The sequence below is a fragment of the Pararge aegeria genome, chromosome 4 (assembly GCF_905163445.1).
Source record: "Pararge aegeria chromosome 4, ilParAegt1.1, whole genome shotgun sequence".
Classification (NCBI taxonomy): domain Eukaryota; kingdom Metazoa; phylum Arthropoda; class Insecta; order Lepidoptera; family Nymphalidae; genus Pararge; species Pararge aegeria.
In genome coordinates, this window is record NC_053183.1 from 14831902 (window position 1) to 15390775 (window position 558874).

Genomic DNA, 558874 nt, shown 5'->3' on the forward strand with positions numbered 1-558874 from the left:
ACTTATCCTGTCTGCGGGGAGAATCACGCAAGAATTCATAGAATAATAAATAAGTACCTATTACTTAGTACGTAATATTATAACCCTGTTAAATTATTACTTGCTTTTAACGGTAAACGAAAACATAGTGACGAAACCTGCGTGCCTGACAGTTCTCCATAATGTTCTCAGGGGCGTATGAAGTCCAGCAATGTCTCCTATCGTTCTGAGCGGTGACACTGTACCGGCACAATTATATGTAAAACACAATTGCAATTCGATTGTGGTATACGATTGGTAAGCAATTTATGTTCGTCACAATAAAGGAGCTCATGCTAAAGTGCAATGCCGGGAGAACTCCTCAATAATCTAGTTCCGGCCTCGGTAAAAGCAATATTTCGTAAAAAAGTTATTTAGCAGTTGATATTTGGCATTATTATTATCAAAAAAATACACAAAACACTGACGTTTTGTCGCTTAAAAGTTCATGCAAAATACAAATCTGTATTGAAATTAGTACCTATAATTCTTCTGTGTTATAGACTGTTTAATTTCATAGTCTCGGTACACGGATCTAACGTAATTACGTTCTGAATCCATAATAAAATATCAATACCTATCATAACATCTGTTCCAAGTAGGTACTAAATCAGGTACGAAAAAACATTTTCTGCCCAAATCAACAGCCATAACCTTTCACTACGTCCTGGCATACTTAGATATAAAAAAAATCAAATTCTCCTGCGGATGTGCGCCGCACGAGGCGTCCTTTAGTATCGCAGCAGCGCATTAGTCAAAATACGGCACAGGCCAAGACGGCACGGCACAAAGGCGGCCGTAACTAAGCTAATTGCCTTACTGTTAATTATGTAGATATGTCACTAAATTATTCCTAAGATACACATATATTGAAGAAATTTTGTTACATTTGAGTGGGTCCCTGCATTGTTTCCTAAGATTCAGAATTAGAACTGGTAGGTCGTTCAGTGGGACTGCAGGCTGGAAATAGGTACAAATTTTTTTTATCTTTATAAATTATATAAAAAGTTATCCCTTTTTTTTCATCCAAATTGTTGCCCCAACCCTGTTCGAGATAAATATTTATCAACTTGTCAGTCTAATTATACGTAATATACTTTATAATTTTTTCCTTTGTTTAATAGATAAGTACCGTCAACGTTTCTATTAAGTTATATATCCTATTAAATTAAATCGCTTTGGTAATAAACCAACCAAACACACAGCTTCGCTTGTTTCGTAAAATCGAGTTTTTTAGGAGAAGATACTTATAAAAAAAATGGTTGATAAGTAAAGAGTAAAAACCATCTCAACTGTTAGAGCCGTTTTAAGCTCAACATATTCGTATTTGGGTGTTAGAACGCCATCTTACCAATTTTTGGTGAATTATATCCAATAGCAACAATGCAAATAGGACGATTGAGATGGCGTTAGATAACATGAATTTTATTAACGTGAAAACTTTCTATTTGTCGATATAAAAAATCCTATTTTACTATTAATAAACTTAAGTAGCTATTAGCTCAGATAATAGTAGAATAGATGCCTCGTTGGTCTACGGATCATGAGGTCCTGGGTTAATTTCCCGGGTCAGGACAAAAATTGTTAGTCATTGTGTTATTTCTGTTAAAGATTTTTTTTTTACCTCCCCTGTTTCGAGAACCTGTCGGTCCCGCTTATTTTCACAAACTTGTGATAATAGTCGTTAAAGGTCACCAACCCGCAATAGAGCAGCGTGGTTAGTCTATGCTCTAAAACCGTCTCTTCTATGAGAAAGTGGGTCTGTGCCCAGCAGTTAATAGGTTGCAGACGATGATAGAAGGATAGTCGATATAGGTTAATTTCTTAACCCTCGTTCACAGGCAATATGGAGTTTTTAGTGGGTGTAAGTCCTACATATCCCTCCATTTCTCCCAACAACTGTACGCGTCAGACATTATCTGGAGTTGTTAAAAACAACAGCCTAAGGACGAAAGCGCATGCTTATTCACTCATAATTTGATAGGAGACGGTACAAGAAAGCTAGAAAAGGTATTCCTCATTATTAAAGTGCGTACTACGTATAAGAAACGAGGACACAATATATTTTTGTAGTATTAATACCGAGCACTTAACCGTTTTCAGAACGGATAGTGTGAAAACGCTCTTACATGCTCTCACTACTTATTTATATTTTGAGAACTCACTTCCACGCTCATAAATGAATATTCATTATTCTGAGTATCTTGTCGAATCATTGGCAAAAAACTTATGTTTTAAATAGTCCCGCCCTTTGTTACAAAAAAAAACAATGGCATCCGCATCTGAGACCACCACAGATTACAAATCGCCAGCTCTGCCATAGACAAGTTATTAAAATATAGAAGCTTTGACGAGGAGAATATAAACACTACGAAATGGATTATAATCTTAATAACAATGGGCACTATGACAGCAAGAAACATTCGCTAAAATATTGTATTTATCTAATAATATATGATTCATTTACTATAAAAAAAGTAATTTAATTTATGTTATATTTTTTAATAAATAATACTATAAAGTATAACGATCCGCCATGACAGACGAAACGCCGAATGACTTCACGACTATATTTTAACATAATTTTGTACCGCTTGAACTTCTAAAATCTTTGCACTAGTTATTTGTGTATATCAAGCATTTAGTAATTTAAAACTATCTATATAACTTTAGCTAAGGATCGAGGACTACTAAGTCAGATTTCATCATCATCATCATAATAACCTATTACCGGCACACTTGACCTTTATTATTTGTAAATCGATAGGGGACACCATTATCACAAAGGCCTTTTGCGTTTATGATCCAAAAAAAAAGGTTTCATCATAATCACTTCATCATTTCTTGATGTAGCCTTGATAGATAGTAGTATTTTTTCTGTCAAAATTCCATTTTAATTGATATTGCCCATCAAGATTGACGACTCTTTAGTCTGGAATAATAAACAGGCAAAAAAATAAAGTATTTGAGTGTACAATAAGTGTAAATTGTAACTTAAAAAAGAGTGGTGTTATTGAAATGATTGATTTGTGTTCAAAGATTTTGTCATACGGATTAAAAACGCATTACATTTTTTGCCGTAACAATATAGATTGATAGGTATTACGAACGCTAGCTTTTTGGTCGATAAACAAAATTTTATTCGCTTTAATTCTTTTTTAATGATTAATATACTCATCAGCGCCCATGCAAATGTTTGTGCCCTCTTAGTGCGTGACAATACCATAAATATTATTTTAGATATTTGCTATAATCTATAGTCTGCTACAATTGGTCAATTTACTAACGTTCAAAAATTCATTGAGCAACTGCCATTTTGCTGCCGTTCATATTCAAACGACTTTACCGTTTGATGTTTGAAATCTTCTTTGTGAATTTGTTAGAACTTATCAATACATTTGTCCTTAACTATTAACATTTTATTTCATTTTAATTTATATTTTAAGTTTATTTATAATGACGTCAATCAAAGAAGATGAAAAGAAAGAAATTCCTGAAATTATCCACGATCCCCAAACACATTGCAGTTATCAAAGGTTGAGATTCTTTGGAAAGGTGAGTTTTTAATATAGTTATCGTTATTTATCTTAATACTAGAACTACTGTTTGTAAAAAGTTTATTTATTTATTATTTATCAAAAATTAAACTTTAAAGTAGGCATAGCAGTAAGAATCCGTTGATACAACCGTCAACACTTCTAAGTTTTAATTAAAATTGAAACAGCATTCTGTCAGTAAAATATGACCAATAAACGAAAGATTTTAAAGTATGTGTTATCTTGTATAGTTCCCATAAAATAATCATATATAAAAATGAAATATTAAAGTTCGACCAACAACAACACTATTCTAGGTAAAAATAGTGCTTAGTACATTATTTTAATAAAACTCTTAACTCATTTATTTAAGGGTGGCTTTGCAAAATGCTACGAAATACAGGACATAGCCACAAACCAGGTGTATGCTGGCAAAATAGTATCAAAGAAGCTGATGGTAAAATCAAGCCAAAGAGACAAAATGTCCCAGGAGATTGATATTCATCGGTCGTTAAAACATAAGCATGTTGTCGGATTCCATAACTTTTTTGAAGACTCACTCAACATTTATATTGTACTGGAGCTCTGCAAAAGAAGAGTAAGTAGTATACTCATATAAGCATAAATATCTTTTTTTTCCATATGTAAAGTATGGGGTGAAGGTTTCTTTATCACAAAGCTATCCTAGGTGCAGAAATTGTAGCAGGACAATCTATATGCCTTTACATCTCCTTCAAGGTTATGCTTCAATGCCCTATTTGTGTCTTTGATGCATGAACCTTCTGAGTCGTGAGATATTCAGTGTAAAGCATGGTGTCCCATTCCATTTTCTGTGCTGTGTTATATTATTAACTTCCAAGTATGATTGTGAGTATATTGTTTGTTTTTGTTGATATTATGTTAAAAAATTCAATGTTGACGATGACTTAAGTCAACTGTAGCTGAAAATGTCAAGATGAACCAGCCGTTGTGGCATGCGGGAAAGATAGGAGTTGAAATATCATTTGTTTTGCAATTTCATGATTTTTGTTTGTTTGGCTTTGATCATTAAATATGATCTCACCCATAGCTTCCTTGTATAAGTTCCTAGATTAGTTACCAGCAAAGAATATTGCCCAGCTATTTAGCAGCTTTACATATCTTGGAGAACCAATGGATGTTAGGGTTCCATGGAGCTGGAGTAGCATACCCACACTGGAAAGCATTGTGTTTTAGATCCCCATGAGTTAGACAGACAACATAAAACCAGTTGCAGGAAGTTGCTGAATACAAACTGTTGCAAATAGAAATTCCTACAAAAGACGCATGACCTGTGATTGAGATGACGATAATAATGATGGTAAAGCAGTGTATAGCAACTAATTGGTGGTATAGGTTCAATAAATTGCGATAGATCATCCAAGTAGGCTTGCTTCCATCTTAGACTTCTCTTTCTGTCATATGAATATTCAATCGGTGTAATAACATGAATGTATGAATGAATACACTTTTATTGTACACCACAGAGAAAATTTACAGAGATACAAATACAACAGCACAAACATGTTGATGAAATGTTTTTTTGTTAAAGCCTCTACTGCGGAACTTCAAAAAAACCCATCTGCATAGAAGCTTTGTTCTGAAATAGGACAGGTGCCACTTGTAAGGTGTATGCACCTGCCACAGAATGGTCCTCAATTCATGTTATTTTCCCCTGATAAGGAAAAACTATATTTCTGTCCTAAGCTCCTAAAAAATGCTCCAATAATTTTTGATTATTATTTTAAATTTAAACCATAAATTTTAAAGGTTTTATATTGTTTAAGGTAACTAAATAAGTGACAAATAGAATTTTGTATTTCATAGAATTTCTGTTTAATGTTCATAGTTCATACTTCTCCATAGCATGGTATTATTATAAATGCTGAAGTTTTTTCTTTGTTATGTACACTCACCTCAATCACTCCACCATATTTGATGAAATTAGTCTCATTATAAAAGGAAACAAGGCTTTTTATTGTGTATTTTTTCTACAGTCTATGATGGAGTTGCACAAACGTAGAAAAGCTATTACGGAGCCAGAGACCAGGTTCTACATGCATCAGATACTATTAGGTGTGCAGTATTTGCACAGCCAGAGGATCATACACAGGGATCTCAAACTCGGAAATCTATTCCTGGATGATGATCTACATGTTAAGATTGGGGATTTTGGCCTTGCGGCAAAAATTGAGTATGAAGGTATAGTAAAACTTTGCTCAACCACTTCTTATCAAGGACAGGTTACCTGTAGTTACTTAAAGCTGCAAAGTAGATGAAAAAGTAGTTCTGAGATATTCTCAATTGACCTTTCTCCTCTATAAATCAACAACCTCACTGTTGAGTTTTCAGCCTTGCCATGGAATATCCAATCTCTGAAGATGCCTGGTGGAAATTTTTAATTGCTTTCCAATGGACGCATTGGATCTAAAATCTATACGAGGTATTCTAAGCATTTTCCACCTGCACCACATCTCATTGACATCTCTATTGCATTTTAATGGGATACTAATAAACAAATGCTAATTAATTGGAGTAGAAGCCTTTCTCTTATGGCAAACAAAGCCTGTACCTTACATAATAAGATAAATCATGCTCGGTACGATTTATCAAAATTTCAACATTTGCAACACATTGTTAAATTATATAATTCCCCAACGAATGGACATTTTAAAGAGTTTTCCGGTAAAAATGGCGATTCCTCACCAGCTTCCACTGTCCATTAATACCCTAAATTGTTCAGTACAATGTCAGGATTATTATGCTTTAGGATCTGCATATAACGCACAATACTAATAATTTATTTCAGGAGAGAGAAAGAGGACTTTATGCGGTACACCAAATTATATCGCACCTGAAATATTGACAAAGACTGGGCATTCCTTTGAAGTTGACATCTGGAGTTTGGGATGCATCATGTACACATTGCTGGTTGGAAAGCCACCATTCGAAACCTCCACACTTCGGGACACTTATAAGAGGATCAAACTATGTGAATATAGGTATGATGATTTAAGAGTTTAAGGGGCATTTTATATACTAAACCTGTGTATTCTGCAACTTCATTGCAACTACAAACATAATTTTCATATGTATAATTTGAGCAGAGCAGCAGCTCCCACTCCGTGGCTAGAAGCTTAGACTAGAAATAAATAAGTGAATAGTAATTAAATAAATGTAAACCACATCCTCACAATAGACTCAACCTTCCACACATATGTAGGTACATAAATTCTTCCTACATACATAAAACCTCATTCAGGAATGTCTGCCCTTTAAATCTGACAAGGATTGAATGAAGATCTTTGGGAGATCTGCTACTGGCTACTGAACTCTTACACAAACAACAACAAATAACTGTATACTTTAAACATAATTTATGGGTAATTTTAATTTTTATATTAGTAACATACTACATGTAATATGTATGATTTTATTTTATACCGGGTATTTTAATATTGTAATGTGAACTATGTATCAATTATATGAAATTATAATTGATACATAATTCGCTATGGTAGTTTGCTATGAAATTCAAATAGTTTCTTGAAAAGGGTGCACATAGTTTCGATATAAACTCCTAACCAGTAGAATTGTGGATGCCAGGAGACACGTCATACTATTATCTATTTTCTGCATATTGACAATAATATTGCCTGTGTACGGGGCGAATCGAAGTATTGGTGAAAAATATTGTCAATTGACTGGTGGGCAGCTTATTAACTAGATTTTAATGAAACTTCTGGCGAATGACGTAACAGAGGTGGCGATCTTAGTTGGTCGAATTAAAATAAGCTTAAACATCTCTGAGATTCAACTTCAGGCCAGCAAAGTAAAATCGTGAAATCTGTAAAATTATAAGGCCTTTATTTTACTACTAGTATGTCGTCGTACGCGTTTATTACAGTTTTTTTAGATTCATGTAAATAAAAAGTTGCCTTTGTTACTCTCTTCCTTTCAACTAAATGTATGGAATAAATAAATTCAATGGGTTGCATAGTTAAGGCGTTAATTAAATTAATGACCCTTTCGCATATATACTGAGTTATTGTAGAATGTAGTGAATATTCTTTTGTAGTGATGGGGTAAAGCTTGCCCTGCACGCATGTTTCGCTGGACCGTGGAACGCGATCGGCACTCGATACGCGCAGGCGGTTATACACGATAACACACTCAAACAACGCTACAGGTTCAAATTTAACGATACGGGTGATGGAACGCAAACTGTGATGTTAGCTAGCCATTGAATAGTGTGATAGTATCTGTTGGTCGCTTTTGGGTGCATAATGCCGGATACACATTTGTAACTCCATGCGCTTGTCGAGTTTCATGGTCATAGAAATACTTCCCAGAGTTAGCGGCTTGGCTCCATCTAATCTGGGCGATATAGCATTAGGAAAACAATAATCTGTATATTATAATACATACGTCCGACATCTGTATATTGGCACGCATCGAGTATTGTGTACATTGAACACCTGCTGAGGCCGTACTAACTAACCGGAATATGTGAATTGGCCCGCGTGGCGATGGCCAGGGTGTTGTGGCGACAGTCGGACAGCTGACGATAGGTTTTAATAAGAAATATACTAATCTAAACACAGAAACATGTGTCGGCGATCTGGATGATTAATGGCGGCGTCTATGTTTCTGGACCAAAGATGTCATGATTTGATATGACGTAAACGCTCGGTATCGCGTGGAGTGTTTCCAATGTGTATCTCCCATAATTTGCCAGATTTACTTAATATACGAGCTGTACAGCTAAGGGTTCCTTTACAATATTAAATTTTAGTTTATAACACGCAATAAGTACAAAAACCTGTTAGGATTCTAAATTTCCGGAAATTAATCGTACGTACTTTTAATATTTCATACGATTTCAATTGCGAAATTTTATCTTCAATTGCGTGCTGCGTGTACTAACAGTCAAATTACTTCGAATGTTTGCGTAAGTTAGGTCTGTGCGTGCTTGCTGCTAGCTTAAGTATAAATAGAGCTAAGAGTTTTTAACGCACTGAAACTACTAGGTGGATTTGATTTGTTTGAACATGATTATATTACGCATAGGAGACAACAGCGGCGTGCAACGCAATAGGATAGGTATATTTTGTGAAATAGTGGATGAAACTTTGTACGGCGATGTCGTTGTTCTCTTCCTCAAACCTTATCTTCTCATAAGGTTTGACCTTTAGCTGACAGTGTACGAAATCCTGAACAACACCAAGTTGGTTCTCGTAAAACTCAAATCGGTCCCCGCCACTTCTTCCTTGTACTATTATTTTCATACCATACAAAATCTATCAACCGCTATTCTACAATTCTACCGACCGCGTGCGTGTTTTTTCGTAGCTGTAGTAGCTTTTAGGTTTAGTAAACTATACTAACCACGTATTTACAAGACCTTCCTTTTGAGACGTAGTCAGTGCTATGTAAAGGAACCCTAAGGTAGGTAAGTCATCAGTACATCTCTGTGCGCCAAATAACCCAAAATTAGGTCGTTACCACAATCGTCATTAACATTTATATTAGATAAAGAGAAATAAAACAAGTTGGTGACCAATTTTACTCATATTTAACGCTCAGAAGCCGAATAATAAGCCACTAACTGTGTGTATATATGTTTACATGAATAATTAAGTTCATATCATTAAGTGTTAATCATAAAATGTACAGTAAGTGTCAAATGTTCAAGTGAATTGTGAAATTATCATTGTCTCAAACTGGGGTATGTAATTGTGTATCACCGTCATCAACTCAACTTATGAACATTCATTGTGTCTAAACACATATATGTTAAGAGATTTCTATACTTCTGCGTCGCGCACTGCAATGTTATCATCGTCTTAAGTTGCGTCAACATGAACACAAATCTGCAAAGGTCCGTTTGACTGACGGGAACGTAAGGCCGCATCTAGTTACAACCATACGGACTAAGAAGAAATGCCAAGCTTTAAAAAGATAAACATTATCAAACCATAAGCCACTCTCAGAATGAAAAGGGCTCAGGTCGTAGTCACCACGCTGGCTAAAAGTGGATTGGTAGAATCTACAAATCTTAAGAACATTTTAGAGAACTCTCAGGCATGCGGGTTTCTTCACGATGTTTGCCTGTTTGTTTGTTTCCTTCACCTTCATAAAAGTGCTTTCATCATAGATTATGAAGTCACTACGCATTTTTCTATAATCTAATAATTTAGAAAAAAGATGTTGTTTTCTCAGTTGGATACTGGAGCAAACTGAAAATCAGCGATGAGCATAGTTACCAAAGTCTTATTTAGTCTTTCGCTCCGAGTTCAATTAAAGCATTCTTAACTTCTTAGGATACCATCGTCTCTCCGAAAGCCGGCGGCATCTATGATAGTTCTACAGCTACAGTCTGTCCCAGCGAAGCGGCCTCCTGTCGACAAACTGCTCCAACACGAGTTCTTCACATCAGGCATCATGCCTGCTGCGCTGCCACTGTCTTGCCTCACGACCGCGCCCAGAACCGATCAACTCGAGGGACTCGCGCTACTCAGACGACCGCTTAATGAAGTTAAGAACAACGGTATGTTTCTTGCGTTAAATAAATTTATATTTAAAGATGTGAAGATAATGACAGTTTTTAGCCAATACATATTTGAAAATTTTATGTATGTTCACAAAAATATATCTTAAATTTAAGACAAAATTTGACTGCAATAATTAGAACATTAGAAGCAAAATTAAACTTGCAGTGCAATATACTAGATTACATAAAATAAGTAATTCATTTAAAGGAAGTTGTATACAATTTTACAATAAATTACCAGTTGATATATTGGAGATGTCTCAATTTCAAAATTTGTATTAAATGTAAGCTTATAGAAAAGTCCTATTATAGTCAGACTACGTCAACGATAAAAATGCTTGGGTGTAAATTATTTCTCTAACCAGGTTGCTTCTTTAATTAGTTTTTAAAGGACAATGTGAGATGGTGATAACAACCGGCTAAGTTTGTTGTGGGCTTCTTCTTAGACCAGGGCGCGTTTGGAACCCTCATAGCTTTTAGTTTTAAGTTGACGAATTTATTTATCGCCATCAATTCACTCCTATGTCATATATTACATGTAATTTACGCATCTAAAGTGCCATCTATGTGCCTATTTGAATAAAGAAATATTTGACTGACATTATTTTTAGCAGTGTCTATATGATTAGGCATAATGACTGTTGCGATGCCCCTGTCTTGCCTGAGCACCGTACCCAGGACCGACCAACTTTAGGCATTCGCTACACATAAGGCTACTCAATGATCAGTTCAGCATCTATATGATCAGTTTTACTCACCACCGACTGAAATAATGCCGTATTATCGGCAGCGTCTTATGTTGTCTGATATAAGGCTTATCACACACCACCTTATCATCGCGCGCAGAACCGTCAAATTATAGGTTTAGTGTAACTCAAATAACCATTTAACGAAACAGTATGTTTTATGACTTACCCTGGAACAAATACTGTCTACGCAATCTAAATGATCAATGCTACTATCTTAGCTCACTACTGGATTGAAGTTCGACCAAATTAAGCATTTATACTTGCTCAATGCCCAGTTGGCTGCAATCAAGAACAAGATTATATGCTGTTACCTATTAGCGCCATCTAGGACATCAGATATATGACTGCCACGATGCCACTGTCTTGCTTCACCTGTACTATTTCAACAGGTTTGCCCTACTATACGTGAGAGCAGCTCCATTGCCTAAGAGATCAAGAGTTAAAAGTAACCTTAAACCGTTTGCATTACAAATTGCAACCGTTTACATATTAAACATGATATAGACTGATAAAGAATCCCCATAAACATAAATAAATAAAAGTACTACGACAATATACACATCGCCATCTAGTTCCAAAGTAAGCACAGCTTGTGTTATGGATACTAAGATAACAGATGAATATTTTTTTTTATGAATCATATACATAAATACTTGTAATATATAGACATAATATATAAACACCCAGACACTGAAAACATGTATGTTCATCACACTAACATTTTCCAGTTGTGGGAATCGAACCCACGGGCTTGGACTCAGAAAGCAGAGTCGCTGCCTACTGCGCCAATCGGCCGCAAAAGATACATACATATAATATTCTTTACGTGGAGATTATGTAAAACCTAAGCACCTAAGTACCTAAGTAAAATTTACATAAGGACAATTGGCCTTTTTTCAAACTTATAGCTTATTGCATTAACGCAATGCTCCCTTACAGAGAACATCATGGCCGTGGACTCGCCGATGAAGCGTGGTCCAGGGATGCCACTGGAACACCACGCCGTGGAGCCGCTGTCACACAAGCAAAATCTGGTGGCGCTGCGAGACCAGCTGGCCGCTCTACTCAATGCGAAGGTAACTATGGGTTCCCTAAAACAGTTTTTTTTTATTCTCTAAGAAGCAAGGGCTAATCTTCAGAAGAACCTTTTCATATAGAACCTTCATGTGTCGGTTTAGGATTCTACAGAAGTGCACCTGCACTTATAGTCTGCATTTCGGTAAAATATCTCAGTAAGGCGCTTTTCAGAAAAGAAACCTGGAGAGCGAGGATAGTTTTGTATATTTAACTAATTAGAAGTGGTACGCAGACGGAATAGTGGCGGATCAATATAACTTTTTAGTTTATTTTCTGGCGACTGAATATTGACTAACGTTACGTTAGATATTTGAAAGTAAGCGTACCTTAGTGCCCCTATTTATTAACTCACACATAAGAGGAGGATGTTTAGGGAAAATCGTATTCCTGAATCCTTTATCTGTGATAAACTAACTAAACCTGGCTGCCTCAGTCTTCATTGAAGTTGTTAAGAATAACAGCTAACAACCAGTTCAGATAAAAACAATTAAAAAAAACAGAAGTTTTTTTATTAACAAACTTACCATAACGTCGAAATAGCTATGTAAATGCTTTGCTTAACTTCAACAGATAGCGCTTTTAAAAAAACGCTGTTTTACTATTCCGACTTTATGCCACGATATATTCCGATGGACGAGATTTTCATTTAAAAACCTCGCATCTTCAATTTAGAGGCGTCTAGAAGCGCATGCATGCATGCATCTGTAACGCTAAAGTAATGTTTGGTGAAGTCGCATGACTCAACTTTTATCAATATTTTTCAGACTGTGGGGCAGTTGAAATGCCGCCGCGAATGCCTTACCGACGATATGAGCGACCCTGTGGCCCAACCTCTGGTTTGGGTTGGCAAGTGGGTCGACTACAGCGACAAATACGGCTTCGGATATCAGCTGTGCGACGAGAGTGTCGGTGTTATGTTCAACGACACTACCAAACTCATCATGTTGGCTAACGGAGTGTGAGTATACTTCTAAAGAGAATATTATAGGCTCCTTTTAAAGAAGCCTTCATTTTCAGTAATATTTCAGGCAGTGGTACATATGTAGACCTAACATTTGCAGCAAGTATACTTAATATTGTAATGAATATTTAAACTAAGAATATAGTAGCTGTCAAATAATTTAAAAACTATAGTCATCTCACCTTGACAAGTCCCAGTAATAAGCAAAAAAGCAAAAAGCAAAAAATATAAATTGCATTAGTAATTTACTTGAAATAAAAGCTGAGCTAAAGTGAATGTTCATTGGAATATGCCAACTAGTATTAATTACTTTATTAGGCTAAAAATAGTGCCTGCCCTATTAACAATATTTTTTGTGAAAAAGTATTTGCACTATTATTAGACCTGTCAATTTAGTGATTTATATTCAACAGAGTTGGCACTAATAAATATCACATTTAAATAACAAAAAACCTAATTTAAAGTTTTTACGAGGTTATAAATATAGTCACTAAGAGTAAAACATTTAAAAAGTTATTTATCATTCTAGGAATGTTCACTATATTAATCGACAAGGCCAGGAGCAGTATTTGACTATGCAGGAATACCCTCACGACCTCGACAAGAAGATGAAACTGCTTACTTACTTTAGACGATATATGACTGAGCATCTTATGAAAGCTGGTAAGCATAGCTATTATTATTTAACTCTTAATTTGTATTTCAAATCATTAACATAAACAAAAATAAAATAAAACCAGAAACATGAAGAAAGAAGTAGAATACAGTACCAGTTGCAGTCTATCCAAAATAATCCCAACGGATCAACCCTTTACTAATTTATAAGGCTGATGTTGAAGCACCTCTTATTATATAAATCCTGTAAGTTACAATTTTTAACTTTTTCAGGTGCATCAGTGCCAGTGCGAGAGACTGACGGGTTGTCAAGATTGCCACACTTGCACCAGTGGTTTAGGACCACACTTGCAGTTATCATGTACCTAACCAATGGAACTTTACAGGTAATTTTAACCACAATTCATTCACTTTAAATCTTTGTTACCCAGGTCCGAGACTTTTTTATTCCTAATATCTAGTTTTCTTTTTTCTTCACTCTTTTTTATTTAAAAGGTATGTTATGTCATGTTTTACTCAATATATAGAAAGAAAAGCATAACCCATGCTCTCTGCTTACAGTAATGCTTCTGTATGTCTGTCTGTATACTGCATTGCTTAGGTAGGTATAGGGTTAGAATCTAGATATTATCGTTAACTATGAGTGGTTCCAGCAAGGTGCACATAGAGGTTTAGTCCTAAATGAGCATCAGGGATATTTAACGGATTACAAGTTAATAGATTACATAAAAAATTATAACAAGATTGACCTGCAGCTGATAAAAACCTGTATGTCCAACTACAGCAAGATATATAGGCAATAGTAAAGCAGAGAATCAAGCCTCTATACTAATATATATAAACCCCTTTAGATAATAATTATTATATTTAATACAACAATAAATGATATTGATTGTGGAGGATTACCTTGACTTCTACACAATCATGAGAAAAAGATCTCCATCAAGGATGAGCAGAATGCGCGGAAGCTCCAACAATATTTCGAAAATATTAACCAATAAATTGAAAAATCTCTTTATGGAGCACTGTGTTGGTACACACTCACACACCAAGTGCTTAAGAGGGTACTTACCTTAAGAGATTCCTAATTATTTATTATTAATAGGTTTGGCCAATATTAGTTTATAATGATATATAAGATAATTGTTATTGTAGCTATGGATTTTTATCTGAATTAAACGTTTTTATTATTATTATTAAATAATTAACCTTCAAAAATTCTGAATTATTTGGTAAACTCTATATATACATTTATTTCCAGATAAACTACCAAGATCACACGAAAATCATCCTATGTCCGCTTATGCAAGCAGTGACATATATCGACATCGATAAGAACTTCAGGACATTCCGGTTCAGTACACTCGAGGAACACGGTTGCGACAAAAAACTATACGCAAACCTAACGTACGCATTAGAAAAACTAAACAGTATATTAGAAAATAAACTTAATGTGTAGTACTGCAGCAGAGTACAGTATTTGACCTATGATTGAATGCATGAATGTGGAATGTGAATTAAATGAATTGATTTAGAATAAAGGGCAATAAGGGCAGAAGAATACTTTTTGGGTGGCGACTTGCTATTTGTGCTTTTGTTTATTACAACGGCCGGGACGTTATTTTAAAAACGGGTCCTCGCGATTTAGTCCGTGTGTAACTTTCGATAAGTTCTCAACATAAACTCTCATCCACACATTATACTCCGACCTACGGCATTTCGTCGCCCGCCCATACTATTGTGTCGTTTGCCTGGGTGTTAAAGATGTACATCAAATCTAACTGGTAGTTCTAGAGATGAGCGCGTTCAAACACACAAAAGCTCGATTATTAGTTACTAGATTTAGTAAACATATTTATAAAAAAATAGTCCTGAATACGGTTTTGGATATGAAATTCAATAATAAACAAAATCATACTACAATATTCTAAATAGTGTAATAAATTGTTTATTTGATAACCTTTTTTTTTTTATTCACTAACTCGCATTCGCAAACTTCACTCTGAGCTTAGTTATTTTACAATAAAATTAATCTCGAAAAGATGTAATAAATATATATTTCAGTGGCTATTTCAGTCTCTCACCGAAATATTTATTATATTGTGCCCATAAATGTTCCTACATTTTTTGGTCTGCTTGGATGTTAGTTACCACCCAGACAGTCCCACCAAGCGTTGCGAGATTTTTCGATTGAAACCGATCGGTGGATACTGGTTAAATATAACTTAACGTAATTTTTTTTTTATTTTTCAAAACAACAGAAAAATACACTACACCAAAGAGATTACTCTTTATTATATTATAAATAAAGTTTGTTACATAATAAGAAAATTGGACGAGACCACGCTCAGAATTAGGACCGACCCATTGGGCTAGAGGTTAAAATTTGCTAAAAAAACAAGTTAAATAAAACGACGAGTTCTTTTGTGTTTCTTCTCTTAAATACATGCTCATTGCTCAAGCGAGAGTCATTGAAGAATATTTCTTCAAATATGCAACTCGTGAAGCAGATTACGTACGATTAATGTTGCTTGACAAAAATGAAACGACAATGTATCTTTGTGAGATATTAGTAAGGATTAACTAGAGCAGAAGTGTCATCATCCAATTATTGTGATAAATAATTAAAGAGTGGCACAAACTTTTTCTATATTTTCTCTTACAAGCTACAGTTGCTTAATACTCCATCATGCTATTCGTGATAGTTCTTCCCTTCTTCCTCCCGCCCTCTTTTTGACTGGTAATGGAAGACAATATGTAAACACCCAATAATATCGGGTCACTTATTTATGTCCATATGTTGTTTTTTTTTTTTTTTAATTTTTCGTTGATATCATTATTTATATTCATTTAAGACCTGTGCGTAGTTTTTAAATATCTTCAATTTTATTACAAAACTGCCCATACAGGACTAACGTAACGTAACTAACTAATGCCTTACATCATCCCAAATGACACGGCAAAGTTTCTTTTAACTCGTTAAGTGGCATGCTCTATTTTCAAATATGAAATTTGGTGGAGTGTCAGTTAGGTAGATTATTTTTCAAATTATGTACTTTACTGAACTATTGATTACACTGATTGCGAATAATTTTCGTTTTTCCGTTAAAGATTTGCGTTAATCTCCAACGAGTATCTAATATTCCAAAAATTACGTGGAATGAACTTCATAATTACAATCGATAATAGTAGAAGACTGTAACTTGAAGCAGTGATTTTGTATTTGATATAAATGAAATTAAAATTATATTGAATTTATTTATCCAAAAAGTATTTGCTCCTCGCCCGCCCACCTTACCCAAATTATATTAGCGATTTACTTTAAAGACTGTTGTAATTTGAAAATGGAATGTCTCAATCATTAGAGACGTAAACTTTGTGCCTTTAGATATTAGTTACATTTAGTTTTCAAAAATATTGTTAACAACACTACTTTTACCCTTTTTTTAAACAGATTATGTGCCTTATGACAGTGATATGTTATTACCCATGGAGGTGTAGACACCTTATAGCAGGCAAAAAAAATGTTTTGTATTTTTATGAGTATTTAGACGTAATTTAGAACTTATTTATTTTTCTATCTTGCCTTCATGCTACGCAAGTTTCAGATTTTCCCATACGGAAAAATAATCGAAGTGTCAAGTGTTTGGGTGTACTTGGAGAATCTCCAGTACATAAGCACGGTCGTAACTGCAAGGAAATACTTGTTTCTGCGTCGGATTTTTTACTTTAAAGACAATATTAATGCAATGATTTATTCAGTGATATAAAAAGGCTGCGAATATTTTTCCGTAGCCGTAACTAAGTAGTAATGAATGTAACAAATTTATTATCCCTTAACATCATTAAGGCCTGAAAATTCAGTCCCGCATCATTCAAACTGGTAATAACATATCACTGCCTTATTTGTTTTGGAATAAGATAAAATTTTAGTTTTAATTTTTTGTTAGTTTGACCATTTGTAGGGATATTTGCACCGTGACTTAAACGGCTGGGGTGCCAGTTAAATAATAATTTGGATTGATTTATTTAGTTTTAGAGTTATTTATAACAATTATTTTCGTGCTTCACTAGCATCATACAATTTCTCAGAGATTAGGGCGAATGATCACTAACATCGCCTTACCGGTTGTGATGCAGTGCACTCATATTTCATGTGGAGATTAGTGTTGCTCAGTTTCATACTATACCTCCATGCATTACATTAACACACAATGCGTTCACATACTATCTCATAACCGTTGTACTATTTCATGTTTTATGTATATATATTTATCTCTTGATCCAATTTCCGGAGGACTCACCCAGACAGGAATGCCAAGGAAGCGCTGAAGGCCTGTTACTCTACACACTTTAGGCATGTGTGTACGGCACATGTGAATCCAGGGCCAAATAAAACATGGTTTTTTTTTAAATATAAAATAATTATATGTTTTAATATTGATTATGTAACATGCTTTACTAACAATATAATTTTGAAAAACGGTATTTACTTTATCTTCAAACCCATTATATTCCATGGAAATAAGTTGTCAGTATTATATTATTGAACATTGATGCTTTTGAAGCACTGTTAATTTGTTAATAGAACATTTCTCAACGATGTGTTAAGATTGTATAACATATCATTTGACAATAAAGTTTAGCAAAATAAAAAACTGGTTTTCATTGACACAGTATAATACAATATTAATCATCTTTTGTTTGCATAAAGCTATAAATAAAAAACAATATGGGTAATTACTGATAAGGATAACCGTCAATGCAACAAAGGTAACATTTAAAAATAAACACATATACTGGTTAACCTGAAAATTATTATATTAAAATTATATTACAGGCATGTCTGGCAGCTTCATATCGTATTTTATTCTGGAGATGTTTCAGGGGTAGTTGTGGTACTTGCTACAAACAGACAGACTCAAAAGTTAAGATTAAGTCTTAAGTCTACTTTTCGAAAAATGTTCTTTTTTATTTAGTGCCACACCAAAATTCAATGCTTTGTGGTAAATAAAGTAGTTCCAAAGAGAATTAGTAATTTGTAACATTTACCCTAGTCTAACAAAATTGGGGTGACTAAAATATCTAAAGTTCTTTGATATTGCTCAACATATTCAATACCTATTCAATTTAATAACTGGAACTAGCAGTAAAACTAATGTCATGGACTAAATCCATGAGCAATGGGTAGGTACTTAAATTATAGGAAATCACAATTTATACAAAACACCTAACAATTATATTAATTAATTAAAATTATAGCTCTGTGTGTGAAATTTTTGCTTGTTGGTGTGGTAACAAGTCACTTGGGTGGACAAATAAACCTTCTTGGGGTTGCCAGTCTGTGTACGCTTCATACTGTGATGATACTCCTACAATTTCTCCTTGACCGCTGATGGGCCTGCCAAAGGTTCTGCCAGAACCTGCCAGATACCTGAAAGCAGATCACATATAAGTAATTTGCCTTAAATTGATGTTGGGTGATAGAAATTGCAGCAAGAACATATTATTATAAAATCTAAATTTAGAAATAAAATACTTTCAGCTTGATAATTTTGTAGGCCAAATAACATTATCAACATTTAACTTCATTGCATTGTGTTTAGTATTTAGCATAAGATATGTGTCTACAGTATAAGCTTTATCTATTTTCATTGACTGCAGACATTTTCCATTCAGTAACTCAACCCTGTACTGTGACCTGAGTTGTCATATTATGAACTCTGCTGCATCAAATGACCACAATTTGGGTAAAAGAAATAATTATATCTGTTTCTTTATTTATAAAATAAAATCAATTCAGTCAATCAAACAGGATAGTCATAATGGACAAAATTATCCACAATAACAACAAAAAATTATAAAATAATAGAAAAAGCTTCTTACGATATAGTATCAATATGTCTTAATTTCACTGGGGTATCTCTTCTCCAATAATCATTATTGCAGACAACAGTCCAGTTGTCACCACTATCACCCTCTCCATTCTCATCTCCATAGCATGAGACTTCCTGGTTGCCCGAAAGAGGGGAGGAGAAATAATGTGAATGCAAGTTCTTCTTGGTAGATACATGCTGCAATCTTATGTTTGAATTACATTTTATTGGAGCCCTGAAATAGGACATTTTTAAGATTGAGTATTCATATTTATGAAGCATTACATGTTAAATGACTACCACCTGGTTGGTTGGTAGGTTACACCCACCAGATATTGAAGATGAGGTGATCATCATCTTTCATTGTCATCTACAGGGGATATCATATACCAATAACACTTGCCTTGTTGACCTGCGGCTACCATGTTGACATATGGACCACAAGTTAAGTAGAGTTTTCATTACCAGCCTTGTTAGGTAATTAGGCTTTAGGCTTCGTCCACACTGTCCACGAAGAGCTCTCATTATAATAGCTGTTAAATCCTGCAAAACCCCTAGTTTGTGCAGTGGATTTGGTCTTCGTCTACTACTTAGACATTACTAAATACCATGTTTGTGGCCTATACTAGTATAAATAAGAATGTGTGTTTTTGGTTTGCTCTTTTTTCATGATCAATGAAATATTCTACAAGAAAACAGTTGGTTTGGCAAAACATATACACCTTTTATATTATAAAGAAGTAGGGATGATGCTTACTTTTTTTGCATGATATCTTAGTATTATGCAGAACAATAGCACTCTTTCATTAAGCTTGCAGGATTCCATGACCTACGGCATCCCTCTCATTTATAATATGCACAATATATATACAAAGAAAAATTTGGAGATTTCAGCAGTAAGCTCACTCGAGCTTACTGCTAAAATCACCAATTTTTTTAAGTATTATGCTTACCCCCTTTTACATGTTTCGTCCTTTGCAGCCCTTACAAGCCAATGGCTATTATGGTCGTCAGTCACGTCAACAGCTGTCACAGATTGCTGTCCCGAGCCTGATCCATACTTCACATCATGAGAATGGAGTCTCAAGTTCAAATCTTTATTTAATAACTTCAAAATTGAGCCGCACGTCACGTATTCTGCCCTCGACCCTATAAATATAACAGAAATAAGTTTCCATTCAGGAAAAATCGTTAATCCATTTAAAATTCCTGATCCTCCCCTAAGATAGGGCCACGTAATTGTTAAGCATGCACAGCGAGAGATAAACAAATGCTTTAATGAAAAATTACTGTGAGTACAATTTAATCAGACATACCTTCAGTCACCTGAACAACCCATAAGGAAACAAGCACCAATATCTTGATTAAATAAAAATAGTTATTACAAAACTTCCCAAAAACCATTTTTCTAGTTTCCAACAATGAACTACACACAAATGAAATTTCTGAATTACGATTGGAAAGACAATTGACACTTGACAAATGACAAGTCTCAATTTTTTTTCCTTAAATTTTCGTGTAGCTAAAAGGCAAAGGTATATATCACCGTATAGTATTATTTTCAGTGTTTATATAGACAGTTCCAAATAAAATGACGTAGCGTAGTTATCCGGAGGTATCGCCTTTTTTCCTTTTTTCATCATCAGGGGTGTACATGGATTAGCCAGAACAGGTGTTTCTAAATTTTGAAATACCTTTTATGTCTTCATTTTATACTGCCAAAACCGCCAATACCATATGTAATAGGACCACAAACTCAATATATTAAGGAAAATCACGGCCTTTTTGAAGTGAAACTTCTTTATCAGGGTTGGAAAAAAATTTAGTGTAACATTTTTTCGTTACGCGTCACATTTTTTCGTTACACGCCGTCTTTTTCTTGTCTCAACCACGGTTGATTCGAGTTTATTCGAACTTCAAATGCATTGCAAAATTTAATCGGCTGAAGACGTAAGCATATATCATAATACTTATGATGTTGTTAACATTGTAACTTCATCGATAGATTTTTCTGTTCTTTCTCCTGACTTATGTATGCCAAATGGAAAATAGGATGAATATTTTGATTGTTGCACTTTATATATCTCCAAATCAGAAGTTGGACGATATTATTAATTTTTTTCTTCCTCCTCCCTCTTCGTGCCTCTTTACTCGGTTGCAATAATGATAAAAAACCGATCTGCATCAGAAAAATCTTTGAAGCTAGTTGAATTTTTGAAAGATTATTTGAATTTTATATATTATTATTAAAAAGTCCTCAAACATTAACAACAAGATCCGGCACTAAAATTGCTGGAGTTTTTATGGAATGTAAACAATATTTGACGGCCGACTGGCGCAGTGGGCAGCGACCCTGCTTTCTGAGTCCAAGGCCGTGGGTTCGATTCCCACAACGGGAAAATGTTTGTGTGATAAACATAAGTGTTTTTCAGTGTCTGGGTGTTTATATGTATATTATAAGTATTTTATTTATATTACCTATTCATAAAAATATTCTTCAGTCATCTCAGTACGCATAACACCAGCTTATTTTAGGGCTAGATGGCGATGTGTGTATTGTCATAGTATATTTATTTATTTATATTTATATTTCATATTTCAGTTACCATAAGCCATAATAATAACATTACAATTAAATTAAAGCTGTAATAATCTTAGTAGTAATAAAGTAAAATGACATAATTGTATTATTTGTATTCATGTCCATGATAATAAAAGCCTTTTGTTAAACTTTATTATAACTTTATCTAATTTAACTTTATTTAACCAGTTTCTGTAAAGTTGCAGTAGATCATTTTTCGAAAAATAAGGTCTTTAAGAAGTTTCACTTTTAACGTGTGTACACTAGTACACGCACATATTTTTTTTTTTACTAAACTTCTTACAACGACTTGTCGATCATAGTTGACGAGAATCAAGGCTTAATAAGTAGACCGTAGGACTAGTCATAAAATTACCTATAACGTAAATTATAGAGAAGCTATTAAAACACAAAATAATCATCTGTATGCATGTAATATTGAAGATATGAAATAATACATTGATTTAATATGTTACTATGAAAAATATATATTCTTTGGTGCTGTGAGATTTTTATGAGTTACCACTTGTCACATTTTGATTACTTATTTTGTTTGTCAATACGTTTGTCGATGACAACTGTGAAGTGGAGTGTGAACATGGAGTGAACTGCAAGTTGCAACTGACAGTTGTCACAAATACACACGATAAACCTCAGTGATAAACACTGCCTGGCCAAAAACTTAAGCCAACTTTTTAAACTACTCCAAAATGGGCCCAATAACCCTGCTACAGTGGAACTGTAAAAGTTTACGTCCCAAGAAACATGAGTTAATCTCTCTGATTAACCTTCATAATCCCACCATTCTTGCCATCTCGGAGACATGGTTGAGGCCTGGTTCACGATTACGGGTGCCGGGCTTCTCTTGTTTGAGGGATGACAGGAGTGATGGGTATGCAGGCAGTGCTGTATTTCTACGGCACTCCCTCCCCTACACCCAAATCGCTCTTCCTTCCCACAGTCAACATATCAATGCTGTTGCTGTCCGTACCCTAGACATATCTTTTGTATCTCTGTATATTCCTCATCCCTCATCTTCTATTATTCCCGAATTACAAGCAATCTTGTCGTCCCTTCCCAGCCCTATCATAACCATGGGTGATTTTAACACTCACCACACGATGTGGGGGTGCCATGCTAGTGACGGGTTTTCTCCATTGCTGATTGATTTACTTGATGATATCAGTCTTTGCATCCTCAATGACGGTTCTCCTACTCGAAGGGTATACCCCAATCAGAACCCTAAATCAGCGGTTGATCTCACCCTATGTTCGGCTAACCTAGCATCGCGCCTGACTTGGAACGTGCTACAGTCAACCTGTGGCAGTGATCATTTTCCTATAATTGTTACATTAAATAATAAATCCTTACCTACCCCTAACTATGATCCCCTTTTAAAGTATAAACTTAAAAAAGCAAATTGGGAAGATTATGCCCTATCCGTTGATTGCATTGTAGACACTCTGCCCGATTTGGAAAGTGATGGAAACATTCTGGTATGCTATGATCTCTTTTTAAAATCTCTTATATCTTCGGCCGATTCCCATATTCCAAAAAAACACCCTGTGAAAAATCCGCTGCTTTCCTCTCCTTGGTGGGATGATGAATGCAGCGATTTATTTGGTAAAAGATCTGCTGCAGAAGAATTATACTCAGCCTGCATGACTCAGGATAACTTTAATAGTTACCAAAAACTAGATGCTAAAATTAAAAGATTAGTCTTCAAAAAGAAAAGAGCAAGTTGGACGCAGTTCTGTGAATCGCTTAGCCCTCGTTCACCCTCCACCATTGTGTGGGAAAATATGAGGAGATTCCGTCGCTCCCTGAGCCACGTTGATCCTTCCTCTAATAATCCTTCTGACTGGCTTAACAACTTTGCAGACAAATTAGCTCCACCTTATGTTCCCTATGTGGACTCATTTCTAACTACTACGCCAGCTCCAGCTACGGATGAAATGGATGCCCCCTTTTCCTTTTCTGAGCTTCAAATTGCTCTCAATGGTCTAAAAGATACAGCTCCAGGGGAAGATGGCGTTCCATATTCTTTCCTGGCTAACTTAAATGACAAAGCTAAAATTTATTACCTTAAAATAATCAATAAATGTTTGGAAACTGGTTCTATCCCAAACTCCTGGAAATCTCAAATTGTTATTCCTATCCTTAAACCTTATAAAAATCCCCTTAATTCAAATTCATATAGACCCATAGCTTTGTCATCTACTTTAGCTAAAGTTACAGAACATCTCCTTAAAAACCGACTGGAATGGTTAATGGAAAGTAGAAATATTCTCCCCTCCTCCCAATTTGGGTTTCGGAAGGGTATGAGTACAACAGACAGTCTCAGTGTATTAACAACAGATATTAGATTAGCCTTTACAAAAGGAGAGTACCTTGTGGGTGCTTTTCTTGATATTGCTTCTGCATATGATAATGTCCTACTTCCGGTGCTCAGGCAGAAACTACTTAAGCTGAGTGTTCCCTCGAGGATGGTTCATTTCATATGTAATCTGCTGTTTTGCAGATATGTTCTGGTAAAGCATCAGAATAATTCTCTTCCCCCCAGATTAATCTGGAAAGGCCTCCCTCAAGGCTCTGTTCTCAGTCCTCTGCTCTATAGCATATATACCCACGACCTCGAATTGTCTGTTTCTAGTTTTTGTACCATTTTACAATATGCTGATGATATTGTCCTCTATCACAGCTCAGGCAGTATAGAGGAAGTATCCTGTCGTATCAATTCTGCTTTGTATTATCTAGGCCAGTGGCTGTCTGACCATGGCTTGTCCCTATCAGTGGGCAAATGTCAGGCAGTGGTATTTACAAGGAAGAGATACCTCCCGAACCTCAACATCTCATTTGAAGGTCAAGCAATCAACCTTGCAGTTAAAGCTAAATTTTTAGGTGTTTATTTAGACACACGACTGAATGGAATTGCTCATTCTGAACACATTATCAAAAAATGTGAAAAAGGCATCAATGTACTACGAGCAATAGCGGGAGTTTGGTGGGGTGCTCACCCCTATACTTTAAAATTATTATATAATGCCTTAGTACGTAGCCACATGGATTACTGTATGTTTGTTTTAGAGCCTTTTAATAAATCAGCTGCTGAAAAGTTAAATAAAATTCAGTATAGATGCCTTAGAATTATTCTAGGTGCAATGAAATCCTCCCCCACTAATGCTTTGCAGGTAGAATGCGTTGACCCTCCTCTATCCATCCGTCGACAATATCTATGTGACCGCTTTATCAGCAAGATGTTACAGCTGTCATCCCATCCTCTTTGGCACCGACTAAGCCAACTATCACACGCACCTTGCTCCCGTAACTCGTCTTCCTACTTGCTAGATAGTTTCCTAAAGTATACCAGCCTTCCTAATCCCCTGACATCTTTCACAATCAACCCACTATATTCAACCCCATTTAAAGCATTAATATACAACCCTTCCATCATCACAGATCTAGGTCTGAGTAAAGGATCCCCAGATACCAATATCAAACTACAAAAGCATATTAGTCAAAATTGGTCAAATCATCTTATTTTATATACTGATGCTTCAAAGCTGTCTCCAGAAGGTTGTGTTGGTGCTGCATGTTGGGTTCCTGTTTACAGAATTGTTTTAAAATTTAAATGCCCTCCCGAGTCTTCTGTGTTTACCGGAGAGGCCATTGCTCTTTTGGAAGCAATCCTGTTTGCACTGTCCCATAACGTACAACAGACGGTTATTCTGACTGACTCTTTAAGCTGTTTAATGTCTATTAAAGAAAACCCCTTTCGCAGCAAATCACGATTTCCCATTATCTTAAAAATCCGGAAGGCTCTGCTCTCTTGCAATCAAAAAGGACTATTCATCTTACTGGTTTGGATTCCAAGCCACTCAGGTATTCCAGGAAACGAGACTGCTGACTCATGTGCCAAAACAGCTGTTGAGTCAGGTTCTCTAGAACATTTTAAAAATTCATCGCAGGACCTATGTACTCTTGCCAAAACATATATGGAAACAGCCTGGAAAATTTTTTGGAATGATTCCAAATTGGTTAAGGGTAAGTTTTACGCTACCATCCAACAAAACATACCAAGACAACCCTGGTTTTGTCACTCTCGGAGTACAAATCGCTGGACTTCATCCACAATTTCCCGATTGCGTCTTGGTCATGCTAGCACACCTGTACATCTGGCCAAACTCCGGATAAGGGACAACTCCATCTGTGAGTGTGGCTTGGATGAGGGCACTATAACTCATATTATTTTTAACTGTCCCAAACTTACCTATCCCCTCTATGACGTTCTTCCTCCCAAAGTCCCCCGTCCTTTGAGTGTTAAATGTTTTTTAATGTTTGTTTTCAGTCCTTATTGTAGATTTTTATGTAAATATATAGTAAGTAATAAAATTAAAGTATAATGTACAAAAAATATCCGTGTTAGATATATATGCATGTGTTGTCTGTGCTGCCTTAGGTTAAAGAGCTAACTAGCTAATAACAACTATTTCTTGGTACAAATTCAAAATTAACTTTTCATTAGTTTCACCGATCAATCTCCTTCGTGCCTTCTTCATCTACAAGACACTGGCGAAGTACCTTGTGCCCAGTTGGCACAGACAAAAGCCATAAACAAGAATTGAATTGAATTGAAACACTGCCTGAAATAATAAAAATCCTGTTGCCATTTACAATTATTAGAAAAAACACTTTAGTTTAATAAAGACTTATTATTATAGTTTTATAAATAGTGATCATGGAAAATTGTGAAAACTCTTCGGACATGAAAGGTAAGTTCAGGTTGTAACTTAATACTTTTCATGCACATATGCTTGCCTCAACATATCTTAAAGTAACTTAATATGTTTTCCAGTAACATATGACCCTGGTTGGAACGACCCGCCGAGTTTTGCCTACAACTCAAGTCAGCAAACGACGCCCAATCGACCTAGGAATTTCCTAAATAAAAGAGTGGCTTTCCCTTTATCTGGTAACAGTACCACTGCAATAACTGCTCCTTCGTTTAATTTACCCCCGATGCCCACAACTTTGCTACCTCCTATGCAGAATATTTCTTTAGAAGCAAAATCTCAAGAAGATATTGAAATAGATAGTGCAAGTCTACTGAAAGAAGTCAACAATATTTTAGTTGGTCTACTTGAGTCCAGCCACGAATTGGGAGCAAAAGCGGAGAGCATTAAGAAGAAAATAGGAATAATGGAAGAAATGTGGTCAAGTGGGAAATTAAATAAACAAATACAAATCCAGATGAAAGACCTAGCATGTGGTAAGTTTTGGAATATATAAGTAATCTAGTAGGTGAAACTGAGTTGGTGCAACATAAAAACAATAAAAAACCTAGGGCAGTTTTGTAGTCTTTGAAGAGGGCAATATATTCAGAATCAGGTTTCCAAATCATTTATTTAACTACTTAAATGAAGAAATATTTTAGTTTGTATATTTTAGGCCAGTTTAAATCGCCATATATGTAGATTTATGGGTGTTTAGCACCCAGATTTGGGTCACATGACCTGGTAACATTCCTTTATAAATATTTAAAAATGTTTAAAAAAATAAATAAATCTATGTTTGACTCAGAGGCTATGCATGTTAAGGTTATAAATGTCTCACTATAGGTCTGGCATGGCTTACAATGTTACCCAGGTTTTTAACATTTGCAATATATATAGTATTAAGTTTAAGCTCTGTACAAACTCATGCAAATCATGCTTAGGACTTAAATTAGGGTGATTCGCTCACTTGCTTAGCCACCTTAACTGATGCTTCTCACCTTTTGTTATTATTTGTTCTTCACTGGAGATAAATGATTTGATTACTGAATAATTAATAAGGTTACTGTTGTTAGCAATAGAAGAATCACAAGAAGGGAAATAGTATTTTGTAGTATTGGTTTAACACAAAGGTGTAAAAATTGCACTAATTAACTGACTATTTGCACTGTTAGTTTGAATTTCCTATGAGTTTGCTAACACAATCAACCTACCCCAGTTTTAACTAAATTCACTTAGTATATTATTTGTATATCACACACATTATTTGTATGTCACACACATTGCTTTCTAATATCAAAGCATTAAACTTCCATAGCAAGACTGGCCTAATGCAGTGTAGTTAAAAAAGTGTGGACAAATTTGAGGCCATTTTACTCTAAAATTCCAGTGTTACTACAAATACTCAAATAAAACTGAACAATTACTAACATACTCATCTTGTACAGAGCTCCTGCACTAAAATATATATTCCTTCCAGCTCTTCTCAGCCATTTCCCCTTGAAAAATATATTGTCTTATATCATTTCAGCTTTAAGAGATCACAATCCTGGTAAAGCAGATGACATTCACAAAGCTCTTATGGTGGATCATGTAAGCTGCATTTCCACCTGGATGCCAGGAGTCAAGCAACTCATCTACCACTGTATTGCACGAAGTGAACTATTAGCAATAGATAAAGAGTAATTATATTTACAAAAATATTCTGGCCCCATTGAAACTATGCTTTTTGGGCATGAACTATGAAGTTGTCATGTTTATGATTTCTTGTTTACATTACTTATTTCAACTTGCACACATATACTGACACTGAGTATATAATTTACAGACAATAATATACTCAAAACGTCAGAAAATAATTTTTCTATTTTTAACCATTACAAGTTAGCTCTTGGCTGCAATGTAACCTGGTTTTAAGTATTGATGCAATCTTAGATGGTAGCCAGCTAAACTGTTAGAATTATAGCAGATTTATCAAACCCTAGTAGTTTTCTATGAGAAATTGTACCAAAACAGTAAATTGCTTGCCAACTGTCTTCGTGGTAACTAGACCTTTGGCGTACCACCAGTTTTTTTTTAAAAGTTTTATAACAGTTTCATTGTTTGATAAAACCATACCTTAACCATACCATATATGGAGTATGGTCCATCCCTTTAAAACCATTGTTAGAAATTGCCTGCCATAAGTTTACATATAATCTAGCTAGTGAAACATAGAGAAACCGTGTTGTTTGTAACCGCAAGTATTAATATAGGTGCTAGATACATGAAGCCTTGAAAAGTGGAAGTGTTATTTTTGGATTTATCAAGCCTAGTCACAAAGGTGATTTAGTGTTAAGTTAAAAGAGTGTTATATAAAAGTATAATTAAATGTAATATGTAGAATTTTATTTTAAGTTGATCACTATCAGGATATTGGCTGGTCCATTACTGGTTATCATCATTAATGTATGAAATATGATGAATAAAAACCATTGAGCTTTTATGTATTACAAACTAGAGCAGTTATGTCAAACAAGAACTATGGATATGGTAATGGTCACATGGGACACAATAATAAAAATAGGCCTTGTAACTTAATGTAATGATTCAATGTACAACAATTCTTGACACATGAAGTATCAGAGACTCTTTGACATACTTCTTGTCAGTTTTAAAAGTTTAGAATGCTGTCTCCAGTATGTAATACATTCTTACTCAAACTAAATAAAAAAAACCATTTATGTATTGTTTTTTTTTATTATTTGTAAAAATAATACAAGATGAAATACATTTTAAGTTTCTAACCTAATTCTTTTATTTAAACTACATTCCTACCATTGCAAAATATTTTCTATTTACAAAAGATTCCACACTTAAGTTTTTATAATATTACAGCAACTAACCCTTAATCTATCTGATTTTCAGAAGATTTCAGAAGATTAGTAAATTGCTTGCAGCTGTTTTATAAGTAAAATAAAATTCAATATTCAATTGAAACATATAATTTACTTATAAAACAGCTGATATAATTAAGTACCAATTCAAATTTTTTATACCAACAAGTATACAGTTTCCAAGACCGATTTCACGTCAATCTCCAGAGAATTTCATACTACGCGGGAAATATTACAGTGCACAAGTGTGCGCGCAAACACCGATAAACTCTCATAGTCCCATGCCACGACCGGAGATACGGCACGGGGCTGAAAAACAGCCAATTTTTAAACTCCTGGATTGATCAGTACCCGGGAATCGAACCCAGTACTTTGCGATCTCCAGTGGAACGTCCCAACAACTAGACCAACGAGGATATATATATATATATATAAGGGTAAGGAGAGAGCTTACACACGTAACGTATGTTTTTAGAGTACTGAGGGGACAAATATGTAATGCTAATGTGTTACGCCTGGTAAGCCTGCGTGCGCTGGACCGGTAGGTTTGGCGGAGGCGCCGGCCATCGCTGCTGGCGGTGCCGAACGGGCGCACCAAGCTACTGAAGGAGGCGCCACTGACGCGCGCACTCCGTACCCTCAATGTGATAGCCGAGAAGACGGATTTATTTTGTTGCACTCTGAGTGAACTCACAAATATAGCGATTTGGATTTTATCATATACACTATAGTTATATATTTTATTAAAATTTACATAACATGCTGCATTGTCGTATTAGGATAACTTTTTCCTGTAATGACAAAAATGTAAGATGGGAATAAATAAATAAATAAATATATATACCGCCGACGCACCACGTCACTCGCACTTTTTGTAGGTTGCTTCCTATGTAAAATAATGTAAAATTTTAACAATATCATTAGACACTTAGCTGGTTTACCTTTGTTAGATAATGAATAAGTTAACATGTACATCTCAAAATAATAACTATTTATGTTATTTGAGAGATTTGAAAAGACAATTTAGTTTAGATTTACGTACAACAAAGTTTGCACCATCGTCATCATTAATATATACCGAATATTTAAACCACGATTAGTCCGTTACAGATCTCTGCATTTTTTTTGTAATGTAGTTTAAGAGTAGTAACTAAATACCCCGTTTGATAGGTTTAGGGGCTACGGTGACGCGTACAGGCCGGCACAGTTCCACTAACGGCGCCGCGTCCCGACTGCTACCTTCTTCTACCGCGAGGCATACGGATATGTCCACTCCGCAAGGTTCCGTCCATACGCCATGCGATATCAGCACTTTAGTTAGTAGACGCACGTTTTGTGTTCCATCATCATCTGGAAAATGAGAAAGTTACTATAGTGAATAATTTTCAGTGTTATGAGTGTTTTTCAGTGTCTGGGTGTTTATCTGTATATTATAAGTATTTATGTGTATTATATTCATAAAAATATTCAACAGCTATGTTAGCACCCATAACACAAGCTACGCTTTGGGGCTAGATGGCGACGTGTGTACTGTCGTAGTATATTTATTTTTATTAGTATTTTGCCGTGTGATTACAGGAGATTATAATACGGTTGTACTCTTCCCGCGGGTGTCGTACGAGGCGACTTATTGAATATAACGGAGAAAGGCAGCGTCTGTACTCCTACCACCTTCTACTGCGATCATTAACCCGTCTGCCCAGCGTGGCAAGTATGGGCAACGTTTATTACTACATTATTAAGTTCAAACGGGGAGAAAATTACAACAGTCATCTGTATGAGGACAGACAGACTACCTAATTGGTATAAGAATCCCAAAATTAAATCTCTGCCTGGAATCAAATGGTACAACTCAAATAAAAAAGAAGATTTAACAGCTATTAAACAAGTTAAGGAATATCTCGCAGACCATATAGACAATTCTGAAACTTTCTTTACACACGCTATAAGCGATATCTAAAAAATATAACGTATAACTTAAGGCAGCAAACTAAATACCGGCAGAGATGCAAGTTGGTGATCTAGCGATGTTAAAGGCAGTCTCATCCAAAAGAAAACCAGTTTTAAGAAATAGCAAAATACAAAATCGGTACTCGATACAACCGAGTAGATGATTGCATATAATGCGTAGAGACAACAGCCACATGACACAGCGAGTGATGGCTATAGATGAAGGCAAAAGAGTCAGAGGACGCCAACTTTCTTTTAAATCTCTGGGCCTAGCGCCAGAAATGACAAAAGACCGTATTAATTGGCGGACAAGTATCAGGAGGGCCGACCCCAAATATGGAAAGCGCCAGGAGATGATTTGTATGAGGACAGACAGTTCAGTTCATATGTGGTCAGTAAACTTACTAGTGTTAGTGTGGTCCAGTGGACGCAAGTGGTCCCGCGGTGGTACCAGTGCGTGCACACGCGTGTCCGGGTACGCCACCCGGACGCGCAGTGCGGACGGGTCTTTCACCCGGACCACCTCCGCCTCGAGCGCAACGCCGGTGATGAGCCCCGCGCAGAACCGCAGAACTGTGTCGTTGTCTGTGGCCGGTTCTATTATGCTCGCTGAACACATTCTTATCTGTAATTCATGTGAAGTTGTCAACGTCAAACTTTTTAATAATCTGTAATTCATTCAAGTGACATAAAAAAACAATGGTTTAATTCAAATTAACCGTAAAAATTTTCATGGTCAGAGTTATCCTTTATGTTATATTTATATAAGCAGACTTAAACTGCATTTACACTGACGTAAGGTCTATTTTAAAGTCTTTAGTTGCAATTGGCTTCGTTGCTTAAGGTTCTAGGCATTTTAATTGGTAGAGCAACAAGCAAAAATTGCTTGCTTTTATTCATTTACAAGAGTAAATTAATAGTGTAATTCTAAAGTGGAGTGGTTTTTAATGCTTCATTTGTGTACACGGTTTCTGTATGTTCTTAATTCTGTGGTAATAAGTTCCCATAGCGGAATGACTTGCTTTTAGATTTGGTTTCGGTATGACGGGCAGCGGGGCAGAAAGCAGTAGCGGTTGCACCGCGCGCGCCAACGCCGACGGCTTGTGCTCTCCGCTCTGCGACAGTTGCTGGAACACCGCTATTGTGAACGGATCTGGTTCCACTCCTGGAGACAAAGTAAATTTTCTTCATCATCATCATACCAACCTATCACCAGCCCACTACAGGGCACGGGTCTCCTCCCACAATGAGAAGGGGATAAGGCCGTAGTCCACCATTCTGGCCCAGTGCGGATTGGTAGACACACACACTTTTGAGAAAATTATGGAGAACTCTCAGGTATGCAGGTTTCCTCACGATGTTTTCTTTTATTGTAAATCGCTTAAATTGAAAACGTACGTAACTCCGAAAAGTCAGTGGTGCGTGTCGGGGATCGAATACGGTCTCGACGGAGTTACGTACGTTTTCAATTTAAGCGATTTACAGTGAAGGAAAACGTGAGGAAACCTGCATACCTGAGTGTTCTTCATAATGTTCTCAAAGGTGTGTGAAATCCACCAATCCGCACTGGGCCAGAATGGTGGACTACAGCCTTAACCCCTACTCATTGTAGGAAGAGACCCGGGCCCTGTAGTGGGCCGGTAATGGGTCATGATGATTACCTGCAGAGGCCAGTATTCGGTCCAACAGTTCAGCGTGGTGGGTCAAGGCTGTGGCTGCGGATAAGGCCACAATTCCACTTGCAGTGTTTCCAGTGTTACCAGTTCCGGTGTTAGCTACTGTAGCATTCTGTACGGCAGCAAGAAGTCTCGCCGCGCACACCCTTAGAGCAAGTTGCCATACACAAGCGTTCTCTTGTTCCGATACACCACTGAACTGGTATTGCAGCCTGAAATGGTGTAACATTTATCTCTTTGAAATCTATATATATATATAGCATGCGCCATTAAAGAATAGATTTATAAAAACCTGCTTTCACACAATATACCTAAGGGCGTACGACTCTTATTATGTAAACAACCTTTTTATTATGTGTAAAGTTTATTTACGAATTGTTCAGAAAATCAAAAAAACACACATACTGGAAGGAAATCCCATTTTATTGTTTTTTTTTTATTTATTTTACCGCACAAAAACAAAATGTGCCAATATAGCGCATATTGTATATTATATCTCTAACTAAAAGTCTGATGTGAAGAATATTTATTTCCCTTCGAGCAAGCTTCATAACTTTTAAAACTCTCACCCCAAAAAGAAAGTTTAATATGGGATGAAAGTTTGTATGACAGGTTATCGTGCTTAAAGTTATATCCATGGAAATTGGTATTTAGGTTCAAAGTAATGGTAAAATACAGGTTGCAGGAATTTTAATAATTCCAAGAAATTTTTCTGTGAAATTAAATAAGGAATGAAAGTAAATTTTTTAGATAGCTCTAAACACATGAAATAAAGACCGTTATAAAAACACAGCGCTACGATCTTTAGGAGCCGACCAATCGAAGTAATAGAGCGAGACACAGTTCAACAGAATGGCCATTTAAAGAGATGGCCATTCTTTTGTGCGAATGTTTCTTGTTTGCGTGAATTTTTTTATATAGTAATAATTGACCAAGCAGATGGTCCACCTGATGGTGAGTGGAAAACCATCGCCTATAAACAGAGCACCAACTCTCAGGGCATACAAGGAATACTTTTTAAAAATTCAAAATTCCTTTATTTCAAGTAGGCCTAATATAAGCACTTTTGAAACGTCAAGTCTGTCTGTGTGTAGTGACTCTACCACCGGTTCGGAAGGCAGATTCTACCGAAAAGAAGCCGGCAAGAAACTCAGCAGTTGCTCTTTTCCAACATCAACAATTTACATTCAACATTCATTTTTCTATCTTGTGAGAGACGAAAGCGGAGCCGGATGAGAAAGTTGAGATGAGAAATTCATTAAGAAATTCATCAATTTTATAGTAACCTCGCTGTAATAAATGTGTTTTAACATATTTTTTAAACTTATGCATTGGTAGGTCCAAAATCACCTTAGGAATCATATTATAAAAGCGTATACTCAAACCCACAAATACGTCCTACAGAGTGCCGCTTTGTGTCCATAAACCTAAAGCGTAGATGTTTAGCTTCATGTGCCTGTTATTACACCAGCAACCACGCCCTTCAGACCGGATCTCAGCATTGCAATGCTTAATGGAAGAAATAAGCAAGATGGTAGTACTATCCGGACGAGCTCTGTCACATAAACCTGTACTACTACCATTGTCGATCGACACGTTGGGCGAAAAGTTTCTTAGCCAAAGCGAGGAGCCGGGCTTATGGAGCGCTACGTAAGTCACAACAGGGCTTCATCTAGAACAGTCAAAAAGTTACCTGAGGCAGTCCGTTGTCAGTTGTTGCAAAGCGTGAGTGGGGGGCCCGTTGGTGGCGTTCAAGGCCGTGTGCAAGGATAGAACGCAGCGGGCGAACAGTGCCGTGAAGTTAGCTGCGCCTGATACCATAGGCTCCATTTCTGATAATCTGAAGAAAAAAAAATGGGACTTTGACGACGAGTGTATAGACAACCCCAACAAATGACGGAGTAATGGTTGTAATTATCTTTTATGGGTATATTAGGTTGGGGAAAAATTTTCTTCGCATTTTTTAAGCAAATTCAAAACATTTTGTTCGATAACTATTTGACATCTTGTAGGTAGGGACATAATCCCATTGCTATAGAAATTTTGGGGCTTCTGATCAAAAAACCGCGACAAGTAGTTTTGGCAGTCCTCTCGTGATGTTAACCTGACACTGCCTAAAGAATTCTGAAGAGACCAAAACAGGTGGAAATCTGAAGGTGCAAGGTCAGGACTACGGCGGATGCATTAACACCTCCCAGCCAAACTCTCATAATTTTAGCTGAGTGGCTAAAGAAGTGTGAGGTCTAGCGTTACCATGATGAAAACCACACCCCTTCTGTTGATTAATTCCGGCCGCTTTCTCTCAACTTCTTGCTTTAATCTCATAAGTTGTTCGCAGTAGAGTTCAGAATCGATGGCCCTGCCTGGTGGCTCAGAATCAGAATGAATAATGCCCTTCCAATCCTACCACACACACAGCATCACCTTGTTGCGAGTCCCCCCGGGTTTCTCTTTTACGGGATCCATGAAAACCCGTAGTCCAGAGATAAATGCGTTTAATGTTCGCACAGTTCAAATTCAAAATTCATTTATTTCAAGTAGGCCTAATATAAGCACTTTTGAAACGTCAAGTCTGTCTGTTTGTAGTGATTCTACCACCGGTTCGGAAGGCAGATTCTACCGAGAAGAAACCGGCAAGAAACTCAGCAGTTGCTCTTTTCCAACATCAACAATTTACATTTTGCATTTTAACATTCATTTTTCTATCTTGTGAGAGCTGAAAGCGGAGCCGGATGCTTCCAAGCAACCTTCTCATAAAAAAATTCATCAATTGTATAGTAACCTCGCTGTAATAAATGTGTTTTAACAAATTCTTTAAACTTGTGCATTGGCAGGTCCAAAATCACCTTAGGAATCATATTATAAAAGCGTATACTCAATCCCACAAATGATCCCTGTACCTTACGCAGACGATATGCAGATGACACTAATTTATGGCCATTTCTTGTAAGTCGACTGTTTATGTCCACTTTTTGTTTATAAAGACTAATATGTTGTCTTACAAATACTATATTGTTATAAATATATTGTCAAGCTACAGTAAGTATGCCTATTTCTTTAAACTTCTCACGGAGGGATTCGCGTGATTTAAGTTTATATATTGACCGTACAGCTCTTTTCTGCAATATAAATATAGTTTCGATATCAGCTGCTTTACCCCATAACAAGATTCCATAGGACATAACACTATGAAAGTACGCAAAATAAACTAGCCTAGCTATTTCAACGTCAGTAATCTGTCTAATTTTTCTGACTGCGTAGGCAGCCGAGCTTAGTTTACCCGCTTCTGAATCTATATGGGCACCCCACTGTAGCTTATTATCCAAGGTCACGCCCAGAAAAACTGTGGAGTCTCTATTTTTAGTGATTCACCATTTATCATTATATTTTTATCAATTTTCTTTACATTTGGTAAGATAAATTCGACACACTTTGTTTATTTTGCATTTAAAAGTAAGTTGTTAACTGTAAACCAGTGCGACACATGCGACATAACAAGGTTTACTTCGTCAGTAATAAATATACAGAAGTTAGAAATCGGTAGAAGCAGATAACAAACCATAGTACATAAGCTGAAGAAGTACAGAGTGACACAAGCAAAGATTAGCGTTGATAGACAAGCGCATGGCAGAGCGATAACGACCAAAGGCAAGCAACACGGTGTTGCGTGAAGTATCGAGATCATACTCAAGTTTCACAGAGCCGACTCGCGCGCCCGGCCGCTAGCCGTAGCTTGCGTGTGTGCGTGGGTGAAACGAGTTTATAGAAGTAGTCGCGCGTGTTATCATTGCACGATTTTATATGAAATATGGATACTGTTATGAAGGATGTGATTGTCGTGTCTATTAGGTCTTATGATAATTTGTTTAATATTATGTATGTATAAAATAGTGTTTAATATATTGTGTAAATAAATAATAATATTGTAATTTAAATGATATATAAGTGATGTGTGTAAGTTTTAGTGTGACGAAGTAGTTATGCCAGAACATACATTAAAAAAAAACGAATTGATGATCGCCTCCTTTTTGAAGGACAGGGCATCACTGTCCCTGTACACTAAACCCAGTAATTCAGGTGATTTCTAGAGTAAATAACGTTTTTAGAACTTATGTGATGTCTAACGACGTTAGGCGCCGTTTAAGTTACGATACCGATTTGGCGGATCGTAAAGTTTAGGGGGGAGGCGCGAACCATAGACAAGTTAAGTTGTTGGTGAAAAGTAAATGTATGACTAGGAATCTTCTTTGATTTGGCATTTCTTACTTAAGCATTGCCTTGGCCGTCTTTAGTGAAACGGACAATAACCGAACTGAACGGGCCCCGCTTGTGTCCAACGGCTCCTAGCGACTCGTTTGATGCAGTCAATCCACCTTCGTATGGATGGAGACATGGATCATGGATGTCACGGGCAGAATCTGACTACCCGCTCTCGTGTTCTTTTTGTCGGTATTTCACGAACTGTTCGACACACTACACTGGCAACGTCACTTTTAAATTGAGAAGCCGTAAGATGCTTTCTTCGGGTAAACCATTGAAGCGAAATGGAAATAGCAAATGAAAGTCGATTTATTATTTTTTGGTATCCCATTGTGCTATTATAGAATTTTGACGTGTGAAATAGCTTACTTGTTGAGCTGTTCTTCTGCCGACTGCAGCATTTTGAGTCTGACCATAGTCGACAGGGTGACATTGTCTATGTGCTGCAACACTGTGTCGAAGAAGCGTATCACGGCGCTATCATCTATTGCCGCTTCACTCTTCTCGCTTCGGGACTGTTTTGTGTCGCCTGGAAAGTCAAAGTCAAAGTCAAATATTTCTTTATTCAAACGGGCACATAGATGGCACTTTTGACGCGTAACATATGACATAGAAGTGAGTTGATGGCGATAAATAAATTCGTCGACTAAAAGCTAAAGCTACGAGGGCTCCAAACGCGCATTGGTCTAAGAAGAAGCCCACAACAAACTTAGCCGAGATTTTTTTTTGTTATCACCATCTCACGTTGTCATTTAAAACTATTAAAGAAGCAACTTGGTTAGAGCAATAATTTACACCCAAGAATTTTTATCGTTGACGTAGTCCTTAATACTATAATAGGACTTTTCTATAAGCTTACGTTTAATACAAACTTTGAACATTTTAAGAGACATCTCAAAGATATCAACTGGTAATTTATTGTAAAATTGTATACAATTTCAATTATATTTCTTGTGTACAAGTTAAATATATTGCACTGAAGTTTATTTTTGCTTCTAATGTTCAAATTATTGCAGTCACATTTTGATATATCTTTATGAACATACATTAAATTTTCAAATACGTATTGATGAAGTATTTGATTATTGTACCGAAGTTGCCACCCAAGTCATTTATTAACACGCTTAGCGCAAGTGGCTCTAAGGCAAAAGACAAAAAAAAATCACTTAGCCATTGGTTTATTTACATGCTAATCCTAAAACGTACTGCTAAGCGTTTTGGCGTTATGGTACGATTCCGCGTAGAAACCGATTCCCCTAATTGGTTACTGCACACTACCATTTTATGCTGTGTTATACTATTTACATTGCCGAAGATCTGTTTGGTGTGGAGTATAAGGATTGAAGAAATTATAAATTACACCATACAGATTCGCGGAGTATAGCACATTGAGTTTAATTTTCATAATATGTGAAAATGGACTGGAATGGAATCCCGTAACGCATGCTTCTATCCAACATTTTAGGCTGTCAAAATAGATAAATAAAAACATCTGTCTTAACATGTAAATTATTATTAGAGATTACTCAGAAATAGTAGAGCTGTTTGTAGCAGAGCTCGTCCGGGGAAGCTACCTTGTGCTTATTACTAAGAGCGCCGTTGTCAGTACAATTATAGGCATGATGACAGTAACAAAGGATCGCTAAAATATTGCCACATGCCACACAATAATATATAATTCATGTATCATGAAATAACGTATCTTTATTTGTATTGGAAGAGAGATTTGTTTTAATTTTAATGTATAATACTGCAAAATCAAGCGATCCGCAATGGCAGGTAAAATCGCCGAATTCAGAATGATGACGTCACGTCTATATAAACATCATTTTGTACCGCTTGAACTACGAAAATATCTGCGTTATTTTGTGATTTCTAACTGTCAGTTGCTGAGTTTTTTATTATTATTATTTACTTAATGAAAAATATACATTTTTGTGTTAACATAATAATATCTGTTACGGCGTAACAAAAACCCGATATGCGTACACCGGTATTCATCGTTCAGCGCTCGGAATTATAAGTATTTTAATGCTACAACAATATTAATGCTACAACAATATATGACGGGTAGTTTTAAAAAAAATGAAATAAATAATGATCGCGTCTTAACCTGTTCCACATATCGCACTTTATCGTTTGAGTAAACTTTACACAGGATGTTCCAGCTCTTTATTATTACATTTATTAGTTTGAAAGAAAAATGTCTTAAGTTTCTCCTTTATGTTTTTAGCGTTTATATCCTGCTTTAGTTACTATCAATATCAAAATTAAATAATCTCTAGCTATGGAACAAGGACTCACTAAAGCTCCGATATGCCTATGATGTCATCCGGCGAGCGTTTCCGCGGGAAATATTATTTTAAAATTAAATTTGCCATTTTTATCAACGAAACCTTTTATTTGCTTTGTTTATAGGCGCTGTTTTTCCAATTACCATCAGCTGGGTAAATTACTTAATCTGTCAACGTACCTATTGGCAGGTGTGGTACCAAATGCGGCATAGTATCGCGTAGATAGGTATAATGCTTGACAGTATGTTCCTCGAACAGCGGTAACATAGTAGTGCAGTGCTGCGCGGCGTTCAGTACCAAAATCAATACGCACATATCTTTATTATCTGTGTTAAGGAATCACTTTAACTACTCGCCTTACTTAAGCTTTATATTTCTACTTTGAAAAAAAAAATTACAAATATGGGTTAACTATAAATGTGTTTATTTCAAACTCTTAGTTCAAAGTTTCTTAGTAACCCCCCAATCAGAACGGGGGTTAATATGAAACTTATATTAGTCGTGTCTGAATGTTTGGGTAGTGTGAGTGTGTGTGTGCGTGTAGGTTAGTTTGTGTTTGTGGTGCTGGTTTAATTACAGGCACATTACAGGTGTGATGGACACAATACGGCGCTTAGTAGTACTTTGCAAGGCATGCAAGGAACACGTCCATGCATGCCTTGCGAATATAACTTTAATAATAAATCAAAAAAGCATATTTATTTTCCATACAAACTAATTCGAAATATTTTAAGTGTTTACTTATGACAACCCTATTGAAGATAAAAGACCGACACGCTTAGCACCCATAAAAATAGATTGAATAAGTGACAATAAGTGAATAAAAATCACATTCTAAATTCAAATCAAGTGACCCCACTTGATTTTAATTTAGAATGTGATTTTTTTCAGTAATAGTTATGGCAGTGTTTTACTCAAAAACTATTCGCGTTTTGGATTTACAGATAAGTCTCAGAGACTGTAAATATGTGCCTCCGAAGCCTATAAAACAATATTTCGGTTTTCATTTACACTTATACAGGTTTCTTTAAAGGATACAAGATGGATCTTCAACGTCCGGTTCGGGCATGTCAAAGAAAGGATGTACGGCGAGCAGACGTGTTGTCAACGGCAACACTAAGGTCGCGTGTTTACTGCCTATTTGTTGTACGCAACGGAACGTCGACCTTTTGTCCTGCAAAAGAATTACATGTCAGCGTCAATCGCAAGGTTATTTTGGAACGACCAATTGCACACGTTTTAAAAATTGACAAAATACATTTATTACAGGTTAGGTTACAGGAGGTTACTATGCAAATTCTGAATTACGTAATGAAAAGGTCGCTTGAGAGATCACTACTCGGCTTTCATCGCTCGCAAGACATAATAATTGTATATAATGAGTTAAAATAATACGTTTATAATAATATTAGACGAAGAACATATGAAAACAGATAACAGTAATAAACGAAACTAAACAAATATATCAAATAATTAAATTAAACAAATTTCAAATTTCAGATGTCAAGTACGTACACACGCACGCACGCACGCATGATCACACACACAACCAAACACGTCAAACTTATAACACCATGTTGTTTTGCGTCGGGTTTAAAATGAGCAACTGCAAGTTTCTTGTCGGCTTCTTTTCTATAGAATCTGCATTCCGAACGGGTGGTTAAGTCATTGCAAACAGACAAACTTGACGTTTCAAAAGAGCTCATATTCAGGCCATTCCAAGTAGGAATGAATCACCGCTTACGACAATGACATAGTTTAAGTTATTTGCCTGTGATTATACCTGTGGGTATCGCTTGAGGTTCTCGAGTATTTTGTCGATGCACATTTCGAGGCAAGTTTTGGAAGCAACTGTACAAGAGCCAAGCATTCTGTGTAGCCCTTCCCTGACGTCCATTGAATAGTCCTGTAAAGAATAACAAGATTCTAAAAAAACCTTTAATCAATACGATATGCTGTATAAATATACCCGCGCCATTAAAAAATACATTCATATTGCACGCCCGTATAGTGTGCGAAAGAGATAGCACGACATTGGCCACCTTTTACATTTATATTCTTTAATGGTGCTGGTTTTATAATATTGTACTCCAAGCTAATTACTTAGGCGCGGAAAGACAAGAAAGAGATAGACGTGATCGGAATAGCTGTCGTAATAAATTCAACTCATAGAGCACCCAAAATGATTTCCACCTGATCCTCTTTAGGCGCGAAGTGGTGTGATATGCAATTGTATAATGCCCAAGACGGATAAAGCCCAAACTTCATCGCAGTTTATGTTCGCATCATTGAACATTTGTAAAGAAATGACCAACAAGGAAGCTGAGTGTTGTTGGAACTTGGATAGCTAAAGTTAAGAACTCAACGAGTGATTGTTGGGTAAACAACAATCGAAGTTCTAACGTGCAGAAAAAGACTCAGAGAACAAGATATCTGACTGGAACAGCTCATAAAATGATTTCCAAGCGGTCTTTTAAAAGCACGAATATCCGAGTATAGCTGTCTATAGCTTGCAGGCGTACGTCCTACATTATGTTAGATTATAGAGATATATTACAATATCTCTATAATCTATATAATCTTTGAACATGTTTAACAGGAAGCCAAATAATATGGTGGCGCGCCGGCTTGGATAGTTGGAATCGCGAGCTCAATTCATTTGTGCTTGATCTAGTTGAGCATGCTATAGGCGAAGTACTTACGTGCGGAAAGAGTCCCAGAAAGTAAGGTGTGTGTAATTAATTTAACTCACTTCTAGCGCTCCTAAAATGATTTCCAACTGGTCTTCTCTCAGCACGATGTGGTGAGATATGCGTGTAAGGCTATCAATAGCGCGTAGACGTACATCCTCTATCTCGTCATTGAACATGTCCACCAGGAAGTCTAGTGATGTAATGGCGAATACTTGGTTTTCCATTGACAGCTGGCATACTGCCTCTACAGCTGCCGTTCGCACTTCTAAAAATATGAACAAAGCCTGATAAAAACAATAACGAACCATACGTGTAATGATTAAAGAGAGTCAATTACTTTGTATACTCATTGGAAGTACCGGTACGCAAGCAGAACCGGAGAGTAGCGGGCAGATAGTAGTGCTTACGAAACCCAAAACCGAGAGCATGGATAAAGACCACGCTCGATTTACGGCATCGGAGGCGTACGTCATAATCTCAGTCAAGCAAAAATCCCATTGTTCTTAACGTCAATGGTCCGAGTCTCACAATTTAGATTTAAATTCCCTCCCGATTTTTTCAAACTTTACGGTTCAACTCAAATCCGGATATCTTCATAGATATATGTATATTCAAAAATAATCAGTCGGGATGTGCTCCTCACCCATAAACTCGTCCTCTAAGCCGTGCACGAATGCGCCCGCCGCGCCACCTGGCAGTAATTGCACGGCGGCCTGCTCTATTAACTGGCCGGGCGCGTCGTCCGCCCAGCGCCGCCCGCTCGCCCACGCACCTGACCGCACGAGTTCAGCACCGCGCTCGTGAGCCGTGCGCTTTTTCTACATTTAGAAAGAAAGCTTAAGTTTTCTATGGCAGTTCAAAGCCAAAATTTTCCGCTTCCATAATTTTCGCTAAGCAACCTTTTTATTTCAGTTCAGGTGTGCTGTTTGGTGACGGCAGATCAGTATACGGTTGTCACCACCTTTTGCTCTTCCCATGGGTGACATACGAGGCGATTAAGGGAATATAACGGAAAACGATAATCTAACATATATTCAAATTCAAATTTTCTTTATTCATATAGGCCTATCACAGGCACTTATTAAGCGTTCATACATATATGTTTACATAATTGTAAGCGGATGGTGATAACTTTTCGCGTACTTAAACCCAAAGCTTCCAAACGCGCCCTGGTCTAAGAAGAGCCCACAACGAACTTAGCCGGGTTAGTATTTTTTTTGTTATCATCATCTCACAGTAAATTAATATTAAGCTATGAAGTTTTAACAGCAGCGTCCTCTGTGATACTACTATCATACACTGCGATAACCAACCCGTCCGTCCAGCGTGGTAATTATAACCCTCCCTTTGGGAGAGACCTTTTGTCCAACAGCGGACTGTTATGGGCTATGATGACCTTAATATTTCGTTGACCAAGGACAAATAATCTAAAAAAACGTGAGTTTATCTGAGAGAGATCGGGTAACTTGGGAGTAACACCTCGGTAGCCACCCTCAGCTCGGCTAGCATAGGTAGGAGACAATAATTGTATACCCCAAATACATCCAAAAAGGCTAAAATTTACCTGTCAGCCTGTCGAAGCATGGCAAAATGGGAAAAAGAGAAGTTTACCCCCCTTTAATAATTAGATACTAAAGATAGAGGAAGCTAAGCAATTAGACATCAGTGGCCAGTAAAGTATCCTTTCTTGTTTGCTACATCTTACAACATCTAGCAGAGAGCCATTTACCTTCATATTGCTCATAAGCTGTTTATCCAATGTTTGCAACAAGAACCGATCAGACACAGCCCGCGTAGTCCCGAGCAAAGAGCACGAAAGTGCCCGCACTTGCATGCACAAGTCGTTAACGGCTGAGCAGATGCGAATAAACGCGTCGTCTACTAGTCTCATTGTTGTTTCTCCATCTTGTAATGTCACTGTACTGTGGATTTAAAGGTTTACTTGAGTATCCGGCTCGAAGGACCAAAAATATATGCTACATCTTACAAGGCACAGCATTCATTAATAGTAAACGCCTTCAGTCTTTTCGTTTAAATTTCACTTTAAGTTAGCACTTAACTCTGCTGGTAAGTGCGAATTCAGCCTACAGTGGTAACAGGCTAATTTAGGTAAGGCAGTAATATTAAACCCATACACCTAATCTGTTTCTACACAACATCAGGGCCATCTACAGTCCAGAGGCCCCTGATAATTTTCCCGTTTTTCCACGCTATTGTTACGCCACTGAATGTCTTAACATGGTAGGCTCATACCTTCTCCCTTAAGAGAGTAGACCTGTTACCAGTGTAGACTTAATTAGGCGGAAGCTGTGGTACTGGTACTTTGGTACTGTAATTATGTTGATGACAAATTTTGCCTAGTAAAACAATGCATTTGTTTGCTTACTTTTCGGGATACTTGCTGCCCATCAACCACACAAGTTTGAGAGCTACTTCCCTCACAATTTCATAGTCATCCGAGAGTGCTGCACACACTTGATCATACAAGTCAAAGCTAATTGTCAACCCACGCTCATGTAATGTCAGTAGTGACTGGAAGGCTTCACAACGCACCCTTGCATCCTGCAAAATTTTACAAAAATTATAACATTAAGAGATCCTTCTTGTGCCCAGAGTGTCATTAATTATCATCAAATCAAAAGTAAATTATCTTCAAATTAATCTTAAAGTAATCATTCAACTATAAAATTTCTAGAGAGCATTTTAACGATATTTCATGTACAGAATAGGCTTTATTATATTGTATACAAAAAAAAGTTATTGTTGGTTTGCTTTTAGTCTTTTCCCTTTTTATCCTGTAAATGTAGAAATAATAAATAGAAATACCCAGTTTTTATAATTATCTTAAATAATTATTCTCAATTTTTTTCTAAAACTCTTCTCTAGTGCTTAAATTTGTTTAAAGAACATTAACTGGATTGGCAATAACAAAATATCATCAAATCTTATACAGAACAGAATAGTTATAAACTATAAGAAAGTTTTTTGAAATCTATAACTATTTAACTTACTAATTCACTATAAATAAAAATCAAAATGGATGTCCCTACAAAAACTCTTCAAATCCTGATAAACTTTCAATTACATTCTGACAAATTATTATAATTTATTTACCTCTGCGTTGCTGTAGTCTCCAAGCAATTTAACCATAGCATCTGACTCTACTGTCATTTCTAAAGTTCTATCAGTCTCAGGGCATATTGGGTACAATTCACTCATTAACTGCAAACACCTACACTTGACCTGGTGACTTGTGTCTTTCAAATTATCTCTTGCCACATTCACTAGCCGTGCCATGAGGATTTTGTCCTCACTTAGTTTGTTGCCTAGTTTTACTAATGTTGCAATACCTTGAGCTATTACCTAAAAAAAGAATTATTTTTATAAATATTTATGAATATTGAAAAAACTTTTTGCTAATAGGCAACAATTAGACTAAGAAGCTAGAGAGAGAGCTAAGAACAAAAGCACACGAAATTATATAAGAACTAATTAACCTTATGCGATGTTTCATTTTTAATCAAATGTATTGTTTCATCAATTAAATTGTTCAGGTTTGCTCCGGGGCACTCCAGCCCAATATCACTGAATAACCACAGTATCTTAACCCTTACAACCGACTCTTCTTCTGATTGGAAGTGTTCTGAAAGCTTCTTTATTGCCTCCTCAACATCTGATTCTTGAAACTGAAGGCAATCTGATATACGGAGTAGTAACTGTAGGGCCTCATCACTTGATTTGCACTTTTCAAGTAAGCCAACAAACGCAGCTGCTGAGCTTCCTATGAGTGGCTTTTTGACAAGGTGGAGTTTCTTTGAAGCTGGACCATCCTGGTAAATATTGTTCACATGTAAGTACAACGCAGAGCAGACTGGAGAATTCTAGAGAAGGCCTATGTCCAAGGACAAACTGACTAAGCGCGCTGGTGTTAAAAATCAAATTTTTTTTAGGAATTAATATAACATAATTTAATAATAAATATATTTAATAACTAGTAGTGTATAAGCAAAAATTTATTTAGTCAGAGAATAAAGGCTATTTTTGTTTTATTCTATTTTTAATTTTTTAAGTACAACACTACATTAATCCAATAAATTTGGGACAGAACTATTCATCAAATAAAATATTCACGATCTTTAACTAACACTGAACCAGATTGAAAGTTTGAGGTTGGTTAAAAACCTCCTACACTATCTCCCTCATATTCTTTCTTTGAACAAATGATTTTTTTCTACTTTCAATCTCAATGATTTGAGCTAGTACGTAAGGGGGTAGTAACCCCCCTAACATACCCCCTCTCTATCAAATCTTTTACATGAAGTTTCTAAGAATTGTCAATATCCCTCTCTTAGGATTAGGACCTTAAAAAATTTTTGTTATTATAATCTTCAGCCTAGTTGATGATCCACTGTTGGCCATAGGGCTCCTTTACATTATGCCCAACAGTGGGCCATCTGTTAGACTGAAGAAGATAAACACAATAATTTTGCACTATGCCCAACAGTGGATCATCAATAAGGCTGAATATGATAAGAACAAAAGGAGACCAAAACGTTAATAATTTATAATTTTAAACCCTAATTATGATTGTATTATGAACCGGTCAAATGTATTGGAACGCTTTGGCACGATTTTGATAGAAACACATTCATCAATACCTGGAATGATTTATTGTATTCAGCCAAGGCTCGTTTTTTTAGAACTGCCGCCATTGCATTAACAATTATATCTCAAATTAAGCCAAGGTCACACTGAGTTTTAATTGATAATAGTTTTAATTCACAAATAATTTCGTGCACTTTTGTGTACATACAACACGAGTTGGCTTGAGAATCAATTCAATTCAATTCAATTCTTGTTTATGGCTTTTGTCTGTGCCAACTGGGCACAAGGTACTTCGCCAATGTCTTGTAGATGAAGAAGGCACGAAGGAGATTGATCGGTGAAACTAATGAAAAGTTAATTTTGAATTTGTACCAAGAAATAGTTGTTATTAGCTAGTTAGCTCTTTAACCTAAGGCAGCACAGACAACACATGCATATATATCTAACACAACACATGCATATATATCTAACACGGATATTTTTTGTACATTATACTTTAATTTTATTACTTACTATATATTTACACAAAAATCTACAATAAGGACTGAAAACAAACATTAAAAAACATTTAACACTCAAAGGACGGGGGACTTTGGGAGGAAGAACGTCATAGAGGGGATAGGTAAGTTTGGGACAGTTAAAAATAATATGAGTTATAGTGCCCTCATCCAAGCCACACTCACAGATGGAGTTGTCCCTTATCCGGAGTTTGGCCAGATGTACAGGTGTGCTAGCATGACCAAGACGCAATCGGGAAATTGTGGATGAAGTCCAGCGATTTGTACTCCGAGAGTGACAAAACCAGGGTTGTCTTGGTATGTTTTGTTGGATGGTAGCGTAAAACTTACCCTTAACCAATTTGGAATCATTCCAAAAAATTTTCCAGGCTGTTTCCATATATGTTTTGGCAAGAGTACATAGGTCCTGCGATGAATTTTTAAAATGATCTAGAGAACCTGACTCAACAGCTGTTTTGGCACATGAGTCAGCAGTCTCGTTTCCTGGAATACCTGAGTGGCTTGGAATCCAAACCAGTAAGATGAATAGTCCTTTTTGATTGCAAGAGAGCAGAGCCTTCCGGATTTTTAAGATAATGGGAAATCGTGATTTGCTGCGAAAGGGGTTTTCTTTAATAGACATTAAACAGCTTAAAGAGTCAGTCAGAATAACCGTCTGTTGTACGTTATGGGACAGTGCAAACAGGATTGCTTCCAAAAGAGCAATGGCCTCTCCGGTAAACACAGAAGACTCGGGAGGGCATTTAAATTTTAAAACAATTCTGTAAACAGGAACCCAACATGCAGCACCAACACAACCTTCTGGAGACAGCTTTGAAGCATCAGTATATATAATAAGATGTTTTGACCAATTTTGACTAATATGCTTTTGTAGTTTGATATTGGTATCTGGGGATCCTTTACTCAGACCTAGATCTGTGATGATGGAAGGGTTGTATATTAATGCTTTAAATGGGGTTGAATATAGTGGGTTGATTGTGAAAGATGTCAGGGGATTAGGAAGGCTGGTATACTTTAGGAAACTATCTAGCAAGTAGGAAGACGAGTTACGGGAGCAAGGTGCGTGTGATAGTTGGCTTAGTCGGTGCCAAAGAGGATGGGATGACAGCTGTAACATCTTGCTGATAAAGCGGTCACATAGATATTGTCGACGGATGGATAGAGGAGGGTCAACGCATTCTACCTGCAAAGCATTAGTGGGGGAGGATTTCATTGCACCTAGAATAATTCTAAGGCATCTATACTGAATTTTGTTTAACTTTTCAGCAGCTGATTTATTAAAAGGCTCTAAAACAAACATACAGTAATCCATGTGGCTACGTACTAAGGCATTATATAATAATTTTAAAGTATAGGGGTGAGCACCCCACCAAACTCCCGCTATTGCTCGTAGTACATTGATGCCTTTTTCACATTTTTTGATAATGTGTTCAGAATGAGCAATTCCATTCAGTCGTGTGTCTAAATAAACACCTAAAAATTTAGCTTTAACTGCAAGGTTGATTGCTTGACCTTCAAATGAGATGTTGAGGTTCGGGAGGTATCTCTTCCTTGTAAATACCACTGCCTGACATTTTCTCACTGATAGGGACAAGCCATGGTCAGACAGCCACTGGCCTAGATAATACAAAGCAGAATTGATACGACAGGATACTTCCTCTATACTGCCTGAGCTGTGATAGAGGACAATATCATCAGCATATTGTAAAATGGTACAAAAACTAGAAACAGACAATTCGAGGTCGTGGGTATATATGCTATAGAGCAGAGGACTGAGAACAGAGCCTTGAGGGAGGCCTTTCCAGATCAATCTGGGGGGAAGAGAATTATTCTGATGCTTTACCAGAACATATCTGCAAAACAGCAGATTACATATGAAATGAACCATCCTCGAGGGAACACTCAGCTTAAGTAGTTTCTGCCTGAGCACCGGAAGTAGGACATTATCATATGCAGAAGCAATATCAAGAAAAGCACCCACAAGGTACTCTCCTTTTGTAAAGGCTAATCTAATATCTGTTGTTAATACACTGAGACTGTCTGTTGTACTCATACCCTTCCGAAACCCAAATTGGGAGGAGGGGAGAATATTTCTACTTTCCATTAACCATTCCAGTCGGTTTTTAAGGAGATGTTCTGTAACTTTAGCTAAAGTAGATGACAAAGCTATGGGTCTATATGAATTTGAATTAAGGGGATTTTTATAAGGTTTAAGGATAGGAATAACAATTTGAGATTTCCAGGAGTTTGGGATAGAACCAGTTTCCAAACATTTATTGATTATTTTAAGGTAATAAATTTTAGCTTTGTCATTTAAGTTAGCCAGGAAAGAATATGGAACGCCATCTTCCCCTGGAGCTGTATCTTTTAGACCATTGAGAGCAATTTGAAGCTCAGAAAAGGAAAAGGGGGCATCCATTTCATCCGTACCTGGAGCTGGCGTAGTAGTTAGAAATGAGTCCACATAGGCAACATAAGGTGGAGCTAATTTGTCTGCAAAGTTGTTAAGCCAGTCAGAAGGATTATTTGAGGAAGGATCAACGTGGCTCAGGGAGCGACGGAATCTCCTCATATTTTCCCACACAATGGTGGAGGGTGAACGAGGGCTAAGCGATTCACAGAACTGCGTCCAACTTGCTCTTTTCTTTTTGAAGACTAATCTTTTAATTTTAGCATCTAGTTTTTGGTAACTATTAAAGTTATCCTGAGTCATGCAGGCTGAGTATAATTCTTCTGCAGCAGATCTTTTACCAAATAAATCGCTGCATTCATCATCCCACCAAGGAGAGGAAAGCAGCGGATTTTTCACAGGGTGTTTTTTTGGAATATGGGAATCGGCCGAAGATATAAGAGATTTTAAAAAGAGATCATAGCATACCAGAATGTTTCCATCACTTTCCAAATCGGGCAGAGTGTCTACAATGCAATCAACGGATAGGGCATAATCTTCCCAATTTGCTTTTTTAAGTTTATACTTTAAAAGGGGATCATAGTTAGGGGTAGGTAAGGATTTATTATTTAATGTAACAATTATAGGAAAATGATCACTGCCACAGGTTGACTGTAGCACGTTCCAAGTCAGGCGCGATGCTAGGTTAGCCGAACATAGGGTGAGATCAACCGCTGATTTAGGGTTCTGATTGGGGTATACCCTTCGAGTAGGAGAACCGTCATTGAGGATGCAAAGACTGACATCATCAAGTAAATCAATCAGCAATGGAGAAAACCCGTCACTAGCATGGCACCCCCACATCGTGTGGTGGGTGTTAAAATCACCCATGGCTATGATAGGGCTGGGAAGGGACGACAAGATTGCTTGTAATTCGGGAATAATAGAAGATGAGGGATGAGGAATATACAGAGATACAAAAGATATGTCTAGGGTACGGACAGCAACAGCATTGATCTGTTGACTGTGGGAAGGAAGAGCGATTTGGGTGTAGGGGAGGGAGTGCCGTAGAAATACAGCACTGCCTGCATACCCATCACTCCTGTCATCCCTCAAACAGGAGAAGCCCGGCACCCGTAATCGCGAACCAGGCCTCAACCATGTCTCCGAGATGGCAAGAATGGTGGGATTATGAAGGTTAATCAGAGAGATTAACTCATGTTTCTTGGGACGTAAACTTTTACAGTTCCACTGTAGCAGGGTTATTGGGCCCATTTTGGAGTAGTTTAAAAAGTTGGCTTAAGTTTTTGGCAACGTTGGGCGGTAAGGGAATTTCACTACATGGAGCGACAATACTAAGTAGAAATTCGGAGATAAACTCAAGCATTTTACCTTGGGAGGGAGGGTTCTCAACATTGTTGTTGAGAGCGCATCCATTAGGAAGGGATGAGGAGTAATCACCGACAATAGTCTGAACAGCTTTTTTGTCGTAGCCCTTTGCTAGAGGAGCTCGGGGACGAGGAGAGCGGAAAACTGTTTGCCGGTAGGAGGTTTTGGTGGAAGTTACATTAGTAGGAGTAAACATTTCTTTTGTTATCTCAGCATAGGACCTGCGGACAGGAGGAAACTGAGATGATGCTTCAATGTAAGATTTATTATTCTGAGACATGACCATTTTAATAGATTGCTGCCTGGAGAATTCTGGGCAGTCTTTATCAGTAGCAAAATGACTACCAGAGCAGTGTAAACATGTAGATAATTCCTTGATGACCAAACATGAGTCACCTGTATGGGGCTGAGCACATCTGTAGCATCTGGGCTTAGATCTGCAGATTGTTTTAATGTGGCCAAAACGGCAGCAGTTCTGGCACTGTATTGTTGGAAGTTTATATGTTTCAACTGGCAGTGAGGTGTGGTATGAATATACCTTAGCAGGAAGCATTTGCCCCCTGAAGGTTAGGACAACAGATTGGGTAGGCACCCAAGTGATGACACCCTCTGTGACAGATTTTCTGTTCAGTCGCCTTGATTTCAGAACCTCACCACAGCCAGGCGGGAGCTCTAGCGAATCAACAAGCTCGTCCATCGACCAGTCCACGGGAACTCCTTTCACCAGCCCCATTCTGGTTATGTTGTATGTGGGAATTATAGCTCTATATTTGCATAACTTTAAAACTGGACTAACCAGAAAGTTGTTGGCAGCTTGGGCAGAAGTAAACTCTACAGTAATTTTGTTGCGGCCTATATTTTTGACGCCGTCGTGGATAATTGAACCAATTTTGTGTTTGTGCAAGAATTGACCGAAATTTATAGCCCGTAATGACGCTCCAGAGGAAGGGTCCTCCACTTCCCGTGAGACTTGGACGATAAAAGGCCCATTATCATCGTCAGAGTATGACTTGGCGCCTTCGGTGAAGGAAGGATGTATGTAAAGGCTTTGAACGGATGGGTTTACCTGAGTAGGATCAGTTATAGTTTTTTTGGCCGCATATACGTTGGTATCCTCTCCTTGTCGTTTGCGAGACGAGGCTGATGCCCCCGGGTCGGGCGGCTCAGGAGGTGTATCTAGATCCATTTTACTGGAAACACTATAACTACAGACACATAATAAATATTTAACCAACACCAAATACGGTTAGATTTATACGAATATCACCAATGACAACTATTTCTGCTGCTGTGTAAATTCACATAAAACACCGAAATTACACCGGAATCTCACTAACACGTGTGCACAAATTGACAGGCCAAGTTACAGTTCAATATAAACAACACCAAATCCTTTTCAAGACGAGTTTACAATAAAATCAAAGAAAAATTTGAAAAAACCGCGTCCGCCATGTACGAAGTTTCCCGCCGAACCTCCTTGAGAATCAAAAACAGCGTGAACAAGTGTCAACACTCAACTGTCATGTTGACAGACTTCCACAGCTATTTAAAAAGTGTCATTGCCAAAAACACCGCCTTATGTCATTCTAAGATCATTTTCATAATTCAATATATTGTTCGCTTTAAATAAGTGACAGCGGTCGTCGAGCGACTTGTGGCCAAATTTTGTTATTGTTATTAAGATTAGACAAAAATGATTTATTGTTAAATATTTGCTTCTGGCATTAATTATTAACTTTGAAGATTAATGAACGATTATATACGTTGAAGACAAGCTATTTCTAAAGGTTTTTTCTTATGTCAAACATTGTGTACCTATTGCGACTGTCAGCTGTACGTCAATATGACATTTTATTCTCGCTCAAGGGAGTTCTTGAAAAGTTAATTTCATTAAACTTAACCAAAGTCTAATAACTGAAAAAATTATATTTCTTGTCTTTGCAAATGATGTAATAAACAATTTTCTATAAACTTTGAACCTGTGTGTATTGATATAGCCATGAAAATGGCTTTGGCAGAGGTTTAAAAATTCCATGCTACACGTAACACTATCACTAATTAGGAAAGGTAACAAACATTTATCACGTATTCCTAGAATCTTAATACGATTGAAGTTATCGGCAGAAAGTATTCGATTTAAGTGTTTTTGTTTTGGTCAGTTAAAATTAGGTTATATTATTGGTTAGGGTTTCTCAGAAAATAATTAAGCATTAAATGGCCTTGTAATACTATTGAAGTATTAATGATCCCTTGCGCCTACTCTTGCAAAGGTTGTTCTTTTGTTTAAAATAACTAACTTATCTGAAAGCTAGTGTTGTTTGTGTACTACAAAACAAAAGATCCACCATTAAAAGTTTATTTCGGCTTAGTATAACCAAATTGGCATCTCATTATTTACTCTTTTAAATTTTTCCATATTTCAGATGGTGGGTTGGATAAATTATGCCATGTGATGGGCAGAGGATGTCAGAGCGTCAGCTATTAGACAGGAGTTGCCTGAATGAAGGCAGCATGGCTGTGCCAGTCAGTGTCAACAGTTTACCACAGCATTGGAGGGAGTTTGCATGCGGAGGTGGTGCAGCTTTCTGCAATATTCTCATCAGCTACCCTTTGAACAAACTTATATTTAGACAGGTTAAACATTTTGCTTTTTACCTTATCCTTTACAAGTGTTATACCCGTGCGTGCTACTGGATTTCAAAATACTAAAAAGAAAATTCAAAACATCTTTTTGTTCAAAAATTCTTCATTAGTTAACTGAAACCTAAGCCTAGCAGGGTTCCTTGGTCTAAGAAGAGCCAACCACAAAAGTTTGTGGTAAGTTTGTGACAAAGTAGTCAGGTTTTTTTTATTATGACCATCATACACTCTCACTTAATTTGTCTGGTAGAAGGGTTTGGCTATTACTTGTTACCACCCTGCCAACAAAGATTTTCAGCTACAGGATTTAGTGTTCCAGTACAATGTCGTGTAGAAACTGTTTAGGGGTATAGGTTTAATATAACTGCCATGGACCTAACAGGTTAGCTTAGACTACATAATCACACCATCATGAGATTGCAGTCAAAGGCTAACTTGTAGTGAAATAAAATAAAATAGCTATAAAGTTAGATACCACTATAACACCAATTACTGCTGGTGTGGTATTCCAGTTTTACAGTTGAACTCAATAATATTCCTGGAAGAAATAGCTTTGTATGCTTAAAATAGCCTATATGCAAGCCAGTATTTATTCCAATCTGTTCAGTTGTCAATGTGTGATTGAGTTTCACATTATGATGTTGGCATCATCTCAACCATTGGACTTCCACTGCTGGACATAGGACTGTTGTAGGGATTTTATTCACTGCTGTTTTGTGCGTCTTATATTGTGACTTCCTGCAACTTGTTTTATGTCACCTGTCCACTTTATGAGCAGTCTCTCCAGCACCTTGGGACCACAATAACCATTGGTTCTTAAAGTTATGTGGCTCACCCTATGCCACTTTAGCTATTCTAAATTTACGAAATCAAATTCATATTACTATGATGTTATTTTTTATATTTAATTTCAGATGATGCATGGAGTCGAAGCGACATTTGCATTGCACCAACTACAGAAAGAAGGTATGGGATACCTGTACCGTGGTATGCTTCCACCTTTACTACAGAGATCAATGTCAATGTCGCTCATGTTTGGAGTCTATGATGAATGCCTTCAGCCCCTCCTAGAGTACAAAATTAATCCCTATGCTGCCAAAACTATAGCAGGAGTAGTTGCTGGTTGCTTTGAAGCAACCCTAATGCCATTTGAAAGACTGCAAACTTTGCTGATACATCCCAAATATCATAATCAGTTCAAAAACACAGCCCACGCGTCAAGTCACATTGCTAAATACTATGGAATAAAAGAGTTTTATAGAGGACTTGTGCCTATCCTATTGAGAAATGGACCATCAAATGCCATGTTCTTCATTATTAGAGATGAAGTACGCATACGTTTACCTAATCAAGAAAACATGCTTTATGAAAGCATACAAAATTTTATTGCTGGTGCATCTATTGGAGCTTTTCTTAGCACATTATTTTACCCCTTGAATGTCATAAAGATAGCTATGCAGTGTGAACTCGGAGGACCTCATCGAACACTTATTTATGAATTCAACTACATTCTTAGAAAGAGAGGATCCAAGTTTGCGAATTTCTATCATGGGGCATTACTTAATATATCCCGAGCATTTTTAAGTTGGGGTATAATTAATGCTTCATATGAAATTTTTAGGAAATTTTTATATCCCTAGTCACCATTTCTGTTATACCTGATTATTTTTTGTTGTTTGTTTTTTAATTTACTGTTGAGATGCAGTTTGTATATATATGTATATGGATTTTGAAGTATTATGAAAGTGTAACTTAGGTAGAAGCTTTACTATAAAATGCAGCATTTAATTAAGTGTTGTTACAATCTTGTATTTCATACTCAATCGAATTGTGGTCAAATATTTGATGCTTGTATAATAATATGCATGTGATGAGATTTTAAGGAATATTTTTTCCGATTACTTTTCAAAGCTCTATCACATTTATATCATTTAGTAACACTGTAATCATAATAAATCGAATTCTGCAATAGTCATGCAAAATATCTGTTTAAATTAAAATGTATATAGAAACGATCTTTTATTATATACCAGAGTTTATTTACGACATAGGTATATTGAGTAGGTTTTAAACGGAAATAAAATTTCTCGGAAATTAATTAGCGTGTTTCATATTTCTGCGTCACAAAGTCCGTAAAATTTTCCGGTGTTTGCAATTATTTCTTTCTGTGTTGATAAAATCGTCAAGTTTGTTTGAGATATTGGTTGTGTGCATACGAAAACATGTGAACAGCAATGACTGATAATGCAAAAGGATTTGTATATAGAACTTCGTATATGTGTTATTTCATTGCTAATCGCATTTATAGGTGAGTGATATCGTCATGATGAAGCGGCTATAGCCTAGTGGTCGGGACTACGGTTTCACTTTCGAGGTGCCGAGTTCGAACCCCGGCACGGACCTCCTAAGTTTTCTAAGTCATGCGCGTTTTAAGATTTAAAATAACAGTTGCTTTAAAATAACGGTCAAGGAAAACATTGTGAGGAAACCTTCATACCTGAGATTTCTCCATAATGGTCTTGAAAGCGTGTGAAGTCTGGTGGACTTCATATCGCATATTCGCACTTATATGGTTGACTACTGCCTAAACCAGCCTCGTTCTGAGAGGAGACCTGGAGACCCTGTAGTGGGCCGGTTCCCATTACCGGCCCACTACAGGGTCTCCAGGATGAATCGTCGGATGATGTATCGTCATTGGTAAGCTTCCCATAAATGAATATTGTTGAGGCTGCTTTTTCATCGGCTAAGTTTGTTGTGGGCTTCTTAGACCAGGGCGCGTTTGGAACCCTCGTAGCTTTAGTTTTAAATTGACGAATTTAGTTATCGCCATCAACTCACTGCTATATCATATTTTATATGTAATGATTCGTATAAAGAAATATTTGACTTTGACTTTGACCATCAGACATGAGCCTTTGTCGGAGAAATGTGTTTTTAAGTATAAAATATTAATCCTTACAAAAAAGAGTCAATTTCTATCAACTTATGAAGATAACCAGAAGTATGTACCTTGCCTTTCACAGGATGCCATTTGGTCGCATAGTTTAAGAGATATATCTCTGGATATATGGGAGAGATCTATGAGTAAGGTATAACAGGAAGTCATGACCATTATAACATTATGCACCGACCTTTAGTTCACGTGGGTGAAACCGAGGAGAATGTTATGGGACAGTTACATAGTTTTTGAGCTTTGACTTCGCTCCCTTCGACTTCGATACCGCATCAATACGTTATTTTACCAAGGGATCTGATATATTTTTTTTACCTTACAATTATTTTATCCTATAATAATATAATAATTTTACGCTAATAGGTTCCATACGTAAGTATTGCTTCACATGGTAGTCATCGAATATTAGGTCAACAATGTTTATAGTTCTTGGAAAAATCTTAAGAATTTTCGTATACCTAAATTCTAATTAGATACGATACTTAACTTTTATGGGCAGTAGTCATTCAGTACCTACCCTAAGTTAAATGTTTGTAGGCTCCTAATCGAAAGTTCGATTCGAATATCTATATATTATAACGTCAGAGCAAAATGGAAACTTGTTTTACAGCTCAAGATTCATTCTAACTTCTACAGGTAGCGTATGTGGCAAATTAATAAAACAAATACATTAAGTACATTTTGCTTTGAAGTTACAGTGTTCGAAAACGACCTCGTTTGCGAGCGTACAGCACTCAGCACACAGGTATCTAAATGCTAAACGTAATGGTAACAGAGTCAAAACGTCCGGAGTTTCGCGACGACTATCGCTATGAGAAGGCTTTCGGCGCGTTCTACAAACTGCATCCTGAAGCGGTAAACTGGTACCAATCCCGCATACGCTGTGAGGCGGAGGGTACTGAATTATTCGTCCCAGCTAACCTGGACGAGGCTGACAGTATCCCGCTGCTCATCGCTCCGATATTGACGAAATATGAAGGAGTTTACGTCGGCATACACGATTTGTACTCTGAAAGAACATTTATAACAATCAAAGGTAAGGCGCCTTATGAGAAACTAATACTCGTACGATGCACATAGTTATTAGATTTTTTTTGGAATAGATATTTAATATTTTTTGAATTTTTTTTGACGGCCGACTGTTTGGCCGTCCAAGGCCGTGGGTTCGATTCCAATTTCGATTACAACTGGAAAAATGTTTGTGTGATGAACATAAATGTTTTTCAGTGTCTGGGTGTTTATCTTTATATTAGAAGTATTTGGGTAGATATATTATTCATACAAAATATTCATCAGTCATCTTAGTACCTAACTTAACACAAGCTACGCTAATTTTTGGGCTAGATGGCGATGTGTTTATTGTCGTAATATATTTTGTTTATAATAGATATTAGTAAGTATTTCAAAATAACTAAATCATGCCGTGCCTAGTATTATGTTTCCAGTTCTTTATTATAAGTATTCTATGCTATTTATCACTACCGGTTGGTAACGGTTTTACTAAAAATACTAGTCAGCAATAGCCTATAAAATCTGCTGCTAGTTTTTTCTTTATAGTTCATATATTTATAGATATATATAGATAGATAAATTCTTTATTGCACACAATTAAGGGATAAAGACAATAAATATAAAATATAAATAAATTTACATATAATATATCCATCAAATTATTGATGGACCAATCAGATATCTATCATAAGACGTATGTGTATTTATTTATCATTTCCTTTTAATTGACTTTTTCCCCTTTTCAGCTTGTTTTTAAAGTCAGTTTTTTCTGGCTTCTTTATGACATACAAGTATATATTATTTTATTTATTATTATTTATCAATTTTTGTAATATATGTTTATTATTTAAGTATTAATTTGTGTACCTACACCCTAACCCTTCTTCTTAACTTCATTATACATTTTCTTTCTTTCTTTCATTTTTTCAGTTTTTTTTTTTTATATCTTTGTCTTTGGTGTACCTACAATAAAATGTATTTGATTTGATTTGATATCCATCATTGCAGCAATGGTGCTTAACGGAGGTGCTCTGTCACAAAAGGCTACTACTGAAGTAAGCTACTATATAAAAGGCCTCTCACAACAAGATATTTTGCCCGTTGTCACCACACCTACTAGACCGACAGGTTAGGACCACTGGATGCCAGTAGCACAGAGGACGCTACCCGTTCTCCGTTATATTCATTTGGTTGCCTCGTAGGTACGACTGCCGCGGAAAGAGGGGTGGTGAGGGTGACAACTGTATTCTGATCTGCCGTCTCCGCACGTCGTTAAAATACTATGTACATATTGAATAAGAAAGAAACCCGCCTACGCAGGCTTGCTTACCTCATAATAACTTTAAGGCTTTAAATAGAATACCTAATGACGTTACACAGTGGCGAATTTAAAGATTCACCGCCCTAGGCCATCGAGACAGGCCGCCCCTTTTAATGAAATAAAAGAATAATATCCAAAAGTTTGTTGATTTGAATCATGATAATGAATGATGAAAATAAACAGGCAAACAGGCTATAAAGAAAGAAACTGAAACATTTATTCAATACTTAATAAATAAATATACTACTACAATACACACATTGCCATCTAGCTCCAAAGTAAGCTTAGCTTGTGTTATGGGTACTAAGATGACTGATGAATATTTTTTTTGTATAATATACATAAATACTTATAATATACATATAAACACCCAGACACTGAAAAACATTCATGCTCATCACCGAACATTTTCCAGTAGTGGGAATCGAACCCACGGCCTTGGATTCAGAAAGCAGGGTCGCTGCCCGCTGCGCCAATCGGCCGTCAAATCGGTCGGTTGCTTCTGCCCTCGACTTCATTTGCTTGGATTTCAGAATTCGGTCTAACGCTTCGCTCATTAACAATTCTCTATTATTCATTGAACTCCTTCTTAAGGAATCGGGATTAAAGGTAGCCCATGTTCTTTTCCATGACAAAGACTACATGCATGCCAAATTTCATCTAAATCCGTTGTGCCGTTTTGACGTGATTGAGCCACAAACATCCATACAGAAGTGCAGATGGCTTCGTCCGCTGAACTATTCGCAGTTAGTTTTAACTTATTGAATCCCTATTTCCCCATTAATAACAAATAACAAGACGATATAACAGAATCACGCTTTAGCTCTTTCCCAGAACTGTGCCTTTTCCGGGATGATGTGATAGACCGTAACAAATACGTAGCGTTAGATCATATGTAGAATAGAAACCGATTAGGGGTATGGGTCATACTCCCTAACCGGTTAGCCCGTTACCATCTTTGACTGCATAACTTACCGCCCAGTGAATTTGCAGTCAAGGGATCAATAAAAGTATTATTCCTCATGATTCGTAGTTCAATATGCTAACCACTAGACTAACGAGATAGATAAGTTCATTAACATCCAGTTTCCATTATATATTATCGATTAGCGGTGTTGATCGAAGGACAGGCACTTCTTCACTTATTTGTATGTATAGATGGTAGTTGGCAGTAATCTGAAATGCAATCAATTCCTTTGAACTTCTTAGCGTAATTTATTCTGTGCGTCAGCGTTCAAGAGCACAATAAACCCATAACCCACATGTCACTCGCGACACACGAGATCGCTTGTTAGCAATAAGGCCGCCACAACTTATTTCCAATGCGTTGTGTTATTTCGTTGATGTATGTTTCTTGATGTATACTTCCTTCTTTGGATACTATGCAGCAATGTCTTCTTGATATCTGATTGTATGGTACCAAGTTTAGGTAACTGACGTAATTACTCGTAATTGTCCTTTTGGATCTAAAGAAGGAAAACCCCGTTAAAAGTGTGACGCGAGGACAAAAAAATTTAAATAGTGATATATACAACGTGAAAGTTAAAACCGAAGTAATATTTCGTAGTGTTTAGAGGAGGTTTTTGTACCTTTAAAGCCTATAATAACTGTGAAACCGAGAACCTAATAGTTTTTGAGTAAAACACTGCCATAGGTACTATTTACTGAAAGAAATCAGACAGCCTTAACATCACATGCAAAAGTAAAATCATGTGACTCCTGTCACTTTATTAAGTACGCGTCGGTACTATGTGCGTGTCGGTCTTTTATCTTCAATAGGATTGTCATAAGTAAACACATATAATGTTTTGTATTCGTTTGTATGGAAAAATAAATATATTTCTTTTGATTTAATATTTTTACAGAGTAATTTCTTATGAAATATACTTATGCATCCTTCAATATTACTTATTTCGTAATTCTGTTACACGTTGTATATATAAATTATGAAATCGCATCACTAAACTTACATACCTACAGTCAGCAAACACTGGCAAATAGTTGTATTATTAAGAGTAAACAAATTACTTTTGTATAAAATATTAACCTCTAAACTAACTTACCTCTTGGCTGTTCAATACAACTCAGCTCAGTTTAAGCTGTTGAAGAGTTTTAACTCTAATGAAATAACACGCAACGCCTGGAGTTATTAGTAGCTAATCACGCAATCAGATTAAGTTTAGTATGATCTAGTGATTAAGTATATTTAGGTACCTACAGGGAAAAACAGGAAAAGGAAGTCCAATGTGCCATCTGAAGATTTTGGGTTCGTTTTTAAACATAATATAATGATTACAGGGAACAGTTTGCAGGATACGATCCTAGAATTGCTATGGGAACTAAAACAGCCGCTGCACAGTGGAGGTCGATGTGTAGCGATGCGCCGCAATGGAAAGCTTTTTGTACATCCGTGCTCAAACACTCTACCATTTGCCTGCAAAATAAAGGCTTCCAATGTTGTTTACTACCCTGATTGCGATACCTTCGATTCTCGTAAGTACTTCATTATATGATAACAAAGTAAGTAAGTACTTCATTTTTGATTTTTGATGTTGGAAAAGAGCAACTGCTGAGTTTCTTGCCGGCTTCTTCTCGGTAGAATCTGCCTTCCGAATCGGGGGTAGAGTCACTACACACGGACAGACTTGACGTTTCAAAAGTGCTTGTATTAGGCCTACTTGAAATAAATGAATTTTGAATTTTGAAAAATCCGCCAAGTTCGAGTCGAACTCGCGAACGTAGGTTTCTGTGCAATTATCTATAAAAAAATCAAGTTAGTTTTATGGATTAAACTTATTTCAATGTAATTATGTCTTAAAATTAATATTTAACTAAATATTCTGTGAATGTTGCAAGCGTCTACCTACCGTCTAGGTAGACGCAATCGGTATCTAGCAAAATCAAGCCATAAAATCTTATATGATAGTATAGGAGCCTTAAATATTTTTTGTATTCGGTTTTTAAGTATTTGTTGTTATAGCGGCAACAGAAATACTCTATGTAAATTTCAACTGTCCAACAATCACGGTTCAAGAAATACAGACGGACACAGACAGACAGACGTACGTAATTACCAAAAGAGCGAACATTTTGAGAAGGTAAACCTTTTATATCAAGTCAAAGTTATAAAAATAAACTGCTTTACAATCTTTTTAGGATGGAAGCTAGGCCCTAACAGCACATGCTACCAAGCACACATAGAACCACAGAAATGGCACGTGGCACATTCAACTTGTTACTTAGCGGGCGGACACCTTGCGATCTTGGATACGAAGGAGGAAGCGGAGTATATTCGCGAGGTGTTCAAACAGGTCGACCAGCATAAGACGCCTGGTGACTTCGCCTTCCTCGGATTTAGTGATTTGTTCCAACGATATCACTATCGGACACTTTTTGGTAAGTGTTATTTGTCTGGTGATACGCTCCACCGTAAAAACAGGAAGTTCAGGGACAGAGGTCCCTGAGCACGATATATATATATAGGCATTCTTCGTGAACACTTCGCTAGCGCTATGCAGGATTTTTGTGGCGCCACCTAGTTATGTAATGTGGAGACCGCTACATGTCGATACCTTCCAACACGGCTAGCATTGAATCATTTTTCTCCTCGGGGAAAGCATAAAATTGTATCTTCTCCCACAGCTTTATAAACACTCCGAGCTGAGAAATAATATCCAAATAATAAACGGGGATACACTTTACTTATTCGCTGTTTCCGTGTTTTGGTAGGTGGACACATTAATTTAATTTATATATTTTTTTACATTCCACTAGTTAGGGAGTTTGGTAGTTTACCCCTAATCGGTTTCTACGCGATATTGCATTGGAACTAAATCGCTTAACGGCACGTCTTTATCGGTAGTGTGGTAACTACCCACGGCCAAAGCCTCAAACCAGACAAAAACTTGACGTTATGATCATGATCATTTGCACAATTCTAATGACCACAACAACGCAATATGCATTGTAATTTTTAGAATTTATCTCTCTTCTCGTTATAATTGTTTGTGTTGCTGCAATAGTTGTTATGGTCATAAAGCCAATTATAAAAATTTAATTAATTCAAGAGTCGTACTCTGTGTCTCCTATTCTTGTTGTTCATTCTACTCTCATCATATTCTTCCTTTTCAACTGGTAAAGGATATAAATGTCCCTAGTTTTCCATTACATATATAATAAGTTAGACTGTTCTAAACATTTTCATTTTAAGAAGGTGCCTGGAATTTACATTTCGATCTTTGAAAAAAAAATGTGATAAATCTAATGGAAAACTAGGGACAGTTTTCCATTACAGATATAAGTAACTTTTCTGTCACTTTCATTGTAAGTAGGTGCCCGGAATTTACATTTCGAACATTGAAAAAATGTTGATTCGCAGGAGAAAGATTACCACAAATGGAAATAAACTGGGACTTCAAATGTCCGGGTAACTTCACGAAGTTGGAAGATCGTTGCGGCGGTATACGTAGGAGCGGTTTGCTCGCTACCGAGAATTGTGGGATACCGTCTATGTTCTTCTGCGAGAAACCGTCCACGGGGGCGTTCAAGCACAAAAAAGCTTTACGACACGATCCCAATGGATATCGTACTAAACATTTAAATACTATTGTGAAACTGAAAGGGACAATGTTAGAAGAATATACGTGATATTCATTAAAAAAGTTTTGTTTTTCATATCTGCAAAATGTCATGGTGAATTATTATTTTAACCCTTGAAAATTTATGACAACATGCGTACATATAAAAAAAGGAAATCTGTTCTGGAGCGATGGACCGCTAAAAGTTGTGCACAATCGATCGCCGCCGAGAATGGGTGTTTTATTAATAAATGGCGGGGTGAGCTTCTCCCATTCCCTGATGCCGTTCTTATGGGGCAGGTGGACACATAAATTGTATCCCATGTCAGTGCGTACAATCTTCAAATCCATTTATCTTCTGCCCAAGCTAGCTGTGCTTAAATATGTCCTGTTAATAACAGAGCTAGTGGGATACTGAGTAAAGATGAACAATTATATTTTATTACAATACCACTCTATGAACAACAAAAACAACAAAAATAAAAATCCAAAGCGTTTTGAGCTTTGTTTGGAATTTGCGATCGCAGACGGAGATGAGAGATGGATTCTTTGGTTTTGACCTTAGCAATAAACTAAGACGAGTAACAATAATATTATACCCAATCACTTGACCTACTAGCCGACCGACCTACGAGATAGGTATTAAAAGAAAACCAGTATCCAAGATGCCGTATTAAAGTCAATCCAACAGGTATTTAGAACATAAATGAAAATACATATATTACCTAAATTAACATATATTTTATTATATTTTAAAATAACATTTACATAATGTGCATCATTTGGCCGCGAACGGATCTTGCATGTCTAGTTTCTCAAGAGTCAAGTCCCAAAGTCTCAGAGCAGATACGTCACTTCTGCATTGCCAGTATTTTCGGGAAACACCACAGTTGCTGAAATGAAAAATAACGTGGGGTTTAACATAATTATTTTAATCATTAACATTATATACAATATTAACATAAACAAATCATAGAGAAACTGTAGATATCTCCTCAACAGTTTCTCTATGATTTGTTACTATGTTACGTCGAAACAAACATTTAATGTTACAAATTAAAGCTTTTATTTTCAGATAGCGAAAAATTATTCCTATGATATTATTGATATTTAATTACTTAAAACGCACATAACTTAGAAAAGTTAGAGGTGCATGCTGGGATTCGAACTCGGCCCCCCGTAAGGTAAGTTGAGCTCCTACCGACTGGGCTATCACCACAATATACGCTTAATGAACATGAAATACCCAACAACTTTTTGCTCTACTCAGGAATTGGTTGGTGGACTCGTTGGTGTGTAACGTTTGTTGAAAAAAAAACGCGTAAGATAAATAAATACCTCATAAAAGCTAGGTATTTGTTGATATTCTGCTTCTTTACTACTATACGAGGAATACAGAAAAAACCTTGTTTAAATTTTGTATTCAAATCTTGAACGCAAAAAGTTTTTTGATACTTTGGCAGATGATTAAATCTTAATTACATTACCCATACATTTGCTTCATTTAAAAAGTAAGTATTATGCCTTAAAACGTTATTAACTATTGTTTGACTAGAATAAGTATCATCATAAGTATCACCCATAAATGGCCCACTACGGGTCATGGGTCGCCTTCCCATAATTTTTTATTGTTCTCCTTTTATACCTAATCTTATCCACTATTTTCACAGTTGTTCTACGGGGATGGAAGAGCACTCGCTATTTAACAAATGAGCTATTCCATCCCCATGCTTACAAAAATACGCTGGCCTAATACTCGTACCTACCGATTGGTGGACTCCACACGCCTTTGGAAACATTATGGGGAAATCTCAAGCATGCCGGTTTCCTCACGACGTTTTCCTTCACCGTTGAAGCAAGTGTTATTTCAATTCCTTAAAGCGCACATAACTTTGTAAAGTTAGAGATGCGTGCTGGGATTAGAACTCGGCGGATGCGTGCTGTGCCACGGAATAAACGTTATTATTTTTTTTTTTTTTAATCCCGGTGATAGCTTTTATCCTTTGTCTCTCTCCACGATGCAAGTTATATGCGTGCCAAATTTCATCAAGATCAGTTCAACGTTTGAACCGAAGATATTTAACTAAGAAACAGACACTTTTTCATATTTATTACATTAGTACGTATGGATTATATTCACATTCGAACTCAGCCCCCCGGAAGGTAAAGCCGAAGTCCTAACTACTAGGCTATCACCGCTGATGGATTAGATAAGGCAAACAAAAAAATATAATTTACTTAATCTTTCCTTGTATGTAACCTTTAGCATGATGCAAGACTTTTTACAACAACTTGATAACCTGTTGGTTACCTACAGAATGCGTTATTTGTCATAAGCAGTAATTGTATACCCACTCATCGCCAATTTTGTAAGTAGATTTCCACCGTTTAGCCAATGCCAGAGATATTACTTAATAACAGAGCTGACGTTGGACTACACAACTGCGTGCAGCAGTTGCCAAAAAGTAAGTAATATGTAAAAACGCAACCGTGCTAAGACGCATAAAGAACAAACCAGAAGTTGTAGATTTCTGTAAGACAGAACCTATATTTAGTAAAGAAAAGAAAGCTTGAATATCTCTTCCACATAATGAATAATCGATAATACGACCTACTACAATTCATCATACATCATACAGGGCAAGATCCAAGAAAAACGAAGCGTGAGGCGACTGGCGAGAGAACATCTTAGCTGAAAAACCATGGAAATACAAAGAGAGAACATCTTGGCAATGCATTGGAAACAGCACTTGTTCTTTATTCGAAGCCGCGGCATCAAAGATACAAGTAACCTAAATGATCGCCGACTTTCGAAAGAAGATGGCTCTTTAGGAAGAAGAAAGTATTGCCAGAAAAGTTACTGAATAGGGGAGCTGACATTTAACCTACTTACCAAAAATGCGTGCGACAAAGTTCACTTTAAACCTAAAGTAGCGGCAGTATATGACGGTTGCACTCTTAGTGCGAGGTTATAGGACGGACGGGTAGGGTGTTAGCAGATTTACTTTGTACGTCTTCGAACGTCTCGGGGAGCCAACGTCCAGTGAAGGCAAATAGTTACCCGGTTCAGAAACATTTCCAACAAGTTGCGTTTCGTTGCGTTCCAGCAACTTTTCATCTTCATACAAAATGTATAATGTGGCAACCACAGTGTGTTAACTCCTCGCAACTTTTGTATGGCGATGACACTATGGAAGATAACATAATAGGGCGACAGACATTTGCCTTTCGAGCACTAATAAAACCAGCATGAGCAAAATTTGGTCTTTACATTTGCCCCATCCATTTCAACGTATTCAATAGCCTTATTTTATTGTGGATGCCTATCTTATTATCATATTGTGGTCGCGTATCAAATTTTCCAGTAAACGAGGTATATATTTTGTCAGTCTACTTTGATGATCGGATTTTGTTTATTTATGCATATAAATATAACTTGGTTTTACGGTGAAGATAATCTGCACGCCTGACAGCGTTCCCCATAATTTTCTCAAAGATTACCGCATTGGGGTAGCTTGGTGGACTACGGCCTAAACCCTTCACATTCTGATAATAGACCCGTGTCCTCTAGTTGGGCAGTAATTGGTTGATAAAGATGATAATGATCGGAATAAAACCGCTCGACCCGGGCCGAATAGTGTATCAAATCAGAACGGCGCGGCGCGGCGTACAGGAACCGCTTACCATAAAATTTACCACCAGTCCCTATATATTTCTTTAATTTATTTATTATTAATAAACTAGAATTTAAGCCCAATTACACTAATTAAAATAATATAATACAACACAATATAAAATGAAATAAAAAGGAATAATTTATTAATTAAATTAATTGATTACAACGTTAAAAAGCTTACAATAACTTGGTTAAATTACGTTAAGGATAACTAAAAAAAGCGATGATGATACGCGTCAGCCATATCCAGTGAATGTACATTGACAGGATCAGCATTCATATCGGAAATCGGATTTTGGTGAGAACTGGGCCATAGCATGCTATTGCAATTGTGTCTCAGTCAATAATTGAGTCATTTTCTTATTAATATTTTTTTTATTAGCTCTCCTCGGCTCCTAGTTGTTAGACTGCAGATTACGAGTTCCTGGGTTCGATATCCGCGTCGGCCAATTAATAGTATTGGGTTTTGTATTGATTTTGTCATTGATGGACCACGGACATACAATTGTTATAGCTGACTTGGGGTTCCGTACATGATAAGTATTTATAATGAATCTTACTCGTAGTAAAGTCCACTTTCGTTGGCACAAGCTTCGTCAACAGCACAGTAGATGGTCGTTTGGGCACCGCTGCGTGGTGATCGTATGACCCACTTGATGACGTTATAGACGAGCCATGTCGTCCCATAAAACACAGTTTTGTCTAAATCCCTACCCAGTTCGGTTGCCACTACTCCAGGGTGTAAACTGTACGTGTTAACATTTTGTATGTTATGCTCCTGAATAAGAAATAAATAAAAATTAAATTGCATTATATTTCCAATAGCATAGTCGAGTATGTATGTAACGATATTATTTGCAAAAAGTACGAAAACTGACGTGTCAGACGCGAGGCTGACACGTCAGTTTTCGTACTGACGTGTGATTTTTTGACGTGACAACGCCTTATAATTCGATGGAGCCGGCTGCACGCACGAAAAAACATGACGTATGCGGCGTTACCTCGCTCTGAGGCGTTCCATTCTAGGCTTGAAGTGCAAGCGAGAGCGCGGAACGAGCGACAAAGAGGCACAGTCGGCCTCCGCGTTCGACAACTGTCTCTCTCCTACTTGAGTGAGCGATGCGTCCGCGTGGACAGCTTCTATACAATAATACATTTACATGTTTTCTGCAAGGATGAAGTGCAGTGAAAAGTTAATGTGGTGTCAATTGTTTATAGCAACGATAATATCTATCAAACAAATAAAATTAAAATTTTCTTTTGAAAAATGCAACCATTCCATCAGTATTTTCTTACGACGTTGTTACGTTCAACTATCGTCAGTGAGCCGACTTTACAGACAACAATTTTTTTTTGTTCAAAGTAGGGCAAGTTGACTGCAATCTCGGTACGACGACGGTAACTAGCCACGGCCAAAGCCTCCCATCAGAGAAAATTGATTCGTATTCATTTGTGTTATTCATTACAAAGGTAGTACTTACTCTTAGTTTTAAATGTATAGCTCTAGAGAACATTATGTTTGCAGCTTTACTTCTGCTGTACGCTTTCACCGGCAGATAAAACGTTTTTTCAATATTCACATCATCAAAATCAAAATTGGAGACTGGAAAAAAAAGATCAAATTATGCATTCATTTAGGTACTCCGAAAAATTATAGCATGAAAGGTTTTAGTGTGTCTTAGTTAAATTACGATACGAGTAGGACTTATGCTACACAAAACTTAAAACTATCCATATTTAAGACTTGTATAAACTAATTGTTTTACACAGCGAAGGAAATCGTTATTAGTAAACATGCATGAAACTCGTGCCTTGTAGTGGTTCGCTAATGGTTTGTAAATGATGATGATGAGGGATATTCAGTAACTTTTATTGCAGTTGGTAACCGGTGTCGTCCTGTCGTCAATATTTGGGAAGAATACAGAACTGTCCCTGTCAAATCATGCGTTTTTTGAATGCAGCAGATTTTCGATAGCAATTTTCCAATGAATAAATTAATAATATAATAATTTCGCTAAGAGTTATAAATTAACCATACCATGTATAACGGTAAAGGTAAAGGTAACCAAAGTAACTAATGAATTATAGGAAAGTCACAGAGCAACCTTGATATAACAAAACGGAAGGGAACAAATATTTATCATAAGTTTTGTGTATATCAAAGTTTGTTATAAATACTATATAGAGGTAAAGATGGTCTAAAATTTGATATAAAGATATAAAAAATAGTTTTATTCACCTCAACATTGTTTTTGATAGTTGACAAGGTTTTTAGTTGACAAAATTCGTTAATTAGAGGTATTGACACTTTTTTTTTATCGTTGAAAATTCGTTATAATGTGGTTGCTCGCAAAAAATGGTCGCAATGTAAATATGTACGAGTATATTTTAAATTGACACTTATGATCAGTTCAATGGTATTACAAAGATTTCCCTAAATCAAGGAAGTAGTAGTTATTATTGAGGTAGGTACGTAATATAAGGTCTCACTGTAAAGACAACACTTTCTTACCTGCCTCAAGTAAAGCCTAAACAACCTTTTTGTTGCTCTTTAGTATGAAATTTATTTTCAAATTGTTAAAAAACCATTTAAAACACACTTACATAACGAAAACGTAGACTGGTTTTGTTCTTTTTTATTTATTTTATCCCACATGTTTTATTTTATTTTTAAACAGATCGACAATACACTTAAACGTAATGAAAAGCGGTTTACATTATAACAGAAGCCTACCAATGTATAAGCTTAAAGAATATGTTAAAATTTATAAAAGCGAGGTTACTATACAATTAATGAATTTCTTAATAACAGCTTGCTTAGAAGCATCCGGCTCCGCTTTCATCTGTCTCAAGATAGAAAAATGAATGTTAAAATGCAAAAAAGGAAAATTGTTGATGTTGGGAAAGAGTAGCTGCTGAGTTTCTTGCCGGCTTCTTCTCAGCAGAATCTGCCTGCCGAACCGGTGGCAGAGTCATTACCAACAGACAGACTTGAAGTTTCAAAAGTGCTCATACTAGGCCATCTTGAAAAAAATGAATTTCGAACTTTGAAGTTAGAAAAAAATTGAGTTTGTATAGTTATCTTGGACGATACTTACGTATGTGCGCCAGAGATGCCACAGTTACAATTCTTGCCGGAATTTGCGTTGCGCTCTCTAATATTCGTGGTAATAACAACAATGTGAACAGAGCATGCCCAAAGTGATTGGTACCAATGTGTATCTCGAAACCATCCTCCGTCGTGGCCTTTGGAGTCATCATTATACCCGCGTTGTTTATAAGAATGTTGATTTTAGACTCGCTGGCCAATATGCGAGAAGCGCATTCACGAACTGACTGTAAACTGCTCAGATCAAGCTTTTCTATAGCTAATGACCCTTTATGTTCATCATTGGTTTGCTTTAGAATATCCTCTCTCGCCTTTTCGGTCTTGGCTAAATTGCGGCACGCTAAAATAACACGGGCACCTGGGAAAAAACAAAGTAGTTACATCCATTGATACTTTATTAATTAATAATAACATTACATTACATTAAGTTATATGCAAACTTCTGTACTAATCATAGTAGTATCAAATATACAAGTGCCGAAATCTAGATTGGTCATAACTCATAACTCATGACCCAATCGGATCTGAACGTTTACTGTTTCTTTCAAATTCATTTAAAAAGATACAAAAGTTGTTGATCTTAAATATATATATATATACCGATACCTATAATAAATCCACAACTTTTCTATCTATTAAAATGAATATGAAAGTATAAGTTCAGATACGATTGGGTTCATGTGTTATGACCAATCTAGATTACGGCACTTGTATATTAGGTGCATTTTTAAATGATTAGCCAGCCCAGCGTTTCACTTGTCATGGGTGTTTAGTATTCTACACGCGTATCCCGTAATCCCTTACCCGTATAATTAAAACTAAATCCGTGTAAAAAAAACTGCATTAGATCCGTAAACATAAAATTACAGGCACATGAGATTAACAACTTTAACCTCAGGTTGAAGGACACAAGGCGGCACTTTTTGTGACGCATTAAAAAAACCATTATAATCTGTTTGGTCTACCAATTTGACAGCCGAGTGGCGCAGTGGGCAGTGACCCTGCTTTCCGCGTCCAAGGCCGTGGGTTCGATTCCCACAACTGGAAAAATGTTGGTGCGATGAACATGAATGTTTTTCAGTGTCTGGGTGTTTATATGTATATTATAAGTATTTATGTGTATTATATTCATAAAAATATTCATCAGCTATCTTAGTACCCATAACAAAAGCTACGCTTACTTTGGGGCTAGATAGCGAAATGTGTCTTGTAGTATATTTATTTATTTATTTAAAAAAAAAAAAATATATATATATTTAACCAGAGCCATACAAGAAACAATGTGCCACCCTTAATCCGAGGCGTAGGTGTTAAACCTCATATGCCTGTAATTACACCGACTTACAGACCCCTCAGATAGGATCACATCATTGCAACAATGCTGCTTTGCGGCAGAATGCGCCTTTGTGCTTTGTGGCTTGTTTGGGAAGAAGTATAGTAGTAGTAGTGCGCCCGCAGCTCTGTCCCAAAAATACATAAGAGTTGTAGATATTTTTGGGACAGAGCTCGTGATGCAAATGTTAGTAGCTACGACCTACACGGCAGGCAAAAACAGGAAAGTCGTATATAAAAACCTCTTTTAAACAAATCGAGAGCGGTTTCTTTGCCTATGCCAGCATTTCCTCCAGTTATGACTGCAGTGTATCCCTCTAAAGTCCTTGTACTCTTACACCAACTACTTAAATAATCCATAGTTTAATCTGAAATAACAGGAAGTTTTGTAATTAAGATACATTAGGTAAGTAGATAATTAAATTATGATGATCGAACATAGACATCCTTGAAACATATTATTTGATTAATATTTAAATAACAAAAAATTTCGAATGTACTTATACCTACCTATTTTTATAAATCCGTCAACGTATAGATATACCAAACTCTAAACTGCGTTATCAGATGTGATATGGCTTAAATCTCCAGAAAATTATTCGAAAACAAGCCCAGTTAACACTGCACACTGGCATCTAGCTCAGGTTCTTTTCAAATAATAAAGGAGTTTATTTCCAAGTTCTATTACACCGTGGACATACAAAAAAAATATGAAAAACGATTGAGCCTTTGTCTATCTTGGTGTGTATACCGTGTTTAAGTGGTGTGCGCACTTCGCACACCACTGTGTGTTTGTATGCGTGTGTGTGTGTTTTTATGTGTGAGTGCATGTGATTGAGTGTGTATAGCTATATACCCATTATAATTATTAAAATTGAAGAAGTGCCATTTTTTTCTCATATTAGTGTCTTCACCCAGGCTGTCAAAGTTTTCTTACATTCAGAATACGTTTAATTTATAGTGTTATAAAAAAAATTGCTACAGGTATTTAGTTGTTTGAGAGCTAATGAATTAACGCATGAGTTACACAACCAAAGACAAATAAGATAGAATTAAAAATAGGAATCCAATATATCAGAAGATTATAAGTGTTAATTCCAAATATATTTTTGATCCAAAAGTGAAAGTGCAAGCAAAAAAGTGTGCTGTATTTTGTTAAAAAAGTCCTCATAAACATTTTTATTTGGACACCGAAGTAGGACTATTAATCTTGCTTTCATTTGAGTTGTACAATATTATTTTTTTCTACCAAATGAAATGTTCTAACGAAATATAGAAAAAAAAATTACCGGCACTTTCAGATTTGGACCAAAATCGATTGAGATATCCTTTATTAGGACACACTTAGTCTACTTAATAATATTAGGTATTTATATTTCGATTAAACAACAGTTATATGTATACTGTATTCTGTATACCTAACAATGAATACATAAATAAATAAGCAATAATTTTGGCTTTACGATAAATTTAGGTAGGTACTGACTGACTCAGACAAACCGAAAAATTATTAGGTTTAATTTTAAATCTATGACCAGTATTATTAAATAAGAAGGATAAGTGTAAAAGTAAAAAATCATTTATGTAAAGTTATTGTAATTATTACTAAGAAGTAGGTACTTACCTTTTATGTAAGTAACTAGCGAGATAAAACCATTTACACAATAATTGTTATTAATATGAATAGTAAAGCACTTGTTAAGGCACGTACAAATGAGAATTTTTGATCCAACACACAATGCGGCGTACAGCGCTTTAACAAAGTACGTACAATAATTATCACAGGTTAAGATTTAAAGGCCATGAAGCTTTATTAATTAAAGAGTCAACCGCACTATATCGAGACTGTATGGAAAATGCTTGCCACAAGCCACAGCGCGTCCTACTGCTAATATCTTGGATCCAGTATACCTAATGAGCTTACCCAGACCAGGCTAGCAGATGCCGGCGACTTCGTCTGCGCAGAATTTTCATACCTAAAAAAATTGGCTCAAAAATTTTGGTAATGTTGAAAAAATAGGTCACTGACCTTTACTTATTGCTGCTGCCCCTAAACAAATGACAGCTGAAATCTTGTCTACATATTTTGAAGGGTCTCCGTTACGGTGTATTTAGTTCATGTTTTTAGAAATTAAAATTAAAATTAGTACCTTGGTCGCTCGTGTTTCACAACGTAAATGGTGCCAATAAATTTGAGACATAAACAAAGTGACAGCAGCTTATTCAGTGATAATCAGTAGGGGTCAGTGAACTAGGTTCACCATTGAAATAGTTTCGATCGATACCTACCGCCTACGCATAAAATAAACATTTGTGACCATTTGACCAATGGGTAGGGTATTTGACGACCTCCCAGGCGCAGCGCAGTGGGTTTAAGTTGGAGGTCCCGAGTTCGATACCTGGCAGGGCTAATTTGGGAATTTATAATGTCTGCTTCGGCCGTGGGTAGTTATTATTTTACGTACCGACCAAGAAGTGCCTATGACAGAAAACATTAAACGAGTTGCAGAGGGCCGCTGGACTAGACCTAAGCGGCGCAAGACCATGGAGTTTAGAAATCCCTACAAAAGACCTACGTTCAATAGTGGACGTCCATTGATGTGATGATGTTTACATTTGAGATAGATACTTAATGGCTGCCGCAGATTGGTGTGAAGGCGTTCCCGCGGCCAAGCCACCAGGTTGGAACACCGTGGGTATATCTTCGGCAGGGGTCCGCCCTAACCACCGTCCTCCCAGTGGCGAGGTTCCGTGAAGATTATTGAATCAATTAGGTAGTCATTCTGTAGCTTATAACAGTCTCCCGTCGGGAGGGTTTGCCCATAATGATCGCGCTTGGAATACGGATTGGTGACCGCAATAGATGGTAGTACTAGCAGAGTTGTATTCCCTTAGCCGCCTCGTACGAAATCCGCAGAAGAGAAGGGGTGGTGACAACTCTATACTGATCTGCCGTCACTACACTGCATCACTTAGTTTTTTATAGAGATATATCAACTGTCCATTTTAGTACCAGCTTGGAGTTTGGAAATTGGGTGATTCCCCATCGTGCCTCGAAGAGCACGTTACGCTGTGTTACTGCACCTGATCATCGAACTATGAGAGTGAGAGAACAGAGTCCATCTGTGTTTGCGCACACACTTGTGCACTGTAATATCTTCCTCGTAGATGTAAAATACAGTACAGAACCCTCATTCAACCATTATTGTACTGTTATCGGACACAATGCAATTAAATAAGTGCATTGTGTCCAAAAACAGTGAAAATGCCCCGTGCACGTCTGACTTCTGTGCTTGGTGTGATAAATTAAAAACGCATTTAAAGTTTAGCCACTTTTTGTCCTCACAAGTGTGATGAAAAATATCGTATAAGAAATAAAGATATAAAAATTGATAATATTATCTTTGGAGGCACATTTTTAAAAATTCATCGACATCTTAAAGAATTTGGCCTTCTTATTTATTAGTCTGAGACAAAGAGTAAAGTACTTTTTGATGGAACGGAAACATTAGGACATCTCCTATATGTTATTTGGTCTATGACGGAAAACTTGTTTTCGAATTTCAAACAACTCAAGTTCAACACGTCGGCGCGTGGTTATAGTGTAAATTTACTTTTGAACTTGTATAAAGGTTTAAAGTGTTATTCACGGTTAATTAATTTTTTGCATTATACATCACTTTAAGTATAGTTTTAATCATGCCTCTATTTAGTGGACGTTGCTACAGTAATATAAAATTGATAGGAAAAACTGCGATCGTAACAGGATGCAATACAGGGATTGGAAAAGAAACGGTACTCGATTTTTATAAAAGAGGTAAGTAAATGGTTTTCCTGAAAAAACTGTTTAAAATAACAAAAAAAGATAACCAAATTTTGATATCGGTACCAATTATTGTAAAAATAAAGTAGGTATAACGATGCTGTCAAAATAAATGTTTACTAATAAATCAATCATGTTAGAAATTTCTAATGATAATACATACCTATGTTAAAAGCTTTCCAAACCAGTGATGGGTTTGTAACTTAATGTAGTTCAAAAATGACTGTTAAAGTTCTTAGTGTATAAAGAATGGCAGATAATGGCCTTTATCAGTGTTTTTTTTTTTAAATGAAATCTTATTTGGTCACTTGTCAGCTGCATATCAAAATTCCTAATCCAAGATTACCTATGTGTAGATTTCTCTAGTATTTTCTTATTAGGCTTTATTTTAAGGTCTGCAAATCTATGAATAAAACCTCCTTGGATGCATAATATCTCTAAAACCAATGTTTCCTCATCGTTTTCATTTCATTAATAGACATAGATTCTTGTTCATGTTGTGTTAAAATGTTATTTTCTCTATTTAGCAGCACATATTCAAAACCACAAGCCATTGGTCAGCTTGGTAGACTACTAAATATAAAAATATGGCCCACTTCAAGGCCCTTCTCATTGAGATGAGAACCTTTCCTTGTAGTGGGCCAATAAGGGGTTGGTGATGATGATGATGATGATTAGTATTATTGTGTTGCTGTGCTGATTTTCACAAAGGCTACCCGCACACATTAAAATTTAATTGACAATATTCTACATATTGCCTGTGTGAGCAGCCTACAATTATCAGTATAATTTCAGGTGCAAAAGTAATAATGGCCTGCAGAAACATCGATAAAGCAGAGGCAGCAAAAACTGATATAGAAAATACCTGCAAGGATTTACCAGAAAAGGGTAAACTTGTTGTAGAAAAGTGCGACTTGTCCTCAATGAGTTCTGTTAGAGAATTTACGAAGAAAATTTTAAAATCAGAACCTCATATAAATATACTTGTAAATAATGCTGGTGTTATGATGTGCCCTAAGGGAGTAACAGAGGATGGGTTTGAGATTCAGCTGGGTACAAACCACTTGGCTCATTTTCTCCTAACAATGCTACTACTGCCTTGTATAAGGAACAGTACGCCGGCAAGGATTGTTACTGTGTCATCTAGAGCTCATACAAGTATGTATTGTTATATAATAGATTTTAGTTAACAAGTTTATCATATTATTAGAGTTCTACCGGTTCTATAGTTCTTCACAAATGCACTTCTCTAGTTGTGTCTTTATTTTATTATTTTTTATTTCATTACAAGTTAGCCCTTTACTGCATCTAACCTGATGGTAAGTAATTATGCGGTCTGGTAACGGGCCAGCACATGTTAGGTGTATGTGCACATATACATATATACCCTAATTCATTTCTATGCACCATTGTACCAGAACGCTTAATTGCTTAGACACACGCCTTTATCGGTAGGGTGGTAACTAGCCACGAACAAAGCCCACCCGACCAGACCAGAGAAAATTTTGAAATTATAAATCCCCATATTGCCCCTGCCAGAGAGTGAAGAAGGGCCTTTACAATAAAACTACAGCGCTCACTGCTGCGCCAGAGCGGTTGTTGTTTATGTTGAAATTCCTTTTTGTTTCTTGCTACTAGTCATCCAAGATTGTTGAAGAAGCCCAGGCATGCTGCTCAGGTTGCTAAGGATTTAGGGCAATGTGGTTGGGGATCCTTAAAAGATTGGATGATGGTTTGATATGCCTGTGCACTGCAGTATTACTTGTGTTTCTTTGCCTCCATGCATGCTCAGCATAAAGTCTGCGAGTGACACCTATATGGGCAAGATGTCGGTTTTATGAACTTTCTCCAGTCCCGCCACTTTCCTGAGGTTACCTCTGTTTAGTAAGCAAGTAATTTATGAATTATCATGATTAGATAATTTTGAAATGCTACTTTACTTTGTCTGCAGTCAATTGTATTTGTCAGCCTTGTTTTTATAACTAAACTACAGGTTTTCATAATTTTTAACATCTACACAGGGTTAATATGAGGCAATATCTTGGAAACTGGGAATATGGAATCGGAATCAATGGCCAGAATATCTCGAAAGTTGTTTGTATGTCTTGAAATGTAAACTGTCAAGAAAAATATTTATTGTACAGTGGTTGTAAAAAAGTGGATTTGACCTCCAGTAGTTCTTCTTCTTCCGGGACTTATAGAACTGTAATTTTAGTCTCATATGGGATTTGTGCAGGTACCATTATATCTCAAAACATTAGGTTCATTTTCTAGTTGAATATAATTAAGTTAGTGCCTATTACTCTAGTAGTGGTGCCAATGTAACCTGAATAAATATTTATTTCAGGGTATGACATAAACTTTGATGATTTGAACTACGAGACAAGACGTTATAACTCAGCAGAAGCATATTCACAGAGTAAACTTGCAAATGTGTTATTTTCAAGAGAACTAGCAGCTAAGCTTAAGGTAATACTTAAAATTATGTTTATTTCTTTAGGCTGATGTGAACATATTATATAATGTGCTTTTGATTTGATTTTTAAATAATCTATTACTTGACTAAGAACTCTTTCGAATCAGTTCACGTTTTGTCTATTGATTTCAAAGGTATGGTATAGATGCTTCAGGCCAGTCAGGTGAATAATATATTGAAATACGCACCAACATCATTTTAGTCTTTCCAGAGTGCAATTAAAACCTTCATGTAAAGTAAGAACAATTTTTTTATCTCATATGTTGTCAGGCATCGTTAGACACGTGTTTCAAAAGTATTGCGTGTAACGAAACGCTGCATGCTCGTTGCCTGTCACGCATTTGGCCATTTTGTAGCAATGGTGCGAATTCACGTACCTAGTGACATTATGGAGGGTAGAGGTAAGGAGAGTCATCTTATATGGGGAAAAGTTGAAAAAGTGTCCAGTGTATGCGCTAAATAACAGTTCAAAAATCCTCCACAATGGCGCTGGTGGATGCACAGGGTATGGTATGAATGTAGCAATCGTAGATGAATTGAAGTATGCCGAGTTAAAAAATTTAATGTCATTATCGACTAAAGTAGTTCATTATTGAGAATTTCAACAACTTACGTTGTACAAAATATTGTGGTAAATATAACCTTACTTCCTTGTATCTCCATACTTCCTTGTTTATTTTTCAAGCCTACTCTAACAATATTTATATTTGGCGCTTCTTTTAAAAGTTACCCTGATGCAAATGTGGCGCCATCCTAATTTAATACATTTTGACGACACTTTTTCATATACACAGATGACTCTCCTTACCTCTACCCTCCATAGGTGACATATTAAAGGGTGCCTAGTGTGAGATTTTCTAAGTTTACTTATTTGATCGCGTAAAAGTTAACTACGATTTATCTAGTTAAATTAAACAAATTAACAGTTCAGAAAAACTAAAAAAAACGCTTGGTATAAAAAAACCAAAGTTATTTCTACCTTTTAGTTTAGTTTATTTATGAAAGCGTGCTTTTTAGTTTTTCTTAAACTATTATTATTCTTAAACTATTCTTTTTATTGGAGCAAAAATTACTCGGCTACCCACTCGCCATCAAATTAGTTATTATTAAATCAGCTAAAGATAGTGTTTGGAAATTAAAACTAACATCATTCATGCCTTATGGACTACAGATGAAAAGTATATAACTTAGCAAGAATCTTTTTATACAAATTGAAAAATTGAATTATTTTACCAAATTAGTTTATTGTCATCGGTCCCCGGTATATTTACAAAGTTTGAACGAAATCAGACAGTTTGAAGAAGTTCAAAATCTTAATGTTAAATCCAAAAAAGTCTGTTACAAACATACAAAAAACATACAGATGAAGCTAATATAAAGCGTGTACAAAAAGAGAGGGAAACCTAGATTAAACCCTTCTCAATTTTTTTTTGCCAGATTTAATTGAATCGGCTCTGTTTTCGATGAGAAAACGGGAATCGTAACGTCAATCTCGTCAAATTTTGTAAGTAAAATCGGTCTGATCTACATCTGTCCCTATCTACAGGGAAAGAGAGGCTCAGGGCGACGGCAATCGTTTTTAATACCTATTCATCAAATTTGTCCTAACTACACCATCGTCTTTCTTAACATTCACGTGATAAGTAAACGTAGTTAGCAAAACCCATACTGGAATCTAAATAAATATTACTTTACTTTACTTAATATTTATATGTCATCCACGGCTACGCACTTCGACTGTATAAGCAGCTTGTTTTTCATACAACAATCAATCCTAATTAGTATGCTGAATAAGAAGTTGCGTACCTACCTAGTGGAGATACTTCTATTTCATATCTAGTTAATTGCTTTAATTAGAAAATGGTAAACATACAAGGGCGTATTTAATTTAATAGCCACTACAGCATCAATGCGAATGAAACCAATGTATATTGTGCATGCAATGGCTTACAGTCTGGTATGGAAAACGATTAGTACTGGCTACCGGGTAGATTCATTCACTATACAAAGTGTAAATAAATACCGAAATAATCCTTCACATGCTTGAGAGAAAAATTATGAGACTTATCTGTGAAACCAAAAGCCGAATAGCTTACCACTGCCATGGTTTTTACTGAAAGCAATAAGTTACAACCCTAAACGTCTAAAATTCAAATCATGTGACTCCTGTCACTATATTAGGTACGCGTCGCATAGCGTTGTTACTATGCGCGTGTCGATCTTTTATCTTCGATAGGGTTGTCACACACTGTGAATTAGTTTGCATGGAAAAATAATATTTATTTTTGTTTCTCTAGATTTGATCTTCTTTTGCTTTAATATTTTTACAGGGTGGGTGAGGAATTACGAAATATAGTTGAAGGATGCATAAGTATATTTCTTAAGGAATCATCGTGGTTTTTCAGAGTACTGATTTCGGTATAACAGAGTTTTATTAAAGTAAGAGATAAGCATTATGTACGGCCGACTGGCGCAGTGGGTAGCGACCCTGATTTCTGAGTCCAAGGCCGTGGATTCGATTCCCACAACTGGAAAATGTTTGTGTGATGACATTGAATGTCTGGGTGTTTATATTATAAGTATTTGTGTATATCTATATTAATACAAGAAAGTTGTGTTAGTTACACCATTTATAACTCAAGAACGGCTGGACCAATTTGCATGATATTTGATTTTTTGGATTCCTCTTAGACCGGAATAGGATAATAAGTATTAAAATATAACATTCATAAAAAAATGATCCGCGGTACGAAGTTCGCCGGGACAGCTAGTTATTCTAGAAATATTCATCAGTCATCTTAGTTCCCATAACACAAGATACGCTTACTTTGGGGCTAGATTGCGATGTATGTATTTTCGTAGTATATTTATTTATTATTTTCCATATACGTAGACAACTGTTATTTTTTTTAGGCCCACAATATAGAGGGTGTAAACACATACAGCCTTCATCCCGGTGTTATACGAACTGAATTGGGAAGGCACATGGATGAGGTTCTGTTCAAAGGAGCCAGAAGAATTATCGGTGTGCTATTCTATCCGTTCTTCAAAACACCGGTACTTGGCGCTCAAACGACCATATACTGCGCCGTGGATGAAAAATGCGCGAACGAAACTGGATTATACTACAGGTACCGCGTAAAATCCCTACTTCTATTATGTTTATACCGAAAATGTTTGTTTGTTTGTTTGTCCTTCATTCACGCCCCAACCAATCAGCTTTATTTTTGGCATAGTATTAGTTGAAAAGACGGAGAGTAACATAGGCTACTTTATAATCCAGAAAAACAAACGGTTCCAATGCGATTTTAAAATACCTTAATAAATGCGGACAAAGAAGGTGGGCTGATAAGTAAAATTTTCCCATACGAACTCTCATCCCTCATACACATTATTCGTAATTTGAGATTTTCTACCTATGTCAAGCATTTCTGTCTTTGTTTACTTGTTCGATAGCGCGTAGAAAGTTAACTACGATTAGTATGGAATCGAAAGAACGCCATAAAGTGACGTTTATTTTTCCTAGTACTGTAACTGGACTTCTCGCTCATGGATTCCATAGAAATCTTAGTTAACTTTCACGCTATCGAATAAGTAAACAAAGACAGAAATGCTCACACTAGGCAGCCATGATAGTTGTGCAGTGTTTTGTTACACTTCAACTGACGTGTGATAAAAACCCGCGTAGCTATTTTAACGTTTCGTGACCGTAATATTTAAATTATTTATCTTTATTACAGCGACTGCGTGGTAACAACTCCGGACAGAAAAGCGCTTAATGATGAATACGCGAAGAAATTGTGGGAAAAGTCAGTGGAACTTGTGAGATTAGGAGATTTTGATCCATTTACTGCAGTTCATTCTGGTGCTGCCAGTAAATAAATTAAATCTTTATTTTCTGACAATAAAATATTATGACATCAGTGTAACTTGTAGAGACTTAACATAAACCTGTGATCATTCTTTGATTTATTAATTTTTTGTGTAATGTTAAGTGTTGTAACATTGTTATAAGACATCTAAGTATTATATTTTTAGAAATGTCAATATACTCAAGTAATTATTTTGCACATACTGATAATGTTTTTTACACGATTTTTACAAATAAAATATGTTCATAATATAGAGAAGGTATAGTTTTTTGCAATTCCCTATGTTTCCCCAAAAATCCTATTCCGTTCAATGAATCTTAATTCCATAGATTTTGCTAATTTATGGCTACATCACGTACAGTACCGTAAAAATTAAGAATAATCTGTAGAACTCGGCTTTCCAAATTTTCAATTTTTTCTTTTTAAAAATTAATAGTATTGAGTTTAATTCACTACCCTCTATGGTATAAAAGAGGTCAGTAGTTAAAACAGTCAAAAAATGTATATATAAACTTTAAAAGAATGACACAAGTTTGTAAATAGAATTTCGTCAAAAGAGAAATCTAACAGTCAGTTTTGATATAACTTTTATTTAATAATTACAATAATATGGTTTAATGTTTTAAAAACCTTTATTAAAAAATTTCCGTGTGATATATACCCACATTTTTATATAAGTATAAGGTAAGGTCAGCCGTTTATTTCAATATTCTCTATCCTATGGCAAAATCGTAAACCTTAAATCAAAGTTTCAAACAGCTAACCTATTTTGATAAGTATAATTATTGACCGACCGAAAAGTGGAAAACAATTGCATACAAACAGAGCATCATTTCTGAGGACACGCAAAGAAAACATCCTATAAGGTGCCGCCCCGTGTCTTATCAACCTGAGGAGTAGATGAGCCTAAAGTAACGCCTTAGACCACGTCCTTCAGACCGAAACACAGCAGTACTGCTTGGAAGTAGTATTTCCCAGGCGAGCACTGTCACAATAACCTCTTCTACTATCGACTAAAAATTTTGCACCAAGGGTTTTCATAATACTCTCACTTGGTCCGTATTGGAATCAAACATTTTAACACAGTATAAAAAGAGATGACGGCAGATCAGAATACAGTTGTCAGCACCTCTTCCAACGGGTGTTGTACGAGGCGACTTAAGGGAATATATTCAAAATTCTAAATTTCTTTATTCATGTAGGCCTATCACAGGCACTTACGAAGCGTTCTTACATATATGTTTACACAATTGTAAGGGGATAGTGATAGTTTAGTTCGCCATCTTAAACCTAAAGTTAACCTCGAGGTTTCCAAAGTCTAAGAAGAGGCCAAAACAAACTTATCTCATAGTAAATTTATATTAAGCTATGAAGTTAGAGGAATTCACGAAGTTAATCCTTAACAGTATAATAGGATTTTTCTGTAAGCTTACGTTTTTATATAAACTTTGAAGTTATTGAGAGACATCTCAAAGATTTTATTCGGTATTTGTTATAAAATAATATAAAATTGCTCATGAATGAATTAGCAATTTTATGTAGCCTAGCCCTTTGAAGTTTAGAAATATAACAGAAAACGTACAGCAGCGTCCTTTGTGGCCTGTGCTACAACTACCATCTAGTACGATCGCCAACCCTTGTGTCCAGCGTGTTGTTTACGGGCAATACCCTTGGGAGACTCTTCTTTGATGTGAAAGGAGATACAGTTGTTAGAAACTTCTAATCTCGACTCTCGTCGTAAATGAAAAGTATAAAGAGGCTACATATGTCCCTTACCTACTCGCCTCAAGCATAGATAATACGAAGCTAGGTTAATGTTGGTCGCGTATAAACAGTTTTTTAAGCTCAGCCAGAGCTGGCGGCAATAAAGCGCCCACATTTTTCAAGATATTTGACCTCCGCCCGTGTGCCCGACCTGACATATATAACTGGCCTTTACAAACAAGGTAAAGGCCTAAACTTGCGCCAGCCCACTGGCTTCGTATAAAACCATGCTTCAGAAGAAAACTAGGGTCTGATGTTTAAATTCAAATTCAAACATTCTTCATTCATGTAGGCACTTATGTAGCGTTTATAACATATGTGTAGGTCTCCATTATTGCAAGGTTACCACTTATGACGATAACCGCGTTCGTTAACTTCAAGCTAAAGCTGTAGGGTTCCAAATGACAGCTCTTCCAAGAAGAGCCCTCAACAAACCTAGCCGGGTAATTTAGTGTTATCACCATCTCACAGTCAATTAATTGATTAGCTATGAAGTTTGAATAATTCATATCCAAGCATTTTTATTGTTTTTTTACTATTATATTTAAGAACAGTTTCTTCGGACACTTTATAGCTAATTATTCTTACACTATGATTTTACATGCCAAGTATTTATTTCAGGCCAAATTATGGCAAGGTGTCAGCGAAAGCGCAAGTAAGTTTTTAAAATTTAGCGGAAAATTTACATTGAGAAAAGACTATAAGTAGGACCTAATAGTAGCACCAGCCAACAACAGTTACAATATATTTTGCCATTTTTATTATAACACTCATCATAATGATGTTCACACAGCTCAAACAGGTATATAGAGCTTGGTCCAGTGACTAGACAAACCCTGCTCCTTCAATAGAATTTCCAACCATACTGAAAGCTATTTGATCCTTACTCTTCTGTTTTATCCTCTGGAGTAGAATTTCTAAGCAATTTGTTGTTTGGTTATAAACCTAAGTAAAGCTTGTCTTCAAAATCTTCTCTTAACTAGTTATCCTACCTTACTATCTCAATGTAAATAAACCATAACATTATAAACCAAAAAAATAGTATTAATAAAACAATTATTGTTAATTATATTTCAGAATGCGCAAAACGTAAGTTGACTTCATTATGAACACAATGAAATACGATGGAAGTTTAAAGCTTAAAAGCCAAGATAAAGCTTTCCATACTTATCCGGCTGAGAAGGGCATGAACCCCAGAGTCGTAAAGCGTATCATTTTTAAAGAAGCGTGGTATCGGCGTAATAGGTTGATGGGAAGTGGCTAGATGAGAAAGGCTGACAATTTATAGACAACTTACCGTCCTGGTGCAGCAGTGTAGCTATTAAGTTGAAGCCCCGCAATTTCCATCTTGCATAATATTATAAATGCGAAAGTTTGATTGTTGTTCCTTCACGCCCTAACTAAACAATCAATCAACATGATTTCTGGCATAGTATTAGTTGAAAGAGCGGAGAGTAACATAGGCTTCCTTCTATCCCAGGAAAACAAACGAATCCCATGGAATTTAATTAATTTCTTAATTGTTTCAACTGTCCGATTCACTATATTTTCCATCAAGTTGTCAACGTTCCTTTTTAAAAATTAATGATAGTTGTATGATAATCAATAATTACTTCAAATTTTGTATGGCGATGAAAAGTTGTGCACAGGAGCGCAAGTCTAGTCTGGCATTTGGATGCGGCTCGTTACCTAATACGTATTTTTTGTTTCCTTTTTTTTATTCCACTTGGCCATTGATAGCAAACTGACTTCTCACAAGTGAGTATGCAATCCAAGAGGAAAACTTGTAAGGGATATGGCAGTTCCATTAAACCCATACCACTTGTCAATTACTCAGGATGTAGCTAACAGCTCATTGTAAAACGTGTGCGTATTTCTGCAGTTGAAAATCATGGTTTTTTTTTTTCAAAACAACAGCTTCTGATTGTGGCACTGAAAGGAGTATTCTGTGCAAAGATGGATAGTAGACCTGTGAGTGAAAGGAACACTTCATTGAATTTCATACTTGTAGGTACTTTACGTGTTTGGGCTGGCTGGCAGTAGGTAGAAGTCAATGTACTCGTATAATAGCTTTATAGGTATCTAGCCACTTATTTTTTTGTTGCTCGTAATTACAGTAAAAGAAGCTGAGATAGGTGTCTTTGGCGACGGGTTTGGGTCCCAAATGAGCAGTAGTAGCCTTTAAGCTATTTAATAAAATTTGTGTCTAGCCGGTGTCGCTCCAAATCGGGGAAATTTAAAAGATGTACTCGGGGTGATCGACGTTACCGAGTCAGACTGGCGGCCTTTAAGCTATTTAATAAAATTTGTGTCTAGCCGGTGTCGCTCCAAATCGGGGAGATTTAAAAGATGTACTCGGGGTGATCGGCGTTACCGAGTCAGACTGGCGTCCTGTCGTCGTCGAGCCCGCAGTCGATGCCGCCGTCGCCGTCGCCCACGGTACTTTAGTGGCCTAGCATAACCTTTTTTTTTGTCCTCATACATACGACAACGCCACGGCACAGTAAATACGTATCTACTTAAGCTTATATATTTACTGTGGCCACGGGGAGGCACATGGAAAATTTGTCTGTTATGAAAATGAATAATTTTTAGTATTTACCTGTATTTTATAAGTATTTATGTTTATTATTCATAAATATTGATAAAGTATTTAATACCCATAAAGGTCAAAGTCAAATATTTCTTTATTCAAATAGGCACATAGATAGCACTTTTGATGCGTTGATTATATATACAAACTGTGAACATAGCAGTAAGTACCTAGTGATGGCGTTAACTACATTCGTTAACTTAAAACTAAAGCTACGAGAGTTTCAAGCGCGCCTTGGTCTAAGAAGAAGCCCCTAACAAACTTTATAGCTACGCTTACTTTGGGGCTTGATGGCGATGTTTGTAGGTACTGCTGTAATATATTTATTTATCATGATTAGCCTGTAACCGGTGACTGCTAGACTAGTTCATCTCCCAACTACCATAATAACGACGGTGGGTGGGCGGGTTTGTGATCGAGATGGCAGTAGTGGCACAGAGGACGCTGCTGCTGCCCGTTCACCGTAAAACAAATGAAAACTGAAATCATATTTCACAGGCTTATCTCTGATAAGTAAACCACTGCCATAGTTTTTACTGAAAGAAATCAGATAAAGCCCTGACATCACATGATCAAAATTAAAATCATGTGACTCCTGTCACTTTATTAGTTACGCGTCGCGGAACTTACGTACTATGCGCGTGTCGGCCTTTATCTTCAAAATGGTTGTCATAAGTAAACACTCAAAATGTTTTGAGTTCGTTGGTATGGAAAAATAAATATGCTCCTTTTGATTTAATATTTTCGGAGGGCAATTCCTTATGTAATATACTTATGCAACCTTCAGTATTATTTCGTAATTCTGTTACACGTTGAATATTTTCTTTTTAACTCGTACCAAACCCGCCGGAAGACTATTATGTCCTGAGACACGGCAAATATTTATTTATAATTATTATAATCTCACAGTTTCAACCCGTAAGATTTTTCGCACGCAACCCAGCGAGTATCTTATATCACCTAACTAACCTAGTAGTAGAGCTCATCCGGGCAAGTACTATCGCCAAGTAACCATGTATTTACATTATAATTTTGCAGTTACAACTGGCGTTGTCGCTCGCGAACTGGCTCCTTCAAAAGATGCAGATATTGTGACAGGCGGTACAAGATACGACGCCGATCCTTATCTTAAGCTACTATTGCGGCATAGCGGCAACTTTCGTAAAAAGGTTACGAGTATTTTTGTTAAAAATCTCAACTAATATTTATAAAAACAACTATATTTTTTAAAATATTAGCCGTACTTCGGGCTTTTAACCGCGCGTCAACAAATGCTAAATGATGATGATGCTCAACAATCGGGTTTATTTTGAAACGCAAAGATATATATTTTATAGGACTTTCGTTAGTGCCTTCTAACTTACATACTTTACTTACAAGCGACTTTAACTTTTATTAATTAGTTAAAGAGTAGTTTGCAAAAAAAAAACGGTCACCTAGTCATAACGTCATGTTACAAATGAGACCAGTATAATAGATGATACAAACCTACAGGTATGTAGCCTGCATAAAAAAGTGCTTAGCCTTTTTGAATAATAATTAGTGTGAACCGTGTTAATTTGGAAGTTTAATAGAGTCCCATCTTTGTTTTGGATTTGACCTCCACCAAAATATACTTACTTCTAGAAATAACTATTTTATTCTTTTCAGGTCAGTTCGGCGTTTAACATTAAAATGTGATCGAAATTGTTTGTGCGACAGTGTTATCTGATTTGTTTAAATAAATACATTCCTAAATAATATATATGTTCTTTAATGATTCCCTTACAGTAGGTACAGCTAGCATAGACAGGAGACAAAAATTATATCCCCCGATGATATCCTCTGAAAAGGGATAAAACTAACGTGTCCACCGGCCAAAGCACGGCAACAGAGACAAGGAGACGTCTTTCCCCCGTTTATTATATTAAACCTAGTAGGGTATTAATTATTCCCACTTGTGCGTCAATGCTCAATGAGTAGATAAAGCTGTGGGAGATAAAGCTGTGGTTAAAATAGAAGATTGATGCACCAAGCCCGACCCACAGCCGAAATAAACATGGTAGTACTTCCCAGGACGAGTTCCGTAACAAAATGCTCTACTAAAATACACACATTATATATATATATATATATCTCTATATATATATATATATATATATATATAGAGATATATATATATATATATATATATATATATATATATAGATCAAGATGTGATCATAAACTCCTGCTTGAAAAATTTGCCTTCAACGGTATACGTGGTAATCTATGGAGATGGTTCAAATCGTACATAACAAACCGCTCTCAAAAAGTAGTTATTAATGGTCATGCCTCTAATGTGGTTATGTTAACACCTTGTGTTCCACAAGGATCAATCCTGGGGCCACTTTTATTTATTTTATTTGTTAATGATATTCATGAGTGCTTTATGAATAGTAATTTTCTTCTTTATGCGTCTGCATAAAGAAGAAAATTACTCTAATACTCATAAGATCGTCTGATCTTAAAATTTATAAAAATATTGAAACACCGGATGATCATGCCCAACTTCAAGAAGATTTAAATCGATTCACTGAATACTGTACGAAAAATAAGCTTAACTTAGATAAATACAAATATATAGTACATTCTAAGAAAAATATCATAAGCATTTTCACGAACTCCCTTTGTGGTGTTAGTCTTATGAGAGTTTACAACATTAGAGACCTTGGAGTAACATTGGATGATAAACTACATTTAGACATTCATTGTAAAAAATATAATAGATATAGCATTTAGAATGTATGGTTTTGTAATGAGAGCAATGAATGATTATAAGAGAGCTTCCACATATATTCATTTATATAAGTCAGTAGTGCGGTCGCAACTTGAATATGCTGCTTGTATATGGGATCCTTAGTATGATAAATATGTGAGAAGTCTCCAAGTTGTTCAAAAAAAGTTTCTATGCAGTATGCATTACAGATGTACAAATAGTCGCCTGCCTTATGACCAACTTCTTGGAAAATACGAACTACTTGATTTAAAGTCGAGGCGTAAACAACTAGAAGCCACGTTCTTGTATGATCTGTGTCACAACAAATATGACTGCATCGCTTTGGCTCGTAAACTCTGCTACCGTGTGCCTTTTAGAACTTCTATACGTAGTTGCAGAACATATCAGATTTTTGCTACCACAAAATGCCGCACTAATGCAGGTAAACGCTCACCAATTATGGAGGGTAGAGGTAAGGAGAGTCATCTTATATGGGAGAAAAGTTGAAAAAGTGTCCAGTTGTATGCGCTAAATAACAGTTCAAAAATCCTCCACAATGGCGCTGGTGGATGCACAGGGTATGGTATGAATGTAGCAATCGTAGATGAATTGAAGTATGCCGAGTAAAAAAATTTAATGTCATTATCGACTAAAGTAGTTAATTATTGAGAATTTCAACAACTTACGTTGTACAAAATATTGTGGTAAATATAACCTTAGTTCCTTGTTTATTTTCCAAGCCTACTCTAACATTATTTATATTTGGCGCTTCTTTTAAGAGTTACCTTGATGCAAATGTGGCGCCATTCTTATTTAATACATTTTGACGACACTTTTTCATATACACAGATGATCCTCCTTACCTCTACCCTCCATATCACCAATGTTTAGAATGACACAGATGTATAACGAACACTTTGGCGACGTTGACGTTAATGCAACTAGTGTAAATAATTTCAAGAAGTTGGTAGTAAGCAATCTGAAATATAAAAAAAAAAATAATAAGTAGTTAGTTAGTTTGCATTATAAGTAATGAATTATTTATTATTTTTGTAATAACTTAAATCTCTTAAAATTTTTATGTAGCCCTATTTTTTTTAATATAAGTTTAGTAATCATGGACAATGCTGTGGTCTTGTGCTAATGCTATTTTATTTTTGGATGTATTTTTTGTTAGTTTTGTGCATGACTGTCTGTTGCCCCTAATAAATAAATAAATAAAGATATAAAATTATAAATGTTAAAACACTGAATAACCTAGATTAGGCCCGCGATCTCAAAATTGAAGCAACGTAGCAAGGCATTGCGCTGCTGTAGTTTGATATAAATGGGAGGTCCAAGTTTCGATGTGAATTTTTAGCAGAAATTAATATTTTTTATATTAATTTCCTCTGGTGGCTAGTAATCACCCTACTGACCAAGTCACCCGCTGCTCACAGGAGCAGTATTCTTCGACGTAGCCAAAGCTTTCGACAAGGTTTGGCATGCGGGCTTAATATATAAGCTTCACGACCAGGGCATCCCAGACAGAATCTTGCAACTGCTAAGAGACTACCTGAGCGATCGCACCTTCCGTTACCGGATAGATGGCACTCTGTCATCTACCAGACCCATACGAGCCGGAGTCCCTCAGGGCTCTGTTCTATCACCCCTCCTATACGCGCTTTACACTAGCGACATACAAAGAGCCCCTACGTAGAGCTAGCCCAATTTGCGGATGACACCGCCCTCTATACAACATACCGAACCATACCTCGCATCATATCCCGCCTCCAAAAGGCCATCGAGCGCTTAGGCGCTTGGTTTCGCCAATGGAGGATAGAGGTGAATCCGGATAAAAGCACAGCAGTGCTTTTCACTGGACGAGCCCGCCCTGACCTCAGGGACAAAAGGGACCTTAACTTATTCAACCGTCCTATACCGTGGCAAAAGACAGCCAAGTACTTGGGTGTAACTTTTGACAGTCGGTTTAACTTCGCAGATCACATTAGCGCAGCCCGTAACAAGGCTGCCTTCGTTCTCGGTAGACTCTACCCCATGTTAAACAGACGTAGCAAGTTGTCACTTCGTCATAAAGTGACACTCTATAAAACCTGTGTCCGCCCCATCATGTCATATGCGAGCGTCGCCTTCGCGTTTCGCCCTCCCTCCGCATATAAGAGATTCCAGACTCTCCAAAACCGCTTCATGCGCAACGCTACTGGGTGCCCCTGGTTCGTACGCAACGTCGATCTCCATAGAGATCTCAAACTCCCCACTATTGTTCAATACTTTAAAAAACTCTCGAAAATCTACTTTGAGAAGTCTATCCGACATCCCAACCCTCTCATAGTTGCGGCTTCTTTTTACTCACCCAACCTTAGCGCCACTCTCAACAAGAGGAGGCCTAAACATATCCTTCACGACCCTGACGATCAGATTACTACTGACAATGCTCCCTATCAGAACACACAATCAACCTATGCACAGCGTCTTCGCCGGCGAAGACGAGGTCCCCGACTTCTAACGTCAACCGGACGTGGGCTCGCACCACGTTCTCGGAAGCGTGCGGATTAATCACCGTCCGTAACCCTTTCACTCCAATCGTCGCCTGAGCCGAGGTTCGGCCTCACATGAGGCGCCCTCAGGCCGACGATCCCTTCGCTTCTTCGAGCCCTAGGGTTCAAACTCTTCCTGGCAGAGCCCCATTCCGAGGCTCGCCAACAAGCCCGCGTTACGCTGTTAAAATCATTAGGGTTAATCAGCTACACACAATCCGAAAAAAAAAAAAAAAAAAAAAAAAAAAAAAACTGACCAATTCGTGCTGCCATGCGATTTAGTGTTCATAACAAATGTCTGGTACGATTCCGCGTAGAAACTGATTTGGGGGCTCATAAGTGCCAACCAAAAATCACACAAGACACCAGTGAATGCTACGCACTTTATCAGAACAGCAAGAAGGAGCTACTATACTATGGACTAAAGCACCTTAGACTGATTATACAAGCATTGTGGTAACGCTGGTACTAATATACAGTTGGTATCCTCATTGGACGGTAGTTATAAAAAACTAGTAACATTCTAGTAAACAGAAAGCAAAAAGATAACAAACGTCAAAATAGAGACAAAATTTATTGTAACTTGCATCTTAATATCTATTATCTTCTAAAGATTTTGTTGCTGTAAAATATTATCGGAGTGTTTGGAGTTTTTCTTAATAGTAATCGACGTGGCACACTAGTCACATTAATTTATTATGTATAGAGGCGTAGTTAGTCCTGAGTGTTACGAAATAAAATAACCACAGCTGGTTACAAACCATGACAATGGAATACGAAAATGACGATACCTGGCGAAGGTAGGTGGAATTAATTGCTCACCTCCACAACGGATGTGCCCTGCACTTCTTTCTTATCACTATGAGCTAAATATTCCCATACCAGTCCCATTTAAATTTGTCGCGGGCTCTTAGGCATGTAATACACAACGCAGCGATACAATCTCATAGTATCGGCTCAGTATCCAGAGGTGGCCAACCCCTACAAACAAACTCAATTCAACCTGGGAATTCTTATACACCTTACAAACTTTAGATGAACATGCTAACTATTAGGCCAACTTTGTTTTTTAATAGAAACTTATCATTGTGAATAATAAATTATATGCTTTTGAAGGTCCAGCTCACCCAAGACGGAAATAAGGTGTCACAAAATTCCCAAGATGTCTACAACTACAGCTGTTATAGTGCTGGGGCTGGCAGTACTCAGTTGCTTGCTAGGGTATTGTGTACTGAGCGAAACACTTCCTTATGAGTCGAAAACATTACGGCTTGTTATAATCGTAAGTACATAAAGAAATTAATTTATCAGAATTTGTTTTTTCCACATATAGGTACTGTATTTACATATTCAAAACTTTTTTTTCGTTTAACAGCTACAGATATATTTTCATACAATTATTTGTGTTGTTTTGAAGAATACTCATATTTTAACGGGTTTTAATTGAGAACCCGTAATAACCTGGGTGAACTATTTAACATATTCACAACTTTAGTTTTTTTTTATTTGGTATTTTTAACATAACATGCCAGCCTGTATCTTAATAGCACAGTGTTTTATGACATAGACCAGTATATTCCCACACGTAATCACTTACATAATTGTAACTATTTTAGAACAAATGTTCATGTTACAGTTCTTCCGCCATGGTGCGAGAACTCCAGTAATCAGTTACAAAAGTGATCCTTTTAAGAACTACCAATGGCCTGATGGACTTGGAAGCCTTACGAATGTATGTATATCAATAATTTACCACACAACACAAGTTAGCGGTTTCCCAAAATGTTTTAACCAGTTTTTCTTTTATTATTATTAATTTTAGTTTCATTCCCATTCGGCACTCTGGTGTTAAAGTCTGAAGTTGGTTGAATAAAGTTTTTAGTAATAAATTCTAAAATTACTCGACATTAGTTAGTTATTGTACACAGGTTTAACCTACTAAAATTGTTATTTTGTTGCCACAGACAGGAAAACTGCAAATGTACGAATTGGGCAAGAAATATCGCAGCTACTATGCCAATTTTATACCCGAAGAATATTTTGACAAGGATGTGTACATTCGCAGTAGCGATGCGTCCCGATGTATGATGAGTGCATACACATTCCTTGCGGGGCTTTATCCACCCTCGGAGAGGCAGATGTGGCACCCAGAGATTCCTTGGCAGCCCATACCAGTGCATTCATTGCCCAAGCATTTAGACAATGTAAGAATGCCTTATTAGATAGCCTAGTATGTTAAAGTAAAGTATGTCAGTACATTCTAAAGGGCTAGCATGGGCAGGAGACAAAAATGATGTCCCTTGATTATATAATCTGACAAGGGATATAATTAACGTGTCCACCTGCTAAAGCACCGAAACATGGATTACGAGCAGATTTTTTTTTTTTTGTTTCGCACTCAGTTATCCTCTGACATGGTGTCAGAGACCTTCTTTATGCGACTTTTGCTCTGAATAAGTGCCAGCTCACGATTGTCGTGATATGGTTACGCTACATTGCTTTTTTTTTTTTTTACTCCCTTTTAACTTTCCTTCTACTTTCTACTTATGCGTGAGTGGCGCTGTCTTCAGTAGCCCCGAGTGCTTTGTCAAATGTTATTCTTATATGTTTATAAAGTAAAATGATTAATTAAATTCAAATAAGTATCAATTATAAATTAACAAAAAATAAAATAACTACATTTCATTATAATAATTGGTTAATAATTGTTTTTATTTTTTATATTAAATAGAATAGGAGCAGTTTACACCCGTTACTTATTGCGCATATATTATTTGGATATTATTTCCACTTGTGAGCTCTAAGAGTTGATAAAGCTGTGGGAGAAGATACATTTTTATCCTTTCCCCAGAGATATAATTGTCTCCTGCCTATGCTAGTCGTGCAGGGTACATATTAAAGTGAATAAGGAAAATTGCGCATAGTGGTGTGCACAGGGTTTTTGACCTGGGTATGCATAAAGAAGGAAAATGGCATGAAATCCTGCCCCTTTATGATTTATACAAAAATTTTGAGAATGCACTGCTTTTGTGCATGTATGAAGTGCACGCCACTGTATGTAGGTACAGGTACAAGGCCAGTTGTGACAAACCATACCAAGGTTGGAGTTTGCTGTGTGGCAGTCCATTAGGTTTGTCAAATAACATTCAAAAACCCTAGATAAATTTTGCCGGTTTTAATCTGTGATTAATTTCGGAACATCGAAACCGAATCTAAACGACATTGAATAATACAAGTATTATTCATTGTTAAGTCAACATCTCCTGAGGATACTCCGGTTTCGGAGCGAAAAGTGCGTAGAGGGTGTATTGCCGAGGATCTGTTTGGTGTGGAGTATACGGATTGAAGTAATTATAAATTACATCATACAGATTCTCCTGCTGTTCGCGGAGTATAGGAATTTAAGCTTAATTTTCATAATAACAAAAGTTAAATAATGTAGTGATGCTTTAATTGCAAAGTTCATCAATTAACTAAAGAAAAATAGCTCAATAGCGAGTTTGTGTAATAATTTTTATAATTTTAGTTGGTTGCTGCAACAAAAACATGCAATTTGCACAAGGCAATGTACAATGAACTGTTAGCGGAGGCTAACGCTGATCCCAAATACGCGGAGCTCTTTGACTATTTAAGTAAACACACAAATCAAAGTATGCGCAGTGTATTGGAAGTGGATTTTCTGTACAGTACATTAGCTTCGCAACAGGAGGCCCGCTTGAAGCTGCCGGAGTGGACGAAAAATGTATTCCCTCATAAAATGCGAGATCCATTCATGTTGAGTCTAGCCCTTTTGTCTTATAATGAGACAATACAGAAGTTTCATACTGGTAAGTTGCTTTTTGGTACAACACTCAAAAAACCTGCACTCTGTTCACCTGTTTTTGTCCTAATTCCTAGATTGCCTGGCAGAAATCGTTAGTTTAGCTTAAGAAATAAGGCCGCCTTTTGTATTCTACTACGTTACTATGTGGAATTGATTTATCTTAGAATATCTAAGATAAATTATCTTAGAATATCAAAGATAAATTATGAATATATTAATATGATGAAGCGGTGATAGCCCAGTGGGTAGGACTTCGACTTCACTTTTGGGGGGGCGAGTTCGAATCCCAGCTAGCACCTCTAACTTTTCTAAGTTATGTGCATTTCAAGCAACTAGAATATCACTTGCTTCAACAGTGAAGGAAAACATCGTGAGAAAACCTGCATACCTGAGAGTTCTCCATAATGTTCTCAAAGGTGTGTGTGTGTGAAGTCCACTAATCCGCACTGGGCCGGTGTGGTGGACTACGGCCTTGACCCCTTCGCATTGTGGGAGTAGACCCCTGTAGTGGGCCGGTAATGGGTTGATGAAGATGATTATGAAAATTAAGCTCAATTTGCTGTAGGTACTCCTCGAAAAGCAGGAGAATCTGTATGGTTTAATTTATAACTTTTCAATCTTCTTCTCTCTCTACGCACGTTTCGCTCCAACACCGGAGTATCCTTAGGTGATGTCAACTATACAATAAATAATGTATCCTACACGTGTACGTGGCAATTTGTAGCATGTGGTCGTTGCATGCCTTGCGAAGTGTTGCTACGCTATTAGCGATGCTTTTCCACTTGCTATCAAATTTAAAAATGTTTTACTAATGTAAACCTTATCACATGCACTTATGAATCCCTCCGTGATAGTAAAATGAATTTTGAAATGTAAAATGTAAATTGTTAATGTTGGATAAGAGCAACTGCTAAGTTTCTTGCCGGCTTCTTCTCGGTAGAATCTGCCTTCCGAACCGGTGGTAGAGTCACTACACACAGACAGACTTGACGTTTCAAAAGTGCTTATATTAAGCTTACTTGAAATAAATGAATTTTGAAGCGTTCGTATATTTAACATGTTAACACTAATGTTAGTGATGGTGATAACTGTAAGGCTAGTAGGTTCCCAAACGCGCCCTGGTTTAATAAGCGCCAACAACAAACTTAGCCGGGTTTTTTTTCAATCACCATCTCACAGTTAAGTTAATGTTTAGCTATGAAGTTAGAGCAATTCATAACCAAGCTTTATTGTCATACATGTGATCCTTATTTTATACTTTTCCTTTTTAGTTGTTTTGTTGTACTTTTCTTTTTGTTCTATGTACTTTTTGTGATGTGCAATAAAAGTATATTCATTCATTCATTCATCCTTAATATTATAATAGGATTATAATATTATATCAAGTGGGATGTCTGTTATATTATTGCTATAAAAAATAATAATATTCAGGTCCAATCCTCGGCGAAATAAAGCAGCAGCTATTGGAAAATGTGAACAATACCAACGTCGATCGTTCTCTATACATCTATTCCGGCCACGACGTCAACGTTGTGTCTCTGTGGCGGGCGCTGGGCTTCCATGAACTATTGGAGCCGGAGTACGGATCCAGTATTGTCATCGAGCTGCATCAGGAGGTTGAGCAGGAAAACTTCTTTATTAGAGTAAGTTACAGGAGGTATCTATACTACGTAACCCATTTTCTTGTAGTGGTAGACGGCGGATTGGCGCAGTTTGCAGCGACCATACTTTCTGAGTCCAAGGCCATGGGTCCGATTCCCACTACTCGAAAATGTTTGTGTGATGATCATGAATGTTTTTCAGTGTCTGGGTGTTTATATGTATATTGCTATTTATTTGTGTATATTATTCATAAAAATATTCATCAGTCATCTTAGTACCCATAACACAAGCTACGCTTACTTTGGGGCTAGATTTATTTATTATTTTTCTAGTTTTTACTTAGTAACTGTAAAGGAAAAACATCTTGAGGAAACCTGCATGCCTGAGAGTTCTCTGTTACGTTCTCAAAGGCGTGTAAAGTCTACAGATGGTGTACTACAGCCTAAACCATTCACAGGGGAAAACTTGCAATGCAGCGCGCCGATGTCAACAATAGCTTATAACAGTCTGGGCACGCTGGGTCGGGCTGGCTCAACGGTGAGCGCTGTGAATTTTAAGTAGGAGGTCCCGGGTCCGATTCCCGGCATATACAATTTGGGAATTTATTATTTCTGAATTTTCTCTGGTCTGATCTGGTGGGAGGCTTTGGCCATGGTTTTTGGCCCTACCGACAAAGACGTGCCACTAAGCGATTTATTTATTTATTTATACACTTTATTTGTACACCACAAATAGGAAAAAAAAAAACAATGATTTAGTGTTCCGGTGCGATATCGTGTAGAAACCGAGGAGGGGGTGTGACCACTGGAGATTTCCTTCATTTTCATACCCTGTGCATACCCTCTATGGACGCCACTGGGTGTGACTATCATACTCCGTAACAGGTTAGCCCGTTACCATCTTAGACTGCATCATCACTTACCACCAGGTGAGAACAGTCAAGGGCTAGCATGTAGTGGAATAAAAAAAAACGGGTTTGTGACTCGATTTTCGGCCCTTGCCGCTAACCACCTGACGGGTTGCTACGGCGTCACCGGGGGAGTGGGGCGAGCGCGAAAGCTCGCCATGAGAAGAGCCCCAGGGCTCGACGACATCGGGGGACGGAGTACACAGTTGCCCGTTCTCCTTTATATTCCCCGAGTCACCCGCGGGAAGAGGAGTGAGGGAGGGGCGGTATACCTACGGGTTATTCAAAAAAAATAATTCAAGTAAATTTTCCTTGTTACAGTTGTTTTATAGGAACAATACTAAAGTGGAAGTCCCCATAGAATTGAAGCTGCCCTACTGCGACGATCCCTGTACTTACAACAGATTTGTGCAGCATCTTGATACTCTTATACCACAGGATTGGGAAGCTGAATGCCAAAATACGAGTCACTGAATTCTTTGAGGTGGGTCGTCTAATTTCTAAAAGACTAGCGTTTTTGTTTAAACGATAACTTTGTGTGTTCTATTCGAATTTTATTTTCATTGGTTTACAAAGTAAACTATTCGAAACTTTTGCCGATGTAATTTAGTTTTGATTTATTATTTGACGGCCGATCTGCGCAGTGGGCAGCGACCCTGCTTTCAGAGTCCAAGGCCGTGGGTTCGATTACCACAACTGGAAAATGTTTGTGTGATGAACATGAATGTTTTTCAGTGTCTGGGTGTTTATATGTATATTATAAGTATTTTATGTATATTACCTATTCATAAACATATTCAACTGCTACCGTAGTATCCATAACACAAGTTACGCTTACTTTGGGGCTAGATGGCGATGTGTGTATTGTCGTAGTATATTTATTTATTTATTATTTAATATCTTGTGAATTCCGCGCTAAGCAACTTTATTAGAATAAGTGTGAATAACGTCTAAAACACGACGTTTGCGACTCGTTCAGTTTCATTACAATTTCCTTTGTATAACATTGGGTTGTAGACTGTAGTTATTATTTATGAAAGAATTGGTTTATGATAGTCAGTGGAAAAGTTTTTAGCTGCCAATCGATATTGAAATTTAAAATTAAAACAGTAGAGTTGACTTTTCTTTGTGCTAGTGTTTTCAATGCTGTTTTGACTGGGATATGAAAACGATTCTATAGTCGCAGCTGCTGTTAAGAAGTGTTATGCTATGCTCTTTACTAATCGCTTTTAATTCAAATAAGGTGGGAATTGTTATTGAATATAATCATATAAGTGTCAAATTTAAACTTAAAGTGAAAATGTCGAGTACTTAATACTATAGTAGTATTAAGTATTTCATTTTATTATTATATTATTTATAGCTTTTTGTCCAATATTTTTCGGTTCTTGGAAAATCCCAGGCGAACCGTTTATTTTCCTCGGCTAAAATGTACCAACCCGTGCTAAATATTGTCAAGATATTACAGTAACTAAGTTAATTTGTATGAAATTCCGCGAATCCGGAACCTGTGTATTTATTCGGGATATATACATATATATATACATATGCTATAGGCATCCAGAATCTTTATGCTAAGTTTCATTCGGAACAGTGCAGTGGTCGAACCGAAAATAGGTAACAAACAAACAGACTTTCAAATTAATTGTAATGCTAGTAATAATTGTATATTTTGCTAATTTAATTGCACATATAATTTCTTTGTAAAATTAATTAACATTTCATTATATTTATTTGTAAATCTTTATGAGATAATTATATATATTTTTTATTGTACAATAGACTTATACAAGTCTTTACCAAGTGATTTGATTACAGAGTGATTACGCGTATAATAGACCGAAGCCGGGGTGTTGTAAATCATTTTCGGGACTTAGCTGTGACAATCAAATTGTAACATGCATAGTTCTGTGACATACATTGGTGAATCTTTCGCTTATATTTAGTACCCGTATATTTAGTATATATAGGCGTCATATTTTCTCTATTTAGTCTATGGTATACAATAAGGTATTTAGGTAATTACAATTTCGTTCCCCATCCCTGCGCCTGAGTGTTGTGTTCTTAAAAAGTTTTGAGAGTTACCTGTTATCAGCTTTAAATGCGATATTTTGTTGTAAATACTATTATAGAAAACCAAATATTTCCTTATTCACATAAAAGTGTATAATCTATGTGCCATGTTATATAAGTGCAGTAAATAGTCAATAGAGTATAATACTGTACAAAATATTTAAAGTGATATATTATTTAATCGTATCTCGAATAGAAACATTTAAAATTAATTAAAATTGTCTAAATAATTGCACTGTACTAGGTGAATTAACAAAAACCGCTATTTCTTTTAAACTAGGATTGTAATTCGAGGTGAGGTAAGTGCTATAGAAGCAAACTTACTTCTTTTCAGACAGTAGAAGGTATAAGATGAGTGGACCACGCGTTGATCACTCATTGGGCACGCGTCGTAAACTACAAACAACAATCTATGTCACATAATTTAAAGCTCACATTTCAGTGATTATAATTTGAGTTGAGTTGGTGTTTAATCGTTATGGTGTACAAAGGCCATTAACCATTGTTTACTATAAACCAGTTGGCAAACCAATGGCGTGCACTTATCATAAATACAAAAGCACTGCATACCCAAATTATTTTATATAACTAGTATTGGAGGAATTTCTCCTTTTTTTGTCAACTACCTGCTCCATCTACTACTATACCCTCAGGGTGAATTTAAAGCATTTGTCTTAATAAAGTGAGTTGAGGTATATTTTCATAAATACTAAAACAAAGAGTTACCTTCTTATTTATATTAATTTTATGTTCTATTATATTAAATTTTATATTTATATGAAATAACTTTTATTTGTTATATATTACAATGGAATTGTATGGATATATAGTTTTTGACATCCTTGTTTAGAGTAACATTTTTGATAACGTATTTTCCGTATTCTTTTTAATGTTTTTATATCTTTACTGAGTAAATGTAGAACATTTAAACACTCGTATATATTCATGCATATAAATGTATTTTTTATGATCTATTTAAAATATAATAAACTGTTTAAACTATCATATTTACCGTTGTTAATTGTATATCTATCAATTAATTAAACATATAACTATACTATATGAGATATGTTATAAGATAACTCTTATAGTTTTAGACTGATTTTATGTAATAAAACTTATATTAATAATGAATTATTACATAATTAATGATATTATTGTTAATTGAAACGTTGTGAGAAAGCATTTTTATTGTTTTAAATTACTTAACTTGTTGTATATTTTGTTTTATTTTTTAAATTTATTAATTATCAAAAAAGTCATTTAACAAACACAATTATCTTCAATACATAATGAATGTAAGTAATAATGGTCGTTGTTTCTTATCTTTAACAAGTGCAGCAGGCCAGAAATGTTGTATTTAATCAATTAAAAAAAGGCATAATCATCCGTATTTTGTTGTTAGTTCTAAAGTTAAAATTATACGTAAAATGTGTCCATGTAAGTCTTAACTAGATTTCCTTCAATAATAATTAGTCTTCGCTACACTTCAACTATGGTATATAGTAAGCTAGCTTTACCATAGAATCTCTAAATTATGCGGCAACTTTGAAATCTATGACGTAGACTGAGATCTATAGTATAAAGCGTTTTTAGCTATATCTCAGACTTAAAAAAAAGTTAAAAAGATACACAAATATGTGTTCGACATAATTCTATCTCGCTTTAACACTAACTTTTGCTGAACAAAATAACAAAGACTTGAAAGAGCTATAGCTAGTTGCATAGTTACGCAATGTTTTGTCTTCTTCTTTCGAATGTTAAAATACGAATGACGATGAAAAGATTAATTTATTTTTTTAACAGACTTCAAAAAAGGAGGTTCACAATTGGATTTTCTTTTTGTTTGTCATCTCATAACTCCGTTATTTAAAAACCGAATCAGAAAAGTATTTTTTTAATTCGAAAGGATAACTTCCAGCCTGATTCCATTAAACTTTTTATCAGTTAAATATGCAGCAGTATGGTTGTTAAATCAAAATAACTAGAAAATACCCGTGTCTCACAAGTAAACAAAGTTGCTTATTTGTTTGTGCTTAGGACGCGGTATCTCGTAGAAGCTTACCGAAGACTAAGCAATAATCTAAGTGGATTTTATTAAATGTAGTTCTTTATTCTTACATGTTGTACCTTAAGGTCACAATGGCCGTACTTTACTCAGAACAGGCCTGGTATAAAACAAAGCCTGAGTAGATATAAATGTGTCAATGTTTTGTATTGTGGTTATATGAAATAAAATGTTTTATGTGGTTCATATATATTTTATTTTCCTATCCTAATACAGAAAACGAGGAGTTGCTCCTACCGTTTACGGTTGTTATTTGTAGAATTTTTGTAGAAGAACCAGAGTTATCGATATAGCTCAGAGTCGCGAAAATAAAGTGGCAATGGGCAAGCTCGGAGAACCGACGGACGTTGGGGTCTCAATGTGCTGGAAAAGCGACCTCGCACCGCTAAACGCAGCGTTGGTAGACCCTCGACGAGGTGGCGGCTAGCCGCGGGGCCAAAGAGGCACAAGGCCGTGGTATTTGGAACTCCCTACAAAAGACCTATATCCAGCCGTGAACGTCCATTGATATGATGATGATGTATATAAAAGTTTATCAGTCCAAAGGCTCCAAAGCATGACCGCTCATTAGAAACGCGTTTCTATCGTGATCTCAAAGGACTTTACGGAGAAGCCAACTGAACTTTAGAAGTCTGGTGTTGGATTCTTGAAAATTATATACTTATAAAATTTATAAATACTGAACTTTCTGTTCTAGTCTGGAAGGAGGATTCAACTCTACCTACAAACTATTTGGCGAAGCGGTGTGAAGCCCGCGTTGTGTTTAGATTTCCACTACAATTTAGCCCGTGACTGCAATCTCGTCTGGTGGTCAAATTTTATGGCGCTAATACTGCCCGCCACGGCTAGCATTAGCCGTGCTGGAAGTAAGAAGCTTTAAAAGTTGAAGACAGTTGGGTTAAAAATAACAGACTAAAAGACAATTAATAAAATGTATCCTTTATTAAGTCATACTTCAATTATAGATAAATAAAAATGCAAGAATTTATTAAACTTAATAATATTATCTATGGACGGCACAATTACATTGATTCACTAGGTATAATAAAAATTTTAGAATAACTTATGTGTAAAAAACATTAGTATTAAAAATAGTTTCAATAAATAAATATGTCCTCCTAAAAACTAGGAATGTATAGAGTAGAGTACAGTAGATACATATAAATAACTGTTTTATTTTTTATTTTTAAAAGTGTATAAGGCATTTATTAGTATAACAGACGGCATAGTTATGAAGTCTTTAATGTGTAATTTAATTGTACATTTTTTACACAATACGATATAAAATTACGTTATAAAACACCCATGAAAATATTCATGTACTATTTCTAAAAAATTACGTTATAAAATACTAATTTAATTACTTATGTACTTTTACTTATTCAGCTGTCATCATTTGTGTAGTCGATCACTTAATAAACCTGCCTACCATGCAAGTATTAGTCAAGCCATTTCAGTACTTTTTTTTCAGTGGTTAAGTAGTTTGACTTCTAACAATAAAAAAAAAAACATTTAATACATTATTTTTGAAACACTTACATTATGGATATTGTTTCAGATGACTTTCGTATCAACATGTCCAAGTTAAAATGCAGACCTATTTCAGTGCTCCGAATTAAAATATTCCCCACCCTTAATACTTCATGCGGAGACAATTTGCTACTCCAATCATACTCTTGTACAGTAAATGTCTTTAAAACCCTAAGAAATAAGATATAGCATAGTTGAACATACTCGTAGTTCTTAATCTTAAGAGGTACTTAAAAACACCTTAAACTACTCGTTGTAATTAAACATTAATATAGATATCTAAAACCTATAAACTCCTAAATAAAATGCGAAATTGTGTTTGTTTCTTTGTCCTTCCTTTAAAACTAACCATCCAGTCAACTTTATTTTTGGCATAGTTAGGTGAAAGGACGGATAGTAACATTTTATCCCTGGAAATCAAACTGTAATAAACGCGTAGAACCCGGGGAAAAGCTAGTATTTTTATAAAAAGTATTCTAAAAATATAATTAATAAAGTAACTGTATACCTATATAATGCATTGGTGGGATATATTCAGGCGTACTTTTTTCTCTTCGAAACTTAAAAACATGGAAAATTACGAAAAGCATGCTCAAATTAACTAAGCATCACATTAAGCTTAAAATTATCTGCAGTTATATGCGTATTGATTTCTGGACTAAAGGAACGAAACGAGATAGTGCCTTAAATATAAGAAAAAAATTGTTGTCTGGAAAATTGGTTTACATATTTTACATGATAACCTCATTAACGCTTAGACCCGTCTATGCCTCTCTCTCGCTTGCACGCTCGGCTCAGGCGGAACGTGACAATGACTCATGCTTTTTCATGCGCGCTGCCGGCGATTAAAACTTCTTTACTTCTTTGAACAATTGATTCGGTTTAAACACGCCTGTCGGAGCAAACATGTGAACCATGCTTTCTCAAAATTATAATAGGTATATATGTTTATAAATTGAATTTTGTTCCTATTAATAATTAATAGGTGTAAATACTTCGTATTATATCTATGAACTGACATTAGTGGCAAGTCTGTTGTACACAAAGCTCTAAAGTAAAATAAATTGACGGGTCTAAAAGAAAAGCGATTTCCATTTGATACGTTCTCATCGTCATCATCGAATCATGAGGCTGTAGTGTACTGTAGTTCATCAAGCTGGCTAAGTGCGGAGTGGTAGACATCACACGCCCTTGAAACGTTATGGGAAACTCTCAGGCATGCAGGTTCCCTCACGATGTTTCCCTTCACAACAAATGATAATATTATATACCAGTACAAGTTGGCCCTTGACCGCAATCTCAACTGGTGGTAAGTTATGCATCATAACTTACCACCGTCTAAGATGCTACAGCGTGTTGCATAGTCCACAGTCTAAGCGGGTAGCGGGCTAACTTGTTAGGGATCCCGTAATCGGTTTCTACGCGACGTCGTACCGGAAGGGCCGATATTTAATACTTCTAGTACACATTACATATCAATTCTGTTTAGTTCAGAGATTTATGTAGAGCAGAATAGGCACCAATGTGCAATTATTTACCGCAACATGTCAGAACATCTCTCTCTTTGTACGCCCTCAGTGCTGTATGCGCGGCAACTACTATCCACAGAAAAAATGCAAACCAAGTTGTTATCAGTGCAATTTGAAGTGCAATACCAGTGTTGATGTAGGTACCCCTGCGGCTGTTAGGTGCGTCCTTCTGGATGTAGTCCATAAAGTCAAAAATCGATTGACAAGACAAACGGAAGTGTATTGTGGTTGCATGGTCTCCCGTGGCGTGAAGTTGCTGCAATTTTTAAATTGTAATTAAATATTTTTAACTAGCGGTCCCTCGCGATATCGTCTGCGTATAAGTCAACCTTAAAAGAAAGACATATGCTGTAACCAACCTTTTTTTTTGAACTTTTAAAGCGGACACATTTGTCATACATGATTTTATCGAAACTTTAAACGTTTACACAGAGCACGCAGAGGAAGCTCAAGAAAGGAAAAAAAACCCCGATTTTGTGTTTCTTCTTTGGTGCTAATAAATAAATGAGCATACCCAGGAGGGAGGGTAAGATAAATTTATGAACTCTGTTAAAGGGAATTTATGAACTCTGTTAAAGGGAATTTATGAACTCTGTTAAAGGGCATTTATGAACTCTGCTAAAAAATGTATGGCGGCCAAGATACAGACAGACAGACAAAAAAAAATACAGTTTTGGCTTCAGTATCGATTATATCTGCCCCCGTAGAAAGCATTATGTAGAGCTTTAATAACAAGTGCCCAACATTCCCATCTAACAGGTTGCTGTAGCACTCAGGTTTACTCAATTAACTTACTTGGTATAGACATTTAATCAAATTTTACTTACCCTGACTAAGTTTCCTCTGTATTGCTGACATGTTTTGAAGAACCCATCGGTCATGATTGCAGCATGCACAAGGTTGTACACTGCAAACACTGCTGCTAAACAGGCGTTTGGTATCCAACAGAATATAACTGCATCACTCTGCGCTGAAACTCGTGCCCGTGATGTGACTATTATTGATTCTCCTTCACTAAAAGAAAAACACAATAACTTAACTATACTGAATTACAAAATAACATTTTTTAACTTAAAACAGTGACTTGAAATTAAAAGAGATCACTTTTTTGCAGAAAAAGGCAGCAGGCTACAATAGTAGTATGCGTTTTTTTGTTTAAAATAAAGTTTACTTTGACATTAGAACCTACAATAATATAACAATTGTTATTTGTGTAAAATCAACCTACATTAACGGCCTGACATGTTGTTATGCAAAGCAAAGAGGCAATGGAAATACCAGCTGTACTCTATTTTTATTACATGTCTTACTTTTTAGTGTTTTCTTTGTATGTTTTAAAACAATTAAAAAAGATTTATGTAAATGTATATATATTTAAATTCGGTGGGTGTGGCACACCCACCACTCAGTGGTTTTGACATGATATGTGCACTACTACACAAAAAATAAAAAAAAAACAGTATCTCAAGACAAACAATGTTACTCATATGATAGAGGTTTTAAAAGCATGCTCCGATATGGATTGCTAGGCTTTGACATTTATTATCATGTAATAATAATTGTTAAAATACTGTAGTCCAGCAATCCACACTGGGCCAGCTTGGCGGACTGTGTCCTTAAACCCTTCTCATTGTTGAAGGAGAGCTGTGCCCTGCAGTGGGCTGGTACATCAATACAAGGGGGTGTACTCCAAATGTGCATTTTTAAATGTCTTTAAAGTTGTATGGAAACGACGCCCACTGACAGAGCACACACATACTGTAATTAACCCAAAATAAACCATATATGAGTAATAAGGAATGTGTTAAATATATAACAATGAAATTACACTTACATTTCTTCAACAGTAGTAGACTTTTCGCTTTCATATTTGCCTATGTTATTAATGCAAACTCTGTACATATGAAACACTGCCATAACTAGGGCATATACCAATATTGGAAGAGGGGCAAAGATGGTATACAAGCAATATGAATCCCGTCCACCATTAAAATACTGGAATGTGCTAACACCATACAATATACAGCCACAGTTGGTGTTCTCTAGCCAGTTGCCTGGACAGACATCCAAGGTTACCCTCCAATGGTTATATGGTATGGCTACACATATTATGGATACTCCAAGTAAAACTGCTAATAAACTGTAGGCCCAGCAAAGACGTTTCTCCGTCTCGTATTGGTTCATTTTATAATTTTGGCTTTAACTCATTGCTGTTTATCTTTCCTGAAAAAATGTATGTAGTTTAGAAATAATAAGAGTCCGTCTCCTGTAAAAATTGATAACTATTGGCGATATAAAGTTCGAGTTACTCATAATTCTGCTGATAAAAAAATGTAGATACAATATAAAAGTAATGGTTAATAATGTTAGGATAGTAATTGATAAATAAATAGGTAGATACCTAACATTCCTGAATCCTGACAAGTGCTTGACAATTTGAGTTGACAAAAGTTAAATTGAAAGAATAAAACCACTGGCCGATGGGTATAAGAATTAGGAAGAGTATATTAATATAGGTAGGTACATGTCACAAACCTTCCCATGACACAGATTTGAAACAGACTTTGACAATGACATTTGGAAGCATATTGGTATTAGTCTTTGGATAAATTTTACGTCTTATCGTGGTCTAACGTCTTTGTCATGCGTTCATATTATTGTCTATTTTCAAATTTCAATAAAATTGCATGCGCTCAAATTCAAAGTTCAAATCACAAAATTGGATATATGGAATCACAAATAGGGATTATTAATAATGAGGATTAATAGTAATACGCTAATAAATGGACTAAACGTTGTTTTAGTTCCTTACAGAGATTATCATGTGCCCAAGTAAGTCGGGAAAGGTAGAACTATTTGGTATACCCCTGTCCTAGGTCTTACCTGTTACAACTTATATTTACAAAACAATAAAATTGTATACGTTACAATGAAGTTATAAAATATTAGAAAACCATTAGTAAAGGCCTGGTTGGTTTATTGGTTACAATGTTAACTGTGGATCAACAGGCCAGGTTTCATTCCTGGGTTTGGCTTAATCCATTGAATTAAGAACGGACTGTATGGTGTTAATTGTGTCCAAAAACAGTGAAAACGTCCACGCATGTCTTACTTTACACCCGCAGAATGTTACTAGTTCACTACCTTATGCCCATTTTCCCATTTTATGGTACACATTTAGAACATAAGTGGTAAAATAATTACTGTCTACTGCTGCTTCATACCATATGAAGTGACTAACAGTTTATTTTTGAGAAACACTTCTGAAGTGTGTGGTTTTCGATGCTTCAATATTAGTCATGTACACAGTTTCTGTACGTTCTTTAATTCTGTAGCTACAACTTAACACTAAATACCAACCCATGAAGAGAAACAATTGCTGCCCAACTAGTTTTTTAGTCAAGTGGTTAACATATTTGATTGATCACAAAATAACAATTAGGAAATGTGCTAACTGGATTCAATTCAGAGAATTTGCAAAAATATATACCTCCCTGCTTGTACTAGTCTGAAGTTAAATTCGTTGAAGTCTGAATTAGTGCTTGCCACACTGACCACCCATGCCTTGGAGAGATTGTTAAAGATATTTAAAGAAGTCTGTCAACCCTCATCTAAGCAGTGTTCTAGGGTTGTGCTCTAAAACCTTCCAAGAGAGTCTTTGACCAGCAGTGGTAACAGCTGAAAATGATCCAATAAAATGCAATATTTTAGTAACGCAAATATAATAAAAATCTGCTTAACAGATACCACGAATGGATGAAGTCTGAAGAGCTTCAAAAGTTAACTGCATCAGAACCTCTGACTTTAGATGAAGAATATAAAATGCAGAAATCTTGGAGAGATGATGAAGATAGTAAGATTACAATTATAACCAGCATTTTATTTGAGTTTAAAGTAACCAAAATTAACAAATTTCCTTTTTCTTGTCTTTCCAGAATGTACTTTTATTATTTTAGACAAAAAAGTTTATAATGAAAAGAATAACGAAATTGGTATGTACATACTGATATTATTTGCAAATAATTATTTTCTATTAAAAGTAGCTTCATGTTGAAAAACAAGAAAAATTTTCTACCATTATACAAAATATAACAGAATTATGAAATACTGTTTTCCATACAAACTAATTCAAAACTTTCTAATGTCTGTTTACTTATGACAACCCTTTGAAGTTAAAAGACCAACATGTGAATACTGCATAATACCTACACTATGCAACACATCCTTATTAAAGTGAATTGATTTCACTTTTGCATGTGATGTTTGGGCTTTCTTTGAGTATAAACTATGGCATGGTCTACTCAAAAACTATTAGTGATTAGGTTTCACAGATAAGTCTGTAAATAATGTACCTCTAAAGCCTCTGAAGTAAAATAAATAATAAATTTACACAGTGTATATTATATTGATTATATTATTTATTCTAGTATGTAGGTATGGATTTACTTAAACAATAACTTCTCTTGTTGTCTGATATGAAAAGTCCAGGCACATGAGACAACCTAGGTAAACCTTTTTTTTAGTCAAAGCTATATGTTTTATAAATTAAAGCTATATATTATTGGCAAGATAAATTGCATTCTGTGCGCAACACGGTAAATTAGCAAAATTCTCTGGTAATTTATTGATACTTTTCAGAATCAATGATTGGAGATACCAATATATTTATAATTAACAAAGATACTGCAACTGCAGAAATAGAGATAATGATAGCAGAGGAGTCAGCCAGAGGTAAAAAATTAGGTTCAGAGGCAGTGATTGCGATGATGTTTTATGGTATAAAATATATTGGTGTAAGAATATATCAAGCAAAAATATCTTTTGTTAATGAAGTTAGTATAAATATGTTTAAGAAACTGGGTTTTTTGGAACAGTCTAGAAGTGAGGTGTTCCAAGAGATAACATTAGAAAAAAGTGTATCTGCAGATTGGACTGAATCGTTGAATAGACAGTTTAATTTTGAAATACAAAATTATTAACACATACCTACGTTTTTTAATTATTTTCATTTTAATTTTTGGAAGGTTGTCACAACTGGGCAATGAGTTGTGAGTACTGTCGTCTATTATGTCGCTGGACTGTAATAGTAATACTAATAAACACATTATTGAAATTTTATAAATTTAAAATGTCATCTAGTAGTTGCAGTTTCGATCTACTTTTTCAAAGCTCCATATTACAATGAGACATTTTTTGTTTTTATAATTTTTATTAGTGTTTTTACCTACACTTGGAGGAATTATCAATTTTATAAATTTAAAATGCATATAAAAATTTTCGGAACCCACAGGATTTGAACCTACGACTCTCGGGCAATCGCGGCAAATTTCTTCTAGAAAGTTGTCTATTTCAGGGAAGTTTGGGACGTCGCGTCACGTTGAGGTCTGAGTGGGCTTTTCAAAAGTAGAATTCTGAGTAAAAGTTATGCAAATTACAATATTGTTGATGTGGACTTGTGGACGATAATTACGACACCACGCTGGGAATGTTAGTCGCCCGCCCGGTACTAGAACAAGTCGCCGGATTCCAGGATCATCGAGTCCTCCTCGTCAGACCTAACACAATCCTATAATATCCCTGCGCAACTTGCTCACTTCCTCCTTTTCGATACACCGATCAGCAAAAGATAGCGATAAGTGTATTATAAAAATTATTTATTTACTGGTCTGTGATAAATGGCCCACAAGCCTGAATTAAAACTGTTATGAAAGTTTTATTTAGTTGTTATGGTAGGTAACAACTAAATAAAACTTTCATAACAGTTTTAATTCAGGCTTATGGGCCATTTAGTTTTAAATGAAGTGCACACTTCATGTAGGTCATCAACAGTGCGAAGATTTTTAGCCTACGCCGAGAAAAATAATCAGTATAAAGCCTGAATCCATGACCGTACAATAAATTTAAAAAAATATATCAATGTAATTCATGTGTCATTATTATCTATGTGGTAACTACTGAACTTGTGGCTGAACTGAGTTGAGAATAATTGCACCAAATCATTTAATTTGACAAGGCAGCATACTGAGACCTTTATAATATGTACAAGATATAAATAAGTTATAAGGTGCCCATTCATATGCGTGTTTAGACAGCGTCCACTCCAAGCTTGAGACAAATCAATGTGCTTAGTGAACGCCCGGCTCAAGCTACGTTTGCGGTTATTGAATTAAAAGCTTAATTACTGTTAAAGCTATCATGTTTTTGTGTAAAATAGCTTTATTATTTGTTTGTGCTACTTGCATTGTTTGCAGTCGCAATGAGGAGGTGAAAAGCGAAGAAGACGTAGGTGTTAAATACGCGAATCGTTGTGAAGTGTGTAAAGTTCTGGCCACGGAGTTGCAAAGCCGACTCGAAGAGACTGGTAAAGTTCATGACGTTATTGAAATAGGATATTCTCTTGACGACGTTCAGCCACGAAAGAAGACTAAATATCAGAGATCCGAGCTGAGATTGATTGAATCCTTAGATGGTGTTTGTGAAAAGATTCTAGAGTACAATATTCATAAAGAACGTCAGGACAGTACTCGGTTCGCAAAGGGCATGAGTCAAACATTCAAAACTCTGCATGGGCTTGTCGCAAAAGGTGTCAAAGTTGATTTAGGGCTCCCTTATGAGTTATGGGACAAGCCATCTGCTGAAATAACACAAATGAAAACACAGTGTGAAAGTCTCCTAGAGGATTATGAAGATATTATAGAAGATTGGTACTGGGACCTACAGGGTAAAAAGGACTTGAAGATTCACTTGTGTAGTGATCATGCATTAAGAAATTCTGATAAGTCTTGCTTGTTTGATGAACTGGTGTTGAATAGTGAGCAAGTGCCTAAAGAATCAGATAAAATCCTAACGATAAAATCAAAAGACGCAGATAAAACGGGGAATCTAAATGAAAATGATGATGTTGATACTGAAGAACAGCAAAAGCGTAAAATCGAGGCTGTTGATTCAGTAGAAAAGTTGAGGATAAAGAACAAACATATCAAGGAAGGTCTTTCAGACAAACCCAATGTAAGGAAACCAGAAAACAAAAATAGCAGACCTAGAGGTGACCGAGGTGATGGATACTGGACTGAAGCTGTAGAAAATGACAAAAAACAGCTGGACCAGGAGGAAATGCTCAACAATGAACCTGAAATGTCCAATGAAAAAGTATGGATTCCGGAAGAGCTTTTGTCAGAGAGAGAGGAACTATAAATATAATTCTCATCTTAAAATAAATACTGTGACTTTTCTGTGATTTAATTTAATTAAAGACGATTAAGAACTTTATCTTAATCTATTTTATTATTGATAGATAAAGAAGTGCTTCTGGAAAATAAAGTGAATCATTTAATAGAACTGGGGACTGTATAAAATGTGAAATCTTTAGTGATTTGTTATCTTTAGAAATTTTATCTATTATGAAAGTTACCCTTAATTTGCTATCCTCTGCAAAAAGCAGGAGAATCTGAATGGTGTAATTTATAATTGCTCCAATCTTTATACTCCACACCAAACAAATCTTCGGCAATGTACCGTCTACGCACATTTCAATCCATCATTGGAGCATCCTCATGAGATGTTGACTTTACAGTGAATAATTGTTAAGAAAAACACTATTCATCTTTTTATAAAAAGATTTGTGATCCTTTTCTGACCTCAATACAGATCCTGTAGGGGCTTTTGCCATGCATGTGGGCTTATGAAAAAGTCCTTAAAGCCTTAAGAATTGCTTGCTCTCAATAAAGGAGTCATTTTTGAGTATGTACATACTTGAATGTTGGAGCAAAAAGAAATCTATTTTGTGTTATTTTTTAGGCTTGAACTTGCCTACAATGGCCTTTGCCAGAATGTTTGTAAAACCAAAATTAGAAATACAGGATTTGTATAGAGTTTGAGATGTGAAAATGAAACCCTACTTGCGCAAGCAAGCAAATCTTGTACTAAGGTTACTGAATGTTACATTTCAATCAAAACATTATGCCTTTCTTCCTGTTCATGTTCCACAAATATTTGGAACAGGAAGATTTTAGCTAAAATCAGTATGTTTAGCTAGGATAGGATAATATTAATTCCAAAAGTAATCATTAAATATTTAACAAGCAAAAGATATTTGAAAGAAGACTATAATCTTACTATTCTTCCAATTTAGCCAGTTCTGGTAAAGATAATGTATTATTTACACCTACTTAACAGATGGTTGAAGTGTCATTAATTTAAACACCACAACTGTTTTACGATGTTGTTTGACAAGGGAGACAGGGTCAGTTAATCCCTTTCTACTCAAAGCATTTGTCCCCCATTTCACAGACCTCTAGAATTAGTGGTCACCTAAAATATATCTGTGTAGCATATATGTCTGAGCAGCATTGAAGAACATATAGAATGTTTTCTTTGTACATGTTATATGGAACATGTGAACTCTACTAAAAAGGCACACCCTAACTTACAAGTCTAATTGAATTATAGGAATAATAGGCTTGATTGGTGTGGCAGGTCCTATTTACTTTTTATAAAATACAAATTAATATGTCTTTAGGTTTTATTTTTCTATTATGATAACTGGATGATCGTTAATCAATTTAAATCTTATGCAATTGGTCATAATAATGTCCAGGTTTTTAAACCATAATATTAACATTGCATGAAAAACTACTAATGTTTTAAAACTATAGGCTCTTTACAATATGAAAACAATAGAATAGAGTTAATAGAATTTTGGGTAACTTTATATTGACTTTATTTTACAAATTAAATAAAACTATTTTAATGGCAGCCTATTAACACAGTGGGCAGTGACCCTGCTTTCTGAGTCCACAAACATTTTCCAGTTGCAGGAATCGAACCAACAGGGTACGATTCCTGCAACTGGAAAATGTTTGTGTGATGAACATTAATGTTTTTCATTGTCTGTATATTACAAGTACATATTTATGCCTATTATATTAATTAAAAAATATTCTTCAGTCATCCTAGGATGCATCTTATCATCCATAACACAAACTATGCTTACTTTGAGGCTAGATGACAATGTGTGTATTGTTGTAGTATATTTATTTTTTTGTTAGTTTTACACATTATTTTAAACCACCGTCAATTGTTCAATTGGTCTAAGATTGAAACACTCTCGTAATTTAGCTGTTTCTCGTCCATCCATAATAAAAATTGTAAATCAAAATAAAAAGTCATTTGAATACCTACATTATTAGTATTTGAGCACTTGTTGCTAATATTATATATATCCTTTTAATCATGTTGTTATTATTACTACTAGCTAGCCTACCATCAGAAGATAAGCGGTTGGTTCCGGTTGATATTACTAAAATGTGATAAAGGCCACAAACAGCATTGTGTCCAGTAGCATGGTGGTAGGTATTAACATGAAAATAGACTATAATGTAAATTCTATTAAAAAAAAATGTTTTGCAAAAAAATACAAGCTTCTCATATTCGACAATTGACTAATCATACAATAACCAGTAGCCTAAGATAAAATTGAGACAAATCAATATGTTAATGATTATGGCAAAATAGTGATTACTTTTTCACAGGTAAAGCAAACTTTGCAGATCGTACCTAGATCATTGTTGTTTAAGTTTAATTTATTGTTTTAGTATTCTGCATTTAAAATAGTTCATAAGAATAATTATATTCGTAGTTGATGGGTTGGAAGGAGTTCGATATTATAATAATCCTAATGAGATTGTAAACTGTGTCAATAAAATGCTTCCAAAAAGCGATTGTATTCTTTTTGGCAAATGACTTGTAATTTTTTATCTTTAAAAGGCTTTCGTGACAGACAAACCAAGTACACAATCTTTAAAATTTGGAATTTTTTAAGTATCTATATTAAAAATGTATCTTGTAACCAGTTGCGTGCACTGAGTTTCTTACTAGGGTATGCATAAGGCAGGAAAATTGCATAAAATGGCAAAAAATCCTCCTTTTCACGTGTCATATATCAATTTTAAAGTAAGCAGTGCTTTTAAGCATGTATGAAGTGAACGCCACTGCTTGTAACTTGCGGTGAGGCCAGTAGGCCTCACCTTCTTTTCCGCTAGCCATAAAACAAAATTATTTTTTACTGCCCAAGTTCAGGAGATCACAAACACATTGATGGGTTGTATCCCATTTTCGGAATTTTATGGCTATTCTAAGTGACTAGCACCCTGTTTGAGAAACACTACTAAAGTGGAGTGGTTTTTGATGCTTCAATATACTTGTGTACATAGCTTTAGTATTATCTTAATTTTGAGGTAAAAAACTCTCAGGAAATGTATGAACTCTCCTAAATAATGCACGGCGGCCAAGATACAGACAGACAGACAAAAATTAAAAATAAAATTAACTTAACTGTACCGGACGATCTGACCAACCCAAAAAGGCGTGGGAAATATACCAACTCCCACTTTGCCATTGTAGTGGACTATGGGCTGAAGCCTTCTCATTCTGAGTAAACCCCTGTAGTAGGCCGCTAATGGGTTCATTGATAATATGAAGAAAAAGGATTTAAAGAAACAAGATAACTTTAAGCACCTCTTTAATCAACTGTCAAAAAGTAATATACAAATAATATCTGCAATACTTTCTGCACCTAGTATTTACGGTGCTAATAAAACTGCAGGCTCCCTGCATATAATTTTTAAATGAGAAAAAAATTTACAATAAACAAACGAATATAAATAATATGTATTAAAACTAATAGGATTAAATACATTCACTCATGTAAACAAACAGCAGGCATACTTCAGCAACGGCAAACTCGTACTTAATAATTTAATACATCAACAGCAGGGCGGGTCTATGCACACCAGCTCAATTTAAATCAAATCTTTGAAATGTGAGCTTTACCTATAACACGTGTTTTAAAAGTTATTTTAAGAGTATGACGAGTTAAACTCATTTACTACTAGCATATGTGTAATGAATATATATATGTAGTAACACGATTTCTAACTACGTAACTCGTTGAGAGAAACGGTGTGCAACCAAGGATGAGCCGGCCTATTGTTGCCGTCAGGGACGGTATAGAGGGCGGCTGAGTTGACTATAATATATATATTTACGCTGTGTAATACACATATTATGCTCCTGGAACAAACATTTTGAAAAGTTTACCTTGTGTCACAAAAAATAAAGCTCATTTTCCAAAGTTTTAAATGTGTGAGTAGTGTGCGTAAATCCTAAGACTAGTTTTATTGTCATTTGCTAATTTGACAGCAAATTTGACAGTTGCTGTTAACTGAGAAAAGTCAGTCATACCCTGCCTAACTCACGAAATGCTCGTCGGAGAATGCGTCGCAAACTTCGATGTGGTATGGACGTTGTACATCGTATAAAAATACTATGATACATTTCCATACAGTGGCGTAACTATATACCCGATACCCTATTAACCATTAATGTTTTAGTTTTCAAGTAAATTAAACGTGACACAAGCGGATATCTATCATTTTGTATTTTTGACCGAAAATTACTGTTCATAAAAATTTGACAAATTAACACACAACTGTCACGTCGGTAAACTCTAAAACTTATACAAAGGGCTCTCATTTGAAGGGCCTCATTACAAAAACTACCGTTTTATTGTACTCGAAGGCGAAGTCTATGCTTTTATTAAACCTTTTTGATGAAACAAAAGGGCAACCATTTTTCCTTTTTGATTTGTTTCCGTTTCATGTTTATCAAAGATACAATACATACATCTAAAAAATCACAAAACAAAAACATTAAAAGTGACCCATTATACAGAAAAAAAAATGATTTAAATAATCTGTTGCTCCTTTGTTCTATCACACATATCTGTGATTAAAATAAATCTTTTCGCCCCAATAGTCATAAAGTTTTACCTCAGTCAGGTTTCACCTGTCTACGGTAATTTAAAGTTAGACAATAAATAATTTTGAATAAAAGATTGCGATATCAGATAAGGGGCCATTTATGAGGAGTGAGTTAAAGACCCAATTAAATCCATGAACCAATGAAACTTCTTCATTAGACCTTTTTTGGACGATTTCATACCATCTATACAGTGAGCCATTGCTTTTAATTTATGACCCCGGTACACTTAATCCACGCCAAGCACGGCGTGTTAGGTCAAATCAAATTATCATATGAATGTAATGCCACAACTGCGATTCTAAGTCGCGTCGCGTGGTTCTTCACAGTAAATTGATTTGACTCAAAACGCGACGTGTCACGTGTAAGGTTACAGCCTTATTCAGCCTCTCCATACCCTTCTAAGGCCCTATCCACACGATATGGTTACGCCATTGCTTCCAATATAGTTAATATCAACTATAGCTAATTACAAGATTTTCTAAAGGTACGGGCTGGTGTCCTGGTACTCTTCGTCGCTTTCGTCGGACCCGTCGTCTGTGAGCTGGCGCTGTACGGCCTCTTCCGACTCCCCAATGCACTCAGAGCTCGATGCATCTGCCAACAAATCATCACCATCATCATCATCATTATCATCATCATCAAATTCAATTTCGTTATTTGGGAAAAAATATGGTAGGTAAACACTTATATATAGTTGTTATCATTTTGTCGTAGTCTAGCACGCTGGTCGAGTGCGGATTGGTAGAATTCAAACAACAAGTATGTTTGTTTATAATCTATATTTTATATAAAAGAGAAAGTGTGTGTGAGTGAGTGTGTTCCGTATAGGCTCCGAAGCGGCTGGACTGATTTCAATGAAACTTTCAGCGAATCTCCGGATTGACCTGGCGAGTAATCCTGTAAAGTTTGACGACGATCGGAGCACTCCTATTTTTGAACTGTCAAACTGTCAAATACAGCTTTTATTTACTATGATGAAATTCTATTGTTGGGTGTACATGGGTGTAGATAATGATCTCCACCCGCTCGAGAAGTGAATAGAAGGACTGAATACGGAGAGAAATAAATGATTTAATATATTATGAGACTTAACTTAAAAATTTAATGATGTAAGTTTATTGTTTAAATAAAATAAAGCAAAATCTAGCCCGGCGAAGAGGGCTGGGTGCGCTAGTAATTTATATAAATAAAAGAAAGTTTTGTTAGTTACACCATTTTTAACTCAAGAACAGCTGGACAAATTTTTATGATGTTTGATTTTTTGGATTCCTCTTAGACCGGAATAGGATAATGAGTATTAAAATATAACATTCATAAAAAAATAAATATCCGCGGAACTAAGTTCGCCGAAACAACTAGTTTTTATTTATACATTTCTTGTGTGCGCGTGTATTTCACTGAACTCATCCTAGACGGCTGGACCGATTTGAATGAATTTTTCGGTATGCGTTTGGGTGGCACCCTGGATGGTTTAGATTCACAAATCAGCTCGACAGATGGCGCTGGGGTCAGCTAGTAATAATATATTAATTCCTTATTTGGTAACTATGACCCATCTACACTATTATATTACAGGATAATTAAAAACAGTAATAATCAAAGACTAAATAAAAAAACTTACATGAGATATAAATATGTATACAAAATAATTACAAATTAGAATTTCTGCCTCCAGGCAGCCCTGCATGAGTTAAATACTTTAATATATAGCTTGTAAATTGGAGTGGCATTGTCATGGCCAATATTTGGTATAATTTTCAAATATTTTTATAGGCAAAAATTTGTTAGTTTGGGTTACATTATCGCAATTTTGTTAAGGATCTTTATAGTATATGAAACTTCCTGATAATTTAGGTTCCTATTAGTAAAAAAGGGTTAAAATCGGTCCTGTAGTTTCTGAGCCTATTAGATAAACACAAAAAAAACACATTCCTTTTTAAAATATAAGTAGACTTAAAATGGGTGTCATGTAATGACCATCTTAATACTCTAAAGCCATCTCACGTATGAGAGAAGGCATTTGGCATCAATATTTTAAATTGCGAAAGTGTGTTTGTTAGTTACTTTGTCCTCCTTTCACGCAGCAACAACTTGATGTGTTCTTGTAAAGTTTTCTTACTTCCAAAAAACCTTTCGGTGTTTAAATAATATTGTTGTTTATTAATAACGTTAGTAAGTTTACTGACGTCATAAATGCGAACGTAAGTTAGTTGTTGAAAGTGAGTCTTTCACGCAGCAACTTTCGCATTAATAACATAAGTGGGGAAGCAGGGTTACAAACGCGATAGACGCGGGCAGTGCATACACTGAATACATGTGTAACAACTACGGTGCAATAAACTAAATAATTAAGCGTAGCGTGTCTACTGCTGCCCGATTCACTAACTCTTACAACAAGTTGCCAACTAGCCGTCTTCATCCAGAACTATAAAATTAAAAAAGCTCATTACATTACAATTTTGTATTCTAATAGTCAGTATGATACTTATATTGGCAGTGCCGTGAAAAATATGTGATCAACACACACACACAGACACATACAAGCATACACACACACACACACATACATACATACATACAGACACGTCAAACTCATAACACCCCATAATTTTTGCTTCGGGGGTTAAAAACGCATCAATTGATAGCGACAATTGTCAACTCATCGCATTTTTGTACGCAGATAACAGGTGGTAAGTCCACCGGTTAGCAACTGATGGAAAAGTTAGTGAATCGGGCAATCGGTGAGTGGTGCTTAGGTGTTATATGAAGAGCTAAGGAAGCGAGCAATAATTACCCAGTTACCTGCTTGTTGATCCCATAACAATTCGCAACGACGCCGCGACTTTGGTGGTGGTGGGGACGCTGAACCTCTGTAACAAATAAGGAATCGGTAAAATATTTTTCACACCACTCGCTCGACAGACACCGTCGAGGTTTTACAAGACCTGTGGGTACCATGATTACACGATTTGCTCGCTCGCAATATCGACGAGTATTGACATTTTTGAACATCCGAATAAATTGGAGGGCTTTTAGAATTTAAAAAAATAAAAATCAGAAGTACAGAATTTGCGACTCTAATGCCCGTTTTCACTAACGACGGACAAGGCAATGCCTAAGTTAGTAACGCCCAATAAAAGCTGATTGATTTCAATAGCGTGCATAGAGGGTATGCAGATTATAAGAAGAAATGTCCGGCACAAGTTATAAAAACTTAAGGGTAGGTGTTTATAACTCTTACAATGCCTATCCTTAAGTTATTTATAGCTCGTGCTTGAGATTTATTTATTCTTTTATCATCTGCGTGAGTGATTTATTACCTATTACCAATCGTTTTTCACTAGACAACTCATATAATCTAACTTGTCTATGGTTCTTGCCATAAGGTGTGGTATTTTGTGTTAGTATTATCATATTTTTCATTTTGCAATTGGATTTTCTTATATCTCTTTTAGTATTTTTGGACACAATGCACTGATATTGCTGATATCGCATGGATATTGGCTGAATGAGGGTTATATATATTTTTTTATTATATGTCGTAGCTTTAGACTTTTGAAAACTTTTTTTTTTCATTCAGAAATCACTCAGATCACTGGGCATCTGATTAAAACGATTCCTAGGTTTGGTGAAAACGGGCATAAAAAGGGTAAAATGAGGTACATTTTACGCAAACTAAAAATAGTATATGTAGTTTGATATGCGAAATCGGCTCCTCGGGCCAGAAAATCTTGTACTAACGGTACTGTTATCTAAAGGTAAAGTAAGTAAAGGTATGTCATTATGTGCAGCAATATTTTTGCGCCTTTAAGGTCATTCTTTTGTTTGCTTTAACCGTAGTCATGTTGCTCACCACTAGACACACAAGGCATTAGATAGAATTAGACAAAGAAAAACAATAAAAAAAATATTGTTCCATAAAACTAACAACATTTTAAGTACATTTAAACACTAGTATATTAATACTAGTGTTTAAATGTATACGCGTATTACAGTCCTCAATGTTCTGCTCTTCACATAGGATAACAGAACATAAAATAACTAATTTAAATTTATTAAGCTAAAATATTTTTTTAAACAATAATAATAATAATAAAAACCTTTTTATTTCCTACCTTACCTTACCTTTTATTATTTACCTTCGTATTACATTCATGTGTATCATCTATAAAAAAAACCCTTATATTATACACATTATTCACATCTGAAACTAATTAGATTACAACTCTTCTTGGGTGAGTTTAGAGTACTCCAGTTTGGTCCAGATTTCCCTATCCTTGGCTCTTTCGATCCACTCCTTCCGATTTTTAAATATGGAACGTTAATTTAGTAATGCAACAGATGAACAAGAAGGTAAGGTTTATTCACCTGTTGAGAGGCTCGGGGTCATCCCCGTTCTCGCTGGGCGCGGGGGAGCCGCGGGGAGACGGCGGCTGGCTTAGCGCTTGCATGAGCCGGCCCTTGGACTCGTTCCAGATGTTGGTGAGGCGGCCGTCCGGCCCGAATAGTAGCAAAAACGCATCGATCAGCTCGCGCGACTTCTCCTCCCACTTCGTCAGGATGTCAACCCTCTTCTCACCTATGTTCGTCATCACCTGCGATAAACATAAATAAAAATTCAAATTCAAAAATGTTTTATTCATGTAGACCTTATTATAGGCACTTATGAAGCGTTCATACATTTAACATGTTGCACTAATGTTAGTGATGGTGATAACTGGATTCGTTAACTTAAAACTAAAGCTAGGAGGGTTCCAAACGCGCCCCGGTCAAAAAAGATCCCAAAACAAACTTTGCCAGGTTGTTTTTGTTATCACCATCTCACAGTCTAGTTAATGTTGAGCTATGAAGTTAGAGCAATACATACCCAAGCTTTTTTATCATATTTAAGAAGTGTACGCCACTGTGTTATGCGTACTAATACAGCTGATGAATATTTTTATGAATATAATACACATAAATACATATAATGTACAGATAAACACCCAGACACTGAAAAAACATTCATGTTCATCTCACAAACATTTTTCCAGTTGTGGGAATCGCACCCACGGCCTTGGACGCCGAAAGCGGGGTCGCTGCCTACTGCGCCAACCGGCTGTCTTAGACGTGACCGTTTCCGGAATATAATCGGAAGGTAATTCGAAACACTAATGATCATCTTTTTAGGGTTCCGTACCCAAAGAGTTAAGATTGCGTTGTCCGTCCGTCTGTCTATCTGTTCTTATTTTTTTTTATTCCACTACAAGTTAGCCCTTGACTACAATGTGTGTCCATGAAGCGTAATAGGTAGAAAGTTGAAAATTTCATAGCTGATGTTTACCCTGTACAACATATACAGACTTTTTTCCCTTTTTACCCAACTACCGCCTTTAAACACAATAGCCTGGAGGGCTTGCAAAGAACGCGTCCTACAATTTGCCGACCTGCGTTCGTGAACCTGAGGTGTGGGTGTTAAGAATATACATACACCGGCAACCACCCCCTACAGACCGTAACATAAATTTGTAATAAATTGTAACGCGTAGTAGGCATGCAGCTAAATCATATCGTGAGATAGTTGAAAGTTTTACTCTAGTACTTTTTACTTTTATATATATATTTTTTATTTTATTATCTGTCCTATTATGAAAGAAAATTTCGTTATTCTTTAGTGTTAAGATTGTATAGCAATATGAATTAAGCTATGTGTTGACTGACTGCCACGGGGTTCTGTATTTGAGAATAATAATAATAATAATTTTGCTCGCTTACCTTTTTGCCTTTATCTTTGAGCTCGTCCATCTTGTTCTGCAAGCGGAACTTCTTCTCGTTAAGGAATGAGACGTTGAGCTCTTTCGCCGAGTACCCGCGCGCGAGGTTCCGCCGCACGTACATGTCGTAGTCGCGTACTATCCGCGCAACTATATCCGACGTTGATACGCCTAAAAAAAAAAATAAGATTAAAGAATACTCGTCATCCTCATTTCATTTCAATATAGTGTATACTTTTTTTATGCCACTATAAGCCTACTCCAATATAACCTGGTCAAGAAATTCGTTAAAACAGTGAGGAAACTACAAAGAAGCGTTCGAAACAGACCACTCAGAAAGATTCGAGCACCGACGAGGCCTCAAAACTTGCCCCCGACTTAAATCATGAGATAATACCTTCGATACTAAATTGAAAAATTGATTTTATGTAAAAAATCTTTTTTTTTTAAACAGTTTTATTAAAAGTTTTTTATACTTCGAACTTTGCAACATCGTATCGTACGGTTGTATATAGCATAGTAACTATTGTTCTGTAAAGTAGAATTTGGCTATATAACTTTTTTGTTTTACAATTTATTTTCTTACCTGTCTTATAATAAAAGAATGTTTCAATACTTTTTAGTGAAAAGTTTGTAGTTTGTTTTAATAATATGAGAAAAAAAAACAAGTAAGTTAAAATAAATACCGAAAACATATTAAGATATTTTACATAATTGGGATATGGTGATTTTACTTTTTTTTGTTATAGGAATTTTTCCCTAAATGTAATAAAATAAATTATATATTTACACTATAGGCAAGAAAAAATGTATTACATATTACATACATTATACACTATTTATTGCTCAATTATTCATACATACACGTATATTTCGGATTTAAAATCCCGAGGGAATCGTTAGTTTTCCAGGGATAAAAAGTAGCCTAAGTGCTCATTCGGACTATATATCTCCGTGCCAAATTTTATCATATTTTATTTATAATATATTTTATTACTAATAATATAGTATAGATAAATAGTACATTGTATACATTGCATAATGCTTTAAATGTGTACCTAAGGCCTGGGTGTAGGTCACAGGCCGTGGCAATCAGCAACACTTAAAGGTCATTATCGCTTGGCCCGTCGTCTGATTATCATGCATTCCAGAGCCGTAAATAGTCTTTTACGGGTACAACTAGATTACTTAACAAGCCTTTTCTCTATAATTGGTATAAGCGACTTACAGAAGACATATGACAATGGTAGCTGATGCCCGCGACTTGGTTCAACTTTTATTATTTTATCTTTTTATTCCACAAGTACCTCCTGCTGGTTCTCCCGGTGTTAAAGTATCCTATGTCCCGTCTCCAGAATGCAAAATTTTAATGCTAGCTCTAAAAAACATTCTACCAAGGTCATGTGGTCTTTTTTTATTCATGTGTCGCTTTTGACCCTCCTTTTTTTTTTTTTCACAATCATAATCTCGTTAACTGTCATCAGGCAGGTTTTTTTTCTGTACTCACAATTGTCCTCCTATATAGCACAGTGATAAGTGGGAGATCCCGGTTTAAATCCCCGAAAGAGGCAGTTTTAGGGAATTTATAATTTCGGAATTTGCTCTGGTCTGGTAACTACGTACCGATAGTAGGACTAACTACAGCACGTCTAGGATGGGCAGGAGACATTTTTCTCTTCATCTTCTCTTTCATTTCATTGACGCACGTCAAAATAATATCCAAATAATAGACGCGTAATAATAAACCGGATTAAACTTCGTGGGCACGTTAATTTTATCCCTTGTGGCCTATAATCGAGGTTATGACTTTGGTCATTGCTTTTGCTGGCCGTGCTGTAGTTAAAAAAAACTGGAACCTCAAACTTTTTCCCAGCGCGATTTGGTCTTATAGTTTGAAGCTCATAATATAAGACAAAATCACGCACTATTATACATAGACAAAATTTTGGTCCTTGGATAATATAAAATAAATTGGTCCATGAGATGAGGTCTGGAGGAGTATGAATTATTGTTATTACTGGTTAAAGACTCACCCTCTGTTCTCTCCGTGGCGACGAACATGTCCTTAGCCTTGATCATGGCGTACGTGTCCTCGCAGTCCTGCGTCGTGTAGGGTATGTCGTCGTGCGCTATGAAGTCGATCTTGTGCTTCTCCAGAAACTCCTCGTCGTACTCCCACGGCGCGTCGCGCACTACCTATAGTTTAAGAAGCATTGTAAGGTCACTATTTGATTTGATAATCATGAAATGGGGGCCCAAGGACACATACATTAAGAAGTGGTCAGAGCATTCGGGGTTACTGAGTTCGATCTCAAACACGGACCTCAAACTTGCGGACCCGAGTTATTTGCGTTTTTAATTGCAAGGAATTTAAGGAATCATTTGCTTTAGCGGTGAAGAAAAACATCGTTAGAAAACCTGCATGCCTGATACATTCCATAACGTTTTCAAAAGTGTGCGAAGTCTACCAACCAGTACTTCGCTAGTGTGTTGGACTACGGCCTGAAACCCTCCTAATTATGAGAAAAGACGCGTGCTCTGTAGTGGACAGGTAATGAGTTGATAATGATGATCCATTGAGAAAGGATTCCAGTGCCGAGTGATACATTAATCATTTACCCAACTTGCGGAAGAAAAAAACTAAGCTCAGAATATCTCTACTTAATCGATCCGAAATAAGGACACCTTCGAAGGACTCAGTGCTACTCCAGCACCCGTGATCCCAAAGATCACGGGTGCTGGAGTAGCGACCTTCACAAAGCCGTAATGGATAGCCAGGACTAAAGGCCTCTCCCTACAGAAGGGTTTGAAAATAATCACCATGCTCGCCAGACAAGTTGGTGATCGCATTCGACGGTAGTAGTAACACAGGGTTTGCTGTCCGTTCTCCTTTATATTCCCTAAGTCGCCTCGTACGAAACCCGCGGGAAGAGTGTGTTGATAACTGTTTTTTTTATCTTCCATCACAACACGGCACAAGACCGTAACACGCGGGAATTCCTACAAAGGATCTATGTCTAGCTGTGAACATCTGGCGGTTTCATCGTAGCATTGACACCTACTCTATATTTATATTGACTAAGCCAGCATTCAACCATCCGATATATTTAAGTAATCAAAATAACAGTAACATCAGTGAACACACAGTATTCTTCATTAAACAATAAAAAATAATAATGAGACAGACGAGACGATGGAAAGAATTTTTGAGAATTCATTAGCGAGCTATTTTAAAAAGGCATTGTAACCGTAATAGAAAAAAAAAGGTCATTGGGTTAGTAAATCATACGTTACTGACCCGTTGCTACATTTAGAACGGCGATGTTGACAGTTAAAATTAGTCACTCAGCTGTTAATGAGTGTCCGGCGGTTTCTATTACGAATGTGCTAAGTGGTATAGCTTTATCAATGATGAATAGATACGCAATAGAGAAGTGCGAAGAATAGTTTTTTGTACGTACAAAACAGTTCAGTACAAAATGTATTAGTAAGTTCTGACTTCACGGGTACAGGTGTCCTAGTTCGTAAGTAAGGGCTAGAATAATGATGTATTTTACTATTGAGCCATTTGGATCATGTTACTTGAATAAAAATGTATTATTATTTTTTTTTTTTTCTTAAATAAGTCACAGTTATACGGAGTTTAATTCAAAATTCATTTATTTCAAGTAGGCCTAGTTTTGAAACGTCAAGTAAGTCTGTTTTTAGTGACTCTACCACCGGTTCGGAAGGCAGATTTCACTGAGAAGAGCCGGCAAGAAACTCAGCTGATTGCTCTTTTCCAACATCATTTTAGAGTTTAACAATCTATAGAATTTTTCTGTTTTGTGAGAGATGAGAGCGGAGTGGCCTGCTTCCAAGCAGCCTTGTCGTTAAGGAATTCATCATTCATGCAAAGAGCTTCGGTAATTTTGTGTTCTCAAGGTTTCATTCTGACTTATTAGTTTCGAGGCCCGAGATTTACTTTAAAATTATTAGCTTTAATAACCACTATTGTTGTTATAAAACAAGGCCAGTCCGCCATATCAAGGTGTGTTCCAAACTGTTTTACCATCCATATTCTTTTTACATAACCCGAAAGCTAGTTAGAACATTTTCCAAAATTAATAACCCAATCTGCATTTGGAAGAATATGTACACTATGGAGCCCTCGAAAGCGAAGGACATTAAGGAGCAAATTCTAGGCAAGGTGTCTTCAAAATCCTTAACAGACTTCTACGGAGGAAAAACGTTTAGGAATTCGTAAATTTAAGTTATTTAGCGCTTCACAGCTTATATAATACTAAACAGATTTTATTAGGTTTTCGACAATTGTGTTTCCTCGAGGTTTATGTATGTAAGAGAAAATAAGCTCTTTACGGCAATTCATTTGATCTTATTATTTACGTATTTATTTATAGTTACGACCTATTGTAAGACCTACATGTCATAGGAAAACAGTGAAAATAACATTTATTTATTAGCATCTTAATGTAACAATAGGAGATCAAGAGTTATCGCACGTGATAGTTTTTTTTTTAATATTCCAGCGAAACCGTTAGTTTTCCAAGAATAAAAAGAGATTCCTCTAGGACGCTATCTTCTTGGACGGGAAAGGTTAATAAAAATAAAAATTCTATGTGCGTTTCCTGATTACCAATTGGATCTGTACAAAATTACATCCACATCGCAAATTTTATTGATGTTAGTTAGTATTCGTAATTTTATCTAAGTTTATTTTAATATTTCAATGGTATCTTTTAATGTATGCCATACATTAAAACACATAATGGGGGTTGTTTAAAATCCACAATTTTAAACAACCCCCTTACGGTTAGTGGTTGTGGTTTATTTATTTTAATGCGTAATCTGTATTACGCACTAAAAGAAATAAAAATTTTGTTGTTATTCTTATAACTGTCGTATACAGAACCCTGTGTACAGCTCGCACTTGTAAGTAAAAAGCACCTTTTACTTTTTTGGCATCATCACGTTTAATTTACTGTTTTATGTGTATGTAAAGCAATAACTGTACTCTTTTTGGGCAATGTAACGCTAACTTTGCGTTTATTTTAAAATTTACAATGCAAATAAGAAAAAAGGGGGCAGATAATTTGCACTATGATGCCTGCTTTATTTCTGTTATTTATTACCGAGAAAAAACATTAAAAGCCTTATTAATAAACGTGGCATAACGTAGGAATATGCATGCAGTATTTTTTTAGGCATTTGAAAGGTGCTTTCAGTTGTGACGAATTAAAAGAAGTCAATAAGGTTTTTTTATTGATTGTTCTTATAAATGCAAACTAACTTAAATTGGCACGTTATAGAAGTCAGATGAGATTGAACTTTATATTATGATATACTATTATATTTTTATTCTGATTAATTATTTTACTGAATTAAAGTGTTATTTATTTAACGTTCATAGTTCGTTGTAATCATATTGTTTAAGACAGTTAAAATTATTTTAATGCGTCATAAAATAATAAGTGATAAAGAAGCGCGGGGTTTTTATTCTCGCAATTTGTATTTAACGTACGGAATTTCACCATTACAAATCAATTGACTCTTCATTTTAAGTTTATATGGACTCCTCGGCATTTTTGCAAATCTTTATAATGAAGAAAATATTCACACAAATATACCGCGCCGCACCCCGTGAAATTCGTATCAAAACCCAGTTTCAAAATTTCGAAGAAACAATCGCGAGATATTTAATTAAATTAAATTATTTGTTACAAAAATGTTTTCGTATTGTTATTTTAAAATCCTTGAGTGTAGTTCTCATACGGTTTAAAAACTCTAGATCGATTTCGATCTAGTAAAGGAGTAATTACCTCGTCGACGTATCTGCAATGCCGGACGGCTTCGTACCTTTCGTCTTCGGTCATCACCGTACGCCCTTTGCGGCTATGTGTTAGTCTGTCACTGCAGACTGAAAATAAAGAAAAAACCGTTTTCAGGAACAACACATTTAATAATCGACCTTTACTAGATGAGACCTATATCTATCCTCAGAGGATATAAAATGGAGAAAATATCCAGTCATCGTCATCATCAACCCATTACAGGCCCACACGGGTCTCCTCTCACAATGAGAATGGGTTACTGGGCACGCTGACTCAGTGCGGATTGGTGGAATCAACACACCTTTAAGAAAATTATGTAGAACTCTCAGGCATGCAGGTTTCCTCACGATGTTTTACTTCACCGTTAAAGCAAGTAATATTTTAATTACTTAAAACGCATATAACTTGAGGTGCGAGGATTCGAACTCTGCCCCCTGAAAGTGAAGTCGTGTGATAGCCCAGTAGGTAGGATTACCTACTGGGCTATCACAGCTTCGCTCAGGGGAGAGGTATAGACACTTTTATTTTTTTTTAATTAACAATGAGAGATGGTGATAACCTAAATAATAACCGGCTCAGGCTTTTGCGGGCTTCTTAGTTGTGCTTGGAAAACCCGTAAGTTTACGAGTTCAGTTATAACTATATCATTTCACTTCAATACCTTTATTAGTATGTATACGCATTAAAAGTTAGCGTTATATATTAGTTATTAGAAGAGAGCTTAGCATGCGCACCGATACGGCTGAACTCGAGATGAATTTCGTCGGATTATGCCTGACTTGATGCCCGTTAGCCAATAGTCAACAATGCAAGTCAGTTTAAAACTCAAGAATATTCCTTCTCTTTTTGTTTTACAAAGTTGAATTGATTTCGCCAGTGATTATTACGGAAGACTCAAGTGTTAGATTTAACCCTAGGAAATATTACAGCAGATATAACAGTGTTCCGATATTTGAGAACGGTTCAACGATTGCAAGCGTTCAAATCTTATACTAAGAATAAGACGAGAAAGGTGCACCAATGTTTTCCAAACAGATCCATGACGTCATTTCTGTTTTCGCCGTAATGTTTATTCACTCTGAAGTTATTTTTAAGAGCCACAAACACTTTTTACGCTCTCAATCTATTAATAAATTGTAAATTATTTTAGATTGATTGTTTTTGGTTTTTCTCCGTAACTCGTCATAACATATTATTTCAAACTTAAAATCATTCGCGTAGAATTTTTGTTTTTCCTTTTCCGACGGTATAGACCAACTCAGAATCGTCTTACAAAGTCGTCTTACTACTTAAACTAAAATGTTCTGTTGGAATATGAGGTCTATGTCTTTCCGTAGGTAAAAATAGGTGATACCTATTACAGCATGTAAAGTAACCTTCATGAGAAAATCCTTTCAAAATCGGTTTATCAGTTTCGCTTCCGAACATTAAGCCGAACAATCGAATGTCAATGTCATTGTAAATGTTAAATAAATTGAATATTTAATTACTTTTATTTAAATTTCTACGTCATATTCGTTAATAGTTATTATTGTAATTAACTTTTAATAACCACAATTCATGACGGAAATATTAACAGAAACAGAAATTTTATCACAGTCTTCGTACAATTATTGTACGTAATAAAATTTCAATGCCTAGATCTAGTGTGGATCAGTTGTACACCTTTGAGAAAGTTATGAAGAATTCTGCTGGCATTTAGATTTCATCACAATGTTTCCCTCCATCGTTAAAACAAGGGATCTGTCGATTGCTTAAAACCCACATAACTCCGAAAAGTTAGAGGTGTGTGCCGAGGATCAAACTCCTAACTAATAATATATCACCACTTTTTATAATAATGCACGTAATAAGTGATATATAGGTACTCGATGACATTAATATTCCTATAAATTGACCCAATTAATACCGACACCACGCGACTTGCATACAAATCGGTCATTGACACGACACGGATGTTACTAAACGACTAAGTTCTCAAACAACACTAAGCCATTTCTTATTTCCTGCATAGACATTTTACTGAAATAACTTCCGCTGCCATGTACACATTTACGTAATATGAAACCTTTCGCGGAAAATAGGGCAGCCTAGTTTTACTCGCAGATTCAGAGCATTGACCGCTTTACGATTACCTTCCTTTGTATTTATCATTGATCAATTAATTCATCATAGTTAGTTTGGCTGAGATGTATGAACCAAACTTATACCTTATTTCTAAACCAAAATTCTATAAGTAAACTGTAAAAGAGTTTCTAAAAGTTTTAAAATCACGATGAGATTACGATGAGCTTAAAAAAGTAAAACTTCTCTAAGGGACTGGTTCTAAGAAGATGTTTCGTAACTGACTAGATCATGTATAGTATCTTAAGAAATGACTTCGGGAAAAATAAAATGATTAGATATGAATACAATAGACCTACTTACAATAAATATAATCCTGTGTTCGATGCGTATTAATTTAAATTTTAATCAAAATTTTTGTTAATACTAATTTCCTATGCAAAAATTCTTATTTTTTAACATGAAACATTTAGCTCATTTAGTCAAAATACAGTAAGAAATTGTTTGATGTTTTATTGACTATATGTTTTAAATAAACAATACAAACATCTGGCCATAAAATTAAGAAACTTTTTCTTCTATATTATGTTTGAATTTTAAAACGCTACTGTTGAATAAACTAGTTTTCTATCTTTGACTCCGCTCTGTTTCAACTTCCAATGCGGTATAGAATATGCGGGTATGCGGGCATACGGGCTTTAACGATTATTCATCACACATTAGTGATTCCATACAAGACCTCATATAAGCATCATAGTAAAATGTATTTAAATTTAAGCTGGTTTACGTAGGCATCTTATTTAAACAGGTGAAAGAGTTTTATATAACTTTAAATTGTTATACAAATGATAATGATATTATTAATTCCACGCTTTTATACGGAACGATAACGACACTAGTAGTTTCAAAAATTAATATGTGCTCGCGACACGTTCAACAAATCAATTTGAAAATCGGCTAACCTTTTCATTCCTTGACAGCACAATAGCGCTATCTATCTATTCGCGAATTTAGAATGCATTTGCTGCTTTTCCACGGTCTTTTGATCAAAGATGCAATTCTCTTCCTTCTGATGGCAATAAATCATCAGTATAAGCCCTCGTGAACATTTCGGATGCACCACAATTACGCGGTCAGCCTAAAAGCATTCTGAAGCCGTCATTATATTGAACTTGTACAGCATTAAAATAAAAAGCAATGTATAAAGTGAACGTCTCGCGCACGCACGCTGTTATTTCGTAAATGACGTTGCTGAGCAATAAAGTGAAAAAAAATAATTTTACATTATTGTTGTTTTTATTAAAGTGCGGAATTAAAAATACAAACTATACGTAGATATAAAGCTTAACTCTAAACATTCAGGGTCAGCAAGCGTCTCGTTTCGGTGGGTATCTACTAGGATGTGTACAAGGTTGAAACTTGAATACTACCTACCCATAACAATGGGGTGCTAGGTAACACACAAATGATAGGCTTCAATTTTACAAGTACAATATAGTGTCTAATATTTTTTTAAGCGGAAATGAAAATTTAGAAATTGAAATTGGAGCGGAAGAGAAAATTTAGAAATTGTTCATTTTAAAATTGCCTCTGCAGGGGTTCGAACCCGGGACCTTCCTTTCAAAAACACAGTGCTCACCGCTGCGCCAGGTATATCGTCAAGACAATATGTAAAAAAACCCCATGCGATGTGAGACGTGGCGACACCTATGGGATGCCTTATCACAACATAGAATTGTGTATGGAAGGCTGTGATAGCCTAGTAATTCGGTCTTCGGCCTCCCTCTTGATGGAACTAAATTCGATCCCCGGCACGCATTTCTAACTTTCCGAAATAATGTGCAAACATCATTTGTAAAGGAAAACCTCGGTAAGGACACCTGTTTGCCGAGATTTCTCCATAATGTTCTCAAACGCTTGTGCAGTCCTCAAACCGAAAATGGCAAGCGTAGTTGACTACGGCCTAAACCCTTCGCATTCCGAAAAAAGACCCTCGCGCTGCACTGGGCTGGCAATGGTTTGATCATGACGATCGCAGAGGCATATCGACTAGGGGTGCTGCCTAGTATATTTAATTATACTTTGAATTTAAGACTATTTTATTAAGAAACATACATATAAAATATATACACACTATGGCCGACTATTTACTAAGATGCGAGTATTTTTAGTTTTCATATATTTTATAAAAAAGGGGAAATAATAATAATTATTAATAATAAAAATAATCAATTTTAATTTGTTGCCTAGTAAATCACTGGTTAGAAAACTACGAGGAAATACGTTGAGTATCGGACATCAATCAGTACAGGTTAAGTAAGACTGGTCACTTTGCAAACCCACAGCACCAATCTTGTTAGACCCGGAAGCGGCTAGGACCCTCGTAGCTTTAGTTTACGAATATAGGTATCACCATAAGCTCACCATGTATGCATTTGTAGGCACATATTAAAAATGTCTTCTATAATTCAACGCTTTTTTTTTGTAACACTATCTTCCCTGACGCTTGGCGCAGGCCTCCTCTCTTTTAGGAGTAAGAGTTTGGGTCTTTAATTATATTTTTATAAAAATTGATAAATCCCTCAGTGCCTGAAGACAAAAGTCTTCGAACAGTGCGTGTTGCCAGTGATGACCTATGGCTCTGAAACATGGTCGCTAACTATGAGCCTCATTAGAAGGCTCAGAGACACTCAGCGGGCGATGGAGAGAGCTATGCGTGGTATCTCTACGCGATCAAATCAGAAATGTGGAGATTCGTAGAAGAACCAGAGTTACCGACATAGCTCAACGAGTCGCGAAGCAGAAGTGGCAATGGGCCGGGCACATAGTTCGGAGAAAGGATGGACGTTGGGGTCCCAAGGTGCTGGAATGGCAGCCCCGAACTGGTAGGCGCAGCGTTGGTCGGCCCCCGACGAGGTGGACAGACGACATTAAGCGCGTCGCAGGTAGCCGCTGGATCCAAGCGGCTCAGAACCGTGGAACTTGGAACTCCCTACAAAAGACCTATGTCCAGCAGTGGACGTCTATCGGTTGATGTGTTGATGATGATGAAAAATTGATAATATAAATAGTTTGAGTATCTGCCAGAAGTGCGTGAAACAGAAAGTGTGACTTTGTTTACGAGTTCTCATACGTTTTCTACGTTTCTGTTTCCTTATTAATATAAGTACACGTATAAGGAACTTTTACTTTTCACACGGCTGTGACGCACCCAGTGTAACAGATAGCTACGCAATCGTTTACAGGGCCAATCTCGTCATCGAGCTAATTTGCATCGAATTGTTTCGAAAAATAAATAAATAATGCAGGTTCAAAATTAGAGTCACTTTCGGTTATCTTGTGAAGGGAATTCCCCGTTGTCTAAATTGTACGACTTCAATGGTAAGTATACATTAATGCCCTACTGTGATGTACTTACATATAGAGCTTAGGGCCACCATGCCGTTCCAATTTTAACTTTTAAATTGAAAACATTTACAAAGCTATTCTTAACTTTAACAAGGCAAGTTTAAAAGGGGGGGGGTTACTTATTAATAGGGTATTTATTATAGAGTAATTTACCATAATAATGGGAAAATTTAAAACCTACCCTGTAATTTTTGAACTTATACTTCTTTCGGCGCGTTATGGAAAAATGATAAGAGTAAATTTTTATGATGCGCGCGCACACCGTCCCAAAAAACCGACACCATGAAGTTAGCTATAAGGTTTGACAGTTGTACTCTTTCAATTGTCAAAGTCTGCTCATTCCGGTGATTTAATTGATTCAATTGTACAAAAATCTCAAATTTTAATGTTTAGTGAAACTTGGTTGTCCGATAATGAGTCTATTAGTATTCCCAATTTATTTATGTTTATTATATCCATTTCTTTAATTATGTAGATTTTTTTTTGTGATATTTAAATTCACTTTAATAAAATTTTGACTAGATAATGCATTATAATAAAACTTTCAATGTATATCCCTTTTTTCTATTGTTAGTGTCGTTTTTTTTACAAACTTAGAATAAGGCGAAAGATAAAATTTTTGAAAAGATTTTTATCTTGTTACGCCAAAGAAGTATAACTTCTAACGCGTGTACATAACACATTTTATAAATATTCTTTATAGAAATAATTGACGTACCAAGCTTTAACCCGATTCCTTTGCTAGCCTTTTTTTGCCTAAGATCTTACTTAACAGAATCAATTACAACATTTTACCACTAAATAAAATAGATTTCGAAGCACGTCATTAACATCGTACGATCGGCGGGTCCAAAGATCGATAACTGAATATTCATTATCCCTACTTATATGCGAAGGAGTGTTTGAATGTCGGATTGACGTGTTTTTTTGCATAATAATTATTAACAAAGTACCGGCCCACTAAAGGTCACGGGTCTCCTCTAAGTCTAGTCCACCAAATGGCCAAGAGCAGATTGGTAAGACTACATACGCCTATGAAAACATTATAGAGACCTCTCAGGCATCAGGTTTTCCTACGATGTTTTCCTCCACCCCCTGAGATGGAGACCGAAGTCTAACCCAATCTAACCGCTTCACCGCTTTGGATAGATAGTTTTAAGGCTGGAGTTTATAAGCTTTAAATAATGACCAGCTCTTTTGGCATAGATTTACGGATTTTTATTTAGTAGTTCTTAGTTAGTTTACTAGGAATAATAAACAGTATTTATTTTCTAAGAGGAGTGCTTCGGTAGGCGCCGCTGGCTGGGTATCGGTTGTGTGCGAAAGCGTTCCCATGACCCAGTCACCAGGCGTCGAGTTGGAACTCCGTGGGGTATTAGAAGGTAAGAATCCGACATACTGCAGCTCCACGTGGGGGGTTGTATCAATGAGGATTTCTCCACGAGAAAAAAAAAGCAATAATAAACAGGATCTTTTTTACTCTCAATTTATTAAACTTGAAAAAGTCAGTTTGTCCTTTGGTTTGAAAAATTTCGCAACCTGTGACATTGGAAGAAAGGAGGGAGGGTAACGGAAGCGATCACGGCATAGTAAATGTTTCTTTTGCCGGTGCCGATACAGTTTTGAGCTATTCTTAGCGGTACACAAGTCCCGAGTGTCTGTGAACAACATCGGTAACGTGAAAATCTCAAATAAATCTCACTGTTTGCTTTTAGGACGAAGTTTTATGTTCTACACTCATACTGTACCTTTCACAAAATCTCAGTCACTATAAAACTGAGCGCAAACTAAAGCATGGCGTGGCAGCAGTTGATGGAGCTGCGCAAACGTCACTTTGTTATTGACTGTTACACCTTAACAGGACATGGTTACTTTGTCTGGTAGCGACCATCGGAAAAAGTCGTTAGGTGTTAGTTCACTAGTCAGAGCGCTTAGTAAATTTGCATGCTCGCAATCGTAGAGCTGTCGAGTATCAAAATAATGTAACGTCAAAGCGAAATTGACCTAATGGTACGCGTTTTAGAATTGAAAATTTTGTTGAATTGAAAATTTTGTTTTTTATATTGAGAAGAGTGTCTGCTGTAAAACTGGGGACAAATTTGAGCTTTAAGGCAAGTTGCATTAATACTATTTTACACAGACATTACAGAGTATCCATAGTCGAAATCGACCTTCGATTAGAAGCGTACAAAAATATAACTATAGCAGGTTAGTTGACAAACCGCGTATTTGAGGTGCACCTTCGGTAGCGTGTGAGCATGTGGGAAATCCCCTTGAGATCATGACTAGTGAATATTGTCCGGCTAATACTTATACCTACGGGGATTTCACGTGTGCATTATATACGAATAATGAAACTCAGTGGTCGATATAATTGCGCTTGCGCTTTAGACATATCTCGTAACACAAACAACCAATGAATGAAACCAATGTGTTTAAAACAACCAATAAATTCGCGAATTCGTTCGGTGCTTCTGTCTTATGATACTACGAAGTACGAATGCTTTACCATCCTCAAATGGGCAACGTAATGAAAAGGGTGTCAACCTTTGGACCCTGTTTAGTATAAGAATGAAAAGTATAAGAATAAAACTCAAAACACAGTAACGAATTTCTATTGCAATTCCAAGAATATTTCCCTAGGCTGAACAAAATAAGAAATAAAATTTATATTTTCTAAAGCTCTGTTATTCAAGCTGAAAGTCTGCATTCTGCAAACATGAATTATTCACCAGTTCGCTCTGAAAAACTAGCTCAGTGTTCTCGGTTATGTTAACAATAGTTACTTGTCCTTTTTATTTACTTACGGGCCAATAAAATGAATAAATTGAAAAAAAATGGAAACCTACTTTCATACAATATGCCAAAGAGCAAAAGATGTTTTTTTTAAAACATGTAGAGCTGCAATCACATCTGATGGTAAATTGATGATACAATTAAAGATGAATGGCGCTGCTTGCTTAGATGCATATTTAGTATTGACTCATGACTTTAACGAACACTTGCAGATAGTACAGAAACGCGATTTACGTGTGTGATTGTGCGAGCGTTTAATAAACGAGAGGGTCTATGTACCTACATTTTCATGGGATACCAACTAATTATCGATGCAGATCCTTAAGGTGCCAGGCCATTCGATGAAAAAAGAAAGAGGGAAATTAGATCGAATAATTCTCGAGACACACTCAAAAATAAATCTTGTAGAATACCGATGGATAGATAACCTTGCGTTTTTTTTGAGAGGTCAGATCAAACACAAATAGCAATAAAACTAAATACATAATATGATAAAGTCGAAGAATATTTAACTACTAGCTGTTGCTCATTAAGGATTTCCGTTCTCTATCACAGACTGTACATGCAACAGTGTACATGCAGGGAAGTAAGACATGATACACAAAAACAAGATGAGATATGGTTCTAGGTGTATTCAAAGGCGGATCGGAATAAGGCAGCAACGAATTTGCGTAAAAAAGCATCAAATTATTTAAGCACTGACTGTGATATAAAGTAACATCACCATACAAATAAAATCATCCGTGCCGAAAAAAACAACTCCCTTCTTTTTGAAGTCTGATGAGATATATTTTAAACAGTTCAGGCTTAGCATATTCTTATTGCTCGTGCCAAGTTCGCTGGCCTAGATAAATTTGTAATTCCAATAGACTATGCTGATAGACAGATCATCATGTCATTCTTAGCAGCTCAGCTATGCAAATTGTTCTGGCAAAACTTATTTATTACTTTTATTTAATTTAAATCAGACACGTTCGCAAGTTTTTAAAATAAACGATTAACGATTTAATTTACAATAAAATTGATAAATTAAAAAATAAGAATCAATAGTCCAAAAAAAAGAAGAGGTTTAAGTCAATTATATGCGCCATTGGCTCCTGGCTATTGATATAAAGAATCAATATCTCAGTTCTAAGCTCTATTTATACCTGGTCTCCTATAAGAAAGAAAGCACACTGCTGAATAGCATTTTTTCTGAATCAGTCCATCTGGACATTAATAAGGCCGACGTTGACGCCAAAATTATTTATGTTGTAGGGAAATATTTCAATGTTTTGTTTGAGTGTTTAATAAAACTTATTAACTAATTTAGCCAAATTAGATCCTTTAACTATTTTAGAAGCAGAATGTTTGATTAACGAAAGTTTACGCCACTAGTTATGTAACTGAATGGAAATATCGAATAAATAATTCTATAATGACCAAGCCATTTATCTTATCCAGATAATGCATGTACAGGTCTTCTCTAGTCGTAGCAGTAGCAGATTTTACGAACAAAAATCTGAATTTGAAATATGTATGTTATAAATAATATAGGCCGTAAATTATAAACTTTGGAGATTATTATCTAATGTTTTAGATATTCAAAATGTTACGACGATAGTAAACACTGCGATAATAATCGGCCGTGATGATAATTTGCGTAATGTTCATAATAATTGTAGAGATAAAAATATACAAATACTAAGATAAAGTCAAATGATAAAATTTGTAATCAAGTATTACACGATAAAGTAAAAGTATTTTAATAGAGATAATAATATTATTATTCCTATAATCACTGGAGCAATATTACGCGACATCAATAACATAGTATCTATATTATATTTTATTTTAATATTCTTTGTATTTTATTTAAATAATAATCTTTAAGAAACTCTTTGTTGTATTTTCTTTAATTAACATAGTGTGTTATTTAATAAATATAATTGTTATACTTTGAAAATACGAAGACTAAGAGATCAAAATTATTCGGTAGGTAGTTAATTTGATACGAGTAACTTAACTCCAAAGGTTCATTCGGAATGTGTCAAGTACGTTTAATTTGTGATTGATTTGGGCGAGAGATTTAGTCATGCAAATCTGATATAGAATTACGATCACAATATTAAAAAATAAAGGGCTTTCCCACACAGATAATGTTCCAAATTACGCGTATCATATCAATCGGCGAAAGAAGCTTGTGATTTTAAGTGATTTCAAAATTTCTGTTTAATAATAATGAATATTGCAAAAACGTCACAGACATTTGATCTGTCATCAGTCGGTTGGTCCATGACAGGATTTTTAGTAGTACAGGAGTTTGTAATGTGCATTATCGGCAGGAAACGAGAGAGTGTATACCACAGCAATGGTCCAGCTACATAAGACAAAGGGGATTTCCTTGAAAATAAACGAATTTCGTTGGACTCGCAAATGTTTAGGTTTTACTTATGATGAATATATGCCGTTTATATATACATATACATTACATAATAAAAAAGTAGGTAGACGCAAATCATGAAAATATGTTTACTGACTATTAGGTTACACATAGATAAGTGTCACCCATCTCAAGGTCAGCTCTGATCGAGTCAAATCATATTTCAACAATCTGATTGGTGGAAACGATAGACAGTGCATACAGATTTTCTGTAACACATGATAGTAATGTAAAAGTTTACATTATCGACTAGCTGCGACCGGCGGTGTTATCCTCGGTGCGCAAATGTTTTGGATGCTTTGTTACAACGCGAAGAAAAGACGATATTTGCTGTAGAAATAAGAATAGATCTGTAAGCCACTCTTGGTAATTTGATGCTTTTCCAGGATCAAAAGTAGCCTATGTCCTATTGGATAACTCTGTGCCAAAAATTAGGGCGAGTAGGCTTAGGTAGGGCGTTAAGTAAGGTCAATCAAAGTGGGTGGCGTATTTATAATATTTTAGTATGGATAGTTTGGATAAATGAACTCACCTCCTACAATTAGGTAGACATTTGGGAACACAGCCTTTGCTTGCTGTAATTGCCTCGCGTGCCCTTGGTGGAACATGTCGTAGATGCCATCCGAGTAGACCCGCACCCTGCGGTTCGCTGTGCCGGCGATCGCCACGGCTCTGGGTATGCGTCCGTACGAACATCGATCTCTTTCTGCTATCGCCATTGCGTCGTCATTGTAAGGTGCTGGGGTCTGCAGTGACTGGAAATAAAATAAAAACTCCTTCAGCAATCAGCTCATTAACAGCGTGCATGACCGGATTCGATTTCTGAACGTGGCCGATCCCGTAGGCTTTTCCTTTTGTACTTTCTTCGAAACTCTTAGTTTGCTTTTATGCTTAAAATAAACACAACTAAAATAGTCAGTTATCCCTAAATGCATTTTTTATTTTGCCCCATAAAGTTTAATTATTTATTTACTATCAAAACTATAGCGGCTTGTTGCGTTAGAGGGAACTTTTTTTTTTTTTTCTGTCAAGAAAATTGTTCTTAATCGTATAAAATAGTTAACCATTTCATCAGTTCTATGTCTAGAACATTGTATCGCTTTGAAGACGTTTTGTATTATGTATTACACCCCGCTAAGCATCAAAACGCTGCTGAAGGTCAGTTGTGAACTGAGTTCAGCAGCGTACGGTACGTACGGACGTACGGTAAGGTCGTATGGCGTTCGTCAGACAATTTTTTAACATACTTATTCTTTTAATTGGCGGCCGTTCTTCTTGGCACGTGATTTAGCGCAAACTACAGCGCAAACTTCGTTATCAATATTAAGATAAGATAAGATTTCATGAAAAAGTGATGAAAGTTAATTAACAAAAAATTAAAGTTGCATGTAAGAGATTGCTATTTTAGCCATAAGGTCGCCTATTGTTCCTATTTATTTCCTGTGAATTTTAACGCTTTTGGTTTCGTGATGATAAGCTAAAAAAAATCGCTTTTAAACAGAGAAACTCTTCGCAGTGCACGCGAGGAACTCGTCCAAAAAAGTGTTGTTCTGTGCCCATCAACCTGAGGCGTAGGCGTTGAGCCAAAAGTGCCTGTAATTAAACCGGCAAACACGCCCTTCAGACTGAAACTGCTGAAAATGCTGCTTAGCGGCAGAAATAAGCAATAAGGATATCTTGGCGAACGAACGAAAACTAAGGAAACTAAGCATCAACACAGATTACCTACTTGTTACATAAATCTACCAAGTAACTGATTGAGTTTAGTCATACCGGTAACTACATTCATAATATCGAACAGGTAAACGGGGAAAAAAGTCTATTTCCTGTACATATTTTACGTCACGACGTAAACTTAATTGCATGGATTCACAAGTCACCGTGACCTTTGTGGCAACTGTTTCTGTTTTATTCAAGCTCATGTTATCAAGATATCTTTGGCGTTCGTCTTAAAAGTGCTACGGTGTGTCTACAAAATTTACAGCTTAATATTCTACATATTGTCAATAATTATTGCCTGTGTGCGTGACGTATTGTAGTAGTATTGGTAAATGGAGTTGAAGTATTGGTAAAAAATATTGTCAATATTTATATTTTTTACATATTTTAAGTCTCGAAATTTTAAGGGTTTTTAATCAGCAGAAGATCAAAAGCCGAAGTAATTTATGCGAATAGCATGTGCATTGTTCATATAGCTTAAGCTCGTGCGAGCAATTTTAACTTGTATATGTATTGTACCTACTTGCAGGTGGAAACATGCCAGATCGCATTAAATCTCAGAGATCGCTTTCGAGTTAGGTTTATGGGCATAAGCGTGCAAAACAACGGATGGCCCGGCCCCGTAGAGACTTAAGAAACCCAGCAAACAAAAAAAAACTACGAAGGGATGAATAAAAAAAATCGATACAATGCAAGATCGTAGCGACAACGTTGTGACCACGATCTCTAGATTTCTATATTTTCACATCACTTTGAACCGGTTTTTATAGCGTTGTGCGATCAACTTAAGTCCTTATAATGTCAAAAGGGAACGTAGAATCCAATTATCGTATTACAGATCCGAAGAAAAAAATATTTTATTAATCTAATTATACGTCTTGATACTCCCGTTTTTGCCCCTGTTATAACGACAATAAACATGTTTTTTATTTTTTTTCTACATTTAAAATTACAACATGTACATTGTACACACCTGATTTCCTCAAATATGTTAATGCTACTTTAACTTCCATACGTTCCGTCGTACGTCTGGCACCAATTACGGCAATAGTAAAAAAAATTAAAGTCTTACCCCAAAAACATGGGATTTCTGTATATTTTTATGGTATGCCAGGACTAATCTAGGTAGGACGACATCGATCGCGCCAGCTAATATCTATTTGTTATTCGGCACTCAAATAAAGAGCGATTGTCTGGGAACTTTTAGAAGCCAGTTCCGCCCACAGTTCGATTTGCATTCTATACAAGGACCTCTATTATTCAGGGTACTTGAGTCACTCTTCATATTTCGTGATGTCATACTCATTAGTGTGGTATCTTTAAGAGAACAGTTTAGTTAATTTTGGGGCATTCAAAAGTTTTATCAGTACCTAATGTTAATAATTTAACTAACGTGAAAGGATTATATATAGGTATGTATATTAGTATTATGAATAACAAGGGTAGGGCCACGCCCTAGGTTGTCCACAACAAGTGGCATTTATAGGTAGTTAGTCAACTCTAAAGGAAATAGTGATATACATTTATGCGTTTTATAATTTGTATAACGGTTTCCCGCGACTTTGTCAGCTTACAACTTCCGAAAAGTGAAAATAAAATATTTCATCTGCTGTTTTTTTATTATTATAAAACCAAAAACCCCAACCCCCGTTTTTACTTTGTGTTTGACTTTACTTTTTTGTTTCGCTCAGCTTCGTAGAGTGCTGTAGCGCGATGTTAAATACAATATAACCTTACTCCAGAATAAGCCAATCGAACGCATTCAAGATTTTCTAAATTCGGGTAGCATGGGAACATTTTCCCCGCGAGGTAAGCACCAAATGTTTGTCCACTGACAGTTTAATCCACTCCCCGGTAGGGTGGAATTAATACAGCAAATAATACCTATACGTGTAATATCAGACGGAATAAGCTTCTGTTTTACGTGTTGCCGTGCTTTAAAAGTGTTGTCTCCTGCTGTGCCGGGGAAAAGTCCTGTTTTTTTTTTTCTTTTCTTTTATAGTAATAAGTAACGGACCAAATGGAGCACCTTGTGGTAAGTGGAAATCCATCGTCTATAAAAAAAGCAACACTTCGCAGGGCATGCAAGAAACACGTCCTGCAAAGTGCCGCCCTGTTAGACTTGACGTTTCAAAAGTGCTTATAATATGCCTACTTAAAATAAATGAATTATTGTTTTTTTTTTTTAACAACTAGAACCGCGGGTGTTAAGTCTCATATGCCTGTAATTATACTGGCACACACACCCTTCAGACCGGAACACAGCATTGCAACAATACTGCTTAGCGTCAGAAATAAACATGATGGTATTACTTCCCCGGGCGAGCTCTGTCACAAAAAGCTCTACTACTACTCAGTAGAGAAGTTACTGTTTTACTACTACATGTGTTACTAAACATTTTAGCCCGCCAGCTCTGCAGAGTTACTACTCTACAGAGCTGTAGTGTAGTGACAATAACCGGGATTAACGGCTTAACGTGCTCTCCGAGGCATGGTGTTGGACAACGTCAATTTTCTAAATAAGAGTTGAATTTTTTTAGCCTCACCTGGAAACCGAAGCCAGGATATCGGATCTAGTGATCCGAGCATGTTAACCACTAAACCCAGCCAGTTTAAAATATCCACGTAACGGGCTACAAAAATATAATTCTTCTGAAATATTATATTCTGAGAAAAAAAAACAATGAAACCGTCCTCGACCACGCTCATATCTAAAAACCTGGATGTTCCTATAACTACCCAATACGGCCGATTGGCGCAGTGGGCAGCAACCCTGCTCTCTGGGTCCAAGGCCGTGGGTTCGATTCCCACAACTGGAAAATGTTTGTGTGATAAACATAAATGATTTTCAGTGTCTGGGTGTTTATCTATATATTATGTATAAGTATTTATGTATATTATTCATAAATTATTCATCAGTTATCTTAGTACCCATAACACAAGCTACGCTTACTTTTGGACTAGATGGCGATGTGTGTGACACTTGAAGACACTTATCACATTTTACTCGATTTCTTTTATTTTTAACACCAACAAAAAAGTAGCTTTTCAAATACCACGATTTGTAAAACCAGAAAAAGGCGTGATAAAGGTACCTAAAACTATGAAAGCGAAAGTTTATTTGCGGTGCGCCGCGATCGAAGTTGACTTAATAATATCACCGATAAACCTGATTGGTGATACATTCTGAAGTTAAAACATTTTTGAGCATTAAATATCTTATAATCTTTTGAGGAAAGAGAGATTTAGATCAAGCGGTTGGATTTGACAAGTTGAGCCTTAACCAAGATTTCCTCATTGTTCTTGTGGTTAGGATATTCGTCTAGCCCCACTCACTCGATGGTTCGCTTTTGCTAGAATATGTTTATGCACTCATTTTAAAGTAACCAGATTTTAACATAAAATAATCAAAGTTCTCAGTTTTAGCTCCTAATTTCGAGTCGTGCTCTCCAAATAAAAAAAGGCCTGTTGCCCAGCAGTTGGACATAAATAGACCGAGTGTCATAATGATGCTGAACTTTTGAATCACGTATATCTAACACTAAGCTTATCAAATCAAAGTTTAATGAAGTTCGCAAGTGATACAGTGGCCAGTGTCTAGTCATTGAACACAAGTATGTGTCAAGGTTCGGCCGGCGACGGTGATTAGCGTGCGATAATGAAGTGGCGTGATGTGACGTGGTCATTCGCCGTACCGCTGTTATCAGGATCGTTCACTAGCCTCGTGTATGCCCAGCTTCAAAGGGCATGGTCCTAGAATCCTCATGTTGTAATAACTTAAGCTATAAACATTCCTGCTTCTCTCGGCATTCAACCCTCGATATATGGTGTGACCATAACCTTTCTTCTTCTTCTAAATTAGTGTCACTCTGGGAATGTTTCTGTTGGTAGAATAACCTTCTTCATGCTCTTATTCTACGCAATTTAGGGCCAACAATGCCTTCTTCAAGCTTGAAAACATGTTTTTGTCACCCTTTTTTCTCACCTGCGACTGCGATGGCTTTTAACTTTGCGTGCTGCATACAACTAATATCAAGAAGCACCAGTGTGATTCAAAGTCTTGATTGATTTTAAACTTGACCACTAAATCACGCAATTTGAACGCAATCGATTGGCCTTTGCTTTACAATGCACGACCTAAACTTTTATGACTTTAACTATTGCATTGAGTAATTTGCTGTTTTCCTTTAAAGATCCAAATCAGGTTGAATCGACAGTTAAACTGTTCCATTCCGTTTCCCTTTAAAAATCTTAACCTTTCAAAATTATTAATATTCCAACTCTAGACAGTTTGAACTTTATCGATTAATAAATAATTAAACAGAATGACTGGCATCCGTACACCTACTCTAATAATAATTTATTATCTATCTACACTAGAGATATGCTAGAATCGTGACTAATGTTTAAACAACACTATTGCAAAAGCATTTTATCATGCCATTGGCTTAAATAAAGATGACGATAATTATTTAAATAGTGATAATTAATATGTCGAGATGGCGTGAAAGCAAGGCCACACTCATATATAAAATAAATCATCTTTAGATTGGTCGTGAAAATCATTGGAATATGTTGGGCTACACAGAGACGACAATTGTAACTTTTTTTTCTTTCCATATGGCTTTACACAGATTAACCAATGTCAGGTGTACAGATAATAAAAGTAAGGGAAACTAAGTATGGAACATCGAACATCGTAAACAAAAAGTTGTTTCTTTTCAGTGTTTTTTCAGTGAGAAATACCATTTGCTTCCAACGTATACGGAACCCTCACTGGGCTGCGCGAGTCAAATGCTTGGAAGGTATTTCTTGATTTTATCAGTGAATGCTCGTAGGTGGACAAGGTTGGTGCAAACTTATAGCATTGTGGTGACTTTCTAAATTCATATTGTAGAGGCTGCATAGCTATGTACTAACTGCAAATCAAATCAATGCTACCCAAGTGTGTGACATTTGCACATGAACTACAAAAGTTAATGAAAGTTTTTGTTGGCGATACCGATTTTTTTACGTACACCTGCGTTTTGCGCGTATCGCGTATTTATTATTAATCATTTATGATAGGACAAAACCTTCATTTTGGCTTGTGAAAAAATAAATTAACGAGTAATCAAATTAAAAATGAAACACAATCCGTTAACAACACTCCAGACTAATTCACCTTTAATACAACAAAATGAAAATCGATTAATTATTTCGGGAACTACGATGCTATAGACAAAGACACGTACACAAACAGGCAAGTCAACCTTGTAACACCCCGACGTTGTTGCGTCAGGGGTTAAAAAGTGATAAGGCAACCATAGTCCCCAGAAATTACATACAATAAAATTCAAATCTGCATATGCCTTTCCCAAACACGTTATGTTTCTAAGATCTTTGCTTGTCTATTTGACTACGCTTATAGTACTAGTCTAATTAACTATAAAATTTTGGACAGCCTGCTGAGTTCTTTTTGAGACACAAATTATTTAACAAATAATAAGATGCAATATAGAAACCGAACCTTTGCACCTAAATTTGGAAATCCAAAATAAATGAAAAAATACAACGAGGAAATAAGGAGGAGAACCAAAGTTATTATCATCTCTTTTACGCCATTGGTTATCTAGAAATGGTCCTGGTCGCTGCGGCAGAAAATTCTAGATTGGAGATCTAGTAACGAACACCGGTAACAGCGATTTAGTGGACGGCTTCAAATTTGCTGGACACAAGACCTTAAAAAAGTGGTTTGAAGCAATGTAATAAAAAAAGGCAGAGAACTGTGTGTTGTGGCGTGCTTTCGGCAAGGTAAATTGTTTATCAATGGAACTTTTAGGCTGTTGATGATCGACTAACGTGCTAATTTTTGTTCAATAATATGATGCTTTTGATATAAGCTCTTATTACATTATACCTATCCATGTATAATTTAAAAATCAGCTTGAAGTAACAAATTTTAGTATCATTATAATCGAATTTGTATGGTATGGTATGGTATATAATAAATGTATGGTATGTCCAATGTATTTCCAAAGTCTTTCATCTATTTACATTACAGTTATTTTATAATATAAACCTGTTTCTAGTCTAAACTACTTCATATCATAATTGTTATAATTAAATTAGACCTTCAGAATGACCTTCAATATAATTAGCAATTATTAGAGTTTTGCCCCGCGATTTTATACGCAAAAATTTAAATAATAAATTTAACCGAAGACTAAACTAGACTGTGTGGTTATATAGCCAATTACCTTTCTCAATATGCGGGAAAATACTGTCAACTACTAATTGGACTGGTAGTTCTTAAAATTTGCGGATTCAAACGAACAAAGTTTTCCACGTTTAAAAATAATAAAAAAAGAAAAAATAATAACATTGGAGTTATCTCGATTCAGCTCAAGATATCCATTATCTATCATTAATTATTAGAAACTAAAGCAAAGAATAAGGTTAGGATAAAACGGTCTAACAAAGTTAACAAACAACCAAGGCTATTGTAATATTGAATGTAAAAAATGGGCAAGGGAAAAGACGTCGCAACAGTACAGTATAAAGTTAGTTACAATTAGATATTTATTTTATGAAACTTATGCCAAAGTTTATCTGATGGAACGTATTTTTTGGTCCATATCAGTTTAGCGGGTCAAGAACCGAATGGAAAATCCGGTTTGATAAGATCCAAAAAATGCGGACAGCATTAATAACTGAATATTAACATTGTATGTACATTTTCGTTTATTAATAAGGAGCATCAGCTTCTTACGAAAACCTAAGTGTTATGAACATTTTTATACTGTTTACATTATTCAATCCAACTCTAAAAGCAGCATTAAATTCAACAGTTAAATTCTATTCGGTAAGATTTTAGTTACATTTTTTAATCTCTCGAAACTATCCAAATCTTTTCGAAACTAGTAACCACAAACGGATGTGGTATGTCAGGATGAAATAAGATCTTTGCATTCAGAGTACTACCACAAAATATTATACCACCCCTATAACTGTCCTTGAAATAGTTTGGTGGTAAAGTTACCAACTACTGTGTGATATCTTTAACGTGACACACCGAAATATTTTAAGGCAGAAGTTATTTCATTTGTTTTTAATGATTTCCGTTAATAATGTTTTATTGCAGCAATTGGTTAAAATAACTTTTGTTATTATTAAATAGTTTGAATTGAAATGAATAAAGCTTTATCTGCTCCTGGTTTGGATCTGAATGCAATTCACGAAGACAACATAATAATTTCGATTCTCTGATGTAATAAATAATTATTTATAATTTACTTCTTTCCGTGAAATGAGTCAGCTGGAACCTAACTGACGTAGGCAGGTATATAATCACATTTAATTAATTCAGGTTTACTTAATGCCACTATGCCAAGATTAACGTAAAAGGAAATTCATTACCACAGTAAACAACACAGTCGTAACTCCTCATGTTTTATCAGGGGGAAAACATAAAATCTAATATTCAAGAGAATTTCAACAAAGGAGTTTTATTTGAACTTTTAATTTGACGTATGTGTTTCCTTTTTTCTATTTCTTAAAGCATATCGATATAGAATTTCACTAATTTTATCGAATATTGATAATATGTATTGACCACTGAATTGAGATTTATTAAAACCAATAAAATGGACGTCAGCCCTTTAAACTTGTGTATTGACTGATTATAAGTTTCATCCTAAAATAAGAAGGAAAAAACTGTAATATAATACTGGAAGTTTAACTTCGACCTCAGATGATTTATTAAAGATCTAAAGACACCTTTGAGACCCTGCAAAATTTTCCAGATTACTTTTAAATTTTTAACAACAAAATTTAGAAAATTATGGAAATGTGTTAAATTTAAACTTTCTTATCAAAAAAAACCAATTGGCAAATCGAAGTATCCTTTGAGTGTATCCTTCAGTAATTGAAATCTCTACGATCATAAATTATTCACTGTAAGTACCTACGTAATATTATTTTCTACAAATGGGTATCGATTTACTTTGGAAAACTGTCTATCAAACAGAACTTTCTATGCCGGTTCACACAATTCAATGTCTGCTTTCACTCATTTGTTTTACGTTTGGAAAAGGATAGGAAGTAGACTTCTGTTTAATGCATGCAAATTACTGCAGAATGTTAATCTGATTTCAGTAACCAAACAATTCAGATTGAGAAATCTTGAATTTCTGTAGATGTTACACAACAAGCAGAGCAATGTCAGCCTCCGATCTATGGACCCCGGCGAAATTACAACGATAACTCAATGTTGTGAATTTAAAAACACGATATTATCTCATAATTTTATCACTTTTATGTTCTAATTTTGTTTAAAACTTACAGATCCACAGGGCTCTGGTTCTGGTTTCACGTATCCATTTTTCCTGTAACCATTTAAACTAGTCTCCAGTTTCCCATTGCACGTTCCATTGTGGTGTCCATTCGTTAAAGTTGTCGTCATGGTTAAAGATGACATCATTAATAGATGTTTCTAAACTATCTTTATTTAAACGGGACACAATATCAGTTTAGTTAACACTTGTATTCACTAATAATGCTCGTTGCATCGTTTGCAAATTTTAAAACTGTCAATTCAGATGCTCACAAAATATTAAGGGTGATCTCAAACAATTTTTTAATTGCAGAAACGGGACCGTATAGCAAAATACCGCTGTGATAATATAATGATATTGAAATGAAGTACACGCGTGCGCGTTTCTCGATGGTTGAGAAGTGACTAACGAATGTTAGCTTAGCAGATTTGAAGCAAGTAGTGAGGAATGTACAGTGTGTCGGGCGTCGGAGGGTGTGAGGAAGAGGGCGAGAGGAGCCCCGAATGGCGCGACGCCGACGTGGAGGCTCGTCTGACACGCGTCGTTCGACAAGCACCGTAGTAAACTCGGTGGGGATTCCGACCACCCTCCGTTAAATTTTTATATTTCGAATTCATTTACAAATACAGTCTATTATCTCTGACGTATCTTTTGTTAGCGGCAATTTTGGACGTGCTTTATCACCCAATCTTCGATATTTAACAGTGGCAGGTTATCACGAGTGGAGTAGCTGGCTTGACATTGAGATTTGAGATTCTGCGCGATAGTATTATTTCATAGCCTGACTAATTGCTCTCTCTAACATGCAGCATATACGTGACTTTAAAAGATGAATTTAACAAACCTTGGTTTTTATGTTTATTTGAAAACATTTTGTGCCGCGAATTCATACGTGCAAATATAAAACAACTAGGTATGCACGATTAAAATCGTTTGTAAGTCTTTTAAAATGCAAAAAAAGAACTGTAATTGAAGTGACAGTATAGATGTACTGTCACTCTACGTCATCATTCATACATAATTTTCATGTGTCTAAGATAAAAGTTCGTCAAAATCAGTTCAGCCGATGTGCCTTACTTTGACAACAAACGAACTTCGCATTTAAGATGATGTAACACAAGGATGTTACTGCCTCGATGTCAATTATTGTCAGCATTAATTAGTAACAGCATAAATTTTAATAATTATAAGAGAAAACCGAGATATCCCACTTTGCTTATTCGTATTACAGAATTTCCATCTAAACTGCAATGCGAAATTACGGGACATGCACAAAATACTTAAGGAATGGAATTCTTTGGAAGAAAGGAATCGGTATTTAGCGGTTCACAAACCTGTCAGAGTCAAGGTTGGCAATTTTAGTGAGCACATGGGGACGCCGCGCCGCGCCGGCTCCTATATTGAGCTCGAGCTTTTAGATTTTATTGACGACATTTTAGCCAGAAACAGTTAAATTCACAGATTATTTACGACCTTTCAAACACTATATTTCTATGCAATTTTTCGCTTTGCAAGGAAGTCGTTAATGGTTTCAGATAAGATTGTTAGTCGCGTTGGTACACTTTTGCCAGTTATTTCATTAGTTCGTTACAGCTTTCACTGTGATTCAATATTCAATTTTACCTATTTAGGTTCTTCGATAAATAATTTTAACCAGGCATAGTTTCTATATTGCTGAGTTCACCTCACCTCGTTAATTCTTTGTGACAACTTTAAAACTTAAGCTACAAGGGTTCCACTTCCAATCACACCCTTAATTAAGAATGAGCCCGCAGGATATTTTAGGCGGTTATTATTTTCGGCGCCCTTCTCATTGTGGGAGGAGACCCGTTCTGCAATGAGCTGGTAATGGATTGATAGGATGATTATTTTTGTAACCTTAATTTAAATTTATTTAGAATTATGCGTTACCACGATTCTTATCGTCAAGGTAATCTTTTTACGTTTAAGATAATATCTACTAGATTTCAATAAGCTTACAATTGATAAAAATATTCTCTAAGATGTCGTTCGTTAATTCCTATAAATCACCTTTGATACGTCAGCAAAATTACTACTATTCGGAAGTCTGGAAGAAAATGAAAAGTTATACATATACAAAACAACATGGATGGCTCTATCTCTGATAGTGTTGATGTAATATTATGCTCTCTTTCAACAATTAATTAACAAAAGGGTGGCAGAGCTGGCTAAATGCCAGAGGCCCCGGCTTAAAGGGGCCTATACTCTAAAGTGCCTTGTGCTTTTGCTGTATTTCGAACACGTTACTTACGTTAATAGACCTGACAAAAATATTTAAACTAATTTGTCATGTAGATATAGTGTTATAATATTCATAATGCTCCTTGTGGAACATTAAGTATTTTTTTATTAAAATAACAATTAAGTTTTATAGAATAATTAGTCAGTTAACAATTTTTTTGACCAAAAATAACAGACTTTGTTAAAAACTGAAAAGCAAGAAATAAATATTTTCTTCAACATTTTTAAAGTCGGTGCCAAGTAAAATGCAGAAAGTTACTATGTATAGATCATAGACCTAATTCTTATTCCTTTTTATATTGTAGCAAGGAAAATTTTACTTGGCACAGAATAAAAAATGTTGTAGAAAATATTAATTTCTAATTTTTTTGTTGTATGACAAAGTCGGTTCTTTTTGGTCAAAAAAATGTTTTTACGCTTTTTAGTAGGTAGATTTGCAATCATATCTAATTTATTATAGCTAATAGTCAACTGCTCATAACCTTTGACAAAATAATCACTTTCCCGAAGCCGAAGCGTTAATTCTTAGGGAGTTCCTAACTCCCGGAACTTCACCATCAGCTCCATTATTGTGACGAGCATAAATTGCTTACCTACTATTATAACCCATAATGGAAGCGCAACCAGTTTAAAACTTATATTTATGTAGTCCCGGTGACCATCAGTGGTCTTCAGCATCAGTTTCGCTTGACCTAATAGTGCTTTTCGATAGCAAATGCTCTAGTTACTTTAAAAAATACTTAAATCGCTGTAGGTATCCCTATAATATTTGAAGAGTTCCCTCAATTTCTCCAAGATCCCTTCAACAGATCCGGACCGGGTGAAAATGGGAGCACATGGAAAACATACCGTCTCAAACAAAAGCGGTTTTCTAATTGGTTTATAAATGACCTAGTTGTGGGGTGCCAAATATAAAAAAAAGATCACAACCGATTTATTGAGGACCTCCTCCTTTTTTGTAAGTCAGAAAGATGAAAAGATGGAAACAGTGATATACGTATTATATGTAGCTAATGCAGTCCTTGAAATCGTGCGATGAAAAAAAACTTGTTTTTTTTTTAATTACTACTTTTATTTTAACAATCGATAACTTCAAATATCATTTCGAAGACCAATTTTTGCGACATTTGTTCGACCTTGAATATCTTGAGTCGCGAACACTAAATTCGTTGAGAGTAGCCTGGACATCAAAACCAGTTAAGCTAAAATATAGATTTTAAGAATTAATTCAAAAAAATATAGTAAACTATGCTGAAATGCTGTCTAATTTATTATTTTTATTAATACAACAAGATTAAAAAAGAAAACCGTCTTCGGAACCGTCAAATTTAATTTATGTCCATAAAAATATAACAAAATTTAAAAAGAAAATAGACTGTAGCAATATTAATATTAGCAAAAATAAACTCGCTGTGCAGTTTAATAGGCTACACAAAATTGCAAATTCATTCAAGGGCAATTGTAAATTATATTATAACAAATTACCAAATGAAATCTTTGAGATGTCTCTCAAGAAGTTCAAAGTTTATATAAAACGTAAGCTTACAGAAAAAATCCCATTATAATATTAAGGAGTACTTAAACGATAAAAAAGCTTGGGTGTGAATTGCTCTAGCTTCATAGCTTAATATAAATTAACTGTGAGATGGTGATAACAAAAAAAAAAATTACCCGGCTAAGTTTGTTGTGGGCTCTTCTTAGACCAGGGCGTGTTCCAAACCCTCGTAGCTTTAGGTTTAAGTTGGCGAACGTAGTTATAACCATCCCCTTACAGTTAGTTAAACATATATGTATGAACGCTTCATAAGTGCCTGTGATAGGCCTACATGAATAAAGAAAATTTGAATTTGACCTTCTAGGTTTAGTAGTAGCAGAGTTTTTTGTGACATAGCTCTTTCGGGGTAGTACTATCACCATGCTTACTTCTGCCGCTAAGCAGCATTGTTGCAATGCTGCGTTTCGGTCAGCCGGTTGCCGTTTTAGTTAAAGACACATGAGGCTTAACATCTACGCCTACATTGATGGCCAAAGGGCGGCATGTTGCAGAACGTGCTCCTTGCAAGTCCTGTGAAGTGTTGCCCTGTTTATAGTCGATGGTTTTCAGGTGGGCCATCTGCTAGGTCCGTCAATTATAACTATAAAAAAAAAGGTTGTCACTTACAGGACTTTAGTTAGAAAGGGTATGGAGTACCTTATCATCCTAAATTACACAAAGCATAGTTAGACTTTTGCCCGCCGAATGGCGCAGTGGGCAGCGACTCTGCTTTTTAAATCAAAGGCCGTCGGTATGATTCCTACAACTGAAAAATGTTTGTGTGGTGAACATGATTCTTAAGAGGGGGACTTAGAGACTCAAGAGAGATATAGGGAATATTTAAAGAATAAGTTGAAGGTTGGAAAAATGGAAAATTTTATAAAATTATCTCATATTTTTATTCATGTGTATATTGGAAGCGATGATAGCCCAGTGGGTAGGAGCTCGACTTCACTTTCCGGGGCCGAGTTGGAATCCCAGCACACACCTCTAAATTTTTTAAGTTAGGTGCATTTTAAGTAATAAAAAATCACTTTTTTCAACGGTGAAGGGAAACAACGAGAGGAAACTGCATGCCTGAGAGTGCTCGATAATGTTCTCAAAGGTGTGTGGCGTCCACCACGCTGGCAAAGTGCGGATAGGTGGATTTTCTCTCTAAAATTTTAATTAATCTATATATGCAAATTTTAATGTCTATATCTTAATAAACACATTGTCATATCAACCCATTATCGGCCCACTACAGGGCACGTGTCTCCTTCCACAATGAGAAGTGGTTAAGGCCGTCCTTAAGATACAGATATTAAAATTTGCAAATAGACTAATTAAAAGTTTACAGAGAAAATACCTCTATATCCTTTGTAGAATACGTGACGTTTGTATAGAAAAACTAACTTATCAGAAATTTATCAGAAAACTCAGACGATGTTGCAGGCAACAGCTAGTAGTAAATAATAACGAACACGTTACTGCTGCAATCTGTATGCACAAAATGCATAATACGAGTGTGTTACATATTCTAAACGTGCCACTATTTGCATATCTTCACATTGCGATGTATGACGACTTTACGTTTAAATAAGGTTTTCATTTGATAAGGACACAATTTATATCCACAATTGACGGCTGTTTGGCGCAGTGGGCAGTGATCCTGCTTTCCAAGGCTGTGTGTTCGATTGCCACAACTGGGAAATATTTGTGTGATGAATATTAATGTTTTCAGTATCTGGATGTTTATCTGTATAAGTATTTCTGTATATTATTTAAAAACTTCCATCAGTTATCTTGGTACGTTTACTTTGAGACTAGATGGCGAATTGTGTATTGTAAAATAAAAACGACCAAATAGCTTTAACTTCGTTTTAATGCGAATATTAAATCATAATTCATCTATTTCATGTAGCTTTAATAAACATTAAGTTTATCCGTTTGTAGTTACACTACCGCCGATTTGGAAAAATAGCTCTTTTTTTAAATTTACTATCACAAAAATTAAAGATTTTTCCATAATTGTCAGGTAATAGGGTAGCCGGCGGTTTTTAAGTTAAGGTTTTGCCTCTATATAATACATGTGTTTTAATACAGTCTCATGTTATAACGATCATGCTATTTGGATTATTGCTATTTGGATTTTTACTGTGCAAACTGAGGATCCACGATATAAATTAATTTTGGGCGGGGTTTAGTTATCTTTACTATACTCGTCAGATTTAATTAATAAAAAAAAAAACTCCTAAACTCTACTCTAATTTGAAAAATATGAGATCTGTGATCTCTCTCAAAGCAGAATTTCTGAAAAAGAAAATAGAGGTTCACGTAAATATAGTAGGAAAATTCAACACGATTTCTCTGACTAGCATGGGTCGCTTAGAAATCGGCAAAGGGACAACAAAAATAATATTATTTTAATAAATAGGTGCGTTTGCTTCAAAGGTACGGAACCTTGGTGCGCGTGTTGAACTTGGTCGGTTTTTTACACGACTGTCCAAAAGGCAGTGTATGGTTTTTAGTGTTTATTTATGTAGGTATGTATGTTAGTTTCGTATTCCACCATAACACCGTAAGCCGGCTTGAATAAATCTGTGCGACCAGTTTTTTTTTTTATTAATTATTCTCCGCGGGTAACACCGTTAGGCGAAGCTAGTATAAATCTAATTTCGAGGAAGCTTGCTATGTAATTTACAGCTATAGTTAGCTAGTGAAGCGCTCGACTTATGACTCAGTTATTCAGTTAATTCAGAGGTAAAAAGTAGCTTATGTGTTGATCCAGCGTGACATAATGTATCTCCATTGCAGACAGCCATAATGGTTCATTGGCGTGAAGAAGTAACAAACATACTTACTTACGTTAAAACTTTTGCCTTTATAATGTACGTGGGATATTTAGAATCCTCTCAATAGCATTTTTAGTATCACTGGCTATATTTTTGAAGTTATACTTCTTTCTTATAAAATGGTGAGAGTAAACTTTTACGATGCGCGCGCACACCGTCACAAAAAACCGACTCTATGAAGTTATCTATAATCAACATTTTAGTTTTTCTAAAAAAGGTTTGACAGAAATTCCATTAATTCAAACAATACCTTTTTTCTATTGTAAGTGTCGTTTTTTCTACAAACGTAAAGTAAGGCGAAAGATAGATTTTTTGAAAAGTTTTTTATCTTGTTACGCCAAACTTCTTACCCGTGTACACACACGTCTTTTTTTTTTAATTCAACATTGCATGTCCATTTTTAAAATTCAAAGTTCGTACGGCTCGACATTCGATTATTTTAATATGTTTAATTACGTACTCGTATTAATAAGTCATGCTTATATGTAATAATATATGATGATCATTTGTAATTCATCTCGGGTTCTCCGATATCGTGACGCCTATGATCTCATCGCGCACTGCTCCGACGAGCGATGTCTCACGTGATCTTTATATTTTATTCACGATACATTTATCTTAAAACTACCTGTGCATTGCGATTGCATTCGTATTATTGTTATTATTGTTTGCTATTCCACTACAAGTTAAACCTTAACCGCAATCTCACCTGTACGGCTAGTACAGGCAGGTGAAAAAAATTATATCTAAATAAAAAAAATATATAAATGATATTCTAAACGTTTTGAATTTTAAAAGTTATGTTTAATCATCCTAAAATGGACAGGATCAAAGGGTCCTAAAATTAAGCCCTGTGAGACACCCATTGATGTAGTTAACCGATATTTTATATCTTTTATGCATATCCTTTGGGTTCTATCATTGAGATCGGAGCCAAACAGATTAAACGCAACGTTTTTGACGCCATACTGGTCTTATGTTAAACTTAAACGAATGCTTTGAATATTTCACAAAAAAACACCAATGGCATTCCGCGAACGTTCCCATGCTATAATAAATATTTTTTATAAGTTTAGCGCCCGCAACCGTGGTGCCTACGACCTTTAGTGAAGCCATACTGTTCTACGTGATTTATTTACATTAAATTTTTTTTAAAGTTGATTGCGTATAATCTTTTCAAAGAGGTGGTAAGATTGAAATGGGTATGTAATTGGCTTCGTTTGTTATTTTAATACCCGAGTCAATAACCCGGATTAATATAAAATAACTAGAACACACCTAAACCGCCAATTTACACTTTACCTTTTAAGCATTTAAAATATGCGGAGACGTATTTTACACATAAATAGACATAAACGGGCGGAGCCGCAGGTATGTAAAGGTAAAAATATTTTTACGCTCTGGAGTAGTAACACTTATTTAGTTTAGGTGCAAGGGTAGGGTAGCCATTAATGTAACGGAGCCAAGTAAGGTGTCCAAATTCGCACTTTATATGAAGAACACATCGCCTCTCCATAATATAAAAATTTAGCTGTATTTATTTATTCCTTCATTTGCTACTGTCAATACTTCAAGCCAAAACTTAAAAAGCTATTGATGTCTGACTGACTAAAGACTAATGCCGATTTGCTTTCCCTGATGTTTGAACGCAGATAACTGGACAGTTCGTGCCTTGTGTCACAGTTCGGTGGCCGTAGACCGGAAAGGTCTGACCCTATTATGTCTGAATGGACTGTAATGAGCACGAGGTCAAAGTAATTAAAGCCTTGATAGTACTTCAAACGTACGTGTGCTAGCGCATACTAATTTCCCGTGTCATTACCGTTTTCCCTCGCGAAACAGTTCTTTACAAAGAGGAAATAATTATAGGACTCTGCAAGAATTGCAGAGAATACTGCAAATCTAAACGTTTTGTAGATATAGTTAGTGCTATTTTTAAATGAGCACGAAAACGCATTTTTATTTAATTAATTTTAATTCCAATTAATATATAGCGACAAGACTAGGATAACAATTGCAGAAAAGAGTGACACAGGAATAAATTGTGATCACCCCGAGGTTGATTACGTTGCTGCGTTAAAGGACATATTTAATCTTCTGAATTATTAAATCTATTATAATTAAATCGAAAGGCTTCGTGAAATTTTGTCGTCTAAAATCCCTTAGTGCCACAAAAACAAAGGCTTCAGAGTGTTTTGCCAGTGCCAAATGACTTACAGCGCCATCATATGATCTTAATTTTTCCCTTGGAAAGAAAGTCCTTAGAAAGCTAGATCAAGTCACAGCTAGGAGGACCCATGGATATTGGGGTCCCCAGGTAATAGAGTAGCCTTGATTAATCTAGCACCGGTCAACGCAGCGTTGTCAAAATTGTCACTGGGACATAAAGAAATTCACGGTGAGTCGCCACAAGACTGGTATATAGTCGGAAAAAGACACTGCGTCCTGCATTCATCTGTTTTCGAATAGTGTACAGTGCACTTCGTTTTCCAACTTCCTCTATGAGCACATTGTACTAGGCAATAAAAATGAACAATACAATTGGGACTTTCCGACTGATACACGTGTAGTGGCGACTATAAACGCACGGCGGCGTACAAGACAAGTAGGCATACTGTGGCATGGTCAGTGATCACGCCACATGCTAAATACTTGGCGCTACGCCCGAGCTACGCGTTTGGCTGTCGTTTTTACAATCGAGCGCAAAACAGATCGATTCAATATTTTATTTTTATATTCGATATGCTGCGAACCAATGCCGTGAGGTGGGTATAGCAGTCAATGCCTAGAAATTCTAAGCATTGCTACTGCCATTGTCAGCAAATTGACTGGGCTGCTTGAGGCGTAGCAAGGATGGCCTGGGACGCACCAGTTTGGGGATATACCTTTGCATTGCTTTATTGCTAATGCTGCACTTACTGAAATAATATATAATTTGTTTGTGATATCACAAAAATTATGATATAATCTAACTGGAATGAAATTAGAATTTATCTTAGGTTCATCTTTCCAAACGTTTTCACCATTTATCACAAAAACATATGGCCATTGTAAAAAAACTGATGGCAGGATTGAAACTAAAGATATAAAGGCTTACAGAGGACAGCAGGTTTTTGACATGGATGTGACCATGTCAATAATCTGCTGTCATATTTGGATCTGTTTATTTTGACAGTATTCATAAGACAATTTTATTGCTATGTGTTGCAAGCTCTAGATGTTAGTGGGTCAGCTAACAAATCTCATAATATGTATAAGAATTGGAACAATTATCTAGAGCAAGGGCTCACACTAATATCATTATAATTGTGACAACCTAATAGATAGTACCCTGGAAATATTAAATTTACTACTGGTAGCTCACAGGTTCACCATAACAAGGTGAATTATTTTTGTAACTTTGAATGTTAATCAAATTAAATTTATAAGAAATGAATTAAAAAAAATACGTAAGCTTTTATTTAGACAATACATGAATTTTATATAATAGGGACTATTTCCCAGCATGATTAAAAAAAGATTTTTATTATTATTTTGTGCAAATTGTGCAAACACAAATTCAAGAGTGCTTTTAATTAAGTTAACCAAAGCAGCCCAAACAAGTGTGTTGGGCCCTCAAAATGAACAGGATTCCACCTGTTGGGAAGGATTTCACCTGTTTATAATACTGATTGAATACCACATATATTATCCATTCCATCTGATAGGAAGAACAATAGATCCATGACAATCCAAATTATAAACAGAGCTGCCAAGGGGGTGTTCGACGCAACTGGAAGCAACTATTTATAAGGAGCATAAGTATAAACATGTGCACTGCTGTAAAGACCTGTCATAATGATTTATCACCCATCATCAAGACATTTTACTTTCACCGCAAGAGCAGGAGAGACACTACTGGTACATCCAATATGTTAAGTGTATCAAAAGAGATTTTCTCTATTCAAAATTATCAAATGTGTGCTGTAAAACTCATTTGAAGTCAATAAACTAAGGTGAATCAATCAAAAGAATTTTAATTTTAACTAGCTACACCTTAGTCCTATGTAACTTTCGGTTACTGAGGAAACTTAGGGATAAAAAGTATATAGTAAAATATAACTATTTTGGTACAACAATAAAACGGTTTGTAAAAAATTCAAGCTAATCCAGTAATTACTTAGCGAGTTTTGCAAACATTTACATACTGCAGCAAATTTTTTTTTCTTGTGCATTTTAAAGAATAAACTTACTGGCCCTGCGTCTGTAATAGAGATACGACTCGTGCTCTCGAAACTTGTATCACTGCCATTCGGTCCCTCGCCGCCGCCAGACTCCAAGTTCGAGCTCATTTCCTCTTCTGTTCTGACCCGAGATCTCTTGCGGGACATTATATCATCGCCTAGTAAATTTTTGTCGTTTTATCTAAATTTCTGTGTTTTATACGCTCACTTGTTTTACCCACGACATTGATAGAAATAGTTATGCTATTAAGTCATAACCTCACAGTCACACCACGTAATGTTTTGAAGTGAGTTCCTGTTTATCTTTTTATTGAATAAAGTCTGTTGAAGAATAAAATACTATTAATAAATAATTATGTAAAAATAATGGTTAAAATTTGAGTAATTCTCAGAACTTAAATAAAAGTAAGTTGATTCACTATAACAACAAAACACGGCTAGACAGATTGAAAAATGAAAAATTCAACAGTCAACTGATGAAATGTCAATTGTCAGTTGTCAGTTGTCAACTGTCAGTTTTGTTTAAATCTCTAGTTACAAGTTAAAAAAAAAATAATGTATGCTGTTGGTTGTGAATACTTCCTGGCGGTGTCAGGTGAAGACGAGTCATTAGTCTTACCGACAGGAAGGCTGCTTCTGGTGACACCATTGACCAGTACAGACTTCTCTACTATTATACTATGGAGGGTAGAGGTAAGGAGAGTCATCTTATATGGGAGAAAAGTTGAAAAAGTGTCCAGTTATTGCGCTAAATAACAGTTCAAAAATCCTCCACAATGGCGCTTGTGGATGCACATGGTATGGTATGAATGTAGCAATCGTAGATGAATTGAAGTATGCCGAGTTAAAAAATTTAATGTCATTATCGACTAAAGTAGTTAATTATTGAGAATTTCAACAACTTACGTTGTACAAAATATTGTGGTAAATATAACCTTACTTCCTTGTTTATTTTTCAAGCCTACTCTAACAATATTTATATTTGGCGCTTCTTTTAAGAGTTACCCTGATGCAAATATGGCGCCATCCTAATTTAATAAATTTTGACGACACTTTTTTATATACACAGATGACTCTCCTTACCTCTACCCTCCAAATATTATACCTAGTTCAATCCCGAACGATGTCATGCCACCGCGCACCAGGAAGTACAAAGTTTGGTGGTGTAATAATAAAATTAGTATATAATAGACCTGATATAGTGCTAGTCAATCGATCAGTGCGCCGTGAAATAATTGTAGACATTATTCCACATGAAGATAATCTGGTGAAAGCTGAAAAGGAAAAAGTAGCTCGTGAGCAAGGTTCTAAATACTTGAACCTTGCTCACGAGATTACCGGCATATGGAATGTAGAGTCGACCGTTATTGTTCCGATCGTCGTTACTGTCAATGGTCTTTTCGCGAAAAACTTCGGCCAACATCTTAAGAAGCTTTCGCTTGGTTGTTGGATCAAGGGTCGGATACAGAAGGCAGTAGTCCTTGAAACCGCGCGTATTGTGAGGAGGTTCCTCACTCTGGAGACCTGACCGCCGGTTGCTTGGGCATTCAAAAGCCCCGCAAGCGGAGGGTTTTTTTTTTCTTATAAATTTTTAATGGTGTTTTTTTAATTTTTGTAAGCATTGTTAAGAATTTAAAAAAAAAATGAAAATAAATAAATGATCGAAAATAATAAATTAGTATTACACCCTACACCTACTTATAAAAAATTGCCATTTCCGAGTAATTCAGAGTTATCTGACATGACAGTACTCGCTTTACGACCTTGGCCTCCTGGATCCTAGATTTGATCTCTGGTAGGGCCATTCAAGGCTTTATGACTGGATTTACCATGGTATATCAGGTAAGCTTCGCCTGACTACTAGCTAGTTAGTAACCTACCGACAAGACTTGCCGCAAAGCGTTTCCACGTATTTTACTTTGAAAGTTTAAAGCCATGCAGGGAGCATAATTTTTCCCGGGGAAAGGACAAAATGTTAATATTCTACCGTTTCATCCTCTCCAGCATTGGCGCACTGGTGCAAATAATATTCGTATTATACTATACTGGGGTTAACTTTTTCGTTGCCGTGTTTTAGCAGGCAGCCAGTTAAATTTTATCGCTTTCCCGTGGTTATTATCGGGGAAGTTGCCTTGGACAGTGTCCACCTCTCAAAACACATTCTCTTGTAATATCAAACGGGTTGTCATACTTTCTGGCGGTTACATGCCAACGTTCGGGATATCCTTAAGTATCAAAAAAATGTAAGAAGGTTCACGAGAAAAGAAAGGTTTTGACTTTTGAGTAAATTAATTCACCTTTTCCCTAGAAGGCGAAATATACTCAAACTATCCACTTTCTTAGCACGGCAACGGCACAAGCACGGATGAATATTATTTCCATCTGTGCTAAACGCTAATCTTCTCATGCTAAATGGATAAAACCCCCACAGTTTTAACCACTTTCAGTTCAGTTTTAACATTTAAGTTACCGATTTGAATAAATAGACATCGATTTTGATGTTGATAAATTCAATTTAATTACCAAAATAAAACAATTATTTCAATGCCAATAACTTTTATTTTCGATAAACAAAGAAATGTATATGAATTATTATATATATGTAATGAATAAAATAATTTCTTAGAAACAGACAGGTATCGTTCGTCTATTGCAAGAAACAACTACCAAGATCCCAACGCAGCCGAAACTAAAAAACGGGAATGTGACAGTCCAATTTTACAGAATGAATGAATAAATTAATTCACATTTATGATAAATGCTCGAACATATTTGATGAGAGATCGTTTTTTCAGGAAATGTAAAATGCGATTTCCCAAAAACAATAATAACGAGAACACAGTATGTGCAACATCCTACCCGACGCCTCGGCACGCCACAAGCAATGAGTAAAACAAAATTATTTTTAAATATTTAGGGTCTCCCCAAATTTACTACTACTATCGGAGTTTTGTTGGAAACTGAATTTTTGATATTCTTTTTCTTATGCCAGATACAGATCAAAGCAAAGAGGGCGTACAAAGGCTATACGAATCGTCGCAAACGAAACGTAGACAATTTAGCAAAAGACAAAACGACAATAATATCAAAAAATCTGCTCAGGCAAGATGTGTTTGTTTTATGTCAGTTACTGGCATAAAACAAAAAATCAGATTATCAGAACGCAAGCGAGAATGCAATCCACTGTGACTTTTTTGCTGGCCTTCATTCGTTTTGTCTGTAAAATGCACAAATAGTGAGCGTTTCGAAAGGCTTGCGTTTATCACATATCGATGCTACAATAGTGAATTTACACTTTACATTACAGTTTAATGGTGGGGGTGTGTTACCATGCCAAACTTATGCAATATTATATTTTTTTACAGAAAGTCTTAATAGTAACTATTAAGTAACTTAATAGTACTACATCTGTAACCACAGCAAAATTGGACCATCTACATTAAATTTTTTCAAATATTGACATTACAAAAGACCAAATTTTTAGAAATAGACCATGATGGGTCTATTTACAGAGGTGCTAGTGTGGCTGATCATCAAAATTAGTATAAAATATATCACAGCAATTTTAGCCCAACTGATAAAAACTTCACGAGATCGAAGAACACAATTCACAGAATGGAAACAGGGTAATATTTCATATTAATTACATTAGGTTATATTTTACAGTTGTTTTAACGAACTAAGTTCGAATTTACCTAGGGATACCAAACACAACTTGTGTTTAATAGACAAATAATTTTTTGGTTAATTTTGTCCTCAGTTCATTACAATATAGTAATAGCAGCATATTATTTACCGGTCATAGAGACTCTAGTCAAAGGATTTGGGCTCATATAGGGAGCGTGACTGGAGTCAGAGGCGGTGCGGGACACTGGGAGGGAGCGACGGGCGAGAGGTGAATAAATACAAGCGGCGAATTTTGATGCTGGCACTAGGTGGAGAGAGCCAATTTAAGCGCCTCCTTGTGTGCACTGCTTAGCTGCAACAGGCACGAGTTGAACAGTTCTGCGTTACTCTGTAACCAAAAAATAGCACCAATTAATCACATAATCCTAGTAAATGTTACATAGAGTAGTACAGTGAATCTTACTGTCCTTCCTAATTCGGTTAACATTCACATTGGCAGTTGTATAATTATTATTATTATAAACAGCCTGATATGTCTTATTTCTGAGCAAAGGCCCCAATCGTGGCTAGTATTTTAAATGGGCGTTAATCTCATCACGACATCGACGCCATTGGGGGCCATGTGGGACCCATTGTGAGGAAAGGCAACTGCAAGACAAGTTGCTGCATCTGGCAAAACATTATTGTTCAGCGAAACAAAACTATAAAGAATTGTGTACAACAAACAGTGAAGTAAAAAGTTCAAATGACTTCTGTATTTTTCACCTTTCAGGCAGAGTAGTTTAGCTTAGCTTAGCTTTAACACGTTGACTGCTGCCTAACATTAACAAGTACGGTACACGAGTGCGGCAGGATTACACGCTAGGCGTGTTTTCAGCACTGGTGAAGCGTATTCGAAATCAGGCGCTACGAGCATGCGGCCCCACACGCCTGGCGTGTTTAAACTTATCGCGACAGCTATGCGGCCTTTACGCAACAGGTGTGTTATTACATCACTCGTATTTTCTCATTTATTTATTGAACAACCCATGAACCCAACACTTGTCGCATTTGAATAGCAATTTGTATTTTTTGTTGGATAAAATAGAATAAAACTTTAATGTAGTCAACACAGATTTTCTTTTTTTCAAAAATAATCATTTTCTAAAGAGCTTTAAATATAGTGGCTTTACATCTGGTAGGTACACTATTTTACTATATTCAAAATCGCGGCAACGTCAACCTGTGTGTAACTTGTGAATGTCATTTACGAATCATGATAAATAAATAAGTAAAAAAACAGTATTAAATACCTACTTACATACGAATGCGGATTGCCGACAAAGAAGCAAATTTTAAAATAATATGCATTTTAAATATAATAATCCTTCCAGTAAATATACAGAACCATTGTTAAATTTACTTTTAAATTCGAAACAATAGTAACTGATTCATGAGTAGTTTATTGGTACCGCTGGCCGCACCGATAACGTTTATTTAAGACGATAACAAAAAATAAGGATGCGGATGCATCGTTTTGTAATTCTGTCGGTATAATGGAATGCAAACCGATATTTATAAAATAAATTATTGACGATACCGATACCAATGAAAATAGTGCAAGCGAACTCAGGCGTACAAATATTAAAAAATATACAAATAGTCGTCAAACTTATGTTGCGGATACCTTTATTGCAGAAAAACGTTGTAGAGTATGCTAAAATATAGGACGACGATCCTATATCGATATCAATATCTATTTCGCGTCCCTATAAAATATTTTAAAACAATGCAATTATCTAGGTGGGTATTATTTAGTGATCGATGGTATTATACTATTGTTGCAAATATTTGGTCGAAAACATGTTTTTTATATGAACTTGTTAGTTATACGTGTGATGGTCGATTCTCTCGATGGCATGGGAATTATTAAGAAAAACACTCATGTATAATGATTAGATAACTCACAAAACAACGAATTTTAAGTAGGTATACTGTCTAATATATAATAAAACGTAATTGCGTTAACGTTTAACTAATATTTAATAAAACGTACTTGCGGTAACGTATAACACACTTGTTGCGTAAAGGCCGCTCTAACAGTATATTTAAACAACACAGCGTTTGTGTTTGCCGCACTCGCAGAACGCCGAAAAAACACGCCCAGGGTGTTCGGCCGCATCCTTGTAGGTACATTTATTTTAACACGCCTAGCGTGTTCGAGCCGCACACGCGTTACGTAGTTATCAAACACAAACGTTGTGTTTTCAGCAGCCAACGTGTTAAGGGGTACTTTTTGAGAAGAGTTCAAAGGTATGGAAAAACTTATGGGGAAAGTTCAACATCAATTGTATTACTCTCTCTTGCTACTTGGACTTAAAACTTTCGCCTCGCCTTTACAAGCTGGTAAACTACTTATATATTACACAACTTTTACCTAGGATAATATAATAGTCATTAGTTATGTTTGGCAAATTTTAATAATTTCTCTTAATCGATTATAAGAATAGGAAGAAGTTGGAAATATTGCAGTTTTAATAAAACTTTTCAAAATTTCATATTTATATCTAATATTTCTATTATTTTATTTTATTAAAAATTATGTCTGCGGTGCATACCGATATTTGTCTTACGAGCTCTACCATCTGCGCGTACACGGGGTTGTCATCAGGTACTGCGTCGCGGAGGAATGCTTCCGCCAGGGTCGCGATCACTCGTTGCGGAGCGTCGGCTGTCGCGAGCGCAGCGTGTCCGCTTGCCACTAATTCGCAGAGAAGGGAATATACGTGAGGCGCTTCTTCCGTATCTTCTACTACTGGTAGCCATGTTAGCCTGTAAGAATAAGAAATATACAATTGTAGTAAATAATCGATCAAAAATGTACTAGATATACGAGGGCTCCCATGAAATTCTAGCAAAAAATTAGATTTGCTATTGATGATAATATCTGTTGGTTGTTTAAAAATTGATTACAAACCATGTGTGCCTTACTCAAAAATTCAATCTCTTTGTAAATTTAGGCAAGGTCAAACTATATACATAAGATTGTGTTTGAAGGATTTGTTTGTCACCACCACCACCACCTACCACTGAGTACCATTTTTAAATAGCACCCATATACTGTATATACAGGCTAAATAGGTTATAGTTAGTTACAACTGAGGACAGTAAGGGTATTTTCCTCACCCTTTAATTACTGCATGACCCTTATGATATTTAGAAGTTTGATATCACCACTGCGATATTTATTTTTATTGCCTTTCTTCTTCTTTAACTAAAGATAAGCTCTTGTAAGTGTAGCTGTCTCAAATCTTCCCTGTCCATGGCTCTTTCCTCTTACCTCTGTATAAGTCCCTAACCTACCCTTTAGTTTTATCTGTCTCAAAAAATCCAGTCTTAGTTGTTGTAAAAATACTCACCAATGCCTTATAATTTCATCCCTGTTGATTTGCGAGTGGTTATACTTGATGATCTTGGTGACGGCTGAAATGGCGTTTTCGGTAGCATTGAGGTTTTCAACGGAGCGCGAGTCCGGCTCGGCTATAAGTGCAGCCAGCAGGGGCACGGCCCGTGCGCAGGCGCTTGCGAACTGCGGCCCACCGAACTGGGCCAGTACGCCGCACCCGTAGGCCGCGGCTTGCCGCAGCTCGGGCTCGGGCTCGCACAGACCCTTCAGCATTGGCTCGAGGAATATGTCTTGGTATTTTACGCATGCGGGACCTTTGAACCAAACAAATTGTTCTTACTAGTCTCACTTTACAACTTACTTATTGAAATTAATATAATAATATTTTTAGTCATCTCAGTAGATCATATTATATGGCCGCCATAAACTATGACATGATTAAAATTGTAACAGTACAACAATGATTTGGATGTTAAATTGTAAAATGTTGATGTTGGAAAAGAACAATTGCTTTTCTTGCCTGTTCGTTCTCGACACAATCGCCAGGTTCAGGCTATAGTCTACGAAATAGCTAATTGCGGTTTGGTAGACTTCACAAGCCTTTAAGATCATTAGAGAGATCTCTTAGGCATATATGTTTCCCTCACAATGAATTAATTCTTAAAAACTTACCACCAAATTCTATGACATCATCAAATATGCAGATTGCCCACTGGCGGTCGGCGTACGGTCTTCCGGGAGCTAGCAGATGTATGAGATGGGGAAGCAGCGAGTCGAGGTGTGGGAAAAAGCTTTCGTGGTATGCAGACATGAGCGCGTGAAGGACATCCGCTACTCGGGACAGACCATACACATCTTCATTGTCTTCGTCAGCCAATTGTTCTTCAACCACCTAGAATGAAATTCAAGGTATTATCTGCTTTTCCACAAAGGATTTCTATCACAACTTTATTAACTTTTATTATTTTTTGCTTATTTATTTTCATATGATGTATCTCATGCAGTCGCTATACTTTAAGGATCAAATCATAAAATCGGATAACAAAGTACAAACAACCTGGAAAATTGTTAATAATGAAACTGGGAAAGCTAAATCTCGCAACGTAAACTTTGAATTAATTATTAATGATAATAAAGTTACCGCTGACAGTGAGGTTGCAAGTACCTTTGAAAACTTTTTTCAGAGTGTTCCTATTTTGTTGACTGATTCACTTAATTCTTCACCTACTGCAGCTCAGAGTTTATTGAGGAACAACGTTAATGAGTGCAACGTTTTATTTAATTTTAAACATATATCTGCATATGATATAATAAAGAATTTTAAGTTGTTGAAACAGAAAAAAACCGGTGATTTATGGGGTATGTCTGTAATGGTAATATCTAACATTATAGACGTTATTGCCCCTTACTTAGCCATACTTTTTAATGAATGTGTTGATAGAGGTACTTTTCCAAATTTAATGAAACATAGTAAACTTATACCTCTATTTAAATCTGGCAATAAAAACGACATTAACAATTACAGACCCATTTCAATCTTACCAGCTCTTAGTAAGGTCTTTGAAAAAATTATATTAAATCAACTTTTGAATCACTTCAATGTAAATAACTTACTACATCCGGAGCAGTACGGTTTTACTAAAGGTCGTAGCACCACGGATGCAGGCGCTAAACTTTTAAAACATGTGTACGATGCCTGGGAACGTTCGCAGAATGCCATTGGTGTTTTTTGTGATCTATCCAAAGCATTCGATTGTGTCGATCATAAAACCTTGCTTCTTAAACTAGCCCATTATGGTATCAAAAACGTTGCACTAAATTTGGTTGCCTCTTATCTCAGTGACAGAACCCAAAGGGTTTGCATAAAAGACATTAAGTCGCAGGGGTCGGCTACGTCAATGGGTGTCCCACAGGGTTCAATCTTGGGTCCCTTTCTATTTTTGGTGTATATAAATGATCTACCACACCATGTCAGTGAAACCTGTGACATTGTACTGTTTGCTGATGATACATCTCTAATTTTTAAAACTGATAGAGGTAGAGACAACTCTGACGATGTAAGCCGTGCTATGTCGCATGTGTCGCACTGGTTTACTGTCAATAATTTACTTTTAAATGCAAAAAAAACTAAGTGTGTGGAATTTATTTTACCAAATGTAAAGAAAGTTAATAAAAATATAATAATAAATGGAGAATCACTAAAAATGGAAGATTCCATAGTTTTTCTGGGCATGACCTTGGATTGTAAGCTTCAGTGGGGTACCCATATAGATACACTAGCAGGTAAACTAAGCTCGGCTGCCTACGCCGTCAGGAAAATTAGACAGATTACTGACGTAGAAACAGCAAGACTTGTTTACTTCGCGTACTTTCATAGTGTGATGTCTTACGGGATCTTATTATGGGGAAAAGCTGCTGATATTGAAACTATATTCATATTGCAGAAAAGAGCTGTACGGTCAATATATAAACTTAAATCACGTGAATCCCTCCGTGAAAAATTTAAAGAAATTGGTATACTTACGGTAGCCTCACAATACATTTATAACAACATAGTATTTGTAAGACAACATATTAGTCTTTATAAACAAAAAGTGGATATAAACAGTCGACTTACAAGAAATGGTCATAAATTAGTGACATCTGCATATCGTCTGCGAAAGGTGCAGAAGTCATTTGTGGGATTGAGTATACGTTTTTATAATATGATTCCTAAGGTAATTTTGGACCTACCAATCCATAAGTTTAAAGAATGTGTTAAAACACATTTATTACAGCGAGGTTATTATACTATTGATGAGTTTCTTAATGACAAGGTTGCTTGGAAGCATCCGGCTCCGCTTTCATCTCTCACAAGATAGAAAAATGAATGTTAAAATATAAAATGTAAATTTTTGATGTTGGAAAAGAGCAACTGCTGAGTTTCTTGCCGGCTTCTTCTCGGTAGAATCTGCCTTCCGAACCGGTGGTAGAGTCACTACACACGGACAGACTTGACGTTTCAAAAGTGCTTGTATTAGGCCTACTTGAAATAAATGAATTTTGAATTTTGAATTTTTTGAATTTTGCAGTATAATTGATACTAAGCTGTATTAAAAATCTAATGAGTACATCAACAAATACATGGACATGCAATCCCTTTATCAATACTAATATTATAAGTATATGAGAAAATGACCAATTGACTTGATTTTCGGCATTAAGATGATTTTATCGCAGGAAAACGAACGGTTGCCATGGGATTTATAAAAAGACCTTAATCAACGCGGACGTCTTAAGAACGCGACCGTTAGTTATAAATAAAAAGTAGTTATTACCTCATCATAGTCCTCGTCAGCGCGTTTTTTTCGACGTTCGGTGGCGCGTTCGAAGTGTTCAGTAAGTAGTTTGTTTAGGATGCGAAGAACCTCCGCCATCATTTCATCTGACAGGCATCCCGTGCCCAACAGTTCAATGCACTAGAAAAAAAAAACTTATTTGCTAAAGCTTTTGCCAAATTTATATGCCATTCAGAGGTCTTGACTGAGGAAAAGGTTTTCCTTCCTTGTCTGTCCTACCCTTTTTTTCTAAAAAAGAAAAAAAGGGTAGGACAGACTCTTAGAACAATCTTTAAATTCAACTGAGAAGTTAAGTTGAAAGATAGGATAAAAATTAGAACCACTATCACTTTTATCATCAACTAAAATAAATGGTCTTATTTTGGATATCCCTTTAGTTATTATTATACCTACATACACAAAATAACATTATGCTCTAACACAGAACCCTAACAAACTACTTGGGTGATGTAAGTTACAAAATGGTTTTCTTCACAATAAACACAAAATTTTAGGAACTATATAGAAAGGTTATTAAAATACCTTAGCGAGACTGTTGAGCAGCTCCACCTGCACTTCCTGTTCGGGTTCAGAGTCGATAGCCTTGAGCAACTCAGGTAGGATGTACGCCCACATGCCCTGTATGTACTGAGGGCCGCGGATACGTGCGCATTCAAGCAAGTAGGGTAACGATTCAGCAGCCGCCGTGCGTACATTGTCGTGGAAGTAGAACTTCAGCATTGGCACCATTAGTTTGACTACATCCTCCGCGTATTCAGCAAAGGCTTCCTTTAGTTCCCGGGCGTAACATACAAGCATGTCACATGCGGAGGCTTTGTCTTCAAGACCTGGTAGAAATAGTTACATTGTAAATATTAAAAAAAAAACTGCTCCTATAAGAGGAGACCTGTGTCCCTCAATTGTAATGAATATGAGATGTAACAGGCAAAAAGTCAAAAGTTGACAGTATATATTTAAAAAAAATTCTTAATCAATTATTTGATACTTTTTATTTCTCAAGACCTTATAACCAAGGAAAATCGGAATCACAAGACTGTATAAACAGGGAAATAAAAAGTATCATCATACAAGATCAGACAGACATCATAAGAAACTTTAATTTGCATATAAAATGCCATCATCAGTACATGTACTAGTGCTGAAAAATGTGTTACTCCTATTTAAAAAAAAATTGTAAGTGAACTGAGATCCTTGACTATTTACAAGAGATAGAAATGGAGCAATTGCCACTTTTACTCTGCCAATGTTATGGAAATGATAAAACCATAACATTTTTACCATTAACGAACATTGGGGCATCAATTAACAAACAATGAATATTTAAGAAAATAAAAACAATACCTGCAGTTTTGATGCCAAAGTTCTGTTGCTCGCCCAGCGTAACGAAATGCCAATCAAGGTCTCCCTCAATCACTTCCAGGTCTTCATTGTCCAACAGCGCAACTTCGGGTTTCATTGCTGCCGTGCGCATCACGGGCTCCATTACCATAGGCAGGTACTGAGCGAATTTCTTGCCTACAAATAAATAATTAAAACTATATCCATCTTTACTAATATTATAAAGAAGTTTGTTTTGTCGGCCCACACTAATTGCAGGAACTACTGGTTTGAATTGGAAAAATATTCTTGAGTCTACAACCAATAGGAGCGAAGCATAAATAAAAAATGTTGCAAAAACAGGAAAAAATAGTTCCTTTGAGACTTTCATTTGCGTGCGATGCGTAAGCGGTCAAGGTTACGCCATAATAATGTATGAAGGGATTTTATTCTTTTAAAGTTCTAAAAAGAGTAAGACTTTTGATGTTTATTAGGATGCAAACGCAAAAGCAGATAACGGAAATATGGCAATACCGCCAAATGATACATGACCTAGTATAACATTATGAATTCTTACCCATTATCCTACAAATTCTGGACCAAGCAGAAATCAGGTATGAAGTCTGTGGGTCATCTGGGGGCAGTTGGTCACCCTCAGTGTGAGTCTTCAAAAGCAGGTCCATTACGTCCGACGCGTCTGACATGAACTTCTCCTCACCAACAGCCAAGCCTACAAACAATTACTATGGCTATATTTGTAGTTGATAATTTTACCTGTACAATGTTGGTTATTATATTCATTCGATGTTGACAACGCTCACAAGAGTAACACTAATTTTTTCAAAAGATTTTTAGTAAAATCGATATCATAACAATGGTGGATGAACTGGATGATTCTGGATAAACTAATAAATTTCGCGAAAATAATGTTTTTTTTGTAATTGCTTTGCTTACAATATAACAGTATGTTTTTTGAAAGGTTAGCAACTAAAATGTTAATAAAGTGTATGCTTGATAAATAATGAATTGATACTATAATTAATTAATATAAAAAATTAATATTGGAACAAATAAGAATATGTCATGAGATAAGAATATGTTTAGTGTAAACAAGCATGTTTTTGTGATAACTATATTGGACACTATAACATAAGTTTAATGTAAACAATGTAATCGAGGGACTGACATCCAAATGTATAAGGAACATAGGATGCTAATAATCTCGATAATCTGCTCTAGTAAGATTATTTAAAGCAATATTATGTGAAGCACAATAAAGGCAAATAATTTAACCTTACCATAAATCCGAAATTGTCTGTTCTTTAACAAACTCTATGCCAAAAAGAAAGTTGATTGGTTGCTCAGAGTCAAATTGGTTTACTTACTGACTTAGGGCGTGAAGGAAGGACGTGAAGGGTGTGAAGGAAGGACAAACCAACAAAAGTATCGGGGATTTTTTTATTATCCTAACTATTATTCATAATATTAGTTAGGATAATAAAAAAAACCCGATAATTAACAATTTTTCGTTCACCCACTTTTATACTATTTTTGATTGAAGCTTACCAATAAGGCTGACACATTCAATGGTCTTGCCACGGAGCATCTTAAAATCATCGGTGGTGGCATTAGCGATGATGTACTTCAGGCAAGGCATCAATCTGTCGTAGTACTCCACGAAATCCTTCTCGACTGTGTCGGCGACCGACGCTATTGTCGTTACTATCTGCTCTAGTACCAGCTTTGTGCCACTTTCCACCAACTAAAATAAAAAAGACAATCATTAAGTTATTTTTATATTGAGCCGAGTGCAATAAGATCTGAAGGGTCGAAGTGCTTCCGCGAAGGCGGGCCGTCCGAAATGATGGATATATATATATATAGTTAAAATGAGCTGCAATGGGTGCATTTTGTACACTCTTTAATCCCCAGTGCAAATAAACTTAACGTCGCGATAGTGTAGGCAACCCAGTCAGAAGCACCAATTTTTTCCCAGAGCCTAGTTAGATATTTTTGATAGTATCTAGCTCCACATTAAAATAGAATTTAAAGAAGCCATTTTGAAATAATAATAGCAACATATCGGTTAATAATTCACTTAATGGGGTCAAACACATATTTGGGGTCAAGGAATGCGACTATACATACAATTGAAAGTAATTGACTATTGAGACCAGATCCAGGATTTATGTTATTTGCGTATGTTTGTTTTTTAAGAATATAAAATTTAGCAACCATTTCTTTTTCTACCATTAAGTATCCTATGCAAAATTTCTTTAAGAACAGCTAAGCTAGTAAGGCACAAATCGGGAAACGATTCTCCCTTACTATTTATTCATTAATGAAACGTTTTTTATGTTCATATATTCTAAAGTATAAATGAATAGTTTGCTTGTAAGTGAACTGAGATCCTTGACTATCTATAAGAGATGGAAATGGAGCAATTGCCACTTTTACTCTGCCAATATTATGGAAATGATGCAACCATAAAAGTTTTACCATTAACGAATATTGGGGTTTTATTGCGAAATTAGGGTTTAGGTTCATAATTATTAATTACCTCTTTAAACTTAGCAGTAAGTATGGCTTCAAGCTTTCCCATTAGCGGGCCCAAGTATTGTGTGAGGATTGGCTTAGGGCAGTCTTCGCTGAAATTAACCAAAGCAGCTGCAGCATGAGCCTGAAATACGCAAGAAGAATTAAAATGATTGTAAAATATCACATTTATTATATTACACATATAGTATTGAAATTTTAGAAGTACATCAAACATTTCTCCATAATAACTAGACTTTTATCTTCGTCGCCATCACCTCACCCGATTGACGTACACTGCTGGACCTCTTGCTGCTGGAGGTCTCTTGTAGAGAGTTTCAAAATCCACGGTCCTCGGCCGGGGTTTTCTGCTATTCATTTGATGTCATCCGTACACCTCGTTGGGTGTAGACTGTCGCCGTCCCAGCCCATTTGGAATTTGACGTCCATCGGTACTCCGAGCTATGTGCCCTACCCATAGATCTTATAGTCCGTGAATCATAATCATCAAGCTTGTCAGTTTCTACTTAGACACAAACATAGAATGCAACTAAATCAGTTTAAAATGCTAAGTAAATTAAAATACTGCAGAATCTAAAAAAGGTATTCAATATAATTATGGATATGAAATAAATAAAAGTAATACTTTACCTGTACGCGTGGGTTTGCGCTATCATCAAGAACCAACAGGAGGCCTGGCACAACCTTGTCGTGAAATTTCTTTTCAAATACTGGTGCAAAATCTGTTGACATCTGTCCTACTGCATTGCATGCAGCATAACGCACTCTTGGATGCTGTAAACGCAAAAATACATTAAAATAAATAAAAAATAAAATAAGAACCCAAAAGAAATCCTATAACAAAAACATAAGACTGCACCAGGAACTATAATCTTGTTCCTGGTGCAGTCTTAGATAATCTGTGTATCTCTAATAATTGTGCATAATTATGCATTTGCGAGTTTAAATAATTAATGTTTTAGTTTAAAGAAACTAGAAAAAGTAGATGAGCCACCATGCTATCTATATAAAAACACAATTTACACTACTTGTTACATAGTTCTCGGATAACTAATCTTAACCAACTCACCGGGTCCGTAAGATAGTTTAGGAGTGCTGATACAACTTGGTCCAGCATCTGTTCCATTTGTTTATGGCAGCCCTCGCCAGCTGATGACACAGCCATTAGGGCCGCATGACGTCTCTTCCAGTCTTCCGAAGCCAACATCTGAGGGATTTGGCTGACAATCAGTCCTAACATGATCTTGCCTCCAAGGCCGCAGCACATGCGGTCCAAAGCAGATTCGGCTGCAACATAATTCCTGTGGGAAAGAGGATAATATTGCGTTAATAACTAGAAGCTATATTGCAATGTTAAGTTATTATAGATTTCATTATTTAGCCTGGATCTACATAATTTGCTACTCTAGAAGCTACTTAAAATTATTTCTGTTACAGCATGGACACAACATCCAACTCCAGTGACAATAATAATATATGAATTAATTTTAATCTTTATAAATAATAGAAATCTAATAGTGTAATGAATAAAATTTGAGTAAGGATATAAATAAATAGGGCTGGCATAATCTCAAAGGGATTCAAACAACTTTAAATAAAATTAGATTGATGTGTTGAGCCCCACATGAGACATAACATGCCTATACAAAAGCCCAATTAGTTATGGAATGTTTACCAACAAAACTTGCTTAGCAACCAATGGCATTCAAGATGTATGAGTGTGAAATGTAATGAAATTTAATACTTATGTTAATTACAAAAAAGTTTCAAGTAGAATTTATCGCATATTTCTGGGATCGCTCTTTTCCTTTGCCAAGAAAATTTCACTACACCTCCAAACCTGGGTTAGGAGCCAGGTTGAAAAAAAATATCATTTCCATACCATCCGTAGTCAATACGAAATCCAAATATTACTACTAAAAATTCCGCAAAATTCTATGACAAGTACTATAATGTTACACATGGGGTGGTAATTAAAATTAAGTAAATTTAATTTTAAGCTATTTGTCTTACTTATTACGCACTAGTTGGTTATGTTAGTTTTCAGAAAAGGTGTTAAATTACATTTTTTATGTTTAACTTGGATATGGTGATAAAATTATACTTATTGATTATTAAATGTGTGACAACCCTATACATCGTGATTTTTGGTTTGTTTACATAAATTCCACATAGAATTTTACTATTGTATAGGCTGACTTAGCCTTAGTTTTGCATTGTTATAATAATGGATTTATTTTAGCTATAGGCAATTGTTTAAACTATCTTTTCATATTCCCATGATTTGCTTATGTATGTTATAAGTTCAATTTTAGTGAAAACCATGTTATCAAGGGACTGACATCCAAATGTATAAGGAACATAGGATGCTAATTAATCTCGATAATTTGCTCTAGTAAGATCATTCAAAGCAACATTTTGTGAAAACAATGAAGCCAATTAATATAACCTTACAATCAATTACCAAACTCACAATTGCTCATTGGAGTGATTTCCTGAACAAATTATTGACACAATACAGCTACCATACATATGAATTCAAATTCATATTTATAATATGTGTTAGATTTGATGAAGAATGGTTGTACACTATGTTTGGAAATTAGGTTCACACTGTCACTTGTTAGGTAAGACACTGTCAGAAAATAGGAGTAGTCAAACAAAAAATTGTCATAAATCATGTTGTTGATGAATGAAATAGAATCCTTTATGAGTTACATTGGTCAAACACAAATAATGATCATGCTTTTATATGTGCACTTTGACTATCTTATAAGCTGCATCATATGTGTATGATGCATCACACGCAGTGGCATGCATTGCATATATGCAAATAAGCAGTGCATACCCTACCCTCAGGGTCTTAAAGAGCCTTCAGATAGGACCATTAAAGTTTTGTAATTAAATAAACACTAAGAAAAAAATATATGAAAGCGCCATCTAGTAATGAGCGGCCAAACTTCTAGGTCAATTGTCGCTAGACAGGCGACAGCGCAACCAGCGCGCGCGAGGCGCATAGCGTACAAAATAAAATCTTCTACTTCGTATTTTAATTTTTTACCGTAAACGCTAAACATTTACCTTTTAAAACACGTAAAAATACCTATATTATTTTTTAAATCTCATGTTATCGATTGCAGGGTAAATCCATTATTAAGAATCACTCGACATATGACGCCATCTACTGTTGCATAGAAATATCAAATAAAATAAGCACACCCAAAAAAAGAATCGTTCTGCTAGATGTGTGCGTGCAAGTTAGTAGTGTGTGTCGTGTAATGTTATAATCGTGCGCTTGTACTTACAAGATTAGCATCGGTTCACACAAGAACAGTTTCATTCATAAATTCTCTATGTATGGGTGTCTATAAGCACTGCTTACGGAAGTGGATAATCAATTACGTGTTTGATTTTTTTATGAATAAAATGATTTGCTTGGTTTGTTATTGTTGTTAACGGTCATTATTCTTTTTTTAGAATTAAAAACATTATTCACAAATGTAAATACCTTTTAGTGTCTTTTAAGAAAATTAAGGAACTAATATTATCGAGTTAGTCTTACGTTTTGAAAATAATCTATGAAACCAAACGCTGTCTAAATTTTGAAAAATGAATAATTTAGGTTTTCCAGGAATCATTGGAAAGTGAGAGAGTTAACAATAAATATGGTTTCTATTTATTGTTTACATATCAAAATAAAATAGCGTTCGTACCCATACTTACAAAAAATTAAAGACTATTTTGACTAATTTCGATTGCAATATTATCTATAGCATATTCAATCGCCATTATTGTTTACCTTCGAACAATGCTGTATGGCGTTGGTGATAAATAAACGGTTCAAGTGCATAAATTCAGTAACTTTAACCTTTAGTAAAAGTTTGAGTAGTGATAGTTTAATGTGTTAAGGTTAATTTATAGTTTATTCATTCATTTTATAATGAAAGCATATTCGTGCGGTCTTTATTTGGGTTCAGTGTGCCTGGAAAAAGTACTTAGAGAAAACTTTAATTTCTATCCCTATATCGTAAAATTAGAAATCATTCGCCAAGGAAGGAGTGTACCAATGTTACAAATATCCCAAAAAAAGGTGATAAAGTAACACGTATGTTTAATAATAAATATTACGAAAACTTTTCTTGGCTAAGCGGCTTTGTACATACCAATCGATTATTTTGCTTTCCTTTTGTTTTATTGTCCAATATACGTAAAGTGTGGAATGATAAAGGATATTGTGATCTTAATAATTTTCATATAGACGCTAAAAACATGATATGTTGGAAAAATATTATCATCATCAGTGTGCTTAGAAAATGCTGCCGAATGGTGTGTCATAATTTTGTGACGTAAATCAGGGTATGTACTTTTATTCAATTAGCAGTAGATAGACGATAGGTATTAAATCAATCAAAAATATAACTTTCGTAAAGTAATTTGATTATAAACCGACATACCTATCTAAAATCTAAATTTTAATTTTACTTTATGTTTGTGCTGAACACCTTGTGCATACCCTGAGTCCAAGGGCTATGCACGCCACTGATCACACGTAACAGTGTTATGTGTTCTCACCCCAATTTCAGGAGTTAAAATAAACATACTTACAGTTCATTGTCATCATCAGCTGCGTTATCCTGCACAGACCAGTTAGCATCCTCCTCCAGTTCACACATCATCTCCAATATGAGTGGTGTAAGCATTCGCACTGCATTGGGCACCACTTTACGCACCATCGCCGGTGCTGTTTCGCAAAGTGTCACTACCACCTCTAGGGCTAGTTGTCGCCAATTGTCCTCAGCATCAGTGTCGCCAATAACCTATGAAAAAAGTATTCAACTATTACATTAACCTGTCTACCACACTTGAGTTGTGAAAAAATTGTTATGAAAAATAAGCTCTTGTCTGCATATTTTTATATTGCTATAAGTTACATACACATACATATTGTATTATTATAAATGTAAAAAAAAATTTAAGACACTTTTTCCCTTAGAATTTGTATCAAAATACACATATAGGACTTTATTTGGTGTTGGCTAAGTAGTAAAATAAATGGTAGCTAGTCTCTCATAGGAGAAGTCAATAGTCAAAGAGCAGAACATAAGCTTTGAGAGCTTTATTCTAGACTTATCAAGCCTTATTCACAGATGCATGATTATATTATATTGCTATCTAGATACATGTGCGAGAAAGTAATTATTTGTTATCTTAAACTAACTAAAACATCAAGAAGATTAACACCTCAAGATGAAATAATTCCTCCTGTAAACCAAAGCTTAAAGATACACAGCCAAAATATTATAACCCTTATAGATAAGAATATTTATCTGCCAAACATTGTAATAACAACAAAGACATAAAGTGCAATATTGTTGCTAATCAGAAAATATAAAAAAAAATATTGTAAAGAAATATGTTTTGTTTGAAATTTAAACAATAATGAAATTATATTAAGCTTTGTTGTAATTAATTCTTAAAGGAAGTTCCATTTAGTTTTTATAGTCATGTATTGAGGGCTACTATCAAACTCGCAATCTATTGAAAGAAACGTGTTAGCGAAACCCTCAATTTTCTATAGCACACTATGGCAGTGTACATCTCATGTGGAAATGTGCACGTAGGAGTTTGTGTGCAATATTTTTGATGTGTATGTTTGAATATCGATCGCTGGCTCAGGTGATAATAGCATGTCTATATAGTACAAACTTTTCCTAATCCTAGTAAAATATGTTCTTCTTTCTCCAAATTCAATTCCTTGGGGTTGAGGGGTTAGATTTCAGACATTAGAGCAAAGTTGTAAATTGATGCAGATATATTGACACAATAAATAGTTTAAACCTTTCAGTATTATACACACATAAATAACGAGCGAGCTTATAATCTTTTCAGCACTGACATAATTTATAAGAGTTATTGCCTAAAAAAGCATAACATTAAAATTAAATATTATATAACAGTTCAGATACAAACAATAAATGAGAAGCTGTAATAGAATGGTTAGTACTTCTCAGGGTGACCAAGCTTGAGATCCCCGGCTCACACCTCTAACTTTACAGAGTTATGTGCATTTATAATTCAAAATATCACTTGCTTGTAAAGGTGAAGGAACATTGTGAGATCAGCCAGTAGACAACCAGGTCAGCATGGTTGTCTACTGGCTTAACACTCATTCTGAGGTGACACACACCTATGCCATGTAGTGGATTAGTATTGGGCTGATAACAACGATTATGAAAATATAACAAAAACTTACCTTTATGCATACTTGGAAGATTGACTCCACTTGTGGTCGAAGGAATTTTGGTGCAGTCTCCGCCAGTTCAATGAGGACTTTCAACGCAGAGTCGTCATCTGATTTGGTGATAGATTCCACTACAACCTGTTGACAAAATGAGAATTAAGACAATGTTTATTTTGAAGATTCATTGAGTTTAAATTAAATAATATTAATTAGGTTTCTTTAAAAATTTTATTATTTCTTTTGCTTTTAATATTTCAATTAAGCAATGTATTGAGGGCTACTATCAAACTCCAATCTACTAAAAGATAGGTGTTAGCGAAATCCTCAAATTGCTGTTGCACAGATGGCAGTGTACATCTCATTTGGAAATGCACACGTAGGAGTTTATGTGCAAAATTCATATTGTCAAAGACAAGACCAGGACATGACACAATAGCGTCTCTGTGCAGTACCTACACAAACAGACCTACCTATTGTGTCATGTGTTGGGTACAAGCAACATTTAAATATTCTAATTTTCAAGAAAAAAAAGATGCTAACACAAATTAATGGTGTCAGAAACTGAGAACTCTGTTGTCTTTTGTTTTGTTTAACATAACATTGACGATAAACAATATCCAACCAAGTGTAAAACTATTACTAATGTCCAACAGCAGCAATGTGCAAGTCCATGTACAATTGTTACTTTTCACAGCATTGGTGAATTATTGTGATAGAGCCCTTATTATTATATATATATCTATATGGGCAGATAGATAGATATATATAGGGCATTGTTCAACCCTGTCCTTGGGAGAGTACATTAAACCATAGTTGTGTGGTGGAGCAATAATAGGCTGAGGATTAGTTCTGATTTGTAACCTAAACCATTACAGAGCTGAAGAGCATTAGCAAACTTGAGGCACTGCCAACAATTACCTGCATAAAGGGCAGTAGGAGATCACCAAAGTGTTTCTGTATGGCAGGCTCCTTGTCATGAAGCAGAATGAAAGCACCAACAGCCTTGACAGCCTGCATGCGTAGCACCTCAGACTCTGTTGGTTGTAATGCGGAGAGCAGCATACGCTTGATCACATCTAGATTCTCATTTTGTCGATTACCAAACACTCCCGGCACTGATCTGTGGATAAAATGTATTCTGTAGTAATGTATTCTGTAGTATTGTGTTCAATCAGAATTCACTTTTCATTGATTACTCTCCAATATACGAAAACAATGCTATACTGCATTATCCAAGTTTTATCGAAGAGTTCATGCAATAAACTAGTGTATAATATATAGGAAAAATCCTGAAGGTTATACTTACGTAAACATTCTAATGCCAGCTTCTTTGATGTTAGAGTCCTGTGCACCGGCACAATTGAACATAAACTGAAGGAACTCTGGCCACTGGTTTACACCATCATCATCTATATGGTTTCTTGCTAATTCTGATACTACATCACATATCTGTTGACAACATTACCATAGGAACATTATGTTGTAAGTACTAAAAAAATTATACTTGAATTGGAAAAATTTGCTTCTAATATAATGGAGAATGGCCAACAGTGTCTCTGTGCTACTACTGGTGCAATCTGCAACACAATCTGCCCAGCGTGGTAATCAATAAAATCCAATAGGGTAGTCATATTTTTTATCATACTGTTATAGGAAAATGAAAATCCATATATTATGATTTAAATAATCATAATATATGGATTTTATAAATATAACTTTGAACTTGAAATGAATTGATCCCTAACTTGAATTTTCGTGAAATTATAATCATTTTTCTATATTGAGTATCAGGTATACTTTACAGGTTTTTCTGTCCCCCTGTCCATGACTTTTAAATTGAATGTAATAAAACACAGTCCTGTCATCATTTCTATCTAAGGAAAAACAATCTATTTCTTCAATAAAAAGGTGCAAACTAAAATAATAATAAACAAAAAGATTCTTATATCAAGACAGATACAATCATTCAGTACATGTATAAATCATACATTGATACACCTGGTATCATTGGCCTCAAATTAGATATGACTAGTCACTGCTATAAATGAGTCATGATCAAATGAATACCTAATTCAATCAAATGCAAAGAATGTGTAAGTGCTTGTGGTGAAGTTTTTTTAGTAAAACCTGAATAGCATAAAAATCCTTACTTGAGAAGAGTGTTTGTTTTTTTGTCCTTCTTTCTCACCCTAACCAATCTTGATTTTTAGCATACAGTTAGTTGAGCGGATGGAGAGTGACAAAGGCTAATTTTCTAGTTTGCACAGGATTTATAAAAAATACAGACTAAGAACTCAAAATCAATATTTAAATTTTATAATTTTTTTAATTTAAAGATGCGTGTTTGATATATACTCCATTTTTTATGAATTACAATAGAAAGTAACATGAAAAATTTAATATCATTGGTGTAAATTCTGTAACAAATCTCTAGACTAAACTAAATTGACCAGTTTAAAAATAGTGCTATCATTTTCTACGGGAAAAATTGTTATAAGGACAACACTGCCTTTAGACCTCATGATTAGTCTCAATCAGATAGATTTTAGTACAACCAAATGAGCAGCATGGTTAATTAAATTATTTCTACTAGCTATACTCCAAACTTAAAAATATAGAAACAAGCCTACCTCAATAATGATGCAAAATTCCTGAGATTAGCATCTACAGACATTCCTCTTCACCTTTATAAAATTAGTATAGATAAATCTACTACTAAATTCTTAATTACATTGTGAAAGCCACCACTTTGCCAAGCTTATCCAGCATTAATTTTGTAATATATCAGACATTAGCTCAATATATTTCATAGTTAGATTTAGTAAATCATTTTCTTACCTTGCGTCGTAACGACTGGCTCACTTCCATTTGCAGTGTGAAGAGAAGTTGCTCTCGCAACATAGTTTGTTGTTCAAATGGTAGTTTAGGGAAGAATTCATAGAACTCCGCACTGAACAGCCTCCGTAAAAGGACTGCAGCTGTTTCTCTGCATTCTTCTCCAAGGTCTGCATTTTGTAAAGCACCTACCAGGTGTACCACTTTTGTTTCAGTTGGGATGTCGTTGTATACTTTCTGTTATAATAACAATAAATGCTAATAAATAATAATGACATGTATTTATTTGGTGTAATTGGCCAACACCGAAATTGTAACAGTTTTTACATAGAAAGTGTAATGAATTAATGTTTCAGCATCAAGTTACGATGGCTGCAAAAATAATGTTTTCAGAATATGCATTTAAAATCTAGGTTAGTAGGTTAATCTAGGCCTAACATGATTTGATTAGAAATACTGTATTTATACACAGAACCACATGCCGGAGAATACTCCGGCCGATCCCGCCCGCCCCGCCGAATGCCGATAAACATGGACAAAGGTTGTTCGATAAAAATATACCATCAACTTTGTATGCCATTGCGCAGGTATCACAAAACAACAACGCAATAAACCACACTTGCAATATTTTACAATACATTTTGCAAATTAAATTTGCTATCCTCCATGACCACGTTTTGACACGAGGCCACAACTCATCGTTTTTAAAAATATAACACATCAAATTATAGGAGTTCACTTGAATTTGATTAAAATAATAACAACATAATTAGCACTTACTTCTGCCTGGGATCGAATTTCATTATCTATTGACAATATTGTGCTAAGTAATTGGTAAAATTGCGCTTGATCTCCTGCCATGTTGAACCTCTTCGAAAAGGCTCAATTTTTTTTTCATAAAATTTTACGCGGCTGTCCGCCAGCTACTATTTATTGTGTTGCCAGTATGATTATACACGTAACTATTAATTGAATACATCGGTTTTTCGTTTAATTAAGCTAGATCCATAATTTATATTTGTTAGAGATATAATGTTGGATAAAATTTAACACGGCTTATATCTAAAATTTATCAATTGGGCATTGGGCAGCCAAACAGACATAGCCTCCTAGACAAAACGTTGGTTGGCCAGTTTCCAGTTGGCAATATGTGGTAGGTCTTAATATTTTGTCTGAAACTTTCGACAGATATAACCACAGATCAAACGGTAGTAGCTGTCAAACAGTGCTGTCAATTTGACAAATCGAGTTACATACTTCGAAGTATGACGGGTGATGAAATTAAAACAAAATCGTGAAAAACTGAAAATCTTTACATAATTATGTGAAAATCCAGTATAGACACAGGTTTATAATAATATTTAGAACAAGTTTTAAACACATACCCTTTCATCAATATATCATTTTAATATGGTATGTATTAAATATAACCTCTCTAAGGTTTATAATTTTTTTTGTTTCATAACTAATATAATATAAAAGATCACGGTTAAAGTATCACTGTGATAAGGCCGCCTTTGCACCCTAGCACTAAGTACTATTACTGTTTTCTTCGTGTTTTTCCTATTGGGTATGTTGCAATAAAGTTTTTCTATTCTATATTATTTGCAGGCTAGTTCAATAATTTTAGCAGGTCTCGGTATGGCTGCAGTAGGTTTTGCAGGTCGCTATATACTCAAGCAAATGCCAAATGCATCAATGAAATTTGCAGAGGCAATGAAAAGTATACCCAAGTTTGATTCTGAAAGTTTAGCCAACTCAAAGTATTACAAAGGAGGATTTGAGCCTAAAATGACGAAAAGAGAAGCAGCTTTAATATTGGGTGTTAGTCCTACAGCTACTAAAGCTAAGGTATAGTAGACATCATGTAAAATTACACACTGTTAGTAGAACTATGCAGTAGTGAATTGAGTTATAGGCAAATGAGTAGATATATTAGATAAGTTTAAATTATTGTTCTAAATCCTTGCTAATATAATAAATGCAAGTGTGTTTGATTGTTTGTTTATCCTTTCCTTCACACTGTAACCAACTAAGCAAACAATCAACTTGATTTTTGGCACAGACTTAGTTGAAAGGATGGAGAGTGTCAATGTATAAGTTACTTTTTATCCCAGGACACAAATGGTTCCCACAATTTAAAAAAAAAAGTCATAATAAACATTTTTGAGCATTTACTTGAGTTTTAAGTCATATAATAATATTATCTTCTATTCCTTGCCTTACCCCACATTATTTAATTTATACATGATGACATCCCTTTTCCTATTTAACTAATGATATTGATTTTGACATAAACATTGTCTATAACCCAATGTTTGTCTGTTAATTTGTAGATACGTGAAGCACACAGAAGAATAATGTTGCTTAACCATCCAGATAAAGGAGGATCTCCACTTATTGCTGCTAAAATCAATGAAGCCAAAGATATACTTGAAAGTGGAAAATCATGAGTGCCATCCTTGTTTAGATAGTGGGAAAATAGACAATTGAATTCCAGTAATTTTAAGGCCACTTTTGACATATCTAAGTAATTTAAAAAAGACAATATTTTATGTAGATTCTTATTTTTCTATAACATAAATAACTGCACCTGTACACATCACACTAGCTTGTAGTCCTTTTGTATCTGTATGAATAATATAAATGCGAGTGTTTTTGTTGGTTTGTCCTCACTTTACAACTAAGCTAAGCTGCAATAGACTTCAATTGAGTTACTTGAAAGGATGGTTAATAACCTAGGCTACATTTTTTCCCAGGAAACAGTTACTCAACCTTTAAAGTAAAATACTGTTTTCTTACTCACTTGACAACTAATGAAAACTCCATAAATGGTTCAACTCCTTTTCAAGTTCATTCACAAATCCTGTAGGAATCTTTATCCAGGATTAAAAACATCCTGTTTGTCTTCAGGATGTAGCGTTTTTTCTGTGCCAAACAGCAAGATTAGTGTAGATTTACCATTATTAGATGTTGCCTGCTGCTTTGTTCAAAATAAGTTCAATTTCTAATCCCTTTTTTAGGGACTGAATTTATCGAAATTTCGATGGTGGAATGGTAGTTTGGGCTGTCTACCAGCCAGTCAAGTCACCTTCTCTTTTGTATCATATACAGATTATGGATGTAATATTTAAAACAGTAATTTTGAGTCTAAATATCATTATCAGTAACAACTGTCAAAAGTGGCCTATTAAAATACCTAACTGTAGTGATGTACAAAGTTCCTTAAGAAATACAAATAAATAATCAATTTCAACATCTCAATAATTTATTCTATTACAAAGAACTCATCAAACGTGTATTATTAACACACTAACACATATTATTAGAATTCATAGCAAATAGCAACTTAGCTAGCTAAGCTTATAAAAAACATCAAGTTATTATATAATAAAAAATATTAAAAATTGACTGAAGCACTGCCAATGTACAGAGACAGTACGTAATGTAAAAATGCTATCATAATAAAAATAAAGAATGATCTTCAAGTTCATTTAAGTATTTTGTTAAATAATCAAAATCTGATTAGTGTAATCTAAACATTTAGAACAACGCCACAGGTAAATAGATAAATATCTACAAAATGTCTACTACCTATGCATATGTAGGACACAAGCAATTTGTATTTAAATAGTAAAACTGCAAAAATGTTTACACAGTTATATAGTTATAAAATAACTACGGCCTAGATTGGGTAAACCTTTGGGGCCAAGTCTAAAGATGCTCTTTTCTTTATTAACTCTAATTATATTTATTAAACGCATCTGTACATTCTAAAATCTGTCTTTGGCAGTCATGGTAATGCCCCATAGACACTATACCTGCATAATATGAAAATTCTATTTTAGTAAAATCTTTATATTTTGAAAATACTACTTTTATCTATGGTGTTACTAGTCTTATATAGGGTACTTAAAAACACATAAGACAAATGATTATAAAAATTAAAGTTACCCCATCGATACAAGTGCTCTTATAGATTATTGTCTTTCAATTCTATCAGTATCATGAACAACCTTTGTTGAACATAACATACCCAATTTCTGATTCAGAAAATAACATTTTAAATAATAACAGATGTATACATAGGTAAAAAAATATATTACAGGCATTACTATTTGTTTGTTACTTTAATTGGAGCAATACAATGATTTAATTTAATTAACTGGTTGTAGTTTATACAATCATTATTACAATATATTATGAAAGAAATATTATTTATTTCTTGTATCATTATGTATTTTCATGGTTATTCTCACTCATTTGTTGTGTAAATAAAATAAATACTTAAACCTAGTTCCTATTCATAAATTAAATAATATTTTTACAGTTTTAAATATATCAATTTGACACATTTATCAGTATACAGGATAAGATAGAGGGATGGCAAACAGTTTATTATTAATCATTGTTTGATGCTTTATTCATTAATTATGTTGAGTGCGGAAATAGACACAATTTGTTTTACACACACAAATTGTGTTTATTTCTGCACTCAACTTTGTGATTGTGATTAAACTGATTGTGATTAGTACTGTAAATTTGATTCAATTTTTTCTGGTGGGAGGGAGATATATTGTGTACTGCTAAATTAGTAACATTGTAATATTGATAGTTGATGATGGACAAAAGTTTTAATTTTACTCCACTATAACTTACCTGCCCCTTTACTGGAGGTTGAGTGATAATGCAGTATCGGCAGCAGCATTTTTATTATTTATAGTGTCAAAATTCTCTTAAGTCTGGTCTGGCCTCTGCCAGTATTAGTAAGCAACCTACCGACGAAGCCGTGCTGCCAAACGATTTCGCGTTCCAGTACCATACCCAGTAGTCATTTTAGATTAGAGGTATAATATGAGAAATTGACTCATTCTGGAACTTTAGTAAGGAATTTTTATACTTAAATGGATTTTTATTTTTAAACTACAACAGCTGCATATATAAGTTCTTAGTTAGGGCTTGTACTGATTAAAAAAAATGCTTTAAATATTAAAATAATAATACTTAACAAAACCTTATAATATTATATGCAATATAATAAATTATCACCTAAAATAATTATTGTTCACCAAAAACTTATTTGTCATGTGTACCTAAAAATTTATTTACAATTTAATAAAATCGATTACTGCAAATTTTTGGGGACTAGTCGGAGAAGTACAAGTAGTAAATACTTAATTTTACTTTTTTAAATTTTAATCTTAAATATTTCTCTAGTTTTTAGTTATTACTTCAAAATATGAAATTTAATAATTAAATCAAACATGCTTATTTTCTTACTTTAAAGGAAGTTTCCATTTTATGAAGTTTCAGTTTTCAATTTTGATGGTTGGCAATAATATGAAGTAGTACATTTTTGTTACTCTAATAGTTTAGGCACATGAAACACACTATGTAACCAAAATTAGAGAAACAAACGAAAAATCGTGTTCAAATCAATTTGTGCTTGGAAGATTGTTACAGTATAATTATATTTTTGTATTGTCAAAAATGGTTTAGTTGGTAGTCATTTGGTAAATCTTTTGAAAAGATGAGATCAAAAGTTCCTTAGGATTGAATTACTGGATTCACCGTGGCTCCTTCTGCAGTTGCTCTCTGCGTTGCTTTGCGAACCGGGCTCTTAGCTTCAGAATTGTAGAGTTGGATAGGGTTCCAGGTACTTTAAATATTGACTGAAAACAAAATACCAATTTACATTATCTCTTTTCGTGCTCTAAAAGTATGCCATTTTAGGCTCTAAAAGTATGCCAGAGTAGGCAAAGTTTATCTTTTAGCCTCAATCACAAACTACAAACTGTAGGCATTGAAATTGATTAAAATTACAAACCTGCATAAATTCATGACAATGCAGTGCGCTTGCATTTTTGACAATAGCCTTAAAACATTCTGCCAGAGTAGTAAAGTCGTTACAAGCCAATATAGCTGCCCTGTTATTCTTGATCAATGTCAGACAAACTCTGAAAAGTATCTTGGAGCCCTCATAGAAAAGGCAGTCCCATATTCTCAATACGGTTTCTATGGGTAAGACTTCGGCGAAGAGGCAAACAAACCACTTTGTTGTTATAACAGCCCAGGGAAGACCTATACAAAAGAATAAGAAAAGTTATACTTATCCAAATAAAAAAAAAATGGGTCATTTAATTTTCAGGGTAATCAGTTTGGAAGCACATAAGAGTTTAAAAAACTTAGGCTGTCATCTTGACCACATACCATAAAATAATCATTGAGAAATGTTTGTGTTTTCATGACAAATCTTGGGGTTACTCAAATACTACTACTATATAGTAGATATCCTATGACTTCCTTCATCATAACATTTATTATATTCAAATATTATGATCATGTACAAGAAAAAACACATGTATTGTTTTAATTACACTTGAACCAAGTGTACTGCTAGTTTCGAAATATACCAGCATTCACTTAAATGTATAGTCAAAATAAAAAAATTACAAGTAACTTTTATTTACTCTTAAAAAATAAACTGACCTAAATTTATTACATGTTGATGTACATCAGGTGCCTTGGATTTGACTAGTTCAGACAACACTTCTATATCTACTATAAGACCGTCCATCGTCTTTGTATAGTAGTCTGGGAGATTTTTCTCCACCAATACCTTAAGAAGCCAAAATGATGTTTCTTCACTCTTAGTGGATAGCAAGAGTAAACCTATAAAAAATTATAATACATTATTAATCCAATCGAATACATTTGCGTAAAATAAAAATAAATAAACATATTAAGACAAAACACACATCACTATCTAGCCCCAAAGTACCTAAGCGTAGTTTGTGTTGTGGGTGTGGTTTTTATAATACACAGAAAAAGCAGTAAAAGTGCTAAAATCCTTTTAAGTAGCTATTTAGAGAAACTATTATAATATAACTAACATTACAAATTTTGTGATAGCAAACAATCTATAATCCGATAATTTCAGTGTCATTTAATTACTAGATGTGCGCCCTGCTGCTGCGCCCGCGTAAATTACTTGACGCAGCGTAGTTACGTAGTCTAGGCCTAACCTCAATAATCAATAAATCTGATACCAATCGTAAAGTTAATTCAATCGTACTGGAAGTGCCAAATATACAAACCTTTGGCATTAAGTACAAATGGTGACTTGAGGAAAGAAACCTATAAGAAAGAAACTATTTCTGTACTACCCCAGCGTATGAACTCAACTCGTACAAATTTCATTTTAATTCATTCAGTAGTTCAGCGCGGCCCAGATACAGACAGACACGAACGGAAAAAATTACAGATTCCGTTAGAGAGTACCCACAAAAAAAAAAGAAAAGTTTTTTCAATGTACAGAATGTGATCTGTTACAGTTTTATTATAAGTATAGATATAATCAAATAAATAAATTTGAATAATAATTCAAAACTGAAAGTAATCAAATATTATGGGAAAAAATCAGACTTAAAAATTTGGAAGCTGAACATATATTTAGCTGTATTGATTATTTATTAATGTAGTGAAAAAACTGTGTAGTGACTGGCCAAACTTTAAACATCATAAGAAATTTTAATCTATTAGGTAAATGCACTGTTAGTTATGATGGCTTTTGAAAAAGTTTTAATTCCCTCAGCCTTTAACATTAAATTAATTAGGATAACCTTATTAATATTATGTTTGTGATTTGCGCTACCTATTCCAATCACTTTATATATACTGTCACTGATTTATAAACTAACAATTATTCATATTGTAAGTTTAAGAGAATCCTTTTTAAGGATAAAATAAGATAATAAAGTAACAGTTATAAATTACAATATGTAGTAATAATACTAACCAGCAATATAATTTAGGCCCTGACAATAACCAACAGCTCTGTTATTGTGAGCATAGGCTATTAACACATTAAACAGATGTGCTTGATGGTTGGCCTCCTTTGAAAAGTAGATATTGTCAGGGAAAGTGCGAGGAAGGTCTGTTTTTACGAGGTCAACAAGCTCTTTTTCAAAAGGACTGTCAAGGATCTTCTGGTATAAGTCAGGACATTGATCTTTCATCTTATCTGCCTGTGATATGGCCATCCATACTGATGGACGATGTTCACCTGTGAAAAAAGGTTATTTATATATGTTTGGGACATTGTCATTGCTGAAGAGAGAGCAAATAAAAAGCCTTCCCTTTCATCCATTCAAGATTAAGTCTGCAGACAGTTAAAGATCATAAAGAATATAGTTTCTTTTAACAAAGTTCTTTATCTTTTTAATATTATAATATATTTAACTGTGCAATTCTCAGTAGATATCTCAGAGATAAATATATTTTGTTTCTCAGTAGCAGCCCTAACAATTTGGAAGAAGTTTTGTATTTAATTTACAAAGAAAAATATTAAAAAAGGGTTTGATGTTGTTTTATTTAAATGACTATTTATACTCTTGTATCTAGGAAATGGATCAAACCATAGATATGCCAATGTTTTGCTTTTCCAAAGTTATTTTCTCAGTAACTTTTACAAAACACATGCTTCACTGAAAACAGAAGGAGAATCTATGATCAGAGTTAGTTGTGTTTACAACCTTTTTTCGTTTACCAGCAATTATGGCACTATAAAAAATTAATTTTAGTTATAGGGTACAATAAATACCATGCTATTTAAAACACACGAATATAGGTCAGAGTATATACAGCATTTACACAATTTTGGGGTAAGAGTATACACTCTATTACTTACCGGGAACACCTTTACGAACATATCTCTTGACAGTGTTGGTGCGTTTAACAGACTTTCCTTCTCCAAGTAAAACAGCCCATTTTTGTGCCCTTGATGCCAAAACTTTGAGATACACGGACATGAATTCTTCATAGCTCTCAAAGTCAAAATCATCATGTCTTTCGAAACCATATTCGTCCACAGCGCTATATATTGAAAATTTTAGAATTACCAAAGGACGAAGTAAATAAACTAGTAGGTAAGCACAATAAATACGGTGATTCACTTGATTTTTACCTGAAACTTGAGTGAGCCATTTCAATATCCTTTGCGAGTAGATTATTGTATGTTACATTAGACCATAGTTCAAATTATATGTATTTACCGTCAATTAATTGATAGGTAATCGTAAATAGATACGCCCCCGAAGCACGTATTTTTTTATCATCCCCACATGACGGCTGTAAGTTGAAATTTGAATGACTGAATGATATTTAATGAGATTGATATTGCATACAAATGTATTCATTCATCGTTGTAGGATGTCATTCATCTTAGAGAATGACCAAAGAATATTAAAAATAAGAGAATGAATTAATGAATGATGGGTTCAGTTATCAGTATTTAAAAATAAAACTGGGCGAGCTGGTAGGTACAAGTTTAAAATTTTAAATAGACTTTTTTACCTAGACTGGAGAGAAAGTTGATAATAATTACGATGAAATAGATTTACCAACTTTATCTTCTATATAATCGTAATGAAACCAGAAATAGGTTAAGGGATGTTTAGATTGCATAACTTGGTGGTCTAGACGACGAATACTTAGTAGACTTAGAGTGCTTAAACTATGCGAGCTTCGAGCCACTGGCCGTGACTTCTAAATAAGCAGAGTATAAAGGCTCAAGCCCTAAAATAAAAATTTTTCTTTCTAAGAATATGTTTTTCGTCCATTTTTAAAATTATATTTTTATTTCCTAAACATATTATATATTAATTACATGGCTGTACTGTGATATACCATTGTCTTTTTCCTAGGCGAAAGTATAAAGCAAAAAAAGAATAATTACATTGACATATAACAATTGAGTTGTTTTGATGACAAATAGACTTCAATTTTTTAGTACACTACCTAGTTTTAATGCCTATCATATTTATTGTAATTAGAAAATTAGGGGTTGTAAGGTAACGATATCGATTATAAACTTGTAGTTTATTATCTATGTTTTAAATAATATAGTTAGAACAGTTCTGCGTTAATAGTTTTCGGCATTATGGGTCCTCCACCCGTTGTTACTGGTATATCTCCAAAGGAGGGCCCTCCTGGAACTAAAGTGACAATTAGAGGGGAGTTCCTCGGTACCAGCCCTACGGATTTATTTGGTAAATATGGTTTTAGATACATTTCGATAAATTACTTTCATTTTGTTCAAGAACTATTGTAGTCGGACGAGTTAAAACCGAGTGAGAGACCTATGCCCAGAAGCAGGGGACATCTATGATTGATATGTTGACGATAATTATTTAGCTAGGTTGAATTGCAGTGTTTCAGGCTTGGCATTCATCCAACTATGGCAACTCTTCATCATCATCATCATCATGTCAATCGATGGATGTCCACTGCTAGTCAGAAGTCTTTTGTTGAAAATTCAAAATTTACATGAGAATGCACATTACTGCATCAAACCATTTATAGAGGTGCCTGCAATTTCCTTTGAGTACAAATGGTAATACACACATACTTGAGGATTGTTTACTAATAATTGGTAACTTTTTTTAAACTGCAGATTTTAATGCTTCTACTTCCAAAACATTGATACATATGACAATTTTCTCAGCCAAGCTTTATCCCTTTAAAGTTGACATAAAAAGTAGTAAGTTATCCCCACTGTAATCTTCTACCTGCCTCTTGTCCCAATCAGTCCAGCGGCTAGCTGCTCTGGAGATAAGTCAGAACTACATAAAGTTCTGAAGAGTTAATAAGAGATTGATTTTGCAGGTCTTAAGATTTGTGGGTGTGATTGCCTGCTCTCAGCAGAATGGAAGAGCAAGAACAAAATAGTAGCCAGGTCTGGTCCATGCAAAGGGCGTGGGGACATAATTGTCACTACCAAGTCCGGGGGTGAAGGAACATCTACTGTACAATTTAGAGGTGCGTAACATGCTTTTAAAACTGCTACATAGAATAATTTATATAGTACGTAGGTATCGATTCTAAGCCCTTCAAGAGACTTGCCAATAATGAGGAAAAAGTCATCAAAACTACTTTCAACCCGTTATTATATTATCATAATGATATGTAGCAAAAAAAATTCCGCCTTGATTGCAACCAGATAATTTTGGCATTTGCCTTAATAAATACTAGCAACCTCCCTATGGGGCACTTTAAAGTGATTAATTATTTGATACTATTCAGTAGTAAATTTATTAGTATTTTAATTTATTCTATCTTGTAAAGTTAAGCAAGTGTTTGCAATGTCAGCAAATAAAAATATTTTTGCAGTAAAACTGCATATTATAGTAGGGAAAAACAAAAGATTGGTAATGTGAGGTATCATTACAAATCTTTCGCTTTTCTCCATCATAAAATGCTTTATAGATCTAAACATACTAACTGTGAGAGTGCTTTTGTTAACCATAAGGATAATCAATAAAGTTGGAATAGCTTCAAACTAACTAATGAATAATAAACATTATTGTTTTATTTTATTAGAAAGACAATACAATAAAGAGAATATGCTGGCACAAAGTTGCAATGCATTTATAGCGCTTAGGGGTAATCTGAAATTATTAATTTGAGGTTTTGTGATACCAACAAACAATAATAAAGTTTCCTAAATATCTGAGTGTTAAGTTTTATTATTGCACGGCATTAATTTGGATTTAATTCAGTTGCATTTCAATGAAATGTTGAATATGCTGATGCAAATTTTTCATACCATTTTACGGTTTACCAGGATACCATGAATCAATAGGGCCAGTAAAAGAGAGTGCAGTGTGGGTCGAAGAAGCTGCTCCACCGTCATTGCCATGGGGCCGGCGACCTATGTCACCCACTGCATATACTCCACCTGATCCCCTTGGTCTCTCTACTGAAGGGGACGATTGTAAATTCCCCGAGGAAGAGCTGAATGAATTATTTCCGGATGGGTAAATTTTGTGTCTCTATTTCTTACTAAACCTCCACCTCTCCGGGCAGAGTGTTGTGATGTGTGGAAAGGAGAAGGGAGAATGTTTGGTTTCCAGTGTGAGTCATATTAGGGACTTTATAATTTCTAATGTATTATTTCTTAGCATTTGTAACGATGCAACAACCAACTTCTACCTTACATGACATTGTCACCTACATCAGATGAGATCCCATAAGCGCCTCCTGGTAAACCTTGATAGTATAATAAATTCGAAAATGTGTTTGTTAGTTATCCTTCCTTCACACCCTATGAATATGAATTTTGGCATAGAGTTGGTTGAAAGGACGATACAACATAGGCTACTTTTGGTCCTGGAAAAACACCAATATTTACAACAATCGTCTTTCCTGCACATCCTTACAAAGCAACCAAATTACTCATTCACCACAGTGCAGCTGAAGTAATGAAAACTTCATTTTGTATGTTTTATATTAAGATAATTATCAAGAGATTTTATATTATCAAGAGATATAAGTGATGATTTTTGAACCTGCCAATGCATAATCTTAAACAATGTGTTTAATTTTTAAAATTCGAGATTACTATACAATTGATGAATTCCTAACGAAAAGGCTGCTTGGAAGCAGGCTCCGCTCTCATCTCTCACAAGAAAACTTATTAAATTATATATTTTTTTTTTTTATTGTGAACTGTAAAATGATTTTGAAAAAGAGCAATCTGCTGAGAGTTTTGCTGACTCTTCTCGGTGGAATCTGCATTTAGAACCTGCGGTAGAGTCACTACAAACAGACTGACTTGACTAATCAAAAGTGCTTATAAACTGGGCCCACTATCAATAAATGACTTTTGAATTTTGATGAAAAAGCTTTTAGGCTCATACTAAGTGAAGTATTTTGTTTTTATTTATTGCAGCTCTGGAAATTTGTCTGATGAAAATTTTCAACCAGGCTGGTATCTTTTGGAACATCACAGTAACACTTCTTTCGAGGATTTGAAAGCTGGAATGGTGTTTTTACAAAGAAAGGTATTAAATTTTGTAATTTTTATTATTATTTTCACCTACACTTGAGGAATTATCGTATCGAATTATATAAGTTTTATAAATTTAAAATGCATATAAAATTGTTCGGAACCGACGGGATTTGAACTTGCGACTCTGGCAACCGCGGCATGATCGCTTTAACAAACTAAGCTACGTCTCTCCTAATGCCGATGCCGAAATATGTATATCCTTTTTATATAAGTCTTGACAAGGTTTCCGGACACGAGCCGCTCCGCTTTCACCTCACACAAGATAGAACAAAGATTGTTAATTTGTAAAACGATGTTGGAAAAGAGCTGAACTGCAGAACTGCTGAGTTTCTTGCCGGCTTCTTCTCGGTAGAATCTGCCTTCCGAACCGGTGGTAGAGTCACTACAAACAGACGTACTTGACGTTTCAAAAGTGCTTATATTAGGTCTACTTGAAATAAATTAATTTTGAATTTGAATTTGAATTTACAGCGGCTGTAGCACCATCTAGTAGGAATAGGTTTAAATCCTGTGGGTTCCAAAATTATTATATGCTTTTTTAATTTATAAAATAAGAAATGTATTTAAATCGTTCCAGGTTGAAGGTCAAAAAGAAGGACAACTTAGCTTTCTAAAAGCAAACACTGGCGCTGTAATGGATCAGTTAGACAGACTGGTGCTACTCAAGAACATGTATGAAGAAGACCAGAGGAAAAATGGAAAAGAACCGTTACCAAGCTTACAGGCTGCTATCGAAGGTATGGGATAAGCAATTGTTGAAAACGTTGAATCAATGTTACAGAAGTTATGTGGATGTCGAGAGGTTTATCTAATATCTTACAGGATTCTTCCCCGAAGCGGAGAAAAGCTTATATAACATTGGCCCACACCACGTCTAGCGTGTTTAGTATTATCAAATAATAATTATAATAAATATACTACGACAAGACACAAATCGCCATCTAGCCCCAGTAAGCTGCAGCTTGTGTTATAGGTACTAAGATGACTGATGAATATTTTTATGAATAATATACATAAATACTTATAATATACATATAAATTGAAAAACATTCGTGTTCATCAAACATACATTTTCCAGTTGTGGGAATCGAACCCACGGCCTTGGACTCAAATAACAGAGTCGCTGCCCACTGCGTCGATCGCCCGTCAATGTTACATATTTTGATTTCTAATAGATAATGCAATATGTCTTCTAATAACGTTTTTTTTATTCTACTACTACAAGTTATCCCTTGACTGCAATTTCACCTGGTGTTAAAGTGATGGATGCAGTCTAAGTTGGTAGCAGGCTAATCTGTTAGCAATGGCTTGCTGGCCAGGTTATGCATGAAGCCGAAAGATGGCATAAAATGGAAAATTTGTCGTTCTATATAAGTAAAATAAAAGTTTTAGGGTAGGCAGTCCTTTTGAGCATGTATGAAGTGCACGCAGCAGCCTGTTATGGACTACGGCAGTTTATGGAGTACGGCAGTCATATTAAACCCATACGGGCATACCTCGTCGGTTTCTACGCGACATCGTTCCGGAACGTTAAATCGGTACGGTAGTATATAGCCATGGCAAAAGCCTCCCACTATAATAGAGAAAATTCAGAAATTATAAAGTCCCATGCCGGAAATCGACCATGGGAAGTCCCACTTAAATCTACAGCGCTTACCGCTGCACCAGGGAGGTTGTCAAAATGTGTCGTTATGTTTGAAAACTATAAATAGTGCGCGATATAAAACGAATAAGTTATGTTTAAAATCGGTTTCAGAATCTATATCTCTCGCGGATTCCTTATTTTCTGAGATTCTATCCCGGAAAGAGAACGCCGATAAAACAAGGGAGGCGCTTTCCCTGCTCACGCGCCACAAATTTCTTTTCCAACTACCCGCGTCCATAGACAAGAATATCCGCAAGAAGGAGTACGACTTAGTTGTCAATGATTACAGCCGTGTGAAGAATCTCTTTGGGAATACTGATGTTAAGGTGAGTTTTTTATGCGATTCCGGTTCCGATTTAGGTTCTATCTCGAATGTTCTAGTAAATTTTAAAGTGACACGACCCCAACTCCTCCCGCGTTAGCCGTACGAGGAGAATAAGGGAATTTAACGGAGAAGTGGCGGCGGCGTCTTCTATGATAATAACGTGTACTGCGCAGCGTGGCGATTTTGTGCAGACCACTTTGAGGCTTTTAGACAGCATTGAACTGTTATAAGCTATTAATGAATGATTTTTTAGCCAGCTCAACAATCTGCAGTGGACAAGTTTGTTTCGTCGGGAATGTAAAAATTTTATTATTTGTTTTTTTTCCAGCTTTTCCAAAAAATCCTTGATGAGATTGATAAAAAAATTGAAGATTTAAAGGAAAATTTACACACAAGAATGAAAACGATGCCAGTGAATGTCCAGGAGCAAACAAAATATATAAGGTAAGGCGAAGAATACATGTTCAAAACGTTCATCTCATCTTCATGGGGATGACACTCATTACTGGCCCACTACAGGCCAAAGATCTCTTCTCACAATGAGAAGGGTTAAGGCACTGTCCACCACATTGGCTACGGCTTCACATGAGACGCCTTCAGGCCGACGATCCGTTCCCTTCTTCGAGCCCTAGGGTTCAAACTGTTCCTGGCAGAGCCCTGGTTAATCAGCTTCACACATTCCGAAAAAAAAAAAACCATTATAATCTAATCTAATAACATTAAAAGCTAATCATAACATAAACGGTTTCCAGGTTACTTAATAGCTTGAACTGGGAAGGTGACGCGGCGTGGATCGCAATTACAACTCGCAAGGAATACCTGATAAGTCTGCTGAATAAAGTGAAGGATCATTTCAAACAGAAAGAGGACCAAGAGTCTGGTGAGAAAGGTATGTAACATTAATACATCCTTACCCCGAAGGTCCCGCGTTGTATTCTCGGCAGGTACTATTTAGAAATTTATAATTTCTGTATGTTTTCGGTTTGGTGGGAGGCCGCAACCGCCAAGAGTTTTATCGTTTAATATAACTGTCATACCTCTAATAGGATAGATAGCCGATTAGCATCCTAGACTGCATTATAACTTACCAGCAGGTGTGATTGTGATTTCTGTTACATCGATCGTTAAAAAAAAAACTAGTTTCGCGGTCGCGGATATGTGACTGATGCAAAAAATAGATAAAAACAATCCTTGATGCGGATTAAATTTATATCCTTCTAAAATTTCAGCTCGATCGGTGCAGAACTTTGTGAGTTTTGCAGCGTACACAAACCAACATAACATTTTTATATATATACTAGCTGACCCCAGCGCCATCTGTCGGGCTGATTTGTGAAACTAAACCATGCAGGGTGCCACCCAAACGCATACCGAAAAATTCATTCAAATCGGTCCAGCCGTCTAGGAGGAGTTCAGTGACATACACACGCACACAAGAAATATATATATAAAAATAAATATCTATATATAGATTCACATAAATACTTATAATATACATATAAACACCCAGACACTGAAAACAAAGAAACATACACAACTTCGCATTTATAATACTGTTAGGGTTATTACAGGTAGACGTAAAGCCAAAGAGCCTGAAGGCGAAGGCTCTTGGAGCGTCGTTCGATCTGCGTGGTGTGCGGCCGCTTGCGGAGCCCTGTCTGCTGAACTGCATGCTCTGTGGCCTTTGGCCAGACGATACTTCGCTGGGGAGCTGGCGGGGCAACCTTCTGATCCGCAACGGCATTCTGATCTGAAGGTAAACATTGGTATTGGATAGAAGCAGGCGTTACTTTGCGGGAATCCATGAAACACAAAAATTAATCTTAATTTGCTATAGTCCGCAAAAAGCAAACATAAACCGTGATAACTGGATATAAAATAATACTTGTCGCGTTAATGAGAAACTTAAAATTACATTTAGAACTAAAATTAGTGCACGAACATTGAACATCCGTCATTCTCTTCGATTTCGATGGACGCCACCACCACCATCAGGTGCAATTGCAGTCAAGTTCTGGTCTATATATATTAAAAAAACAACAAAAAATACAGAAAATAAAATATACAGGGTTAAATAAAAATACCAGAAAGCCTTCATGTTGTCTTGACTGTATGGCGTAATTTATAATTTCTTCAATCTTTATTATCCACACCAAACAGATCTACGACAGGAGAAATTTAAATTTATACCATACAGATTCTCCCGCTAATCCTGGACTATAGCAAATTAAGCTTAATTGTCATAATATGTAAACATTGGTGCCAACCAACTTGAACCAGGAGACGTTTCAAAAAGTTGGTGAAACAAAACATTTATATCGAGGCTTATAAAGTAAAAAAAAATATATATTTTTTTTTTGTTTTTACTCTTATGTAAGCTATTTTATTTTGCAAAGTAGGTACAAACAGCATTGCATTGTGTTAGCTCCTGTTAAAAATTAATTAGTTTTTTACGATAAGGCCGCCTTTGCACCCTAGCACTATGTACTTTTAGGGGGGCAATGCGTTGGCGAGTTATGATCTTCCGATGATGTTTAGGTTTGCATTCAATGTTAAACACACTTGTAGTTCGGAATAACTTTACTACGATAACGACACGACTGGTGCACGAATCCAATAGCGAACTGCCGGTAGGCGGTTAGTGTACCGACTACCTACATGCGAACGACGACGTCATAAAACCAGTCGGGAGTTTGTGCGTTTCAACTGCGAGATCGGTTTGGACTATGGTTAATTATACCGGTAGGTACGATCGTAAATGTAAGTTAGTGAATGTTGATATATATGTTCAAATTGTTATTGGTAAATTAGAATAAGGTGTTAAGTTATATATGCATGTAAAGTATTTAGATTAATTATTATGATAATATAAGTATTTTGTTTATATATTGTTATCAGACCCTACATACTTTTTCTCTTCTCCTTGTGATGTTTCTTTTGTGTTTTGTTGCTATATAATTATTGTATTGTTATCTATTCTAATATATATTCTCAAATAATAGTTCTAAAGGACGTGTAAAGTTTACCAATACGCACTTGGACAATCCAAGTGCGGACATATGTCATGTAGTGGTTTGTTAATAATGATGACAGAAGCAAAAGTAAATGCAGTTTATGTTGAAAAATATCCAATTATAATTTCAGGAAATGATAATAGCTGCCGTGCAGTTGTTCTCGGAACATATGCGTTCGTGTTTACTGTCGGGCGGAGTGCCGCCCAGTGCGGATGTGTTGCGTACTCGCCTCGTCGCAAACCTGCGCAGTCTACGTGAAGCGTATGAGTCATTGCTCAAACTTGACCTGCCTTCACAGGTAAGCCGTACGTTTTATTAAAACAAGTGGACGGATTTTTCAAAGTAAAATCTTTAGCCGGTTTTACGGGTATTTGGTAGGAGAAAACGCATATGTTACGCTTATTGGTAAGGCCCCAATGCCCACTTTCACTAACGACGAACAAGGCAATCCCTAAGTAAGTCTAATCAAAAGAGGTACCTAGGCACATATTTACCTTTCAACAATCGATTTTCACTAGATAACTCTTATAACCTAACTTGTCTATGATTCTTGCCACAAGGTGTGCTATTTTGTGTTTGTATTATAATATTTTTAATTTTTCGTATTGATTTATGGTTATTAAAAAAAATAACCGAGTTTACATAATTTTCATCTGTCAAGTGTCAGTTTACTAGTTTGTTTGACATTGTGCGCCGCTGAATCGGTGTCATAACGTCGTTAGTCTTCATCTAAGATTCGGTGAAACGTTTTTTTCTCTACGAATCACCCAAATCATTAGACATCCGATTTAGACGTTCTCCTAGGTTTAGCGAAAACGGGCATAAATCATTCAAAACTACATTCCATTCTTCTTAACTTGTTTTATGTTGTAAATAATCTTTTCATTACTTTTTTTTTATTGTAAAGAATGTTTTTTAATATATAAAAAAGTGCGTTGAAATGAATAAAGACAAACACAATAACTTTTTATTGTGATTTTCTTTAATTTTAAATTCTTTTAGTTTGAAAATAAACTTTAGGCTGGTATAACGCCTGTAAGTTATACTTACGTAAGTCAATTACGGAAGTCCCTTACGATTATTTTCTAACAACTTTGTAATTTTAGCTCACAAAGTTGTTGACTTAGTAAGTAAAACTTACCGGTGTAATCCCAGGCTTAAACTAGATTTTATACACAAAGATTGTTTACATTATAGGACAAGTAACAAAAATTTACTATTCTCAAACATTGTTGGAAATTTGAGCATTATTTTGACAACCTTCTTCAAGATAAATCAAACGAAACATCCTCATTTTCAACCCATTGCCGGCCCATTTCAGGTAACGGGTCCCTTCTCATTCTGAGAAGGGTTTAGGCCGTATTCCACCACGCTGGATAAGTGCAGATTAGTAGACTTCACGTTCCTTCGAGAACGTTATTAAAACTCGGGTATGCAGATTTCCTCACGATATTTCCTTCACCGATAAAGAATGATAATTCATTGCCTAAAACGCACAGAACTTTGAAAACTCGGAGGTGCCTGCCGGGGTTCGAACAAGGCTATTACCGATTATAACTGTACGTCTAATTTATTATTGTGTTAATTTCAGCCTTTGAGCATAGTGGAAAAGGTGATATTCGACTACCGCGTGCACGGTATGACGGTGTTCCTGCAGCGAGCGCACAAACGCGTAAAGGGGCTTGCGGACAAGGAGGCGTGGAAGATACAAGAGTACACCGATTACGGTGCTATTACTAATCTTGTAAGTAACAACAGGTTGTTTGACAGCTTTTTTTTATCATCTCCAACGAACCGTAATGCTGAAGTTTATTTTTATTTTATTTTTTTATTCGACGATAAGTTAACCCTTGATTTCAGCAGGCAGTTGGAACAATCTGCCTGCTGAAATCCTTGCAAGTCCTTCCTATATTTAAGAGTTGCCTGAAGGACTACTAACCCTCTTTGTGTGATTGCATTTGAAGTTGTTGCTTTATTATTGTTTCTAAAGTATGTAATAAAATCTACTATTATATATTATATATGTTATAAATTTATATATATTATTATTATGAAATTCTTTATTGCACAAACAAAGACAAAATACAAAGAGAAACACAAAAGATAAAAATAGAAAAAATAAAGAAAAGAAATTTAGGTGTGCAAAGGCGGTCTTATCGCTAAAGCGATCTCTCCCAGACAAACTTTGGCGAAAGTAGTTGTTATAAGGAATGGGTTGGTGCGGCAATAAAAATGTATACCTAAATAAAAATATTGCAAACTATACTACATGTTATAAATTCTAATACTACACATATAATTACTATAAATAATACATTTTGTTCATGCATATAATAATAATAAACTACATACTATAACTCTACATACATTATATTATGTATATTTTATTTATAAAAAAAACATATTTATATGTTACGTTTATTTATTTAAATTATCTGTTTTTGTTTACATTATACATTTTTGGTATTTATGTATATATTAAAACACTCTTGGACTATCCCATTCTCTTGCTGTAAGTCCTTTCTACAAAGGTCAGGCAACCTGCTTGAGCAATAAGGCCGCCTTTGCATGTCTACATTGTTTACTGTATACTCCTTAATGTTTCATTTCCTGTGCATTTACGTGCAATAAAGTGTTTCTTCTTCTTCTTAACTCTTGACTGCAATCTCACCTTGTGGTCAGTGATGATGCAGTCTAAGATGGTTGTTTGACAGCTTTTCTTATCATCTCCAACGAATCATATTGCTATTATAAATTAAAAAGTTAGCCTTTTGCTGCAATCTCACTTCGTGGTAAGTGATGATGCAGTCAGTCTAAGATGGTAGCGGCCTAACCTGTTATGGAGTATGGTAGTCATATCCCTAATCCGTTTCCACGCGACATCGCACCGGAGCACTAAATCGCTTAGCGTCACGTCTTTGTCGGTCGGGTGGTAACTAGCCACGATATGTAGATATATTTATTTCATCATAATTATTATTAATGCGAAAGTGTGTTCGCTTGTTTGTCCTTTATGCCCGAACTAAGCAAGCAACCAAGTTGATTTTAAATATTGGATCACTTCATTGTAAAGTCAATATCTCCAAGGATTTCAAAATTCAAAAATGTTGAGCTATGAACATGTTAGAGCAATTCATACCCAACCTTTTTTTATCATACTACATGTATTCTTAATATTATAATAGGATTTTTCTATAAGCTTACGTTTTATATAAACTTTGAACTTATTGAGAGACATCCTCCTCCTGAGGATATTCCGGTGTCGGAGCGAAACGTGCGTTATATACTTCTACATTGCCAAGTTTGTTGTGGAGTATAAAGATTGAAGAAATTATAAATAACACCACACATATTCTCCTGCTTTTACGCGGAGTATAACAAATTAAGATTAGTTTTCATAATAGAACTTGCTTTTAGTCCTAGAGTTAGTTGGAACGACGGAGAATAACGCGGGGTAATTTTTTTCACAAGAAAACAAACATTTCCCACGGAACTTGTAAAAAACCACGGGCTAAGGCTAGTTTTAAATATCAATAAAAAATCGCGAATCGCGCGAAATCCTTATATATATATTTATATAAGGATTTCGCGTAAAAGCTCCTTTGGGATGACGTGATCTTTTTCTAATACCAGCAATACCACATTGTGCCGCAGAAAGAGATTTAACAAATCAATGGTGTCAGTGATCTCTTGAAAATGGCTCTGAAAAAATGGAAGGCAGTGTTTTTGTGCATGTATGATATGCACGAAAACACTGTCAACCCTTAATTTTTATATAGCTTATATCAGAGCAGGGTTTATCCATTTTATGCCAACATCTTGCATGCCTACTCTGATCAAAAACCGCCAAATGCTAGAGCTGCTCATTTTTTTTTTTTGTTTTTGCTTAAATTCTTAAAATGTATGTTCCAGCCACATCTCCTAGAAACGTATCTAAATGACGCGCTATCGTCGATACACAAATGCGTGTTCGCAAGCGGCAGGCGAGAAACACAGCTGTTGGGTGAGGGCAGCGAACCGCTGGCCATACTTCAGAAACACACGCAGCAGATACTGCTGGCGTTTGAGCGCGTGCTTGAAGACCTGGCGTTACAGCAAGATGAACAGGTAATTTTTTTTTTGATAATATATTTTTATTCCACTTAAAGTGAGCTTTTTATATCTCAGTGCACAACACTGACAAAATTTTAAGTTATGGTTCTTAACAACCAAACCATATAGATTCTCCTGTTTTTCGCGGAGTATAGCAAATTAAGCTTAGTTTTTATAATATATAATGGATTTCCGCAAAGTATCGACTGCTTCTATCCAAGGGATAAATTTACTTTTCCACTTCCCAAATCCCGATAACTGGGAAAAGGAGAAGTTTACCTCCGATATATTTAAACTATGCGCCTATGCTCCGAGAGTTGATAAACTGGTGGAAGATAAACATTTTGTCCTTACCCCGTAAAGGAAATATCTCCTGTCCATGCTGTGCTGGTTCTATGCGACATCGTACCAGAACGCTAAATCACTTTGTTGTACGTATTTTTGGTAGGGCAATACTATTTACCTTACTTACTTCTGAATCCAACCGAACCAAAGAAAATTCAGAAATTATTTGTGTTTCCATGCTGAGTGTAAATGTTAGGGAAGTTAGTGAGGATTATGATTATCAAAAGTTATTTGCGCGGAAACAACTGACAATATACAACATACAATCATCAGATATTCACAGATAAATAATTATAAATAAGTTCAAATGAATAATATCGTATTTTTATACCGTTCTTTTTGTATTCATTAATAAATAGAAATGTATATATTTCAATATAAAAAAATATATATACTAGCTGACCCCAGCGCCATCTGTCCGGCTGATTTGTGAATCTGAATCATCCAGGGTGCCACCCAAACGCATACCGAAAAATTCATTCAAATCGGTCCAGCCGTCTAGGAGGAGTTCAGTGACATACACACGCACACAAAAAATATATACATAAAGATTAAAAAAAAACGCACAAGGCTACAATTAAAAAAATAAAATTATTTGCTTTTATAAAATTTACATTATTATTAACACAACCTTAACCTGCTTTCAGAATTTCAACAACACCAGCCTCTCGGTAGCATTAGACCAGCCGTTGGAAGAGCCGAATCGTACACTGGGTGACGGGAAAGTACGGTCGTCACAACAGAGGTTGTTGATCGCTGCCAGCAATGCGCAGTATACGCGTCGCGTTACTTTACCGGTCGTCGCTACTTCGTTTAACAAGTAAGTCTAAATTCTTACTAATATTGTAAATGCGAAATTGTGTTTGTATATTTCTTTGTTTGTTTCTTTGTCCTCCGTTTACACCTCAACTAAAACCACCAATAAACTTGATTTGTGACAAAGAGTAACATAGGCTACTGACGGCCGACTTGCGCAGTGGGTAGCGAACCTGCTCTCTGAGTCGTGGTCGTGGCCGTGGGTGCGATTCCCACGACTGGAAAATGTTTGTGTGATGAACATGAATTTTTTTCAGTGTCTGGGCGTTTATCTGTATATTAAAAATAATTCTGTGTATTATATTCATAGAAATATTCACCAGCTATCTTAGTACCCATAACACAAGCTACGCTTACTTTGGGGCTAGATGGCGATGTGTGTAATGTCGTAGTATATTTATTTATTTTTATTTATTTTATTTTATAAGTAGGAGGTGCTTTGTTCTATCCACGGCATGGGCAATTTGCGTAGTCTGGTGCAAGGCTTAGTCCACCAATCCGCACTGTGCCAGCGTGATGGGCTACAGCTCAAACCCCTTTTCATTGTGGAAGGGAACCCGTGCCCTGTAATGGGCCGGTAAAGGGTTGATGATTTGATTCGATACTAAGAAATCTTTTTATTACCTTTCAGTTTCGAATTCCCAAAGCCGGTGCTAGCATTGCAAACCACCAAAGAAGCTCTGAGCAACCTCGAGTCTAGAATAGCTGAGACTTATTTGGAGCTTAAGGGAGACCCACTTGTGGGTACGATCGAGCCCAGCATGTACATGGGTAGGCATGAAATAGATGCAGACGCGATCGTCGACGATGCACGTCCTTATGTTTACGAGATCATAAACAACCTTATTGCAGTACATGCCGAGGTAAGTTAACAAAATACATTGATTATAAAATTTATAATTTTAAAAAACCTACCTTCGCAAAGTTATGCTGTTTCAATATAGTGTACATGATTCAAACTCGAGCTTTTCATTTGATTATGATAATTTCACAACTCCCTCAATATAGGTAATATTGAGGTAGTTGTAAAAAAAAATGTAATCCGCCTTTTTTATCAAACGTTGCTTAAAACGCTCCGGTCTAATTCAGCTTTCGAACAAAAAAAAAACAAAAAGAAAACCGTTCAGCCGTTTGGGAACTACGAACTGCGACAGACCGATATACACACGCACACGCATACAAAGACACGTCAAACTTATAACACCCCGTCATTTTTGCTTTGGAGGCCAAAAAGAATAAAGACCAGTAACGCAGATTTGGTGCTAATTACATGCAAGAGTGAGTATCAGAACATGCTTTCAAATCGCCTTATTCGAGGTCGTGCCATTATATCATCCTCATTATCCGTAGCCTATTAATGTCTCACTACTGGATACCGGCTTCCTCTCTCACTGCACACTGCTCCAACGAGGGTTGGTGGGCTTCAACTGGGGTTCACTCTGCAAATTTCCTAACTCTGAGCTGGTACTGAAATTTCTATTAATTAAAATATACAGACAGAAAAAACTACACCTAAAAAAACGGAACTTATAATATATAGAAAAAAAAAACTACAACTATTTACACAATAATTGGACATGCAATGTCGAAATGTGAACAGCTCTCATATTGTTACATATTGTTAATACATCTCATATTAATTAAACATCTGAATATAAATCATCCTGAACCTAAAACATCTGAAAAACATTTCACATTTTCTTTCACTAAGTAACCCTTAAAACTGTAAATTTATAGATACAGGCCATTTTCGAAATTACATTTAATTCGTAAAATGGCCTGTAGATAGAAGAATACAACGTGTCAACAGGGCCTGCTTATGATAGACTATAATTTTAAAATACCCTATGGGCCTTATTCCCTAATGCAGATAAGTCTTACTTCCCACTCGGTCAGCATTTTGCATCACTCAAGTGAAAAGGCAATTTTAGTAAGTTAAGTTTTAAAAACTCGCTCCGACTCAACAAAAAATATTTGGAAAAATTCTAGAAAGACAAAATTGTATAAGGTTTTGCTTAAATATTTGCTGCCTCTTAATCACACGAGACCCTCAAGTCTGCTAGTACAATTTTTTCTGAGAAATCATAACAATATGAATAAAAAAAACGTTTATCTACTATTCAATAGCATAAAGTATAATTTTCATTTAACTTCACTTCTTCATCATAGATGGCGCTAATGTCCATTTGCATCGCGCTAACGTTATGTTATCGTGAAACACTCATATGCGGCTGTAACCGGAGTTCAAGTTAACTTTGCGCAGAGGCAATATCGTAACCAATGAGGTTAATCCGAGGTGCGATTATTGCTAGTTGAAAACTTTACCAATACCCCGCCGTGTGGACGTGAAATACCGTCCGCTATGGCAATTTTTGTACGGCTGTTATGGCCAAATAACGCACTGAGATACTCAATACTTCTATGAAGCTGCTGGGCTCTTTTCTATACATCCGTTGTTTAAACTTTACTACGGACTGACGACTATAATTAAACGAAGATCCTGTGTGTTTAATATAAAAGTTTGTTGTGGATACAATATAAATTAGTTAATTTAGGAGTTTCTTTGCTTTACGATAAAATACTTTTATTGTTTATTAGCGAGTTATTTTATCATTATGATTAGCTAATTGTAAACTGAGTTTTTTTATTTTGCACTAAATTTAAGTTTATAAATAAATGAATAAAAACTTTTTCTTTGTTTTAAGTAATAATACAGCGCTCTTATAAGGTTATGACAACTGTTTATTTTTGTTTATATTACTAATTCAGATCTGGCATCTCTGAATCGTAATATAAATTACTACATTATTTCAACGGGCTTAGAATGAATATAAATTTGTATTTGTAATTTGTTTTTCTCGTTAGTCCTAAAGTTGATTAACCTTATATAGACAAAACCAATCGCTCTAGTTCATCATTGTCAGCATTGTCTTTGTCATCTTTGTGTTATAATAATTTCGTTACTCAATCTATTTAAGAATTTTTAATTAAAAAAAAATTACGATTGTTACCGCAGGTAGATAGTATCTGTGGCGCGTCCTGTTCTCGTTACGTGCGCGACATAAGCGAGACCGTGTGCGAAGAGGTCTCCCGGCTATGGGCCGGTGCCAAGCCCACTTCGCGCGCTGCCGTCTTCCGTGCACGACTCGAAACAACACTACTGAGAATGGCATGCGCTTCGCATCTTACTATGAAAGCTGAGTGAGTATATACAGATAAATACATTAATTATCTTTCATAATCATTGTTTCGCTAATTATAATGTATGTCTCATCTCTCGCAAGATATAAAAATAATTGTTAATATTGATGTTGGAAAAGTTCTTCGTTTTTTGCCGGCTCTTCTCGGTAGAATCTGCTTTTTGAACCGCTGCTGGTAGAGTCACTACAAACGCTTATAAAGGAGGCCTACTTGAAATAAATGAACCTTGTATATTACTTATACAATCTATACGAAAGCCAAAAAAAATGTGCGAATAACAATACATGACAAGCGTGACTAATAAATCATAAACCCTTTTCACTGCCATACTGTAAGCCAAAACTAATAAGAATAAGAATATAAATAAATAATATATTTTTATATTAAAAACGTACTATGTGCAAGATTTTATGAACGTATACCGAAAAATTCAATAACAATATGATAATTATTTTTGAAAAAAATAAAATTAATAAAATTAAAAAATGTATGGAAAGTAGTTGTCATTAATTCTTAATATTTCTGTTTATATATCGATTCCAGTATTTTTCATTGATTTCAATATCTTCAAAAAAAATTCTGCTTCAATATTTCGCCATATCTACTATTCGGGCCGGAGACAAATCCAACAATACAAAGATCATTAAAATATGTTAGCGTTATGAATGTTATAACTAACCCGACTTTGTTTTATATATTATTAAAGATATCGAAATATGTAGTACTATTTAAAAAATTGCTTCTTTCCTATGGATGGAACTAACAAGAGTTTTTTTTTCCTGTTTTCTAGCGATTATCTTGTCAAAACGTTAGAAGCGTTAGATCTACTAGAAAATGAAGAAGAGAAAAAGTGAGTAAATACTGATAGTTATTAATTATTTTGATCTGACTTTAAAATTAATATTGAATTATCAACTTGAGTAAATTTTATATTAATCTCGGACTTTGAAAGGAATAGACTTTTGATCAAGAAAGCTATAATAAATTATCGTAGTTTAGACAACCGATTTTAACGACTTTGTAAAAAATTCATACCAAAAAGTTTCAGAATAAATAAGTGTAGAAAAAATAAAATTCTATGCGATGTTGCTTCGAAACTACCCATTTAAATTTTTTAATTTTTTTACTGTTTATGAAATTTTATACCATTACCTACTTTTTGTAAATTAGCCTGTAAGTTCCTTTTAAGTAGAAATTCCTTTATGGAACAATATATATCTTAAAAAATAAATAAAATGAGATGGTATACCTACATAATAAAATTAATATTCAATATAGTGTTGTATAATAATGAACTACAATGATAACTATTGTTTTGCAGGCGCATGGAAATAATCATTCAAAATATTAAAAAGCGAATGGAGTTGCAACTCTCAAGTCTTAATAGCTGCAATATAGAGACTATTTAAAATATTCTGTACTCTTTATCTCGTCTAAGGCTAAGCACACCACGATTAAACTTTTTGCGGTATGATTATAAAATCACGATTTAGTCCGTGGCTAGTTACAAGCATACCGACAAATAAGTGCCGCCAAGTGATGCAGCGCTCCGCTGCGATGACTCGAAGAAACCGATTAGGGGTATAGTTTATAACGGCACACCTCCAAAAATTTAGCCCGCCACCATCTTAGGCTGAACTTACCATCAGGTAAGATTGCAGTCAAGGCCTCACTTAAATTGGAATTTTAAAAAAAGTAAGTAAACTAACACGCCTCAGTGTTTTAAATAATGTACTCAAAGACTTGTTCAGTCTACCAGCCAGTTTGGTGGATCACGGACTCTTTAGTCGCAAACGCTCTTATTTCTATTGAAATTCATATTATTGCGATAAAAATATCACAAAATTGAAAACCGCAGTACACTAGCGGTAAAAGCTAGTAGTATTAACTTTCTGTATTTTTAAGTTTCTGTAATTTTTAATGGAGTTCTACTTCATACTGGCGGAAAACATTCGCTTGAATGAATCTGTACTGTACCGCGTGAAGCTTGTATCCAACTCGCGAATTTTATAATCGCAAGTGCGTGTAACATCTGCAAGTGCGTGTGTGTACTATTTATTGCGTGTAAAAGAATTGCGAAAAATAATCGCACGGAGTTTTTTCGCAGCGAGTTCTAGCACAAAGTGAGGTCCGCGTAGAGCTATTTTGTATGCAATACATAATAATAAAAATAAAATGAAATCATTTCATTCATGCTTTCGTAAGATAAGCGACTGATTTGTATTATGATATTAAATAACAATTAAAGTATTTAAATCACGTTATTATTTTAAAATATAAATTATATAAAAAAAGACACTGTTTATACAAATTATTTGTACATAATAAGATAATAAATATATTTGATATTATTCGTGATTTTTAATTTTGTTATAATTCTGAAACAAACAAATATCATTTTATTTTAAATTAAAAGACGAAAGTATTACTTATAATAAGGAAACGCTACCCATTTTCTTACAATCAACTACTTGTTATCCCTCTGCCTTCCCCCAATCTTTAGTTAATGGATAATGGTAATTCATAAATATGGGATTAAATATTTAAAAAAACATAAAAAAGTAAGAAACAAAAATGGCAGGCCCTCAGAACGGATCCCATGGTATGTACGTTTCCTAAGTGGCTTTAATGGCTAAAATACAATCACGTACGTCTGCAGCAAGTTTATGCAACAGTTGTGACATGGCGGGTCCGGTCTCGGCGACCATTTTACGAAAGTATCCCTTCCTGTTCTGCAGCAACAAGTGTGGATGGTCAAATTCTACCAAATATCCCGCGTCAAGAACCAAAATCTGGAAAAAATACAAAAAAATTGTATGTACTATTTTTTATTTTTATTGCTATAACTATAATAATAATAATACAATAAATATTTTCCGGCAATACACGAATCGCATGTAGCCGCAAAGATAGTGTATGTTTATTATATAAAAATATAATATAATAATGTCTGTGTGTTTATATAACTCATGTGCCTATAAAAACACCGGAAAGGCCGGAACAACGCTGCTTCGCTCCAGAAAGAAGCATGGCGCAGCGGTAGAATTTCTCCGGACGATCTACTTTAACACGCCCCTTTACTAATATATTGTAAAGCGGTTGCATAGTAACTCAAAGTAACTATTTTTTTCAAAAACAAATAGATAACAGAAAGGAAGACATAACTTTTTACCTAATAATGATCCTGAAATAACATAAAATCATAGATTTAAAAACACACAGAATCCTCATTTAGCATCTATTGTATAAAGTGCGTTACGTCCAAAAACAGTAAAAACGCCGTGGAATGTTGCTAGCTTACAACCTTTTCCTAATTTCCTATTTTATGGAGAACGTTTAGAATATAGGATTTTTTTTTACTGTCAAGTGCTATATGGAATTGTGACTATACAGTATACTATATATACTATAAGTGACTAAGCGGCTTGTCGAGTAACACCACTAAAGTGGAGTGGTTTTAGATGCTTAAATTTTTGTACACGGTTTCTGTATGTTCTTAATTCTGTGCATAAAATGTTCAAAATGTTTGGCCATGGTTAAAACTTATCAAACTCTTAGCGACCATAAACAGGTAATTTTTGAGGTTTAGCGACAATTTCTTACATACAACTATTTTTATTAACTTATACAAACAATCCGTGCCTAAGGGACCAAAAAATCGTTTTTTCCGTGCTACCGAAGACTGTTGTTTCACAGTCGTTTAAAAAAACACAATATTAATTTATGCACTTAGTTCACGTTACACGTTATTTTAAACCAACTTGGTTTAAACATACTTGGTTTTTGCTTAGAATCTTCTTTTGTCAGGAGCAACCTTAGGAAGCAAAACCTGCAAAACGTCTATACATTTTTATATTCATACAAGTAGGTATTGTCACACAAACCACTATGTCTTAGTACCTTGTCCGAATCAATGACCGTGTTCAGCCTATGGGCAACAGTGAGCACAGTACAACTTCTGAAATGTTCTTTGATCGCTGTTTGTATGAGAGCGTCGGTCTGCGCGTCCACATTCGCTGTAGCTTCGTCCAACAAAAGGATTTTGTCGTTATTCACGATAGCCCGTGCCAAGCATACTAATTGGCGTTCGCCGACACTGAAGTTCGATCCACAATCTGATACTTGTTTATATAAAGCCTCTGAAAATATCCGTTCCAACTTTATTTCACATGTATCTTTCAAGATCACGACTTTTAAAATTAAGTCATGTGACAAAATCCCTACTAATATTATAAATATTAATGTAAGTTTGTTTGTTACGCTCTCACGCGAAAACTACTAAACCGATCTGCATGAAACTTTTTATACATATTCTTGGAGGTATGAGAAATAATATAGTCTAGGTATACTGTTTCATTGAAAAAATCTCAAAATCTCATATATGACTATAGGTGTAGATTGTGTAGTAGTACGCTGCCTCCCAAAATTACGCGGGCGAAGCCGCAGGGCACATCTAGTATCTCTATAAAAAACCCTCGTAATTTTTTTGTTTTCTTTTAACAGCTTACGCTTATCAAGATTCTTATACCTACTTATTTTAAAAGTTGAATGAATAGAAGAATGAATACACTTATTATGTAGGTAAACCACACAGAAAATTCACAGAGATACATATACAATAGCACAATAAAGTAGGACGTACAATTTGGCGGCCTTATCGCTATATAGCGATCTCTTCCAGGGTTCCAGACAACCAAAGGCATATGAGAAAATGCTATAGGGAATTGGAAAGTTCATGGTTATACAGATACAAATACTTAAAGTTACTAAATTCAGGTGTACAAAACTTCATTTGAAATAAGAAGAAAGCTTAATTTGCTATACTCTTCGAAAAACAGGAAAAATTATCATTTCTTGATATTTGTATTGCACATGCGTAGAGAATATTGTATAAAGATTAAAAGTATTATAGATTGCACTGAAAATTAAGCTTAGTGTTAATCGTATCATGGAGTTCCGCCAAATAACGCCTACTTCTATCCAAATACTTAATTTTATTCTTACCAACATTTTCATCTTCTGAAAGAAGTTTGACTTTGTCCAAAGCTCTAAGCAACAAAACATCTGGGTACTCATCAAAGGGATCTAAATTTTTTCTCAGAGAACCGCTAAATAATACGGGTTCCTAAAAAGTTCGAAGGATTAGTGATTAATTTTTTTTTCTAATTCAAAGGTTGCCCGGCAGAGATCGCTATTAAGCGAAAAGGCCGCCTCTTGCATTCTACTTCTTTCTTTATGTTTCTGTTTTTATTATATTTTGTATATGTTAATGTTGTAGTATACAAATAAAGAGATTAATATTCTTGAAGTATTGTGTTTACCTGTGGTATTATGGATATCTTCTGCCTTAAATAATTTATTCCAATAGAAGTGATGTCGATTCCGTCAATATTGATCGTTCCATCCAAATAAGCTAATCGGAATAAAGCTTGTATTATGGATGATTTTCCCGCACCAGTTCTTCCGACGATACCTATCTATAAATATTAAGATCCAAAAATACATAAAAAACTTTTTTCGTATTAAAAACCCAGTAAACGAAGCTAAACCCAAAAGACTAATAACTCATCCTGCACGTTTTATATGCATGTAAAAAAAATGTATTAAGTATATAAATAATTTGAAAAAAATGTATTTTTTGTGTGAAGAGCAAGATCTTCTGGCACAGGTGTTAAACTTAACAGAAGTTTTCCGCCTAATCTGCTATTGTTGTAAGTGGACAAATAAATTTTTATTTGATTTCTTTAATTTCATTTCAAATAGTCAGTAACCATCTGGTTACTTAATATTTATGCTTGGGGCATAGGTAAATGTTTCAGATATCTAAAAGCAGACATTGACCTATTTTAGCTTGACTTCAAATATAACAAGATAGCTCAATAAAATATTATCATCACTATTATTTAAAAAAAAAACTTATTTCTTGTTTGCAAGCCCTAGTTCCCATACTATGGAATACCAATAAGGCCACAGAAGTCCTTACGTTACAGTGTTTCCATGCACACAATTCTTTGACGGCAAGTGAGAGAAACTATTGCAAAAGAAAAAAAAGAGTCTTTTCTGGCATTCGATTTTTAATTGAAGGATATTTGTTATTGGTTAAAGACATACCTTTTCTTGCGGAAGAATGTTGAACTGTAAATCGTTAAGGACATGGTCGCCACTGGGTGAATATCTCAAACTTAGATGTTCAAATTGTATCGCGCCATCTGTTGGCCAGTCTTCTGGTGGCTTTTGGTCTGGCGTCTGATAGAGAAATGCTTATAACTATTGTGGACTATTATATGTATTTATGCATATATATAATTATATAAATATTTATATATATTATTACATTTATTATTTTATTTAATTATTTTTGTATTTTTTTTTATAGAATTGTGATTTCCCGTCTCTCATTGCCTTATTCCATTAGTTAAGGTAGCCTCGAAGAGATCACTTTTAGTGATAAGGCCGCCTTTTGCACATAATTTACGTTAAAATAAGAGTTCCTGTGTGTGTTTACTTTATTATGCAATAAAGTTGTTTAAATAAATAAATAAAATAAATGGACATTGTGTAGTAATGGCGTTTATTTTATTATTACGTAGTATGTATATCAAAGGACAGAGACATCGCGGTCGTAGCGCAAGATGTTGGGCAGACCACATAAAAACTCACATCAGGTGTTACCTCTTGCGGTAATTTAGTATATTCTAGTACTCTTTCGACGCTGGTCATTTGGTTTTCCATCTCGGCCGATTGTCTCATGCCCCATTGAAAGATGCCGGTGAGCGAAATAGATTGAGTTATTATCAGTCCTACTTTGCTACCTTCTATGCCTGTTGGCGGAAATAAAATCATTAAAGTACTTACATCTCTACTTCCAGAAGTAACGTATGCGTTGCTTATATTCGGCAGATCTTAGAAACACAAAAGTAAAGAAATGAATTAATTAGGAAATTTATTAAGAAGTTATTGCAGTTGCACTGCAAATTTTTCGTTTCGGTGCGTATCTTGAAATATTATGTGAAAAATCCTGCATCATATATTGACGGCCGATAGGCGCAGTAGGAACCCGTATTATTTTGCAGTTCCCTGAGAAATTACATCCCTTTGATGAGTACCCCGATGACTCCGTCAGAGCTTTGGACAAAGTTGAATGACGTAGTTTCTACCAATATCAACACGAACGTTATAATATAAGGAACAAACCAGTCTTCATTAAGCAGCTGAAGGTCACACACATAATAAACAGCAAACAAATAACATCGAGGAAGTAGCCAAACGCGCGGCTGCAAGTGATGAAGAGATACCAAGCCGCGCTGTGCAAGTCCTGATGGCGATCAAACTCAAGAACAAGGAGTTGTTCTGCACCGAAAGAGCGAATCGTAGGCAGGCCTTGGATTGTTGCGTTTACGTGTCCAAAAACGGGGCTTCGGGCTAGCGAAAAAAAAGGAATTGTACTAGTTCATTTACAGGTATTGTATTTTTTATTCGGACAAGTTGTCTCCAGAAAAGTCAAAAAATAATATACCTTTATTGTGAGTATTGAAGATGAAGATAAAGAGGTTTCAGTTTGAATACCTACTAATAATAATAAGTATAGCAATGCTAGAGTCCGTTAGTTAAAAGAAGTCAAGATATACTTATTCCTTCCAATCGTTTTATAGCACTAGTTGTACGGACGTAAATCAGACGGAATATGTAAAATATAATAAGTGCTGCTGCTATTGGTATTAGAAGAGCCATTTCTGTCATCAGTATCACTATGAGGACACCAACTAAGTTTAACATTATCTGTAGACAGAGGAGTAGATGTTTAAATATAAACTCATAATAGCTGTAATACTATGGCAACTATATTGTGATTTTGTAACGATAATACAGAGCCTCGCAATCAACTACTAGCCTCTGCGGATTTGTTATCCCATAAAGAATATCATACAAATATCCTGACTTCTCTCTGCCTTAATAAAGGTTACATTAAAAAATCAGGGTCCTGGGTCCTGATTCTCTGCAGGCCATTCTTTTTTTGGGGCCAGTTTTTGCCTTACTGTGCATAAAAAACTTACTGAAAATTGAACTTCTATTTAATATTATTTATTTTAATTCTCGTAACTGAATTTTTTTTGTAAAGTTTGTTCTGATGTAAGAATTGTAAAAGTTGTGAGTATGACGGAGAAAGCCATAGAGAATCAAAATATTTTTCATTCTCACCTGAAAACAATCAAGCATTGCTTGAGGTAGTAATTCATCTACTGATCCCATATCTTTACTGAAACGATTAAGAATTCTACCTGAAGGGTTTGCGTGAAAGAAGCTCATTGGTGAAAGTGATATTCGCTCAAACATGTTGTCATGTAACCTGCAATTAAGTCTGATGAGGGTACGTGAAGAATTAAAGAAGACTTGATATGATCTTTGTAATTTGAATAGGTACATTTTTAGAAGGCAAACAGAGAATAAAATGATACAAACTTTATTGAAGACTTCATGCACAAAGAGAAGAATAGAAATGCACGAATTAACGCTACAACAATTGTCGCTATGGTTAGCACACCGAATATGAGTGCAAAGTCCTTTCTCCTCAAACCGTGTTGTGACCACAGAAGATTATCCATCGTTTTGTCACCAGTTAAATGATCCTCTGCATTACTCCTAAAATAAGAGAAAATCAGCAAGGTCCATTATGTTTATAATAAAATGTGCAAAAGTAAAGATTTTAACCATTAAGAATCACCCTGGGCCATCCCGTATTTATTAAGTTCCCGTATCCCTTATTCAATTATATCCAGGAAATTGTTATGAAACACATTACCATCGACTAATCCAATAATCGCTTGCGCTTGCAAAAAATTGTGCCAAAACGAACATACAAAATACGAGGGCTACGAAAATATAAGCTGAATCAGCCGAGAAGTATTCCTTGTAAACTGATCCTTTCACTCTTCCCACGATCTGCGCCTCTTCTTCCCGTTTCTGATCCTGAAAATTTCACAACATCAAGTCACATCAGACAAACAATGCTTACTTGGACTTATTTTAACATATTATTTATCGGTCTTATCTATCCTTGTCGTATTGTCTTTTAATTGTTTATTCTACTAATAATTTTTAATCTAAAATTTTATTCTAACATCAAATAAACGCAGGTCTCTTGACTATTTTATTAACACCTCGAAAATATTAAATGTAATGAAATGTTATATTTTAATTTAGCGATCGAGATGAGTATAGATTATAATATACTAGCTTCGTTCGTAAACAATTTTGAATCCTACCACGGGAACTACTTATTTGAGAGATCGGTGTAGAAAGTACATGTCCTTTTCATAGCATAGGTGACATGCATACCAAATTTCAAAGCTATCTGCCCGCGGCTTAGCTCGTAAACAATTTTCAATTTTCCCTTGGAAACCGCTTAAAGAATTGGGATAAAAGGTAGCCTATATCTTTTCCATGTCAAAGGCTACTGTATGCCAAATTTTATCCAAATCCGCTCAGCCGTTTTTGCGTGATTGAGTAACAAGAATCCACACTTTTACATTTATAATATTAGTAGGAAGTTGGATTGCTTACTATTGTATCAAACATAATTGACCAATGGGACCAATGTGACCGTTTTATACTGAGATTGCTCGTGCCTTGTAAAAACTTGTTTGGAGATGAGTTATCCTCTTTACGCATTTCGTGGGATTTGTCTTGCATCAACTGTATTATTGGTAACTCCTGTTTCTAAATCAGCAAATCCATTATTAGTTATAATATTATAAATAATAAATAACTGAATATTTTGAGGGTTTGTCTTACAGTTAAATCGTTATAGTCTCCATCTGCGATAATTTTGCCTTTCTCCACAATTACTATCTGGTCGACAGATTTTATAAATTGTAGCTGGTGTGTCACTAGTATCACGGTTTTGCTCTCCAAGTATCTGAAGTAATTACGATTTAAAGCAGTCTTTCGTTATAAATTTTTTTACAGTGGTAGTTCTTACTGGACAATGGATTAATTTGGCTTACCCTTTAATACAATTTTCGAATATGTGTCTTGCAACCTGTGTATCTACAGCTGATAACGGATCATCTAGCAAGTAAATATCGGCCTAGAAGGTATTTAAATCCAGATTAGGTTATGTGACATAATTGTTAAGAATTTAATCTGGTAAATTTATCACCTCTTTGTACACAGCTCTTGCTAAGTTTATTCTAGCACGTTGTCCTCCACTGAGAGATACTCCTCGCTCTCCAACAATAGTTTTGTCTCCATGCGGAAACAAAGATATGTCCCTTTCGAGAGCACACACCTTGCACACCTCCATGTAACGTGATTTAACGAATGGCTGGCCAAAAAGAATGTTTTGACGAACCGACCCTAAAAAAGTTTTGATGACGAATGTGTTTAATGCACAAAGGCAAACAAAACCTTCTTTGCCTTCGGGCATTAGTTGGTTTCTTATCGAAGGAATTCAGGAGGCTGAAAAGTTACGCAAGGGTTCTTGGCAGGTTCATCATTAACAGTCCACTAATGGACTCGAGGCCTCTCTGAATATGGGGTCTGCCCATAACCACACTGCTGGGCAGACGGGTTTGTGATTGTAGTAGATGGTAGTAATAGCACAGAGGACGCTGCTGCCCGTTCTCCGTTATATACGGTACCCGCGGGAAGTGGAGGGGTGGGGACAACTGTATTCTAATCTGCCTTCACCACATGGCACTACCATAGCCTCTATAATGGTGTGTTTATAGTAAAACCAACTAACCAACAAAAAGCCAAGGGTCTTGACTGGCATAACTCACACTGCCCATTATATCCATACTGCCCGTTGAACATGGAAGTTCGCTTAGCATCATTTGAAGTAATGTAGACTTACCAGAGCCTACCGCTCCGATGATTGTTGTTAACGAACCACCGTAAATCTGTTAATTAATAAAATAAAATCAGTCTCGCCTCCTTTCGTGGAGACCGAGTTCGAGCCCCGACTCCCACCACCGCCTTTTCGGAACTATGTGCGTTTTTTATTTTAGTTTAAGTAATTTAAATATTAGTTTCTTTAAACAGTGAAGGAGAATATCGCGAGAAAACCTGCATGCCTGGTAGATTTCCGTAATGTTCTTAACGGCGCGTAAATCCTAATCCGCACTCGGCCAGCGTGGTAGACTAAGGCCTTTCTCATTCTGAGAGGAGACCCGTGCCATTTAGTGGGCTGGTAATGGGTAATGATGATAATTATGTTGCTGCCGTTATAACCCGTAAAGAATTAAATGATGGATCTTTTAATAATTCTCTATTTCCATTACTACTTTCTAACATATGCTTTCGTCTATTGAGTTATTTCCTGAGTCCTGCACGGCTAGCCCCCCGATTATATCCTCTTGCAAAGAATCAAACGAACGTGGCCACCTGTCAAAGCCCGGCAACAGCGAATGGGAGAAGTTCACCCTCGTTTATCGCACTCGCATCTACTCGCATATTATTTGGATGTTATCTTCACTTATGCTACAATGCTCGGAGAGTTGATAAAGTTGTGGGAGAAGATCAAATTTAGTTTTTTCTTTGGGGAGAAAAATGTCTCCTGCCCATGCTAGCAGTGCTGAAATAATAGGTAATATTGCAGATAGGAGAATACTTACACTTAAAGTAATATCCTTGACATCATCCTTAGCCGATGATTTTATCCAACGGCTGCAAGCCTCATCAAACTTGATGGCTATTTGGTCTTTGCGCAATTCTATTTGTACAAATCTATTTTAATGCGTATTCTTATGTAGGAATTTAAAATATTTATATTAGATAGTTACAGCAGTGATATTAACCTTTAGGCTTGTCCTGGGACTTAATAGTGGAAGTGTTAGGCTCAGTTCTAGGAGAACGTCTTTTAGGCGGGCGCACGGGATTCACTAAGAAATAATAAAGGTAATAATTCATAATTACTTTGTGTCGGAGCGAAACGTGCATAGAGAGCACTGCCAAAGATCTGTTTGGCGTGGAGTATAACGATTGAAGAAATTTTAAATTACACTATACTTACAGATTCTGCTGCTTTCCGCGGAGTATAGCAAATAAAACTTAATTTTCATAATATATCATGGAATTTTGCAACGCCTGCTTCTATCTAATATTTAAAAATCAAGGTTTCAGGTTTTTAGGTAGGTACATATTTAAAGCTGTCTTTAGTGATGTGCTTGGAAGGGTGACAAGGAATGTATTCGAGTGAATGAATGAATACACTTTTATTGTACACCAAAGAAAAAAAGTACTTACAGAGATATAAATACATATCAAGAGAGTACAATTTGGTGACCTTATCGCTACATAGCGATTTCTTCCAGGCAACCAATGGCGTAAAAAAAAACATAGAAAAGAGGTAGGTGGTGCAATGAATAATATTTAAAATTATACAAATATATAAATAAAATATATATATATATATATAAGTGCTTAATTTCGTACCTTAATTACAGGTACATGAGGCTAAACAGTTAACACCTACGCCTCAGCACGGCTAGCATGGGCCGTCATTATATCCCCGGGGAAAGGATATAAATTTATCTTTTCCCACAGATTTATCAACTCTCAGAGCACTGGCGCACAAGTGGAAATAATATCCAAATAATATATGTGTATTAAAAAACGGGGGTAAACTTCTCCTATTCCATATTCCAATGGTTTAGCAGGTGGACACGTTAATGATATCCCTTATCAGGGGGGATATAATCGGGAGATATAATTTTTGTCTCCTGCCCGTGCTAGCCCTGCTGGATAATTGACACAGAGCGGCACGTTGTAGGACGTAGATATTCCTTGCAGGCTCTGTCTATAGGCGATTGTTTTTACACCATCAGGTTGACCAACTGCTCCGTCAATTATTACAAAAAAAAAAGTGTTTCAACCAGGGAAAAAGTCTCTGTACCTTAGCAATTAGTAGCCTTAGGTGGAGGGCTCTTCCCTAAAAGATGTGAAGTGCTTAACGCTCTTGAGACAGTAACCATATTGTGATTGGTGGGGAAAAAGGTATATAATATTTAATGAACTAAAGTGCATACGTCTCCATGGGATATATATCTCTCTGACGTAAGAATGCAGTAGCATTAGTACAAGATTTGCTTACTCGTAATAGAAGAGTCGTTTTCGAATATCAGACTATACCGTAAAAGTGAAATTTACTTTATTTCACTCGCTTTAGAGCCATATATCCCGTACTTCGGATTTTTATTTTACAACTGTTCCGCCAAAAGCCCTAGCCTAAGATATGCAGACAACACATGTGAGATCTATTGTAATCTGATGTTTAAGTATTTCAATAATCGAAACGACTCCTTGATTAAGAGCGAGAATATCTTGTACTTATGGATCTATAATATAGATTCTATAATATAGATTCTATTAGCGGACCACATATGTCGGGCTGATTTGTGAATCCACCGAAACGTGAACGTGAAAAAAGGTGCCACCCAAACGCATACCAAAAATGATTCAAATGGGCCAGCCGTTTAGGAAGAGTTCAGTGACATACACACGCACACAAGAAATATATAGGTATATAAAGATATGAAGCATCCGTCGCTATAGTGTTCTCTTAATGTACTCACTCTTAATCGATATTTCTCAATACTTATAGACTTTTTACAGTACTAGGCAACTAACGTGGTATAGTTACACGTTTCTTAGGCTTATTGTGAGGCAGTGGTAATTCGGATGACTGGGTCCTGGATGGAAGTCTGCATTCCTCACTCAGTAAAAAGTCATTAATCCTCTGCACAGCCACGTTCATTTCTGCAATCTATAAATAAAAGAAAACTAGTTAGCGACCAGAAGTTAGTGGTGAGAGCTGAGACTTATGGATACCAAATTATATTTTAAGCTTCAAAGGACGGGCACTCATCCATTTACTGACTTGGGTCAACGTAAGCTACGTTGACCCAAGTCAACCCACCCAAGTTGACCCAAATCTAGCGCTATCGACTAATATTTAGTTAAGCCACACATTATTTGCAGACATTTGTCATAGGGAATAAAAAGGGATGTAAAAAAAACTATTTGCAATGTTTACGTGATTGAAAATTTCGTAAAAAAGTTACTTACTTGTCCAACAGCCTGTGGAAAGAACAGCGTCATAGTCTGTTTGAGGATATTGTAATAACAGGTGAGAAAGAACACGTTCTCCACTGTGATACGGTTCACATAGACTACATAAAGTAGCACTGTGATGAAAATGCTGAATCGAGCCGTGAACATGATAAAAGACATCACCATGCCACGTATATAAGATGTCATCTTGATATAATGCACCTCTTGCCTGTAAAATTAATAACTAAAACGAGTACGTAAAATTACCTAACAAGTAACAGACCTATACTAATATTATAAAGCTGAAAAGTTTGTTTGATCTAATTTGTGTTGGATGGTCCATTTATCGAGAAAGGACACGCTATGACTAATAAAAGCGTAGCATCAATGAAAAAACGGGTAAAAGTAATTCCTCTTTAGAGCGGATTAGAAGCGGTTAAAGTTACGCCAATAATGTAGGGAATACTGGATATCAACCATGTTTTCTCTACACTTACCGTTAATCCACCGATCAATTAATCATTAAAACTTTTTAAAACATGTTTAAATTAAATAGGTATAGTTTAATTGTAAAAATAATAGAAAAGCTACTTAGTCTGTCATTAGGTATCATTAGCCTAAACACAAAATAAAAGTGGAGATAGCCTACTGCCTAGTGGTAACGGCTTCGGTTTCACTTTCGGGGTGCCAAGTTCGAATCCTACTGAACCCTCTAAATTTTATAAGTTATGTGCGCTTTAGGCTATTAAAATATCACTTGCTTAAACGGTGAAGGAAAACATCGTGAGGAAACCTGCACGCCTGAGTATTATCTATATTTACCTCAAAGGCGTGTAGAGTCCATCAATTCGCTCTGGGCCAGCGTGGTGGACTACGGCCAAAACCTCATTGTGGAAGAGACCTGTACCCGTAGTGGGCCGGTAATGGGTTGATATGGTGCCAAAGAAAGAATAGACAAGTAATAGCTTAGACCTTTCGTTTTGGATCAAACTACTAAGCTTTAACGTTTAACTTCAGAAGGCCTAAGTTAAGTTTGTTCTTATAAAATTAGGTCTAAATTCGGGTATGTATGTATATTAAGTGTATCTTGAAAGGGTTTAAGTTATAGATTGGTAGGTACGTGGAATAGCTCGGATACCTAAGTGGTTCTATATCAGGAATGTGGAAAATCCCTTACCGCCTCACAGTATCAATGATCTTCCTGAACGGTTTCTCCCAGGTGTACATTTTTATAACCTCAATCCCCATCACTATTTCCTCCATCAATCTCACTCTTTCATCGGATTTCAAAGCTGTTTTTCTTCTGTAGTGAGATGTACGAGTGCCGAGGAATACTTTAAAATAAATTATTATGAGATCGTTTGGCATTTTCTTACTTGAATCAAACGCTAAGCGAATGACGCATTACAAAAACCTATGAAAGCACAAGGGCATGCCATCGGCTTGCCAATTTAAAAACATAAATGGCTTATTTTTTTATGGAACAGTAATTGGGAGTGAGCTAGTGAAATTTTAAGATGCGAATGGAAAATATAAACGAGCAAAGGGCATCCAGACCCACCCTCACTATACACTTTGCTCAAGATTTTTTTTTTAACTTCTAAGTTAAAAAAAAAATATATATCCAATAAAAAAAACTAAATAAACTTAGGAACCAAATTAAACTCACTTTGGAATGGTACCGCAGCTACAATCATCAATGCACCATAGACTGCAGATATGCCCATCTCCCGATATAAATACGCGGTCATAAGCTTGAAATTAAAAGGATTTTTTTATTATTTAAATTAACATTGAAATTCTGAAGCTACCGTTTAACGGTGGACTTCATTGTTCCGTGGGACTCACATGGTAAATGGATTGAGAGGAAACTAGTTCTGTTAGAAATAGATCAATTGGTCGATTCCGGTAACACAAAAACTAAAGGTTTGATCACCAACCAAATTTTAGGAGCACCTCAAAATCCCCCATCAGGATTTGCGCACGAGGTACCTATATGTATATTGTATAGTCGTGCACGAAATGTATTTTGTTAAGTAATTTTTAATGATTACAATATAGTAATATTTTATACGATTAGATATTTATTATAGTATTATTTTATATGATTACAATATACTAGATCTTCCGGACCAATGTTTAGAAAAACCGGCCAAGTGTGAGTCGGACTCGCGCACGAAGGTTCCAATACGATTATCCATAAAAATGGCAACAAAATCATGTAAGTACCTAGGTTGTATGGGAGCCCCTTTAAATATTTATTTTATTCCGTTTTTTAGTATCTGTTGTTAAAGGGGCAACAGAAATACTTATATGATCTGTAAAAATTCCAACAGTTACTGTGTATCACAGTTCCTAAGATACAGCCTGGTAATAGTCGGACAGACAGACAGACGGACGGTCAGCGGAGTCCTTGTAATTGGGTCCCGTTTCACTCTTTGGGTAGGGAACCAGAAAAATTACGAAACTTGATTTAGAGAGAACAAAACTTAAGTTGTACCAAGGTTTCAATGGGCCCTATCCACAGGTAATGGATGAAAAGTGGTCCGGAGTCAAAGCGGTTCACATCGTTCGCCATCAAGTTAACAACTAATCCACCTCTGTTTTCCGACATCGCTTGGAGATTCACTTTTAAAGCCTGTGATAATACATAGCATTATTAATGACGATGACCTCCGCCTTGAGTTATCCGATTACGATGGACCTAGCTTTTAAAGTGGACGAGAGGAAGATAATTCTACGAGAATAAATATACTACGACAATACAGTCATCGCCATCTAGCTCCAAAGTAAGAGTACCTTGTGTTGTGGGTTACTAAGATGAATTTTTGGTCTGCGTGTGAAATTATTTTGTAGGACGAAAGTGCAATGGTGAAATGATTAAGTTGTAATAAGTTGTTATAGCTATGTTTTTTACAGAGATGCGCTACCTTTATCTAGCAAACTTTTTAAAATAATTAGTTATATGTATGGGGTTTTTGGAGAGGTTAGTCAATATAAAATGAATTTTACAATGGTTAGTTGCCTTTTTTTTATTTTTTTATATCAACGTAAAAATTACCTTCCTATAAATGAGACTGCAAACTCCGACGCGCATTTTCATACCTAGATGCATAACTCCCATCATAAAAGGATGTTGTATCATAACATTCGCCATGCTACAGAAGATTAGGCCAAAAGAGAAGAAAACCGCCTCGCCCCACGTAATGCCACTCGACACGTCGTAATATTTAAATAGGCGAGAAAAATACGTATTGCTAGTTGCTCTGGAAACCAAAGTAAGGTAATGCTTTACTAAAAGGGTCACAATTGTTAACTCTTAAATCTTACAAAGTTGTCGAGGCAAGCTTTTAAGATGGAAATTCTTGGAGACTTACGTATTGTTATAAAAATCTTGGGCTGGACTATAATATCGCAGCAATAGACCAAGGAATAACGGTTGCTGCAATCTAGACAAAAGAGTACATCTTAAATCGACGTGCGTCCACACAGAGTGAGGGAGCTATTCGAGTTAGTCAAAACGATGCTTCCGTGGTTTGGCGTATATGTGAAATTATATCTACTGGTGAATTCATTGGTCGATAGACTGCCTGGGGAAAATTTCAGAATACCATGTTTCAGCTGGCTTAATTTCATTTCTTTCTATGCTACCTGCGGGAATTACTGATCGCGCGATAGCTTACTATGATTTGTAACGAATTGAAAGAGAACCATCTTGTGAAAATGCTGTTAACACGTATACCTGCTAAGTGCTAAGCAGTCTTCTTTGCGCCCGGTGTGTCCTTCAATAATTGCGCCCTCGACAAAATGTTCTTGAAAAATTTTACAAGACTCATTCTTGTCATTTCTTCGTCCCTCCAGGATGTGTCCATTAAAGGGCATCGCTGGACCGCCCTAGTTACGGCACTAGTTCACAGAGTTATCGACATAAGACTTATATTGAGACGATACTGGGATTGATACTTTTGAGATTGGGTATACTGAGACGTACCTTATTAAAAACTCCATAGCGGCCAGAATCAGTCCATAAAGCACAAGCTCAAAACCAAAAACCTTGCACAATACTTTCATTAGGCTTGGTTTTCTTTCTTCACCTTGGAAACCTGTGTTTTCAACCTCCTGTTCCCATGCAGTTTGCATTGCATCTCCTTAAATATTTAAGATAATCGTATTTTTATTATTATCATTTGTTACTAATGAGTAGGATGTTCTTGCTTTTCTGAGCATAGTTTCTCAAAACGAGGCTAGAGTTCTGATTTGACACTCTCTTCTGTGTCTCTAAATTTATTTTCGATCCTTACGTGTTCTTATTTGGGTACTGAAACTGCAAAGGAATAGGCGCAAGTCGCAAAAAGAGTCCACGCTATGTAACATCCGACTGTGGACTGGAAACGCGAGTGCAGCTGAATTATCTGTAGACGAAGGATACGAAGCTGACTGCGACCCTTCGCTAATCAGACCCCCAAAAAGATGAAAGATTCTTCCCCGAAAACAAAATAAAGGGTACAGAAGTGTATTTACCCAACATATCAGATCTGTGTTCGGGTAACGGTGCGTAAAGGTCATCTTCCTTTATATCACGGCTATATCCAAGCATAAACGTCTCTAATGTCCATCTGGAAATTTTATTATTTAAGGTTTTTAGATAAAAATTATCTTCTGTCAGCCCAACCCAAAGCTGCCATAAAATCTGTTCAGTCGTGCTTACAAATAAGTTCCGATAATTTTTTATATTAATAATGAAGGCCCAAGTAGATGGCTACCTATAAATAGACTTCGCAGGGCATGCAAGGAAAACGTCCTTCAAATTGCCGCCCACGTTTCGGTCACCCTGAGACGTAGGTGTGAGGCCTCATGTGCGGTGTGCCGTTATTACACCAATAACCACGCCCTTCAAACCGGAACACAGCAATACTGCTTGGCGGCAGAAGTAAGCAAAGCGGTATTTACTGTTGTAGGTATGTTACTATTCCTACTAACGGTACATAATAATGTCATTCTTATAGGTAGGTACACAGTGTAGTTCGGCACGTACCTAATAGTGAATCGTACGCGTATAATAATACTAGTAGCTTTTTAATAAAAAATTAAAACTAACGTAATTCCAGAAAAAAAAACTTCACGACACGCAGACAGTTTGTAGATGCGCCTGAGGTAAAGTACTTAATTTTGGGGGTCATAATAAATGTGTACCTACTAACCCAAAAGTTAACACGGAAAATAAGTTTGCTTTATAACGTGGGTTCGTTTGCCTTCGCCGCTTTGGTCCTGTGTCCATATTTTTCAGAACCTAGTCTTAGTTAAATTGAGAGTTGTAGGTATAATGTAGGTATATATGTAGGTATAATTTTGAAATCGAGATGGTCATGTTTATGCGTGTTTTTTCTTTGTAAAACATGATGCACCTCCCAGTTTGCTTTGCATATATCATCATTATTATCATCATCGGGGGACACGGCTCTCAGAATGAGAAGTGCTTAAACGCACATAACTCAGAAAGTTAAGAGCATCAAGAACCTCGGAAGCGTTACCCGCTAGGCTCTACATACAACATATATATAAAAGAAAACCCCATATTCAGTGGCGTGCACTACATATATGCACAAAAGCACTGCATACCCAAATTGTTTTATATAACTCGTATTGAAGGGGAATTTTTCCAGGTTTCTGCTTAATGCATACCCTGGTCGAAAACCCTGTGCACGCCACTGCCCATATTTATATGTTAAACGTTTAACTGCTTCAGTATCCCTTATTAAAACATAGCTCTTTATAAACTCAAACATACTATCTGAACTTATAGCACACTTTTTATTTAGTACTACAAAGAGATAACGTCTTCAATCTTAACCTTGACACTTCTGACTATACTCTGTATCTCTATTTTTCTCGCCATTTCATATCACCATCCGTTTTTATCTGGGTTCCTGTAATTTTGAATTCGTACTCCAACTTATACCGACCACAGATTATGCATAATTTTTGACCCGTCTGAACGTGGATACCTTTTTTTCTTTAACCAAATGTACATACAAAGGCAGATTTGCTTACATATGTGTTGTATGTAGTTTCCTGACTCCTTCAGTAACTTTTCTTACAATTAGTTGCTCGGCTTGTTCTGGCTCACAACAAAGAGCTCTATGAACTAATCATCATCAACTATCTCGAATAAACTCATTACCGGCCCACTACAGGGTGCGAGTCTCAGAATGAGAAGGGTTAAAAGCCGTGGTCCATCACGTGCGGATTGGTAGACTTCCCAGACCCTTGAGAACATTAAGGGAACTCTCACGCATGCTTCAGTTAAAATAAATGATATTAATTTGCATTGAAATAAGTCAGAGGTAGCGAATAGCGATCATGAACTAGTCCAGTCTTCCAACTAAACTAATCCGCAGGGTGATTACGTATCTCGCGAGAGGCTTGCGACAGGCGTAAATCTTGCAATCCCTGCTGTCAAACGTCACTTTTGTTTATTAATTGTATTAAATAGTGACATTTGACAGAAGTGATTGCAAGATTTACTCCTGTCGCATGCCTGTCGCGAGATACGTAATCACCCTGCCGGACTTCTCGTACTATTAGGATTCAGTACAGTAGAAGGTACATACACAACTACTCGTATTGAATTATTTTATACTTTATAGTCATATGTATGTTATACAACATATATATTAAGATCAAATTGGTAGAAGTAAAGTAAGTAGGAACTTATCATCGTCAATGAAGATATCATCGCTAGAAAAAATTCTAATGCGTACGAAGGTCTAAACATGCTATCTATATGACCCATCATGGCTGTACGTAATTCAATTTATCTATTACATAACTTTACGTAAAACTTACTATTATTTATCATTCATAGTCATGAAATTTAAGTAATCAAGACTACGGCGGTAAACGTACGGCGCGGTTGTGACCTTTGTAAAACTTTGGCCGACCACGCTACTCCAATGCGGGTTGGCGATAATGAAAACATGTTAATTCAATAACCGAAAGACAAAAGTTTTTTGTCTAAGAACAATAAAAAGATAAACCACATACAACTACGTGCGCAGGTGTACGTTTAAATAAAATAATCGAGTTACGCAATATAAAAATATTTTTAATAAATAGGTTACTTTGTCATGCAATCTAAACGGTATGTGGTAATGTTTCCGATTGTAAAGTCTATATAAAGACATCGTCTGTTATATGTGCCACCTTCATGGAATACCCAATAAAATGAACGGAATAACTACTATAACTTTTTCAGTTTTTGCATTTGCATTCATCGCGGTGAGTTAATTTAGTACTTCTTTATTGACCAATTATCCTTTTTATCCCCAACCATTACCCTTATTAGCCCACATATCTGATAACAGGAAGCCTCTCTTATAAAATAGGAAGTTAGAGCATAAGCCCACCACACTGCCTAAATGTGGGATGGCGGAGTTTAACGATTATGGGGCTGGAAAGTGCCAATTTCCTAACTCCGAACAAGCCTTGAGAACTTCTTCACGGTCTAACTTAATATTTGTAATATTTTTGATTGCAACGAACCCAGTACCTCTTGACCCGAAGGCGAACATCCGAACCACTTCTACGTAAGAGACAGACTTTTTACTATTACGAAACATCGATACACATACAGTAGTTTATAGGTTTACGTGCGACTGATTTAGCAGCAATAGAGGTATCATCGGCCTCATTGGTCGAATTATTAGCATGTTCAACTACGATCACGAGGAACTGGGTTCGATTCCCGGGTTGGTCAAGAATTGCTAGGTTATGTTAGTTGAGGAAATATTTTTATGTAAGTAAATGCGCATCAATGAATCCATTGGTATGCATAAGGTTTTAAATTTATTGTAAGTATTCATATTGTTTTTTAATTTCAAGCAGGTTGCCCATGGCCATCCTATCAGTCGGATGCGCAGTAATATACATCCCATGCAAAACATCCATCGGGACTTGAGTTGCAGTTGCTCTTGTGAAGATCTCGGCGCTCTAGTGACTCTTGTGCGAGCGTTGGAAGAAAAGGAATGCTGCACTGCAACGCCTGCATCAAACGGCGGCATTAGCAATGCAGATGATCTTATTATGAATTTAGTGAACGCTTTAATTACACTCACTACACAAGCGTTAAGTCGTAGCAACTGCCACTGTCCCAATCCAAGTGGTACAAATAACAATCCAAATCCTGGCTATAACGGAGGATCAGGCTACAACGGAGGGTCTGGCCATAACGGTGGATCTGGCCATAACGGAGGATCTGGCCACAACGGAGGATCTAGTTATTCCCATTCGGACGGTGGACTAAACCTTGACTTGCTAAATCCAAATAAAAACGATAACGTCTTAGATCTTGATCTTGCTAGACAACATCTATTAGGTGTTGGATTAGGAGGAGGCGGTGGTGCATCCCAGGGTACAAATAGTTACTATCCAAATGGTCGAAGTTCCAATGGGGGCAACGATGAAGGTTTAATAAACGTAGATCTTCTTAACCCCAATAAAAAAAATAACGTAGCAGAGGTTGATCTTGTAAAAAAACCCGTAGTAGGCGTAAGCTTAGGTGATGGTGGAAGTTCACCTTCGCAAACCGCTAGTAGCAATACCGCACCAAGTAGCCAGGGATCTAATACCGGAGAAGCTCTAATTAACGTAGACCTTTTAAATCCTAATAAAGAAAATAATGTGGCCGATGTAGATCTTGCTAAAAAAACCGTAATAGGCATAGGAGTAGGAAATAAAAATGGCGACGCTGTAAGTAATAAGCCGTAAGTACTGTCAAGTTAATCGGGAGTAACTTTAGTGGGTGGTCGGTAAAAATTTTTTGGTTGAATAAAGTGTAGTCACAGTCGAACGATTTAATAAAAGAAAGAGTATAAGAAAGTAAGAATACGAGCATTTTTTTATTGGCCATTCGTTCTGCAAGTTCTTCTCTCTTGCCGATTATTTACTTAAAATGAAACAATATAAATAAAGTAAATATAAATACTTAGTTTAACTTCAGGGCTATTCCGTATCTCAGTTGACACCAAAATCTAGCCATTTTGGAAAGTTTCCATCAAATAACGCCAAATATTGAAATAAACTCAATAGGCGATCGGACAGCAATTTGAAAAAAATCTAAAATGTATTTATATGGATTGATCGTAACATAAAACGATTGTCCAATTCATTTTTTTGTTATAAAATAATTATATTTTAAATCAACAAATAAAACTTAAGAATAATCGTTTTTTTTTCATTTCCTATGTTATAGTCGGAAAAATGTAATAGGCCCGTTTTGACATTTGTGCAAGACCATAGAATGTAACTTGGAACAAAAATGAAAGAAACAAAAAAATAAAAATTAATTACATACAGTGTTTTAAAAAATACGTAAATTTTTTTGGGACGTTAAATAATATGAAAGAATATATCGCGAGTATTCTTTTTGCGCTTACTTCATAGTATCATGCAATTTATAATTGTTGCGAAACGTTCCAAAAACAGTTACGTTCTCAGTCTTTTTTTTTTTTATAATAGAGCTGTAACCATTTTTTTACTGAATATCGAAATTAAATATTGTGTAGTTATCTTTACTGCAAAGAATGAGCTTGGTTCTCAAAATGGGTTCTAAATAATGAGTCTGAGTTGATGTATCTGACCAAGCGGCACATGACTGAAGCGTCCCCGCGCGCACTGCGCAGTTTTTCGTTCCTCATCTTGTGAAGTTGACTGTGCGCTCGTTTAAGTTTGATATATATTGTTTACTATTACGTTAACTATGGCTCTTCTATTTTGGACATTAATTTAAACATAGTGATTTGACTCGATTTTTGTGTTTGTTGTTATATAGTACTAACTCTGTTACAACATGTTGAAAAGTGGACGTATAATCAACAGCCAGTCGCGCGTATTGGTTGTGAAGTTAAAGGAATACTTTGAACGAACGAACACTTTACAATACATAATAATATCAATCAAGTACTGATACAAACTTGAATTGATTTATGGTGAGTATCGAGTACCTACAGAGTCTTATGGTTCCATAACTAGTTACGTCGCGATGACAAGTGTCAAAACGGGCCTATTACATTTTTACGACTATAATTAAGAATATTATACAAACCAATCTGTTCACTCGATCGCTTTAATTATACACAGATGACGTCGGTTTGATAAGGCTATTTCCGCGGAATTTTAAAAAATATATTATTTAAGCTTGTTTTTGGGTTATTGCTTGCCACCATAAATGTACTTAATTCAAATACTCCGGGCAACACCGCTTGGGCATTATAAATGAATTAGTAAAATAAACCCAAACAAATATTTAGTTCATAATTTTTTTTTTTTCGCAATTCATATTATTGAAACATGCAACCTGGAATTCTCATAATCCTAACATTGACTTTATATGTATGTTACTATCGTAACTAATCAATAGTACTCAGTTTATCAGTTCACCAGTCGGTTCAATGGACGGATAATACGAATCTGAGATCTTGGTAAACTTTTCTCTTTCTCTGTGTACGTTGCTGTTTCGCATTTTGACAGTTGACAACGTGATTGGCAGGTACAACGTTTGACATAACCGTTCGTTTGTAAATTGTTTGTTGGTTTGAAGTTTGAACTTGTAAAAAGTTTTTAACGCTTCAAGTTTGAATAAATATGTTGATCCTTAACTTAAAAACATATTCAAGCCATTATTCATAATGATAATAGTGATTAATCAATTGTTTCTTTAAATAATTTGTAAACATGACTTCTAAAGTTGATGCGCTTAAAACAAACGAATTTCTACGACGGCGGAAGCTAAGATTACAACAGGTTAGAGGTTCTACTGTTTTAAAAAATATATATATACTTAGCAGAAAGAAAACAAAGGTGGTTTTATTGTCATATTTTTAGGTAAGAGAACAGTCAAAGGACATAGCAAGAAAAATCAGACAACGCGCAAAACTTGAAAACGTACGGAATCTTGACAGTATTGATGCAAAGAAAGAAAAAGAATACTTGGACTGCCAAGAGAAATTAGTGAAACATTTGGAATTTTTATACTCCAAGGGAATACAAAATGTTGGAACTAGTCACAAAGATGCGTTAGAGGTCAAAGATCAAGGTAGAGGACCTTTATTACTCATCTTAATACCATTGGGCATTGAAATATTTATTACTATAGTCATAATAGTTGCTGAATTTGGATGAAGTTGTGGAAAACTTATTTGTTTTTTTTTCTATGTTTTTCCATTCAGATACATTTAAAAAGCCATTTTCACATCAACTAGTACCTTTTTATTTTAATTGCTTCTATCTATAGTTGTTTCTTGGGTGGGAGATGCTACTTGTATGTATTGATAGTTATTCAATAGTGTACTAAAATAACTGTTAGCTTTAGTTTTAAGTTTACAAATGTAGTCCTTGCTTTCCCTACCATAAACATTTTTGGTATGTAATGTACGAATCAACAGAGCCATTTATCATGATTATCATTATCACATCAACCCGTTACCAGCCCACTACAGACCACAGGTCTCCAAAAATGAGAAGGGGTTAAGGCCGTAGTCCACTACACTGGGCCAGTGCGGATTGGTGGACTCTACACACCTTTGAGAACATTATGTAGGACTCTCAGGCATGCAGGTTTCCTCACAATGTTTTCCTTTACTGTTGAAGCAGGTGATATTTTAATTACTAATAACGCACATAAGTTACAGGTGCATACTGTGAACACTGCCCCCTGAAAGGGAAGTCCCTACCCAATGCGCTATCACCGCTTCTTTGAGCCATCTATAGGCATTTTTAAATAAAGAAATATTTGACTTGGTTTTTGAAATTCCCCTTTTCAAAGTTGCTTATATAATATGTATTTATTTGGCACACAGTGCTACCATGAAAATGCATAGATAATATTCTATATCTGGAGATTCTAACTAGTTTATATTTTTAGATTGTGCTAAGAAAGGAGATATATCCAAATTACGTGGGAAAGAAGCAACAGAAGCATTAAGGAAGAAGAAGCAAGAAAAATTAGATGAACAAAAAAAACTTTTAGATAGAAAATTACAAGCAAGGTTAGTTGATACTTTGTATTGGTTTTCCTTTGAAATATTAAACATAACATCACATCTGTACACTAGAATATGTCTGTAAGCTAGTTTTCGAAACTGAAAGTTACGTTATAGCATATAAAGCTTGATTTGTTCAAAAATGTATTTACTTTTTACTTGGTCAAAAATTTAATATTGGAGTCTGGTTAGCAAGTAGTTGTATAGTGTTGTATTATACTTTTAGGGAAACAGCAAATGGAATAAGCAGAGAAAAATCAGCAGCAGTTTCTAAAAGTTTGACAAAGCAGTCATCTAAAAAATGTGATGATATTCCTAGTAAACCTATTACATCTGAGAGTATCGATCAGAACCTAGAAAACAAAGAAGATAACATTGATGCAACAAAGAATGATATGGGTACACAATGGGATTCTGAAGAATTGCCTAATGAATGGGTACCAAATGTGCCTGTTTTATCCTTACCAAAAGATGACAGTGTTAAAGAATCTCTCATTCCAAATTCAGAGAAAACAGACAAAAGTAAAAAGGTCAACTTATTTGCTTTAAGTGATGAAATGCCCTCAAGTTTACGTGGTGGACTCACTGGTCTCACTGACAACCCAGTTCCTATGAAACCCTCCTTAACACTTGTATCAGAGTACTTGCAAAATAGAAATCTAAGGTTGCGACACACTGAACCAAGCTCAAGTAAGAAAGCAGATGATTTACAAAGTATAAAGCAAACAATTCTACGTACTAGAGCAACTAGAACAGACGGTAATGTATTTGATAATGTTTGTCATGTACTTGACAGACAGGTAATTCCTGTTCCATCTTGGCAAGCTGAGGAGTTTAGTTTATGTACGCAACATTATGAACAAAGCTATTGTTTCCATGGACTGCACAAATCTGTAACTAGGCCACCCGTAAATAAATTTCCCAGTTCTCCAATATCTTTGCAAAGAAATTCACTATCTAGTTCTACACTGAAAGAACAACATTTCCAAAAACAAAATGTTACTTTAAAGGGAACCTGTAAACAGACAGGTGAAATATGGCAATACCTATTTTAAATAGTTTTAATATTTAGATAGTACCATAAATCATAATCACCCTTAATGACACTTGTGTTTGCAGTAATTTTTTTCATACAAGTTGTAAACTCATAATCATCAGGCTTTTAGACTCCAGTCTTCTCTATCTCTGCAACATATGTGGTGCACCCAGTTGTTTTTTATTATTTGGCTTTGCTGCTCTTTGAACAATGTCATTGGTCTCAGATTGCCTCCTAATCTCTACTTTATGGACCTTATGTACTATCAACCATCCTTACATTGAATATGGAGCTGGTACTGTAAGTTGCCCAACAACCTAATTAACAAGAAACTCTGCCCTTAAACATTTTTAAACCTCATTTCACAATTTTTTATGATATGTCGACCTTTATCTGCTCTTTTATAGTACCTCATTTATACCACTGGTTGTCGTAATAGTGTACAATAGATACAATCTTTGTAGTAGCTTGTTACAAATTTTTTTTTCACCCGTAAGAAAACTGAACTAACAAATAAATTGCCATGCATTTCAACATAATTAGCCATTTAAGTAGTGTTGTGGGTGAACAACCTCAAAGAAAGAACGTATGAATATGCAAATTAATGCACCGGTTTTCTTATGGGTAACAATCCATAAAATATGATAAAAAATATGTTGTAAATATTTATATTTAATGCTATAATTATTAAAGTACTATTAGGACACCAAAGATGAGAACAATGGTGTGAGTAAAATCCAGCAATAGAGCCAATATTATGGCTTAACTCATTCAAACCTTTTGCACCAAAACTAAGCATGTATAAAATTGGGAGGTATATTGGTGGGATTTTCAACTTTCCTGGCTATGCAACTTCCCACTTTTATTTAGGGTAGCTTTAACTTATTATTACATCAGTAATATGAATCATTGATTACAAACATTAACATTTCCACAATAGCTATACTGAATCCATTCAATAATTGCAGGAAGCAAAGACAAATCATCGCAATCAACTGAACCAAACACTAGTCTTAGTAGGAAAAAATCTATAACAGTTTATAACCATAACACAAGAAATATACAGGACAGGCCGTGCGGCGACGAAAGACTTGTCTCACGCGACGATAAAACAGAGGAAGATGCATATGCTCAAGCCTTAAAAGAAACAACTATTAAAAACTCCATAGAGAAAGAGCAATTAAATAAACAACAAAAGCATATTAGGACGAGAGTTGCAATGAATAAAAATAATGTAGATAAAGAATACAGGGACACACTAGCCTTTCTGAATTCTCTTGGAAAAGACAAGCCCGAAAAACCCATAGTATGTATTTTCTGGTTGTGGTGCAATGAGACAGTTGTAGTGATTATCGAAATTTAAGCTAATTGAAATTACATGGTTTAGCGGCGAAGGAAAACATCATGATGAAACCTGCTTGCTGAGAGTTCTCCATAATGTTTACAAGTTTGTGTGTAGTCTACCAATCCGAACTTGGCTAGCTCGAATCCCCTTCATTCTGAGAGAAGACCTGCGCCATATAGTGGGCTACTAATTGGTTGATGATGGTCAGTGATTGGCATTGTTAGCCTATTAACATCCCATTGCACCGGAGAGAGGATTTAAGAGTGTAGACCCACCATGCTGCGTCAAGTCAATGATAATACCAATAGGTTAACATGCTCTTTGTGATACGGTGGTGGGTATTATGATAATACCAAGCTGATCAATTTTTTTTTTAATGCAAAAACTAAACACTTAATTTAGTGATATTAAGTGATAAATGGTAATGATTATAATGCCACCCTTAAAAAGTATTTTACATGGTGTATTTAATGAAGATATAATTCAAATGCAAAAACCCCTTTAGTATAAGTAATTCAGAATTCAGTATTGGTTGTAAAGTCAAAGTCAAAGTCAAAGTCAAAAATATCTTTATTCAAGTAGGCCCACAGGTGGCACTTTTGATGCGTACATAATGTATCGAGACATGTATGTATCGAGTGTAAATAAACATAGTTTTACATTTATAATATTGTGAATAAAATAAGTACATAATAATCAAATGTAAAGAATAAATTCAGAGTTCTATAAATTTAAAAATTATGTATTTACAATTTTTGGTTTAACCATGATTTACTTCTATTATGTAAACTTTTAATTGGACCGTTATTGATTTTAGAAAACAGCATATATGGACGAGCATCATCAGCAATTGCAAAATGAGAGACATCAGAGAAAACTTCAAGAAGAATTTAAAAAAATTGAAAAGGAATGTTCTAAACACAACTGCAAGGTAAATTAATGATTAAAGTGTGTCTAATCATTTTCTAATATTAAGTTCTAACATAACATTTTTAAAAAGCAGGCAATTTTTACAATCTTCCACCGAAACTGAAATAAGAAAGCATGCGTAAGTTTTAGTATCTAAATATCGCAAGTATCATTCAAAGTTTAGCTATTATTATACTCTGCTTAAATGCAAAATGTTTCTAGCATTCTAAAAGAAAATCGACAATATCTGAAAATCAAAGAAACAAAACAAGGTCACCAATGCAAAGGGAAATGAGACAAGACTTTGAATATTCCTGGATGCCAGTTCCTGAAAGCGACGGCAGCCTTGCTGTCCACACCATTCCTAACACTAACACTAGAAACAAATCTGGAAACACTGTGAAATTCAGCCAAGCTGACAGTTATCATGAATACAGATCAAGACACAAACATACGCCTCCAACAAAAGACGTGAACAATGAAAGACAACGCAAGGTTGTGGAAACAGTTATTCTTCGAGAAACTGAAGATTCTGACGCCAACGAATCATCAAGCACATCTGAAACTAGCTCAGTTGAAAACCTAAACCTTGAAAAAGATAAAACTAATGATGATTCGAGACTCAAAGATGGTGAGAGAATTATAATTTACAAGATTCTAGGAGCAAAAAAAGATAAGAAAAGCAAGGAGCACAAAAAAGATAAGTCCACAAAATTGGCAAATTCTGTAAATTTTGAAACAGATGAAGTTAGTAAAAACGGTGATGTAGTAGGTTCAGAGGACAAAAATCATAATAATAGAAACAAAGAAAAATCTGCAGGCGACATACAAAGAGGTGTTTCCTTCGAAAAACTTCAAGAAGGTACAACTACTTTTACTGTTGATTGTTAAAAGTTTTTGAGAATGTCTCTTTATTTTATGAAAATGTATAATGATTTGCATTATTTTTTCAGGTGTCTACGAAGCTGTAAACCATAATGGGTAAGTAATTTAGATAAATATTTACTTTTGGTTTTAGATTAGGTCATCTATGCCTCTTGTTGGTATCTTTTATCGTGATATATTATCAGTATCTTTTATTGAAAAAAATAATAAAAATGAGCAACTTTTTGGAAAAGGGGCTGTAGAATGTCTGATAACTATCCATTCCTACTTTAGTCAATTAACACTGATGAAAAATAATTCATAAATACAGTTGATAGAGTTTTAAGTGCAAATAACAGAAAAAAAAACTCGCCTTATTCCGAACTCCTAAGTAATCTTAACAAAGTTAGTAATTCAGTGACAAACAAAACAGATTTTGTTTTAGTTCTTTTATTTATTAAAAACAGCGAATAATATAACCGCATAACGTACGTACGTTTATACAAAAGCCTCGATGCGAAATCGTTCCGTACTTAGGCTCAGGATTTGGGTTTTTTCATCTAATAAATTCATCATTAACATCAATAATTTAATCTTCTATGCAGCCACAATCCTTTGTAAATATGGCTACTCTCCTTTTGTTTCCTTTACCAATAATCCCATAATATCTATCCCTTATAGACATATCTACAACGTTAGGAGCTGCTATACTGCTAATGTAGAAATGTGGCAATCCTGTTCTGAACGCAAGCCGTGGTGGTAATATATTCGTTATATGTTTTATCAGACGTACAGTCCGGCCGCTGAAATAATCCTCCAGAAATCCTGACGATGGGCATATAAAACAATAAAACAGTATGAGCTAGAAAAATATATACTAAATTAGGTTCCGAATTATAAAAAAATACTTATGTAAAAGAGCTAATAAACACAAAAAAAAATGTGTCAACGCCGCTTCAAAGTCCTTCGAACATGACCTCTCATGAATGCATTCTTTCAGCGTCTGAACTTGTTGCCTTTTATGAAGGTATAAGACGTAGATACAAACAGTTGCGTAGCTAGCATGGAAGACACCACATGCGGTTATCAATGGTATTAATAGAATTCAAGAACGTATCAATAGTATTCAACAACGATAACAAAATAAATTATAATGACAAACAATTTTGGGGGCATTCCCGATCGAGACATAGATACATTAAAGTCTAACATTAACATATATTAAATTTTTGTATATTATCAGTATTTATGTATATTATTCATAAATTATTCAACAGTTATCTTATTACCCATAACACAAGCTAAGCTTACTTTAGGGCTAGATAACGATGTGTGTATTGTCGTATTAATTAATTAATTTATATATATTCATAAAGAAAAACATGTTCTAAAACTTAAAGCTAGCCATGGGGTTAGCTTTAAACTAGCTACCATGTAGTATGTAGTTCATAAATATCATTTATGCAGTGAGTTTATTTTGTATTTCGATAAAGTAATAATAGCAAGGGCGCATTTGCAATTCTAACCACTGCTGAATAGGGTTAAGTGCCAGCACTTACCCCAAGTCAAACCATGCATTAACATAACCAGTTTTTAATATTAAGCAAATTTTAGTATTTTGAAGTGTGTTTGGCTGTGCTGTCTTGCGTTGTGCCAATGCTTTAAGTATTAGGTTAAAATATGTGGTTACTGAGTCATTGTAAACATGTTATTTTTTGGTATTCTAGGGACAATGTTGCTTCAATGTACTTCACAGAAGGTTCAAACGACAACAAATGTAAAGTTCAAAGCCAAAAATGTAATAATCCTGGACTGTGCCGTTGCTGCAGTAGGAACAAAGGTACTATTTCTTATGTATTGTGTGTAGATAAATATCATAGTATTTAAACTCATTTAATCATTTAAAATCAGTATGTTCCAAAAAATAAAAGTTATTTCACAAGCTGTGGACTAAACATATTAATAGACTTGGCGTAGTGGTAAGTATTCTACTCCAAGTGGGAGGCCCTGGGTTCGATTTCCAGTCCAGACAATTTCTGGATTTTACCTGGTCTAGTGTGAGACATCGGCCGTGGTGTTTACCACCACAGCAACAATACTTGTTACTTAAAGAGGGTTAGAGGTTTTCATATAACTGACTAACCTAACTGGGCAGCCCGCTTTAATTTTAAGCCGCACAATCTCTTACCACCAGGTGACTGCAATCGAGGGCTAGCTTGTAGAGTGAAAAAAACATCGGTTGATATTATAATAGCCTTTGAACTTTCCTTAACATCACGCTATTCATTTTACACGAAATTCATTTTTGTAAATATTTTAAGTACAGTAATGCTTTTTCTTTTGTTTTTAAACATAACAATTGATTGTTTCACTTTTATTGATATATTTTATTCTATTACAGATATTAAAGATGGCGGTAACAATGTATCCGGGTTAGTTAATTAATCAAAACTATTATTTTATTTTACTATCTTATACTTATTATTCATATATTTGTTTTCCTTCTTTTTTTTAGATATTTTCAAGAATCCTCTAGTTGCAAATGTACTAGTACTAAAAAGATAGAAAATTCCAACTTCCCCCAACCTTCGGCTGCTACATCTACTACTTCATATACCACTGCTTTTAATGACAAAACTAACTATCGAGAACCCGAGAGTGGCTTTGTTAAGCTTTTAGAAGAAGAAGGACAAGATAGCAATAAATTTTACGTAGGTGCTTCTGGTTTCTTAAAAGATGATAACTATGAAGTTGTGATACAGCTAAGAAAGAAAGATACCGAAAAAGTTAATGATATCGTCAAAAACCAAATGCCACATACGAAACCTGTTAAGGCTTTGGACGTAGAAGGGATGGAAGACAATGTACTACATAAGGCACATTCTAATAAAAGTGGAACTGAACGTTCCACATCACCAATAAAAGTAGCAACAAGTTCTGAAGCAAGTAATACAGTATCTAGCATTCAACATGTTGGCAATGAACAGTTCGTGGAGGCAGGACATGGAGATATTGAAATACCAGAAGAACCAAATAAAGATTCACAGTTGAAAAATTTGCGTGAGCAAGCAGTGCATACCTCTTTTCATGATGATTTTGCTGTTCCTGCTAATGTGCCTAAAACAGATTCAATATCAAGACCGGGTACTTCTACATATACTCAAACTTCATTTAACTCATCCATGCCAAGACCAACCTTTATGCATATGAGTTCTTCTACATCTACAGCATATATGAGCCCACCTGAATTAATTTTACCAAAATGTTTGAAACAAAATTATCTTATTACTAAAGAAGAACTCTACGAATCAGAAAATACAATGAATCAATTGGATTCAAATTTTGATGTAATAGGAAGTGATCATTGTAATGAATTTATTGACTGCAGATGTAGAACTTGTGAGAAATATCCATCAAAGACACCCCCTAACACTGCTCGAAGTAGCAAAGAAAGTTATGCTGATAATGGTACAGAAACAAAGAAACACAAATACAAATGTCACAAATGCCGAAGCCGTAGTGACACTAATATTTGTTTACACAAAACTCATAGAAAGAAATCTAACGCCAAAAAAACAAGATCATCAAGAGATTTACTATCTGAAAATGATTATCCAATGATTAAAGAATCAACAAATAACAACATTATAAATGCACCGTGTAATAAACGCATTAAAGCAGATAAAATTAACCCTATCGTAAAAAATTATGTCAATAAACTTTTGGCTCTTAACAATGAAGGACTAAAAGCCATTGATATCATTAATCAAGACTGCAGTGCAGTAACTACCCCCGGTAGCTCTTTTATTAATTTACCATGTAATAGGAACAAGGATAAATCAACTTTTGAACGCAAAATTTCTCTGGAACAAATAAAAAAATGTCTTAAACAACAGATTTTAAAAGATAGTAATATGATAGAAACCCCTTCTTTAAATAGTGCTATTAAAACTAAAAGAAAAAACGAAACTGAAAATAAAACGGTACCGACAAACACGCAAAATTGTTACAAATTTCCCAAAACAAAATCATTGCATAAAGTTAAATCATTAAATATTTCCAAACACATATTAAAGAAAAAGAAACCATCTGATTCTAATATATCAAGTCGTCGTTTAAGAAAAACTGCAACTTCTGTCTCTTCTTCGACATCTGAATATAATAAATTGCCACGTACTGATAAACAACGACTAATTAGCAATCGGATAAAAATTTCTACTACTCCAAGAAAGTTTACTTATTCGCAATATAAAAATAGTACTAGTTCTGATATTGTTAATAGTAAATCATGCAATAGTTCAGGTAGAAATACTAAAGAGATTATTAACACTAAACCATGCAAAAGTACCATGTTCGTAAAATCTCAGCAAAAGAAAGATTTCAAGTTATCATCAAATAGAGACATTAGGACTACTTTTTCATCAGACTCTGGTGCTAATGGTGCAATCTTTAGGCATTTACAACCTCCACAACCACCGGTACATATATCAACTCAAACAAATGGCATTATTGATACTGAAATACATTTCATGAAAGTTGCTGAAGATAAATTGCAAAATATGGAGAAAATTGCTGATTTAACTGAAAAATGCACTAAACGTTTATCAAACTTGGCTAAAGTTCTAGAAGAAGTTAGGAGAAACAAGTCTTTAGTATACAGTCAGATTTCTACATCAGACTCTTCACCAGAAGCCGATAAAAATGAGCTATCAACCGAAATTTCTGGACATGTTTCTGATCCTAACCTCAAAACTCAAAGTAAGGAAAGTGTTCATAATTTGACTTCTTTGAGTATGCCGGAAAAATTGGACAGCAAATATGTAGATTTCACGTCAATTTTGAAAGATATCCCTAAACCAGGCACATTTGTGGAGCCCTCAGGTTCAACAATGAACATAACTGAAAAATTAACTAAAGTACATACAGAATCCGAAAATATGAAAACTAGGGGAAAGCCACCGCCTGCGTTGTCTCGTATGCATTTAAAATGTGGACAAGATGTGCACATAATTCCACACGAATTGTCGACAGTTATTGAAGTAGATTCTCCTATGAGTATGAGACTTAAAAGTTTGCCTTCCCAACCAGAAAGTAAATTGGAAGTTCTGGAAAAATCGGATCCCTCATTGAATGAAAGCAACAAAAGTAGTAGTATGACAGCCAAGAAAGTAACTAACAAAAATCCAGTGGATCCTGATTTGCTAAAAAGTAATATTCATTTATCCAGACGACTGCCTAAGGTATCGTCGACCGATTCTTCAGATGATTCTAAAACGCGAATGATGGATATGAAAAAGTTTAATGATATCATGCTAAAGCCTTTTATTAGCTTAAAAGAATATACAAAACAATGCAATATTGTATTAGATGAAGGTTCTAATCTTGAAGATGTTATTAAAGATGACTTAATAAATGACGACTTAAGTTCTCTTCATTCAGATGGCAGCTTACCGGATGTGATTGCGGAATTATTGAAAAGAAATATAATAAGTGAGCCTTTTAAATTTGACACAGGTTCAAACGTTAATTCAACAACAGTGTCATCAGAATCAACTTTGTCAGTTTTAGCTTTGTCCAAACCACGAAAAGAAAAAAAGAAAGCTGCTTTATTTCTGCGGAATAAAGAAAATATAGCAGAGACTTCTGAAACGTTAAGTTTATCGTCTAACCCTGATTTAGAGAACGCTTTTCAAAAGCTTGGTATGGGTTGGGCTTCGTCAACTTTAAAGAAAACAAAAGAGAGATTGGCTTTATCATCATCTTCTAATACCTCTAGTTCCAGTATGACACGGTTTAAAATTAAAAATTTTAGCCAAGATTTACCCAATTTAGCTACTGATTCGACTTCATCTTTGCTTGAAGTCTCAAATAAACGTGAGGAGAAAAAATTATATTCGCCTGGAAAATATAACATGGAAGAAGTTTCTAAGAACGCTGTTCAGCAAACTTCACTCACAAATTCTATGACTGTTAAAGAGTTTCTTAAGAATGAACTAGCGAAAAAAATTACTTTTAACAATAAATCAACCAGAAAGGGTGAAGAGGAATTTGTTTCTTTATATGAAACTAAATTGCCTGAAGAGATGAAACATAATAATATAGAATTTGGAGAGGAACAGTTGAGTGCTACTAGTGTTAACCACAATAGGGCACGAACTTCAACGCCAGTGCAAATATTTAAATCTAACACATATCATTCAACTTCTACTTCAAATACTTCGAATGGTTTTTTCAGTAATGCCGACGACTTATCTTCCGTGAAAGTGACTTCCTCCATACGCAACCATTCCACATCTGACAAAGATGATTTAACCATTCCAAATTACAGCCTGAAAACAAAAAAAGGGCATTCCGATTGTAGTAAAAGTGATTAATGTTTTTAGGTATGTTATTTATTTATGTATTTTTTATGAAATTTATAAAAGCATGTTACTTAAAATTTAATTATTGTTGTATTTTTTTTTTTATTTGTATATTATAAATAAATTGACGTGGTTTAATAAAATGTGTTTCTTTAATAATATATGACGAACAACTTGCAGGTATAACTGAAATCAATTTTAAAACCACCTTATAAAGTGGCTATACAGTAGTCTGTCTCTTTAATCTCGTGGTAATTGCCGAAAGCTTCGCGATAGTATTTATAGAAATAAGGGTTGTAGCGCTATTTATCAATTGACTTATTTATTTCACTTTAAAGTTATTGATGTAAAGAGTAGTTTCAGTTTTTCTATAGTAGTAATAACATACTTACTCGTAAACTATGTTCTATAGGCTCAACTTAGGTGAGTTATATGTGACCACAGGACAAAGTTTTTAAAACTTGTATATGCCCAAACCCAAGAGGCACAATCACATCATGTGCGTACTAGAAATATTCATGGTTATTAGATATTAGAAAGCTTATATATATATCCTCGACCCACTTGGTGGCCACCTGGCACTGCTGCTAGGACACAGTATTTATGTGATAAAGACAATAGTATTATTTTAGTTGGTGTAAAGCAAATTCTAATTCATTTATTTCAAGTAGGCTTACTTTATAGGCACTTTGAAACGTGAAGTATGTATGTTTGTAGTGACTCTACCACCGGTTCGGAAAGCAGATTCTACTGAGAAGAGCCGGCAGGAAACTCAGTAGTTGCTCTTTTCCAACATCAACATTTATAATCATTTTTCTATCTTGCGGGAGATGAGAGCGAGGCTGGCTGCTTCCAATCTACCTTGTCATTGAGGAATTCATCAAATGTATATAGTATATAGTAACCTCGCTGTACTAGATGCGTTTTTACACATTTTTTAAATGAATGCATTGGTAGGTCAAGAAAAAGCGTATACTCAACCCTACAAAGGAGTTCTGCGCCTTTCGCAGACGATATGCACATATCAATAATTTATGCTCTTAATTTAAGCTCTTGATTTATTTAATTCTTGATAATAGTAATGCAAACTGCCAATTAGTGGTTTGTGTGTTCATCTGCAGATCTGGGTTCCATTTCAGGACCGGGCCAAAAAAGGTTGGGTTTACTGTTAAGGAATTATCTATAATAGCTTAGAGTTCGACTATTGGCTTGACTCTTCTTCTTGATTATCTGTCCAGGTTATCCTTACGTGTAAAAGCCCACCAACTTATACTGCAGTTCGTCGTGGTGGTTCGTTTCACAAATAATCTCCTGCCCAGCCATGGGAATAGGCAAAATTGTAAAGTAGATTACCTACATTATTATTGTAATTTTCAACAAACCTAAAAAGGAGGAGGTTCTCATTTAGACTGTATGTTTTATTTGTACATTTCTTTTTTGTTTGGTATGTCATACATTAAAGGTGGTCCCATTTAATTTGGTATCGAGGGAACGGAAGGGACGATTTGAGTATTTTTTTAGTTAACTTGAGCGTTTTCTTTCTAAAAGTACTATTTAGTCACGACAAACTGATGATGAACAAGACAAAGCATGGCCAAAACATTACAATAATAATTATTACAGTAGGTTATGTTAGGTTAGTAGCGCTTCGATTATATTAGGTATACGTGTAACAGAATTACGAAATAATATTGAAGGAAGCAAAAGTAGGTATCTTTAATAAGGAATCATCCTGTAAAAGCCAAAACCGAAATATTACTTCACAGGCTTTAGTAGTACATTATGTATTGTCGCTGAGACTAATCTGAACCCGAAATAAACTAAGTTTTTGAGTAAAACACTGCCAAATTATGTACTGAAAAAAATCAGATTCAGCCCTAATATCGCATGTAAAATTAACCTTAAGTGACTACTGGTCACGCTTATACGCGTCGCGTATGCGCGTTTAGGTCTTTAGGTTCACTTAGTGTTTTGAATTCGGTTGCACGGGAAACTAAATATGTTTTTTGTTTCAATATTTTTGCAGGGAAGCACCCTTATGAAATATACTCATGCATCCTTCAACGGTATTTCCTAATTCGGTTATACGTTGCATAAAATGTTGAAGAAAATATTTATTTCTTGCTTTTTAGTCGTTTTACAAAGTCGTTTGTAAATGTAACGTATTTGATTGAACTAGATTTTTTAAATGCAGTAGGGATTTTGTTTTGAATATTTTAAATGTATAGGGTTAAATAATGGAATAAAAGAAATTAGAAGCAACATATTTAATAAATATTCATTTTACCTTAAAACTATTGACAGTTATTACAAAATTTCTAATTTATCACAAAAAATATTCGAATTGATATTAATTTCAAATACATAATTTATGTAAGTACTTTTCTTTATAGTCTACCACAACTGCCATTGTATATCTTCTAAAATCACAGAACACAAACTTAATATGATGCATACATTACTTAAATAATATGTTAAGTTAAATAAGTATGTATAACTTTTAAGATAAACCATAAATTGATTTTTTAGTTGGTCTGTTGGTTGTATGGAAAACATAATGTATGAATTTTGACTTCTACATAGTGGAGATTTATCTTATATAAAATTAGCTAAATCCAATTCCAAGTAATTGAGTAGCAACTAATAATGTACTGTTATAAATAATTGTAGCATACATAGTACATTGTTACTCAATGCATTCCATTGTTTAAATTAAGATAAGTATTACTAATAGATTAAAATAAATTGAGATTTTACAATAATACAAAACAGGTGAAACAACATGGTTCTTATATTTTGTGTCGAGATGTTGCCCGATGTTGTTGTTAAAATATTTTAAGAGTGAATTCAATAATATTATGTTGACAGTGCTAAAATTTAAGATTAAACCTTATAAGGGGAACCACAATTACATTTTGTTCCCCATGAATCTGTTATTTTTTTAAACTAAAAAACCCTAGAATTGTAAACTGTGTGTAAAACTGTAGAAGGCAAAGATACAAATTTTGAAGGCATATCCTATTTAGACTACATATTTAAACAAACATCTACATTCAAATGTTACAATGTCTAGTACAATTCTGTATCTTTTATCGTAAACATATTTATATCAACTGTTTTACTGTAAACTTGTACTGTGTTCTTTTAACTGAAAAACTCAAATATGGCTTGCCCAGTTATTTGAAAAATTTATTTTTTGTTAAGTTTCCCTCAACACTGAAATTGGTATTTATGGTTCAAAATTGCTGCTACTGAATTACTTTAGCAAATGAATAGTTTAAGAGAAATAAAATTTAAATAGCACATAGTTATCCAGTCAATTAGTTTAACATAAAATTCTAATTGCAACTACATTACTTTAGTGAATTGGCTACTTAGAAAATTAATGATCATTCTCGCTTTTCACCTTTATGTAGTAATCTTTGGGACAAGGAATATGCAACTCCTACAGTAAGAGCAGCCACAACTGTGCCTTGAGCTGCAACTCGCAACTGCATGAGAAATACACTAGTGCTCATTTTCCCTCTGCTCTTGTATGCATAGGCTCCATAACCACAGACACCAATCAATCCTAAAATACCTGCACAGAAATTGATAAATATAATATTTCAAGAAATTATAATGTAGGGTTGATGTATGCTGCTGGATAATAGTACTAGTGCTACTATACTATGCCCATGTAGAGATCCTATGAGAGATTGCAGGGCTTAGAGAATATCATTACAAATAACTCAATCTATATGAAAATGATCCATGTGACCATCAGTGAGCGTAAAACAGTAAGATTAATTTAGCAATTATTCATTTTTTTGATAATTGTTGCCTGCATTTTTTGTCTCTTTTTACTAAGATTGAATAGTTTAAAGGTATTAACAAATCCAGTAATCCTGTGGGAACCATTTTCAGAGATAAAAAGTAGCTAGTTAAAAGGGCCAAGAGTAACATAATACTCTTGGCCCTTTTAATTAACCCTATGCCAAAAATGAAGTTCATCGGTTACTTAGTAAGGTCAAACAAACAAACTTATGCATTTATAATATTAGTGAGGATGTGTTTATACTTATAGCCTCAATAAAGGAGAATAAAAAAATAGTAGCCCAAAAAATAGGAAAACAGATAAAATTTATGCATCTGCATATTTAATTGGCTAGTTCATGTAAATCTAACCTAGAACCTAAAGTTGCAGCAGCAGTACCAGAGGGGTCATTTATATTACATTTGTGCTACATACTTTATTCAGGTACTTAAAGGTGAGTAATTGGGTGTAAGAACACTATAACCTATATTGACCTTGAAAGTAACATACCTATGATCATAAACGGCGAATCCTTTGACTTCCTTGCAAAACGTTCAGTTTGAGATTCATCTCTATAGTCAAAAACTTTTTGTTGAGGATTCATGTTGAGATTTCACTGAAAACAATTTTATTATATTGAAAACAGCAAATTGCAACATGATTTGTAATCGTAGATCAGTTGAAGATATTCGTAATAATTCAAAAAATTATTATTACTATTATATAATAGTAAATTATCAAAAGAACGTGTAAAATATATTATAAAACTGGCACCAAACCAAAATAAAATGAAGATGATTTTTAGGGCTGACTTTATCGGCATTCTATGTCGTAAATGCATATAATACAAGCAAATTTATTTACCTTAGGCTCCAGTCGAAAAGTTTATATGAATTATATAATTTTCAAAATTTCCCACAACATTGCATCACAAAAATGGGTAGCCTTCAATCGCACAGCATTTTTTGTTGACGAACGATGTTGAATGAAAAAAAAATTTGTGACATCATGACATTGACATTTGCTAATGGAAACAGATGCCAATGAAAATAGTCTATGAGCAAGTGAATTGAATAAATTCATTCGTAAGCCATAAACAAGAGTTGAATTAAATTCATTTGTACAGTACCTCATAAGTTTAGTTATAAGCCATTTAACAATAAGTTGAAGAAATTCAAATTTATATGTAAGATTTTGTACCGCTGCAAAATATTTTCTCTAAAATCTACCACTAAAGGGATCAAAGCGAAGGTTGTATGAGACCTCCATTCTTTTGAAGGAAAGTGATTAAAATCTACATAATTTTCAGTAAAAAAACCTCTAAAAGCGTTTTTTTGGACAACCCTTATTTGGGATATAAATTTGTAAAGGAAAATATATTATGTATTACAAATAGTACGCGGGCAACTCCTCGTACTATTAAATTTGAATCTGAAATTAAAGATTGAATCACACTTGACGGACCTGCCCAAAGTCCCCAAAGTTTCATTGTACAAAATCGTATAAATTAAGTTGCAGTCCGCTCTTAAACTGTGACGGAACTACACATCGCTGCCAAAATTTTGTGTCTGAACTATAGACGGGAGTTTTAATATTGAATGTAAGTCCATTATTTTATACTAATATATAAAGCTAAAGAGTTTGTTTGCTTTAACGCGCTAATCTCAGGATCTACTGGTCTGATTGGAAAAACTATTTCAGTGTTGGATAGCCCATTTATAGAGTTAGGCTATAGGCTATATCATCACTAGCACCAAAGGAGATTAGAAAATGTTACAAAATTAGTGTATTTATTCTTTTCGAAATTACTGGACTGATTTAACCATTTCTTTAAATGAAAGCTAAGCTAAGAAGAAAAATGGGCTATAATTTTGTTTAAACGAATTGGAGATTCATAAGAAAATTGCAATAATGTAAGCTGATATTCATTATTTGGCGTGCGCTGAGAAAACTATTGATAATACATTATTAAATATTTATTACATACTTCTCATTATTATTACCTGCAAAAAAATCCGCGAGGGAGTATATCTCACTATCATAGTTAAATCGCATTAGCAGCTTTTTTAGGCTAAAATTTTATTATATCGCTGGTAGTAACAAAATTGGTTTTTTTAACAAGAACTTGTAATTTTGGATTTTTATTCGGGCTTTTTTCCCAAGCATTTATAGTCGAGAACCTCTCTACAACTACTGCACTGTAGATGTGAATCTTTTTAACGGAGATTTACAAATGCTATATGCATCGTATTGGTAAAGATTGCACTTTAAAGAAATTTAAAATCGAATAAGTCTAATAGGCTGCGGATCGAACTGGGTTATATGTGAGTTTACTTTAGGTACTTATAGGTGAACGGCACGCCACTAGGCTATTGCATAGGCCATTGCGTAGCATTGTCTCATATTGTTTGCATAAGTTTAAAGAATGTGTTAAAACACATTTATTACAGCGAGGTTATTATACAATTGATGAGTTTCTTAATGACAAGGTTGCTTGGAAGCATCCGGCTCCGCTTTCATCTCTCACAAGATAGAAAAATGAATGTTAAAATATAAAATGTAAATTTTTGATGTTGGAAAAGAGCAACTGCTGAGTTTCTTGCCGGCTTCTTCTCGGTAGAATCTGCCTTCCGAACCGGTGGTAGAGTCACTACACACGGACAGACTTGACGTTTCAAAAGTGCTTGTATTAGGCCTACTTGAAATAAATGAATTTTGAATTTTTTGAATTTTGTTTGAATAATTGCGATATATACCGAGATGCACATCTTAGTTTACCACATCGACTGTATTCCTCGATTTGCATTTAGCATCACACTATTCTTTTAATATACACAATATAGATGGCACCACTATTAAGACCGAAAGTCTTTTTATTTCATTAAAACGTATCGTTTCCACTGCAATTATTTTTTCCAAGGCTTAATAAATCACTATTTTACACACGTTTAAATCAGATTATGCGTAATATAAAGCGTTGTGACTATTTTTTTACGGAACGGAATGTACGTAGGAGAAAAAAAACATCAGTAGTACTACACTTAAGTTTATTGCAAAACGTCTCTAAAATAAAGTCCTATAAGGGTCCTATAAGGGTAGGTCGTATAAGGATACGGGATGCTTTAAAAACTAAAACAAACGCAGAAGTCGCGGGCAGCAGCTAGTAATTGATAATACACATTTTTATAACGAAGAATTGGCAGCAATCCCCTATGCTACTTCTACATCTATTGCGATCACCAACCCCTTCTGCCCAGTGTGGAAATTGTGGGAAAACCCCCTTTTGGGAGAGGCCTTTAGTCCAGCAGTGGACTATCGATGATATTTCAGTTATACTTTTTAACAGAGTAAAATGACTTAGAATCTTTTTCTATCATATCGTACTGCTGGGCTATTTAAAATAAATTACTAATTATACCGGCCGGGTTGATACCAAAATGTGATTTATATAACATTATAAAAAATTAGTACAAAAATAAAAAGGTATAAAATGCGAATTTCATCTTATGTAAATTGTTATGCTTAACATTAAACAAATATATAAAATAAATTACTAATTACTTTTCATGCATTCTTGCTTGCAACAATCGTATTTCGCACCCTGTTCGAAATCAGTCTATATCTTCGTATTGAACAAGAAATATTTAGTTCCATAAACTACTTTATGTCTAAAAGCGATGCTATCTATGTGCAATACTGTGCTATTTAAACTGTAACCCTCGAAAATAGTGCTGTTTTAAGACACTCAGTTGAGTAAGATATGTAAAACAGAAACCGCACCAATTAGTACATTTTAACAAAGTAGCAAAGATAAATATGTGTTTTATAAAGTATTATAGAATTAAATTTTTTTTTGTAAATATTAATTCACCATTCAACCTTGGTCCCTGTCTTATATGTTATTTAGGAATCTGTCGATTTTATAAATATTAAATGACTCAATGATTTATTATTTTATTGAAATTTTAATGATATATTTTCATTAAATTTTTTAAATATGAAAGCATTATTTAATACAACAAAAAAAACGAGATAATAAACTAAATAACTATACTGATACTGACATTTCAGATTTAGGAATAATATCTCCTGATTTCTGCTAAAATTATTTCATAACTTGATTCGTCTATTATAAGAAACCTTTTAGCTCGTCTGCTAAAATAGTATATATCTCCTGTATAAATATCGAACCACAAAGCATGTATATGTAAGTCATGCTTCTGAAGGCGTTTTTTTAACATTCCATAGGATGCAATGTTCTGAAGTTGTTGCAATGTGTTAACCTGAAATAATATCACATAATATTTAATTTTGATTATAATCTAATATGTATTCATTAACTTGTGTTAACCCGAGGAACGAGCAATCCGATAATGCATTAGATTAAATATTACGGATGGCTATGGGCCCTCTCTCGTAGGTGCGTATTATCGGACGACAATATCGGGTGCGTTATTTGTATTCACTTATTTTTGCATTAGGACGGCCACAAAGTTTACGTCATCAATAATAACGACGCAATAAGAGTAGGACGCTTTCGGTTACCGTCCTATAAAATTCCCGTATGAGTACTAAAAACATTTTTTATAAGGACGTACAGTACGATCTACCTGCGTTAATGACGTTAGAACTAGTAGTTCCTGAAGGACGTAATTTTTTAAACAATAATAACGCATTTGGGTGGCATTATCGCAAAAAAGCATTTAATATAATCGACCAATAATGACGCAACTGTAAGAGGGAGCGTTGATGGTAAAATTTATTTGAGGATGAGGATTAATATTAATATACCTGAGACAATTTATCTTCAATACAAAATTTGTTTTCAGGATCAATATATGCTACAAATTTTCTCTGTGGCGTTTCAGCAGTAAATAGTATTGGCTTTTCAAAATCACCACCAATATCAAGAAACTTGTCTAAACTAGATTTCCCGTGAGAACAGAGCCATGATTTTAATGGAGAGATTCTTCTTTGTTCCTGTGGAAAAGACATATTCAGAAATACAAAGTGTTGTATTAGTGTCTAATAATTAGAACTCGTAAAATACATACTATACTCGATTCTTCTTTACTCTTAAGTTTATACAGTAGATTCATGGCTTTGCAGTCACTATGTCCACACACAATTACGTGTCTGATATCATTTACAATACAGCTTAGTTCTAAGCCAGCGGGTTCACAACTAGTCATCTCATCTACAAAATGTTGTGAATGGGGTATAAGATTTCCAGCATTTCTAACTGCAATAAAATTTATCATTATTAATATTATTTAAATATGATATATTAAAATCCAGTAGTACAAGAATACAATACTTACCAACAAACATATCTCCTACACAAGTTTCTGTAAACCTCGTGGGTATCATTCTGCTGTCCATGCAAGTGTAAAATATGGCTTTTGGCTAGAATAAAAAGTAATCAATATATTTCTCAATGTAGGTAGGTGTTAAGTAGTAGTTAGTAGTGAAATAAAGGTTGATTTGCAGTTTTCTCGAAAATCTTCCTTTACTATGTGCCAAGGAGTTGTAGCCACCTTGCTCTTGGTCTAAAGCGTGTATTAAGGTAAACCGCACCCGGCGGAACTAAGCGTAATCAAAATGTTCTTTTAATTAAAATCTGAATCAAATTAAACGCTACTACCGCTGCAGCGCAGTTTCGTCCAATGTGGTCCAATCTTGGAATGACTGAAAAGGCATTACTGGACGCTATATATTATTTTATTCCAAAACATACTGTTAAAATGTCAAATGTCGAATGTCATTATGCTTATATTTTCGAATGTCAGTGTCATCTGTCAGTGAATATTTTGATTGAAACTGACAAATTATATAAAATTAGGTATGTTTTTTTTTTTTTTTTTTTTTTTTTTTTTTTTTTTTTTTTTTTTTTTTTTTTTTCGGCGGGAAACTTCGTACATGGCGGACGCGGTTTTCTCAAATTTTTCTTTGATTTTACTGTAAACTCGTCTTGAAAAGGATTTGGTGTTGTTTATATTGAACTGTAACTTGGCCTGTCAATTTGTGCACACGTGTTAGTGAGATTCCGGTGTAATTTCGGTGTTTTATGTGAATTTACACAGCAGCAGAAATAGTTGTTATTGGTGATATTCGTATAAATCTAACCGTATTTGGTGTTGGTTAAATATTTATTATGTGTCTGTAGTTATAGTGTTTCCAGTAAAATGGATCTAGATACACCTCCTGAGCCGCCCGACCCGGGGGCATCAGCCTCGTCTCGCAAACGACAAGGAGAGGATACCAACGTATATGCGGCCAAAAAAACTATAACTGATCCTACTCAGGTAAACCCATCCGTTCAAAGCCTTTACATACATCCTTCCTTCACCGAAGGCGCCAAGTCATACTCTGACGATGATAATGGGCCTTTTATCGTCCAAGTCTCACGGGAAGTGGAGGACCCATCCTCTGGAGCGTCATTACGGGCTATAAATTTCGGTCAATTCTTGCACAAACACAAAATTGGTTCAATTATCCACGACGGCGTCAAAAATATAGGCCGCAACAAAATTACTGTAGAGTTTACTTCTGCCCAAGCTGCCAACAACTTTCTGGTTAGTCCAGTTTTGAAGTTATGCAAATATAGAGCTATAATTCCCACATACAACATAACCAGAATGGGGCTGGTGAAAGGAGTTCCCGTGGACTGGTCGATGGACGAGCTTGTTGATTCGCTAGAGCTCCCGCCTGGCTGTGGTGAGGTTCTGAAATCAAGGCGACTGAATAGAAAATCTGTCACAGAGGGTGTCATCACTTGGGTGCCTACCCAATCTGTTGTCCTAACCTTCAGGGGGCAAATGCTTCCTGCTAAGGTATATTCATACCACACCTCACTGCCAGTTGAAACATATAAACTTCCAACAATACAGTGCCAGAACTGCTGCCGTTTTGGCCACATTAAAACAATCTGCAGATCTAAGCCCAGATGCTACAGATGTGCTCAGCCCCATACAGGTGACTCATGTTTGGTCATCAAGGAATTATCTACATGTTTACACTGCTCTGGTAGTCATTTTGCTACTGATAAAGACTGCCCAGAATTCTCCAGGCAGCAATCTATTAAAATGGTCATGTCTCAGAATAATAAATCTTACATTGAAGCATCATCTCAGTTTCCTCCTGTCCGCAGGTCCTATGCTGAGATAACAAAAGAAATGTTTACTCCTACTAATGTAACTTCCTCCAAAACCTCCTACCGGCAAACAGTTTTCCGCTCTCCTCGTCCCCGAGCTCCTCTAGCAAAGGGCTACGATAAAAAAGCTGTTCAGACTATTGTCGGTGATTACTCCCCATCCCTTCCTAATGGATGCGCTCTCAACAACAATGTTGAGAACCCTCCCTCCCAAGGTAAAATGCTTGAGTTTATCTCCGAATTTCTACTTAGTATTGTCGCTCCATGTAGTGAAATTCCCTTACCGCCCAACGTTGCCAAAAACTTAAGCCAACTTTTTAAACTACTCCAAAATGGGCCCAATAACCCTGCTACAGTGGAACTGTAAAAGTTTACGTCCCAAGAAACATGAGTTAACCTTCATAATCCCACCATTCTTCCTCCCAAAGTCCCCCGTCCTTTGAGTGTTAAATGTTTTTTAATGTTTGTTTTCAGTCCTTATTGTAGATTTTTATGTAAATATATAGTAAGTAATAAAATTAAAGTATAATGTACAAAAAATATCCGTGTAAGATATATATGCATGTGTTGTCTGTGTCCTTAGGTTAAAGAGCTAACTAGCTAATAACAACTATTTCTTGGTACAAATTCAAAATTAACTTTTCATTAGTTTCACCGATCAATCTCCTTCGTGCCTTCTTCATCTACAAGACATTGGCGAAATACCTTGTGCCCAGTTGGCGCAGACAAAAGCCATAAACAAGAATTGAATTGAAAATTAGGTATTCATTGTACATTCAACATTGATTATTCCCATTTCTTAAAATAATAATGCTTTAACGAATACCCATTCAAATTGTTCACTAGTTTCTCCGTGGTATATTAAAAAAGTGTAAAAGAAAGGTTAGTTGCCGCTACATACCACCGGATTATCCTTGACTTCTTGGAACTGTTTAACCATGGTTGCCCGGTCCAAAATACGATAACGCATGATACCCCGCAATATTCGATCCATCGTGGGAACTAAGCAAGCCTTAGCCCGCTACAACTAGGTCAAGAAATACGAGGGCTTCGTCCATGTGTGTAGAGTAGATCCGTTTTGACATCTCTGACCTTCATGTGCGATGCCACAAGCTTATCGCGGGCGACCTAAACTATTACCGTATTGAGGCAAATTAAATCGGAATGCGTAATTAACGCTACGTAGATATGATGCTCAATTAAGAATGTACTTTCTGATGATTAGTAAGTTTTATCTATCCAAATTTAAGTAGGTACAGAGATTGATTTTTTTAATATGTACTTAATAATTTTCTTAACAATTATTATGATGGTTAATTGTTATACTCAGCCTATTGATGTCATACCACTAACTATAGGCTCTTATAGTATTCATTATCTTAAAATGTTAAGGATTATTTAAACAATATAAAAGCTTGGGTGTGAATTGCTCTAACTTCATAGCTTAATATTAATTTACTGTGAGATGGTTATAACAAAAAAAATACCCAGCTAAATTTGTTTTGGGCTCTTTACTTAAGAAGGGTTAAGAAGGGTTTACAAGGGTCCAAAACGCGCCCTTAGACCAGGGCGCGTTTTGGACCCTTGTAGCTTTAGGTTTAAGTTGGCAAACAAAGTCACCACCGTCACCATCCCCTTGCAATTATATGTATGAACGCTTCATAAATGCCTATGATAGGCCTACATGAATAAAGAATTTTAATTTTAAGTCAGTGATAATAATGAGGACTGTTGACCCAACCTGCTTAAACACCACTGAGATGGAGAATCCAACTTTGCTAATTATACTTTGTCCAATTGAATATATTAAGTGTTAATTTCTTAAAAATCCCTGCACAGTATTATTCTTCAACGCAGCCTATTTATATACTTACTACTAAAGGAAGACACTTTATATTTTTGTTTAATTATTTCACAAAGCTTATTTCAAATTACACCAAAATCCTTAAACTAGCAGGATGCCTGCCACAGCAAACTGGTTTTGAAATTATTAATTATAATTACATTGTATTTTGATGCATTACAGATGAACACCGAAAGTGTAATTGGCGATGGAGCTAAAGTGGAAAAGGCAGCTGCACCACTTCCCATTAACCACCGTTTCCTGGAGCCTGAGAAAGCAGTAAAAACAATAACCGATATGGCTATATGGGAAAAGTCAGAAGCTTACATGGAATACATAGGTTTTATTGCCACTCTGAATGAGGCTATCAAAGCTAAACCATTATCTGTTGATTGTAAAGTTTCAGAGAATATCTCTAAGTTAGTTAATTTGCTAGAGAAACTCGACAAATTGATAAATGACTTTCCACCTGTAGAACAGCCACAGAGGTTTGGTAATACAGCATTTAGAGATTGGCTAGCTAAAGTAAAGATGAATTCAACAGCAATGTTACAAGAAGTAATAAATCCTGAACTACACTTAGCAATACCAGAAATAAAGGTCTACTTGGAGGAAAGCTTTGGTAATGCAACTAGAATAGACTATGGAACAGGCCATGAAATGTCATTCATTATGTTTCTTTGTTGTCTTTATAAAATAGGCTATTTACAATTGGAGGATAATGTTGCAACTGTATTTTTAGTATTTAACAAGTATTTAGATATTGCGAGAAGATTGCAGCAGACCTATAGAATGGAACCTGCTGGAAGTCATGGAGTCTGGAGTTTAGATGATTATCAGTTTGTACCATTCATATGGGGGAGTTCACAACTCATAGACCAGCCCAGAATTTATCCTCCCGCTAAATTCTTAGAAGAAGATATTATTGATAAATTTGCAGAGGAATATATGTTCCTCTCCTGCATTAAATACATTAAGGAGGTGAAAAAGGGACCATTTGCTGAGCACTCAAATCAGCTATGGAGCATTAGTGCAGTAGGCTCATGGTCCAAAATAAATCAGGGATTAATAAAAATGTACAAAAAAGAAGTCCTGGCAAAGTTTCCAGTGATACAGCATGTTTTGTTTGGCTCCCTTCTTCCAATACGTAGATTCCCAATCCAACATTAATAATAACTCAGTATATTTAACTTAACTGTACTTTATTGTGTAATCTTTTCTCACTTCAATTTAATGTCTTGTTATTTGTGACAGTGCACGAAATTCAGTATTAAAGTTGTGTTTGCGATAGTGCTTTTGATAGTAATTTGAATCAAATTTGAAATGTGATATATTAAATTATATATAGAATTAATTGTACTACAAACATTTTTGTACTAAGGGTATTTTATTCACCAATGCATTTAATAATTAAACAACATTAAAATAGGTATTTATGTTTAATGGGATTTATTTCATAAATTAATAGAAAAAGGGCTTAAATTTTTTTTCTATTTACCTACTCCACTGTTTTAGTTTTTCTAAATACTGACCATGTATAAAGTCTGTATTCAATAGAAATTTTAATGGTAGTATGTTATGAATAAACTTAAAAATAAAGAAAAACACAATTTGCCATATAGTTTTATGGTAATACAACACTAGACCAAAAAGAGATTAGCTGTTAAAATCGATTTTTAAGTTTTTTTTTCAGATTATATTTTTGATATTTTTAATGTACGATTTTCCTTCCTAAGGTCAAAGGTAAAATCTAGGCTTGAATGAACAAAAGAAGTAATAATTTTGTGCCAATTTGTATTTTTAGATATTGTAGATGTAGATACACTAATGGTGCCACCAGAACAGCTTTGGTAGCATACACTTCGGAAACCCGACGCTTAAGACAATTTAGATTTTTTATATTGATATATTGCTGCCAGTTTTCAATTAATTTAGGTTATGCATAACTTACAAATATTTAAATCGCGAATGAGTAGGTAGATAAGCCAAAATATTTAAATTCTATTTTGATGTAACCTAAATATTCAGTGAAACAACCTTATACCAACTTTATCGTTGTTTGTTTAAATTGAATAAAATACTTGATATTTATTATTTATTTATTTTTATTGAAAATAAACAGTTTTGTTTAATTTAAGACTAATATGAATATAAAGAAGAAGAAACAAAACTTTAAACACTTGTGTTATAAAATACTTAAAATGTGAATACTGGCTTAAATAGTAGATACTTTCTGATAATAAGTTATTATCAGTGTGTTTCAATATAATAAATAACTAAACTATAGTAATAGTATATAGTATCATGGCTCTCTTTTAAATTTTAAAATTTTGCTGCAAAACTGAAAGTGAATTTCTCATTTAAAATCATATCACAGTTTTTAATAAATTCCGTATTTTTTAGTAACACTCATAAAAATTAACCCCGAGGGTGCTTTTCTTAAAGCGGAGCGAAGATTTGCAGAGCCCTGATGCTTTATGACATTGCATTAAAATACTTAAGTATATAAGCGTGCCAAATACATTTAGCGACGACTAGTAATTGAACCACATATTCAAATATAATATATAACTTTAAAAAATGACTTTTCAAAAATTACAGTCGGGTACATAGTGGTAGGTCCCCAATACATCGCCAAAAAATAAAGGCTGACTTGAAACTAGCCGTAGGTAAGGTACTTGTATGAAGCTTTAACATGGTGTTATTTATTATTATATATTTGCAGTTTTTTTTTCATTGTTGGGCAAAGGCCCATTTGTTCTTCCACTTATCACGGTCTGTGGTTATTTGTGGCCAGTACTTGAAATGCGCGTCGAGTTTATAACGTTATATAATAAGCGTCCGAATAATGAGACCGTTTTTATGTAGGAAATAATCTCAAATTAGTGGGTCCTCGGTATGTCTAGAAAGTTTGAACGAAATCTGATCGTTCAAAGTAGGACAAAATCGAGTTCAAAGGGGTCAGTTACATACATACATACAGGTGAAGCTCATATAAAGCGTGTAAAAATAGAACGTACCTACCTACTGTTTGAACTAGTGCAATGCAAACGTCAAAAAGTCTGTCAAAACAAGTCTCAAATATAACTTAAACCTACAAATACAGACGACCCGACGTGGCACCCTAAGCATTGCGCTCGCATTAACAAAGAACAGTGCCAAGTGTGAGATTTTCTACTTACGTTTACTTATTCGATCGCGATTTATATGGTATGAAACGAGCGCCATCTATTTACAATAGTAGGAAAACATACTGTCACTAGATAGCGCTTTTTCGATATCTTAAAAATAGTAGTTAATTTCGAAGCTTTTTTCAAATTGAATGAAGATTATCCTTTACTGTTTAAGTTATCATTAAATTACAATGACATAGAAAATCAGGGCCCAGCACTAGGAGTATTATAGGTTGTACTGAAGAAAGTATAATTTTTGCGGTGTTCAATGTTCGACATCAACAGGTTTGGGTTTATTAATATAGTTGTTGTACAGAGAGTAACCCATGCCAGCGGTCAATGCTCCGACTACTAAGCCTTGTGATATTACACGAAATTGCATTAGGAAGACACTCGTGCTCATGCTGCCGCGGTTCTTGTAGGAGTACAGCCCGTACCCCACTGCGGACGCTAATCCCGCCAATCCTGGAAGAACAGAAGAAAACCGATAATGAAAGAGAGTAACGTATATACTTTTAAGATTTTTGCATAGCGTATCACTTATAATCAGCTTCTTAAAAGCCCAGTGGGTAGGACTTCGACTCCACTTTCGGGGGGCGAGTTCGAATCCCAGCACGCTCCTCTAGCTTTGCTTTTACTTGCTTCAACGGTGAAGGAAAACATTGTGAGGAAACCTGCATGCCTGAGAGTTCTACATAATGTTCTTAAAGGTGTGTGGAGTCCACCATTTCGCACTGGGCCAGCTTTGTGGATTACCTACGGTTTTAACCCCTTCTCATTGTAGCAATGGGTTGATATGATGATCATAGCATATAGACTATAACAGGATGCTAATCTATAAATATCTTTTCAGAGTACCCAAGTATTTAGTTACTTTTTTTAAAATATAATAATAAGGACCAAGCCGATGGATTACGTCAAGATTTCTTGGATTTCATGGAAACCACAACGTTTATTTGGCGAGCGTCCTAAACGGTCATACGATCCGGCAACATTAGGTATTAGGTAACCAGTGACCTCTACTAATAAATTTCCGATTCTAATTTTAGTTTCTTGGACACTGATTACAGCGTCAAACTTACGAGAACTTATTGCGCTTATTTGGCGACAAAATAAAGTGTCAGCCTAGAAGGATTAAGTATCCCCGCACACACAAGGGCCACTGGCCTCATGTGCGGACACTTAATCCTGGCCACAAACACTAAACGCCGCGCGCCGCCACCATACATTTTATATGGACTGGCCGCACACGGTTGATGCTGATGGCCGCCATGCGCTACAAGTCGTCGCTGCTGCTCACTTCAGAAAATATAGCCGTTGCGTGCGTTTTGTGCTAGTGGCCAGTGGCCCGAGCTTATAGTAGTCAGAACTTAAGAAAATAGTCCACTGGGTACAGTACAGTACAACTCACACAAAATATATGAGTAAAGCGCCTTCAAGCGTATTTAAGTCAGATTTTTTCAGACAGACTGGCTACAATATTTACCTTACGCAAACTAAAGCAATGTGTAGGTATGCAAAGCAACAAACTAAGGTAAACGTTGTTCGTACGATAGCTGATCTTCAATAACAACATAATATGATTAAGTATATTACACTTGAATATGATGTCACTTCTAATTCATATTACCATATAGAAATCTCTGACAAATTAATGAGAGTAAGAGGTACTAAACTGAAACTTAAAAAAAATTTAAAACTGGATCCTTGTTTATATGTGACACACTTATTTGCATAAAATCTAGGTATGTAAACTAGACAGAACGGTTGATTCAGATCCAACTGACCCAGATACCTATATAAACTTTAAAGGTAAATTGTACCTAAAATCTATATTTCGGGACCTGAGAAGTATCAGTAACTATCGTTTATTTTTCTAGGTATCCAGGTACTTTTTAACTAATTATAATAAATTTTTTCTAAACTAAGACAGGTCAGATGCTAAAAAGTTTCAAAAATATTGTTTAGGTAAATAAGAAGATTAAGATTAGAAGATAATTTAAAAAAAATGGGCACCTACTAAAGTACCTATATATTTACTATAGTTACTGTTTTGCTTACCAATTACCATAAACGGCGATTCTTTTGTTTTTCTCGCTAACTTCTCCGACTGGCTTTCATCGTGATAATCGAAAATCGGTTTATTCTGGGCCATTATGGATACTGAAAAACGATAAATTATATTTTACCTACTATAAGTAAGAGCTTTATCTCCGTATCGGGAATATAATCCGGAGCCTCGCCATCTCACAAGTAGTAAGATGGCGAGGCTCCGGATTATATTCCCGGATTATGTTCAGAAATTCTCAATAAGAAGTGACTAGAGTTAGAAGAGTTTGAGTTGGAGAAAAGAGTTGAGTATCAATCCGGTACTCTCAAGATCTGGATGAAGCCGAAAGTCCCGACTGTCTCGTGTGGTGTCGTCGGATCAATATAAATAAATAAATAAATAAATATAGGTACTACGACAATACACACATCGCCATCTTGTCCCAAAGTAAGCTTGTGTTATGGGTACGTACTAAGATAACTGGAAGAAAGGTCCACTGGGTCCACATTTAATGTTATCATCAAACCAACCAGTCTATCTACCCAACGTGGTGTTTATTGCAAAACCCTGACTTCTAAAACAGCAGACGCAGTGGATATAAGTTATAAGCTATGATAATGACGATGAAATGAATCGTATTATTAAAGCCCGCCTAGTCAATCTAGCGAGGAATGCTATTTTCATGGTTACTCCAAGACAGGAGGCCCGGTAGGACATTGGTAGGCTAAGGATTGTTATGATGAAATAAGAATTTCTAGGAACTGGACTTCTTTAAAAAATTTGTATAGTAGGTACTATAGGTACTAATTTTTTTAAGAGGTGTCAAAATTTACGACACAAAATGCATTTCTTGAAAGCTGTTATCTAATTAGAATTTAATGCAATAGGTAAATAAGGAACATTAAATTAATAAAATAAATCTCGGAAAGTAAAGTTAACAAAACATGAGTTGTGTTAGAGCAAATATTCCTACATCAACTGAATCACAAAATATTGAGTAAGACTGTAAAGTAGGAAGGAACACAATATATACCTACACAGATAAATCAATATGAAATGAAATTACTTCAACTCACCGTATTAGACGGTCAAGGTCGCCAAAACTGGATTGGAACAATATTTCTGTTTCAACGTAAGCAATGGAATAATGATGACGAAACTGAAACAGTATTGCCTTGAAGCTTCGACCACTTCGTCATCCGAATTTCAATCGTCTACTAAAGGAAACTCAGAGATACACACTACGGTAATCGGGATTGCTATAATTTTTATCGCCTTCACGGAAACCTGGGTTAAAACTGCGCACGTCACTTGCCTTGATTCAGTGTTCCATCACTACTATTATATGCCAGTCAATATTTGAGATAGATGTTGAATACGTAATGGATTACTAACATACAGTCATGGTGATAACACTGTATTATGTAATACAAATTTGTGTATTTCACACGGCCCGGCGACGCATTGGTTAAGAATTGACCTTGGGCATGTTTTCCAGGAAAATATATTACTATCTTGTCTTATTTTTAAGTCTATTTACCTTTAATGGAAAATTAAAGACCCTGCAATTGTACCATGACTGTTATCCATGTATTTTGTAATATATACTTAGGAACTTAATGCTCGTAATTATGTATAATTAACTAATTAAAACATAGTTAGGTACCTACCTACTTGCATTTGTTTTTCTACAATGAAAATTGGTTTTGTTTAAAAGCGAAGGCAAAACTAGAAAATAATGGCAAGCCTGTGGCAAACATGATTTACTTCATATCAATATGACCGAAGTATCACCTAGATAAGGTAACATTATGTTTCATAGTTCGAATCTCGTGCACTGTGGATAACATAAGAGTGTTAGCGTAAATTAATCCTACAGAGCGCTACCTAATAGATCAGTAGGATCTGTATTGTAATTTTTTTAGAGTAATAATTGACAGACCTAGCTGTTGGCCCTCCTGACGGTAAGTGTAAATCCCTCGGCTATATTCAAAGTAACACTTCGGATGGCATGCAAGGAACACGTCCTGCAACTTGCCGCAACCTGTTTATCAACCTGAGGCGTAGGTTTTAAGCCTCATGTGCCTATAATATCACCGGCGAACACGCCCTGCAGACCGGAAGACAGCAATGCTGCAACATCCCTTCGTCACAAGGTGATCTTGAATAAGACGTGCATACGTCCCATAATGATATTCGCCCATCGCCCTCACAGCTCTTACAAGACCTTTAAATTCCTACATAATAAGTTTGTGCATATGGCCACGGGCCGCCCGTGGTTCGTGCGCAACGTAGATCTCCACTGAGACCTCGATTTTCCCACCATAGCTCAGTACATTCAAACATTATCAAAATTCTTCTTTGACAAAGCAGTCCGACATCCCATATTTATATTCTAGAATTAACTTCCTCTCAAATAGGAAGCCGGATGTATAAGGTCTCCGACCACCATGTCGGAGGAAAAGGGTTGCAAGAAGGAACCTTGGAGTTTAAAAAAAAAAGCAGTTTGACAACCCCAACCTAGTGGTCGAGGCGTTCACATATACTCCCGACCCCAACGTCGATCTCATACGGTGACAGCCCTCGTCTCAGCCGGCGAAGACGAGGGCCCCGATTTCTGATGTCATCCCGACGGACACCCTTAACACGGTCACGGTTTCGTTCGGACTAAATCATAATTAGTCCACAAGTCCACCAAGTCAGATTAATTAACGTCGAATCGAGCCGAGGTCAGAGTCCTCGAACTACGCAGCGTCGGGTAAACGTCCCCCATTTATCCCCCGATGACAATCCCTGCAGGGCTAGCACGGGCAGGAGACAAAAATTATACCCCAGACAAGGGATATAATTTACGTGTCCACCTGCTAAAGCACGGGAACATAGAATAGGAGAAGTTCACCCCCGTTTATACACATATATTATTTCCACCTGTGCGCTACTGCTCTGAGAGTTGATAAAGCTGCGGGAGAAGATAAATTATTATACTTTCTTCGGGGAGTTATTGTCTCCTACCCATGCTAGCCATGCTGGTGGTTATCCACAATATGTGTCCCTCCGAAAAAGAATGCTTCAAAAGTGGCAGTAGGTACTACCCTTGTCACAAAAATGTAATATAAAATAAAAATCTTATCTATCTATATATGTAAAAGAGAAAGTGTGTGGGTATGTTCCATATAGGCTTCGAAACGGAATTTCAATGAAACTTTCTTCAGGGAACTTCAGGGAATCTCCAGATTGACCTGGCGAGTAATCCTGTAAAGTTTGGTGACGATCGGAGCACTCCTATTTTTGAACTGTCAAATAAAGCTTTATTTACTATGATGATATACATGGGTGTAGATGAGAGCTCGAGAAGAGATTAGAAGAGAATGAATACGGAGAGAAATAAATGATTTAATATATTATGAGACTTAAATTAAAAATTGAATGATGTAAGATTATTTTTTAAATAAAATAAAGCAAAATTTAGCCTGGCAAAGCGGGCTGGGTACGCTAGTATAATATAAAATTAAGTTTTTTGTGTTTTCGTCGGCAATGCAATGTTGGAATATCTGCATATTAGGATTCAATTTTTGACCAAACCCAAAACAAGACCTTGCAACTAGTAACCAATTAATGTTTTCTTAGAGAATTTTTCCAGTTATGTAGGAAGAGGGCTACAGAGGGAGGGAACAATCAACAAAGTCGTGGTGTAAATACTGAAAAGGATAAAAAAAATAAACAAATTGTTTTATTATTTTTAAAATATTTACTTTAGTTGGGAAGAGCTTACTTCGATATTAAATATGAATTAATTATGCAACACATAGCATAACGTACAAAAGGCAAAAATATCCTATTGCAACGCCACTTCAAAGTTACATAGTCTGTGCATTTAAAACATGAATTTAAAAAATGCTTTCTTTACACGGTAGTATGGAGGGTAGAGGTACACGGTAGGTAGGCCGAGCGATTCTTCTATTGATTGGCTAATCTAATCTTGAACAAGAAATTATTTTGTGCCGTAAATTTCAACAATTCTTTGTACCTAAGTATGCAAATTAATAAATTTTACGTCACACATTGTGGATACGTGTGCTATTTTTAAAGAAAAAAAAAAACGGGTAAACGAGTCTACCGGTGATCCTAGAGCGGGCAGTTAGTTATCTTGGCCAAAGAATTAGTGTGGCATTTCAAAGTGGCAATGCTGCCAGCATTTAAGGCACTATGCCTCGCTGCGGTGGTTTCGGCTTCCTTTCTTTACACGGTAGGTAGGCCGAGCGATTCTTCTATTGATTGGCTAATCTAATCTTGAACAAGAAATTATTTGTGCCGTAAATTTCAACAATTCTTTGTACCTAAGTATGCAAATTAATAAATTTCACGACACACATTGTGGATACGTGTGCTACGATTAGAATGTACCTATGGCGCAAGCCACGCCGAGTGCAAAGTGTGAGATTTTCTACATATTGATCGCGTGAAATTTAGATACGATTTATATGCCATTATATCGCCACCTAATTATAATACTGCGAAACCGTGCTGTCACTAGATGGCGCTCTTTCAAAACCATATAAATAATAGTTTACTTTCACGCACTCGAATAAGTAAACGTATGTAGAAAATCTCACGCTTGGCGCACTGATATGAGATCTGATAGCGCGTACATTTCTTCGTTCCATTCAAATTTCATGCAAAATACATAAACAACGTGTAACTGAAAACCGAAATGGTATTATAGAGGCTGTAGGGTTTCATTATTTACTGTCTCTGAGACCTATCTGTGAAACCGAAACGCTAATAGTTTTTGAGTAAATAATTGCCATAGTTTTTACTGAAAGAAATCAGCTACAGCCTAACATTACATGCAAAAGTAAAATCAAGTGAATCCTGTCACTTTACTAGGCACGCGTCTCGTAAGTCGTAGTGCAGGTACTCAAGCGGTCTTATATTTTCAATCACAACCCTTGTCATAAATAAACTCTTAGAAAGTTTTGAATTAGTTTGTATGGAAAAATAAATATGCTTCTTTTGATTTAATATTGTTATCGGGTGACTCCTTATGAAATATACTTGTACTTATGCACACTTCAACAGTATTCCGTAATTCAGTTACACGTTGTATAAGGAAATGATACACACACACAAACGCCACAAACGTACAAAAGTATAATTTCCATAAAATATGTTCGATGTGTTTTATCACGCTCTGACAGTTGGAAGTGTGACAAAATACTAGCTAAACAATGAATAACTGTTCCGGCGATATACCACCCGTTTGCTACTTACACAGTGTTTGTATTCCAGGATAAAACTGGTTTTGTTGTGGGTATGTTTCTCTCTTTCCTTCCAACTAACTCTGTTCCAAAAATCAAGTTGATTGGATAAGTAAAGGTGGTGAAGGAAGGATAAACAAACCAAAAGCAATTTACCATTTATAATATTAGTAAGGATAACATTTATGGGGGTGGTGTAGGGTGTGAAACTGAAAGGTCTCCACAGTTATATACGAAGTTATCGTAAAGTTACGGAATGACGAATGACACATAAACAGACAATGAAACCTATATTATGTTCAGGGAATGATAATATCAGAGGATAGGTACGAGACGCTACACGGTTATGTTATAACTATCAAAGGTACCAAATCATTTGAGCACATATTTCCTAACTTTGTTATGACGTTATACCATGTTTATTTTACGAATAGAAGGAAAACAAGTTCATTAAACTAAATAGTAAAGAAAAGATTGTTTACATATCAAGATATGTAAGAGAAAATTAACTACAGAACGCATATCCAGTCTCTTCGGCAACGAGCATAGGTATGCCTTCGCAAAGCGAACAATACCGCTTGAGTGAACTTATCAAGGTTTTCAGGACAAAAACACTCTCTTATAATCTTAATATTGTGAAATAAATCAAATAGGAAATAAACATACCAACATACTGTAATGCTGTGCGATTTTGTATAAAATGATAGTAGTTTATTGTATCTCGTTAAAAGTATGCTTGGACCAGCCAACTTGTTAGAGATTTGTTTCCAACCGATTATGCACTAATATTGTGACAACTCTAAACAAAAGCTCAAAAGGAAATGATTTAATGAGCTGCTGCACAAAAGCGGATTTATTCAAGCTTAGGTATTCTTAGTAAATATACATATATACAGAAACATATATGTTCATTCGATATTCAATGAAGTGCGTTCGGCTTCATTGAATATCGAACCGTGTTTGGAAAATCTAAAGTAGAAAGCAAGCTGAAGTAAGCAATTTTCTACTTTATGCAATGGTAATATGATCCTATTTTTAACGGAGCCAGTCAATTGCTTTGACACTTTTTCATTGCCTGAACTGACCCTAAGTTAAGGTTAAATCCCATTTGTTCTATCGGGCACAATTTCATTGGATAAAATAAGTTTTTTTTCCTATTTGTAAACTTCCATAGGAGTTATTATTACTTACATTGTTCTACTAAATAAACATATCCAGACTCGTAAAGAGTACTGTATTTCATTTAGGTGTACTTTTTAATCTATTATTTGGATATATTCCGGATGGTTTGACGCTCATACGCCGTGAAAGCTGGGAAGGTCACGTGTGGGATCCAGCCCGCCACCTCAATGGTGAGTGCAGTGCCGAGCAGGCTACGAGGCGTAAATAAGAATACCTTGACATTCATTTTTGTGCATTCTGGAGAAGAGACTTTTAGGAGCGGTGCAGGGGCTCGAGCTCTTTTTAAAGAAAAAAAACGGATGAACGAGTCTACCGGTGATCCTAGAGCGGGCAGTTACCTTGGCCAAAGAATTAGTCTGCCATTTCAAAGTGGCAATGCTGCCAGCATTTAAGGCACTATCGCTGTAAGTGCGGTGCGGTGGTTTCGGAGAAGTTTTAATTTTTACTTACTTTTATTTTGCTAAATAGGTTATTTTAAGTTATTTTCGTTTATGAATAAAATTATATTAATCTTACTGAGTAAATTAAAATATTTTTTTGACCTAATGTTTGCTATAAACTAAGCCAAACATCCCATTGTCATTAACTACTTTTAAAAAGTATTTACTAAATTTTTAAAAAGTATTGAAGACATAAAATTCTTTAAATGATGAAAAATTGTTATGTGCTTTGCGGCACTACAAATAGTTAAGTATGTAATAAATGTAATTTTTTTATTAGTTGGTAATCTTAAGTACCCTCTGTAAAATCAGATATATACACTATTTCTATCTTAGAAAGTTGGCAAGCCTAACCATAGAACAAATGGAACCTACCCGGACTCAAGCCACACACTTAGTTGATTGATTTTCAACGTTAGCTAAAAAAATTCAACTCAGAAATTTACAAATAACGATTCAGTAAATATTATGTATTTATTAAATATACTAGTTTGTTTATATAATAACAATTTTATCTAGTCTTGCTTTGGCAAGTACCATGCTAGACATAGTTATGCGAAAACGTTCCAAGCCACCAAACAGCAATCTTATTTGGCTCCAAGACGGCTAATAAGTATTATTTTTAATATCTTATTATATTTTCCTTTACAATATAATTATTTTTAAGCGATAAGGCCGCCTATTATACCTTTTCTTAATTTTTTTTCTATATTGCTCTCTCTTTGGTGTACAATAAAGTCAATTTGACTTGATTTTATTTGAGAAAAATATTGATATTTATGAAAATCTGCGTAATTTTATGAGATTTCATTGTACCTATTACTTCTGTTTCGCGCATACTGCTTGCCTAAAAGAGATCATGCGCATGCGCTGTGGGTTGAACCTTGAGAATTCAAATACACAAAAATAACTTCAGAGGACTGAGACATTATTGCCGAAATGATGAAAGGAATCAAAAATTGTCCAATCGCGTCAAGAATATAGAGATTAATCATGGCATATAAAAGCAAAACGCTAGAAAATTATATATTAAAGAAGATTTGATATTTAATTGTAATCAATATTGTGATATTGAGTCTTGATTTTGTATTTAACATTTAAGAATTTGGTTCTCCTAATGACTTATGATCTGAAAAACATTGTAAATTAGTCTTCTTTCTCAGATATTAATTATATTATACTAGAATGCGGTAGAGTATTGTCGTAGTATATTTATTTCTATTGATCCACTTTTATATTAAAGAATAGGCAAGTTATTCAATTTTTTTTTTAAATTAACGAAACAATGTGCAAAGCACATAAAAAAAGAATTTCAATCGAGGTGCCTTAAACATATGGCGACTGTGAACTTGGCTTTTTAAATTTTGGCTCCTGATTGTTCAACAGACGTCGTCGACGGCCGTGTCTAGGCCGGTGGAAAACGGAGACTCACTATTTTCTAAAATCGAATAACTTATGGTCGGTTTTATTATGAATTTTGTGTAACTTTATGCAACTTGTGGGCCAGAACGTTTTTGCGTAACCACGTCAGTTTAAGACCCCAGCACTCTTATAACAACTATCCAACGGCACGCGATCCCTCGCTTGAGATGAAGTCAGTCAAGTTGAGGTCAAGTCGTTGAAATAGTACCATAACGCGTAAGTGTATTTAAGTAATATTTGAGTACCACGTAAGTACACGTCTTACTTAGTCCTTTACTCTTCCAATAATTTTAAATGACAATGTGAGATGGTGATAACAAAAAAAACCTGCTACGTTTTTTGTGGGCTTCTTGTTCGACCAGGACTTGTTTGGAACCCTCGTAGCACTAGTTTTAAGTTAACGAATATGGTTATCGCTATCATCTCACCAGTGTACTTCTCATGATGGAGATGGAGATGTCTCTTAAAAAGTTCAAAGTTTCTATTAAACGTAAGCTTACAGAAAAGTCCTATTATAGTATAAAGGACTACGTAATCGATAAAAAAGCTTGGGTGTAAATTATTGCTCTAACCAGGTTGCTCTTCTAATAATTTTAAATTACATTGTGAGATGGTGATAACAAAAAAATAAACACCCGGCTAAGTTTGTTGTGGGCTCTTGTGCGCGTTTGGAACACTCGTAGCACTAGTTTTAAGTTTACGAATATGGTTATCGCTATCATCTCATGTAATGAACGCATCAAAAGTGCCACCTATGGGCTTACTTAAATAAAGATATTTTTGACTTTGACTTTCCCGAAAACTATTACGTTAAAATGAAAAAAAAACCGCATTATGAACAAAAGTGAGCTGTGGACCATTTTTTCTTATTTTTTTTCATTTTAAACTTAATATTCTGAGTAGTACGACCAGTTCTACATTATGGATCTTTAACAATACCTATTTAACTGTGAGTAAAAATAAATGTTAGTTACCCGTTGTGACTATCAATGATGCAGGGGACATCAAGAATATTAGAGACCAAGTCGCCGCGTTCTAGTACTAAGCGCATACGATTTACTTTTACAATCAGTAGAGTTTTTGGCAGTTTATACATTTAAAAAGTAAAATGGTATTAAGATGTTTGATCATCACATCAACCATTTACCGGCTATAATACTACAGGGCACGGGTCTCCTCCCTCAATGAGAAGCGTTTAGTCCACCATAACAATTCTTTAAATTATGAAAAATTGCTGTGCTTGGGGCACAATAAATACTTAAAAAAATATATATATTAATAGTTTTTTTTATTTTTTAAACTCTACTCTTTATTACCCTATCGAGTAGTTTTCTAGTCTATAGATTATAAAATGTAAATTTTAAGATTTAATCGCTGACTCGCAAATTCTTATCTACTGGTTTTTATTTTTCAAGAGTTTTGTTAAAAGTATTTCTAAACAAAATAGAGTTTTAAAACCAAGTTTTTAGTTCCATTTCGATTTGATACAGTGTTTTGAAACACGAAATCGACTCTAGGAGTGACGACAAATAATGATTTCGACAAGCCTCTACCTAAACGAAAATTTGAAATAGGGAATGGTGACATTTGTTTTCGTACAAGCTGATCATCGCCTTGTCTGTGTCCATGCCATAGACACACTACTAAAACTTTGCGTTTGTAGGGCGATTCTTAAATTCTACAATATTATGGTTTGTCGTATCCTGTCTCTCACTTATGGTATATTATGTAAAACCTACACATATGTTCTATAAGAGAGAGGGTGTTTTGCGCAGTAGATGATTATTATTCCGGCTGTTTGAATTTTGTTATGACTCAATACGCATTGCGTGACGTCGGATAGTTAGCGTGTTACAAGTATGTTTCCGGCCTAAGGCACTAAAATCTCTTCACTGGTACTGGCTCGGGGCGCTGGAAGATACTTTTTCGAGCTTTTCAAAATGTTTCCTCGCGTTCCTGATGTTGATGAGAGCTGCCTCGGAGGGGATCTTGGGGTCGGACATTTCGACCATGACGTATGTGTTGCTCGTAAACCCATCAATAAAGGCCGCGAATACGCTATTTCTCACCTGTAAACAGGAAATATACAAAATCAAATATTTGTAATCAATAAAATCAAATATGTTATTTCCTAACTTTACGCTTTTACACCATGATCCCTAAGGTAATTCTTGACCTACCAATACATACATTTAAAAAATGTGTAAAAACACATCTAATACAGCGAGGTTACAATACATTTGATGAATTCCTTAATGAGCAACAAAGCTCGCTCTCATCTCCCGCAAGATAGAAAAATGATTGTAAATGTTTATGTTGGAAAAGAGCAACTACTGAGTTTCTTGCCGGCTCTTCTCGGTAGAATCTGCTTTCCAAACCGGTGGCAGAGTCAATATGTTGGAAAAGAGCAACTACTGAGTTTCTTGCCGGCTCTTCTCGGTAGAATCTGCTTTCCGAGCCGTTGGTAGAGTCAATACAAACAAACAAACCTGACGTTTCAAAAGTGCTTATAAAGTATTCCTACTTGAAATAAATGAATTTTGAATTTGTTTTTTAAGTTCCTGAATGTCATACAAATCTGTCATTACTTCAAAAATTATTGCTGAATGGTTAAAACCGTTTTGTAATTAAGTTTTAAAAAAATCAGAAAAATTATGCATGGCAAAAGTTTCTAATTATTGAATAATAATTTAAATCTAGCTATTAAAACATTTTTAGTAATACTACCTATGTAGGTACTTTTTTATTTAGTTTTGTTTTGGAATATATATAATCCTCTACTGTGTAGTAACCTTTTTTACATAGACTTTCCTTGATTTGAACCTCCCTTCTGGTAAATTTAGAGCTTCTGATGGAATTTTGTTATACAATCGTACGCGTAAAAATTAATCGTAATTATTGTGTGTAGATGTGTGTTAAATGTGCCGTGTGATACTCTTCCCACGGGTGTCATACGAGGCGACTAAGATGATATAACGGAAAACGGTCAGCAGCTCCTCTGTGCTACTACTACTAAGTACTGCGATCAACAACCTGTCTGCCCCGCGTGGTGATTATGGGCAAATCCTCCCATTAAGAGAGGCCTTTAGTCCAACAGTGGACTGGCATAGGCTGTATTAGATTAGCTTTCGTAGGGCAGAGTTCGAATCCGAGCACGCACTTCCAACTTTTCTAAGTTATGTGTGTAAGGAATTAAAATATCACTTGCTTCAACGGTAAAAGAAAACATCGTGAGGAAACCTGCATGCCTAAAAGTTCTCCATAACGTAGTCAAAGGCGTGTGATGCCCACCAATCCTCACTGGGCCAGCGTGGTGGACTACAGCCTTTACTCCTTCTCACTGTGGGAGGAGACTCGTGCCCTGTAGTAGGCTGGTAATGGGTTGATATTGATGACGGCCGATTGGCGCAGTTTGCAGCGACCCTGCTTTCTGAGTCCAAGGCCGTGGGTTTGATCCCCACTACGATGAGTATGATGAGCATAAATGTTTTTCAGTGTCCGGGTGTTTTTTATGTATATACTAAGGTATTTATGTATATTATTCATAAAAATATTCATCAGTCATCTTAGTACCTATAACACAAGCTACGCTTACTTTGGCGTCTAGATGGCGATGAGTGTATTGTCCTAGTATATTTATTTATTTTATTTGTTTGATATGATGAGTAGTGCCTTCTCTCACATTTAAAACCCTTACGATGTTAACAAGCAATAGTAATTTCTTTTTTATATTCCGTACGAAGCCTTTTCCTCAAGATGAGAAGTTTCTAAGTCGTTCTTTTTTTCTACCTTGTAGACCCAAATAAATGATACTTGGGTGTTCGGCTTTCCTTAATAGCTTTTTTTTCCGAAACTGTTATTTTATTTGTTTTTTACCAACAAGAATAAATTTTGGTTCTGCGACAGTCTTCCAACAGGTGGCGGTTGATTTTGCACATGGGCGTTTCAACATTGGCAAATAACAATTTAGTGAATATTATTATAAATAAACAACAATATCTATAACGAACTGCAAGAAAATAGGTTAAACCATCCTAGTGAGCAAATTACAAAAACCATTCACCTCCATGCTTTGGAACTGGGCCGCTAGCTTGGAACAGGACAGTTTGAACTGTTTAACGATGTTCGAGACTTTTTCGAACCGATGCGCGTCACGGTGCGGCCGCCTTTGGCAGTGTGACACCACAAGAAAAGTAGCCCGCTCAAACAAAAGTACCTGGAATAGAAAAAAAAACTTTACTAGCCACTTTAGTGGGTTTCTTTATGAGTACCGAAACACTCTTAATAGAGCAGAACAAAGTTATACCTTGTTAAAAAGTTATGAATATTTTGGTTAACCTATCCACCATTTTTATTTATTTCCAAGATTGCACCCACACATTGGTAATTATATTAATCCATAGCTGGCATCACTACAAGTCTCTATAGGTGCATTAGGTACTAAAATATTCAAACCCCTATGGTTAAAACCTTTATTGGCTTACAATTGAAAGAAAATATATATTAATTTTTAAATACATAATTTTCACTTAAATATTTTACAATAAATTGAATATTGGATACCAGACCTTTTTATAACAATTTCTAAGCTAACGGTTACTGAAATAAAAAGTGTGAAAATAGCATAAACCAAACTCCTAATATGGAAATGGTACCAAATACTATTAGTTTTTACCAGTTTTGTACCAAAGTATTAAAATTAACAAAGAAAAACAATTATTAAGTACCTCATCTGCATCCACGATAGCTGCAAACTGCTTTAGTGAAGATTCTAATGCTTTGACATTAGGTATTAATTTGTAAACTATGCTTGACCATGCCCTGGAAATAAAATATATAAATAACAAACCTACTTTTAATTTTTATAGAACCAATATTTTCTACCACTCGTGGGCAATATGGTGTTAGCTGAAGTATTACTCTGATTATGATTGACTTTAATCATCAATATTTAAAGATCTTCAACATATACATATTATGTAATATTGATGTTGAGTCCTTAAAATTGAATGTAAAAAAACTAAACAGTTATTACAACTCTTTTAATATAATACAAGAATCATTAACTTTTTTAACAAACAAAACCAATGACCAACTTTATTAACCATAATTGGTGTTTTTTTAGCCTCAGTAAACACAGTAGTAGCGGTAGTTTTGAGGGACTAAGTTCAGAATATCACATACATGAGAAAGGTTTGCCACTGCAGCATATTATAGTCTTTAGAGACTAACAGGCTAAGGACAGCCAACCCAAAAATTCGTAGTAATGGGTACCAATCAGTCTATATGCACACAACATGAATTGAATTACTAAATACATGATTGGGTCTACTGTATGTCATGCAGCACGGGACCAGTCATGATTGGCCATAAGTTAATCTGTCAGCATTTTGACTATCAAAATAAACATATGCGGGGCACACTTCATAAGCCATTCCCACCGAGGCAATATCTTTGTTAAGCTATTTTTGAGCAGTAGTTATGCTTCTGTGTATTTATCGTTTGCTGGCTGAGGAATATGATGACAGTGTTGTCAATAATTCTTCTGAAGAGATTATTGTAATAAAAAACAATTCTAACACAGAAATAATTCTAGTTCTTACTTGTATAGAGTTTCATCCCATATACTAGTTCGGAAGCAAGTACATTCAAGAGGTCGAGAGAGCCTTTTGAGATCCTCTTCACGTGATCTGAACATTTCTTCTTGCCTTTCTTCAGCTACTAAGTCCATTTTGTGTACTAGACAAAATATTCTTGCTTCTGGAGAATTCTAAAAAGATTTTAACGAGTTAATAAACAATGTTTGACGCTGGAACAATATTGGCCTGATTGGTCAAACAATTGTATTAGCATGCAAGATAGAGTGTTAGCGAAAATCGGAGAGAATTCAGCAAAGTATCAAATTGATCACAAACTGAAAGTTAACATTAAAAAATCAGAAATAGATTGATCAAATCCAAATTGAACAGGTTCATTTACAATGCTTATTCACCCACAGAGCATGTAATATATATATATTAATTGTGCACAAACTACAATATGAAGTTATGTAGTGGTTAGATAGACTTAGGGTCAAAGTGCCAACATTTCTAGCAGATAAATAAATATTAGCTTCATGCCAATACCAATCTATTTGTATTAAATAAGGACATATTTTTGTTATTTATGATCCAGAAATAATAAACTTTGGTACATTTTGAGTTAGGGACAATAGATTTTATATGTGGGCTTTATATACCTGTAAAATAGCTTCCAAACATGATTGGTAATAATGTGTATCTTTTTCCATTTCTCTGCTTTCAACATCAAACACATAAATGAGAACTTCCACATTTCTGAATATATTGTCTCTCTGTGATGCAAAGTAATTTTCCATGAACGCCTCTTGCCCTCCGCAGTCCCATAGGTTGAGGACAAGATTGCCCAAGAATCGTACATGGGAATGTTCAACATCAACTGTAACAGAAATTTATAATTAAATGGCACTAACTGTTGTTTCTAGGTTTATATTTGCTAAGTCCTTTACTCTATCAAAACCATTAAATCTGCAGTTCTTTAACTGATTTTATATAGCCAATAAATGTTTACTAGTACTCTTTGATTATATTTCTTTACCATGAGCATGCATTGATATACAAAGATTACACACCCTGATGTTCTGTAATCTTTGTATATAATTTACTTTTATATACAAAGATTACAGAACATCAGGGTGTGGAGGGTTTCATACTTACAACCCTTTTTGTAATCTTTACATTCTAACTACTGAACCAAAAGCCATTCCAGTAACTTTAAAGTAGGACCTCATAGGAATTGTCATCATTAGATTATTACTGTGCAAAGGCCAAAAGGCTCTCTCAATAATTACTCAACATGACTCAATAATGACTGAATGATAACCATTTTATTTGTCAACATTTCGGTCAACAGCTCCAAATATAATACAATGCATTGCACCAAGTCACACAATCTACCTCCATGTTCTTGAACCTTAATCCTTATTTATAATATAAATATGGAAGTGTGTGTGTTTGTCCTTTCTGTACATGCTAAGGAGTAAGTTGAAAGGATGTCAAGTAACAAAGGCTACTATTTATCCCAGGAAAACAAACCGTTCCCACAGGATTTGTAAAAATAACTGTAGTAAACTCAGGCAACAGCCAGTTAGAAATAATTGTTCCATATTTTCATTATCATTCTAGTAATAATTGTAAAATCTGTATCAGATATAACCAATAATTAGGTGTATTAAATAATAATAATAATGCTAAAAGAGTGAGTCAATTCAAGCTTCTGTTACAAATATAAATAATGTTACTTACAAGGGAATGTGCCTTTGGGAACTTTATAATATAAACCTTATTTAAGTAAGGCTACAGTAACCTTTAGTGAATCATAAGTGTATTTAAAATCAACATGTTTTGCTAATAAATGTTGTATACCTTGATGTTTAGAATACTTTATTTTCTCTCCATCTCTTTTCAATAATTTGACATTCAAGAAAAAACTATGTGTAATAATGCAACCGTTTAAAGAGCTCCCCCTTCCCAGTTCCCTGAGTGAAAGAAGAATCATTCAAAAAGGCCCAAGAAGTTCAGCATTTGTAAATATTTGTCAAATATATCTTGAAATAAAAAACCCTGCCTTATTGGAAATATTGGTTGATACAAATTGGAATTAATGAGTTAATTATTATACATACCTAAATTAATGATCAGTCCTGAATATTTGTTTCTTGTTAGAAGTAATAGATTATGTAGAATGTAAACTTACTTGTGGCCCCTAGTCTCCTAGTGTCTCTAGCAATATAGTTGGCAAATATGATAGACCTCATACTCGTCTTACCGGAACCACTCTTCCCCATCAACAGAACCTTAAATATAACATATCAGAGGCCTTAGTAACAGCAACAAATATTACAGCATGCAATTCGTTAGATGGGATTTCTATTTGCATACCTTTTTCTTCATGTTAACCAACTTGTTTGGGGCCAGGGTCTAAGATCAAAAACCAGAACCAGTATCTAGTATTTAGTGTTACTGCAATAAAATCTTTTGCAACTTTGTACAAGTTCCTTAGAAGTATTTATCTGATTTCTTTCACAATGGAACTGTGTTGATAGAAATTAAATATTCATCAAAAACTAAAACAGAGTACAGAGTAGTGGGCGTTGCGTTCTATTAAATTATTGCTTGATTGATTTACACGATTTACGATACCTACGACTGCAAATTAAAAACGAAATATAAATTGACTGACAGTCATTGACATATTTTGTAATTTGACATCTCTATCGTTCTCTATCTATCGTTTTTGCTTTTGGTCTATGATCATGATCGACGATGATTTTTGTCTCTTCGGTTTCGATAGACACGGAAGTTTGAAGTGCGTGGTAGTAACTTTCACCTCTTTTAAATAAGCGTTTAATTATAATAATAATAATAATAATAATAATAACAAATTTACGGCTGTACGATGTTATATCTTTGCCTTTTTCTTAACGGAAAGAAAAACGAAAAAATAAATTAATGAAACCTGTCAACCTGTTTTGTTAAACTGTCATTGTCATATTTTGAATTAAAAATCTGAATTTTATTATTTCAATGTAATTTGCAATATCGTGTTGAATCTATGAAAACGCAACATGTGTTTAGAGAAGTAGTTTTCATTTTTAGATCTGCAACATGGCTCGTCATCGCAATGTAAGAAATCGGAACTATTCAGATGAATACGATTACGATGATGTTTATGGACATTCTGTTGAGGAGGACAGCTGTATGTCCCCTAGTGATGCGGAGCAGTGGATGTACGATCGTTCCCGCGACCAGAATGCTATGTCTAATTTTCTAGACGGTCGAAATGATATCCAAGAGGAGACTGAGGAGCAGACCGCCGCGGCACATCGCAGTTTTGAGCGGCGCGAGTCTATGGATCTGCGTGGACTGAACTTAAAAGAAGATGACGAAGCAAAGCTTATGTCATGTCTGGATGAACTACGGAATGTTTTCGGTGATACAATTTCTGAAAACATTTTAGTGCACTCTGTGCTCAAACACAGTTTTAATTATGATAAAGCATTAGATGAAATACTTAATAATAAGACTCAAAAAGACGTAAAGGAACCGGTAGTGCCGCTGAACCCTGTTATTATTGAATCTGTTAAAGCACCTGTAATAGTTACAGTTGATACTCCAAAAGTCATTACAACAAAAGTTGAACCTAATAAAGCAGCTGTAATCAAAGGTTTTAGGATTGGTGATGAAAGTCCAAGAAGTTGCCCACAAACTCCCAGAGATCAGTCACCGGCAAATAGAGATAGAACCCCTTCTAGAGCAGATCAAGTAGATGACAATAAAGTTTATATAAAAGTGAAAGAAAACAAACTTGATCCCAATGCACAGTTCAATATTGAGAGAGGATCTGACAAAACTCATCTTTACATAGTTGTTATAGGTCATGTTGATGCTGGTAAATCTACTTTGATGGGACGCCTTCTGTGTGAACTAGGAGAAATTAGCCAAAGGACTTTGCATAAATATGAGCAAGAGAGTAAAAAAATTGGAAAACAAAGCTTCATGTATGCCTGGGTGCTAGATGAAACTGGGGAAGAGAGAGTGAGGGGTATAACTATGGATGTGGGAAAGGCTCAATTTGAGACTAAAACAAAGAAGGTGATAATTTTAGATGCCCCTGGCCATGCAGATTTTATACCTAACATGATTACAGGTGCAGGGCAAGCTGATGTGGCCTTACTTGTGGTGGATGCTACAAGGGGAGAGTTTGAGTCTGGTTTTGAGCTTGGGGGACAAACTAGAGAACATGCTTTACTGGTTAGATCTCTTGGAGTCAACCAGCTAGCTGTGGCAGTCAATAAACTAGACACTACTAACTGGTCTCAGGAGAGGTTTAATGATATTACTAACAAACTGAAAGTCTTCCTCAAACAGGCTGGTTTCAAAGACTCTGATGTTACATTTGTGCCTTGTTCAGGTCTTACAGGAGAAAATCTTGTTAAACCTCCAGCAGAAGCTGAGTTACTTAAGTGGTACAGTGGCCCTTGCTTGCTAGATGTGATTGATAAATTTAATGTTCCTCAGAGACCAGTGTCTAGGCCATTCCGTATGTCAATTAATGATATCTTCAAGGGCACAGGCTCAGGGTTTTGTGTAGCTGGTCGCATTGAAAATGGTGTGCTCAATAAAGGTGACAAAGTTCTTGTTTGTCCATCAAAAGAGATGGCTGAGGTACGAAGTTTGAGCATTAATGATCTAGTAAGCAATGTTGCATTTGCCGGTGACCAAGTCAGTGTGACTCTATCTGGTGTTGAAATGCAAAATGTTGCAGTGGGATTTATATTGAGTGATCCAGTTCAACAGGTTCCAGTTACGACACGCTTTGAAGCTAGATTAGTAGTTTTTAATGTAAAGGTTCCTATAACAAAGGGGTTCCCTGTTTTAATACATCATCAGTCACTAGTCGAGACTGCAAATATTGTAAAGCTTAAGGCATTATTGAATAAGAGTACTGGAGAAGTATTGAAGAAAAAACCCAGGTGTTTGGGAAATAATTCAGTAGCAGTTGTAGAAATAGAGGTTTCTAGACCAATATGTATTGAGCGGTACAAAGATGTCAAAGAATTGGGACGTATAATGCTACGTGTTGCTGGAGTGACAATTGCTGCTGGTCTTGTGACCGATATCTGTAACATTTGATTCATCTGATATCTGCATAATATCACATTAAAATGCCAAGGTTTCTTACCTTACCTAAAAAAACAAATGGCTATATTTAGTGTAAGCAATGGTGCCTTGGTATGATAACACTAATGTACAAAATTGTATTGTGCTATACATAAGTTATATATAAACTATATAATTATTGCTATTTATCTAATACATATTATTAATAAAATTGTTAAGATAGAAAACTGAGTTATTATTTACAAGAAACTATCTGCGGAAACTTTATTAATCGGATGGATAGGTGGGTAGGTAGTATTATCTAAAAATATACCAAACTCTCGGAATCAACTAGGTGATGCAAATATATTTATTTCATTCCAGGCTGAACATCTGTGGTACGAGTAAAAGTGTAACTTGTTTGTCTATGCCATAACCTCAAACTAAAACGTCATAACGTCAGTATCGTACCTTTAAAATTTAATATTTTAAGTATTAAATCGTGTTAAAATTTCGATATATTGAGTATCATTCTAAAATGGCAAAGCCTGTGGACCTAGAATTGAAAAAAGCATTCGTTGAATTGCAAGTAAAAATGGTAGAGACCAGTAAGAAGATCCAGGTGATAGACAGCCAAATTGGTGTCTTGAAAAGAGTGTTACAACATGCAGACATTACTCAGCGAGAGATCAGTACTTTACCACCAGAAACCAAAACATATGAGTCTGTGGGCAGAATGTTTCTTTTAACGGACTTGGCTGAAATCAAAAGTAATCTTAGCAATAGGACTGCTCTCCTAACTTCACGGACAGTGGAGCTAGAGAACAGCAAAGAATATTTAGAGAAGAACCTTAAAGAAAGCGAGAACAATATCAGGGAGATGGTACAGCAGAAGAAAGAACAAAGCGAGGCCAAGTAACTTTAATTTTGGAATTATGCTTAGGATATTGGCTTCAAAGCCTAATATAGTCACTTTTAAATATCAAAATAACCTTTTGCTATGTTTTTAATAAACATGTATTCTAATTAATATAGGTAAGCTTCCCCAAGCAGTCATTGATGGCAGATAGGGTTTACAATAATTGTTAGTTGCAGTTGCTACCATTTTCTTTTCTTATAAAACCGTGCTTTAAGACTAACTATAAGCAACATGGCAAATTTCTATGATTTGAAAAGCCTAACTGAATTCTCTTGTTTATATACTGATCTAAGGATGCATTTACTGAATGGCAAAAATTATCAGGCACAACTTAAAAGCATTAATATTATATATTTGCTTTTTTTTTTATGCATTTAGTGTACCAACCTTATCATAAATATACTATAAGATAAATACAATAGTATACAATTTGAAAAGAGTGTGACAAATTTAGTGTTATAAATAGAAATTGTGATTTCAACATGTTGTAACTCATAAGTTTGGTGTTTGGGGGATGGTATTTAAACTTTGCTAATTAAATAATATTATGTATTCAGATAAATAGACATGTTGGTTTCTTAAGAGAAGGTTGTTATAGTGGTTTATGTTTATGGTGTCTTACATTTTGTTTAGGCAAATGGATCTCATTGGGCTCTTGCCTTGTATTGTACAGGGCTCTAACAACATTCTCTTTTTTGATTATCCAGTCGTAGATTAATTATTTATTAGTCATTCATATTGTGTGTGTTCCCGGGTTCAATCACTTATATGGGGCAATTTAAGAATTTATAACTTATGTATTCTCTCTGGTGTGGCCTGGTTGGACCCTTCACCTGTGGTTAGTTACTACACTACCTATAAACATTTTTGATGGATTTAGCATTCTGGTATGATGCTGCATAGAGATTCCGTAATAATATAAGTACCATACTCTTAATTGGTTAGCCTGATACCAGCTTAAACTGCACCATCTTTTAGGCAAGATTGCAGTCAATGGCTAATTAGTAGTGTAATAAAAAAAAATATATATTATTTGTCCCTGATTCTCTATTGGTTTTAAATTACTACACTCACATTTTACAATTGTATGATTTGAATGCAACAGAGAATCAGAGAATCTTAATATTATAAGTATGTCTATTGACTGTAACCCATTCCCATCATATCAATTTTATGAATGTGAATGGGTTTTTTTTTACCAAATTTGCATCCAGAATATTATGTTAATATACAATATTTAAAAAATAGGTTTATTGGACTTTGAACAGTCATTATGTTTTATTATTTACTCTAAAACAAGATTTATTAATTAATCTCCAGGATTACATGTATTTTTAATTTGTTGTAAAGCCTTGTATGATTAAATCTTAAAACAGTACAAAATATTTTGCTGATTATCCTCATCCTTTAAATTGTAATACATATAACTTTTAATTATTATAATATGCTTCATCAAAATTATGTTTTTTTTTATTCACATACCTAGACTTTACTGCCTCAATTAGGGAATGCTTAATTGTAGAGTTATCTTGTAAATACTTCAATATGGCTGATTAGACAGAGATAGATGTCCACTAAACGATTGAAGCAGAGTGGCTCTACATCTCATCATATGAGAGGAGGAAAATGCACAAAATTGGAACACAAATATACCACTTCTTTAGACCCTCCATACTGACATTTTGACGACCTCTCTTTGTTGAGGTCGTCAAAACCATTGTCAACGCTGTGGTCTTATAAGTCGGAGGTCCCGGGTTCGATCCCCGACAGCACGGCTAGCATGGGCTGGAGATAACTGTTGAAATAATATCCAAATAATATATGTGTAATAATAAACTGAGGTAAACTTCTCCTATTCCATGTTCCTGGGCTTTAGGAGGTGGACACGTTAATTATATCCCTTAATTTTTATCTCCTACCCGTGCTAGCCCTGCAGAAGCACTTAAGAAATTTATATCTTCTGAATTTTCTCTGGTCTTCACAAAGACGTGCAGCCACGCCGCGTAGAAATCGATTAGGGGCATGTGGAATAATGTAACTACCATCCCTTTAACAGGTTAGCCCGTGACCATTTTAGACTGCATCTTCACTTACCATAAGCAGTCAAGATAATACTTGTAGAGTTAGAAAAATAAAAAAAAAGTTAGAAAATTCCGTGCTCTTTCTTCTTCCTGAATATTTGTTGACTGGCCTAATATTGCTATTTTATACTTAGCTCTGCTCGATGATGTACGGTAGGCGACGGGCCTCTTTACCCATACCTAGCTATGCCACTACCTACCGATTCACCATCAACAACATCAACACATTAACGGCCCACTACAGGTCAAGGGTCTTCTCTCATTATGATAAGGGTTCCGCGCGTAGTCCATGACGTTGGGCGAGTGTTGATTGGTCGACATCACAAGCACTTAGGAACATTATGAAGAATTCTCTGGCACGCAGGTTTCCTCACGATGATTTTCTTTACAATTAAAGCAGGTGATATTAAATTGCTTAAATTAAAAAAGCACGTAACTCCGAAAATTTACTCGAAATAAAATGAATTTAATAGGTTTGCTTAGTAGGTCTGTATATGTTTTTTATGAATCCTATCTCTTCCAAGATCTTATTGCGGTAAGGTTTTATTTTTACTCAAGATATATACTTTTGTATTTAGAATAATATGAATGAAAAAATTTCTGTGGCTAGTGAAAAAATCAAATGTATTTTGACTCCCTGGGGAAAGTGTGCGCGGGTAAATGTACGCACGCGTACACTAAACTGCTTACTCAATTTGGAGTCTGCTCTCTAACAGAAGCAATTTAATGCTTGCAAATTAATGCGTACAAATATTTTCAAATAATAGTTAGAATTAAGTAATATTATGATTATTCTTTAATTAATCATAGTTAAGGTTAATATGATAAATTAAAGTCATCATTTTATTTGAAACTTAGTAAAATAAACACTGAGGACATGAATGTAAGTGAGTTAGTTTGTAAGTACACATTTGAAAAATATGATATGTTTTTAAGCGGCTTAACCGGAGGAGGAGGTACTCAATTCGGTTATATTCTTTTTATGTTTGTTAGTTCAGAACTCTGTCATTTATAAACTGATTCTTAAAATTATTAATTTGTTTGAGACGATATAATTCCCACGTGGTCCCATATTCATCAGGTCAATTGTAGGGAAAGCGATTTACTGGTACTTTCCTTGCTACAAAATTAGTTACTGGTACTTCCTTGCTATTACATGAAAAGGTATACGAAGTATATGATCTATGTCTACGACTTAAAAACTTTGTAGAAAATATTTATTTCTTGCTATTTAGTTGTATAAGTCTGTTTATTTCGGTCAAAAATTTGTTTGTATTCAAATAAGTCAATATTGTGCTAAGCTAGGAAATGCTTTAACTTACCCCACGTACCGTTACCCAGTGCGCATTAGCAATACAGGGCAACTGAGGGCATTTAAAATGAAAATAAATATTTAAATAGATGGAGGGGCAGTGAGCGGGTCATGTCTGTCGTAGGATCGATGGCCGTTGGGGCAGACGTGTTCTAGAGTGGAGACCGCGAAACGGTAAGCGCAGTGTGGGACGACCTCCACCCCGCTGGACAGATGACCTTAAAAAGGTGGCTAGAAGCGGCTGGATGAGAAAGGCGGAGGACCGTTTGTGGTGGCGCGCTCTTGGAAAGGTCTTGTTCAGCAGTGGACGCTTGTAGGCTGTTGTTGATGATGATGATGATGATGAAATAAATATTATCTCCCTTTGCATTGCAGACTTGCAGACAATTACCAATAACCCAAGAATTAAGAGAAAGCGCTGCCCCATTAACCCTGTATGACCTAAATGATGAGAAGCAACGTAGTTGTAGAAATTCATGAAAGTAATCTCATAAAGTAATTTCCTAGATTACTTTCGGAGCAGTCAAAGTGAACTACATTTTCGTACCGTGGAAACTCATTTGTCATTTTTTATTCCATTTGCTTTACGTATGCTGTTCTATGCGCCTGAATTGAGGACAAAATGAGAACATCGAAATACGAGCTCGTTTGTGACTGCGAAATGTTTGTCAGGAATACAGGCGGAATAATGGGACAAAGTCTATATTCCTTTGTATATGCACATTCCCTCAGACATTATTAGATTGATATATAAGTAGGTATATATCTTTAAAGTGGCTATGTACAACTATACAACGCCTAGTTTGATAATATTAACTACTGTTTTACTGCGTGCCTGAGTACCACCTTTACTAGCCTTGTGTATTTCATTAATATATTATGTCCAGTACTAAATACGATAGTTGCATATGAAGCAGTCACAAGTGCCCCTCAGCCTACTCGGCTCCACACAACTTCAACATGGCAATCATTACCGCAACAAAGCGGCCAGAACTAATTACCTGGAGGACGCTCAAGGCCAAGTAACCCTTGACCGCACCAGGTGTAGAGCACCTCGTCAAGAGTTGCTCTAATTTAAACACAGACGAATTGCGGCCAAGCACTATAGTTCGTAGTACGACATTAATTTAATTTGTAGAAACTTTTTTATGATTTTACATGTGCAAACACTAATTTCTTGTTGTCTCGAACGTATAACAACCTTCCTGGCGCAACGGTGGGCGCTGTGGATTTCAGTGGGAATTCCTGGGTTCGAACAAGCAAGGACGCTTGTAGGCTTGATGATGATGATGATGAAATAAATATTATCTCCCTTTGCATTGCAGACTTGCAGACAAATACCAATAACCCAAGAATTAAGAGAAAGCGGGACGGGGGGGGGTCGGGAGGCTTCGGCCCTGGCTAGTTACCATCCTACCGATGAGGACGTTCCCCGACGACGTAACAGGTTAGCCCGTTACCATCTTATACTGTATTATTACTTACCACCAGGAATCCAGTGGAATTTTTATCTACTTACTGTTTCTATTACTGTACTAGAGAACTTAGTAGAATATAAGGAATATGTTGATAGCTAGGTGGTAGAACCTTAACGTAAGTAGGTAAACATATAACTATATACCTATATCCTATCAATAATCCAAACAATGGTAAATTTTCGTACCAATGTTTTGAGCGATATTAATTCAACTTTATTACTTTGAATATTATTTTCACATAATTCGTTCCTACATTATTTAATAGTTCAACATGTCATATCTATTTCATATGCGGGTAAAATAATCAATAGCTATTACTAAAATTAAAGTCTATTAGGATGCGATCCTTCACTTACGGAACCAATTAAAAATCAATTATAATTAACTAGCTGTTGCCCGCGACTTCGTCTGCGTTAGATTTTGTTTTTTGACGTGGCATTCAATTTAGTTGTAGTTCTAAAAAAAAATTAAGTATTCAGTATCGCTAAGCCTTAAATGAGGGGCTTGCTGCTGTCCGCGGAGGAGTTCTGTCTATCTGCAACTACATTCAGATCTACACAAAGTTTGGGCAAAATTAAACACATATTATACATATACTCATATTATACCTCTATAGCACAAAAATAATTATTCAAATCGGTTATAATTTGTCGATTTTGTTTGTTGAGTTATGGTGTAAAATCGTCACACACTTTCATCCCCCTCTCCCACATGAACCGAGCTGAATGTCGGGATAAAAAGTATCCTATATTACTTCTAACACTTCCAAGAATAAGTGTACAAAATTTCATGAGGATCGGTTAAGTAGTTTTTGCGTGAAAGCGTAACAAACAAACTTACATTGACATTATAATAATAATAATATTACTAGCGTACCCAGCCCGCTTCGCCGGGCTAGATTTTGCTTTATTTTATTTAAACAATAAACTAACATCATTAAATTTTTAATTTGAGTCTCATAATATATTGAATCATTTATTTATCTCCGTATTCATTCTCTTCTATTCTCTTCTCGAGCGGGTGAAGATCATTATTTACACCCATGTACACCCAACAATAGAATATCATCATAGTAAATAAAAGCTGTCTTTGACAGTTCAAAATATAGGAGTGCTCCGATCGTCACCAAACTTTACAGGATTACTCGCCAGGTCAATCCGGAGATCCCCTGAAAGTTTCATTGAAATCGGTCCAGCCGTTTCGGAGCCTATACGGAACCTACCCACACACTTTCTCTTTTATATATATATTATTATTATTATTTAACTCTTTATTTGTACACCACTATGAAGTTAGGAAAATAAAAAAACAAAAGAAATACAAAGACAGAAGATATATATATATATATATAGATAAGTTAAGTAGGGAAGTAGGGATAGAGATTGCTTACTCCAAACTTAGGTACCTATATTTATTAATTTTATTATTTACTTGCCTAAGGAAGTGCGTATCTTTTGCCTAGCTACCAACATCAACCCATTACCGGCCCACTACAGGGGACGGGTCTCCCCCCACAATGAGAAGAGGTTGGGCCGGAGTCTACCACGCTGGCCAAGTGCGGACTGGTGGACTTCACACGCCATTGAAAACACTGTGGAGACCTTTCAGGTCTCAGGAGAGCGACGTAAGGACTTACGTCGCTCTCCTTCACCGCTTAAGCAATTTATATTTAAAAATGCTAAAATAAAGAACGCACATAACTCCGAAAAGTCTTTAGCGCTTGCCGGGGATCGAACTCGGTCTCCACGAATGGAAAGCCGAAGCCTTAACCTATCATCGCTTAGAATAAGTAGTAGTATAGCTTTTTGTGTCAGAGCTCGTTCGGGGACCAGGGTTTTTTGACCAGGGTATACAAAAAGAAGGAAGATGCCAGAAAATAGAAAAATCCTTCGCATTTATGAGTTATACAAAAAATTTAGGGTATGCAGAGCTTTTGTGCATGTATGAAGTGCACGCCACTTGCTCCATGCTTATTTCTGCCACCAAGCAGCATAATTGCAATGCTCTGTTTCCGTCTGAAGGATGTGGTTGCCGATGTATAAAATACAGACAAATGAGGTTTAACACCTACGCTTAAGGTTTATGTACACAGGGTGGCACTCTGTAGGACATGTTCCTAGCATGCCCTGCGAACTGTCCGTCAATTATATCTATAAAAAAATATAGGTGTATTTATACTTTTTTGGTCCATAACGAAAAACTTTTTCTCATCTGATTTTCATGACGCGCCAAACGACGTATAATTTTCAAAATCTTATTTAGTATGCTCGAATTAAATTATTAATCAGATTCGTTATACCCGTACGTCGCAAAGTGCTACCTACTCCAGTTTTAATTAACCCTACGTCGGTAAACGACAAACATTCGAACATATTGTGTTGGGGCTAATTAAATACGGCTTAATTTCCTACGCTGAGCTGTCAAGTGTATCTAATTTAGCCAAATTCCGGGAAATCTTCTCATTTAATAAATACAAAATTAGTATGATAAAATTAAATTTAAAGAATTGTTTTGTTTTTACAACATTTTTTATTTATTCAAAATTCATCTTGGAAATGTCTCTTAAGAAGTTCAAAGTTTGTGTTAAACAGAAAAGTGAAAAGTCCTATTATAGTAGAAAAATCTACATATATAGAACTACTAGCTGTTGCCCGCGACTTCGTCTGCGTTAGATTTTGTTTTTAAAGTATTCAGTATCGCTAAGCCTTAAATGAGTATAGTAGTATATATATATATATAACATGTGACTGTCAATTAATTATAGACAAATAATTTGCAATAAAATAAAATCGCGACTATAATTAAAGATCTAAGCTATCCTATCTCTTAAGTTGGACCAGACTGATGGTGTGCCAATTTAATTTAAAATCGGTTAAGTAGTTCAGGAGTCCATCGCGGACAAACATCGTGACAGGAGATTTATATATATTAAGATATCGATAAAAAAAGCTTGTGTGTGAATGATTGCTCTTCTAATCATTTTAAATGTCAAAAAAACACCCGGTTAAGTTTGTTGTGGGCTTCTTCTTAGACTAGGACGCGTTTTGAACCCTCGTAGCTTTAGTTTTAAGATTACGAATATGGTTATCGCCATCATCTCACTACCGTGTAATACTTATGTAATGTACTTCTATAAATATATTTTTGACTTTTGACTTTTGACAAATACTCCTAGTTACCTGTTTGTCTTAATAGAAGGTTCTTTTGATATGTTGCTATAATGTATTGTTTAAGAATCTAAGGTAGTGGTGATAACTGCATTGATAAGCTTTAAACTACAGCTATGAAGGTTACAAACAAGTCCTTTAGGGCTAACATTTTGTCTACCAGTTTCTCGTCCTATTTCTGTTCGAAAAGATGGCGAAATGGGTAGACATAAAAATCTCGTGGCACACATGTTAGACCTACAAGTCTAAGAAGGCTACTGCCCGTTTTCACTAACTTTGTCTACTTATTTAACTGTTTATTAAGTCTGAGTAAAAGTATAAAATTATCAGCCTTAAAGAGGCCTCGAAACGAGGTCTCCATGCAAAATAAGAACATTAGTCCACGCTAGGTAGGTATCCCACTGCTCAAAAACATTGCACATTCTACAGGAAAAATACCAACCAATATTTTCTGCAATAAAATGCGTTCAAATGTTACAGTCATTTCGGAGAAAACAAACGGAAATCGGCTCCATTTATCAAACGTTTCTCGCAAACTTTTTCCTTGATTTTCTTAGAAGTTGTTTTACAAACATACGTGTCTCATTGTACGATTCATTTGATATTACGTATATACTTGTACCTACAAATTATATATTTTTTTATTATACGTTTATTATTATTTGTTTGTTTTTTTTTCTGAAATCTGAACTCTCATTTATGAACCGATTAGAAAAAATCTTATTTGTTTTAAACGTATATTTACTTCCCATGTGGCCCACTTTCTTCAGAATAAGATCTGTTGAAGAGATCTTGTAGAAATCGAGGGAACTCTTTAAATTTTATAGGGACACCTATAGCGATTTAAGTATTTTTGAATTAACTTGAGCATTAGCTTTCGAGAAGCACCATTTAGTCAAGTCACACTGATGATGAAGACCACAGATAGCTACCGGTACCACACAATAGCAAGTATTGGACCGGTTACGATTCGATTATGGTACCTTTATTCCCGTTACTATAAAGATGCTGATGGTGAAGTGCCGGGAGAACTCCTCAACCATTAACGCCCCACGTTCGGGAAAAGAAATATTCTGTAAAAGGTTATGAACAGTTGACATTTGGCTATTAAAACTTAGATGATTGCAAATCAAGCCACAAAAAAGCGTTAAAGTCTTTTGATAGAACAAATATTTTAAGTCTCATGAAACACCGACATGCTGCGATCACATTTCGCAAACGAGTTTGCAAGTCAGGTTATATAGAGTGTTTCCTCGGAAACTTCCTGAGATGGCAATTAAGAGCCGATGTGTAAATAGCACTTTAACTAGACTTGTCCATTAACTTCCCATGCACTTCTCCAACTTGTGTTCTAGCTGGAATCACTTATCGGCTCCCGCCTGCGATGCGAGAATATATGATCACAATCAAAGACCGATTTATCTTTGAAAGTTATTCCAACGTGCAAATTTTACTTTCCCCGGTACTTTAGAATTATGCAAGTAGGTATTCTTCAAGATAGCATATTTTAAGAAGTGCGCTGTCGTAGTTCTTTGTTATCTTTTGATAGTGGCATATTTTAAGATTCTGCCACCTGGGCCCGGACGGTAATATTGTCCCCATAAGTTAATGGAAAAAGAATTAATGAAAAAACTAAACAGGCATAAAAAGAAAGAAATATATATCCTACGACAAAACACACATCGCCATCTAACTTCAAAGGCAGGCACTGGCAGCGCCTAGCCGTCAGAAATTAAACGAAACAAAAGAAACCAAAACACCAATTATTCAATACTAGAAATGCATGCGGCTTCGTCCGCTGTACTATTCCTATTAACTGTATACTCTATTTCCCCACAAATGTTTATAAAATATGCAAAAGCGATTACAGAGGTTAAAGTTATAACGGAAACGTGCTTTAGGAACTACATAGGTAATCATCCCAAAGCATTAAGCAACTATGCATTTTTCCATAAAAAGTACATTCACTCTGCTTGCGCCGTCCCTCGCAGCCTGCCCTAAGCCATCGCCCTTTTGGTAAATACGCTTATGTATTTTGTGAACCGGAACGTCCTAAAATTAGCTTCCACAGCATACGCAAATCGAAAAAAGATGATAACAAAGTCGGGCAACACAATTCGGCGTAGCAGAGCTAGAAGCTCTGCACATATAATTAACTATCGTCTAAAACATACTTAATCCATTTATCGACGAGACAGTAAGATGGTCTAGGCTGCGAAGCATTCCGCGCGCCTGAGTGGAACGTCAGCTAAGCCATTTTGACTTTGAGGCAGTTTCGTTGCGCCACAAAATTTCCGGAGAAGCAACGACGACGTTTGATTGAGTGTCAATTGTTACCACTACGGAAGATCTATCTCTGGATTGTGTATATGAAACACGTAGACACAATAAATAAATAAATGTAATAAATCTCAATTCGAATAAAAATATATTTTTCATAATACATGGATGATATCTATATCATTGAATAAATACAATATTTTAGGGATTCTTTGTTAACGGCATTATGTCTATTGTAATGTTAGTTCAAGTTCAAAAGTAGGGGCTGATTTGTGAACATAGCATAGAATACCAACATTTAGTAAGTTCATAAAGGAATATCACTCAGATTACAAAAAAAAAGTAAGTACATCGAAGGGCGTCGAGCGGTCAAGCCTCACCAAACCGCCTATGAGAATATGCAGAGCAATCGATTCTCGATCCTTTGTTGCCGTAATTAATTGCTGGTACGATCTGGTTTGGCTTTTGGCTTTATCGTGTAAGGGGTGTATAGGTATTAGAATTAATTTTAATAAGAATCCTAAACCAAAGCGGGTCCTAGTCTAACCAGACGTAAAAAAAAAGTAAAAATTATAAAACAATAAATAGATGAGTTTTTCACTTCAAAATGTCGTTAGGTATATCAAATATTTTCGATGTTTACTATTTTTATCATTCGTTACCGAATTTAAAGTTATATATGAATAGAAAAGTCTTGTTGAATTGTTAACCTTTATTCTCTCTATTTTTCTTTTAGAGTAGAAGCTTTACAGAAATGTGTAAGATAAATGTACTGTTTTAGAATAATCTTAGTGTACAATATTTCCTGCGCCATTACTCTCAAGTCACCGCTACCTACAGAAAAGTCGAATAATACAGTTGCCGAGCAATATATCTGGTGTCACCTAATGTAGATAGTAGATCTGTCCCTGATATATGTGGGAAAGAGGGAACCCGCAGCGCAATAATCAGGTGCGAATATAAATAGGTATACCTACATACGTTACTATCCAAACTAATATTCGAACATACCTACTTATCTATGCTACAAAATCTACTTATATTGGACGTAGTTAAAGGAAAACGATCTAGTCTTTAGGGCCTTTCCAATAAATATGGCATACCGTCGGAATAGTTACAATTTTTACACGCCCTGACATTTGAAAAGTGCTGTTAGAGTATGACAATACATTATTAAATATTGCAACATTATCCCACATATTATTTCACACTATAATGGCATACCCCATAGACCACAGAGTTCAGAACATATCTGAATTCTGTGTAAATTGTAAGTTATGCATCAGTCTAACATGGTAGCGGGCTAACCTGTAAAGCGTATGGCAGTTATATCAGTTTCTACAGTTATAACACGTGTACCAAGACGCGGGCACAGTTAGTTATTTACAAACCAATGCGTAAATTATACCTACTTATGCCCCTATTTACGTTACAAATCTTACAATGTTTGTGATTTAATCAATTTTGGGCAAATCCATTTTCCTTGCGGCGCTTGCGTAAACGTAATTTCAGTAAATGATGTTTAGCCGCGAAAGCAATCTCGTAAATAACAGGTAGGTTTGTATGTAATTCATGAGATTGGTTCATTAGTTATTGAGTTTGGTCTTTCAAGTGGGTGATCTGGAATAAAATTTACAGTGGAAACGAAATTTAGGCATAGATTTTTCGTAAATTTTTGTATCGGAGATATCCAATCTAAAGCACCGGAGGAGATATTATACATTTTGAATTTTTGAATTTCGGTCTGAACTACTGCATCACTTAATCTGTATTAATGATACGATTATATTATGATAAAGTTGCAACGTACATATTTTATTATATAAGTATAGTGTGCAAATCCGGCACAGAATAATTTATTTTTCAGTGTTCTATGGACTTTAGTGAACTAAATCTAGGCATCTATAGTCTGTAATTCCCGTCAGATTAATGTATTTAACGAAATTTCAGTGCCAGTTACCATCCATAAGGAAATCTAAATAACTAGAAGCTGAATAATTAAGTAGGTACTATAGCACTTACGAAAGCCAAGGAACAAATAGCTTTAATTACCGATATAGAGCTGTAATAGCATCTACTATTTATGCTAGTTAGGAAAGATATAGGCTGGAGTCTATGCTTTTGTATTGTTTCGCATAATTCAGCTACGGATCATTCACTATTGAAGCAAATTGTATTTTCGAAACGGATTAGCATGTATTTCCTATCCCGCAAATGTAATTCGGTAATCGTTCAAACGCAAATTCCTATAGCGTGTGCTACAAGCTAATATCTACTGTAAAGCTCTAGTATAATTTTAACACTTATTGTGAATTTTTAGTACTGTTTGGAGAGGATAAAAGCTGTACAGGTACACGTTATAGTCTAGGACTTTATTGTGTTCCTGACAATTCAACTACAAACAACTCGCTTTTTACATTTACCAGCAAATTAGATTTTGGAACGGACCTATAGTCCGCATTTCTCTCGCAAATGTAATTCCGTGATCGTATACCGATAAGTGCTATAGCTCTAACTACAATCAGTACAAAAGCTACTTCCACTATATACAGCTCTTATATATAGCTGAGAGATATATAGAATGTTAATTTTTAATTGGCAAAAAAGTAAACTGAATAAGTAAGTGCATGGTAGACTAGGCTCTTCACGTTTTTCTGATAATTCAACTACTTAAACACACAAATGATTTCATAAATTTATCAGCAAACTATATTTTGAAAAGTTCTTAGTCATATGTTAAACGTTGATATACCTATACCTATAGCGTGTACTGATTCCTGAAGATATGCAAGAGCAGAGAGCAAATTTATCTTTTATATCCAGCTCTTATATAGTTTGAAGCTGTGATAGCCTAGTGGCTTCGGCTTTCCTTTCGTGGAGGCCAAGTTCGAGCCCCGGCACGCACCACAAACTTTTCGGAGTGCGTTTTTAATTTAAGCAATTTAAATATCACTTGCTTTAAATGGTGAAGGCAAACATCGTGAGGTAACCTGCATATCTCAGTGTTCTCCAGGACGTGTAAATTCTACCAATCCACATTGGCCAGCGTGTTACACTACGTCCTAACCTTCTCATTCTGAGAGGAGACCCGAGCCCTGTGGTGGGCCGATATGTATATAGTTTTAACACTCAATGTTTATTGTATCTAAGTGCTAGTCGGGGAGAATTCATGCTGAATACATACATGGTAGAGATACATTTTCTGTTAATGTAATTCGGTTATAGTTAAATCCTATAGCGCGAACTACAAGCTATAATCTACAACAACTAATTATGCAGCCTTTATATCGTTTGCGCGAAACGGAACGCATTGATATAGTGACAGCGCTGTGACTTTGACTTTTCGGTGTTTTAACGTCAGTGAGACGTCAGTGTCATTGTAGACAGTAAAAAAAGGGGGAAAAGGACGTTGTGCAACTCATTGTTACAATTTTGAAAAAGGAATAAACGCAAATCTATTTAACGCTAGCAAAAAAAAAATGCATAATTTCACGGTAGAGTCAAGGCTTTTATTGAACTTCGGATAATTAAACTACAGACAACTCACTACTTAACCTTACCAGTAAATTGGATTTTGGAAAGGGCCTAACCCGCATTTCCCGTCCGGCGAATGTAGTTCGGTGATCATTCATCAGTGAATTACCGCGCCTGTGAACGTCTCAGATCCCAGAACTCGGATCGGTAACAGGGCAATCAGTCTATTACGCAAATTATGCCCTATATTGGTTCTAATAATCCAATTTGCTGCTTAGTTTTGTTGTCTTCTGATAATACCTACCTACTTATCTTGTTACTGGCGTAGTTAGTTTACTAATGTAGTACAATATTTATTTTTTAATTTAATCAACTTATTCGTATCGATACGAGTCCCCATCCGCAGCCTATTAAAGTCTCATTGCTGTGCAAAGGCCTCGTCTCTCACAGGAGATACGGTTTTAGAGCATAGACCCACCACGCTGCTCAATTGCGGGTTAGTGGGCTTTAACGACTATTACCACAATTAAGTGATAATTGCCGGGACCGACGGTATTACATGCTTGCCGAGGCACGGGGGCTGTCACCGCCAACTTCCTAATTAAGCTAACTACCTAACCTGAAATTTAGTACCAAAAATTAACCTAACCTGTATCTAACTTGTAGTGGAATCATCTTTATCAACACATTACCGGTATGGGCTTCCTCTCAGAAAAGGAAGGGCTTTGGCCGTAGTCTTTGAAATCTCTATCTTTGGCAGAACTCTTAGGCTCTCTTCTTCTCGTGATTTTTCCTTCTCCGTTAAAGCAATTGATATAAATTAAATGTGTAAGTTAAAAATCTAGTTCAACAGTAAAAAAAACTAAGTAGTTTTGTGATATAAAAGTGGTTCTCTGTTGTGTACAATAAAAGTGTATTCATTCATTCATTCACAACGGTCACTGGCAAATTGTGATGTTTGTATCAAGGTGACCTGATGGAAAAGTTACTAAATCGGGCAGCATGAGATTTTTTACAGCCAAGATCTCAAAATATATCCAATAAAAAACTGTTCTTGATACTCATTCGCAGACCTTATCACACGAATATTTTATATTCCATTTCAGCGAACTCTAGGCTGCTTTATTTATATGCAAAGGTCATGAATATTTAATCAGAGCAATTTAAATTCGTATTTCGGCGGCACGTTGGGGTGTCACCGTAAGATTTATTTCCAATTGATCCGGACGACTTCGAAAAAGTAAATTTCTTTTATTAAATAGATAAGAGTCCGCAAAAGGCCTTGGCCCAGTTCATAGAACGTTCGAATACCTGTGGCAGACTAAGACGACTTGATGCTAAAAGCCTATATAATTTTTTTTTTCATAACTCGTAGCACGTAGCCAAGATTAAATCCGAGAAAATAAAAAATAACATTTATTTATTTATTTTTCAACTTACGACTAGTATTACAGGACATTTCCTAATGCACCAGCGTACATACTAAAACATACTAAAACATAAATGTAACAAATGCACCACATAGCACATATTTTAGTACCGCTACGTTAATAATATTTTTTTTTGTATTTCGCAGATTTCAAAGATTTCTTAGCCCGTATCCAGGATACAATCAATATCTCAGTGGTTGAGCCAAACATAAATAGCATATGCAAAAAAAAATGCTACTATGAATACCGTAGGATCCCTTTATTTTCACAAGATAAAAAGTTTAGGTCCGTCTCCGGGATGCGAGCTTTCTGTTAGCCAAATTTCATTACCATCAGTGCAGCGGTTGAGCCGTACATAGGTAGCAAACAAACAACAGACACACTTTCACTGTGAATTTATTGAAATGCGATTTATCAAACACCCTTGCCGTATCCATTCTATACCATAATATTATTTTATTACTACTATATTTGCAGTAGGAATGCAATTATCCATATTGCATTCCTACTGCAAATATAGTCGCAGCCTAGCCAAGCTTACCACTTGTTGCGATTTAGATAAATATTGTAGGAATTTACTACCAACACATATTTACCTAACACAATAAAGTGCAAAAAAATGCACAGTACTTACATTAAAAAAAAATTAAGTTCACTCCATTTTGTTCTTACAGTGTAAACAATATTTTCATTGCAATTCTTTATTATTTTTTTGATAATTAAAAGGTTGTGGACCTATTTTCACATTAGGACGTAGTTTAAGTGATTATATGAAGTTGAAACATATTTTGTTTATGATAAAGACGTGTGCCTTACATGCCTGATGCCCTGCGAAGTGTTGCTTGGTTTATAGGCGATAGCCAATATCTTTATATATATATTTCTTGTGTGCGTGCGTATGTCACTGAACTCCTCCTAGACGGCTGGACCGATTTGAATTAATTTTTCGGTATGCGTTTGGGTACCCTGGATCATGGATGGTTTAGATTCATAAATCAGCCCGACAGATGGCGCTGGGGTCAGCTAGTTTACTATAAAAAAACCCTTCACTTTTTTTTAAAGGTGAATGGTAAGACTTAATTTGTTTCTTAAAGCTAGACACTGTATCAACTTGTCCCACATAATATAGGACGGTTTTCCTCGAATTTCCACATTCCAGAGTTAACCGTCAGTTGCCATTCGTATAAGGCCATCCAGTCCACCAACAGTCTATCACAGTCCACTGCTGGATCAAAGGCCTCAACCAACGAGAGTGTTGCCCATAATCACTACGTTGGGCATCTGGGTTGGTGATCGCAGTAGATGATAGAAGGAGCACAGGACGCTGTTGTCCGTTCTCGGTTATATTCCCTTAGTCGCCTCGTACGACACCCGCGGGAACAGGAGCGTTGGTCTGTACTGTATGGTGATATGCCGTCACCACACGACGTATAGTCCAGTGGTAATATTACAGGTCAGCTATAAATCCTCGTGCTAGTATGTCAGCTATTTTAGATAAGTCAAGATGTTAGGGTAAAGTATTATTTAAAAACATATGAATGTGTAATGAAAATAAACCTTACATTAAAAGGTAACAACTAGATGGTTTTCATTATTATAAGTAGGTACGAAAAAATAGAATTCAGGTTTTTAATAGTCGTTGATAGTCCTTAACATTTTTTGCGCTTCATAATCCTGTCTAAACCACTTAAACAGAAAAACAATATTAATACCGAGGCGTGACCAGTAAAATGTATGCTCAATTAAGCACGTCGAAACCAAATCAGTATGAATACACAAAGATTTATCTTAATCCATAGACGGGTTAAGTAGGTGTGGGCAGCGGAAGCTTTAATAGATTGAGAATTTATATAGTATAAAAAATTACAGAAATTATCAAAACAACTTCATGGGCGGATGTCGTTACGTAAATATGTAAAATAGAAATTAAGGGGCTACCACCTCAATCGATATTAATGAATATGGGCTTGAGAACAAATATTTAATAGGTACTAGCTGTTGTCCGCGTTCTCCGTCCGAACAGTTTGTTATTCTGGGATAAAAAGTAAACTTTGTTAATTCATACATATGTAAGTACTACGTTACGTCTGTAGGTATTTTTAAGTAATTTTATGCCAAAAATCAAGCAGCTTTTGTTGCTTAGGTTAGGCTTAGGTTAGTGCGTAAAGTAAGGACACACTTTCGAATTGATAATATTAGTATGATAGTATGATACAATCATACGACCCACAAATAAGTAAGCGCCGCACCGTGTCTTCTATTACGGATCACGAAAAAGTAGGTAATATAACACCTATATAAATGTCAAGTCCGTAATAAAAGGATAATCTCATGCGCTTGCGTGGTGCTCTATTAACGTTTAGCACCAATCTTTCATTTTAGCTGATAATCTTCAATCAGATTACATCGTCTTGGGAAATTTGCCTAAAAAAAATTGGATTTGTTTTTACTATCTAGTACTTAGTTTTTTTTTCTTGTACTTAAGTAAGTAGTATTTTTAAATATCCGTTTAAATGGAAGTCAATTAATAATTTATATTATGTTCATAACGGTGGGAATATCTAAATGAATGAAATTTACAAATGAAGAAGTGTTGCTGTCCTCAAAGTCTGCGAAAATGTAGGTTGGTACATTAAAACAGCCAGAAAGAGTATTAAAAATACCATGATTTTGAGGGATCGCCGCTTTAAAATGAAACTTCCGTTTTGCTCGACGCGACTTATAGATAAAGTTGGATGTAAGTGTAATCTTTAAAAGCTTTTAAAGTTCTTCTTATGATTAATAAAGTATAGCTTGGAATCTTTTCCCGGTACTTTCGTTTTCCGGGCAGTGTGTAGTAGCTCCGGTATTAGTTGGTGTATGTAACTCCGAATATTTATTTGCACTTGAACTTGAACCAACTCGTGGGTTAAAACAAGTTATTATAACATAAATATTGTTTAATTCAAACGAATTCGGCCGTGGAGATAGATTAGTCTTAGCCTTTTAATTATATATTTTTTAAACATCGGTTCTAAAGCGTTCCAAATTCCGTACTAGAATTTACGAGGCATAGTTTTGAGCTTGTTTCGAAACATCGTAATTGGAATTTTGATTAAAAACTTTTCATTGGATACGTAACGAGGCGTAAAAGGTGAATGCGCGTAAAAATCACCCATATAATTGTTTATTCAACTTAGGTATTAGGTATCACCGTTTAGCGTTGATCTCTCGCAACGCTTAGATATGCAGTACATTCTTGATAATTTGTGTTTGACCTACAGTTAACAAAATTCATAAGTAATTGAAAAACATATTATCCATAGACTAATGAAGAAGATACCAACCCTTAACAGTTGTCGGAAAAGTTACATAATGAGGCATTTTTGAGAACTTTTACATTACAAGACATTAATATATTGTTCCTTATTTACAACATATCGATGTATTTTCGTTATTTGGAAGCTCTATAAAAGGTAATCGAGGTAAAAGCAATGTGGAATCAAGATAAGTAAACGCCCTGTAATAATCGGGCGCTAAAATAAACACCAAGTAAAACGCCACAGGGGAGAAAATGTCTGTAATGAGAAATTTCCCTTTGAAATATTGTGTACGTTTTATCTTTATTCCTCAAATCTCTTCCTTCTCACCCGTTGCGTGGAATAAATCCTTTCTTACAGGGTATAACATTACAATTTTAAATTATCAGTCTTCACGGATGCGTTCATACCTTTTTATGTGGTAACAGTTTTTGCGGTCAATAATAGTATTTCAAATATAGAATTCCGATTATATTTTTTGCAACTTTATGAACGTTCGATGTAATTCTACGTGATACCCAGCCTCTACCCAACTGTAAGTGGCAACAATGTGGCAACTTACTTCGTATAGAGCGCCTATAGAAAAGTATAAAAGCCTAACTATAGTAAAATTGTATCTACGTAGGTACAATGAATTATTATTATTTATTACCTTTGAATTTATGTTTTTTAAAAATTATTATTATTTTAATCAATTTAAAACTAAATTATTTAAATGGCATAATGTGTACATTTTTTTAAATAAAAATTTAATAATGATGTATTATTTGGTAATTATGACGTTGAAACTGAATTCATTATATTAATATTTTGTATTTTCATAGACTATGACATTTGATTAATTAGACAAAAAAATAAGGTTTACTGTGTTAAAATTTAATGCATTGCATGCCATTGAGTAGTAACTTATCACGCTAATAATTATTATAGCGGGGAAGTGACAATAGCCAGCTCTAACGGCTTAACGTGGCTCGGTGTGCCTACAACAATTTTGGATCCACTTGGGTATTCTGCATCGTAGACTGTTTTGTTTTTAAGTCCCGATGCAAAAACAACGGGGTGTTATGCTTGACGTATCTGTATGTCTATATATCTGTGGCAACTTTTCCCGAACTTCCCGAACGGATTAACCGATTTTGGTATTGTTTTTTTTTTAAACTTAATAGTCGAGAGTTTCTTAGCTATGTTTGATGAAAAGCGGTACAAAATGGCCGCCGCCACAAAATGGCGGTTTTAATTTTTTCTTCCAGAACTACTTCAATACGGGTATCTAATGAAAGGGCTTGACTCGTTGAATAATGTACGCTATATTGAAATCAGTGTTTTTTATTTTTAATATATGTAGATCTCATCCATTAAAATTTCAAGAAATTCAAAACTGTAAACTCGATTCCTAACAATCGTGATCTGTAGTCGAAAATGCTAACTCCATTAGGCCTATGAACAGTTGCCGAACTAATTTATCTTATTATGTCAATGGACAATAAAGTACTTGCGATTCTTCTCACGGTCTAGTTGTATGAAATGATCATTGACTGTATGAACGCGACTGGCTGAATGAATCGATATAATCTTATGTCTTCCGGAAGAAGGCGGTTTCTTGCCACAGAAATGTGATTGAGTGTTGCTATCAATGTTTGTGATAATAATTGTTTCTTTAACAAGTTTTTTAGATCTGTAATAATAATTATTTATGTGGCTATAGTCTGCTTTTATTTAACAGTAAGTTCTTCAATCGACAGTTTTTATTTTTTTTTAATCATTTTTTCGACTAATTGTTATTCAGTTGTCGGGTCGTCAGTGAATTACCAAATAACAAATACAATTAGGTGGATATATTATCAAAGAAAAAAAAGTTTTGTTTTCCTTTAACAATTTGTAAGCTAATATTTGTGCTGACATATAAATAAGTATACCTCAAGGTACCAAGTCAACCTTATTGAAATTGAACGAAAAAGTTTTTATCTACAAACTACACGGCAATTTTGTGTAAAATAAGGAAAGTAAAATGGCAGTCGTATGAATGGGTGCTAGAGTGGTTTCGACACTAAACGCTGCTCGTGTGGAGTAAAGGGTTTTGATAAAGGGACGGAAATGGCCTTTCAGGGGGGCTGAAACTGCCAAATTAATACGGGAAATAGGTAATCACGACCTGCCACTTCAATTTGTGCTAAAATGTTATGGAATGTATTACGAGAAGGTACTTATTACGAGAAAATACACCAATACATTATCTTGTTAGTAAAGTTATTAACATATTATGTTAAACCACGGATCAAAGGAGCCTGGTCTGATTCCCAGGGCAGACCCAAATTTGTTATTTACGTTTTTGGCTTTACCATACCAGTATAAGTCTTGCCTTATACTGGTATGACCAGAAAAGACGATGTCATGTTCTTATATTACCTGAAACATTTTTGAACCTTCTTTGCAGAAATGTTAAAACCTCTAAATGAATTGGTGCAGCGTAGTGGTTCTAATATCTGAAATCATCTCAAAATGATCATATCATATCTTACTATAGGGTAATGCACTTTTCGTCCTGCGCAAGAGGGCTGTCCGTGCGATCTATAAAATGGGTCCCAGAGAGTCATTAGAGAGTTAAATAACGTCCGTACAAGACATTCATGAAAAATTTATGAAATTATGTCATCAAAATATAATTTGCGCATTTGGTACTTTGTTACCTAAAGCTACGAGGGTAAGCTTTTGTTAGTCGAATGTAGTTATCTCCATCATCTCACCTACTCAATTATTCTATATTTAAAGCAGGCATCAAAATTAGCTTCAATTTGAAAAAAAAAAAATTTTACTATGAACTTATTTTATTTTTAAATATATATATATTTTTTGTTTTTATTTTTTCTGTTCATTGTAAAGTCAAAATCTCCTGAGGATGCTCCGGTTTCGGAGCGAAACGTGCGTAGAGGGTACATTGCAGAGGATCTGTTTGGTGTGGAGTGGAGTATACGGATTGAAGTAATTATAAATTACACCATACAGATTCTCCTGCTGTTCGCGGAGTATAGCAAATTAAGCTTAATTTTCATAACTATTGTACTGCTTTTTTATCCCATTTGGCATTAAATGTTAGGTACATTTCAAATAGATATTAAGTATATATATATTTTACATTACCATGCAATTCTATCTCTATGTAAATACTATATACCATACAGTTATACCGAAGTTAGTGATGTGTAAGTAAGTACTCTTGTATAAACCCCGGAGATTGTTCCTTCTCGATTCAGTTGAATAACTTTATTTGTTTTGCGAACGACAGTTGAATGCCTACATTGATATCCCTGACAATAAAGCCGTTCCACGTTCCGTTCCGTTGCAAGATATCACAGAAATGCATTCAGTGAATGAATAATATATTTCAGCTCTCCAATTTTCAGCATAATTTTATAACAAAGAAGCTGTTATTACGGTTTTTTACAAATACCAGGGGAACCAATTATTTTCCTGGGATAAAAAGTAGCATAAGTTACTCTCCGTTCTTTCAAATATATCCCTATGGCAAACATCAAGTCGAATGGTTTATTAATTAGTACGTAAAGTTAGGACGAACAAAAAAACAAACAAACATTTTCGCATTTATAATAGCAAGTATGGATACCATTAGTGAATAGTTTAACAATGTACCTACCTGCTAAGTTTACACAAACTTAATTGAGTAGGTATTAAGGCAGCCAACGTCTGCGACGCGCTGACGTCCTTCTTTAAAATACAACAATGATTTCAAGTTATAGCAAGATTACAAAAAAACATTAACTATGCCTTTTTCGTTCGGCGACTCCCTCACGTTTTTTCTCGTGGATTAATTTATTTAGGTAGGTGCAGAATATCAAACAGTTCTTCAGCTTAGTTTCCTGTAGAATGTGAAGATACACCAAGCCTAGCTACTACTCTAGCTGCCTACCCTAATAAAACCTACTTCTATATTCTTCTTTTCTCCATTGTATATCTTATATTATTCGAGTTTTATTGAGTTGATCATGTCACGTAGAGTGCGCAATTAATTTTTTTATTATGAAAGTAAATTACAATATACCAGCCAAAATAAATTGAAAAATTCTAATTATAATTCGTACAATTTCTTGCTTTGTCGTGGTAGTATCTACCGATCTTTGTAGATATAAAGGTTTTAGCATACCATCTCGATTTAACATCACCCGCGCCGCGCTGGTCGCAGATTCTACTTGATTTCGATTCAGCGTGAACTCGGTGTTTATTAGTCGACCGCGCAGGTCTAACGAGAGGACAATGCCTCGATCGGCGTCGAATATCACCCCTATCACTTCTGGTTTTTGATTGAATTTATTCTGTATGAACTCAATTTTCAATTGAACCTAGAGCAATGATTATTGAATACATAATATAAACGGAAGGACGTCACATGTGAAAGGTGGAATGGGAGTTCTAATTTCAATGATTTAGTTTTAGTTACCTAAATCGGTGTTTTGTCGATATTTTATTCATTATTTCATGATTGTCGGACAAAGCAGATGGCCCACAAAGCAACTATTCATAGGGCATGCGAAAAAAACGTCCTACAAAATGCCACCCTATGACCATCGATCTAAGGCGTTATTTTGCCTGTTATTACGCCAATGCTGTATTACTTCCCAACACAGACAATGCTGTATTACTTCCCTGGATGAGCTCTGTCACAAAACCTCTAATACCTACGACGATATAATGTGCGAATGCCTTAACATGAGTTTGGCGGTACGGAGTTAAATGTCTAAATTGAACCTGCAATACTGTTTATAACATCCGTCGAATGCGTCGGGTTGCTTTTATTTCTTATTTTAATCGAATGCTGCTTTATCTTGATTTCACATGGGTTGGGATTAGGGTTGTCTGACCGAAAAATAAAAAAAAGGTTTTGCAATGACTATCGTCCGGGCATTTGAAACGGTTGACTCACAGCTCAGTTATTCGCATATTTGTCATGGATGACTAATAAAATAACTTTAAAAGAATGTTATATAGCCAACGATTAAATATGTTACTATACAGTTATACATATGCGTTTACATTAAAAGTATGTTGTCCCAAACTTAGAAAATACGTTGCAGACAAAAAATACTATTAATTCAAATAATTAAGAATTGCTTATTTTTTATAAGCAATTATTACCTATTTTAATATTAAATGATCCAATAGATCTAATCATATCCAATTAGTAGCCTAGTAGGTACAGTGGCGTTCCTAGGGTTTTGAATTTGAGCAAGCCCAGTTACCTAAAGGACAAATTTAACTCGTCATGATCTCTTGTGCTAAATGACAAACAACATCAAGAAATCTTTGAAAAACACTACGATTAAGGTCAGCACGCGAATCATGATAAAGAAGTTTCAATGCAATGTTCAATGCAAAGTTGCAATGTTTGCCAAAATTAAAAAGTTATCATAGAAATCCCAAGTGTTTCTTTGAGTTCTGCTCTGTTTAATTTTTATGATCCCTGGCAATTTATGTAAGTTACTAATCAATAATAATGAATCTGTCAAGTATCAACTAGTTGTAACGCAAATAATAACACGCGTGAAGTTGTTTCAATTCGCTCGCTGGTCATCTTCACTAACTTCAACTCGCAATCTGGCATTTGATCTCCATACTAAATTATTCAATAATCTAGATTGTCTCTGCTAAATACATTGAAATTTCTATGAGAGAGAGCAGTAAAATAAAAGCCCCATATAAGCAAATGAGTGTGAGCGAGGCAAAGCAGGACCTCCGATCGCGTACGAAGACACGCGAAGAGCGCGATAGTGATAGTTCGGCGCGGCGCCGCGCCTTTCGGCTGGTTGGTACCACAGAGTCTACCTGCCAGAGTAACGTAGTGCTTGCAGTAACGTAACAACAAAAACATTGTATTTATATCCTCATTGCTATCAAGTTTTAATTATTTTGTTAATTTCATTTCGGAATAGTCGAGAAAAATTTAAAAGAGATATTTATTGTACCGCCACTGAGTAGGTACCCAGCTCTGTATTAGGAACTAAGAAAATTATACAATTTTCTTGATCTCAGGAATAGCAAAATGTTTACTGTATGGCCAGTTTGTAGTTGCCAAAAAATTCATCGAATAAACAACATTTAGTTCTAGTTGCATTTCCATTGACACTTTCTAAAACTGACATCAATCCTCATAGTAGTTTTTAGTCATATAACGTATAAAAATAATGTATTCTTTTTATGAACAAAAGTTATATTATACCCATTTATTTTATTTATAGATGGTCCATACCTTTGGGAAAGCAAAGCAGTAATTAATTATAAACAGATCAATACTTCGCAGGGGATGCCAGAAACCTGTCCTTTAAAGTGCCACCCATGTGCATCCACCTGAGGTCTTAAGCATCATATTTTGAAATGGCTAATATGGGCTCTGGATAATATTCATAGGAACTATATAATTAAATATTGTCTCTGAACTATGCAACAGATTGAAAACAAATTGATAATACTTAAAAATTAGAGTGAGATTACGTAATTTTTTTTATCGAGGAAATTACATATTTATATGTTTTTGCTCAATCTGGGCCCTTTGAAATATGATGTAGTTTTTATATGTTTTTTTTTTGAGTAAATCAAACTTGATGGACTACTGTAAAAATCGAATCTAGAAGTAGCGAGTTTGTTTTATACCCCTCTTAATTATATCGGCAGGACCCATCGAACATCGCCTTTCAGACTGGAACTGAGCATTACTTACGAGTACTGTTATAAAAATCGGAATAACTGAGTAGTCAGGCTACACGTTGGCTTTGATGGCGATACAGGTTCACCTGATAATAAAGCTCCAGCAGTGCTTGCTCTCTTAACTTGAAATTGGCAAAAAAAAATTGTGCTTTGTGCACCTAGCCTTAGCACCTAGACATAAGAAAAGAAAAAAAGCTGTGACTCAACTGTCTGAAATTCCCGAACTATAGTTATTGCAAAAGCTTATTATATGTATGTCAGACAACAATATTAAAATAATACTGTTTTAAGCGACATTTGTTGGCCCCTAGGGCTCGGTTATCAAAATCTCAGATAGCCTCGACAACCCTACCAAATGGTCGAGTCCAATCAGCATTTCGCATAATTTAATCTAATCAGAACTCGATCGTAACATTATCCATCTCACATTATTGGACGTGTATTATTCATCTACATTTAATGAAACAAGTTAAGACACGTGCTGGTAAAATAAACGACTCAGGTGCGAATTTATTTCAGCCAGTCCACAGCTGACTGGCTGAAATACCTCTTCTAAATGAAGGGGTTTCCCATAATCACCACGCTGAGCACATGGGTTGGTGATCAAAGTATATGGTACTCGTAGTACAGAGGACGCTGCTGCTCTATTATATTAGACGCCTTGTACGACACTCGCAAATAAAATTTATTACTTCGTCATACCGAAGTGCGAAGTCGCCCCGTGATTAGTTTTAACTTAGTAAAATAGGTTATTTTTAGGTTTTTCTTTTTTTTTCCGCTTGAGGTTAGCTGAGGTTAGCTTTTGTCTGAAATGGTTATTGTGATTATATTACACATCCTGTGAAGTGCCGCCCTGTGTCCACCGGAGGCAAAGTTGTTGGCGGTACCTCATATACTTGTAAATACACTGGCACCCACACCCTTCAGACCGGAACACAACATTGCAACCAAGCTGCTTTCCGGCAAAAATAAGCTCCTCTGGACGAGCTCTGTTACTAAAAACTCTACGAGTACTATATGATATAACAATAATATTAAATAAACAATAAGAATTATACGAAATGGATAGTAGAGTTTTTTGAAATGTTTGTGTAATCAGTATTTGGCATAGAAATCGATTAACTTATTCAATTTCGAAAACATTATCTTAGATATTATCAATATCTTCATTATAATCTTGTATTATAAATTTTAATTTTAATTTAATATTACTTATCAATCTGTTATAATAACTTAATTGATATTAACATTCTTATTTTTAATAGTTTTTAGTTAAATACTTATTTTAGTTTTTATTTTTTTTGTAATGTGACCGGAGATAACAACTATAATGCTGTATACACCTATAATTGATTATTGTAATGGCACAAGACAGAATTTGTAATTCTAACACATAATTTAATTTTTTTATGAATGTAGTTGCAATGAATTGCTGATGTGTCTTATGAATAAATAAATAAATAAATATCGTCTCATTTGACGAAGTCCTTTTTGTCGTAAAAATAAAGTGGAATTTTCAATTGATAATAACAAAAATTCGGCGCGGTCGTTTGTAAAAAACACTCAAACCGTTGCGATATTCGAGTCGCGGATAATGACGTCCAGAGAATATTTTTTTAAAAATTGAACGAGTTGCGGTGTTTCGAATACAGATATATCTCTCATCTCGTCAGGTTTTTGGAGGAGGTATGTTATACCTAATTATTGTCCGCCTTATTCAGTGCATAAAATCGATTGCTATTTAGGAGTGGACCAGATACTTCGATATGATCTAGATATTTACTTATCCGTGGGAAATCATATGAATTTGTTCTCGTAAATTGTCATTAGTTTATCATAAATGCGATAGATCTTAAGTCCCTATCTAGGTAACCAATCTACTTTATTTTTGCATAGATTTTATTGAAAGGATAGCTAATTTAGTTAAGTACAATTAATAATGTAACTGTAAAATCTATCATACCTGCATCTATCACTCCTCGATTCTTTAGCCAAGTTCGCGTAAGTATTTGATAATTTTTTGGTGTTGTCAACTGATAAACGTGCATTGCTGTTTATAAGTAGAGATTGTCTCTCATAGGGATTATTACAGTAAATTGACTATACTAACTCTCTGCGAGTCACTCGTGGTCATTAATCTAATGGAGGTTCTAATACTGTACTACTACACAACGCTTTTGTCGCGTCGCAGTTCCAGCACGCTGGGACTCCCACGTAATTTACGTTCCAAGTATGTGATCGCACGTTGCTATTTTAACTTCGCAACCCATTTAGCTATATCAGTTACTCTTGTTTTTCTTTGTGTATTCATCATATGGGGCCGTATGGTGAGAGATCATAATGCAGTCTTCTAAACGGAGAAATATAACGTAGAACGGGCTTGCAGAATCCATTACTGTCTAATAAGATCACCAACCTGTATGCCCAGCGTGGTGATTATGGACAACCCTCCGTTTGAAGTGGCCTTCAGTCTTCTGACTAGTGTCTGATAATTACTTAAAACTTCCTTTAGTATTCTGAAGACATTAAAATTTAGATAAACTCTCTCCATCACCAGTTATGAACGCTGGAAACAACTTAAACATACTTTCTACTCTTCTGCGTTTCCTATCACTCCTAAAGTTAGTGATCATATCAAAACGTACTGGACGAATTACACTATTACAATTCGACTACTGTCTGGCTAAAGAGGATGCGTCCTATTAACGTCATCGATACAAAGAGTAATGGTTTGAAGTTGACAGCACTACATCGACACAATAAATTGAAATGGATTATATGGTTATTGGGACACACGCGAGATTCTCATGGTACTTTTCATGGTAAATATATGGGCAGATCCTTACTAATACTATAAAAGTGAAAGTGTGTTTTTTTTGCTTTGATGTTTGTTCTTTCTTCACGCCCAAGCAATCAGAAACTTGATTTTTGACATAAAGTTAGTTGAAAGCACGGAGAGTTAGATCGCAGACGAATAACGCGTCATCAGCTCGTAATCTACAAATCAATGCCATTGCCATTTTCCCGTATCGTTCTTCTGAGCACGGGCCCAGTAAATCTACTGCACATGAAGTCGTGGGCAACCACTAGTTATTTATAAAAGTGATCGATTTACAGTAATTCTCATTACTCTGATAGCTCATAATTTCTGCCTGCCCGTCTTGGGGCCTTACACGAGGTTTTTGTTTATCTTGCAATTAGTCTTTGGACTATGAGCAGATGTTTTGTGTGTCAAATCTGGCTATCCTATAAACGTGAAATAGCATCGTCATCATACTCATTTGAAAGCTATCATGCTCAATTGAGTGCGCCCAAATACTGCATATAATGAATCCGACGTTGTACTACGTTTGTTTGTATGACCTTTGTACTTTTATGGGCAAGCGAAAAGACGACTTTACTAGGATCTTTTTTAGCTACTTTTACGGATAATAGGACAACGTGAATAAATGATTACTAATTGAATACCTACCTAAGTAGCAAGAGTTGTTTATTATCATCATCATATCAACCTATTACCGGTCCAGTACAGGCACGGGTCTTCTCCCACAATTAGTAGGGGTAAAGGCCGTAGTCCACCATGCTGGCCCATTGCTGGACTCCACACACCGTAGAGAAAATTATCAAGAACTCTCAGGCATGCAGTGATATTTTAATTACTTAAAACGCTAATAACTTAGAAAAGTTAGAGGTGCGTGCTGGGTTTCGAACTCGGCCCCCCGAAAGTGAAGTCAAGCTCCTACCCATTGGGCTATCACCGCTTCGCTTCAAGTGTTGATTATAATAATATATAAATAAATAATTTAAAAACGCCCGACTTTTAATTTAGTGTATATTATTCTACTAGTCAAGCCCTTTCATTTGATCGAAAACCTTTTGAGGGAGTTGTGAAAACAAATGGTATTGTTTGTGGTGGCTGCCATCTAGGATCTGTTATAGTATATAGTATTCTACTGCACAAGCTCATTTGAAACCCATATTGTTAGAGTTGTGAAAAATAATGTAATCCACTATTTTGTGGCGGACATCTTGGACCGATTTTCATCATACATAGCTAGAAACGTTCCCGACTTATTCAACTTTCAAACAAAAAAACCAAAATCAAATTCCGTTCATGCGTTCGGGAAATACGATGCCACAGATAGACACACACACAGACACGTCAAACTTATAACGCCAATACCTCGCACACTGTCTCGATGTGCTTGCTGATGAAAAGCTAAAGATAATGTGAGCCTGGAGTTGCCTGAAGTTTTTTGAGAAGTCGGTGTACATATAGGTCAACAATTCTTTCAATTTGTTTTAGATTATTTTTTAAATATTGATAAATTGTTATATTTTCCTTTTTGTAAATTTGATTTTTTTTATTTGTGTAACGAGCTTCTGGCCGTTCTAATTAATTATAATAATATATAGTAGTTTTTATTATTAGATTAAAAATATAGTTGTTTAAACGAACAACCATGCCGAAGTTTACATATAATACTAGTAGAGTACCTATTCACAACATCAGCGTGGGCTAGACAATGATCTCAAATAATTGGTTATAATAATTATTCCCCAAGATCAGTGATTGTCTATTGTAGGCGCCCATCCGAGTGGGCGTAGGCAATACGAGAGCTCATCTCTAAAACACAAGGAAGTAACCACTTGCATCCCACTCTTGAAGAGAAATTATTAAGAGTCGTTAGGCGTGAAATTGTAATTCGCAGCGTGCGATATGAAATGATCTGCCTGCGAAGTTATCACAATTATTTTTGGAAATTGTTAATGGAATAAATTTTTTAGCTATGGATAAAAATGTAGGCAAACCTGCTAAAAGCGCTTAATATTTTTCAAGGACTAATATTTCAATATTTGATAGGAAATAACTTGGTTCCAAAATATCTTACCATACAATTGATGTCCGAATTGATTTTGTGTTTTCACACAATTAACAGAATTGATTTGTGTTGTCGCAAAGTTAAACATTAAGTTGCCACACTAAGTTGTATGTAGTATAATGAAAAGGATCCGATATTGAGTTGGTTTTGAAAATTTAAAATTTAATTATTTGCTTGGTTTGAACTTTTGACTAAAATATAATGCCTACCATTCTTTCGGTACGGTACCTTGTGTTATTATAAAACTGATTCATTTCGTATTTATGGAATTTCTTTGGCGTTAAGAAGTGTCAATCTTTACCAGACATAATTGAATTTTGGTTGAAATGATCCTCAGTGCATGTGGTCGTACAGCCAGGTGAAAAGAACGAGAGAGGCGGTACAATCTGAAAGGAAGGAAACTGATGGGACTACATTACTAATGTGTAGCTCTTAAGTAGCATCCAAGCTTATTATTAAACAGATTTCTTAATTTTCATTAAATTTTCTATAAATACTAATAATATACGCTGCATACTGCAAAGATAATGCATACACTATTAAGAAAAATTATATTTATGAATCTTTTCACGACCTTACTCGTGGAACGGTGTGTGGTTTCCGGCTGATTACAAATTCTAAATTGTGCGGTGAACTATGTAACGCCAAAGAAGAACCGTCAATTATTTTTTTTTTCAAAGATAGTAATAATATATTTATTTATTAATCGAAAAACATATACCTTTCAGGAGTGTGAAGCTCTGTCTCCTGCGTATAAATGCTTTATCGTATAGGAGACAATGGCTCCCAATATGTAAGTTTCGCAACAAATCTGGCGTTCGAAATATTAAAAAAAACGAAAATTGAAACACGAAAAAATAAAAACAAAGTTTAAAGTTCGTTTGCATAAGTGCGTGTGTACTTATCTGTGTGTTTAAGTGTATTTTGATTTTAGTTAGTGATACGCAAAGTTAATAAAATATTTACTTTTTAAAGTAATATTCTGTAGTCACCTGTGGGATAGCTCTGCCAAGTACCAGACTTAAGCCTTAGACTCGGTTGATCGTCGCGCCAGAAGAATCATTGAAAATGAATCCCTTACTCAGGCGAAACTACACAGCTTACAGCACCGACGTAATGTTGCCTGCCTGGTAGTTATTTATAGAATATACTTTGGCGATTGTGCTCAGGAACTTCATAATTTTGTTCTTCCGGCACCATTCTTCCACAGAACAGCGAGACGCCGTGAACGGTGGAATACTTATTTGGCATACAGGCAGTGGCGTGCATAGGGTTTTCGGTCAGGGTATGCATAAAAAAAAATAGGTACTGAACATGCTATTTTGATGTTACTGTATAATTTTATTTGTGAGTAGGTACCTAACCTAACATTGTTTGTGATACCCATGTAGATCTTCTCATCATCTCCTATTTCCAGTAGGTATAGTAAGCTCTGAGACGACCGACTAGCGAGTTTTTAAAATTGTCTGCCATTGCGGCAATTACATTAAATAATGTTTTTTAGTGTAAACAATAAACAAACATAGGTATTATTATAAATAAATAATGAAACAAAACATTGATCACTGCTATTCGCCTGTTTCTGTAAGTCAGTCAGAGCTCTTTTTACGTGCCGCTCCTTGTAGGTGCATTCCTTCCTTTACGAATAATCTCAATTAAACGTTAGTTAAGAATTAGCTCTAAACTTACCTACATTTTCCAAGCACACTGAACCATCAGATCACACGCCGAATATAAGAACTTTCTTACACTAAGAATATTCCTCACAATCATTTACAAACAGTACACTGTCACAAAGGTTAATGTTAACAATAATAATTGTAACTATTTACAAACAACCGTACAGCAAACGAAAAAAACAGTAATTAATTCTAATTCGGTGAATATAAGTTGTTATGACAGAAGGTAAAAGGTAAACAATAATGGCGCTGAGCGATCGCCAGCGATAATGAGAATATCATAGTCAAAATATGTCCGTAATATTTTCTTAGTACACAAATGCTATTAAAAGTTGTCATTTGAAGAATATTACTTCATCAGTATGGCAATATATAAAATATGGTATATGTAATGGCACCTGGTATACGTTAATAATTTATTTAACATAATTCGGCAACTTTTAATTTGTTTATTTTAATATACTTTTTGAACAAATTAGGTACTCATAAATTTCTAAAGACCTTGAATGTAATAAAATTCATTGTGAAATTTTTTAACTACAAAAAAGAATTATTGCCGTTTAAAACAATAACGAACAAAGCAAATTACTTGTGCTTATAAAAAAACAAAGCATACATTTGGATTTCAAATTTCCGTAAGCAGTGCTTTTAAGATTTGCACACAAGCGAAACCCCTATACTGGAAACCTGGAAAACTCGCACACATAGAAAGAGCCAAATATTGTGTAAGCACGCACGCGATTATATCACTACACACCAGAACTTCCTTGTGTGCTGGTACACACAAGTAACGACAGATGCATTCAATCGCCGTGCTTCTATGGAGACCGCGGCGGCGCGGCGCATTAATTCGAGCGACGAATAAACGATTTGCCCGGCAATGGATACTTAATCGTGAAAACCCCATCTAATTTTATGAGATTTAAATTATATTTAAAGCGTTACTTTTTATTTAGGGATACTGTTTACAACTCAAAATTAAAATATAGTCGAAATATTATGCAGTTTGTCTATTTTAGTTCTAAACCATGACACGGGACTTGTCCATTGATTTACATAGAAGTGCGGCCGGTTTTAACTAGATGGCGCTTTTATAGTTTTCTATTAATTGTATAATTTTTTTTCAATCTTTAAATTTTAAGTCGTCCTTATGGTCTGAGAGGCTCTGAGGTCAGGGTATGCACTGCTTATTTGCATCTATGAGATGCACGCCACTGCATACAGGCAACACGCACGAATCGCTTTTCATCTACGTTCTTATACGGACTGCTAAAGTTAGGAACGCTCTTCCGGCTTCGGTGTTTCCTGATTAATACAACTTGAATGCTTTCCAGGCAAGAGTGAAAAGGTATTTTCTAGGCAAGCGCTCCCCAACTCAGACCGCATCATTGCTTTACATCAGGCATGATAGTTGTCAAACGCAAGTCTTTCAGTATAAAAAAAAAATCTACGTACTACAGATGACCCACCTGATGGTGTGGGAACTCTGGCTATAAATGGAGCAACATTTCGCGGGGTATACGAGAGATACGTTCTACAAAGTGCCGTCCTGTGTACATCCATCTAGGTTTTCAGTTGTATGTGCCTGTGGTTACACTGGAATGCTATGCTGCTTGGCAACAGCAATGCTTGCGAAAGTAATAAGCATGGCGGTACTACTTCCCCGGATGAGCTCTTTCACGAATGAGTCTGCCTCTTCTAACTACTACTACTAAATTTTATTAAAGAGCCATAAACAATTAATAAACAGCCATATCTTCAAATCGCAGCAAGTTCTATGACAAGTTAACCTTAAAATCCAGTTCGACAACGCGGTACGCCTACCTATTCTATCAACAACTCTCTATGCAACGCCTACTCCGGCCATTTGAATTTAACACCACTTATATTATGTTTGAATGGATGACTAGCTTAAAAGAAGTGTTAATGTTAGAGTGTTTTTTTATTTTTTTTTGTGTTATGTTTATGTTTTTCGATAACATCTTCGAGCATGACAAAAGTGTTATAAGTAGGAGCCTAGAGCATTGTAGGAAGTTAATTTCAATAGTGAATATGCGTTCTCACGTTTTTCCAAATCGTAGGTGGATAATACGTAATTACAGAAAAGTAGTAGGTATCCTACTTTTCGGTAGTCCCAAGTAGGATTCCATTCAGGCCTATTTTTCGTCTTTGAGTGTTTTCCTTTCTAAAAGAAGAAAAGAAGAAATAATAAATCTTAACGAATCGAGTAACAAATATACACTAAAAACATAATCGAATTGAGAAACTCCTTGAGAACCTTTTTTTTTCAATTTAAAATTTGGTTAAAATATTTAAAATAAACTAGAAATTGTTTGATTTGGTTACAAGATCTGCAAAATTAAAATGAAATAAAAAAGCGAACCCGTAATTTTTATACGATGATGACTACAATATCGGTTGTTTATTCTGAGTTGAACATAATAATACACATAGTTTTAATACGAGTAGTATATATTAACTCTTATTTCGTTATTTATTGTATGTAAAGTATATAATATATTGTACTAGTTTTCATTATATATATTAGTTTAATTATATATTTATTAATCATATTATTTGTGTTATGTAATGTGTAAATATATGTGTATTCGCATCACGCATGTATGATTTTAACATTATTACTTACATTAAGCGATAAGGCCGCCTTTTTGTATTCTTCTTGTTTCTTCTTATTGTTTCTTTTATATTCTTGATGTGGTGTACAAATAAAGTGTTTTAATAATAATAATAATAGTTGAATCCAATTTAAATTATTAGTCCTCTTAACATGACTACTCGTGTTTGGCGTATTTGCCCTATACATTGTAAGTAATATTTCTTTTTTTATTTAATTCAATATTTCAAATACCACAAAGATGTTGTCGTAACCTGCATTATGCAGCCCGCATATTACACTTGCGCGCATCGAAGAATCAATGCTTTGTAAATGTGAAAATCAATACTTTATGGTGGTACCATGAAAAGCTTTGTGGGAGTATTGTTAAGAAAAGAAGATAGGTTACTTTAGTTATACATTTTTGATCGTTAATTTTTATTTTTATCATTGATGAACAATTTCTTTTTTAGGTTTCCGTCACCACAAAAGGTATAAACAAGCCTTATTGTGTGACTTTGGCCGTCAGTCACAACTTTATAATACAGTAACTAGGAATGCCTACTTGAAATTTGAATGGTTATAGATAAAATAGACAAAAATCAGATATTTTTATTTTTAGGCAAAAGGCAGCAATAGTTTAGAACGGGAAGGTAAATCTTAGATGAAATGGGTTGTATTACATTATGGGTTTTAATCTTTTTTAAGCCTTTTCGACTAATAGCGAAAAATCTCGAAATAAATAAATGTAAACTTGTATTTTTGTACAGCTTTGTATAAAAAACATTTGTCTTGATAGACCAATTCATTGATTTAATATGTTACTATCGAACTAATCCGTGAAAAATTTAAAGAAATAGCCTCACAATATATTTATAACAATATAGTATTTGTAAGACAACATATTAGTCTTTCTAAACAAAAAGTGGATATAAACAGTCGACTTACAAGAAATGGTCATAAATAAGTGACATCTGCATATCGTCTGCGAAAGGTGCAGAAGTCATTTGTGGGATTGAGTATACGCTTTTATAATATGATTCCTAAGGTAATTTTGGCCCTACCAATGCATAAGTTTAAAGAATGTGTTAAAACACATTTATTACAGCGTGGTTATTATACAATTGATGAGTTTCTTAATGACAAGGTTGCAAGCATCCGGCTCCGCTTTCATCTCTCACAAGATAGAAAAATGAATGTTAAAATGTAAAATATAAATTTTTGATGTTGGAAAAGAGCAACTGCTGAGTTTCTTGCCGGCTTCTTCTCGGTAGAATCGGCCTTCGGAACCGGTGGTAGAGTCACTACACACGGACAGACTTGACGTTTCAAAAGTGCTTGTATTAGGCCTACTTGAAATAAATGAATTTTGAATTTTGAATTTTGAATCTAATCTATAAACGCATATCCAAAATAGTATATTGTCATTTTTATAAATTTACTGGTTAAAAAACATATTTGATTTTATACATATTGCCAAGTTTGCCATAACAACAAAAAGTAATAAAATAAAAAGCTAAATCAAATTCTTTAAGTTTTTATCTATTGTTTGAGATGCATATAAAACGCCCATACAATTAGGTGTTTTATAATAAAAAGTTTTATCGAAAATCCTACTAATATTATAAAAGTTACAGTATAGAATAATACAGTTTATATGCATGGATTCGACTAGTTGGGCGAACCGATTTAGTTGGAATTTGGTATGGAGATGGATAAATATTATAGCCTTATTTTTTATATCTTCCGCATTTTTTATTTCTTTCAGCACGGCTAGCATGTTTAGAAGAAAAAAATTTAAATAACCCGAATATATCCTATACAAGGGATCAAAATATTAAAGTGTCCACCTGCCAAAGTACGTCAACAGGGTGGGGAGAAGTTTACCCCCATATAATATATGTTATATTATTTTCACCTGTGAGCCAAATGCTTAAAGAGTTGATAAAGCTGTGGGAGAAGATAAATTTTAATCCCTTCCCCGGGGATACAATTGTCTCCCGCCCATGTTAGCCCTGCGGGTCCCAATTCTTTAGTCGCACGAAACAAAGTCACAAGAAGAAAACAGTATTTTGTAATATAAATTTTTAGTGTTATATGTGTTGTGATTTAGGTTCCTAAATAGCTAAATTCCTCAACTCATAAACAATCTAATTCTGTATGCAAACTACTTTACCATAAAATTTACATAAGCTGTGCCGATTAGTTGAATAGTTTTATTGCCATGCGATTAAATTCGACAGAAAATCTTCACACGTATTGTTATGAATGGTCGCAATCGCTATTTTATAGAGATGAAGGCGCGCGGCTTTTCGTCAGTCCAAGTTCTGGTCTAACGCAAGTAGGTACGCCAAGCGTTATAAAATGAATTTAATAATAAAACAGTTTTATATGATTAGTTTGGCAACATTTTTATTCTACTGGAATAATAGAAAATGAAAGAAAAGGAGGCTGTTGTGTTTTAGAACTTACCATAATTTTTACCCCTGCTGCGGAATTAAAATTGTGAGCTTATGATGATAGTGGAAATTAGGGGAGGGTTAGAGGGTGCGTATTAAATAACATACAATAGATTACCTACGTACATTATACTAGTAAAAATCCAATTGAAATTTTTAATTGATGAATCAAAGTTTTATCGTATTTAACATAACTTTTTGTGTCTGTTCTTAATAGTATAGGTAAATGTGCGATTTCGATCACAGGTATTTTTCGCCAAACTAGTTTTAGCCGTTAAGCCGTACAAATAGGTAACAAACACTATTTTTAAAACCCTGGTGGTTCTCCGGAATAAACTGTTTATCATCAAAATCGGTGTAGTTATTGAACGGAATATACAACGTGTAACGCAATTACGAAATACTGTTGAAGGGTGCATAAGTATATTACATAAGGAATCGCCCTGTTAAAATAATAAATCAAAAGAAGCATATTTATTTTTTATTAATGTTTACTTTTGACAACCCTATTGAAGATAAAATACCGACACGCGCCTATGCGCGTGTCGGTATTTTATCTTCAATAGGTACTATTACCTACGCTAAGCGACGCGTACCTTATAAAGTGACAGGAGTCACATGATTTTAATTTTGCATGTGATGCAATATCTGATTTCTTTCCGTGAAAACTATGGCATTGGTTTACTCAAAAACTATTAGGTTTTCGGTTTTACAGATAAGTCTCAAGCCAGAACAATGTACCACTAAGGCTTGTGAAGTATTACTTAGGTTTTCATTTACACGTTGTATGTATATATCTTCCAAATCGATGCAGTAGTTGAGCCGAATATATAAATAACGAAAAAACATACTCGCATAGTAAGTAGTATCGATCTGATCTGAGTTAAAAGATATAGAAGACTCTGAATTTTTTCGATATTTAATTTAGAACTCCGCAGTATTCTCTAATAAAACTATACAGATGGATGGGTCCTATTACTAAATAAGCTCTTTACAGGCAATCTTTGGTAAAAAGATTTCGTTGACTTGGGGCTACATTTAAGGAGGTTATCTTACAACATTTTTTGTAATAATTACTTGCTTGTTAAAACAAAAACCGAACAAATACACCTTACACCTATACACCTACCAGTTGCGTTTAGTTTTGAACCTAATTCAAACCGGTAGGATTTGTTATCTTTGTATCGACTTTAACAGTTGAAATATATTGGAATATATTTCATAACAGAACGGGTTTACTCCACAGTAATCTCCGTACTAGTACAGGTTTTACACATAATTTTAGTCATACTTGTAAAAGTAAGTAGCAGGTCATGATTACAGTACACTATATTATTATGTACACTATGTATTAGAAAACTTGTTACGAAAAGTTTTGTTCTTTTAATTTCAATTAGGTATCTACTTATTATTTATGGTAACAATGGTAACTTTTTTAAGTGATTTGTAAAGTATGTTGTACGCAGGAATCATTGTATTAACGTTTACTTACACTAACGTATAGTTACAATGCTCGAAATTGCTGACACGGCTGCCTAAGTTGCAGTAAATGCTCTGCGAGAACCTGATTATACAATGATCCCTTAGCTTCATAAACAGAACTTAGATAGAAGACAGTCAACTATCAGCAGTAATATTGTAAACTAAGACACCGCTAGACTAAGACACTAAAAGAAAATTATGTAAGGATAAGATTTAAAAATAGTTTAAGTTTAAGCAAATTAAAGAAATAAAAGGCCTTATCAATGATGTAATAACAAAATAAGATGTAGTAATAAGCGTGGTGGACCTGGAGTCCCTGGGGTGGGTTGATGTGATGATGATAAATAAAAAAAACCTAAAATTCATAACAGTTTCAAGTACTTATAATAATAACTATTTGATATTAACCCTAAGTTGTTTACTTTATTTATTAATATACAATAGACGTAAGTTCATTGTTCATTATATATTGTACCGAAGCTGAAGTATTTTTGATAGATATCTGTTCGATCAACAATTTTTCTGAAAAAACTTTTTTGTATTTATATCAGTATCTACCTATAAATTCTAATATTATTCTACGGCAACCACTGTAAGGCATACATAAAAATTTTTGCACAACACGATTTTCGAGTGCGTACTCTTAAGCATGGGAAAATAAAAAACCCATAGTTTTTATTTGCAATCAAGACGAATCATATCGGAATATCTACATGAATATTTATCTCCCTACTAATGAGAAAGATTTTTTACTGTATAATCTGACAGTAAAATATTGAGAACTGCGATTTTTTAACAACCTATCGCAAGCACGCGTGGTTTAAAATATCTATTTTATACCATGAACATGATTAAATCATGATGTTTTATGATGTTTATAATTTAATGTCCTTTGTAATAAAAATATTAGCCTTGTTTTTGGTTGATAGGTAATAACTTGATCCCCCAGCTTCCTCATCATGCCGTTTCGATTTTTATTAATAAGGACTTCATTCAACTGCTTTCTTGTATTTTTTCACCTGTTCCTGTGGAGGAGTGAGAGAAGGTGGAGACCTTAAGATAAATACTGGAGATGGTCTCGCTATTGATGAACTTTGCTCAGATTTTTTTTTCGATCGATGTAAAAAGACTTTGTTTTTAATATTCTCTAGGCCCAGATTTCAGTCATGAGAAGTCTCCAAAGTCCTAAATACCAAGACGACTTACCTATGTTGGATTTGGATTTCCCCACAAATAAATAAGTGCAATTTTCTTTTCCACTTTGAATCCAATTCAAAGCAATAATATCTTCTTCAAAATTATTGCATTTTGATAATAAACTACTGTTATCTATTTCGTTAAAGTCTTAGAAATGCACAGACTATTTATGCTCCTACTTGTAATACAGTCCGACCATTTATCCAGTGCAAACAATTCGGAATAGAGTAGGTGCGATAAGATCTTTGGAGTGACTTCCCCAAAGTCTTCGAAGTTAATAATTTATTTGACACCGGACGGCGCCAGTTTATTTAGAACCTATTCACTGGAATTGAAAAGCGTGAATGGAGGCCATTTAGTATGGACCTTAAATTCACGATGAATAAAAACTTACCCCAAGTTGTGTTGTCTACGCAGCCACGAGTTCCTCGCCTGCTGAGTAACCTTATAGTTTTTCAAAAGAAGCGATGATAGCCTAGTATTTTAGGCTTCGGCTTAACTTTCGAGACCGTGTTCGAGCCCCGGCACGCACCACTAACTTTCCGTAGCTATATGCGCTTTTTATTTAAGCAATATAAATATCACTTGCTTTAAACGGTGAAGGAAAACATCGTGAGGAAACCTGCACGCCTAAGAATTCTCCATAACGTTCTCAAGGGCGTATGAAGTCGGATTGGTAAATCCGCACTTTACCAGCGTATAGACCGCGGCCTAAACCCTTCTCATTCTGGGAGGAGACCCTGACCCTGATGATGATGACATTTTTTAATATCTCGACAACGTTTATGTTTTTTGAAGGATCTCCCAAACTCCTGGAGTTAGGAAATTTTCTACAACCGTGGTTCAGAGAGCACGTTTAGCCGTCTGGCGGTCACGGTGGATTTCAATGATAGACATTTAACGGAAGAAAAATCTTTATTGTCTTGAATTGGGGTAGAGTGAAAAGATTATTAAATAATGTTAAAATGTGACACTAAAATGCGCAGCAATGGTTTTTAGCTAGTCTATAGTAGCATTATCCTAATCGTCCCCGCGTGTTTCCGATTACAAACATATAAATCTAAGGAACAATATCTCGGACGGTACAAAAAAAAAACAAGCTTTAAGATAAACACATGTTCAACAGTCTTAATGAACTTCATATGTATAATATGAAGGTCATTATCAAATGAAATAAATATTTTAAAACTGAAACCCAGAAGATTTTTTATAGACATATAAAAGTGAATTTTTAGAGACAAAAACATGGAAACCTGGTTTTAACCCAGATTTTATAAAAAAGACCTTATAATATTTTACGAAAATGCGTAGACGGTGGCCACGCTAAGCTAGTGTTGTAGGTACGAGTATATTATAGGGTGGCTTTCAAATACTATCAATTGTGACAGTGAAAACCACAAACTTTGTTTGAGTTTAGTGGAATAGGTATGTGGAATATATGCATATGAAATAAAAAGTATCAAAAGGGACCTTTCTTATTGTTTTTTTTAACATATTTCCATAAAACTCTATTTTGAGGTTGTTACGGATGATGCAATTAAAAGTCATATTTAAACATCCCAGATATTCTTAAAAAAAAAATAAGATTCCATTAAATATTAACAGGAGATGCGACGCGACGACACGATGTTCGTACTTATAATATAAAAGTTTTTATCGTTTGCACGTTCACTCAAATAGTCGTGAAATAATTTGTTTTAACATAATATATTATCAAACAATGCGGTTGGCATGCGAATCCGATGGAACCAGTCTGGGACTTGTTCAGGCCAAGTTCCGAATTGGAACTTTAATTGATATTTATAGTTCCACATTTCAAATTGGGAGTCTGGCAATGGTGAATTTATTTTGGCACTCATTTTTTACACTTTTAATTGGGTTGGGGGATATTTCTCCAACTAATTATGTAGGTACCCATTATTGCTCTTTTTATGTTGATTTTTAGGGACAGCTTATTTATTTATTATTTATTTATTATATTATTATTATATAAGCAGCGAAAGATGACCAAACGTTTAGTCATCTTTCGCTGATTCTTCAAAGATATTTTAAAGATTTAATAAATTATACCTTTAAAGTATGTGTTTTGAGGCACACTCATATTTTAATGAGTTAGTGTCACTTAAATATTGTATAAATTAAAAGTATAAAACCACTGACTATCAATATAGTGTACATTATTCTATTCATCTGATAACTATATTGAGGGAGTTCGGAGGAAACAAATCAACATTCCCAATTTTATGGTGGCTGCCATGTTGCACCGCTTTTCTTCAAGCATAGCTAAAAACACTCCTGATAAAAAAGAGTGAAATAGGTTAATTCTTTCGGGGAATACGATGCCACAGCAGACACACGCACACACACACACACACACACAGGCACGACAAACTTATATCACCCCGTTCGTTTTTCCGTCGGGTTAAATCAGAAACAGTCAGCCTACTCAGCGTGTATATAAAAGGTAATATCGATTTACTAATATGACTACCGACGGAGAAATGGGTTGTATATAAAATCACTAAAAAAACGTGTAAAATGAAAATCAAGGTTATTTTTTTACATAAAGTGACTTATGGAAGCTTCCGAAGTTCCGATTGACCGTTACATACAATATTTAATCTTAAAATGCCGTTTAAAACGTTAATTTATTGATGTTTGCATCGGCGCTTCGGCGACAATGGGTCGCGTATAGAGTTCACAAAATAGTGATGGCGAGAAATGAAATACTATAAAGTGCCACGAAACTATAAACGAAAAAATCGGGCATGAAATCATTTTAGAAGTAGTAAGCTTTTTGTAACAAACTTCGTCTGGTGAAGTCCTACTTACCGTTGTCGGTGTTATTACAGACACATGAGGCTTAGTAAGTTAGTCGCATCGACGTTCGAAAGAAGCAACAGGAACACCTAATTTTAGTGCGCGCAAATCATAAACAGATAGATTTTTAAGATTATGCTGAAAGTGCTCTGAAATGAATATTATTTCAACCACAGTTAATCCGAATGTTGGCATCATTTTCAGTCTGGTTTTCAAATGAATTTATTTTCTCAGACTTTTCTTATGTGCTCCTCTAAGTACTTTCCGTTCTGTTTAAGAATATCTTTAAAGTTAGGGACATATTTTACTTAAGTAAAAAGTGTAGCAAACACTCGATGAAAATCAATATTTTACTACTTATACGTCATACAATATATGCTGTTTCGTTGTATTTATTCTCAGGTAAAGAAGGCATCATGTCATCAGTGAGATTAAACAGGTTTTGTGGGACAGTTTCCTTTATTTAGACCCTAGAGATGTTATTTCTGCATCGATTTAACTACAGTGAAATGTCGTTATTTCCGTCGTGAATTAGTAATATTATGACCTCGAGTATCGGGACATTCCTTGAAAGCGGGACACTGGACAACACTAGCCATAAAGGTAAAATATCGATATTATGCGAAAGCTTCACCTCGGGGTCACCGTTAGTTTTCTATTATCGGCCCCAGTTTATGTAAAGCTGAACGCACACCAATCAACTTGCACTATAACCGCTAAATGTGACGCATATTTCTGAATCGAATTTTGTGTATCTTCATTTCATCATAATGTTCGCCAAAACCTTCGCTCCTAAATTTTCCAATACTAACCTAGGACAATTCTCACCTATTAACCGAATGACTAATCTTTTTTTAATTGACATTTTTCATGAAAGTTTAATGAGCTTTAAGGCGAAATTAAACTTAGAGTAATATTTTTTACATTTTTTTTTTTAATTGTTTTAAATCTTTATTTTCATTTGTTTAACATTAATTCTTTTATCCTTACTATTTTTGCTTAAACTATAATCTAAATTGATTAATGATAATACAGTGATAATACAGTTGATATAACTAATGAAATAAATAAAATAATGTTCATCATCATTTTTCCAAGTCTCCGATACAACGTCTAATGTACGTTTAAGTAGTAGTAGAGCTCTCTGTGACAGAGCTCGGGGCCGGGGAAGTACTACCTACACCCTTATTTCTACTGTCAAGCAGCATTGCTGTGTTCTGGTCTGAAGGGCAAGGTTGCCGGTGTAATTATAGGCACATGAGGCAGGGTCACAATTTGCGGAACGTGGTCTTTGCATGCGCTACGGGCTGTCACCCTGTTTATAGGTCTGTCACCTGTCCATGGTGATGGCTATCTGCTTGGTTGTTCAATTATAATTATATACAAATGTACTAGGCTTGCCTTTTCCAAAGAACACCACAAGCCTTCCTTATCTAACTGTTATCATTTCTTAATTTACTACAAACTGTTGAGCGTCATTCCCATTTTCTGTCTCTGATTGGTTTCGCTATGAAATGTGTTCGCTCTTATATGATGAGAGCCATGGACGAAGCAGAGTGCCTATTCTACATAGATCAAAGCTGTAATGACAATGAGTAGGACGCGGAGGATCGATGGGCATTGGTTCATAATGTTAATCAAAGTCAAAGTCAAAATATCTTTATTCAAGTAGGCCCATAGGTGGCACTTTTGATGCGTACATAAGAATTACTCGGTAGTGAGATGATGGCGATAACCACATTCGTAAACTTAAAACTAAAGCTACGAGGGTTCCAAACGCGCCCTGGTCTAAGAAGAAGCCCACAACAAACTTAGCCGGGTGTTTTTTTTTGTTATCACCATCTCACAAAGTCATTTTAAATTATTACAAGAGCAACCTGGTTAGAGCAATAATTTACACCCAAGCTTTTTTATCGTTTACGTAGTCCTTTATACTATAATAGGACTTTTCTATAAGCTTACGTTTAATACAAACTTTGAACTTTTTAAGAGACATCTCCAAGATGTCAATTGGTAGTTTATTGTAGAATTGGATGCAATTTCCTTTTAACGAATTATGAATTTTATGTAACCTAGTATATTGCACTGTAAGTTTATTCTTACTTCTAATGTTTAAATTATTGCAGTCACATTTTTTCTTAAATTTAGAAATGTTTTTATGAACACTACTAATATAGTTTTACATATACACCTTGGTGGAGCTCCGCGTTTGTACCAAGTCCGAGTTGCACCAAGCCTCTTGAAAATAAGCTCACCTAAAAGCTAGCAAAGATTCATAATACGCTCTCTACGCACATTTCGTTCAGATACCGGAGCAAAGTTTGATAGCGTATTTTGATGAATCTGTGTTGTGTTGGTCATAAAATTCACAAGAATTATAAATTACAGGTATGGTCTATTTTGTATTATAAACTAGGTAAACTAGGTTTTTCCTTCTACTTTGCTTACGATAAGTTTAATTTTGATTGGCAAATAAAAATACATACATCATACCCACTATTGCAATTGGTAATTAATTTTATTAAATCATTTGTTAGCGTTCTAATACCTACTTAATAGAAAACTGTATGTCAAGTTTTAACTGTATCCGTAAGTGGTTTGAGGTGTGATTTGATAGTTTATAGTATATAAGATTTAAAGTTTATTAGTGCTGAACGTCCTCTGGTTGGTGTGCGATCATCATTAATTGGTGCTGGATAACATGCATTTATCTAATACGAACAAAACATGTATTTGTACTCACGAACAGCTAAATAAATAACATATGGTAATGACCGGTTAATTTATATATTTTATAGTAATGGAACTAGCTACTAGGGCTTAAATATTTGTGTCGAAATCACGTGCCTGGGCAACTACAGTGTCTGGGTGAACAGACTCTTTGGTAAGGTAATATAAACAATAATTTTTAAGGTGACTGAATTCTAAATCTCGTGTAAAAATATCACAGTTTCTTTTGACATTAGAAATTACTCCATCACTTAACAATTATTCATTGTAAAGTCAACATCTCCTGAGGATGCTCCGGTTTCGGAGCGAAACGTGCGTAGATGGTACATTGCCGAAGATCTGTTTGGTGTGGAGTATAAGGAATGAAGAAAATATAAATTACACCACACAGATTCTCCCGCTTTTCGCGGAGTATAGACAATTAAGCTTAATTTTCATAATATATCATGGATTTAGCAAAGTAACGCCTGCTTCTATCCAATATTAGAAATCACAATAAACCGGTGTTGGATGCATTAGCTAGAACGCTCTAAAAAAAATTATCCTTAGAGGCCTCCTTGGAGATGGTTTTAGGTAATGCCGGGAAAATATCTTAGGCCCGTACGTACTCGTAGGTAAAAAACAGGTCGTCAAGTTCTTCCAATCTATGCTTAGGATAGAACCGTTTATTAGATTGGTGTCAGTTTCTTAATACGGGAAATCATAAATTCTTCCAAAGCAAATATCTGAGTGTAAGATTTCCTATCTACGTTTAAAAAGAGCGCCATCTATGAATGAATGAATAAACACACTTTTATTGTACACCACATAAAAATATAGTAAAATTATAAATGAAAATTTAACAAAAAGTATACAATTTGGCGGCCTTATCGCTACATAGCGATCTCTTCCAGGCAACCAAAGAAAGGCGTTAAACACAGCTCAAGAAGAAAGGTATAAGGTGGTGCATATAAATAAACATATGAATTTGCATATATACCTGTATATACATATATACCTATATTTACAATACTGGAAAACAGGTCACTAGATGTCCCACTTCGTATACCACATAAATTGATGTTAACTTTGACGTGATCGAATAAGTTAACGAAGATAGGTAAAAAATTTTTAGAAAGAAGATTTTTAAGTCGCATGTTAATATTAAAAAATCTTGTCTTTGTTTTTAAGACAGGTATCCTTTAAAATAACGTTAGTAATGTTCATGTCTGGACGTGCATACACGAAATATCGTAGCGAATCCACTTCAAGGTTTCGCAACACAGTTTAATTGATTGAGCATGCCGGTTCATTGGCCTTTCAAAGTCATAACTATCAATTTTATGGTGAATTTGTCGTGACTATGCTAGATGTATTCATAAAGCCAAGTCCTTATTGAAAAAGTTGAGTTACACTCATTGTTTATTATTTGCTTTATTTTATGACTTCGGAAAAAGTCGGAGGTCGGTGCTTTTTTTAAATAATTTTAAGCGATCAATTCTTGTCAGTATAATAATTGGTTTATATCGAGATTAAATATTGGAAATTCCTAATCGTATCTATTTATTTATTTAGGCTTTCACTGTAATAAATATGTGGTCAACAAATGTTTCACGCAGAGGAACGTTGAAGTCGGAATTTAGACCTCCCTGTTTCTTACTTAAAACCTCCCGTGTCGCCCCTCTTAAATTAACCTTTACGCCGTCACAGCAAACGACATAACGCTCTCTTACGCCGCTGTGCCCCCTCTACGCCCCCGCATATTTACTTCTTTTGTCTAGATATTCTGTAATTTTTACCCATATTAAAAAATAAAATTTGCAGTGCAGTTTTCTACGAGTAGCTATGGTACGATGGCGCACAGAAACCTACCCTTTTACTTTTTATATAACTGCCATTCTTATTCATAATATTTTTGACCTCTACCGTCTTAGACTGCAGCACCATTTTACCACCATTGCCATCAGGTGTGAATGCAGTCAGCGCTGGTCTATATGTACCTATTAAAAAAACATTCTGAATTTGTACTTATATTATGTGCCTGCTTATATTACGTCTGGCTGTCAGTTTTTGCGTTCACCAATGGGTTGGCTGGGTGCCCTCGGTTGTTCTACTTAAGTCCCACTCATATTTTCTCTAAGACAATCAATAATAGAGTTATGTTTATTTCTAGAAACATTTTGTATGTAGACTATAGTAGTTTATAGATCCGATACAATATAATTATCAATGTTGGTATTGCTACATATTATGTTTAATAGTAGTAAGGTAAATGAGGTACTCAGGGTTCAATCGTAATATATGCATAACCTACTTTTTTAAACTTATATTTTTTAACATTAATCCAAGGTCGTGGGTTCGATTCCCATAACTGGAAAATGTTTGTGTGATGAACATGAATGTTTTTCATTGTCTGGGTGTTTCTATATATTATAAGTATTACTACACTATATATTATGTGTATTATATTCATAAAAAAAAATATTCATCAGCTATCTCAGTACCCATAACACACCTCTTTCCGCGGTTGTCATACGAGGCCACTAATAGACAGCAGTGCACGGAGAACGGACAGCAGTGTCCCCTGAGCAACTATTACCATCTACTGCGATCGCCAACTCGCCTGCCCAGCGAGGTTATTTTTTTTTTTGTAATTGAAAAACAGACAGCGGTAAATACAAAAGTAGTTTATGAATTTATTGACTAAAAACAAATTATGGGCAAACCCTCCCATTGGGAGATGACTTCAGTCCAGCAGTGGACTTTTATAGGCTACTAGCTTCTGCCCGCGACTTCGTCTGCGTGGACTTCAGATTTAGGTGAATTGGGAAACTTCCCTCGGTAATAATTTTTAATTTTCCCTCGGGAACTACGTAAGGAAACGGGATACAAGCTATCCTATGTTCTTTTCCATGTCAAAGGCTACGTGCATGCCAAATTTGATCCAAATCCGTTCAGCCGTTTTTGGGTGACTGAGTAACAAACATCCACATTTTCACATTTACAATATTATAGTAGGATAGTAAGATTAATGCGCCTACTGGAATGGTGCCAACGAGACACTATTTAGTATTAGACCTCGGCTGTCCTTCTAGGTGTCCTTGATCTCATGAACAGGCTGAGAAATTTCAGATTACTTCGAAACTTTACTGTGCACTTTCTTGTGCCTAAGATGCATAAAACCTTTATATAAAAGTTTAAACTAAACTTAGAATTTAGTAACATAAGTTACGTAATCACAGACATTTTTATCTATGATCCGTGTTTATGGTCGAGACATTGAATTTGCATGGAAAATATTGTACATAAACTAGGTAAAAATTATTAACAATGAGACTTCAAATTTTCTTAAACGTATTAGGTATTATTAAAGTTTCGTTTCGCCGATTCAACGTAAATAAAATAACGTTAAAATAAAGCTTATTCGATAGCGTAACTATAAGTTTCATATAATGCATATTGAATATTAGTCACCGTACCGTAACTTAATTCTTCATGCATAGAAAACTTACTAGATAACTGGTAACTTGACTGATCAAAACTGGTTATGGCCGCAGTCTCCATTGAAATCAAAATTTTATTGTTATTATTTTGTAAATTCAAGCCATTTTATTAATAAACTGTACAAAAGGTTGACTGAATATGTTAAACATCATTATACCAAAGTCTCCTCTTTGCAACATGGTAGGAACAGGGTGCCTCCAAAACTTTTACTCTGCTTTTGGAGATAATTATATTTATCTATATCATAAGTACCAGATTTCGTAATTAATAAGTAATAGTAACCCATTACGGGCACAGGTTTTCTATCCGAATGAAAAGGATTTAAAGCATCCCGCTAGCCAAGTGCGGATATAAGTCTATGGGAACGTTATATCGAATTATCAGGCATGCTCTCACGATGTACCGTTTAAGCAAGTAATATTTAATTTGCTTAAATGAAAAACTCACATAACACTGACAATTTGGTGGTGTGTGCCTCAAAATTTTGTATGGCTTTTGAATACAACTATTGGTTTAATTCGACAAGCGCCAAATGAAACAAACTTGTCTCCGGTCTCGATGTCCGTCTGTAGACCGTTGCCCCCTTTTCTTTACGTGTAGACTGCGCGAACAACCGTTTAACGTGCTGATAAAATCGTCTTTCATTCAAAGGAAGTTCCGCCAACCGCTCTGCATCGATATTCGTTAAAACGCTGTACGCGATGTTGAATTTGCCATCTCAACATAGCAGAATCAGTCTGTTATACACAAATGCCTAAACTAAACTATGTTGATAGGTAAATTAGTTATGTCCCCTGAAGAAGTATAGTAATATTTTAAGCATGTACTTAGAGGATATAAACTTAACTTTTTTCTTAAGTTTTGAAAATCTATTAGTATAAACAACTGGCTGTTACATGCGACCTCATCTACGACTACTAAACTACTACATTGCATAAGATCATGTAGATTCCTTGCTCTGTGTAAAATACAAATAATACTCTTACCTATGTGAGATAATGACTTGTATTTTACACAGAGCAAATCGTACATTTTTACGGACTAAAAAGTAGCCTGTCCTTACCCAGACTATAATCTATCTCTGTGCCAAATTTTACCCAGATTATTGAAGCCCTTCTAACGAATAAAAAACATTCATCCAAACTTACTGATTTATAATAGTAGTACGATTAAGTCGCTGTTTTCTTCTTGCACGTTTATTTCTTGCGATTTTTTTTACGATTTTTCTTAATTTAATATGCTTTTTAGGCGTAGTGTGTATGGTCTTAGTATATTTATTTATTTTTATTTTTTCTAAAAATCGTCGTCTCAAAAGCTCTGCTTTAGTAGAGCTTTGTAGACTTTAACAAATCAGTATAATGTCAAGCCAAGAAAATACAAAAGTTCAAAAACCCTTCATCAGAAGAGACATTTAAAACGTCTGTCTATTTTCTGTCATTAACATTAATTAGCGGCAATCAGCGGCTAAACATTTTACTAGACTCCACATTCTACAGAAAACTTGCAAATGAGAATAAAAAGTGACGAAAGCGTGCTCGGCCATAATTAGCGGCGCGATTGTTGTTATAAAGTGACAATTACCACGTTAAAGTGTACGAGGGGCACACTAGCTTTTATAGTTTTACTAGATAATGCCTTAGTATGCGTACACGGTGTTTGGTTTCTTTTCGTCGGTTTTTTCCGAGATAAATTAAATTTCCTGCCCTTCTCCAGTTTGCTAGCTTATATCTTTTTAATAAGATCAATGCAGACGGTCAACGGTACGAAGTTAAAAACAAGCAATTTCGCGTAATATTATTACAAATATTAGTATTAGAGAGTTTTTAGTGTCATGTCAGTTTCGCAATGAATGATAGATGTAATTTAAAATGAAAAGTAAAAAAAAAGATTACACTCTACTGTTAGCAGTGAGTGTAGAGTAAAGGTGTTTATTTAATTATTGTAAAGCCACTTAAAAATTTTCTTATTATTAAAACAGTCGCCTACCTACTCTTAAACTTCGTACTATTTTAAGAATATTAAGATTGTATTTACTTCATTTTAGCCATATATTGATCAATCAATCAATCAATTAATGACATGATTTATTAATAACTTTATTAACAAGTATATTGTAAACAGCATCTTGTTGAACAAAGTAAGCATAAACTGAATGCGATTTCACTGCGCAATAACCTCTCTGATTACATACGAGTGCAACGTAAAAATAAACACACAAGGATTTCTTTTTACTATTTGTGCCAAGCACTTTTGACCCAAATGCAACATAAATTCATCATTTAAAATTTTGCACAGTTTTTCTGCAAATATTTAATGTAAGCTCCTCTTGTGACGTTTGTAGTGCTCCGGTACGAACATCGCGTAGAAGGGTTTACTACGACTGTCATACTTACCCCTAATCAGTTTGCCCGCTGCCATCTGCATAATTACTTACGACCAACAGATACGATTGTATTCACTTACAGTTTGTAGTGGCAAAAGTGGTTATAAAAAGCATATTTAAATTAAGAAAAATCGTAAAAAAAATCGCAAGAAATAAACGTGCAAGAAGAAAACAGCGACTTAATCGTACTACTATTATAAATCAGTAAGTTTGGATGAATGTTTTTTACTCGTTAGAAGGGCTTCAATAATCTGGGTAAAATTTGGCACAGAGATAGATTATAGTCTGGGTAAGGACAGGCTACTTTTTAGTCCGTAAAAATGTACGATTTGCTCTGTGCAAAATACAAGTCATTATCTCACATAGGTAAGAGTATTATTTGTATTTTACACAGAGCAAATCGTACATTTTAGAAAAAATAAAAATAAATAAATATACTAAGACAATACACACATCTAGCCCCAAAGTAAGCGTAGCTTCTGTTATGGGTACTAAGATAGCTGATGAATATTTTTTTTTTATGAATATAATACACGTAAATACTTATAATATACAAATAAACACTTAGACACTGAAAAACATTCATGCTCATCACACAAACATTTTCCAGTTGTGGGAATCGAACCCACGGCCTTGGACTCAGAAAGCAGGGTCGCTGCCCACAGCGCCACTCGGCCGTCTGCTGAATCTGAAGAACTCAAATGCAGGGCATTAGTTTCCACTCGATTTTGTGCCGCTTTTACCCACTCCCTGCGACTCCTTTTAGGTCTTCGGTCCATTTACACACTGCGCGGATTTACAAACACTGCGCTTTTCAGAACAAGCTCGCCTCTCTTGAACCTTGATTCCTATAATATGTGCTCTGTCCACTGCCACTTAAGCCTCGCAACTAACTGCTAGTTAATAGCTATGTTGGTAAACCTAGTTGTTCTATGACTCTCCTCTTTTCTGATCTGGTCTCATAAGGATACTCCGAGTTCTTTCCGTTACTCGAGGAATATCAAATTCCATGTCAATAATCTACAAAAATCATAACAAATACATAAGGAAATATCCACAAGGAATACCAAAACCCTGTAAAGTAACAAGGAAGTTGTGTTAAGCTGAGTGTTGAGCCGTCAACTTTTTATAGATTTGTCAAATCAAGACGTTTGACAGTCTATTAACAGCTGATTTAATCCAACCGCAACGTAACGATAATTTATTTGAAAACTTACTCATGCGCTAAAGATTAGAATGTGGACTTTTTGCATGATTAACTTATTGGTGTTAGTAATGTTGTGTTTATATTATCTTTTGTGACATTGAGGAATATATATGTAAAAGCGAAAGGTCATTGACTGACTGCTTATACACGTATTTGCAAAAACCACTGAACCTATGAAGCTAAAATTTAGCAAGTGGGTACTGTATAAAAAGGACACATGGTAATTTCAGCCCTAAGTGGATAAAATGGGGAAAACAGTAATAAAATGCATGACATTCATATTCACCTGTCTCTTGTACCGTTCTATCTATTGCTGAAAACTGCATTAAAATTTGTTGCGTAGTTTAAAAGATCTAAGAAGTAAAGAAAAAGTAAAGCTTGTTTTTATACTATGTATAAATAAGTTTTATGTACTATAATTTCGTATTCGTCATTTTAATGGTAATTGTATAAATCTGTCATTCGGTAAGAACGTGGGCGTTGTGGTCAACTCCTTACTTTAAAGGATTAACACGTACTTTTAAGAGTAAGTCGCGTTTGTTATGTTGCTAACTTTAAACTTAGGCAACTTATGCTACTTAGGCTAAACTAAACTACTTAGGCAACTTATTAGCTAAACTCATACTACTAAGGCATAATCTATTATCTATCATGTAAAAGTATGGCTTGGTACGCGCAGATGGTATATTAATTCCTATGATGGAATTTTTACTGTGCTCTTTAGGTAAATATTAGGTGCAACCAGTCGCTTCTACTACATAATATCAGAAGTGCAAAGATAACGCTTGGCATGTGTTGCAAAACATAGTAAAACGTTTCTCATCTCAGCATAATGCTACATGCTGCAATAGAAGTATAATGAGCTGAAACTAAACTAAGCTGAAATCCTAAAATCCAATATGGCCGACTAGCGCAGTGGAAAGCGACAGCTATCTGCGACAAAGGCCGTGGGTTCAATTCCAACAACTGGAAAGTGTTGTTGTGATGAACATGAATATTTTTCAGTGTCTGGGTGTTTATCTGTATATTGTAAGTATTTATGTATCTATTATTCATAAAAGTATTCATCACTCATCTTAGTTCCAATGACACAAGCTATGCTTACTTTGGTTTGATGGCGATTTGTGTATTGTCGTAGTATTTTTATTTATTTATTTTATTATATACCACAAATGGATGAGCAGGTTCACTAAGTCAGGTATATACCTTAGTCCCCACATGTAGGTTTAGGAGCGACATTAAATTAAAACTTGCTATAGTATCATATTGCAGAGCTAATATGAAATGTGTGTCAACAATATGCAGCCTCTTAGGCCTTGCATGTAATATGAGCACCCGCTAATTGTCTTCATGGTAACGAGCCATTAGAATTTAATGTTTTGCTCACACTGTAGTTTATGGGGATTCTCTCTACTTTAATGTTCACTTTTGAATAAAAGGCAGAAACTAAAAAAACATGTGTTAAATGACACTACCAGTTAGTCCTTGACTGCGATCTTACCAGATGGTAAGGGATGATGTAGCGGGCTTACCTGTTATAGAGTAATGCGCATGACAGTTATATAAAACTCATACCCCTAATCGTTTTCTACGCGACATCGTTCCGAAACGCTAAATCGCTGAGCGGTACGTCTTTGTTGGTAGGGTGGTAACTAGCAACGGCCGAAACCTCCCACCTGACAAAGGCATTAATATGTAAATCTTCGCTTACATGTTTATCTATATATATCTGTGTAGGTATGTGTGCGTGTATTTTTTTCACAGAATGTTTGTAGGTACTATAACAACTGTTCGATGAGTAATCTTTTCAGCAATTCCTAATGAGATACCAATGATATTGTTAACACCAATGATAAGTTATTTACTCTTAACGTGGCGAAAGGCGAATTTAGCTTGTAGCTGAAATGCGCGGTGTGTGTGTGTGTGTGCGAGCTTCGTCACAGAATGTAGGTTGATGCTGTCTGTACAGAAGTTTATTTTCGGCGACTCTTAAAGACATAGCTTATGAAATTGGCCACACGAATGATAAGATAGTTACTCTAAACAACGTGGCGTTAAGGTGTATTTATTAGTTATATTTACCTTGATCAAGATAGTGCGAGCCAAATTCAACCTAAACACATTACTTAACGGCTAACCGAACTGTACAAAAGCAGTGGGTAAAACAATTTAAAATTGTTCTTTCTTAATGTGACGAAGCCTTATCATACTACCATTACGATAGCGTATCATCTTACAAACGCTTTCTCTTCCTCATTCGTAGCAATTCTGAATGCCTTTGTCAATTTATTGCTCATAAATGTTAATCCTCTTCAATCCATATAATTAATCTGCAAGTCGCTACAATGAAAGAGACGAATTGCTGTTAGTGCTCGTTAGTTCTTGTTGACCGTGGAAACTGCCTATCTGTTTATTTGACCCTGGTAGTTTTCACTTTGTCCGTCCGTCTGTCAGAGACCTTTGATTATACCTTCTAAATGAAAAATAGGTGGTCTTGAGTTACTTAGGACCGAAAATTAAAACAAACACAAGCACTACTATAGCAAAAGCTTGTAACTCTTGTGTAACACATTCAGTCATATCCTGTTCCAAAACGTATAAGTACTTTTGTATGAAAAAGAGCTCTCGAATTTCGGCCACTGAATGCGGTGGGGAAATAAATAAATAATATATCACGACAATACACACATTGCCATCTAGCCCTAAAGTAAGTGTAGCTTGTGCTATGGGTACTACGATGACTGATGAATATTTTTATGGATAATAAACATAAATATTTATAATGTACAAATAAACAACCAGTCACTGAAAAAAAATCATGTTCATAATACAAACATTTTCCAGTTGTGGGAATCGAACCCACGGCTTTGGACTCAGAAAGCAAGGTCGCTGCCCACTGCGCCAGTTGGTCGTCAACATGATAGCCTGGACTAAATTATAGTAAACTATAGCTACACGAAAAACCTACGGCAAAAAACCCAGAGGCCGGACACCAACGATATGGGCCTGGACCTGCAGTGACAAGTCAAAATCGTGCCCACTATAGAATCACTAGAATCCAACAGAAGCCGATGGAGACAATTTACCTACTCGAAGCTGATATCTCTGATCTTTGGAAGAACGACCACAGAGAGAGATAAAAACGGGTATAAAATGAGTAGGCTTAAAATTATTTTATAATTCTTCTACGTTTGGTGCGAAGTAGGAGGCTTTTACTTAGATATATATGTGCGTTTCTTGTGAAGCTAAGAGAATTCAATAAATCACTTTAAAACTATTTGTCTTGGAATCGAAAGCTCAGCGAAGTTCGATCTAAGTTGAACGTCGCGGCAATTCGTAGAATTTGCATTTAAATAGCTTGCCCGTGTAGTACAATGCAATTTGTCAAATTGCTGTATATGCACTTAAATATGCCTTCGGTTTATATCGGATTGTTTATGTAAGCTGATACGGTTGATATGCTAAGTTATTTTATAAGCTTTTGGGTGCTCTTAAGCTAAATATGGGAAGAATAGGTCTTTTAGACTTTGAAGAGTTCGATTCTAGCTATTATGGTGATCATGTAAAAGATCCTGTTATCCCGATTCATATTAGGTTCACTTACCCAACAGTGCCGAATTTCCGATTGTTCTTCCATCACGGCGATTGTAGTGACATACAGTTGGAGACAGCTATGCTAGGAGTATATCTACGTGATCAAATGAATAGAGCTGTAGAAGAACTAGTGTTACTGACATAGCTCAGCGAGACGCGAAGCGGAAGTAGCTATGCGTGGAACATATAGTTCGGAGAACTGCTGGCCGTAGGGATTCCAAGGTGCGGGAATGGCGACCCCACAAGGGTATGCACAGGGTTGTTCGGCGCCCAACGGGGTGGACAGTCGACACGACATCGAACAAGTCGCTGGTTGCTGCTGGAAACAAGCGGCCCAGGACTGTGGATTGGAACTCCCTACAAAATATCTAAGTCCAGCAGTGTACGTCAATCGGTTGAAGTTAAGTAGGTACAATGCTCCTATCGATGCTAATATTATAAAAGCGAAAGTGTGTCTGTTTGTTTGTTAATTATGTTCGGCATCGAACTTGATAAATGCTTGCATCCTGGAGATAGATAGAAGATACTTTTTATATCTAAAAAGTACCAGAATAACGTTCCTGGATTTAAAAATGTAGTCTTGGATACCGATGAACTAAACTAATCTTGGGAAATTTAGCATAAGCTTGAATTCTGGAGTAAAAAAACCTACTTTTTCATTACGGGAAAATTTTTTCATTTATTGTTCTATTGAACTAGGTAAATTTAAATTAAAACAACCTTCCGAAATCAGGAGCGCGTTAAATTTAGAACACAATCTTGTTACTCGTTAAATGGCATAAAAATCTTTAATTAGCGAGTAGCGCCGTTAATATTGTAATATTCTATACTCTGATGTTATTATTAAATTATTAATTATCGTCTTTGCCTCTGTCAAATCATTGACGAGGATTCGCTTTTAGTGTTAATATTATTTCCATGTTGAAGCTAAGCGAATCCCTGTCAATATTTTATAACTTTTCATATGGTATAACAAAAGTAGGTATACATTTTGTCTAGCGTATGCACAGGAAAAAATATGTTATCGGTTTACGTACGAAGCTTATGGTATAAAGCTTTAAACGGATAACATCAATTTATCGTTCTCGATCGGTAAGCCTTGGTAGCTTGATTTATAAGGTGGCAAATACCCTACCCCGTTCTAGATATACTGTACACGCAAATCGTGCGCAACTAATTGTGGACTAAACGATATATTCCCGTGAACATGTTGTATTCATTTAGGCCTATCACTGGCACTTATGAAGCGTTCATACATATATGTTTATATAATTGAATATATTTATAGTAAATGAAACAACTTGACGGCCGATTGGCGTAGTAAGCAGTGACCCTGCTTTCTGAGTCCTAGGCTGTGGGTTCGATTCCCACAACTGGGAAATGTTTGTGTCGTGAACATGAATGTTTTTCAGTGTCTGGGTGTTTAACTGTATATGACACGTATTTATGTATTTAGTATTTATATATGTTATTTATAAATTATTCATCAGCCATCTTAGTTCCCATAACGCGCTATGCTTACTATGGGACTAGATGGCGATGTGTGTAATGTTGTAATATATTTATTTAAAAAAGTCTAAGCATTTAACATTACGTGTGCTTTACAAGGATGAAAAGTTTGCGCTTCCGGGATACAAGCATTGTGATTTGTTAAGATTGCTGCAGTGGTTGCGCCGAACATAGGTAACAAACAGACAAATAAACAAATAGAATGTCGTCGACCGCAGGGGCTCTTCTCGTGGCGAGCTATTGCGCTCGAGCCATCTCGCCGGTGAAGCTGTTACAACCCCTTATTGAAATAAAAATCGGCTGATTTTTTTTTTAGAGAATTTGGTAAGTTTCCCTGCTCTCCTGTCTATTCAGCAAGATTATCTAGCTTACCCAGTATTTACAGTAGTTAGGAACTCTTCCTTAGTATATATTTCTTTCCTCAATAAACAGTACTATGACAAGTTTGGGACATAATAGCATCCGATCATTGATGATAGTCTTCAATCATCAATAGCCTATATCCAGCCTCTCCCAACTGGAGGATTTGCACATAATCACCACGCTGGTCAGATTAATGACATGTGACAATGATAACTTTGACTGTAAGTTAGCAAGACGGTAATTACTGATTTTATATCAATTTTAAATTTGAACTTGTGTTAGTTTTCTTGTCACGTCATGTTTTATTATTACCGATGCAACCAATCTAATAAGAAAATTATCAAGCGCACAATTAATTATGTACAAAATAATTCATGACTTTTATATCTCTATATTGGTCTGAGATCGTAATCAACGGATATGTGAGAGACGTAAGGCTGATTGTATGATAACATAATTTTTATTTGTTAGGTTTAGAAATGGTACACACTGCATTTACCAAGGAAAAAATAAAAAATAATTTGATCTAGTTTGAATGTTCACCAAAAGCAACATTTTTAAATCTCTATCATACATCTTATATCTTTACACGAGCAATTCTTGTATATATATAATTGGAATCTCGGAATCAACTCCAACGATTTTCATGAAATTCAGTATACAGGAGGTTTCGGATTCATTTTTAGAAAATGTCATTTTATTCGTGTTTTCCGGTAAAAACCGATTTAGTGCATACGAAGTTGCACGAAATACGAATTAATACTGCGAATGTGATCCACTTTTGTTTCTAACGGCGCGGCGGTCTAACATAATTTTAGAACACAAAAGCTGCTAATGGGACTTAACTATATAGTTAATTGATATAATAGTTATTTCCTACAGTAATTTTTCAATTTGTACTTTAGTCATGTAGGAGTAGTGCACATTTTTTATGTGTCTTCAGTAGTTTTCTCAGTGCACGCAGAGCAGTAATGAATTTTATAGGAACAATTTTGCTACTCTGGGTCACTTTATTGCAATTTTCTTAATATATCTAATTTTCAAAATTAGATATATTAGTAATTATATATTAGTTTATCTTTCTTTAGGCAAAGCCATGGATAAAATCGGTCCAGTATTTTAGGTACAAACAAACGAAAAGTCTTTGCTCTTTATAATATAAGTATAGGTTTAAATATTCCGAGTGTTTTATAAATAGATGTCTAATGCTATATCGAAATGAGAATAAATCTCGCAGCGTAACAATTTTCGGTCGATAAAAACCGATCGTTAAGTATGCAGCCGGCCTAATATACGTCGACGACAGGCGCCATATGATAACGCTATTTTAAATTTATTGATTAAGTAACTCGGCACGAGTCTCATTAGCTTAACAAAGGCATTAATCAGTTGCTTTCACGCGAGATTAACGTGAAACAAATTGTGGATAGGTGCGTGGGCGGCCTACAAGACATGTTTACGGCCCTGGATTCATTCTCGCGGGTGAAATTGATTTAAATAATTAATTGGCACCTACTTATGTAAAGCACTTGCTACTCTTAAACAAAATACTATTGAGTGAAGTTTAGTTAAGCCTAACTAAAATATCACTGTTAGAGTATCGCAGTTGTGTGCAGGACCATGCTGGGCCCTTTTCTTTTGCACGCGTTGTACTATAATAGCTGCTAGTGAGAACCTTTGCTAGACTAGAAGTGCCCTTCGCCTATAATCCCTTTTTTTTTCTTCGGCATGGTGTTCGAAGTCTGTTCTTTGGTGCTTAGATATTAAGCATATCTAAGCACCAAAGAACAGTACCGTAGTACGTACCGTTCAGATTGCTTAATTTTTTTTGCAGATTCAAAATTCTTGTTATTATCGTCGTTGATTGTCGCTTTGCATGCGAATTAAAAATTTTAAAGTTTTAAACATAAACAAATATATTGCGACAATAATAAAAAAATATACATAGCCATCCAGCCCTAAAGAAAGCGTAGCTTGCATTAAGGGTACAAAGATGACTAATGAAAATTATACATAAATACTTATAATATACATATAAACGCCCAGAAACTGAAAAACATTCTTGTTCATCAATCAAACATTTTCCAGCTGTGGGAATCGAACCCACGGCCTTGGAACCAGAAAGCAAGGTCGCTGGCCACTGCGCCAATGGCCGTCAAGTTATTACCTCCGTAAGAGTTTATGAAAAGCCCTCCCAGAAGGCCCCTGGTAAAATAAAATTAGATTCCGTGTAGCACCTATGCACTACGCGAGAGATATTTGAATAGTACCTAGATATTTTGTAGTGTAAAATATATCATGTTCTTTATTTCAGACGGTATCAACTAAATAATTTAAAACAAACGTGACGTTGACGTGCACAAGAAAAGCTACCTAATTCCTATAGAGGTTTCTTCCAGGAGCCTAACAGAAAAAATGTATTAAATGTTTTGTGTGTGTGATACATACATCGCATGTGTGTAACATATGTTTGAGTATAAATACTATGTAAATAACTTGCACTTATCAAACTGTTAATACCAATTATTCAACCGCTTATATATTTACAGTAAGTTTTCTCAACCGAGAGAACTTACAGTGTGAAAATTCCTTTGGCTTCGTTTGGAAATCTATGAAATTTAGTTTCTATAGAAAATGGTCAACTTCGTCAAATTCTACTTAAGTATCTAAATAAAATAACGAACTGGCTGCGTTTATCAGGAGAATCTCAGGTCAGAGATTACGTGTGTACATTTCAAAGCATCGCGCGTCTTCAGATGCCATGGTGGTATGTACACAGCTTAAAGTGAAAGAGGTTTCGTTCATCAATTAACAGTTATGGTATGTATTCATCAAGCGCGTACGTCCCACGTGCTCACTGTCAAGAAACGCCATTGATTTCACTGGAGATTAAACGTTATCGTTTATTTATTCATATTACGTCAGCGGCTGCAGTTTGCCTTATTTACGACCGTGTCATCTTCTTTTTTTTAAATTTAGGAATTTGGTGTTGTCGCCTCTTTATAGTCGAATTACTTAACAACTATGATCAATCTTTTATTATAGTTTGGGGGACACCTTTATTACAGTAATAATTCAAACATTTATGACATATAATGTAATTGGTGTGTCAACATATGATGTGCGCTTCTATTTTAATTCCAATTTCAAGAGCATGCTTACTTTATATTTTTAATCGCAACATGTACCTATTTTGAATTTACGTTTTCATAGTTTCTTATACGTTGAATATATAAACAGTTATTTATTTAATTATTTATATTATTAGTTAGGAAACTAACAGCTATTACAGAAGATATAAGAACCAGTAAAATAGTAGAGTAGAGTATAGCCAATTACTAGTTTTCACACATAGAACTTAAATAAAAAGAAGAAAAATGCTCACATGCAAGGCAAAAGTATAGTCAGTCATTCATTCATTTATGCAAGGAATAGAAGTAAGAGGTTTTATGAATAGTAGTATACTTCTAAAATGGGGAAGATTAACATTGCTTACAACTAAAAACGATTTTAAGAATTATTGCTGAATAATGGACAACAGAATATTTCCAAATTCGAGCGAAAATAGTTTTCCTAATTCGCTAGCCAGAATTTTAAGCATAGAGGCAATGCTACAAAGATGAATTTTGTCATTATTACTACTCAGTTTGTTAAACGATAAACAAAAGCATTCTAATTAAATTATTAGCTTGCAAAATTAGTTCTAAAGGAATGTCATAATATTAAACATTTGATAATCTTGCCTGATATTATAATATGTGCCAGATATTTATATTTTTTAAAAATACGCAAATAATTCAAATGTCATTTACAGAAAAGTTTCAAGAATTAGCTAAAATTATATTTGATTCACAAAGCATTTCATGAAATTGTGTCGGTGGTCATTTCGATATAAATTCTTGTGCATTGGCGATAAACTTCCGTCTCTTGAGAGACTCAGACGTCGTATCTCCCGGTGTCTTAGTCGTTATCATTAGTTTTCGAAAAGAGTTTTAATTTCTCTATAATATTTATTTAAAATTCACGCAAGCGAAGGCATCTTTAAGTACGTTCGTTACATTATCAGAGATTAAGATCTCGGCATTCCGGCCGACTAGTATAAATTAAGACGTAGGTGTACACTGTACATCACAGTTAGGAAGTTATTTGAACAACCGACGATATGATTGATAAAAGCGTTTTAGATTACGAAATAATTCTCTCCCTCTTTAGATAATTATCTACTCGGTAGAAAGTGCGTTCGTGTTGTTTATAAGAACCTTAACAGTGTGGGTGTTTTATATGCTTTCTTGGAGATCTTACCGTTCACGTGAATGGCTATAAAACAGTAGGTTCTAATTTTAAGGCATCTAAATAGCCATGTAATTATAAAGATGAAAGAGGAATGATCTGGATTAATTTTTCATTTCTCTGGACTCACAAAGAAAAGGCATCCCGCGCGTTCAAGTTATGTGTTTTGTTTTAAAACAGACTGGTTGTCCTGACAGATGAATTAGCGAGCAAACTCCGCTGTTTAATACAAAACAGTTGAAATAGTAGTAGTTGAGTTTTTAATGACAGAGCTCGTCCGAGGAAGTATTAGCTTATTTCTGCCTCAAAGCAGCATTCCTGCATTCCGGTCTGAAGGTCGTGGTTGCCGGTTACAGCCTACAGGAAAATGAGGCATAAAATCTTTGTCTTGATGATCACAGGGCGGCACTTTGTAGCACGTGTTTCTTGCATACCCTGCAATCTTTATAGGCGATCTTTTTATATGCAAAATATTGAATTTTATCGGCAAACTTATATACGAGTAGTATGCAAACTTATTTACGAGAAATTTTCATTCTGTTTTTTTTTTATATAATACTATATTTATTTTCTATATAATACTTGCGTACCCAGCCCGCTTCGCCGGGCTAGATTTTGCTTTATTTTATTTAAACATCATTAAATTTTTAATTTAAGTCTCATAATAAATTAAATCATTTATTTCTCTCCGTATTCATTCTCTTCTATTCTCTTCTCGAGCGGGTGAAGATCATTATCTACACCCATGTACACCCAACAATAGAATATCATTATAGTAAATAAAAGCTGTATTTGACAGTTTTATAGTTCAAAAATAGGAGAAACTTTACGGATTACTCGTCAGGTCAATCCGGAGATTCCCTGAAAGTTTCATTGAAATCGGTCCAGCCGTTTCGGAGCCTATACGGAACATACCCACATACTTTCTCTTTTATATATATAGATAGCTTTTTAATGGTGGTTAAATGTTAATTTTGGAGCCTAACAAACACAAAAGAAAATCCTGTTTGTAATATTATAGTGTACTTAGACATCAATCATGTGCTTTTAAATGAGGCTCATGGCAAAACTTAATTAATTGGTTCCTGTTGAAAAACGTTCAATAAATTATACTGGAGAAGCGCTCCCTTGCAGTCTATTGGGTACCAAATTCTATAATTTTTATCTTCAAGGTAAAATTAGCGTTGGACTTTTGATGGAAAAGTTTCACGCTCTAAATTAATTTTCATGTAAGAAGGCACTTGCAAAACGTAATGCTTTTTAATTTAAAATAACGACTATGGCTGTTTGCGAGTTTACGAGCTCTCGAGTTGTTAACCTTTAGCGTTCAACGCGCTCGCATATAATAGCCATTCCTAGCCAAGTGGCCAGTTTTTGTATGCTTGCCCTGGTATATAAGTTGTTTAAAATCACTTGTGTGTATGCTAGAATAGAATAGAATAGAAAAACCTTTCTTGCAACAAAACACAGAAGGTAAAACACAAACTAGTAGTACTTAGTGCTAAGGTGCAAAGGCGGCCTCATCACTAATAGTGATCTTTTAAAGGAACTCGAGCTTGCGGATATGGAGGTGGAAAGTGGAAGTACGTACTAACTAACAAAATTACCTGTATTTTGGTAGTTAGTAAACTGATATATATATATATATATATATATATATATATATGCTATAGATATGCTATTTATGTTATGGACAGTGATTTGCCTTGTTGGGCTACTTTGTGGTCCGGGTTCGATACCCGGCGAAGACAATTTCCGGATTGCACTGGTTTTTTTTTGATTTGGTCTGGTGGAAGGCTGCGGTTATTGCTAGCTACCACACTTACGACAAAGAGGTGCTGCCAAGCGATTCAGCGTTCCGGTGCGATACCACGTAGAAACCAAAAAGGTAGTGTGGTAACTAGCCACAGCTAAAGCAACCAGACATCCATTATTAAGACTACGGCAGAAACCTTTAATAAAACTATAAAAATGCCGAGCATATAACTACTCGGCCTTTTATGTCTGTTTGATTATCTCTACCAACAGTTTATTTTGTCTATCGGCAATAATAAAAATGGTTTTATGTAAACCCATTTTTGTTTCATTCGTTTACGATTTTCCATCGGGCGATTGTCTGCGGTTTTAATAAACGATTCGTGAATGCTTTTCAATCAATTTCGTGTTCATACTTCGGTTGAATTGTTTAATGCGTTGACAGTAAACTCGTTTAAATAACTGAATTTGATCCGTAGACTACACTTGTGCAGTAATAACAAAAGTTATATACCCAGCTATGTTATTTGTGGGCTTATTTTTAGTTAGGGGGCGCATTTGGAATCATCGTAGCTTTAGGAATTAAAGAATCTAAGAATTTTGAATTTTTCTTTTTGTTTTTGGCTTTAACGATCCTAAATTCAAGGATTTGGGTTCCATTCCCACAATATGATTTCTTTTAGTGTTTATTCATAAAAATATTCATCGCTCTTCTTTGTACCGCTAACACAATCTACACTTTTGGGCTGGTACTGCTTTTGGTGATGTGTGTATTGGCGTCGTATATTTATTCATTATTTCATTAAATCATTCGTAAATATAACGTGTATTGAATGATTCACTAAAGGGATTTGTATGAAAAATAAAACCCTACTTATAAATGGGAAAGTTTGTATGGATGGATTGATGAATGTTTGTTACTCTTTCACGCTGGACCAATTTGAATGAATTTTGGAATGGAGATAGATTATAACGCGGAATAACACAGGCTGCTTTTTATTCCGGGAAAATGTACGGTTCCCGCAGAATTCATGGAAAACCAAAAAACCGTGAGCGAAAGCGCGGGCTACAGCTGGTTTATTATATTTATATGGCACTACATATTAATCTCACTGCAATGGGAATTAAAGTCTGGCGTCAAAATTAGCGCCCTATGTAAGTATAGGTTTCTAATTGATTATTTAAGTTTTGACTTTGACTTACCGTCACCTTTGGTTGCAGCCGTATTATATTGACGTCACTGACCTCTATCATTATCACATTCAAACGTTGACGTTCTTCGATTAAAGGGAAAGGATTACCTTTTTTTTATAAAAGAAAAGGTAATCCGTTTTCTTACCTTGATTTCATAAGACCTTAATATAATGTTGTACATTGACAGAGGTAAGATATTTCAAGAGGTCCTTTAAAATACAAACTCATTATATCTTTGTTTATAAAACATCACTTGTAAATTTCTTGTCTTCTAGATCTAATATTGCACTTCTAATGAGTGGTTTAAGAATTTCTTTATTATATTCCGCAGATACCCGACTGTGGAAGTGTTGATGATAAATTCCTATAATTTCTTTCTTCCGGTGAAATTTTATTTGTCTTCCTCTTTGTGTAAATAAAATTTTATCCGAGGATTAATTATTTTAAATCATGTCATGAACGAATTCGATTATAAAAAGCTGCAAACAAGAACGCTGCCCTAAATGCTATTCATATCTTCTTATTGTTGGAGGAGACCCAATGTGAGGAAACTCACATGTGATGATGATGACTTATATCCCTCCAAAATGAGGACGCGTCAGCCAAGGGTGCCTCTTGTGAGTTTCGGACCTTAACTTCGGGTGACGTTTAGTCTGTTCGTCCGAGTTACAGCTACCTCGTGTCATGTTGACATCGGGTTGGATCAGTGTGTCTTACCTGGGATGTATTATGATGGATTGTATTTGACTTTCGTTGTGCAGTGTAGTGACAGCAGATCAGAATACAGTTGATATAATCCATTTTGCGCGGGTATCAGACGAGGCCATTATAGGAATAAAACAGAGAACGGGCAGAGTCCTCTGTGCTACTACTACCAACTACTGGGATCGCCAATCCGTGTGTCCAGCGTGGTGATTATTCTGTTTTTTTTATTCCACTACAAGTTTGCCCTTGACTGCAATCCCACTTACTATTAAGTACAGTTGGAACAGAATAAATTTAGTTACCTACATATAAACTTACTCAATTTTACTATATAGGTATAAAGCCATCGACAAAAGTATTACTGCTTTGAGTAGCTTAGAAAATATAGGTACCTTCTTTTTTTTATTTATCTTTTACTAGTTAGCCCTTAACTGCAATCTCACCTGGTGGTAAGTGATGATGCAGTCTAAAATGGTAGCGGGCCATCCTTTTAGAGAGTATGGTAGTCATACCCCCAATCGGTTTATATGCGAAATCGCGCCGGAACACAAAATCGCTAAGCGGCTCGTCTATGTCGGTAGGGTGGTAACAAGCCACGGCCGAAGCCTCCCCCCCAGACCAAACCAGAAAAAATTCAGAAATTATAAACTCCCAAATTGCTCCTGCCGGGAATCGAGCCCGGGACCTTCTACTTAAATTCACAGCGCTCACCGTTGCGCTAGCGAGGTCGTCAACATTATGGGCAAACCCTACCGTGTGGAGAGGCCTTCAGCACAGAAGTGGATTGTAATACTTGATGACGATTTGATCTCCCTAGTTAGAGGGAAATGGAGGGGAAAAAAGATTTGTGAGGCATCATTGGGGATGTTGGGCGCATGCTGACACTAAAATTGTAATATTAAAAGTGTAATTTATAGTTAGTACCCTTTAGTGTAAATTTATAGCCATGTGAGACGTTACGACGTGTTTGCGGTTAGCATACGAGCATCATACGTTGTATCACGTAATTGTGCGGTTAATTAAGTCTACTGCATCAGAATAGTTGCGAGTGAGATACATTAAGTAAGTAAAATTGTTATGTTTATAGTAAAACATGAAGATCCGAGACGAAGTTTCAACTATTTCGGAAAACAGGTGCACTTTGTATGTGCGAAAAAAAAAATACAAATTTATTATATTCTTCTGATTCTGTTTTGTTTTTCTTTTATGTCAAATAAAGCATTTTTGGAATAAAACATCTTTAGGCGCGACTAGGGAGTTCCTCAAATTTTTTTCCGACGGAAGTAACGATTACGACGGACGTCTGCGTAGTTTCCGCAATTTAAAAATAATAATTTGGATTGTTCATAAGTAAATGTCATATACTCTACGCTTCTTGAATTATACGCCAGCTAGTGGCAAATATAATATAATAAATAAATAAATATTATTTTATATTTAAAAAAATATAATATTCCCTAATATCAATTAGGAATATTTATTTCCAATATTTTCAAACGAATCCCAGGAACATTTTACTCTATCATCAATAAATAATAATAAAAGTTTTACTTAAATAGCGCGTAAAGGTTACACGCACACACTTTTTTTTTTAATTTATAGCAGTTCATTACGCACATATCCCTAATCCATTTCTATGCGGCATCGAACCGAAACGTTAAATCTTTTGGTGGTATGGCTTTGTCGGTAGAGTGGTAAGAAGCCATAACCGAAGCCTGACATCAAACTAGAGCAGGCCAGAATTAAAAAACCCGGTACCTACCTCCCAATGATAAGAACACAGTTCTCACCACTGCGCCGAGGTCGTCTTAAACACCTTGTACAAATAGCATTAAAAATCTTCTCTTTCTCGGACGGAATTCCTTATCCTGGAATTTCTTAAATTATATTACAAAACGCCAACTATTCGTGTTAATGGCGCCGAAAAAAAACCGAATGAAACTTTGACAAATTCTGGTAGTAGAGCTTTTTGTGACAGAGCTCGCCCTAGGAACTAACACCATACTTATTTCTGCCGCTAAGCAGCATTGTTGCAATGCTGTGTTCTGGTCCGAAGGGCGTGGTTGCCGGCGTAATTGAACGCAAGTAAGACTTAACGCTTATATATATCATTCACAGACACGGGGCGGTACGTTACAGGAAGTATTCCTTGCATGCCCTGCGTTGTGTTACCCTGTCTATGGATGATGGTTATCTATTTACCGTCAGGTGGACCAACTATAACATTATATTGATACTGTGAGTTAACTATACCCAAAGGGCACTGTTATACTGTACACGTTACGTTACAATGGGTTTAGGATGCTGTGGGGTTTGCCGAGGTTCTGTTCGGTGTCTGAGATTTTCGCTCCGGAGCGAATCGATGATTTTTACGCCATTATAAGGCATCCCACATCCATAAAAGACGGCATCCCTCCTGGCAAGGTTGCGGTCGGGCTTGAACAGTATCTTAAATATGTTAGCGGGAAAGTTTGATTCACCTATTTTGCAATACTTCATGTCGGTGCTGTGTTGTGTGAACTGTCTTGTAGTTTTTTTCTTATAATTCTCTCTTGTCTTTTAAGTTGTATTATCTACAAAGGGGGCCTTAGTCGTCTTAATAAAGGGATTATTATTATTATTATTTGCTTGTATCATGAATTCTTTTAATTTTTTTTTTTAAATTCTTAACAATGCTTAAAAAAACATTATTAAAAATTTATAAATGAAACATTCACCCTCCGCTTGCGGGACTTTTGAATGCCCGAGCAACCGGCGGTCAGGGCTCCAGAGTGAGGAACCTCCTCACAATACGCGCCGTTTCAAGGACTACTGCCTTCTGTATCCGACCACTCCACTTGATCCAACAACCAAGCGAAAGTTTCTTAAGATGTTGGTCGAAGCTTTTCTCGAGAAGATCATTGACTGAACCGACGATCGGAACAATAACGGTCGACTCAACATTCCACATGGCGGTAATCTTGTGAGCAAGGTCCGAGTATATAGATACTTTTTCCTTTTCAGCTTTGACCAGATTATCGTCATGTGGATAAGTAATATCAACAATTATTGCACGGCGCACTGATCGATCGACTAGCACTATATCAGGTCTATTAGCTGTAATATACCTGTCTGCTACTGGAAAGGAGAAAAAAAATGTCTTCGGCAATACTAGTGTGTCCAAGTGTAATCTATTAAAACGATAAATATATACATGGTACGTCGTACGTGTTGAAGTCTTGCGGGGTTAGGTACATTACGCACTACCGATTGCACGCGACAAAGCCGCCGGCGAAAAGTCGATAGTGCGTAATGTGTCTTACAAAGTGGTTACGCTATCAATCACTGGCTGTCATTCTTTGATCTCAGATATTACTACGACTCGGTACCGTTACATCAGACTTGAGTTAGTGCCCGCCTCGGTTTATTTTAGCTGAGCAAAAATAATAGAGTCTGGAAGAGACATTATTAATGGTAGGCAATAACTAACCGGACTATTGCTCTAAAATGTTTAACGTACAGTTCCGGTTATCTTTCTAAATACTTGAAATATTGTGGATCAGAATACTCTTTCGGCGGCTTTCAGCGTACGAGGCGACTAAAGGCCGACGGCCGACTGGCGTAGTGGGCAGCGACCCTGCTTTCTGGGTCCTAGGCCGAGGGTTCGATTCCCACAACTAGATAATATTTGTGTGATGAACATGATTGTTTTTCAGTGTCTGGGTGTTAATCTGTATATTATAAGTATTTATGTGTATTATATTCATAAAAATATTAATCAGCTATCTTGGTACCCATAACACAAGCTACGCTTACTTTGGGGCTAGATGGCGATGTGTGTATTGTCGTTGAAAAAAAAAGAAAAAAAAAGGAATATAACGGAGAACTAGTTGCAGCGTCCTCTGTGTTTTTTTTATGTTCATAGACGAGCGCTTGACTGCAATCGCACCTGATGGTAAGCGATGATGCAGCCTAAGGTGGCGCGCTTGCCTAATCAATCAATCAATTTTTTATTTTGCTTGAATATGGTACATGCAACATGTTTACATAGGTGTTAATTAAATTTTATAATTATCACATATCCTGCCAAGATTGGCGTGCAAAAATTATTCTTTAATGATTTTATCAATTTTCTACATTAAATAACAAGTCACATTTAAGTAATTAATTAAAAGTAAAAACGCAAAAACAAGGAAATGAAAATATCAGATTAAATAAAAAAAATATACTTAATAAATAAAATGAACTCATGAATGTCTATAATTATAATAATTTTCCATTTAGGTAGTCATTGATGTGATAATAAAGTCTATCCAAAAGTTAATCAAACAAAACTGATTTGAAGAAGATGCCTATTCTTGATTTGAATGTACTGGGGAAAATGGAAACTGAAAGGGCATTCCAGATCCTAGCGGTGCGGATCAGAAACGAAGATGCGAAGCGCCATCTACCAACTACTGCGTTTACCAAACCCATCTGCCCTACGTGGTGACGTGGAGGGTATGTACCCTCCAGTTAGGAGAGGCCTTTAGGCTATAGGCTATTGATGATAAGCGAAACCGGTAACTGCCTGACTGTCAAATAACGAAATCTTAGGAACTTGAAGTCTTCAAGGTAAGTTTATTTTTTTAAATTTAATAATTACATGACATTGCATTATTCATTGTAATTTTTAAATTAATTTTAATTTTTTATTTTGTCTTTTAATTTTATATTTTTGACATGCCATTTGAATAAATTTATACTGTAATTTTCATTTTTAATTCGATATTGTATATTAAGTAGTACTAATTGTTGTTTTTAATGTATTAATATGGGCTTTGCCTGAAAAAAAGAAATTATTATTATTATTATACACGCTACTGGGCATACATTAACCGTTCAGCAATAGTTATCACCTTAGAGTTGGTGAAACGTTTTTTTCTATAGACATCGTATAAATCAAAATGATGGGCTGATCAGCATGATGATATCATACCCAAACTGCAAAAGTAACTCCTGCTTCCATTTGACAAACAAGTCAAATAAGTATAAAAACTAAAAAGTAAAATTTCTAACAAGAGCAAAGCCTGGGTAAACAGCGCGCTACATAGGTTTATCGAAGAAGAAAAGTTTCGTGCATAAGCGCATCCAAAGTTAAATTAATAGCTAAAGTTGTAGTAAGCTAGCATATCCATAGTATTAAGCAAACTATAAGGAATTTTCTCATCTAATAGCCGACTGAAAATATATCTCTTTTCTTATAAAATTCTTTTGCGCTAATACCGGATCGCAGTATATTTAAACTTACGCAAGGCATCAATTCTGCCATCTGGGAATTGCCAACTTTATTGGAAACTGGCTGTTACCTTGTCTTCTTCGTCTTATTACGGTTCGTTACTAATTCCGTACGAACCTTCATTTTCCTGCAGGGTTACAAAGTATATTAATGTTACTCTCCCTCATTTTGACCACTACATGCCAAAGATCAAGTTGATTGATTACCTAGTAAGGGCGTAAAGCAGGACAAACAAACAGACTTTCGCATTAATAACATTAGGCTACTGATTATCTTCTTCTTAGTCGCTATAGTCTTGACAGACTGGTCGTAGTCGCTTGACAATCCGAATCCACTCTTCACTGAAGGATATCTTGCTAGTGCATTCGAGCAGTGATGGCTTCGATGGCAGCCTTTCACAGCAGCTTGGCAGCTCCACTTTCTTTTGAACTACATGACTACCAAGTCATTCAATGGACACGTCCTTACGTCTAGAAGCGTGTCCAAGGTAACTAAGGATACACGATTGAACCGTTGAAGATAGACGCCTAACACCCGGAGAATGGATCTATTTGTTGTATATTCCAGGGAACTCTCAACATTGTCCTCCAGCACCAGATTTCGAGAGTGTCTATTATTTTTCTCACGCGTATTTTTATCCCGTTTCATGTTTTTTTGCGAGGCATACTGATTACAGATACACAATACTTACAATGTTTGAAGGTCAACTTATTACACATCCCATATGGACGTTGGACAAGATTCCTTTAAATAAAAAGGCTAAGGTTAGATTTCCTAATAAAGTTTTACAAGAAGCTCGTTCTCAGAAATCAAAATGGTGATTATTTTCTTTCTCCAAAAGAATTAAAAAGAAATAAATTTATAACATTACAAGAACAACGTTAACGTTAACATATATGTCTACGTTATATATATAGATGTTATGTCGAAATAAAGAAACTTACATACAAACGTACACACAACAAACAAACACTTTTTTAATGGCAATAAATTTCACGGACCAAGCAGATTGCTCAGCTGATGGTAAGTGGAAGCATAACTTCATTGGGTGCACATTATTAGTTTAGCCTATTCATTCCGCTTATTACAGTGGAGGTATATATAGTTTAACCGACGCCAACTAAGTTTCAGGGAAATAATTATGTAGTTATGAAACAACTATTGAAACAGGGGTAGGTACTAAAATTTCAAACCACAGTAACTATTCCGTCCGTAACATATACAACGTGTAAATGAAAACCGATATAAAACTTCCCAGGCTTTAGAGGTACATTATGTACTGTCTCTGAGACTTATCTGTGAAACCGAAAACAAAAAAAAGTTTTTGAGTAAACCACTGCCTAAGTTTTACTGATAGAAATCAAATACAGCTCTAACATCACATGCAAAATTTAAATCATGTGACTCACTTTATTAGGTACGCTTCGTGTAGCGTACTATGCGCGTGTCGGTCTTTTATCTTCAATGGGGTTGTCATAAGTAAACATTTAGAAGGTTTTGAATTCGTTTCTATGGAAAAATAAATATGCTTCATATTCAGATTTTATAATTTAACAGGGTGATACCTTATGAAATATTCGAGTCAATGTACGATTCAAACTCGTAATGCGTAGTTGATTATGCTAACCAGTAGTCCAAAGAAGCATCCTTAAAAAACAACTGACGGTTATTGGAGTAGACGGTCAATGCTGATAGACGTTGGAAACGATGTTGGAAAAGTAGAGTCGCTTTTATAATATGATTCCTAAGGTAATTTTGGACCTACCAATGCATAAGTTTAAAGAATGTGTTAAAACACATTTATTACAGCGAGGTTATTATACAATTGATGAGTTTCTTAATGACAAGGTTGCTTGGAAGCATCCGGCTCGGCTTTCATCTCTCACAAGATAGAAAAATGAATTTTAAAATGTTAAATGTAAATTGTTGATATTGGAAAAGAGCAACTGCTGAGTTCCTGGCCGGCTTCTTCTCGGTAGAATCTGCCTTCCGAACCGGTGGTAGAGTCACTACACACAGACAAACTTGAAATTTCAAAAGTGCTTATATTAGGCCTACTTGAAATAAATGAATTTTTAATTTTTAAATTTTGAAAAAACAGACATACTTGACGTTTCAAAAGTGCTTATATTAGGCCTACTTGAAATAAATAAATTTGGATTTGATTTTTATTTTTATGGAGATAGAGAGGGAAGTCCTTTTCTCTCAATATAAGAGAAGAGGCATATGCCCAGCTGTGGGACATCATAGGCTTAGAATTATGATGATGATGAATGATGATGTAACAAAGCTTATTCTCTCTGGCGCAGTGGAGAGCGCTGTGATCTTTTAAAAGGTTTCGATTACCGGCGTGGCCTTTGGAAATTTTTAATTTCTGAATTTTCACTGGTCTGATCTGGTGGCTTCTGATCTAAGACTAAGCCCATATACCGCCATGCGTACAAAGACGTGCTGCTAAGCGATTTAATGCTGCGGTACGATGGAACTTATTAGAGGTAAGGCAGAAGAAAACCGTCATCAACACTTGCCATCTGATCAAGGGCAATAAAAAAAAAGAATTGTCAATTTCTACGCCACAGAATTCATTTCGACTTCAACAAAAGTCAGTACCCTGTTTTGAAAACGTCTGAATTGAGGTCCAAGGAACTTTTTTAAATTCAAGAGCTTTAAAAAAGTTCCTTGGATAAGTTCACATACTTAGATTGTGGCATACCTGTGTCGATCGGTATCGCTACAACGTAATGCAGTTAGGCTGCGTATACATTGTTGATTTCAACATCGTATTATCACATTAAATATATAAGCTGTGCTTTAGCTGTGGTGTATTGAGGAAACTAGACCCGATTGATATAATAATTACATACGTGATAGGCAGTGGCGCGCATAGAGGGTATGCACAGGGTATGCAGGTGATATAAAATGAAGAAAACCTCAATTACGTGTTATAAAAAACTTAAGAAAAGGCATTGTAAGAGTTATAAAAAGCCTACCCTTAAGTATTTATAATTCGTACTGGATGTTTTCTACATTTTGTAACGAGTGCGTAGCGTGAGACGAGGAGATGAGAGGAGAGGAGGTGGGGAACGAGGGGGAGCTGCGGGGGGAATAATAATACATAAACTCTTTTATTTGTTCCCGGCTATTAAGTTACAATTTTATATCATCTGCATACCCTGTGCATACCCTCTATGCACGCCCTGATGATATGTACACACATGAGCGACCGGTCGTCTCGACACGGTAACCCCGACTAAAATATTTCGATAATAGCTTTGGGGTCTTGTCAAGGCGTTCATCTGTGCGAGTGTGCTGTTTTGCACGTTTGTTCGTAGTTTCCATATTATATCAACAACGACAACAACAAAAATTACATCGCCCGATTATATCCACGTCCAAGGGTTATTAACGTGTCCACATGCTAAGGCTCGGGAACATGGAATAGGAGAAGTTTTCCCCCCATTTATTATTTATCATCGTCATCATATCAACCCATTACAGGGCACTGGTCTTTTCCCACAATGAGAAGAGGTTAAGGCCGTAGTAGTAAGGACTACGGAAATCATCGTGGGGAAACCTGCATGCCTGAGAGTTGTCCATAATGTTCTCAAAGGCGTGTGCAGTCCACCAATCTAAACTAGGCCAGCGTTGTGGACTGCGACCCTTGTCACCTTGTAACGGGTTGGCATAATGATTATCACTAACACCCTCAGCGTGTATGGCAAAGGCCTTTTTTAGGCGAGAGGGAATTCGAGCATTGCCCCACCATCATCAAATTTCATCATTACTAGCCTACACAGTCCACTGCTGGACTTGAGGTCTTTCCCAGTGGTAGGACTTGCCCGAAATGACCTCGCTGGGCAGACGGGTTGTTGATCGTTTTCCGCTATTTTCCCTAAGTCGCCTTGTACATACCCGCGGAAAGAGAAGTGATGGCGACAATTATATTCTGATCTGCCAACACCGAGAACGGAGGGACAGCGTGGGCATTTTTATAAAATATAAAAATGACCACGGTTTCCGGCTTTTGTGAACACGCGGCCTAATGAATGAAAACAATCACCGAGTCACGAAGGTGACACGACTCGACACGGCGACCCCACCATGCTAATTCTAATTCATACGGCAAGATATCCGAGTTATTGAATCGCAATTCGCATAATCCGACATCTTGTCATGCGAATGAAATATTACTCACGGAGGAAGTGGAAAGTGAGTTTGTAACCGACTTTAAGCGTTGGTTGCGATGCATTTTAGGAATACTCACTTACATCGGCATTTACCGCCGACAAAGCACAAATCCTACCGAGGCTATGTTTTCTTTGGGCTATTTGTGAGCAGTAGTCCTTCTATTTTTTTTAGTTCGCTGTTGCTTAACTAATCGACTGTACTTATAATTTGCCTAATTATAAGTACGGCCGATAAGCGCAGTTCGCAGTGACCCTGCTTTCTGAGTTCAGTAAAGAACCAGAAACCGTGGGTTTGATTCCCACTACTGGAAAATGTTTGTGTGATGAGCATGAATGTTTTTCAGTGTCTGGGTGATTATATGTATATTCTAAGTATTTATGTTTATTATTCATAAAAATATTCATCAGTCATCTTAGTACCCATAACACAAGCTACGCTTACTTTGGGGCTAGGTGGCGATGTGTGTATTGTCATAGTATATTTGTTATTATTTATTGTTAAGTTATGCTGAATTGTATTAATTCCTATGGAAAACGCAAAAATAATGAAGAATTCAATAGTTACTGCAGCACGGCTAGCATGGGCAGGAGACAATCATATCCCCGGGGAAAGGATACAAATTTATCTCTCCCATTCTCCCTTTATCAACTCTCAGAGCACTGGCGCACAAGTGGAAATAATATCCAAATAATATATGTGTAATAATAAACGGGGGTGAACTTGTCCTATTCCATGTTCCAGTGATTTAGCAGGTAGGAACGTTAGTTATATCCCTTGTCAGGAGATACAATCGGGGGACATAATTTTTATCTCCCGCCCGTGCTAGCCAGTACCTGACTATTTAGTCACATCGACTAGTACTATCTATTTTACTTCACTTCAAGACAAAATACCACTACATGGCGGCGTGATATCGGCGGCGTTTGTTGAATTGCAAATCAAATAATGTGACGGGTTTTCAAGCGAATTAAATTCCATGCAAATAAGATATTACTCGCTTTTATTAGGCTGGGAAATGTAAATGTAATTCTGGTTTACCAATCAATATCCAAATACTAAGTAAACAAAATTAGCATAAGCTGTAATCTCAGCTGTCGGGTCGTAATTATGTATTTTGTTATAATCCTATTAAGGACTTCTGGTCCGGTCCTGAAAATGTTTTTGCCAAATACTTCTCTGCACCAATGGAGTGTTACAGAATTTTTAGTAGCTTTTTCTGTGTTCGGAAATTAAGGCCTTGGTAATTATCCTTTATACCAAATTATCTATACCTATCTATTATCTACCTATGTATCAATCTTTTTGTAAAATTTTCATTTTGATTTTATAGGTCAATTCTTGGGGAATTGATAGTTTATATTATATCGCGTACAAACCAAACAAAGCTAGGAAAAACGCTAAGCTAAAATAAAGTAACACTGCGTGCGGGCTATGCGACGCGGTGGGTCAGGGTACCCATATAATGTAGAATGTACGTGTAAATCGCAGGAAAACGCTTACGCCGGTGCTATCATAATCGTTATAACCAACCATACTGAATAATCTGTTAGAGGAGCCCTGACTCAATAGTGAAATTAAAGGCATTATAAAAAAACAAAAAAACAAATATGAGTCAAGAGTACTGAAATTTATCCCTAAACTGTAGTTTAAAGATGTTTTCTTTCATGTAGCAATAAAGAATTCATCTTCTTTATTGCTAGTGCTATAGTAATACAGGTATGAAGGCATTAATAAATAATAAACTTGATATGACACGAGTAGGAAGTTTAATGGAACATAATACATAAATGAGTATGAGACGTCTCGAAAATAGACTGTTGGGAATGTCAGCCTCATTCTTAGGAAGCCAGACAGTTAGTGCAGAAACACACTGATCGTTTTTTACGCCGCTTAATGCGTTAAAATACCCCGTGATTATATTATATCATCATCACTTCAACCGATTGACATCCACTGCTGCATATATGTCTTTTGTAGGGACTTCGAAAATCGACACGCTTAATTTTGTCCGTCCACCTCGTTGGGAGCCTACCAACGCTGCGTTTACAGGTGCGGGGTCACCTTTCCACCTTGGGGCCCGAATGTCCTATGGTTCTCCGTGCTATGTACCCCGCCCATAGCATTTTTAGCCACGCGGTTCGTCGAGCTATATCAGTAACGCTAGTTCTTCCACGGATCTCCTCATTTCTGATTTGATCACGTATAGACTCTAAGTAATCTTATCATGGCTCCCTCCATCGCACACTGAGTGACTAAGCCTTGTTATGAGGCCCGTAATAAGCGACCACGTTTCAGATCCATTGGTCACCACTGGCAACATGCACTGTTCAAAGATATTATATTATTAACGTTACGTGAAGAGGCCAGCCATTCTAAGGTACCTCTGCGTAGGTCTTGGCCACGGGATATTTAAACAGCACGATATTTATTCGCGAAAATTCGAGCAGTGCAAATGTCTCATGCCCAAGGCGTTAAGTATAACGTTATAGTAAATTTGGACACTATGCTAGTCATAAATAGTTAGATAATTTGAAATACAGAAAGATGATTGGAAAAAACCTTATGCAACCGATTCAAAATCTAATCCAGACTTTTAATCCTGCTACGTCGCGTCGTATAGGTATAGACATAGGTATATTACGCCCCGTGTGTTTTTTAATACTATTACAAGTAAGTCTTTGACTCCAATGTCACCACGTTGCTAGTGATGATGCAGTCTCTTATGCGGGCTAACATATATGGCATAAGGTATGGTATATTAAGCCCATATCCCCTAATCGGTTTCTACGTGGAATCGTATCAGAACTTTTAACCTCTTGGAGGTCTTTGTAGGGCAGTTCCGAATCATTTGTAAGCCACCTCCGAATCATTCTATCAGACAAATTTATCTAGCGCGATGCATGCGCGTAACAAAAATAAATAGTGCAATTAACGCCAAGTGTATATCAGCACTAAGAGTACCAAGTGTATATCAGCACTAAGAGTACCAAGTGTTTTCTACATTAAATATAGCTACCAATTTATGCTGAGTCATTTCGAAATGCCATTTATTTTAACAAATGAGCTATCCCGCCAAGTTACGATGAAAAGTCATCATGTCCTGATCTATAGATATTATTTACCTATGCCAAGATGCCAATCGATCTCAACTTCCGTTTTGCTTGATAGCTATTGGACAGCCGATTGGACCCTGCTGTCTGAGTCCAAAGCCGTGGTTTCGATTCCCAAAATTGGAAAACGTTTGCGTGATGAACATTCATTCATATTTTTCAGTGTCTGGGTGTTCATCTCTATAAGTATTTATGTATATTATTGTTGTTTTTTCTTCTCGTTCGTCTTACTTTGGGACTAGATGGCGATGTGAGTATCGTCGTAGTATATGCAAGTATGTTCCATATCAATGCCCAATGTAAACCAGATATCTTATGTTGTAAACAGTGGCGTGCATAGAGAGTATGCACAGGGTCTGAGGGTATGCAGATGATATAAAATGAAGAGAATCTCCAGTACGAGTCATAAATACTTAATGATAGGCTTTGTAAGAGTTATTAAAAGCCTACATTTAAGTATTTTTGGATATTGAAGATTTTCTTCATTTTATATCATCTGCATACCCTGTGCATACCCTCTATGCACGCCAATGGTTGTAAAATATGTTCCAGTTCTTTGTTCTGTTCTAGTTTTAGTAGTAGTATCTAGAGCTTTAAGTAAGTAAGTTAGTAAGAGCTCCGTTCCGGCTGAAGGCTCAACACCAGCTACGCCTCAGATTGATGGACACAGGACGGCACATTGCAGAACGTGTTCCTACATGCCCTCCGAAATGTTGCTCTGTTTAAATACGATGGTTTCCAGTTACTATCAGATGAGCCATCTGCTTGGCCCGCCAATCACTAACTACTATAAAAAATCCTTAAAATTCGGTTGCCTTGATCTCGTTTAGTTCTGTTCATTTATAACACTTGCGATAATACCTAATATCCCTACCCCTACTAATATTATAAATGTGAATGTAAGTTTGTTTTTTTACGCTTTCACGCAAAAACTACTTAACCAATCCTCATGAAACTTTGTTCACATATTCTTGGAAGTGTTAGAAGTAATATAGGATACTTCTCATCCCGACATTATGCTCGGTTCCTTTGGGAGAGGGGATGAAAGTGTTTGACGATATATACCATAACTCCGACAAATTATAACCGATTTAAACATTTTTTTTGTACTATAGAGGTTATAATGTTTGTTTAATTTTGTCCAAACTGTGGTTGGAGATAGAGGACAGAACTGCTCAGCAGACAGCAGCAAACCCCCCATTAAAGGCTTAGCGATACTGCGGACTTTAATTTTTTTTTAAGAACTGCAACTAAAATATATTTTCATACAATGGCGACGGGAAAAGACAGTAATATATCCTGTATCCTTCATTATGCAAGATTGTACAAACAATGAAACGTATGAATATTATATCCTGAAAGGGGGCTCCAGGTCACGAAGCTACCTTTGTGCCGTATTTTTGTAAAATGTACCGGCAAACACAAAAGGTATTGCATACGACATTTTAGCAGATGAAATTTGCATAAATGCCATTTTTAAAATCCTTGTTCTCTTATTTTTCTGTCCTTTTGCTGCTTTGCAGTATTGTATACAATAACATGGTTTCATCATATCAACCCATTAGCGCCCACTGCGGGGCACGGGTCTCCTCCCACAATGAGAAGGGGTTAATGCCACCACGTTCGCATTCATGTAAATGTATGTATATATGTATATATATATATATATATATATATATATATATTATGTATTTTACATCCCTACTAATATTATAAATGTCAATGTAAGTTTGTTTGTTACGCTTTGCCACAAAAACTACTTAACCGATCCTCATGAAACTTTGTACACATATTCTTGGAAGTGTTAGAAGTAATATAAGATACTTTTTATCCCAACATTAAGCTCGGTTCCTTTGGGAGAGGGGATGAGTGTTTGACGATTTTACACCATAACTCCGAGTACTATAGCGGTTATTATATGTTTTAAATTTTGCACAAACTGTGGTTTGAGATAGAGGACAGAACTCCTCAGCGGACAGCAGCAAACCCCTCATTTAAGGCTTAGCGATACTGAATTCTTAAATTTTTTGTAGATCTACGACTAAATTTAATGCCACATCAAAAAACAAAATGAAACACAAGGCAGCAGCTAGTGTATGTATAAATATATTCATCATATCAACCCATTACCAGCCGACTACAGGGCACGGGTCTCCTCCCACAATGAGAAGGGGTTAGAGCTGTAGTCCACCACGCTGGCCCAGTGGGTATTGGCGGACTTCACACACCTTTGAAAACATTATGGAGAACTCTCAGGTATGCAGGTTTCCTCACGATGTTTTCCTTCACCGTTGAAGCAAGTGATATTTTAATTGTATAAATCACACATAACTTACAAGAGGTGCGTGCTGGGATTCGAACTCGCCGCCCCGGAAAGTGAAGTCGAAGTTCTACCCACTAAGCTATAACGACTTAGGTAAAATGGTTTATTTATAGTAAACCTCAAAACTGAACAAAATAAAGTAATAAAATAGGTACCTTACAATGCAGCTTAATTACTTCAGCGAAGACCAAAGAAATATAATTATTAGGTATTATATTATGAGGTATACTTACCTATTATTTTATATATAATACTTCGTTATCGTCTTGTAATGATCATTTCGCAACGATGTCAGGGTATCATCTTCATCAGGAGATATTGATTTTACAACGCAAAATAGAAATGAAATTACTTAAGCAAATTATGAATTGCACCGATTTTCATTGTCAATTACTTCTGCAAAGTAATTAACAGTGTACCTGGCGCAACGGTGAGCGATATGAATACAAAGTAGGAGTTCCCGGGTTTGCTTTCCGGCTGGGGCAATTAGGGAATTTATAATTTCTGAATTTTCTCTGGTCTGGTCTGGTAGGGAGGCTTTGGCCATGGTTAGGTACCACCCTACCGACAATTACGTGCTGCTCAACTATTTAATGTTCCGATGCGATGTCGCGTAGAAACCAATTAGGGGTATCACTACCATACTCCCTAACCTAGTTACGAGTAGCCCGCTACCATCTAAGATTCACTAAACATCAGGTAAGATTGCAGTCAAGGGCTAACTTGTAGTGGAATTTAAAAAAAAAACTAAAATAAAAATTCGCAGTTGTTGCTGGCAACTACTTTTAAGGACCAAAATAATTTCTCGCCCTATAAAAACCTAGGAATTTTTTGATCCACTTTAACGACCCAGCAAGTTATGCAGCAACCGTAGTATAATGGAACAGACAAAGACGTGCTGTCAAGCGATTTAGCGTTCGTACAATATTGCTATAAACAGATTATGGGTAACATCCATACCCCTAACAAGTTAACCCTTAAATGAATCGAAAGTCCAAGACATATCTTTGTGTAGCTGAGGCGATTTCTAAATGAAAGCTATTTTCTTCTTCGTAATTTTCGTATATTAGTTGTTAGTTAATATTATGTGGTTCCTCGTTCTTTGCTTGTATGTATTGTTTTATCATTTGTTTATTTATATATGTTACAAATTTGAATATCCGAGAGTAAAGTCGTTCCGTGAAGCGGAATTTATATGTTATTATCACCTTCTTCTGTAATTAAGTCATTTGCTTTAGAAAAGTCCTGAAAAGTACACAATGTAGAGACAGATAATCAGACAGACAGACAACTGTTAAAACTAGAGCGGATATCTTTGGGTGATGTTTTAAATACAATAAAACGAGTAATGTATGGTACAGAATTTAATTTTCATAACATAAACACACTATCTGTCCAATAATATTTACAATAGATTAGGGATCCATTTCGTGTTACCCACACAAATAACTATCTATTTTTTATTGCGATATCTAATTTTGAAGCAATATGTTCGTTAAACAAATATGGTGTTATTACAAAGATTATATACTTTTATATGAAATATTAAGTTTTAAGCATAAGACCATTCATTAAGAGAGTTTCACGCTGCGATTGTGTACTTTAGAAAAAATATACCTAAATTTTATTAATCTCAGAGCCCTGTCAAATTAGAAATGACTTATCTCGCGATGATTTGCTTTGCCGCATTCCTACGGATGTATTTGCACTCAAAGAACAATGACACGAAACACAAATTGAAAATATGCTAAATTCAAACCTGTTAAATGAAAAGACAACTAAAATAAAAATGTATTTGTTTCGGTAATAATCTGACGCTGCATGAAACTCGCCTATGATTATTGGTCCTTCTTGGAAAGAGTAACATCGAAATTTAATAGATTCCTTGCATGGTCCTCACCTTCTCCAACAATTAATAATAATTTACAACGCATTCTAAATACCTTTCAATTCACCATTACATGGTGATCGATTAACCACTCAATATAATTTTGATTTTATAAATTTTACGTATTTATTATTGCGATTAAGTTGTTATTTTTATATTTAAATATTTCACTTGTCGTAAAAAACAATTACAATGTTGACAAACAGGCTTAAAACAGAAAAAATAACAATCGGATTTGGTAAAGTAAAAAAGTCTTGTCTACACTTGTAATATTTAACTTAAACGAAATAACTTAAAAAAGTTAATTTAATTTTAATTACAAAAATGCGAATTGGAATATCTTAGGCATTTGGGCCTAGTGTGCTAATATACAATTAATTTGAAGCTCTCAAGACGGTAAAGAACGGAGATCTTACTAATTCCATTGCCCACTTTTATACTTTTTGCTTCAGAAGATGACCTTATAAAAACTTAGGTCTTTATAATCTAATCTTGATAGTTTCATCCGATAAAGTGCCTAGAGTAGATTAAATGTAGGCTAACTCTAAAAGTAAATTATCTCTATTCGAGTAGTCTTCTTGTTTTTCTTCTAAAACGTTTATAATGCCTTAGATAACGCCAAATAGTAGGTAGATAAAAGTATCTATAGTCTATATTAGTCACCTGGCAATACCTCTTGGTATTGTATTTACTCGTATTTACTTTTATAACTCTTCTCACAGGTTTTAACCTACAATGGTTAATCGTTCATACTCATTTAGTGCTAATTACAAATCAGAAACTAATACATTTAAATTATAGTGTAGATCGTATTTTTGTCTAAACGTAGAGTATTACCTTTAACTCGTTTGAGGGTGGCGAATATATAATTGTTTTAATTAAACACATATAAATAATGCAGTAAATTTCGCATTAACTTAATCCTACTAAATCTGTATCACATAACATTAGATTAATTTATGACTTAATTAAAATTATAAATAATATTCGTAACATTAATATGGCAACAAAACATGTTACTAGCTAAGCACCTAGATCAGTAGGATTTTAGGTATTTACATAACTGTACAATCGTTCCTATATATTTTGTATCACTGATGTTTAATTGTTATATTTCTCTAATATATTTATTGCCAATCAGCTAGTTTCAACATTGATAAGAGATTCTTCAAGTAATATTGACGACGATTTATACATTAAATATAAGGCTATTAAATTAACATGCGAAAGGTTGATAGAACCTACTTTAAGCACTGAAATCATTATTCAATTTTAATCTTATTTTTTTTTTCATTAAACTGTTTAACGTGAATACTATAAATTCTTTACGTTCTAAAATGCCAAATATGGTATCTAAAATTTCGCCAATTAATTCAATAACTTATACACTCCCGTCGAAGAGTCAATTTATTCTACTATAAAATAGATCCCGAATATATTTACAAATCGATAAACATTTTGATATGCTGTACATTACACATTAAAATGATATATTTTAAATGCATCTCTTTTATTTTTTATTTTCATCAAATACTTCATAATAACCTCTATTCTATTAATTATTATACTCTGTAGTTAATTTAGAAGCTGGCATTAAACACTAGTTTGAGACTAGCTACGCAGGACACTTATATTACCTAATTTTTTTAATTTATACTTCCACAGTAATATAAATTTTTTATAGTTTAATTTGTCTTTTACATAAGAGACTACACTTTTATCGTGCGCTATTATTATAATTATTATTAAAAAGACCTACAAAAGAGCTATCAACTTTAAGTTGTTTATAAATCGGTAGCACATCTGAGATTCTTTTTACTGTTATAAGCTATAATAACTTCGTTATTAATTGCTTGATTTATATTTATTACATCTAATAGTAGTACATATTTATATATAATATATACTACTATAGCGTAATTTGCTTTAATGCTTATGTTTCCCATGTTCTAAGAAAATTATTTATTTAAATTGTTAGCTACTAGATGGAGGTATATAATAGTGTTTGACTTAGGGTCGGGGCACGCTTTTACAGAAATTTAGGAGGAATGATAGTTTGTGCATGACCATGTAGAGTTATGTGTCAATATGAATGAAAATATTTGGTTTACGCTTCAATGCACTTTGAACCTGCGCTAGCATGTCCTGACCTTAAATAAAATATCAGAATTCTTATATTTATACGTTCTGCATCGACTGAACTCTCGTAATATTTCTTTTTCACATAAATATGTCTCCATCTTCACAGATTTGCTATCAGTTAACGCCAAATATAGCCAATAGTACATAATACTACTTCATAACATCTTGTCAAAGTCACATAAGTCCTCACATTCACTCAGATCACTTTAGTCGTATGATATGGACATTCTTAAGTAGTTTCACAGGGCTCCACTAAGGCTTATTGGTCTGAACTGATTTAAGTAATACAGAAACTGATATGTTGCAAAGCTGATGACAATGGAAAACAGGGGTCTAAATGCAGTAGCTGACGAGGTTCTTGGCGTTGAAGAGTATGTTGTTTCCTCAGATGTTTTGCTTCCTGTTGATAGAAATAAGTTATTCAATATACCAATCTCTAAAAGTTGAACATAAATCAAACAGGTGACGACTGGCCTATAATTATATATGCCGGCAAAATCTACAGTAAATGGTAATTAATTAACCCTAATATTAAGACATTTCTATTTAATTTTTTACCTGCCTAATTTTGATATGGCGCAAACAAAAAATTGAAACAAAGCTGAAGTATATTAAAACAAAAAATATGGAATCCTTACCAGTTTCCTCTATGCCAGAACCTTCTTCGCCTGAGCCTTCAGCGTCGTATGCAGCGTCGTCTTCATTATAACTTCTGCCTGACCCTGACCCTTCGTCACCAGCTTCGTCCCCTTGCATGAAAGCTTCAGCCGCTGGAGCTGATCCACCCCAGGAATGGGACACTAACAGCTGTAGGGAAAAAAAAGAAAAATTTAAATATGAACATGAGTAGATTTTTATTTGGATAAAGCATTTCTGGCTCTAACAGTGTTAGCAAAATGATTAGTTAAACGTTAAAATATTTTAATAATATAATGATTCGGTAACCATTTCAGGAAACATAATCGTACGTCCATCCGTCAGTACGTGTGTAGAGGCTTTTTTTCAGTGCCGGTTGTAAGAATCAAGTTGAAAATAATTGTGACAACAGTGCCGGCTAAAGTTGAAAATAATACTGACAACTGTTTTAAAAAGTTTCTTAGATAGTACAAAATTTTTAAATTCTTAGTTAAACACAAATGAAAATGCCACTCACTGACTGCTGTAAAAGCCTAACGTATACTTTCCACATGCAATCTTAGAATTTTGCATAAAGATCTTTTGGAACAAGTGAAATAAAAAACCGACATTGACATTGTTGTTTTTAGATATATGCCAATAAATTTGAATATATATTTTTAGTATCGATTCTAGAATGTAAGAAATCGGAATGCTAAAGACTGCATCCCTAGGTTTTCTTTTGATAAAATATACTTCACCTGTCGTGCTTGTCGCAACCTATCGCCCAGTGCCGCAACTCTGAAATCTTGATGAGTGCTTGCGGTAATCTCTGGATTGTACTTCTGATCACTTAGTGATGCTGAAGCGACCAAAGATTTCGTGTACCTGTATAAAATAGTATATATTAGTACTATCAAGGATTTTTTTATATTAACTTTTTAAATCGACGGCCTATTGGCGCAATGGGCAGCGACCCTGCTTTCTGAGTCCGAGGCCGTGGGTTCGATTCCCACAACTGGACAATATTTGTGTGAACATGAATGTTTTTCAGTGTCTGGGTGTTTATCTATATATTATAAGTATTTATGTATATTAATCATCAGTTATCCTAGTACCCATATCACAAGCTCCGCTTACTTTGGGATTAGATAGCGATGTGTGTATTGTCGTAGTACATTTATTTATTTATTTAAATTAATAATTATTTGCAATTAATGGAATCATTAAAATTAAACATTGCTTTCACTCTTTTGTCTTATATGGTGGTTTATTTTGTGTCTTTCCTCGCATGCTATGATGATATATTTTATAATTACGAGAAAGAGTAGAAAGTTAAGACTTTGTGGAATAGTTGCCGTCAGGGGGCTTACTTTTAATGAAGTATTATTTTGAAGTGTTACTTTCCATGACATTCTTTGACGTCCTAATAATTGTAATTATAATTCCGAAACATAAAGCAAAGAATAACAAGATTATACTGAGCGAAGACAGTAAGCCCCAGGTAAGATTATAAATATTAATCTGTTAAAATTAATATCATATTTTCAATATCAGAGATAAATATATAACTATATTTATATCTAGAATTGAAATACCTATAGTTATAAGTTTACGAATTTGGTTACCGCAATCATCACACTACGGTGTAATTCTTATGTACGCATCAAAAGTGCCACCTATGGGCCTACTTGAATGAAGATATTTTTGACTTTGACTTTAACTTTGACTATAATAATTTTAAAATTTTGTTTATTCTAAGTATGTACTCACTCTCCTATTGTCTCTCCATTCCAGCACTTTTCGGTATTCTCATTTGCGAAGTCAGGCTCGTCACACAATCTATCCGAAAGTCCAGCAAACAGTTTCTTGCTTGCAGCCAAAGTTGCAGCAAACTGTAGGAGTTCGGTATCAGGTGGTGGAGCTCGAAAGGCGTCTCGTCTTGTCGCTCCGGGGGTAGACCAGGATGATGGTGGGTTGGGGGCATCCACTGTGGATGGTGGTCCGCACTCTTGCCTTACCTACAACAAAACAGACATATTTATTGTTTGAATTCTGCCAAAAAAAATATCAAAAAAAAAATCCATATTAATCCTCAATAATATTTAATTATTGTATTTCTTACAATCAGTAGGTGCTTATACATAGGTGACTTAATGTCCTCAAACTCTACTGAGTTTATGTGGACAGTGCCCAATCCTCTGATGTTAAACAAAATTATAAAATTTAAGCGGGTAGGTGAATAAATACACCGCCAGCAGGTCCAGATACCGCACCATATAATGCAATCACACCGCCAGCTGTCAGGCGGCGCAATGGCATATACATGTTGTACCCAGATAAAGATATCAATAGTCTTCCAATTTCTGAAAATATTTTTTGGAACATTATTTATATTTTTTTCAGTAATAGACTAGGTAAAGCCAGGCTATTGAATAGTCTTGGTACAAAATTTCTTAAATATAGTTCTGATATAGATGCTGCCCGTGACATCCAACTTGTCATCTCGTACCTACGTCACTACGTATCATGTAGTTGCATGGATCGTGGTCACTACCACGATCCATGAAATCGAAATATCGAAATATCGACAAATCCTAAAATACTATCGTGGTATGTACCCGTTGAACTATATTTAAGAAATGTTGATTAACCAAGAAAATTTTAGTTTAAAATTTTTGGTACAAGATAGTTGGTTAATCTTTTTTATTATAAGTGTGAGAGTGTTTGTTTGGTTGTTTGTCCGTCCTTTATACCCTAGCTAAACAACTAGATTTTAGGCCGGAGAGTAAAACAGGCTGCTTTAAATCTCAGGTCAAATAAACGGTTCCCAAAGAATTTGTAAAATACTGTAATAAACACGGACGAAAAACGCGGGCAACAGTATTATATAGAATCGAAAGTGTTTCTGTTTGTTTGTTTGTTTGATACTCATTTTAAGCCTAATTTGATGTGTTTTTGTGTGTAATACAAAAGTGTCAGAAAAGCATTTAAACAAAATACTTTGATTCGACCTGGTAATCAAACCTATGACGATGAAATGCAAAGTCGAACATGAAAACCACTGGACAAACGAGGTAATTATTTACTTATTCTATTTATTTTTCAATTACTCATACAATTCTCGATATTATAAGTGCTACGCCATTTCAAAATACATAATATACATAATTACAAAATAAGCATTTATTCTTGAGGTACTTATTTTGCATAATTGTGTGTAATTTTTACGGCTGCAAAAGAAAATAGTTACTTACACGCAAATTGGCGCAAAAACAAAGTATTGCGTCTATAATTAAATCTACATGCTAGTGACCATTTAATGGGGCTTTTTATATTAATTACAGGCTCACTTCTGTGTTCTGCATTTTACGAATGTTTCGCAGACTATTGGAAAACATAGAGCCCTAATGCTAAACAGAACCCTATTATGGGTTATGGGTTATGAACCAGAACCCTATTATGGGTTATTAATATTATATATTTATGGGTTTTACGAAAGTCCTATAATTTTGTCAATGTATTTTTGTTTTTTTATTAATTATTATACAATAATTAATCTGTATCCCATTTCCACAACTATCATTATATTTTAATTAAATATAGATAACGATCCCTACTAGTGTCAAAATATACAATGTTGGCATTAGGAAAATCCTTCTGTGGATATCTATATTTTGAAGTTTTGTACTTTATCGTGTTTGAAATTTGTTACTCACCGGATCAATTTACGTCAATCGACGAGGGAAGTGACATTATTACTTGGTAGTAGTTTTTTTGGTACTCTAGTCGAGGTCTACTTATACACGCCGAACGGTTCCTATGAAGAAATGGCTTATGCTAATGGACGTAAGCAATATTGGTAGAAACGTGGGGCGTCCCGACTATCTATTTCTATTAGTCTTTGGCATAAAATACTTATCTTTCTCAAGAATGGTAATTTGTATTTAGTCTAGAGTGGAATGAAAAGTGTTATCAATTTTCTCCCGTTTGTTAAAACTTGTGTTACTAATTTGATAGAAATTATAAGAATCCCCTAAGCTTTTAATTGAAAGCTTTATATTATAGATTCTACATATTTTTGTGTGAGATATTGAAGAAAATTTACCTTTTTATAATAGATTTTTCTTAAGGTACTTGTCGAAGCTCTGATGAAGGACCTACTCGTACTTTGAAGCTAAACCCATATTATACAGATGTCAAAACGACTATCTGTTAACTTTCTGTTTACTACTAACAGTTTTGATACATGTTGATAATACAAATTGAATGCACCTGGAAACATCCAAAATGAACCTGTAAACTTTTCTGCGGTTGTACCAGCATAGATTTTTACTCTTTTTTATTTGTCCGTTTCACCCCCAAAGGGGCCCTATTACTAAGACTCCACTGTCCGTCCGTTTGTCTGTCTGTCCGTATGTCACCAGGATATTGTATGAACCGCGATATTAATATAATTGAAATGTTCACAGATGATATTTATGTTGCCGCTGCCAACAAAAACTAAACAAAAGAATAAAACAAATATTTAAGTTACATCAAATGTGATTTTTGTGGTCGTTTATGCTCGATAATGATTAATGACAACACGTAGACGATTGAATATTCACAGAATATGTATTCACTTTGCAAAGAATTAATGAAATTAAAATAAAACTTATATTCATTTAATTCCCATACAACAAACATGTTTCTTGCTGCTTTTATAGATAATGGTACGAAACCCTTCGTGCGCGAGTCCGAATCGCACTTGGCCGGTAAAATACACTGATTTAGTCCTTCTAAGTTACGACCACCGTTTAGCCTCGGTTATAGTTGTGATAAACGGACGTAAAAACAATCGATGCAAAGTTTATGCACAATAAACCAATTTGCATGTGCGCACACAACAACTATCGAGGTAAATAAACTATAACGGCGGTTTAATTAAAGTGTAAATGTCAAAATCGCTCTAACTTTTAATTAATAGAAATAACGCTAATAAAAACATGCAACCTAAGTCGTTTTATAGACTTACAAAAAGCGATACAAAAACGCTCGGAGGTAATACCGAGCGACAAAGTCAATCAATCAATACAGCGTGCAAAATACAACTTGTATTGAGGCCTTTGTAAAAATATGAAGATAAATTACACATATCAGTTTCAAGTCATTTGTCAGGAACGCGATTATTGTAGGCCCCCGGCGTATCGGTATCGGCTAGTGTTGCCAAGATTAAAAACGGGACTTGTCTTTATAGGTACAATGGCTACATTTGATATTAAAATGTGAGAGTTTCTGTTAATATATAGACTAGCGCTTGGCTTCAAACACACCTTATGATAGTTAGAAACCTAAGGTGGACTCAGGTACCCACCAGATGTATGTAATCTATAAAAACTTATTAAAAAGGTACTCATAATTTATAATTAATAGGTGATATGGATTGCGGTGATAGCCATTTGACAGTGGTTTTTAACTTGGCATCCTGTTCTTGGAGACCAAGTTGGATCCCCGGCACGCATTTCTAGCTTTCCGGAGTTATGTGCGTTTTTATTTTAAGCAGTTAAATATCGCTTGCTATAACAGCTTTCCTCACGATATTTTTTCTTTCACTTGATGCATGAACGCTTCATAAGTGCCTGTGATAGGTCTACGTGAATAAATATTTTTAAATTATGTATTTTCGAATCACGAATTTTTAGTTTTGTTGGGTACCTGGATCAATTAAAACGGGACGTCCCGTAAAAAGTTAACAGCTGGCAACACTAGTGGCGGAGTTGTGCGGAAATAGACGGGTTCGTGTGAACGCCCTTACCGACGCGCGACACACGCAAATAAACCACGCACCTCGCCGCAGACGCAAATAGTCGCGCACTTTGCGTAGTTTCAAGCGTAATTCCGGCCAAGTGTGTAAAAAATCGCACTGAATGTGCAATTTCAAACACATTTTTTAATTCCACCACAAGTTAGCTATAATGCAGTCTTTGTTATATGATAGAGCTGTAACAGTTAGTAATATATAGAGCTTTTGTGCAGTTCGAAAATGTACTATGCCATGCCTCCAAGCAACATTGCTGTGTTCTGGTCTGAAGGGCTTGATTGCCTACCTTGAACTTAATAACACCATACGCATATAAATAAGGAATCTTTTGACATTTGAGACGATAATAGAAAAACTAGAAAACTATACAAAATTTGTTTTGCCCTTGTTGTCGTTACTTGGTCCTATGCACTATACAACATACCTCTTACAATATGTACTCTGAATTTTGCGTAAAAACATAATCAAACGATCACAAAGTCCAAGGGCCGACCGCAAACCGCATACTCGTTTAGCGTATAATTTAATACAAGCATTTCGAAAAAGAACACGTACGTAATTACCGGCAAGTAATGGGATTTAATGAGACGATCCGGGGTAGAAAAAAGATTTTCTTGTATTGTATTCAAGAGCGAGATAACTCTAAAATGTTAAAAGTTTACGTTGATTGCATTTAAATAGCTAAATGAGGCCAGTTTAACCAGACGTTGGAATTCTTATAGTTAAATCAAATATGATAGATAGATAGACAAAGTGTTTATGCCACAGATTAAAACAAGAGATTATATAAATAATTAAAAAAGAAAATGCGTAAATGTTTTTATGCATTGCTTTAAGCGATCTCCTTAAGACAACCCTTGATGAATGAATCAATTTAGGGAAAACAATTTAGTACAACAGATTCCTAGATAAGCAACAGATGGTATGTTTGTTATTACCGTTATAATTTTTATCGTTGTAAAACCTTTTGCAGAGTTCGATAATTTGAAGCCGGCAACATTTTACATCTATCATTAATATTTCATGGCCCGTCCATTACAGGGCGAGAGTCTCCTCTCAAAATGATAAGGCCTTACGCACCTTGCTTGATGCTAGCCAAGAGCGGTTCTGTAAACTTAACCTTGCTTGATGCTAGCCAAGAGCGGTTCTGTAAACTTAACCTTGCTTGATGCTAGCCAAGACCGGTTCTGTAAACTTAACCTTGCTTGATGCTAGCCAAGAGCGGTTCTGTAAACTTAACCTTGCTTGATGCTAGCCAAGAGCGGTTCTGTAAACATAACCTTGCTTGATGCTAGCCAAAAGCGGTTCTGTAAACTTAACCTTGCTTGATGCTAGCCAAGAGCGGTTCTGTAAACTTAACCTTGCTTGATGCTAGCCAAGAGCGGTTCTGTAAACTTAACCTTGCTTGATGCTAGCCAAGAGCGGTTCTGTAAACTTAACCTTGCTTGATGCTAGCCAAGAGCGGTTCAGTAGACTTAACATGTTTGTTGTAATATTGGCGATGATAAGTGATATAGCAAAATATGTAAAAAAAAAACCGACTTCATTGTAATAATGGATTTAGTTTATTCATAAAAAAGGTGCAAACAAAAATATGCAATTTCGTTTAATTGGATGACCTCATTTTTCCAGTTATTTTGATTCACAAACAATATTACTGAACCCCTGCATTTAATGAAATTAAATTTTCTTATATTAGTGCCATAGAGATTTCTAAGGCACCAATATATATAAATAACATAAATTTTTGAAATCAGCTTAGAAATCTTGGATTTCTAAGGTAGCAAACATATTAATTTATTTATTTTATTTATACACTTTATTGGCACACCACAAATAGAAAAAAAAACAATGGACACAACAAGAAGAAACTTAAAAAGTAGGATACAAAAGGCTTAGAAGCGATCGCTTCCAGGCAACCTTAGGATTAGTAAAACCAAGGGAAATCGATTGGTGGGGTGTATTATTATTATATACATACTCGTACCTACGAACAATTACACACTAATACTTATCCAAGCATATCCCTACTAATACTATAAATGTGAATGTAAGTTTGTTTGTACGCTTTCATGCAAAAACCACTGAAGCGATCATCACGAAACTGTGTACACATATTCCTGAAGGTATTAGAAGTAATATAGGATGCTTTTTATCCCGAAAATAAGCTCAGTTCTCTTGGGAGAAGGGAAGGGGGGAAGTGTTTGACGATTTTACACCAGGCTTAGCTATCCTAAATTCATAAAGTGCTGCCACATCTATGAGGCACATGTCTTTCGAAAAACAAAAACAAAAGCGGACAAAGTCGCGGGCAACAGCTAGTATGAAATAAATACAACCGAAATTTAATCGTCCTCCTTGTTTGACGTCCGTTAAAAATAACGAACATTTAAGATTAAAGGACATGTCTGGCAACGGTTATGATAAAGTGATGGGTTATGCAATACACGATAATAATATTATCGTGTGGTTACGCATATATTAATACTGATTATAAGATGTCCATGAATGGCAACCGATGACTAATCCCATTGTTCTATGTTTAATTATAATAAAGTGTAACACCTTTGTTCCTCTTGGTACGGCCAAGCCACTATTTATTCAGGTATAATTTTTAATCACTGACGCAAAACAGGTATTACAGGTTTAGCGTGTGTTTAAGTGTATCTATCTGTGGCATCATAGCTCCGAAACGAATGGACCGGTTGAATGCGATTAATTTCTTTTCGAAAACTGACATAAATTAAATAGTTCTGAACTGCAATAATTTAGGATTAAGTTCAGGCCTTTGAAAAATCATGAGCTCATTTCCCACGTGATAAAAGGTTTTTACCTCAAAGTTTAAGAATTTAAGAAGTCCACCAAGTTTGAAATAAATCGGACCTGTTAGTTAACGGGCCGATTAATTTAAAACTTGGTGGACTGTTATTTCCTTTGAAGACTCCGAAGCGTTTAGTAAAATTTAAAACACCATCAAATCAACAAAATCATAGCCGCGAAGATTTTTTATCTGTGGAATTAGGATATTTCTTGATAGAATGATTTGTAAATTTCTTAATTCAAAATTCAAAATGTATTTATTTCAAGTAGGCTTAATATAATCACTTTTGAAACGTCTTAAATATTTGTTTTTGTCTTATTCCCTTTTATTACTCGTAATCAAGCTCAAGCGCTTTTTTTTGCAAAAAGACAACTTTTTTTAAATTAGGTATCAAGAAGATGATGATGGATTAATAAACCTATACGGGATACGGCAAAACAAATAACCTCGAAGAAGAAGTAGCGGGTAAATGCAAGTTCTTAACAGAACCTATGGCTGCCCGCACATATGTCAATATTCCGCATATTGTGAAGAATATTGCGAGTGTGAGGCGCGTATTGAAGAGTTTGGAGTGCTAATAAAAAAAATTGTCAATATTTCATCATCACCATCATATCAACCCATTACCGGCCCACTACAGGGCACGGATCTCCTCCCATACTGAGAAGGGGTTAAGGACGTCCATCACGCTGGCCCAGTGCGGATTGGTGGACTCCACAACATTTTGAGAAAATTATTGAGAACGGTCAGGAATGTAGGTTTCCCCACTATGTTTTCTTTCGCCGTTGAAGTGATATTTTAATTAAAATATTTTTAATATTTATATTGTAAATAGTATAGACTGTGTGCGGGTAACCTATCACGAATCATATCGGATCTCTATACCTTACGGAACAGACAATCGCTTGATTAATATGCAAGATTATTATAATTATGTTACCACTGAATAGGGATGTAAAGGAACCGATAACGCAATACGATAGTTTCTAAATACGAAAAGAATACGAAAAGCTTAACTACCTACTTAAAACTTTTATTAGGCATACATTTTAGATTGATTGAAGTCGGCATTACAAAAAGCGGTATGTATGCAATAACCTTTATAGAGTCAATCAACCTAACGAGAAATTTAACATTAAAAGTGTCACTAAAAGAGGTGTGGACTATAATACTTGCAACCAGTGGCGTGCATTGGGTTCCTCACCAGGGTATATATACTGCAGGGAAATTGAATATAACGGCTAAAATTCTTCTCCTATACGGGTTATATATATCAATTTTATGGTATACAGTGCTTTTGCGCATGTATGAAGTGCACACCACTGGTTGCAACACCATATGTATTGATTCGTCTACATGAAATAAGCAAGTAAGGTGGTTTTTGTGGTCCCAATAAGACCTTTGCCTATTCTATATTTGTTGGAAAGTAGGCACATTATTAATTGGGCGGTCGAGTAAAATCGGAGGTTGATTAACTTAAGCTATCAACAGTTGTGGGTAGAGCCTTTTTCCCTATGAGAGATTCAGAACGAACCAACCGGCAGTCTCATAATGATGAATAACTAGAAATAAGAAGGTACACTTTATATTTTACTAGCTGTTGCCCACGACTTCGTCCGCTTTTGTTTTTCGAAAGACACGTGCCTCATAAATGTGGCAGCACTTTATGGATTTAGGATAGCTAAGCCTGGTTTAAAATCGTCAAACACTTTCGTCCCCTCTCCCAAGAGAACTGAGCTTAATTTCGGGATAAAAACATCCTATATTACTTCTAATACCTTCAGGAATATGTGTACAAAGTTTCGTGATGATCGGTTTAGTAGTTTTTGCATGAAAGCGTAACAAACAAACTAACATTCACATTTATAATATTAAGCAGGGATACTTGAATCAATAAAACGTAAGATTTACATGTAGTAATTATTACCACTGTGGAAAGTTTATTGTAATAACGTTTCTCAACTTACATATTCAGTGACTTTTGAGTCGTGGGCGTTTAAGTAGCCTCTTGTGTGGGGAAGTACATATCGATATGTTATTTTTTAATCTAGCGGTGAGCCTAAATCTACCAGCTCGGGTTATATAACCACTTTTAAGCGATTGTGCGTAAAACTTCTAATGTAAGTTCGCAAAGAATTTTACGAGTATTATTAAATGTTACCCACATTTATTTTACTTTTTGATGTTGGTTGTTTAACCACAAGTTATAATAGCGCTTTTTTAAACAGGAGATAAGGTTTCTTACAAAAAAGTTATCTAGGAACATTCAAAAATAGTGCATAACATCGGCACGGACTAAACCACAAGCTTATGTAAGGTAAAAAAAATCCTTTTTCATTATGGATCGTCGGTACCTATCTATAATTGCAAAGTCATAGTAGGTGTTGCAATAGAGAAATATTTTACATAGATTTTATCGACTATCGTCCCATCACTAGAAGGTGATAATTAATATGAATATTGCGTCCGTCCGTTGTTGCATCACTTCGATCGGACGACGCGACAAAAACTAAAATTGAAAACTAGTTGATGTTTTGTCGATTACTATTTTACGCCTATTTTAATGGTGTTATATAATCTACTTATTTGCATAAAGTTTGTAATAAATATACAGTTTTAATTGGCGTGAGCTAATGTCATACATAATTACGAACTTTTTGTATTAATTATTGAATATCACTTGACACCAGATAAAATCAAAATGTCCATTACACTGATAGTATAATATGTAGGTACCTACTTATAATTTTAATATTATTATTGTGGAAATTAGCTGTACCCATCCACGCTGCAGCTGTACTAGCACAGAGTACAGATAGTCAGTAGAGTCACAATAACTGGGATCAACGGCTCAACGTGCTCTCCGAAGCATGGCAGGCGAAACTTTATTTTTCGACGCGGGAATCGAACTTAGGGCCTTGTGATCCAAAGTGGAACCTGCTAACCACTAGACCATAAAGGCAGGTCCGAGATCATTCAAATCATTCTGAAATTGAAATAACTGGAACCTGACGTGACCTATAAATCGCTTCGCTAGGTAGAGGTCTTTTAATGAACACCCATTCCACAGCTGGTTGAATGCAAGCTAGTTGTTAAAAAATTCACTCAATATTTGAGGCGGAAAAGTACAAAACTGAATAAAACCAAAAACAATTGACAAAAGCTGGTTTCACTGTAAAATGTAACTAAAATAAAACTTTGTATTGTTTCAGCTACAACTTTTTTCTGACGTAAAAGGAAGTCGGTAGCGGAGAGCTTTTGTCACAGAAAAAAACAACCTTTTTTAGGGAAACAGTTGCTAACACGAAATAGGTACCTGCTATTAATAAAGTCCTGACAGAACATTGCCAAGACAAGAATACAGTTACAAGTCACAACTCCTCGGCCTCCTGCGGTTTTCGTACGAGGCGGCCAAGGAATATAATAGAGATCAGGCAACAGCGCTCTCTTTGCTACTACTACCTTCTACTGCGATCACCAAGCGTGGTGATTATGGGAAAACCCTCCCGTTGAGAGAGGCTTTTAGTCCAGCAGTGGACTGTTATAGGCTATTGAAGGCTGTCTGAAAAGTCTTGACTCTAACAAACATTCCGAATGTTTGTTAGAGTGCTCGACATTAAAACGACCATTTTCACTTGCGCCTGCCACGGTCTATCAGAAATTCTGCATGGACGAACTTGCTGACATAAAAATTCAGCTCCCGTATGTAGGTACCGTTCACAAAACTTGAAAAGGAGTCCATGGATTGAATATTTTTTTTTACATCGTTGCATTTTATCATGTGTTTTCTGTCCCGAGTCAGACTGAGGTATACTGAAGCGTTGAGGGCTTAAGGCTTCAGCTAGTTTGTTTAAAAAAAAAACCCAAGTGTTTTATTTTTTTTAAATTCCTACTAACTAGTTTTCCATTTTCTCATGCAATATGTTGTAAAACTGAACGTAAAACCATCCTTATCATAAATAACGGCGTATGGCTCAACGTGATCGGCTTAACGCCGTTTTCTAGCTCTAATTTATAGCCGCTTACAACGGCCATAAAATCGCATCCGCTGCAAAATAACTAATTTATTTATATGGGCCTGCAAATAATAACAAATAGGCTATTTTATTATTCATTACATTAGAATAAGCTAAGTCTGTAATCATTTTAACTTGGAAAATGGAATATAGGTAATTAGATACTTGCTCGGTAAGTTATATCTACTAATTACTAGGTATTCAAAGCGCTTTCACAGTGTAAGTTTTGAAGTTAATAAGTTTACGAAACGCCTCTATCACAAAACTAGAGGCGTTTCGTAAATCTGTCTTCTATACTAGATAGTTGGCTAGCTAGTACAACTAATTGGTGTTTCTTTTTTTATTTTACCGAGGCTCCTAAAAAGGAGATTCGTAAAAACTAATCGCAAGCTAAGTAAAAAAAAATAATAAGAGATCTTTAAGAAAATTGCAATAATGCCAAAGCCGTCCGTACAAAGTGACGGATTTACACTTACTTCCATCTTACGTTTCCATTCCTTTTTAAACAAATAGGTTATGTTTCAATCTTTTTAAGTATGTTAAAAAACTCATCTTATTTTTTGAGTTTTTTAACATACTTAAAAAGATTGAGTAATTTAAGTTAGTCAATAGAAAATGCATTCGGAAATCGAAATTAAAATCTCGTGATCCGATGTCGAATCCTACCTCGACGAGACGGTTAATTGAAATATATGAAACGATGGAACGCATATGATAATTTTGAATTCCGTTAACTTTCACCTATGACCAAAGCAATAAAATCGGGAAACCAGTTAATATAAAAATCGGTAGTGGGCTGAATTTATCATAGCTATAAAGACGTATTGAAGTTTAATAAATAAGTGTGATGCGGCCATCAATAAATTGCGTACTCCAAAGGCCCGGCGCCTACGCACCTTATGACCCATGTACGTTAATAGCCCTAGAGACAGCCGTAAAAACATATTAAATCAAAATTGTTGCCCTGACACGCGTTGCCTGTAAATTAAGCAAATCAGATGTATTTTTCTCAATGTACAGAATGTCATAGTTATCGCTAAGCGATTAGACACCGAACGTTCTACCTCAGACTGCATTATCATTTACTACCATATGAGATTGCAGTCAAGGGCTAACTTGTATTGAAATGAACAAAAACTAAGATTATATTTAATAAATTTAGAAAACTAAGATATATTCAATATCTTCTGCCTTTTCGTCATCATCATAAAACATTGTATGTTGTTTATAAAGGTAAAAATATTTCATAGTGAAAAGTGAACCGGCCATAGCCAAGTGGATAAAGCTTCGGGTTCCCTTTCGGATGTCTAAGTTCTTTCTCCGGCACGCACCTTTTACTGTCGAAGCTACGAGTATATGGTGAGTTTTAATTCAAAACATTAAACTTGCTTTGACAGTGAATGAAAACATCGTGAGGAAACCAGCATTCCCAACAGTCTCTGATAGAGTCAGATAAAGTTTTCAAGGCCGTGTGAAGTTCACAAATCCGCACTTTGCCAGCGTCGTTGACTATTTCCGAAAACTCTTCTCTTTACGAGACGACACCATAGAGGATGATGATAATGACATCATGAGTAGACTATATTTTAAGCCTGTAATCACGCGAACAAAGATTCGAATCCAAATTTAAAGAGGCACAATATTTAAATAATCCGTAAGAAATAACCACGTACGAATATTATCATAAAGATAGATTGAAGTTTAATAAATAAGTGTGATGCGGCGATTCATCAATAAATTGCTTCATAAAAGCCCGGCTCGAGCGGCGCCTACGCATGCCATGACCCAAGCATAAAATATACTAGCCATTAGCTGCATTGTTGCTCACGTAAAATAAATGTATTTTATTGCAAAACACATCAACAGTAAATGCTAGTCAAGGCGCTAATAAATTGATTGCTTTACATAATACTACACTATGTAAACAAAGCACGTAAAATATCAGGTAAAGGGAGGTAAAAAATAACGGATTAGATAAGTATAGATACATATCATATCAATAGGAATTTTAAGTAGTAGTAATGCTCTACTTCTTGAGACCGAGCTCGTCCAAGATAGTACTACCGACATGCTCATATTTTCCACCAAGCTACATTGTTGTGTTTAGGTCTGAAGGGCGTGGCTGCCCGGGTAGTAAATGCTAAAGGGCACATGAGGCTGAGAACCTATACGCCTCAGGTGGACACAGGGCAGCAAGTTGTAAGACGTGTTTCTTACATACCCTTCGAAGTGTTGCTATGTTTATAAGCCATGGTTTTTCAATTACCAACAGTCGGGCCATCCTTTTGGTTCCTCAATAATTACTATTAAAAAAAAAAACACTTGAATTCGTTTGTTTGTTTGTTTGTTTTAAGTCTTTATTGCACACACATATTTTATATAAATTAAACACAAATACAGAAGAAACTTAAAATAATAAAAATAAAATAGAGCGTGCAAAGGCGGTCTTATCACTAAAGCGATCTCTTCCAGACAACCTTTGACGTTCGTCTTCAACTTAGGGTAAAAAGATACAGGATGGTCATTCTTCCAGATGAATAAAATGGTATATTATTGCAAAATGTGTAGTTAGGAATGGCTTTAAAACAGACAGACAAACGATGATGAAGTTGTGGCACATACAAGAGATAAAGAGTCGTGCAATTAGTGACAAAAATAAAAGATTTTTAAGAATAATATACGAAGGCCTATTTAAGAAGCCAGCCAACAATACATAACGTATAAGCGATTTATAAATAAAATACTTTTAAGGGAACTAAAAATGTATTAAATTTCATTGGCTGCCCGAATTTTCTTCCTAATTATTGCTATAATGTAAGCATAAATTAATTTATAAGCGGCCGCCACAGACGCTACAATTTTCACGGCGACGCCATTTTTACGATGTTTGAATTGCCTTTAAATTACGCTAATTTCCATTTACGCATAATTAAACAAAGCCGTAAAATAAATGAGTAGCATTTGTAGAGAGAAAGCGCGCGCGTGGGTGGACGCCGGCGCTTAGCAGATGCAATACGAGCCTTTTATTATACCTACGAGTAACTGTTTTGATACACGCAATGATAAGCCAATTATATTTGAGGCCTCCATTGCAATTCGCTAATCTGCGGTTCTGCGGTAAAAGTATGTATATATGTATGTATAATATATACAGACATTCAAATATATATCAATTCTTAGTTTGAAGTAAAATGTTTAGATCCTAATAAATACTATAAACTGGGTGCCATAAAGTGTCATAGGAAAGTAGACGTAGTTCGACATGCAAAAATTTTGCAAGCGTGGCATAAATTTTGCAAGCAATATCTATATATTATTTACCAAATGTGCTTTTTGTTGATTTACAATGTTATATCCCTTTTTACCTATATAAAGCTATAATCTCAGCATGTAAGGTATGCTATTTTATATTTTAGTATTATAATAGCTTAAAATAAATGTTGCAATTCCTGTTTCTATTTCAAGAGAAAAAACGCTTACGCTTTAGCCGCGTGTGTTGGCTGGCTATCATACGTGTGCGACAAAAATACTGTACCTACTTTAGTCGAACTAAAAAAAGTCTGCGGAGTTGTTAGTTAAGAATTTTGTATGTACACCTTAACATCACGCGTAGTTATAACATCACATGAACACGTAGTTCTGGAGATAACGAATAGGAAAATAATATCGTATTTTATAAGTATGTGGTCCTCGTTGCGTTTGTAATAAGCGTGACTGGAACCGAGTAGCAAGTTTACGTCTATAAGTACGCGGTTTTTAAACTATAGTATAATAAGATTCCGTTTTGCTTCTTAGATACGCGGATAAAACCGCGAGGAACACGGAGTCTCTATTATTAGTTATTCTATGGCTCTGTTTTCAAAATGGTGAGATGGACTGCGAGGTGACATCGTAGACTATTAAAGATTAATCGCCAGACTGAGCTTCACGCGAGAAACTACTTGAGATTAGAGAGTTTGTACTTTTTATTTTCTTGTATGTGACTAAGCTTGTTGCACATACTTTTAACTTATACTTCATTTACATTCGGTCCACAATACACACTGGGCCAGCGTGGTGGACCTTAACCCCTTCTCAATATGGGAGGAGAGCCGTTTCCTGTAGTAGGCCAGTAATGGGTCGATAGGATGATGATAATGATGACATACGTTCGGGTATCAGTGTATAATCTTACGGACCTCTTACCTTTAATACTAGGTTTGAGAACAAGGTAGTAGATACTGAGTGATTCGTTTGAAATTTGCGATATCGTTCTCGGGAAAGTAGAGACGTGGGCGGCACTGTGGCGCTTCTCAGCTGAGGTTAATTCGATAGCTATATCACCCGTGTCGATGACTTTTGAATATCACAAAATATTATTTAGATAATAGCGAAATTATACAACATCTATGCTTAATATATTTAAATTAGTGATTTTTATAACTTGACTATGACTTTTATTGGTTAAAAATTAATAATTTATTTATGGGTGGATGAACGCATTGTTCAGATATTCTAGTTTTATTGTTTGATAGTTTAAAATAATTTATAAAGTTTTTATGCTATAATTTATACAGTTATTGCAAGATCGCGGGCGTCGCTTTAGAAATTCGCATATTTTTACATAATATAAAGATAGAAAAGTTGTAGCTATGTGCTTTTGTAGCCAAAAAAAATGGTGGAATGCAAGTCAGGTAGGTATGCTCTTATTGTTGTCCCAACATACTGAAAGATTTATCAACTCGAATGCGTCAACGGTCATCAAACTATCGCCATTTTTGTCAAAAATTAGCGCCTTTAGAAAAATTATTATGGCACATTAATATGATAGACCTTTTTAGTTTTAATTTTAACTTGTTAGTTGATCTCCAAGCATTTTGTGGTTAATGTTATCGTTTATGTGTTTATATAAAAGAGTTCGAATCCCATACTGGTTAAAATATCACTTGCTTCGACGGTGAAAGAAAACATCGTAAGGAAACTTGCATGCCTGAGAGTTCTGCATAATGTTCTCAAAGGTGTGTGGAGCCCACTAATTCGCACTGGGCCAGCGTGGTGGATTACGGCCTTAACCCCTCCTTATTGTGGGAGGTGATCCGTGCCCTGTAGTGGGCCGGTAATAGGTTGATATGATGTGTTTATATACTCGTAGTTTTGGACTCTTTATTGGTTTATGTGATAAAAAACTATATTACTATCTTGTTATACATAATAACATAACTGTTTGTTTCCCTGGAAAAGCTAATCAATTAATCCTCAATAGCCTATAACAGTCCACTGTTGGACTAAAAGCATCTCCCAACGGGAAGGGTTGCCCATAATCACTTTGTTTAATTCTTAGGAATACCAAGTGTAAATGTCTCATTCTCTCATTTTTGGCTTTTAAATTTAATATTTACATTTAACTGAGGCAGCAAATAGTATTCATCCTTATTTATTCATTAGGTGTGCGTAATGTATAATTTATAAATTCAATGCGTCAAAACGATTATGTGTATAATAAATGAAGTGATATAATTTTGGTTTTTTTTAAATGCATAAATATATTGCATGAATGTAATGTGTATAGAATAACGGTGAACAATATTATGGAATCTTTACTGTTACACGTCAGTTAGTAAAGCCAAGCGCGGTCAGCGTGCGCCGGTACCCGGTTATCGGTTTTCGGACGAATCCCGAGTTTCGTCGCAACCTAGCAAGTTATGATAGTAAGCACTCTGATTGCTACTATAACTTCTCTATTATAAACCATATAGTTTGTTGCCTGCTACCTTGTTACTGTTGAAATTTTGATGCGTATGCTTGAAACGAATTGTTGGCCTACTTCAGGGCTCGGGTCGCCTCCCAGAATGAAAAGGTTTTTAGTACGTAGCCCGGCACGCTCGCCAAGTGTGGATTGGCAGACTACAAGTTTCCTTGCGTTTCCTTGTTTGCCCGTTAAAGCAAGTAATAATTAAGTGCTTAAAGTTCGACAAGTTCGAACTCGGTCTCACCGAAGGAGAGGCCGATATCTTATCCACTAGGCTATTACCATCTTACATCGCTTTGTTAAAGATGTTTTTATTATTGTTTACGCTCTAATTTCAGAATTATATTCCTTATTTTAGGAAAATCATAAAAGTAAACAGTAATTTTAAAATATTACCGCCTTGCGCACTTTGTATTACATTTGATGTGTCTAAGAAGTTTTACCAAAAATCGTAACCGAATTCTGTATATTATGAACTAAACAATAGTCGAATGTATAGGTCTACGTACGTTTATTATTGAAATGCCTAAGAAGAAATATTAAACTTAAAGGAAAAAATAATAAAAATCACTTCAGAACGAAGTGAAATCTTAAAACACGTTAAATTAATAACGTTTTCTTATAAAAGTCGTGCTAAAAAATCGCTACATTATACAAACGAATTTAAAATAAATACAATGTAAAATGAAATAAAAGAGCGAACTGTGCCGAGAGTGGAACCCAAACCTATTACCATGAAAATTGAAAGTCAACATTTTCCGAGACTTCAGCCTTTTACCTACTATAAAAGCCTTTTCAGTCTTTTGAAACAGTTTTGTAGAATAAAACATTTTCCTATATATTTTTGGATTAAACCAAGTTTCTTTGATTATTCAAAAAGGTTTTAACTTAAGTGAATGATTTGCGGATTGTGATTCTTTCATATCAAAGTATATAATGAGTTTACAAGTATTATTCAGACTAGTTAAGTATCTGCGTAAAGAATGTAAGGCAAATTAAACCAATCATACAACCAGTTGATGAGAATAATTATTATTATTTATTGACTAGTTGATTTCATCATCTTCATCGTATCAACCAGCTGTCGTCAACTGCTGGACTTTTCTTCTGGTCTTTTGTAGGGAGTTCCAAATACCACGGTCTTGTGCCGCTTTGGTCCAACGGCTCCGTGCGACTCGTTGATGTCAACTGTCCACCTCGTCGGGGGCTACAAACGCTGCGTTTATCATCTGCGTTTTTTACATTAGTTGTTTTAAGTAGACAGAAATGGGCGGCTAATTTTCGGTTATCGTCACCGAAGAATAATGTCGATCGTCGATGAAGAATAATAAATGGAACATCTGAATATTTTACTGCATCTTTCATTGTTAATAGTAGACAATCAGAGTATAAGAGTACATTCACCTTCGATCGTATGTAAATTATTTTAATCCTTTCCGGCTACATGTTCCTCATTAACTCCATTCAGAGTCACAACGGGTCCGGAATCAGTGTCCTTGATGTATGAATGACAGTATAATCAGTGAGTCAACGGGATGTCTGTGTTTTGTCTGCTACTATCGCTAATGCCACTCTATTGTCTTTGCACTTTGTTTAGTGTAATTTGGGCGTATATTATCTTAATCATTGAATGTATGAACCAAGTAGTAGTAGTTGTTTTTATTTAACAATAACTGTCCAAATTTAAACAGCATTTCATCTGGTTGTTTATGAGTCCTACCTACTTCAAATGTATTGGACATATGGATTCCAAGAAACTGTCATATTATATCTGGATTTTAGAAGTGGAAACTCGCATTATTGTCAACGAACGCTTTCCATGAGCTGTATGTATATGTACACAGATTCAGTTACCACATCTATCGAAAGTCCCCAGAGACTACCCTGCATGTTTTTTATACTGTTAAGAAGTATCCAGAACAAGATGAGCACAATAACACACACACATTTTGGCAACGCAAGCTGTGAAAGTATCAGTAGAAGCCAGTTTAGCTGTCTATACGCTCTGATCTGATAACATCACGCTTTTTATCCTTTGACTCTGGCAAGAATATTGATCCAGAACAAACTTCACCGATAGCCAGACTAGGATTCGGTCAAAGCGAGGTTGAGTAGATAATAGCGCTTTTCTCATTATCTGAGTTGCATCGCTAGATACGGTATTACACATTTCTAAATACTTTTCACAGATAAAAAATGTAGGTACATAAAATACCGAAAAATTCAGGATTATCAACTATTTATTTCTGCGTTGAACTAATTAGTGACCCATTTCAGATTATTCCATCCAAAAACACTGTTAGAAATACTTAAATGGAATGAATAAGTTCTCTTAAACGGCGACAATATGGCTGCGAGTTGAGCGATATTGGTTGTGTGACTAAGTAACATTATCAAAGGTCATTTCTGTTTGGAAGTTTAATATTGCAGACGGCCAATTGTCTTTATGGCACCGTTTAAGCTAATTAGTGTTTCCTTTCTAAATTGAAAGTGATTTCGTAAAAAATTCCTTCCGGTGAAGGTTTCATGGTTTTTGGTCTTTGTTTAAAATAAATAGCTAGTGGGTATAATCCGGGGCGTAGGTGTTAAGAAACCGGTAACCATGCTGACCGGAACATGTTATGCTGCTTGGCGGCAGAATATAGCAGGCTGGTATTATTGTAAAAAAAAATCCAGTCAAAATTCAAAATTCAAAATTAATTTCTTCAAGTAGGCGTAATATAAGCACTTTTAAAACGTCAAGTCTGTCGGTTTAAAGTCTTTGTTCGTATTGTAGGTAAGTCATGATGATGATGATGATGATGATACCGAATTTACCATAAATCACTATTTTGTATGTAATTACAGCTTTGTATGTAAGCTAGCCATATTTCCTATGAATTTACAAAACAAAACAAAGAAAAATTACATGCATGTAGGTACCTAATCTAAAGTAGATATTTAAGAAGATAATCTATCACTTTATAGTAGATACATACATGCATGGATTGAGTTGCAATCTATAGTTGCAGTACTATTTGATTTAAGTCTCTGAAATTTTTATATACAATATCTAAGAGTTTTCATCTCACTAACCAGAAATTTTCAAGCCAGCATTTTTCCTATAAGAGCGATACAGGAAACATGCTGTGTTTAAGTTCAACTGTCTACTATTTCAACTGGGTCAAACCTCCCCCAACAAAGGGAAATTTCCTCAAACAGCAACAGTTTTGTAAGTACATATTGTACTGCGCTAGGTCGATCCGCACCCACGTCTAACATGCCTCGCCTACGACCGTTCCGCCATCTTTATGGTACCATAACATCGCGTAAACTTAATCTGAAGAAAGATTTCCAACTTTACGACCATGCAATGAACTATTCGTGCCTGGGAAACACATGCTGTCTGTTGTAAAGATTTTTATTGTTGTATTATTAATTTATGAAACTAACTTTTTAACTGCACGAAGAGTAAAAATAACAGTTCAAGCACTTATTACTTTTAAATAGCTTGGAATAAGTAGTCTAACATTTTTTATCATCAGTCAGTCATAACGCTGCGTGCTTCCTCTATCATAAAAGTGACCCTATAGATTTAGAGCTACCATCCTCCAACCATGCGGCTTTAACTAGTTTTAGTAGAGCTTCGTGTGACAGAGTCGTCCGTGGCAGTTACCGCCACGCTTATTTCTGCCTGTAAGAAGCATTGTTGTGGTCAAGCTGTGTTCTGGTCTGAAGGGCGTGGTTGCCGGGGTAATTACAGGCACTGAAGAATTACAAACACCTACGCCTCAGGTTGATGGACTCAGGATGACATGCAGGACGAATTCCTTGCATACTAGTGTTGCCTTGTTTATAGAGCATGGTTTTCATAGCCAGGTAGGCCATCCGCTTGGTCCATCAATTAGTACTATAAAAAAAGACTTGTGGTGTTAGAATATTTCTTACGACCGTCTGCCTCACGTTGACCCTCCTTAGGAATGTTTTTGTTGGTGGAATAACAACTTTTTTGGTGGTAAGGGTTGAGGTTGTAATACCTATTTCATCTTAAATTCGGTTTATCTAACCGTACTAGGTATATCATTCCGAAAACTACCTCTTTGCATCATACTCATCTCTCATTTTATTTCGTAGGTCTCCGATTGAGTCATTTGCAAACAATAAATTTTCACTCACACTGCGTGTAACGCTTCTAAAGAGCCAAGTGCTCACAAGGGTATATGCTCGAAGCACCCGCCGCGCCGTGTCTTTCACACCTCCGTTATTGCAATTGCGTGCTCATCTATACTTATCTATAGTTAATATTTCAAAGCTGAAAATTTGTTTTATTGTACGCGCCAATCTCAGTAACAACTGGATCCGATTGGATTGTTTTTTTGTGTTGATCAATAGGAGCGGAGCATCGATGAAAAATGATGATATTATTCCTTTATAAAAGTCCTAAAAAAAAGTATAGCATATTTCTAGTAGTTATCTTTTACGGTTAACTTATAAGCGGACGAAGTTGCGGAGGACCGTTAGTATTTATACAATTCATCTGCATTATTGTTCTTACTTTGTCAGCTTTCTCAAAAATATCACAATAACAAAGACCAAGTGATAAAAAGCGATGGCGTTGACTTAAAACAACGTTCCTTCAACCGGCCTGATACTGAAGACGTTACAAGAAAAATCCAATACCTTCAATTTTTGACATATACCTTCGATTATAAAATCGGAGCCAGGACTTCGTGATCCATAGTCTAGGTTATCTACTATACACACGAGGAACATCGTGTTCACTTGTAATATGTTGACGCTCACCTATATTCTAAGCACTTATTGCTTGTGTTCGCTTAAATTCTGAGATAACCGAATCATCATTGAACCTTTCAGCTGAACGGAAATCTCTTAAAGCATGGCTCGCTGCCAAGTACGGGGACGGTGTGAAAACGTTTGATAACTTTACTGCAGACAGTGCACACTTTACATTTTTGGGCAACGATCGCGTAACAAGCCACAATTCATATCTCGGTGGCTGCGGCAGCAATTTCATGCTAAAATAGCATGCAAAATGGAACTTCTATTAGTTTCCGGTAGAACGGTAAATCAGTGGAAATTATAGTGAGGATCATATTTTATCGTGCAGAAAATTATCTCGTTCAACACGAACAAATTGTACGTCAAAACAGTTCTCCGAATGAGTTCAGAAAGTTTATTTCGCTTTGTTCCCATGTAATTTACGGCCGCAAATGAATTTTAGTTGCGAATTCAACTATAAGTAGATTATGCTAGTTCGGTATACTAGATACCTATGAGTTATGAATGTGTACTAGATCAGAAGTTTAATTAACGAATCACATTGTTTAATCTTCTCTTGTAATATAAATTAGATAAAGGGTTATTGTTGGCGCAAGCGTTGGGTTTCTAAGCTCTCATATTAAATTTTGTAGCAGGATTTAGTTATAATATGTAATGTTAAATAATTTTACTTCATGATTGTATTACCACAGTATAAAGAAGAGTAGGTACAGTTGTTCGGCGCTCAATCTCGCGGTTAAATGCTGACATTGTCTAGATAGCGTCACGACATTGTATGCTCTGTCGCAATATTTGCACTTTTACGTATCCCTCAGTATAAATTAGAGCTAATATTCCTTATGAAGTCCGTTTTATACCTAACTTAATAAGCTACGGCTAATTTTTTTTTTAGCCTACCGTACTCCTGCTAGTCTTTTATTTGCCTTTTAAAGTTTTGAATTTTCTAATTTAGAATTTTTTTTTGATACCTCTCACACTGACAAGCTTTCTGTGAAAACCACCATTGCCAAGTTTTAACATTAATTAAAGACTAAAGTTTAAGTAAATAGAAAATTAGACACTACACAGTGTCACTGCGGGTTGGCAGGCGTAAACAGATAAGACAGCTCAGGTTACGTAAGTTTAAGAGTCGGAGTCTTACATAAAGATAGCAGTTTAACGTACGGAATAGAGGTAAAGGCCGGACCACCAAAGTCGACAGTCTTATCAACGGTACTTAACCAGAGCAATCGATTGATTTGCATCGCGATTCGTAACTAGGCCATACACCTCTAAGATACTCCACATAATGTAATATTCAAATTACCGCAGCATTGTTATGAAAATTGGACTTACATAGCACTTGCGAACACGTTGAGCATTTGCAAATGTACCTATATACGGAGTGGTGAATAACTTAAAACTTGGAAGTTGTTCCAACTCTCAAGCTGACTTCGACTACACTCGAAACGTGTTTCGCCTCTCAACAAGACATTCCCGGAAAAGTTTCGACGACAATTAGCTCAGTTTCTAGAACAATTATTTAACAAGTGATCGTCGCTTCTTATGTAAGATTTTTTTTCCTGACTAAGTAAGTAGGTAGGTTTAAATTGCGGAGGATGCCTGATAAATTGCGGAAAATTGAGGTTAATTTAAGCTCGTTAAGCGAAGTAACTATTTCTAAAGTTCTTAATGGTTTTATATTAAACAAGTACATACGATAGCCAATTTTTCATAAAATTTATTATAAATAAGTACCTGCTGCAGTGTTTGATCACGCTCTAACATTTGAAAGGCGCACCGATTTGATGTGTAACAAAACACTGCATGCATAACTATCCTGACTATAAACGACGTTTAGGAATCCTAAAGTTTAAGTATTACTTACTATTAAGTACAGTTGGAACAGAATAAATTTAGTTACCTACATATAAACTTACTCAATTTTATAATATGCCGATGGCTTTATATTTTTATAATATAAAGCCATCGGCAAAAGTATTACTGCTGTGAGTAGCTTAGAAAATATAGGTACCTTCTTTTTTTTATTTATTCCATTACTAGTTAGCCCTTAACTGCAATCTCACCTGGTGGTAAGAGATGATGAAGTCTAAGAAGGTAGCGGGCCAACCTGTTAGGTAGTTTGGTAGTCATACCCCTAATCAGTTTCTACGTGACATCGCACTGGAACACAAAATCGCTTAGTGGCACGTCTTTGTCGGTAGGGTGATAACTAGCCTCGGTTAAAACCTCCCACCAGACCAGACCAGAGAAAATTCAGAAATTATAAATTCCCAAATTGCCCCTGCTGGGAATCGAATTCGGGCTCCTACTTAAATTTACAGTGCTCACCGCTGCGCCAGGGAGGTCGTCATATCTTACCTTTAACCTAGTCAGTGCACTATACGTTTATGATCTAAATTATTAGTAAAGGGATCATGGTAGCACTGCATTATGTCACTAAATACTGTGTTTAGTACTTGGGTTTTTGATTGTATGAACTTATTTCAATATTTCTTACCTTTTTCTCCAAAATCACGTGGTTTTCAAGTGCATGCATGATAGCTGACGAAACTTTTGAGTCCAAAGCTCGCAAGGCTGCATCAGCATCCGGCCTTGCAAGTCGTTCAACACCCTCCACGTACCCCAGCCAGGGCGCGTCCAGCTCCACTACCAGAGAGCCTATGCACCTGCCGATGAGGTTACTCATCAATATAACATAACAATGCACATGATTTAACAGTATACCCTCCTCCCACAGTGAATATGTGTGTGAATAAGCCCAGTGCGGATTGGTGGACAAATATAAAACATAATTATTTCATCGAAGTTACCACAAAATCGTTAATGAGATTGTTTCTAAGCTATGATTTCCTCTCACATAAGAAATATATTTTTATAATTTTTATTAGTGTTTTTACCTACACTTGGAGGAATTATCAATTTTATAAATTTAAAATGCATATAACGAAATTTTTTTATATGCATTTTAAATTTAAAGAAATATATTTGTTAAATTGTATAGTGATGTTTTTTTGCTCGAGATTCACAGTGAGTCCTTGACTGGTGGTAAATGATAATTAATTCGAAGATGGCGGCGGCTAACGTGTTAGGGGCAGGTAGGTATGGCTTGTACACTATGATAGATTTGAAATCCAAGATGGCCGCCACCACAAAATGGCGTATTACATTTTTTATCACAACTCCTTCAATATGGGTGTTAAATTTAAGGACTTGACTAGTTATTAGAAATTCATTTTTGGTGTTTTTAGAATTTTTTATATATACATTATAAAAAAAAGGTTTTTTTAATGTTTACGAAAAAAAAAATATGTCAATCCTTTTTTTACTTAGTAATCCAGTGAGCTTAGTAACAAATTAAATCAACGTATTAATCGCATAAAGTATTATTGGAGCGATTACTGAATGCAGTATTACTTAAATATCGTTGACGTTTTGTTTCAGAATTATAATCCTTGTTTTTAAGAAGGCAAAGTAGGTCAAATAAGCTGTTAAATAGAATTGCTTTAAGCGATCTCAGGAACCCCCAAATCGGACTTTACGCAATAAAGAAAAAACACGTCTACACCACTAGCTTCTACATATATAGGCATATTCAATAAATTAGAGACTTGGCGTTTAGTGTCAGATTATTTTCCATACGTCATAATGCTAAGTTCGTCAAACTTTATTAATATAGCTTAGCGTAGTTTAAGTTTAAACTTTCATTTTCGACGTTTGTATACTCTAAGTGCTAAAATGTAGGTAACAACTCACTTAAAAAGTTTTCGTGTAAAAAATGTGGGATAAAACTTCTATACAGAGGAACGAACTTGTCTGCAGAATTACTTATTTGCCTTCGTTAGTGTAAAAACTTTTAAGTCTCAAACAAGCAACATAATTAAAAGCGAAAAGCAATTCTAAGTTTTCTAAGTTACCCTATTAGAACGCTACTATAAAGTATTAACTTAGCAAAACCCTGGGTACATATTTTACGAGTTAGCTACCAACAATTTATATAACGGGTCTAAAAGCTTTTCGAGACATTTAGTTTTTCGTTAATAGAGTATTCATTGTTTTTTGGACATACAGGTTCTTTCCAAGGCTTAGGGTGCGAGGAATCTAGGTATATATCAGGTAATGCTTGACGACCGACTGGCGCAGTGGGGAGCGACCCTGCTTTCAGTCCATGGCCGTGGGTTCTATTCCCCCAACTAAAACATTGTTTGTGTGATGAACATGAAAGTTTTTCAGTGTCTGGCTCTTTATCTGTATACTATAAGTATTTATGAATATTATTCATAAAAATATTAATCAGTTATCTTAGTACCCATTGCACAAGCTACACTTACTTTGGGTTAGATGGCGATGTGTGTACTGTCGTAGTATACTTATATATATATATATATATATATTTATAATGCTTTCTATCAATTAATACATAAATAAAAAAATTTAACAATATGAAAATCCAAAATGTCTTTCTTTTGTGGCTCTACCACCGGTTTAGAACCCAGATGCTACTGAGAAGAAGCCGCTAGAAACTCAGCAGTTGTTTTATTTCAAGATCGTAACCACGCCATGGCGCTCAAGTCAGTACGTTGGCACAATAAAAATGTACAGAGTTTTCGACTCAAACAAGGTCACAACGTGTTTCATTACTCAAAAAGAACTAGACTATTGCAAGCATGGAAATGGAGGGCCTCATCTGATTGACAGCTTCATTATTATCCTCGGCCTATTAAAATCCCATTGCTAAGCACAGGCCATAGGTATTTCTCATAAGATAGAGGGAGTCAATACCTATAATATGTGATAATAATCGTGAAAACCTCTCTAGCCCGCACTGACGTAGCTGGGAGTCCCTCCTATGAGAGAGGAGGTCACAGCAGTTGGATATTAATAGGTTGGTAAAGATTATGATGAATAAATGGAACTGACTGATATATTATCATATTATCATTATATATGATAGTTATTTTTAAAACATGATTTAAAAAATATAAATAGCCCTCATTTTCAATTAACATAAAGCTTAATTTGCTATACTCCGCGGAAAGCAGTAGAATCTGTTTGTTGTAATAAACAACGCCAATTTCGCCAACTCCGGGCTTTCCATGCAAATTTATTTATACAGAAACCTCCTAAGGTTTCTTTGTTTATAAATAGTATAAATATTTGAGTTGGCCTAGGAACTGAACCTTGGAATTGAACTGGAGATGCAAATTCGATATGTTAATACTAGACCAACGACTAAAGAGGTAGTTATCGGTCACGGTCGGTAAGAATATAAATAAAAAAACAAAATTTACCACTTACCCTCTCGCAACGTTCAAGCAATAGTTCCTACAAGGGCTCGTGTTGAAGCCCTTACATCGAGAACATCCGCCCAGGTTCAGCAGCTTTGTTGAGCATTCTTCGTTGGAGGCAGATAGTACATGTTCGCTTGTAGCAAGCGCACCAGCTCCCACCACCAGTACTTGAAGTAGAGCTCTTGCTGCTTCTAACGATTGAGATAATGACACGCCCAGCTGTAAAAGAAGAAATTTTCTTTATTGAAGGAACTCTTGTCTACCTCGTCGGTACAGTTGTAAGCGCTGTTATATTTATAATTTCAGAATTTTCTGCCCAATTACCCAACTGCCAAAGACGTATCGCCGAGTGAATTAGCTTTCCGATACGAAGCTGCGTAAAATCTGATCAGGTTTATGTTAATGACAGTTAGATTAATTAATGGCTAAGAGTTTTGACCGCTCTCATCCTAGACTGCATCATCACCTACTTTTTTGGATTGCAGTCGAAGGACTAAGTGGAATCATAAAGTACTTAAACTTGATTAATCGTTGATAAAAAAAAAATTTAGTAAAATTGTTATTGCTACGCAATTTATAAATTTATTCAACATTTGCTTTGTAGCAGTTGGCAGCGCTTTCATCTCATGCAACGTAGAATTATGATTGGTTGATTTTTAAATGTAAATGTTGGAAAAGAACAACGGATTTGTTTTTTCCGGCTTTTTCTTGAAAGCATTTGCGTTCCGGACCGATGCTAGAATCACAATAAACAGCCTCGCCTATTCAAAATAGCCTGTACCAGTATGTAAGTTAAGCATTAATTGCAACTAGAAGATTTACCTGTTGTGGCACATCTCCAAATGGCTGAACGGCGTCATACGCATCCTTCAAACACGCTTCATACTCGGGCGTGAACTGCTTGGGATCTAACTTCAGCACGTTTTGATACGCCACTGGGAACACCTCCCGAAAGAATTTATTAGCACTTATGGTCAAGTCTTTTGGCGAAGGCGTGCCCAGTTCTTCTCCGCTATCTTCATCTGAATTTGATTTGAGAAGTATCCTTATGTCGTCGTAGAGGGCTGTGAGAGGCGCGTGCGCTCGTATCGCGTGACTTTTGTAGAGCTGAGTGAAAAATATTGCCGTTTTGTTCTGCGACTGGTATGATAACGCTGTTAGGTGTTCTGTGGACAAAGAAGAATTTCTTTCATTGGTTCTTATAATTATAATAATTAATAATATATTATAATTTTATCGAAAAGGGTCATCAAAGAATTATCGAAAAGGGTTATCGAGTCTACCGGTGATCCTAGAGCGGGCAGTTACCCTGGCCAACGAATTAGTTTGGCCATCCAAAGGGGCAATGCTGCCAGCATCTTGGGAACTGTGCCTCGCTGCGGTGGTTTCGAGGTCCTTTTAGATTTTATTTAGTTTTTAAATAGTTTATTTTAGGTTATAGTTATGTATTAATAAAAATTATATTTTATTTAATAAATACATCAAAATTATAATTTTTAAGAAAACATGATTTAAAACAATATAAATAGCCCTCATTTACAATGAACATAAAACTTAATTTGCTATACTCCGCGGAAAAGCAGGATTATAATTTCTTCATTCTTTATACGCCACACCAAACAGATCATCGGCAATGCGCTCTAATTTGCCCTCATTTGTTATAATATTCAAGATTTTCGAAAACAAAATCTGATTACGGATAACATAATCTAACGTGACGTGATAATGTGACGGCCCACTTCAGAGCACGGGTCTCCTCCCGCAATCAGAAGGGGTTGTGTGTATTTTGTCCTATCATATTTATTTTATTTCATCATCATCACATCAACCAATTAGAGAATGATAAGAATAATATCATAGCCCTTTCAGAGTCACTAGGTAAGCAAGGTTTAACCTTCAATAACTTCTGTAATTAAAGAAAAGAAAACTGTTACTAATTATTTTTACATTAGAATTTTCACAAGATTTTCAGCATAATTTTATACGAATACAAAGGTAAACCAGTTTATATTGCGAAGAATGTCTTTGTTATTTCGTTTTTAAATTAACAGCATGACCACTGTCTGTGAACACGTAATGAGTTCACCTCTATTTAATTGTGTTTCAGTACTAGTTAATTAAGTAACAAATAATTTTCAAAAGAAGACCGACTTTATTATATATTAAAAATACGAATTTAACACATAGTTTTCACATTCATAAGGATAAGGTAGAGCTGAAATAAAAAGCGTATAAAAATGTTACTTTTCAGATGAGTTTTGTAGGGAGATGCAAATTTTTTGGAAATTATTTGTCGTGATATTAAGTATAGTGACATCATAAAAACAAACTAAAAGACGTTAATTTGCGGAGATTAAGTAATAAGGTACTGTTTACACCCATTAGCTAGATACGTACACGTAAAAGGACTCACATGAGGTAAAACCTCATTGTCAGTAATTTGCTCCTTAAAGCGTTAAGTGCTGCTAAATGAGGTTGAAAGAACTTAAACTGTTAATCCTAACCTTTTTTTTTGTTCACTATATAAAAAAAGCGGCGGACTGAATGCTTAAGCATTTTCTACCAGCCAACCTTCGGACGTGCGAGATAAACGAGTGAGGGTGTGCCCAAAAATTTTAGGAAGTAAAACAAAAAGAAATATGTAAAATACATAAATATATATGTTGTGGTTATGTATGTTGTATTATTAATTTGTATGTGGGTATGCCTATAATTAAAAACAATAAAGCAGTTCTGATCAAGTGCCGAGTTTGAATCACAACATGGTGGCAGCGGTGAACTAGTAAATTAATAATTACTAAATTAATAGGTGTAATTGGTGTTAAAATCGGTAAAAGTGCGTTATTGGAGGCTTTGCGCATAAGTGATAATGGAACACGCTCGACCGCCATCGGAATTATGCTTAGAAGGAGGACCGGCATGCCGCGCGACCGCGTGGCGAAAATGGCACCAGCAATTTTTCGTGTTTTTAAAAGCGGCCGGCGTTCACAAAGAAACTACAGATGTGCAAGCTAGTCTGTTAGTAAATTTAATAGGATCGGAAGGGTACGACATTTATACGACGTTTAAATACACAAAAGATGAAAGTCGCGAAAATATTGATACCTTGGTGAACAAGTTCAACGAGCACTTTGGGACGAAACAAAATACTACCATGGTTCGCTTTAAGTTTTTTACCCGGAATCAAGAAGCCGGCGAGTCTATTGACGAATACGTGACGGCGTTGAAAATCTTATCTGAGCATTGTGAATTCGAGCACTTGGAGGAAGGTCTTATTCGCGATCGAATAGTTTGCGGTGTATTGGATGGCAAGGTACGAGATCGGCTACTAAGGACAGAAGAGCTATCATTGCTAAGTGCCTTAAAAATATGCCGGGCTAACGAATTTTCAAAAGAAGAAAAACAACACATCGAAGGCGTCAAGTTGAAAAGTGATGCTGGTGAGGCGTGCACATCATCGACGGCGGTGGACGTCATTCACGGCGCGCGCGGCGGTGGGCGAGCAGGCGGCTGGGCGCCGCGGGCACCGCGCGGGCGCGGATGGGCGCCGCGCGGGGCCGCCCGCAGCGCTGCGCGGATGCAGCCTCGCGGGTTTTCGTCTGATGTGGCGGGGCGCTCGTGCGCCAAGTGTGCCGGGTTTCAGTGTGATGGTGGTTACAGGTGTCCTGCTAGGAGTGCCGTATGTTTTTTGTGCAATTCTCAAGGTCACTTTAAGAAAAAATGTACATTGAATACGCGGAAAAGTGTGTATCAAATAGTGGAAAATAGTGATACGGATGAGGAATTATACAGGGTCTCGACGATTGATAGTAATACGGACTGTAAGGACGGCAATAAATGGTATGAGACAATGCAATTATATAATAGTCTAAAAACTGAAAAATTCAAACTCGATACGGGATCGGACCTTAATGTTATGTCTATAGAAAGATATAAACAGTTAGGTTTGCATGTTTCAGCTTTATGTCAAATTAATGTTAAGGCTCAATCATTTTGTGGTAATCAAATACCTATACTGGGTTCTTGCTATATTTCTTGGATTTATAAAAACAATAGATATAACTTAAATTTTTGCATTTGTAAAAATTATTGTCAGAGCGTGTTAGGGAAATATGCTTGTGAGGAATTAGGTATTATCAGACGCGTTTTTACCATAAATATAGATAAATATTCAGATTTGTTTAGCGGACTAGGTAAGTTACCGGGCGAGTATAAAATTATTATTGATCCAGGAGTACATCTGTCGGTCTGTCCTGTAAGAAAAATACCTATCGGTGTGCGCGACAAACTACAAGTGGAATTAAAGCGTATGGAAGACATAGGTGTCATAAGGAAAGTATCTCATCCTACGGAGTGGGTTAATGCGATAGTAGTAGTAGCAAAGAAAAATGGTAGTATTCGTGTCTGTCTCGATCCGCGGCCGCTGAACCGGGCTGTGCGTCGTGCGCACTACCCGCTGCCGACCCTCACTGAAATAGCGGCCAGGTTGCAGGGCGCGCGCTACTTCAGCAAGCTGGATGCTCGTTCGGGGTACTGGATGATTCAGATTGACAATGAAAGCGCGGATTTATGCACGTTTGGAACACCTTTTGGACGGTATCAGTTTTTACGTTTACCTTACGGAATTAACTGCGCCTCTGAGGTGTTTCATGCTAGGGTACGGCAGCTGCTGATCTGGAGGGTGTAGACTCATTCGTGGATGATATTATCGTATGGGGTTCTACTATGGCACAGCACGATGAAAGATTGAAATGTTTATTGGAAAGGGCACGGCAGGTAGGTATCAAATTTAATAAGGAAAAGTGTGAGTTTAGGGTACAGGAAGTAAGTTATTTGGGACACACGTTTAGTGCTGGTGGTATGGCAATTGACAAAAATAAACTTAAGGCTATCGAACTTATGCCGACCCCTCAAGATAGGCCCGCTTTAGAGCGTTTCTTAGGTATGGTAAACTATTTATCAAAATTTATTACAAATTACTCGGAAATAGCATCACCCTTGCGTAGTCTCTTAAAAAAAGACGTAGTTTGGTGTTGGGACGAACAGCATGATAACGCGGTGCGTCAGTTGAAAGGCCGGCTGTGCGCGGCGCCCGTGCTCGCGCTGTACGCGGCGGACGAGCCCGTGCTGCTGTCCGTGGACGCTAGCTCGCACGCGCTGGGGGCGGTGTTGCTGCAGGCGGGACGGCCCGTGGAGTTTGCGTCGTCCACGCTCACTGATACGCAAATTAGGTATGCGCAAATAGAAAAGGAATTGCTAGCTATTGTATTTGCCTTAGAGCGATTTCATCAATATCTATTCGGCCGGGGTGACATCACAGTAGAAACGGATCATAAGCCTCTCGAGGCCCTTTTCAATAAGCCGTTAGATGCCGTACCTGCACGTTTACAACGTATGATGCTAAGAATTCAAGGTTACAGGTTCAAGGTAGTATATAAACCAGGAAAATATATGTTCGTAGCGGACACTCTGTCGCGTGCGCCGTTGCCTGAGCTGATGACAAGTAATGTCTCAGTCGAAGTTGAGGAACAATCTTGCTTTGTGATTGACAACGTAAGGTTCAGTGGTGATAAAATTAACCTAGTTAGAAAAGGAGTCGAATCTGATAAAGAATGTCGAACTATTATAAAGTATATTAAAAATGGCTGGCCAGCAAATAAATATGATGTCGATGAATGCGTGCGAAAATTATGGCCATATAGAGAATGTTTTGAATACATAGATAATATTATTTTGAAAGACAATTTAGTTTATATACCTCAAAGTCTTCGATCCGAAATGATAAACCGGGTTCACGAAGGTCATATGGGCATCGATAGGTGCAAGCGACGTGCTCGGGATGTGATGTTCTGGCCGGGCATGTCGCGTGACGTGGAGCGCGCGGTTCGCCAGTGTGTGACGTGCGCGGAGCACGCGCCGCGGCCCACTCGGGAGCCAATGATCCCGCATAAGATACCTGACCTTCCGTGGTCGAAGGTAGGCTCGGATATTTTTCAATACCGAAACAGGAACTTTTTGCTTCTCGTTGATTATTTTTCAAACTTTATTGAAGTTAGTACATTGAATAGTATTGGGAGTAAGGCGGTGATACAAGCTATGAAGGATCAATTTGCAAGGCATGGAATTCCAGCTCAATTATTGACTGACGGAGGCCCGGCCTACCGCTCTAAGGAATTCATGGAATTTCGGAAGAAATGGGGTTTTGAACATATCTTTACTTCACCCAATTATCCTCAAGCTAACGGTCGAAGCGAAAAAAGCGTTCAGACAATAAAAAATTACTTAATTAAAGCGACTAATTCGGGATCAGATTTTTATTTAGGCTTATTAAACTTTAGAGCATGCCCACGCGAAGGGTTAGCATCTCCGGCGGAATTGCTTATGGGGCGTAGGTTGAGTACCAGACTTCCAGCATACGAGCAGATGCTCAGACCACACCGCGATAACCAGTTAGATTACGATTGCATGTTACGTAAGCAGGCTAAGAGTAAATCATATTATGATCAACACTCGCGAGCGTTGCCTGAGCTAAAGCCGGGAGAGAATGTAGTTATGGTAGATGAAGGCAGACGCAAGCACGCTAAAGTACAAAGTGCAGCGCCTCAGCCGCGCTCGTACTTCGTTACAGACATGTCAGGGAGGCGATATAGACGAAATAGACGTCACTTACTTCGTATTCCTTCAGCGGAGGGCACCGCAATGTTCCAAGAGGAAGAAAAGTGGAGTAGCGCGGAAAGTGATGAACAAAATGCGCCGGATGAGATTTGTGCTTCTGCTACTACTGTCGTAGAAACCTTGCATGACAATGCACAAAGGGTAGAAACTCATAATAATAATGATATAGATATATCAATCAGACCGGCGGCTGTCAAGGCTCGCATTAATCTCAAAAAATATAAATGATTGTTACTCTTAATATAATTATAATTAGGTATGTTCTTACAATGAATTAATTGTTAATATATACTAAGTGCATGAGGTGATTGGCTTATGTATATTTGTACATGTATACATAATCAGTCTACCAGTATTGAATCTATACCTATATGCTTTTAAAATTTTATGGAAGAGATGTTGTGGTTATGTATGTTGTATTATTAATTTGTATGTGGGTATGCCTATAATTAAAAACAATAAAGCAGTTCTGATCAAGTGCCGAGTTTGAATCACAACAATATATATGTATATAAAATAATTTTAATGTTTAGACATACGTGTACATGAATGTTAACGTGTAATCATAATTTAAAAAAAAAGTGTGTAAAGTGGAAAACATGGAGACAAGAGTGCTTACACCGCGGACAAGGCTAACACTAAAAATTTTATAAATGCGAAAGTGTGTTTGTTTAACCTTCATTCCACGACGCTTTATCCAAGCAACTAATCAACTTGATTTTTGGGAGACTTAGAGTTAGTTAGTTGAAAGCACTTGTGTGAAAAGTTAGTTGTATAAGTATAAGCGCGGACGAAGACCGCGGGCAATAGCTTGTAATATATATTGTATTAAAAATAATAATGCACATTTTTTTATTATTATTATTATTAACTAACATTGTAATTTAAAAATCGTGAATATGTATCTATAATTGTTTGCTCTGTCACTACTATCGTCTGTGTAAATAGCCCTTAGGCGACATCTATTTGGTATTTGATTGTACAACACCTGGTTGTCCTGGCATAACCTACCCGTGTTATCTTGTCGGAATGCAGCGGCGAGGGATCAACGCCTTCTCACATTCCTGCGACGAGATATAAATTCATTCTGAACATTTTAAATAAGAAATTCTCAATCTTTTCACACCCAAAGTAGCGGCTCATTATAAAACAATACCCGGGTTTTATGTTTGGTAACAAAATAATAAATTAGACTAAAATATTTCACAGTGTTTTGTGAGACACAAGTAGGTTAGCAGGTTGCCTCAATTCAAAGTTATAATAACACTTTAATAAAAATTAAATAAATAAATAGATATACTACACACATAAATAAAATAAATGTACATGAAGTTATGATAATGAATTTAACACTACATCTGAAGGAGAGAAGGTTGTGAAAATATATGTCACGCTTCAGTGTCCGCGTACAACACAGCCATATTTATTGTATCGTTTACTTTGAGAAACACAGTCCTAAACACTTAAATGGAGTAAACCTTAGCCCACCGAGGATAGAAAAACCCACTAACTACTTAGCCCCCGGTTGTTCTATTTAATTAAATATCCTTGTGTTATCTTTTACTGTAACATAAAGCAAATTAAGAGTGCGTAAAGGTAGTGGGTATTTCAGAACATTTACACAAGGGCTCGAAAGCCTTTGATGTCTAAGCCTGCATCGGGCTCTTTGAAAGAGTATATTCACCCTGCCTTCACGCAAATGACATGAGTATGTATACGATACAACTTCTAAGCGAGGGCTTTATTTTGTACGTACCGTTTTTTAGAGGAACTACACTTGAGGGCTTTTTAGGACTTTGAGGCTCGTTTTAATAAACCGCCATCAAGCTAACAATAAGTTCTCAAGTATTGGTCTATGTTTTTAATCTGAACATGATAAATTGTCCATAGCTCGATATTATAATGTAGCTTTTTTAGGTAACTAAAACTGCGTGATTGTTGTTCAAGTCCAATCATTATTGGATTAAAAGTATCCCGATAAGTATGGCGATACTTACATTTCCATGCATCACCAACCTTATCTACTCCATACATTTTATTCTGTACTTCTAGTGTAATTTTGTGTGTGTGTGTGTGTTTGTAGCAGCGTAGCGACCGAACGGAGGAACCGTTTGTGATGTTGTTTTTTTTATTTTAAAGGTGAAAAAATCGCTTTAACCGATTTTTCTTATTTTTATTTACCGATTTTTGATTAGGCGCCGCCACAAAATGGCAGACAACATATTTTTTTACAACTCTCTTAATATGGGTATCAAATGAAAGGGCTTGAAGAACTTCTAATCAAGCCCATAAGCTAATTAATTACTTTCACCATTAGATTCTGATATTTCTAATAAAGTTTTAGTCGACTACGTGTAACCGAGCTTAAACAAGAATTTCAATAAGTGCATGTGAAGTGAAAATGTCTCACAACCAGTCTCTTTGCTTAAATAAAATTCAAGAAATATAGATATATTTTAATCTAGGCAGTATAAAAATTTTACGACTTTGGTTGTTCTCCAAATATCACAGCGCGTCTGGCCATTTGTGTGTTTACAAGCTTTAACACAATGTATATGGCCCACAATATATTACCACGCGTATTGTGCACAAATTTTTGCTTTTCGTTAATATAAAAACATTGGCATCCTTTGTTTTGGGCGATTCGATAAATTACGAGTGCCGTTTGTCTTTCAGCCGTAGTCCTCCAGACGCCCTTCGTCAAGTAAATTTTACATAAGCGTCTATGTAAAGGGCGCGCGCTACATAAACGGGTTACGTTTGCCACATGCATGACCGGGCCAAGAGTTGGTAGTGGGTTTTTTTATTCTAGAACAAGTTCTCTGTTAAAAATTCTGATAAATTGGAAAATGGTGTCACTTTCATGTTATCTATTATTACTTTCACCAAGGTTGTCTGTAAGAGATTGATTTTGCAATAAGACCGCCTTTGAACACAAGTGTAATTAACTTTTTTTTTTTTTAATTGCTTATAGTTTAATCTTTTCTTTTCTTGTGTGTTTCTAGTATTGTTTCTAAGTTTGTGCAAAGTATTCTAAATAAATAATAAAATAAATTGTGGTGTCCTCTCCTGTACCTCGGAGAGCACTTTGAGCTGTATCACTAGCATGTGACTTTAATTATTAAAGCCCGTGTTAGGTCCGTAGGGCCGTAACACAACAGCATGGTGGGGTAACACCATCTTTTCTAAGAGAGAGGTTGCCTGTCCTATGCGGTGGGACGTTAACATTTATTATCCCGGGAATAAAAAGTATCCTATATATACAACTTACAAGCTAGCTTTTGGCAATAGTTTGTTGATTTTGGCAAACTTTTGCAAAATAAGACTGTTATGTGTTGAATCTTGACTGTTTCTTGGCAAGGTTTTGTCAAAAATGCATAATTATTTTTATAAGTTCCGCGAAAACTTTACCCTGCTCCATCAGGATAAAAGTATCCTATGCTAATGTCGAGGATGCAAGTTGGATATGTGATAAATTTCATTAATATCGGTGCAGCGGTTTATCCAAACTTACGTTACATAACAAACAAATAAAAAGACACACTTTCGCATTTATAATGTCCTTCCATCCAATATTAAGTAATGTATTCATGTTATTCCAAAAGGATAGGCTCCGCAGCTAATTGAGATAAAATGAAAATGTATTCAGCAGACTGATGAGGTGCTTGAAACAACAAATATCAGAAATTGTTCAAGCAAAAATTTAGAAGCGTAGTCTAAATTGACTTGCAACTTTTTGATGAATACTCACAGAGTGGTTTTTATAAACTTTGTTCGCAAAATAAACAACAGATGTAAAGTAACTCAAACGAGGCAAAGTGTTTATGTACCTACCATGATTTATTTGCAACTTTCTAATGGGCTTGCAAATATCTTTTCATGGTAGCTATAACTCAAATCTTTGTCATTTTTATCGTAGTACAAAGGCCCGTCAATGTCGGACAGCCAACCCATTTAGCGTTCCGGTACGATCAATGCAGCGTAGAAAACGAATAGGGGTATGGGTTTAAAACACCCCTATTCATTTATTTCAAATCAGTCTAATATAAGCACTTTTGGAACGTCAAGAATGTCTATTAGTAGTACTCTACCACCGGTTCGGAAGGCAGATTCTTTAATCTACTGCAATTTTACACTGTATTTTCACTTACTCCTTGGTGAGATTGCATTTAAAGACTTACTTATAGTGGAATAAAAAAAATTGCACAAAGCCAAACCCAAAAGATTATTTTTATAAATAAATATTTCGTTCGTTGAATAATAAGTGTAGGTGAAGTTAGCAGAGCATTTGCCAGCAGATCAAAAATAAAACGGAGTTCTCTTCGCATGCAGCTGAGTTCTGGAGTTCCTGATGATTTTTACGAATAGTTCTGGCGTTTTTACCCCAAAAAAAAGGGTGTCAAAAAATGATCTGCTAACTTCCGATAGCAGATCATTTTCGAGCAAATCAAAATTTGATGCTTGTTCTGGACGCATGCAGCTTAGATCTATAGTTCCTGATACTTTTTAATAATAGTTCTGTCGTAAATACTGAAAAAAAAATACTTAAAGAAAATAACCCTAAACATCCTATCGTACACAAAGACCTTTGAATAAAACATTTTTTAGACCCGTACTCTCTCGAAACTCTTTTCTTTCTCACACATCAGTATATAAACTATAATAAAAAAATATTAAAGTTCTTATAAATCAAGTTTCAGAGTCACCACAACAAACATGAAAATCTATTTTCTTAAATAATTACATAAAATAATACAAAACATTTGTTTTTGAAAACCCTTCCTATTAAAGGGGTAAGAACTCTTTTGTTTCTGTTGAAGCATCATAACGCCTGAAACATAACATAAATTCAAGCCTAGAACACACGTACTTTAGACTGCATATCACACGTCAATATTTAAATATCGAAAAAATTACATAACAGAAAGTTTAATTATTTTTGGCAACCCTATATTCCCCACAGCCTAGAACTCTTTTGTTTCCGATAGAACACTACTAACACTATAACATAATTAAAATTCAAGCCTAGAACACTCGAACTTTAGACTGCATATCACACGTCAATATTTTAATATCGAAAAAATTACATAACAGAAAGTTTAATTATTTTTGGTAACCCTATAGACCACACAGCCTAGAACTCTTTTGTTTCCGATAGAACATTCCTAACACTATAACATAATTAAAATTCAAGCCTAGAACACTCGAACTTTAGACTGCATATCGCACGTCAATATTTTAATATCGAAAAATTAGATTACTTGGTTTGTATTTTTTTTTAAGAAACCCATCCTACAGCCTAGAACTCTTTTGTTTCCGAAAGAACACTACTAACACTAAAACATAATTAAAATTCAAGCCTCGAACACTCGTACTTTAAACTGCATATCACACGTCAATATTTTAATGTCTAAAAAATTAAATAACAGAAAGTATAATTTTTTTTGGCAACCCTTTAAACCACACAGCCTAGAACTCTTTTGTTTCCGATAGAACACTACTAACACTATAACATAATTAAAATACAAGCCTAGAACACTCGTACTTTAGACTGCATATCACACGTCAATATTTTAATATCGAAAAAATTACATAACAGAAAGTTTAATTATTTTTGGTAACCCTATAGACCACACAGCCTAGAACTCTTTTGTTTCCGATAGAACACTACTAACACTATAACATAATTAAAATTCAAGCCTAGAACACTCGTACTTTAGACTGCATATCGCACGTCAATATTTTAATATCGAAAAATTAGATTACTTGGTTTGTATTTTTTTTATAAGAAACCCATCCTACAGCCTAGAACTCTTTTAATTCCGATAGATCACTACTAACACTAAAACATAATTAAAATTCAAGCCTAGAACACACGTACTTTAGACTGCATATCACACGTCAATATTTTAATATCGAAAAAATTACATAACAGAAAGTTTAATTATTTTTGGCAACCTTATATTCCCCACAGCCTAGAACTCTTTTGTTTCCGATAAAACACTAATAACACTATAACATAATTAAAATTCAAGCCTAGAACACTCGTACTTTAGACTGCATATCACACGTCAATATTTTAATGTCTAAAAAATTAAATAACAGAAAGTATAATTTTTTTTGGCAACCCTATAGACCACACGGCCTAGAACTCTTTAATTACTGGTAGAACACTTCTTATACTATAACAAAATTAAAATTCAAGCCTAGAACACACGTACTTTAGACTGCAATATCACACGTCAATATTTTAATATCGAAAAAATTACATAACAGAAAGTTTAATTATTTTTGGTAACCCTATAGACCACACAGCCTAGAACTCTTTTGTTTCCGATAGAACACTACTAACACTATAACATAATTAAAATTCAAGCCTAGAACACTCGTACTTTAGACTGCATATCGCACGTCAATATTTTAATATCGAAAAATTAGATTACTTGGTTTGTATTTTTTTTATAAGAAACCCATCCTACAGCCTAGAACTCTTTTAATTCCGATAGATCACTACTAACACTAAAACATAATTAAAATTCAAGCCTAGAACACACGTACTTTAGACTGCATATCACACGTCAATATTTTAATATCGAAAAAATTACATAACAGAAAGTTTAATTATTTTTGGCAACCTTATATTCCCCACAGCCTAGAACTCTTTTGTTTCCGATAAAACACTAATAACACTATAACATAATTAAAATTCAAGCCTAGAACACTCGTACTTTAGACTGCATATCACACGTCAATATTTTAATGTCTAAAAAATTAAATAACAGAAAGTATAATTTTTTTTGGCAACCCTATAGACCACACGGCCTAGAACTCTTTAATTACTGGTAGAACACTTCTTATACTATAACAAAATTAAAATTCAAGCCTAGAACACACGTACTTTAGACTGCAATATCACACGTCAATATTTTAATATCGAAAAAATTACATAACAGAAAGTTTAATTATTTTTGGCAACGTAATATTGACGTGTGATATGCAGTCTCGAATACAAGTGTTCTAGACTTTGTTGTAAGGCATGTCTTAGTCTTTAAAGTGTTCTACTAGATACTAAAGAGTTCTATGCTGTGGAATGTTTAGGGTTGCGAAGAAAATATATTCTTCCTAATTTTTTTTAGAAATTATAATAGTGACGTGTGATATGCAGTTTAAAGTACGAGTGTTCTAGGCTTCAATTTTAATTATGTTTTAGTGTTAGTAGTTATCTATCGGAATTTAAAGAGTTCTAGGCTGTAGAGGATGGGTATATTAAAAAAAAATACAAACCAAGTAATCTAATTTTTCGATATTAAAATATTGACGTGTGATATGCAGTCTAAAGTACGTGTGTTCTAGGCTTGAATTTTAATTTTGTTATAGTGTAAGAAGTGTTCTACCAGTAATTAAAGAGTTTTAGGCTGTGTGGTCTATAGGGTTGCCAAAAAAAATTATACTTTCTGTTATTAAATTTTTTAGACATTAAAATATTGATGTATGATATGCAGTCTAAAGTTCGAGTGTTCTAGGCTTGAATTTTAATTATGTTTTAGTGTTAGTAGTGTTCTATCGGAAACAAAAGAGTTCTAGGCTGTGTGGAATATAGGGTTGCCAAAAATAATTAAACTTTCTGTTATGTAATTTTTTCGATATTAAAATATTGACGTGTGATATGCAGTCTAAAGTACGTGTGTTCTAGGCTTGAATTTTAATTGTGTTATAGTGTAAGAAGTGTTCTATCAGTAATTAAAGAGTTCTAGGCTGTGTGGTCTATAGGGTTGCCAAAAAAAATTATACTTTCTGTTATTAAATTTTTTAGACATTAAAATATTGACGTGTGATATGCAGTCTAAAGTACGTGTGTTCTAGGCTTGAATTTTAATTATGTTTTAGTGTTAGTAGTGTTCTATCGGAAACAAAAGAGTTCTAGGCTGTAGGATGGGTTTCTTAAAAAAAAATACAAACCAAGTAATCTAATTTTTCGATATTAAAATATTGACGTGCGATATGCAGTCTAAAGTACGAGTGTTCTAGGCTTGAATTTTAATTATGTTATAGTGTTAGTAGTGTTCTATCGGAAACAAAAGAGTTCTAGGCTGTGTGGTCTATAGGGTTGCCAAAAATAATTAAACTTTCTGTTATGTAATTTTTTCGATATTAAAATATTGACGTGTGATATGCAGTCTAAAGTACGTGTGTTCTAGTCTTTAATTTTAATTATGTTTTAGTGTTAGTAGTATTCTATCGGAAGCAAAAAGTTCTAGGCTGCAGGATGGGTTTCTTAAAAAAAAATACAAACCAAGTAATCTAATTTTTCGATATTAAAATATTGACGTGCGATATGCAGTCGAAAGTACGAGTGTTCTAGGCTTGAATTTTAATTATATTATAGTGTTAGTAGTGTTCTTTCGGAAACAAAAGAGTTCTAGGCTGTGTGGTCTATAGGGTTGCCAAAAATAATTAAACTTTCTGTTATGTAATTTTTTCGATATTAAAATATTGACGTGTGATATGCAGTCTAAAGTACGTGTGTTCTAGGCTTGAATTTTAATTATGTTTTAGTGTTAGTAGTGTTCTATCGGAAACAAAAGAGTTCTAGGCTGTAGGATGGGTTTCTTAAAAAAAAATACAAACCAAGTAATCTAATTTTTCGATATTAAAATATTGACGTGCGATATGCAGTCTAAAGTACGAGTGTTCTAGGCTTGAATTTTAATTATGTTATAGTGTTAGTAGTGTTCTATCGGAAACAAAAGAGTTCTAGGCTGTGGGGAATATAGGGTTGCCAAAAATAATTAAACTTTCTGTTATGTAATTTTTTCGATATTAAAATATTGACGTGTGATATGCAGTCTAAAGTACGTGTGTTCTAGGCTTGAATTTTAATTATGTTTTAGTGTTAGTAGTGATCTATCGGAATTTAAAGAGTTCTAGGCTGTAGGATGGGTTTCTTAAAAAAAAATACAAACCAAGTAATCTAATTTTTCGATATTAAAATATTGACGTGTGATATGCATTCTAAAGTTCGAGTGTTCAAGGCTTGAATTTTAATTATGTTATAGTGTTAGTAGTGTTCTATCGGAAACAAAAGAGTTCTAGGCTGTGGGGAATATAGGGTTGCCAAAAATAATTAAACTTTCTGTTATGTAATTTTTTCGATATTAAAATATTGACGTGTGATATGCAGTCTAAAGTACGTGTATTCTAGGCTTGAATTTAAGTTATGTTTCAGGCGTTATGATGCTTCAACAGAAACAAAAGAGTTCTTACCCCTTTAATTGGAAGGGTTTTCAAAAACAAATGTTTTGTATTATTTTATGTAATTATTTAAGAAAATAAATTTTCATGTTTGTTGTGGTGACTCTGAAACTTGATTTATAAGAACTTTAATATTTTTTTATTATAGTTTATATACTGATGTGTGAGAAAGAAAAGAGTTTCGAGAGAGTACGGGTCTAAAAAATGTTTTATTCAAAGGTCTTTGTGTACGATAGGATGTTTAGGGTTATTTTCCTTAAGTATTTTTTTTTCAGTATTTACGACAGAACTATTATTAAAAAGTATCAGGAACTATAGATCTAAGCTGCATGCGTCCAGAACAAGCATCAAATTTTGATTTGCTCGAAAATGATCTGCTATCGGAAGTTAGCAGATCATTTTTTGACACCCTTTTTTTGGGGGTAAAAACGCCAGAACTATTCGTAAAAATCATCAGGAACTCCAGAACTCAGCTGCATGCGAAGAGAACTCCGTTTTATTTTTGATCTGCTGGCAAATGCTCTGCTAACTTCACCTACACGAATAATAACAAGTTTTGTTTATAAGCCAGTCTCTTTATTTTTTCAGTTTCAGTTTTTGTTTATCAAAAATGTTTAAATGATGCCTTTTGATGTTCACGTTGATACAATCAAACAAATACATAGAAACGTAACTTCAGCGTTACGTTTGTTAACTTGACAACTTGAGGAGCTCGAGTTAATGATTTTTAAGGGACCATCCCTAAAGCATTCCCATTTGATATTCTGCATTCAGCCATACTCCATAGAAAATATCGAATATCCACTTCGTGACCAATCAATACTTATGGCGCACTCCATCAACAAAACAATCAAGTATCAAGCTTATTTATCGGTTAGCATGAAGCACGAGTGGTGTTTTAAAAAGGACCCTTACTTCCTTTTACTCAAACCGAGGGTGAACGCGCATTGTTTTAACCTGCTCATTATCGGGGTCATTGCACTCGTTGATGTATTCGCTACCGGCGATAGGGTTAAACTGAGTGCCTGTCACATCTGTCCAAAACATAAGTACATAGAGTGTTTATAACTCGCTAGTTAAAATGCTCCTGAAAAATCCGTATTTGTCTGGTGGGAGGCTTCGGCAGTGGGTACTTACCACCCTTCCGAACACGACCTGCCCCTAAGCGATTTAGCTTTCCGCTTAGCCCGCTACCAGTAGAACAGTTGAGATAGCAGTAAAGGAATTACTTTTACAGGAATCAAAAAATCTTTCAACATACTGTCTAAAGTCAATTGAACCCATATCAACTGGGAACAAATCGTCACAGTTTCGCTCACCTCGTAGTCAACTCAGGGTCAACCGCTAGAGACGGTTAAGCGCCAAACGTCAACTTTATAGGAACTGGCAGTAGGTTTTTCTGGTACGCACTGTGTGTCGCGAACATGTGCAAAAGCGTTGTAGTGTCCCAGGCACCAGGCGACAGGTTGAAACACTGAGGGGTTTGGTTGGTAGGAGTTCATAAGCACCCTACTTCCCGTGGCACGGTGGTATCCACGAGATCTTCCCAAGAAAAAAAGGTACGCAATTTGTAAGGTTCTTTAATGACAGCCTTATGTATCCAGGATTATGTTTCCAGCTGGAAAAAAATTCCGCGCGTTTTTCGATAACCTGATGGGCTGTGAAATGTATCATATAATTAGTTAGCAGGCTTTTCCCGGGGGACCTTATTTCTACTGAATTCCAAAAGGAGAAAGTATAATTTTTTTTGGCGATATTACCCTACATTATAAACTGATTTCAAGAGATTTAACAAGACATATATTGCGCATTTAGTACTGACAAACCTCACTTTAGTAAACACTTATTTATTATTATACTACGGGGACCTATTTCATAAAGGCTCGTAATTCGTAACACATATTACAGTAGGAACCGCATTTATGACGTTCTTCATCTTAATTGTATTAAAGAGTTAATCTTTCCCATTAAACGTGCCTGTAAAACACTAGAACAAACAATAGAAGTAGCATTTGATGCCTTAACTACACTGAACTAAGTCGTTTCTGAGTTAAAAGCTTCAGTCATTAAATTTTATGGAATATAAAGATTCTGTTAATAAAATTGATTTGTTGTATGAAGTAGTCGTTCGGTGCCACAGTGTAACTAATTTCAGCAGTTGTTGGAGTTTCAAGTATAATCATAATAGCATAATCTTTATTAATAGAATTCCTCAGTACCTGTGTTGGTTACCCAACTCCTTACGGCTGGACTAATTTGGATTAAATTTTGTGTGTATATTTCAGTTGGTTCTAGGATGACTGGAAAACACATTTGGATCCCGTTAGTGGCATTGTTTTACCGGGCAATACGTCTATCGAGTCCGCTACAGAAATATAAAATGAAGCAGGAACGACTCTACCTATAATAAATAGTAATAAGTATCCGAAATAAGTAAGCCTGTTTCAATTGTGTGAAAATTAGAATTATAATTTCTGTCCATAAAATTGATAAATAAGGTTAGTGTATTTTGTTGGTAGACTGCTGCTAGTTTCAGTTAAAGCTACGCTACGCGCTTGTGCTCCAATATTCAATAAGATGGCAGTAAATTTCATTTATGCGAAGACGTTTCCATTTTATGTCCAATACTTGCACATGGTATAAGAAATGACGATTTTATGATCACAGGTGAGTAATTTTTACAACGTAAATAGAATATAAAATAAATTATTGACTTAGTACATACAAGGACTTAGGCAGGGGGTTTTTTTAAACGCTTCTGGTAAAAAGAACGGAAATAATAAGATTGCTAGCAGTGATCTTAAATTAAAAAGCACTAATTTGTACATACATATGATAAACAACTAGGACATCTTTGCATCGTTCGAGTCCATAAAGGTTTTCAGTAAACCACTGCCATTTTACAGAAAGAAATCAGATACATCACATGCAAAATTAATATCATGTGGCGTAGGTACTATGCACGTGTCGGTCTTTTATCTTCAATAGGGTTGTCATAAGTAAACACTTAGAATGTTTTGAATTCGTTTTGTATATAAAAATAGATATGCTTCTTTTGATTTTATATCCTTATGAAGTATACTTATGTATCATTCCACATTATTTCGTAATTCGGTTAAACGTTGTATATTGTAGAGTGATTCATGACATATCTTCAAAACATACGGGGCGGAGAATTTGTCCTACCTCTTTATCTACGTTTGTGGGTAATAAAGAGAGGAACTACGAGTTCACAAATCACGCAAAAGTTGTACCCATAAACACAGCCCTTTGCTTAGCAGAGCCGAATAATTATAGCCATGTATAACGACCTCTGTGTTCTAGTATTTACAATGGCGGGCGGTGTCACTGTACACAGGCCGCCCAATTTGTCGGCGCTCCGAGTGTTTGGTAAACAAGTATCGTTGTATCCCGACCCAAGTATTTATTGTTCTTACTGTCCTTCACAAATATCACAAACGACCTTGTACGTGTATGGAAAAACCGGCCCTATCACGCATACAAAAATGCTCATATTATGGCGCATCCACACATGCCCGGCGGCACGGCCGGCGGCATGGCCGGCGGCCGGGCCGCCGGCCATGCCGCCGGCTCATGCATCTTTTACCTGCGGCACGCGCGGCTTTTGGTGCCGGCGGCAGTTTGCTTGCGGCTTCGATACGGAGTGGTAGTGTTGTCGTATTCATTTAAATAACAAAATGACAGAATTTAACTGGGATGATAGTGCTGTACTTTTATTAATAGAAAAGTATCAAGAAAATGAACTATTGTGGAACCCAAGGCATATGGATTTCAAGAATCGCAACAAAAGAAACGATGCTGTTAGGGATATTGCTTCTGTGTTCAACATAGCATCAACAGAAATTGAGAGAAAACTGAAGAATTTATCTAGCCATTATTTTCGAGAAAAACGTAAATTTGAAGAATCTAAAAGGAGTGGATCTGGACGGGATGATGTTCAATTGCCGAAATGGTTTGCTTATAAGGCGTTATCATTTCTTAATGACAAGAATGCACCGGTACCGACTCTGAACAGCCACACACCTAGTGTAAGTACCCATCAAATTCTTATAATTACCTAAGTAGACTAGTTGGTCGACCATAATAAATTTAAAATACATATTTCATTATGCAATATTTTCGTTAATAGGGGTAGGTACAAAGTTTTTGCTTCGCGTATTAATATTTTAGATACCTACTACCTACAACCCGGTAACAATACATAATACCACGGAGCGCGGGCGAGCATACTCTCGTTTTTGACCTTATGTAGTCGGCATAACACTTACCGAAAGCGAAGTATTCGGGAATAAGCGCTCGTGAAGAGTGTACAGGGTTACTGGTGAGACATTTGCAATACTTGAGGACGTGATATATGGCCAACTAGCTGATGCCCGCGACTTCGTTCGCGTGGATTAAGTTTTTAAAATCCCTTGGGAACTCTTTGATTTTCCGGGATAAAAAGTAGCCTATGTCACTCTCCAGGACCTTAACTATCCCCATGCAAAAAATCATGTCGATCCGTAGCTCTGTTGCGGCGTGATTCAAGGACAAACCAACAAACACACTTTCGCATTTATAATATTAGTATATATTAGTATGAAGTATGAAGTATGATATGTAAGATGAAAAAAAATATATAAAGAAATAATATCAATTATTTACTGAGTAAATGTAGCTTAAACTTACATAATTATTTGTATACACTATACATACATGTTATGTTTATAAGCTTGGTTTTTATTTAATATTTACATACTGATAGGATATATTCAAAATATAGTATTGAAGCTTGTTTGCAATTATTTATAAGATTTCCTTTTTATTTTCAGTCTTCTCAAGATAATATCACTCCCCAGACTACGCTACCTTCGACAAGGACTTCACGAAAGCGAAATATAGAGAGAGAACCTGAAGTTGATGAAGCTTTGCAATTACTGAGGGAGATCACGTCTAATGCAAGGCAACGCGATGATGCTGCTATATTTGCAGACTATATAAGTAGCAAGTTGAGGAAGATGGATCATTACACGATGTGTACAGTACAACATCAAATCCAGAATATTATCTATGAAGCAGAAATGAGAATGGGTTCGATGAATTTTGATACTAGTAATACTACTCAGCCTCTTCGTTATCAAAATGTTCGTCCAGGATACTTCACCGGCCAACCTACAACGTTAGCAATGTCACCGTCGCCCTCAACTTCGCGCTCTTACTCTGTTCAATCAGACTATGAAATGCAAAATAGCCCAGATGTCAATACAAGTGACAGTCTGTTACAAGTCTTGGAAAATAATTTAACCAAATAATTTAACCGAAAATAGTGTAATAGATTAAAATAAGGTTACATATTAAAATGACGAAAAACGCAATGCCTTTACTTAAAACTAAAATAAATGTTTATATTTTCGGTTAAATTATTTTATTTTAATAAAAGCTTAAAATTATTGATACATGTTTCTGATTCCTAAATAAAACAATTATTTGAATAATCATATTTTATTTCTTTCAAACATTATATTTGATATTGCCAAGGAAGCTGACCTTGTTCCGATAGAAAATAACATTTTAGCTCATTTCTAATTACACTTGGTTCTACATTTAGAGCGATCTGCGGTATATTTTGTTGCATTTCGTTCAAAACTCCATCAGTAGTTCTTTCATTTCTCTTCATAAAATTATGCAGATGCACACAAGCCATCACGACAATTCTTGCTTTCTCATTTTGTAAACCAATGCGTGAATGCAAAATTCTGAATTTATTAGATAAAATGCCAAACGCGTCTTCTACAACCATGCGCCCGCGACTAAGTCTATAATTAAAAACCCTCTCAGGTGATCCTTTTGCATGATATCCAGAAAACGGTTTTATTATATTCTGTGAGATGGGGAAAGCATCGTCACCGATGAAATAAAAAGGTACAGGTGTATTTCTCCCTTGTAATGGAATCGCTTGTGGCAGACTTAAAGTTCCATCTCGTATCATATCAAATAAAGTTGAATTTCGTAGAACTCCACCATCAGATATTCTGCCCTGACATCCAATGTCTACGTATAAAAAGTTATAATTGGCATCGATTAAAGCTAGCAAAACAATACTGAAATATGACTTATAATTAAAAAACTCAGAACCGCTATTAGTTGGACATAGTATACGTATATGTTTCCCATCGAGGGCACCTACGCAATTAGGTACATTCCATTTCTGCATGAAACTTCGAGCCACTGATAGCCATTCTCCATGTGTATTCGGCATCTGTAAAAAAAATTGTTTGTGATATTTGTGTGTTTAGTTCTAGTTATATGTATGTAAAATGTGTGTGAAGTTCCAGGTAGGGGAGAGTGGGTAACGGTGGATCAAGGGGTACAGTGGATCGAACGCGGCCTATATAATGCGCACATTTACACGATATAGCATTTTACGTTCTATTTTGTATTGCCCTTGACTCGCTACCGGGGTGCGACGGAAAAGTAAGTATGAAAGCAAAATATTTTGAAGTTTTAAAAATGTAATGCTGCAGTTTGTAAAAAGTATTTAATATGAATCAAAAGTCACATGGCGTCATCAGATATGACTATTTTTTTTAAAGAAAGGGAAATCCTTTCTTTAAAAAAATAGTCATATCTATAAACCTGAGAAAGGTAGCCCTAAGATTGCTATGGCAGTGTGTACCTTATTGATTTTGCTCAGGCTTTATTATAAAAACACATTCTAAAAGTGTTAAATTGTGGCAATATTTAGCTCTACAAAAAAGTTGATTCACTGTTACCCATTGCACTCTCCCCTACAGTATAAAATCAAATATTATAATTGTGTCTTGTACATGCCGTAACTGTGTGAATGTATGTGGTCTGTTTTGTTTTCTAATGTAGGTGTTCAGTTTCTAACTACCTAATGTGTTACGGATATTTTGTACTTACCCTTAAATAATTGGATAATGTAGACACCAAAGTTTGACAAACATCTAGAATTATTAAAGAAATAACTTGTGGAGACACTTTAAACAGTGTACCGAGTGAAAAATAAGAGTCTCCTGTAGCCAGGTATCTCAAAGTAATTGCTAGTCGATCGGAAGCTGACACAGCATTTCTCCAGCGGGTGTCAGTTTTTGATATCATGGGTCCAGTTAAATTCAGTAATATTTCAAATTCTTCACTAGAGATCCTTAGAAAAGTGTTAAATTTCGAACGAATATTTCTTCGGTTTATGTCGTCCCTTCTAAAATCTTCAAGTATCGGGGACACATTAGGCCTATTTCGAAGACTTGGTCTGACCCAATATCTTCGTTTGATTTTGCGGTTCTTTTTATGAATAATGACATACAACACTACACTTGCGATACACGCAACTATATCATAGTCCAACATCTTTCGATTCTACGTACACGACTAATTTCAACGAAAGTCACAACACTACTGCGTAAATTGCAACCGCGACTGCAGGCCGCCGGTAAAGCCGGCGGCAAAGTCAGCGGCAAGGCGGTCTGAAAGTCGGCGGCAAACCCGGCGGCATAAGCCGGCGGCATGTGTGGATGCGCCATTAGGATTCATTGATTCCATTCATTAAATCAATCATTCGGAATGTGGTGATGCTGTAGGGTTAGTTTGATTCGTAACATTTGGTTATTTAATACGCTACCAAACAATCGGTATTGAAAAACAAACTATAACAAAGCGTATCAAAGGCCGTAGGCGTACAATTTTGGAAAAGTCAATACAGACTGTTAGGCATACTTTGTTTAATCATTTACATTAAAATAAGAGATTTTTTTATAGAATTCACCTTTCTAATTTATCATTATTTATGTCTGTCACCTAATTATTCATGACCTACAGCTGGGCATAGCTCCCACACATATCCTTATAATAGGTGCAAGGAGGGACATAGCGCTAACAACCACCACGCTGCGAATTCAATGCAGGTGGGCGGGCTTCTAGATAACCAATTCGACTCATTACCGTAAATACGAATAGGTACATAGGAAAACTGGTATTTGCACTTCCTTTCCATTTCTTTGCCTTAGACGAGTCTAAACAGTGACCCTAGTTTTCAGTACGGTTACTGAAAGTCACACGTGTATACGCTATGGGTGTATATCTGAAATAATATTTTCAATACGTTACAGTATCGTGAGGTTGATTTTGCAGTAGTTTTCAAATTTTAACACTAGATTCCATTTTATCAACCTGTATCATAAAAATAATGGGTTCGAGTTTTGTTTGTACGGTCTCTGTTTTTTCATAATACAGCCGCACTTTACCGAAATGTTTGCTCTATGCCGCTTTTATTAAACCGCAAAGCTAAGCGTTATCGATTTTAATATATTTTCAATTCTGCATGTATTCTCTTTTATTGCTGTAGTAGCCTGTTTTATTATTTTTAGAAGGTTACGAATATGTATGGTATATTCGTTACCTTTGGAATTACACTATAACTGCCTTTACATTTATTTATTGGGAGATGGTGATAACAAAAAAAAAAACACCCGGCTAGGTTTGTTGTGGGCTTCTTCTTAGACCAGGACGCGTTTGGAACCCTCGTAGCTTTAGTTTAAGTTTACGAATGTGGTTATCGCCATCATCTCACTACCGTGTAATTCTTATGTACGCATCAAAAGTGCCACCTATGGGCCTACTTGAATAAAGATATTTTTGACTTTGACTTTGACTTACGTTTCCTGTTATAATCAATATTTTTGGAACTTAGTAGGCAGAATGAAGTATTCCAACATTGGCAGTTCTATAACATCGATATTAATAATGCTTTATATTTCACTTAACCTCGTTCGGTTGCTTAATATTATTACAGTGAACACAAGGCAAACATAATATGGAGTTTATATAAGAAGAGTTATGATTAAATTAGGATGCCTACCGCAGTTTTCTTTGGGACTGTGTGATCTTTGTAAACTAAAACTTAGTACAGACACGAATGTTATCATTATTATCATTTGAATAGCAGGTACCTATGTAATGAGTGTAACATTAATTAAGTTACAATTACGTATGAGTTTTACACTACATTTATGCATCTTGTAGTTACCTTACCCCTTCTGCTTCTGCTGGCCAGGTCACCAGGTGACTGAACCATGGGGTTTAGACTGTATGAGACCAATCTGACCACCATGCCTCCCGGTGGCGCAGTGGTATCCATGAGTATATTAACTCATAAAAAAAGGTATGTGAGTAGCACGACACCTCATAGGCAGCATATACGCTGCTCTAATGCCAGCTATTAACGTGATCCGGGAAGAGTATATAACACACACGAGTATCCTAACTCAATCTGGTACTAAAATCTTTTTGACAGATAATTAAAATTACAAAAAAAAATTGCCGTATTTTAGAGCTCGTTGTTGGACAGGTTAGCCACAGAAACGTAAACATTTAAATTCATTTTCGGAGCAATGATAAAAGACTATGGAGCGCTAATTTGTTACAAATCAGATAGGATTATATCAAGGTCGAGCGGGTAGAGAAACTCTCTTTAATTGCTGGGAAAATGGGTCAAAAAGAAGCAAGTCAACAAAGAAATTTACGATTTAATGAAAAAGAGTGAAGATAAACCATTACACTTTCGCGAAGTAATGAAAAAGAGGTTGAATTTTGTCTGGGAAGGAGTTTGTATCTATAGCAATAAAACTGCAGATACCGTAGATTCAGCATATTACAGCAGCACTCACACCGAATCGTGTTAGCAATTACCTACTTTAGTTTATTGCAAACACGTTTGTATCGGAAACTACGTAGTACCTACTCTTCTATTCTGTGTCGTAATAAAGAACGCAGCAATTTTCGTAAAATTATATTCTAAATGCATTTAGGGCCATAGGAAATACTTATCCATTCAGTGTATAGGTAATATCCAATACCTAACTATAAAAGAGTGCTGTAGCTGACTGACAGACAACCTACAGCCTAAACGGCAGAAATATTCTGAAAGTTAAAGTTAAATTTGCTCTAAAAGGGGTTCAATAGAGGGTAAAAGTACGTATAAAATTGAATTTTAGTCATTTTTCAAATGTAATCCATAAATCTTGGTATTTGGTTGCAAAATAAGAAATAAAACACATGTTTTATATTCTTTGAGATAACACCTTGTATGAAGCTCATTCGTTCACGTTATAAAGACATATATTCAACGCAATCTTAGTTGCTGTTGCGACCGCTAGTTTTATTATACTAGCCCTCATATTATACATTCAATTTTCTTGCCTATGTTATGATAAGTCAAACTTAGTGACAAGGTACGCAAGAAATGTATTAGAGTTAGCTATAAGGTTGCAGATTGAGAGGATAGGAAAATAGTTCAGAATTAACAGATACCCAAAAGGTGAAAAAGTGCGTTTCCATAGCTACAAAGAAGAGAACGACGTAAAACCACCTGCACAGCTAGCTAAAGTAGAAGACAAAAATTATATTTCCTGAGGGCCAGTTTTTAATACGTTACGTATACGTTAATTTTATCCCTTGTCTGGATAAAATTAACGTGTCCTATAAACACGGAAAAGGGGAATTGGAGAAGTTTACCTCCTTTAATTCATGACCATCATAATATTAACCCATTACCGGCCCACCACTGGGCACCGCATCTCACAATGAGTTAAGGCCGAGGTCTACCACGCTGGCGCAGTGTGTTTGTGGACTCCACACAACTTAGAGACCATTATGTAGAACTCTCACGATGTTTCCTTCACCGTTGAAGCAAGTGATATCTGAATTACTTAAAACGCACATAACTTAGAAAACTTAGAGGTGCTGGGATTCGAACTCGGCCCCCCGAAAGTGAGGTTCAGCTCCTTCCTACCCTGCAATTGCAGCTTCCTACCCTGCATGCAGCGCTTCGTTGTTCATTCGTTCGCACCGATTGTCGTGGTATACATGTACTTATTTATATATAAAAGCCGACCCTAAATAATAACGATTAAAGATAAGGCTAAATAAATTAAATAAAGTTACCTTGCAGCGTTCGTTTGGTTGCTAGCAGTAACTCCGAGATGGGCCGCAATGCGGTCGCGACGCGCTGCTCTGCTGTCCGTCGGAGAACATTCCTCAGCTGTGTTTCTCTACCTCGGCCGCAGCACTGTCCACCACATACTGAACCTGAGGACAAATTCATAGATATATTATAAGTGCAACGGTGTGTCTATTTTTTTACATTTTTTTGTTTCTTTATTAATGTTTATTTTTATTTATTTATTAAAGGAACACCAACAGCTATTACACTATACATATCAAAGGAAATAATAATAATAATATCGTTTATTTCTTTTGTCATAATTACACATATAATGAGTTGACGAACTGGCTATCCTAGTTAGATTTTATCTGTGTTTAAGATAACCTCGCCCTCGGAATACATAGACAGATTGAAATTAAGACATGCCTATTATGTAGCTTTAATTGTAACTTTAAAAAAAAGGTTAATAATAAAAATAGTTAGTAAAGTGTGATTGTGTGTGTGTGTGTGTGTGTGTGTGTGTGTGTGTGTGTGTGTGTGTGTAATATTTTTGGGAGAATATTTAGTAAAAATGTTACAAATATTGTGTTTCTAATCAGTGTGACTAGCCGCTTAAAGGTGTGCACAAAGTAAACCACTGCCAAACTCTCGGTCCTCGACTGAAATAAATCAGATACAGCTCTAACATGACATGAATAATTCAAATCAAGTGACACCTGTCACTATAGCGTAGCGTAGGTAGGCACTATGCTTGTGTCGGTCTTTTATCTTCAATAGGGTTGTCATAAGTAAACGCTCAGAATGTTTTGGATTACTTTGTGTGTGAAAATAAATATGCTAATTTCGATTTAATATTTTTACAGGGTGATTTCTTATGAAAGATACTAATGTTTCCTTTAACAGTATTTCATTATTCGGTTACACGTTATACACGCATGGTTTCACAGCTAAATCGGTTGTGGCGAAATTTGGTACAGAGGTGGGAAGATGGAGAATGCAAGATCCTACAAACATACATAATAATTTACAGCCGTAGCCAAATAGCACTTCGCAATGACTTTTGTTAAACTAAAAAGTCCTGGCAATTGCGACTGGAAAAACAATTAATAGAAGTTATAACTAATGAACATAAAATAACCATATTACGCTGAGATGTCAAAACATTGGAACTATTTAATCTCATTAGTAAAGAGTCCGTCCTAGCGGAACATGGAAAGGTAATATCTTTGATAATAAGATTTTATATTAGGTATCTATATTTTCCACGGTAGCGGGTAATTATAACAGATTGAGAAAATCGTTTCCCTAATTAATACTTCTATAAAAATTATTAGATTAGTGTTTTCACGCGACTTTGTCCGTCTGTCTCATACAAACTTTATGTTTTATTTTACACAACTAACCTACCCATCCTGACCCACCAAACCGCTCATTTAACTTCTTTTTCTTTATTTAAATTTATATTCATGTTTGTGGATGCCTATGTATTTATTATGAATATTCGTATATTCTTGCAGCTGTTCCTTACTGTCAGGGTTGCCTCTAAGAGATTGCTTGTAGCAATAAGGCCGCTTTTTGCATGCCTACAATTTGTTGTTGTTTACTACTTTTTTAATTTACATTTTGATGTTTGTGTGCAATAAAGTATTTGTTCTTTGTCTCAAATTTATTTTCAAAAATAAAGTTCAAAATTCAAAATTCAATATTATGTTTGTTATATATTTATATATATTATGTATATTTTCTATTTATATATCATGTAGGTATATTTTATATATTACGTATATTTATTTAAATTATATATGTATTTGTATCTTTACATTTTGGTATTTATGTATATCTATCAACACTCTTGGCACTATCCCGTTCTCTTGCTGTAAGTCCTATCTACAAAGGTTGCCTGTAAGAGATTGCTTGCAGCAATAAGGCCGCCTTTGCATGTCTACATTGTGTACTGTATACTCCTTACTGTTTCTTTTCCTGTATGTTATACGTGCAATAAAGTGTTTCTTCTTCTTCTTCTTCTTCTTCTTCATTTATTTCAAGTAGGCCTTCTACGAGTATATAACCAATTTTGAAACGTCGAGTTTGTATGTTTGTAGTTACTCTACCACCGATACGGAAAGCAGATTCTAACGAGAAGAGCCGACAAGAAACTGAGTAGTTGCTCTTTTCCAACATCAACATTTACAATCATTTTTCTATCTTGCAGGAGATGAGAGCGAGGCTGGCTGCTTCCAATCTTCCTTGTCATTAAGAAATTCATCAAATGAATAGTAGTTTAAATCGTGTATTAGGTATGTAACATTATGTATTGTGCTGAATAAATTGAATTAAGATAGGAGACCTTTGCCAGAAATGGGACGTTAATAGGCCAGGAATGATAGGGATAAATATTCTGATTTGATAAATATTTGTATTTGTATGTATTCGTCTGTTCTCAAAATATCTGATGCCGAAATTTTCCAAGAGAGTCTACGTTTGAATAATCTTTGTCCCGAAAAGGATATTTAAGTAAATCAAGCGTAAATTCATAATCCTTTAGACCCTTGGAGGTTTCCGGCCACAAAGGTCAATCTAATTACTGCTTCATTTAACATTTGAAGCTTTGAAAACATCTCACCGTCCACTCATTATTTAATCCCTTCAGATTTAAGAGCCTCTCTTACACTCATTTAACGCTTATGGCGCAGTGGTTATAGTGCTGTGGCTTTATCGAGGTCCTAGGTTCGATCCCCGTTAGGGGCATATCCAGATTCTATAATTCCTGAATTTTCCCTGGTCTTGTTTGCTGGGAGGCTTCGGCCGTATTTATTTACCTCCCTATAGAAAAAGAAAATTTTGCGATCAGGTACGATTATGCGTAGAACCTGATTTAATGCCATTCCAACTGTTTAGCCCGCTACCATTTTAGACGGCATAACCACTTACCATTAGGTGGCATTGCAGTCAATATTATGTAAAATAAGCTAAATTTGCTATACTCCGCGAATAGCAGCAGAATCTGTATGGTGTAATTTATAATTACTTCAATCCGTATACTCCACACCAAACAGATCCTCAGCAATGTACTCTCTACGCACGTTTCGCTGCGAAACCGGAGCATCCTCAGGATGCAAGCTCGGAGCAATTATATCTCCTGAAAGTGTAAAGAAGGTCTTTTCACCTCAAAAGACCTTCTTTACATTTTTAGATCAAACATAATATAACATTTCGAATTAACGTATGCCTTCCTCTTCTCGGAAAGCTGAAACAGGATAGACGACCGTGTACTTTAGTAAGTAGGTCTAATAACCATAAAGATTCGCGTAAAACCAGTAAGTGGGTCGTATAGACTCGCGACAGGTGGTACTGACGAGGGTCCACCTACTTAATCGTTTATTAAAATAAATTCAATAAATCTTTGATAACCTAGTTAGAACAAGTTCAACTAACTATCCTAACAAATTCGTGATTAGATTTTATGAAGTTATTTTTGCGAATGAAGATGTATTAAAATAGTAGTTCCACGTTTTAATTCGCCAAAATTTTGGTTTGTTTCGCAAACATAGATGCGAAAAATAGATGCTTTAAAATTGCAGTTTTTTGATTGATTTACTGAATTTTATAATAAGTTAATTTATGCAATTTATAAATCACCTGTTCATAAGGTCACATGTCTGACAGTTCTCCATTAACTTTAGGCACTCCTCAAAGGCGTGTGAAATCTACCTATCCGCACTTGGCCAGCGTGTTGGACTACGTCCAACCCCTTTCTCATTCCGATTGGAGGGTCACCCTCCGTATCATGTAGTGGGACGGTAAAGGTTTGATAATTTAATTAAAATAACTCTTTCGTTTGAACTCAATAACCTTAAGCAGGTAAAATTTAAAGGGAAATATGGAAAGGTCAGCTATGTTGATTGTTTAAGATCCAGCAGGGCTAGAACGGGCAGGAAATAAAAATTATATCCCCTAACAAGATAAAAATTAACGTTTCCACCTCCTAAAGCCCGGGAACATGGAATAGGAGAAGTTTACCTCGGTTTATTATTACACATATTATTTGGATATTATTTAGACTTGCGCGCCAGGGCTTTGAGATTTGATAAAGATGAATTTTTATTTATTTATTCAAACTCTTTATTTGTACACCACACACAGGAAAATAAATGACGAATAGAGAGAAATACAAAAACTGGAGTACAAGACAAAAGGCGGCCTTATCGCTTAAAAGCGATCTCTGCCAGGCAACCTTAGGATTAGGACAACAAGAGAGAACAATAAAAAAATAAAATAAAATAAATATAAAAATAATAAACTAATATATTTTATGAAATCCTTTCCTGTCCTAATCCTTTCCCTGGGGATATAATTGTCTCCTGCCCATGCTAGCCGTACATGAATAAATGGCTATAACGCAAAAGCGGGCAAGAAAACTCATCAATATAAGTGAAACAAAAGTAAAAATATAAATAATCATATGGTTCACTTTGTGCAAGTTTTGTAAATGCAGATTTATTACGTTTCAATAGTTATTTTTACGAATAAAAATAAAAAAGTGATCACTCTTGACAAGGAAATAATGCAAAAGCGTTAAAATCGCGTTTTCCGGAGGGTAGGGTGGCCGAGCGTTATTTATTCGCAAGTTTTGGAGCTGTTCCAAGAGTAATCAGTGTTGAGAGGCAAGTGATTTTTCTCGGAACTAGCAACGAATCTGAAAACAACGGTTTGTTGGTCCTACAATGAAAACCACTCTACAAGTATCAGACATTCTGACATACTTTCAAAATTATTCGGTTTATTTTGTGCTCATTCTTATAATTATGTTTTATATATTATACCTACTTTTTGTAGCTACCTAAGTGAGAAAAAAACTAAGTGTATATTGCCGTGATAGTGCACGTATAAGTGCAATTGATCATTTTTATAAAAAGTAACCTAATCTCGACTCAAGCATGTTTTTAATCACCCTCAGCTTATAAGAGTCCCACTGCTTGGCGTAGACCTCACTCATTGTAGGTATAATAACCCGGACCGACGATCTAACGGGGGTTAACACCAACAATTTGAGAACTCTTTAAGAAAAACCCAATACACAGCAAGTTTTAGCCTGAACCGGGATTCAAACTCAGGACCACTATCCATACTTTAAAATGCTAACCACTAGACGAGGCTGTAATGTTTTTAATGCATTATTAAAACTTATGCGCTGTCAGATCCAACCTATTATTTTATTTAATCTTTTATATTTTGAGGTGCGAATTTAACTTTAAAATTTTACCAGAACTGAATAACTTTTCATTTCAAGAGTGTAAAGTGTACTTTAAAAACAACACAATTACTCAAGAGTTAACAAAACTGGTTCTAGATACATTAATTAATTTTTATTTCAATAACAAAATGATTACTCATTCGCAAACGAATCGTTTAAAAAGGTTTGGCACATTGTCGCAAACAGTGAACGCCCGCTCAAGTTCAAGGCAAGACACCGCTTCATAAATTACAAAGATTGCATCATCTGTTACATTTTATACTCTGTAAGTACGGGATAAGATTTATATTGCAGTGTTAACTCTCTTTCTTTATCTTAAAATACCGCAGATTCAATTGAGATAGGTGTGAGAGGATAAAAGATCCAAATATTAGCTCGTATTTCTGCTCAATTAAAATTCATCACTTCTTTCTAGGGTACTTATCAAATACAAACATTCTCTTCAGTTTTTTCAGTCAAGCTCGGGCATTAAAATGAGTTAAAGGTTTTTTATTTATTTATATTGAATTGGTCAGTATAGCTACAGTATAACTAACAAAAAAAAAACTCTGATGATGCCGATATAAAATAAAGGAAAAACTGCTAAGAAACGTAGCTTCCGAAATATAAATGGCAAGTTAGATTAACGAATCAGTTCGCTTTTAAACCACTGACACTAATAGGCTCAAGATGATGATGATGAATATGCCACAGACAACACAACCCTCATAAAAATAGTTAATTAAGATAGCTGTAGTAAGTATTACTAGGTACATATACTTGCTACGCGGTCGCCAGCCGGCGTCAAGGTTACGGACGCTTAGCCGCAGACTGGGCGGTGCCGATACATCCGACTTAAATCATTAATAGTAAAGACTATAGGGTTACAGTCAAGGCAAACTGTGACATAACTTCATAAGGTAACGACATAATCAGCTGACTGATTTAAATACGTTGAATTACCCATTCTGGATTGGTACTATTCTCGTAGTCTGATAGCCTCGAGAACGTGAAGCCCGTTCTACATTCGCGTGCGAATTTAAGGCTCGAATTACGCTTAAAATCACGGCAAGAACTGTCACTGTTCCACGTTGGGAAAAGATCGCGCCTGGTTCATACGCACCTTTAGTTCGAAGCAAATAACTGTCAAAAATCGGGAACAAGGCGCAAACATGGCGCGAATGTGGCGCTAAGTGCTAATATCACGTGAAACGATTCCACACTAATGTTTTCCTCGGCTGGTTCGCGGATTCGTTCGCAAATGTGAAAGGGCCTTAAGCGCCATAAGCGTAGACTGTCTGGTGCCTGCCCTTCATCGACCTAATGGATTTAACGACTTCGATGTATCTAGATGTAGCGCTAAATGGTAAAATTTTTAATTCGCTATTGTGTGAAGTGCTTAATTAGTCACAAAAGTGATCATCAACAATAATAAGTAACTTCTTATTTGCAATAAAAGTGTGTATTCATTCATTCATAAGTTAAAAAATAATAGTAAAATTAAGCGTTCAGTCTCACACACCTTAAACCGTATCACATTTCGTTAGCAGTACCTAACACTCTATCGATTTCTTACTACATTAAAAGGTGCTGTAAATGAAGGTTTTAAGGACGTACTAAACAAAGCTACATTTAAGACTAGTGTGTGAAAAGCATACACTATACACAAAGCATGTTTAAACTACATACAATGCACAGACAGTAGACAGACCGACGAAGCGACACGGTTGGATAACGAGACACGAAGAAAAGATAAAGTCAGCGACCGGAACAGTCAACGTGTGGAGTTATTAGACTGCAGAAAAAGGTGCGCTGAGTGAATTCAATAAGTGTACGGATATAGCTACAAAAATATATATAATCACGATCAGAATATTCTTACTGCTGGGCGCACCATGCTGCTTCAATATAGGTTCGTAGGCTTTTACGATTGTATACTCATGTTAGTGAAAATATACGAGAACGAGGGCTTTCGGTGCTCTCCGAGATACGGAGGTGTACACCAACAATTTCCTTCTTTGGGGTGGCACTGAGTATTTTAAACAGATTTTTTGTCAAATACACAGTACTCTAACCGAGCAGTGGCGTGCATAGAGGGTATACACAGGGTATGCAGATGATATAAAATAAAATAAAATCTCCAGTACGAGTTATAAAAACTTAAGGGTAGACTTTTTATAACTCTCACAATGTCTTATCCTTAAGTTTTTTATAACTCGTACTGGAGATTTTATTTTATTTTATATCATCTGCATACCCTGTGTATACCCTCTATGCAAATCTGCCCGCTTAGTGCATATCCTGTACCTCGGTAGCAGTGGCGTGCATAGGTAATGCACGCCACTGCAACCGAGGCATTATTTAATAAACATATAACAGTAATTTCAAGTATATCTATTTGTAGGCAAACTCTATCATCAGCTCCGAATTCTATACCAGCTACTTAGAAGAAGCAGTAAAAACCAAAGGCAAACATTAAAGTTTCACGAAATATTTATAAGGAGTACGCACAATGTTGAGATTTGCAAAGTTATGTCAGATTAAAAATAATAATATTGTATTTAACTCAAGAATCATTTGTTTTTTAACACAAAATAGAAGTTGGAGTTTTAAGTCACTTAAAAGCTAACATTACAATACCAGATATAACCGGATGATATGATGTTCTCTCGCCAGAATAATCTTTTATAAGACTTCGTCATAAGTTCTCACTAAAGTCTTCTAAAGTCTTATATTCAAAGTAAGTTTGAAAGCTTTAGTCGGAGCTAATCTACGCTTCGGAGATTACTGTTGAACACGCTCGTGACTTCAAATCGGTAAAAATACATCTTAAAATCTTTAATATATTTTAAGGCTTTATTTTTGATGGATAACGTAAATGAGGCATAAATTTTGCACATATATTGCAACATAATTTGACTTGCACTGGAATTCAATCCATTGTTTTTGTACATTATGAATTCTCAGTAACGTACTTCGGTCCCCTTTATCTACTAACAAGGAAATATAATCGATATTGCAAGCCATTGAAGAAGCTTGGCGGGTCTTTTCTCTAGAGCCTTCTGTACTATGAGAGAGGAGACCTGTTCCTAGCCGTTCGACTGTCATCATCATTATCATCATATAAAACCATTACCGGCCCACCGCAGGTCACGGGTCTCCTCCCACAATGAGGAGGGGTTACGGCCGTATTCCACCACGCTGGCCCAGTGTGGACTGGTGAACTCCACAACTTTATAGAGAACTTTAACGCATGCATTTCCTCACGATGTTTTCCTTAAGCGTTGAAGTATGTGATATTTTAATTGTTTAAAACACGCACATTATTTCAAAAATTTAAAGAGGCGTGCTGGGTTTCGAATTCGGCCCCCAGAAAGTATAATCGAAGTTCTACCCACTGGGCTATCACCGCCCCCGTTGGACTGTGCCAAGCCATCATTTCTTAGTCGAGGGTAAACCAAGAGTCGATTTAAATCAACGCATCGCGTGGTGCGACTTCGAGTTACGTGTTTTATTCTATTCGTAGGTACACCCCGAGATCAATACCATCGGTCAAATAGATAGTAATGGCACGAATAACATTGCGGAATACGGATATAATATACCCAATAACTATTACTTACACTATTACGTAGTGAGTATCTAATTGAAACTGTGGTGTGTAATATTGCCCTGAGAGTACATAAATCTCAAGTTTATGGCAAATAGATCGGCAATAAAGTTGTCTTCAACTTGTTTGTGTAGTGTAGACAATCAATGGAGTTGAGAACACGCTCATTGCAATACAGTGTACACTCTAAGGCGAATTCAGAAGTGCATACACAGAGATTGGAGATTGGCTCAATTGTTTGTTGGCTGTACCTATTTGTTTGTTCAATTTGAAATCGGAAATATTGCTAGCGCGATGTAGTAAGCATTCATCATACCATTCCATACTGACTCAGCATATGTATTCTCAACCGACTTAAAAAAAAGAGGAGGTTCTCAATACCACTATATGTTAACTACTTAAATATATTTGTTGAAAATATTTATTTGTTGATTTTTAGTTGTTTTGGAAGTTTGTTTGTTACGGTCAAAACATTTTTTCTTAAGCCGCATTATTAGGCAGCAATAATAACATCTATTTAAATTTTTAACTAAATTTAAATTCCCAATCGCAAATTTTTTTTAAATTTAACTTTTCTTTTACACTAAACAACGGTTTTAAATTAACTAAGAATAATACAAATAAGGTTTGATAAAATACTAAGAAAAACGTTCACTCTGACATTTCATTCTATGGAGATAATTTTATTGAATCGTGTAAATCCAGACATTAACATATTAAATCAATGTGTAAATCCAGTGAGCTTACAAATAAGAACAATAACATATTTCCCTATGTATACATTTTTTGCATATTACAATAAATGTGTAAAGCGGATAAGGGAAAACAACTCAGACATTTGGTCAAGACAAACACATTTTTTTTCCATGTGAAGAACAACATAGATTATTAATAGTTTAAGTTCTTTCAACCTCATTAGCAGCACACAGCACCTAAAGTAATTTAAATCAAGAACAATTTTTTTCTTCCTTTTTCTTGGTCATTCATCTGTGACAAGTTTAGATTAAGAACCCGTTACGGTATTGTAAATTAATCTAAATAGCTTTATTTTTTCTAAGCCGCCCACTTCTAATTGAATATCAATATACAATTGTATATCATTCATTCGTATATCATCAAAAATAACGATGTTATTACAGGCACATGAGGCTCACACCAACGCCTCAGGTTGATGGACACAGGGCAAGACTTTGCAGGATGTTGTCCTTGCATGACCTGCACGGCTATACGACCTTTGTCTTCGACTTGATTAACACGAACATTAGTGTAAATTTACTTGTAAACTAACGTTACATCAACGTTAGCGTTAATCCGTGACTATATAAAGAGGACCAAACATCAACCATCGGGTTGACGTCCTTTACACATGTGTCAGATTTAGTTTACGCTACAGTTCAGTTACTTTTTAGGCAGCAGGCATAAACAATTATAATGGATTGACCAAGCGAATGGTATGGTAAGTGGAAAACCATCTAAAAACAGGACACAACTTCCCAGACGGGCTAGCACAGGCAGGAGACAAACATTATATCACCCGATTATATCCCCTGACAAGGAATATAATAAACTTGTCCACTTGCTAAAGTACGGGAACATGGAATAGGAGAAGTTTACCCCCGTTTATACATACATTATTTGAATATTCTTTCCACTTGTGGGCCAGTGCTCTTAGAGTTGATAAAGCTATGGGAGAAGATACATTTTTATCCTTTCCCCGGGGAGATAATAATACGATAAATTTACACTAATGTTCGTGTTAATCAAGTCGAAGACGAAGGTCGTATCTAATAATATACCTTGTAAATGGGTCCATGCTTAATACTATGGGCTATATAACCTTCAAAATATACCTTAACAATAAATTAAAAGGTTAAATAGATATCAAGCTTACAAGTAAAATCAGAAAAGAAAGAAAATTGTCCAAAAAGTTTATTAATGGCTGTACTACCAAGAAACACTTGAAATTCATACTCCATTTCATTGGATAGTCTTTAATAACGAATATTTGAATAATTCCGGTGTATTTAGGATCGCGCTATAAAACTTAATCCGAAATCGTAATTTTTATCAAACGACTTGAAGACAAATGCGCGAGCTTGCCATTCACGCCAACGCGGCGATTAAAATAATTTACTGTATACACAAAACGTGGTTCTTATAACTGTTGCCGGTAAAGTGGGTGTTAGAGGACCGGGTTCCGTAGGCTATCTGTAATTGTCCCTTCGTGTTGATAAATGGGAGCGCTTCAGAGAAAATCAGCGGTTATTGCATTTGCGAACTACTATGTTTGATTTACCACATGAAGTAGTATAATAAACATAAACATCAATATTATAATTCATGTTTCACAGTGATTTATTTATTCTAAACAGCGCTTCCTGTATACTTATTATTATTATTCTTGCCCTTATCATCTGCACAATCTATCTTCAACTCACTTTAATCAGCCATTACATCACAATCTACTCCTTTTAAATCCATATCTTCTCTCAAACAACCCACATGTCTCTTATTGGTTCTCCCTCTACTCCTTTGCCTTTTCGTGTACTTATCTAACATTATGCTCGTATAATAGTTTTTCTCCTTCCACATTGCAGGCCTATTCTTTCTGCAAGTTTTTAATTCTCATGTCTTATTAACATTTTTAATAATGTGTTCATTAGAAATTGTAATTATCGGTATAACGTAATTTATAAGTAAGGTAGATCCAACATTTTAAGTAACGTATAACAACATTATAAGAATAACAGAAACAATTTTGTTGACGAATCCTAAGAAAGATAATATTAAAATTAAGATCGTGGGCAGATCGAAAGCTCTCAAATATTTTATTTTGGTGATTATCCTAAAGTGCAGTAAAACTGAAATAGACTATTCAACACTATTCTTACACTTTTATGATAATTTAACCAGCACATGGCCGTGTTAGGCCGCATTTTTATATATGTACCAATAAAACTGTGCTTAATACCATTTTTTATTGTTTCTCTATTGATATTGTCTGTTCGTGCTCAGGTGTTCGGCCTACAGCTTTAGTAGTAACATAAACAATCATCGTAATGGTCATGATGAAAGATGGGTCTGAATAAACTTGCATGCCTGAGAGTTCTCAATAATGTTCTCATCGGCGTGTGAAGTCTACCAATCTGCACTCGGCAAGAGTAGAGTACTGCCTAAACCCTTCTCATTCTGAGAGGAGACTCGTGCCCTGTAGTGTGCCAGTATTGGGTTGATGATGATGATGACGATGAACATAATAGTAACGATAAAACATGCGTCAGAGTTATACAGACGCGAATACAACTTTCATCATTGTAAATATGAGTTTTAGGAACATGATTTACGAGAGCGCCGGCTTAAATAATGACCGCACAAGTTTTAATCAACGTGCAGCGGCGTGAATGCGGCATGCGGATATGTGTGAAATATCAATGCAGATATCCACTGTGCCCTCGATTTTACTCTAGCGGCTATCTGCATCGACGTTCCCCTTTTGAGTTCAAAAAAGTAGACCTTATAACAGGCACTTTTAAAGCGTTCGTACATTTAACATGTTGCCACTAATGTTAGGTTATGGTGATAACTGCATTCGTTAACTTATAACTAAAGCTAGGAGGGTTCCAAAAGCGCCCTGTTCTAAGAAGAGCCCACAACAAACTTAGCCAGGTTACAAATTTAGTAAGTACAATTTATTTTTTAGTTTCTCGTGGTTTAAGAAGCGTGCTTTGTAAGTCTCATATAAATCGGTTTAGCTGTTTATAAATTTAGCCTGACAAAGGGACTGACATACAGTTTTGCACAATTTTTTATAGCTAGTGTTCAAGTAATAAAAGGCACTTTTTGAAGTGAAAACTACTTTTTGCTAAGCGATTTTTGGTACGGGATAAAGTTATGGGTTCGTGTCACCGATGGCCTCGACATGCTCGTGACGTATTGCGCCAGACGAGCAAGTGACGTAGTACAGCGGCCTGTGTACATGTATTCGCATATATACATTCATACTTTGCTTATACATACTGACTGTACCGTATTTGTGTTTAACTTTTTGGAGGTGGTAAAATCTTGTTATTTCACGTCACCGACTGATTCCATTGTTTTGAGTTTTCAGTTCTGCTGGCAGTCCTTTTGCCTGCTTCTGTTTTTTATTTCGAGTGAGACAGGGCGTATCTACCAGCACATTTAATAAAGACAAAAGGATGAAAATATATTTTCTTTAATGAGCTAAATATATAAATAAAAGCCATAGCTAACATTTTTAATGAAAGAATATAATATAAGTATTACTTAGACTGTTCCCGTGTTCTTAAATATGATTAACTTTCGTTTTAGTATATATAAAAATCTATCACAACCAACTTTTTATTTCAAACATACCTACCTAAGATAATAAAATGTCCTCAAAGAGAATCCCCGGATCAAACATTTTCTTACAAATAATATTATTTTTAAACGAAATGTATATTACATAGATTTAGAAGAGAACGGGGAACTATCTTTTGCCCTTTTATCCAACTCTATTACGGACACGAGGCTTTGAAAGTAAATATCCCGGTACATCTCTCACGTCGTCGCATCGCCTGATTATGGGATCTCGAAGAACCTTTTCTCTGGGAAATAAGGTGAAGTAGATGGAATAAAATGATGTTTCCGTTATATGTTGAAAATGTAGGACTAAATTGCTCTGAGTTGTTAAAATAGATTTTTCGACAAGACTATTCGTATTTCTTAGATTCACAATTATAAATTGACTTTTAATCATCGTCTTACTTAATTCTTTACAGAAAGACCTGAAAAATGATTGTTAAATTATAAAATTATATTGGAAAAAAACTACTGCTGAGTTTCTTGCCAGCTTCTTCTTGGTAGAATCTGCTTTCTGAATCGGTGGTAGCGTCACTACAAAGTTTGTAGTGACTACAATCTTTGTATGATGATTAACACTGCTTTTCCGGCCTTGATATCAAATTTCTTAATGTCAACTCTAATATTTGAGAGTCCAATACAGTATTCAATAGACTAACTAAGACAAAATTATTATAAGTAAAGTTTGTAGTGACTACAAATATATATGGTCCACCCTCTGAAGTATACCTACTCCCTCCCGACCGTCTGTACTAATAACCACCACGGCATTTCGCTCATGTTGGCGTTCGAGAATTGTGGAAACTAGCCTGAACGTGGGCTGAAGACTAGAAAATTCAAAAATTATAAATTCCCAAAAGGCCTCTGCTGGGCCTAACCTAATTGACATCTAAAAAGTGCAGTTATTAGGCCTTATTGAAAGAAATGAATTTTAAATCTTGAATTTATGAATACGGTGGGAAATTGCAAAATAGCAACACGCTACGTCCAGATATTGATTGGCTTGAAAAAGGTCTCCGCATGAAAGGTCAAGAATGCTGGCGATAAACGGCGAAACATTAGCCAAGGTCACGATTAACAGTGCATTTTCGGCCTTGACGTCAAATTTCTTAATGTCAGCTATGACTTAACTTATATTTGAAAGACCAAGAAAAAAATTATTTTTAGTAAAGATTTTATATTTGAAAGACCAAGAAAAAATTATTTTTAGTAGAAAAAAAAATTAATGTTAAAATGTTTTTCACCGAGGTAAAAAAATTTTAAAATGTAAAATTTAAATTGTTGATGTTGGAAAAGAGCAACTGCTGAGTTTCTTGCCGGCTTCTTCCCGGTAGAATCTGCCTTCCGAACCGATGGTAGAGTCACTACAAACAGACAGACTTGACGTTTAAAAAGTGCTTATATTAGGTCTACTTGGAATAAATGAATTTTGAATTTTTGGAGTAAATCTGAATTTATGTTACCCTACCAAGAAATTATAATTAATTGGTTTTCGCACAACGGCGTATATTAGTTGCTTACTGTACTGTTTAAAAACATCGTTACTCAAGGATTACATGAATAATGATCTGACTTTGTGCTTTGTTGTCGGGAACGATAGATTCTTGCTACAAAACCCTATATCATCGGCTTAATTCTAACACATTGCTTTGTTTTTTTGTTCTCTACAATTTAACCCTTGAATGCAATCTTACCAGCTGGTAAGTAATAATGCAGTGTAGGAAGTTAACAGGCAAACCTGTTAGGGGTATGGCAGTTGTATTAACCCCATACTCCTAATCGGTTTCTAAGTGACATCGTAACGGAACACTAAATTACGCAATGTTAGGGTGGTAACTAATCAAGTCAGAGACCTCCCACCAGACCAGACCAGACCAGAGAAAATTTAGAAATATAAATCCCCTGCCAGTGATCAAACCCGGGACCTCCCACTTAAATCCGCTGCACTCACCGCTGCGCCGACAAAAATAATACCAAAAATCTTAATTGATTTTTATAATGTAGCGGTAAGCTAAATATAATTAGTGGCTTTAACAGAGCGGCATAGTCGCATTGACGACAAAGCTCTTTAAATAAAGATTAAAAAAAAAAAAAAAAAAAAACTTTGCTTGCCGCTATTGTTGAAATGAAATTTATGAAATTTAATTGATGAGACTTAGAAGGTAGAATGTAAATCATTTTGTGACAGAGCTCGTCCGGGGAAGTACTGTCGCTATGCTTATTTCTGCAGCATTCTATGCAGCATTTTTACAATGCTGTGTTCCGGTTTGAATGGTGTTGCCGGTGTAATTACAGGCATATGAGACTTAACACCTACGCCTTCTTATTGATGAACACAGGGCGGCATGTTGATGGACATGCCTATTGCATGCCCTGTTAAGTGCTGCTGTTTATAGGCGATGGTTTCCACTAACTATCAGGTTGGCCATCTGCTTTGCATTGCATTCTGCTGCTAAACAAAATTGAAATTTTATTTTTATGTACAGTAAAGTATTTTTATTAGATTGATCAACTAGATATTCGAGAAGACTTAGGTTAATAAAGTTTTTATTAATTATCATCCTTAACCAATTACTTCTTATCTATAGCTTTAACTTATATGAATGATTTAAATTGTACTCTCATGAATGCTTGATACACCTACTTATTATCTCTGGAAACCTTGATTTAAAGATTTTCGTAACAATATAAAAGTTTAATTTTATTACAACTTGCTAATAGCGCAAAACCAATGTTATTTAGTGATTAAACTTTCGCGGAAAAAAATCATTTTAAATCCATGCGGGACGTAACTTAAACAATGGTTGAAGATATTTCATTTTCAAGCGTAATGAAGACCTCAGCGATGATGAGTTGAAAAGACAGTGGTGACATTTATACTACACGACTAAACGTGTGTTAAAATATCCTGGGCAGACCGCGTATTAAATAAAATTAAGACAGATGAAGGCTTTATAGGTATTAACAACTATTAATAGAAGAAATTTTAATATTTACCTTTTACCAATTCACTTTCACTAGACAACTCAAATAAACGAACTGGTCCATAATTCTTGTCACAAGGTTTGGTCTTTTGTGTTTTTATTATCATATTTTTCAAATAATATATGGTTTAAGTTTATTAAAAAAAAACAGATACTTATTTTTTTAATCAGTCAAGTTTCAGTGTACGAGTTCCGTAAACATTACGCACCGCCGAATTAGTGTCGTAATTTTAGATAGCTCTGAACGTCGTAAGTCATCTTAGAGTTGGTAAAAGGTTTTGATTCCCTACGCATCACCCCAAATATTAGGCATCCGATATAAGCGTTTCCTAGCTTAAGTTAAAACGGGCATCAGTTGACTTGTGTGTAACAGAGTTATGACAAGGTCGTGAGTTATCGTATGCTGTAATAGCATATGGCCTTACGAAAGAATATCATATAACCCTTTACAACGCATTTTATTCGTGCGCAAGCCAGGCTCGTCCCCGAGGCATAGCGTGTCAATGCACGAGAAAATGCGAGCTAATGCAATTTTTTAGTAAAAGCGACTCGTATCGTATTTCAATACGTAAATCGGAAACATGACACATAAACCATATTTTATATTGAACCGGTGTCAATGTACGATTGTTTGAGTTATAGAAAGTATTACGGACATGTATTAAAATAAGATACGTGATTCTTGCTCATAATCACCCAAATATGTGTGATTATGAGCGCAAATCCATTAGTACGTTCTCGGCTTTCAGTGTACTGAATATAATACTCGTATTTATATTGCTAAATTAGATAAAAAAATTAGGCATTATGCGTGAATGCCTTTGCTTCTACGTCAGATTATAAAACAAGTATTGTTGTATATATTATTTTTGTACTTACATGTTATCAAATAATTGTAGTTAATCATCATCACATCAACCGATAGACGTCCACTGCTGGACATAGGTCTTTTGTAGGGAGTTCCAAGTTCCACGATTCTGAGCCGCTTGGATCCAACGGCTACCTGCGACGCGCTTAATGTCGTCTGTCCACCTCGTTGGGGGTCGACCAACGCTGCGCTTACCAGTACAGGGCTGCCATTCCAGCACCTTGGGACCCCAACGTCCATCCTTTCTCCGAACTATGTGCCCGGCCCATTGCCACTTAAGCTTCGCGACTCGTTGAGCTATGTCGGTAACTTTGGTTCTTCTACGAATCTCCACATTTCTGATTCGATCGCGTAGAGATACTCCGAGCATAGCTCTCTCCATCGCCCGCTGAGTGACTCTAAGCCTTCTTATGAGGCCCATAGTTAACGACCATGTTTCAGAGCCATAGGTCATCACTGGCAACACGCACTGTTCGAAGACTTTCGTCTTCAGGCACTGAGGGATTTCTGACGAAAAGATGCCACGGAGTTTCCCGAACGCTGCCCATCCGAGTTGGATTCGGCGGTTCACCTCCTTCTCGAAATTGGACCTACCTAACTGGATCGTGTGTCCTAGGTATACGTATTCGTCAACAATTTCGAGTGCAGTGTTCTCAACGATTACTGGTTGAAGCGGAACATGAGCATTAGACATAATCTTCGTCTTGCTCATGTTCATTCGTAGGCCAACCTGTTGAGAAGCTCTGCTGAGGCCATCGAGCATCGTATTTAGGTCTCCCAGAGTCTCTGCCATTATGACTACATCGTCGGCAAACCGAAGTTGAGTGATGTACTCGCCGTTAATGTTGATGCCAAGTCCGTTCCATTCCAGAAGCTTAAAGACGTCCTCCAACGCAGCGGTAAATAGTTTCGGGGAGATAACATCTCCCTGTCGCACGCCTCGCTGCAATTGGATTGGTCTCGTAGTCTGATCCTGTATACGAACTGACATAGTGGCGTAGTTAATAAGTGTTCCATATACTATTAAAAAATTGTGCGTACGGTACATTAAAGATAAAGAGGTAGATAAACCAAGGTACCAACCAGGTACTACCAATGTAAACAACATAATATCCAGCATTTCATAGAACTCCACCCTTAGCTAACTAGTATCGCGTAGGTTGTCAATTTAGGGAAACGTTCATTTCTCATCGCCCGTCCTTTACATTACGTATATCGAATATTGATGGCCTGCCTCATCAGTGTGCCCCTATTTCGTGGCTGGATAAAACATTAGGTCCCGTTTGCTGGTGGATTATGATTTGGGGGCAGGGGGAGGTGATGTCCACGAATGTTTTGTTTTTGCCACGCGTAAAATATAGCCAAAAAATCTATGTCGGCTAAGTCCTAAAATCTACCTACAAAAAGAAATATAATGTACAATAGAATTATTATTATATGTAATCTATTTATAATTTGCTACGATTAATGTTAGGAAAAAAATTTCATTTACGAGCCAATTAATTTTTAACATAACGCAAAGATCCGACTATAAAAAGATAACGGATAACATAAGAAATGTGATAGAGATAAAATAAAGAATGAAATTTTCTATATAAAAATTATCGATGTCACAGCGGTTCACCGCCCACGGGACGTAAACAAGACAAAAAATATATGTTATTTATGCGACAGCCATTGATAATAGACGGACATAAAGCCGAAAATATGTAAAAATATTTATCAAATCGCTCGTAAAGTCGACTAATCACGCGAAAAACAATAGCTAATGCGTTCGTGGCCTTTTGGGTCCAATTATATATTTTTATGACAAATTTTATGTGTGATAGCAAACTTTTAGAACTGGACATAGGTACTTAAATAATACGTATAAAAATACAACGCTATGTCTCTTGCAGTGGTAGAACAACAAACATACAGACTTGAAGTTTCAAAGTGCTTATATTAAATGATCAATGCAAAAGTATATTTTTGTTTGTTAACTTATATAGCTTGCTACATTTTGTTATTAAAACTGTTAATATTTACAGTTTCAATATCTAGTAAGTCAGAGAAAGAGACACGCATCTTTACTCCAATAATATAGCTTGGTTTGACGATGGAAACACCCAGTGCTTAGCTAATAAGTTACCTTAGAGCTACACAGCTAAGCTCATTTGTTCCTAGGGTACCAATAGGGGTTAAGTATGTGACTAACACCTTCTCATTGTAGGGGGAGACCTAGGCCTTGTGGTGGGCCGGTATTTTATGACGATGTCAGTATATCATACCATTACCACTCACATAGTTCCGTAGGCCACCTTTAATCATGCTTACTTAAGCCACTTACTTAGCTTACAGAGATCGCTTTTTAGCGATAAGGCCGCCCATTGTACCTGCGTTTTATTGTGTTGTTTTTGTTTATAATTTAATTTCTGTTAGGTGTACAATAAAGTGTATTTTCATTTTCATTTCATTTCTTACTTAGCTAACTAGAGAATGTTTTTTTTAAACTAGTTTCAGAAACGAAAATAGTTTTAGTTTCGTTAAATATGATAAATATTTCCCCCAATAATGGCTGTATTAAATTGGGTTAGTCTCCCAAATGAAAATTAACGGAGAACCGTTTTGTAGCAGAAAGTGTTCCGATCGATTGCTACCGGCCACGGGTACTAGGCGGGTGATAAATCATTATTCATGTCGGGCCGGGGCAGCGACGCTTTTATACTGCTACAAAGTGCTTTAGCGAAAATAATAATTTATATAACTATCATAAACAGGTATATAGAGATTAGAGTACCTACTCTTCGTAGAATTATCATCACGTAAATTAAGAATTTTTCCCGCAGTGTCTATTTCTATCTCCAAAAAGTAAACTAATATCAAATAAAATACTAAAAACCAATTTTGTGAACATAAATTGAAAAATGGGGGATTTCATACAAATGTTTTATTCCCTGTTTAATCCGTTTGGTATTCTCAGAAATTGTGAAATATGTCTTCATTAACCAAAAGCCCAAATAAAAGATATTCATACGAACCTTCTCCTTCTGTTTAAGCCCATGTAAGCAGTAGGACTTTAGCAGTATGGAGATGTAACGATGGAAGGAATTTTGTTCATCTATAACAATAGGTATCTACCTACGTTTCTGACTGACGAACTGACAGACTACCTGCAGGCCAAACTGCTCAACATAGAAATTTGAAATGTTGAGAAAATATTCCCTGAGTACCCTAGAGGTTACTTAAGCACCTTAGAGGTACTTGAAAGGTTTTTTTTCTAATTCTACCCTATATTTTAATTTATTTTTTCTAAGGGAGATAAACAGGTAAGAAAGTCTTCTGTTTCTCCAGTAGATATATCCATGAAACTTTGAGAATTTAGGCTTTTGATAAATAATAAGAAACACGTGTTTTACAGTTATTTTAAATACCGAGGCTGGAAATAGTAGATAGAAGTTTGTAAAAAAAAAAAAATCAAATTTCTAGTTTTTCCAGTTGGCTTTCTGGGGACGGGCAATGGCACCGCGTGTTTTTTTGTAATCTCCTGAGATATTAGAAATTTTATGCAGACGAAGCCGCTGGCATCGGTTAGTTATTCTATGAGTTACAATTTTATGAAAATTGATCTAAGTGCATTGAACTAAATGAAGTTACCCTAAGGCTAGTAAATATTGAAATTGCAACTTTACTTACGAAAAGTACCGCTCGCTTACAAAGTAAGCAAGTAATTTACACCTATTTCAGAAGTTGCGATAGGTACAAACAAACACTCGAGCCTGCATACATGCAGCCTAGCTAAGTGCGCCTCAAGTCTAACGTTGTGCAGTAAATGTTACGAGTAGAAGCACGCTCGAGTCCTAGTTCGTGTCGGCAATTATATATTCCTCGATTACAAAGCTGCAGAAAAGGAGCGATGTAATTTTAGCACCAGTTGGTTCTTTGAACGTGCCTACTTATCTACTTGGCCTACTCTATTAGGCAATGTACAATGGTATGAAAATATATTACATAGATATAGATAGATCATTTTATATTTATAGTTCACTAGCTGTTGCCCGCGACTTCGTCTGCGTTTGATTTTGTTTTTAAAGTATTCAGAATCGTTAAGCCTTAAATGAGTATAGTAGTATATATAACATGTGACTGTCAATTAATTATAGACAAATAATTTGCAATAAAATAAAATTGCGACTATAATAAAAGATCTAAGCTTTCCTATCTCTTAAGTTGGAACAGACTGCTCACGGTGTGCCAATTTAATTTAAAATCGCTTAAGTAGTTTAGGAGTCCATCGCGGACAAACATCGTGACAGGAGATTTATATATATTAAGATGGGCCAAGTACATGTTGATAACCATTGCCTATATAGGTATATTCAGAGCAACATTTTGCAGGGTATGCGAGAAACACGTCCTACAAAGTGCCGTCCTGTGTCCATCAACCTGAGGCCTGTATTAAAAGCGGCAACTGCGCCCTTCAGACCACAACACAACAATGCTGCTTGGTGGCTGAAATAAGCCTGGCAGTTGTATACCCCGGACGAGATGTCAGAAAAACTGACACTTCTACCACTGTATTTGTACGATATACCACTCAGTGGCGTCCACTCCATACATGCACAAAAGCACTGCATACCCTAACATTGATATATAACTCGTATAGGAGGAGAATTTATGCCGTTTTATGCAATTTTCCTGGTGTATGCATACCTTGGTAAGAAACCCAGTGCACGCCACTGATACCACTGTATTATAATAATGTAACTAAGAAATTATTATCAGTCGTGAATTTTCACAAATTCTGTCTTACACAAACTTTGAGCACGCACATACAAACACACACGCACACACACACACACCCCCCCACACCCCCCCACACAAAAATACACAGAAACACGCATACTTATTTTGTATATTAGATGTTGTAATTTTTATTATCATCTAAATTTCTTTATAACATGACTGTCCTTTTGTATATCATTGTATCTCTTGTTTTGTTTGTTTACCTACCTTCATTTTAATGTATTTTGTTAAGTTTATTTTAATTGTAATCGAAGAGCCGAGTCTTCTGACACAGAGGTAGTATTAATACTACTCTTAAAAGAAGGCTTCAGCGATATATTGATACCACTTAGTTTCTTACCGAAATAAACTAATTTTATTTTTTATTATTTATTATTAAGAAAATCACGACGTACTTTTTTAGAAGGTTCTAGTTCATGCTAGTAATACGTATGTTGTAAATTATACTTTCATCATAAATGCGAAAGTGGGTCTGCTGTTTATTTGTACGTTTGTTAGGTACCTCTGTTCGGCACAAAAAAGACCCATATATCTACAGCTTGCACCTTATTAATGGACTTCGGTTTCAAGTAAATAGGTTATATCGAATCTAACTGCAAATTATGTGCTTGAGCATAGAGCCCACTTCATATTTTCTACCAGTTAAACCACAAAATTTATGCAAACTCTTTTGCTTATCTAAAATTATAGAGCTAAAAGAGGTTGTACATATTTGTACTTATATGAATATACCTATAGAATGCTCTAATCTATCGGTCCTACGGGAATGGCCTTCTATCTATCGGTCCGGTCTAAAAGTTCTTTTCCTTTACATCATAAGTACCCTGTAACAGTGCTCTGTATGACTTAAGGTTAACGGTTTGCTCTCAGTCACTAGACGAGTTGATAATCACAGTAGTTGGTACCAGTACCACAGAAGTCGCTTATGCCCGATCTCTTTTACATTCCTTTAGTCGTTTCGTACGATAACCAGGTGAAGAACATGGGTTGTTACAACTGTATTCCTAACTGCCTTCACGAAACGGCACACGGGTTGCTTTATATGCATGCAAGTATACTCAAAAACATCATCATATCGACCCATTTACCGGCCCACTACCCGGCACAGGTTTCCTCCCACAATAAGAAGGAGTTAAGACCGTAGTCCACCACGCTGGCCCAGTGGATTAGTGGACTCCACGTACCTGAGAACATTATGTAGAACTTTCAGGCATGCAGGTTTCCTCACGATGTTTTCCTTCACCGTCGAAGCAAGTGATATTTCTAATTACTTAAAACGCACATAACTTAGAAAAATGAGAGGTGCGTGCTGGGATTCGAACTCAGCCCCCCGAAAGTGAATTCGAGATCCTACCCACTGCGCCACCACCGCTTCATTCTTCTTATCCAAAAAACATAGCACATCACAATTAGTATATCATACATTTCTTAATGCACGTGCACTCTACTGATTATAAAGACATTGTCAATTTATTCAATAAAAATCCATTGAGTCCCAAATATACGGCAATGTATTTTCTTTAATTATAGCTGTGTTATTTGATACCCCACAACCTCCGCCCGGCAATTATTTCACGTAACGTGCGAAAAACGCAGCAGGTGCTTTTCTTAATACGTCGTAACCGTGTACAGGGCCGCATTACCGGTTACGATACAGCCTCCCACTGAGTCACGCTGATGTTTATACTACATCTTCATAATAATACATATGCTTTTATAAAATAAACTTTTATTTCACATGCATTCCGAACATTATTATTTGCCCAATCCTAATTTTTAAATTCATGGAGGTTTTTTAAGTATTCGTAAACCCACTATGAGTTTTTGTCATAGTGTAAAAACGAAGCATTTAGCAAAGCTTAAGACGATGACTCGCGACGCTGTGAGATGAATTATTATTATTAATTGATACAAAATATAACATATTTTTAGGTTATTAGCAACCTAAAGCGCTGACGACTTGTCAGGGTACTGCTCATACCTCTTAAATAACAGACTCTGTATTAAAACACTGAAATATAACGAAACAACAGTCAGCATGCTCGCAATGTATGTATGCGACAAAACATATTGTTGGTTTGCAATGAAATGAATTTTAAAATGAAATAGGTGTTAAAATGTTAAACCATTGTTTATTTCATACCGGAGAAGCGGTGATCGCTCACTTCGAATTCACGTTCGGGGTGCCGAGTTCGAAACCTCAAACTTTTCTAAGTTATGTGCATTTTTATTACTAAAATATAACTTGCTTCGATGGTGAAGGAAAACATCGTGATTAAACCGCGTAGAGGGTACATTGCCGAAGATCGCTTTGGTGCGGAGTATAAGGATTGAAGAAATTATAAATTACACCATACAGATTCTCCTGCTTTTCGCGGAGTAGAGCAAATTAAGCTTAATTTACATAAAGCTTTCTTATTTGAATCCCTTATTGTTTAATCTAACTTTAATACCGTTGGATTTATAGCAACGTTTGATAAATAAAAAACTTGATAAAATACAAAAGCTGGGACGTTGATCAAACTCTATATCAAAATATCTAGTGCTCAAAATTCGTCAGCGACATATTAAATACTCCTATATATCAAGTTGAAATGTCAAGTTAATCCGGCCTCGCTGCGATAAAGCCGTTAAAGCTAGGCGCAAGCCGCGACGGGTAGCCGTAGCGACGTAAAAATTCACGTTCACTTTATCATATAAAGTTTTCAGCCAACCTCTAAAAGGCTGTTATCAGTTAGACATATTTTTATATCATATACGAGATATTGAAATGTTATGTTTTTATTGTACTTAGATACAAGTTAGCCCTTGACTACAAACTCACCATCAGGGGAGACTGAAGGCAAGGAAGGAAAGTGATGATGTAAGATGGTAGCGGGCAAGCCCGTTAGGGAAACCGGGGTATCACACCCCGGTTTCTACGCGACATTGCACCGGAACAGAAAATCGCTTAGCACGTCGGTAGGGTGGTAACTAGCCACGGCCAAAGCCTCCCACTCAAACTCTTTTTATTTATATTTAAACTATGTTATAATATGCTATTTTTGTGTATTTATTTTTATGTATGTATGTATTTATTTTGTTTTATGTATTTCTGTGTTGTATTATGTAATCGTTTTCCGATCCAAATAAATAAAATACAATAAGATGAGAATTGCAGTTCAAATACGTCTATTATTATTATTTGGAGACACAGTGATTCATCGGAGTTAGGAGATCTTTCCAACTTATGTCGGAACTTGTTCGGACAGAAGTGAAATATTTCTACAAAGAAAGAGATTCAACAAAATTCGATACACTGTTTTATCTAACAGAAATAAATTCTGAAAACCCCCAAAGACTTTATAACGCTGTGTGTTGCAATGTTATTTTTGCCACCTCTCCTGTGTGTTGGACGATACTTTCGTATCGTTACTCCGATATTTATTTCGAGAATCGCACAATTTGTTTGCACATTGATAATTACGTTTAGGCGTATAATTTAAATAATATCTTTGCCTCTGTTAACGTCACGTTTATTTTTAAATTAGTAAGAAAATTATAATAACACATAAAGAAAATCTCTTTTAATTCTGTTTTTGTTGATATTTTTAATCGCACTAGTATTTTTCACATTTATAAAATATACTTTACCCTAAATATATAATAATAAATTAGTAAAAAAAATACACTTTACGAAGAAAATTTTAATTTGAGAACTTGCGTGCATAATAACACTTATTTTTAAAGTAATTTGTTAACGTGTTCCATTTGGGTCTTTCCAATGATATTGTATATTACAAATAATAAGAAACGTTGGCTGTCTCATTTTACTCGTTGATGTAAGTTTTTATAATGAAACATCAGGAAATAAATCTTCGAATTTAAATTGAAAAATCATATAAATGGCATTCTGGCTCAGCTTCGAGTATACTTAAATTGTCATTACAGCGCGTATGAATGTAATGAAGAGCTGAAATGACAAAAGTTTAAGTAAATTATTAAACGGTTTTATGGGATTAGATAACGAACTCTGGGCTCAAACTCTCTAACTATGTTATTAATAAATTAAGGCGGTAGTTGATCAATGGCTTTTCGTGCCTTCAGACGGAGGATAGTTTCTTTTTTTTATAAATAAATATACTATCACCGAAGTCCATCTCAAATTATATCTCACAGCTTCAAAGCAGATTTGCAAAAGAAAGGACCTTAGAAGTAAGTACCTCCCCGGCGCTTCCAATAACCTGCTTTAATACCGTAAAGCGGTGATAACCTAGTGGTTAGGACTGCGGCCTCACTTTTAGGGAAGGGGTTCGCTCCCCGGCACGTACTTCTAACTTGTTGGTTATGAAGTTTTTAGAAATTAAATATCACTTGATTTGATGAAAGAAAACGTAATGAGGAAACCTGCATGCATCAGAGTTCTCCATCAGCATTCTCAAAGGCGTGTGAAGTCCGCACATCTACTTTTGCCCAGCGTGGTGGCCAAAACCCGTCTCATACTGAGGCTCCCCGTGCCCTAATTGGGCCGGTTATGTTTTGATGATATATTATATAATACCTAACGAAACCGCAGTAAAGTAACCGAATTGATAAGACAATAAGGATTTGATTGTATTTTAACTAGTTATTGTTAGGTCGGCGGTGGCGCTTCGCGGATGTTCGTACAAAATGAGGCACGAATCACGATGCAACACAAAGGAAACAGCAAAGAAGCAATAAAACGGGTGACCGGCCAAAGAACGGGTTTGTGCGTGAATGCATGTGCCGTAAAATGATAATTCTATCACCAAGTGTACAAAACTTTAGGGAATCGTTCCGGAAATAACTGTAACAATATTTCGAGGAACTGCCTTTGAATTAAACATCCTAACTAATGCTAGGTATAAATTCCAAAGTTTGTTTGTTTACGGCATTATAAAAAAAAATCGTTCTAAACGTGGACGAAGAACGCGAGCAAATAAAGATTATAAGAGAAACTGGATGGGAATTCGTTATTGTTTTCGGAATTCAATTATATCAAAAAAAATGCTTGCAACGCTTGACGGGAAGTCTTTGTCAGTAACTGGTAAACAATAACCGTCCCAACAGAATTTAAGCACTTGTTAACTCACAAATTGTCCCCTGCCGGATCGAATCTGAGACCTTGACAAAGGCAAGTCGACATCTACGTTGAAGCGCCGCGGGCAAAAGTGTACAAAAAATAAAATGATATCACTGTGGTTATACAAGTCCGAGATAGGATTCGCAATAAAATGTCCCGAAAATAATAATTTTATATCTGGATACCGTACGCCCACCGAGCCTCCGGCAACAGCCGCCAGTGACTTATTACCTTTACATGTCACAATGGCAATTTATTAGACCTATACCTACCTATTAGCGTATCATTTCAATTTCGTAACTAACATCTATTCAAATATCAAACGCTTGCGCATTTGTTTATATGATAGGCAAACTTCTGAGCTACGCCTCAACAATTATAATATATTCAATTAATTATGTTTTGCTAGCTGTTGCTCGCAAGTTCATCAGCATTTATTTTGGTATTGATAAAATCGCGCAGCAATTTGTTTTCCCGGTATTCATGAGTACGAGTTTTATATTACGCGCGAGATAAGTTGGCCGAACTAAAGTAAGTAAGTCACGAGTGGGCGCAGATACACCATTCAACCAGTGGCGTGCACTTCATACATGCGCAAAAGCTTTGCCTACCCTAATTTTTTTATATAACTCGTATAGTATTAGGATTTTCCCATTTTATGCCATTTCCCTGCTTTATGCATACCCTGGTCAAAAGCTACATGCACGCCACTGCATTCAACAATAGTCTGATGATATTCGTACTATATTGTACACGGGCGAAAGTCTCTTAAAGTCAACTTTAGCCAAGTCAGTTAAGATTATGCGGACTCTTATTATAACGTATCATCCTAATCCTTTAACCAAACATAAATATACCTGCTTATTTTATTTCATAGGTCTTATAAAATTTGATGAAGAAACATCAGGATATCAGACAGAATGACTATGGAGCTCCTCAACGAAAACAATTAACTGCAATAGAGTAGTAAACTATTACTTTCAACCATTATTAAAACAATAGCATTCTGAAGTAGTTTTTGTATTTTTATTAATGCTGTTATATTAAAGAATATTTTGATTAAGTTTTGTTTGCTTTCACAAAACAATAGAACACTTATAACCGTACGACAGCTGCACGCCGTAGTCGTGTGTTGCAAGACCTCGCTTCGTTAGAGCCGCAGATTTAAAATAAAAACTCTTTGCAGCGTAAACAAAAAGAAAACCCTTCTGCGGTACAGAGTACGCTTGACCCGCAAATTAAAAGGCCATGACTGCAATATGCAACTCCGACAAAATGCGAGCTACGCCGCCGTTCGAAGCATTAATTTAGCTTACGGCGAACAACTGTTTTGCATCTTTTTCTCTTGACCGATGTTCTCAGCTGCAATGTTTTATTTCAATTTGTCTCTGCGGGTGGATTGCCCTATTTCGAGATGGCACTTGCGAACAATTTTCATGGAATCAAATTTAGAGCACTCATTACGAGCGCCGAGTGAATGAGTGGGTTTGGACCGCGCAACATCATTTAAATGGACACTCAAAGGACCTCAAACCTGTTTGAATCAAGCGCTGCGCTGCTAATTAACACGAACCAACACTGCATTAATGAGATCTTCCTTTAATAAACGCAAATTCAAATAGAACGGTTTATATATGCTGTGAATATGGTTAGCGATTTATTACGAGCTCATCATCAACAGTCTACAAACGTCTACTTCTGAACATAGACCTTTCCAAAAGAACGCCGCCTTTCTCATCCAGCAGCTTCCAGCCACGTTTTTAAGGTCATCTGTCCCGAAGGCTGCTGGACAGTTGTAACACTACGGTAACCGATTCGCGGTTTCCACTGCACCGAACGCGACAGTCCCAATGGCCATCAGTGGTACGACAGACATGACCCGCCCACTGCCACTTTACCTTTCTTATAACCTTTGATCCATGTCGGTGACTTTGGTTCTCCTACGGATTTCCTCATTGCGAATTTCGTCCCGAAGAGAGACTTCCAACAAAGTTGCGCGACTTTGAATTTGTGGAACACGTCAACTGATCCGATGGGATTACGATCTGTGGTGATGCAATAACAGAACCCAGATCGGAATGAGTGAACTTTGTGCCCTATCAGTAAACAGGTAGATAGAACATTACATTGATATATTGCCATGATCTTAGACCTATGCCCACTATAAATGAATAATGAATTTTCTCTATGGATCTGATATTTCGCTAACCTTAATAGTCTCTACCGTATCAAAGCTGTAGTCCGACGAATAACTATGCAGTGGTTGATGCCAATTTGCTAACAATTATATGGGTAGGACTTCGACTTCACATTCAGGGGGCCGGGTTTGAATCCCAGCACGCACCACTAACTTTTCTAAGTTATGTTTATTTCTAGCTATTAAAATATCACTTGTTCCAACTGTGTAGGAAAGCATCGTGAGGAAACTGCATGCCTGAGAGTTCTCCATAATGTTCTCAAAGGTATGTGGAGCCCACCACGGTCTTAATTGCTTCTCATTGAAGGATGACACCCGGTCCCTGTAGTGGGTCAGTAATGGGTTGATATAATGATGACTGTTGCAAAGCAATCAGAAAATTATAAAATTGTCAAGAGACGTTTCGTGAACTTTAATGAATGATGCTCGGATTACGAACAAGGGCCGTCTATCTGTTGATTGAGTGAAATTAGTTGTGATTGTATATCAGATTACTCGGGCGCTTGCCATTTTCCGCCTCGTTGCTTTCATTCTCAGACGGAGCGGCGCGGGCGGATTTTAAAAATAAAACCCTTTCGACATCGTCCGCATGCACGTGGCTTTAGCGACGGCGAGAATAAATTGGGGGGGAAATAAGGCTTCGCCATTCGAGGAAAGCATATACTATAACTATAAATACATAAACGTAAAAAAACATATTATGTAATTGCAGCAAACGAATGAATTTAATAAAAGTCTCAGGTCTAGCTTATTTTTCGTTTCTGTGCTATGATTACTCATATTTTCTAAAATATCTTCACGGATTAAAAATTTTTGCTCGGTTTTTGGGCTTTTTAGGGCGTGTTTGTAAACATCGTAGCTTAAATATTCGGTTGACTAATTTTATTTACATGTGACGTGTGGTTGTTTGCTTCTTACATAAAGACTTTGGAACTCAGCTATACCATCTTCTACGGTAACATATATAACATTGATAAAGACATTAATTATTATTCTACAATTATTAATATCTCTATCAACGGTTGCATTTTATTAATAGTGCTTAAGAATAAGAAAAATAAGGCTGCTAAATTGTACCTTCTTCCTTATCGTTCTATTTTTCGCGGATTTACATTTTTGTAAAATTTTCTCTGTGGTGTACAATAAAATTGGATTCATATTCAATTCATTCAAAGTAGATATTGCAAAATAAGTTAATAGTTTCAAGAAGAACACAATAGTTTGTACGTGTTCATTGTTAAAGCATTCAAACATTCTACAAGAATTCAATACGTATGAATTATATAATACATTTTCCAGTAACAAATAACCCATTGTCGTGTATAGTTTACGAACAAACTTTCTCGTTTCTAGTCACAGGTGTGTGCGACGCTAGATCCCAGACTCTCATCGCCTTAACTGCAGCAGAATCACTTTATCCATTACTGGATTAGTCCTTCGTGCTAATGTAATTAAAATTTGTGCGATAACAGAGAGAGCGGGTCCACAGAGCACTTAACCGATAAAATAAATTCTGTTTCATTTTTAGTTAAGTTTGCGATGGACGCGGACTGTGGACTGTAGTGCTTGATTTTATTTAAATTAACTTTAAAGAATTTATTCACAGCAAGTCTGTCTAGACCGACAACTAAGACCACACATACTTGTATATTGGAGCAGCGTGAAAAGTGTAAGCTCTTAAGGCCTGTTTGAACAAAGCTCAAATAGTTATTTCAGAGTGTCCGTTTCGTTTCACTAAGCTATATACGTAATACGTATTTATACGAAGATTCGGGTTTGAAGGGACGTTGCGCGTTATAGAAATTCATAATTTTTTGAAGTGAAACTTCTTTAGAATCGTTGTGATTTCAAACTCGATGAAACGAACTCCATAGGGACAGAAACACATAAATGTATTGGATTCAGCTGGCGAGAGAATGAGATATTTTTTATCAGGTCTGGTCTGTTAAAAGGTTTCGGCCGTGGATAGTTTACATCTTACCTACAAATACGTGTCTGTAAGCGATCCGGTACGATGCCGTATAGAAAGCAGTTAGGGTATGGGTTAAATATATAACGTATAACTGGTATAACCCTAATAGGTTAACTCGCTTACGATATAAGACTGCAAATTAAATGACACGGCAGATGTAGTGCAATCAAAAAATTAGACTTGACATAACAACATTTCGCGACATAAGAATTTAATTCTATCATGACTAGTAAGTACTTAAATGATAGAATGTAAAATTAGTGAAAAGACAACAGAGAAATAAAGCTTGATAAATTAACATAACTAATTAAGCGTGGAAATAAATTCGTCTTCCCGAGCTGTTTACTTTTAATTATTCTGCTTGTGGAAACAATCAGCCGGGCGTGAGTTGACTTAAATTCACAGGTTTTACTTTACTTGTGTTATATTTATATGATGGGAAAAGAGCTTACTTGTAAATTAGTCGCAAACAAAATGATAACTAAGGTTAATTCATCTCTTAATGTTTAATATATTGTCATAATTTTTTTAAACTTCGCTAGCACGATGCAGGATCTTGTGGCGCCATCTAGTAATTTAATGTCGACACTGCCACAATAACCATACTAAGAATTTTCTTCTCCTTGCACTTACATTACGTCGAACAGCTGTATCTCACGACCAACGGTTCGTCGTGTTCTCGGAGCTACGGGATTGGAAAACGCCGGTTTCATAAATTTGGCCCGATCTAGGAATCCAACGCAAGACGCGATTTGGATCATTAACAAAGACGATGATCACAGATCGTTTTTAAGACTTCAAATTCAATTTAATTAGGATGCCACAATAAAAATAATCGTTTAATGTGAAATTGATAGTTTAGCAGAAAAATTCGCATTCTTATGAAGGTACAGCACTAACAATATTAGAAAATTTGAAAACTAAATTGGCAGGTATGAACCTAGTTCTGTCCTTTTCACATTATCCCATGTGAAAAAAGGAAAGCATTATTTTTATTTTTCCATATAAGTACTTTAGTTTGTAGATTTACCTACAACATAAAAGTTAGCAGAAGTGCTGCATGGATCACGATCACGGTTGGATATTGAAGGCACTTTAAGTATATTAATTCAAGTTTACTGTATAAGTACGAAATTGTATTTGCTTGAAAACAAAATATGTAAATTTCCATTGGCACTTCGCAGACGTAAAACCGCTTGCCGACCGCATATTTCCACTTAAATGTATGTAATGTTTCGGTTCGGGCTACCCATACGTTTTATAAGGTACACCCAATACTATTCCCATTCCCAAGGACATAGAGACAAATTTACATTTTGGTGGATATACTGAGACATTTGCTTAAAGAAAAGGACGAACGCTAATCATGTTAATACTTCCAAACAGCATTCGGCATAATTTATATATCGTGCACAGAATTAAGAACATATTCTTATGTGTCGTGTATGTATGTATATGCAACCTTCCTTATCCGTAACAAAACACTCGTATCTAAGGGATATAATATATTTTATTGTATAACATCGTGTGGTATTTAAGTTAAGGTAACTTATACTATAAAGTTAAGGTATTTAAGTTTATAGTATAAGTTGTCGATGAAATATACCTTCATGTTTTATTTTTTAGCCCCTTTGATAGCTATATGTACCATATACATGTATAACCTTTGCTTAGCTATAACATTTGTAAATGGGCAGCACGTATTAATTACAATTAATATAATCACATTTACGTGGTGTCACCTGGTACAAGGTGCCAACTGAAAATCAGCGCTGTATATGTGCTTCCACTGGCGCATGCAGCACAATGCTGCTTTGGCACCTTTTTTCTTCGTTAATATTGTTACGTGCGGCGCAATGTAAAGAATATTTTTTTCTTTCTTTCTTCTTATTTTCTTCTTCTTTATGTTTGAAAAATAAACGTATAATATTTTAATTTAAAAGTAAAGATATATATTTTATGTTTGAAGACTAAACATCAAAGGTATCGATTTGAAGCCTTTTTTTCATGATTATATGTGTTTACACAAACAATATATCAAAGATTGTGCATTTTATTTATCGATAAAACAGAAATTTCTGTCATACAACCTCATCATCATCAGCCTATCGATATTCCACTGTGGGCCGCAGGACCTCCTGTCTCATTGAGGGATTTAAAACTGAAACCTTCCAGGCTCCTATACCACCTTTATTGAAATAAGCCTTCCAAAATAAACAGTTAAAAAAGAAAAAGCTTCTTTAGAAAGGGCATGGCTAAGCGATTTGTTACTAAGCAACGCTTCGTCTACAATTTCGTTTCACGTATCCCTTATATGAAAGGCAAATAGCAAAAGTAAACAAGCTTCACCCCGCAGTTTCACTTTACTTCAACTAAGTTCGTCATTCAAAAGTTATCAACTTTTATAAACCTTAATGTATATATTTAACCGTACCTCTTTGCGTCATTAATAGACAGACAGGTGAAGTAGCCAAATAGATATCTAACACCCCTCTTTTGATGTCCTTGGTTAAAAATAAACACACCCAAATGAAAACTTCGTCTTTATTAATGTTAGTTAATAAATTGAACACAACTGTTGCATATAAAATATACATTCAACGATTGTTGGACGTACAAAGGAAAATATAAAATGAAATGGAAATTGTGAATTTAATTTAAAAACCGTGCCTCGTAAATTCTGCAGTAGCTTATATACAAATGCGAGGGCTTTATACGGAAGACAACAGATGGCAGCCATCGATTTGCAATTAAGGGCTGTGATACACTCCGCCGTTACTTTGCTTTTTAACCAAACAAAAAGCCACTTTCGTCTGAGTTATTCTTTTTAAATTAATTTCTGCTATGAGCAAATTACCCACTGCTTTCTTTTGAGTATTGGCCAAAGATACGATGGCGGTATCATCTGCAAAAGGTGCGATTTTACTTTCAATTAAGTTCTGGAATATCACAAGTATATAAAAGGTAAAGGATAGGCACTAGGACACTTCCTTGTGGTGCCCCAGCTTTTATCTCAAGCATTATAATAGGAATAATCGACGGACAAAGCACATGGATCACCTGATGGTTAGAAGAAAACTATCATCTATAAACAGAACAACACATCGCAGGCCATAAAGGAAGCCGTCCTACAAAGTGGCTCCCACAAAAGGGCCTAGATACTACGCTCAATTGATAACACGATGTACTTGAAAATTTAATTTAATAGCGGACAAACGAGCAAGTGTGTCACCTGATATTAAGTCATCACCACCGCACATGAACATTAAGGAAGTAATAGAATAAGAAATCATCTAAACTTAAATTTTAAAAAATGTAGTTACAGATAATAAACAGCAAAATATGATCACACTTTACCTAGGCGCGGCTCAGTTATTTGAAAGGCCTAGATGGCGGTCGTAAAGGTTTATTAATGCTTTACGACTTCTCAGACGTAATGTTGTCTTACCCGCAATGCTATAACAATCCCGTTAAGACATTAGCGGTGGAGAAAATGAATGGCAACTTGCAGCCTCTTGAATATGAGAAACGTTTTTATCTGTAATAATATTCTAGAGAGTTAGATTAGTGAAGTAAGGTTTTTGTTGGTTCGGAAGAACAAGTATAATTAAAAATTACATCAAGATATGGAAACAATATTTTGTATCGAAATTGCCACTTCTGATTTAATAGATGACGGATCTTTAGGTGGTACAGGGCCCATCGAGCCACCATAACGGGTTCGATACAAGTTTCAAACACACAATATACTAATTGTAAGTGCGTCACATATGTTCTAGATTTGACTGACACCAGTGGCGTGCACTGGGTTTCAAACCAGGGCACGGCAGGAAAATTGCATTAAATGGATTAGGAAACCTAAACCATAATACTTGAAAACATATCATCGCAGCTTTTACCACTACTAAGTTTCATGAAACTCGAGTAGTTTGATACCACTTGAAACATCACACTTCACGATGCTCTGAACATTTTTGAATTTTTATTAACTGCCATTCTCACCCTAGCGAGACTTAACATCGTAAGTCTCACTAGGATGGTAGCGAGTTAACCTATTAGGGGTACGGCAGGTAGGTATATTACACCCATACCTCCGATCGGTTTTTACGCAACATCGTACCGGAACACATAATCGCTTGGCGGCACGTTTTTGTCGGAAGCGTTTTGACCAGCAACCGAAGCCTTTAACCAGAGCAGACCAGAGAAAATTCAGAAAAAATAAATCTTCATATTGCCTATGCCGGAGCTCAAACCCGGGACCTACGCTTAAAATACCCCAACGCTAACCACTGCGCCACGGAGATTGCAAGTTATTACAGATTTGTCTGATCTATAAAACAGACGAAGGCAAGGAATTTAATATAGCCACATAATGAACGCGCCTTACATAGGTAATATGGAATACAGATTTTGCGACGGCGAAATGAGGCAAGTAACATTCATCGTGTATGAATTATGTATTGCCATTTGCGAAAGCAGCGCTCGCTTTAAGTGTCATTTCATAGGTTAGCTTATATACTCGTTATACGATGCGAAAAAATACGCCCTCCATATAATTTTTTATTTCAATTTAGGTACGTTGTAATGGCGAGACTTATTTTTACATAAGAGTGAAGCGGTGTAAGTACAGTTGTTACCACATCGGCTTCGATGTCGGGGGCCGAGTTCGACACCTCTAACTTTCCTTAGTTATGTGCATTTTTATGTAATTTAAATATCACTTGCTTTAACGGTACAGGAAAACATCGTGAGAAAACCTGCATGCATGAGAGTTCTCCATAATGTTCTCAAAGGCGTTTGTAGTTCACCATTCTGCACTAGGCCAACGTGCGACCTAAACCCTTCTTATTGTGGGAGGAGACACATGCGCTGTAGTGGGCCGGTAATGGGATGAGAAGATGATGCTGATGACATAAAGGCGATATTTTTACAATAATCCGAACATAATTGTTGAGCGTAGGTTTGTACTGCTTGCCCGTCTGACTCTATTTGCCACGGTCATTGATTGACCTTGTGTATCGGCCATTCGTGCTGATCTTCGAAACTTTTAGTTAATTTGAACGGGACGTTTAAATAAATAAACGGGAAATTTCGATAGATAGGGTATACAAATATTTCATGAAAACAGAAAACGGAAATTAATTGAGAAAGGGAACAGGTAAGTAGGTAGGTAGGTACTGCTAGTCCATACGACCCATACTAATATTATATGAGAAAGTGTGTTTGTTTGTTTGTCCTTCTTTTACGCCTTAACTAAACAAGCAGTCAACTTGATTTTTGGCAAAGAGTTAGTTTAAAGGAGTGAGTAGCATAGGCTTCTTTTTATCCCAGGAAAACAAGAATTTACTAATAATATGTTACAGTAAATTTAAAAATTGGGTAAATAATTAAACTTTTGATAACTATAAAATCATATTTGCCAGATATGTATGTTCATGACATTGAGTTGGTGGTTATTTTGATATAAATACGACTGCACCACGATGCAAAGATACCTCCCGCTGTCTTAGTCGTTTATAAAATAGTAAAATATTAATTCTGTTGCCCTACAAATGTGGCATTAGGGTTTTATCAGGGTTTTTATTTTCCTAGTAAGGTTTTAAATAGAATGTTATCCAAAGTTGCTCTGTTTCGAATAAAACCTCTTTCTAGGTCGTCTGAAAGAATTGTTTTAAATTGAGGTAGACCATTCGTAACCTCTTTTCGACTTCACTAGCATATAAATAGACTGGAACTTTCCAGACATCTCCTCGACTAACGTATGAGTATACTATGTACTATATGTATTTAAAAATAATAATGTATTCTTGATTTATTTCTTGTTATCTTGTTTGAGTTAGTTCTTGATTTGAGTATAAATAATCTATAAACCGAGGCCACATAATATGCCAAATTTCATCAAGATCAGTTCTTTCATTTATTTATTGTTATCAGTTATACAAAACTGGTAATAACTAAGGGTAAATCTAAATATTAATATTTAACAAATTTGGTTCCAAGCTAAAACCCAAAGTATGTGTACACAATTTGGAGTTAAATTTAAGAAAAAGTAAAATTAAATAAAATGAAATTAAAATTGAAGCGGAGATCCAGTGGGTAGGAACTTGACTTCATTTTCGGGGGCCGTGTTCGAATCCTAGCACGCACTTCTAACTTTTCAAATTTGTGTGCGTTTTAAGTAATTAAAATATCACTTGCTTGAAGCAAGTGATATTTTAACTACTTGAGAGAGGTGAAGAATACAAAGCATCGTGAGAAAACCTGCATGCCTGAAAAAAACGGCCTTAACCCCTTCTCATTGTGGGAAGAGACCTATACCCTGTAGTGGGCCCTTAATGGATTGATTATCCTCATGAAATTAAAGTTAAAACAAAAAAAATATAATATGATTAAAATCCCTATTATTATATAATTTATAAATACGTGTAATCGTTTCTGGTAAAAAAAAAATATTTTTAAAAATACTTTTCTTTTTAATAAAAGCGCCAATATTCGTATACTTGATACTAGATCTTTAGTTGAAAAGAATCTTCTGTGTGTTTGTTGTATTTTTTTTTCATTTAGTTATAATTGACATACCAATTGATGGATGGCACACCTGTCGGTAAGTGGAAATAAGCATGATGTTAGTCCTTTCACACAAGGTTACAAAAAGCCCCACTACTACTAAATTATGTCTACACTGTTGACAATTTGCCTAATCCACATGATCATTAAAAATGAGATGTGTGTGTTTGTAACGATTATTTTAATTGATTATATGTACTAATTATTATTTTTTTTTTTTTAAATATTAGAAGGTATCCTGCCTCTATATCCTGTCCTATCCTTCCTTCCTATCCTAATATTATAAATGTGAATGTAAGTCTGTTTGTAACGCTTTCGCGCGAAAACTACTTAAACGAAAATCATGAAACTTTTTACACGTATTCTTAGAGGTATCAGAAATAATATAGGATACTTTTTATTAAAAAAAAATTTTTTTTTACGAAAGATAAAAAAATGTTTACGACGCCGTATGTACGCTGCGTCCCGAAATTCACGCGGGCGAAGCCGCAGGGAATATCTAGTAATATTACAAATGTGAAAGTGTGGATGTTTGTTACTCAATCACGCAAAAACGGCTGAAAGGATTTGGATGAAATTTGTCATGCATGAAGCCGTTTTTAGGATATGGAAAAGAACAAAGGCTACCTTTTATCCCATTCCATAAGTAGTTTCTGAGGGAAATTTGAAACTGTTTACGAGCCGCGTACAGACAGCTTTGAAATTTGGTATGCATGCCACTTATGCTACGAAAAGGACCGGTTCTTTCTATACCGATCTCTCAAATAGTTGTAGACTAAAACTAGGTTACTAAACTATAAGTAAACTATAAGTGTGGGATATATCATACTCCTCGGTCCGCGCAATTTTCTGAAAAAGGGGTCTAAAGTTTTTGCTTTACATATTTAATATATAGATACTTTTCACACACGTAGAATACACTGCATCTGTTAACGATAGTGAGCTGTGAAAGCTCTTTCAAGCGTCTGCTACAGACTGTCAGATAAAAGTTACAGAACCCGGTTTATCGCTTCAAACTAAACTAGATTCTAGCTAACAATTTCCCAGAGTACAGGCTAGATTACGTACTATTTCACTCAGTGAAAATATATCCTACTAATATTGGATAGAAGCAGGCGTTACTTTGCGGAGTTCCATGATATATTACGAAAATTAAGCTTTATTTGCCATACTCCGCGAAAAACTGGGGAATCTTTTTTTTAACTCCATTGCTCAACTAAGCAAAATAACGCTTAAGTATTTTCTATCAGCCAACCTTCGGACGTGCGAGAAAAACGAGTGTGATGTAGCAAAAACAAAACTCATAATATAATAAAGTATTAGGTACATGATATATATAGAAATATTCTTTTAAGATACATAAATATATATATTAACGATAAAAAATATATATAAATCTCTAAAGATTAATAATCGCAATTGTTGTTGATTTAACAATTATTCATTGTAAAGTTAACATCTCCTGAGGATGCACCGGTGTGAAATATCTTCGTGTTATAATTGTCTTATAAGAATATAACAAGAGGAACAAAACAAGTGTAAGCAATTAGAGTAAGTAGTAAGTGGCAAAACGAAACACGCGCATACTTTGCATAAAGCGGTCTTAAATTTTATTGCTTAACTTCTCATATATTCGTCACCAAACAATGGGTACATTAGGGCTTTGTGTTGTAAAAGGTCTTTATGTAAATGCAAAGGATTTACTAGCTGTTACTGCGACTTCTTCGGCTAAAATTTTGTGTTTTATGACACAGGAACTGTATGTCGGTCAATTTTACCGATAAATAACCGCAGATATCACGGTTATCCTTTACTCATATGTTTAACTACCAAAAATCACGACGAGCTGTTGCTCTGATGCTACAGAAATGATTAATATACATATAATGAGATATAATAGTACAGATTATACTTTAAAACTGAAGTTCAATCTGTTCGGTTATATTTCTTTAAAATATTAAGGACCTAGACCACATTTTACAAGATATAATAATAATTAATAACGTTCATGCTATTCTGCGCTACATAAATAATAATAGTCTTTAATTCGAGCATAGTTCATAGTAGTGGCGTGCACAGAGGGTATGCACAGGGTATGCAGATGATGCAAAATAAAGAAAAGCGCCAGTACGAGTCATAAATACGTAAGGGCAGGCTTTTTATAACTCTTACAATGCCTATCCTTAAGTTTTTATAACTCTTATCTATAGTTACATCTCTCTTCCATAGATACATAATACATTTAAAATCAGAAGGTTTTAACAATATGTAATATCAAATTTAAATTTAAATACAATTTAGTATAACTTAGAATTTAGATAGCTGGTCATAATTAAAGAAAAATTATAATTAAAAATAAATAATCACAATAATAAAAAATAAAATTAATTTTTTTGCTCCGTGTGTGTATATGCAAATTCACTCACTAATCCAGAGCCCCAAAAATTTGCCTTCGTTTTTTTTTTGCGTTTATAATATATTATTTTGTTCATTCCTGACCTTTAAGCAATATCTAACATATACCTACTGAGTAAGTAGCCGAGAACCATTAAAATGCAGGGCAGCAACTGAGGTCCCAAGGAAATTGTGCATGGAGTGGCATTTCAAAAGATCGCAATCAACGATAAATATGCGCCGACAAACAAAAGCTTGCCTTCAATCTGAATGTGTTTAAGTTGAATAATAGAGGAAAATTCATCAAAAGGAAAATTAAAAATTATTGTGAAAGAAAAATTCCATTCGCATACAGGTGATAAAAACATATAACGGCGAGGGTGTTGTGGTCTAGATGTGTGAGCATAATTTTGTTTATTGCATAAGAAGCGGTGATAGCCTCGGGTGATAGCCTAGCAGCTCGACTTCACTTTCGGGGGCCGGTTTAAATCCCAGCACGCACCTCTAACTTTTCAAAGTTATGTGCGTTTTAAGTAATTAAAATATCACTTGCTTCAACGGTAAAGAAAAACATCGCGAGGAAACCTGCATGCCTGAGAGTTATCCATAATTTTCTCAAAGATGTGTGGATTCCACCAATCCGCACTAGCCCAGTTGTGGAAGGCCGAAGGGTAATGAGTTGATATGAAAATCTGGATGTTAATGTATAGATCGCAATTTGACTCTTACATTTCCTTCTTCCTGGTCCGTCCTCAGTTGTTACTGCGTACTGGCCCAGCGTGGTGGACTATGGCCACCACGAGTTGAGTAACGTTGATCAAAATCTGGATGGATCCAGATGTATAGATCGCAATTTGACTCTTACATTTCCTTCTTCCTGGTCTGTCCTCATTTGTTACTGCGTACTGGCCCGTATACAATTTCCGTATAAATAATAAAAATTAAAATGAAAATCAATAAATAATAGAAGTAAAAATACACAAATAGTAGGAGCTATAAACCTACTGTTCTGTTAAGTTAGGGAAAAATGTATGTTTGAATAAATTGACATCAATCAGTTTATAATACGTTATCTTATCACAGCCCGTTCATTTATAGACGGAATTTGGTACCGATGAAGCATCCAAGCCGCCCACGCTTTTCCCACACGTTTTAAACTAATAAATACATTTTCATCAATCATATTTCGAAATAACTTTTAAATCTGTCATTGTGGTCTTATTTGATAAACTTACATTTTTAAAATACTGTTATACGAATATCAAAAATTTAATTTTCATAGGGCTAATTCAAGTTTAAGAAAATTCTTTGTATATGAAATAAAAACTCCGCCAAATATGGCATATCTCATTGATTTAATATGTTACTATGTATGCAAGCTCACTGGCATATCTATAATAGTTTTGTTTTTCATTATTGATTATTGATGAGTTGATTTGATCAAAATATATTTTATAACGCATAGAGCTCATTAGTACTTACTATTCAAATAACGGCAAACTTAACCAATTGAGTAGATAATAATCTCTGTAAATTTTTTCTTAATTGTTGATATGGGAATCCGACCTCTCTTACGACACCTATTCACTTCTTATCTTACTACAATCAAAACACTTACTTACAGGACCGTCGTTACGAAGTGTCACGACACGAAATATGTCAAGAACCACGCACTCAGGACTAAAATTTTAGAACATACTATTCAAATAAGTAATAACTATACGAATTTAGTAATAATCTCTTTAGCAGTTAATCCCTCTCTTAATTGTTGACCTGAGACTCTAAGCTCTCTTAGTCACTTCTTGTCTTTCTAAAATCAAAACACTTACAGGACCCTCGTTACGAAGTGTCACAACACGAAATATGTCAAGGATCACGCGCAAAGGGTTAAAATTCTCTTACATTCAGAAGTGAAGACGCGCTTTTCAACTTTGCTAGGGCGTCAAAGTAATGAATGCGAGTGACATGAACATGACGTATCCGAGAGGGTGCCTACCATTTTTAATTTATTATTACAGATTTTAAAAAGCGGTGTTTGGGACTTCAGCTGAAACTTCGGTGAGTAAAGTTCGAATCCCAGCACGCACCTCTTAGTTTTTATAGTAATGCGCGTTTTAATTTTAAGCATTGTAAGTATCACTCTCTTTAATCGGGAATGAAAAACATCGAGTGGAAACCTGCACGACTAGGAGTTTTCCAGAATATTCACAAAGGCCTTCTTCCCTTTCCTTTCTCATTGTGACAGGAGACCTGTGACCTTTAGTAGACCGGTAATGGGTTGATAAGATGGTACGGATGTTCACAGATTTATTATTTTAAAACAACCTAAGATAATTTCCACTTTTAAAAACCAACTACTAAGCAAACGAAGTAGTCACAGAAAACACAGAGAAGTTGCCTTGAATAGTCGGACTTTATTTTACCTTGTGGCTCATAATGAGAGAGACCTGTTCAGTCCTATTCAGCCTATCCCTATTACCACTACCTCCTTTTTCCCATATCTACAGTTTTTCATATAGGTAATATCAATACCTTTTATCCTACAGTAATTGTAACGTATAACAACACGTATAATGTAGATAAATAAGTAAATTTAAACGAATAATTGAAGTCCATTAAAAACGACAGATTAACTGACATAATTTTTTTAATTTATATTCTTATCGTTTAGTAGCGAACTTATGGTTAGAAAAACAAGAGGAAAACAGAGTGAATAATATTGGATAGAAGCAAGAATTATTCATTGTAAAGTCAACATCTCCTGAGGATTAAGGAAAGGATTGAAGAATTTATAAATTACACCATAAAGATTCTCCTGCTTTTTGCGGAGTATACTATTTCATATCTTTCTAGGTCTCGTTTGAGAGTACGCAAGTAGGTCATACAAGTACGATCCTTTTTAAAACCAAAGCACTTTGAGAGTCAATCTCAGTACAACTGTAGAGCCCTTCATTTACCAAGTTAAAGTAGGTATCATGTGTGCGAAATATGTCAAGGGTTTAGCGCAAAGGATTCACGGAGAACATATTCACTTATTGGAAACATTGTTTCAGGAAATTTTCTTTACAGTGCTATCAAATATTTGTAGGTATTGTTAGAAAACCCCAAGGGACGAGTACACACTGTACTACAAAGAGGGAGCGTGAAATAACAAAGAATATCATAGCAAATAAACATTATTTAATTTAATTTCATCATTCATCTTTGAGGATCTTTATCAAATTGAGAAAGCATAAAATTTAAATACAGTTCACCTGGCTCATTACCCCAGCAAAATAATTATGCTTCAACATCGAAAATATAACGCAAAATATTGACAAATTTTATATTTTGAAAAGTTTGTAAGAAAAGAGTTTCTACATTTATCTCACTCTCGATTAGCTAATTAGATGAAGAATTGATCTATCAAAGTATGACAATGACAGCTTTTATAAAGTTATCGATATTTCACGCGCTACACGATTCTCTATATAGGCAAACCACAAACAGTTTTAAAAATAAACAAACATTACGAAGCTAGTTAAACAATGCAAACGAATAATTGAATATTAATTGGACGCCCCGATATAATTGATATCTCAGATTGCCGCGATGCCGACACTTGATTGATAACATCCTGTGTCACTTGCCTTGTATTCTGCTATTAGATACTATAAGATACAAGCTGACACGTTGCTACAACGGTGGAAGGGTCCCAACACACGATTTTTGTCACAACGCTTTACTGAAGTGAAATCGTCTTTATCTGCGTCGAGTGATTTCTGAAGGGTTTCCTATTCTTAGTACGCATCACTAATGACCTTGACATGGTCGTGACTTATTCTCCAGATAATTAACTAAGGTTAAGAATCAACATATAGCTTAGTATCTTATTAACACATAGCTTCGATTACTACTGATTGGCGTGTTAGATCTGGAGTTGTGTTTTAGATAACATAGAGCTAAAATTAGTTTTAATATTTTTAACCAACTCAGTGTCTAGGTACAATGAAGTTTTTTTTACAGGCATCGCGGTTGTAATCTCTATATAGTACCATACACTTCTTTTGCTTACGTATAAATTAGTTATGTGCCTAGTAAAATATGTTAAAGTTACATCTAAAGCACTTATCAAAAATGTAGGCGCGATTAAGTGCCTGGTAAGAAAAGGCATTTAAATATACGTTTTGATATTGTCTGAATATTCATTGTGATTAATATTGATGTGATGCATAAGTTTACATGCGGAATAATGCACGATGAACTTCCAAGGTGTATTATAATAATACTCTTCGGACGTAAAAAAAAATATATTATACAGATCACCTATCATAATCTGTAGGTTATTAAACTGTGTATGGCAAAAAATGTAAAAGGCCGTGGACTAATGTGCAAGAACCAGTTGTACTTACACGAGTGTATATAACACAAATAAAATGGTGTAAGAGCGTTAGACTTTGAAACACTCATGTGTTTGTAGATAGTCCTCTCTGACAATGTGACATCATGTACTTTTGCGATATTTATAACAGAGGTACCAACACTAATTGCAGACTCTCATCAGTAATTCGCCATTTCCATCGGTATGTCATGCTGCCATTTAGATCGATTACATAAAAAGTGTAAAAAATGCAATACAAAACTGAGGAGTTTATATAGCTTGTGAATACTAACATCAACTTTTATATTTTATCATATAACCAGGCGTGAGCAGACTTTATCTGACTTGATCTATAACACAAGAACAGAAAATACACCTTGTCTTATTAACAAACGCGGCATAACGTCGACATAGCTATGCAATTTTTCACGCTCTGACATTAAAATTTTCAGTCTGTCAAAATACTACATAACAATTCTAAAGTTATGCCACGTTTATAAATGAGGGGGCAAACATCTAAACTCATTCGTGTGTAACTTTTATTCAAAAAAATACACTCTCCAGCTACGCTCTTCGTAGTCTGCAACTATTTTTTGTTTTAACATAACTAACGTAACATTTCAATTAAAAAACAACATGTAGGTAATCTAAAAATATAATATTGCAAATACTAAAGCTCGGAGTTTCCTGTACTGAAAATACTCGCAACATTTATGTAAGTGCTATCTAAAACGTTATTGAATTCTAGCCTTCATACGTGAAGGCATAAGAACCATGACCCGACTTTCTTAGTATCTGCTTTCTTCCTGTCTGCATGCACTTATTATTTTCCTCAAAGCGAAATGCTACGGTTTGCGCGCGGCACTTGACATGCAGCAAAAAGCTAAAAACTCTCAGAAAAAGAGCTGGAATAATAAAAGCTATCCAGCGTATTCTAAGACGGCTCTTTTCTTTGCTGCGACATCTACATTACATATGTATTACAAAATTATAAGAGCTACAGTATTTGTCTTAGCTCTATTTGAATTAATTAATAAATTAATTTATTGCACACCACAAAAAGTACACACAAAAAAGAAAAGTATAACAAAAGAACGTATACAATTTGGCGGCCTTATCGCTTCCTAGCGATTTCAGTATTTCAATTTTTATATTTGTATTTATTTATTCACTTTATTTCTTAACCAAAAAAAAACGGTTTACAAAAGGGGGATTTAATGCTAAAGCTTTTCCTACCAGCCAACTTTCGGACGTCCGAAAAAAAGAATAAAGGTAAAATACATGTAAAATAAAAGATAAAAGCTAAAGAGTTTTTATTGTTTGTATGTTTCTTTGTTACTGTGGAACTAGAAGGGTTTTAAAAATCTTTACATTCGATAGCGCAATTCTTGGGCTAGGTTATAGGCAATTTAACGTTACGCTACGCTTCTAGGAGCCGAGCAAACGAAGTTAGAGCGAATCGAAGTTAAATAGAAGTTGTATCAGCGGGAAACCGCTAGTAATATGGATTTGCAGTCTACTTCATATTTGTGGAGGAGGGATTTCATCCGAAAATAACTACATACATTTACTTGGATACAAACAGTACATTTCGATAGATGCCTTTAAAAAAAAATATTCAAGTTGGTACGTTTATATTCTCAGTTTTATGAAAGTCCACAGCTGGTCATGAGTATTTTGTATAGTTTGTGGGAACAGCGACTGATCACGAATGATACATCGTTAATTGTCCCAAAAGAAAAAAGTTCTAAGTTCAGTACACATTCGACTCATATATAATTCCAAGGTTGTCAAGGTAAAAACACTTTGAAGCAGGGAACACGGGCTGTTTTCTCTTAACTGACTCATTACCCATCGAAGACGAACTTCCGAACTTATTCACGTTTTAATGGTCCGCTGCTCAACTTCCAAATAGCTTTACAAGTCCAATTTGTATGGTAATATTTTTAATATTTCAGAAGTGTTATTTTGACTGCCTAAGTGGTGTGCACACGCTGTTCGACAGCAGGCAGATAATTGGCAAATATTTCTTCATTCAAATAAAAGAGAAACTTTATGTATACATGGTAAACATAAGATAAGATAAATATACTACGACATTACACACATCGCCATCTAGCCCCAAAGTAAGCGTAACTTGTGTTGTGGGTACGTAGATAGCTAGGGATAATGAATATTTTTATGAATATAATACACATAAATATTTATAATATACAGATAAACACCCAGACACTGAAAAACATTCATGTTCATCACACAAACATTTTCCAGTTGTGGGAATCGAACCCACGGCCTTGGACTCAGAAAGCAGGATCGCTGCCCACTGCGCCAGTTGGCCGTCAATGGTATTTTATTTGCGTCATTATGCAGATGATGATAACTACATTCGTACGTTAAAAACAAAAGCTACGAGTGTTAAGACTTGCTCTTCTCTAAGTTGTGAAAAACCAGCATTTCTAGTGGAAAATTATAATATAAACAGAAGACTAGCTAAAAGACTGTTAAGAAATTACGACATTCAACTGCGGAATATCAGGTTATTTTCGTTCGTTAATCTAGTATGTTGCTAATATATCGAAAATGAATTTAGGATTTCAGACATTTGCATGAATCTCCTGTAGAGATATTTAATGCAGGGCTGGATTGTGAACATCTCTCGACGGACTCTTTTATTCGATTTCTAGCTAGGATCAATTTAGGAATCTTAAATGACTCGGGGTTAGCCTTTGGACGTGTGAAGCCATACCGTCAAGTTATACAACGGTTATAAAACGTTCCGGTACGATGCCCTTAGAACCCGATTAAGGGTTTAATATACTGCCTTATCTACTACTTGTAGCGCACTTCCCAAAGGATTTGATTTTTGACTTACCAACCGATGACACTATAGTGAGACACAAACCTGTAATAAATAGAAAACAGTATATTAGAAGTGACAGTAAATTAGAATTTCACTGGAAATAACAATAAACTATTTCCATTTTGCATATAGTAAGTGTACATTAACAAACTATGGTTACGCTAAACTTGTATCTATTTGGCGCGGCCTTGTACGCCGTAGGGTACAACACTGAAGAATAATTAATTATAAACAAGAACAGTCCTAAACAAGCGAACAGACTCAAAAATAACTAACAAATTTATAAACAACTATAGTTGGTTAATTTTAAACAAACTGTGTTTTGACCACCAACAGAATTTTATAAAATATTTCAATGAAACTGTATTTTTAACAGCAAATCATGGTTCCAGTCTTATCTGATTAAAACTTTTTATAAAACATAACCAATAACGGATTACCATTCCAGCATCTCGGTACCTCGCAATCCATTTTTTCCATGTGCCATTACCATTGCCGTTAACTTTTATCTCGCTGACTCATAGCAGTATATCTAGTATTTTGAGGAGTCTCTTAATTTCTGATTAATCACTTTTGGGACATAATAACATAAAAAAAACCAATAAATTTTAATAAATTATCGTTTTTTTAAACAGTACCTATTGCTTGGAGCAAAATAAAGATGTGTATCTTTATTTTACCCAAAGCAAAACTGTGTTCTGGATATTAATATAACAAGTTACTGTGGCCAGTAGGACGCCAAAAGATCATATTCTGTTACAAAAGTTTTCAGTAGGAGCATATAAATTACCTCATCTACTCCAATAAAAGTTCCTAGAAACAGTACATTCAAAAACCGTCCCAATTCCTAGATATTCGTAATTAAAGTTGGTGGGTATTCGTACACCACAGTGCACGTATGCGCCCGCGCATTGCATTACCGATGGCCTTAGCATAAATTCCCCTTGTCAGTCATGCGTTTGTCATTACATATTGCATTGCATTTTAACTAGCATATTCTTTGAAACACTGTTCTCGCAACCTTCTCCCGAGTCTCAGACCATGAGGCGGCTTGTGATATTGCTTCCCGTGCAAGACGTTTTAGGATTTTAAATTAGATATTTCTTGCAATTTTACTTATTTTTTAAACATTAATAAGCACTGAAGTAACGTAAAGCCAATGGTAATATAAATTAAATTTTTTTATGCTAATTTGTTTGTAGTTTGCAAGTGGTGCGATTGCTGGCTACCTGCATGACGTTTTCGGGCAACATATAAACATAGAAACATTGCAATAGTGCCAACATTGTTTCACCGAGGCGAGCGTTCAAGCGCAGAGGGTCCCTAACTTTTATGCTCGTAAACCACTTGCACTTAATTTGCTTTTGCATACACTTCTTATTTTTGTAAATTGTAATTTGTAAGGTATTTGTAAAGTAACTGTGATATACCTATCCCAATTGATCCACTATCTTTGATCCCCATTTATATTACACGGACCCCAAACTTTTTTTCGTGGCTTGGATTATTCCCAAAGTAGTCTATATAAACCCCAAGTAAGGAGTTCTTAGGTTTGATATGGGCACTATGGGTATCGTCGGTTAATGCTAAGAGTATCAAACATTTGTAATTTAAATAATTTAAATGAGAAGCTGTTCATTTACCAGAATTATAAAAATTAACAGGATGGAACTGGCATAAATGTACGTTTAAGCTAAGTTAAAGTTATATTTCTAACGCTTTTTATCATCTTTTAAGTTAGTAAAACGCTGTAGAAGATGGTCAAGACATAATTTAATGACTGTAAGAGAGCTTACCGATCGATAAAGTCTAGTAAATGCTATTTATTACTAATACGAAAATTAATAATACGATATAGTTATGATTGAAAGTTTGAAGCATTTACTATTGCACTAATTGTGAGTAATTTCCTGATGTCCGTTGTGGAGTTCCGTCAGCTGCCTAAAATATTTAAAGATATTCAAAGATCTATATCAGATCAGACCACCTTAATAGATGAATTAAAGAATATCCAAATCGTTTCAGATTTGATGGACTTATAAGGACAGAGATCGCCAAGAAAAAAATCTATACTCTATTAGCTAGATGCTCTCTTTCAGAAGTCTCCTTTCAAGTAAAAAACTAAACATGCTCCACTAAAGTAACAAAGTGCAGCAAAAACTAACCTTGTTTGAATAAATAGACAATATCAACATGCACATAATTCCATGACGCCGTCGCAATAATTAAGAGTTCCACGAAATCAGATTGCCACCTTGATATGATCGCCGGCTTTTCCTGCCGTGCTCCTAATCAACTACAATTAACAATCATATATATGTAGGTGTATGAGTTAATGTTTTGAATAAACATAACCTAATTACTAAAGAAGACTTTTGATGGTTGATTTTTTTTGTAGAAATAATTGACGGACCGAGCAGATGGCTCATCGGATGGTAGTGAAATACTTTTGCCTATCAATAGAGCTACACTTCGCAAGCCATGTGAGAAACTCGACTTACAAATGGCCGCCCCGTGACCATCAACCTGAGACGCAGGTTTTAAGCCTACTATAACTACACCGGCTACCACGCCCTTCAGACCGGTACAAATCAATGCTGTTTGGCGGCAGAAATAACCATGGCACCACCACCATATAAACCCATTACCGGCCCACTAAAAGGTACGGGTCTCCTCCCACGATGGCCCGCTGCAGTTTGGTGGACTCCACACACCTTTGAGAACATTATGGGGAACTCTCAGGCATGCGGGCTTAGTCAAGATGTTTTCCTTCACTGTTGAAGCAAGTGATATTTTAATTGCTTAAAACGCAAAGTTAGAGGTTCGTGCTGGAATTCGAACTCAGCCCCTCTAAAGTGAAGTCGAAGTCCCACCCATTGGGCTATCACCCATAAATAATAAGCATGTTCTGCAAACTATTTGATGATGAACTATACACATACACAAAGAAATGGAACCAAAAATATATGATTACACTGAGTGGTAAGCTCTCGGAACGTTTGGAGTCCTAATTTGAGGCGCGGTTTTGAATGTTCGTAGGAAAATGTTTCACCAAGACACTTGATAAGGACTCAAATGTAATATAGCTCTGCGGTTTCACGGGGGTAAGGCTGTAGACTAGTTTACTATTTCTCGACCAATCTTTACATTTCGAGCTAACTCACAACTCCATTTTTCTTTATACCTAATCCGTTGATTTAAATTCGTAGCAGACTGTGCATATTTCCAAGGCGCCATGAACACATTAATTTCCAATTACTGTGCCAATGTATAAATAACCGCTAAGTTATTCGTTTACAAAAGTTGCGATTGACCACACGAGATCACAAGGGACCCTGTTTATCGGTTCCTTTTCATGTTTAATTTAATTAAAAGGACGATTCAATAAAACTTTATTTTTAATTCGAATTTATATATCAGGGACAGTTTTAGGCGCCATATACACTGATTCGATTTCATTCGGTGCATTTGCTCACTTAAAACTGTGTGGTATGCTAAACAAAAATATAAAAAGGGTCATAAAAAGAGCAATTTACATAAAATTCCTCGAGCGAGGGCCGAAGAACGCAAGGTATACACGTTTCTGCAAGCGTTCCGATGGGAGGTATCAGATTTAAGTTAGTGCCTGTGATAAAGGTGCTATCACATGAAGATGATTGTTACGTAATATTAAAGGATAACTAGCTGACCCGCGCAACTTCGTTACACCAAATCGGTTATTACCGGAAAGCACAAATAAAATGACATTTTCTAAAAATAAAATCGATTTATCGCCTCCGAAACCCCCTGTATACTAAATTTACAAGAAATGCTCGTTTAAGGTAACGTATTCATGATAATACAATAAATTGCAGACAACAAAAAAAATTATCTGAGGGCTTACTAAAATAGCAGTTTTTTCACATATCCTAAAAATAAAGATTCTGAAACCAAATGATTACAACATAAAAATAGTACTGCTATAAGATGGCAAGCAAGCTCCCAGGTATCAAAAAAACGAGAAGCCAGAGAAGTATATAAAATATAAGTTGTAATTTTGGGTTGTACACCCAAAAAAGGGTGTCAGACCCAAGCGTTTTCTCGTGAGAGATTCATTATTCTCATCATGAATCTCTTTAAGCTTTGTGACATATTTCGTAGACTTTTTAAATTATTCCTTTGGATTCTAAAACTAATATAAATACACTTTATTAATTTCCAGTGTTTTTAACCTCCAAATTTATTTCTAAAAATATAATATAATCGCACTTATGACACGAAGATAATTGCTACTAAAATATCCATCGCATTAGTCAGTAGTCGTTTGTGGTAGCACCATAAAGAATGCGAGGATGACGAGGGTTTCTTTATTTAATACAAAGGCTAAGCCGCTGTAAATAAGAAAAATAATCCAAGCAGAAAAATAAATCGTTCGCAGATAATAACGAGTGATAATTCACACCGACCGGTGCGCAGGCAAACATGTCCTGCCTTATAAAGTAATCATTATTACATGGAGGCATCGAGATTGTCTCATAATAAAACGTGTTTTCTTATTATCGAAAATTAATTGTGTTTTAATAAAAGTTTATATGAATGACACCTTTATCAATATTGATTATGTTAAAGATAAATGAGTTGTGGGCGGTTAATTATACCGGTTTTAAATGGCATTTAATCGCTTGTACGTGATTTTTATCATCGATTAAGTCGCAAGATTAAAGCGTAAATCTTAAAATTAACTCACACTGTAGTATCGACTCATCGCCGATAACTATCTTTGGTTTGCACAGTTATCTTTCATAGAATCGGAAAATACTACTCTAATATTTCACTTGATCTTGTAACGATCTCTCTTCCTGTGCATAGTCCAAGTCAGATATATTTAAAAAGTGAAAATTTTTTTTAGTTCACATCTGCGGATATTCGTAAAAATAAGAAATAAGATGAGAAAATTAATGACGAGGGAAACAATACCAAAACAAGAATTAGTTATAGTTAGAACTAAATTGAGCGAAAAGGTCTTTGTTAGCCTGGAAAGCGGCGAGCACGAATATCTATTAAGCTCTGAGAGGCAACATAAGGAATTAGCTTATCTCTACAGCTCGACTCTTAGGTTAATCGGCAAACGATGTTATGCATTCCATTCTTACTATAGAATTTTAGCTAGCCGGCTTACCTATATTTTGTAATGCGGTTGCCGTTTTCTGCATAACAATTAACAAAAGGCTTTTTGTTGGCAGAAACAATTTAGGTGGTTGACCTTATTTCATTGTGAATGCTTATGTTTTAGTTACAAGTAATTATTTGGCTACTAGTCCAGGTAAATTAGTCATACATTTTGATTAAAGCTGGCTATTAAAAGATACAAAACTACAAAAAAATCACTCCAGTAATTTCTGATCCCTAAAAACTGACGTTCCTCCTCTTGAAACGTAAATTTTTATTTTAGCAGTTTGGAGTTTGATACTCGTAAATCTGATCAACAAATGAAAAGTCGCTCAACGACCTACAGAGAGATTAGCTACGGAAATGTTGAGTTTTCCTGAAGGATAGATTTAGAATGCAAACTACCAGCAAGTTGAAATGGCAATGGGCAGGCCATGCTTGTCGTTGGAAAGTTCTAGAGTTTAGAGAACGAACAAACAAGCGTAGTGAGGGACACCCTCAAGTGCGATGGACCGACGACATAAAGAAAGTCACGGGAAGTAGGTTTATGAGGAATGCCTAGCCACAGTTATGGTTGAGCTTTTTGGGGAAAGGCCTATTTTCTGCAAAGGACGTCCGCAGGCTGAAAGGCATGGCATAATAGATCCATGGCACATAAAATGTCGCCTCAGAAATAATCTACAATTATATACGTATGTATAAAAAGGTTGCATGAACGCAGCTGTCTTTATTTTGTTTTCAACAATGCAATGTTATGCCAAATTGTATACGGTGTGTTGTGTTTTTACTTTTTTTTGGTGTGCAATACAATTCATTAATTCATTCATATTTTGTCCCACAGTTGTCAATAGTGACTGGTTACTCCACCTTTACAAGAAAAAAGTGTGCCTACCACATAAAATGAAAAATCCATCATCTACCATCAGCAATCTGACGTAGATCAAGCGTACCTATATGTCATTGAGGGGAAAATCTTTAACAGGCTCGTCAGTTCAGGCTGTAAATGGGTCACCTAAATTTAGAAGCATTAAATTATATCATAACTCCGCCGTACCTTCGCTCGTTAACCGTCGATTCCGGTTATTATCGGTAACATTTGGTAACTTGATGATCCTTATTTGATCCCGGAAGGAAGATACCAATTAAGGGAATATACGCAAGTTTACTCTACGGTATTATAATAACTTCACCCTTTCATGTTAAAGTTTACAAGCAAGTAATTTAGTTCGCGATATGAGCATGCCTTGTGCTACTGACTAGCCTAAGCAAACACCAAACTTAAACATAAAGTAAATTTAAAATTTATGTAATAACTTAAAATGTAGTAAGTTAAACACAACAGCACACTGAAAACTAGAATAAGCATAAAACAGTAATATTCGAACATATTCGTGTTCATAAAGAGGTTCACGTCGCTTAGTGTTCAATGTTTCCGAACTATGAAAAATTTAGGATACGACCCTTTTCTCATATTGTAATTTACTTATCAATACCATGTCCTTAGCCTATTAATGTCCTTATATAATTTAAACCACACGCCTTCTTCTTAAACGGAGGGAGAGATTTGGATTTTAGATTGTGCGATCCATTGTCTAGTTAGCGGACTATAACCATTACTATAATAATGATATATACGACGTGTAAAAGAATTACGAAATAATATAAATTGAACGATGTATAAGTATATTCTTCAAGGAACATCCTGTAAAAATATTAAATCAATAGAAGCATATTTATTTTTCCATACAAACGAATTCAAAACATTCTAAGTGTTTACTTATGACAACCCTAATGAAGATAAGAGACCGACACACCTACCTACCTACCTACGCTACGCGACGCGTACCTATCAAAGTGACAGACAGTGACAGACAGAGTCACATGATTTTAATTTTACATGTGATGGGGATGGGCTTTATCTGATTTCAGTAAAAACTATGGCAGTGGTCCGCCGATAATCACAACATATGGCAGGCAGTGGCGTGCATTGGGTTTCTTACCAGGGTATGCATACATCAGGAAAATTGCATAAAAAGGCTAAAATCCTCCTCTTATACGAGTTATATATAAATTTTAGGGTAGGCAGTGCTTTTGTGCATGTATGAAGTGCACGCCGCTGATGGCAGGCGGATTGGAGGTCACCGAAGAAGGCCGCCGTTCTCCCTTATATTCTCTTAGTCGCCACGTACGACGACCTTGGGAAGAGGAGGAGTGGCGACTTCTGTATTCTAATGTGCCGTCACCACACGAAATCGCGAACAGTTGGACGCCATATATATTTAATAAATATTTTTCACAGCAGTACGTTATTTTTGCATGTCGCAAATCCTTACATTATGATGCACATTTGATTGGGAAGCCACCTGGGAGTACTTGCATTACTATCATAGGTAATATGTTAGTATTATCACCAGGAGTAGGTAACTAAACATACTACAAAACACCGCCTAAAAATTTGTCCTGACCCGGGAATTAAACCAAGGTTATTTACAGTTACATACGCTAAGAACTAGAACAATAAGACAGTTCTCAATACAACGCATGTCATTTAAATTCTAATAATACGTATTATCCGCAACAAAAATATGTAGACATGCAACGAGGGAAAATCCTGTCGCTTTCGGTGTGTTCGATATCCATGAAATGTGTTTGTCTCTGAATCGTGTCACCAGCGCTCCCAATGGAAATGAGAGGCAGGAAATAGAAGCTATTCTGGATTGCCCGTATGGATCGTCTTATGTAACTAATTCCTTGTATCGTAGATTTGAAACATGGTTTCAACAATTTTCTTTGGTGTGCATTAAAAGCGTATTCATGAATTCGTTCAAATCTAGCCAATCTTTTTGTTAGCTCTGCCATCCTGGTAAAAAACAAACCATGGTTTGTAAAATTTTTGTTACGTTTTATAATGCGAACTCTAGCCAGGCATCTTTTTAGTTATTTCAAACGTACCATGGTTCGAAACATAGATGTTTTTTTCATAATTTGAAGTCCTTATGATTTATTTTATGTGTTTGGATACATTATTAAAACTTATGCAAAGGTAAATATAATAGGGCATATATCATATGGCATATGTCCGGCAAAAGGAATGCAATATCTATTCCGGACTTTACTTCGCTCTGCATACTGCACTCAGATAATAACATAAAATCATCGTTACAAAAAATGTATTATAACCCTTATATTTTGACGAGAGAACACAATAATTATTGCTCAAAGAATCTGCATGGCTCATTAGCGAAGATATGTAGCCAGAATTCTTGACATAAAATCACGCAGATACATTTTGTATAGTGTTTAATTTATGGTATATATTAGGCTAAAAGATTTTATTTTCGCAAACATTTAACCCAAGATTTAATTAAAGTCCAACCTTTTTAGCAAAACTAAATCAACGGCAAGTCAAAGATGAAATATACCTACTCTAAACCCGTACATAAAGAAAATAAATGCAACACAGACGGATCCTGTTACGAATGACCGGGCAAAAGATGCTCATAAAAAAAACGAAACAAAGAAATCGTGGCACCTTTTGGGAATTGCCATAAAATCTATAACTACACGTAAATGAAATGAATTGTATGTACGTGTACATACAATTACGTGTTCAATTGAATGTTAACTGTGATGTATAATTTTACTGTAATGCAAGTCTAGTTCAGCTAGAGATCCGATAAAGTCAATCCATATGCTATTTTGTGGTGTGATATGTTAAATTATTTTTAGGTACGTTAAGGAGTATGTACCTTTCCCTTATTGGTTTTTAAGGTAATAACTTTGATGCACGAAATACAATACTTTAGAGCCTATTTGTAAGTTCAATTTTTATTTTTATTATTCACTAATGGTGTCACCAGTACAACCAGTACCATTTGTACTCAAACCAGCTACTGATGATGATATTTAAAGCATCAAATTAAAATGGCCTACGAGTAGGTAAGTAAAAATATTTAAATCTTTATGTTTAACTAGCTGTCCTGGCGAACTTCGTACCGCGGATAATTTTTTTTATGAATGTTTTATTTTAATACTTATTATCCTATTCCGGTTTAAGAGGAATCCAAAAAATCTAATATCATAAAAATTGGTCCAGCCGTTCTTGAGTTATAAATGGTGTAACTAACACATCTTCTTTTTATATATATACTAGCTCTCCCGGCAAACTTCGTAACGCGGATCTTTTTTTTTTTATTAATGTTTTATTTTAATACTTATTATCCTATTCCGGTCTAAGAGGAATCGAAAAAATCAAATATCATAAAAATTGGTCCAGCCGTTCTTGAGTTATAAATGGTGTAACTAAAACAATTTTCTTTTATAGATGTTAATTATCGACTAAGTTACGACTTTGCAGAAGTCTTTGCAGGCATTTAATATTGTATAGGTCCGTTAACAGATTCATAAATCAACATCTTTGACTGTCAAATAAACTCATTCATGACTCAGTTGATGCAGAGGTAGGGACGCTAAAAAGGTTAATTAGGGTTTGGGCAAATGAAGCCGACCCTAAGATGATTAACTCGATATTCCGGAGGTCGTTGTACCCGTGGGTGGAACCAGCCGCTATCTAATGATCAGTTGCCTAATGACGTCATAAAGGTGAATGATGAGCTTCTGGGTGACCTATTTAAAAATTGACTGCTAAAGATATAATATCTGTGTGCGAGATTGAAAGACAAATGATTTTTATGCGTCAACCCAATACCGGCCAACTACAGGGCACGGGTCTCCTCCCACAATGAGAGGGGTTAGGGCCGCAGTCCATCACGATGCCCCAGTGCGGATTGGTGAACTCCACACACCTTTGAGAATATTATGGAGAACTCTCAGGCATGCCGGTTTACTCACTATGTTTTCCTTCACGGTTGAAGCTAGGGAAATTTTAATTGCTTAAAACGCACATAACTTAGAAAGGTTAGAAGTGCGTGCTGGGACTAGAACTCGGCCTCCCAGAAGGAAGTTGTAGTCCTACTCATTGGGCTATAATCGCTTACTTTCCTTTTTTATACGACTACAAAAAAATTTAGTGTAGTCTAAATACATGCACAGATTTGGATGTAGTAATATTAATATTGAAATTCGAGCACTGTTCAGCAGCCGTGTTTTTTTTTAATTTGATGTAAGCTTCTTTATGACACTCTTACTGTGTTTAAACCTGAGTAATATGGTCACGTGATTAAAGTAAATGTTAAGTCATAATTAGAAACTCTTGTAACTAAATGTATAAGAAGTTTAAGTTAAAATCAAGCAACTCATAAGTCAAGTTTATATGCAAGATTGTAAAAAACTTCTAAATGCATTGCAGTGCAAGAGAATTGATTTGGGCACTGGCTTTAAATCCGTAAGGCGGCTATAAGGCGTCATTTTCGAATCCAAAAATTGGTGGAGAATTCAGAAATAAAGTCTTTTCTCGATTTTTTTTAATAAGGAACTATTTGTTTTTATTGTTTGTTTATACTAAATCAGAGACAAGTGAAGATGAGCATGATCATCATCAAGAATAATATTCCATTGCTGACCAGCCGCATGATCACACAGTCCAGATTTTTCTGGCCTCTTGTTAGGAGAAACGGATAAAACAGAACTTAGAATCACCAGCTGCTTCGTAAGTTTATGAATTTTTTTACTGTAATATGGCAAGAAAGTGTATCGGTATGTCTTTTATTTGCTACATATAATATATGACTCCAGATTATTCCGAAATTTCGCATGAATATAGCTTTGTTGCTAAGAAGATAGATACCTACAAGTTAAGTCTATGTTCCTTACTTTACACAGGGAATGTTCTGTAATTTATATTACAGTTTCATTTTACCATACACGCGGATGAAGCTGCAGCCACAGCTTACCTACTTGTATATATTCACCTCTAGTACGTTAGAATGAAAAGGAAATGGAACGAAAAGCGAAATCTACTCGCTCTATTCGTACCGGCAACGGAAAACCAATAACTGGCAAATCTCTGTTAAAAACCTTCAGAAAAACATCTAAAATTTATTAAAACAGCTGCGCTCGTGGTATTAGAATGAATTTTACATATGCCCAAGCACCGACCCAACCACAGTCGGGCCGTGTGGTTAGAGAAATACGTTGAGTTCTCACACGAAAAGGTACCTTATCCTACATCTAACTGTAATATTCCATCTGCGAAAGATAGATGCATAGTCCATGTTTCGGCCCTTTTCAATTTTGTGGATATTACGAGTATTGTTGTGGATATTACGGTAACGGAGCGAAATGTGCGTAGAGCATGCATTTTGGAAAATCTGTATATAATGCATAAAGATTGAATCGAGTTTACTGGTGAACCTAGGCCAAAGATACGGTTATCCTAGAGCGGGCAGTTACCTTGGCCAAAGAATTAGTTTGGCCATCCAAAGGGGCAATGCTGCCAGCATCTTAGGAACTGTGCCTCTCCGCGGTGGTTTCGAAAAAGTTTTAGATTTTATTTAGTTTTACATAGTTTATTTTAGGTTATATTTATAAAGATTGCAGTAATTAAAAATAACACGATACACAATTACTTGGTTTTCACGGATAGCAAATTAAGCTTTGCATTATAAAGAGATTAATGTAACTCATGTCAGCGGTGGTTCTGTCAGCTGCTTTTGCAAGACTTTGTACCTTTGGTAACAATGGAAATACCTGGTCTGATGATTGGATCTGAATGTGATCATGGGAACTTCGCTTTAGTTAATGTAGACCCAGCGCGTTTGAATTTTTTGGAACGGTCTTAAATGTTAGGAAGGAATGGATTGTTATCACTATCAGGGTCTAGATAGAGCCAATATACATTTCTTAGTAAAAACATAATTAATTAATATTGTTTATATCAGTGTTGTCAACATATGGGATAAACCATAAAATCACCGTAAACTTACATTTCCATAACATAAAAACATTAATGAGTCAATTCAACCTTTGATCTTGGACTTTAGGCCTTATAATTGTCTTAGCCGATGGCGATTTCAACTTTGTGTGTTAAGTCGTTAACAAAGGCAATTTTATCTGTATGCGGTAGGTCTTAAAACAAATCGCCTTATTTTGTATTAACATTATTAAAACCTTAGAAGGCATTTGCGACCTTTTACTCGATAAAACCCTGTTGTCCTGTTTCCTGCACTAGTAGCATAGATTACTCTTTCCGAAGTCCTAGTTTCCAAGATTAGCCTAGGCAGACAAAGCGACAGATAACTTTTAAATAACACCTAAAGCGTTCCTATAGTTAATGATAGATACTACAATTTAATTGATTTGTCATATAAACATTTCGATGCGTCCAAACTCCTACTACACGTAGGTAACCATCATAATAAGTATTTCTAAAGGATCCCTCATGGGACACTTAGAGCTAACAATAGAGTTGTCATTGTTTTCGTTTCTGTTTTAAGAGGCATTTGGGCTATAGGTGGGTGTCACATAGAGTAGCCCTGATAGAGTTAATAAGTTAAATATGCTACTGTAGTAGGGCTGTTAGGTTAGGTATGTTAGGGCTGTATCTGATTATTTTCAGTGAATACTATGGCAGTGGTTTATTGAAAAACTATAAGGTTATCGGTTTACAGACAAGTCTCAGAGTCTCAGAGGCAGTAAGTAATGTTCCTCTAAAGCATGTGTTTGTTGTATAGCGATTATACGAGAGTAGGCCTGTGTCTAACATGCCAAGGTTTATAAAAGTATATGAGCCCACACTAGAGTCGTGACTTGGTAACAGTTATATACATAGTAGACAACAGCGACGGAACACTATCTGTCAACACGCGGTTCAGCTAATTAATTAAGCAAGCGATAGTTATTTAATCATTAAATTTCATTAACCCAAAGATAGAGCGCGCGCAATCACAACTATTTGGTTGTTTTTTTAAAAACATTCGTTATTTGATATGCATATTTACAAAAAAATATTACTGATTGAGAGGTCAAGAAGTGCTGAGGTTAAAGAACTGTACATTTATAAAGTCAGTCTTGAACTCCACTAGTTTGACCTTCTTAACATATTTAATAAGAAATGCGTATTCATTCTGATATAAAAATATGGGTGCCTGATAATATGATGGAATATAGCTGTAATAAACATAGAACCTCCCTGGTGCAGTAGTGAGCGAGTGGTTTTAAAAGTGGAAAGTCGCGAGTCCGATCCCCGGAACAGACAATTTGGGAATTTTTAATTTCAGATGTTGATCTTAAAATTTAATAGCTTATAGTGGCATAAACTTTAGCATTGCCACAATGTTATCAAAACTGCTCAGAGTTCCGTTCGAAGTAACGAGTGTCGAAAGGCACATCCATAAAACAGTTATTTAGTGAAATTCAATCCAGGAATAATGTGTTCGCATCTGCCTGCATCGCTTATTATTCAGACCTAGTTATTTGATTCAGTAAATAGGACAACGTGTTCGCTGAAAGGAGATGGGGTACGGTGTGCATTGATGTTACGCTAGATAATTTTCAAATGAAATCGAGGCACTTGTATGCTCACATACATTTATGTTAATTATCTAGAATTATTCTCAGTAGTGAATATATCAAGTCTACAATCTAAACTCTAAGGGCACTGTTATCGACTTTAAATACAAACTATGCTACTGACATACATCTTTCAAATGTTAAACGTAAAAAACACTGCACTACTTCTGACGTTATAATAAAATATTAAGTGTGTTCTGTGTCTGAGTTTAACCTCTATCATTGTAGATCCTTAACAGATCCTTTTAATGAGATTCACTGCTACGCCTCATGGTTTTTGTAGGCTGTGTCAGACAATCAGACTCGCTAGTGTTTGTCCATCCGATGCATGGAACTCTTACAGCTGTACTAAGATAGTGCCTACACAACAATAGTTTGTATGTTATATATTAAGATTAATTGTAGAGAGCAAGTGCTTTGGTGCCATTGACCACGATAGAGCATTGTGCATTTTCTAACAGTGGCACCTCACTTTGCGTTTCCGGAACGCCGCCCCCGAAACCTGCCAGGGCTGAAGGGCTGATGTCAGTTGCGTGCATAGAGGGTACGCAAAAGGTATGCCGATGATATCAAATGAAGAAAATCTCCAGTACGAGTTATAAAAAACTTAAGGAAAGCCATTGTAAGAGTTATAAAAAGCCTACCCTTATGTATTTGTAACTCGTACTGGAAATTTTCTTCATTTAATATCATCTGCATACCCTATGCACGCCACTGGCTGAAGTACTCTGTATTAAAAAGTTGAACAGTTATGTTAATAGAAAGACAAGGCAAGGATTAGTGGCACAAATATAATAAAACATTAAACTTGCCTTAAACCTGTTCAGTTCATAAAACCATAAAATATTTAAATACGATTCAAATCATATTTCCGATATCTTTTAAATTTGGAATACAAATTGATGTTATAATAGGCGGCTTATACAACAATTAACCACCTTTTATTAGATTTTTACCTTTATTAAAATAAGCATCTAAAATCATATGTTAATCTATGATTCCACAAAATTGGAGGGCCGTATACGCTTTCCATTCATGTAATGAAGAATTATGGAATTACAGACCTGACTGACTCCCTGAGTTCCGATGACTAATATATCGTGTTAATAGTTTATATAAGAATTTTGAAACTTCTAATGGTAAAACAATAAAGCTCACAACAATTTAAAATATTAGCGACACAAAGTTTAAAGAAAGATTTCATCCAGTACCTACTAATGTCTGTAAAATAAAAATATTTTCACCGCGTTCGTTATAATTTTCAGAGTACAGTGTACCTTTCTTCACAGTCACAAATAACTGCATCATTGAGTAGTTGTTTGTAATAGCCATATTGGTGGCTATTACATACTATGAACTTTGAGTATTTGATCTAATGTATAATTCCTGTCTCTTTAGGCATTCCAGCACCAAGTGTTACTATCGTAAGATGAATGTGCACTATCTTTCAGAGCAACAACCGGCTCACTAACCTAAATATTCAAACGAGCGCCTTTATGTCATGCAGTCCGGATAAGCGAACATTATTATTACGGTTTCCGTGATAAACGTAAAGTATTACGAGCTATTACGACTCTGGCAATATCTGCACAAACGCAAGAGCATTATGCAAGAAATGTTCCAGCACTTCATGAACCTGATTAGATTCAGTACGATGCATAATTTCATTACACTAGTTCCAAGAATTTTGTTCCTCTACTGATCTCCACATGTCTTATTTTGTCACGTCGTCGTATGTCTCTATCGCCCCATTTGCTCGCTCGCAATTTTAAATGTAAGTGCGTAAATTTTTGTTTGAACTAGCTTTTAATATTTGCTTTTTAAAAAAAGAGCAAATAACCTTTAACAGAGAATCAGAGTTTTAAAATAGGATTGCATCGTTTCATTACAGAGTTCCCATGGCTGCCTTCCGGCTTAATAGGTTTATCTGTCAAGATTTGAATACAGACTGATGGATAACGAGACAGGTGACACTAAATAAAAACCAGTAAATAAACTTTATTTCTCATTATTTTAAAGCGTTGTTTTCCGCCATTTTTCAGCTGGAGCTCCAAGCGGAATGATTGTCGAATTAATATTAACAATACAGAATATACGATTTTAAAACTAGTAAGGTAAGGGTCATTTTACTTATGATTGCGAGGCGTTACGTTAATAAACGTATCCTAAGGTGTTAGTTAGTTTAAAAACCTTCCATCAAGATTATTCAGTCTAAATTTAACATTATATATGTAGGTGCATTCAGTCGTAGCATTGCTATCTCTTCGAACTATTGAGTATTGACACCAGAGGCTGACCTTTGCGAGAATAGTTCGTACGGTGGCCCGTGGAACGTCGCCAATTTTATACAAGATACAAGCACACTCACATCCCAAGCATGAGACATTTACAACTGAAATAATTGTACATCTCTCAATGATTTCGTTTTGATTCTTCAACCTGCGTTCAGAAATAGTTTTCAGTTCAGTGGATAAATTTGCTTTTTTGTGCGATAACGATGACCTGTGGTTGACGGTATATATCTTACTTCATCATAAGCCTATAACAGTCCACTTTTGAACTAAAGGCATCTCCCATCGGAAGGGTTTTTCCATAATCCCCGTGCTGGGCTACGGGATTGGTGGTTGCGGTAGATGAGTATCACGGAGGACGCTGCTGCCCGTTTTCCATTATATTCCCTTAGTTGCTTCGTAAAACACCCGCGGGAAGTGGAGGTTTGTATGTAACAACTATATTAGTAAATTTAGTCAAATTTTGCGATTGATACCATACAACTTGAGACAATACATCTTATGATTAACTAACACTGTGGTCAGTTTCGCCTGCATGTACTGTATTCTTACTAACTACTTGCTTTTGCAATTATAATATGAGAGGGAAACAGATATAATGTCAACCACAGATTAAATAAGTAATTAATATTTTTTTAAAGAATTAGATTAAAACAAAAATAAGCCATTTCTAATTTAATTATGTGTGCACCCATTGAGTCTGTGTTGTACCGGCGGTTTTTTGAGCTCCCCAGCCATAATACGCCTTAGAAAAGCGATTGTTACAATTAATTGCCATAACCCAATACTTTAAAAAAAAGCCTGACCCTGAGATCAAATCCAAGACCTCGCAATCCGTAATTGAATGCTCCCTAAACCAACGAGACCGAGGTGAGACCAAAATAGATATTGGTACGTAATAAAACATATGTCATTCCGATGCTATAAATAAAGAGCAGATTGCTCCATTCAAGCGTAATTCCCAAACAATTTTTAAACAATTAATTATGTTTTGATTCATGCAAATTAATAAGTTCATCTACATACATAATAGTGCTTTAACAAATTACAAGAACGGAGCTCCAACAAACTGTATTAAAGCTAATTGCAGACTAGCGCAGAGTCGCTTTTAAACTTTTAAGAACAAAATTTAAATCTAACTCAATTGTAAGAGCCGGTTTGCTCTCAATTATCATCACGATTATAATATGTCAATTGTCAACCGACTGCTCTTCAAGATCCATTTAACCAAACATCGATGAATACATATATATCATGCATACATATACAAAACACCACTATACACATACTTGCATGTTATAATTATAAGTTTTACCTTTAATGTCAAACATGCACACCTACCATACTACACACATTACTTTGCATACCTTCACTACACATATCTACATATACACAGCACCACTATGAACATACCTGCATGCCATAATTATAAATTTTATTTTAAATGTCCTTTGTTAAAATTTCTCACTATTTGCTCTTTGTGTAATTTTTCCTGTATAATTGAGGAAGGCTGACTACTGAAACACAGTTTATACTAGTTCAGTAGTCAATGAACAATTTGATTGTTTTTACAATTGCACATAGGTATTTTGCGATGTAAATGTACCTACCTAATAACCATAACATATAAATATTATACATCTAATTTGTTTGTGAAGTTTTTACAATTTTGTATTTTATAGTTGCTATGTGTATGTACAATATGTAATGAAATAAATAAATAAATAAATAAATAAATAAATAAATAACAAGCAGAGCTAATTAGGATACAAGTTAAATAAAAGTTTGTGAAAAAGCATCTATTCAAACCGTCCTTCTTATCAACACATATCAACGTATAAGGCCTCCTCACTCGTATGCGGAACAACTTTGTAGTTAACAGGTAAACGCTGATCAAATGCGGGTTCAACGATTATTATCTCATGATACTGACGGTACAACACCAATTTTCTTCATCAGAAAATAATTCCAGCGAACGAAACTTCGTGATATTCGTCATACGATATCTATTATTGAATAGAATAGATAGTCTTTATTGCAGATACACAAAGAAAACATACATATATATGCGCAAAGGGATTTAAACGATCTCCTCCGGACAATCATTGGTTGAAGAAACATCTTACAGAAAACGGGATAGTGAAAATAATTCTATACATACCCTTCTGTTTTTACGCGGCGACATGCATGGAAGCGGAAGCGCTTGGTAACAAGTCGCAACCAAAATCACGTAAAAAGACATCTTATTAATGGCAACGATTCTACCGCCTCCAGCTACTCCTACAGTTTTTACCCCTTTGACTAATCTTGCGTTAGTCTGCGATCAACATAAGTTAGAACGCAGCCTTAAACGCTATTAGGTGCAAATTATGATGTAAAGAATTAATTCGCTGACACGTTACAATCCTCGGCTTGATATGCTATCAATGCAAATTAATACTGAAACAATGTATGGTGCATAATGAGCGCGTTATTCAAACGAAAACATATTATTACAATTTACAATAGGCACATAAGAGTATGTATATCGTGGACGTATTGTTTGCCATTGTTCCCTGATGTTTGCGAACGGTCTCGACGAATATTAACTCGTGTAAGTGGATCTAATTTGATTTAAATAGTTGGAGTCATGCTGTGCGAGAAGATTGAGGGTGGCTGGTTCAACTAGTACGAAGAATTAACAATTAGGTGTTTACCTTTAAGACCGTTCTCAAAAAAAAGTCCTTAAAAAGTATTTTTATATAGCTGAAGCAACATTTTCCTATTCCCTTATCTGACCGATAAACCGGCAAGATATGTTAGGTATTATATTTGGGTTTATCTGTCACAAAACACAAAAAAGAGAGTACAGAGCAAATCTCAATTAATATTTATGAAAAGAATGTTATTGATTATGTAAGTAAACACTTATAAGAAAATATTTACAGCTTCCAACAAAAAAACCCAAAAATTTGTCGAAGGATTGGTTTTAAATTGTATATGTTTTATCCTTCAGTTGAAATAGGAAATGAAATTAACTTGCCCAATAATTTATATAAGATTAAGCGACAGCGATGCTTGATCAGGTTATGTAAGAAGGTATTTCTATTAAAACTTTTAATAAAAAGTCCACATGAAGCTATGTAGCAGCCAATTACCGTCACCTACTTAAATAATCTCAGATTATCGAATTCCATTTAAATCGATCCATTACTAAATACAGTGTACGTATCAATTAAGATCAACTTTAACATTTCAATCGAAAAAAAACTCGATCTTGTTAACACTTATGATTGCTATCGCAATACCAATTGCTATTTACTTATGTCACTCTAACTGACGTGGCCTAATTGAAAAAAAGTTCTCACAGCGACTGCCCATACTGACTTCGAAATTGAGGCCGGACTAAGTAATCTGGCCGTATATGGGCAAAGTGCGTAGGCGCATGTGGGTATAAATTGTGGCAATCCTGTACAATCATCCGTAGATATCGTGTAACGAGTAACTTTGAAGTATGCAGGTAAAAAGATACGTATACCTAATTTCTAAAATTGAATGAAGATTTAAGGTGGCGCCGGCCAGGCATCTGTTGGCCACAAAAAAGTTTTGTCAGTCGCTTAGTGGCTCGGTTGGTGGATGCCGCTTAGGAACCGATTGAAGCTTTATACCCCAAACAGGTTTGCCAGCTATCATCTTAGACTGATTAATTACTTACCACCAGCACGGCTAGCATAGAGACAAATATATCGTGGAAAGGATAAATAATAATCTTCGCCCACAGCTGCATTAACTCTCTGAACACTGGCGAACTACTGGAAATAATATCCAAATAATATACATATGTGTAATAAGCGGGGGCAAATTTCTCCCATTCCGCGTTCCCACGCCAAGCATGTGGAAACGTTCATTATATAATAGGATGATATAATTTTTGTCTCCTGCCTGTGCTAGCCCTGCAGTGCGGCTAGCACAGGTTAAAATTGGTTTATTACCCCCGATTACATCCTGACAAGGGATAACATCAACGTGCCCACCTGCCAAAGCACGGCAACAGGGAATAGGAGAAGTTAACACCCGTTTATTATTACATGTATATTAATTGGATATAAGTTCCACTGGTGCGACAATGCTCGGAGAGGAGTTTTTTATAAAGCTGTGAGAGAGGATGTCATCCTTTCTCCGGGGAGAAAAATATCTTCTGCCTCCTGTAAAAAACCTTTGAGCACAAATTTCCTATAAGTCCCTATTAAAATAAAAACACTTATAATTAAACAATGATTAAAGTAATAATAAGAACGCTTTTTGCGTCAACTATTTAACGCAAAAAACGTTCCTATTATTAACTATGTACATAGTTAGGCACGCAATATTACTTAAAAGCAACTTTCGAGACTATATATACATACCAGGGATTGGTGGAGTTTTGTAGATGTTAAAATTGGTTACTCTTTTGAAATTGCGATCAGATACCTGTCTTTTATAGGTCGGTGTCTCACTTGGTCTATTTATCTATATTATACGTTTTGGCTTTCTTAGTCATACGATAGATAGACCATCATGTAATATTAATTGTTTTTAAAGGTTCTTATTTAATTTTGTCATAATAGTAGTTTGAATTATATGCAATGTAATAATAATCTCATGCAATTCAAAAGTCAGTTCTGCAGCCTTTATTCTAAATCATACATAAAGTACTCAGATTCGAAAAATTTGATTGTATTGTATTTCAGAGAAGTAAAAACATTAACTTGCTTTCAATAAAAATATATAAAGCAATAACAAACTTATGATTGTTTGTAAATATACCAAATAAACAATATGTAGGTGAATAAAAATTATCTATATGTATTCAAAGAACAAATATTTATAGTTAGGTATTTGTTACTAAGGAATGAGATCACCGACAAGGAACCGCAGTACACAATCTACTAATCAGATGTAATAGTTGATATCTCGCCTCATCTGGCAACTGCGGCTATTCAACCGAGGAGAAGATATATTTTTTGTGTCCCCAGCAAGCCCCTGTTTATTATTACGGTCTCTTTTTATCTAGATACAGATAAAAAATTGCAAAGGTTGTTTGAATTTTAGATACAAGATTAATTTAGTTAAAATATTCTATCGTTCGTTTCAGCATCCCAAAAGATGGACTTAGTTTTCGAATGAATAGAGCAATAATTCAATTGGTAGACACAAATGTACAGTCTTTCAGATTGATGTGCCATTAAATTTTACTATGGTTGCTTTTTATGAAAGCGCTATACACGCGTATTTCACCATATACCTTGTTAAAAAGCAAGTAACAAATACAAATAATTGCTTGTTCGGTGAAGTAGTCTGGGCAGTGGCGTGCATTGGGTTTCTTACCAGGGTATGCATGCTGCAGGAAAATTTAATATAACGGCTAAAATTCTCCTGCTATGCGGGTTATATATCAATTTGAGGGTATGCAGTGCTTTTGTGCATGTATAAAGTGCACGCCATTGAGTCTGGGTCGTTTATATTTCAGCCTATTATAGAGCACCTGTGCAAAACTGTGTCGTTGTTTTATCAGTTTAGCCCACACGAAGGCAAAAGCCTTTTTGCGTACAGATTTCACAGCACACCACAACTGGAAAATGTTTGTGTGATGAACATATAAATGTTTTTCAGTGTCTGGGTGTTTATCTGTATTTTATAAGTATTATTCATAAAAATATGCATCAGTCATCTTAGTACCCATAACGAAAGCTACGCTTACTTTGGGGCTAGATGACGATGTGTGTATTGTCGGAAAATGTATATACTGAATAACTATTATGTGTTTTACAAATTTAACAATTTAGCGCTTATAGCTATACTATGTATACATATGTATATATATATATATAAACATATATACATATCTTATAGCTGCCCGACAAGTGTTATAATGTTTATACTCTTATTGTTAACTACTAGTTCTATATGTCCAGCGCGGATAGCATGGGCAGGATACAATTATCTCCCCGGGGAAAGGATAAAAATGTACCTTCTCCCACAGCTTTATTAACTCTCAGAGCACTGGTGCACAAGTAGAAATAATATCCAAATAATATATATGTAATTATAAACGGGGATAAACTTCTCCTATTCCGTATTCCTTGCTGTAGCAGGTGGACACGTTAATTATATCCCCTGTCAGGGGATGTAATCGGGGGATATAATTTTTGTCTCCTGCCTGTGCTAGCCCTGCTGTTATTAATCTATACTTTGCCAGAGCAATAGTCCGTAATTTAGCCTGTTACAGAGCACCCGAAAGATATCGTGAATACAGATCTGAGTCGTAACACATTCAGTCTGGATCGCCCACACGTCGTCTTAATCCTTTACACATACATAATACACATTAACTGCTTGTAATGAGCCTTACCAAACTTGAACCAGAAATGTGTGAGAAATGCATATATGTGTAAGATGTCGCAACCACAATAACGTGCTCGACAAGATATACAAGAACGCTAATAACCGCTCTACAATAATGTTATAACTGTTATTTAAACCTCCCGGTCCTAGTTGGGAAGCCAACTTCAAATTCAATATCCAATTAATCTGCTTGTCCGGTGAAATAGTCCGCGTCGTCTATATTTCAGCCTGTTACGGAGCACCCGAAACGTGTCAGGAATGCAGAACTGTGTCGTAACACCCTCAGTCTGGATCGCCCACACCAAGGCAAAAGCCCTTACACAGATTAAATATCAAACAGGTATATTATAAAATTGTACTCGCTTATTTATCGACGGACCTGTTCCCGTTTATCTTTTATCATTTATAACTGAAATGAAAGTTTAATGAGGATATAGGTACAATACAATCGTACACTGTGATCTTATTTCTAAATACAAATACCTAAATAACGAGCCCTGAAAGGCTGATTGACTATTGTGTTATAAATATGGCATCGTAGATGAGTTCATCTCAATGACCAATTGATATTAAAAAGTCTTAGTTATTTATTTGTAGTTAGATTAAATTTGTGTTACCTGCATTTTATTTACTCAAATAACATATTCTACTGTTGGGCTTTTTCCCAATAATTATAAATGAGACTGCAAAAAATTCTATATTAGGAGAAAAAATTAACATGTGGTCTGGTATACTAACTTAATAAAATTAGTGATTCTCAAGGAAATTATTAAGTAATTATACTATCGCATGTCATGATGTCTCTGTGTAAGTTATAAAGTTAACATGAAATTTCAGCTTATAGAAAAATCCTGTTTATATATATAAAAGAGAAAATGTGTGGGTATGTTCCGTATAGGCTCCGAAACGGCTGGACCGATTTCAATAAAACTTTCAGGGAATCTCCGGATTGACCTGGCGAGTAATCTTGTAAAGTTTGGTGACGATCGGAGCACTCCTATTTTTGAACTGTCAAATACAGCTTTTATTTACTATGATGATATTCTATTGTTGGGTGTACATGGGTGTAGATAATGATCTTAACCCGCTCGAGAAGAGAATAGAAGAGAATGAATACGGCGAGAAATAAATTATTTAATATATTATGAGACTTAAATCAACAATTTAATGATGTTGTTGATGTTTAAATAAAATAAAGCAAAATCTAGCCCAGCGAAGAGGGCTGGGTACGCTAGTTAAATATAAAGGATATGAATTTAGTAGTAGCGGAGCTTTTTGGGTCAGTGCTCGTCCAGGGAAGTTATTGTCATTTTAATAAAATGCCGCCATGCTTATTTCTGCCACTAAGCGGCTTGTTTGAACCGCGTGGTTGACGGTGTAATTACAGGCACATGAGGTTTAACTCCTCCGCCTCAGTTTGATGGCACTTTATAGTACATGTTCCATGCCCAGAGAATCTGTTTAGAGGCGATCTTTTTTCCGGTTGTGCTTGTTTCGTCAATTATTACTGTATTTGTACTTTACAAATAGATAAAAATATTCATCAGTCATCTTAGTACTCATAACGCAAGCTACGCTTACTTTGGGGTTAGAGGGCGATGTGTGTATTGTCGTAGTATATTTATTTATTATTTATTAATTTATTAATTTATTCTTCATAAATAACCATAGCGGATATGGCGGAGTTCTCTTTTACAGTTGCAACTGAAGGAGCAAGTGGCCCACCGGAAGTTGAAAACAATCGTCTATAAACAGAGCAACAGTACGCAGGGCATGCTAGGAACACGTCCTAAAAAATGCTCTTTGTGTCCACCGACCTGAGGCGTTAGTGTAAGCCTCATGTGCTTGCAAACACACCGGTAAACACACCCTTCAGCCCTTAAGTTAGGTAAGGATTGCTCGGAATAGGCAATTAGTTTGAAGTGTCTTTGTGAGGATGTAAACACGGCTAAATATGTGATATGATCAATGTGCGCCCACTACAGAGTACGGGTCTCCTCTCAGAACCACGCGCACACGGTCCACCACGCGGTGACGTCTACAAGTGCGGTTTGGTGGACTTTACCCACCTTTGAGGACGTTATTGAGAACTCGAAGGCATGTAGGTTTCACTTCAGCGTTACAACAACTTATATTTTAAATTTCTTAAATAAAAAAAAAATCCAAAGGTTAAAGCCGGGGACTCGGTTACCCCTAAAGGGAAGGTTATATGCAAATCCAGTAACGAAACGATAACGTAACAATTTTCAGTTACTGAAAACCAAAGCCCGGAAGTCGCGATTCTAAATCAACAATGCAGTTATCAGCGGGTAATATAAAAGATCACAAATGAAATAGCACATCAATGCTACAAACTGAATGACCGTTCGAACATCCTCATATGCCCAAGCACGGCGCGCTCCAGATTCGGATATCACCGTGTCAATTTTATAAATGAGTTTTGCCCCTCTCGCTGATGGCCGACCGGAGGCCGTGGGAATCGTATGCAGGCCCGTAGGACATCATTTGCATAAATAATTAATTTAATATAGTAAGATTCTACTCAATGTAGTGTTGTTTTATTCGTTTTTATATGAATAAATTATGTGTACCTATTGATTTTTATGAAGTTAGAAATGACTTCACTGAAGCGTACAACGTGGCTCATAAGTTATACTTTGACATTTTCTATCTACGTGTACCTATTCGATCGCGTGAAAGTTTACTACGATTTGTATGAAACCGCAAGAGCGCCATCTCGTTACAATACTGGAAACAAGTTCCTTAATTTTCACGCTATCGTACTAGTAGTAACTCTCACTACGGATTGAAATAAGTGTACAAGATCTATGTTACATTCGTGTTGTATTCGAATCCTTCATCCCTAACACCCTACTAAAAGTTGCTCCGTCAAGAATGGACAAACGAATGACGGTAACCTACCTACAAAAAAAATTGGTTGCCTGTAAAGTCGGTATACGGGCGAAAGTTTTACGTGACAACGACTTTGAGTGGTAAAATAATTTTAATGTGAATATTCATTCGTATAGTAGGAAGAAGGATGAAATAATAGTAACAATTTAAAACATTTATTTATACAAAGAATTATATTTAAAACATTAATTTATACAAAGAATCTCGCACTGAATTTCATATTAACAAAATTTTATTTTTACCTTTACACATACATACGTATTTATATACAAATATACATACAATAACTTGCAATACATTTGCGTACAATGAAACAGCATTTACTACAAAGGGACGCGTGCCTTTCACTTTTTATGTCTGTCTCTCTCGCTCTTAGGCGGGCTAACCATGCCCGAGTGGAAGGGACGCGTACCTCTCACTCGCTCTCATTGTGAGCGCATAACGTGAGCGGAGCGTAACGCAGTTTCTTGAAGTGTCACCCGGCAAACCAATTTATAAGACGTTGTCACGTCAAAATAAAAATATTTCTAGAAAAAGAGAACAACTGTATGAAATGCTCCGTGAATTATTATATATTTACGGTATTTAAAAAAACAACGTCTATGTATAGGTCTGGTTCAACATGTTAACTTCCTCTTTTTCCGAACCTCTTTACACATGTTCATAAAATGACGATTGCCTAAATCAGATGTTAAATCTATAGGAACAAAAACTTCAGACAGAGAAAATAATGACAAAAAAAATTAGAAACAGTCAGAAGTTCCGTTGGGTATTTAATTAAATACCTACTGCTGATATTAACGGCCCATTGGCGCAGTTGGCAGCGACCCTGCTTTATAATTCAAAGGCCGTGGGTTCCCACAACTGGAAATTGTGATGAACATGAATGTTTTTCAGTGTGTGGGTCTTTATATGTATATTATAAGTAATGTATATTAATCATAAACATATTCATCCGTAATCTTAGTACCCATAAAACAAGCTACGCTTACTTTGGGGCAAGGAGGCAATGTGTGTATTGTCGTAGTATATTTATTGTAACAGCATGACAGTAAATACACGATCATGTTCTAGTGATTTACAGTGATATGCAAATGTTCGGCACAATTAAAATGACAATAAACCAGAAGTTTATTGATCAGGCGCCAACTAACATCAACTGTGAGTATTGCATGACCGCCTCTGATTGATATTGATAGCGGAAGACTACAAACAGGCGGCTAAAAGGAACGCTGCCTAGCAATTACGTCTGGCTACACCCACATTTAATGCAATGACGTTTGCTTTTTTCCCTATTAAGAAAATCAGTATTACGTAATTGCTATGACTTTATTGACTGATAACAGTAGACACTACTAACATATTCAGAAGAAGTCTTCTGTAGCGATAAAGCCGCCTAAATTATATCGCATTGTTTTGATTTGTTTTTTTTTTCTATTCTCTGTAGTTTTCTTCGTTCAAAGATGGCGCAACAGAGATCTAGTTTGTAATAAGAGGTGTTACGTAAGCTTTATGTCAAAGTGCAGTTTGGAGTGTGTGATGTTAGGGAAACGAGTGGTCTATATGTCATCCAATGCTATAGTTTTAACCGAATAAGATCAATATATTCACCACGGTTCGATATTAAGCTTCTATAAAAACTTAAATAAAAATACTATGTAAACATAGAGTTCCAAATTACAATAACCATTTCCCAGACCGATTTCGGCCAAGGTTGTCAATCTCCAGAGAGATTTTCCAACAACGCGGGAGATATTTTAGTGCACAAGTGAGTACACAGACACATGTGTACTCTCTAATACCTCACTCTCATAGTCCAATGGGACGACAGCTCCGTGACGACCGGAAAGAGATCGGGCATTGAGTTTATTTAAGCAGCTTTGCGTAAAGACCATTCACTTGTAAATAATTGCAAAAGTGGATGTAGGTAAGAGAAAAAAAATGTTTACATTGCGCTACACATTACAATACCAACCTCACAACGTACCTAAGTTATATTATGCATGTGGCACAACCTAGAAAAAGGTGCCAGATCGGCTTTGCTGCATGCGCCATACAGTCGTAGCAAACAGCGATTATTTTCATGGCACCTTGTACCAGGTGACACCACGGAAATGCGTACCTATTCCCTGTCAATTTAATATTTCAATCTTATAAAAGAGTGCGCTAAAATTTAATAAAAGAAAAGAAAATACTGCAATATAATTAATACTACTAAACTAACTAAACGGACAAGTATTATAATTAAACATGAGTATAAAACTCATATAAACTAAAATATAAAAAATGTAGAAATATCAATGAATAATTAAGATATGCATCTTACTAAAACGTATCTTAGTGTAAAAGGTAGATACATATATATTTGAATTCCTGAAAATCATGTGGATGATCATCAGTAACTACGAGCTACCGTGGTAAGCACTCAAGCTCATGGCAGTACAAATAGGTAGCTTGCAAACTATATGTACTGCCATGCCATCTGCCATCTTTTATCATAATAAAACCAAACTTTAAATAGCAAACACGATTAAAAGGAACAGAATCCGCCGCTTGAAAGAGCGATCCGCAAGAATTCATGTTTCCCCGTTACCCGCGAAAGAAAATGAGTCAGTATCGCCTCTCAACACTTTTAAAAAGCGTTTAAATATCGACATGAAACGGTAATTAAAACTTCGTCTAGGAAGTGAGACTCGTTATTGCATTATGCATGCCTTATCCCATATAATATGGACTCGTATTTCTTATCGGTTTGAGAGCTTGTGGGAAATTTTTATAGGTCACCAGCTGAGTTTGTATAATAAACCGCGTCCACCGAGAACTAAACCCACACTCAACTTACTCAAAACTCACACTCAATGTTGAACATCAAGGAGTATTCAATAAAGCTATGCGTAAATGCATATGTGAGTGCAGAAAAAAGAACAAAAACGTTACACACTGCCAGTACTAACTAAATGTTATTTATTTTGTGCATGAGTTAGAGTCATAGCATTGCAGTCATATTATATTTTATTAATAAACTTAACCTAGATGTTAAGAACATAATTTGCTGAAACTAGCTTTTTAATATCATAAAGAAAAATTATTATCTTTCCTCATGTTAATTTACGAGTATGTTGATTTATAGCACATTTTAGGCAACGAACACACCTGAAGGGAACGTCTATTGAAAGGAATTATAACGATCCTACCCATCCTACTACTCATTCAGACCACTAGCCCTACATTACAGTCCTACCTGGCCGCATAAACCAATTTTATCTTTACGATCTGGATACGAGATCATTTCTACTACGCAAATTGTAGCTTCCATCTACGGTGTTCCCATAAAATACAATTTGGGATTATTCAAGGGGCGGACATACATTTTCTATAAAAGCCGGCAGTTCAAATCCGGGCACGTGCACCTGCTCATTTTCTTTGTGCATAAAAGTATAAAAAAATCAAGTACCTCTTCAAAATGTCCCACTAGCTCATCGACCACTATGCATGCCGAATCTGCGCGACGCAATATGTTGCGTGCGGTTATTTTGTATGCGACCAGTGATCACCCTTTATCAGTGGCGTGCATAGAGGGTATGCGCAGGGTATGCAGATGATATAAAATGAAGAAAATCTCCAGTAATAGTTATAAACAACTTAAGGATAGGCATTGTGAGAGTTATAAAAAGCCTACCCTTAAGTATTTATGACTTGCTCTGGAGATTTTCTACATTCTATATCATCTGCATACCCTCTATGCACGCCACTGCCCTTTATAATAATTTCGTATTTCCTTTTGTGTCATGTTTTATGTAACTATTTTAAAGCTTATAGTTATAAAAATTTTATCACATACCTATTGACTGCCATGCATATGAAGTTTAATTCTTCTTTGATTCAGTTCACGGTTGAGTGAGCTTATCGGGCTCATTTCGCATTCATTTTATTATTTTTTATAGTACCAATAATTGACTGACCAAGCAGATGGCCCACTTGATCGTAAGGGGAAAACCGTCGCCTAGACACAGAGCTCTTACTGCTTTATAACTAAGTGACTTAAGAGATAATTAGGCTCATGTGCCTGTAATTACTCCGGCACCCACACTCTACAAACCGGAACACATCATAGGAACAAAGCTGCTTTGTGGCAGATATAAGCATGGCGGTAGTACTTCCCCGGACGAGCTCTGACACAAAAAGCTCTACTATTACTCTTACTGCTTTAAATTAAGTGACTTAAGAGATAATTAGGCTCATGTGCCTGTAATTACTCCGGCACCCACACTCTTTAACCGGAACACATCATAGGAACAAAGCTGCTTTGTGGCAGATATAAGCATGGCGGTAGTACTTCCCCGGACGAGCTCTGACATAAAAAGCTCTACTATTACTCTTACTGCTTTAAATTAAGTGACTTAAGAGATAATTAGGCTCATGTGCCTGTAATTACTCCGGCACCTACACTCTACAAACCGGAACACATCATAGGAACAAAGCTCCTTTGTGGCAGATATAAGCATGGCGGTAGTACTTCCCCGGACGAGCTCTGTCACAAAAATATCTACTACTACTAAAATTATCATAATGCGACAAACAATTAATTATTGTACAAGCTGGGCCCACCACCTCGTAGTCCACCAATACGAAACCACAGGCTTACGCATTACTCAGAGGCGTATGAAACGATGATTATATCGTTAGTAATAGTGACTGGGAACGACGGCTTATGCAGCTCTTCGGGGCAAGAAAGAACGTTAAAAGAAGAATTGAAACCTCCGAGGCTGCCAGATTAACCAGCATTATCTTATTCGGCCACCAGCCAGAAGAGACATTACCTGTAACAAAAATCATTTTTTTTATTTTTTTTATAGCTATGATTGACGGATCGGAAGCATATGGTCCATCTGATGGTAAGTGGAAAACCATCAGCTATAAACAGAGCAACACTTCGCAGATGCAAGGAACATTTTCAGTGCCGATCTGTGTCCATAAACCCGAGGCAAAGGAGTTAAGGATCATGTGCCTGTAACGGCACCCACAACCATCACAGCATTGGAACAATGCTGCTTAGCGGCAAAAATGAGCATGGTGGTACTACTACTTAATTGATATAAAATAATTTATATAATGCTTCATAGAAATTACGTTGTACATAGGGAATTATTTTCTATTATTGGTTGTTGGTTTGAATTATTTAAGAATATCTATCTAGTGTGAGAAGAAGTTAAGTAAGAGAGTCAATCTAAGGCCGAAACAAAGCGTCCGCGTTGGCGCTCGTTTACGAGATACACGCGTTTTTGAGCAAAACTCCTGTAATTCAAAAATAGAACGCTTTGGCTTTATTAAATCAGAACAAGTCAGCCATATAAAATAATGTAATGCTATACTTAAAAATCATTGTAACTGTGATAGTTGCTGAATTACTTTATCTTATTTATATTACAAACTACAACTTTCTACACCTGTATATTCGGATGAATTTGTTACAGTAACAAAAACAAATTGGAATGAAAACTAAACAGTAACTACAAATATTAATTATTGCCACACTAAGATTTTATAATAACAAGTCTTCAAGCTTGTAAAAAGTAGTGATGTGTTCTACCGATGCTCTGCATAAATTATACAACAGCCGACTGATTAGTAAACGACCAAACTATACAATATCGATTTTTTATTATAAACAAGAAGCTCTAATTAATAGAGCTAATAAATGATTCATGCAGTCGGAGGCAATCTTTATTCCCGCATAATTCCAGTGAAGGAAGACAGTTGAAATTGATGGAATTGAATTAATTATTCGGGTCGAACGGACCCGGCTCCGATACCCGGGGCTTTATTAATCGCACGAACACTTAATACGAATTGTTTAGCGCCTTCTCGGATTCTAATCGATATAAACAAGTGAAGTATCCCGACTCAGATCGAATACCATTTTTAGCCAGACAATAAAGTACCTACTATCATGAAGTTTTATGAAATAAATATGTTTGCTAATTAAATTTCATTAGAATCGAGTGACGTAGCATAATAATGACTTGCACCGAAAGTACTTTTTCAATATTGAAAAGTACCGCAATGATCATATGTGGTTAAAGACATTTCTTTTTTCTCAAAATAAATTACAATTTCACTCAATGAGAATATTTACAAGTTATTTTATGTAGGTCATATTAAAACTACAAACAACGGCACGTACAAGACTATCAAAAATTATATAAAAAACTTGAGGGTAAATTTATAATTTATAAATATATCATATCAATACCCTTCCGGCTTCCGTTTTCCCCACTGCCCATAATGTGACCTCTGAGTTAAATCCTACTTCCTTTTCTATCCTACACTACTTCCTATTCTATCCTATCCAACCCTACTTCCTATCCCTTCCTACATTTCTTACTACCAAAATTATACACGTGAAAGTTTGTGAGAATGTATGGATGTTTGTTACTCTTTGACGCAATTTGTTATGGGCATAGTTCATATCTTGGATGAACACATAAACTAATTTTATTTGAGGTAACCTGCATGCCTCAAAGTTCTACATACTGTTCTCAAAAGTGCGTGGATTCCACTAATCCGCACTGGGCCAGCATGCTGGACTACGGCTCATTGTTGGAGGATACCCGTGGATGTTCTATAACTGTTCTTAAAAATAGTAGGTTGCAAGATGTCATATCAAAAGCCCTTGTAGAGAAAACAATAGCTATTCGCGGTAAAGCATTAAGTTGTTTCCAGAAGAACTACCTGCTCGAACTAATGAAGCACTTCATTTGAACAAAGATTTCGCACCTAACAAACTAATTGTGTTGTTCTAATTGTATCTGTTCCTTTCTTAATAAGGATTTTGTTTTAGAACAGGCGTTCGGAAGAATAGTGACGTGGCAGGTATACAATTTGTTTGTTTTAATACCTTTTATTACAGGCTTAAGCTAAGAGATACCTTAAAGATTAAAGTTAGAATGACCGTTGCGTAATAATAAATGTGTTATTTAAGATGTTTTATGCTGTTTGAGTCTTAATCACTGTTTCACTAACTTTATGATTGTATAACTAAATTACGTAATGTAACTACTGAAGATGCATATGAAATTATAGAATTGTGTTATTGAAAAGGACCATAAAAAAAATACTATTATATTAATATTATATTATTTTGTGGGTACACGGGTAATCATGAGTTTCCCTCCATCCTCAGGTGTTGCCGTTGGGTGCAAAATATGTCTCTTTTTATGAAAACTTAGTACATTAATTTATCTAAAGGTATAAAATATAAAAAAAAAAAAAAAAATTATGAATACTGTAATAAATACACCAACGCTTTAGTACTCTCCTACGTTGTCTTCGTGACCTCCTTTCCAAATAGACTTATTTAGGGACATTATGACCGGTGAAATAGCAATAAAAATGTTAAAGTGACAAATATGAATGAGCATGTACATAGAAACACATTTACATATATACACGATGACTATGCTCACCGTATAGTCAGAACAATTAATTTTGATCTGCGCGAAATCATTGTTCAAATAAAGTGCCTCGTTCTGACGAGCGGGTAGTTGAGCAGAATAGCACTTAGCTCTTCTGCGAACTCGAGTTCTCTTTGCAATGCTGCTATCGCTTTTAAACTGCTTTATAAAAGCGTAACACTACATTTGTTATTTGTGTGTATGTGTATGTGTATGAAATGTATTCATATCTCAAGGGTAACTATGAACTAGATTTTTGTGTCATTATTGGGACTTTTGTCCGTGAATAATTGTTAAGACTTCACTTAACAATTGTTTTTTGTAAAGTCAACAACTCCTAAAAATGCCCTGGTTTTGGAGCGAAACGTGCGTAGAGGTTACATAGCGGAGGATCTATTTGGGGTTGAGTATAAGGTTTAAAAAAATTATAAATTACACCATACAGTTTCTCTTGCTTTACGCGGATTACAGCAAATTAAGCTTAATTTTCATAATATTTCATGGATTTCTGCAAAGTAACGCCTGCTTCTATCCAATACCGAGATTAATAATTAAAATAATACCTACTGCACCAACTTATTACTAATGCTTACGCAGAAATATGTCAACGACGAACTTGAATCTGTCTGTTGTTGGTTGGCAGAAAAGGCTTGTATGAGCACCACGTCGCATCAGGCGAGGTTAGGTATATCTCAGCATAATATATTTTCGCTCCAAATTACAACTGCTCCATTTGTGTGAATTTATCATATGACAACTATAGCAGTGGGCAGAATTTAACTTCTTCATTAAAAATGTGAACAACACGGGCAATTTACAATAGCTTCATACCTAGTCTTAGTTTTTTTTTTATATTTATGCCCCGTTTTAACTAGCTGTTTCCCGCGGTGTCGATCCCACTTATTACGTTTTTTTACAAATCCCACGGGAACCGTTAATTTTTCTGAGACTTAAAGTAACCTATGTTACTCTGCGTCCATTGAACAAACTCTATGCAAAAAATCTAGTTTATTGGTTGCTGAGATAAGACCTAAAGGAAGGATAAACAAACACACTTTCGCCATTTACGAGTATAATATAAGTAAGGATTGCTTCGATATTAAAACATCAACATTATTCCTGGAGATTAACCTCCCGTCTGTCCAGAAAAACGCTACTAGCTAGACAATATCGATTTGAAAGCCAATAGTGAGTAAGACTGTAAAGGTAAACAGATCCCAGGTAGCTGGATAACGCTTCGTCGAAGATAAAAAAACTCTTCGAAAAAAAATTACAGGATTCTGTTTTTTTTATCTAGCAAGAAGAATGTTAAGGAATTGCTTTATATTTATTGACGGTATAACTCACATATAGAGCTCTAAGATAAAAAACAATCATATATAGTATAATAGCCAATACATATTTAAAAATTTAATGTAGGTATGTTCACAAAAATATATCTAAATTTAAGGGAAAATGTGACTGCAATAATTGAAACGTTAGAAGCAAAAAAAAAATATACACTAGACTTTACAAAATAAGCAATTCATTTAAAGGAAATGGTATACAATTTTACATTTAATTATTGGTCTATATCTTTGAGATGTCTCTAAAAAAGATCAAAGTTTGTATTAAGCAAAAGCTTATAGAAAAGTCCTATTATATACGATAAAAAAGCTTGGGTGTGAACCATTGCTTTAAACAACTTACTTCTTAAATATTTTTAAATGACAATGTAAGATGGTGAAAACAAAAAGAACAGCCGGCTAAGTTTGTTGTGGGCTTCTTCTTAGACCAGGGCGCGTTGGAAACCCTCGTAGCTTCAGTTTTAAGTTTACGGATGTAGTTATCGCCATCATTACTCACTAATATGTACAGATTGTCTATGTATTCAACGCATCAAAAGTGCCATCTATGGGCCTATTTGCATAAATAAATATTTGACTTTTACTTTAATGTCCAGCCCATACCAACTAAACATTTAACATTTCGAGGAATAGAGTGTGTGAAGACAACCAATTTTGATTGATTTCCACCGCAATATGGTGCTAGCCGCACTTCGCACTACTCGTGGCCTCGCTTCGTTTCTAAGCCTTTATATCCGTCGACTTACCCTGCGAGACCCGAGCTCGCGATGGCGGGTCAAGGCCGAGTTCAGGCGAAAGGAACTGTTAACTAGATTGGCGCGAATTCCTTTTTCATCTTATTAATGGTTAAATAGGTGATTTAACAGAAAGTGAAAATGTTCGAAACATTTTGTTTTATATAACGACCTGCGGTTAGCGATTTTGTCCGGGCATAACTTCCCGTAAGTTAATTTGTCCGGGTCCATTGTCGTTTCAGCCGCTTGTTATTTGAGTACTAAGGATCTACAAATCAATAAAAGTGGCAAGCGTATTCTATGGGTCTTTTGAAAACTTTTGAGATGTTGGCCCTCCATTAAGTTATTTATTGAACCATTGAGCTATTGAGGTTAAGGCAATTAGAATGTAAAAAAATATTTTCGTAAAGAATATTACGAGCTAGGATAAAGGATACTTTTATTTTGTAATTCATTTCAGTGCCCTTGGTAGAGGAGATGAAATTTTTTGACGATTTAAATCATAAGTTCATCAAATTTTAATCTATTTTAGGTAATAAATATTCTTGAACCGAAAAGTTTGTATTATATAAGTTTTTCCAACATTTTGTTGAATATGGTGGGAGAAAGAGGAGACAAGCACACAGCAGACAGCAGTAAACCCGTCTTTTAAGGCTAAATGAAACTGAACTACCAGGTACAATTACAGAGAATGGTCAGCAGCGTCCTCTGTGTTACTGCTACCTCTGTGTCAAAAACACGTCTGACCAGCACGGTGATTATGGGACTAAATCCTCAGGGAGGGTCCCTTTGGGTGAGGCCTTTAGTTCAGAAGTGGACTGTTATTATTGATGAGATAGTTATCTTTCTCCAATTAAGAGCTTCTATAATAGTCTATGCAAATATAACCTACTAACAAAGGCAACCTATGTGTACGTAGACGACATCTTAAACAATACAAACTAGGTTAACCCAACGCCGCCGTTAACAGTACAATGTATTAGGTACGATAGCGTGTATTGCACAACGCTGCATTAATTTACGCGAAACGAGACCAATCCCTCAATGCCTGAAAACCAAATTCTTTGATCCCGATAACATATTTCATCATCATCAGTATAGCATTAGTCGACCATGCTGGCCTAGGGCGGATAGACTTTATACAATGGACGTATTACGTCTATGAGATAATCTTAGGCATTCAGGTTTGTTTACTCACGATGTTTTCCTTCACCATTAAAAGAAGTGATATTTAATTATTCACATTAAAAACGCACTTAACTCCGAAAATATACGCAACGCCGGGGATCGCCGTGTATAGGCCCTTGGGTATAAATGATATCTGAAATCATTTTTTTAACAGACACACTAATTTTCTTTCTTACAAAATGAGGTCTCCGGTCAGAAGAAATCACTTGTATGTAACAAATAAATAAATTCATACTAATATTAATAGTGCGCAGTCTTTTTGGCATTTGACTTAGTTTAAATGACGGAATAGAGTAAGTAACACAGGCTTCTTTTTATCCCGGGAAAACAAACGATTCCCACGGGATTAGTAAAAAACCGTAATAAAAGAGGACGACGACGCGGTTAACAGCTCGTTATTAATAAATTAAATTTAAATCCCCACCATGGTGAAGTCGCAAATAAATAATATCGGATCCAATATCAAATTAATGTGAATATATTTCCAATGAAAATTTAGCTTAATTTGCTATAGATACTACGCGAAAAGCAATTTCTTCAATCTGTAAACTCCAAACCAAACCGATTTTCGGCAATATACCCTCTACGCACGTTTCGCATTGAAGCCGGAGCATCTTCAGGAGATGTTCAATTTACAATTAATAATTGTTTACTGTCATTTACATTACCAAAGATCTGTTTGGTGTGGAGTACAAAGACTGAAGAAATTATAAATGCAGAAATAATAAATGCACCCTGCAGATTCTCCTTCTTTTCGCGGAGCTTAATTTTCATAATATGTCGTATTATTGGAAATCTATTTACATTAATTTGAATAATTTTAGTTTCATAATATAATACGATCTAACAAATAATACGATATCCGATCACAAATACATCGAGTATTAGATGACTGAGACGATTTAGTCGAATTCTCCCAGATAACGAGCTATAATGCCAGGTTCCGAAGCGGCAGGAAGAGAGCCATTTCACTGTCAGGGATAAATTGATTTAATCTAATCAAGCGGTAAATTGCCTCTGACTACGACACGTCATATCTCCTGGTTCCATTCCTGCATTCCACTTTACTTGAGAATATAAGCTTCTTCTCACCTGTTGAAATTGTCTTTTAGGGTTCCGTGAATCAACAAGGACACGTTATTCTTTTGTCTTTTTATGTCCATGTCCATATATCAAAAACATTATATCCAAAAACTATTGAAGATATAAAGCTGATGTTCAGGAAGCTGGATATGGAAACTTCACCACTTTTGCCAATATCAACCCAGTACCGGACCACAACAGGGCTCGGGTATCCTACTGCAATGATAAGGGTTTAGGCCAAAGTCCACCACGCTGGGCCATTGTGGATTGGTGAACTCCACACGCTTTTGAGAACAGTATGGAGAACTCTCAGGCATGCAGGTTTGCTCACGATGTTTTGCTTCACCATTAGTGACCGAGAGATATTTTAATTTCTTAAAACGCACATAATTTAGAAATGTTACAGGTGTGCTCTGAGATTCGATCTTGGTCCCTAAAAGTGAAGCTAAAGTCGTTACCACTGAGTTATCACCGCTTTTGAACTTTTAAAATATACCGTCTGCTAATAATCCTAATCTGTTAATAATCTTTCCGTAAATAATAAGGTTTTATTATTGACTGAAAGATTATCCCAGAAAACAAAAATAAAACAGGCCAAGTTGGTTGAGGGCTTCTTCTTAGGCTCCTAGCCTTAGTTTAAGTTAACGAAAGCAGTGATCAACATCATCTCACAATAATAAAATTAATTTAAAAGACGTCGATGACAAAAACAAAAACTTGCGCTGTTTTGTTTTTTATAGAGAATCAATACAGTTCGAAATTATAACGGAAGTTTCGCAACTCGTACTTCTAACAAGCTCTATAAAAGAATTTCAACCAAAAAAACTCAATTTATTTAATACATTGTCCTCATGGATTTTGGTTAGCGTTAAGTATATTTCTTTATTGACCTACATAAGTACGGAACCCTAGTGTCCCAACCTCATGCGTGTTCTGAGCTTATAACATTCACATGGCCTGCTATTTTATTATATTTATTAGAAAAGTAATAAACTGCGCTCATTCCTGTAAACTGATGGAAAATAGGAATGCAGTTATTTTACTCATACATTCTATAAGACGATTTCAAGGCATGATTAAGAAGCGGAGATTTATAAGCAGGGTCATTATTGGGAATTAAATCATTTGTAGAGGCAAGGTGGGAAGCAGTAATATTTCTTTAACATATTTTCCACTCGCTCTACAATGCTTTATTACATAGACTAGTATTGAAAAATAAAGTACGTCAAAACATCCTATAGATTTAGCGGGTAAGTAATGTTGTACTTGAGTCCTTAGGGGCTTTTATAATTTGAAAAAGGAACTTCGCGCGCGGTGGATCTGAATAAAATCTGTACATTCTAATATTGTTATCTCGCTCTAACGTATGATGGCGTCCCTGTCACTCACCAGAACCTGTGAAACGCGAAACATAGAGTATAGATTTAAAAAATCCTTCAAAACTAGATTTTATTGCCTCCCGAGGTGCGAAAAGTTGAGTATTCAACTCAGGGTTAAAATTCATCTCTGGGTTAGAGCTGCCTTCTTTTTGGTCGTAAAACATCGCTTGACCCCTTTTTGAACAATCTACTATAGAAGGACTCCATTGGATGTTTGGCATTATACACCGGCATTCCTACATCTGTCTTAAGGAAAATCGCTTACATAAAGATCAGACTATTCATGTCTGTTTTGATTCTGTTTTGGAAATAATCAAGACACCTCGATTTGGCAGGCATCGATATTAGTCGTACATACAACGACCACGGTGTAAAGCCGTATTTTTAAATGGTTTATTTAACTTTAGTACCTTTTTGAAATTCCACCCCTTTCCTGTTGACTGATTGATATGATAAACTCAATCATCAATGAATAAAAGTTGAGGGTGTTGCGAATTTTTGTGTTTCTGCCACACAAGCCATATGTTTCATGCAAAAGAAAATATACAAATCATTTCTTTGTGCGGTCTTCTTAACAAAGGTTTCATGTAAGAGCATAAGCATACTTACATTACATTATTTAATGATTTATGTCCAATGAATGTACTTCTTCTCATTCTTGTACCCATTACCAGGTTGCTGCGTGAAAGGTCAGCTTAGAGTGAAAAGCTATCGCATTTATAAAAAAAGACAAAGATTATTAGATAGGATCGTAGAGATTGTATATTGACGATCTTACTGGCGCAGTGGTGTACGCTATGGTTTGAAGTTGGTGGTCCCGGGTTCGATTCCCGGCAGGGGTAGTTTGGAAGTTTATCATTTCCTAATATTCTCTGTTCTGGTCTGGTGGGAGGCTTCGGTCAAGGCTGGTTACCACTCTACCGACGAAGACGAGCCGCTAAGTGATCTAGCGTTCCGGTATGATGTTGCGTAGAAACTTTAGGTTTAATATTACTGCTTCCGCTACCATCTTAGTCTGCATAATTATTTACCACCTGATATTGCAGTTTTGCTAACTTGCAGTGAAATAAAAAACACAACGTTGCATTCTGTAAAGTGTTTCTTTATAAGTACAAATATCAGACTGAGCTAAAGCTAAGAGCGTGCAAGTCATAGTGCAAAGAAGCTTTGTATGCTTTTCAAATATAGAAATAGAGTGAACTCAGCAAACGTTCAACTCTTTTGCAAACGTGCGAACCATTAAAGTCACTCCTTCGGTATATATTCGCATTTCCCTTCTCCGGTCTCCGTTGCCGGTGGCTGACATTATTTAGTTGCACGCCGCGGGACCGTTAAATATATTTAGCACATCCTGTGACGTCACCACCCACAAAAAACACGTGTTAGCTCACGCTTCTATAGTTCTTTATATGGGTTTCAAACAGATACTAAATAAAGGTACATATTCTATGTGTGAATAACAGAATATGAACCATTATTTTTGTAACTATATTTTTAGAAGCTATTTCCAAAGTGTCTTAAACATTGAATATATGCAAATTCAATAAAATATATTCAATACTACCGCTCCCTCGCGACTTCATCCGCGTATAAGTCAACCTTAAAAGAGAGACATATTCAGTCGCGGACTTTTTTGAAGAACTTTTTAAGGCTAAGAACTTTGTCATTCAAATTTTCAACGAAACTTTAATCTTTCACGCAGCGCACGCGGTGGAAGCTCTCAAAAGAAAAAAAAGACCTGATTTTAAAACTATTGGTCTTATTGTGATGTTATAATATGCCTTCCTCGATAAATTGGCTATCTAAAACTGAAAGATTTTTCAAATCAGGCCCATCCAAATCTATTGTGATATCTTGCCGATGTTAAGTAAAAGTTGACAGTTTAGTAATTGCTTGTTTTGAATTTTTATCGCGAAGTCGAATCCAATAATGCTAGCTACTTTTATAAGTAACCAAGTCACTATAAAAATTTCCTAAAAAATACAAATAAGTATCGAGACATCATACATCGCGGTTAATTGCCTGATCTGGTGAAAGAAGGGCTAGCTTAATTTTTGTGCAAAGGATGAGCCTGGCGCGGCGGTTCACGGAAATGCAGTATTCTTGACCCCCTTCAACACGTGTATAAATTGTACAGTAATTAGTTTAGTTATAACATTAGCAATAAAATAAAAGAAGTATCTGACTAAACATTTGACAAATATGAAAAAAAAACAGAAGTTCAAAACAAAATGTTTTACTTAGGTTATCTAAATTGTCACATCTAACGATATCACGATACTAAAAATCTCATTTACGTAACAAAAATGTAGGATGCGTCCTGAAGGAAATGAGTTATCCAGAGTGGGCTGAAAATAAATTGTTAAATGTTTCATTTCCCGCATCATTCGAATACAACTTGCTATCCATGTTGCCAATGCAAAATATTACAATCACAAAATTACATCTTTCTTTCTAATAATATGAAAAATGCTTTCGAGTTTATAATAATATCTGTATCATAAACATACCTAGAACAAGGTATGGGGAAATAGGTCACATCTCCTATATCGTACGAAATAGAATATAATAGAAGCGTTGTTTTTTACTATGATTGATATGCTGTACTCACGACTTTATACGCAAAAACTCACTTCGAGGTTTACATACATTTATCAACAGATTTTAATAAAACAAATGAAAGTTTAATAGCTAATGAACATCGTGATTAGTAGACCAAGCAAAAGACCGCCATACAGAATTTTCGTCATCAACCCATTACCGGCCCACTACAGGGCACGGGTCTGCTCTCGGAATGAAAAGGGTTCAGGCCGTAGTCCACCACGCTGGCCAAGTGCGGATTGGTAGACTGCACACGCCCTTGAGAACGTTACGGAGAACTCTCAGGCATGCAGGTTTCAGCACGATGTTTTTGTTCACCGTTTGAAGTTAAAGTTTATTTGTATTCTTTGACATGTGCTCATATAAACTTAATTGTAATTTATTAATTTATTGTTTATTATAAACATTGTAATTGCCAATATCTTAATTGTACCTAGTAGTAACAAATTAAAATTTTAAACTCTACCCTGACAACAATTTGCATGCCAATTTGGCGTGGTACAGTTAAGATCTGCATATATATATTTTTTGCCTGTAACACCTATTTACCTGTATCAGCAAATAAATAAAATTGAATTGAATTGAATAAAATACAGAATATGCTAACGATAGTATATAGGTCAAAATAGCTATTTTGTGTGCCCCGTACCGTTCTAGTTCCCCAACCCCTTAATCGGCGCCGACAAATACCTACTGACCTTAGTCCATACGATTGCTTATCCGATCGACTATCCAATGTCACTGCACATCTCTGCTCTTTGAATACGATAAAAGTTCACATATAAATGCAAATTCGCATGCATATTTCCAATCCATTTGATGGCTTGAAAGCATCATACGTTTCTATTGCATTCGTTCGATACAGTATTTAGCAGGTGGAATGAAAATACGGCCAGCGGAACGGAGAGGCGTGGTGTTTCTTCACCATAATTAACAAGAAATTAAAGTAATGTTATAATATTATAAATATTCAATCGACCCCAATCGATAAATAGATTCTACTGCTTTGGCATGGTTGATTGATTGATTGAATTCTTAATTTCACTCACAAAGAAACAATACAAAAGATAAACAATAGAGAAACTTAAAAGCTACTGTAGGTGTGCAAAGGCGGTCTTATCGCTAAGGCAATCTGTCACGGGCAACATCTGCTGAAAGTAATCCCATTTTTTTTGTTCATTCAGTTTAATCAAATAGTTGATCTATAATGTGAATGCTACGACCGCAGCACAGACGCCGTCACATTAGTCACGGCGTCACAGGTGGTTGTGGCGGTGTCGGTTTCATATCCGACCCCTGGCCGGGGGCTTCCCGATCAGGTTACTCCGAGGCTATGTGTCACCGGTCACGACTCGCGAGTCAATCGGTGTCAAAATTCAATGACTGTTACATGAGGGGATTCGATTAAATATATAGCGGCTTAAGGCGGTTACATAACGTAAAATTCAACCGCGTCCTAAAAATTTTGTTCTTTCGTACCTTACTTATTCTAAAAACTTTAACAATTATTCTACAAAGAAACTTGTACAGACACATTTTATTTCATATTATCTAGAGATTTTTATGTTTTTAACATCAAAAATGTATGATTTTTAAGAAATCGTCAACCGTATATCGTCACCTTCGAGTTATGTTTTAGTAAATCTCTTGGTAAGACTCTCATACAACATCATCAACCCGTTACATTCCTCTACATATACATGTTAGCTTAATAAGAGGTGAATTATTTGAGTAGCACAAGGGCGGGAATATTACGTCGTTTATTTGCCGGTATACTTAGTTTACAACAATTAACAGTAGGTATTTCAAAACTTCCAGTCCACAGAAACAAAAAACTTTTTGAGTATTTTTTTATTTCTCTACATGTTAGCCTTTGACTGCAATCTCAACTGATGATAAGTGTTGATTCAGTGTTAGATGGTAATGGGCTAACATGTTATTGGCATGGCAGTAACATTAAACCCTTATTGTTTTTCACGCGATACTCCACCGATATGGTACCGCTAAATCTCTTAGCGACACGTCTTTGTCGGTAGGGTGGTAACTAGCCACGGCCGACTAGATCAGAACACAGGAAATTCAGAAATTACAAATTCCCAAATAACACCTGCCGGGCATCGAACCCATAACCTTCCACTTAAATCCACAGCACCCATGGCTGCGCCAAGAAGGTCGACAAAGATATTCAGACAACTACTTTGCAAAGCAGTTAAGATCGCGAGAAAATTTAAATGAATCTTTCGGATCTCAAGCTCCACTTGTTGGATAGTAAAAACTGCCCCTTCTCAAATTGACCTTGCATCCGTTCTAATCCAAAGTCGTAATAAGAAAATTTGATAAACGTGGGGCCTGTGAACTTAATATTTTTTTATTAACGCTGTCGCCGCCAGGTAAGCCCTCCCGCCTCCCAGAGGGAGGTCTAAATCCCGACTTCGTTAAAATCTACCTCGTGACCTGTTTTCTCGAGATAACTTTTTATACTTCTATTGGAATAAATATCTACATATATAATATGATGGCACATATTCAGAAAGATATTTTGTATATTTTATATGCTGCATAATTGTCAAAAAAGCGGCGTTATTGTAAGTTTACACTGAAATTTACTAGTTAAAATAAATATTGCTTTTGCAGAACAGAACAGTGCAGTGGTACAACTAAAGTTTTTTTTATACAGAATTAAAATGTATTGAGTGATTTAAATCATTCATATGTGCTTGGAATGATTTAAAACCTTCACTTTTATAGGCTCTTACTCTTATTATTATTGAATCATGTAAAAATTTTTATTCAAAAGTTAATTTTGGTAATAAAAATACCGTTCTCATTAAATAATTGTTTGAATTGCGGTAACAGGGAAGCTTGACAAATAGCCAGTACCTACAGCTATATCTGTAAACATCACATGACGTTTCCGATGCCAATACCTCGATATTTGTTCAAAATAGCCAAATATATCGCTAGGTTAGGTTAGCTAGGCATACCTTGGACGGAATGTTAAGATAACTTCTTGCCCTCCGGACTAAGCAGTAGACTGTCCAATAGACATTGGAATAATTAGTGAGCTCTTATCTGTGCTAATTAATTCTGCGCTAAAACGGTCAAACTATATCTGATTCTGTAATGAAGTAAAGTCCAACAACATTCTTGGACTTTAATTGGGGTCAAACGATATTGCATTACCTTTTCTCATATTTTTTAAACTTTCATATATTTTCATTAATTTTTAAATCTATTTTACTCTAATTAATAGTCGGTTTAAGCAGCTTTCTAAAAAACAAAAACAATTGTAAAATGATGATGGCAAAAACGCCACTGCTGAATTTTTTTGCCAGCTTCGTCTCGCTAGAATCTCCCTTTCAAACCGGTGATATAGTGTAGACAAACAGACAGACTTGATAGTTCAATAGTGCTTAAGTTTGGCCTACTATACTACTATATAAAAGAACAAAAATGTCAAACAAAGGATTTTCGTACTTTGTATATTATTATTGTAATAAAATTAATTATGGTTTGAACAATTTTTAATGGCAATTATACAACCAAAGAGCAAAATCACTAAAGCGTTTCTGAGCGACAAAAGTTTTAAAATCATAGCCATTTGCGAAATATTAAGCACTGAAACGGGACTTCGCAATAATGGAAACGAATTAGCTGAATTGTCTCTCCGGTTCTCTGGAAAGGAGGGCCGAAGATGGACTCTTCAAAACCGTCGGTGGAATTAGCGCCTCAATCATACTTTTAGACGCCCAAGGATGTCATTAACAAGTAAGAGTCTCTTTCAAAATGCCGCTTTTAAAAGTAATAATTGATAAAATCCACCCTAAAAATGTTTGCCATTGTCAAAACAGCATATTTATTAATTTATAGACTAGCAGAACTGGCTAATTTACTGGCAGGACTGGCAGTAAAGCAGCGACACCTACCGGGTCCAATTTTATTTTCAAACCATCCAGGAGCCCAATAAAATACACACGCCAAATTTCATCAAAATCGGTCCAGCTGTGTAAGAGGAATTGGGTGACAAACACATTTACAGAAGAGTTAGGTGTGTTGCTGTCGTTTTGAGTATATTTCTCACCGTTTAAACCTTCCCTATGCTATTACGAATATTTCAAGACTTACATTAGCCAAATCGGTCCAGCCGTTCTCGAGCTTAATTGAGAGTAACGAACAGAATTTCATTTATATTTAGATATAAATTTAGATAAGAGACTCCTTTAAAATACCACTTTTAAAAGTATTCATTGATAAAATCCACCCTAAAACTATTTAAATTTGTATCAACAGGATATATATAAAGCTTTTTGATGTAACTTCCGTTTATAATTTGTTTTTTTAAATTATGCGTCCGACAGCCGTCCCACCCGAACTTGCATGAATAAATCGGAATAATATGCAGGTTAATTAGCTAGGAGAGTCTAAACAAGTGCAATTAGAAGCGCATGGACACGCATGGATGGTTTTTATTGTGTACCACCTTTACCTCGCGGTTCACATATACATTATTTATTTTATCTACTCCCATTCTTTAAATCTTCTACACAAGATTCTGAAACAGTTTGCTTATTGCCAACATTAAAACACCCAATATCCCAATAACCGTTATATTTTTTTTAACCGAATTTCATTTTAACACTTTTTTTATCCCTTCTGCGCAAAGGGTTTAATCAACAGACGGCCACATTCTTACCAAATGCGTGGAATCTGTATGAACTTCTAAAAAAAAAAAGAACGTCTATTTGAATTTCAAGAAAAGAACATAGTCATTCACACGCGTTTCACTACCAAAGCGCCGCGAGGTTACTAGGACTGTTAGCAGTAAGCTAACTGATTCAGAATCTTTTATTTAGGATTCATATTAGGTAATTATTAAAATCGGTTATAATTTGTCGGAGTTATTGTGTAAAATCGTCAAACACTTTCATCCCCTCTCCCAAAGGAACCGAGCTTAAAGTCGGGATATCATATATTACTTCTAACACTTCCAAGAATATGTGTACAAAGTTTCATGAGGATCGGTTCAGTAGTTTTTGCGTGAAAGCGTAACAAACAAACTTACATTCACATTTATAATATTAAGTAGGGATAGGGCTAGTAGAGATAGGGATAGGGATAGGGATAGGGATAGGGATTAGGGATAGGGATAGGGATATGCTCACGGGCTAGCAACAGCAAAAAGGTTATAGTCCTAGTCCTAAATAATATAAAAAAACAATAATACACACACACATACTCGGTTTTTTATACGAAAACCGAAAACTGAGTACCTTATAGCCGTATGCAGCGAACGTAGCCTGTGCGAAAGGAAGCCTTTAAGCTCAACAGAAGTAGGTATATTTAAAGGCTTACAATAATGAATAAGTATTAATAACACATCCATTGCTGAGCGTCCCTGATCATCCGTAGACGAAATACATCCCCTTAGAGGAAAATAAAATTTATTTCTGTATACCTACATGCTGAATTTATTGCGACGTGTTAGCAAAAGCTAAATCAGAGCGTTTTCCGAATCGAATTTTCGTGTCTTTTTTTCGCAACACGTAGCTTACGAGTGCTTCGTGCTTTGATTACTGCTATCGTATAGGAGTGAACACGGAAATCATAAAAGCCATGGTTAAGGTGCAGCTTTCTAGGAACAGTGAGGAATTAAGATTACATTGCTGATCACGTCACTTTCTCGGTATAGGTGTGTATTAAATTTATATTCATCAGTGCCTGGTGATGAGAAACAGCTACTTAGATTTTACGTAGTGATAAAAACCGGCAGATTAATATCGAACACATAAATTACGCTCCTGATCTTCGTGACAATTTTTCGTTGAAAATCCGTATGCGCCTTGAGACGAAAATCTTCGAACAGCGCGTGGTTGCTAATTGTGGGCCTCATAAGAAAGCTCAGAATCAATCAAAGCAGCACAAAGTGACCTACGCTTTGAGTAACTCTCCGTAATCAGAACAGAAATCAAAAGTGATCGAGTTGCCAAGATGAAGTGGCGAGCTCGTAGAATTTATGGATTTAGGGGTCCTGAGGAGCTGGAATGGCGGCCACAATTAGCTGGACAGGCATCGGGTCAGTCGTAGGGAGCTGCTGGACGCAACACAAGAATTTTATCAGTTAATTACTCAGTTAATACGATGATGGTTGACGACCAATTGTGTATCTTAATATTTCATTGACAACCTTACACAATCGTCCTGCAGATCGTACAAAGCAGTTTAAGTTTGAGAATGGAAACCTGTAAAAGGGAAGGCAGTTACGTACACCTGCCGCACCCTTACATTATTCTTTAAAATAAATAATTTGTAACCATGCCTGCAGTCCTAATTGGCTTGTAAATAACATCATTCCGGAAGGCGGAGTCACTTGACCGTATAACATTGATGTTATGAGGTTTTCGAAGCCTGGAGAATTTACTCCGAAGTTTAAAAGATGTACCAAATAGAAAAATAAACAAGTCTCGCAAGAGACAATGCTTGCTAGTTGCATATCTTAAGTAAATTATATTTTTAAAACGTCTCATGATTTAAAAATGTTCTATAAATATGCAACGTGTGCAACAATATGTCCCAAAGTGTTAAACCTCTACTTCACTCCTTCATATTCCAATATTTTTTCGACAAGTAATTACCTGCTAAAGAGAAAAATTGCTTTAAATATTTTAAGCATACTTTTTAGAAGTTTGCTTGAATAATTTTACACAGCTTATTCAGACTATAATCTGTTCGTTTCCTTAAAACGTCTTAACAATACAAATAACGTCTAAAGTAAATTGGTGGTGCGTTTTGACAGCTATTTAGCAGAACCACCACTCGCTAAACTAAGCGCCAATAAAGATAATACCGATCGTGCCACCCTTGTCGTTGATAAGGCTTTGCTTGCAAGTATTTGTCATAGCATAAACAAAAGTTTCGGAAAGGACGATACCTGCGCCGGCGCAGGTAAGCCGGGCACAATGGCATTCCGAACATCCGAAATGAATCAAAATTTTGGTTTGCTCTCATAGGAACAACTCATCGCATCCCGATAGAACTTACACTTTTAACTTAATTATTATGAAGCTGTTCATAGGTTTATTTCTTTTACCGTCATCCAAAAAAATTGTTGAATTACTACTATCTTCTATCTTTAAACGATTGTACTCACATAGGTGTGTGAAAATGTACATTATAGTGTATTCCTCGATGTCTGACAAAGATGTGCCGCTAACCAATTTAGCGTTCCGGTACGATGACGCGTAGAAGCCGTTTAGGGGTATTGGTTTAACAAAACTGCCACACTCCATAACATGTTGGCCGGCTACCATCTTAGACTGCACATCACTTGCCACCTGGTGAGTTGGCAGTCCAGGTTTGTAATGGAATAAAAATAAAAGGTTCGCCCATATTTTTTTATCGGGAGCATTTGTTTCTGGTGACTATTTGATTTTTGTTACCTATATGCTGGAGCCTTTGCGCATCCCAGATGAAGTAATGTTTTCCTACACATATTTTGTAAAACATTTACAGTTCTCAATAAAGTTACTATCATTAGATAGTATTCAAAATAATAGGAAAAAGTTACATAGTTAAATACAACTGTTTCTTTTCTTTATGGTAAAAAGTCAATCAATTTGTTATGATTCAGTAAAAACCTTAAAATCACCACATCACCAGAGTCAGCTTAATATATGAACACAACTATGAACTCCAAATGGAAAATGCCTAATGGGGTTCGATATGTAAAGTCTTTCTATAAATTGTAACCACCCCATTGTTATTATGGGGAATGATTTCACTAACAGGGCCTGCAGGTGCAACGCGACTTTATGCTACACAGTTAATAAAGACTATTTATGATGCCAAACGTTAGAAAAAAAATGACAAACTTTAGTGACGAAAATTTAGTGTACGTCTTTCTTAGTAACTTATGATGAAACAAGAACTACTAATTAAGAATTTGTAAAAGACTAAAATTAAAAATACAAAAATACCTTAGATTAGTATCGTACAAATCTTATGCTTGACATTCATATCATCATCACCATCATCACATCAACCGGTAGACGTCCACTGCTGGACATAGGTCTTTTGTAGGGAGTTCCAAGTTCCACGATTCTGAGCCGCTTGGATCCAACGGCTACCTGCGACGCGCTTAATGTCGTCTGTCCACCTCGTTGGGGGTCGACCAACGCTGCGCTTACCAGTACGGGGCTGCCATTCCAGCACCTTGGGACCCCAACGTCCATCCTTTCTCCGAACTATGTGCCCGGCCCATTGCCACTTAAGCTTCGCGACTCGTTGAGCTATGTCGGTAACTTTGGTTCTTCTACGAATCTCCACATTTCTGATTCGATCGCGTAGAGATACTCCGAGCATAGCTCTCTCCATCGCCCGCTGAGTGACTCTAAGCCTTCTTATGAGGCCCACACATTCATATATGTATATATAATTGAACTATCCCGCTCTCTTGCAGCTTTTCCTTCTGCCAGAGGTTGCCTGTAAGAGATTGCTTGCAGCAATAAGGCCGCCTTTGCATGCCTACAATTCTTGTTCTGTTGCTTATTCTATATTTTATGTATATTTCGATGTTTGTGTGCAATTAAGTATTTCTTCTTCTTTTTCTTCAGACTGCAAAGTCCATCTCGCAATCGAGATGCCTCTCATTCAATTACCAGTTAAGACAATTTATGAAAATCTTTTTTAAATTGACTCAGGCCTGAGTGTATATTCTGGTGGGGAGATTCAAACACGGCTAGTTATCAAAAGCATTTATGATTTCATTGCCTCATGGAACTAATAAATGAACCTGAACCCAATTAGGGGATCTGGTTTTAAATATGACTTAAGATAAAGGTGCTTAAAGTGATAAGGCTGCCTTTGCACCCTACTACCTTCCTACTTTGTTAATTGGTGTTTGACGCAATTGAGTTACCTATCTCTTTCTAGAAACTTTCACCCCTTATTTGACCATCGATTTTTAAAAATCCTTTCTTACTGCTTATCAAATTTGATAGATTACAATTTGCCGATTGGCGCAGTTTGCAGCGACTCTGCTTTTGGAGCCCAAGGCCGTGGGTTCGATTCCCACAACTGGAAAATGTTTGTGTGATAAGCATGAATGTTTTTCAGTGTCTGGGTGTTCATATGTATATTCTAAGTATTTGTGTATACTATTCATATAAATATTCATCAGTCATCTTAGTACCCATAACACAAGCTACGCTTACTTTGGGGCTAGATGGCAATATGTGTATTGTAGTATATTTATTATTTATTTATAGAAGAAAGGGTTCTAGAGTATAAGCCTAGAATATAAGCTATTATTATAAGCTGAAATGGGTGGCAATAATCTTTTTTTTTCTTTTAATAACACAAGGCTGGTAGCTAGAATTTCTTAATAGAAAAAACTCATAAGTTATAACCCAGATCCGATATCGAACCCAGGTCCTCGTGATTCGTAATGGAACATGCTAAGCATTAGACCTACGAGAACGTAAAGTTCTTGGTAATTAGATAAGTATTGAATTTGTGCCAAATGTTTTTATCACAAATTAAGAGACAAGTGTTCAACAAGGCTATTTCGGATTGGAAATACCGAAGTGTAATTGATAATAATTTCCAGTCGAATCCAGAAAACGTACCCGATTGAGGTTTTATCGATATTTCCAATTGCCCCATTTTCCCTAAATGTCATTTACGGGCACGACGAACGTGTTTATTGGAGTGAGCCAACAAGTCCTCCCCACTTAAACAACTGGTTCCATTATTTGTACGTGGAGCGGCGACCTCCCGCGCCGACAGGAACAATGAAAGTGAGAGAGGGCTGGAATGTGTGCGGGACGTCGCGCGGGACTGCGGGGGCAGGAGGGGGTAAGCGCGGGGGGAGCCCGTTCCCGGTTCCCAGGCGAGGAATGCCAGCACGAGCAACAAAGCCTACCCGCCGCCATTCACCCCGCGTCCCCACCTCTAGCGGTTCTCTCAGACTTGTAATTTTTCGTGACTTTCCCCTAAGAACCGTTTACCGTCGGTAACTGATTTTATTTTATATTCGATTTGTCGCATGCTCATTTCGACGTTTCGCGGTCTTAATAGATCGCATGTTATGTTATACGTCATTGTATGTTAACTAAGCGGTGTTACTGAGTTAAGTCATGCGATGGCCGTAATGTAGCGCAAAAATAATGCATGCGACACGTTGGCAGTGATGTTTTATTACGTCTAGAGTCCGCTTTGCTTTATATGAAAGGTTCAATCTCTCTCGAAACCCCGCAAAGCAGTGGCTTATAGCTATGAGGCAGGTCTAATCCTTAAGCCAGGGGCTTACTACCATCGCTAAAAGCAGCGTTATTTTTATATTGCTGACGTTTGTGTTTCAAAATTATTTTACTTATTTTTTGGACGGCAAAGTATCTCATTATAAAACTGTCATTTTCGAATAATTCTGCATCTTGGGGATGATTTAAATCAACTGAAGTAACTTTTAACGGATTGTAACAAGCAATAAAAATTTAAATATTGAATATATCTAGGATCACCTAATAACAAAATCTTTAAATATAACTTAATATAACATACACACTTACTTACTTTTAAACACACTATGACCTCCAATTTATTTCTCTCCGTTTTAAGTGCAAATTTGCGAATTTTATTATAAGCCTATTTAGTAGCAACTATTGCAATTTGGTTTGATTTGACCTTAATTACAGCTTTTAATGAATAAAATAAAAAAACTACTTCAGTAAAGTAAGCGCATTTTGTAGCGCAAGCGGTGGAGAATTTCGAAAGTTAAAGGGGACAATTACGTCTTTGTTATCATTAGGCTTATTTGACGCTTGTTACATGGGATCTATGACTCCAGATAATACCATCTCACTGGACGTAGGTAAGTATAATAAGCGTTTGTTTCATTCATGAGCTCAGGGTTCAGGGTCGGGTGTCAGCCGCACCAGCTGACTTCACATATCGCATTTTATTTACATTACGTATATAATTGCGAGGTCTCCGAGTTTACTCGAGTGCATACCTAATTGCCCTTTGTCTGTCTGTCTTTAAGTCACAGTGGTTAAAACAAGTGGATTAAAAATCATAATATACTAATTATAAATCTATGGCAAAAATAGCAATCTATAGTATCACTGGGTTTCAAAATGTTTTTTTTTACTTTGCAAAGCGTGCGTAATATGCAACTTTGTGAACAAAGAAAACTCAAATTAAATCGACTTATCTTCGAAATATAAATCATCTGAAATATTGAAATACTTATGTGCCACAAATAATGTCATACGATCATATTTTAAACAAAAGCTTATCCCAAACACACGTTCGTTTGTGTGCACGTGTGTGCGTGTGATGTGTATGTGCGTGCGGGTATTTGTTCAGAGTTGCCTAATCAGATTTTAATAAGACTTTCTTAGTAATAAATAATAATATAATAGACAATATTTAACGCACATACACCGTTGAATTTACAGAATAAAATGAACATAAGTTAAGTTTTCAATGGGAAATCAAAGTTCCAAGCGAACCACTATAATTTAATAGTATAAATACATTATTATACACATTGTCAGTCTTATCAAACTGTAGTCTGGAGTACCAACATTTATAATATCAACTCTATGATTGTTGAGACCAGTGTATGCAATTAGTACCTACTTACTAACCTATTAATATTTATCAATGTTATCATAAAGTACCTATTAATTAGTGAAATGTTAAATAGCATAATTTAATAATTCGCATAGCATGGAATAAATATGTTTTATCAATTAATTTATCTAGTTACTAACTAGTTTGCATACAACATAATATTTAGGTATATGCCCGCAGCTCTGCCTGAAAGCTTTTAGATTTATTACTGTACGATTATATATGGTTAAGCTAGTCTAGAAATAAAAATATAACAATTAGTTACAATTTTCAGACCTTAGTTCATCATCAGCAGCGTTATGAATAGTCCACTGCTGGGCAGAGATCTCAACTCTCACAGGAGATAGGAAAATATAACTTAAGCCACGACACTGCTCCAGTAAGACTTTGACAATTATTTCAACATTATCATCATCATATCAAACCATTACCGGTCCACTACAGGGCACGGGTCTCCTCCCACAATGAGAAGGGGTTAAGGTCGTCCATCACCCTGGCCCAGTACGGATTGGTGGACTTCACATACCTTTGACAACATTTTAGAGAACTCTCAGGTATGCCGGCATCCTCACGATTTTTTCCTTCACCTTTAAAGTGCAAGTGCAAGTGATATTTATTTGCTTAAAACGCTTCGAAAAGTTAGAGGTGCGTGTTGAGATTCGAACTCGTCTCCCCGACAGTGAATTCGAAGTTATTGAGGGCCGGCTATCAACGGTTCGACAATTATTTATTATCATCATATAATAATGTTATTAATACAACAATAATACTGTCGGTTTGACTTGATCTACTTAAACAATTTTACTGGCTCGTCCAGGACACGGAATCCAGAAGTACGTGATCCATAATTGCAAATGATGGCCAATGGACCAACGAGGGAATTAAGCTCTCAAAGTCTCCTCTGGAATCTTTGTGAGTGCCACGACTCCCATTTACCGTAATAGTTGTGAGGGTTTCCAATCACAGAGGTCTGCCTCGAACGTTTTATTTTATCATATTTTAGTCTCATCATTATCATGTCAACCAATGGACGTTCATTATTAGATATGGGTATATTGTAGCGAGTTGCAAATCATACGTCATTTGATGTAATCTGTCCTGGTCAACTTAGCGCTGGTAGTCGGGGGACTGTCTCCAAATAGTCTCTTCGTAAATAAATATTAATCTTGATCGACACATCAAGAAACTAAGACTTCTAAGACTTGTGAATAATTATTTAACTTTTCGAAACTTTTCAAACTGGAATAATTATATTCGTATTTTATGTCTTGAAATACTATAATATAATTGAGACTTGATTGATACTGTGACGAGGTTAATTGCTTTCATTTTTCGCTCTAGAGCAACATCTTTCCCGCCATCTATATCTCTAAACTCCGAACCAAGTTCGGTAATTCATTCAACATTTCAAAAAGGCGTATATAATGTGAGATGATCATCACCATTTGAATGAATTGAACGAATTAATTAAAATTTCTATCCCTTGTGTTTAGGTGGACACATAGGATACACCATTTTTACCTATATTGGTATTTACTAACATTCGAGTCGGTACAAAGTACAAGGAAATAAATTGCATGATATGATGGACATCCGTAAATCGAAATCAGTAAATTACCTACAAAAAATAACAGTGAGCTTTTAGAATTGGTTGTATATATGAACGTAGATATATTTTTTTTGTACTATTATTGTTTTACGTTTAATATATGCGTGTGCAAGAACCAAGCTGCTCTACTATGTTAAAACGTTTTCATTAAGCTTTAATTTGATGCAATAATTAATTCATATGTGGAATGTTTTGTATTACATATTTAATCATTTAGCGAGCGCCGGACTGGCTGACAACGATAACTAAGATGACGCAGATTTTTTATACCTAATAGATATTATCTTCCAGAACAAGTTTGTTTACAATACATAATTGTAGGAACTTGCTTTTTGCTTATAGATATAGAATATTAAGTCTATAGTTAGTTTACTGATAAAAAATAGTTTATCATATGATGCGTAAAGTATTAATTTGCCAAAGCATTAACACTATCAACGTACCAATCCTTAAATTTTGGTCATAATGAATGAAATTTATGTGACAACTTCAAATTATTATGCAAGTACACAATAATGATTTCCGAAATAATATATAAAAAATATTTCTTGGTCACGTTAAACAGTCAATACATCATTATTAATACTAACGTGAATTAGTTATGATTTCCAAAACATTCACGTACGCGATGTAGGTGAAGACGTCTCTAATCGCTTTGAGGTCATTTCCATCATATTGGTAGGTATAATATACCGTAGTTTCCAAATATATCTCATTGCTATGTAAGCGCAGCTTCGGATCTATATATTTGTATGCCGAGCGCTTACAATATATTTGTATGTTAAAAAAAACTACTATAGATTGTTTAATAAATTTTTGATCGCATCCTAAGTTTAATTTTGTATGATTACGTGTGATATCTCTACCAGGGGAATTCCCGTAGCGTCTAGTAAAATTCCTCCCACTGTATTCGTTTTGTGAGTGTTAACAATCAATAGTTTCAAACGCTGGAGGGAAAGGGTGCCCAGTTTTTTCCTTAGATCGGAATAGTAGATCCAGTAGTGGATTAATATTATACTCGTAAAGCGATAAGCGCCGGGGACCTTCGGAAACCATATAGGTATATGCAGAACTAAAAGTATGTACATTGATAATAGCCATATCAGCCATAATGACTGCATCATATCCGGAGTACGAGGACAGATGAACAATACATCATTTACTGAAATTGATACCTATCAGTAGATGAAAAAATGAAACGGAAGGAGAAAAATCATGAACCCAAAGATAGATTAACAAGCGGCGCTATGGAAACTTTTTTCATCATGACGAAAGGCTATGCTGATTTTAAAGTCGATTTCCTTTTCTCTGACAGTACGGAATTAATATATATAAAATGTGCATAAAAGTACTATCAATAAGCTATATCAAGTTAATTTGGTAAATGTACAGAAATTTTAAGCTTGCTAACCCAAGCCCCATACAAAATCGCCAAAAACAAGTTTGATAGAACTAAAATTATTGATAATCTATTTATATCTTTACAGCAAAAAGTAATATGTTATTCTTGAGCACATTTCAGGCTAACATTTTCTTTAGAAAAAAAATTAAAAGTAGATAACCTCTAACGAAAATTTGAACGAGGTAAGTTTTTCTCAGTTATTGATTAAAATTTAATAAAATACTAACTGAACGATTACTGAGTATTCTGGTGGATTTTAATATTTTTAATTACTAATTTAACTTTGTATTTTCTCCAAGTGTGAGTAGAAACACTTTAATGAAAATATGATAATTATAATTCATGCCAAACTCGTATGCATGCATAACTCCTGCAAAGCATCATAAACTTAAAAAAAATGTATTGCAAATCGCAACGTTGCGGCCATGGCAAGATATTAATACGAACTTCTCGTAACCCAAAACAAACTACCACTTATAACTTTGCTTAGCTAATGGAAGTTTTACATACCATCTTTATATAACAACTAATGAGACATCGTTCTTTGGGTATAATTTGAATTGGTTTCAATTGTTTGGTCACTCATTGAGAGCCACGCACTCGTGACTAACAGGATGGTGTTGATAAATAATATAGCGTAATTACCTAAGTAGGAATATAATAACATATTAATATATTTAAGCTTTAATTGCATGAGACAGGTGCCTACAAATAGTATTTAGACAGACAGATGATTTGTCATCTTATTTGATTGTAACCTATGTTTAGTTCAACTGCTGCATATCTTCTTCAGAACTTGGTACCTAGTTTTGCGACCTCTAAGGCGCAGTGGCGAGAGCTATGGGCTCTTTAGGAGGTCCTAAAAATACAGAAGCAATTTTGAAATTTATAAGTTCTGAATTTTCTCTGTTCTGGTCTAGTGTGAGAGTTCGGCCGAGTTTCCACCGAAGTTCCACCACGCTAAATTGTTTGGCACCACGTGTACAAACACACGTGGTGCCAAACAATTTAGCGTACGGTACGATGCCGCGTTGATACAGACGTGGATTATGGGTTTTACATAACAGCTACGCTTTTAACAGGTGAGCCTACTGCTATCTTAGAATGTATCATCCCTGATCACCGGGTGAGATTCTTTGGCTAGTGGAATTAAAAAAACGTAAATAGCTATATATAGTTTCCAACCTGAAAATGAACATAGGTTATTTTTAACCACCAAAAAGCGACCAAAAACCATTCCCCTGAGTTTAAAAAAGTAGCCATTATTACCTTTGCACGATTTAACAGCTAAACAGATCTTGGTGAAGTTTTGTAGAGATAGCTTGCATTTTGTCAAAATCATAGCCTAGACAAGCAAACATTAAAAAAAAAAAACAAATGGGCACTAAGTGGCAGGCAACAGGCAAACACAACCTTACGATATTAATATTATAAATGTGTGTTTGTGTTTTTTGTTTGTTTGTTTGCCCTTCCCTAACTAAGCAACCAATGAACCTGATTTTTGGCATAGAGTTAGTCGAATGGACGCCGGACTGAGATCACATACATCAGGAAAACAAACGGTTCCAACGGGATTTGTAAAATAAACCGTAGTAAACGCGGACAAACAACGCGGGTAACAACTAGTTTCAATATAAAACTGTTGGAGCTATTCTTAAACGCTTATGCTTGCATTACATGTTTAATCACTCATTGAGCGCCAAGCAGTCTGGATGGCGGTGTTTAATTATATAACACTGTCATTACGTATCATACAAATGTTTCGTTGATGTTCTATAAACTACAATAATTTTTCATTTGCACTTACTCAAACTGTTCCTCCCCCGTGAATTCAACTGCATTTTTGGATTTTTAAAAACCACTGGAACCTTTAGTTCGCGAGGGAGAAATTCGTAGAAATATTGAGATTCGTTATTCAGGATGCAAAACTATCTCCGTGCAAAATTTCACGAGGTGAAACTGTTCATACCTATAGGTAGCACATTCTATATTTTTTGTAGTTTTCAGCTTTAAGGGGTAAAAAAAAAGCTATATGTACGACTCAAGGATGCAAGCTATATATATATTGAGCCAAACTTAGGTAACAAACAAACAATTAAGAAACAAACAGACATACTTCACTTGTAAGTAAATTAGGGAGTATAAGGTATTGCTTGTGCGTTTTAAAAAATACGACTAGGTATTTTATGCTTTTGGGATATTTGCGGAAGCGAAAGTCGACTGCTTTTATACTAAATTGCGCAAAAGATGTGGCCCCCTGGTGCGATGGTTGCGGGAGAGCACCAACAGCATCCTCAAGATTATTGCTAGCAGTTTGGTCTGCAGGTATTTAAGTCACTGCGATGCTATTTTAAATGGATTGGAGCGGCAGTGATTCGCATATTTTTATTTCTTTATTTATTTATTATCAAATTAAACATACATATTTTTGGTTGCTTCATGCGAGCCAAAAAGCGCTTGACGGCTTGCCTGAGCACGGCACACAGCATACGGCTTATAGCGGTCTATAATCTAACTACTAAACACATAATGTATTATTATATGTGATTAATATAATAACAAAGAAACATGGGGAAGTGGAGATAAGAAAAAAGTATTATTGTATGGTAGTAAAATAAATTGGCATTAGAACGTTTTTGTATTCATTGCTGTTACTGCACTTGTATACAGGCTGCTTCAAAATTATTGTTAACACTGTAATTATAACACAGTTATATTTGGATTTTTTAACATGTAGTTTTTTACAATAATATGCATTTTATTTTAATTATCTATTATTAATATAGAAATAATGTATTTTAAAAAACAAAAAAAAAATAGGAGCCTTTATGCTCGAAATAAAGATTATTATTACATTTATATTTAACTCCGCAAAAAGTTATATTATAAGCATGCTCCAATATCAGAGGACTGCACTCTAATCTCCTCGCAGTCCACCACCATCTGGAGACTGAAAGGCCGCATTTACTCTTCTTGACGGAGACGCAAATCGGAAGACCAGCGGATATAGCATACCTGCAATACCCCGGATACACGCTTGAGCATAACTTTAGATCACGTGCGGGGGTATGTTTGTTTGCAAGAAATGATATCTGCTGTCGGCGTCTTCGCAACCTGGAGGTACCCGACTTTTCTATCTTGTGGTGCTTATTGGATACGGGCATGGAGCAGATCATTTATGCGTGTACCTATCGGTCGCACAGCGGTGATATGGAGACAACTCGAATGTTCGAGTACCTCAGCGAGACGGCTGATACCGTCCAGTGTCGATATCCGACTGCTAAACTGGTTTTCTTGGGGGACTTTAATGCTCACCACAAGGATTGGTTGTTCCCATACCAAAATACCGACCACGCCGGGAGAGAGACGCTGAAATTTGCCCTGGCGTTTGACCTCTCTCAGCTGGTCCACGAAGCAACTCGGATACCTGACGTTGACGGTCATTCTCCTAACTGTCTTGACCTTCTGTTGACCACCGACCCAGACCGGTTTTCAGTATCAGTTACGGCCCCTTTGGGTACTTCTGATCACTGTGTAGTTAAGTCGGTATCGAATTATCATCCTCTGGACTCTGGTTCCTCCGGAACCAGGCGGGTGTGGCGATACAAGTCAGCAGACTGGGATGAAATGCGACACTTTTTTGCATGTTATCCCTGGCGACCAACTTGCTTCTCTTCTGATGATCCGTCGAACTGCGAGAAAGCCATATCGGAAGTGATACGTCAAGCAATGGAGTTTTTTATACCTTACGCTGACGTATCGCTAGATAGCAAGATTCCACGCTGGTACAATGCAGAATGCGCCCAAGCTGAAGCTCGTAAGAACATGGCTTTTGCTGCATGGGCTGACGCGCGTGCCCAAAAAGCTCCGGACATCAGTACGAAAAAACGAGCCTTTAATTATGCCGCCAAGTCTTACAAGAAGGTTCTTAAGAAGGCTCGTTTCAACCGCACTAATCGAATTGGGGCCAAATTAGCGTCATATCCGCGTGGAAGTAAAGCCTTTTGGTCTCTTTCGAAGTCGGTGGAAACGAACTTCTGCCGTCCTTCGCTGCCACCTCTGCTAAAACCGGATGGGGCGCTGGCTTTTACTGCAACAGAAAAAGCTAACATCTTAGCGACTCTGTTTGCTGAAAACTCACGTCTCGATTCTGGAAGCGCCTCTCCACCTACCCTTTCACCCTGCGACTCCGTCATGGCAGAGATAAAAATTCGCCAAGGTGAGGTTTTAAAAGTGCTGCGCAATCTAGACGTGAATAAGGCCAGCGGCCTAGACGGGATACCAGCAATAGTGCTCAGAACCTGTGCTGCCGAGCTGTCTCCAGTACTAACACGTTTGTTTCGCCTCTCGTTCAAAAATGCCCGAATCCCGAAAGCTTGGAAGGTTGCCAACGTACAACCGGTACCTAAGAAGGGTAGTCGTGCAGACCCGGCCAACTACAGGCCTATTGCAATCACCTCCGTACTTTGCAAAAGTATGGAGCGTGTATTGAACCACCGGCTCCTGGCATACCTCGAGAAAAATGACCTTCTGTCGGATCAACAGTACGGCTTTCGTCGAAATAGATCGACGGGGGATCTTTTAGTGTATGCCACTCACATCTGGGGCGAGGCCATTGACAAACATGGTGAAGCGCTAGCCGTTTCCCTTGACGTGTCAAAGGCTTTTGACCGGGTCTGGCATGAAGGCCTTTTAAATAGGTTACCTAGCTACGGGATACCCACTAGTCTCATCAACTGGATATCTGATTTCCTGAGTGGTCGATCTTTTCGAGTTGTCTTAGATGGCTCCTCGTCAGATCAAATGGCAATCAATGCCGGTGTCCCTCAGGGGTCTGTTCTCTCCGCTACACTTTTTCTGCTTCACATTAATGATCTGTTGAAACCCGGTATCTTTGGGTACGCAGATGATAGCACTGTAACGGAGAGATATATGCCCGGTCCCCGTGCTAGTGGTGCTGAAATTTTAGGACACAGAGAGGCTTTGGTGGAACGCATTAATCTGACCTTAAATGAGGTGTCTGATTGGGGAGACGCCAATTTGGTCAAATTTAATGCTACCAAAACGCAAGCGTGTTTATTTACTACCAAACGGAGTCCATTTCCCCTGACTCCGACTTTCCGAGGTATATCTTTGCCTATTACCGACAGTCTAGAGCTTCTAGGTGTCAATATTTCATCCAACCTCAACTTTGGACAATACATCGAATCCAGGGCAAAAACAGCTGGCAAGAAACTTGGCATCCTCAATAAGGTCAAGCGGTACTTCACGCCTGAACAGCTTCTTACCTTGTACCAAGCTCAAGTTCGATCGTGCATGGAGTACTGTTCCCATTTATGGGATGGCTCTGCCAAGTATCAGCTTGATGCCCTGGATTCGGTTGATCGCCGTGCTAGAAGGCTCATCGGTGACCTAGCCAATAAAAAACTTAAGAGTTTGGAACATCGTCGCAAGGTTGCCTGCCTTTCGGTATTCTATAGGATATATTTCGGAGAGTGTGCTCAAGAACTATTTGATCTAGTTCCCCCCTCGCCTTTTTACCATCGAACCGCGAGGCACCGGAAGGATCTGCATCCCTACGTGGTCGATATACCGCGGACGCGTACGAAGCGCTTCGCATCTTCGTTTCTAATTCGCACCGCTAGGATCTGGAATGCTCTTCCAGCTTCCATTTTCCCCAGTTCTTACAACATTAGTACCTTCAAATCAAGAGTGAATAGGCATCTTCTAGGCAAGCGCGCTCCACCTTAGGCTGCATCATCGCTTACCATCAGGTGTGATTGCAGTCAAGCGCTCGTCTATAAATATAAAAAAAAAAAAAAAAAAAAAATGCCTGAGTAAAGAAAGTCGGCTGAATAGTTGCGATCGTACTTAATCGTTTCCGTGATCCAGTCACCAGGCGGCAAGTTGGAAGACCTACGTATAGTAGAATTAGTCCATAAAAGTCTGACATAACCTTTTGGCCTATGGCCTTGGTATTCCAACTAGAAAAAAAAGAAATAACCTAGAGACCTTATATGAAAGTAACTATATAAAAGAAGTTCTACTGCCGCGGCACTGCAATTAATAAAACTTAACTGTCAGAAGCGAAGTTTTTGCGCATCTAGCTAAACTTTTTGAGATCCCTTAATGAAATTTTCTTTAAACTATACTTATTAACAAAAAACAAATTGTATGGCCAAGTTCAAGAAATGTCTAAGTTCAAACTGAGTGAGATTTCCTAGATTTTCATGAGATACTAAATATTATTAAGAAACTTGTTTTTATTTATTATTTTCGCTGATACGTGTATTAAGGAAGGGTTTACAGCTATTATTATTTTTTAATCAGAACTTATGAGATAATAAGTTCTGTGAAAGGTGACTCATATTCTTTGTGTAATATACAATATCTTAATTTTACATAACAAATCACAATTCTTTTAACTTTGTCATTCAATTGAGTCTGTTTTAGTAGAATTGAAGTTAAGAAAAGCTAATAAAATTATATTATATATTACACAAAGAATCTTCTTAACATTACAGACAATCTAACAATAAATAATACCTTTTGATTCAGCCGTCCGTTAAAATAACATAACGGCACCCGATTAAAAGAATTGGACTCAGCACTAATCGTACATCTTAAACTGCCAATCAATATAGTATTTCTCATACATTGTTAAGCCGTATCTTTTCGTTAGCAAGATTGCATGTACATTGAATAATTTCATCTTCGTGGTATTCTGGCCCATTTAGATTTCAATCACTATTCTTTTGATATAAATTAAGTTACTTATACTTCTTTTAGTTCCTACTTTTTTCAGAGAGCGGTGATAGCCCAGTGGGCAGGACTTCGACTTCACTTTTGGGGGGCCGAGTTCAAATCCTAGCACGCACCTCTGTCTTATTTGTTTCTTAAGCAATAACAGTTTCACTAGCTCCAACCGTTAAGGAAAACATCGTGAGGAAACCTACATGCGTTTTGCATTATGTTCTCAAAAAAAAATCTTGTGTAGTTCTGGCAATCCGCACTGGGCTAGCGTGGTGGATTATAGCCTTATCCCCCTTCTCATAGTGGGAGGAGACCCGTGCCCTGTAGTGGGCCGGTAATGGGTTGTTATGGTGATGATGATGATACTATTTTCAAATTTTCTCTTAATTTTCAAGTCGATCAAGAATTGGTACAGCCAACGGAGAAATTTTTGCATAAAAGGCTTCCAATTCCAAGTGCACTGAAAATCTTAAATGATAATTTAAGAAACAACCTCCAAAGCCACTTTTAAGTGAATAGAGAACCTTCTTTGTACAAGGTTGAATTTGTCATCAATATTATATGACAGTCCTATAACAGTCTAGTCAGGAGGGCTCGGCAATAATCACCAAGCTGGGTAGACGGATTGGTGATGACAGAAGATCGTAGTAGTCACAGAGGACGCTGCTGTTTATACTAAGCGAATATAACGCAGGATGGTTTACAAAAAAACTTAATCCCCAGACCACAACTTCGTTTTTCTTAATTATAAAGAAAAACAAGCAATATAATCCAAATACCGCAAACGCCAGCTCGTGCGCAGGTCATTCGACACTCATCGCTCGCTCCGCTTTAGATATCCAACACGTTCGTGTAAACAATGCCGTTTATATTGTAAATGGATCTATTTATTAACATTTCGAAAACACTCTCACTTAACTTAGAAAGGTTAATGACTGACTGGGAAAATTGAGTTGATCCCAAATTATACGATAGTATTGGGCCAAAAAGCGTCAGTGCCTACCGTCGGGCGGTAATATGAAAAACCTTGTTAGAATAAAAATTTAATTTGGGGTGTAGAGTAGGAAACCGTTGAGCCCAAAGAGCGCTTATCATTGAAGTGTCAAAAACTTTAAAATGGGATTATCGAGTCAACCGTTGATACTAGCCCGGCGGTTAACTAAATTTGCAAAAAAAAGAAATTTACTTTAAATTTACTTTATATTCATCTTAGGAACTGTGCCTCGCTGCGGTGGTTTCGAGGACGTTTTAGATTTTATTTAGTTTTTAAATAGTTTATTTTAGGTTATATTTATAATTTTATTTCAAACTGTTCTAAATAAATAATAAATTTACTTTAAAATAAACTTTAAATGTTTTCAGCCAAAACTGAAGACATTATACTAATTTTATATATTCGTAAGGTAATTAAGCTCATTCACTTTTCACGCCTAAACTACTTAACAATTTAGATAAAATTTGGCAAGGATCCTGGAAAAACGCATTGGATACTTTTTAGCTCGCAATAAAATACAGGTACCGCGGGATTTAAAACACAGAAATAAAAGCAGACCAGGTCGTTCCTCATAAGTAGAATATTACAATTTTAGCTCAATATCTATATATAATCCTTATCGTATAAAAATCCAGAAGGAAAATATTACCAAGCACCACCACTAAGCGGGCAAATGATATAAACTGATAAAAAGTTATAAAAAAAACTTAAGGGTCTATTGTACCAAAAACCTACCCCAGTTTTTAGAACTCGTACTGGTGATTTTCTCCATTTTACCTATATCATCTGCCCGCTTAGGGCACATCCTGTATGCGATTAACACAAATGTCTTGGGCACCTTGCTATGAGTAGACATTTGAATCTTTTTTTCTAATGTTTTGTTCGTAGTATTATTGCATTTATCTTGTATAAAGATGAAAAATCGTTAAAGGGATAAAATACATACCTACCTACCCGTTATTTTTCTTTTTGAAACAAAACAAACTACAGTTCGCTTATTATAATAAACGAGACTAGGTTATACCTACTTACCTATCCCTTGAGACAGAGACATTTCTACAACTTCTACGGAATGTCGCGGCACCGATAAGATCGGACAGTAATAAACGTTATTATTTATTAGGTTTGCAACAGGCGAACATTTACCCACTTGCGTTTATATTTAATTCTAGTAATTTCCTTATTATTATCGACAGTAATAAAATAAATAGAGTGAACTTTTATCAACGCACTGCTTTCTAGATAGGTAGCACTACTAGCTTGTACTTCGGTTACAATAATATTAACCGGCTTCATGTAAATCAATCATCAATTTTAAATTTAGAGCGCGGATCCTTAAGATTTGTGTTTGTGAATTCAAATTCATACGTAGGAACTCTAAGCTGGATGACGCGATGATATAGCAGAGTTACAGAACCGATATTAAGTGTGGAGCTGTGTTACTTCTTCCAAATCCCCTAGCAGAACTCGTTTCCTAAATAGTGCCCATTGATTAAAAATCAAACCTGGGATACGAAGTATCACGTCCCATTAATCAAATATCATATGACTGGCTGATCATTATAAAAGTATACCTAGGTCATTTTAAACTAGAGCCTTTACCTAAAGTATAGTAAAGTATATTTTTAAAGCTCAGGTAAGAAACGGCGTTTAAGTCAATCTTACCGCGAACAAACAATAGAATCTTGGTTACAAGAGAATATTTTAAAAAATTGGCACGATACGATAGGCATTTAGGTGTCTACTTAAAAAAGAAACTTAACTTATGGATGGTATTAAATGGTTTTTGACATAGTCCTCGTTATAAAAATCCTCGTGGCTCTACAATGCAAAGTAACTCACAAAAACTATACTAGGTACTTCCATAAAAAATAATCTATTTAAAAGCAGTAAATTTTCCCGATTATCGAGTAAATAGTTTGTGTTTACAAAGATCCACACCTGGTATGTTGCGATCATCAGCTGATATGTTGTGTCTAGAGAAGAAATCTTCAGACAGAGCACACGAGGTTACGGCGGCGAAGACTGCAGCCGCGGACGACGCAAAAACAAAAAACACCACTAATAACTTCATGGTCACAGACAACACAAATAATGCAGTTTTTCAAATTTCGAAACTAAAAAGCGCGTTTGTTTTTGAATTGTACACTCGCGAACTCGCGGACCTGTTCTACGCACGCGTGTAACCACATCGGCGCGCCTTCACGGACTGGCCACAGTCACAGAGCGGGCGACCGGCCGCAGCCACAGATACCATTGTTATAAATTAGCTACAGAAATAAAATGACTTGAAAATACTGAAGCTCTCAAAAGCTCTCCTTTCGTTTACGCTTTTTAGTTTTTACCTCGTTTTTTATCTGCCGCCGAATTATCAGTGTCCGCGCTTGACAACCAAAATTACTTTAAACAACTCAATTTGCTTTACATCAATTATTTTTAGCACTTGTCTCATATAAGCTTTTTTCGTAAATTCGACCGCATGGACTTATTTTCCGGGTACCAATGTAGCCTATGCCGCTTTCTAGCTATTTATTTTCTTCATGCAACCAATATGCCTGCATATCGACCCATTACTGGCCCACTACAGGGCACGGAACTCCTCCCAAAATGAGGAGGCCGAAGTCCACCACGCTGGCCCAGTGTGGATTAGTGGACTACGAATAAATATGCCTTTTGGAGTATATTATGCAAGGAACTTGAATTTCTGTTTTATAAATCTCTACATATATAACTTTTATGAGGAGGTAAATATAAAATTATTTAAAACCTAAATAGATCGATACTTTGGTGATCTAATAGATATGTCTACTGTTTTTCGACAGTTATGTTGAAGTGTGATAAATGTTGGGTGTTAAATTAAGTATGAGACATAAATAGGTATGTCCCAATTTTTCCATCTCTGTATCTTATATTTAGTAAGGGCTGTCGTAAATGAGTCATAAAGCATGCGTTTTTATAAATAACGCTGTCGGCGTACTACCTAGTGCCTACTAGGCATCGCCTAGACTGCTGGAGTGTATGCAGCAGCGATGCGCGCGCACAGATATCGAACCACGCTCGACTGGCGACTGCTGAGACAGTGTGCTAACAGAAATTTCGCTGCAGACGTTATGTGAATCCAGATATTTTTGGAAAATCCAACATGGACATTAAGCTATCGTTATACACACATTATACGCACAAAAATTCATATTTCGATAACTTATATTATTGCAAATAATTCCAATTAAAAGTATAACATATTATTGACTTTTTACTCACAGCACAAAAGTGATGATTTTTTTTCTGATTCTGGAAAATCATATTTATATTAAAAAAAAATTAAAAAGACCTTTCGATACAAATTTCCGTTTCCCGTACCATATAGATTTCTATGGAGTAAATTACTTAAGAGACGGTCATTTCAAGCTGACCTGCCTACCTTACATGTTTGTACTCTCTCTACCAACATTTTTCTGAGGAGAAAAAGACGAAAGAAACTCAGCGGTTATTTTTTTTAATATCTAGGTACGTCTTAAAATAATTTTATTTATTTAATCTGGAGCTATTCGCATGCATATGTTGGAAAAAATGTTAAAAGGTGTGTTATTCAAATTCCGTTTCAGCAAATAAAAATCAGAATTTCGGACATTTGAAATAGTAAAGTTCATTTACCAAGCTATCGTAGTTAACACATATCTATATTTTTACGTAATTAGCGGACCTAGCAGACGATAAAGCCGGTTCTACTTGTGTTTTCCATCCAGGAAACTATTGAAATATACACTCAACATCCCATCAAAATCGGTCGAGCGATTAAGAGGGAATTCGTTGAAAAATACGTATGCAGTAGAATTATATTTAAAAATATATTATGTTTACTATTATATGAAGTCAGTTGTGAATTGCAAAATTGGCCTTTGTGAATAAGAACTCCTTAGTAATATAAATATGCGCTTTATGGAGAGAGGGAGATAATAGGCTAGTTATGTTTAAAAAGGTCCCGGTATGAATGTAAAATAAAAGGACTCTGCAATAAAACCGCAACAATTCTGCTACACTAAACAAGGCCCAACAAAGCCCACAGTTAACACGCGAAACTGCACCAGTCACACCACGCGATCAAACCACTATTGCATGTACGCGACTACTGCTTGGTTTTTTAATTGAATGATTTTTTTTTAATCAAAAACAGTCGAAGTCTTTCTGCTTTTTTTTTGTGCCTTAAAAAGTTATTATTGCAGACTCGAGATCGGAAAAGCAGTGGGGGAACTGAACTTTGCTATATTTCTTATGCTCTTATTTTGAAAGCACTGATAATGGTATAACAGTTCTAACCCCCGAAATTAATATTCAACCTCAATCAGGATATATTTTGGTTGAATATTAATTTCGGCGGATTTCTAATCTGCGCAGTTAACGAGGATGACTAGTACTTACTTTACTATTACTTTAAGCGAGTCTGAGAGATAATTGGGATTATTAATTTAAAGACAACTCGTAATAAAATATAAAGGTAGCGTGTCAGCAATTAGTCAGCAAGTTTTTAGTACCTAGTTGCAGATTTAGTTAAGGAAAGCTGGAAATATTGGATAGAAGCAGGCGTACTTTGCGGAAATCCATAATATATTATGAAAATTAAGCTTAATTTGCTATACTCCGCGAACAGCAGGAGATTATTCATGGTGTAATTTATAATTCCTTTAATCCGTATACTTACTCCACACCAAACAGATCCTCGGCAATTGACTTTACAATGAATAATTGTTAAGTCTTAACAATTATTCATTGTAAAGTCAACATCTCCCGAGGATGCTCCGGTTTTGGAGCGAAACGTGCGTAGAGGGTACATTGCCGAGGATCTGTTTGGTGTGGAGTATATGTGGAGGATTGAAGTAATTATAAATTACACCATGCAGATTCTCCTGCTGTTTGCGAAATATAGGAAATTAAGTTTAATTTTCATAATATGAAAGTTAGAAAAACGCTTCTTACTAGTATTCCAAATTTAAAACTATTTTGTTATAGCATGCGACGAAATAATATATCGAAATTTTATTTTAATTAAAATTAAACTATATTAAATATTAAAATTAGAGTTTTCTTTAATAAGTTTACAAACACATTGCCTTACCTCGTTTATTATATTTACCGATATGTAAATTACGTTATTACGTTGTAATACCGTGTAAAACGGAAACACAGAGTTTCCGTAAAGCTTTATATGTTGATAAAACAAAGCGTAGTTACTTTAAGCACTTTGTGTATAAAATAAAAACAAGGTAAATTGTTAATTATAACCATTCTTATTTTTATAAACTTTGGAATCTATTTTAAATTAAACTAAAAATACAAGCAACAACACTGCAAAAACTATGACTAAGTAAGTACCTAAGTACTAGATCCGAGTACTTATAGTAGAAAGCTTAAATAGGATAGCTCACGATGATTGCCAAAAAATGAAGTAAATATTAAAAAAAAATCTGAACCAAGGCCGTAACTTTACTTATTCGAAAAACTAAGTAGATACTTTAGTTTGCAATTCTCAATTCAATTGATGGCCGATTGGCGCAGTGGGCAGCGACCCTACTTTCTGAGTCAAAGGCCGTGGGTTCGATTCCCACTACTGGAAAAATGTTTGTGTGATGGACATAAATGTTTTTCAGTGCCTGGGTGTTTATCTGTGTTTTATAAGTATGTATGTAAATTGTTCATCAGTCATCTTAGCACCCATAACACAAGCCACGCTTACTTTGGGGCTAGATGGCGACGTGTGTATGGTCGTAGTATATTTATTTATTATTATTTATTATTTAATTAATATACCACTCGCCGACTCATTAACTTAGATACTTCTGACATTGTTCCACAGCACAAGTCACTATGTATCAGGCCTAATTACTGCATCCATTCTAGACGGGCATTACGACCACCTCCTAACAGTAAGAGCGGTAAACCCGCAAATTGAATATACCAATAATAAAAGCCTTTTTTTTTTTAGAATAGCATTACATTAAATCTAATCTATTATATTTAATATATATAAATACTTCAAAATAATAGTTTTGCATTTAATGTGCAATTTTTATTATTTGGTGGTGTCAAAGTCAAATATTTCTTTATTCAAATAGGCACATAGATGGCACTTTTGATGCGTACATTACATGTAAAACATGTGACATAGTAGTGTGTTGATGGCGATAACTAAATTCGTTAGCTTAAACGCGCCCTGGTCTAAGAATTAGCCCACAACAAACATAGCCGTTTGTTTTTTTTTGTTATCACCATCACACATTGTCATTTAAAACTATTAAAGAAGCAACCTGGTTAGAGCAATAATATACACCCAAGCATTTTTATCGTTGACGTAGTCCTTAATAGGGCTTTTCATAATAGGGCTTTTCTTTAATGGTGGTTAGTTAAAAACGGATTTTTGTCTTTCTTTCATCAGTAATTTGCCATTCGAAAGAAAAAGATAGGGAAAGATGTTGTCTTAAAAGTACTTATGTTCAACATAAACTCAAAATATTACATTTGGCGAACACGCTCTAAATTTTATCAGGAAACAAGCAAAAACATCAGATAGTAAAATTATTAATTTTGGCATTCTTCCCATTTCGGGTAAGTTGAAAGAAAGCTTATCGAAGTCAACCTGGCGCATTCTTTGCCTCGCCCCTACCATACTGAGGGAATTACACGCCAAAGCACCGAACAACTTTTAAATTATTTTAACGAGCTTGTCAATTTGCCCGAACTGAATATTTTAACCTAAATTTTAACATTCAAGTGAACGATAAGTACCAACTTATATTCTGGTGATTTGAATAATGTTTTGGTTGTCTCTTAAGGGACATAAATAATTATGTTCGTCACTAAAGTATCATTATTATCGTCCGTCTTCGTTATTTCAACAGGCCTTCCGCAAATTTATACGGGATCAACTAAACTACTCGTATCGTAATCAGCATAGATTTTACGGAGGTATGGAGTACTACGATCATGACCAAAAAAATAAGTCAGTAAAACACCTCTAAACAAAGAACTTGGCTACACGAGCTCCTTTAACACCCAAACCGAATTTTATATTTCTCGGTAGTAAAGAAAACAATCGTGGAGCTGCATACAAAACACTTGGAATTTTTTGTGAACAATAACGCTGGTCTAAAATGACCCATTGGGATGATGAATGCCGTGGAAACGCCATATTTTTAATTTATAACCGATAGATAATCCAGGTAGGCAGGTTCATTGAGACTCTTTGGGTCGCCTCCCGCCGCCCGCCGCGTCGCTATTGTTGCTCTACGAGTGCCGGCTTCTAACAGTTCTTACTCACCGGCGCAAGGTATGAGAGGCAGGCAATTATATCATCATCATTTCAACCGAAAGACGTCTTTAAGCATAGGTCTTTCAGGACTTCAACGCTCTACGATCCTATGCCACATGTGTCCAGTCACTCCTTGCGTTTCGCTTGATGTACTTTCCACTCACTGGGGATCTGCCAATACTGCCCTTTCCACTGCGGTCGGACTCCAATATACTCCATGGAGATTTATTGAGATATATTTATCTGTTAAAGTGTTAAATTTTAGTAATATAACTTTAACACTTTAACAGGTACATTAATTATCCGCAACCGCTTCCAACTTAAGTACGTAACGCATTGATATAGTTTCAAACTAAAGTACACGCAGGCAGTTAAAGTTCCTGGCAATGAAAGGGACGTCTCATTTATTATTGACAAATATTTCGCGATGGAATACCTTTTAAAGGTACCTAACGGAAGGCGCCACATTTATTTTATTCCATTTATTGCATACAATGAATACAAAGTTACTTTGGCGGTCATTTTTTGCGTGAGCGACAGGAAATTACATGTATAAAATGGAAAAAATTTCGAAGATGTGCGTGCGTGGGGCGCATCGCAGGCAGTTGCGCGCGTTTATGTCTATTGTTTAAGAGTGCGCATGCGCATCACATTGGTTATTTACATTCAATTATTACCTAGATACTCGTTGTACTTAGGTTTCATGACTAGTCTATGTATCTTTGTAATATTTAAAAAGCATGGAAGGCATGGAATGTTTCATAATTTAAAGCATAAATGACTAACGAGAAACAAGATCAGGTAGCCTGTTGTCAGTTGTGGACTTATACTTTATACCTTCTTTATACTAATAATAACAATAATGTGTAAGTTTGTGAAGATGTTGGTTTGAGTTTATTAATGTTAATTAATACAGTACGAAAATATGAAGATGGATGGATGTAACCGTAATTCGAGTTCATAACTAAATTCAAAAGATTTTTTTCATCATTACTCTAGTTACATAAGCATTATCCTTATTTTAGTTCAAGATATAGTAGCCAGAACCCTATTTTGGAAATGGCACGATGGACTGGACGGATGGATGGACTTCTGCATAGCTGAACCTACATTGCGAACAGGTAGCACGAAAATTACTAATAAATTCTTAAAAGAACTTGTAAGATACGCTTACTTCAAATAGAGACTATTTGTATTTTACAGTGAATTAATAAGTTTTTTGAGTCAATTAACACAAAAATGTTTTTAGGTTTTTCTTATTCGACTACGAGTTTGCTCTCACCTGGTTGCAAGTGATTATGCAGATTAATAAACAGTCCTAAGTCGGTTTCAACGCTACATCGTACCGGAAAGCTTGATCGCTTAGCGGCACGTCTTCGTCGGTAGGGTAACTAGCCACGGCCGAAGCCTCGTTCCTAAGCAGACAGAGAAAATTAAGAAATTATCGGGACGCGCAACTTAAAACCACGGCGCTCACCTTTGCGCTAAGAAGGTCGTCAGGTAAGAATAGAAAAAAAGCATTCGATATGAAAATAGTAATAAACAAAATTTATTCACAGGATTAAATTCAAATTCAAATTCAAAATTTATTTATTCATGTAGGCCTATCACAGGCACTTATGAAGCGTTCATACATATTTGTTTACATAATTGTAACGGGATGGTGATAACTTCGTTCGCCAACATAAATCTAAAGCTACGAGTGTTCCAAACGCGCCCTGGTCTAAGAAGAGCCCACAACAAACTTAGCCGGGTAAATTTATTTTTTTGTTATCACCATCTTCCAGTAAATTTAAATTAAGCTATGAAGCTAGAGCAATTCACACCCAAGCTTTTTTATCGTTTAAATAATCCTTAATGTTATAATAGGATTTTTCTGTAAGCTTACGTTTTATATAAACTTCGAACTTATTGAGAGACAACTCAAACTCTTATTAAATAGTGACGGAAAACTTTGGAATAGATCGAATTATTTTTGGCGTTTTGCATTTTTATCAGTTTCGTCAGACCTACTGTATAAAAAAACATTAAAAAAAAAAAAGTTCAGTTCGACTACTGCTTTTTCGATTTGGAGTCGAAACTAGGTGTCAAGTCAACCAGAATACTAGATTACCCGAATACGAAATACATCGTGTTGTAAGGCGTGTCGCATCTTGTCGACACAAGCGAACGATTAGCAGCCACAGGCAAAAAAAGGGAACACAAAAACAGACGAACACAATGCCCCCATGAAAAATCAAAAATAAAACAACCTTTGTATCACCGACCGTGGCGGTTTTATACGATTAAATATGTACATATTAACCGTTGAATTGTGCAACGTCATCATTTACCTACGGTTTGGGTAAACGTTCACAATTGCCCGTGTAATATTAATAAGGCCCTTGAAATATTACCTGTCGGCGATTATTTGACGTAAATTCCTTTATTTTATGCGATGATACGATTAAATTGGCAATTTATTTGGGATTAATGTTTTATCCAATAAAATAATATGCTTTGCGTGTGAATTTAGACTTCTCTGGACTTTGAACCTTATTTACCCGTTTGGGCTTACCAGATTCTATGGTGGCTCGTTTATTTAGTGGTTTGCATGTTTTACTACAAGAATCGATTGCCAGATTTTTGTTTAATTCTATATTTTGTCTATTTCAGGATGATAATTTTGACAGCTCGCAGAAGGCATGACGTATTTTTTTTTAATGTAAACCAATATTGCAGTAGAGAGCAAACCCATTATATTGCAGTAGAGGCTTTAAGCTCTAAAACTTTATATTTTATTAAAAACGTGACCTTTCGCAGCTGTGGGACATTTAAAAGTTGGTGGATACCTGGATTTTAGAGCCTAAACTTAAAATTAGGATATTTCGATAAACTAGCTACCTAAACAACCTACTTCCTAATACTAACCTAACTAGTTAAAAAAAAATGTAGCAGTTTCTCTAGTAAATTTTTTAGCTATAGAGACGTTCTCAATCACAGAAATTCTTAGTCGATAAAAAATAAATATTAAAACAGTCCGGCGTTTTCTAAGGGTGATTGGGAACGCCATTGTGGTCCAGTTAAGAGAAATAAACGTTCCTATTGTTAGCACAAGTTCCGAATCATTAATATCGTGCAAGGAAACAACAAAAGGAGGTGAAGAATAGAATTTTTTCGCTTTCCTCGGCGTCTCTGTTCCATTTGTGAAAGATGTGTCTCAGTGTCATTTTTATTTATCTCCCGCGCTGTATGAATGGGCAGAGCGGGCATTGATCTCGTGTGAGGCACCTATTTTTCATCACTTATACCGCACTTACCTACCTACCCGCAAACTTCTGAAGTGGCCCTATTTTCATATTTCGAAGAAGACCCGTTTTACGGTCGGTTGGTAAGTACCAACTAGGTAAGTAGCTTAAGGTTGGGCAAATCGTTCATATGCTCGTTTTCAGTAAACCAAGGTATCGCTTTTATCTAATGCCCAATGATTTAGGCGATGTCTTTAGAAACGTCTCATCTACTCTTAGGTTATAACTCTTGGTGAACGGTTGATGTATGCCTAGGAATGTCCTTAGATTAGGCGTTACTTATTTAGGCATGGCCTTGTTCGTCGTTAGTGAAAACGGGCATTAGGTCACGTATATAGAACCATTTTTAGTTAAAATTGATGAACGATGCACAATATAGATACCAATTCGAAATTCAAAATAATTTTTTTTTTCAAGTAGCGCTACTTGATAAGCAATTTTTCCTGTTTGTTGTGACTCTACCATCAGTTTGGAAGGCAGATTCTGCCGCGAAGCTGGCAAGAAACTCAACAGTTGCAATAATCTTAATATATATAAAACTCCTGTCACGATGTTTGTCCGCGATGGACTCCTAAACTACTGAACCGATTTTAAATTAAATTGGCACACCGTGAGCAGTCTGGTCCAACTTAAGAGATAGGATAGCTTAGATCTTTAAGTAAAGTCACAATTTTATTTTATTGCAAATTATTTGTCTATAATTAATTGACAGTCACATGTTATATGTATATACAACTATACTCATTTAAGGCTTAGCGATACTGAATACTTTAAAAACAAAATCAAACGCAGACGAAGTCGCGGGCAACAGCTAGTACTTATATATATATGTCAAAATGCTTTTGTTTGTTTGTTACCTATATTCGGATCAAGATCACCAATGTTTATAAATTTTGGCATCAGCACAGGCTTGCATCCTGAAGACGGAAATAGGGACTTTGAATGGAATTTTGGAACGAATTCCCCAATGACATCTGATCAGTATTAGTATCTACTAATAATAAAATTTATAATTTTCTTTTTATCTCGAGTAGAACTTTAAATCGCCCCGACACCGCACGTCTTTTTAGTTCCAGTTAAATAAAGGTTTCCAAGTCCTGCACAATTTATAAATACCTACTTCTATTGAACCAATAATTGTATTTTTGCCAGTAATTAGTGAATGTTATATGTACGGTGCTACACCGATCGGCATTGAAAATGGAACCAATAATGATAATCCAATGATCAATCCCCTAATTCCGGCATCGTATCTGTTTTACTTATGTGCGATGGGTCAATTAATAAGCCAATAGCTACTATGATTTTATAGGAAAACTGAATAAACAACAACCCAACCCAACCCAAATATTTGAATCTAATTTATTGTTTAATAGGTATACTAAACAACGCCGCCATAATAGTTAAATTCGGCAATAAATACTAAGCCAAAGCTGCGATACCACTGGCAACTTCAGCGTATTATTTATTGTCACAGTCAGTATATTTATGTTTCTACATTCGTAATAGTAACTTTATTACACTTTATAAAACAAATTTTCACATTAATCCGGTAAAAGTTTTGTCGATAATAATTTTCAACATTGTTGCAAATACTCGATAGGTACAGCTTATCGTATTTTTAGTCGAATCTATAGTTATGAGGCAGTGCGATATGAGACCAACAATTAATGTAATAAAACTAGGAAAAACTAATATTACACTAAATATAGATTACTGATCCAACAACCGAGGTGGTATAGTGTGTGATAGTTTTATTGCCTCAAAATTTATCTCTGAAAGGAATTACGAAAATGCAAAACCGGTTATTTGTTTAACAAAAAATAAATATCAAAATGGCCGCCCCGTATCGGAACGCGCGTCACAGTCCACAGACAACTAATAAAAAGAATGTCATAAGGCAAACAACACTGCGCATACAGGCTACAGCCCAGCCGTACGTTCCCATCCCTTCAAAGCCTGTCAGCCGCCCGAGATATGAGCCTAATTTATAATATCGCCTCTGTTGATACACCCGATAAAAAATTGTCGCGCGGATCACATGAACATAACTAGCATTTCACTTTGTCACTTTACTTTTTCCCTTCTTATAACGAGGGTTTTTATATGGACACCGACTTGTTGGTAACCTGAAAGTTGATTATAATTACCTGTGTTAAGCATTGTCAGTGCAGATAATTTATGCTCAAAAGGGCTAGAATCCGGAGCCATAGCAAAGCAGCTTATACTATGAGAACTTAAACTCTAATTTTAGATAAATGCTACTATACACCCACATTTTAATTATAAATAAATGATACTTACCTATAAGTTAAAGAATAACGTTTTGTTAAGGTTATTTTTTCGCCCTATGTAATTTGTATCGTTAAAGCACTTTTCTTACACAACAGACTTTTCCCGTTTTTTTAGTAGATAGGGCTCTATCTTTTCCTTGATTGCAATCTCTTTTGGTAATGGCGATGCAATTCAAGATCTCTAGCTGTGAGGAGGTAATCAACGTCCGTTGCATTTCACCAGACCAGACAGAAATTCATAAGTTATTAATTCCCAAATTGCTCCTGCCGGAAATTGATCCTGGGACCACCCACATACTAGTTATTATAGACCACAGCTATCACTACTCGCCATATTGGTAGCATATTGGTACCAGTCTACTATTGCGAGACCAAAAATCAAAGATCCAAAGTTTCCTGCAAGGCTATTCTGAATAATGCCAGCTCGATATCGGAAATCGGAATGGCAGACAGCGTGCAACGTAAGACCCTATGTCTTGCATCATTTTGACATTGTGGACGTCACTCGACGTATACTTTAACCGAAATACCTACGAATTACGTTCTATCCAAGTGGCGTGGTACAGCTGTTTACAATTAATTGCCATAGTTTTATAATTATTTTTAATCTGTTATCTAATGTGAGAGTTTTAAAACTAATTGAAGGATACAATGCGTCTTACACACCTCCTCTTTCAGCGGTTGTCCGGATATAACGGAGAACGGGTAGCAGCCTCCTGAATGCTATTACAACAATTTACTGAGGTCACCTACCTGTCTGCCCAGATTATTGGCAAACCTTCTGGTTGGGAGAGGCCTTTAGTCCAGCAGTGTTATACGCTATTGATAAACCAGCAACGGAAACGAACTAAAATAAAGTTTGTCTAGCAAAAATGAAATAGTTTGAATCTGTTCGAGCCAGCAGCACCAGAACCCAGCCCAGAGTCAATCAGTGCTAGAGTAAATGCTACTGTGTGTACTGTGGACTGTTAGAGGTTACAGGCTATTGATCGATGCATTTTGCGACAGCCAGTTGGCGCAGTGGGCAGTGACCCTGCTTTCCGAGTCCAAGGCCGTGGGTTCGATTCCCAGAACTGGAAAAATGTTTGTTGTTGAGCATGAACGTTTTTCAGTGTCTGGGTGTTTATCTGTATATTATAAGTATTTATGTGTATATTCATCAAAATATTCATCAGGTATCAGAGTACCCATAACACAAGCTATGCTTACTTTGGGGCTAGATAGCGATCGTAGTTTATTTATTTATTTATTTGATTTAACTTTTTGTCTGTTTGATATATAATGAGACACGTTCTATTACTTATTTATTCATTTTTATTTCTAACTAAGCAGAAATTCATCTACACAAAACAGGGTCCGTCACGGTAGACATTGGAGATAAGACTGAGAAATTTACATAATACATAGTGTAAGGATGCAAGACGAGACAAAGAACGGGATCTTTAGGCGGTCTTTGCAATGGGCCTATAGACTGTCTCAATCTGTTATGCTATTTATTTATTTAATACCAAATATTAAAAAAATAACATAATAATTAAATAGTTCAAACAAACTAAAAAAACACGTTTGGTATAAAAAACTAAACTAATTTCATTCTTTTCGTTTATTCATAATAGCGATTTTTTTTAGTTTTTCTTGATCTATTATTTTTATTAGAGCAAAATTAATCGGTAACCCATCCACCATTAAAGAGATAATTTTTTTTTTTTTTATTCAGTGTGCCCGTCTCTCGAAATGCAAGTTCTAATTATTATTTAAAACAGGCCATTAAAAAGTAATAGCTAACGCCCTCTACCATCTAGTAGCTTAATGTTTTCTGTGGAATTTGTTAGGTACGCGAACGCCATAGGTTTTTTTACATTTGGGTCTAGATGGCGCTGTAGTAATTAGTAAAAAATCTTATTTTTTATAGTGAAAATTGGAATAATCTTTTCAGATTAGTGTATTGTCATCGGTCCTCGATATGTCTACAAAGTTTGAAAGAAATCTGACCGTTTAAAGTGGGTCAAAATCGCGCCCAAAGAAGTCGGTTACAAACAAACATACAAGTGAAGCTAATATAAAGCGTGTAAAAAGGACAGGAACGTGCACAAGGACAACTTACCGTCTCTGGACGATCTAAAGACAAATTGTGCTAAAACATAAAATATTATTTATTTTGGAAGGAAGAAAACTTCATATGTATATTTTTTGTGTTAGTTTTAAAATAAATAAAAATGTGTGACTAAGGTGCTGGCTCAGTATAGCACACTGGTTTTCGACCATGTGGCGCGCTTTGTAAAGTGTGTACTGCTTTAAAACAATTCGACCTATGTTTATCATGTCGGGCCGAACATAAGTAACGAATAAATAAAACATAGTATAAAACACTTTCGCATTTATAATATTAGAGTAGATCTTGTAAGAAAATCAGTGCAAGTTCTTTGCTTACGGACATGTTCCTGCGTGGAACTCCGAACTCGTATGACCAGTATTGGGTATTTTATAGAAGCATTGACGGCGGACCCGCAGGTCCGAAGCGCGAAAACACCCGCGGGCAAAGCTTTGACGCGCCGCTCCTCCGTTCAAATATGTAGCCTTAATGCGCTCTACACACGTTGAATCGTAATATACCAGGGAGATGTTATCACCTCCACAGTCCGCGCTGTCTCGCAAAAACAGTTCAACCGGATCGTCCACTAGACACCTGTCTGGTAAATGCAGTCCGTGAACATCATTAATCTGTTCTCCTTTTCACGGAAACATAACTTTGTTTTTGATTTTTTAACTTAAAATAATAATGCGCGTTTAGTAAAATCAATCCAAATCCAAATGTAGCAAATTTTTTTTATATTTCAGTTTGCCGTTTGCAATTGAAAAAAATAATTTCCGATATTTCCGTTCTAAACGCGCAACAGTTATTCGTCACTATAGCGTAGGTTATTCGTCTCATAAACTCACTCTGCATAATACGTGTAAAAGATCTTTAACGCGTCCAAAGCGATATTGATATTCGATACATCCAAACAGGTTAGTGTGCTACAAAATGTTTACTTTTTGTATGCATGTTAAGAAGTTTTTATATGTCTAGATGCGTTGACCGCTTTCTACACTGGTTATTTCAAAACAAGGCAATTGCCCGATATCAATCAGGCACTGAACTTAAGTATCGTAGGTACAAAACGTTCTTTCAATAGCCCATAGGGGCGAGATATGAGTTTTCTTGAGTAGTATGGTTTAAGCTCTATTCATATCTACCGACGTAAAATCATCATCATCATCGATAATGAATCACTATTAAACATCATCATCAGGCTATTAACAAAAGTGAAGGTAAGTCTGTCCTGCAATATCATCATCATTATTATCATATCAACCCATTGCCGAATCACTACAAAGCACAAGTCTCCTCCCACAATGAGAGGGTTAAGGCCGTATTCCACCACGCTGGCCCAGTGCAGATTAGTAGATTATGGAGAACTATCAGGCATGCAGATTACGTCACGATATTTTCCTTCACCGTTGAAGCAAATGTTACAGTAATTTTATAATGTGGGTAAATAATTAAACTTATGGTAACTATATATTCATATTTGCCAGATATTTTATTTAATTGATTAGGATTTTTATAAATGCGCTAATAATTATTATTTAAATAATAAATTGTTTTCAAGAAACTATTGAAATTATATTTGATTCACAATCAATGTGAATTGATTTGGTGGGTATTTCGATATAAATACGGGAGCATTTTGATACACTTCAGTCCTGTAAGTACAGATATGGATATAAAGATACCTCCCGGTGTCTTAGTCGTTATCACAAGTGATATTTTAATTGCTTAAAACGCATCTAAATTAGAAAAGTTAAAGGTGCGGGCTGGGTTCGAACTCGACCCTCCAAAAGCGAAACCTATCGATGTCTAACCTCTACGCTATCACCGCTACACATACAAATTATAGCACGAATATAAAAATATAATGAAATTTTGTAGCGTATCTTTTGCATCGGAACTCAAGCAATAGATAAATTACAACTTCCGTATATTTCGATAGTACTAAAACTTTTTAAAATAAAAGGTATTTCCACTTTGTAAGGTAATTCTACTTCGAAGGGAATTTGATGAAGTTCTGAAGAATATACTTGGTTATTTATCTCACGTAAAATTCATGTTGAGCTGGATTCTTCAATTATATATATATATATATATATATATATATACATATATATATATATATATATATATATATTTTCTGTCGCTGCAAAACTACGTGCTGTAGATACGGTACTTGTCCCGTCTATTTATAAAGCGTCATTGTTCACATGTGACAAATGTATTCATGGTATTCATTCATGCTTTTTAAGTTCGCCGATATTAGCCTTATTGTATTGTATGTTAACGTAATAGTCATTAAAAAAAATTACAGGTATTAAACTATTTTCGTACGTACCGTTTTTCTTTCGGTAATTATAACACGTAGGTACAGTTGTATGTTTAATAATTTACATATTGTAGATGGTTACTAGGCCAGGTTGCGAAAGGTCTGTATAACTAACAGACTTATACGGTGCATTAATTAGCACTAAATTTATCTTCTCTTAACTCTGCCCATCCGCATTGAAGACGCTCGGTTAGTCAACACTACATGAAATGTCTAGGTTTAGCATAATGACGGTGGTGTATGTACTGACACAATTCAGTGATCTATGATAGATCCGGAGAAGTACGATCGCCATGCTTATTTCTGCCGCTAAGCAGCATTGTTGGAATGCTGTGTTCCGGTCTGAAGGGGGTGGTTGCCGGTGTAATTACAGACACATGATGCTTAACACCTACGCCTCAAATTGATGGACACGGGCGTCATGTTGCCGGACGTAACTGAACATCAGGTGGCCCATAATTTTGATCCGTCAATTATAAAGTATATATATCAAAAAGGTGCGTTACTGATATAAATATCTGAGTGATATTATTCCGTCGTAGTGTTAACAAATCCTCCAAATGTCCTACAAATTAAAATACGAGTGTTTTGAATCGAACCAATTTCACAGAAGGGCTTCACAAATCATTATAACGTCATGAGCCCCTAATTAACCTAGCTGCCTTCCCAGCATGATAAAATCTCGATCTCCACACTAATCCAGCGGTTGAGTGACTAACACGCGAGGAATGCGATGCGCAAGCGCCGGTGCGCGGGAGCCGGGGTGGCGCAGAACCTGCTCAATATGAAAAAAACATTGAATAACCACATCTCCTAAATAATTGTAGCTCCGAAAATCAGCCTTAATTTATTTCAATAAAGTTCATTTTTCATTTTAAAGTTGATTCCATGTTTAGTCCTCAAAAAATTAACCTTAGCGCCGGCGACAACGTACGCGCAATCGTGCTCGAGATTTCATAGAGGATATGCCGTATTGTTATACGAAAAAGCTGCTGCTATATGTAAGTTTGTATAAATGAATGTTTCATAATAATTTGTACGAACAATATTTCGACACCTTCAATGCAAAGAACTATATTTTGTTTTTTTTCGAAATTTGGATTTGAAGACAGTATCATAAAATAAGACGAGAGACGGTATTGCAGATAAACAAACGCGTAGCAAAATACTCTTTGCGACTGATCGTAATCGAATTGAAATAATTCGATTTGGATACGCTAAGCTTAATAAACCTAATTTGTACCTTCCACGTTGATCCGATTTATAATGTTGTAATTTTCGCCTATTTTATAAAAAATAATCAGCCTTAGCCTAGTAGGTAAGCCTTCGGCTTTTCTTTCGGAGGGGCCAAGTCCGATACCTGGCACGCAAATCTAACTTTTCGGAGTTATGTGCGTTTGTAATTAAAGCAGTTAAAATATCTATTGCTTGTATGAAACTAGACTGGTAGACTACACACGCCTTTGAGAATGTTATGTAACTGACATAACATTCTCAAAGGCGTGTGAAGTCTACCAATCCGCAGTTGGCCAGCGAGGTGGAGACCCGTGCCCTGTAATGATGGGCCGTGATGATGATGATGTCATTGTCACTCACTTTCATTAAAAATTAGGGTAGGTAGGTTTTGGTATACCTAATCTTAAATAAATTATATAACCTAAAAATTTAAGTCTCCGCAGTGTAAATCACAAATTGTGCCACTGCTCTTGTCTGGGCAGTTAGTTAGATGATACGAGCAGCGGTAACGTGATTTTTATACATTTAGCATCATAGTACCTACCTATGCAACTCTAATCTGATGATGATGTTGGAAAAGAGCAACTGCTGAGTTTCTTGCCGGCTTCTTCTCGGTAGAATCTGCCTTCCGAACCGGTGGTAGAATCACTACAAACAGACAGACTTGACGTTTCAAAAGTGCTTATATTAGGCCTACTTGAAATAAATAAATTTTGAATTTTGAATTTTGAATTTTAATCTCTATCTCCATGCTTTAACTATTATAACGATAGAATGAAACTTCTTCAAAATAGATCAAAGGAGGCATTTTAAACTCATTGTTCGGTGTCTCAACACAATAAATTAAAAACTAATAAATAAAAACTTGTGTATCTAGAAAAGATAATCGATTCATACTTTGAGAGTCACTAAAGTGGAATGCACACTTAAAATTAAAATCATTTCAATGTAGAGTCGGAGTGCATTTTATTGCTTGTGCTAGCAACTCGTCCAGAATTCCGAATGGCCGCATTATCTTTGTACCTATCCTACAAAAAGGTTTGGTGCTCATAGTGCTATAATATTAAAGTAATTTTATTGCCATTCTTAACTTAATTAATTCCCCTTTGGGCAAATGCCTTCGATGAACTCATAAGAAAAAGGGAATATTGAAAGGACAATTTTGTTACTTAAAAAGATAGAGGCTCTTATTTCAATGCATTTTTTTTAACAATAAAATCCCCAGCATTTTTTATGCTGATATTTGTAAAAGGTATATTCGATTAAAAAATAATTTTGTGATAGGTAAAACCGCAAACAAATTTGACCAATCTGGTATTAATTAAGTGCAGCAACATAGGCGTAAAACGTTAATTTACAAAAAATATGTTTAAGAAAAGAAAGCCACTCAAAATGTCCAATGTAGAAGTGAAAACTCTTGTTAAATTTATGGTCACATTAGAATTCATACTCTTTCTCTACATATCAGCTTATTTTTTTAAGGTCACTTTGTCTGGTGGCCGGTGGGAGGTTTCGACCGTTGCTAGTTTCCACCCTACCAAAGACGTACCGCCAAGCGATTAAGCGTAGCTGTACTGGTATTTGAAGTCGGGTGAACGTAGATTAGGTCGTTTTATACCAACCGGATACAAAAGTCAAATAAGTGGCTATTTATATCACTTTTTGAATGGTATTTTGATTTTAAAGTCGGGACAAAGCAAGGCAGTGTGACGTTGTCACACCGATACAACTAGATACCTTTTTCAAAAATTAAGAAAGGTGACTGGAGTATCAACTATTCACTTCAATGGTCTGATTCAAATCACGTAATACGTTCACAAACAGAATATTTTGGTACAACCAAAAGTGTTTGTTTGCTATAGTTAAGTAACCATACAGGTGGCCCACCTCATAAAATGGTAGGTGAAAAACCATCGCCTTAGAACTTTGAACAAAGCAACACATCGCAGGGCGTGCAAGGAAAGCGTCCGAAAAAGTGCCGTCCTGTCTCCATCAACCTGAAGCGTAGGTTGTTCCTCATTGCCTATAATAACGTCGGCAATCGAGCCCTTCAAACCGTGACACAGAAATACGGCTTGGCGGCAGAAATAAGATCGATAGATAGATAGATAGATAAAGTCTTTATTGCACAAATTAAAAGTGAAAACAAGAAATAACAAAAACAATAAATATATATATATAAGATGCGCAAAGGCAGTCTTATAGCTTTAAGCGATCTCCTCCAGACAACCCTTTACGGTAGAGAATTAGGTTAGGGAAATCGGGATAGTGCAACCGGTGATACAATTAAATAAGCATGACGTAGAACTACCCCAGACGAGCGCCGTCACAAAAAGCTTTTCTACTTTAACTGTAGGTATTGTTGTAGACAATTAGTGCTATTTCTAGCTGGTAAGTTCTTTTCTGAAACTTAGAACGAGCTTTTATGGGCCTTCAGGTCTTTGTTACAAAAACCCTTTGAACATGGACGTTCCAGGACCTTCAAAACTGCGCAACTCGCACCTAAGTAATAAAACTAATATTATTCGTTACCCATGTATGTTACGTTATTAATAAGGAGCTGAAATATGGCACACCTACCTATAAGTACGTACTAGACCCTTAAGTAAATAACGAAGTACTATATAGTGCAGCGGTGATAGGCCGGATAGTTTCGGTGGGCCAAGTTCGAACCCCAGCACGCGTTTTAAGGCAATTAAAATATCACTTGCTTCAACGGTGAAGGAAAACATCGTGAAATGGAAGGAAAACCTTCATGCATGCTATTCTTCATAATATTCTCAAAGGTGCGCGGAGTCCACAGCGTAAAGGACTACGGCTTTAACCCCTTCTCATTGTGCGAGAAAACTCGTGCCTTGTAGTGTGCCGTTAATCAGTGCCGGATTAACCACGTAGCAAGAGTAGCAAAGAAAGGGGGCCCTGCATATTTAATACCGCTTCTTACTGACTGACTGACTGACTGATTGACTGACTGACTGACTGACTCAATGACTGACTGACACGCACACGCACACAGACATCGCCTAAAGTAATTTACTACACTATAAATAGCCCGATGATGATGTTTATTTATTTATTAAAGGTACACCAACAGCTTGTTCACAATACATAGTAAAGAAAAATTACAAATATTTTGTTTCTAATCTGTGTGACTAGACACTTAAAGGTGTGCACAGACAGCATTTACTACAAAATTACCGATATTGAAACTACAAACTATAATAAAAATACGAAAAGTTAAACAAAACTAATGATACAATAAGAAAAATAACAAAAGAAAACTAAAAATTACAATCCAAAAGTGCAGTCCGGATTGCTTGACAAAGCAGGAATAATAGCACGTTTAAAAACCTTTGGCCTCTGACAAAATAGATCAATATTGTTATTTGCGCGAGTAAGAACATTATAGACACGACTTAGGCGATTTAGAGCTGCATTCCTACCCAAATTCGTTGTTAATGAATAACTATTAAACGTAATCATAATAGCCTATAAATTATAACAGTCTGATGGCCTACAATAAAGGCATCTCCCATTCCTCGCTGTGTAGAAAGGTCAGTGTTCGCAGTAAATGGTAGTAGTAACACAGAGGACACTGCTTCCCCTTCTTAGATATATTCCCTTAGTCACCTCGTAAGACACCCGTGGGTAGAGGAGGAAAGTGGAGTGAGAGTATAGGGAGATTTGATGGGGATTAAAAAGATTTAATTATTTCCCGGGATGTAAACACATCTTTATCCAAATTTCACACTATTCGTAACGAGGTGCGGTGGCGTGCCCGTAACGGCTGAGCCTCGTGACCTATTTTATGTGTTAAGTGATGACCTATATAAAATATAGTTTTGTAAAAACCTGCAACGAACTTGAGTTACGTAAATGTAACCTAACATAGTATACCTTAGTATGTTAGCCCAACAAGAGTTATATCAACATTCGAATGTCTTTTAAGTAGACCTCCCCTCATGACAAATAAAAAAAAGGTACAGACAACCTCCCTGCCACCCTGTGTCTATCTGAGGCGTAGGTGTTAAGTCGCATGGTCTTGTAGTTACACCGACACCTACGCTCCTTAGGATGGCAGAAATAAGCAAGTTCATTATTCGGTTTATTATTCATCATTATCAACATCATCAATCCATTAAAGGCCCACTTTAAGGCATGGGTCTCTTAGAAGGGTTTAGCCCGTTCCCCATCACGCCTGCTAAGTGCGGTTTGGTAGACTCTCGAAGATCTCTTCAAGAAGAGAAGCTCTCGCTATGGAGAACTCTCAGGCATGCAGGTTTCCTCTCGATGTTTTCCTTTACCATTAAAGCAAGAGATATTTAATTGTCTAAAATTAATATACTTCGGCTTTAAAATGCATCGTCGTGCTAAAGTACGATCAAGTGACATCGCAGTTAAGTAGTTACCAACCAACTCAGAGGGGAATAAACAAAAAGTTGTCTTATACTTATACTTACTTTGCATTTTGATCGATAAGTTTGTTTCCCCGCATACATTTCTTTCTTCGATTCCCTCGGAATAGCTAGTTATACGCCACCTTTGCGCGTTAACCAGCGAAATGAAGCCTCGGTTTTATACTTCGCCACAATAAGCATCCGACGGGCGGGAAACTCTACATAGGTAGTACAGCTACACCCTTGCCATACGTTACGTGTGTTGATCTAGTCTTTATGACACTCGGTATAAAGGCTATAACAGAAAAACAAGCAACCTAACAAAAAGTATAGTAAAATATAAGCGAGAAACTCAAACAACAATGCCACTGAACACCTTGGCGGAACCGACAGACTGACACGCTTAGTTGAACCTATAT

The 558874-nt window shown here is 35.6% G+C and overlaps 29 protein-coding genes and 1 non-coding gene across 49 annotated transcripts; 16 read left to right on the forward strand and 14 right to left on the reverse strand.

Moving 5' to 3' along the window:
• Positions 1-3340: 3340 nt before the first annotated feature.
• LOC120637621 (serine/threonine-protein kinase polo) lies at positions 3341-15675 on the forward strand. Its single transcript, XM_039909525.1, has 10 exons — positions 3341-3573; positions 3928-4152; positions 5570-5774; positions 6382-6574; positions 9896-10122; positions 11814-11950; positions 12716-12909; positions 13442-13575; positions 13801-13913; positions 14789-15675. The coding sequence occupies exons 1-10, from the start codon at positions 3475-3477 to the stop codon at positions 14984-14986; spliced, it is 1725 nt and encodes a 574-aa protein (XP_039765459.1). The 5' UTR covers positions 3341-3474; the 3' UTR covers positions 14987-15675.
• Positions 15676-17722: 2047 nt separating this feature from the next.
• LOC120637622 (stromal cell-derived factor 2) lies at positions 17723-20874 on the reverse strand. Its single transcript, XM_039909526.1, has 4 exons — positions 20720-20874; positions 20357-20552; positions 19414-19638; positions 17723-18961 (listed from the first exon to the last, which is right to left on the reverse strand). The coding sequence occupies exons 1-4, from the start codon at positions 20805-20807 to the stop codon at positions 18784-18786; spliced, it is 687 nt and encodes a 228-aa protein (XP_039765460.1). The 5' UTR covers positions 20808-20874; the 3' UTR covers positions 17723-18783.
• Positions 20875-26633: 5759 nt separating this feature from the next.
• On the forward strand, positions 26634-29490 carry LOC120623401 (steroid receptor RNA activator 1-like). Its single transcript, XM_039889414.1, has 3 exons — positions 26634-26756; positions 26840-27253; positions 28288-29490. The coding sequence occupies exons 1-3, from the start codon at positions 26723-26725 to the stop codon at positions 28440-28442; spliced, it is 603 nt and encodes a 200-aa protein (XP_039745348.1). The 5' UTR covers positions 26634-26722; the 3' UTR covers positions 28443-29490.
• Positions 29491-30415: 925 nt separating this feature from the next.
• On the reverse strand, positions 30416-47355 carry LOC120637927 (integrator complex subunit 4). The gene is made up of 16 exons (XM_039909995.1): positions 47164-47355; positions 46003-46335; positions 45620-45868; positions 44892-45067; positions 44235-44427; positions 43149-43323; positions 42565-42770; positions 41596-41718; positions 40851-40986; positions 39992-40129; positions 37888-38047; positions 34952-35098; positions 33244-33470; positions 32605-32747; positions 31988-32207; positions 30416-30982 (listed from the first exon to the last, which is right to left on the reverse strand). Exons 1-16 carry the CDS (start codon positions 47215-47217, stop codon positions 30783-30785), a joined length of 2880 nt encoding a protein of 959 aa, XP_039765929.1. The 5' UTR covers positions 47218-47355; the 3' UTR covers positions 30416-30782.
• A 5845-nt stretch (positions 47356-53200) lies between these two features.
• LOC120637744 lies at positions 53201-64006 on the forward strand. Of its 2 annotated transcripts, XM_039909726.1 has the most exons (7): positions 53201-53473; positions 53830-54040; positions 54961-55630; positions 57775-58035; positions 61630-61824; positions 62488-62727; positions 63710-64006. In XM_039909726.1, the coding sequence occupies exons 2-7, from the start codon at positions 53849-53851 to the stop codon at positions 63976-63978; spliced, it is 1827 nt and encodes a 608-aa protein (XP_039765660.1). In that variant the 5' UTR covers positions 53201-53473; positions 53830-53848; the 3' UTR covers positions 63979-64006. The 2 variants fall into 2 exon arrangements, with proteins under 2 accessions (XP_039765660.1, XP_039765659.1); XM_039909725.1 differs by lacking the exons at positions 53201-53473; positions 53830-54040; positions 54961-55630 and adding an exon at positions 55729-56354.
• A 632-nt stretch (positions 64007-64638) lies between these two features.
• On the reverse strand, positions 64639-74390 carry LOC120637745 (retinol dehydrogenase 11-like). 5 transcript variants are annotated; one of them, XM_039909728.1, is made up of 7 exons: positions 73950-74033; positions 72536-72706; positions 72268-72393; positions 70683-71051; positions 69066-69187; positions 68145-68362; positions 64639-64801 (listed from the first exon to the last, which is right to left on the reverse strand). In XM_039909728.1, the coding sequence occupies exons 3-7, from the start codon at positions 72383-72385 to the stop codon at positions 64687-64689; spliced, it is 942 nt and encodes a 313-aa protein (XP_039765662.1). In that variant the 5' UTR covers positions 72386-72393; positions 72536-72706; positions 73950-74033; the 3' UTR covers positions 64639-64686. The 5 variants fall into 5 exon arrangements, with proteins under 5 accessions (XP_039765662.1, XP_039765666.1, XP_039765664.1 ...); XM_039909732.1 differs by lacking the exons at positions 72536-72706; positions 73950-74033 and adding an exon at positions 74176-74390; XM_039909730.1 differs by lacking the exons at positions 72536-72706; positions 73950-74033 and adding an exon at positions 74055-74165.
• A 1108-nt stretch (positions 74391-75498) lies between these two features.
• Positions 75499-82449, forward strand: LOC120623294 (retinol dehydrogenase 13-like). Its single transcript, XM_039889239.1, has 5 exons — positions 75499-75842; positions 76644-77006; positions 78196-78317; positions 81238-81455; positions 82065-82449. The coding sequence occupies exons 1-5, from the start codon at positions 75725-75727 to the stop codon at positions 82204-82206; spliced, it is 963 nt and encodes a 320-aa protein (XP_039745173.1). The 5' UTR covers positions 75499-75724; the 3' UTR covers positions 82207-82449.
• Positions 82450-84357: 1908 nt separating this feature from the next.
• LOC120623290 lies at positions 84358-88295 on the forward strand. 2 transcript variants are annotated; one of them, XM_039889235.1, is made up of 6 exons: positions 84358-84403; positions 84582-84615; positions 85038-85049; positions 86277-86399; positions 87592-87722; positions 88204-88295. In XM_039889235.1, exons 1-6 carry the CDS (start codon positions 84362-84364, stop codon positions 88231-88233), a joined length of 372 nt encoding a protein of 123 aa, XP_039745169.1. In that variant the 5' UTR covers positions 84358-84361; the 3' UTR covers positions 88234-88295. The 2 variants fall into 2 exon arrangements, with proteins under 2 accessions (XP_039745169.1, XP_039745170.1); XM_039889236.1 differs by lacking the exon at positions 85038-85049.
• A 4086-nt stretch (positions 88296-92381) lies between these two features.
• LOC120623212 (prostatic acid phosphatase-like) lies at positions 92382-100954 on the forward strand. Of its 2 annotated transcripts, XM_039889097.1 has the most exons (8): positions 92382-92627; positions 92944-93109; positions 93464-93559; positions 93792-94031; positions 95354-95654; positions 97082-97293; positions 98481-98643; positions 99978-100954. In XM_039889097.1, the coding sequence occupies exons 1-7, from the start codon at positions 92590-92592 to the stop codon at positions 98631-98633; spliced, it is 1206 nt and encodes a 401-aa protein (XP_039745031.1). In that variant the 5' UTR covers positions 92382-92589; the 3' UTR covers positions 98634-98643; positions 99978-100954. The 2 variants fall into 2 exon arrangements, with proteins under 2 accessions (XP_039745031.1, XP_039745030.1); XM_039889096.1 differs by lacking the exon at positions 99978-100954 and having other exon boundaries at positions 98481-98833.
• A 3260-nt stretch (positions 100955-104214) lies between these two features.
• On the reverse strand, positions 104215-107887 carry LOC120623339. Its single transcript, XM_039889308.1, has 4 exons — positions 107761-107887; positions 107194-107582; positions 106187-106373; positions 104215-105615 (listed from the first exon to the last, which is right to left on the reverse strand). The coding sequence occupies exons 2-4, from the start codon at positions 107541-107543 to the stop codon at positions 105361-105363; spliced, it is 792 nt and encodes a 263-aa protein (XP_039745242.1). The 5' UTR covers positions 107544-107582; positions 107761-107887; the 3' UTR covers positions 104215-105360.
• A 106-nt stretch (positions 107888-107993) lies between these two features.
• Positions 107994-110344, forward strand: LOC120637860 (N-acetyltransferase 9). 2 transcript variants are annotated; one of them, XM_039909900.1, is made up of 4 exons: positions 107994-108191; positions 109103-109212; positions 109295-109351; positions 109998-110344. In XM_039909900.1, the coding sequence occupies exons 1-4, from the start codon at positions 108115-108117 to the stop codon at positions 110336-110338; spliced, it is 585 nt and encodes a 194-aa protein (XP_039765834.1). In that variant the 5' UTR covers positions 107994-108114; the 3' UTR covers positions 110339-110344. The 2 variants fall into 2 exon arrangements, with proteins under 2 accessions (XP_039765834.1, XP_039765835.1); XM_039909901.1 differs by lacking the exon at positions 109295-109351.
• Positions 110345-111181: 837 nt separating this feature from the next.
• LOC120637937 (protein canopy homolog 3) lies at positions 111182-112591 on the forward strand. Its single transcript, XM_039910009.1, has one exon. It carries the CDS (start codon positions 111555-111557, stop codon positions 112551-112553), a length of 999 nt encoding a protein of 332 aa, XP_039765943.1. The 5' UTR covers positions 111182-111554; the 3' UTR covers positions 112554-112591.
• A 3270-nt stretch (positions 112592-115861) lies between these two features.
• Positions 115862-160774, reverse strand: LOC120637671 (choline-phosphate cytidylyltransferase A-like). Of its 4 annotated transcripts, none has more exons than XM_039909608.1 (8): positions 160350-160774; positions 139986-140208; positions 128752-128849; positions 124966-125128; positions 122934-123103; positions 121548-121774; positions 119974-120049; positions 115862-117773 (listed from the first exon to the last, which is right to left on the reverse strand). In XM_039909608.1, the coding sequence occupies exons 1-8, from the start codon at positions 160485-160487 to the stop codon at positions 117642-117644; spliced, it is 1227 nt and encodes a 408-aa protein (XP_039765542.1). In that variant the 5' UTR covers positions 160488-160774; the 3' UTR covers positions 115862-117641. The 4 variants fall into 4 exon arrangements, with proteins under 4 accessions (XP_039765542.1, XP_039765544.1, XP_039765541.1 ...); XM_039909610.1 differs by having other exon boundaries at positions 119982-120049; positions 160350-160773; XM_039909607.1 differs by lacking the exon at positions 160350-160774 and adding an exon at positions 149496-149930.
• Positions 160775-162901: 2127 nt separating this feature from the next.
• On the reverse strand, positions 162902-184500 carry LOC120637600 (importin-5). The gene is made up of 18 exons (XM_039909463.1): positions 184420-184500; positions 183643-183876; positions 182111-182253; positions 181723-181924; positions 180817-180942; positions 179169-179380; positions 175633-175864; positions 175194-175337; positions 174568-174687; positions 173574-173769; positions 172585-172737; positions 172032-172205; positions 171213-171517; positions 170670-170810; positions 168025-168244; positions 167366-167666; positions 166565-166778; positions 162902-164355 (listed from the first exon to the last, which is right to left on the reverse strand). The coding sequence occupies exons 1-18, from the start codon at positions 184498-184500 to the stop codon at positions 164272-164274; spliced, it is 3282 nt and encodes a 1093-aa protein (XP_039765397.1). The 3' UTR covers positions 162902-164271.
• Positions 184501-184871: 371 nt separating this feature from the next.
• Positions 184872-187132, forward strand: LOC120637699 (mitochondrial import inner membrane translocase subunit TIM14). Its single transcript, XM_039909654.1, has 3 exons — positions 184872-185052; positions 185251-185490; positions 185976-187132. The coding sequence occupies exons 1-3, from the start codon at positions 185050-185052 to the stop codon at positions 186090-186092; spliced, it is 360 nt and encodes a 119-aa protein (XP_039765588.1). The 5' UTR covers positions 184872-185049; the 3' UTR covers positions 186093-187132.
• A 1522-nt stretch (positions 187133-188654) lies between these two features.
• On the reverse strand, positions 188655-192768 carry LOC120637698 (growth hormone-regulated TBC protein 1-A-like). Its single transcript, XM_039909653.1, has 6 exons — positions 192605-192768; positions 192329-192513; positions 191438-191704; positions 190129-190311; positions 189467-189720; positions 188655-189311 (listed from the first exon to the last, which is right to left on the reverse strand). Exons 1-6 carry the CDS (start codon positions 192622-192624, stop codon positions 189207-189209), a joined length of 1014 nt encoding a protein of 337 aa, XP_039765587.1. The 5' UTR covers positions 192625-192768; the 3' UTR covers positions 188655-189206.
• Positions 192769-193429: 661 nt separating this feature from the next.
• LOC120637855 (exocyst complex component 2) lies at positions 193430-212216 on the forward strand. Its single transcript, XM_039909893.1, has 17 exons — positions 193430-193688; positions 194305-194457; positions 195263-195455; positions 196370-196481; positions 197067-197226; positions 198246-198460; positions 198788-198903; positions 199212-199348; positions 200031-200215; positions 201604-201771; positions 203065-203217; positions 205386-205580; positions 206558-206730; positions 207358-207589; positions 209743-209927; positions 210718-210777; positions 211249-212216. Exons 1-17 carry the CDS (start codon positions 193580-193582, stop codon positions 211334-211336), a joined length of 2634 nt encoding a protein of 877 aa, XP_039765827.1. The 5' UTR covers positions 193430-193579; the 3' UTR covers positions 211337-212216.
• Positions 208978-209116, forward strand: LOC120623561. The gene has a single exon (XR_005658717.1). It is a non-coding gene; the product is annotated as a U4 spliceosomal RNA (small nuclear RNA).
• A 293-nt stretch (positions 212217-212509) lies between the features above and the next one.
• LOC120623220 (probable multidrug resistance-associated protein lethal(2)03659) lies at positions 212510-229283 on the reverse strand. Of its 4 annotated transcripts, none has more exons than XM_039889114.1 (28): positions 229181-229283; positions 228501-228595; positions 227971-228127; positions 227357-227428; positions 227041-227245; positions 226480-226617; positions 225649-225733; positions 225157-225313; positions 223995-224208; positions 223557-223692; positions 221726-221809; positions 221543-221640; positions 220783-220828; positions 220087-220283; positions 219932-220014; positions 219720-219843; positions 219489-219644; positions 218728-218894; positions 218388-218567; positions 218127-218274; positions 217556-217706; positions 217122-217349; positions 216588-216748; positions 216039-216173; positions 215249-215404; positions 214932-215052; positions 213828-214066; positions 212510-212719 (listed from the first exon to the last, which is right to left on the reverse strand). In XM_039889114.1, the coding sequence occupies exons 1-28, from the start codon at positions 229255-229257 to the stop codon at positions 212543-212545; spliced, it is 3987 nt and encodes a 1328-aa protein (XP_039745048.1). In that variant the 5' UTR covers positions 229258-229283; the 3' UTR covers positions 212510-212542. The 4 variants fall into 4 exon arrangements, with proteins under 4 accessions (XP_039745048.1, XP_039745046.1, XP_039745050.1 ...); XM_039889112.1 differs by having other exon boundaries at positions 220672-220828; XM_039889115.1 differs by lacking the exon at positions 212510-212719 and adding an exon at positions 213708-213756 and having other exon boundaries at positions 220672-220828.
• Positions 229284-231127: 1844 nt separating this feature from the next.
• Positions 231128-232851, forward strand: LOC120623316 (hyphally regulated cell wall protein 3-like). Of its 2 annotated transcripts, none has more exons than XM_039889279.1 (2): positions 231128-231257; positions 231864-232851. In XM_039889279.1, the coding sequence occupies exons 1-2, from the start codon at positions 231174-231176 to the stop codon at positions 232743-232745; spliced, it is 966 nt and encodes a 321-aa protein (XP_039745213.1). In that variant the 5' UTR covers positions 231128-231173; the 3' UTR covers positions 232746-232851. The 2 variants fall into 2 exon arrangements, with proteins under 2 accessions (XP_039745213.1, XP_039745212.1); XM_039889278.1 differs by having other exon boundaries at positions 231138-231257; positions 231861-232851.
• A 1242-nt stretch (positions 232852-234093) lies between these two features.
• Positions 234094-246607, forward strand: LOC120623315. 3 transcript variants are annotated; one of them, XM_039889275.1, is made up of 11 exons: positions 234094-234779; positions 234861-235071; positions 235900-236023; positions 236244-237046; positions 238022-238359; positions 239216-239329; positions 239530-240169; positions 240261-240288; positions 241899-242011; positions 242573-242603; positions 242687-246607. In XM_039889275.1, exons 1-11 carry the CDS (start codon positions 234711-234713, stop codon positions 246543-246545), a joined length of 6330 nt encoding a protein of 2109 aa, XP_039745209.1. In that variant the 5' UTR covers positions 234094-234710; the 3' UTR covers positions 246546-246607. The 3 variants fall into 3 exon arrangements, with proteins under 3 accessions (XP_039745209.1, XP_039745210.1, XP_039745211.1); XM_039889276.1 differs by having other exon boundaries at positions 236244-236776; XM_039889277.1 differs by having other exon boundaries at positions 236244-236707.
• Positions 246608-248785: 2178 nt separating this feature from the next.
• Positions 248786-251330, reverse strand: LOC120623365 (HIG1 domain family member 1A, mitochondrial-like). Its single transcript, XM_039889347.1, has 3 exons — positions 251194-251330; positions 250840-250945; positions 248786-250113 (listed from the first exon to the last, which is right to left on the reverse strand). Exons 2-3 carry the CDS (start codon positions 250931-250933, stop codon positions 249923-249925), a joined length of 285 nt encoding a protein of 94 aa, XP_039745281.1. The 5' UTR covers positions 250934-250945; positions 251194-251330; the 3' UTR covers positions 248786-249922.
• A 3022-nt stretch (positions 251331-254352) lies between these two features.
• On the reverse strand, positions 254353-258606 carry LOC120637942 (beta carbonic anhydrase 1). 2 transcript variants are annotated; one of them, XM_039910014.1, is made up of 5 exons: positions 258384-258606; positions 255651-255735; positions 255384-255571; positions 255121-255309; positions 254353-254612 (listed from the first exon to the last, which is right to left on the reverse strand). In XM_039910014.1, the coding sequence occupies exons 1-5, from the start codon at positions 258474-258476 to the stop codon at positions 254403-254405; spliced, it is 765 nt and encodes a 254-aa protein (XP_039765948.1). In that variant the 5' UTR covers positions 258477-258606; the 3' UTR covers positions 254353-254402. The 2 variants fall into 2 exon arrangements, with proteins under 2 accessions (XP_039765948.1, XP_039765949.1); XM_039910015.1 differs by lacking the exon at positions 258384-258606 and adding an exon at positions 255974-256018.
• Positions 256102-260768, forward strand: LOC120637940 (serine/threonine-protein phosphatase 2A activator-like). Of its 2 annotated transcripts, XM_039910012.1 has the most exons (3): positions 256102-256171; positions 258244-258364; positions 259509-260768. In XM_039910012.1, the coding sequence occupies exon 3, from the start codon at positions 259509-259511 to the stop codon at positions 260493-260495; it is 987 nt and encodes a 328-aa protein (XP_039765946.1). In that variant the 5' UTR covers positions 256102-256171; positions 258244-258364; the 3' UTR covers positions 260496-260768. The 2 variants fall into 2 exon arrangements, with proteins under 2 accessions (XP_039765946.1, XP_039765947.1); XM_039910013.1 differs by lacking the exons at positions 256102-256171; positions 258244-258364 and adding an exon at positions 258625-258706.
• A 746-nt stretch (positions 260769-261514) lies between these two features.
• Positions 261515-265948, reverse strand: LOC120623400 (HIG1 domain family member 1A, mitochondrial-like). The gene is made up of 3 exons (XM_039889413.1): positions 265625-265948; positions 264560-264661; positions 261515-262963 (listed from the first exon to the last, which is right to left on the reverse strand). The coding sequence occupies exons 2-3, from the start codon at positions 264651-264653 to the stop codon at positions 262764-262766; spliced, it is 294 nt and encodes a 97-aa protein (XP_039745347.1). The 5' UTR covers positions 264654-264661; positions 265625-265948; the 3' UTR covers positions 261515-262763.
• A 7896-nt stretch (positions 265949-273844) lies between these two features.
• Positions 273845-281087, reverse strand: LOC120637723 (ras-related GTP-binding protein A). The gene is made up of 7 exons (XM_039909686.1): positions 280809-281087; positions 280624-280723; positions 279089-279306; positions 278454-278620; positions 277578-277671; positions 276914-277066; positions 273845-274919 (listed from the first exon to the last, which is right to left on the reverse strand). Exons 1-7 carry the CDS (start codon positions 280818-280820, stop codon positions 274740-274742), a joined length of 924 nt encoding a protein of 307 aa, XP_039765620.1. The 5' UTR covers positions 280821-281087; the 3' UTR covers positions 273845-274739.
• A 329-nt stretch (positions 281088-281416) lies between these two features.
• On the forward strand, positions 281417-283740 carry LOC120637722 (HBS1-like protein). The gene has a single exon (XM_039909685.1). It carries the CDS (start codon positions 281535-281537, stop codon positions 283560-283562), a length of 2028 nt encoding a protein of 675 aa, XP_039765619.1. The 5' UTR covers positions 281417-281534; the 3' UTR covers positions 283563-283740.
• A 194-nt stretch (positions 283741-283934) lies between these two features.
• On the forward strand, positions 283935-285327 carry LOC120623333 (prefoldin subunit 1-like). The gene has a single exon (XM_039889300.1). It carries the CDS (start codon positions 284068-284070, stop codon positions 284446-284448), a length of 381 nt encoding a protein of 126 aa, XP_039745234.1. The 5' UTR covers positions 283935-284067; the 3' UTR covers positions 284449-285327.
• An 82770-nt stretch (positions 285328-368097) lies between these two features.
• On the reverse strand, positions 368098-537718 carry LOC120623498 (division abnormally delayed protein). Its single transcript, XM_039889544.1, has 9 exons — positions 537459-537718; positions 424881-425024; positions 398814-399157; positions 397999-398210; positions 395201-395369; positions 371327-371574; positions 370315-370441; positions 369577-369745; positions 368098-369338 (listed from the first exon to the last, which is right to left on the reverse strand). Exons 1-9 carry the CDS (start codon positions 537589-537591, stop codon positions 369178-369180), a joined length of 1707 nt encoding a protein of 568 aa, XP_039745478.1. The 5' UTR covers positions 537592-537718; the 3' UTR covers positions 368098-369177.
• LOC120623499 lies at positions 419388-421462 on the reverse strand. The gene is made up of 2 exons (XM_039889545.1): positions 420843-421462; positions 419388-420177 (listed from the first exon to the last, which is right to left on the reverse strand). The coding sequence occupies exons 1-2, from the start codon at positions 421287-421289 to the stop codon at positions 419437-419439; spliced, it is 1188 nt and encodes a 395-aa protein (XP_039745479.1). The 5' UTR covers positions 421290-421462; the 3' UTR covers positions 419388-419436.
• Positions 537719-558874: the final 21156 nt, after the last annotated feature.

Coding starts and splice junctions, on each gene's coding strand:
- LOC120623212 (XM_039889097.1), top strand. CDS start 92,590: ATGACAATGGAATACGAAAATGACGATACCTGGCGAAG. Junction 92,628..92,943: donor AATGACGATACCTGGCGAAG/GTAGGTGGAATT, acceptor ATGCTTTTGAAG/GTCCAGCTCACCCAAGACGG. Junction 97,294..98,480: donor AGGAAAACTTCTTTATTAGA/GTAAGTTACAGG, acceptor TCCTTGTTACAG/TTGTTTTATAGGAACAATAC.
- LOC120623315 (XM_039889275.1), top strand. CDS start 234,711: ATGACTTCTAAAGTTGATGCGCTTAAAACAAACGAATTTCTACGACGG. Junction 236,024..236,243: donor GATAGAAAATTACAAGCAAG/GTTAGTTGATAC, acceptor TTATACTTTTAG/GGAAACAGCAAATGGAATAA. Junction 238,360..239,215: donor ACAAGCCCGAAAAACCCATA/GTATGTATTTTC, acceptor TATTGATTTTAG/AAAACAGCATATATGGACGA.
- LOC120623290 (XM_039889235.1), top strand. CDS start 84,362: ATGACAGCTCTTCCAAGAAGAGCCCTCAACAAACCTAGCCGG. Junction 84,404..84,581: donor CCCTCAACAAACCTAGCCGG/GTAATTTAGTGT, acceptor TATTTATTTCAG/GCCAAATTATGGCAAGGTGT. Junction 86,400..87,591: donor CGCCGTCGCCGTCGCCCACG/GTACTTTAGTGG, acceptor ATAATTTTGCAG/TTACAACTGGCGTTGTCGCT.
- LOC120637942 (XM_039910014.1), bottom strand. CDS start 258,476: ATGGATCGAATATTGCGGGGTATCATGCGTTATCGTATTTTGGACCGG. Junction 255,736..258,383: donor AAGTCAAGGATAATCCGGTG/GTATGTAGCGGC, acceptor TTTTTATTCTAG/CCAAAAGCCATATTTTACAC. Junction 255,310..255,383: donor GTAAAGAAGAATCGAGTATA/GTATGTATTTTA, acceptor TCTTTTCCACAG/GAACAAAGAAGAATCTCTCC.
- LOC120637723 (XM_039909686.1), bottom strand. Junction 279,307..280,623: donor TAGGAGACTAGGGGCCACAA/GTAAGTTTACAT, acceptor TTTCTGTTACAG/TTGATGTTGAACATTCCCAT. Junction 274,920..276,913: donor CCCAGTTCCAAAGCATGGAG/GTGAATGGTTTT, acceptor TCCTGTTTACAG/GTGAGAAATAGCGTATTCGC.
- LOC120637722 (XM_039909685.1), top strand. CDS start 281,535: ATGGCTCGTCATCGCAATGTAAGAAATCGGAACTATTCAGATGAATAC.
- LOC120637622 (XM_039909526.1), bottom strand. CDS start 20,807: ATGGTTTTTGGGAAGTTTTGTAATAACTATTTTTATTTAATCAAGATA. Junction 20,553..20,719: donor GGTTGTTCAGGTGACTGAAG/GTATGTCTGATT, acceptor TTATATTTATAG/GGTCGAGGGCAGAATACGTG. Junction 19,639..20,356: donor GACGAAACATGTAAAAGGGG/GTAAGCATAATA, acceptor GTCCTATTTCAG/GGCTCCAATAAAATGTAATT.
- LOC120623220 (XM_039889112.1), bottom strand. CDS start 229,257: ATGGACACAGGACCAAAGCGGCGAAGGCAAACGAACCCACGTTATAAA. Junction 218,568..218,727: donor GATTATTGGATTAGTCGATG/GTAATGTGTTTC, acceptor CTCTTATTTTAG/GAGTAATGCAGAGGATCATT. Junction 214,067..214,931: donor TTCAGAAGATGAAAATGTTG/GTAAGAATAAAA, acceptor GGATATTTTCAG/AGGCTTTATATAAACAAGTA.
- LOC120637745 (XM_039909732.1), bottom strand. CDS start 72,385: ATGGATTATTTAAGTAGTTGGTGTAAGAGTACAAGGACTTTAGAGGGA. Junction 71,052..72,267: donor TCTCGATTTGTTTAAAAGAG/GTTTTTATATAC, acceptor GTTTTTTCCCAG/GTGCCCGTGTTATTTTAGCG. Junction 69,188..70,682: donor GGCATCTCTGGCGCACATAC/GTAAGTATCGTC, acceptor TTTTTTTTCCAG/TCTCCAATTTTGATTTTGAT.
- LOC120623339 (XM_039889308.1), bottom strand. CDS start 107,543: ATGAACCAATACGAGACGGAGAAACGTCTTTGCTGGGCCTACAGTTTA. Junction 106,374..107,193: donor TCTACTACTGTTGAAGAAAT/GTAAGTGTAATT, acceptor TTTTTCTTTTAG/TGAAGGAGAATCAATAATAG. Junction 105,616..106,186: donor ACAGAGGAAACTTAGTCAGG/GTAAGTAAAATT, acceptor TAAAAATTGCAG/CAACTTCACGCCACGGGAGA.
- LOC120637600 (XM_039909463.1), bottom strand. CDS start 184,500: ATGGCAGGAGATCAAGCGCAATTTTACCAATTACTTAGCACAATATTG. Junction 183,877..184,419: donor AAATTCGATCCCAGGCAGAA/GTAAGTGCTAAT, acceptor TTATTATAACAG/AAAGTATACAACGACATCCC. Junction 181,925..182,110: donor GCTGGCATTAGAATGTTTAC/GTAAGTATAACC, acceptor TTTTATCCACAG/ATCAGTGCCGGGAGTGTTTG.
- LOC120623316 (XM_039889278.1), top strand. CDS start 231,174: ATGTGCCACCTTCATGGAATACCCAATAAAATGAACGGAATAACTACT. Junction 231,258..231,860: donor TTGCATTTGCATTCATCGCG/GTGAGTTAATTT, acceptor TTTAATTTCAAG/CAGGTTGCCCATGGCCATCC.
- LOC120637621 (XM_039909525.1), top strand. CDS start 3,475: ATGACGTCAATCAAAGAAGATGAAAAGAAAGAAATTCCTGAAATTATC. Junction 4,153..5,569: donor TGGAGCTCTGCAAAAGAAGA/GTAAGTAGTATA, acceptor TTTTTTCTACAG/TCTATGATGGAGTTGCACAA. Junction 5,775..6,381: donor GGCAAAAATTGAGTATGAAG/GTATAGTAAAAC, acceptor AATTTATTTCAG/GAGAGAGAAAGAGGACTTTA.
- LOC120637698 (XM_039909653.1), bottom strand. CDS start 192,624: ATGGCTCACTCAAGTTTCAG. Junction 192,514..192,604: donor ATGGCTCACTCAAGTTTCAG/GTAAAAATCAAG, acceptor TTCAATATATAG/CGCTGTGGACGAATATGGTT. Junction 191,705..192,328: donor TGTTCGTAAAGGTGTTCCCG/GTAAGTAATAGA, acceptor CTTTTTTCACAG/GTGAACATCGTCCATCAGTA.
- LOC120623498 (XM_039889544.1), bottom strand. CDS start 537,591: ATGAAGTTATTAGTGGTGTTTTTTGTTTTTGCGTCGTCCGCGGCTGCA. Junction 425,025..537,458: donor TGATGATCGCAACATACCAG/GTGTGGATCTTT, acceptor ATTTGTCCTCAG/GTTCAGTATGTGGTGGACAG. Junction 370,442..371,326: donor AATGGAGAGACAATAGGAGA/GTGAGTACATAC, acceptor TATTTTATACAG/GTACACGAAATCTTTGGTCG.
- LOC120637855 (XM_039909893.1), top strand. CDS start 193,580: ATGGGTCCTCCACCCGTTGTTACTGGTATATCTCCAAAGGAGGGCCCT. Junction 203,218..205,385: donor ACGGTGCTATTACTAATCTT/GTAAGTAACAAC, acceptor TGTATGTTCCAG/CCACATCTCCTAGAAACGTA. Junction 210,778..211,248: donor GAAAATGAAGAAGAGAAAAA/GTGAGTAAATAC, acceptor ATTGTTTTGCAG/GCGCATGGAAATAATCATTC.
- LOC120623365 (XM_039889347.1), bottom strand. CDS start 250,933: ATGAATCCTCAACAAAAAGTTTTTGACTATAGAGATGAATCTCAAACT. Junction 250,114..250,839: donor TTCGCCGTTTATGATCATAG/GTATGTTACTTT, acceptor ATTTCTGTGCAG/GTATTTTAGGATTGATTGGT.
- LOC120637937 (XM_039910009.1), top strand. CDS start 111,555: ATGTTTTTGTGTAAAATAGCTTTATTATTTGTTTGTGCTACTTGCATT.
- LOC120623400 (XM_039889413.1), bottom strand. CDS start 264,653: ATGGCCCAGAATAAACCGATTTTCGATTATCACGATGAAAGCCAGTCG. Junction 262,964..264,559: donor ATCGCCGTTTATGGTAATTG/GTAAGCAAAACA, acceptor CTGTTCTTCCAG/GATTGGCGGGATTAGCGTCC.
- LOC120623294 (XM_039889239.1), top strand. CDS start 75,725: ATGCCTCTATTTAGTGGACGTTGCTACAGTAATATAAAATTGATAGGA. Junction 77,007..78,195: donor GTCATCTAGAGCTCATACAA/GTATGTATTGTT, acceptor TATTTATTTCAG/GGTATGACATAAACTTTGAT. Junction 81,456..82,064: donor GAAACTGGATTATACTACAG/GTACCGCGTAAA, acceptor TCTTTATTACAG/CGACTGCGTGGTAACAACTC.
- LOC120623401 (XM_039889414.1), top strand. CDS start 26,723: ATGGAAAATTGTGAAAACTCTTCGGACATGAAAG. Junction 26,757..26,839: donor AAACTCTTCGGACATGAAAG/GTAAGTTCAGGT, acceptor TATGTTTTCCAG/TAACATATGACCCTGGTTGG. Junction 27,254..28,287: donor GATGAAAGACCTAGCATGTG/GTAAGTTTTGGA, acceptor ATATCATTTCAG/CTTTAAGAGATCACAATCCT.
- LOC120623333 (XM_039889300.1), top strand. CDS start 284,068: ATGGCAAAGCCTGTGGACCTAGAATTGAAAAAAGCATTCGTTGAATTG.
- LOC120637744 (XM_039909726.1), top strand. CDS start 53,849: ATGCCATGTGATGGGCAGAGGATGTCAGAGCGTCAGCTATTAGACAGG. Junction 54,041..54,960: donor ACAAACTTATATTTAGACAG/GTTAAACATTTT, acceptor ATTTAATTTCAG/ATGATGCATGGAGTCGAAGC. Junction 61,825..62,487: donor TTGCGATACCTTCGATTCTC/GTAAGTACTTCA, acceptor CAATCTTTTTAG/GATGGAAGCTAGGCCCTAAC.
- LOC120623499 (XM_039889545.1), bottom strand. CDS start 421,289: ATGTTGGACTATGATATAGTTGCGTGTATCGCAAGTGTAGTGTTGTAT. Junction 420,178..420,842: donor CATTATCCAATTATTTAAGG/GTAAGTACAAAA, acceptor TTTTTTTTACAG/ATGCCGAATACACATGGAGA.
- LOC120637699 (XM_039909654.1), top strand. Junction 185,491..185,975: donor CTACAGCTACTAAAGCTAAG/GTATAGTAGACA, acceptor GTTAATTTGTAG/ATACGTGAAGCACACAGAAG.
- LOC120637927 (XM_039909995.1), bottom strand. CDS start 47,217: ATGGCGGCAGTTCTAAAAAAACGAGCCTTGGCTGAATACAATAAATCA. Junction 44,428..44,891: donor GGCAGCAAGTATCCCGAAAA/GTAAGCAAACAA, acceptor TTAAATCCACAG/TACAGTGACATTACAAGATG. Junction 33,471..34,951: donor CTGACAACGGACTGCCTCAG/GTAACTTTTTGA, acceptor ACACCATTTCAG/GCTGCAATACCAGTTCAGTG.
- LOC120637671 (XM_039909608.1), bottom strand. CDS start 160,487: ATGTCCCGCAAGAGATCTCGGGTCAGAACAGAAGAGGAAATGAGCTCG. Junction 140,209..160,349: donor CTATTACAGACGCAGGGCCA/GTAAGTTTATTC, acceptor TTTTATTTCCAG/TCACTGCAGACCCCAGCACC. Junction 125,129..128,751: donor ATTGCAGATACGTCGACGAG/GTAATTACTCCT, acceptor CTTAAACTATAG/GTAGTGCGCGACGCGCCGTG.
- LOC120637860 (XM_039909900.1), top strand. CDS start 108,115: ATGAGGATTAATAGTAATACGCTAATAAATGGACTAAACGTTGTTTTA. Junction 109,213..109,294: donor TTGGAGAGATGATGAAGATA/GTAAGATTACAA, acceptor TTGTCTTTCCAG/AATGTACTTTTATTATTTTA. Junction 109,352..109,997: donor TGAAAAGAATAACGAAATTG/GTATGTACATAC, acceptor GATACTTTTCAG/AATCAATGATTGGAGATACC.
- LOC120637940 (XM_039910012.1), top strand. CDS start 259,509: ATGAACACCGAAAGTGTAATTGGCGATGGAGCTAAAGTGGAAAAGGCA.